Source organism: Lissotriton helveticus, chromosome 4_1 (assembly GCF_964261635.1).
Source record: "Lissotriton helveticus chromosome 4_1, aLisHel1.1, whole genome shotgun sequence".
Lineage (NCBI taxonomy): Eukaryota > Metazoa > Chordata > Amphibia > Caudata > Salamandridae > Lissotriton > Lissotriton helveticus.
The window spans coordinates 551,788,289-552,365,004 of record NC_136063.1 but is presented as its reverse complement, the minus strand read 5'-3'; positions in this window follow the sequence as shown (position 1 = coordinate 552,365,004).

The window sequence follows — 576,716 nt, the reverse complement described above, 5'->3', positions numbered from 1 at the left end:
TGGCAATAATGCAGGATCACAGTCCCGCACAGAACGATCACACACAGGTGCCAGACGCCACAGGGCTAGGGAACCCCGACCACCTTTGCAGGGCGAGGAGCATGGTGTGTTTGCAGGTCTGGAGGTAAACATGTTAAAAGTCCAGCGCCTGCAAGGGAAAGCAATCCAATCAGTTCAGCGGCAGATGAGACACGTGACAGCAAACATTCAGGATATAGAGAAGGGCATCTGCTCAATGAACACAACACTGGCTGAGGGCATGAGTGACATGGCTGAGGGCATGAGGGACATGTCCCAGTCAGTGAGGCTGCTGTGCAGCAAGTTTGATGAGGACAGGATGGCACGGTGCAGGGAGAGGCAGAAAATGGAGAAGTATACCAAGGCGGTGAACCGCCTCTCCACTGCCACTTCTCTGCTCTGCAGGCGCTCTGTGGCCATGCAGGAAGGGATGGCACACTGCAGCCGTGATGTGTCATGGGGGCTTGTGACAGTGACCACTGCACTTGAAGTGCTCCTAAATAATCAGGCTGCCACAGGGTGTGGAATTTATAAAAATATCTACTTGTCTATGGGGCAGGTTGCTTCATAAATCTACTTGTCCTGTAACAAAATCCACTTGTCCATTTTGTACCATGTAGTTCGGTGACAAATTATGGCAGTAATCTCATTATTTAAGAGCTCTTATATAGCCTCCTGGATTATGCCAGGGCTCATACCGTTGTAGTGTTTGAATACCAGCAATCCCTTTATGTTGCCACGTTTCGGCAGATCTACACACTGGGACTGAAGATAGTGGTAAGCAATAGTTCCAGGGTTGGAATGCCCTTTTAATTCTGTGCAAACCTACTAACTTGCATGTTTTAAGGGTGTTCAGCAACTCTTCTCTAATATTTCCCCATACTGAGAAATGTTGGAAATTTACTCTTGATAATGGCAAGCGTAAACCTTCTTCCAGAGTTGGGGAAACAGTGGTTGGAGGGAAAATTAACTTGCAAACAATCAAGTTTTCGCATGAGCAAATCTACACATGCATATTTGCTCATGCTAAAATTCAGTTCACAAATATTTTCTACAAGTACAATTTCTTGCCCTACTACTGTAAATTCTTGTGAATTCACGAACGCCATATAGCTGCATTTATTTCAAGGATATATAAGAAGGGCGCACTTTTGAGACTTTCTTTATTTATTCGGCCACTAATTTGGTCTGGCGTTAACCATGACCTTTTGTGTTTATTAAAATTGTCTCTCTCTGTATTGACTGGCTTCACTGTGAGTGACCGTATTCTGCACCTTTCACAAGGAGCATATCTGCACACAAAGTAGTTTTATTCAGCGCCAATACCTAATGTGGCAGTGCGTGCTTTTTTTAGACCAAAAACAATTTTTGCTTTTACCAATGTTTGTTATAATGGTGAGGGCCCGGAAGATCTCAAATAAATAAGGTTTTACAAAAACCATGCCAAAACAAGTCACGCATTGCCAAAACTAAAAAGCTGACCACCAATTTCAGACCTACTGGATTTGCCAATGCTTGTTTATTTTTATGTTTCCCATAATCTTATTGAAACTGGTTACACTGATTTTCCAAAAGGAATATTTTTGGTAAATACTAGCATGCATCAACACATTTTACTAAATGATGCTGCAAAGAAATGGTACCTGAAAATGTACAGTAGTTTAGCAAAATGTTTTTTTCCCTACTTTAATTTTTTTAGGAACATTTTATATTGAAAGCAAAGGATTATTAATCTTGCTTTCAAGCTTCTGCAAATATTGGCATCTAATCAGAGAACATTCTGGCAGCATTATGCATAGCCTCATATTGCTAAACCCTGAAACCATGTGTACACACTTTTTCTATACTGGAACCACTGTCAGTATTGCAGTCAGAATTTACATTTACTTACAGCACTGCCTAATAATAAAGGCTTTAAATTAATGAACCATAAATACAAGTTTGAACAGCATTAACAAATACACACAAAAAATAACTTAACTGCAGGCATTGCCCTTCCCTGACCCTTAATGTGGCACTGCAAACTGGCAGTCAAATGGTTTGTGCTGCAGGGGGTTGGGCCTACTTGTCCCAAGGACAAAATACACATTTAAACTTGTTGCCCTTGACCCCAAACAGTATGTCCTGGGCGTCGGGTTATAGGAATTCCACATCCCTGCTGCCAATACTGGTGCAGGTGATGTGGGGGACAGTGAGGAGACAACAAGTCGCAGTAGTGTAACGCCCCCCTGTAACTGAGTCCAGGAGGAGGAGCAGACGTCAAGGTGCTGGCACTGGATTGATTGCCAGTGACGACAGTCTGCAAAGGGAATGCAGCAGTGTTGTGTGTAGTCTCAGGAGGTAATGCAAGCCACACTTAGTCTTGCTAACTGGGTGACTTAACCCATGACATCTTTGTAGGGTGTTTACAAATAGGACTGCCATGTTGAGCCCTTCGTGTGGTGGCGTAGTGCCAATATATTAAACTACGTCATTCAAATACAACAACTGGCTGTGTCTCCTTACTTACTCAAAAATAGTTGCATGTGATCTCAGCCCGTCTTTGTCTCCCATCTGGTGCTGGCGCCACTCCTGCTGCATTGGGCTCTGGCTGTGCAAATTCATCATCATCGTCCTCAGAGTCAGTTAATTCAACTGCTGTACCTTTCTTAGCGGCAAGGTTATGCAGCATAGCACAAGTTTTGATGATCTTGCAGCAGATGATGAGTAGGTACTGACGTGCGCCTTGGCTTTTGTGGAGGCAGCGGAACCTGCTTTTCAATAGTCCAAACGTGTGCTCCACAACGGCGCGTGTTGATTTGTGCGCCATATTATTTCGTCTCTCACTTGTGGTTGATGGGTTTAGGTAAGGAGTGAGGATGAATAACTGCACAGCATATGCGCTATCACCTAGGTGGGGAAGGCAGTGCCATTAATAACAGTCACCAACACATTCATCTGCAGTATACATCAGAGTGTGTCAAAGTGATTTACCTAGAAGGTATCCTTCTCCACATTCTCCCACAGCCAGGCGTGTGTAGATCCCACTGTTCTGGAAAATGTATGAGTCCTGGGTGCTCCCTGGAAATTTGGCCACGATGTCGGTGATTAGGTTGGTTGCATCGCAGATTACCTGCACATTAATGGAGTGGGTGGAGTTTCTGTTTCGGTAGATGTGCTCAGTGGCTGCAGGTGGGCAGATTGGAATGTGTGTCCCATCAATGCACCCTATAACATGCGGGAACTGTGCAGTTTGGTAAAAGTCTGTCTTGGTTCTCTGCAGTTCGGCCTGTGTGGTTGGGAAGCTTATGTAGTGATGCATTCTCTGTATCATGGTATCCAGGAACTTGTTAAAGAAACGGGACAGGCAACTCTGTGACACACCACCTACCGCAGCTGTCACCCCCTGGTAACTGCCAGATGCAAGTAGGTGTAGGCTACAGAGCACCTGCGCATGTGGTGGTATAGCGTGCGCCCTTGGTGTTGGATGCTCCCGGAGTGGGTGCAGGTCCCTTATCAGGTCCAGGATGGTTTGGGGGTGTAGCCTGTACTTTCCATGGATCTCTGCCTCAGTCAATTGGAAGAGTGTGATGCTCTGTCTGTAAACGCGCTTCTCCCGTCTCTAGATCCTCACTCTTGCTGCCTGTAGCCATAGCTGCCTTGCAATAACATAGAAGGCCGCCATAGTGATCACACTGCTGCATTTTGGGGCTGTTTAAATACAGTGCACCTGATTACCACCTGCTTTGAGTCAGTGGTAATTACCGACTCTTAAATACCGAATATGTGGAAAATCGGTATTTCCGAATTTATCTACATCTCTTTTCTCGTTTTTACCGTTTCTTATTTACCATTTTGGTATTTGGGGGTTTGGTAACTCCGAATCGGTAAATTAGGAATCGGAAATAAGGAATTGGTATTTACCGATTCCTTACCTACATTGGGGATTGCTAAATACCGGTCGGTAACGCTGAAATCTACCGGTTTTCGGTATTACCGACCGGTATTTAGCTTCCTACATCTGGCCCTTAATGTTTAAAATGTGTGTGAATGGGAAGTGGCACATACAAGTTGAACATTTTGAAATTTAGAAATAAAACACACCCCAACTTAAAGAGAAATCCTTCATCTGTCATGTTGCAGAGGCTGATGCTGCCTCGTCAGGTATTCAATCAACTTTGACAGATGTAAAACTCATCACTGCTTTCCAACAAACTAATTAAAACAGGATATATAGATGGTACCCAAGAAGTTAGTATTGAAAATTGGGCAGCAAATAAAGAAGAATTATGAGGACAAATAGGAAACACAAAATTCAACTCCTGTAGTAGAGCATTAGGCATCAGCCATGAAACAAGTTAGCTTTGTACATGGAAAATGCAACCGCTTTTAAAAATTCATGTTACTGGATTATCATCAGAAACAGAAAAAAAACTCATTGTATGTATCCAGGTATCATAATTTCCGTAATATGGCCCCGACCAGGATCTAAAACATGGTACATTCAGTAAACATGAATAGTTTCAACATAAACAACAATGATATTTACGTTTTGGAAACCCCTTTCTGAAACAGCAACAATGTATTATCTGAAGCTAGGTTATCGGCCTGTTATTCCAACTCAGCCTTGATCAGTAGCGGACAGTAATTTTAGCAGGGAGTTACGGGGGCCTTGCATGCACACATACACTTTCACTCACATCCATGCATTCACACACAAGCATACACACACACACACCCATTCACAACGCTCACTCACAAATGTCCATCCATACATACAACTATGTACCAAACATCAAAAAGCATAAAACTTAACTTCCCTGCAGCTCTCCGGAAGGGAAGCCTCAGAGGTCCCAGAAGGATTGGCACTGCTTCCTTCCCCCATGGGCTGGCCTGACGTCAGCCAATGAGGGAAGGCAGCGATCCCTACCTCATCGGAGAGTTTGATGAGGTGTCAGTCATTGACACTGGGAAATCCTCTGCCTGGCAACGTTCAGCTCAGGCAACCAGTAGCCTGTGCATTTAGCTCATGTCTAGGTCCTGGCTGCCTGACCAGAACAAGAAGAGTGTGTGTCACAGGCACTCTTTGTTGGGCGAAAAGGTATGGGTGTTGCCTGTAGTATATAATTGCAAGTTGCCATGAACATGTAATCTCAATACGAGTGTTCCCTTGTGTTTGAGATTCCATGTTGCCTAGCATTGCTGTAGAGAACTGTGGGAGAACTCCAGAAGTTCAGTTGAGACCTGGAGTGCGGTGGAGAAAGTGTATGCATCCTTGTACCTATTGAATAAAGCTACTTTTGAATACAAACAAGTCCTCGTGTTCCTGTCTTATACATGTGGATCCTACATGATTTTGGCGATGATTGGAAGGAACCTAAACCGCTTCACCATTTCTTTTTTGTTTCTAATCGACTCTTCAATCAAGTAAAAGTAAAAGTGGTTGTCTTCATCACGGAAAGAAATCTACAGCGATTTCGATCTACAATCAGTGCTGGAAGGGCTCGATGGTGTCAAGTAAGTGCCAGCAAAGCCTCACCTAAAAGTTGCTTTGCATGAGCTCTTACAGTTTAAAGCATCATTTGAAACCTCAAGCCTGCGCTACCTTGAGCATATTCTCTTACGCATTCCGCTTTCCTCCTGCGGCCCCCAGGGGAAGTGAGGTCGACAGACCGGTCGTCCCCTGGGGTGTTCGCGCGAGGCCAGGGACAGGCAGGCTGGGATAGGCTGGGGGGTGGGCTTAGGGATGGGGAGATAGGGAGGGTACTCAAGGGGACAGGGGAAGAAGTCCTTCCTCTTTCCTGTCCCCGGTGCTTCAGGGAAAAGGTAGTTGTAGTTGGATGGTTAGTGAGTCGGGCCTTTTGGGTAGTGGTCGGACTGTGGGTTTTTGTAAGGCTGGGGATTGTGGCTGGACGCACTGGTGCCCCGGTGTGGTCCTGGTCTGAGGGAGAGGGTAGGAGCAGCGGGGCGCGGCTGCATTTAGTCCTGCGTGAGGTCCCGGAGTGCCGGCGGGCGCGTACAGGCGCCCGGAGTGCATGCATCTCGTGGGCGTGTTGTAGGCTGCTAAACCTCATGTATCTCGCGGGCGCCACTGGGCGGCCAAATCTCATGCATCTCGCGGGCGGGTTGTACTCTGGGGGTGCTTGCAGGGTGTGAGGTGCTCCAAGAATGGGGGCCATGGCGATTCCGGACTCTGAGGCAGTGCGTGAGGCGCTGATAGTGTTGGGGAAGGCTGGTAGGGCAGACCTCTTGCAGCCAGGTGTCCTGGACCAGGCGTGGGTTGGCATGACCCGGACGCCGAGGTCCGCGTCGGCGGGTGTGGCCGCGGTGGTGGCGGCTTGCATGGACGGGCCGCCACCGGCCCGTTCTGGTGCATCTGGGAGGGGCAGGGGCAAGAAGCAGCAGGAGGCACAGAAGCGCGGAGGACGGCGTCAGAGCCTCCCCGCACAGTTTGTAGAGGTGTCTGCAGGGCCAGGGGGGGGCTTTGAGAATGCACCGGGGGCGGGGACACGGGCCGGTTACCACCAGTCATGCACATGGGCAGCCCAGTGCACTCGGAGCCTGAGGGAGATGAGCCGGAACAGGGGGCCAGCGGAGAGGGCTTTAGGGAGGACAGTGAGGCCATTGGGGAGGACGGGGAGGTAGGCTCCGAGGTGTCGGCAGGGGAGGAGCTCACCCTGGTGCTGTCGGACGGGGAGTCTGGGCTCGAAGAAAGGGGTGACCCATCGGGGGGGGAGCCGGTGGATTTGTCCTGTGGCAGGAAAGGGGTAGTGAGGGCGCCTTGTTCCAAGGGGAAGGGCCCAGTTAAAGCGCAGCAGTGCCAGAAAGGGGGGACCACCCAATGGGGGGCTGCCCGGCCCCGCCTAGGGGGACGGCGATTGTAGGGGAGCCATCTGGGCAGGAAGCATGGTTTGCCAGGTGGGCGCTCATGTCTGAGGAGGAGAGGATTCGCGACCAGCGTCGCATCATTGAGGAGACGGAGCAGGCGTGGCAGCAGATGTGCGCTGCCAGGGAGGCGCAGGCGGGTGGGGTGCACGGGAGCAAAGGGGCTCGGCACCTGCGCGTGGGGCGGGATCTGGTAGGGGACGTGGCAGAGGGACCCCTGGGTCACGTGGCAAGTGGGTTTGGGTAGAGGGGTCAGGGACTGCTTTGGCGGCACAGAGACCTGTTGGCACTGGGGCCTCCCTGGGCGCAGATGGTCGGGGGGGGCGGGAGCAGGCCAGCTGTAAGTGCTGGCAGAGGCAAGGGTGGGCGCAAAACAGCCTCCATACGCCGGGACGAAGCAGCAGGGGGGTCCGCGGCGGCCTGCCCTCCACCGAGGGAGCGCGCAACTGCAATGTTGGAGTGTGAGTTTGTGCCTGGAGTGAGAGGGAAAGGTGCAAAAAGAGTAGTGAGCGAGGTGAGGAGAGTGGCACCTGTGGAAGTGGATGACGAGCGTTTGGACTATGAGGACGAGGATGAGGAGTTGGAAGAAGGTGAGGTGCGTGACGATGAGAGTTGGGGGTAGGGCGGAGCGGCAACAGGCAGATTTGGTGTTTTCCAGGCGGCACAGGACGGAGCTGGTCGGCCGACCAGAGGGAGTCATAAGCCGGCGGATGCCCGGAGGACGGAGCGGGTTGCTCCAGCGACTTTGGCAGGTGAGGGCGCAATGTGGGATGCTTGGGACGACGGTCCCATAAGGGGGCTCAAGAAGGCCTGCTGGTCGGTGGGTGTGGGGGATGGATCGGTGCGGGATGGGGGGCCCTTGGTTGGACGGGGCCCGTGCCAAAGGATGGTAAGAAGCAGGTTGTGACGGCCAGCGCGCAGACAGACGCGACAGAGGATCAAGGTGGGAAGGAGGAAGGAGCGGACAAGTTGAGGAAGAAGTTGCCTTACATGGGCTTGGCTATGCCACTTGGGTCGCATTTGTCGGACAAGACAAAGGCCAGGATATGGAAGCATGAGTATGTGGATGTTTTCAAACTTTTACATGGAGAGATTCAGGCGAAGGAGGGGTCAAAGGAGGAAGAGTGGGAATTGACCAGGCGGCTGAGGGTGCCCGTAACGATGGAAAACTGGACATCGGCGTTCTTGATCTACGCGAGTATCTATTGCATGCGGACAGGGCAATAGCATTGTTTAAGTACATGGATGTGATACGGAAGGCCCAATTGCACTTTGGGGGTTTCGCCTGGTTGAGCTATGATGAGGAGTTCATGGCTAGGATTAGTGTGAACCCGGATAAGCCTTGGGGTGACATCGATCAGGAGCTTTGGGTGCAATGGATGTCTTCTACGCAGGCGGCGGCTTCTACTCATACGGCGAGTGGGCTCCCGGTTGCGTACCGGTCTTTTCAGTCTCGTCCTGCCCAGTCTGGGGCGGGGGTCAAGGAATGTCTGGGGGGTCAGGAAGTCAGGGAACGTGGACGGGTGCAGCTGGTCAGCAGTACAAACCGGGAAGCATTGGGGCCTGCTGGAACTTTAACAAGGGTCTCTGCACGAGACACCCATGTAAGTTTAAACACGAGTGTTCCAAGTGCGGGGGACGTCACCCGGTCACACAATGCCTTACGCTCGCCACACCTTCAGAACAGTGGAAAATCACTAAAGGTAGGGGACAAGCTGGGCCAAAGGGCCCCTACTCCGGTTAAGCTGGAGGCCATGGGTCCATGGCTCTCCAAGTACCCTGATAGAGAGGCTCCTTTGAGAATTCACTGGGGGTTTGTGGAAGGATTTCGGATTGGCTATCAGGGTCCCCGGGAGAGGCGTTGGGCAGAGAACCTGCGTTCGGCGAAAGAGTTGCCGGAGGTGGTGGCGAGCAAGTTGCGGACGGAGGTGTTGGAGGGTAGGATTGCTGGCCCGTTTGACACGTAGCCAATGTCGGACCTTATGACCTCACCACTGGGGGTGGTTCCCAAAAAGGAGCAGGGGGAGTTCATACTGATCCACCATTTGTCGTGGCCGGAAGGGAGTTCGGTGAATGACTTCATCGCGGAGGCGGATTCCAGGGTGTTGTACGTGTCGGTGGATGATGCCGTTGGTTTGGTGAGGGCTTGCGGGAAGGGGGCAGAGTTGGCCAAATGTGATATCAAGTCGGCCTTTCGCCTCCTCCCCATTCACCCGGCGGATTTTTCCTTGTTGGGCATGCAGTTCGGAGGGGCCATCTATGTGGATATGGTGCTGCCGATGGGCTGTGCGATTTCTTGCGCGCTTTTTGAGACCTTCAGTTCCTTTTTGCAGTGGGCTTTCATGGACAGGAGTGGGCACCGGCTGGTGTCGCACTACCTGGATGATTTCTTGTTCATCGGGAAAGGGCTGACGGGAGAGTGTGGTGCGGCTCTGGGGCAGTTCCAGTTGTTGGCACAGGAGTTTGGGGTTCCATTGGCACCGGAGAAGACAGTGGGACCTAGTTGTTGTTTGACGTTTCTGGGCATTGAGTTGGATTCGGTGGCTAGGCAGGTGCGGCTGCCGGCGCAGAAGGTGGCAGAGATGCAGGCTGTTCTGACGCAGGTGATCGGTGTCCGCAAGATTGCTTTGAGGTCTGTGCAGCGCCTTCTCGGTTTGCTGACTTTTGCGTGCCGGGTGGTGAGGGCAGGGAGAACTTTCTGTAGGCGCCTCGGCATGGCAATGTCGGGGGTGGTGCTCCCTCACCACAGGGTCCGGGTCACTTTGGGAGTCCGGTTGGACTTGCGTGTGTGGCTGGTGTTCCTGGAAGAATTCAATGGAGTGTCCCTGGATTTTGCACATGACAAGATGGTCTGGAAGGTGCAGCTTTACTCTGACGCGGCGGGTGCAGCAGGTTTCGGAGTTTTCTGGGACGGGCGTTGGTGTGCAGAGCAGTGGCCGTCTCATTGGTTGCGACAGGGCAGGAGCGTTGCCTTTCTTGAGTTCTTCCCCTTGTTGGTGGCATTGTTGGTATGGGGGCCGGAGTTCCGGAACAGGTCGGTTTTGTTCCATGTGGACAACAGGACGGTGGTGGACCTGGTGAACAATCAGAAAGCGAAGGACCTGCGAGTGTTGCGCCTGCCGGGAAGTTTCATGCTGCTCTGCTTGCGCTTTAATGTACTTTTCCGCGCGCAACATGTGCCTGGGGCGAGTAATGAAATTGCGGATGCGTTGTCTTGTTCGCAGTGGCAGCGTTTCAGGAGACTGGCGCCGGGAGCAGAGGCGTGCAAGACCAAGGTGCCGGAGGGTATCTGGGCCTGGGGGGAGTGAGAGTGGTGGGTTTGGTTGAGAGATCTATAGCTGAATCCACGAAGCGATCGTACAGGTTGGCGTGGTCTGAGTTTGGTGCCTTTTTGGGTTGGAGCGAGGCTGCATGGGGGATGCCCCAGAGTGAATGTGAACGGGGGTGGTGCGTTTTGTTCTGGATTGCATGGACAGAGGTTTGTCGCAGACTACCATAGCTGGCAAGCTGACTGGCATCTCGTGTTACAGCATGGTTTACTTGGGTTTGATCCGGCCAGGGCGGATCTGTTGAGTCGAATGTTGAAAGGTTGGGGTCGGATGAGGTCAGAAGGGGAGGGGGGAGTTGCCGCGTGAGGCGATCACGTTTGAGTTGTTGTCAAGAGTGCTGGGGGAATTGCCCCATTGCTGTTATGATGAAGGGGAGGTGGCGCTGTTCAGATTGTGCATGGTCTGGATGTTCTTCGGAGCATTTCGGGTGTCGGAATTGTTGGGAGTGCGTGGGGTTCCGGGGCGATTGTTTGAGGATGTGAGGGTGGATGGGGCCCGGCTGGGTATATGGTTGGGTCGTTCGAAGACGGACCAGACGGGTCGAGGCAAATGGTTGTGGCTGAGGGAGAGTGGGTGTGTGGGCGTGTGTCCGGTGCGTGAGTGGATGGACTTTTTGGGACGAGTGCAGAAGTCGGATGGAGAGATTATCGTGCATACTTCTTCGAGGCGCTTGACATCCTTTCAGTTGTTGGCGGTGTTGCGTATGGCTTTGCGGAGGATTGGCAGGGATCCAGCGCGTTTTGGCACTCACTCATTTCGGATTGGGGCAGCTACAGCGGCGGCCGGTTTGGGTTGGTCATGGGGGAGATTCGAAGGATTGGGCGCTGGAGGTCCTGCTGCTGCAAACGCTATGTGCGCAAATGAAGGGGGTCAGAGTAAGGGTAGAAAAAGGGGCTGCTGCGGTTGGGTGACGATCTGTATTTTGCTGTGGTGTTATTCTCTTTCTCTTCGTAGGTTGCGTTCGGGGGCCAGGGGCCAAGACGGTCACCTGGATTGTTGGACACTCCTTTGTACACTGGGCCTCAAAATATGCGGACAGGCAGGTGTACGGTCGTAGCCCGGGCCTGCGGAGCAGTCATCACGAGGTCCATTGGTGGGGTAAGAGCGGGATGCGCTGGGGCGATCTGTTGCCTTGGCTGACGAAGAAGGTGTCTCAGCTGGGTTGCCCGGACATGCTGGTTATACACCTGGGAGAAAATGACTTGGTTAAACTATCAGGAGTGTCCTTGTTACATTTGATGCAGAGGGATCTGGAGGCACTGAGGAATAATCTGGCTGGTGCCTGTATTGTTTGGACAGAGTTTGTACCACGAAGAATTTGGAGGGGGACACTTAAGCCTGCAGCCATTGAAAGGGCGAGGCGGAAATTGAACAGGGCGATGAGAATTTTTTGTGATGCCCACGGAATCAAAGTGCTGGCGCACGTGGGGCTCCGGCTGGAGGAGGCCCTTCTCTTCCGGGACGACGGTGTGCACCTTTCGCACATGGGAAATGCTTACTATTTAATGGAGATGCGGGATACCATCAGCCTGTTGTGGAATGAGTCTATCTGGTGTAGGGGAGACTGAGTGCGAAAGGTGCCCGATTGGTGGGGCAGGTAACCGCCCTCCGGGGGTTCCCTGGGTGGCAGGACTTGGGAGGGGTGGGGAGTCCATGAAGGGCAGAATCACCCCTCCGGGGAGGGGGTTGCAGGGGCAGGATGGGGGGTGTGTTAGACGGAGGTGAGATGGCGGGAGATGCTGGAGGAGTATGAAGGTGAAAGGGGAAAGTGAATGGTATGCATGAAGAGGTCGCGGTGTGAATTGGAGTGAGTAGTGGAGTATGTGAAAGGATGATGTTTGGAGGTCAGGATGTTGGGGGGATTGTTAACGGTTATTGAGGTTATGTTGAAATTTGGTTGTCATACCTGTCCTAATAAATGGCCTTTTACGCTAAAGTCATGCGTGGAGTGGTTATTGCGCGATGCGGCCCCCTGGGGAAGTGAGGTCGACAGACCAGTCTTCCCCTGGGGTGTTCGCGTGAGGCCAGGGACAGGCAGGCTGGGATAGGCTGGGGGTGGGCTTAGGGATGGGGAGATAGGGAGGGTACTTAAGGGGACAGGGGAGGAAGTCCATCCTCTTTCCTGTCCCAGGTGCCGCAGGGAAAAGTTAGTTGTCCGCCCTCCCACCCTACAGTTTTTCGGGAGTGGGGTATGGGCTGTTTGCTGGTTTGTTAAAAACTATTCGGCGTGCCAGTTTAGGACGGGTTGACACAGGGAGGGTGCGTGCAGGACTTGGAAGGGGTGGGGAGTCCATGACGGGCAGAATCACCCTTACGGGGAGGGGGTTACAGGGGCAGGATGGGGGGTGTGGTAGACGGAGATGAGATGGCGGGAGATGCTGGAGGAGTATGAAGGTGAAAGGGGAAAGTGAATGGTATGCATGAAGAGGTGGTGGTGTGAATTGGAGTGAGTAGTGGAGTATGTGAAAGGATGATGTTTGGAGGTCAGGATGTTGGGGGGATTGTTAATGGTTATTGAGGTTATGTTGAAATTTGGTTGTCATACCTGTCCTAATAAATGACCTTTTACGCTAAAGTCATGCGTGGAGTGGTTATTGCGCGATGAAGCGCATGCATCGTGACTCTCCGACGCGCAGCTGAAGCTCATTGTGCGTCACCTCAGAATCCTCCTGAGCACCCTTAAAACACGGAGCTCATCACGCTACGTGGCTCCAACATGACCTCAGGAGTCAAGGGGTCACGTTACGTGCCGCCATTTTGGGGTTTTTTCCATGCCTGTTTCTCATAAATAAAGGGGAGACAGAGCAAACTGTTTCAGAGTATCTCAAAACAAGAATTTCATGTATACAACGCATCAAAAGGCACATGGATTTAAAGGTATTTAATGATGCATACAGCCTAAACATTTCCTTGACATTATTTTTAAGTTATTACAAGCTCTTTCACAGTTACATTTTGTCATGTCTACTGAGGAAAGAATTGTTGCGCAAAGGGAACACTCCACCTATGCAATTGTCTTCTTCAAAATAATTCTTAGCAACACCTGGTTGAACCTGCAGTTCAATGGAACTAATGGAAAGATTATTTTCTAAATTACGTTGCTAATTTATAGAATTGTCACGAGACGAGGGAGACCGGGGAGGATACTGGACATACGGAGGACTGGTGGAGCGCAACATCCCCCGATTCCCCTCTTGTTTTCCCACAGCAGAAGGACTGGGATCGGTTTAATACATGCACTGAGGCAGGAGACAAAGAAAACTGGTCTGGCCCCTTTAACTGGGAACCAGAGCCTGAAAAGGCCACCCCAGAGATGACGTCACGGAATTCCTCCCAACAAGAAGGCAGGGAAGCCAGAAGGAGTCAGGTCATATCACCGGAGCTGGAACGGAAGGTGAGTCGGAGGTGGAAGTACGCAAAGAAGTGTGGACGTCGTCGAGCTACGGAGGAGAAGCAGAGTTGCCGGGAGGAGCAGGAGAGCCAGGAGGCCAACGGCACCACGAGTCGCCCAGCGACGCTCCTGGAAGAGCGTGGCTCTTGCAGGTACACAAGCAGTTCACAGGTTGGGTGGGGAGGAGGCAGAGACCAGATGCTTAGTACTTAAGCGATCTGCTGGGATCTCCCCCTGGTTACCCTTTCCCAAGTACCTCACACTTGTACACATTTTGAGGGGTCCTGAACCCCCCTCCCTGATTACGTTGTGCTAATTCCTCACACTCATACCACCCCTTTCTGTTCTCTTCATATTTGTTTTGCCTGACCCACTGATGCCCCGGGTCCCAAACCAAGCCGGATGAGAAGGTGGAGGACCCCAGAGGGCGATGAGGACGGGGACAAACAGACATTATCAACTGCATACCTTAAAGGACTGTCTTTCAGGCAAAGACGATTGTTTCACCCAATAAAACCATCCTTATCACGACCTAGTCTCCTGCCCAGTCATTCCAACCCGCTACAACTGGTGGAGAATGTGGGCATAGCCACGTCAGTCTGCAATCTAGAGATGGATGCTTTAATTCAACACCTGTTGAAGGGCCAGGAGAAGCTGGAGTGGGCCGTGGAATGGCAGGTGACATCAGCCAGGCAGATAGGCATGTCTACAAAAACACTATAGCTTCACAGATAGAGGGTATGCAGAAAATGATCACGGAACAACCGACCCGTGCTCCTGAACCACCCCTCCTGTACCTCACGGGCCTTCCGGGATTTCATTGCAAAAGTATGTGTTGGGTAAAGACCACGGCGCATTTCTGCTCAATTTTGAAAGGGCAGCCCGGATCTGTGGTTGGCCTATAGAGAAGTGGCCATTTTTCCTAGCTCCACTCTTGACTGGCAAAGCCTAAGCCACCTACCAAGAGGCGAACGCCACCGGGGGAACAACATACGCCACCATCAAAGAAGTTATTCTGGATCACTTGAGCCTCGACGCTGAAGCATACCGGGTGTGCTTCAGAAACGAAAAAGGTGCCCCAAGGGAAAATCCCAAAACACTGTTCTTCCACCTGAAGATGGCAGCCGGCAAATAGTTGACTCCAACCTTGAGCACAGAAGAGGAGATAATGGACAAGATATACTTAGAGCAGTATCTAGACGCTCTCCCAATTAGCACTCAGAAATGGTTTCGCCAACATATCCACTTAACCACTGAGGGAGCCATGGAGATGGCCACCACTCTTGTGCCCAGCCTAAATCCTCAGGGTGGGAAATGGAGAAAACGTTGAGACCAGGCCTCATGAGATTTGAGAAAAAAACCTGAGGCATTCCAGAGGTCATGAAACCCAGACCTAGCAAACCAGAGATTCCTTCCTTCAAGGGACCCCAGTGCGTAGAGTGTGGAGAGTGGAGTCACATTGCCCGTTTGTACCCCAGACGGAAACCTCCGGAAGAACCCATGGAAGTGGGATACATACTCAAATCTATTCTTCACACCACTGAGATGGGGAGCACTTTTCACATAAGTGTTAAGGTGAATGGGAAACTAGTAAAGGCCCTGTTATATTCGGGTGTAGACAGTCCATAATACAGGGTGTCCTTCTACTCCCCTCCCAGATTATTCCTGACACCATAGTCCACATTAGGTGTGTACATGGGGACGTTAAGCCTTACCCCGTAGCCTCTGTGTCCCTTGCCCTCCCCAATGGTAGGTGTTATCACATCATGGTGGGGGTTCTGGAAAGTTTACCTGAAGAGCTGATAATAGGCACTGACAACCCAGAATTTCAGGAGCTGTTCTTGCAAACCATCCGTGCCAGAGAGCAAAAGTGGGGTCAGGGAGGCTCATAGACAACCTGGTTCCGGCCCTTATAGCACCCCAACCCTGGCTTCTGGATAGAAGCTTCAAATTTTCACAGGCAAACGATGGCACACTTCTTCATGCATGGGAGCAGGCGCGTAAAGCCCCGGACAATCGTACCCATAACTTTCCCCGGTTTCTTATTAAGGGGGGCCTATTGTATCACCAGGGTGACCCAACAACCAGCAACAACTTCTGGTTCCCCTTTCTTTTAGAGACCAAATACTCTTTTTCTCCCATTCCCATCTCACTGCGGGACACACGGGGAATGAGAAAACAACCCAAAACATACTACACCATTTTTTTGGGCCTGGGGTATACAAAGACATAAAAACATACTGTCAGTCATGCGAGGTATGCCAGAAAAAGAATACACACCGCCCTCCCTCCATACCATTACAACCTCTCCCCATAGTAGGTGTTCCTTTTGAGAAGATAGGGATGGATCTAATTGGGCCACTACCTAAAACTCAAAAAGGAAACCAGTATGCCTTGTACACTCATATACAGTCACTCACATACCCACTCACCTACCTATACAGCCACTCACACACCCACTCTGAAAGATTGCAGGTTAAAGTTAGGAAAGACAATTTTAAAAAAGTTAAAATTCACTGAAAACAACAGAGGTTACGAGGATGTTATAGTTAGGCAATATAAATTAAAATAACATAGAAATTCCTTGAAAAAAAGTTAAAAGGATGTTATAGTTAGGAAAAGAATTAAAAAAACCTTAGAAATTCACTGAAAAAGCCAAAGGTTACAGGGATGTTATAGGTAGGCTCAGACATCACTCATACAAAACCAGTGAAATTCAGCACTTATAGTTACCTGAGCTAACTGTAACTTATGCCCTTGCCATGCACTGCTTATGACCTCACATATACATCAATCATGAGATAGTCAGTGACATCACTTATGACATCATTGATGACATCTCAAATGACATCAGTGATGACATCAGCCACAGAACCACTCACTTACCTACTCATATGATCATACTCCCTTGCATATACCCACTCACATACCCACCCACCCAACCACTCACATACCCATTCACAGACCCATCCAACTACTGACACACACACTCACTCCCTCATACAGCCACTCACACAACCACTCACTCACCCATACAGCCACTCACATAACCACAAACCACTCACAGACCCATACTGCCACCCACACACTCACTTGCATAGCCATACAACCACTCACATACCCATTCACACTCTCACACATCCAATGACACAACCACTCACTCACTCATACAACCACTCACTGACCCATACAGCAACTAACAGAGATACTTACTCACCCATACAGCCACTCACTGATCCATTCACACATCCACTAAACCACTTACATACCCCTTCACACATCAATACAATCACGTTCAGTCACTCATCTATACGGCCACTCACACAAATACTTATTGTGCAAAACAGCCACCCACACACCGACTCACTTACTCATACACTAAGTCAAACAGCCACTCACTTACCCATCACACCACTGACACACCTAGTCACTCAACCATAGAGCCATTCATAAGCCTCTCAGGAACCGATACAGCCACTCACAAACGCACTCATCCATCCAGTCACTGGTATAGTCATTCACGAACACTCACCCACCCATACAGCCACTCACACAGGCACTCACTCTCCCATAGAGCTACTCAAACAACAACTTATTCACCTATACAGCCACTCACCCCATACAGCCATTCATACACCCAACTCCACACTGATACAGACAGTCACAGTGCCACTTAGATGATATACATTAGAAACAGTATCTCTCATTGGTAGTACAAAAGGACTAGTAATTTAACATATACAGCAGCTTAGTATATATCTTTCACTCTCAGAAACTTTTACAAAACACTTACACTCACTGGACGATGTCATGAGTGATGTCATTTGAAATGTCATCAATTATGTCATGAGTGATATCAATGAGCATGTTATAAGTGATGTAATGTATGAAGTCATGACAAGTGCATTGTGGGGGCGTAATTAGCTCAGGGAAATATAACTGTTGAATTTCACGTTTTTTTTACGAGTGAAATCTGAGCCTAACTATAATGTCCCTGTAACCTTTGTTTTTTTCAGGTGAATATAAGAGTCCTGTGGATCTACAAGAGTCCTGTGGATTGCAAGCAGTGTGGCAAACTTTTTTAGTCCGAGGTATCAGAACTGCTGGACCGCCTCATTATCAGGCCAGGCATGGGGCAGTTGTCATTGACAATTTGTGACTTCACGAAAGAGCGGGTTTATTATATCCTTCTCCACGGCCTGGTTTGAACTGTTATTTGAGGCAGAGCGTTGGGGACCCAAGGTGGTCCTGAACTGTTATTCATGAAGCCTTTCTGAAATACAAATACCCCCATTTGCTTGGTATTACTGCTCTCATTGAGCGAAGGGACTTTTGCCCCACTCAGCACTCACCGCAACATGGGATGCTGGGAGCTGTAGTCCTGGACATCGGACTGCAGCAGTTATCAATTGAAGTGGAGCCTGACATCCCACAACTGGGAGGGCCTAAGGAGTAAAAAGGAGGCTGGAGAAGGGACTTCATTTTGGCTGGTGGCATCTGATGAAGGCATTGCACCGAAATGCATTGTGCCTTGCAGCAAAGCTATTAAAGAACTCCCAAAAGTTATCCGCTGTGTCCCCTGGCTTTCTTTATGGAGGAATCGTTTGGTGGAGATATATCTTTTTATTTTAGTGTATTTATTTTATTTTAGTGTTTTATAGAGCGCAAACTTGACCCGTGAGGGTATCAGAGCGCTTTACATGGTATACAAGGTCAACAAACCAACATAAAATGCAGAGAAATACAGAACTTATACAAAAGGTTGGCGGAGGCAGGGGTGTTGGATGTGGGGAAAGGGGATACACATGAATGATTACAATCATAGTTAGAAACAGTAAAAACAGCGGCCCACATATTCTTTGCGGGATAATTAGTGATCAGGGGAGGAGGCGATAGTCTTAGATACGTCAGGCATAATGTGGTGGGTGAGGGCAGGGATTAGACGAGGAATTTACCCATGAGGAAGGTTTTGGCCTCCTTCTTGAAGCGTGCGAGAGAAGGGATTTTTCTGATGTCGGGTGGGAAAAAGTTCCAAATTCTTGGTGCGGCCTCAGTGAACGCCCTATTGTAGGTTCTTATTTTCTGAAAAAAGGCAGGTTGGAATAAGAGGTTTCTGGCGGACCGGGAATTTCTGCTTCCTCCAGATACCACTAGTTTCTGTGCCAGATAGGCAGGGGAGTTTGTATATAGGGCCTTGTGTATAATGCATGCAAGTTTCAACTGTATTCTGGCTTCTAGCGGGAGCCAATTCAACGCTTTCATGTGTGGAGAGATGTGGTCCAATTTTTTGGTGCCAGTGAGTAGTCTGGCGGCTGCGTAGAGGCAGGCTTTTAGAGGTGCTAAAGAGATCTTGGGTAGACCGGTAAGGGTGGACCATCCATATTCCAGTCTAGAGATGACTAGAGCTTGAACTACCATTTTTGGGTCAGGAGCGTAGATGAAAGGTTTCAGCTTCCATAGGTAACTCAGGTGGAATCTGGCTGCTTTGGCCATCGAGTTGATGTGGTCTCGCATGTTCAGGTTACAATCAAGGATTATGCCTAGGGATTTGGCAGAGTCCACAATGGTTGGCGGGCAGTTTAGGGCGGTGATGGCCTTGATCCACTACTGAATCTCCGAGTCGGTTTTTGAAGGGGAGATTAGGAGAAATTCAGTTTTCTTTGCATTGAGTTTGAGTTGGTCAGCGCTAGCCATTGGATAGTCAGTTTCAGGGTCTCATTCAGAGAGAGGATCTCCTCGAGCGAAGAGATATTGATGTATATTTGGGTATCATCCGCGTACATATGGTAAGAGATGTTGGCGGTGCGAACAACTTCGGTAAGTGACTCTACGTAAAGATTGAAGAGGGTGGGGGACAGGGTTGAGCCTTGGGGGACTCCAACCATGACCGGGGTGGGAGCTGATAGGATGCCGTTGGTGAGGAATCCCCAAGAACGGTTATGGAGAAAGGACCTGAACCATTCTAGGACCACACCATCCAGGCCCATTCTGAGTTTAAGGCGTTTGAGTAGTTTGTCATGGTTGACCGTATCGATGGTGGAGATTAGATCTAAGAGTATTCGAAGGCCGCTTTTGCCTTGGTCTAGGGCTTGGAAGGCAGCAACAACAATGTGGAGCATAGTGGTTTCAGTGCTGTGTCCCGGTCTGAATCTAGATTGGAAGTCATCGAGTAGGTGGAAGTTGTTGATGTGGTGGCTTAGTTGCTGTTGTGCACATTTCTCCAATACTTTGGCTAATAGCGGGATATTGGAGATAGGTCTGAAATTGTCGGGAGAGGCTGGGTCCAGTGAAGATTTTTTTAAGATAGGGATAACTTGGCCGGCTTTGAATCCTGGTGGAGGGAGGCGTTGAATATTGCAGTCCAGCAAGGAACGATGGATTGGGAGACAGCAACGAGGCAGTTGGAAGGTAGCGAGTCATTGAAATGGTTGTTTGGGTTATAAGGAGGAGAGGATTTTGGAGATGGAGTCTTCGTCATAGTATTCGAAGTCAGTCCAGCGGGCTTGGTTTTTAGGAGAGGCCATAGAGAGTGGTGCGGAAGTGGGGGGCAGGTCCGGGAAGGGTTGAGGGTAAGTGGCGGCATTTAGTTCAATTCCTAATGTCATGATTTTATCTGCAAAGAAAGAGGAGAATTCTTCTGATGATATTAGGGATTTGGGGGATTCTTTCGGTGTTTTGGCCAGTTTCTTTGATTTGTGTTTGACCAGGTCAAATAGTTTACGGGGTCTATTCTTGGCGTTGTCCAATTCCGATCAGAAGTATTCTTTTTTTGAGTTGAGGATGTGTTTGTTGTAGGAGTTTCTCGCCTGGCGGAGCAGTTTTAGATGTGTATCAGAGGGGTGTTGTCTCCAGTTTCTTTCGGATTGCCGTAGGGATTGCCTCTCTGTGTTGAGGGGACCAGTGAACCAGGGGTTTCTGTCTTTGATTTGAGTTCTTTTTAGTTTCAGAGGGGCAAGGTCGTCCAGAATGTTTGCTATAGATGATGAGTAATGATCATTGAGGTCTCTGACCGTGGTCAAATGCGATGGGGGGAGGAGGTCAGAATTGCAGCGAGCCTCCAGTTTTGTAAGGTTGAGGTTCTTAGTGTCTCTGGTCCAGTGTTTAGGAATCACCGGTTGTGGTGTCTTTGACTTGTGTGTCCCAGGTAAGATGAAGGATATGGAGTGGTGGTCGGACCAGTCGCAAGGGTCTATGGAGATAAGCTTGACTGAGGATTCCTTGGAGATGATCCAGTCAAGGATGGCCCCTTTTGAGTGGGTAGGTAGAGAGCAGGCTTGAGTACGGGCTTGGTCGGTTAAGAGGTCTTTAATGGCGTTGGCGTAGGAATCTTTAGTGTCATTCTAGTGCAGGTTGAAATCACCTATGAAGTTCTCTTTGGCATTGGAGGATATCTTAGTTGTGACGATTTCAAGGAGGTGATCGGTGAAAGAGTCGTTGGAGCCTGGAGGGTGGTAAAAAATGTGCAAGTTACAGAGTTGTACTGAGTTGCTGCAAATGGAGAGTGCGAGGTATTTTCAGGAGTCATTGGTATCCGCCAAGAGTTCTGTGACAAGAAGAGAGGAACAGTAGATGCAGGCAATGCCTCCTCCTTTCCTGTTGGAGTGTCTGTCGAGTCTGGCGATACTGTAATTGGGATGGACTAATAAGTCCAAGCAAGGGGAGGATTATTCATTGAGCCACGATTCTGTAAGTATTCGTGTCTAGTGGGCACGGGATGGCTTGGGCAGGGCTGTGGTCTTGGAGGATGTCTAGGATTTTGTTTCCCGTGAGGTCTAGAGGGTTAGAGGAGGTGGTAGTAGAGTTGTAGGAGAGTGCAAGAGCTCAGGATTCCTCCTCTGAGAGGTGGCAGGGTTGTTTGCGCGGGCGAAGATGTCTCAGAGGCAGCCGGAGTGGCAGTTTGGGCGGTTCAAAGAACGGAGGGGGGATGTAAGAGGTGACTTCCAGACATAATACTTCTGGCTCCAACATCTCTGCATGCCTTTCTAAAGTCCTTGAATAAATGGACGCATCATTTTTGAAGCTTAATGGTTCTAAGACCGAAATCATGATGCTTGGACACATGGCACCCACCAATTTAGATCCTTGGTGGCCGAGTTGTCTCGGGTTACCGCCCCTTCCCAAGAAACAAATTAAGAGTCTGGGTGTCTGGTTGGACCCCAACCTTAATTCTATGACACAGGCTCGCAAGGTTGTGGCAACCTGTTATGGCATAATTAGGCTACTTAGAAAGATTGTAATTCTTCTCCCTTTTGTAGCCAGGCATCTGTTGGTCCAATCGCTCATCTTGTCACGTTTGGACTACACGAATGCAGTGTATTTGGGTGCCCCATTGGGAACTATTAAAGTTTTGCAAACAGTGCAAAATTGCGCCGCTCGTCTGCTTATGGAGGTGCCTAAACGTAGCTTGGCCAAATCCGCATTACATCAACTACACTGGCTCCCAGGTCAGCAAAGGATTTGGTTCAAAGCTATGTGCACTGTCCATGAATCCATCTCTGACTCTGGGCCTGCTATACTTCTACCTATGTTTCAACTTCACCATATTCCACGGACCCTCAGACCAAATTACAAGAAGCTGCTAACAATCCCCAGGATTAAAAGGACGAGGATGGGTGGCCGTCGTTTCTCTCTTCATGCTGCAAAGTTCTGGAACCAGCTCCCCGATGTCATCCGAGGGGAACCTAATTACCTTACTTTCAGGAAACAGTTAAAATCCTTTTTGTTTCCTTGAGCTGGAGGAATGACTAGGTACTTAATGCGCTGGGATGCCTAAGGGTAGCCATGCGTGATACAATACAAATGCGTAATCATTCATTCATTCATTCACTTGAAGTTGGCAAGAAAGAGCTCGGCAAGGTGAAGGAGGTTCATAAGGTCCCGAATGGATCTATGAATGCTCTGAGTGAGTTTAGTCGCTCTGGAATGCAGAGTTTCTAGATCACTATAAGCAGGGGGTGCAAGAGGACAAGGAGGCAAAGGTTCGGGAGCAGTCCCAGGGGCAAGTAAGGGAGGGGGGGGGGAGTAGGTTGGATTGAGTAGACTCCAGGGTCTTTAGTGGCGTACCTAGCTCGCGATTTTGGTGGCTGACTGGTGGGGGAAGGTCAGAGGTCTGGAAGTGGCTCTGTTAGAGGTGCCGGTGGGCGAGTTATAGTGGTGAGGGCGATCATTGTTGGGAGCCAAAGGAGGACTAGTTTGAGTTAAGTCCGGGGTCAGTGTGGGTGTATCAGTCTCCCTGTTGGTGTGAGGCACTGGGAGGGAGGGGATCAAGGGTATAAGGGAGCGTATTTATTCGGGGTTGGTAGGCATGCTGGGGGGATAGCAGAAACTGGAGTGGGAGCCCTTGGGAAGGGGGTAACCGGGTGGCTGGGCATAATAGGTTGGTCGGACGGTGGGTCATTGGCGATAGGAGGAGCTGCAGTGGGCACCCTTGGGATGGGGGTAAGCGAGTGGCTGGGCATAGTAGGCTGGTCGGACGGTGGGTCAATGGTGCAGGTGTTAGTTATCCTATTAGTGTCTTGAACATGGTTTCTGAGGAGGATGAAAAGATCTGCAAATTTATTCAGATTATTGGTTGAATCAGAACGATTCTATTTTTGTAGATTGTAATGGTGAGATCTGCTCGTAGGGTAGAGGAGGGAGCGATTGAGAGTTTGGTGCCATAAGGAAGGTTACTGGTTGAGCGAACGTTAAGGAGGTGCGTCAAAGATTTGAGCCAGGCGGCGGTTCTTCTAGAATAGAAAATGAGGTCATTTATGCAAGTGCCACTGTCCGCGTTGAAGCCCAGGTTGGATATCAGTGTTTCAGGGTGTCTTTTTAGGGTGGCGTGTTTGAAGGATTTAGCAGCGGTTCTGGAGAGTTTGGGGGGGTAGACCAGAGTGTAGGAGTTTTCCCCAGACCACGTCAGGTCAGGATGCGGCATGATTGTTAGGGAAAGGCGCTGATGTGAGTAGTAGGGTATAGTCTAGTCTTTAGGGGAGGTCTTCCGGTTAGCGTAGATGAGTCCTGAAAAGCCTTAGTGTAGTAGGGATCTGATGAAGTAGTGATCTACACTTTTAGAGATAGGTGAGACTTCAGGGAAACAATGTAAACAGAGATAATAAAAAAAAAGGTTTGAGGTAGCGCCATCTTAAGGGCAGGCACCTTAAGGAGAAGTTAGGTTGACTGGAATCATCTCCATCTTAGAGTCAGGCAATGCTCGGCATGTAGTGTGCAGGTAAAAGTGAACAGGAAAACCTCAAAGGCCAGCACATATTCGAGGGCAGAAAAGCATTTGATTCATATTTTATATGTGGCGTTTGTGTTTCTGCACCATTGAAGGTATGAGTTTCAGGAGCGTTGGGAAGTTTGAAGTGCACTTTGAAGCACCGCCATTATAGCATCTTAGGAGTTTAGCCTGGGACCATGCAGCGGGTGGAAGTGTCTCAAGATGAGTATGATGTACCTTGCACGCAACATGCAGCACCCAAGGCGAGTCCTCTCCTGCAATCAGCGGCAACAAAGGCTCCGCACCCAGGCATGCGGGCGCCAGGTTGGGTCGTGGTAGGGCCGTGTCCTGTGGGAGAGGCAACGCTCAGCGCCCCCACCGCAGTGGTAATGCAACACTAGAGGATTCGGCCCCGGGTAGGATCGAGGAGCGAAGTAGGCGGAAGAAACATGCGGCAGCGGAAAAAACACAGGGGATCGCCAGCACTGGTGCAACAGCTGCAGGCGGGCATTGGACCTGGAGCAAGAGTCACTCTCGGTTGCTCATAGGTCGACCCCGGGCAGGCAGGCCGATGCGTCTGTTTCAGCTCACAGATACAAATAAGATCATCCAGCGGGCGTCGGACCTGGAGCGAGGGCAATCCTGAAATGCTCACATGTCAACCCCAGGGAGGCAGGCGAGTAAGCTTCAGCCTGTCGGGGCTTCAGTCAGGCAGACGGCTCGCATCTATCATCAGGCGAGCATCGGATCTGGAACGAGGGCCATTCGCAGTTGCTCCAGTCGGCTCACAGGGTCTGGACAGATTGGCCGTGGACCGGAGAAGGGGGAGATGGGGCAGTGAGGGCGCCCTGCAAATGACGTCACCACTCATGGATAACTCCCCGAGTGTAAGAACACTGCAGGTGATGATTGCGGTCGGAGGGTCGTCCCTTTTCCAGCAGCGGTGCAACCGCAAAGAAGATGCCACTCAAAGCTGGCTCCACAGTGCTGGCGGTTCCCTGTGCAGCGACGGAGGGTCCCAGGTGGCAAAGGAGCAGAGGAGGAGCACGGCGGCAGTCGTTCACAAGTAGTACTAAAAATCCAACAGTTTACGCCGAAGTTGAGGGATGTAGTTGAGTGGTGTTTCTGCTGGGGTGATGAACCTTCGGGTGGTGGGAAAGCCGGATTTCGAGCAATGGTTTAACAGGGATAAATTCCAAATTGGTAATCCCCAAACCTGGAGCTCCTCGAAGGGGCTCCTACTCGGCGGCCGTGTTATAGTTAGTTGGACATGTCACTCATACAAAACCATTGAAACTCCTCCGTTTTAGTTAGTTGTACTAACTCTAACTCTCGCGCCCGCAATCCACTGGTGATGATGTCACATATTACATCATTCATGACATGGTCAGTGACATCACTGATGACATCTCAAATGACATTACTGATGACATCACTGATGACATCATCCAGTGAATGTGGTTTGGTTCCATATTTAAATTTGTATTATATATATATATATAGCAATCTGCATTGAAGAATGAGTGGATGTATAAGTGTCTGGATGGACGATTTAGTAGCAGTGTGTTTGACAGTTTACTTGACTAATTTATATTGTCTCATTAAATATATTGGATAGTGAGTAAACTGTGTGAATATCTGTATTACTTTCTCAGTTGTTGTGTGCACTGTTGCACCATTTTGTTACTAGCTACATGAAAGTCTATATTATTTATTGATTAGTAAACTGAGTATTTGTATGGGAGAGTGAATGTGTGTGTGGTTTGGAGGGGGGTGTGTGACTGCCCAAAGATGTGTCAATAATTGATTCAGTAGGTATATGACGTTAAGAATACATGTTATAATAGTTGTTTGGGTGAGTGAATATGTATATGGATGTGCCGATGAGAAAATATATCTCTCAATGGTACATGTCCAACAAACTACAATAATAAAAGGCAGTGCATGTGACATTTGTTGTATATCAATATGTATACATAAACCTCAATGATTGCATGAGTGTCTGTATGGATAACTGTATACTTGTAATAGTGATTTTATAACACACTAAGTATGAGTTACTATCTATATGAATAAATGAAATGGTGTTTGTATAAGTGTGTAGCTGAGTAAATATAAGTATGATCCATTGTTTGCATAAGTGAGTAGGATGACTGCATAAGTAAATAGGATGTGTGCTGGCGTGTAACGTCAATATAGGTGTCTAAGTATATTTGATAGTGTTCTATTGATCATTGATAGCGTGTATGAGTGATTCTATAGGTAATTGATTAGATGCGTGTGTAGATCGAGGAATCACTGAGTGGGTTTTTAGATACTCGTATTGGTGTGTCAATGGATTCAAATATGATACTCTGTATTTTACAGTGAGTAATGAAAGATTATTGTAGTGGATGATGTCATCAGTGATGTCATTTGAGATGTCATCAGTGATGTCACTGACCATTTCATGAATGATGTAATATGCGACATCATCAGCAGTGGATTGCGGGCTCGCGAGTTATACTTAACAACTAACTGTAACGGTGAAATGTCAATGGTTTTGTACGAGTGAAATGTCCAGCTAACTATAACACCCCTGAAACCTATGGTTTTTTCAGTGAATTTCTATGGTTTTTTATATCCTAATTCCAACACAATTTCAAACACAATGCAACATTGAGCTCAATGGGGATTTCTAGTTAAATGCAATTAGTTACTTTATGGATTACTTTTCTAACCACAGGACTGGATCCTAGATTCAGTCCTGTGACACCTCCTGTGAACAGTTGAGTAAATGCGTTTTGGTTACAGTAGTGGTTTTTAAGGAATATTATTGTATTTTAAAAGTTGACAGAAACTTTTTCACATAGAATCAACAATGTTATCCTATGGGAGGAAATTCACTTAGCAGGTAAGTAGTGCTATCGTTACTTTTTCTTACTCAGTGGTGGATCCTGGATCCAGCACTGGTGCATCTCCTGTAAACAATTAAAAGAATGTGTTTAAGTCATACAGGCGATTTTTAAGGAATATTTGTAGTTTGTGAAAATCGACACTTAAAAACTTTTCTGGTGAAAACCACACAATGGATTCTTATGGAAGGAAATACAAGTTACTGGTAAGTACAGTTAGAATTACTTTTTAGGGTCAGTGCTGGGCTAAAAGATGCCACACTAGCTTCTCTCCTGATAACAGGTGAGTAAATTGGAATTCGTTGTTCGGATGATTTTAGGTGAATATTTTAAAGTTCCAAAACTCCACACTTAGAAGAATTTCCATGTGAAACCAGTCAATGTTAGCCTATAGAAGGAAATTCAAGTTACTGGTAAGTACGGTTAAAATTACTTTTCAGGATCAGAACTGGGGTCAAAGATGCAGCACTGAGGTCTCTCCTGATAACAGGTGAGTAAATCTGAATTCGTAGTTCGGCTGCTTTTAGAGGAATATTTGTAAGTTCCAAAACTCCACACTTAGAAGAATTTCCAAGTGAAACTAGTCAATGTTAGCCTATGGAAGAAAATTCAAGTTACTGGTAAGTACAGTTAGAATTACTTTTCAGGATCAGTACTAAGCTCAAAGTTGCAGCACTGAGGTCTCTCCTGATAACAGGTGAGTAAATCGGAATTCGTAGTTTGGCTGATTTTACTTTGGTCCACTATATATAGAGCCACTTTCCTACACCATCCCCTCCCTTCACCACTGTCTAAACGTGCCCTGTGTCCGTTTTAAATTGGGAGATTTAGTCCCCTCGAATACTGAGGGTCCCTGGGGTCCCTGGGGTCCAAGTAGCCCACTAGGTACCTCCAGTAAGCACCAGAGAGCTGCGTTGCAAAGAGGTGTAAAAAGGGGCACGGCCTGGGCCACCTCTCTGCAATGCAGTGCAGTTGTGCTTATTGGAAGCACCTGGTGGGCTAGTTAGCCCCCAGGGTCCCTCAGGTTTGGAGGGGAATTATTTCCCCAACTTAAAACACGCCACAGGGCGTGTTTGCACACGTCACCTCAGTCTCACATCACCTCAGGCTCGTCCCCTCCCTTCACCAATGTGTAAACGCGCCCTGTGTCCTTTTTAAGTTGGGAGATTAAGTCCCCTTGAATCTTGAGGGTCCCTAGGGTCCAACTAGCCCACTAGGTACCTCCAGTAAGCGCCACAGAGCTGCATTGCAGAGAGGTGTAAAAAGCGGCGTGGCCTCTGAACATCTCTCTGCAACGCAGCTCCCTGGCGCACACTAGCGGTACCTAGTGGGCTAGTTGGCCCCCAGGGACCCTCAAGATTGAAGAGGAATTAATTCCTCACCTTAAAACGCACCACATATCATGTTTGCACAATGGTGAAGGAAGGGGGCGGGGCCTGAGGTGACATGTGTGCAAACACGCCCTGTGGCGCCTTTTAAGTTGGGGAATTAATTCCTCTTCAATCTTGAGGTCCCCTGGGGGCCAACTAACCCACCAGGTACCTCCGGTATGCGCCAGGGAGCTGCGTTGCAGAGAGGTGTTCAGAGTCCACGCCCCTTTTTACACCTCTCTGCAACGCAGCTCCGTGGCCTGAGAGTCCCCCCTCCCAATTTAAAGAAGCCCCGGGGGTTGGCGGTCTCCGGGGCTGCGGTGGGGACGTGAGCCTCCGCCTATATTATGTTAAAGCCCCGGGAGGTGGCGGTCCCTAGGGCAGTGTGGGGGATTGGGCCCCCACACTCTTTTTTCATCATGCCCCCGGGGATTTGGCCCCCGGGGCTAATTAGCTTTGAATGGTGGGAGACCGTGCTTTGTTTTGTTTTTTGATCAGCAGGATCCGCGCATCCTGCGCGGATTTTGCTGATTTAAAAAAAAAAAAAAAATGTTGTGGCCTTGGGGGTCCTTGTGGGACCCCCTGAACAGGCCTAGGGAGACAGGGTGTTTCTACCCTGCCCCCTTTTCGCATTGTGCATGGTTGTTTTATAGGTTGGCTGCCAATACTTCCTGATTTGGAGTGTTGACAGCCAATTAGAATACAGCTTGTGCACGGCAGGGTGCGCTTAGGGTGCGCGGATCCACCATGGCTATCGATATAAATGTACTTTTAATTGTCATTTTCTCTGGAACTACTGAACGGATTTACTCCATTTAAGCACAAGGCACGAGTCTGAACCAAAGACTACCACTTTGTCAAATTTGGTGTAATTCCGTTCAGCAGTTCGGGCTTTAGCCGCGATGAACGGTTCCTAAGGAAATTTGCATGGGGAAAACAAGTTTTGGGACCCCTTTTTTCTCGGCCCCCGCTTCACGAATCAACCAGAGACTTTCAGGATAGGAATGGAACGGAGCTGGCTATTAGTTTTGAAAAATTCGCGAAGATTCGTCAACCGGCGCCAAAGTAATTCCAAATAGAATGTTGCGGATTCCCTATGGAAAATAGATACTAACTATAACTACCTACTGGCGACCGCCAGTAGGTAATATATATATATATATATATATATATATATATATATATATATATATATACAGATCCGACCCCTGAGCGCAGCACACGCTGTTGAGCGCTCTCACGATCTGCTGGATCACTTTGTGTCTGGAATATATATATATATATATACCGTGATATAAAGAAAGGCAATCGTCACCACGATGTGTGCGGCTCATTCTTTCCATTCTGGAAGGGTTTGATTAAATGTTACAGCGGCATGGTTCTGCCACGGAGCAATGCACCACTAATGAACGCGCCATCACTACCCGGAAAAGAACCACACAAGAAATTTGGGAAAGGCTAGAGGGTAGCGGCTGCCACCTGGGACTAGCCTCAGGTTAAAGCCCCCAGCTGACTTTAAAATAGGATGCAGGGGATCGCGGCAATGATCATCGGCAGAAAATTACAACACCACCCACTGTAGGGTAACATTGAAACGGCTGACTACAGGTACCATAATGCCTCGTACCGCAATCACCCGCAGAGCCCACCAGAGGGTTAAATCACCGTGATATAAAAAAAAGGCAATTACCTTGGTTCCTGTTAGTGCAGCCCTGCAGGTGTCCGAATGCTCCTCCTCCTTTGAAAAAGGCCGAAGTTCAGGCCGAAATGCATCAGGACTCTTGGAGTGCATTGAAATAAAAGAACTATCGTCACCGCGATGTGTGCGGCTCATTCTTTCCGTTCTGGAAGGGTTTGATTAAATATATATATATATCAAGCTCCAAGGTGCTTGCAGGCAAGGACGCACTCCACAAGTAGTTTGCTTAGAAGCATTTAATTAGGTAAGACTAAATTCCACATTCCAAATTCTTTAAGCTCTTATGTCGATAGTGATAGCTAGCCTGAAGCATTTCAGAGCATGTTACTCCTTCTTTAGTGGCTCGACCAAGAAGTTTGTGCTGCGTTTAACACACCTACGCAATTTATAGTCAATTAAACGCCCGCCAATGGGCTACTTCAATAAGTGAAAAGCAATGCCACCTGTGTGTGTCACGATCATACCTTCCTCAATGGGTGCATGAAAATTAATGCTGCTGCCTTTCAAAGCCCTCCAATAGGCCTTGGAGTGCATGTCAGTCATAAATCCTATTTCACTCTTACGGCTCTGCAAGATTCCAAGCACAGTGACCCCCATGATCATGGGGTGGTGCAGTCCTTCGCAGCCAGGCTGACGCATGTTACATCAAGCTCCAATGATTACAATACAGCTCAGAAGGCTACGACCGTCGGTTGGAGCCTTCTGAGCCGCTTTGTAATGGGGCCCTTGGTGTTCGGCTGACTCTGATACTCCAACTTGGTTCCCCAGGCGGCAGCTCTGAAGGCCCATATCCTCTATCCTATTGTTTACACACGCTCTCTGCCCCCACTGCAGGGTGTGTTATTATATTCAAGGCATCAGCGATGAAAACAAAGCACTCGGGTAGCAAGCAATAACAAAATGTGGTCAAACTCATATCATATTCATTGCTACTATTTCTATTTGATGTTTGTATTATTTTTCCATTCATGCCTTTTTCCTAATACTTTTTCTACATCCAGTCCATGCAATAGAAAACTCAAAGCAACAAAAATGACTACATAGCTGTTTTCTGAAGGAGATTAATTTTGATTTACCATGTACCAATTTTTAGGGCTCGTCCTATTAATCCCGCAAGGGATAATAGGACGAGAGTATAGGAGGCAAAATAAGCCGTCAAACTATCGGGCGGATTTCCAAGAGTGCATGTGCTCAGCCGCCTTGCATCAGGCAGCTCGGCCTCTGGCATTCACCCCAGCGCGCGCTAATTACATTTAATTAATCCCTGCTGTTTCACACTTCTTTCACGGCCGCAAGGCCGTGCTTCAAAGGGATCCGCTCCCCCGCCCCTAAAAGCTTCGTTCGGCGATGTTTTTGTTGATACCGGTGCAGGCATCTTAAGCCTCGATCCCTTTTCTTTGCTGCTTTTCGTAACTGTGTCCTATGTTTAACACCAATGTATGTATGTGGGTACTGCACACTTTTATCTACCTAATTCGTTTGTATGTTTTGTGTGCTGCCTTTGATTGGTGCCTGCTGAACACCTTTGAATCAATGTATAAGGCCTGGCCTCTACTAGCTGCCAGAACTCAAAAGCGCACTACTTATAATGAACAATTGCTCCTTTTTGTCATTTAAATTGTATTTAAACCATTAATATCCAGTTCATTTCACAATTAACATTTTACTTGTTTTTGTTCTTCATTATTTTCAAAACATAATTACAATAAAATCAACATCAGCAAAATAATAACATAGTCAAATCATATTCAAAACGTAAACCCAATGCATTTCAGGGCCTCGAGAGCCCCTTCGTCGGGGGTCTGTTAGGAAAAAAGGAAATCGTATTACTTTTGCTACTTATATTTAGCATCTTTTTTTGATTATTTTTAATCTTACCTCAAACTTAGAAGAAAACTTTAAATTTTTCGCGGGGTTAATTCATATTATTGTATTATGTAGTTATTTTGGGTCGAATTCATCTGAAATAAATTTAAATGCTTTTATTTTGGTGTCTTTTTTGGGGGTTGATTACATCAAACATACTGCATTTTGCTTGTTTTTACTAAACAAACATTGGTTTCTTGTTGATATTCATTTGCTACCTGCCTATTTACAATCTAAATTCTTAATGAATTTCATGAATTCATGATGTGTGTACTTATCAGACTCTTTTGCTATGTACTATCCATGTAAGTGATGATTATATGCCTATGGCTAAATGTTTTTTCATATATCGTGGGTCTGAAGTCCGAGTGCTTAGGATTGGCTATCTTTTTTCTGCTTATAAAAAGCAGATCATCTCCATCTTATCATTTAATCCGCAAGGGACTTGTGTCTGTAATCTTCGTATCCAGTAGGCTTCTCTCTGGAGTAGGGTTTTGGCGTTGTCAATTCCTAACTTCTGTGAAACTTGTTCTACTATTTGAAACCTTAATTGTGCTATAGTGTGTCGCAATTCTGTCCAATGTTGAGCCAGTGGCGATGGTGCACTTTTATTTCTTATTCGACTCTTGTGTTCTGATAGTCGTACTTTTAGTTTCCTGTCCGTTTTTCCTACGTATAGGAGCCCGCATGGGCACTTGATCGCGTATACAACATGCTCTGAATTACAAGTTGCGTTATGTTTGAGTGGAATTTTTTCACCTGTTCTTGGATGTAGTATTATATTGCCAGGGATTATGTTGTTGCAATTCTTGCAATTGTAACATTTTGTTGTCCCTTTGTAGGTTCTTGACTCTTCCATGCTGTCTGTAGGTTTATTAGGTTTATTCAATAATTCTTTCAAATTTTGAGCCCTTTTGTAAGCGAACAGGGGTCGATCAAGGAATAATTAGAGGAGAGGCGGTGGTACTTAGATGGGAATAAGTCTACAATCATAGCACACCGTCGTATCCTTCATGGTCCGGGCCTTCATCCCTATTTGGCTCCAGCTTTCTCATGCTATCACAGAATGCTTCTTACACGAATGAGGACTGATTGTTTTTATAGGTTAATATCATTTCCTGCCCCAAATGACTGGTCTGTAAAATTGATAAACTGTCCTTGCGATGATACATCTACCCAGTCAAACATCCATTGTATCTTTTTTTGTAAGTTTTATCAGTGGGGTAGAAAAAGACATTTGATACCAATTTTAAAGTCCTGGGGCCTGAGAAAATGCAAGCCAGCATTGATCAGACTGTATATGCTGCAAGACGAACCTACCATTACCGCAGCGATTAAATTCTTGAAATTTGTCGTAAAATGTAGAGGGACATTGGCCTAATGATAATGATAACTGAGTATGATCTGTATTATTTTGTGCATAATTACATTAAATAGTACTTATACTCCTTAACGGCCGTATGTGTCTCTCGACACCCTATGAACTGTATGAATTGTATGAATTTTCTTCACCTAAATGTATTTTAAAAACTGCTTTTTATATGCTCTGTTTTTATCTACACAACCCGTTATGGGCTTATTAACTCAAAGCAAATGTCTGTGATTTATATTATGTTTCTGTATTTCTCTTGTGCTTTTATGGTCTTTTTCAAAATACCGAATAAAGCTATCTTTGATTTGATTTGATTTGATGCTAAATATAAGTAGCAACTGTAAACCTGATAAGGATCAAAAGTAATACGATTTCCTTTTTTCCTAACAGACCCCCGACGAAGGGGCTCTCGAGGCCCCGAAATGCATTGGGTTTACATTTTGAATATGATTTGACTATGTTATTATTTTGCTGATGTTGATTTTATTGTAATTATGTTTTGAAAATAATGAAGAACAAAAACAAGTAAAATGTTAATTGTGAAATGAACTGGATATTAATGGTTTAAATACAATTTAAATGACAAAAAGGAGCAATTGTTCATTATAAGTAGTGCGCTTTTGAGTTCTGGCAGCTAGTAGAGGCCAGGCCTTATACATTTATGTTTAACACCACCACATAAACATGTTTTTAATATTGTTTTCTTTAGTGCAATGTGCACAGGATGCTTCTACCAAGTTTATCACTTTTTTAAGTCCTCTAATTGTGTCTCATTTGTGCTGCTTGTAAAATCATGGTACAAAAGGGGGTGGTGATGGACGGAGCATCTGAACCAATCAAACACTCACACCCAGTCAAAAGATCTGGGGTTGATCCATCACCGTTCTTTAGCCCACTCTGCCACCCCAGTTCAGACATGGCTATATGCAAATCAGTCTGACCCTGTGCCTCATGGGAACAGTCCAGCCCGAACTGCCAAGCCATGCCTTCCCTGGACCGGAAACAAGCATCCATCCGAGGACTCCATCCATCCATACCCCCACTCCATCCATCCACCCCCCACTCCATCCATCCATCCATCTCCTCCAGCCATCCATCCCCCCACTCCATCCATCCATCCCCCCACTCCATCCATCCATCAATTCCCCCCACTCCATCCATCCATCCATCCATCCCACTCCATCCATACATCCCCCTCACTCCATCCATCCATCCCCCACTCCATCCATCAATCCATCCCACTCCATCCATCCTTCCATCCATCAATCCATCCATCCAACTCCATCCATCCATCCATCCCCTCCATCCATCCATCCATCCATCCAACTCCATCCATCCATCCATCCATCCCCCCACTCCATCCATCCATCCATCCATCCATCCATCCATCCCCTCCATCCATCCATCCCCCACTCCATCCATCCATCCCTCCACTCCATCCATCCCCCCCACTCCATCCATCCATCCATCCATACCCTCCATCCATCCATCCATCCCCTCCAGCCAGCCATCCCCCACTCCATCCATCCATTCCCCCCACTCCATCCATCCACCCCCCACTCCATCCATCCATCCCACTCCATCCATCCATCCGTCCCACTCCATCCATCCATTTCCATCCATCCATCCCCATCCATCCCACTCCATCCATCCCCCTCTCCATCCATCCATCCCCCCACTCCATCCATCCATCCATCCCACTCCATCCATCCATCCCACTCCATCCATCCCCCACTCCATCCATCTCCCCACTCCATCCATCCATCCATCCATCCCCCCACTCCATCCATCCATCCCACCACTCATCCATCCATTCATCCCCCCACTCCATCCATACATCCATCCCACTCCATCCATCCATCCCCCCACTCCATCCATCCATCCCCCCCACTCCATCCATCCATCCCCCCACTCCATTCATCCATCCCCCCACTCCATCCATCCATCCCCCCACTCCATCCATCCATCTGCATCCATCCCACTCCATCCATCCCCCCACTCCATCCATCCATCCCCCCACTTCATCCATCCATCCATCCATCCCACTCTATCCATCCCACTTCATCCATCCCCCCACTCCATCCATCCATCCATCCCCCCACTCCATCCATCCATCCCCACTCCATCCATCCATCCATCCCCCCACTCCATCCATCCATGCCCCACTCCATCCATCCATCCATCCCACTCCATCCATCCATCCCCCCACTCCATCCATCCATCCCCCCCACTCCATCCATCCATCCCCCCACTCCATCCATCCATCCATCCCCCCCACTCCATCCATCCATCCATCCATCCATCCCCCCACTCCATCCATCCATCCCGCACTCCATCCATCCATCCCCGCACTCCATCCATCCATCCATCCACTCACCCGACTCCATCCATCCCTCCCCGCCCCACACTCCATCCCTCCCCTGCCCCACACTCCATCCCTCCCCCGCCCCACACTCCATCCCTCCCCCGCCCCACACTTCATCCCTCCCCCGCCCCACACTCCATCCCTCCCCCGCCCAACACTCCATCCCTCCCTCAGCCCACACTCCATCCCTCGCCCACACTCCATCCCTCGACCACACTCCATCCCTCGCCCATACTCCATCCCTCGCCCACACTCCATCCCTCGCCCTCTTGCCCTGCCTCTATCTCTCACCCTGCCTCTATCTCTCGCCCTCCCTCTATCTATCTTTCGCCCTCCCTCTATCTATCTATTGCCCTCACTATCTATCGCATCACCACAGCATCACTCAGGGGCACCACAACATCACTATGCGCTACCAGAGCATCACTGAATGCCACAGCATCACTCCATCCATCCATCCATCCATCCATCCATCCCCTCCATCCATCCATCCCCCACTCCATCCATCCATCCCTCCACTCCATCCATCCCCCCACTCCATCCATCCATCCATCCATACCCTCCATCCATCCATCCATCCCCTCCAGCCATCCATCCCCCACTCCATCCATCCATTCCCCCCACTCCATCCATCCACCCCCGACTCCATCCATCCATCCCACTCCATCCATCCATCCGTCCCACTCCATCCATCCATTTCCATCCATCCATCTCCATCCATCCCACTCCATCCATCCCCCTCTCCATCCATCCATCCCCCCACTCCATCCATCCATCCATCCATCCCACTCCATCCATCCATCCCACTCCATCCATCCCCCACTCCATCCATCCCCCCACTCCATCCATCCATCCATCCATCCCCCCACTCCATCCATCCATCCCACCACTCATCCATCCATTCATCCCCCCACTCCATCCATCCATCCATCCCACTCCATCCATCCATCCCCCCACTCCATCCATCCATCCCCCCCACTCCATCCATCCATCCCCCCACTCCATCCATCCATCCCCCCACTCCATCCATCCATCCCCCCACTCCATCCATCCATCTCCATCCATCCCACTCCATCCATCCCCCCACTCCATCCATCCATCCCCCCACTTCATCCATCCATCCATCCATCCCACTCTATCCATCCCACTTCATCCACCCCCCCCACTCCATCCATCCATCCATCCCCCCACTCCATCCATCCATCCCCACTCCATCCATCCATCCATCCCCCCACTCCATCCATCCATGCCCCACTCCATCCATCCATCCATCCCACTCCATCCATCCATCCCCCCACTCCATCCATCCATCCCCCCCACTCCATCCATCCATCCCCCCACTCCATCCATCCATCCATCCCCCCACTCCATCCATCCATCCATCCATCCATCCCCCCACTCCATCCATCCATCCCGCACTCCATCCATCCATCCCCGCACTCCATCCATCCATCCATCCACTCACCCGACTCCATCCATCCCTCCCCGCCCCACACTCCATCCCTCCCCTGCCCCACACTCCATCCCTCCCCCGCCCCACACTCCATCCCTCCCCCGCCCCACACTTCATCCCTCCCCCGCCCCACACTCCATCCCTCCCCCGCCCAACACTCCATCCCTCCCTCAGCCCACACTCCATCCCTCGCCCACACTCCATCCCTCGACCACACTCCATCCCTCGCCCATACTCCATCCCTCGCCCACACTCCATCCCTCGCCCTCTTGCCCTGCCTCTATCTCTCACCCTGCCTCTATCTCTCGCCCTCCCTCTATCTATCTTTCGCCCTCCCTCTATCTATCTATTGCCCTCACTATCTATCGCATCACCACAGCATCACTCAGGGGCACCACAACATCACTATGCGCTACCAGAGCATCACTGAATGCCACAGCATCACTCGTCACTGCCACAACATCATTCAGAGCCACCACTGCATCAATCTGTGCAACCATTCAACAACAACTAATTCAAATATGTTCTCTCAATGTTTCAAACTTTATTACAAATGTCACAAAAAAATGTTAATATTTCACTTCTGTTCTTGTATTTTCATCACAATAAAATACACTAAACATAATCTTCCAAAAAGTTATTTGCAAAAGTTTAAGCTATTGCCATTATAAATTACAATAACTTTTATTTAAGTATTAAAAATTGAAAAAAATACAACCCATTGTTATTTTTAATATGAATACATCTAAGTCATGTAAATACAACACATATTGCATTACAAATGCTATAGGTGTCACGTTTGCAAAAGTTAACACTATTGGCATTGTAAATGACAAAGTTATTAATTTCGCTATTTTCAAAACAAAAACAAATAAAAAATGTGTCATTTAAAATACTAATACCTCTAACTTTACTAATGCGAGCCCTATTGCATTTCTGAAGGAGATTAATTTTGACTTACCATGTACCAATTTTTCACTTTGACACTCAATAATAGGAATGTCATAGTATCATCACATTCTTCCCATCCACTTGATACAGCAGGTTACTTATAACTCGATGTATTTATGAATACCGTGCCTATCAAATAAGCATTCATGGGCATTTTGTGAATTATGAATGTAATGCAAATGGAGAACTATGAACAACGTCCTTAAATAAAAACGAGAATACAGTATCTTCATGTTGATGGCAATGAACTGAAGTACTGCAGATTTGCTGCTAGCACATGTGCAGCTCCTCGCAACACGTGTGGTGGAGATTTTTGCTCCAATTAAAATATCCCTCTTTAACATAGACATTTTAAGGATTTTGGAAGCCCTGAGCCAAGTGTATTTTAGGGGCCCCTGTTTGGAACAGCTTTGAATTTATAATCCAGTTTCAGCTCTTTTATGCCCTCTTTGGTTGGATCACTGGGGCACTCATTGTATTTTATTTGCAGTATTTGTGTAGCACATATCTAGTCATGTAAGACAGTAGAGTTTATTACACAGCACAGTGAATGCGCAATATCATGGCGTGTGCGTTACAAAATAATTATCAGATGTATTTATTCATTCCATCTCCATTTCATTTTCCGTCTTTCTCTATCATCCCATCTGTTTCCGTATTCTTTCCTCTTTCATTACTTTGGTAGGTAAAAGACATATTCATTTACAACGCAAATACCTCTAACTCTCACAAATGCAAGACTAATTTACATTCCAAGTGCTTGTCAAGTTGTGGGATGCTCTTGCGAGAGGCTTGTGAGATTGTAGAGTTATACATTTTGTTCTGATCTACTGTACAGAGATCTTTTTCATGTGGTCAGTTATTATTGAATGTTAATCTTTAATAATAAAGTCAGTACAGTATGTATATTTTATTATTTTGTTTACAAACGTACAGCTCTCACGAGACGATTGTGGGAGTGGAGCACACACTCACCTGCACGGACTACGAGGGGGCGCAACTTCCTGTCCGGCTCTTATGATCTGCTCGCGAGATCATACATTTGAGTTTAAGTTCATAAAAGTGTATTTTTGTTGTTTTGAAGAAAGTAAGACATGAGAAGTGTTGCTTAAAGTAGAAAAACAGTTGATGTATTATTGCATTTGAGATTTTAAGAAAGTTCTCAGTTTTTATGATCTCACAGGCCTCTTGCGAGACAACCATGAGATGCCCGGGACAGGAAAGACATCCCAAGGGAAGATTGTGATTGGTTCAGATGGATGTCTTTATTTAGTAAAAAAAACGTTCCTTCCTGCTTCTTTTACCTATTGGGTTTTGCTGTGATTGGACCTTTTTGGCTACCTCTCTGATTTTCTGTGATCAGAATGTCATCATATGCTTTAGATGAGAACCCTACTCCTGTTCCGGCAAGTCAGCCACCTCAGCCACTGAGGAAGTCCTTGGTCTGGCAATTTTTTCAGATGAGGCCTGGTGGGAAGAAAGTGTCTTCCAAATATGTAATTTGTAACATGCAAAAAAGAGTTCAGAAGGGGCAGCTGGAACAAGCAATATTCCAAGTGTACCACTGGGATGTGGCAATATTTGAGGGCTATGCACCCTCAGCGTCTTTCTCGGGCTGAGATTGGCCATGCTGCAGAGCTTGAGGGGCATCCACATCTTTACAACCTGATGACACTTTGTCTGCCCAGGTACTCGCCACTCAAGCAGATAACAACTCTGTTTATATGAAAAAGGCCTTTCTTTGCTGCTTATGCAAGGAGATTATTTTTTCTAATGAGAAAAGCAGGTGTACACGGGATAGGCTTGTCCACGAACATAAATGCCCAGCTAGGTCATAGGTTTAAGAAAAAAAAATCTACATTTTTCTCCTCTTTGTTTTGAAGGAAATATTTTTTTGTATTCCCGGTTTCTTGTTTCTGTCCTATCCCTTTAAAGAAAAAAACAAAAAAATTGAAAATGGTAAAACACATGAAAAAATACAGTTGTCCAAATTGTTACTTGAAAAAGCTCTTTTCAGAGCTACCCCATACTTTCATTATGTATATTGTTTGTCTATGTACCCCTTTTTTTCTTCTTGTTGACTCTCGTAGAGCCATGATACTCTCATACATAGTGCGGTTTACTCTCACAGCCCTTTTGTGAGAGTCAGATGCACAGTCGTTCATGTCCACTCTGTCACAAGAATGAGAAAGGCAATGAAAGTCAAAAGATAAAATGTACCTCTCACGTTTTCCAAAGTAAAGCAGCTGGAAGATTAATAAAGGGAGCACTTAATTTGTAACAAGGGAAATAAGTTCAGGGGTAGGAGTGGGCTATTTCTTATTTTATGGAAAACAGCACAAGCCCGTCGACCAACACTATGCTTCTCATTTCATTTTATTGTTAGATGTGGCTTAGAGGCAGCTTTAGATGTTTCACCAGTATCATAAATTAAAGATACATTCATAGAGAGGCTTAGGGTCAGCCAACTTTATCTATAAGTCTGTTCAACTGTCATTTATATGTTCCTTCTACCCACCAAAGCACACAGCATGAGGAAATGGTTCAGTCCACTACAGTCATTGGCTCGCTTCCACTGTGAGTAATGGCATTTCGTCAGATAATTTGTGTCTAAAAAGAAGTGCACTTCAGCAACAGGGCAAGTGGGCCAATACCATACTTTGCCAATGCATTTTTTTCTTTACATTCTTTATCCTTTTTTATCATTGTTTTAATCGTCCTCATGTGTTTGTACTGTGTCTTCAGGTTACAGTAATTCAAGGTTAATAGTACCTTTTATTTTCACCAATAAAAGTCCTATTTTCCTGTGAAGTGTAAAACTAATTAGTATTAAAAATATGCAATGGCTATTTTTTTCAGATTTACTACTTTTTTGAAAGCTTTTAGGCAATGTTATACTCTTTTCTTCTTTTTTATGCATATGCATGCAGTAAAAAATTAAACATTTATAAACATCACACAAGCTTGCAGAGGCATTCATATTTGCTTTACCAATGATTGTTTGCAATATATGCACTCTGGAGTCCAGAGGTCATTTCAGGAGGGCTTTCGTGCTCTAGACACCTGCTCAGGGATTGTGGACTTGCCCCAGTATCCAAGCAAGAACCTTTTTTGGAGAGACACAGCTGGAAAAGGGAGAATCTCACCTTTAAAATTGTGCCTCTCCTACGCATCTGCACACCTAGGACACTGCAGTTTCATTCCCTAACTTAGGCATACTGAGGAAGGACAAAACCCTGCTGCCTTCTTTGCTTGATCTTGCAGAGCAAATTAGGTACGTCATCAAAACAATGTGAAAGCGAGGTTGAGTAGAATCAAGTTTGTGCCAATGGGGCCTTGTTCCCTATTCTAAATTTCCGACTTGTGGGCTTTAAACTTCCATGGGTCATTGTAGGTTGGTTTGAAGAGAATCTCCTAACCTTCTTGTGGAGAAGTGTGGCTCAGGGGTTAGAGGCGGCATACCCGGAAGCTGAGATCGGTCCTGGACCAGGGTTCAACTCCCCGCCTCGGCGGGTCTTGGGCTAAAAATTCCACGGACTCGATAATTCTCGCCCCGGTGCCTCCTCGACTCACGGGTTCACACTCTGCGACTCTGGGCAATAGCTTGCTTAATCTCCACAACGGCCCCTCGCGGCGGGATGCCTGACTTTCACCTTGTGGACACCCTGCCGGGGTTCTCACAGGGGAATACCAGGACGGGTTCCCTAAGCAAGCGCCAGGATGCCCTTTGGGTGACAGGTTTGCGCTATATAAGTACACCTACATTTACATTTACATCTGACAGACATCCTATCAAAAGCTGTGTGATTGGAGGGATGATGTTACCTCTACTTGGGGAATAAAGGCTAGAATAGGACTTATTTTACCTCCACCCAACCAAATAGAATGTACCAGTTGCCTACTGGGCTTCCACCTAGAAAAAAAGGAATGCTCCCCGTGATTTGGGGAAAGCCAGGCTTTTTGTCAGATGGACCAGCTCCCCCTACTCATCTCATCTAGTGTCTTGTGATCTTTTCCTTTCTCCATGGTGGAAGTTCGGGGTAAAACCCTGATCTGCTGCCTCATAGAGGCGACAGGATGATCAGAAATGTAGTTAGTGAAGTCAGGCCCTTTGCTTGGAAGCCTTCAGACTTATGGCACATTTTAAAACTCCTAATAAAATATTCCAAGTGTTTCATGAGCTTCACTGCTGGCATGTGGTCAGAGATGGGGAGTTCAAATACTCTTGATCTGGATAGACTGCCTTGTTGGCACTAATCCACACTGAAGTGCTGTTTGACTCAAGATTGCATATTGGAGCCATGTGTGTTTGTGTTTTTTTTTGCAGAACTCAGTGTTTTAATCCAGTCCATGTGTTCTTTTTTGGTCTATGACAATAATACCTTGCGTTTTTTTTGGGAGTGACAGGTGTCAATGGGGGAACAAAAATCACAAATACTGCCCATGGGTCTTAAGTGATATGGCAAAGTGCTGGAGTGTCCCTTTTGCAGGATGGTTTCTCTCACCCACCAGTAGGTGGAATGCTAAATCATAGGGTAACCTCCTCGCATTGTGAACCTGGTCACAATGCGGGCTACAACCCCCTCTCTGAGAGGGAAGAGCTCAGGTATGTTTTCTTTTTTAAATTTTTAAAAATATATATTTATTGATTTTTACACAACCGCACAGCACATTACAGAAAAGAGAAAACCAAACATCAAGCAACCAAAAGTACACAGCACAGTATATCGCAGTATATCACAAAAGTACAGTACAAAACAAAAAGAAAAACACAAAGTTAGATACAACCTATCTCCCCAGCAGCTTGCTACTTTATCCTTACATAATGCGACATCCACAAAAGCCCAGCCTTTATCTAGATGTAGAAAGGGATCAGCTGATGGTCACTCATTATCAAGCCATATCCTCTTTCCAGGCCCTTATAGGCTCCCAGATCTTCTTACCTAACCGCCTCACTCTCCTGCCCCTTCTAGCATATATCCCTTTTTCCAAGTTGTAGACAGCAAGGAGCATGGCCAGCCACTGTTGCATCACTGGAGGTGTTTTATCCAGCCATGTCCTTGCTATTGCTAATCTAAACACAGCCATAGCCACAAAAATAAATTCGCCATATAAAGTATTCGAGTCTGTACTGACTCCTAACATAATCAGAGGGGGGGTAAGAGTAATAACCACCTGCAGTGAATTGGACAAGAATCCTTCGACTGATTTGATGAGTGTATGGAGCTGAAGACAGGTAGCAAAAATATGAATACTGTCAGCCTCTGGTGCGTTACATCTTGGGCAGTTTGTACCGGAGATTCCTCCCCACTGTGCTATTCTTGCCGGAGTAAAATATACAGAAAATAATGTTTTATAATGCTGCGCTTGGAGTGAAGCTGAGCAAAGCACTGAGCATCCTAGATGTACTGAGTCCTGGAAATACCCTGGGTCAATCTCCAGCTTATTAGCCCATTTGTCTCCATGTTTCCCCATGTCATCTGATTTTTTTGCTGCCAGGGCTGCATACAGATCACGGATTGAACACTCACCACCCCTTTCAATAGCCTCCATTATATTATTTCTAGTGAACCCACACAACCCCCCTCTCTTATTACACAAAAAGCTACGCACCTGGAGATACTTAAAAAAGCTTTTCCTATTTAAGTGGTATTTAGCCTCCAGTGTTGAAAATTGCTGTACATCCCCATCCGGCCCCAGCAAATCCCCTATTTTCAGAATACCCTTGCTTGCCCACTCAGCCATAGTGGCATCGGCGAAAATCAATGGGGATAAAGTTCTATTTTTATACAGCCGGATATATCTATTAAATCTTCCTAATCCAAATTTCTTTGCCAATGCAGACCAAATGTTCAATGCGGCTCGAATAGTCTTACATTTTGTCCTTTTCAAATAGGAATAATCGGTACAATTTAGAAAGCAGTTTTCCGTCTCTGAACCAAGAATAGTTGCATAAACTTCGGTGGACGTTGATGTTATTCTAGGGTCTGTTCCCCCCCTCCCACTAAGCCCTGCATAAACTGTAATGCAGCTGCCCAATAATAAAGTCTAAAATCCGGCACCCCCCAACCTCCCCTCTCCCTTGGTAGGGTCATAAACCTGTACGCCCTCCTGGTTTTTCCGTGCGCCCAAATAAACCTATTCAACAGTGCCTCCAATTTATTAAACCATATACCCTCAAAAACCAATGCAATTGCCCTAAAAAAGTATAAAAACCTCGGGAGAATCACATTTTAATTACATTTGTGCGTCCTACCAGAGAGAGATAGAGATTATTCATCCTCACCAAGTCTGTATTAACCTTAGCCATTAGGGGTACCAGGTTTCGTTCGCAATAAGGGATCCATGTACAGCGCGAAAAGCAGGGGTGAAGATGGACATCCCTGCCTAGTCCCCCTCCTAATGCATACCGCTGCAGACAGACCTTTGTTAACCCTAATCCGAGCTGACGGTTCCCTATATAATGCTTGGACTGCTTTAATATAGCCATCTCCTAATCCGTACCATCTCATAACTTCCCACAGGTAGTCCCAAGAGACCCTATCAAACGCCTTTTCTGCGTCCAAAAATGAAGCAGCGATAGGGTCTCCTGGGACTTCGGTGGCATCAAACAGGGTAATAACCTGCCTAATATGTTGTGTAGTACCCTTACCTGGTATAAACCCATGCTGAGATGTGCTAACCATGCCCTCAATCACCTTAGCCAGTCTCTTTGCTAATATCTTGGAATAGATTTTTGCATCCGAATTCATTACTGTAATAGGTCTATACGACCCTGGGACTGACGATGGCTTGCCTTTTTTTAAAATGACTATTACTTCCGCCGCCTCCCCACGAACTAGGAATTGACTTTCCCTTCTGTGCCTCCTTAACCGTATTTAATAAATCTGCAATCAACTCCTTCTGGAATACCTTGTAAAATTCCACTGGTATCTGGTCTGGGCCTGCCGCTTTAGCTGACGGGAGATCTGCTAAAGCTACGGTCACTTCCTTCAGATTGGGGCATCTAGATCTGCTTTATCATCCTCTGGTAACTCCGGCGCAGGATTATACTTCAGATAGTCTTTAATCTCCCTGTCGCCACCTCCCTCAGCTGTGCCATAGAGATTGGCATAAAACTCTCTAAACACCTCCCTGACCCCCTCTGCCCTCTCTACCAATGTACCCTGCCCTTCCAGAATACCCTTAATTTCTCCTACTGACTCTTGCTGCCTAGTTCGAATTGCAAGTATATGCCGACCCTCTCACTTAATTCAAAGGATTGTTCCTTTTTAGCTAAATATTTAGCAGTCGCCTTACTAGCGATATCCTCTAGCGCATCAGATTTTAAGACCATGATTTTTAACAATTGTTGATCTACAGGCCTCCCCTGTTGAATTAATAAGCTGAGATCCTCCTCTGCCCTTTCTACCCTCCTAACAAATTCATCCACTCTCCTCCTCTCGGATTTCTGCTTGTGCACTGAATAGCTGAGCGTCTCACCTCTAACTCCTGCCTTGAACGTGTCCCAGACATTGCCTGCTGACGTGCTCCCCCTATTAATTGCCCAAAAATCTTTAATCCAAATATTCATATAGCTGATGTATCCATTATCCTTCAACAGCGCTCTCTCAAATGTCCAAGTACATTGTTTAGCAGCTACCCTCTTTAAGTTCACTGCAAGGATCAGGGGATTGTGGTCTGAAATGAGCCGTGGAAGTTTTTTGATTTGGGATCTAATTACTAAAGCATTAGAAATCAAAAAATAATCTAATCTAACCAGGATCCTGTGTGGTGCTGAAAAAAAAGTACTACCCTCCCTTTGTGGATTCAGTTTTGCCCATAGATCTACCAGCGCGTTGTGCTGTGCCATAGCTGTTACTGCCCGAAAAACTCTCTTCTTCCTACCAATGTATCCTCCCCCTCTTTGGATCTCAGAGTCTGAGGGGCAGTTAATGTTCAAGTCACCGCAACAAATAATTGGCTCCGGCCACCTAGCTAGTTCTGTATACAAATATACAAATATATCCGGGTCATCCTCTGTGGATCCATAAACCGAAACCAAGGTAAATTTCTCCCCCCTATATACTAGTTCTACAATAACCCACCTCCCCCACACATCCTCAGCCTTTCTAGTAACTAAACAATCCATCTCCCTAGCCAAGATCGCTACCCCCCTTGTTTTTGCCCCTTGCTTAGTATGAGCTAATAGGGTGAACCCCAACTGCTCAAGCAGAAAGCCCTTCCCTCCCTCAACATGCGTCTCCTGTAAACATACAAAATCCAACGTCATTGTTTTAAGAAGTGCGGAAACCCGGATCCTTTTCTGTGCATCGTTTAGCCCGCAAACATTAATTGTAGCAATACGACAAGCCATTAAAAAACATCAAATGGTTGTTCTACTATTTCCACCGAATATTCATTTAGAAAAAAAACCTGTGTGCTGTGCTGTATGTGCTGTGGTTGCCCTACCTCACTCAGACCCCCTCCCTCTATAGCCCCCCCTCTACTGACCCTCCCCCCCTACACGCAAATAGGTCAGCCGTGACCTATATGTGGTCGCTTTGGAGTGCAGCTGTCGCCTCCTCCTCCCATCCTTATATATTAAATATGACCAAGAACAAAGTGAAAAACCTTCCTACTATCTAAACCCATTCTACTCCCTGTGTCCCTATGTCCCTGAATGCAGCCGTTACTTGACACCCCCCCCTTTTTATCAGCAAGACCCTTCCCTGAATCCTAGCACCTCCACCATATACTCCTTCGCTTTGATCACTGAAAAAAACATTTTCATCTGCCCTTTAGTGATCACCTTTAATTTAGCCGGGTACAACAGGTAGGCCTCAGAGCCCAGGGCCTATATAGGAGCAATGAGCTGCCTTAACCTCCATCTGCGCTCCACTGTAACGTGGCAAAAATCTGGCCTTGCAAAAAAAGAAACATTATTAAAAGAGTGCTTCGCTTCTGGTTTTGCCTTCTCTAAAATTAATTGCCTTAACAAAAAATTGCTAATAAATATGAGGATCGCTCGAGGTCTCGCATCTTTAGGCCCAGCTTGCCCCCTCTTGATTGTAAAGGGGAAACAATGTGCTCTCTGGATTTCCACCGCCCACTGCCACGAGGACAGCTCTGGGAAAGCCCCCTTCAATAAGCTCACAACAAAAAGTCTGATATCTTGTCCTTCAAGACCCTCCTCAACCCCCAAAAGTCTAACGTTTTCGTAGTCCTCCAGCTTCCAGTGCACATCCTCTGTAGCTTTCTGTTGATCTTGCTTAAAAGTGTGAAAGCTGTGAAAGTCATCCTCTAGTTTGCCAGTCCTTTCTTCAACCTGCGTCACCCTCTCGGCCACTTCATCATACAGTTTATTCATCTTCCCAAGGGTATTCTGAATCTTTTTTGCGCCTTGTCTTGCCCTCCTACTTTCCACCCTAGCCTCACTTTGCATAGTTTTAAGGGTACTGAATAACAAGTCAAGGGAGACTGGTTGGGGTGACCCAAGTGCTGCAAGCTGTGCCCCTGGAGGGAGTAGGTCCTCCTCTGAATCTTGGTAGGTCTGCGAAGTGGCTGAATAGTCCCACAATAATTTTTTTGATGGGTCTGAGGGGCTACCCAGAGGGTTAGATTTCCTTTTCTTCTGCGTACATTTTGGAGCTGTAGAGCTGCTCCCAGTGTCGGTGGACTCTCCTGTACTCCCCTCGTCAGACTCCAATGATTCTGAGTCCTCATTTAAAGAAAAAGAGCGGTCTGGTGAGATGCCTGTCCCAGCCCCGCTCTCAAGCTGCCCGGGCAAAGATACTTCCTGATGTAGTTCGGCCAGTGCCTGATTACTCCCCCAGGTACTCAGGGTGCCTTCTCCCTCTACATACTGCTCACTGGTGGCCCATCAGTACCTGTGGCGTAGCCCTGGATTTTAGCCGGCGGGTTAATGCCCTGTGGATTTTAAGCTAATTGCGCTGCCCCCATCCACTCGTTGGACCGAGCTTAGCGTACTCACAGTTCCTTGAGTGTGCCCTTGCGCCCTCTTTCCTCCCGAGGTGGCGTCCATTACAGCAGACCCAGATGCGACCTCTGCTGCTGCCTTCATTCCGTGTTCTGCGCCGAGCTCCACTGTCGGTGCCTGTGTTAGTGCTGGTTGCTTGGTAACCGGCGTGCCGGCGTCCTCGAGGACGTTCACTGGAACGATCACCTTACTGCTGTTCAGTTCACCGACGCCTGTCTCATCCGCTATCTCTGCAGCCGGCTCACCAGGTCTGTTGCCGAAGCTTTCTGTCACTGTGGGCTGCCTCATGGTGATCTCCCTCGGCTTCTACTTGTTCTGGGTATGGCGGGTAGGGGCGCTATCTCGTGGGGCCCCTGGCGTTGGAGCCACCACGCCTCCAGTTCGAGAATCCCCCATCTTTTTACCCAGCGCTTTCTTGGAAGAGTTGATAGCGCTATTCTTCTGTATACTGATGCCGATCCCATTTTTTAGTTCACCTTTCTATTTTCCAGCTGGATCCGTCACCGTTGAAGGGTCTTTCGAGTCATTCCCTTTCGGCGCTCGGGGTGGCATCTTCAGAAGCGATCTGCGGGCCAGCGCAATAATGGCAGATACAGTCTCGTGGACACGAGTAGTTAGCACTTCAATATACCAGCCGGTATACCGTCTCCAAAGCCTGCCAGGTGTGCCGCTTGTAATACTACTTGCACACCCACGATTCGGACCCCAGGGACTCGAGCTCATCACCATCAGCGGGATCACTTTCCAATCATACTGGTAATGACGGGAGGAGGAGTGAGTGCGACTTCTCACTACAACCCGTCAGCGGCCATCTTTCCGGAGATCCACACATAGAGAGCAATGCTATCTCCCTCAGGGATGTTTTCAGTGTTAGAAAGAAGTATGTGTAATGCACTGAGGTTACCATATCATAAAGCATGCCACCTACGGGTGGGTGAGGGAAACTTCAGCAGTGAGACTTAAACGTCAGCATTCTTCCATATTACTCAGACCCAGGAGCCCTAATTGTGATTTTTGTTTATAGTAAAGGGGAGTCGTCCCCTGCTGGTATATAAATCTTCTATGGCCCTCTTTTGTGTGTTAGTCAATGGGAGAATACAAACGGATAGACATCCTGAGTAAAAGCAGCCCCAAAGCACCTTGTATTGCTGCCACCGTCTATGTAGATGCCCAAACAAAGAGCATTTGGGGCTCTCATGGAGTTTGTGTTATTATTCACCATAATACCATGATGTAGCCTTTTCTTTACCACAACTAGTATTTGTGATAGTGCATCAATTTTAAATTTTAAATTGGAAATAAATTGCAGATGTAACTAGGAAATTATATTGTTGAATACATGAAGCAGGTAGGTCATAAGTCTCTTGCAGTTTATGGAAAGGCAAAATCACATCATTCGGCAAACAGTTGATAGACATAAAAAATACACTTTTCTTTCCAATGTTTGTAATAAAAGGATTTGTGGCGAAATCTAATGTGTCTGTTAAACCATAATGAGGAAGCCAGGAAGAATTGATAATCATCAAAAGGTGTAAAGAAAAGTGTTCGTAATATGTGATGAGAGTATTTCAAAATTGGATATTGAGAAATAAAAGTACAATTGGACATAAATATCACATCCTGAAAAGAAAAATCATTTAACAGTGAACTTTCAAGAGAAACCCATAAAGGTTTAGATATGTCTTGATAATCTTTAGACAAAGCATAAAATTTGCTAATTAAAAATGCATTGTGATACAATCTCAAATCAGGAAATCGGACACCTCCTTCAGATTTAGGACAGGACATTTGGATAGTGCAATACGGGCATGCTTATTGTTCCAAAGGAATTTAGTAAAAATAGAATTAATCTGTGAAAAATAATAATTAGGAATTTTAAAAGGTAACATTGAAAAAATAAGTAATATATGAGGTACAATCATCATTTTAATGGTATCAAGTCTACCCCACCAGGATAGAAATAAGGGAGACCAAGAGGATAGAAAATTGGTAATTTTAAGTTTCAGGGCAGTAAAATTATGGGACAGTGTATCACGGATATTAGATGAAAACCAAATTCCTAAATATTTAATTTTTTGGGGACACCATTGACAATTAGTAGAATCAAACATATGTTGATAACAGGAGTCATTTAATGGCAAAATTTCTGTTTTGGAGAAGTTCAATTTGTATCCAGAAACTTGAAAAAATGTGGCAGAGAGAATACAGGATCAGACATATAAATGAGAATATCATCTTTATATGCAGATCATTTAATATGATTTGATTTTAGGTTAAAACCAGAAATCTGTGCGTTATTCCTGATTCGTTGAAGAAAGGGTTCCAGACATAACAAAAATTATTAAAGGGGAAAGGGGGCAACCTTGTCGTGTACCCCTTTGCAGGCAAAAATATGGGGAAAAAAGACCATTAACAAATACTCATGATTTCGGTTCTGTATATAACAATCTAACATATGAAATAAACTTAGGACCTAAACCAAACCATTGCAAAGTATGTATCATAAAATCCCAATTAATCCGGTCAAAAGCTTTTTCAGCATCTAATGATAGAGCTGCTAAGGGGGAAGGGTATTTTTTGCTGAGAGTGAGAATATTAGAAAACATTCTGGTATTATCAGAGGCTAAACGACCTTTGACAAAACCAGACTGATCTGGATTAATAAGAATAGGGATAGCATTGTCCAATCTGGTGGCTAAAATTTTAGCAACAATTTTACAATCTTTATTTATTAAAGATATAGGACGAAAATTCTTACATAGGGAAGGATCTTTATTCGGTTTGGGAATAACTATAATAAGTGCTTCTAAAAAAGACCCAGAAGCTTTACAATTGGATAGAAAGGAATTAAAAAGTTCCAGTAAATTAGGAGCAAAAATGGAAGAAAAAGTGGAAAATTATTCTACTGAAAAACCATCGGGACCCGGGGCTTTGGACTGAAGAGCAACATTGATCTCCTGAAGAGAAATATCTTCCTCAAGAGAGGAAAAGATGTCAGGAGCGGTAGCAGGTTAGGGAATGTTTTGGAAAAAAGATGTGAAATTCCCCTCAGTTTGGTTAGTTGTTTCTGTATATAGGTTATTATAATATGATTGAAAGGTACTAATAACGTCAGAGTCAGAAGAGAGAAGTTGATTGTTTATTTCTGAACGAATAGGGACAATATTTTTGCGTTCAGATTTAATTTTTAAATAATTTGCCAACATTCTACCAGCTTTATTTTGACCCCGTGATTTTTTTATTTGATTTTAAGAAGGACGTTGCATGCATCTACAGTGGCAATTTTATTTAACGTAGATTTAGCTTTAATTAGTTCTTGTAATGAAGAGGGAGAATTAGATGCGAAGTAGCTATGTTCCAAAGATTTGATTGAACTAAGCGTGTCTTTATATTCTTTACTCAACAATGTTTTCTTCTTAGCTGAATAAGCAATAGTAAAAGCTCTGAATGATGCTTTAAAAGCATCCCAGCTGTTGTGTAATGAGGTATCAAGAGAGGTATTGAGTTCAAAAAATTAATTAATAAAAGAGGTCGCTTCTGAAATAAAGGTAGGGTCAGATAAAAGGTAATTATTAAAACGCCAGCGACCTTGTTTGAGAGGAGATAGGGATGTATCAATATGAGTGGATACAGCACTATGAAATGGGACGTATTCTCCGCCCCAAACCAAACGCACAGCGAAATGTGCCACCTTGGCTCTGCTTGATTCCTTTTTGACCACTTCAATTAATTTTCTTCATCTTTGTTCCCATCTTTTTGTTTTAACTCTCTTGAAATATCAACCCCACATGACTTCATATGCCTTTTTTCCAGGTTTCTAATATTCTGCCTGTGCCACTTCGGGCCTCTTGAAAGAACATGATTGATGCAATAGTTTCGTAAAAAGCAGTGTTTTATTAACTGGAACCCAATGCATTTCGGGCATTTGTTGCCCTTCTTCGGGGGTCACTGCCAGACAACGTTTAAAAACCGCCCATTCTCCTCTTTTCTCCCAAACAGCCTTGTGGAGACAGGAGCATGGTCAGAAATAAAAATAGAACCAATTTCAGATGATTGGAGACAAGACAACAATGACTTGGAAATTAAAATATAATCAATACGAGATCGTATGTGGTGAACTGGAAATAAAAAGTAAATTCAGAGGTATCAGGGTTACATGTTTTCCAAGAGTCAAACAAGGAACGGGAGGCAATGGCTGATTGGAATTATTTATGGGTCTTGTCAGGTTTAAATTTATAATGTGATACTCTGTCAGAGAAGAGACCCAACCAATTATTAAAATCGCCACCAATGATCACATTAGGGTTAGAGATAGACATCAATTTCATTTTTATAGTATGCCAAAGTTCAGGGTCTGGTTTCACAGGACCATAGATATTGAAAAAAGTAATACGTGTTTTGTTGATGGTAGCTTCAACCATCACCCAACGACCATTAGAATCACTGTCAGATGATACAATTTGAGTCGTAATGGATTTGTGAAATAATATAGCAACACCACCATGACGATCAATAGCCGGCGAGAAAACAACTTGACTAACCCAATGGCGCCTAAGTTTTAAAGACTGAACATCATTACAGTGGGTTTCCTGCAAAAAAGCAACTTGAGCATTAAGTTTAGCTAAGTGAGACAATACCTTTTGACGTTTGACAGGATGACCTAGACCACGAACATTCCACGAGACGACAGTAGCCATGGAGGTGGATTAGGGAATATGGAAGGAGACAGGAACACGAAACTGCATATTCGACATAAAGTAAACTGTGGGACCAAAAAGAAAGACAAGAAAAACACCAATCATTCAATGATGAAAAGAGAACATTGTAAAAGACAAAACATGTAATGAACAACAAAACCGCTAATAAAAGAAAAATATAAAGAAAGGGAAAAAGAAAGAGGGAAGATAGAAGGAGGAAGTAGGTAGACAGATCACGGAGGAAAATCCAGATCTGAAGAAAGCGAGAAATACAAGTTGAGAGAAGCATGGTGACAGCGAAGAACACCAACACCCATAAGAAAATAGTAACAGAGAAAAGAACCTCAAGAAGAACAAAGATGACCAGCAACTAGAAAAATACTATGCAATTCAAAGATATTGGAGAGAAGGCAACAATCCTGGAAAGGAACAGTAAATTACACAGCAGCAGACAACGAAATTATCCTAAAGAAAAGAAAAAATTAGTCATTAGTCTCCATGCCATGCGATGAAATAGTATAGAGGAAGAGCTTCAGTTTTGCAGGATCATCAAAGGAACGTGACCGACCATCATGCATGATTTTACAAAGGCAGGGGTGAAGAATTCCATACTTGAGGTTGAGTTGCCTCATTTGTGGGCGTAAGGCAAGAAATTCATTGTGACGGGCATTGGTAGCATTCGAAACGTCCTGGCAAATAAAGATGTTGTGGCCTGACCAAGTTAAATGACGTTTAAGTCTCACTGCCCTCAAGACATGCATAAGTTCTGTAAATTCCCAAAAAAGCATTCTGATGCCACGCGGCTTGTTTGACGTGGGATTGAGATGGCCGAGGCGGTGTGCTCTTTGAATGTTGAGAGGAGATGACGCAGCTTGAAGCTCCAACAATTCTGGAAGAAACTTCTGTAGGAAAGCAACCTAGTCAGTCCCTTCAATATTTTCCGGAAGACCAAAAAGGCGCAGGTTGTTTCTTCGAATTACGATTTTCAAGATCCACACTGTGAAATTTTAATTTGTGAATCTCTAGTTCAAGTAGTGGAATTTTCACAGAAACATCTTGGATATCGCTAACTCTTTGCTCCAAATCCAGTACCTTACCCTCCATGACAATCCATCTTTCCTCAATCTGTATTAGTTTTTCATTAGTAGTAGTCATAAAAGGCTGCAGACCACATAACTCATCCAATATAGTATCCAAAACAGGATTCTGTGAGGAGAGGATAGGAGAGGGTGGGTCATTCTTATGCCTTTTCGGTTTAGTACCAGTAGAGGAGGATCTCGCAGAGTGAAAGTCATTAGCCATAATGAACACTGGCGATAAACAAGGGAGCTTATAAAGCAATTGATAGAAGACAGCAGGAAATTACTATGCAAATGCTGGTATAGAGGTTGTGAAATCAAAAGTAGCGTGTATAAGGACTAGTAGCTCACAACATCACATAAAGGAGAAAAAGAGCCCACATAAATACTGACTGGAAAGCTTGATGGCCAGTATTACCGAATTTCCCCTCACAGAGACCGCAGTGAGCACTGGTATGAACACCTCACAACCGGTGGAACATATGAAGCCAGTCAAAAGTGGAAAGACCTTCTGTCAGTGGACATTACCTCCTCATAAAACATGAAGAAAGCATACGCCATCCAACCACATAGGATACAGGTACTATCTTCCACATTTCTGCTATTTCTTTCAGTCCATGAACCAGTTGGAACAAACAAATAACTGGTCTGCGTACTCACTGCCCCAATTATTACAGTACAGCTTGAAGTCACTGTACCGTCTCGTTGTGCTATTAAACTTTTCCACAAGTATGTTTTTCAAAGCTTCTTATGCCATTATTATAACGTCTGGAGGGGATGTCAGAACATTATACTCTGCAAAACGGGGGAAAAAGTGACATAATATTAAGAGCAAGAATGTGCAGGCAAGTTCCATGAAAAAATAAATGATTTCCAAGACATCCTGCAGGGTAGAATTGCAGCAGAAGGTTCAGCAGGGCATAAATGGCCGAGAAAGCGGCAAGAAAGAACAGATGCGAGCACGAGCGCCGCGATAGGAAATGGCGGCTGCTCGCATTGCGCTGAGGAAACAATGCCGCGAAGAGAAGCTCAGTGTGAAATCAAGGAGGTGCCCTTCAAAGCACTCCATTAGACTCACCCCGCCTTCGCATGCCTGCAGGCGCTGATGGGGATACAATGTGCGGGCGAAAGAGGTCCAAAAACGTCAATGAGTTCCGTGTCGATACGGAGCTCACACGGGGTCCGCCATGTCGCTTCGGCGGTCAAGCCACACCCCCTCGACCAAAAGAGTGAATCGCTATAAGTTTACAGTTCACCCCCCTCATTCAAGGCATGTCAGTCCTAGGCAGGAAAATCATTCAGCGACTCCAATAAGTAAGGCCTACTACAGAGTCATTGCTTTTGTGTTTTCATATACAAATTCCTGCTTTGGAAGTTTGTTTGTAACAAATAAAAAAACTTTGCTGAGAGGGTTAAAACAACATTTTGCTTTTTAGTCAACATTGTAACCACCAAACCAGAGGTTGCACTGAACTCAGAGTCCCTCCAGAAAGGTGGGGATTTCATTCTTGAGTGAAGTGCCCCTAGCCATGGGAGGAGAGGCTAAGGCAGGCTTCTCCAATGAGTAGCTCGTGAGCTACTGGTATCTCTCTAGCTACCTATAAGTGGCTCTCCTGTGAACAGCTCAATCTACTAGATTAGAAGTGTTTGCTTGGTTGAAAAAAATATGTATATCTGTATATACCTATGTCAAAATTGAAAAGTATATATTCAAGGCAAAATTGTGTATATTTTCAGGACTCATAGACTTATGTTTGGAGAAAAACGGTTGCATTTCTATTTGAGTTTTCAGTTGAATTTTCAATTCAACAATTCCAATCATTGATATTGATAATAATAAACGTAATTTCAGCTCCAAAATATCATTCAGGGTGATTGTGTGCTTTACAAATATATGTTAGGTTATTTTATATTTAAAGCTGATCTTTTAGTGATAAAATATCCAGTGGTGGGGAGACTTGTTACTACCTTGGTGCACTGCAGCTATGGCTGTTCTATATTACTTATGTAAAGGCATTCGAAATTGCTAAAACAATTTATTCACATTACTACTGGCAAAACTGCTTGATGCACTGAGGTGATCACATCTGATCATCTTAGGTGAGTGGCCACTAATGTAAACTTGCCATATGTGGTCACTAGTTAGTAGCTCAGGATGATTTTCATTGAACGTAAGTAGCTCTTACTAAAGGAGAGGTTGTAGACCTCTGGGCTAGAGGCTCCGGTGAATGGACTAGGTGGACTGACGGGCTGGCCGCCCTGCTAATAATGACTCTGACATGTTTTTGCATGTTTGTCTGGATATAACATAGCAATTTTAGCAACTGTTCTTTGCAGGTGCTAACAGGCAGTTCCCTAACAATCACTGGAATGGTTTTACCTCACTTGTAATCGAATATTGCTGCTTTACTCTAGGCCCTCATTGTGAGTGGACTGGTAAATGGGCCGGATTTTCCCCACCCCTATAGTTACTGTTACTGGAGGTACTAGTAACTCTCATGTGAGAAAACAGCGGTTACTGACCCTATTAGAATCAAGTGGCCATTTGTAATGAGGGATTAAATCTCAACAATGTATGAACAACTGCACATTTAACACGATTATCTATTTTTTTCATTCTTTGACTGTCTCTGAATGAAGGGCAGCCCCTCACAGATGTATAGATAGCAAGCCAGAATTCTTGGCCCGAACGAGCCACCCAAACACCCTACGTTGGCAGGGGGTGCAGGGGCCCACGTTACACACCCAAGGTATTCCATATGTAAGTGGCGGTAAGTGGGGTCCTTTAGCTAACAGTAATAGGTAAACGACTTCTCTTTTCATGAAAAGAATATATTCTCCCATCAAAGACAAAGAGAGAAGAGCACAAAAAACCAATTGATCTGTAACTTCTATTCATGGTGAACTGTAGATTTAGGCAATTACTGTTAGTATTTGCAATAATGTTAACCAAAGTGCTTGATCTCTTTGCCAAATTTTAGCATATAAATTATAATTACAATTTGGCAGGAAGATCAAGCATCAATGACTGATTGTTTTATATGAATTAACAATGTTACTGAACATTTACAGTATACAGTGAATAATAATTATACACCGCCTGACTTTTTAGACATTTCTGTTGCTGTCTTTCTTGAAAGCGGGTATATTTGTTATATATAAGTATAAAAAGGTGGTTTTTGTTTTGCATACAGTGATTTCTTCTCCTTCCATCACTTGCAATAAGCATGCCTGTGTCTCCATTTTTTACAGTCTCTGCAAAACTATCCATTTAAATAGTAGCATATTTAAAAAGTGATGCGTGATTAATTTTGGCATAAGTTTTAAATGTTTTTGTTAAAACATGTCAAATAATATTGTTGTTTCGTTTATACAGATGAATAACGAACAAAATACATAGCATTGACAGAAAATATAGCTGGTCATGCATTTTACTTTCAGGCAATCGTTGCTATCGAGGAAACTTCTGTCCAGCGAGTAAAACTAGGTGGCAGTGCAAGCCCATGTAGTCAAGTCAAGTGCCTTGAATCTTGGGGCACTTGAACGTTGCTTTAATTATTCTGGTCCAAACTTTGATACTAAACCAGATAGCTTGGACACTTTTGCCACTCTTCTGGATTAATTTTAGAGATTGACACTTTCAGCCCACATGCCTCCGTCTTTCCCTAGCTCCATTTTCTCAGCCAAACAACTCTGACTAGAAACCCTTGTTAACACATATACTCGCCTGAGGACCACAGTGAGAATTTAGGATATGATTGTTTGCATTCTTTCTTGGGAGCTGCACCTCCATGGGTAGCACCTATGACGATCCTTCATGGAGCCAATGGATAACTTGGGATATAATTGTTTGAAATCTCTTGTGTGCTGTCTTTTCTGCGGAGCATCTATGTTGCTCAAGGGTGTACACTACAGATTAATTTGAATATAATCATTCATTCTCTTGCATCTGCCCTCTGTGTGTAGTAATATAGACTTTCACTAGGCCACATGGCCCCAGCGGTTGTTGACATTTTCATTTTGCACCCTATTGTGAGCTGTATCTTCCTGGATCACAGCTATGCCGCTCCAGGGAGGACTTCTAAATTGTTTTTGAACTCTTCTGTGAACAGCACTTTTGAGGATTTCAACAGCTCTCTGATTCACACCTACACTGCATCAAGGTAAACCCATAGGGGCAGATTTATGAGGCTCCTGCGCTTCCTTGCGCCGCAATTGCGTCACGTAATGTGACGCAACGGCGGCGCAAACAATGCGCCCTATTTACAACGTGACGCATCTAGGAGATGCGTCACGTTGGAAACCCCTGCGCCATAAGGAGGCGTTCCTGCGCAGGGGGGGCGTTCCTGCGCAGGAACGCCTCCTAAAAGTGGCTGAGTGAAATCTATGAGATTTCACTCAGTCACTTTCTACGTCAATTCCTAACGCCTGCTTGAAGCAGGCATAAGGGTGACGCACAATGCATTGAATAGGTGGCCCCTGTGCATTGCAGGAGTCATGTCGCACTTGCGACATGACTCCTGCAATGCGCCGCCCGTACGCCGAGAGATGCGTCACGCATCTTCACTGCCTTGCACCATGGTGCGCCGCATTGTAAATGCGGCGCACCATGGGAGGCGTAGCAGTGGCGCACTGTGGCGCACATTAACTGGCGCATCCCTGGGGATGCGCCAGTTAACATAAATCTGCCCCATACAATCTAATTTGGAACCTGTACTGTTGTAATGTTGGACGTGGCCCTTTTTGCAGGGTCATCGCCAAACATTTTGCCTTCTCCCTCCTGTTTTCTGAACCTGTTTCTGTTGGCTTTTAGGACTACGAGCACTTTAGAACTACTAACCAATGGTCAAGTACTTGTGCTTTCTCCTTTAACCCCTTGCGTGGCCAACGGGAGCACTACCTCCCTAGTGCTGCCGTCAGCCAATGGCCGACGGAGCCCCTCCCACCCTTTAGAACGGCCGCACCGCGGCTGAAAAACTGCCGCGGTTAAGGCGTTAAACATGGTATAATTGGCTTGCACCCAATTGGCACATTTAATTAACTTATAAGTCCCTAGTAAAGTGGTACTACATGCATCCAGGGCCTGTACATTAAATGCTTCTAGTGGGTCTACAGCACCAATTGTGCCACCCACTTAAGTTGTGCTCTTAACCATGTCTCAGGCCTGCCGTTTCAGATTGTGTGTGCACTTTTAAACTGCCATTTCGATCTTGCAAGATAAACCTTTTCCAGGACCAAACCTCCCTTTTTAATACATGTATATCACTCCTAGGGTAGGCTCTTAACAGCCCAGAGGGCAAGGTGCAGTGTATTTAAAAGTTGAACATGTACTTTTAAGTTTTATATGTACTGGGAATGAATAACTTTGTAACTTGTTTATCACTTCTGTGAGGCCTACCTCTCCCATAGGATAACATTGAGTTAACTTATTACATGTATTAAATTATAACTTTCAATCTGGAGCAGGTAGGAATATCGAGTTTGTTGTCTAGGGAATTGTAATTTAAAACCTTCTTTAATGGAAAAATTGGAGTTAAAGTCACAATTCTGATAATGCCATTTTTAGAAAGTTATTTAGAGATATGTTTAAATAAAGTTAACAATGACTTCCTAGACTACTAATCATGATATCCAAAAGCAATGAAACAAACAATAGTCAGTATAACTTCAAAGCAAAAGAATAAATCAGTACAACCGGGTTTATTTCTTAATTTATTATATTGTATTCAAATGATGATAGTTTCATTAGGAGTTCGAAAATGAGGAGGTACTTCAAAGGCAATGATAACAGAACTGACAAATTCTTGACATTTAGGTTTCGCTAGTCATCAATGCACAATAGCCCATTTCCAAAAGTATACAGTATTGAGACTGTCCTATACATAGGAACAAAGTCTCCCAGGTTCAGTCTTAACAGAAACTAAAAGGAAAATGGGTTAGGGTGTCGACATTACGGTCTCCTCCGAAGACCATAATCAGGAAAATATGTTTCATGTGAAGATCCATTGCCCTAGGTACAAGAGTCAAAACAGTTTAGCAGAAGAAATAACCACATTGCATTGATGACTAGCGAAACCCAAATTTCAAGAATTTTTCAGTTCAGTTATCAATGCCTTTGGAGTGACTCCTTATTTTTGAACCTTTAATGAACACAATATAATGAATTAAGAAATACACCGGTTGTACTGATTTATTGTTTTTCTTTGAATTTATACAGACTATTGTGCCTTTCACTGTTTTTGGATACCATGATTAGATGTTTAGGAAGTAATTGCTAACTTTATTTAGACATATCTTTAAATTAATATCCCTTGCTGGCACTTTTACCAGAGACATATCTGCACAAGCCCACAAGGGTATATTGGGTTGCTCATTTCTACATACATACTTTTAGAAAGATGCAATTTTCCTGTGCTAACCATTAAGTGCCTGCAGCCTGTATTCAGGGTCACATGACTAGGTGTAACTGGCAGTTCGTCTTTGTGTATTGCTCCCAGACAGTGGGACAAAGAGAATATAGGTGTTGGCAGGACGTGCCATCTCTGACTTGCTGAGGGGGAGGAGCTGACACCTACCATACTTTCACGTCACAAAGCCTCTGCCTGAGCAGACTCATAAAGGGCTTGACACTAGCCTTTTGGGATCCCAGACAAGCTGGAGCCAGGGCAGGGAGGCAGGAAATTCCACACATCTCTAGGGGTGGAAACCTCCAGGGCCTACTCGTACTTCAAAATGGTCACCAGGCATAAATAATGGACCCTCATACACAATACTTCAGTACATGTCCGGACCTGTGGAAGACTGAGAAGGACTGCCATGCTGCTCTGCAAGAAGGACTGCTACTCTGCTGCCTGGCTGCCCTGTTACCTGAGTGAATGGACTGGACCTGAATCTTGAGCCCAGGACCACCAGAGTGACTCCAAGCGCTAGTTGGCCGGCCTCCTGATCAAAGCATCAGGGACAGATAAGGCTCCAACCACATTGAACTCAGCACCTACACTCTATCAGCTGTGATTGCTACCCCCGCCCCCAAGTGATGCCACCTGAGTCCTGGGCCCTTGGAAGTGGGCCTAAAGCTGTTCTGTCAGCCCAGCTCTGGTCCTCATGGGCAGAAGCAATGCTGTGCTATACATCTCCTCGCAGTCCAAATTCAGAACCGCTGCTGCGTGATGCATCTTCAACGAAGGACCTCGCATCACAGCCCGCAGTCTTGTCAAAATCGCTACTGCGTAACGCATCCTTGATGAAGGCCTTTGCATCGCAAGCCCTTTATTGACGGCCTCGACGATGATGCAGGACTCCACATTGCAGCCCTGCAGCTTCTTTGGAAATGCCGGTGTGAGATGCATCTTTGATGTTGCACTTCGCATCGAAAGCCCATCGTCGATGGCAACCTTGATCGTGATGCAGGACCTCACATTGCAGCCTTGCTGCATCATAGCACCTTGGAACCACCGTTGCACTACGCATCGACAAATGATCTCATAACGCTCTGCAACCAGGATTTATGGTACTGCTTAGTGGGCCTTGCTTGCTCCCTGCAAGCGACCCTTGCTCCATCGCAGTCTGCCTGATCTTGTGCCTTTGCCCTGGTCTGGCACGACCAGGTAATCACAGTTGGCGCTTTGTGCTTTAAAGTATTATTTTTATTTAAATGCTTACAATTGTATATCTCTGTTTCTACTGCTTGGATTTTTGTCGTTTTGATCTCAAATATTGAATTACATTTTACCTCATTTTTCTAAAGTGGTGTGGGATTTTTCTGGTGTTGTGTTTTCATTTTATTACTTTAAGTACTGCATAAATACTTTACACATTGCCTCTAGGTTAAGCATGACTGCTTTTGTGCCAAGCTACCCAAGGTTAAGCACAGATTAGTTTGGGGTTTGCTTGTATTTCAGGCTGACAGGGATTGTGATTGATGCTTGAGTCAGGTCTCACCTCCCTCAACCAGTAACCCAATTTCCTACATGTACCACATGTAGATGAACACTCAGAAAAACTATATAAACCCTGCCTTACCCCCCAGAACCATGTCTCCCTTGACACAGTACAGACAAGTCTTATCTCACCATCACTACAAGGAGTTGGTCACCTAACACATTCATACTCAAGTGCAACTGTCTATTAGTAACGCCATTCCAACCCAATTTCTGTGCCTTTCCACTAATTCTGCCCAAGTCACTATCCTTTTACTTATAACAAGTAGGGACTGAAGGGATACCTCAGAGAGCTATAAAGGGTGTAGCGATCCTTTCTAAGCAAAAGGCAAGGGAATACGTACTCCCACTAGAACAATTTTAACTCAAAAATAGTATCCTCCTTACCAGAAGTAGAGGGAAAGAGGAAAGAAAACCTATACTTCCACCACAATCAGAGGTGGGAAGAGGGGAAACCTCTTTTTATATACAACCCTCACCCACTCAAATAGTGGCATGCTTCATCATTGGGTTCACCCTAACTCCTAAAGGTCAGGGTGGGCTCAACCATGTTCCAGGGAGCACTTTGGAGAAGACTTGCTTTTATTGTTTGGGTGTTTTTACATTTAATAAAAATCCCTAACTCATCCCAAGGTATCCCATTATTGGAGGGGTGAGCGGGGAAGGGGCAATAAGGATATTGTGGTCCTATAACCCTAAAATTAAAAAGTGCCAACATGTTTCTGCCCTATTCTATTGGCCCATATAGGTCCGAGCATTCATCAGGGTGGTACTAGAGAAGAGATCCCCCAGTAACGTCACCTTGCAGTTATTACAAATGTGAACATGTGGTTCCAGAGAATTACTTTAGCATGCAAACAAAAAGAAAGACGTTGCTGTGTTTGAGGAATTTCCCTTAGATGTAAACAAGAAATACTTATATGGGGGCACAGGGGGTAGGCCCTGAAGCCACACTTTCTCCAAGGGTCACAACCCGCAGAAAACCTGTTAGTCCAGACCCCTCCCTTGGCTCCCTTTCTTCACAAAACTTCTGTCCACCTTGAATTGAAAGAAATGCATTCTGGAATATATGAATAAGAACAACACTGGATAAAGACATGTACATCTTTGCAATCTACAACTAAGACTCTTCAAATCCTCCATCAAGAATGTGAAAAGGAAGCACTATGCCCAGACTGTCCCTACAAGTGATTTGTCATTATCCGGTCTGCATTCCTCAACCCAATAGTAAGCACGGCCCAATTCATTGCATTTCAGCAATTCTATAATGTTTTGGATTACCGCTTTGACACAGAAACTGCTGATCTTGTATTTGGCCATGCTGAAACACTGACCAAACTGGACGACACACAAGGTCACACCTAGGCTGCCCCCTCAATTTTCCATAACACCTCAATTAGCTCTTTTCCCTTGCTAGACCAACACTTACTTGTCATCTGACAATCCCTGTACTCAGGAAGCTTGTCTCTTCGAACCATCATGAATGTGTTCTTCCTGGAGGAAGTATGCCCAGATTACCTGAATACCTCCTGCGTTAAGCCACTCAAAATAGACCGAGCTTCATCCAAACATCCCAGACAGCTATAGCCCAATCGTGAAAGGACCAATTCATGATAAAGAAATCGAAGGACCTGTATTTGCTCAAACCAATCAGTAAATTGAAGACCACAAACTTCAGGCCAAATATTCAGGGATTGATTCAGATCTTGGCGGATCTGGTCTGCGTCTATGGATGATAGTCGGTCCAAGTGCAGCCGTATCTCCCAGAATTTTCCTCCCGCGTCAACGCCGCCTTAGGCTGAAGTGGTTGTCGAATGGAGTTCAGCCAATATTTCTGCCAGGCCAATAATGATGTGACTTCTCGCCAACATTACTGCGGCTGGTAAACCTCCACACCTGAATTGGCAGTTTTGAAGGGATATAAGGTAGAAGCTTACCTTTTTTTTCCACTTCCATTTCCGTCATAAACCTCATCGTCTGAATTCTTCCTTTGCTGCTGGAACTTGACCACGAAGTAAATCAACCCTGCGTCGCAAGAACCGAATGTAAACTTATTTTTTTTGCTTGTTTCCTTTTGAATTTTCTGTTTACATTACCTCTGGACTTGTGCATTTTTAAATCTCTCTAACAAACAATTTTTTTCTAATGTGTAATGCGTATGTGTGTAATGTCATTTAAGAAATGTAAAGAAACACACCTGTATTTATTTTGTTTTTCAAATGTGTTGCAAGCTGCCTTCATGATAATGGCCCCTTGCACAAAAATTAACATTCATCAAAATTCATAATGTGTTCATAGAGGTGTGTTCAACTATTTTTCCTAAACTATCAAATTAAAAACATATGCATTATGCAATTTTTGAATAATCTATATTTAATATAATTTAGTAATTGCACTAGACAAGGTAAAACATTTTTTTAAAAATAAATGTAAAATCTATGTTAGTTCTCAACTTAAATATTTTAATATATTTAATTATGTAACATTTCCCATTGTCTAGTGCCTTTTTCTGCATTTTAATAAAATGAAATTTTCTTTTTTTAGGTGTAATGTATAGGTGTTTATTTTTTTACCTATTAAGTTAAAATAAAAGCACCTGTATTAACACTTAATAAAAAAAAATCAATTGTTTTTGAGATGTAAGTGTCCCTTTTCATGATGAATGCTTGCACCAAAATGTTAATGTTTATTAAAAAAAAATGTATCACTAATGGTTGGACTGCACAAGTTTGTCATTTAAAAACACTATTGTTTTTTCTGTCATGAATGTAAGTAAGTATATGTATTTCACATTTTCTTCATAACATGTTTAATAATCAATGAATTATAACTGAATAATAATGTTAGGACAAACTTTGTAAAATGAATATATTTTAATTTATAAATTAGATACTTCTCTCATAAAGTTTAATTCAAATAAAAAGAAAAAAGGAGAACACAAGGGTTTCACACTAGACCATGCTGTGGCTTCGTTGCCCATAACTTGCCTCCTAAATAGACTCCAAAGTGTAACCTCCTCAAGAAAGGACATAAACTGGGCACAGAGCAGTCACCTCAAGGATTTTTCTTGGGAGGGAGATATAGGTTTGGTAGGTGTTAAGGACTGGTAAGAGTTGGATTCGGAAGGAGGAGTAAGGTAAGGTGGGGTGGTAGAGGGTTGGGTTTTAGAGGTAGAGGGAGCTGGAATGGGTGATGTAGTTGTGTCTGTATGTTTGGCAGTTGCATGTGGGTCTGGTGTTTATTGTGTGTGTTTGGATGTGTGCTTTCAACTGATGTTTGATATTCTGGTGAGTGTGTTCATTTGCTTTTGGTTGGGGTTGTTTTTTGTGTAGGTATGCTTTTGTGTGAGAGTGTTGGTTTGGATGGGTGTACTGTTGTGCTTTGTGTGGTTGTGGATGTGCTGATGGTTGTGGGTGTGATGCTTATGGGTGTGGTGTTAGCTGCAGCGGTTATGGGTGTTGTGCTTGTGGTGCCTTTGGCTGTAGTTTAAATAGTGTGTGTATGTTTGTGTTTCTTTGTGTACTTGTGTTTATGTGTGTGTGTGGGGGGGAGTGGTTGTGCTGCTGCTTGAGTGGGCTTGGTATTGGGGTTGGAGTTTGGATTGGAGTTGAAAAAGGGACCTTAGCTGGGGCACAAGGTTAGACTGTTTGGGAGGCTGGGGTGAGTGAGGAGGGTGCTATTTTGGCAACCAATCTCTGCATGCCAGACATTGAAGTGTGAATGGTATCCAGAAATGCAACCATTTCTTGCATTTGGCAGGTAACGTCCTGGAAGCCCTTTACTATCCCAGTCTGGCTTACAGAAATGATGTGTTAGAAGTCAATAGGCTCTTCACTCAGCATAACTGGGATGATAGGGGCAGGGAGTGTGGTGCCTGTAGCAAAGGAGACCCCAACCTTTTTAAGGCGTTGGGTTTGGCCAACTGGGGAGGAGCAAGAGAGAGCGTGTAGATGTGTCTCTGAGTGGTAGACAAGGATGATGTTGGTACAGTCCTGGTAGGGTCCACCACCACTAGGGACTGGACACTTGTGGAGGTCTCTGAAAAAGATGACAAGGTGGTGTCCCCTCATCCTCCATGTCATTGTGTCCCTCAGTGTAAGATATTTCACCACCCGAAACACAGTGTGTCCAGCTACTTCCCTGCCTTTTTGGCCAATGCCTCCTTCTGCCTGCTCTTGAAGATGCTGTAAGGGCATATACAATAGTTTTATTGTATCTTTGTAAATATAAGTGATCATGAAGTTTTTTCTCAAAACATTTTTAAATTTCACCTGTTTTAAGGCTTTTAAACTGTGTTTTTTATTTTTATTTTTATCTCCAGATGTTCCAGTAGGGAACATCTGCAGGAACCATTTGGTCACAGTTTTGAAATTTTCTATTACTGCTACTAGCTTGTTTTTGATCATTTTTCTTAACCATTTTCGATTCTCTCCTGGAACTGTTTTACACCTCTGGCTAGTTATGATTTCTTGTTTTGAATAGTGAACTTTTGTCACAAAAAATATTTTAAAACAAATATCCCTTTGTGCTTTGAGTATACAAGGCAAAAAAAGCTGATTTATTTAAATTTTCAATATTTGTATAAATTAAATTGAAAGCCTGTTTCTTTTGTTTACAAACAGAACAATTGATGGACGGAATGCTGAACAATGTCAAACATTCACCCCACTATAGAGATATGGGCCTAAATCCATAATTTTTTTTGCTCACCATGCCATTCCAGTTTGCTCCGTGCCATATGCAAATCAGCCTTGACCCTCCTCCTCATGGGAACAGTCCAGCCCGATCTACCAGGCCAGGTCGTCCCTGGACTGGAAACTAGTATCCTAGGGCCAGTTTTGGGTATCACACTATCTCAGCCAGGCTACCTTGACTCCAGCGCTATGGTGAGCATCGGACCCACGTCTGGGCATACGCATCCCACTCGGGGTGACAAATGCAAAAAGAACAATTGATGGACAGAATGCTGAACAATGTCAGACATTCACCCCAGTACAGAGATCTAGGCCTAAATCAATAGTTTTTTGCTCACATGCCATTCCACTTTGGACCCAGTCATATGCAAGTCAGTCTTGACATTGCTCCCCATAGGTACAGGCCAGCTCGAACTGCCAGGGCAGATCATCCCTGGACCGGAAAACAATAATCCTGGGACCGGTTTTGGGTGTTCACCCTTCATCAGCCAGACTAGCTTGAATCCGGCGGCATAGCGAGCACAGGACCAACGTCTGGGCTTAGCCTTGCCACTAAGGGCGACAAATGGAAAAAGAACAGATGATGGACAGAGTGCTGAACAAATCAAACTTTCACCCCCAGTCACAGATCTGGGACCCAGACATATGCAAATCAGTCTGGCTGATGAGGGGTGAAACCTACCGAAACCATTCCCTGGATACTTGTTTCTGGGCCAGGGAGGACCTGGCTTGGCACTTTAGACTGGACTGTTCCCATGGGGTGCAGGGTCAAGACTGATTTGTATATGGCTGGGTCCAAACTGGAATGGCTTGGCTACCAAAAGAACTATAGATTTAACCCAGATCTGTGACTGAGGGTGAATGTTTGATTTGTTGAGCATTCCGTCCATCGTCTTCCCTTTTTGGAGAGATCTGTTTTAGCCATAATGAAAGCCTTTGACCCGCTTGGGCATAATTACAGGCTGAAACATGTCGGCGGGTCAATGGATATGTGTGCCATTGTACTCAAAACACATTCACATTCTTTTTAATATTGTCCACTTTACTCTTAATAAAAAACAAATTATTTGGGTTTACCTGAGATCATTTTAGAAACCTGTATCCCTGTGTTATATCCAGAAACCTATTTTGAAGAGCTCCCTTAGTCCGAGGTTGCATCTGTTCTGGCAGTACTATCTTACCAGGATGGGGTAAAGTACCAACGATGAAGCATGTCACTCATAAGCGGGTTCAGGTTTCCTTATTCAGAAACACCTGTTTCTGTTGGTAATTGGCTACATGATTATCACTGATAATTATTGCAGTTGTGGTTTTGTACATCACCCAGAACTAGATGTCCAGTGCCTACCTGAAGCTCAACCCAACCACGACTGAATTCCTGTTATTTGCCAAGAACAACAAACATGATATAGTACAAACCTGGCTCGATGACATGAACCATGATTACTTTCATTCCCAAATTGTACTGAATGCCAAGCCTCTTGGATTCACCCTGGACACCAACCACACACTCAAGTAACGATGTCGGAGCGAGGTGCAGAAGACACTAGGACCCTGCACAAAGGCGAAGCGAGGGGCCAGCCACCGGACACCACTTATGGTCAGGGAAGGGTGACGGGGCATTGAGAGGCGATAAGGGAAGGAGCAGGAGGTGCCTTTGAGCACGGCAAATAGGAAAGTAAATAAAGGACGATGATCCCTGCCAGTATCCTGGTGTACTCCTTGGGGTCCTGGGCAGATGCAGGACATGACAAACACATTGTCAAAAACACAAAGAGAGCTGATACCAGTGCTCTCTTTTAAATAAAGTCAAACTGTTTCTTCCGAAAAGTGTCTTCAGAACTGCTGTCATGTTCTCGTACTCCTGCATCTGGATGGTGGTAAGACCCTACTCAATGGCCTCCCAGACTCCGCAATAGAACCCCTTAGGGCGTTCTATTTGCTGCAGTAAGCCTCATCCAGGGTCTGAAAAAATAGAATGACATTACCTCCATCCTGATTATCCTCTCTTGATGTTCTGCACTATCTTCAAAACCAGCTGTATCATTTCTTAAAGACAGCACAACCAGCATCACCCCCTCATCATTTCTGGTGTTTCTCAGCACCCCCCTGCAGCCTGGACACCATCATACTGCAGACTAAGAAGTAAGTGTACAAAAAGCTCAAAATAAAGCAGGACTTTTCGGTATGTGCACCGAGGATTGTAACAAATTCCCCCTATCCATCAGTACCGACCCAACACGACTCCAAATGAGAAAAGAGTTTAGGCCTCACCTCTTTAAGGAATACTACATCACAATGTATTAACGGTCCACAATCCATCTATAGAAATACCATGTACATAAATAATTATATAGAAATAGCTCTTACTGGAAAATAGCATAATCAAAGCTGCCACAGAAGTCCTGTAAAGCCGCAACTGCGGTCTTTATAGTAAAGATGAAAATGAGTCTTTGCTGCTGAATTTGTGGTTGCAAGGAGCACTTTGCAGACCTCCTGTAACACCACAGTATACGAAGAGTGTTATGATTGGTGCACAAGAAAAGGGTTATAAAATGTGACTTGAATGCCTCTCTAGTTCGTATAAGTCAGAAGTGACAGTTAACACAGGCTGCCATGCTCTAAAGAGTTATATTCGCACAGGCACGTGCAAAATGAAATCAGTTTTTTTTAATTGATCAAAATACCACACACATCACAAATATGCAAGAAAGCTTTTTACGTCCACATTTGTAAATCTGCATGTCATCTCTATCACCATCAGAACTGGCCCCAGGCTGAATTTAAGGCTTGGGGTCAAGCAAGGCTCAGCCACGCCGCTTATGCCATGTGGGGGCGAAGGAGGGCAATGGAGGCAGGAGGAGGTGAACTGTCACTTCACCTGAAGCAACCAAAGTCCTGCTCCCGAGGAAGGCACAGCTATCAGTGGTGCGGCAGGCGCAGTGGCACCCGACGCCCGGGTCAGTATTATACTACACAACTAACGACTAATGGACCCACTTTCCATACTAGTCACGGCCACACACCCTATTTTTAGGGGCATAACGCAGGCCCCTGCTGCCCAGAGTCGGGGGCACCCTCCAGAGGACGACCTGACCTTTCATGTGGGCCCCATTCGGCGCAATGTATATCTATGAGATACGAGACTCAGGGACCCCTTCGTCGCATTCTGCAGTGGCCGCCATCATTTTGTGTTACGCACCTGCCTTTTGTGCCTGAATCAGCGGGGGTGGATGTAGTCATGAATAGATGGATGAACAAGAGTTCTTTCTCGTGAGTGTAAAAATAATAACACATGTTCATACAAGGCCCTGTAACACGGGCTGTGCAGAACAGATTATATGAATCCGCGCAAAGGAACCCACATTTCACGATTCCTGTTTTTTTGCTCTTTCGTGAACAGTGAAATCAGCGAGCAGCATCAGATATTGTATGATGGACGTAGCCTGAACTCGAAATCTTTAAGCTGATTAAATTACCGCACACAATGGGCACGTCCCTTTGAAGGTTATAGTGCCTCAAACAAATCCATGTCACGCATGGATTATGGGCAGCAATGCTGGAACAGTTACACGAATTCGCTAATAAGGTCCTAATTCATAAACGTTGTCCTTATAAGGCAATCTTTAAGATCATGGCTCAAGGAGGCACCAGTCGGGCATGTTGTTTTTTTTATAATTGAAAATCCCTTTTTTAACTTTATATCATGCTCTGCCTGAAATAAGACACTTCATGTCGTCTGCTTCAAACTGCGGTATGCTCGTGCAGATGCTCGCCCCACAAACAGTGCTTCTCTTCATATTTTCCAGGTGAAAAAGAACAAAGTCAATTTCATTATGGTTGCCTTCCTGCCTACACCCACACGCGCATAGCTGAGCATACACTATGCCAATAGTCAGAGATTCTTGTAACCTAGTTGGAAAACAAGTCCACGTTTTGATTTAGGCTAACCAATCCATTAAAATAGATAAAAAGCTATTGCGGCATCTTAAGTGTGCCATACGACTCGTCCTCTAGTGCGCATTAGGCGCATGAAGCTCAATATAATAACAAACAGTGCAATACAATTGTGATGTAAGATTGTGCCAGAATATTTGGCCATAGGGGCTGCAAACATGAAAAAAGTCAATACAAAGGTCTGGCTTGCATTGTGAATCCTGACTAAACCATTGTAGAAAACCTGCTGCTGTGGAAAAACACAGATACAAACATATCACGATTCAGTGTACTTTTAAGATGTAAAATAGACTCCAAGCAATACAATGTGAGCACTCCATAGGAGGCAAAACAATACAGCAAACAGCCAATACTATGAGGAGAGAGAGTGTTTGGCCTCTGGATAAAGCCAAAGCCAACTCTATGTACATTTTAAAGCATCAGTGACAACAGGTATTGCAAAAAGCTGCTCTGTCAAACCAGACCAAAACAATCATTAGCAACGCCATTAGGTCTGGGTATGAATGAAAATGCCTTATGTGTCATTGGTGGTTTTAGGAACTCAATACGTCATCATACGTGAACTCTGTGCCTCATGCATCTAATTCCCTCACTCATTCTTGTATCCACCCTCTGAAATAACCACAATAAAACACACACAAACCCAACAATATTTCCAAGATTATTAAAAGCGTACAAGTAGAAAAAAAGAAAACATGCGACCATCTAAATATGGTAGACATATGCTTGCAATAACAACACTAAATTGAACAGTGGGTGTGAGTCTTGCAAAAGTATTGTTAATAGTTTAAGGTTGTTTTAAAGCTCAAGCATGACCTCAACATTTAGAACCAACATGTAGGTCATCTTGGAATGGTAAAACAATGATACACTATGGAAAGCAACCTTCAATAACTGTCTTTGTTTAGAGGAAATGGTTGCATGAGATGCAGTGCTGTAGTGTAGTTTCTATATTCCCAAAAGGCTCTGCGCATTGGAATAGTGTATCCTGTAGTTTAGACGCAGGACTGTAGTCAACTAGGTCTCTACCGAATATACTAAACTTAATTGTGTGTGTGCCAGCTAGCTCAGAGGTCACTAGAAACTTTCTCGAATGAACAAGAAGGGATTAGTTTCTAACAACCGCTTAAAACATGACAACTTTGTTTCCCAAGAATAAGAAATATATCTTTAGAGTCGCGGAAACAATAGATAGTTATTTCACTCAGTAAATCGTGCATGCTTCGTTTCACCAGAGGTGCAGAGAAAAAGAGAGACGGGGGTTTTCAATAAAAGGGTATTTATTGAACAGTCTTCTTTCTCAAGCATAAGAAATTAACTGCTGCAATCGTAATACTTGCTGTAAAGTACAGAGCATATAATACGTTGAGTATTTTAAAATAGTACTGTAAAAGCATGATATGTTTTCTAAGCCATAAGATACCTAAAATGCATAAAATACATACAGTGATAAATAATGACTAAAAGTACTCAACTGGTGCTTCTAAAATACGACTACCCCGGTGTACCTAACCAAGGTCTAGTACAAGGGAAGAAGTAAGTGAGGTGTAGCCTAGTTTTAGTAGTAGTTGCCAAGAATCTATTCCAACAATTCTCTTAGGGTCTAATCAGCTCCGTACCTTGGTTTAAGAATGTAGGAGGTCTTGTATCTCTCTCTCAGGACTCGATGTCCCAACAACCAGCAAGGGTAGCCTGGAAACACTGGAGCTGGATTTCTCGGCAGGAGAAAGTACAGCGTCTCTCAGTGCCTCAGCTGGAGGGTCGACTCCCCTCGGCACTTGTTGCAGCAGGGCGCATCGGGCATGTAGATAGTCGAACTGCTCCAAACCACCGTGTGTTTGTTTGGACAAGTGTGGGCATATTTATACCTTGAAGGTGCCGAGTTTGATGTAAGATTGGATATAATAACGTCATCAGAGACTTAATTCTCTAAAAACTCCATGATTTCTTGGATAACTTAATATTCATGCAGGAGGAAGTCCCTGACTGCTGAAGGTGGGTTTTTCCAAGAAATCGTTGTAGATTTTCGGAACTAGTGGAAGTAGCCAAGCCGTATTAGGACTATTTGAGCTATGTCTTAATATGGTTATGATTTCTATGCCTATATAAGGATACAGTATTTTATACCTATATAAGGGCATGAATCGGGGAAATTACACTAGGGTCCTAAAACGCTAAACAACAGTGCAGTGCAGGTGAAATGAGCGGCATGCAAGTGACCCATTAGTATTGCCCGGAGAACTGTAGTATTTGCTTAACAAATGTTAAAATAAAAAGAAGAGAAGCCAAGACATTAAATGGGAACTATAAGAGATGAAAATTAAAAATGAAGGGACTGGCCAGCCAGCACTGCAACTGAAGCACACTCATTGTTAGCTGGATGTGCATGTGATCATAAAATGGAGCCTTTAACAGGGCAAGAGAGCTAATGGCTGATGTGGATTGAACCATTATCCCATCAAGTTTTCTGTATTGGATAAAACTGTGTGTAAATGACACTCAGACAGACGAAAATCAGAACAAGTCAGACTCAAAGGCCGATATATATATCTATATATATATTTATATATGTTTGGGTCTATGTATTCTTTTTTTATTACAAGATCCTGTCAGACCGCTAAGAAGGGATACTACCAAGAATTATTACAGCAGAAATCTCCCCCACTCCCCACACACACTGTTTTTGTCAGAGGTGGTAACCAAGACCAAAACCATTTGTTACAGAGGTAATCTGTAAAAACAACAATTGATGGACAGAATGCAGAACAATGTCATACATTCACCCCAGTACAGAGATCTGGGCCAGAGGTAATCTGTGACATTTCATGTAAGAAAATACCCATCTGTAGGCGTTAATACAGAGGAATACCACTCCACTCCTAAATAACAATTGACATTAACATATGCTTTCCACAATCATTATGTCAGGCCAATTGGCGTTATTGTAAATTTTCATTATAAACAATCATTTTTTTTTTTTTTTTTTTATCCTCATTTGCGTTCATTAGCTCCAATCTGTCAAGACAGAGAAACTACCGCAGAACCAAAAGTCAGGCAAAGCCTCTGTACTGGCTCAGCTACAGCTGGCGGGGATCGCGTAGGAGGAGTGGTGAACCAAACCCCATCAGTATCAGATGGCAGGCCGTGAGATTCTAGCATGCGGGTTGCTCTGAAGGACAATGATGCCCGGAATACCAAGGCCCTTTAAGCTTCGACAGTACTGTGACGGAGCCGAGAGGTGAGCCATGTCAGCAATAATCATCGGACCTGGGAAAAAAAAAAAAAAAACCCAGGTGTCAGCAGGACCTCTCCAGCAGCTTCCAAAAGGCTCTTTTCACCTGATTTCCTCCCCTTGCCAAGTCAAGTTTCGAAATCTGGAGGATTGAAGAACGCCATTCATAAAAAATGGGTGGCAAAGCGTCTTTCCAATGTCTACAAATTTCCCTGCGGGCCGCCAGAATGGAATAGAACACTAAGTTGGAGGCAGCGTTACGAGTTTTTCCACTTAGGCCAAAAATGACTAAGCCCAGATCGATGGTAACCTGATAGCCCAAAATCAAGGACAATTTTCTACTTATGGAATCCCAGAATGGAGTGATTTGTGGGCATTCGTAAAACATGTGGATGTCGGACGCCGCCACCAAGCCGCATCTTGGGCAGGAGACCTGCCCTGTTTGGGAAAATTTTGACAGTCTCTGCGGGGAGTAATAAGCTCTATGAATTGTAAAAACGTGGTTCCTTCGTAGCCACGCAGGCTTAACCAAATCCCACAGTACACTGCATGAGGTTAGCCAAAGTTCTTCCACATCTACTCCTGGCATAGACTCCGCCCACAGTTGCGTTGGAAGACAGAATTTGCCGTCTGATTCCTCTATGATCTTGTTATACCAGAGCGAGATCTCTTTTTTTATAGGTGGTTTATCAAGCAGGTATGTTTCTAGTTCGCTCACTCCCCCTATAGGGAGCCTGCTGTTACGTGAGGGCAGTATATTTTCCGCCTGGGCCCAACTTGAGATTTGTAGATATTTGAGTCTAGAGAATCTCGTTCGGACTATGTTAGACAAGTAGTTCCATGGAAGCAGATGTCCATCGGTAAATAAGTCACCCCAAGATACGATTCCTGCCTCTTTTAGTGGTAAGACTAGTGCATCTTCAGCCCAGGGAGGGGGTGCAGGTAAGTCCCATATTGGAGCTCTGCTTGAAAAATATCCTAACTTAATCGAGTGTCTGACTCTATACCATGTATTGGCCATCCCCTGTAGTATCTTCAGCTTTATTTTTTTAAAGAATTTGGGATCTCCAAACTTAAACAGAAAACTGGCCTGCCCAACTCCCTCACACCTCAACAAAGTGGAAAACATAAGGCCCAGGCCTGAATCAGCTGGTATTTTAAAAAGCATGCGTGCATGCGTAAGCTGAAATGCCCATGCGTAAGCCTGAAGGTCTGGACCCGCCAGCCCGCCCTTCTCCCTCCGGCGCCTTATCTTTTTCCAGGCAATTCTGGGATTCTTATTATTCCAGATAAAGGAAGATATCTCACTCTGCAGTTTTGCAATTAATTTAGGGTAAAAAAACAACGGTATTGAATTGAATAAAAATGTAATCTTTGGCAGTATGGACATTTTAACTAGGTTTACCTTCCCCAGGATGGTGAGAGGGAGATGTGCCCATGCTCTCATCAATTTTCGGCACTGTGCTGCAACTTTTGCAAAATTCAGAGAAGCTATCATGTTTATATTTTTATCTAGGACAACCCCCAGATATCTCAAGTTAGCCCTCGATGTCGCACTAAGAGTATTTAGGTTAACGTTCCATGACATTGACTCTGTTTTAGAGGCATTCACCTTATATCCTGACACCTTGCCAAACTCCAAGGCGAGATCTATAACAACTGGAAACGCAGTATTTATGTCTGGTGTAAAAATCATAATATCGTCTGCGTAGAGGGCAACTTTTTAAATCCAATCACAGTAGACAAATGGTTTGATTTGTTGGTTTTCTCTCAGTTTCTGCGCGAACGGCTCTATATACAAATCAAATAATAGAGGGGACAGGGGGCAACCCTGTCTCGTTCCCCTCGCTACCCTAAATGGCTCAGACAACCCTCCATTGATCAGGATGGAGGCCGAGGGGTTTCCATACAGCAGTTTTATTGCTCTACGGAATTTGTCTCCCACATTGAACCGCAACAAGGCCTCCGACAGGTATTGCCAATTGACCCTGTCGAAGGCCTTGGTGGCGTCCAAGGTGAGGACCGAGAGGGGCAGAGTCTCCTTAGTCGCCAGATCTATAGCTCCGAGCAAGTCGTACGTGAGCTCGAACAGCTGCCTCCCCTTTACGAATCCTTTTTGGTCGCAATTCAGTATATCTGGAGCTACCTGACCGAGCCTCTTGGCCAATATTGCCGCCAAGATCTTATAGTCAGCGTTTAGGATTGAAATTGGCCGATACGAACTGCAGTCAGATGGGGGCTTTCCAGGCTTCAGGATTAATGTTATCGAGGCGCTATCCCAGGATGCTGGGGGGGCCTCTCCCTCCCTCAAGATCTTGTTAAACAGTTCCACCAGAACTGGAGACACCGCCAATAGCAGGATTTTATAAATTTCTGACGGTAAACCGTCTGTTCCCGCAGCCTTACCTCCCTTGGCTCCCTGTATAGCCTGCTCTACCTCATCCTTCGTTATTTCCTTATCCAAGAATGCGCTCTGTTCATCCGTCAGGGATGGTAAGGAAAGATCTTTTAACCAATTAGCAGCATCTTTAGAGGTGGCACACAGGTTCTCCTGATATATTGTTTGGAAGAAGTCTTTAAAGACTTCCCTGATGTCAGTATCATTTTTTAAGGTGCCGCACTCCGTTGTCACTGAATCGATATGATTTCGCACTCGGTCCGATTTTGCTTTCCAGGCCAGGAGCCTACCTGCCCCCTCCCCATATTGAAAATGAGCAAGTTTGCTCGCCTCCCATCTCTGCATAATTCGTTTTTCTAATACTGATGTCAACGCATTCTTCAATTCCATCATTTTAGCGTGTTTCTGGGAAAGATCATGATTACTATCGTCACTACTGTTTTCAATATCTGTCTGGGTAGCTCTAATATTCTCTTCGATTGAAGATACCTCTTCCAGATACTGCTTTCTTCGGTATACGGTCTTATTCTTTATGATCCCTCTTAATGTACACTTAAAGGCATCCCAAATAACACCTGGAGATGCTGAACCCGCGTTGGTTTAAAAAAAAGCCCTTGCTTCTGATAGTATTTGCACTATATCTTCAGATGAAGTAAGTAGAGAACGATCGAAAGACCACGACCTTGCTGGGGGTTTGCCTCCCCAGTCAAGTACCATCTTCATGGCTGAGTGGTCAGAGAGATGAGACGGAAAATAATCTACGTTTTGGACTGAGTTAGTCAATTCACGACTGATTAAGATAAAATCTATCCTTGACCGATGACGATATTTAAGATTCCTGAAGGAAAATCCCTGCCTCTGCCCCTCTCTTACCCTCCAGATATCAACATAGCCATATTGACTCATACACCCAAGTAAACAGTTTCTAGATTTAGAGAGGGGCTGTTGTCTACTTGTTGGGGACTTATCCAGCGTGGGATTCAGTACAATATTAAAGTCACCGGTAATTATGACTGGCTCGGGGAATTGTAGCAGGTGGAAAAATAAAGATTCTAACACTGAGGGGTCGTCCCGATTCGGCCCATAGTACCCCACCAATGTTAACACTGCGCCTCCTATCTCAACCGCCACAATAACCCACCTACCTCCGGTGTCAGCCTTATGCTGGATTATTTTTATAGTCTTAGATTTTTTGAAGAAGATAGACACTCCCCTTATATTCAATGATTGGGAGGTAGAAACAGAAGTCTCCATCCATCTATTGTTCTTGACCAGCTCAAGTATCTCTCTCTCCACTAAATGCGTTTCCTGCAATATAATGATATCCGCCTCAACATCCCGCAAGTACTGGAGAATTTTGTTTGCACGTGGTTTGGTGCGGAGACCATTAACATTCCAGGAAAAAATGCTAAGCTTCGCCATAACCCGGGGAATAGATGATAATATGAAAAACCGCCAACTTATACAAACCGCTGTTTATCTGCTGCTTGGAAATAGAGTCCCTAGAAAATAATAATGATTGGAGCATTGTTGAGAATAGATGTTTTTTTGCTTTTTCTCCCCACCCCACCATCCCTCTGTGCCCCCCCAAACCCCCCTCCCTCCCATGGGAAACCCTTGTACTCACTATCCGGAGTACCGGAAGTAAGTGCCCCAGCTCCTCCCGAGCCCCCCTGTGAGTGCCTCAAATTTTGTTTTATTGTGTTCCTTATCGCTCCCTTATTACTTATTTATTTATTTTTTTTCTCCCCTTCTTCCCCTTTTTTTTTTTATTTTTAGTTCTTTTTTTTTTTACTTTCCCTCTATTTCCCCCCTTTTTTTTTGATTTTATATATTTTATATATTGTGTATTAGTTTATTTATTTATTTATTTTTTCCACTTTAGATTTTGTTATTTATTTTTTTTTTTTTCATGTAAACTCTGCTGCATCCATTGGAAAGTTGGGTACCATACAGATCGTTCTTAGAGGTGATCTATTTTTTTTTTTTTTTAAACTTTCTCCCCCTTGTTATGGTAGAAGACTACAAAAGGGGAACTAGTAGATCCTTATGTGGACCCTATTGACCCTATACATCTTGTTATTACTTTTTTCTACTTCCCAGTGATAGTAGCAGCTCGTCTGCAGCCTGGACTGATCGTAAATTATACATTCTGTTGTCATGCATTATTTTAAGGGAAGCGGGGAAACCCATCTGCACCGTAGCGCCAAGCCCGCGAAAAGCATCCATTCTCTTGCCCAACTCCCACTGTTTTTCAAGAGTGAATCTAGAGAGATCTGAGCGTATCTGGTAGTTGAACCCTTTACCTGGTAATGATTTTTGTTTTAACGCTAGGTTCAAAATTTGTTCTTTCAAGGTGTAAGTATGAAAATTGACCAGGATTTTCCTTGGCTTGGTTCTCTGCGGGTTCCGTCTAAATGGGTCCCTGTGGATACGCTGTATATCCATGGCGAGATCCTCATTTGAAAGCTGAAGGTTGAGAGACTCTTTTAACAACGAGATGATATAGCCTTTGATATCTGTTCCTTCACTTCCCTCCGGTACGTTTAATATACGGATATTGCAGCGCCTGGCATTGTTTTCCACAATCTCCATTCTCTCTGATAGCGTGGTGTCCTCTCTTCTTAGTTGCAATATATCGTCCTGGACGCTCTCGGCGCGCATAGATAACTGCCCTACCGTCTCTTCTAGGGATTGTGTTCTTACGGAGAGGCCAACAATCTTTTCATCCAGGGACTCACAAAAGGTTCTTATTTCTCTTTGATTAGAAGCGGACTCCTCAAACCCTTGCTTAATCTCAGCAGATAGTGCTGCAAACATCTGCTGTAATGAGGCTACGGAAATGGGAGTAAAGCTAGAATCTGAGGCCCCGCTTTCCTCAGAGATGGGGAAAATTCCGCGTTCAGACAAACTGGGAGCTGAAAGGGGCCTCGTAGATACAGGCCTATCTGCCACCTCATTGTTCTTCCTGCTGATATTGTCAGTATCCGTTGGTTTAATTAAGTGATCTTCACCCGAAATTTCGCCTTGAGAAGATATAGGCAGGGGGGGAAGGAGTAAAGTTGAGGTATGAGCCAATACAGTGTCTGTAGCATTTAATTCGAGGACTGGTTCTGGGACTAGTAAGACTATTCTCCCCTCTGCAGCCCCTTCATCTAAGTTCAGATGGGCGTCTAAAGCCGGATCCTGTGAGTCCCTCACAAAACTAATGGGAAGTTCCTGCAACAAGACCAGCTCCTGGCCTTGTTCTATGGACGCCATCTTGTTATTCACGAGCTGTGGTTCTGTGGGGCAAATCTCTTTGAGTGGATGCTCCTGACCTATTTCCAACACCTGAGGGACCGCCTTGAAATACGAGCGTAGAGAGGGGGTGATTTTTGAAGAAGAAGCAGGAGATGGTTTGGCCGCCTTTTTACACTTTCCCCCCCCTCTTAGGTTTTACTTCGAGTGAAAGGTACGAGGATGCTCTTTCTAGATTCAAGCTAGAGGGTAAGCAAGTTACACCTTGAGAGACCCCACCAAACACAAAACACGACTTCTCTAAAGAATTCGATGCACTGTTTACTATTTTCTCCGGTGAAGGTGAAGGCGCAGGTGCTTGTGCTCTCTTGCCTCTCTTCTTACTAGGGCACTTTGCCTTCCCCTGACCTTTAGCTAAACCCCTGCCTTGATTTTGTCTCTCCTTGGAAGTGCTGACCGCTTTCATTAAATTGGAAGGGACCTCAGAAGATTTCTCTTTACTCACCCTCCTCTTGTCACCATGCTTCCCTTTTACCTCCAATCCGAATGTTTTTTCCTCCAGCTGACCGCTTTTGGGAGAGCCTGCGTCCACCCTCGTGTCCAGGGGACCAGGTGCAGAACGAACGCCGGTATTGGGAGCAGGTTCCCTCTCGATGAAAGAGCCGGCGTGGAAGTCCCTACGGAGACTCCGTACGTGCCTAGCCCTGCGGAGCTCCAGGGCGGCCTGACCCCAGTGAAGCAGCGCTGGCTCCCGCTGCTCTCCCGCACTCGCTCTGACTGGGCGTTTCCGGGTCCTGATCCCAGTCTCGGTCTCCGCCTCAGCCTTCTCTCCGAGACCGAAGCACATCGAGCTGAAGCTGTAACCACAGCCTGTGTCACGAAAGAGCCTCACCGGGCGGCGGCGAAACAGACTATCTCTGCTGAGAACAGCTCGCAAGCAACAGACAAGAGATGCCAAGAGATTATCCGGTGTTGGTGCTGCAAACCGCGGGGCCTCTTTGTCTTCGCAAGCGGAACGGACGAGTAAAGCCCTTCGGCACTCACATGGGGTTGGAGCGGAGCACTACGGCAGTCAGCCTTCTGCCGCCATGTTTCCCCCCCATTATTAACAATCATGCCTATGAGCTTTAATATTGGCTTGTCACCATAACCTACTCAAGCCTCGTGTACTGAGAATAAGCTTTCCAGTGGGCAACTATTAGGCATACTGCGATAAAAGTAGAAATGTATTAAAAATTACAGTTGGCAAAGCAAAACTCTATCTCTCCTAGGAGAGCCTAACAAGGATTATTTTAGTGCATACCTTCTATCCTCGCAGTTTGTTCGGGTGAATCACCAACCCCAAAACCCTTTCTGTGAAATTTCCATCTAACAAAATACCTGCAGCCAGGTTTAACACAGTGTAATAATAGTCCATCCTTAAAAGCCTTCAATATCCTCCAGTTTGTCACAGGAGGTAGCTGTTAGAAATGGGGGGTGTCTAGTTGCCACAGGGTGCAAGGTTTTGCCCAGCCACCCCTTACTTCAATGGGAGCCTGTGTTCTCTGAAGTCAATGGGAGTCCGACCGATCCTATCCCGAAGCATCCAGAGACATCCAAATCGCTCGTTCAAACTCACCCGATCCGAGTCGTCCGGAAGGCATTTCGGGACCGATTTGGTAGGAATGCTTTCCAGGCAAGATCGTAATTGGCCCCTAGTTGGGGTGTTGGTTTGTATGAAACACTGAAAAACTGCAAATGTACAAAAACATATTTACTTTCCTTTTCTATAGGAAAGTTCCCAGTGTGAAATCTAGGCATATCACACTGAGTAGAAAAGGTAATGTAAAAAGTCATCTAAAAAGTAACATACAAAGTAATCTGTAAAGTAACTGAAAAGTAATTTCGAAATATTGACGTACCTATAATTCAACAATCTGCATTTGAACCTGCATTCAACTGTAAACATTGCATACAATTTGCAAAATATTATTTCACCTACCTGCACCAGGCTTGGCTTGGTTCTAGAAATAAAATAACTTAATATTTTTGATATAAACAAATTCATCTGAGTTCAGTCTTTTAGTCAGTGACATCATTTGCTGCCTGAGTGGGTACAACAAATGCTTAACACTACCCTCTATTAAAGAGTACTGCTCGCCCACGCTACCGCAAATAAAAAGTAAGGTGCGATCTACTTTTACCTCTGCCTACCTTCGACTCTGTGCACACTATACCTCATTTTGGTATATATATATACACAGAGCCAGCTTTCTACACCTGGGCAACTGATCTAGATGAGATGTCGGCAGTGTTTGAGGCACTTGGTGTCTGTAGCAGAGGAGACTTTCCAGTAGAGATGTGTATTGCCTGCATATTAGTGAATTTCGATACTGCTATCTATGAGTAGAGCCCTATAAGGCTCATTGTAGAGGTTCAAGAGGACAAGAGCCAGCATGGAACTGCATGTGAAAGGGATCTTTTTGGATCTGGACGTGCCCATGTGAACAAACTGTTGTTGTTGCAAACACAGGATGTGAACCAGTGAAGATATTGCCAGTGAATCCCATTTTAGGCACCACGGTGTGGATGAGAGTGGAATGGTTGGCTGTATTGAAGGCAGCTGCGATGCCCTGCAATATCAGGAGAAAGGGGTCATATTTATATCTGTGGTCAAGAAGGCGTTGTCTGCAAAGTGTAAGTTAGCGGTCTCCGTAGCATGAAATGAGTCCAGATTGGTAGTCACCCAGATCATATTTACAATAACATACATCGTATCCATATAAGGCATGGGTGTTCTCATACAACTAATAGAAGAAAAAAAATTAAGTGTGACGATCTGTATTTGTAACAAAAGAAACAGTTGAGGCTTATCATACAATGTAATAGTTATTTTTTCCTTTGGTGGCTGCCAGAGATCTGTGCCAACAGTTAATAATGTGTGACTATGATGGCTGGCTTCATTGTGTCTTGGCACACAAATACTTGCGAGCTCAGCATTGTAGCTTCAACAGTCCATCACAGCACAGTTCATGCGGGACGGTTTTGTTATGGATGACCAAGCACATTTTTCCTTTTCAAAGCATCTTTTAATACAATTTTTTTGTAAATTAAAAAACATAAAGCACACTATCGTCTGAAACTTCCAGTGCTGTATAATAATACAGAAGTTTTCTATAGAAAACTAGATATTTGGAAATCTTGCAACATGATGAATGAGAGTTGGAGAAAGCACAAAGGTTGTGGTGCGGGCAGAATGGTGTACTGCTGTTAAAAGCTCTACACCAAGGAGCAAAAGGAAAATGCCACTCTATGACATAAAGGACATGGCACAATGCTATTCTGGCACTCCTCTTCTGGCTGTTCGTGTTGCATACGTTTGCAGCAAACCACAGCGTAATTTTGCAATAAGGCAAAATGGCATAATTCTGGAAATTTTCACGTAACAAACGTATCCCGTGATTACGTGAATTACACCAGTGTAATTAAATTTCACCCAGTCCTAACTAGGACACTCCAATGTAAAAATAACAATGATAACTAGAGAAAAAAATTCACACTATCCTAATCTTCTTTATCTGCTTTAAAAAATATATATATGCAGCACCTGGGGCCAGAGGTATGACCATGACAATTTGGGACTCGCAAATTGCGCTCGATTGCGGATCGCAATTTGCAAGTCGCAAAATGCAATGTACCACAGTGACTGAGACACTGTTTGCGATTCCCAATGGGGTCACAAAGTGCATGCCTCATGAATATTCATGAGGCACTCGCAATTTGCAACCCCATTGGGAATGGCAGGCTTCCCCCAGGATGGTAGCCTGTTGGGCTCGGCAGACCTCCATGTCTGGGACTGCATTTAAATAAAGCTGTTTTATTTTCATTTAAAAAAGAAAAGGAAACTTTTTGTTTCATTTCTTTAAGGGCAGGTAGTGGTCCCTGGGACCACAGCCTGCCCCTAAAAAATTATTTCCCGTGCATTTGCTGAGGGGAAGGGGTCCCCCGGGGACCCCTTCCAATTCGTGAGCGCATTACCACCCTCTTGAAGAGAGCGGTAAATGGTGAATGTTTTGCAACCAGGTAGAAATTCGCTATTAGGAAAGGGTGATGCCCTTGAAATGCCCCTTCCTAATACTGAGTCGCAATTCCTATTTAGCGAGTCTCAAATAAATTGCGATTCACTAAATAGGAATTGTACATGGCTCCATAAGTTTTTACACACGCAAACCGGTCGCTAACCCATTTGCGCATGCAATTTAGGGTTGTACATCTGGCCCTCAGTCTTTTCAAGCCTCTAACCAGCTCCCCATGCACAATGGTGAGTCATTTACTGTGGAAAAAGTAAACAATTACTATTGCAGGCTTGTGGAGCCAGACTTTCATTCGGCATTGCAAATGAAATATATTCATGAACAGCAGTTAGCCCATTCGTTTTTTTTTTTACCAAACGCTACCTGTCAACACTACTCTGTGGATTTCTTAGCCAGCTTGTTTTTGCAAAACACATTCTGAAATGTGGCATTGGAGCAGGGTATACAGCATACTATATTCACAGTGCACCATGCAAAGTTACAACTACCATACTGTTACCAAGCTTCTTTACAATGCCCCTGTGTCCACCAGGTAGTTTGCATAAGAAATCTTCTGCACCACCTTGTTCTTTCTACATCACTTACCCTTCAGAGCTCAGATGAAAATGGACTTGAGCACCAACACCTGACTCTCTTGTCATCATCGCTTTTTGATCATACCGCCCCAGGTGTTGGTCTGCCTGACTGTTTTTTTCTCGCCTGATCCATGTATTGAATATCAGTTTCATGAGGCCAGTCACACAGTCAACCACATCCTTCTGGGGTGACCCAGGTGTTTCTTCCAAATCTTCTCTGATTAAGGTGAGCACTCCAAAGTTACTTAACCCAGCTACCTTCTGCAAATTGTCCCTATAGATGAATAGGAGGGTTGGCAAGAGAAAATCCCTCTTCCTCCTGAGATTCTGTGGCAGAGTTCCCATCATGAAGTTCAGGATCTTGCTAAAGCATTCCACCAACCCATTGATCTGTGGGTGGTCACTGTGGAGAAATGGAAGGGCAGACCAGCTTGCCCTACATCTCTCTCATGTAAAAGAACATGATATGTTCTCCTCTGTTGGAAATTACCATCTTGGAAAATCTGGCCAATGCAAAGATCTCTAGGTGTGCCCTTCCAAGTACCTGAGATTTCTACCAATGTTAGAATCTACTTACTATAATTTAAAATCCCTCCCCACGTCTTCCTAGCTCCAAATATCTTTAGCAAAATATTCTGGATGCAAATTGGGGATTGTCCCAGAAACAACCAGGCTGTGGGTGACCTCCTTCCTATGATATGGTCATGTCCGGTAATTGGAGACTGTTGGAGAATGGTGACAGGGGCACTGTGATCATTTAAGATAGACTGCTCTTTGAAACATTGCATACTTAGCCAAAACCTTAAATTGGCCTCGGCGGTGAACTTTACTCCGTTCGTGAAGTTTGCAGAGTTTTCCACACTCCACAGAACACATAGAGTTCCGAAAAACTCTGCTCCAGTTTTTCCCACGCTTGAGTTCGCCAACTTGACATTGGTGAGTGAGGAAAATCCACCTTCCGGCGAGATTTCTCAACGTGGGCTGGCAGATTTCTCAACGTGAGCGGTCATGGATGGTTGCGACCGCTCACGTTGAGAAACCTTCCGTTCACATTGAGAAAGCTGCCACTCGGGAAGGAAATCTACTCGAGCAGCAAGAAAAGAAGCAGCGCTCTCTTGCACGGCACATGGTGCTGTTCGCTGATTTTACAGCGTGGGACAATGCTGAAAATCAACATGAACAGCAGGACAAAACGCAGTCTGCCGCTTGCGGAACTCCGCGTAGCACAGCAGAGTTTGTTGGTTACTCCGCGAACTCTGCCCAGGCCTAACCCTAAATCAAAAAAAAGTAAAACCTGAGATAGATTCACATCCTTGGTGCTGCTGTTAGCAAAAGTTAGAATAATTATACACTGGATCCTATCAACCTAGAGGTTTCTCAATAAAGTTGTGGTACAAAGATGTCCGGCAATGGCTGTTGGCTGAAGAAATATGGTTTAAAATGGTATGAACTGATAAAAAGGCCTCTGACGATATTCAGGACTGGCGTGCAATGAAAAACGCATACTTGACAGGGAATCTGAGCCACCGCATGATGCAATCCTCAAGTGGCATATTGTCCTCAAGTCAATCACTTGACTGAGCAGTTTACGTGTGGGACACAAGTTATGTATCTTCTGCAATGTGTATTACTGTTAGTAAAATAGGAATATCTGGGATCATTAACTGCTTGTTACTCGAAATTAAGATCTCAAAAAAGTGTTGTAATCAAGTATTTGTTATCTATCATTCTTCAAGAAAAGAATAAAAGCATATTAAAAATAAGAATAAAATGAAAGACCATGTCAAAGGCCGCGGACAGGTCAGGAAGGATCAAAGCATTGACCAGACACTGGTCCAAATCTATTTCGTCAATGTTTAGGCACTTTAGTAAGGGAATATAAAAGTTCCAATATTGTTGGCAACTTATTCTAAAACAAGAAGTGTTTTAATGCTCCGTCATCCTCACAGTATGTTTTTTCCTTTGCTTACTTTTTGATATCATCCTTTCTCACCCTCTTCTTACCTTCTCTCGATTCTTCACTTTTTTGCTGTAGATCATCCTTATTTGGCTCCCCATTCTCACTCCAGTCCCTCACATTTTCTTTACCAGTTCTCCACCTCACACTCTCATTCTCCTGTCACTTTGCTCTCTCTTCGTTCTCTGTTCTTTACAACCTCCTCCCTTCCAACACCTTTTACTCACATATCAAATTCTCCATTCCTTTCCTAAGCCTTATTTTCCCCATCTTATTTTTCTCACTCTTTGTTCTGCTCTCTTATCATTTCTCTCTGCTCTTATCCTCCTTTTGGCTCAATTTTCCTGCTCCTATTTTCTTACTATACATTTCCACTATCATTCTTCCTTTATCTTTTTCCTTTCTGTTTTCTGTCCCAGTTTTCCCTCATTGCCTTTTCCAGTATAGCCTCAGGTAGGTTCTCTCCTCCTTATTTCCTACCGTGTTTAATCCTCTCTATATTTTCCTTTCCATCTCCCACTTTATCCCTGCTCCTCCTTTCTTTTGCCCCTTTGGCTTGCTTCCATTCCTAATCGATCTTCTTCCGCTCAACTCGTCTGCCCTTTACTCCTTCCCTATCTCCTCTTTCAGTCCCTTCTTCTTTCTATCTATGTCCTTTCTATCTTTACTTCCTTCTACTCCCTTCACTCTTAAAAGTACAAAAAAATGACAATAGATTTGCTATACTTGTGTGAGAAAGATTGAGTCAGGAGTCCACGTATCGTCTGAGAGTAATGAAATACCTCCGGACATAGGGTAAGAATGGAACTGGAAAAAGGCGAGCTTAAAGATGGAGATCACGATGGTTGGTAAATTAAACCAAGGATGTCAAATATCAAGACTGAATGGGGCTTGCAGTCCTTATTTTCTGTTGTTTCACTGGGTCTCAAAAATACCTCTATGAGTTAAGCCTAGATCTTCCACCCACTGAATCAAAGGCCAGGTAGTCTTTTCCTGTGGTGTATTCCAGGTCGTGTGTTGTATGATAATTTACAGTGATCTCATGATCAGGTTAAAGGCTGTGTGATGTTATTTCATTTGATGTCATCATTATGCAAAAAAGCGTGTTAGAAATCGAAAAAATGCACCTCTTTTGGTCATGGAATGTTGGCAAGTATACCACAGCCTCATACAGGGCTGCCCCATGGTCTGCTTCCATGTCAATCTATGTGCTGTTGTATGTATGATTAAGCCTCCCCTGTGAATAATACATTATTTCTTGGGCTTAAACCTGATCCTTTCTCTCGTATAGCCTTAGACTATCGACAATTAAACAGTCACACTCATACTTTTCCTGAACAAAATTCACACAGCACTGGCTTAATAAACAATATTGTTTGTAAAAAATATTTCTGTCAGAATATACCTGAAAGCTGCAATTTGACCGTGTGCTCAATGCTAAGAGCTCAACAAAGGTTCTATAGGCCCCCACAAGGGTATAAGAAGAGTCCAGGTCTGTTTGCTGCCCAAGTGACATCAATTTTACAAGAAATTGACGCAGAAACGTTGTCTTACATTAATGACATTTACCTCTCAGATGATGATTTAAACTCATATTTGTCGGAGTGAATCGTATTATTTTGGGAATTGCTGACCATGGCTCTAAATTAAATTTTCCAAAATCTAAAGTTGCCTTTCTCAGCGTTGTATTTTTGGGATAGGAATTAGCAAATGCAGGAAAAAGCCTACATTCCAAGGAGAAATTTGCTCTTTTGCAAAAACCAAGTACCTTGAAAAAGCTTCAATTGCTTATAAGATTTCTCAACTTTAGTGAACATGCATACCTGATTTGCACTATGGGTTAAGCTGTTGTACGATTTGGTTCGTCCAGATTTTTCTAATAAATATTTGACTACTTAACATGCTAGTATTCTAAGAAACTTTCAAACAGACATGCTTGAGTCTAAACACTTACATACTCAATTAACACTACTAATTTATTCAACCGCATAATTACAGGTTCCAGTGGTTACACATATATTTTATTCAATGAAAGAGAAACAGAGCCAATTGCAAATACATTGCATCTATGTTACAATGTGTTTTGCTTCCACTGATAAAATCTAACTGCTGTTCAGACAGCTGTGCTAAAGGAACGTCCATTCACAAGAAAATACAAGGGAACCCTACTCACTGAGGAACCAGGGCGCGTACTTTATCTAGAAAACAGTGGTTCCTGTGGTGCAATAAATGTACGGTCATAAATCAGTACTTAGCATAATAGCAATCACAGTTTGGAGGGATTTAGGAGGAATGTAAGAGGGAGAAACAAAGCTCATAGTACCAGAAGTTTTATCATCATTGTCTTTATATTCATTCAAAAAGAGATTAATCAATTATATCATCATTGTCATAGTATTCATTCAAAAAGAGATTAATCAATTATATACATTGTACACATAGTATTCATGAAAAGTGTAAAGAGTCCCAAGTGTATTGTGAGAACCAAAGAACAGTTAAGTGACAGCAAGTGAGTTATATACAAGGTTTCTACTGGGGGTATTTTACAAGGAAAAAGGGAAAGCGACCATGAAAACAATAATTTTACACAATAGTAGTACAGTGGCTATCTACAATCATAGGCACTGTTTGTATGGTTCATTTCCATAGGGCGTCGACGGCGTTTCGACCCAGAAGGTAAGTGACGGGTCTCGTCAGGACAAAGGTAATGTGGGACATCTATGGGAGTGAGATGTGTTTGGACTTGATTCAGATAGGTGACAAATGTGTTAAAATTCTCTTTGCTGCCGCTCCATACCAAAAAAATTTCGTCTATATACCTATACCAGCATTCGATGTTGGAATGTTGAGGGTTGAGGGTTTAGGTTACTCAGTGCAAAGGTCAGCTCAACATGGTTCATATAAATATAGCAAAAATTGCCCCCATGCTGGTGCCCCAGCATTGCTGGTAGTATTGCCCCTCTGACACAAAATAGTTGATCATGTGCATAGTGTCACGAACATAGCTCTTTTGTGTTGGAACATACTCTTTGATAAAAAAGTCGATGTATCTCCCAATGGGTTCCAGGATGGACCCACAGCCCGAGAGGATGGGTCTGCCTGGTGGGTGCGTGACATTTTTATGTTTCTTGGGGAGGGTATAGAGAACCGGGGTTCTGGGGTTTTCTGCATTCAGAAATTCAAATTCAATTTATTTTAGTTAAAAAACCTAGGTCTAGCCCCTCATTCGTGATGTGCATAATTTCCTCACGGATCTCAGCTAGCGGATTATGGTTAACTTTTTTGTAATGTTTCCCCTCAGAAATGTGTCGATTTGTGTAGTGTTGACGTGAAGGTGAGATGTGTTTGGACTTGATTCAGATAGGTGACAAATGTGTTAAAATTCTCTTTGCTGCCGCTCCATACCAACATTTTTTTGTCTATATACCTATACCAGCATTTGATGTTGGAATGTTGAGGGTTTAGGTTACTCAGTGCAAAGGTCAGCTCAACATGGTTCATATAAATATTTGCCAAGATTGGAGCGCAAATTGCCCCCATGCTGGTGCCACAGCATTGCTGGTAGTATTGCCCCTCTGACACAAAATAGTTGGTCTGAAGTGCCACCCAGAGCAGTGAGATTATAAATGAGGTGGGAATGGTGACTGGTCTAGGTCTGGTATCAAGGAGTTGTTCTATAACTTGGATACTATCAGATTGTGGAATGTTGGTGTATAGGGATGATATGTCTAAAGTAGCTAGCCAGTCAGTATCTACGGATCACTGAAATATTATCGACGGTCACATTATCAACTTGCTAAAATATTGTTGAAAAATTATCGACGACAAAAATATCGACTTTGTATACTTATTACACCAACTACAAAAATATCGAGTCAAAAATATCGACTCTTTAGAATATCGAGTACATAAATATCGCCGTAATAAATATCGACTACAAATATATCGTTTTTCATGAAATTACCCCTAACACTACAAAAATATCGACTACTAAAATATAGAGTACAAAAATATCGTTTCAAATAAAATATCGAGTTATTTTTTGTACCCTTTCATGTCTAAAATACCATATTAATCGTCAATAAAAGTCATTGCTCTATACAAAAAACATTTTACATATAATACCTGTTTCTTTTATAACATTCCTATTTATCTACATTTGCTATACATTCTATTAAATGCGTTCTATCATTTGAAAAATATTCTTTACATTTAACTAACATTTTCATTATTTTTTTTCACTTACACATCTATTTTATTTAACAACTAACCTGCTTTAATGCGGAAATCACCACATACCACCATTCTCACATCAACAAACACACCAATTAACAAAAAAAATTCAAACTAGCCTATACAATGCTTCATTTCATCCTACAACCAATCAAATCAAAGCACACAAAATACACATACTATAAAAGGGATACATGCATTCTACCATTTGTTGCTGCTAACTCTATAGAAAGAAGATGCCAACACTCTGAAGATTTTGTTCCTGAACAAACATCTTTAAAGATCCAGCTCACTAGCTAATTATTCAAGTAAGTTACAGTGCATTATTTAGAAATCTAAATTAGTAGTCTACTATTTTACTTATATCTCCTAACTCTTGCACTTATTTAATTTGTATCTCCTCCTACATTTCTGATAGAAACTACTCCAAATAAATTCCTAATACATGCTCCTATTTCTTCACCTGGAAAATCAGATAGTAAGTATATATTAATGCTCTGTTATTCACCAACTGCTGTTTTTAAACACTATTTCACAAGATTCATTCTTTATTTTAAACATTTTATTCACAGATATTCTGAGATTTTCCTATTTCAACACTACAAATGTATAATACTACACTAATTAAACATGTAAGTATATATGTTTTTGTTAGTAAACACCCAATATTAAAAATGCTATTTTCTAAACAACATATCTTGCATATTACATCTTCCCTACAGATCCAATAAAAACATCCAACATCAACTATACCAAAAGACAAGACTACCCTTGTAAAAAATTTAAGTATACTTGTAATTTGTCTAAAACTTCCGAAAAAAACGAAAACTATGTTCTTAACACCGTGTTATTTATTTTATATTTCCTCTACAGATATTCTGAATACATCATACATCTATTCTACCTACAGCAAACAAAACTACTTATTTAGAAGTTTGTATACTTTTAAATATTTCCAATTTCCAACGGTTCCAAATATTATTTATAATATTTTACATTTATTTATTCTATCTTCTCTACAGATCTGAACTTTACTACCTTGATGTACTCCACCAAATACTACGACTCAACTATTTAAACAAGTAAGTATATGTAATGTTTACATCAAATGTACTACTAAGCAAAATAGAAAACTGCTTTTTCCTAGGAAAAATGTTTGTTATGTGTAAACAACTTAGCATTTCTATATTTTCATACCAACAGTAAATAAAGAAATACATACAAGAAAATCCTTCAAAATACAGTTCTGCATTTGTGATTACTACTTTTAGTAACTGTAAGTATAAATACATCATTAATTATGTTTGCACCACAAAGTGAAATATATGTTTTTTGATTTTGTTTCTTTCTACTCTTTCCTAGAACAAGTAAAACAAAATGACAGAAGGTGCAGAATTTGTTATGTCACAGAAAAATAAATTACTGTTTTGTTATATGGGTTATGTTTATAATCAGGAAAGACAAAGTGGTAGAAAAGTTTTCTGGAAATGTACCAAATATTACTCAAACAAATGTTATGGAAGGGCTACTACTGAGGAAACTAATGTGTTATTTACCAGGGAACACAATCATCCCCCCAATGTCACAGAAATTGAAATAAGAGATGCTTTAGAAAGTATAAAAACTGCTAGCACACAAAGTGATAAACCAACAACACAAATCCTTAAAGAAGAACTGTTAAAAGTCCCAGCCCATGCTTCAGGTCAACTACCCTCTATTGACTCCCTTAAACGCACAATTGCATACACTAAAAGACTCACTACCACAACCCAACCCAACCCTACTACTTTTGAGGAAATTATTATTTCACCAGAAATGTGCATCACACACAATAAAGACAAATGTATCCTTTTTGACAATGAAAGCAGTACAAACAGAATCATAATGTTTGCAACTGCAAGTAATTTAAGAAAAATCCAACAGTGTCCCCAATGGATGATGGATGGAACATTTAAAACATGCCCAAAACCTTTTTATCAACTATATTCCATCCACGGTTTATACCATAACTATAACATCCCTTTCATTTACTGTTTGCTACCTAACAAACAGCAAAACACTTATACAGAAATATTAAATGTTCTCAAAAATGAAATCAATAATTATTTTCCACAAAAAATAATTATTGATTTCGAATTAGCTATGATTAATAGCATTTTGAAAACATTTCCCCACACAGCAATCCAGGGTTGCTACTATCATTTCAATCAGAGCATATGGAGACATCTCCAGAAATCAACTTTAAGTATTCTATACTCAACAGATAGCACCTTTGCCTATCAAATTAAAAAATTGATAGCACTGGCCTACGTTCCTGTTACCGATGTAGCAGAACACTATAATTTATTAATTGACAGCACATATTACAAGAGGAATGAAGATAAACTAACCCCATTACTGGACTATTTCGAAGATACTTGGGTGGGAAGGTTGCACAGATCTGGACATCGACGCCAACCCAAATTCCAAATCCCTTGGTGGAATGTCTATCTTAGTACTTTAAACCAAGAGGCTAAAACAAACAACAGTGTAGAAGGGTGGCATAATGCTTTCCAAGCTACCACAAGCAGAGCCAAACCCACATTCGATAACCTACTAGAAGCTTTGAAAAAAGAACAAAGCTATCAAGAACTAACAGCCTGATTCATGAAGCGAAATAGCGCCCGCAATGGCAGCGAAAACGCAATTGCGGGTGCAAAACATGGAATCGGCATTCATGTACGAAATAGCGAAATCGCTAAAAAATAATAGCGAGCGGAATAGCGATTACGCTGTAAAAGTCGCAGACTCCGGGAAGTCGAGCATTAGCGAAAATGAAATAGCGACCAACCACGGAATCTGCGATTTGAATAGCGAAACGCAATACTGTCTCAATCGGCATTCATGAAAGAAATACATTAGCGAAAAATCGCTAAATCGCACATTAGCGCGGCGCAATTTAAGGACAACTCAAAGCAGGTGGTAACCATAAAAGCCATGATTAACCAAATTTTGAAAAACTGTTAGCCAATCACCAACAGGTCCAGGCCTGACCAATCACACATAAGGACATTCAGCAGCAGCAATAGGCGTTCCACAATGCCTGGGATGTACATGGTGGTGAGGCGGCGAAGGCTACAGCGAGCAGCACGGAGGAGACGCATGAGGCAGGCACGGATTTACCGGCAGCGGGTCACCTTGCTGGGGCAAACCAGAGAACAGATTTATGCCAAATACAGGCTGAATGGGGAAATGATCACCTGGCTGATACAAGAACTCGACCCCATCATGCAGCACCCAACAAGGCGAAACAATTCTGTGCCCACACATGTGCAGGTATTGTGCAGCCTGCACCTCCTGGCATCCGGCAGTTTCCAGGGCATAGTAGCCGCTGCTGGGGGGATTTCCCAGCCCACCATGTCACGCTGCCTCCACACTTTTGTTGACGCCATGCTCACCCAGCTCCACCAGCACATCACATTTCCCACCAGCCAACAGGATTTGGACCTCACAAAACTACAATTTTATAATGTTGCCCATTTTCCCCATGTCCTTGGCTGCATAGACTGTACCCACGTCGCCATCTGCCCACCAGCTGGCACGGAGTATATGTACCGCAACAGGAAGTCCTACCACTCCCTCAACATACAGATGGTCTGCAATGCCAAGACCATCATCACTGACATTGTGGCCCAGTACCCAGGGAGTACCCATGACTCCTTTATCTTCAGGCACAGCGGACTCCACACACGACTGCTCAGGGGAGAGTTTGGGGAAGGACACCTACTTGGTAAGTACACTTTGTCGACAATGTCACATTGCTATGAAGTAACTGCGCTGCACAGGCAATCAACATCTGCTCCTCTCATTCAGGTGACAGTGGCTACGCCCTACGGGAATACTTCCTGACCCCTTACCTCAACCCTGCCACACCTCAGCAACGCCGCTACAATGTTGCGCACATCCGGACAAGGAACTGTATTGAAAGGACATTTGGCCTGCTCAAGAGCAGGTTCCGTATACTGCACAAGACAGGTGGGGCCATGTATTACAGTCCTGCAGCGTGCTGCCGCATTGTGGCTGTCTGTGCAATGCTTCATAACATTGCAACCAAGCGCCGGATACCTGTTGACATCTCAGGCAGTGAATCTGAGGGGGACGACCGGCCACCAGCACATGCGCACCATGCACGCGGGGAGAACCCAGCTGAAGGCCACAGACGTCGCAACCACATCACAGCTAACAATTTCTAGCCCACCCCCTTCCCCCACCCCACATATCACAATTGCATGCAAACTGTAATGATTACACAAGGCGTATGTGTGCACCAAAATAAATGTATTTGTTTGAATCACAAAAAATATAAATGGGTGTTCGTAATAACTATATACAAAAAGCAGTATTCATGCATACTGCATGGGACGCTCCATTGCAGGCTTAAGTTCAGCCTGCGTCTGTGTCCCTGTCACAATGTCATTGCCGTCTCCGGCGCACAAGTTGCTGGCGCCTGGGAGCCTCTTCCTCTTCCTGGGCAGCTGGAGGTGGGGCAGCCCTTGCGCTGCGCCTAGGTGGGGGGGCCTGCGCGGCAGAGTGGCTGCTGACACTAGAGGTACCCTCACTAGCATCATCACCCCCCACAATTGCCGGAATCACAGGTGCGTGCAGTGCGGTGACTGCGGTTGTCAAGTGCTCCAGCACCCGGGTGATATCTTCGCAGCACTGGACGAGTTGGTGCTGCTGGGTTAAGGAGCGGCGCGCAAGCAGGGCGGTGGCATTTGCCGAGGAATAATTGGAGCGGCTGTTGGTGGTCAGCCGGCTCAGCAACTGGTGGTGGCGCCTGCCAGCAACACTTCGGTGCTTCACCAGCGCAGCGGTGTTGTCTTCCATTGCCGTCGTCATGCGGTCAATGGCCGCCGTCATGCGGTCCACCCTGTCGCCCACTCCCGCAACATTGCGGCCGATCTTCTGCAGCTGGAGCTGGATGGCTCCCTGCTGCTGCGACTGGCGCTGGTGTAAACGCAGCATGCGCCGCTCCACACTCATGCATGCGTGGAAGTGGCCATTGCCCCTCCTGGTGGTCGGCCGCTGTGTAGCCGATGTGGCTGGCCCAGATGGTGGTGGACGAGCTGCAGGTCTTGCAGCAGCTGGTGTTGCAGGTGCGGCAGGTGTGGTGGGTGGCCTGGCCTTGGCAGCTGGTGGGCCTGAGGCGGATGCGGCAGGTGTGGTGGGTGGCCTGGCCTTGGCAGCTGGTGGGCCTGAGGCGGATGCGGCAGGTGTGGTGGGTGGCCTGGCCTTGGCAGCTGGTGGGCCTGAGGCGGATGCGGCAGGTGTGGTGGGTGGCCTGGCCTTGGCAGCCGGTGGGCCTGAGGCGGATGCTGCAGGCAAGGTGGGTGGCCTAGACTTGGCAGCCGGTGGGCCTGAGGCGGATGCTGCAGGCAAGGTGGGTGGCCTAGACTTGGCAGCCGGTGGGCCTGAGGCGGATGCGGCAGGTGTGGTGGGTGGCCTGGCTGCTGGTGATGGCGCTGGCGCAGGGGCTGGTGGCTGGGTGGCAGGTAGGGATTCCTCCTCCTGGGCCTCCTCGTCGATCAGCAGCCTCTCACTGTCGCTGCTATCTCCTGCACCTGTGAGGGTAAGTGGATACTCATTAGGTGCATGTGACTGACAGACGTGCAGATGTTACATGCATGCTGGGTGTCATTCCCTGGGTGGCTGTGTATTTGCGCACTTTGGAACCTTTCGGGCCGCATTGTGGTAGTACTACATTGTGGACATACTACGTCTCCCACAATGCTTCAGGGCATTTCCTGATGCACGGCATGACTAAGGGCCAATGAGTGAGCCTATTTGGTCATGGGCGGTCATAGGGACAGGGTCGCAGTCGCATGCCACTTACCTTGGGTGTCTTGGGTGGGGCGGGAGGAGTCCAGAGGGGTGACGCCAACACACGCCTCCCTCTCCAACGTGTCCTCTACCCGGTCCTCCAGGGGGGTGTTGGGTGGGACAGTCGGGCCACCTCCTCCGGTGCCTGATGCCTCACCAAGGCGCTCCGCAACCCTCTCCTTGGCACGCCCTCGGAGGTCGTACCACCGCTTCTTTAATTCCTCAAGGGACCTGTCCGCAACTCCCACAGAGTTCACACTTGCCGCAATCCCCACCCAGATCCTCCTCTTCTCCTGCTCCGGGACCCTCCGGGAGTTTGCACCAAACAGCTGGTCGTGGTTGGCCACCACACCCTCTATGAGGTTCTCCAGCTCCTGTTCCGAAAATTTCAATTTGCGCTTTCGGCCAGCGCTGTTGCTGGGTCCTGCCTGCTGGTCCTCTGCCATAGCGGTCGCTATTTCGGCGGGGTCGGGATGCGCAAACGGCGAGTTGGTGGCAGCTTTCCGTCGTGGACAGTCGACAGTTGGCGTCACTGTGGTGTTTGGGGGTGGGATTTGGCTGCTTCCTGGTTGTGATGTCATCACGGTGCTCGGAATGCGTCTTCCCGTTTTCCTGATCCCGCGAGAATGCGACTCGCAATCCCGTGCAATCGGGATTGCGACTCGCAATCCCGTGCAATCGGGATTGCGAGCGCAATCTCGTGCGATCGGGATTGCGAGTCGCAATTCCCGTTCGCAGGTAGCCGGAAATAGCGATTATTCTGCGTTTTTGGTGGGTCGCTAACGGCTTTAGCGCCCGCATGCGAGTCGCTATTTTTTCTCAGATAGGTACATGAATGCCGTTTTGCGTTTCCTCAATAGCGAGTCGCTATTGATCGCTATTAGGGACACGCAAAACGGCCCGTACATGAATCAGGCTGTAAGAATGGAACAATCTGTGACCCAAATTGGTCCAAAACTAACTAAACAAACTAAACAAATGTTCCGACTACTGCAAAGTCAAGTCACACTATATCCTACAACTAGAGGATTAGAATACCTGTCAATAATAGCTAAAAGCCTACTATAAAAATGTCTACAAAATATACTAATGTCTTCTTACAATAATGGTAAATATAAAAATCATAAACATTTCTAAACAATTATAAATAATACATATTTGTTTAAGAAACTTATCAAAATTTGGGACATTATTTCTGAACAAATATGCAATATTTATAATTACATCACACATACACATTACATAAAGATCGACATTTCCCACCCAATAAAAAAAGTACTTTAAATACTTACAATTTTTGTAGATGAAAAAGACGTAATGAAGCTAAATACAATCCATACAATCCATTGCAATGTAGGACAATTCCAATATGGGAAATCCTCAAAAACCCGAAAATTATGTAAAAATGAAATAAACGCTCCAGGAAATCCCGAAAACAGTAGTGTGGACACTTTAGTATTTAAAGTGATATACACACAACTTTTAAAAAACGGTCACGCATATCAATGTATCAATCCAATACGAAACCCTCCAAAAACCCGAAAAATGTTTAAAAAATTTAAAATCCGCTCCTGGCAAACACGAAAAATAGGAGATACATGTCAAAATATAACCATAATAAGTCATACATTAGTTTCTCCGGAAAAAAACACGCTTCCTTCCATGTAGTTTTCATGCGAGGAACCGGAACCTGTAAAAAAACATACATAACGAAACCCACCCACAAATAGCCCATAACATTTGTAAATACACTCACAATTAACATTAACCCTGTAAGAAGACATTTCCTAACACTTAAAATAACACTAGAACTAAAACATACACGACGCATCTATAACGACGACATTTCACCTAAATGCTACTTAAACAATTCATACATACACACAAAAACACTACACAGTTCGAATATACCCTCAAACATTACCACTCAGTTATAAATTGTATGTAAAATTAACCTTACCTCTCTCCACGCGAAGCAAGTCCCAACCGCGAGCTTCTCCAGTCCTGAATGAAGCGCAATAACCTTACGCGGTAAAAAAGTAGTCCCCTTAAACCATTTTTGAAAAGGTATCATAGAAAATACAATGTTATAGTAAAAAAATATAATACATACACATTGTTATTTTAACAAATTAATACACTAGAGTCATTATAATTTAAACTGTTTAAAAAATATAAATATATTTAATATTAATTAATATATAGTAATTATTATATATTAATAATATTACAAAATTATGTAACACTTGAAATAATATATGTAAATAATTTCTTATTGTGTACATTTATTGGAATAACTTTGTGTTTGTTTATAACTAAACATTATAATTGTTTATGGTAATAATTAATAATAATAAATAATATAACTTATTTATTGTTATTAATAAAAAAATTATAACCATTTAATATATAAACAATGCCCTGAAATAATGTATTTTTATTTCTCTGAGTGTATGTTTTTCAGAAAAGAAGAGATAAATGATTATGTTTAGTAATTAATAATAATAATAATAAATATATTTGTTATTATTTTTATTCATTATTACAAAATGTTTTATAATAATTTCTAAGTATTATAAAAGTATATAATTGCATAAATAATCTTTTGCCAATACCAGATATTATTATTAAACATATTCTTCCCCTATACAGTTATAAAGTTTACAACATAATATATTTATATGTTTCATTTAAAAACAACATTGTCTGAAATATGTACCAAAAAATTTATTAATTTGTATTTCCATATCTTGAGCAAATATAATAATTGTCATGTTACTTTATAAAAATGTAAATTTAAAAAATAAATATTTAATAATATTAATATATAATATTAACATTATTAAATATAAATGGAAGAAGCTGAAAAAAACTGGTTTTTTATTTATTTCAATATAAATACTTGTTACTCAAAGTTAATGATGATAAATATGTTTATTTACAGAAAAATGTTGTTAAATAATTTTGTGTGATAATTTACAACATGTACATAAATGATAATGTGTTATTCTGCAAATACTACATTTCAAAAAAATGTTATGTTCTTTTTGATTGTGATTGTATTGTAGTACACATAAAAAAATTAAAAAATGTTAATAAAGTTTTGTGAAAACATCCATTTTGCATTATTTTGTAATATAATAACACGGTAATGTACAATTATATGCAAATGTGCTGGACACTGACCAATTAATATTTACTATTGCTACTCCAGTCAAGCTAATATCATGGAAGGTGCTGGACACTGACCAATAATTATTTACTATTCCTACTCCAGTCAAGCTAATATCAGGGAAGGTGCTCTATAGTGACCAATGATTAATTACTATTCCAACTCCAGTCTAGCTAATATCAGGGAAGGTGCTGGACTCAGAAAAAAATTATATTACTATTCCAACTCCAGTGTAGCTAATATCAGGGAAGGTGCTGGACACAGAACAATTATTAATTACTATTCCTACTCCAGTCAAGCTAATATCAAGGAAGGTGCTGGACACTGACCAATTAATAATTGCTATTCCTACTCCAGTCAAACTATTATCAGGGAAGTTGCTGGACACTGACCAATTATTATTTACTATTCCTACTCCAGTCAAACTAATATCAGGAAAGGTGCTGGACACTGACCATGTATGAATTAGAATTGCTACTTTAGTATAATGTTATTGTATACAATTTTGTCAAATAATTATATATTTTTTATTAATTTTATTTACATTTATTTTTATTATATTTTTTGCAGAGTAGTACTAAATTTATTTTTTTGCAGAAAAATTTGCAACTTTTTGTCACTAAAATTTATTCAATTATTTTTAATATTTATATTATTTTTTTGCACACTTTATATTCCTAATACTAATATTATGTTGAATGTATGACATAATATCGACAGACCAAATATCTACATACAAAAATATCGACACAAAAATATCTAAATCAAAAATATCGGAGTCATATCTTCATAAAGGTAAGTACAAAAATATAGAAAAAATAATATCGTAGTACAAAAATTTCGAATTTAAAAATATCGTATTTTTAAAAGTATTATCAATAATGTAACAATAATTGTAAAATACATAACATTTTACAAATATTAAATAAAAACATTAAAACATATTTAAAAAATCAAAACTAATACATATACATTTACAATAAATTAAAAACTTAATAATTTAATGTAATTTTTTTTAAATTTCATTTCATTGATTTAATATAAATTTATTTTAGATTTACCCTGTACGCCTGTACCCCAAAAACCCAATACTGACCCTGAACCCTAAAATTATCCCTGTACCCCAAAAACCCAAAACTGGCCCTGAACCCTAAAAATACCCCTTTATCCAAAAACCCAAAACTGACCCTGAACCCTAAAAATACCCCTTTACCCAAAAACACAAAACTGACCCTGAACCCTAAAAATACCCCTTTACCCAAAAACTGAAAACTGACCCTGAACCCAAAAAATACCCCTTTACCCAAGAACTGAAAACTGACCCTGAACCCTAAAAATACCCCTTTACCCAAAAACTGAAAACTGACCCTGAGCCCAAAAATATACCCCTTTACCCAAGAACTGAAAACTGACCCTGAACCCTAAAAATACCCCTTTACCCAAGAACTTAAAACTGACCCTGAACCCTAAAAAAATACCCCTTTACCCAAAAACCCAAAACTGACCCTGAACCCAAAAAATACCCCTTTACCCAAAAACTGAAAACTGACCCTGAACCCTAAAAATACCCCTTTACCCAAAAACTGAAAACTGACCCTGAACCCAAAAATATACCCCTTTACCCAAGAACTGAAAACTGACCCTGAACCCTAAAAATACCCCTTTACCCAAAAACTTAAAACTGACCCTGAACCCTAAAAAATACCCCTTTACCCAAAAACCCAAAACTGACCCTGAACCCTAAAAATACCCCTTTACCTAAAGACTGAAAACTGACCCTGAACACTAAAAATGCCCCTTTACCCAAAAACCCAAAACTGACCCTGAACCCTAAAAATACCCCTTTACCCAAAAACCCAAAACTGACCCTAAACCCTAAAAATACTCCTTTACCCAAAATTAATTAATATTATTTAATTACCAATTAATTATTAATTAACAATAACAAAGAAGTTAATATATTAGCACATTAGCTGTAATTAATTTAATGTAATAATTAATATTATTTTTTCCCAATTAATTAATTAACAATAACAAAATATTATATATAAAAAAATTACTCTAATTAATGTAATTAACTAAATAATATTAATTAATTACCAATTAATTACTAATAAAAAATATGTACAAAATTATATTAATTAAGTAACTAATTAATATTAATTATTTACCAATTAATTAATAATTAAAAATATTTACAAACATATATTAATTAATTATTTATTTTAAATTACTCCCCACCCTTATCCCCTATTAACCCAACATCCCGCTCCTAAACATTAACTACAATTTATATTACTATTAATAAATCTTATATTTTTTTTAACCTTTTTTCTACATATTATCGATATTTTTTACTTTGACTATTTATCGATATTTTGTCTTGTCGATTTTTTTGAGTCGATATTTTTGTACTCGATATTTTTTTAGCATTATTTTAATCGATATTTTTCCCAACGATATTTTTGTTATCGATATTTTATTATTGTCGATATTTTTACCTCGATATTTTGTCCATTCGATATTGTGGAGTCGATATTATGTCTAGTTACCAGTATCTACATTGTACATTAATCCTTCCACCAAGTTGATCATGTACATAGTGTCACGAACATAGCTCTTTTGTGTTGGAACATACTCTTTGATGAAAAAGTCGATGTATCTCCCAATGGGTTCCAGGATGGACCCACAGCCCGATAGGATGGGTCTGCCTGGTGGGTGCGTGACATTTGTGTGTATCTTGCCGCTTGTACCCTCCCTCATTCTTCCCTTTCTCCCCCTTCTCTACCATTCTACAGTACCCGGCTGGGTTCACTGTAAGTATTTTATACGCTCCTATTCACGCATGGTTGGCACTCACCATCCGAATATCAAGCTCACCTTACCCATGTAATCCAGCATTTATAGTGGTCCTTTAATACTTTTAATCGCAGACACATAGTATTTATGCCCTTACCTATTGTTTTCACTCCCATAGATGTCCCACATTACCTTGGTCCTGGCGAGACCCGTCATTTACCTTCCGGGTCGAAACGCCGTCAACGCCCTAGGAAAATGAACCATACAAACAGTGCCTATGATTGTAGATAGCCACTGTACTACTATTGTGTAAAATTATTGTTTTCATGGTCGCTTTCCCTTTTTCCCTGTAAAATACCCCCAGTAGAAACCTTGTATATAACTCACTTGCTGTCACTTAACTGTTCTTTGGTTCTCACAATACACTTGGGACACTTTGCACTTTTAATGAATACTATGTGTACAATGTATATAATTGATTAATCTCTTTTTGAATGAATACTATGACAATGAAGATATAATTGATTAATCTCTTTTTTGAATGAATATAAAGACAATGATGATAAAAAATCTGGTACTATGAGCTTTGTTTCTCCCTCTTACATCCCTCCTAAATCCCTCCAAACTGTGATTGCTATTATGCTATGTACTGATTTATGACCGTACATTTATTGCACCACAGGAACCAGTGTTTTCTAGATAAAGGAACGTCCATTGGCGCAGCGGAAACACATCATTGTGGTGTCTCCTGTTCCAATCTAAGAGGCCATCACCAAGGCCAGCATTCCTAACATGAAAGCCTGACATCATAAATGGATCAAGTTGGCTACTTCCTTAACAGCTAATGATGTAGAATATATTTTTGACCCTACTTTGAGAACACAGGAATACCTCTAGTATGAACAAGAATACTCAGTGTCTAGTGATATTTTGCCTCTAGATGAATATGCTTTCATAATCTATATTGATGGTTCACCCCACGGTTGGTACTAAGTAGAAGTACTCAGCTACATGTGCTGCAGTAAAAGGTGTTGTGAAAGATGGTGTATTTAAGTCACAAAAAACATCTACAGAAACTTTGGATGACCGTACCGCTCAGCTGGCAGAATTGAAAGCTTTAGTTCTGGTTTTGCAGAATATGGGTTCAGAATTCCCCACACTTATAATATGTTATTCCTATTACTGCATCCAGTCCTTTAATAATAATTGACCTTATTGGACCTTGAATGTTTTGAGAGATTCTAAGGGTAAAGCTATCAAGCATAAACTTCTTTGAAGGAAGGTGGTGGTACTGAAAGATGCTTTGCCATGGGCTAATGTGATTCACACATTGAATGATCAGCATATTGGTGTACACGTTGCAGGGAATTTGTTGGCTGATGAAGCTGCCAAGGCACCTGTTCAGTAAGGGTGGGCGGCCAGATACGCTCTGTGCACGGAGTGCACGTAGTGCCGTCTCCTACGCATTTTGCGTAGCGGGCGTAGCCAGGCGGCCCTACGCGCGCTCCGCAGACGGTGCGTAGCCGGCCGCCACCCGCCTCCCTCCCGCCCTCCCTAAATACATAAATAAAAGGATAGAAAGCTTTTAAAAACACTTACCTTGTCTGCCGCGTCCCCGGGGCTCCCTCTCGCCGTCCCTGGATTCGCGCCGCCATTTCGGATACTAATGCGCATGCGCGGGCGGCCGCGCATGCGCATTTCTCATGAGAAATGCGCATGCGCGGGCACCCGCGCATGCGCATTAGTATCTGAATCGGTGGCGGCGCGAATCGCGGGACGGCGAGAGGGAGCCCCGGGGACCCGGCAGACAAGGTAAGTGTTTTTAAAAGCTTTCTATCCTTTTATTTATGTATTTAGGGAGGGCGGGAGGGAGGCGGGCGGCGCGGAGTGGGGCTACGCGGAGTGGGGCTACGCGGAGTGCGCGGGTGGGTGTAGTTTTGCGCCCACTTTGCGTAGCTCCGCGGAGCCCCACTCCGCACACTACGCCCAGGGTTACTGTTCAGACTGTATTGGTAGCTGCGATTACTTGTTCACATATGCAGATAGATGATGACATCCTGGCTGCAGTCACTGCTTTGGCTGGTGTTGAGCCCCTATGTAAAGGCTATCAGCAAAAAACTCCTATATATTGAGTCCTCAAAATGTTCTTTTTGCCCGCGTACCCAAGGTGGATGATTGATTGATATCCAACTGGGACCACAGGTCAGAGTTAATAATAGCCACTCATTAGGGATTGGCATCTGCCCATGCTGGTGTGGTGGCTACAGTTTCTTTATTACGGAAATGCTACTGGTGGAAGGGTCTTTATAAACAGACTAAAAATGTGTTCTTTGCTGTGACATTTGTTAACAGATTAAAGGTTCTACAGTTGCACGCCCACCACTGACACCACTTTTAGTTTCAAATAAACTATTACAATGTGTCTATGTAGTTCTTTGTGAACCACTCAATATAGATGGTGCCTCTACATTTATCTTAGTGGCTGTTGATTCTTGTTCTTCATTTCTATGGATGTGGCCACAGCAATCGGCTGATCCCCGAACTGTTATTAAAGATTTGCAAGTCATTATCTGTACTTATGGAGTGGCAGGATTCTACTCGGACCAGGGAAGCGCTTATGCCTTGAAGGCATTCCGGGATACTATGGGTACCCTGGGTGTTGCTTTGTATTATTCCGCCCCCTATTATCGTGAGGGAAATTCAATAGTGGAAAGGAAGGACCACAACTTAAAGCAGTCTTTAACAGCTAGAATATTAGGTTCAGGTCGTAGTTGGATTCATCACCTTTGTTGTGTCCAGCTCTAAATAATCTTTCTAGACGGTCATTAAGTGGTGGGACTCCCCACAAGACATTATTTGGGATCCAAATGCTTGTTCCAGATCTTGATAACTCTGTCACAGTGGCAGTGGATGCACCGTTTGACATCAATGACCATTTTACTGTCTTACAGGAATTACAAAATGTCTGAGATGAACACTCAAATTTACATATTAAATGTTCTGCCACAGGTGAGGTGATAACAAAATTACAAATTGTCCCCGTAGGAGTTATTTCAATATTTTTCATCAATTCTCGATTAGTCACAAAAGTGATCTATCATTCACATGAAAGCAAGGAAGATACAGTCTTTTACTGTTATTTATTCATATAAGTTATTTTCTTTATCAAAAATATGCGAAATGGCAACAGAAATACTACTCAATGTACAAATTTAGTTTCTAGTAGTATTTAACACCTTTTGTTATTTACATGGAAAATCAAACTACCATGCGGAGAGGAATTTATCTCAACATATTACATTCATTGTAACATCACAAAAAATGGTACAAATGAAAACAAAGCGGTGTCACGCGTCGACGTTTCGGTCCCTCGTCGGTTAAAGAAAATCCATAGGACCATCATCAGGACAAGTTGCACATATACATCTACAAATAGACATAAACATCAATATAGAATTCCTTGCATACTAGGTATCGTCTAATCACCCAAAAGGGAAAGCAAACACCAGACATGCAACCCACGTGTAACTAATAAAGTGTTCCATGTAAAAACAATTATTAACACCACAATCAAAGTGCACAAAACCGTGCAGTGTGATGGTCTTAGACCTATGTGTATTAAAATTAAGAAGGTCTTACCTAAAACCTCCAGCCGGAGGTCTTAAGGCCTGAACGGACAATATTGTCCAAAAATCTAAAAACCAGAGTGAACACCAACGTCAGACTAGCGCAAATGCAAGAATCGATCTGTATATGAAATGTAACAGCCAAAATCAGTACTTACAGACTGCTGCTGTCAATCCGTCCCATTATTTCGTAAAAGATATACTTATTTCTGTATCGAAAAATATATAATACCGGAAATTGACCCTTCATCAATTGCACTCTCCTATTCAAAACACTCTGTAAAGCAGACCAAGAACCCATAGTGTGTATAAACAGAGTACTCACATCCAGAGTCAATCAGGAGCGTATCAATCACCTCAAACCAAACAACCTATTAGTAACGGCTAGTACGTAGAAAGAAGCTCAAAAAGCCACAGCACTGGTCACATTACGCATGGCTTAGACTTACTTTGAAAGGGAAAGGTGCAGCGTTCTACTTCCTCTCGACACGATGGTCTGGGAATGCTGGTCCCGGCTGGTCGTATACATAACCCCTGACCTTTGCGGCGTCATGACGTACGACGCCCTACCTATCTCTCCCTCTCAAAGATGGTCTTTGTCATTACCACAATTATAAAAAAATTATGAAAAAACTATGAAAAAACTGGCCACCTAATTCTACGTGGCTACTGAATCTTACTTAACCTAGACCAAACTAATGCAAACCCATGTAAAAAGAATTGTCCATATACAACCCGGCGGCCATCTTGGAACAGGTTCTAAAGTTTGGGAAGGTATTGGCATGCCAGATACTCCAATTCAATCCGCACCTATAAAAGTGCCAAGAGTGCCATTCATCAAAAAAACCTGTTCCTCCTCCAGAACGAGTAAGGGAGTTACACAATCTTTACTGGCCTGAGATATGAATTTGTAGACAGATATTTACAATGTAGCCACAGTATGCCATTCAATTAAAGAGTTTAACCCCTTCTCAACCGTGTTGCATGTCCAAATCCATTTATTCTCCCTTAGGGTGAGAAGACGATCCACATTATGATAACGTTTTGTACACTTGATAACATCAATAACAAACCAGCGCATTTCATTAGGTAAATGTGCTTTTTGATGATAATGTTCGACAAGTGGGGCAGTGGTCACATTGCACCTGATTCGGGATTGGTGTTGTAAAACACGTTTCTTTACCTCTTGGTTAGTTTTGCCTATATACAGCAATGAACAAGGGCATTCTATAGAATAGATGACATTTTTTGTATTGCAATTCGAATGATGAAACATTTTAATTTCCTTACCATTCAATTGACAACTTTTCATTGCTTTCGTTGTTTCACACGCTGCACAATTCCCGCATGGGTAATGCCCGATGATCGGAGCTAAACCCCACTGTGACTGCAATGTTGGTAATGGTGGTTCTTTGTAAGCTTTTACCAAGTGATCTCTTAAATTTCTTCCTCTCTTAAATGCAAAACGGGGTTGTGCTAGATGCGGTTCAACCTTTCTGATCAGATGCCAGTTGTTTTTAATGATCGATCTAATCTGATTCGATTCTGAGCCAAAAGTCATTACACAGGTCAGAGGAATTATGCTGTTACCATCTGTGTCTAGATTCACTTTCTTAGTAAGTAGAGCATCACAATCATAATACCATGTGCATTTCATGGCTTTTTTTTACCAATCTGTATGGATAAGCATGCATCACCAGTTTAGACTGTAAAACTTTCGCTTCCCGGAAATAATCCTCCCTCTTGGTACAGTTACGTCGAAGACGTAAGAACTGTCCAAAAGGGAGGTTATCACGCAAGCTCTGCGGATGATGGCTGTCATATTTCAGAAGCGTGTTCCTTGCCGTGGGTTTAGTGTACAAGCGCATCGACAAGATGTTGTTGTCATTATATATGGACAAGTCCAGAAAGCTAATCTCATTTTTGTTGCTTTCAAGTGTGAAATGTAAATTCACATCCTGTTGATTTAGCCAAGCAAAGAAACTTTCCAGTTCCTCATCAGTGCCATTCCAAATCAGACAGACATCATCGATATACCTTAGATAATGTCGTAGATTGTACACAAACGGGTTGTTGTTATATATTACTCTATCCTCAAAAGCGGCCACATAAAGATTGGCTATGTTCGGCGCAAAAATTGCGCCCATGGCCACTCCTTGGAGTTGGCCATAGAATTCTGTTCCAAAGATAAAGTAATTCTCATTAAGGGCGAGCTTAGCACATTGAACTATGACATCTGTGGGAACTTGGTGAGGACGTGTCCTTGTTTCTAGGATATTATTGATTATTACAAGGGCATCATTTTGCGGAATGCTTGTGTATAGATTTACAATATCCATAGTGACTAGAATGTCAAACTGTGGATCAAATGGTTGACCATCTAGTTTGACAATAACATCCCTGCTATCCTGAGTGTAGGCTTTTGTGAGGGGCACGAAGGGTTTCAAGAAAAAATCTACATATTCAGCTAACGGTTGTAGAATAGATTGACAACCAGCCACAATTGGTCTCCCTGGGGGGCACTGACTATGCTTATGAATTTTCGGTAGCGTATAAAACGCTGGAACAGTATAATCACTTTTGTTCATATAGTCAAACTCTTTCTTGCTTAGCCACTGTCCTTCTAGGCCTATACTCGTCAATGATAGAATGTCCTTACGTATTCTAGCTGTCGGGTCGCCTCTTAATTTTTTACAATGACTAGCATTATTTAGTTGTCGTAGAACCTCACTATCATAGTCCGTTCTGTTCTGTAGGATAATCCCTCCCCCCTTATCTGCGGGTTTCACAATGAGATCATCCCGATTCGATAGAGTTTGGAGAACTAATTTGTCTTCTTTTGAAAAATTAAACTTGACGTACTTTCTTTCTTGAAAAAGTTGTTGTATTTCGTTTAGCACTACATTTTCAAAAGTAATCAGGTCTTTGGGCATCAAATTTGTTGGGGGAAGGACATTTCAGACCACTGATGTTTGTTGTGTGGGGCACAGGAGTATTTGCAAAGAAATATTTCAAACGTATAGTACGGAAAAATGTGTGCAGTTCTACACAGGTCAGAAATGCATCATTTCTATTAGTAGGGACAAAGGACAGTCCATAGCTAAGTACCTCCATCTCTTTAGTGCTGAGTGTGTGTGATGATAAGTTGAAAATTGATACAACTGTCAGGTTTTGATCAATTTCCTCATTCACTTGAGTCGTAGACTCTACCATTCGTAGTAGTTGTTCCGTGTCTGTCGTAACCCCGGGGTATATTGGTTTCTGAACCATCCTCTCCTGGTGTTCCGAGAGCATCCCCTCTGTTGTTGTTGGCACCTGGCTAAAAAAGAGGAAGGTGAATTGTGTCCTCTGCCTCCTCTGTAGGTGGAGCCACTACCACGATTCTGGCTATCCTCAGAACTGGAGGAACCAGTATCTGAGAAGGTGGAATGTTTGGGTACCAAATTAGATTGGTTCCCAGTTTGCTGGAAAAAATCTTTTTTTAAATAGGGGTATGTACGTTCTCTGCTGTAATTTTTTTAATCTTTCAGTTTTCTTTAGGATATTGTTTCTTTGGAAATCAGTAATGATCGCATCTAATTTCTTTAGAAAATCATCCGTATCCGTGACAGTAGTATCCTCTCGAATTTGTTTCTCTACCTCAGCAATCTCTAGTTTTAGTTTTTCAATGTGTTTTAGTGCCGTTTCTATACTCAGGACCATTCAGCTCCTAGAGCATTTGTTTAAGACGAAGCTAAAGCCAACCTTGTAGTCTTCGTCATCTACAAAAATAGCTGGATAATTCCGGACTTGTAGTCCAATGGGTATGATGTTATTACTCAAGCAATCTGTTACAAATTTTGCATGTAACTCAGTCCTGATAAGTTTCTTATGAAGTCTTTCTAAAGTACTGCGTGCCGCGGACTGTTGGGTATTCAGATTCAAACTAGGATTTTGTGGACCTAACAAAGAAGGGCCAGCAGCTATCTTAGTAATGTATTCGTCGGTGTAGGTCAAGGTTTCTTTTTCAGACATTAGTGAGCAGTTCAAGAAATATAATACAAATATAATACAAATAGATACACAACCATATACAAAAATCACAAACAAAACTGAATCAAGGAATATAACTAAATAAAAAAATAGGAAAATAGACAGATACCAAAACAACAACAACCACTTTCGTTGCAAAAGGGCCCTTGCAGACTAGTGTCTGCGCAAATAATGTTAAACAAAACAGAGCCACCCAATAATCCCGTGAGGACTGGGTATGATTAATAACAAAATTACAAATTGTCCCCGTAGGAGTTATTTCAATAGTTTTCATCAATTCTCGATTAGTCACAACAGTGATCTATCATTCACCTGAAAGCAAGGAAGATACAGTCTTTTACTGTTATTTATTCATATAAGTTATTTTCTTTATCAAAAATATACGAAATGGCAACAGAAATACTGCTCAATGTACAAATTTAGTTTCTAGTAGTACTCAACACCTTTTGTTATTTACATGGAAAATCAAACTACCATGCGGAGAGGAATTTATCTCAACATAATACATTCATTGTAACATCACAAAAAATGGTACAAATGAAAAGAAAGCGGTGTCACGCGTCGACGTTTTGGTCCCTCGTCGGTTAAAGAAAATCCATAGGACCATCATCAGGACAAGTTGCACATATACATCTACAAATAGACATAAACATCAATATACAGGTGAGGTGAAGCAGCAACCAGAGGTTTCTGGCTGGATTCCTAAAGTTGGGGATCTAGTCTGAGAGAAGATTGCAGATAAAAACGTTTTGTCCACCTTACCATGCACTGGTGCCTGTCTGTGCCATCCAAGGAACTCAAACTGTGAGTTTGCCACCACTTGCTTGTTGTAAACAGAAACAACACGTTTTCATTGATTTAATCAAGTTACACCATGTGGCATGTGCTCCATAGTAGGCCACGGGGCTTCTGGGTAGTTCCTTGTCACCTCCCACTACCCTGCATGAAATCTCTTTACAGGCTATAAATAGCCCTGATCTTTCTACTCCCCAGCTGAGGTCTTCAGATGTTGAACCTTCATTCATACCAGTCATTGATGAAAACACAGGATGTGTTTCTAACTTGAGTTTGCAGTTTTCTGCTGCTGCTCCTATGTCAGGGTTGTTAGTAGAACAAGAAATAAACAACGCCAGTAACCCTTTCACCAGGGCCAACGGAGACGATGGTCGTTGACAATTCCCCCACTTCCCCTGAATGCAACCCCCAACAGAGGACGAGATCACTGCTGCGGGAGATCATGCCCTAGGGATGAAGGGAAATGGATAAAACAATAAACTGTGCTGCAGCTGCCCTCGTCCCTCCCAGGTCTGGTCAAGGAATCCGAATGACACCCTTCTAGGTCTTGGCACTGCAGTGATAGAGAAAACAAACAAGTATTAGGAGCACCACACTTCTATAAACAGAGGTGTTCTAGAATGTTAAACCATACATACACTCACCAGGAGCCCTGCAGCTTCACTCTGAATGACCTGAGTCAGCGTAGCTCCCCCAAATAATTCATGTGAAAAAAGAGTCCAATTTGAGGAAGTTAGGTATACAGAGTAAACAATGTCCACTGTTCGAAAATCACAGTACGCTCACTCTCAGTAGTGCTGCTCGAATGTAACCTCTTCCGTGGTCATGACGAGCTCTGCTCATCATGAGTCACGGTGCCGCTGTGCTCATGATGAGCTGAGCTCGTCATGACACGCGCGGCGCTCACACGTGGGAATAATTCCCCCGCTGTGCTGAGTGTTCTCTGAAAACGGGTGTGGTCATGACGAGCTCAGCTCGTCATGAGCACAGCGTCACTGTGCTGTGTGACCAGCTGAGCTCGTCACGAGCACCACGGCGCTGTGCGTGCCCCCCGAGCACAGCGGGGTAATTAGCCCCGCGGGGAAGGGGTTAAAGAACAAAAGTCGTCTACTCATGTAATCCAAATAACACTGAAAAGTAAAGCAGAGAGCATGGAGCAAAAAAAAGAAATCCCGCACACAGTCAAGGTATTCCTGCCACAAGACTGTGCTGGACGTAATTCAAGGTAAGAAGCTGCGTAAATAAAATGAAAGGAAAACATAATCCCTCTCCGGTAATTCAATGGCGGTTCCTCGGCCGCAATACCGACTTGGGAGGCAGGCATGCTAAATAAGGCTCAGCTGATGAAAGTAAATTCGCAACGGCAATGAAGGTAGCACTCCGGCGCTCCTTCAAAGTGAATCCTGTAGAACTAACAAATGAAAACTAGAAGCTGGAGGAAGGAAGCGCTCTAGCTCTCCTTCCAAAGTGCCTGCTCAGTGACTATGCCTCGGATGAGCCGTGCCTTGAAACGGGAACTGGATCATGTTCCGACGGGCAAAGCCAAATGGAATCCTCAAGTTCTCTGGAAACGCGGGTGATTCTTCTTGCTGAAATCCGGCAGGGAAACATCGTCCGCCTCCAGATATTGCTCGGGAACGGATTGTCTTCAGGAGGAGGAGGTGCTTAAATAGGGAGGCGGCTTCTTTCGTATTGCATCCTGAAGAGCCTCACTGGCCGCTTTGAGTTGTAGGTCCTGAGGCTCCTATTCCACTTACACCCGGGCCTTCGCTTGCAAAGAAGGCATGTACATGCCTGTCTGGCGGTCTCCTTAAGAGTGAGCGCTACAGTACCCCCTCTCAAGGATCGCCAACTCGGCAGTTGTCCAGGCTTCCCAGGATGTGTTGCATGGAACCGTTCCACTACCTCCGGGCAATGGAGATTGTGTTCAGGTTCCCACGTCCTGTCTTCTACCACAAACCCTTTCCAATCTACCAGGTATTGGATCCTTCCCCTTACTAGCCGGGAATCAAGGATATCCTGTACTTCGTACTCCTCCTGCCCGTCTATTTCTAAAGGGAGAGGTCTATCAGGTAGCCTCATACTGGTAGGACATGACTGAAGTAGGGACACATGAAAGACAGGGTGAATATGCCATGAGCAAGGCAGTGATAACCTCATGGTTACAGGCTTGATAACCTCCTCAATACTATAGGGGCCTACATACCTGAGTTTTAGCTTGTTTATGCCCTTTAGATGTATATTCTTTGTGGATAGCCAAACCTTATCTCCCCACCTGGTAGGCGGGTTCCTTTGTTCTTTTCTTGTCAGCAAGTGTTTCTGTGCTGATTGGGCTGTCACCAGATGTTGTTTAGCATTAATCAGTACAGCCCTGAGATGAGCATTATATTCGTGAATGCTTGGTAGTTTGGATTCAACAGGCCATTCAAATGGGAGCATGTTAGGATGGATACCATAGAGGCAATAGAAAGGTGAACACCCCAGCGTGGCATGTGTAGGGTTGTTATAGGCAAACTCTGCCATCCATAATAGTGTGGACCAGTTCAGGGTGTTCTGCAAGGTAAAACAGCGAAGATATTGTTCCAATGTCTGGTCAGACATTCTGTTTTCCCATCCGTTTGTGGATGGTAGCTGGAAGAGAGCCTGGCCTTGATATTCATGGTTTTGCATAGGGCCTTCCAAAAACGAGAAGTGAATTGTGATCCCCTGTCTGTGATTAGAACGTTGGGGATTACGTGAGCTCTCACCACATGTTGTAGAAGCACCAAACCTAGTTCTGAGGACGTGGGTAGGCGTACCAAAGGAATGAAGTGCCCCATTTTAGTTAGGTGGTAAACAACCACCAACACGATGGTGTCTCCGTCACAGGGAGGTATTTCCACTATGAAATCCATTGATATCGTATGCCAGGGTTGAGGAGGTGTAGGCAGCGTCCAGGGCAGACCCCTGGGTTTAGTGTGACAGGCCTTCCCCTGTACACACACTGCACAGTTCCTAAGGTATTCCTTGGTATCCTTTCTCAAAGAGGGCCACCAAAAGGAACGTTCCACACAGGCGATAGTTTTGTATATTCCCAAGTGTCCTCCCAGTAATGAGTCATGAGCCCAAATCAGTACCTGTTGTTGCAATGTTTTGTTTGGTACATATAGCGCATGATAATGGTATGCTAAGTTCTCTATTTCTGTGCAGTGATCTGGATCTTCCGGAATCCAGGCCTGGAAATGAAGATCAGCTAAAAATACACACTCGTCCTCCAGGAAATCTTGTGAAGTGAGTAACGCAATGGATCGATTCTGGAAAGCTGCTTCGGTTATTATTGAAGGTGGTCCGGTCTTCAATCAAGGCCTCATTTTCTGGTTCTTCCATATAGGAAAGGGCATCTGCTTTCCCGTTTTCTGGTCCTGGCCGGTATTTAATGATCATTGGAAAAGAAGAGTGTCCAACGCAACTGACTTGGTGTCAGGGCTTTTGCGGTTTTGAGGAACAGAAGGTTTCTATGGTCTGTATAGATCTCCATGATATGAAGTGCTCCTAGAAGATAATGCCGCCATTCTTCACAAGCCCTCTTTATTGCCAGCAACTCCTTGTCGGATATGGTATAGTTTACTTCACGAGGGGTGAGTTTCTTTGAGTAATAGGCCACAAGGTATAATTATCCTCTCTCAGGGTGTTGTTGAGATAATACACCCCCCCAAGGCATATTGAGAGGCATCCGTTTCAAGGACAAAAGGGAGTTGTGAATCAGGATGGGCTAGGATGTGAGATTGAGTGAATTTGTTTTTTAACATTTGAAAGGACTGGGCAGCCTCCTCACCCCAAATGAAAGAACGTTTTTTCGCAGAAGACGAGATGGGAATAATTAGCTTTGAGAAGTCTTTGATGAATCACCAGTAATAGTTGGCAAAACTAAGAAAGCCTTGCACCGATTTGATGTTCTGTGGAGTCTTTCACTGAGTGATCGCGTCGACCTTGCTTGTCTCCATCTGGAAGCCTTGAGCATTGATGATGTAACCCAAAAAGGCAACTTCCTGGACATGGAAAAGGCATTTCTCAAGATTGGCATACAACAAGAGCTCTTAGAGTCTATCCAAAACTGCCTTTACGTGGGTCTCATGTTCCTGGAGAGTAGATGAGTAGATCAAAACATCATCGATATACACTACACAGAAGATCTCCAGGTAACCGCGTAGTACCTCATCCATGAAATATTGGAAGGCCGCTGGGGCGTTACAAAGCCCAAACGGCATCACTCTGTACTCAAAGAGTTCCACCTTCGTCCGAAAGCCAGTCTTCCACTCATCACCGTCTTTTACCCGTACTAAATGGTAGGCGCCTCTGAGGTCAAGTTTAGTGAAATACCAAGCCCCTTTCAGTTGATCCAGGAGCACTGGAATCAGTGGTAACGGGTAGCGTTTTTTTATGGTCACTCGCTGGATGGATCTGTAAACGATGCACGTCCTCAATTCGTCACAATCTTTCTTCGGGATAACGAAAAGAGGGGACGAAGCTGGTGAAGAAGAGTGTTTGATGAACCCGGAGGCGAGATTTTCTTCGACGTAGGTCTTCAGGTATTGCGTCTCTGGTTTGGTCAAGGCATACACTCTGCAACATGGTATGTCGGCTCCTGGTTTCAACTCGATGCGACAATCATACACTCTATGGGGTGGTAACTGGGTCGCTTTTTGTTTATCAAAGAGAAGTTTATATTCTCTTTATATGTCAGGCAATGAGGTAGAATAGCAATACTGGTCTTGTACACAGGTGGTTGCCAAGTAACTGGACTGTGTATTCTCTTGGCTTCCTGGATGGATCGCCAACCTGTTGCAATGTCTTCTGCAGTAGTCAGAGCACATGGTAACCGTACGAGCCGCCCACTGGACAACAGGATCATGTAAGATCAGCCAAGGCATGCCTAGGATGAGACGGAACTGAGGAGCATCAATAAGATTGAATTGAACATATTCGTAATGGTCAGTGCCAAACTTCATCAGACGGGGAAGAGTACGGTATTTAACAGGCCCAGAAGTTAGTGCAGTTCCATCTCCTGACTTCACATGTTCGGGGGTTTCTTTCTTTTCCCAGGAAACACCTATCTTCAGAGCAAACTCCTGGTCGATGTAGTTTCCGGTCTCCCCGGAATCCAGTAAGGCATCTACCTCTAACATGTTTATCGATGTGACCCATAGAGAGACACCGACATTCAAATGAGCAACGGGGGGGTTGTAGGTTGTTGGCAATCACAGACGAGATCGATGTACATCATTTGCCCAAACCGGGGATCTCATCGGGGATCTTATCCTGACTCAGGCTCTTCAATTTTCCGCCTGTTCTCCTTGTCCAATCGTCGCTTGTGTCCGTGAAATGGAGGTTCTGCCAGGGATTTTCGCTCGAGCACTACATGCTCTGATGGAATGACCACTTTTTCCACCGTACATTCATAACTTCATCTTCCTTCTTTTTTCTTTCTCTTCAGTAGTAAGGGGACCCCGAATCCCCCCTATCTACATAGGTTGGGGTCCTTCTGTGGACTTGGGATGTTCCTCAACTGAGATTTTCAGTCTAGTATACAGGAATTGAATGTCTCCTCTGTTCTTGTCCCCTTTTCTTACCTGTAGTCTATGATCGAGTTGAACTGTTAAATCTATCAACACCTCACATGTCTATGGTAACTGGACCACCTGAGAAAGGACGTCCTTTAATTCTCCACGTAACCCCTGGTAAATAGAGTGGATCGTTTTTCAGGGGGCCAGTCGGTTTAGACTACAAGGCGGTTAAACAACGTTATATAGGTTAGCAAGTTCCCGGTCCAATGTCATCATAGTGATTTCCTATTGAATAGTTTCCTCATTTCCAAACAAAAGTTCGGAAATTTGTGCAGGACAGGGTTGTTTCTTTGCATAAATGTTATGGTCCAACTGGCTGCATTACCACCCATGTATGGCATCATGAAAGCCGTTTTCGCTGCTTTATCCTGAAACACCGTGATGATTGGCAATCACGGTTCATTGCCCCTCCCTCCTGTGTCCTGATGAAGACCCCGTCCTAAGGTCACATTGTCACCTAGAACTTGTGGGGTCAAAGCGTCGACGACAATCCTGTTTGCCAGCAATTGACCACAATGTTGATTTGTCCACAATGGTTATCTTAATGATGGCATGTGATGAAATTATTCGTACATTCATGTGAAAAGTGTGGTTGAATTTCTGAACCAACACAGCTGAAATTATTTCATGAATCAGGTCACGTTGACCAGCACGCTCGTCCTAATTTCCCAGTAACCTGCACACCCTCCTTGCACCAAAACTCCCCCCCTCCTTCCTGAGGCACTGTTGTTTTGTCGTTTGTGAACCAACAAACTTTCTTTTTGATTTCATTAAATTGTGAACCATATGTTGTGTTTTGATTCATTGTGAGTATACAACAGTGAATCTATATCTGTATTGCTCTTATTCTCTTTCAAAGTTCCTATTGTGTTCTTCTTTTCCTAAACGGTTTCACACTGTGACCCCCTAATTTTGTACTATCATCCTGAAATACAGCTGGTTTACACAGGAAATTAAGTCTGCATTGATTCAGAAAAGTCTCAAACTTCTTTGGATCACCATTAAAACGTTCTGGCGGTGCCAAAGGTATGCCGGTATTCTGTATCACATGGACAGTGGGAACGGCATCCGTCGTGGGTGGGGGAGCAGGAGAAAAACCCACCCCCTTGAGGGACAGAGGAGGGGGAGTGTGCTGCATGTACTGGAGGAGGCAGGGTAGCTTCTCTTATTTAGGGACCAGCCCCATGACCCCTACCATTTAGGCCTGCTACCTCTCTGCATAATGTGGCCATTTCTTTCTTTAAGTCCTGATGTTCTAAGCAAGATGTTTGTACCTCCTGTTGCAGAGCCGTCAGGCTCTCCAAAAGCGAGGACAACACCACATTAGTATCCATCGACTAGGCTGGGCGTTAGACTAGGGCTTGACAATTTGTCAGGGTTGTCAGCAGCACAAGAAATAAACAAAGTCACTAACATTTTCACCAGGGCCAGCGGAGACGATGGTCGTTGACAATTCCCCCACTTACCCTGAACACAATCCCCAACAGAGGAAGAGAACACTGCTGCGGGAGGTCGTGCCCCGGTGAAAAAGGGAACAGGATAAAACAATAAACTGCGCTGCAGCTGCCGTCGTACCTCCCTGGTCTGGTCAAGGAATCCGAATGACCCCCAACTAGGTTTTGGCACTGGAGAGATAGAGAAAACAAACAAGTATGAGGAGCACCACACTTCTATAAACAGAGGTGTTCTAGAATGTTAAACCATACATACACTCGCCAGGAGCCCTGCAGCTACATAACTTGAGTCAGTGTAGCTCCCCCAAATAATTCACATGAAAAAAGAGTCCAATCTGAGGAAGAGGTAGCTAGCCTCAAATTAGGTATGCATTGTAATCAATGTCTACTGTTCGAAAATCACAGTAAGATCACTCTCAGTAGTGCTGCTCGAATTTAAAGAACAAAAGTCGTCTACTCATGTAATCCAAATAACACTGAATAGTAAAGCAGAGAGCATGGAGCAAAAAAAGAAATCCAGCACAGTCAAGGTATTCCTGTCACAAGACTGTGCTGGACGTAATGCAAGGTAAGAATGTGGAAAAGTAAATTTTGCCATGTTCTGTGTCCCTACGTGTTCCCCATCTTATGCTATATGTGCATGATTAATATGCATATGTATTCCCTTTTGATCGAGTAAAGACGCAATTCCAGTTGTGTCCAACTCTAGTATGCCAAGTTTCCAGTTCTCGTGAAAGCTACGAGTATTAGGCCTATGTAAACCCATGTTGCCACGTTTCACAGTGTGCACGTTAATTCAGTAAAAGTCCCCGTTTCTAGGCCTCAAAAGGGCCCGGACTCAGATTCAGCTCCTGTCTCCTGAACCCTCGCTGAGGAGCGATACAGCCCCCACCTGCATCCCTGACCCTTCACTTACTTCCTGCCTCACAGTGCCCGGCTCGGCCTGGCTCTGCCTGCCAGTCTGCCAAGAGTATGTTATGATTCTAGTTATCAGTCCAGCTCTCCTTCTCTGCATTCCTAAGCTACTGAATCGCATCAATAGTTTCAGTCATCGTCTAGCCTTTTCGTCTCCATGTAAGAGAAATACTGTATTAATGGTCATTTAATATTCCTCAACACGCACTACATGTAGAATAATGCATGCACCAGTCTTAGAGTCTGTTAGCCTTTGCCCTGATAACTTTTGGATTCTATCAACATGTTCTCTAAACATCAGATACCAGATAGTGTTTAGGTACATGTCGCTCTGACTCCAGACTTTCGTCTCCTCTTCTAGCGCAGAAGTCATAGCCCCCAGCTTCTCCTAGTAACACGTCATTGCCAGCTTGCGCGCACCACTAGGTCAGAGGTCCCGGCTCCTTAGGTAGCCCCCTCCATGTTTCCGCCCCATTTATGACATATTCTGTTACGTTTACATCACATGTCTATGTACATGCCTCTTGTTACACCTACTTTATGCCTTATCTTTCGCGACTGCTACGAACTCCGCCCACTGCTACGCCTACTGTATTTACTGCAATGCAATTGTTTTAGTATATATATGTTATACGCTGTTATTAAAGTTACCCCTTATGCTCCCAGATCCTGCCCCCGGCAGCTGCCATCCTATTCCCGTGCAGGTTGTCCTGTTCCTGTCCTTTATGCTGTATTAAAACCTGCAAACTCCAGCTACCTCGAATCTTGACTCTTATTTATTGAGCTATCTGTTATTGTATATCCTGAAAAATAGATCCGGTATTTAATTATTTATTTACCACATAATGGCGCCCGAATAGGGACTTGCCCTTTCCCCACGCGCCGGAGAAGCCACGCAAGCCCCCTGACCCTCTGCAGTCGTGACGGAACCATCCTGCGCAGTGGCAGATATTTCTGCTTCAAGTATCCCTCAGGCCCACGGAGGAGACGGAGGTTGCGGTCCAGCATCCAGACGAGGCGGTGGAGGAACGCGGCGAGTCCCGACCAGAGCCCAAGCCGAGAGTTCAAGGTCCGAGGTATCCGGAGACCCACCTGTAACTGAAGTCCGAAGTTCGTAGTCCGTCGTCGTAGCAGTCCAGTCCAGTCCGAGGCCTTCCGTTCTTGCTGCCCGGTGAGTACCGTTGCTGGGGTAGTATCTAGACAGGGTCAATTAATTTGTCTCTGGTCCGTGGGTTTGGGTACGCAAACCCAACACGAAGTGTCCACCTAGGTGGATGCGGGTCCTGACGTGTCTCTTTATGGGACCGGTATGTTCCGTACTGTTTCAGCAGTGCATCTAGTAAGTTTCTGTTCCAGTAAGTTCTGTTCTCGAGAAATTCATGTGTTCTGTTCTCAGTATTCTAGGTAATATTCTGTCCGAACTGTTATTCTAATGTTATTCATGTATTTTTATGTCGTGGTATGAATGACTTGTTATTCAATTTATCATCGTGTTTATTGTGTATTGTATTGTGTCTAGATTCTAGAAATCATGCCTCTGTTCTCAAAATTACGTCAGTTAAGAACTAGGAAAGGTCTGCTCGAGGAAGCAGTTCCTGTCCCGCCTAGGGACAGTCCAGGTCATTTTATGTATCATAAGCATGGCATAAGTGCCATATTATATCTAGATTTATGGGTGGAGTACACCAAGGAATTAGAAGAAAAGTATAGATGGCCCGTATCAGGTACGTGGGATGCCGAGTGCATCATGCGAGTAGAAGAAGCATTATGGAAAAAGAAAGCCAGACAGTCACAGAAAGATGCCATCGAGTTATGGCGCAAAGAATCTCATAAAAGAACCGAAAAAGAAATCAGAAAGTCAGAATTAAGTAGAGAATCCTCAGAAAGAGCCCAAGAAAGGGAATTAATCGAAATAGGCGAACGAGTTAAAACCGAACAGTCAGACAGACAGAGGAATGCCCTTATTAAGGGTATGTACCCTCTTCTTGCCGAGGGCTTGCCAAAAGCAACCCCGGAGGCATCCAGTAATTTTCCGCCACCCTTAGTTCCGACCAAGCTACGTCACAAACCGACCGCAGCTGATATTTTTCTCTCGTCCTATTTGGACGACACAGTCCCAGAATATGCAAATCCTGCTCCGCCAGCTCCTGTAAATAATGTAATTTCTGCTCCTCCAGCCACCGGGGCACCCGTTACGGTAACCCCGGTCCAGCCTACATTACAAGTACCCGCTACATCGGTCACTCTGCCAGCACGAAGAGTATCAGTCGCCGATTCCGGTTTAGGGGCCGCGGGGGGAGGTCCCCCGGGAACCCCGCCGCCACACAAACGTGTAACGTCAGTCGAGTTACATGAACGTGCGTTACAGCGCACGCCCAAACATCAGTCCGTTGCAGATATCAGGCGAGCTCTTACCGAATGCCGTTATGATCCAGTCCCAGGTGATGATAGTATGGTTATATATTCATTGCGTGTAAGACGGGTGACCGAGTATTTGGACACCCTACCAAATATGAAAGAAGATCTAGACAGAATATATTGTTTCATTCGTACAGGAACAGACCCAGAAAGTATTGGCGAAGTCATGTTTCTAAGAAAAGCTGAGATTCAGCTCATGCTATTAAAGTTTTTAATAAATTGTTTAATAAGGGAACAAGATTATCCGACTAAAGATCCGACCGAAATGAAAGTCCTGACAAGGTGGAGTGATAATATAGCCGAGGGAAGACATAGGACACTCAGTTGTATAGAAAGTATGTACAAGAAAATTCGTAAGGAAATAATAAGGTTACACGAGAAACGCAAAGCAGCACAAGTAAGCGAGAAGGAAAACGACTCTTCTACTGAAGAGGTAGACGACGAGAATACCGCCAGAATAGCGTATGTAGGTAAAGCTAGACTTCCCGACCGACATTCACGTCTAGAACACAAGAAAGTTTTCTCTCTTCCAGCACCAGAACAAGAGAATCTTGAGCAAGTATTTCAAGCTACCGATCACATTCTGAAATCACGTATCGGTTATAGTGAACTTAGTACTATGCATGAACAAGAACTAGCCCGATCAGCAGTCCGATGGGCTACTGATTCTACCACTTTTCCAGACGAAATAGTGGCACAAATGTTTTTTAAACTGCCCCCAGCCGAGCAGCGACTGGTGGGTATGTATATGATCCAGCACCTCATTACATTGTATGAGGGTCAGCATTCCGATCCAGGTCCGTTACATGATGTTCTGAACGAGTTACTCCAGTATAGATGGAAAGGTCTAGGTACCGACTTAATTAGTATCATTCTAGAACAGCGCCACAAATATAGAACGTTTCTGAACCCGCACTTTGTTCACGTCTCACCCCCAGAAAGTAAACCGTTTTACATTAACAGACAGCATCCGTTACGAGAAGTACACCCAGTTAGGACACAGGGTGGTGAAATGCAACGAGTATTTGTTTACACCCCGATTACAAAGATAGAACTCTTAGAGATGAAAAAGTTAATTCCCTGTCACGATAAAGATCCAGCAGGGTTCCACCGTGAATTAAAAGACATGCTCCGTATGGGAGAATACACGTATCCAGATATAATTAAAATGTTAAAGGTCCTGTTGCCTGCGGGCATATATGAAAAACTCAAGGAAAAAGAATGGGTGGTGGGAGAGAAAAAGATTGATTGGACAGCTCTAGAAGCTGAAGATAAAATACGAGTACCAGGTACCGGTCTTGGGGACAAATGTAAAGAATTACCCGAACTGTTAATACAAGTTTTGCCAAGATTACTAGCCACGAAAAAGGAAGACTGGGATGCAATCTCAGCCTGTAAACAGAAACCAGACGAAGATACTAGTGATTTTTATTCTAGATTCGAGAAATGTTTTAGTATTAACAGTGGTTTGAAGACGAGTAGTGAGTCATACCCTCATCTTTTTGTTACCAAACTAGTCGAGAATTCAAGTCCACAAGTTAAAAATCGAGTTTTGAAAGTCGAGAGTACCTGGCAAGCTAATACTCCGTCCCAAATGCTTCAGATGCTTCAATATCACCAGAATAGAATCAGAGAAGAGCAAGATCATGAAAGGAAACGTATGAAAGACACGAAAATGAAAGTATTAGTTGCACAATCTGTTCCTCAAGACAGTCAGAAGAGGGATACGAATCAAGCCAGTCATCCTGCAGTTCCTGTTAAAGGGACCTGCAATTATTGTAAACAGCCAGGTCATTTTATAAACGAGTGTGCAGTTCTGAAACACAACATAGCTACCGGTAAGACTAAAGAAAGACCACGTCCGCCTAGACAAGAGCAAGTTTCACAGACTTCTCAGTCACCACAGAATGCACAACAGACAGTTACAGTACCGCAGCCTATTGCTGCAACACAGCATGTTACACAGCAAATGTACCAGTATGCCCAGTCCGAGTATCCAGAGTACCAGCAGTATTCATGAAACAGCCTAGAGAGGGAGGTAGGCTTGCCTCTCATCGAGATACCTGTAGATCAAGAGGGTCCCTATGTTCACAGTCAAGTATTAGGGAAAGACAGAAAGTTTCTGATTGATACAGGGGCAAGTAGGACTACTATTAGTCATGACGAGGTTCCAGGGGCTCCGCTCTCAGGCTCTAGAAATGTTTCCCTTGGATTTTCAGGAAAGCCAATAGTTAACGAGATTTCCAAACCAGTTACTCTAGAAGTAGGTCCATTGTCCCGAACTACTGATTTACTACTTACGAAGTCATGTCCAGAAAATTTGTTAGGTATTAAGACATTGAAAGAATTAGGTGCAGTTATTTGCTGCTCCCCAGAAGGAATACGTTTGTTTTTACGTGACTTTAAGGGTCACTATGTATTACGTGATTTTGATCCAAGATTATTGAATGTCCCGCAGCATCTATGGGCGCAAGGTCCAACTGATGTTGGTTTTATGCAAATCACACCCCATCGTGTGACTCTGAAACCAGGTGTAGTGTTACCACGAATCAGACAGTACAGATTGCCACCTGAGGCTGTAGCAGCCTTATCCAAAATTATTGACGAGCTCATTGCTCAAGGGGTGGTTGTAGAAACTGACTCCAATGTATGTAATTCTCCTATCATTCCAGTCATGAAACATACTGATCCAAATGCACCTCCAGTATATCGATTAGTGATTGACCTTCGAGAACTTAATAAATGTATCATACCCCAGTACCCAATTGTTCCAGATATTTCGTCCCTATTGACAGCCATTGATTCTGAAGCTACGTTTTTCACTGTCATAGACCTCAAGAACGCATTTTTCAGTGTTCCAATACATCCAGACAGCCAGTTTCTTTTCGGATTCTGTTTAAATGGAAGGAGCTATAAATTCACACGAGCTCCTCAAGGTTTCACAGAAAGTCCTAGTATTTACAGTCAAGCACTTAAAAGACAACTAGACAACATTCACATGCCAACTGACACTGCCCTACTCCAGTATGTCGATGATCTACTGATCACAGCCCGTTCTGAACGTGATTGCGAGCGAGCGTCACTTACAGTTCTGTATTTCCTAGCCGAGATGGGGCACAAGGTGTCCCCTTCGAAGCTTCAATTCTGTGTCCAGCAAGTGATCTATTTAGGCCACTTACTGTCCAAGAGGGGTAGGCAGTTGACACCTGACCGTATCCAGTTAATAGCGAGTCTTCCTCAGCCCAAGACCCAGAAGGAGGTACAAGCTTTTATTGGCCTCACTTCTTATTGCAGACAATGGATTCCTCAGTATGCATTTCTAGCCAAGCCACTGATACAGTTAACGACACAGGAGACAGCCGTATCGACTGTTCTCCCTTGGACATCTGAACATACACTTGCTTTTAATGAATTAAAGAAAGCCTTATGCCAAGCTCCTGTTCTAGCTACACCGAACTACAGTAAGCCTTTCACACTTTTTGTCACAGAACGCGAAGGTACAGCATTATCTGTTCTCACACAAGATCAAGCAGGACAATACAAGCCTTGTGCTTATTTTTCGAGCACACTAGATCCAGTAGCCCAGGCTCTGCCTGCGTGCCTCAAGTCAGTTGCAGCCACAGCACTAGCTATCAGACAAAGTGATTCCATAGTATTAGGACATTCCCTGACAGTACAAGTTCCACACTCTCTGGAAGTTCTTTTAAACCGAACCCAGACTCAGCACTTGACAATTGCACGTTTAACAGGTTATGAACTGACACTGTTCCAGCCACACATAGAAATCAGACGCTGCAACGTTCTGAATCCCGCTACACTGTTACCGTCAGTTACTTCAAATCCTGCCACACATGACTGTGTGGAAGTTGTTAACACCATGACAAAGCCAAGACAAGACCTGACAGATATTCCGTTACCTGATCCCGACCTGACACTTTATGTGGATGGTTCATGTATGAGAACAAGTACAGGAGAATTAGTAGCCGCGTATGCAGTGACTACTGACACTGAAGTTATAGAGACACACCGTATTGACACCCTGTCCGCTCAAGCAGCAGAGCTAGTCGCTCTGACCCAAGCCTGCATACGTGCCAAGAACCTGAAAGTTAATATTTACACAGATTCCCGTTATGCATTCGGAGTCGTACACGACTTTGGAGTGCTCTGGCAAGAAAGAGGTTTTATGACTTCACATGGAACCAAGATTCAGCATGGTCTCCTTATCCAAGCTCTGTTAGATGCAATACATTTACCGACAGCTATCGCTATCATGAAGTGCAAAGCACATACGAAAGTCACTGACATTATTTCCCAAGGTAACGATCTAGCAGATTGAACAGCCAAGCTCACAGCTCAGACTCCAGACATTCCAGTTAACACGACACTGATACACACTCCAGATCCGACTACATGTATGACAGTTAAGGACCCCACTCAAGATGTCATAGATATCCAGTCACATGCTACTCCCGAGGAAATCAAGAAATGGTCCGAACAAGGAGGGGTCCAGACAGATCAGGGATGGTTGACGAAGGGAAAAGCCACATGGTTTCTCCCCGACTCAATGGTTCAAGTCATTATTAATACCGCACATAGTCCTGCACATTTAGGAGAAAAAGCTATGTTAGACAGTATCCAGAACATTTGGTTCAACAAGCATTTACGAGCTGCAGCCAAGCAGAAAGTCCGTACCTGTATGATATGTTGTCAGTTTAATCCAGGTAAAAGTGTCCCGGTGGAACAAGGGGGATTCCAGCCTCCTGACCACCCTTTTGAGGTCCTCCAAATGGATTATATTCAGATGGAGCGATGTCGAGGTTTCAAGTATGTCCTTGTAGTTGTATGCGCTTTGCCCAGGTGGACAGAGGCATATCCAGTTCCAGATTACACAGCCGCGACCACTGCCAAGCAGCTGGTTCGTGAATTTTTCCCTCGTTATGGACTCCCTAGGGTCGTGTATTCAGACAATGGCCAGCCATTCTCATCAGAGTTGATGAAGCATGTTTCCCTTCTGTTAGGGTACCAGTGGAAGTTTCATTGTGTACGCCATCCTGAAGCAGCAGGTCTCGTAGAGAGACATAATCAGACCCTGAAAATCTGCATCGCCAAAGTTTGTAAAGAGAAAGGTGTAGACTGGCTAGTAGCTCTGCCAGTCGCCCTATTTTATATGCGCATGGTCGCACATTCCAGATCAGGTCTGTCCCCTTATGAGGTCGTATTCGGCCGCCCCCCGAACATGTGGGGTACACCTAGACCCCGAAGTATTACCGATGTTTCCAGTAATATGCTGACAGATTACCTAGCTTCCTTGATGTCTGCCCTACACTCTTGTCGTTCACAGGTTGCCGCCGCATTTCCAGACAATACCGAGGTGAAACCGCATGAAATCGTTCCAGGAAGTCTAGTGCTTGTCCGGAATTTTGATCGTTCAAGTCCGCTGGAGCCCCGCTGGAAACAACCTCAACTTGTCCTTCTGACCACCCGCACGGCCGTGAAGTTGGAAGGACGCAAGGGCTGGGTCCACCTGTCTCACGTCAAGAAGTTTCATGGACTCCGAGAAAAAACTTTTTCCAAGAACATTTTTAAGGACTGCCAGAATTCTAAAAACTGCCCTATTCTCAAGGACTGTCCCGCTACAAACTTTGATTCCAAGCCTCCCCTGTTAGAGGAAACTCCGCAGCAGGAGTATAAAAAGAAGCTCCGGTCTAGTAAAATAAGTCAGCCAGTTTAATTGTCTAAGTCCCCCTCGGGTGAAACGGTTAGACAGGTTTCTGACATGTATGAGATAGACCCCCATAGTGAGAGAGTTAGTCAAAACTCTATCCGATGTATCGTTCTTCTAAGTTTCCTATTGTTTCTAAGTTTGATGGTTACCTGCACAAGTTATGCATTGCATTTATGTTTTCCAATTTCTCATGTAAATAAGTTTTCTAATGCTACAGTAGAGCACACATTTAGTGATCTGCCTCCTCACGAGTTATCCTATCGTCTTGCTATGAGAAATAATACATTCATTAGTATGTTACACTATTCACACCAGACCAGCAATGCTACTAATTGTTGGGTGTGTGGTCGACTCCCCCCTTTCCAGACACCGAAGGGAGTTCTGCCACTCTTTCCTTATCCGTTTTCTCATAATGGTTCGTGTGGAGCATGGTCCACGTTAACGTCATCTTCTAATGATATGTCCCTTCTGAATAGTACATGTTTTCCAGACAAGCAAGGTCTCACCCATAGAACAGGGTTAGATCTAGAAAATGAAGTTTATAATTTAGGTAATTATTCATCGAATTTTATGGTCCTGAATGTTCAGTCTGATACTACTCCAGATTTGCCTGCTATTTCAGTACTACCAGTCAAAGGCGAATTATGTGTCAGAAATAATGGTTCCATACATGTAGGACATAGTGATTGTACTACTATTGTCAAGTATAGTGACAGTGGGAAATCTATTTTCAAAGCCTCACGTCATTCTTATTTTGTTTGTGGTCAGACCGCATATGTTCGTCTGCCCCTCGATTGGGATGGAACCTGTTACATTGCCTTCCTACTGCCACCAATTTTCCTAGCCCCATCTGATTATCATAGAAACACACATCTAGTACACATTAGACATAGAAGGGAGATCGAGTCCCCGATTGTCGATCAAACTGAAACTGCTCTAGAACAATACCAAGATTTTAATAAAGGATTCTTCTTCTTTATAGGCCCTGTCCAGAATAGTAAGCTAATCCGTAGGTTAACCAGAACCCTTGAAGCAGTAGTGAATGAGACTACTTCTGCTCTAGGTAACTTAACCGAAGAGCAATCTGCTATGAGATTTGTTGTGCTCCAAAATCGTCTCGTTCTTGACGTCATACTGGCCGATAGAGGAGGAGCATGTAGAGTCATCGGATCTAGTTGCTGCATTTTCATTCCTAATAACGCGCCGTCTGTTTATTCAGCTATAACCAGACTTCATAAAATTGCCCATCAGTTACACCAGAATCCAGGCACCTGGACATGGTCCGGTTGGCTCTGGAGTATCATATCTGCCTGGGGATGGAAAGTATTGTCATTCCTAGGTATAGCAGTAATGATCATATTCAGTTGCTGCCTCTGTATACAATGTGGCCCTGCGATTTGCGGCATTTGTGCTACCTCTTGTATTCCTAGTCCTAAGTCCCGTTCCAAGACAATTCGAGACGAGCAAATGATACTGTATGAAATGATAAATGGTATCATGAATATTGATGTTTCCTGATGGAAACGTAGTGACAAGGAGGGAATGTGGAAAAGTAAATTTTGCCATGTTCTGTGTCCCTACGTGTTCCCCATCTTATGCTATATGTGCATGATTAATATGCATATGTATTCCCTTTTGATCGAGTAAAGACGCAATTCCAGTTGTGTCCAACTCTAGTATGCCAAGTTTCCAGTTCTCGTGAAAGCTACGAGTAATAGGCCTATGTAAACCCATGTTGCCACGTTTCACAGTGTGCACGTTAATTCAGTAAAAGTCCCCGTTTCTAGGCCTCAAAAGGGCCCGGACTCAGATTCAGCTCCTGTCTCCTGAACCCTCGCTGAGGAGCGATACAGCCCCCACCTGCATCCCTGACCCTTCACTTACTTCCTGCCTCACAGTGCCCGGCTCGGCCTGGCTCTGCCTGCCAGTCTGCCAAGAGTATGTTATGATTCTAGTTATCAGTCCAGCTCTCCTTCTCTGCATTCCTAAGCTACTGAATCGCATCAATAGTTTCAGTCATCGTCTAGCCTTTTCGTCTCCATGTAAGAGAAATACTGTATTAATGGTCATTTAATATTCCTCAACACGCACTACATGTAGAATAATGCATGCACCAGTCTTAGAGTCTGTTAGCCTTTGCCCTGATAACTTTTGGATTCTATCAACATGTTCTCTAAACATCAGATACCAGATAGTGTTTAGGTACATGTCGCTCTGACTCCAGACTTTCGTCTCCTCTTCTAGCGCAGAAGTCATAGCCCCCAGCTTCTCCTAGTAACACGTCATTGCCAGCTTGCGCGCACCACTAGGTCAGAGGTCCCGGCTCCTTAGGTAGCCCCCTCCATGTTTCCGCCCCATTTATGACATATTCTGTTACGTTTACATCACATGTCTATGTACACGCCTCTTGTTACACCTACTTTATGCCTTATCTTTCGCGACTGCTACGAACTCCGCCCACTGCTACGCCTACTGTATTTACTGCAATGCAATTGTTTTAGTATATATATGTTATACGCTGTTATTAAAGTTACCCCTTATGCTCCCAGATCCTGCCCCCGGCAGCTGCCATCCTATTCCCGTGCAGGTTGTCCTGTTCCTGTCCTTTATGCTGTATTAAAACCTGCAAACTCCAGCTACCTCGAATCTTGACTCTTATTTATTGAGCTATCTGTTATTGTATATCCTGAAAAATAGATCCGGTATTTAATTATTTATTTACCACAAGAAGATGAGTAAATAAAATGAAAGGAAAACAAAATCCCTCTCCGGTAATTCAATGGCGGTTCCTTGGCCGCAATACCGACTTGCGAGGCAGGCGTGCTAAATAAGGCTCAGCTGATGAAAGGAAATTGGTAACGGCAATGAAGGTAGCACTCCAGCGCTCCTTCAAAGTGAATCCTGTAGAACTAACAAATGAAAACTAGAAGCGGGAGGAAGGAAGCACTCCGGCGCTCCTTCCAAAGTACCTTCTCAGTGACTATGCTTCCGACTAGCCGTGCCTTGAAACGGGAACTTGATCGTCTTTAGACAGGCGAAGCCAAATGGAATCCTCTGGGTCTCTGGGAATGCGGGTGATTCTTCTTGCTGAAATCCGGCGGGGAAACACCGTCCGCCTCCAGATAATGCTCTGGAACGGATTGTCAAGCACCTTCCTCAGGAGGAGGAGGTGGTTAAATAGGGAGGTGGCTTCTTCCGTATTGCATCCTGAAGTGCCCCACTGCCTGCTGGGAGTTGTAGTGCCTTTGGGCTCCTATTCCACTTACACCCCGGCCTTTGCATGCAAAGAAGACATGTACGTGCCTGTTTGGCGGTCTACTTAAGAGTGATCGCTACATCCTAGCAATGAAATTATTAACCATCAACCTCCTTTCGAGGTGCCAACCTGCTCTCCTTTACCTGATGAGGTCCCTGTTTTAACTCAGACTGCCTCTGATTATTTTATCGACATTGACAATTTTTCTTCAGACTCTTCACATACCTCCTTGTGTGGTGCATGTGTACTACTCTTTTGGCTGAAACAGATTTATCTGATTCCTCCATAGTCCTACTGTTAGATTTGTTTTTCACTATTGTTTCTCCTACTCTGGATTGGATTTGTTAGTCTTCTTTTTACCATTTAATGAACACTAGTTCTCTGATCATAGTTCTCCACCCCATTCTTCATCAGATAAGGTCTGAAGAGACGTATCCCTTGTGAGCATTACTGCATTCCCTATACATGCTGGTAGTGTTTAGGATAAAATCCCCTATGACATTTTTGGTCTTACAGAGACATTGCAAATTCTATACATTTTTAAAATACAATTTCTGATTAATGGGATGTTATAACTCTTACTAATAGGCTATCTGAATTAGAATCGTACACAGTAGTCGGAATTAAGATTTGTATTTGAATTCTGCAAATTTTGTTGAAATGTTTTGTTACCATAACTGTACACATCACTAGTTACACAGAGCTAGTACTCCATGTGCTGTTTTTAATTATACACAATGGGCACACTGCCTGATAGCACATGTAGGTAGTTCTAAAACATATTTTAAGAAGTTCCCTTATTTTTCTGTTCATGTCCCTACTGACCCAGTTTCATGTTATTATAAATTTACACATTTGCCACTGAAGTAAAATATGATCCCACCAAAAAAATGATATATTCTGAGTCATTTATTTAACATCCAGACTGAAAAGGTTTAGGGTCTTAAAATGATAATTTTGACCTAGAATCTGTTTGGGGTACATGACACTGGCAGGCCTAGGGCACTGTTCCTTTATTTAAGGCTTGTCTGATCACTCGCCAAATGATATTTTTGAACAAAACAGCACAACAGACTAAATGTCTTGGCTTGGGCAATGTTAACAATGTAAATACTCCAAGCAGTCTCTCTGTGGCGAAGTTTGTTAACTGGCAACATTTAATTCATTTTACAGAAGAACAGCTTAATGAAATGGTGCAGAATTATTCACTTTCTGGTTCAGATGGGTGGTTAATATTGCCAGTAGATCAAATGGGTGTAATTCTCCATATTTTAACTCTTCCACAGTGTTTAAGGCAAAAAGGCCAGACCCCCAGTTTATTCTGCCATAGCACCCAGGGGTGGTTTCTACCTATAGCATAGGGAATTTATGCCAACAATGGTTAGAACATCAAACTTATCAGCAGGAAAGACCACTTATCACACCTTTCAGATAATATGGATCTACAGGATTTTTTGTTGGGTCCCATATCTCTTCGTTGTAAACATTTTATATATACCACTTATAATGAAATTTGGAACATTTCTCAACAAGACGCTGCTGACGGATAAGAAAAATTGATAAGTAAAACTTGGAAAAGGCTTTGGCTGTTGTCTATAATTGAATGACTACACAGTCAATTCATATTTATTCATTGAATAATTTTGTTTCACCTGCATTTGAAATTACACAAAATTACATGTCTATGCTTCAACATAGCCAGAGTCAGCTAAGATGGATTTTGATATTGAATTGGACATTGCAGGTTTTAAAATCAAATAGAGTGCCATGGAATTATTTGAATGCAACTGAATTGTTTGTGCCTTATAATTTGACAAACATGCAAAAAACGAGGGCTAGAAAAAAAGAAATCCAAACTATGTTTAAAGCTGAACGCTTAGAGAAGTTGCCTTTTACTGTAGCTTAGACATTTTCAAATAGGCAGATATGAAGAGTAAAGGTGCACATTTCTGAAACATGGCTTCATTTTTCCTTTTTGAATATAGATGTATGCACAAGAACAAACAGGTTTTTATTAGTCTACATGCATGTGGAACTTTTTTGAGTCACTCCTTCATCTGTAAGGAGATAACACGTCATGGAATTTGTAATGCTTCCATGACTAACCTTGCATGTTATTTGAAGGGTGTTCCAGTACCATTGATAAAGTCAAAATTGTTGTTGCTTTCTAATAGATGCTACTTAATTTTGAATGATCAGAGTTGCTGTGGGGTGAAACCTGGTGCCCCTTATGTAGTCACTGTTTTCAAGGTTGTTACTTGTTGCATGTATATCTTATACCCTCTCACACAACCTACTGGGGAATTTACTTTGTGGCCGAAGGTCCCTAGTAATTAACATTGACTAATTAAGTAGACTGAAAGCTTAGTTGTTTCAAAAAGATGTGGCTCTTACATCTGCCCGAAAACGTTTCATCTTCAAGTTGCACATTCCTCATCTGAAGTACAGTCACTTTTACATACTCAATTGCCACAGCATTTTGATGAGCTTGTACACCGTATTTGTAATGCTTCTAACACCACTGGAGTGTCACACTTTTTTAAAGTGATTGAGTCTGAATCGTGTTGTGTCTTTTGGTTGCTATTTTGAAGCTATTTTTGTTGCTCCGCAATGGATGTCTATCACCGAGGTCTAAAGGTGATAGAATTCCCACATCTCCTTCAGTGTCATGAACGTATGATACAGTATTTTGGTGAATTTGTGTTATTGGAACTGAACAAGAACTGGTCTCTGTCCTTCCAGCCTAAGTGGTTTCAGAGAGTGCCACATATGTTTTACTGTCTGTGGTGCTCTTTTGAGTGGGTACTCGAATTATGCCTTGCTATACAATTGTCGCAGTCTCTTGTTATAAATCGGCTTGTGCTCCCTTTGCGGAAGCATCAGTTGTATTGTCCTTTGATGTTGCTCCCTTTCCTGCAGGATGCCTACTATAAGCCGCCTTCGCCAATGCCAGATCCTCCTTCGACTTCAGGTTTGCTGTCATCTGATTACACTTCTGAGGCTGCACTCCTGGCACTGTTGCCGTCTGCGGCTTCTGCTTTAAGTGGTGGTAATGACTATATTCGCACTTGGATCTTGCTCTTCTGGCCTCTTTTGATGTGTTGTCTGTGGATGCAGGTTCCTTTCTGAGCCCCAATGACACTCTGGACATGGATGTGGTAGACATTTCGGAGATGCCGTCCTTCAGTTCGGGTGCCTCCTAGACTAATTGACTTGGCTATTTGCATCTGCTTATGCTGTTTAAGTGTTTATATGTGAAATGCTAGTATTTTTTATATATACTTATTGCTTGTTTCTATAAGTCGTCTCATCCGGCCAAGGAGGGGGTGTTGTAGAGCTTACATTTGGTGCACAGACATAATATCGACTCCAAAATATCGTTTGGACAGAATATCGACTCCAAAATATCGTTTGGACAAAATATCGACAGGACAGAATATAGACAACCAAAATATCGTTTTTAAGGTAAGTGAAGTAATATCGACTGTAAATAATATCGAAAGTGAAAATATGTAAGTATATAATATAGATAGTAAAAAAATTCGTTCAGGGTCAGTTTGGGGTTTTTGGGTAAAGGGGTATTTTTAGGGTTCAGGGTCAGTTTTGGGTTTTTGGGTAAAGGGGTATTTTTAGGGTTCAGGGTCAGTTTTCAGTTTTTGGGTAAAGGGGTATTTTTAGGGTTCAGGGTCAGTTTTCAGTTTTTGGGTAAAGGGGTATTTTTAGGGTTTAGGGTCAGTTTTCAGTTTTTGGGTAAAGGGGTATTTTTAGGGTTCAGGGTCAGTTTTGGGTTTTTGGGTAAAGGGGTATTTTTAGGGTTCAGGGTCAGTTTTCAGTTTATGGGTATTATTTTATTATATTTTGTTACTATATATATATGTTTTAATAAATATGAAATAAAAAAAATATTTATTTAACTTTCATTAATTATTTAATTATTATAAGTTAATTTAAGTAATTTTAAGTATATTTTAGTAATTAATTATTAATATTAATTTAATTTAACACTGTTTTTAGTAAATACGATATTTTTTACAACTATATTTTTGTAAACGATATTTTTAACTCGATATTTTTGTACTTACCTGTTTGTAGATAGAAACTCGATATTTTGACTGTCGATATTTTGTCAACGATATTTTTGATGGTCGATATTCTGTCCCTCGATATTATTTCAGTGATCCCTTACATTTAGCCTCAATTTTAGCTTTTCCTTTCAACTTGCCAATTTTTTCCAATGGTGGTTTGCACATGTTTTCCCTGGTATGAGAAAGTGCCATGCACACATTTATGCTTGGTAGATTGTGTCTGCGCAATTTGTTCCAGGGTCACATGTAATAGAACACAATGCCCTTGTTATAATGTTGTGCTCGTAGGAGACTACTCTTTCTTCCGGATTAACTAAAGTTGCTGTTCTGCACATCTGGCACAGTACGGAAGTCTGATGTTTTATTATATAAACAGCATCCGTGCTGAATTCAGTGGGAGTCATTTGAAGCCACGGTTATCATGGAATTTGCTGTGAGCTGTGACTGAGATGCAGCTCTGCCAGCTCAGACCTTCATCCTGAGAAGGAAGATAGTCATGCAAGAGAAGTAGGCAGGCCTAAACACTTAGAAGGGTGCATTCGTTAATGCACCGAGGCCGGCTTCCAGACACATTATACCAAGCTATGGTGTTATATCATCTCAACAGGTTTGGCAGAAGGGTACTGCTGATATGCTCTCGCAAATGTAGAGGTATTAGTGATGGATAGGAGTAACATAGGAACATTTAACATAGATAAATTGTGTTTTTCACCATTCTAATTATGCTTATAACATTATGTTTTGTCTGCTTAATATATCGCAGCTCATGTTTTATTTACAAGGATTAGATCTATTCAATAAACATTTGAAAATTTATTTTCATACCTTTTCTTTGTGGCACCTTGGGCATGCAAAAGTGCTAAATTAAAGGTTGAGATCTGTTTCTACTAATTCCTTGGGAATCGGAGTGGTCATGTTCAAGGTTACCAATAACATCTATAAATCTGAAAGGTTAGGGGTTTATATGTGGTACGGCGAGCTAGCCATAAACCAACATTTACTGATGATAGTAGTAGACTCAGACTCTATATTGTGAAGTTGTGTTGACATAATACACAGTCCTACTACATTTGTAGGAACGGTATAACATTACTTAAAGGAAGTTTCATCATCTCTCTTCATCCATTGGCCTGTTGTTGTGTAATTCACATTTTGCTTCTGCCCACTACAGCATATAGCATGGGGCAATGGATTAGCCTACTTCAGCTACTGGTTAACTTGACTTTGAGTGACTATACTTTTCTATTTCACAATGAGCACATCCGTACACAAGGTAGTTACCTTCAGTGCCAGTGTTTTTGTTTTCATTTTTAAATTACTCTAGTTTTGCCTTTGTGTTAAGATCCCGAGGTGAAATCAGGAACTTTCTATTAGATGTAAACAAAGACCACATTCCACGCTTGATCAGTTTCGGTCTCCTGCCAATGGTGTTGTAAATTCCTTTAGAAGTGTCCTTTGTTTATCTCAGTGCTGGTATTTCACAGCATAACAGATTGCATACATTTGAAACTGTTCAGTTTTAAGTTTTCCCTATGGATGCAGTATCCAAACTGAAAGCTTCAATAGTATATGTGTGAACTCATAAGCAGACAATTCTTCAGAACATGTTTATTCTGCACTCAGTTTCACCAATGGGTCTTTAATAAACTTTGCCCAGGAAAAAAATCTGCCTTTGTTGTGTTTAATTTATAGCACTTGAACACTTTTTTAAATGTACGTCCGTTTTCCTCCTTTTTAGGTCTCGCCTAGCATTGCAGTGCGAATGTAATACCATCGCTTTGCGAGGCATGCAGTATAAGCTCCACCCACTCTCCTGCCCATCATCTTTATTGGCTTAGGTTATAAATGCTTCCTTCCAATTGGTTTTAAGCTTGTTAGTCCCTCCCCATGACAGCCATGTCAGTTATTTGTATCCTTCCATGGCTACTGGCCCCTTTACTGCACAGACTACTTTCTTCCCGTCTTTCCCTAAACCCCCTCCCACAGTCCATGACTTCTTGGTTGCCCCAAGCCCTTATACCGCGCACTCCCCGTCTTGCTTGTGCCTTCTCGTGCCCGCCTGTTTTCAATACAATAGGTCTTGCGTAAATGTGAGTCCTATTGCATTGCCAATGCTTGTTATAATACCGACCCGTCAAGAAAACACAGATGACAGCAACCGATACAAACGATGTAAAGGGACTATCAGTGTCAGCGACAGAAGGAAGGTCATTTGGAGAGCTTGTTTCCGCTAACAACAAAAGATTAGGAGATGTCCCATTGACCCCACGTAGTCGCGTCAGAGGTCAAATGACGCATAAGTCCTGAGACAGCATTTTCAATTTTGGTGGGGCGGGGTAAGGATTTGTTCTTACTGAGAAGTTGGGTTCTGGTAGTGTTAGAATTATATCTGCATTTTTTTAACGTTCAGGCTGTGCGATCATACCCCTGGAGCAAGAAGAGAGCTTGACGGATGAGTGAGCTTGGGACCCCACCAGGGCTGATATGCTAGCTAAGGGTGCATGAGGTGAGATCTTTGGGGAAACAGCCCACCATGGCCAGGAGCCGCCAAGGGTTTAAATGTGAGCGTAGAATAGAACGCGACTTTACGGTAACAGGGCTTTCTCTCGCGTTTCTCATTCAATTCAACAGTTGCTCATCAGAGGGTTTTTTCCTGTGTGTCTTGGGAGTTGTAGTTCTGTTTCTCGCACTCTCATGTCTACCAAGTTCCGTGCAGAGACACATTTGAATTGGATGAGCTGCATACCCACAGACCCGGCAAAGTAAGCGCTGACAGACGACGCTGCAATGGCAGAGCTCGCTGCTGCCATTTGCCTGAAACAACTTACCCATTAGACACTCTGTTTAATCCTGGTGATATTCATTTATTACCATGATTACATTTCATATGCATGCTTAATGATGTTCGCTCTTCTAAACCTCTTCAAACCAACATTGCCAGTCTTCTTGACACACCTAATCTTCATCTATTATGCATTTCGGAATCTTGCTACTCCTTTGCAAAGAGCATTCCATCTTAAATGAAGGCAGCTACCTAAAAGAAAGGGCAATATTGCCATAATTTTCAAGGGGCCACTAAACTGCAAATGTTTTTCCATTGTGTTTTTTGCCGCTTTGTCTCAATGTAGTGTTCTCGAGCTCCATCTAAAACCACCTATTTTCACATTTATCATCCATTCAGGCTGGTTAGCGCTGTGACCGCGCTGCCCTTCCCCTGCAGGCGGCTCTATCCACCGGGGCTGAGCGCTCCTGGGTGCTTAACCACTCGTCCCTCTGCTGCCGGGTGCTGCTACTAAACCTCAAACAGAGAGTGTTGGCTGGGATGTGTAAATCTGAAACACTTTTCACAACAGGTGTCTACCCTTCCAAGTACTGCACCAGAGAAGGTTTTATAAAAGATTGCTTGATAAAGTATGTTCCTGGATGGGTACTCTGATCATCTGAGGCTTGTAGGCTAGTTTCAACCAGGTATAGCTTTAAATCCAAAGGGAGTAGAGCATTCTCTGTCCTCCTCCTACAGGCCAGAAATGATCTGCCGGAGTACTTGCGAAAGGAACCGGTTTTGTTCATCTTTAGGAAGCTCTTAAAGACCTTCCTTTTCAGGGAGGTACTAACAACTGCGTAATCTCTGCATCCGCTGCTGCCAGTTATTTCTGCTCTAGTGACTTGCTCACTTTCTCTAGAAGCGCTTAGAGACCGTTTGGTGATTTGCGCTATATAAAATTAATATAACATAACATAACATAATGCATCTGATTGAGCATTGAAGACAAGTGTGCGCTTTTAATAAAGAAAACAGCACCCCAGATGCCAGTGGAATACATTTGCAGTGCACGTTCGGCAGCTTTCATGACATTAGCATTCGCAAAAGTTGGCGCATGCAATGCGTCACGCTCATTTGCTTTTGAGGCAGTGCGAGACGCTGCACGATGTGATATTAATGGCCATGTCTCTTTTTCTGCTGTGCCTTCTGAATACAGTTGTGAACTGAGTTAATGTGTCGGGATGGTGTGTAGGCTTCTTCTTCGCATCACTTCATTTGATGCGACAGTTCACACCTTGGGTTCGATTCCGATCCGGTAAAATAATCCGGCGTACGAATCGTATTCGTAGCCGATTCCGTACGAATGGGAAACTACCGTCCGACCAGCGAATTCCGATCCGTTACCGTTGATTTCCGTACGATTTGCTACGACCCGTACGAATGACATCCGCTTACCCGTACGGATAAGCCTCGGGCAGACCACCGTACGATTCGGTATCAGTCCGTACAAACTCACTATTCTGATTCGGAACGAAACGCCTGAGCGAGATATGTACGGGCCAAAGTATTCACGCTTCAACATTGATTCGTACGGGACATTCGCCTCACTGCAAGCTCCACCAATACATACTACACGCACACCCGTCGGCCAAGCCTACGCGAACCCCCCCACCCGCCAACGGCCCGTACCACTCACTCGCACGCACAAGTACGACACGCACACCCCTCGGCCAAGCCTACGCGAACCCCCCCACCCGCCAACGGCCCGTACCACTCACTCGCACGCACAAGTACGACACGCACACCCCTCGGCCAAGCCTACGCGAACCCCCCCACCCGCCAACGGCCCGTACCACTCACTCGCATGCACAAGTACGACATGCACCCCCCCCCCCCAACAAGCGTACGCGAACACCCCCACCCGCCAACGGCCTGTACCACTCACTCGCACGCACAAGTACGACACGCACACCCCCCCAACAAGCGTACGCGAACACCCCCACCCGCCAACGCCCCGTACCACTCACTCGCACGCACAAGTACGACACGCACACCCCTCGGCCAAGCCTACGCAAACCCCCCCCCGCCAACGGCCCGTACCACTCACTCGCACGCACAAGTACGACACGCACACCCCTCGGCCAAGCCTACGCGAACCCCCCCACCCGCCAACGGCCCGTACCACTCACTCGCACGCACAAGTACGACACGCACCCCCCCCAACAAGCGTACGCGAACACCCCCACCCGCCAACGGCCCGTACCACTCACTCGCACGCACAAGTACGACACGCACCCCCCCAACAAGCGTACGCGAACACCCCCACCCGCCAACGGCCCGTACCACTCACTCGCACGCACAAGTACGACACGCACACCCCTCGGCCAAGCCTACGCGAACCCCCCCCCCCGCCAACGGCCCGTACCACTCACTCGCACGCACAAGTACGACACGCACACCATCGGCCAAGCCTACGCGAACCCCCCCCCGCCAACGGCCCGTACCACTCACTCGCACGCACAAGTACGACACGCACACCCCTCGGCCAAGCCTACGCGAACCCCCCACCCGCCAACGGCCCGTACCACTCACTCGCACGCACAAGTACGACACGCAACCCCCCCCAACAAGCGTACGCGAACACCCCCACCCGCCAACGGCCCGTACCACTCACTCGCACGCACAAGTACGACACGCACACCCCTCGGCCAAGCCTACGCGAACCCCCCCCCGCCAACGGCCCGTACCACTCACTCGCACGCACAAGTACGACACGCACACCCCTTGGCCAAGCCTACGCGAACCCCCCCACCCGCCAACGGCCCGTACCACTCACTCGCACGCACAAGTACGACACGCAACCCCCCCAACAAGCGTACGCGAACACCCCCACCCGCCAACGGCCCGTACCACTCACTCGCATGCACAAGTACGACACGCACACCCCTCGGCCAAGCCTACACGAACCCCCCCCCCGCCAACGGCCCGTACCACTCACTCGCACGCACAAGTACGACACGCACACCCCTCGGCCAAGCCTATGCGAACCCCCCCCGCCAACGGCCCGTACCACTCACTCGCACGCACAAGTACGACACGCACACCCCTCGGCCAAGCCTACGCGAACCCCCCCACCCGCCAACGGCCCGTACCACTCACTTGCACGCACAAGTACGACATGCACACCCCTCGGCCAAGCGTACGCAAACACCCCCACCCGCCAATGGCCCGTACTACTCAAACGCACGCACAAGTACCGCACGCACACATAACGCCAACAGCAAAACGACCACAAGGACCTTGCTAACGAGTCGCACTACCACACTGAACATGTCTCCTGTGTACACACCTTTGACAATCAATGTCCTGGTCACAGCCAAACAGCCAGAGGACAACACCAACACCCACCCCATATAACACCCACCCCAACAATTCAAATTAAGCCACACCCACCATTTGACCAATAAAAGGGACCACACATACAACCCATCATCCTTTGCAACATACCCATTCTTGCGAGGAAACTGAGAGCACACAAACTATTGCAGACACATACCTTCACACATACACCCTATCTCATCTACACCCACCCCACCCCCTTCACATTCTGACCCAAACACCCTCATTCATACACACCATCAACCCCTCAATCACATACACTACACACCATGACCACACACAAGAATCCAAAATTCACTAACCCGGAGATGGAGATACTTACTGATGAAGTCATCAGAGTCGAGCCGCAGCTGTTTGGCGCGTTGGTCAGACAGACCAGCCTGGCAGAAAGAACACGCCTGTGGGAGAGGATTGTAGACCGGGTCAATGCTGTTGCACCCATCAGGCGCACCAGGGATGAATGCCAGGCCAGGTGGTACGATCTGCGGAGGATGGTGAAGAAGAAGATGGCACAGGATTACGCCAATGCACACCACACTGGAGGCGGTGGTCCCCGCAGACCTGCTGTATACCAGCCCTGGGAGGAGAAGGTCATGGTCCTACTGCCAGCGGTGGGAGTACATGGAATAGAAGGAGCCATTGAGTCTGGTGAGTGTACAAAAAACACAAGTTACATGGGTAGACTAACAACAGTGCCCAGCAGCATGGGGTGGGTGGCCATGAGTCCGAGCAGTACACTACCAAATGGTGGTATTTGCAAGGGGGAGGCACATAGGGTGCAATGTGTAGGGTAAGAGGCTGCTCTCATGCCATATGTCCCAGGGACACACACAAGCATAATGACCAATGCACAGGGATAGGTAAATATCACACAAGACACTACACCACAGCTTCTAAATATTTACTATTTGCTGACACACCTTACAGAGATGCATCATTTTGTGACAAAGTAAGGCAGTGTAGCAAGAGAGCAAGCACAATCTACCTGTCTCCATCCCTGTCTCGCCCTCTGTCTCCCTCTCCCTCTGTCGGCCTCTGTCTCTGTCTCCCTCTGTCTCTGTCTCCCTCTGTCACCCTCTCCCTCTCCCTCTGTCTCTGTCTCCCTCTGTCTCTGTCTCCCTCTGTCACCCTCTCCCAGCCGCGGGCCGTGGAGGGAGTTACGGTGGGGCAGGGAGGCGGGGAGGGGGAGGGGCAGGGTGGAGAGGGCTAAAAAACGGCACCTGGATAATTACAGGTAAGTAAACAATTTGATTAATAAAACGAATTTCGTAGCGCGCACTGCATCGCATTTTGCGATGCAGTGCGCGCTACGAAATTCGTTTTATTATTTAAATTGTTTACTTACCTGTAATTATCCAGGTGCCGTTTTTTAGCCCTCTCCACCCTGCCCCTCCCCCTCCCCGCCTCCCTGCCCCACCGTAACTCCCTCCACGGCCCGCGGCTGCCCTCTCCCTCTCCCTCTGTCTCTGTCTCCCTCTCCCTCTGTCTCCCTCTGTCACCCTCTCCCTCTCCCTCTGTCTCCCTCTGTCTCTGTCTCCCTCTCCCTCAGTCGCCCTCTCCCTCTGTCTCTCTCTGTCTCTGTCTCCCTCTCCCTCTGTCTCCCTCTCCCTCTGTCTCCCTCTGTCTCTGTCTCCCTCTCCCTCAGTAGCCCTCTCCCTCTGTCTCCCTCTGTCACCCTCTCCCTCTCCCTCTGTCTCCCTCTGTCACCCTCTCCCTCTGTCTCCCTCCGTCTCTGTCTCCCTCTCCCTCAGTCGCCCTCTCCCTCTGTCTCCCTCTGTCTCTGTCTCCCTCTCCCTCTGTCTCCCTCTCCCTCTGTCTCTGTCTCCCTCTCCCTCAGTCGCCCTCTCCCTCTGTCTCCCTCTGTCACCCTCTCCCTCTCCCTCTGTCTCCCTCTGTCACCCTCTCCCTCTCCCTCTGTCTCCCTCCGTCTCTGTCTCCCTCTCCCTCAGTCGACCTCTCCCTCTGTCTCCCTTTGTCTCTGTCTCCCTCTGCCTCTGTCTCCCTCTCCCTCTGTCGCCCTCTCCCTCTGTCTCCCTCTCCCTCAGTCGCCCTCTCCCTCTGTCTCCCTCTGTCACCCTCTCCCTCTCCCTCTGTCTCCCTCTGTCACCCTCTCCCTCTCCCTCTGTCTCCCTCTGTCTCTGTCTCCCTCTCCCTCTCCCTCTCCCTCTGTCTCCATCAGTCAGTGTGCGTCCCTCTGTCACCTCAACGCACATCCCTGGGGCACACACACAGTTGCACACAAGCACTGCACAGGCCTCACAAACTCCATAGAGTAGAATGTTAAGGGATGTCTCACAAGTACCAGCAAACATCTGCTATGTGCCTGTAAGACACCCACCATTTGCTGTCTACACTGTACTGTGTCAGGACACACATCTCAGAAAGCTCTGTAGCACACAATGGGCACAGGTGTAGGCAGCACAAGTCCCTCCTGTGCTCATTGCAAACACAAACACCAGGACAAGGTCACACATCCTGTGCACCAACACAAATCCACCATTATGGCAGCATGCCACATGAGGGGACAGCCAAATCATGAACAATGGACGCTTGCAATTCACAAACAAAGTAATAGCATGGCCTGTTGTACACACCCCTTACAGAAACTCATCCCCGGGGGACAGGCGTCGTATTGCAACACTGTCCCAATTGCCACGTACCACAACAAAACACGTACTCATATGAATATGCATACGACTCATACATGCACATAACAGAAGCTCCAGTCCATTGTGCCTCTCTAAAAAAGCACGTGCCCCATCTCATTACCTTTGTGGATGCACATAAGTACCAACATGGACATGGGTATTGACAAGGTGATGCGTCTTAGAGAAGTGCCAAGTTCTAAAGCCATGATCTAGAAGTGGGTGTACAGGTCCAGCGGTGTTGGCATTGTTTGGCCAGCATGGAACAGCAAAAGACATCCAAAGTTGTAGCTGACATGCTAAATAATGATGCTCTGTCTCTTACATCAACATGCTGCATCTAAACTCTGTGCATGCTTGATGCACACATAAGAATGTTCACCGTATCCAGGATGTTGCGTGAAACTTACAAATGCTTTACACGTGTGGTGCCGGCAACACAAGACACAGCAATGGCTGTGTCAGTCATTGTCAAGAGATTGGAAGAATGTAAATACCCCATCGTACAATTGTTTTTTCTACCACTAAATACACAACTGTACAATGTCAACAATGTATAGCTTGTGGAACAGTGATGCTGATAATGGATAACCAAACCACATGTCACTTGATATTGCCTTAACAGTGTCTGTCTCTCCCACACACAGGGCAACGTGCGGATCTCCCCCCCAGCCAGGGGGGCCAAGGATCCCAGTCCCAGGCTCAGCAGGACCCAGACCCCACCGGCAGCGCCGTCCCTCAACGCACTGTGGATGACCCCAACCAACCTGGCTCCTCTGGATCCCAAACCCCTGCAGCAACTGTACCAGCTACATCTCTGCCAACCACCGGACCTATTCCCACCACATCCCAGCAGACAGGTCAGAGCCCTACCCATGATTCACAATCGAGCCAGTCTGAAAATGAGGGACACCCTTTGTCGGGCGCCCCTGAGGTTGGGGACAATCTCCACCCTCCGAGCACTCGGGGGCCCGTAGATCGGATGTGCCCACAAGCGCAGGCCGTGCTCATGTGGGTCAGGGAGGTGGGAGTGGCGCAAGGCGGAGGCGAGAATCTGTGTGGGTAGAAAAACCTAGGCCATCTGCAAAATAAGTGACCAGAAAGTCTAGGACCAGTGGAAAAAGGAATTATCAAGAACTAATGTGTATGTTAAAAAATATATATTTAATTCCACATCGATAAAAATCATATAGAGACTCAAACACATAAGTCGAACTATATGAGACAGTGAAATAGTGACATAAAATAATAATAAAAAAAGGAAAATTTATCTCAATAAATTAAAAACAGATACATCATAATAACATCGTAAATCCATACAATTGCAAATAATTATACATACAGAATTAAAAACGACATTTACAAATATTACAAATTTATAAGGACTCGACGCGCGTTTCGGCAGAGAATCTGGCCAGTCAGCTGCAGGGACCGGTATGGCTGAACTCAGTAACATCCTTGAGGCATACCGGCGGGACACCAGTGAGGTAATCCAGCTTGCGGAGACCCTCAACCAGCTCAGAGAACAGCAGGCAGAGCAAATAGCCAGGCAAGACCTGCATTATGGACGGGTGGAGGCACACCAGGCTCAGCTCTTGATGGTGCATAGGGACATCGTCCATGTGCTACGTCAGATAGCTGCCAACATGCAGCCCCCTCCCTGTGTCAAAAGGCCAGCAACATCACGGCTAAGTGCAACACCAGCCACAGGGAGGGAGGAGAGGGAGGAGGAGGAGGAACCCTCTGACGTAGCGTCCCATGCACCGTCCATGCCTGCACATGAGGGTCCCCCAAGGAAGGTGGGTCGTCCACGGCGAAGACGTTGAGGGCCTGTGGCCCATGGACTTCTCCCAGGACACTGGACCTGGCATATAGCCCCTGGGTGCAACAGCATCCTCTATGAGACTCTCCCACATGGACTTGCTGGTCACAGTCTGCCCAATGATGTCAGGCACTGTGGCTTGGACTCTGTTGGCTGAAACTGTAAGGCATCTCATCTCCAGGTGTGAATTTTGGATTCCCCCCCTTTCTGTACAGCACCTATTCACGTTTCATGCACAAGATCACCCAATAAATAATGTAAACATCATACGCATTTGGTGAGTAATCTTTGAAACAGCATACATGTATATGTGTCTGCAAATGTCAAAAATGCAGGGTATACAACAAACAGCAGTCATCCACACACTTGGATCAGAATCTGAGTGAGGACACACATTGGTCAGAAATTTCCACAAACTACATACATGGATGGTAAGACACACCTGTGTGGGACAGTCAATGCTGGAGGGGGGATTGAATCACAATACTGCTAGCACAGGCAGGCTCAGGAGAGTCACTTTGAGGAGTACATGTCAGTGTCACAAAAGTAGTAGTCCATGTAGGGAGTACCTACAACTGTGTCCTCAGGTATGTGAGCTACCATCAGCATGATGCATTACTGTGTATGTGATTAATGCCGCACAGGATAACGGTGGCAGGACAGACTGTGGGCAATGGGCTGGAGCACTCTAGACAAGCACACCTGATTATGTGACCTACCCCTATGGAGCTACAAGTACTATACTACTGTAATGGGAGCAACGCATACAGAACAACGACACACATCAGACAAATACCTACCCCTGAACGGGCAAATCACACCACACCCAAGAGACAGGGTCATGGTGTGTGTCCCATGTGCCAACTTGACTGACTGTGACAGCAATGTTGAAGTGGTGTGAGCATGTTGTGTTCTGGCACGTGACTGTAAGCTAACAGTTTTCTGATCTAGTGGTGTTGACAAGCTAACACTGTACAATATTGTGCCTATGTAAGGTGTGTGTGTGTGTTGGACACGGCACATGACCTGGTGGTACGTAGACCCAATGTCATGTGAATCTGCATAGTCGTGCCAGTATGTGTTGCACACACACGCATAGCAGCAGCTATGGCTGAGTACAAAGCATTTTTATAGCACGAGGGTGAATGTCTGGTGTTGTCTGTGTGTAGGGTGGCAGGAGCATGCTCTATTAATGGATGGAAGGAGGGTCATCCTGTAGGTGTCTGTGTTCCTGGATAGTGTGCGCTGCATGGTGGTGGTGTATGCAGCTGCAGCAATGAGTGAAGACATGACGGCAGGAGGGGTGTGACTAATTGCTAAACAAACACATAACACAAGGGCACCCGCAATGCACAAAGTGACATGTGGATGTGAAGGCAGGAGTGTCTGCCTCACTCAGGATCACTGACAACAAAATGGCACAGTAATCACCACACATCACAGTCACTGGATCAGGGCCCTTACGGTCAAGTGGGGCACAAGACACACAGCGTCAGCAGGTGTATACAAGAGCTAGTGTGTTCAAATCCAAACTGCACCAACAAAGACATCTACCTCACACACAACATAGTATTCTAGCCTTCACCCACCCCATGCGTGTGGTCAATATACAGTTACACACCTAACAAGCATGAGGTAACTACGTTCAAAATAGTATATGTGCACATTAGACGGACATGTGTGTTGAGCCACAAGCAGGCACTATATTCTGTAGGAGTCAGACGTCATGCACAACATGATAATTTACATTGTGAGCCCATGGAGCTTTCACAAACATACATGTGCATTGCCAATAAGTCCAATTTACACTAATCATGATGTCACCTGTAATGCCGCTTTACGAATACCTACAAGGCTGTCAACGACTGGCCGTACCTTTCTTCATCAGAGTGGTGTGATGCTCTAAGGGTTCCACCTCCAAATAGCCCATTGGTCTGAGTACAAACAACAGACACAAAAGGGTGATCAGGCGAGGGAAGGAGAGGATGGGAACTGCTGGGAGGGAGACCTGAAACAGAGGCAAATAAGCATTAGGACAACATTCTCATGTCACAGACACTTCAAAAACCTCATTGGCTACACTGTACCAGTCACACCTGTGAAGTGTACTGTCTGGTGAAAAATAATGATGATTAATCATGCCATCACATGAGATACGATGCTGTGACACAGACACATAAAAACTGGGACAGTCTGTCATCCATTAGAGTCATGTGTAACGCTCACAAGTGAGCACCCATGCAAAAAGATCTATGTAGTATAAACACATTCCCAGGCACAGATGAGGTGGACCTCAGTAACAAATGGAAACATATGGAAATCCAACTACCGCTAACTCTAAAGTCTGTATCTGATATTGGTTAGCCATAAGGGCCATGTAGGTTAACTTGAGCAAATCCACTACAGCTGTTAGTATCACATATGATGAGGAAGCTAATGATCGACATGCAATGAAGGCATTCTGTAGCCAGTCTTTTGGTGTGTCAAGTATGCATCACAATGCTAAACATGATATGCATGTACAATAAATATTAAGTGCAAGTGATGTCCATCCAAGCGACATAATCAGACCCTACCATAGCACAGTAATGGTGCCGGCGACCAGAGATTCATGTGAATGACCGCACTCCACTGGTGCAACACAAAAAATCACATATGCATCTTTCACACTTTTTACTTAGTCATGCTAAACATACATGGTATCATGTGCATCTATATCAAAAGGGGAGGGAGTCAACGTAGTTGATCAATAGATCAACGGACACGGTTATCCACACTGAAAGGTGGAAGGTCCAGTTACAGCTTGTGTCCGTGTCTTACACTAGAAAAACAAAGGGGGGTTGCTGCACTGTTCCTATGGTAAGTGAGGGAAGTGTTAGCTGGCATGACCACAGATGTTAGAGTAACATACTGGGGCATCCATTTTGTTGGATGTGATTGCCTCACACACCCCGAAGGATGTCATGCTTCATCATCGGCGGTTGCTCCTCGTCGGGGAGGCGGTGCAATCCCCGACGGGCTCACCTCAAAGAGGGGCTCTTTAGCGGAGATCTTTTTCCAACTGCCTTATGGTGAGGTGGGGGTGTGTGGGCTGGGCTAGGTGTGGTGGTGTGTGGAATATTAAAATGTAGCAAGGGGTACCGGAATTGAGTTTATTCTGGGGGTCCCCTGGCTGCCGTTAAAAAGTGGGGTTAGCTCACTAGGTGTCAGCAGGTTAGGTCAGGTGAACCTAGATGAGACTAAAGGTGATGTTGGTCGACATGTTTCACGCTGTGGGTATAATCACCCGCGATTCATCAGGACCTAAATAATGTGCAAGGGAAAACATGCTAGTGTCATGTATGTTGTTACCTCTGTGGGTTCTCCTATGCCTAATGGTTAAGAATTACATGCCACATGAGGGGTCGGCGGGACTAGACATCAGAGAGGAGCCCAGGGGTTTAGCTCCATTCTTCCGTGTCCGCGCAGTCAGACCTACCCTTCTCCGCCGAGCTCGAGTAGATGTGCATCTAAACATCACTGCTACTCACTGTGAAGGCTGGCGTAGCAGTATTCTCAACCTGCACTGAGGTAACGACATGACAGTGGCATGATATACTGCTGCAAGGGGCAAGTCATCCATGTTAACTGATTCACAGGACAGTTGTCTTAAGATGTGGAACATACACTGGGCAACACCGACACCACATGGTTTCATGGTAATCACACTGGACTGCCCCACAAGCTGGAGGTGAGGATCCAGTCACATTCTAATGCACACAGTGAGGCTGCAATCCCCCACAGAGTCCGTGGTTGTGACCTCTGACACAATGCCATGCCATGGTATGTGCAATGTTGCTGTGGCAATGCCTACACACATTGATGCATTCACCAGAGTATCAAAGTACAACAGATGACAGAAGGGGTGACTATCCTGTCATGGGAGTGGCCATACATGTCATAAGGTACATAATGGAGTAGCATGTATGCAAGGTGACACTACATGCACATGAACATGTACCACACGTTTCTACACATACCAACGCTAAACAGCCTCATATGAGTCCTTACCCAAATTGACTTCTCCACATGTCCAAGCATGCTCCGTTGATGTGGCTGACGTTGCAATCATAATGAGCAGTAGCAGGATGACCACGATGTACCCCAACGGACAACAGGCAGGGCGAGCTGTGGATGAGAGTGGCACACAAGGGGTCAAGTTCTGTATAATGTCATTTTGTCAATGTCTGGTGAATAGCCAGATGTAGTATGACACCTGTACATTCCAAGTGCACACATAGCACGTATGTGTGTAGCATTACAACTGAACATGTGACACAGCACAACACACATCCAAGTGATCTTGCTTACAGTCTGTTGCATACACAGCATGCTACCCATGCAACTCTATAGTCCATCTTTTACATAAAAGATGAAATGACTCACCATCATGAAAAGAAGTTGCGGATGAGGTGACCGCGGATATCATCTTCACCCTCCTCGTCACTGGCATCCTGGCCAAGGCCTTCATCCTCAACGGGCGGATGTTCCAGCTCATCAGGATCCAGGTAGAGTGGCACGGCCTTCTCCACTGCCATGTTGTGTAGCATGCAGCACACGGTGAAGATGTCACACACCTTGCGTGGGCTGTATTGGAGGGCTCCGCCTGTCTTGTCCAGGCACCTGAACCGGCTCTTCAGGAGTCCAAAGGTCCGTTCGATCACCTGCCTGGTCTTCACATGAGCATTGTTGTAACGCTGGTCTGCAGCTGTCCTGGGTTGCGTAGCGGAGTCATTAGCCACGGCATGTTTGGATATCCAGCGTCTCCTGCAATTTGACATCATGTACAAGAGTGAATCATATGATGCAGATCATGAAGTTGTGACATACTGACATACAGAGCTCACAGTGTATACTCACCAACTAGACATGCCCGGTGGTTGTGCAGCTGCAGCATCATCTGTGGTACCCTGCTACGCCTCATGATGAAAGCATCGTGGCACGATCCTGGATAACGTGCACAAACATGTGAGATAATCATGTTGGCAAGACACACCACAAGGGCATTTATCGAGTGGTAGTGTTTCCTGTTGCGATACGCTTGCTCCTGAGCCTGTGGTGGGACAAGAGTAACATGTGTACCATCAATTGCACCAATAACAAGTGGCATGCGGCCCTGGGCATAGAATTCCCCCTTGACATCTGTCAACTCTTCTGGAGTAGGGAATGTAATGAATTCATCAAGGTGGAGCAACATTGCTCCCAAAACATCACCCAATACCCGGCTAAACATGGTCTGAGACATCCCTCCCACATCAGCTATGGTAAATTGGAAGGTACCTGTGGCAATGAAATGGAGGGCTGCCATCACCTTTACCTTGGGTGTCAGTGCAGTTGGATACCTGTGGCGTGGTTGTAGGTGAGCCTCAAGCCTGCCCGTCAGGTCCTTGATCAACTGTCTGCCGAACCGATAGCGACGGATGCAGTTGCGCTCCCTCATGGCTTCCAAGTCAGGCAACGGCCTTTCCAGAGGGGGTGCCCTGCAAGACACAATTTTAAGGAAATGTCTACAACTGTCTGACTAAGACTATAACAATGTACATGGCACAAGCAACACTGCTTCAAATAATGTAGACAATTTAGAGTGTGGCGTGGGATACACACTGATGCCAGCTCCCACACACTCCTCCGTGGAGAAGGAAAATACCTGTAGTGTGTGGAATGGATGTGACATGCATACAAACGATCAGATGGAAAGGTCTTAGTGAGCATGACAAAGTATCATGTCAGTGAGACACGTCATGTCAATGTCAGTAGGAGGTTGTCTGCACATCCAGACGGCTGACTGCCATACACACACACACCACATGTGCCATCATTTGCACTGTTCAGCCTTAGTCATGTTGCGGTGTGTACTTTCAGTGACAATTACATGACCATCATCATACAGCATGATAATTACATTTGTCACTGATGGTCTGTGATGCCATCACACATGTGAACGGGTCATTAACACACGTGGCATGGTGTGTGTACATTAGTCACCCTGCCATCACAGCAAGGACACAACATAGATGCTCCTACAGCAGATGCACAGAACTTTCAAGGACTAGTTACTTACCTTTTGTAAACCAATGTCTGTAAGGAACAGTAGGCAGTAGCAAAGTGTCACATTTCAATACATACATAGCTTAGGACTAATTAGCCTCCCTGGGTGCCATCGATCTGACCAGTGAGTGGTGGCTATCCAGGCCACACCGGAACAAAACCAGTGTTGTAGATTGGCATCCGACAAGGGCGTGGCCACGTTTTGGCCGTACCTACAACGCATACACTGGCAGCTGTTACACAAACATATCCCACAGAGAGTGTGGGTAGCAGGCAAAGATGGATGTCAAGTAGCTAAACATCACTCCCAGAGTCAGGGAGGATGATGACATCTTTGCGCAGTGCCTGTACCTCTTGGATACCCTCTACAGCGTAGCTAACGGGAATGTGTTCTGTGGTTTTGAGGCCTGGATGCAGATGCTTCCTGGGATGGGGTGGTAGGACAGGGAACATGGTCAGTCCGGGAAGGGCAGTGGGGGTCTGACAACGTGCCTATCTACAGACAAACATGCTGCGTGGCTGTACATGCTTGCCAATATACATACAGTACTTTCATCAAGATAGGCCTGCAGAGGCTCAGCGTAGCGTTAGTGTAGTTGAAGGACCTGAGTGACAAGTTGGTCCTCACCGCAGCAACAGGGAGATGAAGGGCCATGGTTCCACCCGCCCACATAAACACTACACTGAACGTTGCCCAATCATCCAAATACATCTTTTGAGTTGAGACATCACCAGTGTCTGGCTAGGTGTCCACAACACTCGCATCCCCCAGTCCACCTGTCCTGTGGTCTTGGGACTGACACTCACGTGCCAGTGGGTCTTCATTACCCTCCCAATACTCATTAGTGCCAATTGTAATGAGGTGTGGCCAGCTCATTGATGTTTACATTCCCATGCAGCCTTAAGAGCGGTGTTCTGCCACACAGTTACCACAGCGGAGCCGTACAGTGTGTGGTATCGGGGCCAATACCACCCCAGAATGGCGCCAGGGCTGACACCTGGGGGAGATCTGGCAGTGAGGTTGTGAGTTGAACCAGCGGGGACCAGGATGAACATTCCGATCATGTCTGTCACAGCGGTTCTGGGACGTATGCACCGCCTGCGTCCGTCACTCAGTGAGTGATGGCGTCAGGGGCATTTCAACAGAGGCGCAACTGCCCCCAGACGGGTACGGTGGGCCAGAAGCTGACGCTGAGTCAGTGTGCGAGGTGAGGGACATCATGGACATGAGGAAGTGCACTTACTCCTCCTGTGTCACATGCAGGGCTGGGACCGTAGGTCGTGGTGCTGGCTACGACGGCTGCAATTATGATAGAGCCGTGTGGTCGCTGTCACCCTAATCCCATGCAGCATTGCACTTGCATCGTGGTTATTTGTTAATGCAATTACACATCTCTGACGTCTTTTGTTTACCTGACGAGTTTGGCCTGGGGAATGATGTACTAATAAGGGGCTCACATGTCTCCACACCCACACACATGCACTCGTCCTACATCCCAACCATGAGCTATTGTGGTGCTGTGCCAACTGCTGGAGTCTGAGTGGCTTGTGGGACATATCACACCTGGATTCATATGTCTGCTCCCCGCAATTGGAGCAGCTCTTGTTGTTGTGCCTGACGTGAAAACCGTGGAGACACAGACGGCGAGGGTCACTCACCAACATGAGGCATTTTCATTCCTCACAGGCTTTGTAAGTGACATCCCTATTGGCACGGTCTTGAGTATGACAATAAAAGGTAAATGCTCAGAAGTGTTAGTACAATGATTTAGGGTACAAAATGTGTAAGCTTTAACTTAGACCGGACCTGCGTTGGTGTTGAGAAACAAACAGAGGACCTGACGTGTGCACGCAGAGGTGACATATGACTACTCAGATAACGTCATCAGGGCACACACAACGCCAAGGATACTTGCAGAGCCAGAGGATTTACACACCAACACACAAGTGTACGGTATTACGGAAATTGCCATGTCCAGGATGACATGTGGGGATATTCTGAGGTAAGTAATACGTTACTGACCTGTTCATGGCATATGCTAACAGCATGCACAATGTAGCACATGGCACACACATGACGTGGTCACACAGGGTCATGCTGTGCGGCTATGACACCTCTGTGACAGTGGGCATGTTCCTGTCATCATGTGCCAGTTCCCTGTACTGAATTGTGGGCCATTCGAGTGTTCATGTGCCTCGCTACATGTTGCTGACGTTAATTGGGTTGAAATTGTTGAATGCATGTGATGCACATGTGCATCATGATTGATGACATGTTGTTTAAGCTATTAACACATCAACTGAGGCACAGGGTCACAATCCCTGTGCTTCTTCAATGTCTGCCACACCTGGCACATACTGATGTATGTGTGCCATGCTGATGTATGCATCCACATCGTTGACATGAGTGTAGACTACATCCCTGCTGTGTGATTTCCTGGTGTAACTCTCCCAATGGTGACATGAAGGTGGACAGGGACGCAGCCTACACAATCGTTCACAATCGTTCACTTGACCATGTCTGACGCAATGTACCCCAATGGTACGTGCGTGTGTACGCATCGTTTCCCTATCGCATTTCGGCTCTACGCGAGCTAAGCATACCCCAATGGTACGTGTGTGTGTCGGCCTCGTTTCCCTATCGCATTTCGGCTCTACGCGACCTAAGCGTACCCCAATGGTACGTGCGTGTGTACGCATCGTTTCCCTATCGCATTTCGGCTCTACGCGAGCTAAGCGTACCCCAATGGTACGTGCGTGTGTCGGCCTCGTTTCCCTATCGCATTTCGGCTCTACGCGAGCTAAGCATACCCCAATGGTACGTGCGTGTGTACGCATCGTTTCCCTATCGCATTTCGGCTCTACGCGAGCTAAGCGTACCCCAATGGTACGTGCGTGTGTCGGCCTCGTTTCCCTATCGCATTTCGGCTCTACGCGACCTAAGCGTACCCCAATGGTACGTGCGTGTGTACGCATCGTTACACCATTCAATGTGTAGCATTGGCAATGGCAATGTCACCGTACTTGTGTGTGAATTTTAAAAAATGCATAGGGAACAACTAGGGGAACAGTGTACTGTTCAAAATGCAACCAGGTTGTCATGGATACGGAGTGTTTTTCAACTCCTACAGGTGTCCTGGAAGAATCAGTTGGGAAAAAGTATACAATGTTGCGAAAGTTGTTGTTCAGCTCTGGCTCTATTTTCAAACCATGCATATGTGTGTCATGGGCTTAGGTGTGATGTGATTGGATGGAACATAGGATGCAAATTATGGTGGCCTATCACACACTACTCCTTGGACTCACAGACCCTCTGCAGCACAGATATAAGGCAGCATGTGGCTGTGGGAGGGCACTTGCCTGCACAACATTGGTGTGCTAACCACAGCTGCTGTCTCTGAATCCTCTGGACTCTGATTAGCTGAACATGGAGAGGGCACCTGCATTCACTGATGGTGAGAACAAGGCCCTGCTGGATGCCCTCCTGCCAAACTTCAGCAAGCTGTATGGGAGACCAGAGGATCAGGTGAGTGATTTGTGCAATACCTTGGAGTGTGGACCTGTTGTGTGTGTGACATCATAGCCACTGTGTAGTAATAGGGGATAGATGCAATGTTGTTGTGAGTGAGTGCCAGGGTGCACAGTGTTGTTAGAAGAGAGTTATTTGTTGTAGTGTGGTGTGTGACAGCATGTCACGTGCTGCATTGCACCCAGATATAGCATATATTGTTCAGTGAGTGCCATGCTCAAAGAGTGTTTTGCAGCCCTCATGTCATCTGTAGATTTTCAATGTCATGCAAAGCAGTTGTGTTTGCACACAGGCCACATACTCCTGGACAATGATGCAAATGTGTGTGGCATACGATGCCCTGTTGTCATCATGTATTTTGTGCACATATGGGTGTCTTGGGAACATGCACCAGGTATACTGATGTTCTGTAACTTTACATTTGTGACAGGTATCTGCCTATGAGAAGGGTGAAATCTGGGTGGACATCGCCAGGGCTGTCCGGAGAGAGGGGGGGCCTCGCAGGAGGCTTCGAAACATAAAGAAGAGGTGGCAGGACATCCGGTGCTGGAGCCGCCGCATCGCCCGAGTCCAGCTGAAGCTGGAAGCTCCACGCCGGCATGGCGGCAGCCGCCACCTCACCCCCAACATGCTCCGGGTCCTGGAAGTGGTGTTCCCAGACCTCCATAGGCAGTTGCAGGAGGGACAGCAGCACGAAGGGGGTATGTACATGTCTGTTTGTAGTCATGTGTGCGTGAAATGGTACCTGAAGAGCTCTAAGGCATGGTCACTCTCCCATAGTTTGAGTGGTGTGGTCAGACAGGCAGTTCATGCATTGGAATTTGATTGTCCCTCTGTCAGCAGCTGCTTCTTTACATGCCTTGCCCTACTCCACATTAGAGTTTTGCTTTGGCTAATGCTTGTTTTTGACATGTACTCCTATGGTGCAGTGTCTCAGATTGCATCTTCCTTTGCACATCATCATGTTGTAGGGGGGTATGTGACACCTGTTCGTACCTTAAATGTAGCACCACATGTGCACTATGTCTGCCCTTCTTCATATTGTGGCACTGTTCTTGAGTCTCAACAAGTGTTTTATGCACAAGTCTGCCTCAGTGGCCTTTGTCCATGGTACACTTTCAAATAATCTTGTGTTAGCTACAGGTGCACAATGTACATGTGCTATATTTTGGGCTTCTGCATACTCACACTGGGCAGTGCGTGTGTGCATATTCTCAACATCTGTTGCATGTTCTTTGTACATAGTATTGATGGTCTGCCACACAATGTGACTTTGGATCTACAAAGCGGTGATGGCAGTGTGAGGTGATGGAAGACTTGTTTCAGGTCCCAGGATGGCATCACATGGCAGTTCGCCCAGGACTTTTCTAATGTGGCACAGAGTCAAAGCGAATCAAACATGACCAGGTCTTGATTTGGGTGGCAGGGTTGGCTAATGAACTGGTATGCATCATCAGCTATCCTGTTGTCAGGCAGTGGATCATGATTGTGTCTCTCATACAAGTATTTTCCTTGCCTATACCTTGTCTCCTACCTTACATTGAGCGTTGTGTCTCTGACATTTGTCCACAAGTAGAATTGTCATTATGCAGAGTTCTGTGTCATGTGACTCATGATGCATGCCATGTTGAGGAATGAGGCCAAATGATTTGCAGCTGATATGTCTGATGTGTACAGGTGACTGATATGTTTTCATTCTTCTCCTTGCTCACAGCATCATCATATGAATCTGGAGGAGACACAGGTGCGGACCAGGCGGAGGGACACACCGACAGTGCCACCTGCTTTGAGGTGTCAGAGGGAGGCAGTGGCACAGAGTGTGAGGAGAGTCTGCAGGCCGGACGACATGTGACTGACACATCTTACCATGCCGACGAATCCGAGACAGACTCTCAGGGGGGGGGGAATATGCAGCAATGGTCACTCATTCATCTTTGGCTGCCCTCCCCTCCTCCAGTCCCATCTCCAACCTCCCAGTCCTTGGTGTGCCTAGGGTCCGTGCTAGCCCCCGTGTCTCCTTTGTTCCCGGCACCGCAGCCCCTGCCCCTGTGTCCCCTGCTGCCCTCAGTGCTGAGACAGTGGACCTACTCCGGCAGATTGCAGTAGGTCAGACATCCATGCTGTCTGTCCTCCATGGACATACACAACTGATGACACAGGTGGTGTCGTTCATGGAGGGCATGTCATCAGCCATGTCTGATCTGCGTCGGAGTGTGGCTGCCATTGAATCAACACTGACGGCACCTTTCTATACCCAGCATCATCTGTCCCCCCCCTCCTTCAGAGCCATCCACCTCTGCCTCTCACATACCTACACAGCATACACGCACACGCCACAGGTCAGACACACCCAGCGCACACACACAGCATAAGAAGCTCAAAACTCCACGCACACAGTCTCAAGGGCAAGTAGGCACACCCACAGGGAGAGGGGAGACACCTCACACACGCATCCACACACCCAGTAGGACTGACTCACAGCCCTGTACCTCCACCCCAATGTGTCCCCGGGTTCAGGTGGTAGTTTTTCCGCCCTGGCTGAGGTGTGCAGCCAGGTTTTTGAATCTACTTTCGGCGATGCCCCAACCAGTGTGGATGAATCCACTACACCTGCACCCACTCCACCTGTCCTTCCCTCTCCTGTCCATGCGGTGCCGGAGGATTCCACAGATGGTGCCCCCGTAGTCAGCACAGCTGATTAAACGCCATGTGCAGGCAGGTTTGGGTGAGATGACACCCATGGAGGCACAAACTGTTGCAGAGACTGTATTGGACTGGCCATTGGCCTTTAATGAGCGAGGACTCTCATTTGCTTTTCTTTTGTGATTCCGCTGAATAAAGCTAATTTTTTCCTTTTCAGATTTGTAGTTTGTGTGATGATGTCTGTGACTGCTGGGTGCCTGGGAGCTGGTGTGATGTTCACATTTAGGTCTACTAAAATGTGTCTATCTCCTGAGGGTAATAAGGTTGACAATGGTATGTTTTTGATGTACGAGCTGGGCAGTGGTGGGCACTCTGATGCTGGGCAGTGGTGGGCACTCTGATGCTGGGCAGTGGTGGGCACTCTGATGCTGGGCAGTGGTGGGCACTCTGATGCTGGGCAGTGGTGGGCACTCTGATGCTGGGAAGTGGTGGGAAGTGGTGGGCACTCTGATGCTGGGCAGTGGTGGGCACTCTGATGCTGGGCAGTGGTGGGCACTCTGATGCTGGGCAGTGGTGGGCACTCTGATGCTGGGCAGTGGTGGGCACTCTGATGCTGGGCAGTGGTGGGCACTCTGATGCTGGGAAGTGGTGGGAAGTGGTGGGCACTCTGATGATGGGCAGTGGTGGGCACTCTGATGCTGGGCAGTGGTGGGCACTCTGATGCTGGGCAGTGGTGGGCACTCTGATGCTGGGCAGTGGTGGGCACTCTGATGCTGGGAAGTGCTGGGAAGTGGTGGGCACTCTGATGCTGGGCAGTGGTGGGCACTCTGATGCTGGGAAGTGGTGGGAAGTGGTGGGCACTCTGATGCTGGGCAGTGGTGGGCACTCTGATGCTGGGCAGTGGTGGGCACTCTGATGCTGGGAAGTGGTGGGCACTCTGATGCTGGGCAGTGGTGGGCACTCTGATGCTGGGCAGTGGTGGGCACTCTGATGCTGGGCAGTGGTGGGCACTCTGATTCTGGGAAGTGGTGGGAAGTGGTGGGCACTCTGATGCTGGGCAGTGGTGGGCACTCTGATGCTGGGCAGTGGTGGGCACTCTGATGCTGGGAAGTGGTGGGAAGTGGTGGGCACTCTGATGCTGGGCAGTGGTGGGCACTCTGATGCTGGGCAGTGGTGGGCACTCTGATGCTGGGCAGTGGTGGGCACTCTGATGCTGGGAAGTGGTGGGCACTCTGATGCTGGGCAGTGGTGGGCACTCTGATGCTGGGCAGTGGTGGGCACTCGGATGCTGGGCAGTGGTGGGCACTCTGATGCTGGGCAGTGGTGGGCACTCTGATGCTGGGAAGTGGTGGGAAGTGGTGGGCACTCTGATGCTGGGCAGTGGTGGGCACTCTGATGGTGGGCAGTGGTGGGCACTCTGATGCTGGGAAGTGGGGGGCACTCTGATGCTGGGCAGTGGTGGGCACTCTGATGCTGGGCAGTGGTGGGCACTCTGATGCTGGGCAGTGGTGGGCTCTCTGATGCTGGGCAGTGGTGGGCACTCTGATGCTGGGCAGTGGTGGGCACTCTGATGCTGGGCAGTGGTGGGCACTCTGATGCTGGGAAGTGCTGGGAAGTGGTGGGCACTCTGATGCTGGGCAGTGGTGGGCACTCTGATGCTGGGCAGTGGTGGGCACTCTGATGCTGGGCAGTGGTGGGCACTCTGATGCTGGGCAGTGGTGGGCACTCTGATGCTGGGAAGTGGTGGGAAGTGGTGGGCACTCTGATGCTGGGCAGTGGTGGGCACTCTGATGCTGGGCAGTGGTGGGCACTCTGATGCTGGGCAGTGGTGGGCACTCTGATGCTGGGCAGTGGTGGGCACTCTGATGCTGGGAAGTGGTGGGAAGTGGTGGGCACTCTGATGCTGGGCAGTGGTGGGCACTCTGATGCTGGGCAGTGGTGGGCACTCTGATGCTGGGCAGTGGTGGGCACTCTGATGCTGGGCAGTGGTGGGAAGTGGTGGGCACTCTGATGCTGGGCAGTGGTGGGCACTCTGATGCTGGGCAGTGGTGGGCACTCTGATGCTGGGCAGTGGTGGGCACTCTGATGCTGGGCAGTGGTGGGCACTCTGATGCTGGGCAGTGGGGGGAAGTGGTGGATGTCTTTACTTTACACCAGTTAGACAAACGTTGATATGGCAGTCGTATGTCCCATACATCTATTGCACTGGTGATGTGCGGTGACTTACCATACCCCGTGGTCGATGACGTAGGTGCGGCCTGTCACCGTATTACACTAGTGATGTGCGGTGACGTACCGTACCCCGAAGTCGATGACGTAGGTGCGGTACGTCTCCGTATTACACTGGTGTTGTGCAGTGACGTACCGTACCCCGAGCTGGATGACGTACATGCGGCACGTATGACACTGGTGGAGTGTGGTGACGTACCGTACCCCGATGTCGATGACGTAGGTGCGGTACGTCTCCGTATTACACTGGTGTTGTGCGGTGACGTACCGTACCCCGAAGTCGATGACGTAGGTGCGGTACGTCTCCGTATTACACTGGTGTTGTGCGGTGACGTACCGTACCCCAAGCTGGATGACGTACATGCGGCACGTATGACACTGGTGGAGTGCGGTGATGTACCGTACCCCGATGTCGATGACGTAGGTGCGGTACGTCTCCATATTACACTAGTGATGTGCGGTGACGGTCCGTAGCCCGTGGTCGATGACGTAGGTGCGGTACGTCTCCGTATTACACTGGTGTTGTGCGGTGACGTTCCGTACCCCGTGGTCGATGACGTAGGTGCGGTACGTCTCCGTATTACACTGGTGTTGTGCGGTGACGTACCGTACCCCGAGCTGGATGACGTACATGCGGCACGTATGACACTGGTGGAGTGTGGTGACGTACCGTACCCCGATGTCGATGACGTAGGTGCGGTACGTCTCCGTATTACACTAGTGATGTGCGGTGACGTTCCGTACCCTGTGGTCGATGACGTAGGTGGGCCCGTCCCCGTATTACAATGGTGTTGTGCGGTGACGTAACGTACCCCGTGGTCAATGACGTTGGTGCGGCCTCTATCCGTATTGCACTAGTGATGTGCGGGAGTGTGTGGTGCAACGTACCCAGACATGACAGTCGTGCAATGGAGATGTGCCCGTGTGGCAACACGTACAGGTATGTTGGAGTTCGTTGTACTCACCTTCTGCGCCGTCGTCGGTTTCTAAATACGAGGTGGTGGGCGTACAGGATAGGGATGACACGGACGATGGCGTTCATGTCCTGCTTGTCGTGTACCGGGTGCCGGTTTTGCCGGAGTGTGGGTTTACGGTAGTTTAGAGCTCTCGTAGCAAAAGAGCCGTACGGAGTGTGTTCGACACGGATCGTACTTCCTGGGTCGGAAGGCGCGGTCTATTTACGTACGGACGCTGCGTGGTGCGTCAGCCGACTGCAATTCGTATGCATTTCCGATTTGTACGGTGTTTTTTACGAGTCGTACGGAGTGACGCTTTAATTTGTGATCGTACTTGCTGAATCGTACGGGGACGCCTACAGGTGCGATTTGTACGGGGAAAAACGCTCCGAACAGCAATTCGGAGCGCTTTTTACCGGATCAGAATCGACACCCTTGTTGTCTCAAAACTGGTTCACCAGGTTTCCCGCTGTTTTAGTAACCCTACCCCTGACCTTCGCTTGAGGAGCTACTCTTCTCTTCGAGCCTTTTGTTTTCATGAAGACCGATTAACATCTGATTGCACATGGAGATGGTGGTTACAGGTTCCTCAGAAACACAAAAGAAGGAAGGCAGCCAAGATAAAAGAATAAAATATGTAAACGAGAACTGCAACTTATTTTACATTTGAAAACATGAGTCTTCTCGTTTTATGAAGATTTCATCTGTCAAAGCTTGGGGTCATTACTTGATTTATACAAATTTCCCCAATTTTCCTTGTTATGCTTTGGCCTGGACGAATCTCATATGAAAAATACACAAAATGTCCAAAATGTCAAATAAAATTAAGCATTCTTACGTCAAGTGCCAGTCTGGCTTTTAGAGCGATTTATTTAGTGAAAATCGGATAGTGTGTGACAAAAACAGCTCTACGCATTCTGTATTGTTCATTCATGCGTTGTTCCCATATACAATAACAGGATTTTTACCTAAAGCAAATTTCACTTACTCAATGGCGTAATGACATTTCTGTTTCTGGGCAGCTATGCACTTTATAAGTTATAACACAACAGACCAACACAAGATTGGACATTTCACGCATAGAGTGCAACAGGGGCTGACTAAGCATACATGGAAGATAAGACATACACCCCCGACCAAAGCATGATACAAACTATTTTCGTGCCATAGTCTGCTCCCATGAAATAAAGCACCAATTGTGCTTACTCTCTAAATTTGTTTGACTTTCAACTACAAACAGCTGCAGTGGAAAAATAAAAAGCACATGTTTGTGTCTGTAAGTAGCGATTGTCAACAGCTAAGCCCTACGAACTGGGTAGTATATTTAGTAGAAAGGACAGAAGAATCAATATATTGCACCTAGCACCCTTTCCTGCTTTATTGACATCTGGAAAATGTAATTTTGGGAATAACTGTATGTAATTGGCACATTTTAGAGAGAATAGCAAAGTGAGATAGTAACACCGCAACAACACCTCATTCCCCTTTCAATACCCACAAATCCTGGAGACCTTTGTTTACCGATGTATTGTGGAAAAATGTCAGGTAGTTTGTCATTAATGTATTTTACTCAGCCCACTTCTGACTAGCGAGATGAAGAAACTGGGGGAGGTCTCTCACAGGGGCATGGCCCATCTAATAAAGGGCGTGGCTTTAAACACATAAGTTAAAAATCTGTACTTAGCATTGTGTGCCCCACGCTACTGGTATTTTGCTGGTTCTGTCAGCATCCACTTATGTGATACAACAAGTAACATCACACCTATAACAAGCCAGGACTATTGGCTTTGTCAATGGCTGTTAGTAGCATAATACTGAGGACAATTGAAAGATGTACTGCTTCTCTGTGCTTGTTGTAATAGCATCATGGTGTCTGAGGCCGCGTAATATCTAAGACTAAATTATCATAATCGCACTGAACCAGTTATGGCATCCATTGGCATTCTAAAATATAGAATTTATACTCTTTATTTTCTTTGTCTGCTTAGCCAAAAACTCATAAGGTCCCAAAAGCTAGACTGATTGCATTGCAAATGCTTGTTTGTATCTTTGTTTCTTTCCTTCTTCTTTTGTTTCTTTCCTTCTTTCTTGCTTCCTTTCTCTCTTTCCTTCTTTTCATTTTATTTCTTTCATTCTTTCCTTCCTTGTATCTTTCTTTCTTTTGTCTTTCTTTCTCATCTTCTCTCCAACTTTCTTTCGATCTTTCCTTCCTTCTCTCTCTCCATCTTTCTTGCCTTCTTACCTTACTTCTTTCTTGCGTTTTCCTACTTTCTTTCTTTCTTTCTTACTTTCTTTCTTTCTTTCTTTCTTTTTCTTCTTTTTATTTCTTTCTTTTCATCTTTCATTCTTTCCATATTTCTTTCCTTCATCTCTTTTTTCATTGGTCCTTCATTCTTTCTTTCCAGCTTTCTTTTTTCTGTCTTACCTTCTTTCCTGCTTTCTATCCTTCTTCCCTTCTTTCTTTTATTTATTTCCTTTGTTCCCTCTTTCCTTTCTTTTTTTTGCCTTCTCTTTCTTTTTTACTTCTCTGTCCTTCTTTGTTTCCTTTGTTTTGCTTTCTTCCTATCTTTCCTTCTTTCTTGTTTCCCTATTGTCTTTCTTATTTACTGCCTACCTGCTTTCTTTCGTTTTTCTTCCCATCTTTCTTTCCTTTCTTTCATTTTGTTATTCTTTCTTACTTTTTCTCTCCTGCTTTCGTCCTTCTTGCTTTCTTTCTTGCCTTCTTCCTTTCTTTGCTTCCAGCTTTCTTTCTTGCCTTCTTTCTTGCTTTCATATGATGTAAATGTACCAGCTTGCCATCGATGATGCTCATATATGCCATAGCTATGCCAGCATGTCTGTGGTGATGACTCCTTTTTAAATAGTCCAGGGCTGACCATTATTCTACTAGGCTGCTAATGAGGTCACATGGTTTGATCTGCATGCTGGGACAATGCACCTGCGTATGAAAAGCTCATATGGCCTTCCATTTTACATGCCTCATCTCCTTCTTGTACTTACCAACCCATCACCATGATGCATAGCCGTGCTGCCTGCCTCCTTGCTCATTGCAGCTGCCAGCCACAGAACACAGCCCACATATGTGTTTTTCTGGGCTTTGCTGTTGGATCGTCGTGCCTTTCGTCCATTATACAGCTCATCATGCACAAGCCCATGCTCTGTTAAGGAAGTAGCAGGGATTCACACATAGTTTGTATTGTCTAAGTGCTGCATTGCATGGAGATATATTGGGCTGGTCGTCGTGCAATATGCTAGGATGCCATCTAGCACTATAAGCAGCCCCACGGGTTACTGGGGGATACAGTTTGGCACAACACAGCCAATTCAGCTGTTATAGGTGCGATGATGAGAGACAGATTGGGGAAGACGGACAGGCAAAGGATGTCTTTATCAGGAAATAGTAGTTCTTAAGGGCAGATTTGTAGGTGTAATTGGAAATGGTAGTCCAGAGACCAAGAAGTAGGATGTTTGAGTGGAATCGTGCCAGGGTCGCGGGTGACTGAAAACAGGAAGGAACAGATGGGGTACGGTGTCATATAACATTCATAAAAAATGAGGTTATTGGCAGCAATATAGGGTGCCATATTACACAATTATTACATATATGTGTATTGCAATTGTGCCACCGCATGAAGTATATACACCCCCTCACTCGCACACAAATTCTGCAACAGATGTGAAGACTATGGGCTAAAATGGTGCAGCAATCATCGGTTATGATTTTAAGTAGGAAAGATAACTACCCAGAGAATGTTTACTGCATTGTTTGCTCTGGACGGGCAATAAGATATTCAAAGAGATTTTTTAAAATCTGACCTTCGAGACAGTTTTAGCTGTCTTGCCAGACTATTGTTTTTCCCAAATATCATATACAATCATACCTAATGTGCATATGTAGAGGGGCTTTTGTTAAAATCTAGATTGCGGCATCAACATTATCGGCGCCACCTTGTCCCTTTTCCAACTTATGTGTGCGCGTAAGCAGCAGCCATTTTGTGTGCCATGGCCTCTCTGCCCACTGCCGATAGCCAGCGCGTCTCTCCCCCTCACTCCCCGGCCTCGCAAGCATCCCCCGCGCCCTGACAGCCCCCGGTCTCTCCTGCTTGGGCCATAAACGCACCTCCAGCGCAACCCTGCCTCCGAGCCACATCCCGTGCTGAACCCCCACACTCTTTCATCTCATTCATAAAACAGGCCCTTTGATAACCTCTTCCTCCTTGCCCGATTGTCCGGCCTGATCCCAGGCCATCACCTAGCCCAACAGATGCAGTTTATTGCCCCCTACAGTAGGACCTCGCCTCACATCAAAGGAGCGGGGATTAATCAATGCCTTCACACCCCTAGATCCGACCGATCGCCCGCATTTCTGTTCCCAGCGGAATGTCCAGCTGCGCGATAGCCATCATGCTGAGGTTGGGGTGGGGACTCCTACTGTAGATATGTGTGGGAACGGGCCTGAACCGGGGATTCCAAAGATGCCTTTTCCGTACTTCAAAGCAATACCACGGATGTCACAAATGTAATAAAGCCATAAACCTGTGTATAAAAGGCCAGGCCTCAGAGATGCGGTTAGAGCACCTCGAGAAGATACCCTTTTGTCTGATTTGACGTGTTCTGCTCCGTCGGAATAAACTCCTGTTTCCTGCCTTCCAGTCTCCAGCGCCTGCCTCTTTATTTGGTAACCGTGAGTTGGGTGAGAGGCGGCTAACTCCGGGCAAACCTTGAAAAGGGGTAATCGACCTGATCTGCCTGACCCTTTTTCTACAATTGGCGTCCCAAACATGGGGCCCATCAGCGACACGTGGATCCAGTGGGAGAGGTCTCGACGACAGTGTGAACGACTGCAACGATTGGGAAGAGCTCCTGCCCGATAGACCCTCGTCTGGCAGCCGATCATCCGAACTTCACCGGTTCTGAGCAGACCTCTCTCGAGTGATCTACGGTCCTGACTGGGAACCATCAGGAGTGCCACAGCAATTACGGAGAACGGAGGACGATCAGGCGCTGGAAGCGGAAGACGAGAAACTGTCCATGCGGTCCGGGTAAGGTCGTGTAACACGACGAATTGCGAATTGATTGTTTGATTGTTTGAAAATACTAGTATTACTCATTTGATTGTTTCTGAGAGATTCTCTATCTGCAAACAAGCACAGAGTCGCAATACTCTGTTTAGTCTTTGCAGATAGTGAAGGGTAGGTAACGCAGGCCTTTGCCCCCGTTGTAACCCGTCGTGCCTATTTCCCTCTCCATTTGATTGATTGTTATCCAAGCATTTACTGTTTTGGAATTGGTTCTCTTTGGATCATTCTCTATTTACAAATAAGCACAGAGTCGCAATACTCTGTTTAGTCCTTGTGAATAGTGAAGGATAGGTAACGCAGGCTTTTGCCCCCGTTGTAATCCGTCGTGCCTATTTTTATCCCTCATTTGATTGATTGTTTGACCGAACATTGATCGTTCAGAATTGGTTCTCTTTGGGTTATTCTCTATTCACAAATAAGCACAGAGTCGCAATACTCTGTTTAGTCTTTGCGGATAGTGAAGGATAGGTAGTGCAGACTTTTGTCCCCTTTGTAACCCGTCATGCCTATTTTATTTTTTTATTTTATTTTTTTTAAACCTTTATTTGTACAGAAAGGATATACACATCTGGGCCTACAACCAGTCCGGCCGGCCACGACACGATAGAGCAATCAAGAAATCCAGAAGGAAAATTTACAGAATCAATCATAATGGAGCGCAATCAATACAGGCTAAAAAAGGGGGGTGGGGGGATCTGCACGGCCAGCAAACAGGACCAAAGAAGGTTAATTTTTATAATATTACGATAAGGAGTATAACAGGCTCGGTTACAGCATAAATGAATCCGGGTTCCCAAAGCAAACCAGTGGCTACAAGAAAGCTAAAGGGCAGCAATGCGGAGGAATGTCACTACAGTATATATCAGTATGAAAACAGATGCGGTTAACACAAAGCAATATTAAATTAGACTCATCTTATGCACACCCACCACCCAGCAGTATATTGGAAACAGAACAAAGGAACCGGAATTTTGACATCACTAGAACTAACCCGTCATACTAACCTTGGGGAAAGAAAAAGGGAGGAGGGGAGGGGAAGGAAGAGGAGAAAAGAAAAATACAGACTGAAAGAGAAGAATGCCGCGCCGATACAAGCACCCCGTAGCAAGGAACACATAAAAGAGCAGGAATATTAGCAACGAGGAGGGGATGGGAGTCGCAATTGAAATGCAGCATAGCCACAAGAAGGAGAGCAGCGACAATACAGACCCCATCCCAATCATACCATGGGAGGCAAGGACAGACGCGGCGCTCCTATAAAGAGACACAAAAGGGCCATAGAACTAAGGAAAATAAAACAGCAGATAAGACCCATCCCACCCATCCCACCCAGCACCCCTGCAGAAGGCTACGGCCTACCCCCCCAGCAGCGTGCCTGTCGCCCTAAATCAGAACCCGAAATGTAGTAGAGACAAGAGAGAGAAGAGGAATAAAGAGACAAAAAGAAGGACATGAAGACAGAAAGAGGTAGGAGGGAGGAGTAAAGGAGCAGAGACAAAACGGCCGGCCTCAGCCCTCCGCCCAACCATACAATCGTAATACGTTTAAATGAAAACTACACAATCTCGAGCGTCATAAAACATACAAGGGGGTCACCCATAGCACTATGAATACGGGCAACTTCGCCACGGATCTGTACACCAGCAATCCACCGGGAGCAATGTATCTCACCCCAGGCCTTTCTTAGCCACAATTACCACCCACCACATGACAGCGGGAAGTGAGCAACTCGGTGCGGGGCAATCACACGAATGAAAAAAATTCCGATAAAAACGTAGGCCAGGGAGGTCAATCAATAGGCAAGAGAACAAAAGTCCGGGTATGCAGTTCAAGTGTCCCAACAATGTTAACAAGGGCAGTAAAAGACAGGAGTTCAGTCTCGCCGTTCGGGAAAGCGGGGTTTTCCCTGCAGTACAGAAACACGACCTCATCAAGGCAAAGATAGGCAGCAGCCTACCATGCTTCTCGGGCATTCGGGTAGGATCGGGCCCCAGCACGATATCCAAGTCCCCAAACTCCAAACATTGAAGCGCAGGAGGTTCCAAAGCCACTTGCTTGCAGACCTGTCGACGGACAGCGGTAGTAACCCTCGTCGCGACCGAGGGGGGCGAGGCAGTGGCATCACTGAGACGAGAGGGGACCATGAAGAACCGTCCATCTAAGATGGCGGCGGACGGCACCGATCCCCCAGGGGCACCGGGGGCCAAGGCCGCTTGCAAGGACCGCAATGCGTCAAGAACGTCGCCAATTGTAGGCTCACGCACACATGTCCAGGCCCCCGTGCAGTCTAGCAACCCAAGTCCGCCGTCTTGAGGATATCCACGGCCTAGTTCGTCGGCCGCCATTTTGTAGATTCAGCCTCGTCACCACCCTCCGCGACTCTCGGAGCAGTCCCAAAGATGCGGACCCCCTCAGGTACTAAGGGGGTCCCACTAATGGCAGCCTTGGTGCAGAAAGGAGAGCCGCCAAAGTCGGGGGTCCGCCTGTACTATCGCTGGCGTGTTTGACGAACAGAGCCCGGGCGCGAGGCTCCAGGGTGGATGGACGGAGCAGCGGCGGGGGGACCCCTTCACACGATCAGTCCTCGGAGCACCGCGCCCCGCACCAGCCTCACGGCCGCCAAGGCAAGCCCGGATCAGGACCACCGGGATGCTCGCACAATGGCCTCTCGCCAGTGGCTCACTCTCTCGGCCGGGGCCGACGTTTACATCAACGCCAGGCTGGGTCCAATAGGCGAGGCCCCGGTCTCATCACGGCGGAGGCCCCGGTCCCTCCGGGGGCACAACTTCGGAACCGCAGCACGCAGGAGCCTCCAGGTCAGACGGTGGGTAAGAGCAACACGTTACGTTTCTGTTTCTTCTCGAGTGTGTCGTCTCGGGGCAGGATATGCAGCAGGATATGCGAGTCAGGCCGGAAGGCAGACGGAGCCGAGCTACAAAGCGACCATTACGATCGCGAGCTTGGCTCCTCTGTCATGCCTATTTTTGCCCCGTTTGTTGGTAGTTGGTTCAGCCCGGACCGCTTATTAGAGGTGAACCATCCGGCTCCACTGGAAGGCACCCCTAATATGGACATGTTTACTAAATATGGACTAGTCGCCGTGGCTTACAGTAAGCTGTGGCATAAATACACGAGAAAGGATCGGGAAAGTCAGTGGCCACTGATAGGATCCTTTGATAACGATAAAATAAACGCGCTGGAAACAGCCCTTTATAGCAATAAGACAACACCCACTATGCTCGATAGCTTCGGCATGTGGCGCAAAGAAACAGAACAGCGGAAAAAGAGAAATGAGGTCAGATTAGAAAAGGAATTACGCAAAGCAGCTCACCTGGCCGCTAACAAATTGAAGGAAGAAATAAAAGAAAGAGAGGAAACCAAGCTAAAACAAGATTCCGAATCATCAGGCCAATGTCCCGTCAGGACACCCTCTACACTTTACCCCGAGCTACCTTCGAAACAGCGAACGAACGATGATTTACTATTAGGTCCCCCGATCATCTACATGCCCCCTCCATACGCCCCTTCCCAACCCTTAGCGCAGCACCCGCAACCCCCAACGACAGGCGAGAGTAGTGCCGGAGCCTCGGTCCTCATGGCCTCTGCGCCGACCGAACCCCTCGTACTCAGCGCAACACGAGCAGCGACTTCAGATGATCCCGAAGCTGGGAGGAAAGACCCTGCTAGATCGAATAGATTAAGTAAGGATGAACGAGCTGGGATCGATAAGATTGTAAAGACACTGGTGGTGCGAAAGGAAAGTGAAGATTATATAACGGATATGTACAATACATATGCCAATAGCCACAGACGACACTTTGTCGCACGCCTTTGTTACCATACCCTTAATGTCTATGAAGACCGATACCAAGGAAAAGGCCCTGAAAACCTAACGACTCTGTATAGGAAAGTTGATGTTGGAGATGGAGACGAGTGTGATGTGACGAACCTCTTCACGCGTACGCTTGAAGTTTTTCGCCACCTCACGGAACAGAAACCAGAGACTAACACCACGACTCCTGCAGCGACTGAAGCCAGAGTAGAAAAAATTGACACGATGATGCCCATAAAGGAGGCTGCTCCGTATTGGGTTCCCCCACGAGGGCAGGGAACACACGACGATATTAACCACCAAGATGCGAGAGGGAGGGTAGTTTACAACTGGGTTTACCAACCATGGGATCGGCAAGACATCCTGACTTTCCGAAAGTCCTTGCCTGATCTGCGAAAGAACCCCACAGCCTTCTATACAGAACTAGCCACCGCATTGGGTTCAACGATTATGACCCTAGCGGATATCGATTTGTTTTTCGGGCTATGTCTGCCAGCTGATGTGTGGAAGCAAATCCGGAAAGTCGACCTCCTTGAGCTGTTCGGACATACCTGGATACAACTCGGTGATGTTGACAAACAGCGGGAACCGGGACAGAAACCTTTGAAAGCCATTCTAGACTTACCAGATAAGATCGTGCAGAAATTACAAAAACCCTAGTCCCAGAAAGGAAGGTGGACTGGTCGATAGTAACGGCCTGCCGCCAGAAACCCCAGGAAGACGTATCAGAATACTTCTCCTGGTTTGAAACGGTGTTCTCCGATTACAGCGGCCAGGACATGACCACTGCAACCGGACATCACTTGTTTGTCCAAAACTATGTGAAAGGCCTGACACCAGAAGTCTCGCAGAAACTACAGACTAGCGAGAGTAGTTGGGTGGCCTCCAAGCCCGCAGCTATCCTTCAGATGGCTCAATACTATGAGCGACAAAAGAACGAGAACGATCAAGCGACTGAGAAGAAGAAAAAGGACTTGAAAGAGAGGGTGATGATTGCTCAGTTGCACGGGGTGACTATAGGAAGGGAACAGTATAGAGGAAACTACCAGTCGAATGCTCCTAGAAATCCACCCCCTAGAGACCGCACACCCGCACCCGGCGCTCCACGAACAGACCTCGATGAGGACCAGTGTGCGTTTTGCAAAAGATTTGGCCACTGGAAGTCTCAATGTCCAGTTCTGCAAGAAGCACTCAGAAATAAAGACACGAGAGACGTAGCGGGTGGGCCGAGGAATAGAGGACAGGGACGAGGGCACCCAAACGACACCAACAATGACAGGCCTGGTAGACCGAACACATTTGACCGTCCCCGACAGAATCAGTGCCAACAGTCTGACTGCGACAATGCCCACGACTTTGCATAGGACTGCCAAGGGCAAGGAAGGGATCCAGTCAAGCTCTATGTTGACCAGCAAGGCCCTTATGTCACCGCTAAGGTCCTAGGTACGAAGTCTCCATTTCTGGTAGATACTGGTGCAACACGTAATGCGTTGTCTAAACTATTGATTCCCAGGGCACCCTTGTCTGGCTCACATGTGACATCAATAGGTTTTGATGGAACGCCCTCCACTAACCCCTTGTCCACACCGATCTCTTTTAACTTGGACAATAACACCACTGACACGACGTTTTTGCTCTCCTCCAACACCCCCGACGCCATTATGGGACTTGACTTATTGAAATATTTTCGAGCTACTATTAGGTGTTCACAAGACGGAGTTCGAGTCATTCTGTACGACAACCCAACACTGCTCAGATCTTGTCACACACAACGCATGTTTTCCATCACTGACGCTGACTTGTCCCTACTTGACACTCTACCTCTGTACCTATGGGCAAAGACTGACTCGGACGTAGGACGCATGATGATAGACCCTGTACACATAACTGTTCGACAGGACGCAGTACTCCCCAAACTCCCGCAGTATCGGATATCGCCCGAAGGCGAGAAGGCGTTGGTAAAAATCATCCAGTCCCTGGTAGATGCAGGAGTGGTAGAAGAAGTAGTTAGCAATGTTTGTAACAGCCCTATCCTACCCATTGTGAAGAAGCAGGGTGAGGGAGATGAAAAAGCGTACCGCTTCATCATCGACCTACGAGAAGTCAACAAAGTGGTTGTACCCCAGTACCCTGTAGTCTCAGACATCACCACCATTCTGACCCTGATTCCTTCCACTGCCACCACCTTCAGGGTAATCGATCTCAAGAACGCATTCTTCTCCATCCCCATTCACTCAGACAGCCGCTACCTTTTCGGGTTCACTTTACAATCCCGCTCATATAGATTTTGCAGAGCACCCCAGGGCTACACTGAAAGTCCAAGCATCTACAGCCAGGCCCTCAAGAGACAGCTGGATGCAGTCCAGTTGCCAAGTGGAGTGGTGTTGATACAGTACGTCGATGATATCCTTTTGGCGGCCGACACCACTCCACTTGCAGTCACAGCCACCATCCAACTCCTGCACTTCCTCGCGGAAAATGGCCACAAGGTCTCCAAGAAGAAGTTGCAATTCTGCCAACCTCAAGTCACTTACCTAGGCCACCTCTTGTCCAAAGACGGGAGAAAGCTCACACCCAACCGAATTCAGGCTATTCTGGAGACCCCTATCCCTAAAACCCCGAAGCAAGTCCGCTCTTTGGTAGGCCTCACCTCCTTCTGTCGACAATGGTTGCCAAATTTCAGCCTCATTGTGAAACCACAACTTTCCCTACTGGCTAAAGATGTCCCCTTCCCGCTCCCTTGGACCCCTGAATGTCAATCCTCCTTCAAGGAACTACGAGACGCCCTTTGTTCAGCACCCGTCCTAGGAACCCCTGATTATACAAAGCCCTTCTCTCTCTACACTCACGAAAGGGAGGGATGCGCTTTGTCTGTCCTGACTCAGACCATTGGCCCCAAACAACGACCATGTGCCTATTTTTCTGCCACTCTTGATCCTGTAGCAAGAGCTTTGTCTGCCTGTCTTCGAGCAGTAGCCGCTGCTGCTGTCTCTATCCGACAAAGTGAGGGAATCGTACTCTCGAATTCCCTCACGGTACTAGTGCCTCATGCTGTTGACACCCTCCTAAACCAGACCAAGAAACAACACCTGACCAGCGCACGACTGACTGGGTACGAACTGACACTGCTCACACCTCACATCACGTTGAAACGATGCACCACGCTGAACCCAGTTACCTTGCTGCCTCTGCCTGAAAACGATCCCGATGTGCCCCCAATACATGACTGTGTGACCCTCACGGACGAACAGACTAGGAGTAGAGTTGACCTCCGAGACACTGCCTTCCCAAACCCTGACGGAGAGCTATGGGTAGAAGGCTCTTGCATTAAACTCCCCGACGGCACCACCTCAGCTGCCTATGCAGTTACCACAGCCCGAACTGTAGTTGAAACCGCCCGCATCACGCAACGATCCGCCCAGGCGGCAGAACTGGTTGCCCTCACACGAGCATGTATCCTAGCAAAGGGGACGACAGCAAACATTTACACGGACAGCCAGTATGCCTTCGGGGTGGTTCATCATTTTGGGCTCTTATGGAAGGAGAGGGGATTTCTGACATCTCATGGCACACCCATCCTGCACGGAGATCTAGTCTCCGCTCTGACTGAAGCGGTTCTCCTCCCCAAACGACTTGCCGTAATCAAATGCCAAGCACACAAAAAGGTGACAGACATCATTGGACAGGGAAATGCACTGGCCGACATCACTGCCCGAACCACAGCTGAGAACAGGACGATGACTTGCATGTACGTGACTAGGTCACAAGCATAAAAATGGACGGACGCTATGGAAACTATTAGGGACATCCAAATGGCCAGCTCACCACAAGAATTGACTGAATGGGCACGGGTGGGATTAAAGGACGATGAAGGCTGCTGGCGGACAAAAGACACGAACAAATGGTTGCTACCCAACTCCTACCTGATCCCCATACTGACGATGGCCCATTCCCCTGCACACATAGGATCTGCCCCTATGGCCGAACTTGTCTCCCGAGTTTGGCATAACGATAGAATTGCAGACTCAGCCAAACGATTAGTCCAGCAATGTCTAGTCTGCCTGCAACACAACCCTGGGAAAGGAACTGTCGTACCCCGGGGAGGGTTTGGGGTCCCCAACCATCCATTTGAAGTCCTACAAATGGACTATATCCAGTTAGAAAGATGTCAAGGACTGAAGTATGTACTTGTTGTTGTGTGCGCTTTTAGCAAATGGGTGGAAGCCTACCCGACGCGTGACAACACTGCTATTGCCACTGCAAAAGTGCTACTGAAAGAGTTCTTCCCTCGCTACGGCCTTTGCCGTATTTTATGGAGTGACAATGGCCCCCATTTTGTAGCCGAGGTTATCCAGCTCATCCTGAAAGGACTGGGGGTACAATGAACCAGAAATAGAAAAAATCCCTTCAGTGGCCATATACTTCAATTATGTACATACATCAATTCATATCAAAGGCTAGTGACAGAAGGAGAATAATACTAAACAAAAATCATTCAAAAAATAATATTTATTACTTCTTTTTTTTGTAAATATAAATTCATATAAACATCGTTATAAATCAAACAATTCTATGGACAACACATCAATTAATTATACAAATTCATGAAAGAGATAAAGGAATCATAAAGATAAGCAACAGATAAATATATATATATATCCCCCATGGTATCAGACATACAAACAACTTACTCTCGTGCTACCAAGCATACTACAGTCAAACCTCATACATTGATGAAAAAAGGAACTGGTAAACAATTAGCTAGATAACACAGCTAAAATTGTTCCAGGGCTACAGAAAAGTAATAACGGCCCTTGTAGCAGGTCTACGCGCGTTTCGGTGGTTCAAGCCACCTTCATCAGGACCTTGTTCACCATTTAGTGCAGAACCCGGGGATCAGACTGGACAAAGAACCTAAAAAGGAGAATAAGTCTGTCACTCAAACATCCACAAATAAGGACTGGGGGTACGACAGAAATTCCACGCAGTTTTCCACCCCCAATCTGCTGGACTGGTCGAGCGGCACAATGCCACATTGAAACTAAAGCTGGCGAAAATAGTGGCTACCACAGGACTAAAATGGCCAGACGCTCTTCCCCTAGCATTGCTATCAATGCGTTCCACCCCCACCAAACACCACTTGACCCCTTACGAGGTCGTTTTTGGCTGACCCATGAGCATCTGGTCTGCGCCCAAACTGACATCTATTCACGACGTCCCGGACGTCCTAATGTCCGACTATCTGTATAACTTGACTAAAACACTGCCTGTTATTCATCATCAGGTGCTGCAGGCCATCCCCGATGCTTCCAGGGGCCCCGGACACTCCATCCAGCCTGGCGACTTCATTCTAGTGAGGAATTTCCAGCGTACGAAGAGTCTGGAACCCCGCTGGACGGGCCCCTGGCAAGTCTTGATCACCACCCGAACAGCTCTTCGAGTGGAGGGGAAGCGCAACTGGCTGCATGCACACCATTGCAAGAAGATCTCGCCGAATCTGACAACGACCGAAAACGTGACAACGCAAGAAGAGCTCCTGAACCAAGATCGACCATCTCTGAACTGCTACCCGGAAACAGACACGCTTGAACTGACAACATTTCCCGATCCCACTGTGCCATCCAGAGAAGGGTACAACCTACGACGAAAGGAGGGAGCTTCGGCTAAGTAGACCACTGACTAAGTTTATATTCTCAGAGTGGTGACCTAACACTACTAAGGTTGCCAGGAGAGAAGCCATACGAAGTCTGTGGTTCTGCCCACTGCCGATAGCCAGCGCGTCTCTCCCCCTCACTCCCCGGCCTCGCAAGCATCCCCCGCGCCCTGACAGCCCCCGGTCTCTCCTGCTTGGGCCATAAACGCACCTCCAGCGCAACCCTGCCTCCGAGCCACATACCGTGCTGAACCCCCACACTCTTTCATCTCATTCATAAAACAGGCCCTTTGATAACCTCTTCCTCCTGCCCGATTGTCCAGCCTGATCCCAGGCCATCACCTAGCCCAAAAGATGCAGTTTATTGCCCCCTACAGTAGGACCTCGCCTCACATCAAAGGAGCAGGGATTAATCAATGCCTTCACACCCCTAGATCCGACCGATCGCCCGCATTTCTGTTCCCAGCAGAATGTCCAGCTGCTCGATAGCCATCATGCTGAGGTTGGGGTGGGGACTCCTACTGTAGATATGTGTGGGAACGGGCCTCAACCGGGGATTCCAAAGATGCCTTTTCCGTACTTCAAAGCAATACCACGGATGTCACAAATGTAATAAAGCCATAAACCTATGTATAAGAGGCCAGGCCTCAGAGATGCGGTTAGAGCACCTCGAGAAGATACCCTGTTGTCTGATTTGACGTGTTCTGCTCCGTCGGAATAAACTCCTGTTTCCTGCCTTCCAGTCTCCAGCGCCTGCCTCTTTATTTGGTAACCGTGAGTTGGGTGAGAGGCGGCTAACGCCGGGCAAACCTTGAAAAGGGGTAATCGACCTGATCTGGTGATGACTCCTTTTTAAATAGTCCAGGGCTGACCATTATTCTACTAGGCTGCTAATGAGGTCACATGGTTTGATCTGCATGCTGGGACAATGCACCTGCGTATGAAAAGCTCATATGGCCTTCCATTTTACATGCCTCATCTCCTTCTTGTACTTACCAACCCATCACCATGATGCATAGCCGTGCTGCATGCCTCCTTGCTCATTGCAGCTGCCAGCCACAGAACACAGCCCACTTATGTGTTTTTCTGGGCTTTGCTGTTGGATCGTCGTGCCTTTCGTCCATTATACAGCTCATCATGCACAAGCCCATGCTCTGTTAAGGAAGTAGCAGGGATTCACACATAGTTTGTATTGTCTAAGTGCTGCATTGCATGGAGATATATTGGGCTGGTCGTCGTGCAATAGGCCAGGATGCCATCTAGCACTAGAAGCAGCCCCACGGGTTACTGGGGGGATACAGTTTGGCACAACACAGCCAATTCAGCTGTTATAGGTGCGATGATGAGAGACAGATTGAGGAAGACGGACAGGCAAAGGATGTCTTTATCAGGAAATAGTAGTTCTTAAGGGCAGATTTGTAGGTGTAATTGGAAATGGTAGTCCAGAGACCAAGAAGTAGGATGTTTGAGTGGAATCATGCCAGGGTCGCGGGTGACTGAAAACAGGAAGGAACAGATGGGGTACGGTGTCACATAACATTCATAAAAAATGAGGTTATTGGCAGCAATATAGGGTGCCATATTACACAATTATTACATATATGTGTATTGCAATTGTGCCACCGCATGAAGTATATACACCCCCTCACTCGCACACAAATTCTGCAACAGATGTGAAGACTATGGGCTAAAATGGTGCAGCAATCATCGTTATGATTTTAAGTAGGAAAGATAACTACCCAGAGAATGTTTACTGCATTGTTTGCTCTGGACGGGCAACAAGATATTCAAAGAGATTTTTTAAAATCTGACCTTCGAGACAGTTTTAGCTGTCTTGCCAGATTATTGTTTTTCCCAAATATCATATACAATCATACCTAATGTGCATATGTAGAGGGGCTTTTAATCAGCAGGTTTCATCCATTGAACTGTTAAGTTGTCAATCACGTTTTGCTTCCACGCATCAGAACATACAGCATGGGAGCATTCAACCAATCACAGCACGGGGCAATGGACCAAACCACTTTAGCAATTTGTTCCCTTTCACATTGATTGAAAGCACTAAGCCTGTGCACAATTTTCACATCCACCTAAATAAAAGTTCATGTCTCTTCAGGTCCAAAGCTGGGTCAAAGTGTTTTTGTTTAAAAAAAATATGTATGTTTTATATTACTGTTAATTACTGGCTATTTATTTTGTCTTCGCCCTATTTCAAAGTTTATCTAATAAAGTGAGGAAGACGTCACAAAAAAATAATATTAGAATGCAGAGCACAACAGAAAGGTTTGTTGTTTAAAAACATCTCTAGTAACACAGCTGCATTTTAATTTTAGAAATTGTATTGCAAGCATAAGGCAGCCACACTTAGTTGAAGGGATATTTTCTTTTTCTTTTCTTTTTGCGGCATTACATTCCCAATAAACATATAAAAGATAACCCTCACACTTACTAAGGTCAGACCTATTGACTTTGCCAGGGCATGTTCCTGTTAGTATTACACCATGTGTAAATCTGCCTGAACTTAAAATGTTTCACCTCTCTTTAAACCCTCCACAGCCCCAGGCTGCAAAGACTCATGTGATATCGAATTTTATGTGCTTAAGGTTTAATCCATAAAGGGAAGTGCGACAGGGTGTGATTATTATTCGGATTCGGAGTATTTCTCTTTCTGGCACACCACCGAGTCTCGCTGCTGCAGCAGGCAGTGGGAAAGGGTCGACACGGACTTAATTGTACTTTTTGTAAGTGCGCAGATCAGTCAGGCAGGAGGAACAGTATCAAATGGGATTGTACATTAATCTCCCTTAGGCTTTTTGCCTTGAAGCAGATGGCGTTGGTTCACATTCATCAGCATGGCTGCTGTAATGATACATCTTTATCTGCCTCTGCTCAGATCTGTGCTGCAGTTAGGAACAGGGACACAAAGCAGCTGCTAGCTGGTATACTTAGGCTTTGTCTCGCAGCTCGTTTATTACAGGATTCCTGCTTTTGCTTTAAAAGAAGTCAGAGAAGAGTTATTATGCAAGCTGTGGAAAATGAGGCCCAGGATGGCTTTGGAAGCTACTGTTTAGCTTGCTACTGCTGGAAGCTTCGTGCCCTTTTAAGGTGATGTTCCCGCTCAATGCTTGGCCTGTCGTGGAAACTACAAATCACCATTTACGTCCAGCAAGAAGAGGACTGTCTGCGAACCCATCTCGACCCTCAGCTCATCAGATCAGAGAGGGCGATTACTCCACCGGCCTGAGACTTCCATGATTGGCTGGCACAGTTGGGTCCCGAGAGATCTGGGGGTGCTAAGTACTGGGGGAGGGATTTCCAGATTGGTTCTACATTATAGAGCCATCGTACTGTTGATGTGCGCACTGAGCTGGTGTGCATCTTTCATGTTTAACATTTTCTAATTAAGCTTATAAATCTCTGGGGCTTCATTTATGAGGCCTTGCGTCAGTTTTGCGCTTCCGAAGCGTAACTTTTTGTGACACATTGGCGGCGTAAAACATGCCTCCTGTTGCGCACTATTTACAAAGTGACGCATCTAAGCAGATGCGTCACTTTGTAAACCCCTGCGCTACATTATACCTGCGTCAGGTATAATGTACGCAAAAAGCCTCGTAATAGTGACGCAGTGAAATATATGAGATTTCACTGCGTCACTTTTAGGACGCTGTTGCGTCAAAATCTTGCGCCTGCCTTACAGCAGGCGTAAGACTGACGCAAGCCCTTTCACATGGGGCTTTCCCCATGTGAAAGGACGCATTGCTGGAGTTGCGTCACTTTTGTAACACACCCCAGCGATGCGTGACTTTTGCGCTTACAGATACGTCAGAAATACTGACGTATCTGTAACTATTTGCGACATGATGCGTCATACTGTAAATATGACGCATCATTGGTGTCGCAAGGAGGACGCAGTGAAAAGTGACACATCGCTGTTTTCACGCAGCGATGCGTCACTTTTCATAAATGAGGCCCCTGTTGACTAATATAGCCTCAATACAACTGCAAACACTATACATGTAAATGAACAATGAGCGTGATCAGTGATTCAGGTTAAATTAAAGGTTTTTCAATTATCCTGGAGTAAACACTGCTGATTTCATGCTCCAAGTCCCTGTTATGTTATGCAGTTTTTGCATAGCTTAGTGTTTTCCAATTACCTGCCCTCTCACTACGCCGGGCAGGCAGACTTGCATCTGAAGTTGTTGGTTTACCCAACAGAAGATCAAGTGTGGGTGATGTGAACTGGACTGGGAGTGTTTTCTTAATTCCTCATGCTGTTTGATGTGCTTTGGTACATTGTGCTTTGCAGGGTTGAGTCATATGTGGCACAAGGCCTTGTTAGATGCTTAGCAGCAGACTATGGCTGTGATTGGTGTGTGTTGTGTTGGTGTATGTGCTATAGATGAAGAGTTATGTTATATAGAGTTGCTGTGAGGTGGTGCACATTGTGTGGAAATCTGTGGGGGTTTAAGACTGGAGGTCCTATAATGTTTCGTGGGGTTAAGGTATGACAAGCGTGATGGGGTGTTATTTAATTGATGTGGAGCAGTGTAGATTAGTGTGTGCACTTAGGAAGTGAGGCATGATGTGGTGTTGATAGAGGGAGGTGGTGTTTTATGCATAAAAGTCGTGTGTGAAACTTTGATTTGGTGTTATTGTGTAGCTGCAACAGATATTTGCTGTGAGGTGAGGTTTCCTGTGATCAAGTGAGAAGTTGTAGGAAATTAGGTTATTAGTTGTGTGGCCTGCACAAGGAATAGGTCTACAATTCTCCTTACAGGGAACCACGCACCTCATTGTAGCACTCACTTGATTTTCTTTGGGTAGCAAAGCATCACACTCCAAAGCCTACTCAGGGAAGGCGGTGTGGCCTAGTAATCACCGTCTGCTAGCATGCAATAATAATAATCCATAAATGAAAGTCCAGTTAGTGCTTTTTCTTGAGAAAAAGGAAAAGTGCACTTATTACACACACACTGCTACATACTAGGCAGACATTTATAAATATGTACATTGGTAGATGGAAAATACCATAGATGACATCGAATAATTTTACCTGTGACCCCCCTACCCCCAAGAGGTGCAATACAAACATAAGTTAAGTCGACCATTTTATCCAAAGGTTTAAGATCAAAAAAACACATGCTATAGACATAATTTTGTGTGTGAATGCAATCATCTATAATAAGAATAAATGTGTGTAAATGCACTTATTACTGTTTATAAAGCATATGCACTTTGATCAGTGTTTACTGTCAACATTGTTAAATTAATAAAACATTTGAAATGAGCAAAACATGTGCCTTTGTGTCTTATTTATAAACTTTCCAACCATGAAAATGCAATCATAAAAACAGCCCCAAGGTGACATTTCCATTTTTTTCACTTAGCCCCCAGAAAGCACTGTAGAACATGCACTATCTTTAGATACCTTCAGACCGCAACATCTGCAGCCATGAACAAGTCCTTAGAGAGCACAGCACATCCTGCTGTAGAACAGGAGTTACAGGCTTATGAGTGTTTGGAAACAATTAAGTAAAGTTCCAGAGGTCCTGGTTTCATTACGGCAAACATAGTGTTAGTACCTTTCTAGAAACTCTTTAGGGTGAGATTCTTCACTGTGTACAGTCGCATTTTGGTTCCAACTTTTACTTGGGGACACTATGCACAAAGTGTTGCGCTTTTTGAAGTCAAGAAAGTGTTTATACTATTCACTATGTTTTATAAACTATATTGAGCAAAACTGTGTAGTAAGTTCATTTTCGCCTTCTGACATTACCAAGTCCTTTACATGTTTATTGCCATTGTGCATCCTTATTGCTTAAATTACTTTTTTCTATTATCCACTAGAACTACTGTTTTTACATATAATATATATCCCAAACATTGGGGGCCCTCGAGAGAGCCCACTCCTCTCTGCCCCGCACTTCCGCGCATAGCAGCGGGAGTCAGAAACTTCTCTTTCCCTGCCCGCTCCTGTGGGGAGGAACCTCCTTTGTTGTCTCAGTGGCCACCTGCTCCTCCCAGATATGAGCACGGGGAGCAGGGCAGGCCCACTGCTACTGGGGGTAGGGGCATGATGGCACTCCCCCATTACTTCAGGCCTTCAGCGGTTGGTTTGGGGTCCCACCCTGTCTTTGATGGTTACACCTGGGGGATGGGATCCCCAGGCCATATAGAGTCTGGTGTGGGGACTCTGCGCATGCCCCCCTGGAAAAAGTTGACAAAAAACATTGTGTGCTGACCTCCTGGGCCCAGGTGTACCTCAGGGTACATTGAGAAATGGCAGCGAAGCCCCATGTGCTCCTCCGTGAAAAAGATCCCCTATCTTCAAGATGCCATATCTTGTGCCCCGTTGGGCTGATCTGGATAATCCTGGGCATATTCTACTCCTGGTGGCAGCCTCTAGCCTCCAGGAGTAGTTACAGCAGACCTCCTCACCCCCAAAGTGGTGTAATCTACAGAGAGCTGGCTCCCTGCACCAGCCTTCTTCCTGGCCTTTGTCTCTGGGTGCAGAAGTTCAGGGATCTCCCAACTGGTGTAAGTGGGGCTGTCTCGCTGACCCTTGAGGAGAACGACTGGTCCAGGGTCATCTGGGACAGAGATTTTAATCCTTCATGGGCATCAGGGGGTTCTTCCTTCCGATTGTCCATGGTGGCTGCAGAGTACAGCAACAATGTGCAGAAAAACACTGAGCAAGAGAAAGTTTCCCCCTGTGCAAGAGTTTGTAAAGGGACGTGGAAGGTTCCAGAAGTCAGGCACTCCAGACCATTCCTAGGGAACCACGTCACCTCTCCACCTCTGTCCCAACTCTCCTGCACATCATCCTGGGACAGTTCAACATGGCACCATCCAGGAGTCACCAGTCACATCTCTTATGGGGCACTCAGCTACACCTCTAGCTGACATCACTGCCAGGGTCTTTCTCACCAAATGTTCAAAGGTGAGGCCCCTTCTGTATTGGCTCCAGAGGTTTGGGCTATCCTTTGTTCAGTGGGCTTGGGAAGGTACACCACTGGTACAGTGTGGCAGCTGATTGATTGATGCAGATCCTTCAGCCCCACCCCTTTCCTCCTCTGGAGCTGAGTGAAGCACTATAAATTGCTCCCTTTCTGTGAGAATGCCTTTGTTCCTGCTGCTGGAGAGAAATGTAATTGACCTGGCATAGAAGGGTGACAAAAGGCCTGGGCTATGATCCTGAGCTGAGCCAGACAAATATGACAACTCTGGATGCCCCATAAGTTGTATAAATATATTTGTGGAACTTGCAGATTTGATTTTGTCACACAGGTTACACCCCATTTTGATATGTTATAGGTCTCTGTAGGCCAAAGGGAATCAAAACTGCACTCTAAGGAAGTGTTCCCCCTTTGTGTATAATATAGTGTCACTAAAGACAAAACAGTTAATTACACTGACTTTCCCAACTAGTGTACACTAGCAATATAAGGCCTCCCTCAGGTCAATATCTACCCTGGGTGTGACAGTGTTTCTCTTTACAAATGCTAACTGATTGATTGATCTATTCCTGCAGAGTCCCCACATGCACCAGGCTACCTGTGCACAATTACTGGGCTGCGCACAACAGTAGTCTCCCATGTGCACATGCGTGTGTACACCTGTAACCAGCCAAATGCCCCTTATCCTTGCTGCATCACAGAGCCCTTATCTTAAAGGGCGGACACTGCCGGTAAACAAACTCAGTCCATTTGCCATGTGATTACCGTGAGTGAGACATGTAGTGAGACTCACCCACAGTAAAAAGTCTGAAACCGTGTGATCCAAAAAGAAAAAAATCTATCTGAATGGCTGGAACACATCTGCAACAGATTTCATATGGCAATATTTAGAATGGTGTGGATTTATGGTCATGTGTGGTTTGATGTGATAGCCCTGGAAATACAGGAACCATGATATGCAGGAATGCAGCAACATAATGTAAGCATACTGCTTTGCAAAAAATGTTTTTTTAACCCCTTCGCTGCTAGGCCTTTTCCCCTCCTGTGCTAAGCCTTTTTTTGGCGATTTGGGGTAGTGCGCGCTTAGGCTCCTGTAACTTTTTGACCACATAAGGTATCCACGCCAAATTTGCGTCCTTTTCTTCCAACATCATGTGGATTCTAAAGGTGCCCAGGGTTTGTGGATTCCCTTGGAGGGGTCCCAGAAATTAACCAAAATATAGTCAAATTTTTGTTTTTTTCAGAAAAATGGAAATAACGGGCTGCAAATGAAAGCCTCTGAGTTTTTCCCTGAGAATGTTATCAAAAAAGGATTTGTCGGGCTGAAATCTCCATTTTCTCAGCTTTTAGGGAATGACAGTCTTTTGTCAGAGAACCAACATTTTTCACACAGTTTTGGCATTTTTCTGGGACATAGCCTATTTTTGCTATTTTTAGAGCTTTCCACCTCCTTACAGTTAATGGTAGAAATGAGTTTGAAAGCAATAATGGATCCTGGAAAGCTATACATTTCATTTTCGAAAACTAGACAAAATTCTGAATTCAGAAAGGGGTCATTTGTCTAAATCCATGAAGGTTTCTTTATAGAAACTAACAGTTAAATATTGGTATAATTGAACATTTGTTGAAAAAAACAGCCTTATGTCTCAACGTTTTCACCTATAACCTTTTGTAATTTTGACAGCTCTTGGAAAGCAATATACCGTTACATCCGTTAGACCTTCCTGGTTGTGGGGATATATAGGACTTGTAGTTTCACCAAGAACCCGACGAACCCAGATCCAAAAACTGAGCAGCAACTTGCAATGGTATTTTTTTATTTACTGGGTATAGAGCACTTTGTCTTGGAAAATGAATACATGGAAAAATCTGTATGAAAGACACCTATGTATTTCTGAATTGGGTACAAATTATAGAGTTTAGAAACAGTATATAATTGCACATTTTCAAAATTGGGAATACTCATACTAGCATGAGAATTATTGGTCATTTTTTAAAAAGATTTTTTTTTTACACAATGTCTTTCATTGGGAAGGGAGAAATGCATGAAAACTCAATTGGTAATAACATTTGATTTACAAATCTGAATTACCCTAAGTCTCCCGATAAAAACGGTACCTCACTTGTGTGGGTCGGCCTTGTGCCTGCGTCAGAAAACGGCGCAAAATGCAACGTGGTCACACCTCAATTTTGCAGTTACAAATTGACCCTTTTATGGCAAAGTGCCTAGCTGTAGTTTTTGCACCCTAGCTCTGCCGGCGCCTAGGGAAACCTAGCAAACCTATACATTTTTGAAAACTAGACACCCAGGGAAATTCAGGATGGGGTGACTCGACTGCCTACCACCAGGTTCTGTTACCCAGAATCCCTTGCAAAGCTAAGAAAGTGACCAAAAAAACGCATTTTCCTCACATTTCTGTAGTGGAAAGTTTTGGAATCTGCGTGGATCAACAAATTTCTACCCACCCTGCGTTCCCCTGGGTCTCCCGAAAAAAAATGGTACCTCACTTGCCTGGGTCTGCCTACTGCCTGCGACAGGAAACAGCGCAAAACGCAACATGGTCGCACCTCAATTTCCCAGTGAAATCGTGCCCTTTTTGGGCAAAGAGACTACCTTTTGTTTTTGAACTCTAGCTCTGCCGGCACCTAGGGAAACCTAGCAAACCTATACATTTTTGAAAAGTAGACTCCCAGGGAAATTCAGGATGGGGTGACTCGACTGCCTACCACCAGGTTCTGTTACCCAGAATCCCTTGCAAAGCTAAGAAATCGACAAAAAAAATGCATTTTCCACACATTTCAGTGGTGGAAAGTTCTGGAATCTGCGTGGATCAACAAATTCCCACCCACCCAGCGTTCCCCCGGGTCTTATGAAACAAATGGTACCTCACTTGCCTGGGTATGCCTAGTGCCTGCGACAGGAAACAGCGCAAAACGCAACATGGTCGCACCTCAATTTCGCAGTGAAATCCTGCCCTCTTTGGACAAAGAGACTACCTTTTGTTTTTGAACCCTAGCTCTGCCGGCACCTAGGGAAACCTAGCAAACCTATACATTTTTAAAAACTAGACACCCAGGGGACTTCAGGATGGGGTGACTCGACTGCCTACCACCAGGTTCTGTTACCCAGAATCCCTTGCAAAGCTAAGAAATTGACCAAAAAAACGCATTTTCCTCACATTTCTGTGGTGGAAAGTTCTGGAATCTGCGTGGATCAACACATTTCCACCCACCCAGCGTTCCCCCGGGTCTCCCAAAAAAAATGGTACCTCACTTGCCTGGGTCTGCCTAGTGCCTGCAACAGGACACAGCGCAAAACGCAACGTGGTTGTACCTCAATTTCCCAGTGAAATCGTGCCCTTTTTGGGCAAAGAGACTACCTTTTGTTTTCGAACCCTAGCTCTGCGGGCACCTAGGGAAACCTAGCAAACCTATACATTTCTGAAAAGTAGACACCCAGGGGAGTTCAGGATGGGGTGACTCGACTGCCTACCACCAGGTTCTGTTACCCAGAATCCCTTGCAAAGCTAAGAAATTGACAAAAAAACGCATTTTCCTCACATTTCTGTGGTGGAAAGTTCTGGAATCTGCGTGGATCAATAAATTTCCACCCACCCAGCGTTCCCCCGGGTCTCCCAAAAAAAATGATACCTCACTTGCCTGGGTCTGCCTAGTGCCTGCGACAGGAAACAGCGCAAAACGCAACGTGGTCGCACCTCAATTTCCCAGTGAAATCGTGCCCTTTTTGGGCAAAGAGACTACCTTTTGTTTTCGAACCCTAGCTCTGCCGGCACCTAGGGAAACCTAGCAAACCTATACATTTTTGAAAACTAGACACCCAGGGAAATTCAGGATGGGGTGACTCGACTGCCTACCACCAGGTTCTGTTACCTAGAAAAGCTAAAAAAATTGTGAAAAAAATGCATTTTCCTCACGTTTCTGTGGTGGAAAGTTCCGGAATCTGCGTGGATCAACAAATTTCCACTCACCCAGCGTTCCCCCAGGTCTCCCGATAAAAATGGTACCTCACTTGCGTGGGTAGGCATAGTGGCTGCAACAGGAAAAGGTCCAAATCATACGGTGGTGAATTTAAAATACCCTATAGCAAAACTACCTTGATTTTTTGGGGGGGGGGCACCTGAGTTTTTGGCCCGGGGCTCGGCGGCTGTCTTTGTAAACTACCAAACCCAAACAGTTCTGAAAACTAGACACCCGGGGGAGTCCAGGGAGGTATGGCATGCGTGGGTCACCCAATGTTTTCCTACCCAGAATTTCTTGCAAACCTTAAAATTAGGTAAAAATATCACTTTTCCAAACTTTTTTGCGTGGGATCTCCGTGCAGGCAAAAATGTCCTACCACCCAGCGTTCCCCTTGTTCTCCCGAGTAAAATGATACCTCACTTGTGTGGGTGCCTCAAAGCAGAACAGGCTAAAAATGAATTTTAAAAAAAGTAGTATTTAAGTTTGACAAATTAAGCCCCCCTACCTTAGTCACAGGCCTTTGGCCCACCCACACAAGTGAGGTATCATTTTACTCGAGAGAACAAGGGGAACGCTGGGTGGTAGGACATTTGTGCCGGCAGGGAGATCCCACCCAAAAATGTATGGAAAAGAGAGTTTTTTAACCTAAATTTAAGGTTTGCAGGGATTTCTGGGTAGGAAAACATTGGGGGACCCACGCATGCCATACCTCCCTGGACTCCCCCGGGTGTCTAGTTTTCAGAACTGTTTGGGTTTGGTAGTTTCCAAAGATGCCCGCCAAGCCCCGAGACAAAAACTCATGGGAACCACCTTGCAAAACCAAATTGTTTTGAATAAATTAAGTTTTCAATTTGAGAGCGTGCGACTCTTGGGACAATATTGCATGGAAATTGTGACAGACAATTTCAAGTTTGCAGGAGATTGTGGAAAAAAAGCAACAATAGAATTCACCAGAAAGACATGACCATATACTCCCATGGTTTAACAATAATATCTAAATTTAGTAAGTTAATTATAGCTATAATGTACACCTTAACATAGTTACTCAAAAGTCAAACATTCAAGCACGGCTATCTATTCCTCAAAGACACACACATACAGGTTGGATTTGGCACGAGGGCGAGTGATGGTTCAGTACATTAAATTTTATTAACAAGATATTTCAAAAAAATGAAATGCTCTGTCAATAAATAAATGCATAAAAACCGAACCAGTGACTCGCAACTCGTGAGCTGTAAAGCCACGACAAGGTACCAACCGTTTTACAGGCCATTCACGCACCTTTCATACCGGATACAAACCAGACCATTGACACCATCTGGAAGGAAAAGCAACACATTACAACAATCACAATAAGGGACAAGGTACACCCTACTTCAGAAAGAGATAAAAGACAAATATTACTGCACAGCCATCTAATCCGCAAGCACACACACATACTGGTTGGATTTGGCACGAGGGTGAGTGATGATTCAGTACATACAATTGTATTCGCAAGTAATTTCACAAAAATGAAATACACTGCGTATAATTGAAAGTATGATAAACTGAACCACTGACTCACAGCTCGTGAGCTGTAAAGCCACGTCAAGGCACCAACCTCTTTACAGGCCATTCATACACCTTTTGTACGTGTGACACATACAAAACATTCACACAGCCAGCCGCGGACCCATCACATTTCAACACTCACACCAGCAGACAGCGCCATTCAAGGGCCCATCACTTTCACACGCCCACATTTCTGACATTGCAACTACACAAAATGATGGACTGCGTGGAGTGTCACTCAACTAGCAGTGTGTGTAGTGACCAACAGAAAGTAACTACTCACACACCGCCAGCCGAGCGCCAGTCCACCCACACCACCATCCAAGCACCAGACCATGCACACTGCCAGCCAAACACCACTCAGCGCACACCGACAGCCAAGTACCACGCCACACACACCACCAGCCAAGCATCACTCCATGCACACCGCAAGCCAAGCGCAACTCCACACACACTGCCAGCCAAACACCACTCCGTGCACAGACAGCCAACTACCACTCCACGCACACCATCCAGCAAAGCGCCACTCCACACACACCGCCAGCCAAGCACCACTCCGTGCACAGACAGCCAAGTACCACTCCACGCACACCACCAGCCAAGCGCCACTCCACCCACACCACCATCCAAGCACCAGACCATGCACACCGCCAGCCAAACACCACTCAGCGCACACCAACAGCCAAGTACCACTCCACACACACCACCAGCCAAGCGTCACTCCACGCACAACGCAAGCCAAGTGCCACTCCACACACACCGCCAGCTAAACACCACTCCGTGCACAGACAGCCAAGTACCACTCCACTCACACAACCAGCCAAGCGCCACTCCACACACACCACCAGCCAAGCGCCACTCCACACACACCACCAGCCAAGCGCCACTCCACAAACACAACACCAGCCAAGCACCACTCCGTGCACAGACAGCCAAGTCCCACTCCACGCACAGCATCCAGCAAAGCGCCACTCCACACACACTGCCAGCCAAGCACCACTCTGTGCACAGACAGCCAAGTACCACTCCACGCACACCACCAGCCAAGCGCCACTCCACACACACCACCATCCAAGCACCAGACCATGCACACCGCCAGTCAAACACCACTCAGCGAACACCGACAGCCAAGTACCACTCCACACACACCACCAGCCAAGCACCACTCCACGCACACCGCAAGCCAAGCGCCACTCCACACTAACCGCCAGCCAAGCGCCACTCCACGCACACCACCATCCAAGCACCAGACCATGCACACCGCCAGCCAAACACCACTCAGCGCACACCGACAGCCAAGTACCACTCCACACACACCACCAGCCAAGCGCCACTCCACACACACCGCAAGCCAAGCGCCACTCCACACACACCGCCAGCCAAGCACCACTCCGTGCACAGACAGCCAAGTACCACTCCACGCACACCACCAGCCAAGCGCCACTCCACGCACACCACCAGCCAAGGACAAATCCAAACACAACACCAGGCAAGCGCAAGAGCACGCACACCGCCAACCAAACACCACACCACGCACACCGCCAGCCAAGCACCAGTCCACAGACACAGCCAGACAAGCATCAGTCCACAGACACCGGCAGCCAAGCGCCAAACCATGCACACCGTCAGACAATGAACACTACACGCAAACCAACATCATACTTTAGTTTTTTTGAAAATAAAAGAAAAACAAAAACAAATTGCAAATTGATACAAATCTACTAACTCAACAACTAAATCTAAAAAGACTACACAAATGCAAATTTTGAAACTGAACAATAAGACCAACCAGTTCACTTTACCACTCATTGATACTCCCAAAAATTCTTTTGCGTGTGGTACAATCTAAAACAAGCAGGTACACACAGCCCGGGGTTTGAAGGGCAGTCGGGGCAGTACATACGAACCTCCTTCCGCAAACCTCTTCGCCAACAGACTCTACATCTCCGACTGGGAAAGTCTTTGGAGGTTGTAGGAGGAATTGTATGAGGAAAGTGGCGATCTTTCAATCTGGCAACATCCTCCACCACTCCAACTCTAGGAACACTTGCCTGTTCCACTAAAACAAGGCTGCCTATTACAGACTCCTGAAACTTTACAAAAGTCATCTTTGACTGGGGACAAGATTTCTGGAACACAACAAAAGCATTAAAGGTTGCCAAGTGGAAAAGATGGATAGCCAACTTCTTGTACCAAATGTAAGCCTTACGAAGAGCAGCATACGGTTCCAACCTCTGATCTACTCTGTCAACACCACCCATGTACTTATTGTAGTGCATTATGCACACAGGTTTGCGCGCTTCTGCAACCTGACCCCAAACAGTCACCGGTTCAGTGCTTTCATCATGTATTGTAGTCAACATGTAGACATCTCTCCTGTCTGAAAACTTCACAGCTAGAAGCTCCTCACAACGCAATGCACTGCACTGTCCCCGAGCAAGCTTTCGACAAACAAGTTCTTTTGGGAAACCTTTACGGTTTGAGCGGATTGTGCCACAAGCAACAGTGTCCACTTTGGCCAATTCCCTGAACAACCGCACACCAGTGTAGAAGTTATCGACATACAAATGATGGCCTTTGTTAAAAAAATTCCACGACCAAGTTCCCACACAATTTTCTCAGTCACTCCAAAAGTCGACGGACAACCAGGGGGGTTAATCCTGGATTCCTTACCAGTGTACACCCTGAAATTAGAGACATATCCAGTCTCACTGTCACACAGCATATAAAGCTTAATTCCATAGCGTGCCCTCTTACTAGGAATGTATTGCCGAAAAACCAAGCGGCCCTTGAACAACAGCAAAGACTCATCCACTGCTATTTCTTTCCCAGGATAAAAGATCTCAGGAAATCGATCAACAAAATGATCAATGACAGGCCGAATCTTGAAAAGACGGTCACAATCAGGGTGATCTCGTGGCAAAGCAGAACTATTGTCAACAAAATGCATCATCGGAAGCAGAAGCAAATACCTATCACGACTCATGACTGCCGGAAATATAGCTGTTGCCATCAAGGGACTAGTACCCCAATATGAAGCCACTGATGGTTTCCTAAGCAAGCCCATCAAAAAAGTTAAAGCCAAAAACTTTTTCATCTCCTCCAAATTTGTGGGAGTCCACCGGGTAGCTCTAGCGTGGGGCTTAAGGCTGGCACTGTTCACCCTCAAAAAAATTTCAGCATACAAATTAGTCTGCTCTACAATCTCTGCCAAAAACACATCATCCATAAACAACTTGAAAAAATCAATAGGCAAAATGTTTTCAGTGTTCACCCTACACCCTGGAACACCAGTAAATTCAGGTAATGCCGGCTGCACCATGCCTGGTGCAACCCAGAGGTCAGAACTTTCAACGTCAAGTCTTGCAGCCGCAGGCTGCCGCCCAGCTGCCGCCCAGCTGCCTCTTTTTTTTTTTTAATCTCTTTATTAGCATCAGATTGGTCCGTATAAGCATACAATCACATAGTAAACCAATTACATTGAAAACTTGAGTAGTCATCATACAAAATAGGCAGCTGGAGGACGTGACCAATAATATTACAAGTGGTGCAACACATTCTAGAAGTCTTATTTTCCTTTTTCCAGTTCTACATGGGAATCGCACGTGTGGAAGGAGAACGTAAAGAGATATATATGCTTTCAAACATAACGAAAATGAACATGCCATCGTGAGAGAGAGAGCGACAAGCAACACATCAATCATGATCAAGGTGGTAACAGCATTGGCATAGGCAGACGAGGATCAATGGAATGACATATGAAGAGATGTAAGCAGTGCAATATCTTCAATCGGGGCCAAGTAGGCAAAAACACAGAGAAGAAAACACCCCTTTCTCAAACAGCATTAACCATGGAATCGGCAGTTCCCGCCCACCCCGTCCCAGTAGTATTTTAATAACAAGACCTTCATAACGCAACAGGCAAAGCTCAACTGTCATGCTAGCGATACCTATCCCACCCCTTCCGGGACAATAGAACTGGCAGATTGGGATTGTGTAGCCTGCGTTAATTTGCTAACGTACTGTCGGTATGGGCCCCAGATATTAGCTGGGCGTGAAGCTGTTGGGACCTGCGTGGAATATTCCACACTATTGATATTACAGTGGGCAAGACTGCGTAACCATGCCTTGGAGTTGGGGATTCGTCTGGACCCCCATAATAAAGCAATTTCCCTTTTTGCGAGCAAGAAGCCTATGGCAGCCAGCTTCCGCGTGGCACGGGGGAACTCAACCACATAACCAAGCAGCGCAACCTCTGGTATGGGCTGCAACTCGCATTCTAAAATTTCGCCCAAGATGTGGTGTACTTGCAGCCAGTAGTCATGCAGTTTAGGACAAGTCCATGTAAGGTGTGCAAAATCGGCATGTGGGGCCTTGCATTTGGGGCAGCAATGAGGCCTGGTTGGGTCAATTTTGTGGGCCAGGGCCGGTGTGAAGTACAGCCGCCTCAAAAACTTGAAATGTATCAATTTATGTCTACTATTAAGGGAGACGTCTTTAGTAGCTCGGCAACAAGCAGCCCATTGGTCATCTGTGATAGAACTACCCAAATCAGTTTCCCATGCCGCATGGACCCTCACGTCCGAAGTCGGAAGGGCCGCAACACAGAGTCTGTACAGCTTAGAAACCATATGTGCACCCGTATGGGGCTGGAGTAAGAAAGTTAGGGCAGCCATGTCATCTGGGGGTAGTGGGAACGAGGGGAACTGCGCTCTGAGCATGGATCGCACTCTGGTCAATACAAACGAATCCATAAACGTCCGGTCCGTGAATCGCTGATCCTCTGACACCGAAAAGACATGTCCGTCTGGGAACATGTCCCCTATTGTGGTGAGCTGATATTTGGACAGTGTGTTGCAAACCACTGTTTCAGCGGTAATAGGGAACCAGTGTGGGTTCGGTAGTGGAAGAGCCGGAGAATACAGCACGTCTAACTGGAGTAGTCTACGCAGTTGCATCCAAACCCATGACGTAGTGGAAACAGTCTGTATGTCTTGTGGGTCTCGGGGTAAGCCTTTGGGTAGTACCGTGTTGAGGGCAAGCGGTAACACCAAGTCCGCCTCCGGCCGCAGATATGGAATCCGAGCGTCCGGGTGGAACCAGGGATGTGCATAAGCGCATTGCGCGACTAGGTAGTAAAGATAAAAATCGGGCACTCCAAAGCCACCTCTTTCATAAGGCAGTGTCAGGATTCGCCAGGAAACTCGCGGGTTCTTGTCTCCCCACACCAACCGCAGCAACAACGAGCGTAGTTGGGTGAAGAAGATTTTAGTGAGTGGGATCGGAATGTTGTTAAAGAGATATAAAAAACGGGGGAGCACGATCATTTTAATTATGGCGATACGGCCAGCCATCGAAAGAGGAAGGCGAAGCCAACGTGCTAGATTATCTTCCAGAAAGTCCAACGCCCGGCCATAGTTCAGACGAATCATAGATACCGTGTCTAAATGAATGTGGATACCCAGATATTTCACCGAATCAGTATTCCACTCAAGCGGGAACGGGCAGTCCCAGCGTTCAGTGGAGGGGGTGAGCGGAAAGAAGTCGGATTTGTGCCAGTTAATACGAAGGCCGGAGTATTCCCCAAAGCGGGTCACCTCCAGAAGCAGGGGTGCCAGATTCGTCTCCGGAGATCTGACATATAAAATGGTATCGTCCGCGTAGAGGGAAATGAGAAGCGGACCCGTTCGAAACTGGAGCCCACGGTGCATGTGGTGTTCTTGAAAGTGCCGCACCAAAGGGTCCATGGCCAGGATATATAGCAGGGGGGACAGGGGGCATCCCTGTCGGGTTCCCCGAGAAAGAGGGAAGCTATCAGAAATTGTGCCATTAAGGCGCAGCCGTGCCCTAGGGGCGGTATAAAGCAGTTCGACCGTGGAGACGAACAGCGGTGGCATGCCCATCCGTCTCATGACAGACAGAAAAAAGGGCCATTCTAAAGAGTCAAACGCCTTTTCGGCATCCAAAAACACCGCAGCCGCCGGCGTATTAGGGTCTATTCTGTGGAGCACCGAAAACAACGTTCTGAGATTAAAGGGGGTGGATCTGTGGGGGACAAATCCGGACTGAGCCGGCGAGATAATAGACTCCATCAGTAAAGACAGTCGGGTTGCGAGGACTTTGGCTAAAATCTTGTAGTCAAGGTTGAGTAGGGAAAGGGGTCTGTAAGAGCCACACCTCGTGGGGTCCCGACCAGGCTTAGGAAGCCGAATGATGACTGCCTCTCAGAGCGTGGGCGGCAAAACCCCCAGTTCGAGTGCCTCCGCATACATCTCTATCAGGCGCGATACTAGCTCCTCCTTGTATTCTTTATAAAAGTCGGCCGAAAAGCCATCAAGACCCGGCGCCGAGGAGCCCCTCAGTGCATCTATAGCCTCAATGACGCAGACTGGATCAATAGGCATAGCCAAGAAATCCTGCATATACTTCTCCAGGAATACCATTGAGATCTGGTTGATATAGGGGCCTGGGTCGCGACGATCCCCTGCCAGAGTGGAGGTATACAATGTTTTGTAGTAGGATAAGAAGGCATCGCAGATGTCAGGGATGGTCTGATGTCGAACGCCCAATTCATCCACCATGTCAGAGATGTATGAGGCCTGTCGGGGAGGGCGGATCAATTGAGCCATGAGCCTGCCAGGCCTGTCTCCCTCTCCGTATTGTCTAGCTGAGTGTTGCGCGCACAGATATTTCAATTCCCTGTCTGCAGTATCCCTGAACTCCTGCAGCAGCCCTAACCTCTTCGCCTCTATCGTACCATCGGTGTCCGTAAGTGTGTCTCTGTCCAGTTCGGTTATTTCTGTCTCGATACGTGTCATGGTGGCCCGAATCTCGCGCAAGGCCCCCATGTGTTTAGTGATGCAAACCCCTCTAATAGTGGCTTTGAATCCCTCCCACAACGTGGCCCAAGTGTCCACTGTGCCTGTGTTGTGCTCAAAATACTCCTCTATCGCTGTACGAATGTCTTCTTTGAAGACCGGGTCAGATAACGCCTTGCCGGGGAAACGCCATTGTTTCTCGTATCCCCCCAGTCTGGGAATCAGTAGGGTCAGTACAATAGGAGAGTGATCCGACAACGTGCGTGGGAGTGTCGAATGGTCATTCACCCAACCGGCCACCCCTGGGGAAAGGAGCCAGTAGTCGATCCTGGTACTAGTGTTGTGATATCCAGAGTGATGGGTATAAGTGGGCATGTTAGAGTGTAAACGAGCCTCAATATCAATGAGCGGGTAGTGTGTGCACATATCTGTCAGTACCGCACGTGAGCAGGGTTTACATTCTGGGGAAGAAGACGTGCTATCCCTGGCAGGGTCCATCAAGAAGTTAAAGTCTCCACCTATCACCAACATATCGGTGTCCAGGCGTAGCAAAGCATCATGGAGACTTTGGAATAAGGCGTGGGAGTCTGAGTTGGGACCATATACTCCAGCAAAGGTGATCTTGAAGCCAAGAAGTACCCCTGTAACAATAACATATCTGCCTCCATCGTCAATTACACTGTCTAAGTGCACAAAGGGGACGCGCCTATGTATCATTATCGCCACACCCCTCGCATATCTGCTGTAGCTGGAGAAGAACCTGTGTGCGCCCCAGCCCCTGGCAAATGAGGAGGAGTCATTCCGCACTAAGTGTGTCTCCTGTAGAAACAATACATCAACCCCATGTCGCGCTGCGTAGTTTAGAACCTGCCGTCGTTTTCTCGTGCTATTTAAACCTCGGACGTCCCAGGACATCAGGGTAAGTCTGGAAGGACCAGACTGCTGTCCTACCTTAGCCATTCAAAACCGAAGGAATCACAATTAAACAAGTGTGTGCATAGCAGCCGCCTCTCTCCCGCAAAATAGGCATCATTCATGAAGAAAAACAGTGCATTGTCATTAACATTAGAACCGAAGAATGAAACAATCCCTCCCACCCTCCCACCACCCAGCCTCTCCTTAAGCCCCAGGAGGCATCTCCCACCCCAAAGAATAACACCAATATCATCAGACAAAAGCAATGGTCCAGTAATATTCTCGAAAATTAAAGGCAAACTAAGAGTAAAGCACAATACGGCTCGTGCCATGGGGGGGTGGCAACGCTCCGCCACGCGGGTACCCCGGCCGGGGCGACATTCAATTCTTAACAAGTATAGAAAACACTGCAAAAATAACAACATCGTTAGGTGCATAATACTGAAGGGAACGGCCAATCCAAAAAAGGTTACAATTCAGCCTTGTCCGCTCTCCGCAAAAAGGTCAGTACTAGCCTGCGAGTCTGTGTGTGGCGGAGATTTTTGTGCTTCGCCAGAGGTCCGAGGCGACCCTCTGTTTTTGTAAGTTTGACAAAATTCCTGTGCCTCAGCGGGGGAGTCAAAAATGCGAAACCTGCCATCCACGTCCACTCTGAGCCTGGCAGGGTACAGCATTCCGTAGCGCAACCCCAGCTTGCGCAAAGCGGCCTTGACACCAGTGTATTTTCGGCGCGCGTCTTGGACCATAATTGTGAAGTCTGGGTAAAAGGATAGCACTCCACCTTGCCATTTCACCCGCCAGCCTCCCTGGCAGCCTTTAGTGCCGCGTCCCGGTCTCTGAAGTTCATGATTCTGGCTATGATGGGCCGGGGTGGCAACCCTGGATTAGGCCGAGGACCCAACGATCTGTGTGCGCGCTCCACTATGAAGCCAGCCGTGAACGTGTCCCTACCGAGTAGTTCGATCAAGAGATTTTCCACAAATGTGTCAAAGCGTCTGGTCGCCGTCGTCTCCGCCACACCAATTATGCGAATGTTATTGCGCCTACTGCGCGCTTCTAAATCCTCGTTCTTAATAGCAACCTCCTTAAGGATCTTCTCCACGCGTTCCAATCTTTTCAGCGTCGACGCAGCTCCATCTTCTAAGTCGGAAACTCTGGATTCAGCCACATCCAGGCGCCTATCATGCGATTGAATCTTCGCGCCCATATCGCCATTTTCTTTTCGAGGGTGTCGAAGCGGGAGTCCAAGGCCTTGAATCCAGCACGCATTTCGCCCAACATTTCGGCGACCATACCAGCGGTGTCTCCCGCTGTCACTGGGCCTTCAGCGTCCGCAGCATGTGTAGGTGGGTCTTCAACTGTACGGAGGGAAGCCGCTTCGAAGGTAAGTTTCCTCTGGTTAAGATCTCTTTTACCCATGGTGGAAATGGCGGTGGACAAGCACCAGTGCGTCAAGACACAGCGACAAGTGCGACCAGCAAGAGCGTTGAGCACAGTTACAGGGCACCCTGCAAGCGAGGTGTCCAGACCGGGACAAATGGATCAGGGGTCTCAAACACCACCTCGTGTTAGGCGCAATCCGCACCGCAAAGGATGCGGGGACGCCAAGGCAGAGCCGCGCAGTCCCGGGGGGTTCCTATGCCGGGGTGACACGTCCGCCTGGAGCCAATCTGGAGGCCAAGCCCTTGCAGTAGGTAGGGCCAGTGGAGGGTCACGGCGGCAACACTGCACCAGCAGTCAAGACTATTCCTTCACTCAGTTAGGCAGCAAATGGCAGCGTAGCAGGAAGACCAGGCATCCAGGACAACGTGGCACAGCAAGTAAATAAGCCAGAGTCACAAAGGCTATGCAGACTTCTTGTGTCAATCCAGCATGCTCACAGGCGTGTAATGTGCGTGGCCGGTTGCAGCATTTGGGGGCTGGAGAGTGTATTGTTCGTGGGCCTGTTGGGGGACAGGCGCGAGTCGGGGAAGCGTGTTGGTGGTGGGGGCGAAGATGTAGAGCCCCCACCGAATGCAGAGATGCGGGGCCGCCTGGAAATCGCCCTAGAGCCCCCCGGTCGCACCCCCCGTCACCCCCCCATTACAATCAGGATCCGCCGCCCGCCTCCCCCGCCCGCCGCCACCCAGCCCAGGTAGTCTCCAAAATCGAGGCCCCGGCTCCCAAGGCCGGACCAGGCCACAAGGGCCGGTCCCGTACCGAGGGTCCGCCCCTCCACCACCGGAGACCACCGGGGGCAAGCAGTGGGCCCGGGAGAGCCCAACAGCAACCCCAATGCCAAGGGGGCTAACGAAGGGGCCACTCAGAAGACTCACCGAGCGCTCCGGCGCAGCAGGGTCACGTCCGGCGAGGCCCGGGAGGCCTCACCACCCCTCCGCAGCTGCACCCGTTCTCGCCGTCCCCCAAGCCCGGCCAGCTTCATCCGATGGTGTTAGGGGTCGGCATCAAGCAGTTTCCGACCCCTGCGCAGGGTCGGATCTCATGGAAATGGCCCCGTTTGCAGCCCGCTCGGCGGAGCTCTACATTCAGGCGGCCATTCCGCTCGCCTGCATAGCCACGCCCCTGCCGCCCAGCTGCCTCTTGTCTCACTACACCAACTGGAAGTCTAGCAGCCCCAGGCTGCAGCCCAGATGTCTCTTGCCGCACTATTGGCACAGCAATGTCCTCCGCAACCACAGGCACAGCAATGTCCTCCGCAACCACAGGCACATCATCCACACCAAAAGTAGCTTCATCAGCACTCAGAGTGTCTTCATCATCAGATGAAGCCATGTGTAGAGAAAACTCACTACCTGAATCTTCACCTCCCACCTCTGGCTCAGAATCAGAGTCAGTCTCTGGACCATGGTCAGAGGAAGAATCAAAAAGCATTCCAACAACTTGCTGAGCAGTAATCCGGCGGCTAGCCATTATCCTTACAAATAAAGGAGTCTGCACAAACAACTCAACAACCCTAACACTGTGCAAAGTAAGATAAAAAATGTAAGCCTTTTTCACAAAAATCTATATATAGAAAAAATATACAATTCACTTACAAGACACAACTACACTCACCAGCACCTACTCTGCAAAGACACAGCAAATAGGCAACGATATCCCACTAGAAAGAAGAAAAAAAAATTACATCTACAGAAGGACACATCAAAAACAAATGCAAAACATGTTTTACAATCACAAAAAACAGAAACCAAACATACTCGTATTACTACACACTTTGCAAAATAAACAATTACATTACAATTGAACAAAAAAGAGGTCTCTTACCAAACACATGCAACTACAGAAACAGCAGAACAACAGAACCACCAGTAACTGAACCGCACACTTCAACAATCTAAAGAGTAAAAAAAAACAAAATACACATTAGAAGAAACAAAAACAACACACATTACAACAGGCTATGTCACAGGGTATGTCACAAATGGGGTGTCTGTCCCCAAGGGGGGAAGATTATAAATCATTATAAACGTGGGCCCCCTGGAAGCAACCCTACGGAGGGCAGAGAGGCCAAATAAAGACACGGCAGAACATACTTTTGAAAACAAATGGGCCCAAGGAAGCAACCCTTGGCCAAGGGGTCACTCCCTATACAAAAAAAAAACCTGGAGTCTAGTGGGCTTTTCTATCCCCCCTGGGTCCAGAAACGGTAAAAAAAACAGCCGATCTGCCCCTAGGGGGGGCAGAACTGTCTACAATATTAATAATGCCCCCTGGAAGCGACCCTTGCCCAAGGGGTCGCTTCCTTTATAATTATAAACAAATCCCTGGTGTCTAGTGGGCTTTTCTGCCCCCCTGGGTGCAGATCGGCCAAAAAAAACGGCCGATCTGCCCCAGGGGGGGCAGAAAAGTCTGAAAAATAATTTATCCCCCTAAGGAAGCGACCCTTCCCCAAGGGGTCGCTTCCTTTACAATTGTAAACAAATCCCTGGTGTCTAGTGGGCTTTTCTGCCCCCCCTGGGTGCAGATCGGCCCAAAAAATGGCCGATCTGCCCCAGGGAGGGCAGAAAAGTCTGAAAAATAATATGGCCCCAAAAGGAAGCGACCCTTGCCCAAGGGGTCGCTTCCTGCACAAATAAATAATCACACACACAATCCCTGGTGTCTAGTGGGGCATTCCTGGTGCACGATCGCGACGCTGTGCGCGATCGTGCACCAGGAATGCCCTGCATTGGGACATCAGGGGAGAGGAAACACAGTTTCCTCCCCCCCGATGCCTCAAGGCACCGAAAAACGGCCCCCCGCCCCACCGGAGCAGCAAACACCAACCTGTATGCTGGACGCGCTGGAATGAAATGGATTCCAGCGCGTCCAGCGCTTCCTAATGACGTCGGCGTGCGCTGTGCACGCTGACGTTACCAGGAAGCTTGGGGGGGCCAGGGGGTGGCAGCGGAAAGTCTTCCGCTGCCACCCCAACTAAAACGAGTAGGATCGATGCACAAGGGGGGGAGCGCCAGCGCTCCCCCCTAGGGCTGTACTGATGACCGAGTGGTTCCGTCATCAGCACAGCCCAACCGATGCTGATGACGGAACCGCTCCGTCATCAGCATCGAAGGGGTTAAGTAATCTCTTCATTTCTGCCACCTGCTGTTCAGTTTGATAAACGCCAGGAGGTCTGTAGGACCCTGGTACATAACATTTACCATTATAGGATCTCCAAAGTCTGATAAGATTCAGATGTACATGCTCCTTTTTTCAGGGAAGTTTGAAAAGGAGCATCTTTATGGAATTGGGACATTTCTTTCCATTTCCATTAAAGACTTTGCCGCATGCATCAAAACACAGAGAATGAAGATGAATGAAACAACATTTATTATTCCCGTCGGCCACCAGACAATCCTCACAGAGAATGCCCATAACTGCCTTATTCTGAAGCCTGTCACATCCAACATTCGAGGAATGTACCAAAGTTCCATGTGAGAAGGGGTAAAGTTAGTGTAAAGAAAGGAGGGGAGAAAGGGGAGGAAATGAGAAAGTGGTATAACTTGACTCATCTTAGTAGGTTCAACCATTTAAAACATGACACATCTCTTTTTATTTCAATAAAGCATGACTTTTAAAACCCTGCATTAGTTTCCAAGAGGGCACCCTTGAGCGAGGAAGAATCCTGACCCTTTCTGTAATGGACCCAGAATTCTCATGCTGAGCATTTATGGTATCATGATCGTCTTCTCTGTGGCTCAAGGTACTACCCTCTCCATCAAAAATGGGTCCATTGTTCTTGCTGTGAGAGGTAGTGTTACCTAAATGAAACATCTGCTCATGATCATCAACATTCTCATCACAGATCTATGGTCTTGTAATAGGTTATCAGAATATACACATTTAGACACCCATTTAAGATGCCAACACTTTCCGTCTTGCATGATAACACTTCCTTTGTTGATCTTTACCACTCTTATGGGGCTAAGGAATTAGTTTTTACCTTTTTCCACTCTCCTAGAATTATGAATTCCTACAAACTCTCCAATCCTAATGTCAAGACTTTTGACCTTATGGGAAACATCATAATAGGCTTTGAGTTTATGCTGATGTCTTTTGCGAGTACTATGTGTGTGAAATGTTGCACCTCCGGTACTAGAAAATGGCAATTTGTTTTTTAACCACCCTGGGCAAATGGCAAAGGTATACTTTCTCCCCTTCAATAATAAAAATAGGGAAAGGCTAGTAACAGAATGTGGTGCAATGTGGCATGCCTACAAATGTTACCTAGTGGCCAAGGCGGGATGAATTTTACTGACAGTTGCCAAATGAATACCATACTTCAGATACTTATTAAATCTCTCTACCTGTCCATTGCAATGGGGATCATAGAGTGCTGTTCTAATGTGTTTGATTTTGTAAGTGTCAAGAAACTGAGATATCTCCATGGATGTAAACTGAGCTCCATTACTGATGACAATTTACTACTGGGAAACCCTTCGGATTAAACACTTCCATTAAGAATTCTAAAACCACTGATAGAGTAACATTCTCAGTCATCAACATTTCACGCCATTTAGATTGATAATCAATCTCGACAATTGCATAATGCATATTGCTGGGTAAGCATTTGACAGGTCCAGCAATATCTAGGCCGATCTTCTGCCAAGCATAAGAGGGCTAAGATACACTCTGTATACATGTACACATTGTTCTGCAACAGAGTTGGAACAGATTTCCCACTCTCTCACCAACTATTCCTTTTCAGCATTCATGGAGGGCCACAAGAAATATTATCCTAATACATTTTTCAGAGAAGACATTCCTGAGTGGCTTTGATGGCCTTGGTTAATCAAAACTCATTGCCCCAAGGTGGAATGCATTTGTCTACATGGAACACCAACCCACAATTGATGGACAACTCTAAGGATACTTGATGGAAAGAAGGGAGACTTCCCTTTAGGGATTTAAGCTCAGGCAAACCCCTTTGATATATTCCTTTACTTGGCACAAATCTTTACCTTTACTTGCTCTTGACGAAAAACCTCTTTACTCATGTTCCATCAGCTGACAGCACACACATCGCCATACACGTTTACACACACATCTTGTTTACTAGGCAATCTGGGCAAGAAATCAGGTGGTTGATTAAATTTCCCTAAAATATGTATCACATCAAAGTTATACTCTTGCAAATATGAGTTAATGCAGCAATATGGCTGAAGATGCTGACCCACCCTTTGAATAAAGACTGTTTACTAAAGGTTTATGATCTGTCTGAATATTAAACCTGATGCCCCACATAAAATGGCAGAAATGCTCAACAGCCCAAACATATGCAATTAACTTTTTTTTCAATAACTGAGTATCGCCTTTAACTTCTGTAAGGGTTTTGGATCCAAATGCCACAGTCTATTTCTAAGAATGGCACCAAGACCATAGGTATTGGCATCAACTGTGATGGTGCTGTTTTCCACTGAAATATGGTTGCAAGGTAGGAGTGTTCATAATCAGATGCTTTATAGAGTCAAAAGCAGCTCATTCTTTTCGCAACATAAATTCAACATCATTCATAAAAGCTTATGAAGGGGTTCCATTTGAGAAGCAAAGTTCTTGATGAATTTCCAATAATATTCGAGCAAAGGATCTCAACTTTTCATGGTCATCTGGAGTAGGAGCTTCACTCATAATTTCCACTAAAGAAACTTTGTATGTCGGGGTGTGGCTTGACGGCAACAAAGATGGCCGCATAATACCGCGGCGCTCCTGAGGCATTTTTGACGACCCCATAAAACCGTTATTTCTCCTGCTGCTTCACCGATTTAAACACCAGCATTTGCAGGCCGCCGAACTCTGGAACTGAGAGGTGTGTTTTTTTCCCCTCCCCAACGGCCGGGAGCAGAGTGACGACGACCGACGCGTGAAGGCCTACTGGGGCCTAGACAGCATGAGGCCGTATCTGCAGCACCGGCCTCGCGTGACTGGTGGACTGGCCGGGGTGCACCCTCGGCGGCGGAGGCGAGCGCCGAGCAGCGGTGAAGTCTGAGTGGGCCGCGGGGGCCCCCGAATCGGTGGTCGGAAAATAGAATTGCTTCTCCCGCCCCCCCCCTGTGAGTGCCCATTGGAAGTAACGGCCCGCATTGGATGGCGCCGCCGAGGCGAGATCCCATGGAGTGAAGACGAGTGCCGACTGGCTGGAGCGGAGGTGACTCCTGGGGCCCAACGGTTTGGACTGGCGGTAAGTGTCTAGACCCCCTACCAGAGAACACGTGGGGTAGCGAGCAGCGTGTGTGAGGACCCCGGAAAGGCCATGGCAGCAGTAGCTGGGAGGCCACAGGCTCGCACCTAGAGTCAGGCGAGTGGACCCCAGAGGGACTGGAGGCGGTGGTGGAGGTGCGGTGCCCTGGCTGGAGAGGAGCGGCGTGGGGCAACGAGGAGGATGCCTGGACATTGGTAATTTGGATGGGCAATAGGTCCCCGTGAAGGACTTGCTGGCCTAGCAGGGGGCGGCCCTAGTGAACCCTTGGCTGCGAAGTTGAGAGGCAAGAGTGCTGGTGGACCCGAGGACTGTGCGGTGGCGATTGTGGTGAGAGCGCAGTAATACTGGGGGGCCCAACCAAGGGTCCTGCATTTGGTCTCGCGGGTGTCCCCCGGAGAGAGCGTTGTTGGCGCTGAGAGGCGGGTGCCACGTGGCGGTGGTGGACTCCGGTGCAGGACTAGGTGGCAGGCGGCGTCTTCTGTGCTCCAGTGGGCAATACCAAGCACAGCCATGAAGCCCAAGAGGTCCACGATGACGCAGACCAACACTATGGACAATTAGAGCTGGGGACTTGAGACTCATCCAGAGAACCCGGCTGCGTCCCCGGAACCTTCCTTGTCCTCCATAATGCAGGCTATACAAACTTTGGGTCCCACGCTGGAGTCGAAGATTGATAAAATGTCCATAGAACTGACGCTGCAACGAGCAGACCTAAACAAGACCTTAGAAAAGGCCACTCAGAATGCCACGGATATTGCAGAACTCCAAAGCACTGCCAAACAGTTACAGCAGCAGGTCCAGAAACTCACACATCAACAGAAATTGGTGGCGGTCCGGCTGGAGGATCAGGAAGGGAGGACCCGGAGGAATAATATACGAGTGGTGGGAGTGCCGGAGAAAATGGAAGGGGCAAGTGTGGACCTATTTCTGGAGGATCTAATATTGAACCGCCTTCAGCCCAAACGCCTGTCAAAATTCTTCGTCATCGAACAGGCGCACAGGGCGCCGGTTCCGCCGCCGCTTCAAGGAGCCCCGCCATGAACAATCATTGCGCGGATCCTCAGCTATAGAGATAGGGACGCCATTTTGCAGGCTGACTGCCAACATGGAGACCTACGCATCGACAACGCCATGGTTAGACTCTTTCCTGATTTCACGCTCAAGGTCCAGCAGGAGCGTCGTTCGTTCGACGGAGTGAAGAAACAGCTTCGAGATCATGGCATAAAGTACATGATGTTCTTCCCAGCGCGCCTCAAGATCCTGGCGAATGAGAAGTCCTTCTTTTTCATATCCCCGGAGGAAGTGCATGCTTGGTTGAAGGAGCACGGACGCTTGACAGAAGGCCCCAGGCAAGGGGGCAGCTGGAGGAGTGCGGCGCCCCACTGTCCGACTCCGTCAGTGGGATCCACTGGACAGGAGTGGCGACGACGGGGCAGCCCTCGACCGCCCGGCAGGAACAGATCCCACAGCCTGTTGGCGTCACCGGACATGGGGTGAAATGGCTGAGACTATCGTGGTGGGCTGACCGCCAGCTAAGAGCATGTAATGTATATTGGCGCTTTTGTGTATGGGCGCACTGAGACATTGATGGGATGGAGGACATTGCTTTCCGGGGTAGCCCCCAGGGGGGTGGCATAACAGTACTTGGACATATCGGATCGAACTGCTCGGTTACTTTGGAGGGGGTGGGCATGATCCTTATCATTGGGTGCGGATACTCTACTTGGGACACTGCCCCCCGCACAGCGCATGGTGAGATGGCTAATGTATTATGGTGGTGGGTCGGATGGAGACCTCAGGTGGTAGATTTGGTTGTAGCACTTGTCCCCTAGGTTTTTAGTTGAAAGGGCTACAGGCGCTCTGCTTGTTGGGGGATGTCTGGCCATGTTGGCCGACGTAGCAGGGTAGCAGGGAGGGGGGAAGGTATGGGGGGTTGGGGAGGGAAGCGTTACTGTTTATGCTTTGTGAGTTTGCTTTTGTATTGGATACATGTTATGGCTCCATTGGCACTATCGGTGGGTAGGCGGGAGGTGGGAGGCGGGGGGGCTTGGTTGTCATCCCTCACAATTGGCTTGTTAGACGACTGTGATGCAAACACCCAAAACGCAGCACATTAATATAGTATCCTGGAATGTAAATGGCCTGCACAACAAGATCAAGCACACTATGGTGCTTCAATACCTTCACAGACATGCCCCAGGTTGGTTACACCCTACGCGCACACGCCGGCTTTACCACAGGCTCCAGGGGTGTGGGGATACTTATCAAGGACTCCCTGCCACTGATAATAGGGCGGCGATGGTTAGATCCCTTGGGGCGCTACGCGGCGTTGTCAACACAATGGGAGGGTCGGACACTGAACTTGTGCTCCCTCTATGTCCCCCCTAGACTACACACCACTCTCTCCCCGATATTGGGAAATTGCTCTTAGAAATGCCTACTGGGACGTTGATCCCGGGGGGAGATATGAACGAGGCCGTGGCAAGGGACATCGATAGGTCGCAGACTCTACTGGCCGGGGGGGGGGTTGATTCACCTTCGGGATTTTGTGCAAGCTATGGGCCTGGTAGATCTATGGAGGGCGCACAACCCACGAGCTCGGCAATACACACATATATCTGCGGCTCACGGTTCGGGGTCCCGGATTGATTATTTATTCACACAGACGGGCTGTATGGGCCTTTTCCGGGGTGGGCATCATAAAGCAAGAGGGATATCTGACCATTCCCCGGTGGGGGTCCAAGGCGAGACTGGAGTGTCCCCCCCGGCTTGACACCTTTATATTCAAGGATCAGGAATTCCAGGAGAAGTTCCGAGAGAGGGTAGATCAATATTTTGCAGAGAATTTGGGCTCAGTTAGCTCTCCTGGGATAGTCTGGGAGACTTATAAGACTGTGGCTAGGGACTTTGTATAGGCGGAGGTAGGGCGACGTAAGGACAAATATTCCCGAATTGACCAGTTGGAATTGCAGCTCCAGGCCATAGAGGATGAAAGGGAGCAAACTCAGGAGCAGGAACAGGATAGGCAACATAGGGCACGCCTCCTGGGTAAGGAACTGAGGGATGTACTTACTGAACAGGTGAGATTGCACGCCCTTGCCACCCAGCGATGAGTGTACGACTTCGGGGACAAGGCCAACAAGATGATAGCCTGGCTGGAAAAGAGGGATAGGGAGCAAAACTGGATGCCGGGGATAGGGCTGCCGTATGGGACCGTGCGAAACACGAGCACGGAGATAGCGGAAGAGTTTGCGCTCTATTATGAGGCAGTCTATCGGTCTCAAACAGCCAGAGGGGAGCAGGAGTGCCGGGATTTCCTGATCCCTTTGCAGTTGCCCACTTTAGATCAGGTAGACAAAGACATCCTGGAGTCTGATATTACGGTCAAGGAAGTGGAAGAGGCAATGGGGGATTTGCAGACGGGAAAGGCACTGGGACCCAATGGGTTCCCGGCAGAGGTGTTTGGGTTTGCACCCCACATACTCCGCATGTTCATCGAGGCGAAGCAGGTAGGGCAACTTCCGAGGGATCTAAGGTCGGCAACGATTGTAGTTATTCATAAGGCCGGCAAACCACAGGGGGTATGCAGCTCCTATAGACCCATATCCCTCCTTAACTACAAGACGAAGATCCTTGGGAAGATCCTAGCCACTAGATTGGGGGCGGTTGTCCAGTCTTTGATCCACCCGGATCAGTCGGGCTTCATGCCTCACAGAAGCACGCGGCTCAATCTGCGGCGTCTGTTGGAGTCATGCAGGCGATGTCTGCGTGTCCTTAAGTACCGGCGGCCCTGCTGTCCCTTGATGCCCATATGGGTTTTGACAGCATGGAGTGGCAGTACATCTATGCGGTCTTAGAGAAGCTAGGATTTGGAGACAATTTCCTGTCGTGGGTGAAGCTGCTGTATACAGAACCGCTTGCGAGGGTCCGAGTCAATGGTGCTCTATCGAGGGAATTCCAGTTGGGGCGAGGCGCGAGGCAGGGCTGCCCCCTTTCCCCGACCCTATCGCCTTGGCGTTAGAACCGCGGGCCCACTGGATACGGGCAGACCCCGGGATGTGGGGCATAAATTTAGGAGGAGGCTGGGAGGAACGCATATCGTTATATGCTGATGACATCTTACTATATGTACAACTACCGGCCGCATCCATTCAAAGGTTGATGACTATTCTACACACGTTCGGGGAGTACTCCAGATACCGCATCAACTGGGATAAATCCCTGGGGCGTGTCCTGGCGGGGCCGCAGCCAGCAGACGATTGCTGGGGTTGGTCTGGCGAGAGATATTCCGGTATCTGGGCATATGGGTCATGACATCAGATACAGAATTTTTTGGTTTGAATGTGTTGGCGCAATTAGAACGGCTTCACGGGGACGTGGAACACTGAAAGACCCTTCCGCTCTCCTTGATGGGATGCGCTGTCTTATTTAAAATGATGGCCCTTCCCCGGTTACTGTACGTCCTGCAGAGCTCGCCCTTTCCGATTTCGGAACAGATCTTCAAAACGGTAGAGTCGGAACAGCGCTCCTTATTATGGAGTGGCGGCTGCCCGAGAATAGCTCTTAAGAAATTGGAACAGGGCTATATGAGGGAGGACTAGCTGTTCCGGATGTCCGCCTGTATTATTGGGCGACGCAATTGGTTAATATTAATGGTTGGGTGTTTGCCCCACAGGAGGAGCCTGCATATAGGGTGGACCGTATGGCCCTAGGAAGCGGGCGACGAAACTACTGGGTTGGGAGGCAAAACTCACGGAGCACACGCCACTATGTGCTGGCAACTTCCTCCCGGAAGTTGTGAAACTGCGGGATCTACATCAGTGGAATCGCATCGGTATCGATGTGCTGGGAGATGTGTGGAAAAGGGGAGAGATGGTGGACTTTGTGGCCCTGCAGGCGGAATTTCAAATGGGGATCGGAGAATTTTTGCATTATCAGCAGCTTAGACACGCCATATACACACACATGAGCCTGGGAGACCAGCTGCCTGAATACGCCCTGTTCGAAGATAGGCTACTGCTAGACCCCCAGATCGATAAAGCTATCTCCCTTACTTATAAAAAGCTCATAAACAACCACCCGGACCCACTGGGGCCCCTGCGAGAAAAGTGGGAATCAGATATTGGGCTGCTGGAGGATGACGATTGGAGTGAGGCCCTACAGTGTCGCCGGGAGGTAGCGATCCGTGCCAGATTCAGGCTGGTTCAGCTACGTATCCTCCATAGGTCGTACACCCCACGTACGGTACAGTACAGGATGGAATATGTAGTGTCACGATTTTGCTTACGGGGGTGTGGGGAGGAGGGCGCTTTCTTCCACATTCTATGGGACTGCACCAAAATTCCAGCATACTGGACCAGACTGACAGGTATAATGGAGGAGGTGGTGGGGACGGAGGTCCCGCTGGAGGCCCGATGGCATGTCCCGGGGGTGACAGGCGCCACTACATGGCCAAAATGGGACAAAATATGTCTGGCCCTGGCAAGCATGGTGGCCTAGAGAAATATAGCGTGGTTAGGGAGTAGTGATCTTTTGCCAATGGTGGAAGAGTGGGAGCGGGACTTGGATTGATGCCAGAGGGCGGAGAAGGTTATCTATAAAAGACGAGGTTTCCCCAAGAAATGGGAGAAAATATAGGCCTCGTGGAGGCGATACAGGGAAAATGGATGGACACCCAAACTGGGTCTGCAATGGATTAATGGGGTGTATGCTAATATCACTATGCCTCCTGTATGAAATGTTTATAGTGAGGATGTGGGTTGCCCTGGTCCCATGGGGCTCAGCGAACCGCTAATGTGGATGGAAATGGATGCATTATGACATGGGAGAGATGGGGAGGGAGCAGGCTGGGGTGGTTGACTGTATAGGGGAGGATTTAGTTTGGGGTACTAAAGGTGCCCTTATTATTGCATTGGGGTGTCCGTAGTGGATTGATCCTTCTGTGTAGGCCGATCTGGGTGATGACGGGGGGGGCGGTTCTTGATTGAATTTGTTTGTATTTGCCAATGAACTTCCGATGCTGACTGATGTGCACTGTTATGGAGCTGAATTTTTCAATAAAAAGAAACTTTGTATGTCACACTTTCTACTGAAATGGTATGACCAAAGTAGTCCACTTTTGAACTATATAAATGAAATTTGTCAGCACTAAGGACAAGTCCTTTCTGCGTTAGTCTTTGGCAGAATTCTCTCAGTATGTGATCATGCTGGCAAGCTGAGGAGGTTGTTCCTGCTGCAAAATTTACGTTTCGCCCTTCCAGTGCCTGTTTTTCCAATGCAGCACCACTGTGTGGGAGACGTTTTCATGCACTGCTGCCGTGCGGCTGAAGGAATTGATGCAGCACCTGTTCACGGCCTGATACAGGTCATCATGTCTCCGACGTCCGAGACCACCCCACTGCCTCGGATGCAGGCCCTTCTGTGCAGCTGAAAGAATCAACGCATCACAGGTCCACAGCTGAAAGGATGGATGCAGCGCCTGTTTGCTGCCGCCCCCTCGACCCACAGCACGACTGGATTCTCATGCATTGCACATGTGCGCAAGGTTTTCCAACGTGCCACCCGCAGACCATAACTGTCTTCGGATTTCAATGCATCGCTTCTCCTTACAGCCTGGAACTGATGCAACACCCATAAGTTAGATTGCTAGGAGTGAGAAAGGAAAATAAGTTTTGGGCTCCAGTGTGGAGATGGTTAGAGCAAAAGGGAGAGGTATTTACTTGAAGGACACTCATTAGGGAATGGTCTAATGATTACGCCTCCTTTTCAGTCTCCACATCTCTGTTCGTGCTTTACCTTTCGGTCTCGATGGCCGTGTTGTAGATTCAGAAGAAGAAAACTGTATTGTTACGCATTAGGTGTGGCCGATCTTCAAAGACAAGGGCGCACACGGTGGAAGATTTCAGAAGGTTAACCTAAGGCGAATGAGGACAACACAAAAAAAACCTCTTCTGCATGCAGTAGAACTGAAGCATTGCTTCCCCAGGGACTCAAGAATTGATGCATTGCTGTGTTTAAAGACTGCTTCCCTTCTCTGCAGCTGTTTTTCCTTGTGGATTTTGGCGCATCAAAGGTGTTTTGTGTAAAATCACCGCATACATAGGGTTCAATGGAAAAAATTGCTTACTCTTTTTTAAAAGTGATATTTTGAGTTATGTTAGTTGAATTTTAGTCGTTTTGGTCTTTATTTGTTTAGATTAATATTGGTTATTTTTTCTAAACTTGTGTGTTGTCCCTTTGTAAGGTTTTCACTGTGTTACTGTGTGTGTTTTGTACAAATGCTTTACACATTGCCTCTAATATAAGCCTGACTGCTCGTGCCAAGCTACCATGGGGGGCGAACAGGGGCTTTCTTGTATGTAACTCCCTTACCCTCCCTAGAAGGACATGGTCCTACTTGGACAGGGTGCATACCACTGCCAACTAGACACCCCCATTTCTGACACTGATCAAGAGCATTGAATGGGCAAATGTAATAATCACAGCCACAAAACTGATATTTTTTACCCTTGAAGGCAGAGATTCACAGGGCTCGGGAAAATGGCTCACTTTCAAGTTTGCCTGCACATCAATGAACGTGTGACACCCATAGCCCAAACTCACAGGAAAATGCTGTTCCATCTTCAACAGTCCATGGAGGAGGAACTGCAAGATCTCCTCCGGGCAGACATCATTGAGAGAACTTCGGGACCTACTCCCTGGGTATCTCTAATGGTCATAGTACCCAAAAAAGGATCAGAAGGCAAGGTACGCCTCTGTGTTGACATGAGAGCACCAAATACTGCCATCGAAAGGGAGAGGCAACCTGGATCTCACATTAGTGACATGATCACGTCGTTGAATGGGGCACAAATATTTTCCCAGCTGGATCTTAACAAGGGCTATCACCAGCTTGAACTTCATAAAAAATCGAGATATATCACTACTTTCTTGACTCATCAAGGCCTGTTTAGATACAAACGGCTCAGCTTCCGAGTTTCTTCTGCGGCTGAGATCTTCCAAGAGGCAATCATAAGGGTCATTCATCACATTCCCACCACCCTCAACTACAGTGATGATATTGTTGCGTACGGAGCAACAGTACAAGAACATGACAAGGCTCTAGACCGGGCATGTCACGCCGTCCTGGAAGCACACCTAACACTCAATAAAGATAAATGTGAATTCCACAAACCATCATTGAAATTCTATGGACACATTTTCTAAGGCTCAGGAATGAGACCCTATCCTGAAATAAATAGCAGCATTGAACAATACACCTCGACCTTGAGATGCTGGGGATGCACGTTCATTTCTAGGAATGGCAAGCTACTGCACAAGCTATGTCAAGGATTATGCCACCACCAGCTATCCCTTGCGAAAACTAACCAAACAAGGCCACATATTCAAATGACGATTCAGAAAAGGGGGTGGTGATGAACAGAGTGTCTGAATTAAGCAGACCACTCTTACCCAGTCCAAAGATCGGGGCTTGATCCATCACCGTTATTTAGCTCACTTCCCCATCCCAGCTCAGAACCTGGCTATATGCAAATTAGTCTGTCCCTGGCCCAGTGCATCATGGGAACAGGGCAGACCAAACTACCAAGCCAATTCTTCACCAGAAAGGAGACAAGCTTCCGGGGACCGGTTTCTGCCATTTCAGGCGTCGTCGGCCCGGCTTGCTTGAATCCTGATGGAGCAGTGAGCAAGGGACTCATGTCTGAGTATACCCTGCCACACCTATAGTGGCCAAAACGATTCAGAAAAGGGGGTGGTGATGAACAGAGTGTCTGAATTAAGCAGACCACTCTTACCCAGTCCAAAGATCAGGGCTTGATCCATCACCGTTATTTAGCTCACTGCCCCATCCCAGCTCAGAACCTGGCTATATGCAAATTAGTCTGTCCCTGGCCCAGTGCATCATGGGAACAGGGCAGACCAAACTACCAAGCCAATTCTTCACCAGAAAGGAGACAAGCTTCCGGGGACCGGTTTCTGCAATTTCAGGCGTCGTCGGCCCGGCTTGCTTGAATCCTGATGGAGCAGTGAGCAAGGGACTCATGTCTGAGTATACCCTGCCACACCTATAGTGGCCAAAAACGATTCAGAAAAGGGGTTGGTGATGAACAGAGTGTCTGAATTAAGCAGACCACTCTTACCCAGTCCAAAGATCAGGGCTTGATCCATCACCGTTATTTAGCTCACTGCCCCATCCCAGCTCAGAACCTGGCTATATGCAAATTAGTCTGTCCCTGGCCCAGTGCATCATGGGAACAGGGCAGACCAAACTACCAAGCCAATTCTTCACCAGAAAGGAGACAAGCTTCCGGGGACCGGTTTCTGCCATTTCAGGCGTCGTCGGCCCGGCTTGCTTGAATCCTGATGGAGCAGTGAGCAAGGGACTCATGTCTGAGTATACCCTGCCACACCTATAGTGGCCAAAAACGATTCAGAAAAGGGGGTGGAGATGAACAGAGTGTCTGAATTAAGCAGACCACTCTTACCCAGTCCAAAGATCAGGGCTTGATCCATCACCGTTATTTAGCTCACTGCCCCATCCCAGCTCAGAACCTGGCTATATGCAAATTAGTCTGTCCCTGGCCCAGTGCATCATGGGAACAGGGCAGACCAAACTACCAAGCCAATTCTTCACCAGAAAGGAGACAAGCTTCCGGGGCCGGTTTCTGCCATTTCAGGCGTCGTCGGCCCGGCTTGCTTGAATCCTGATGGAGCAGTGAGCAAGGGACTCATGTCTGAGTATACCCTGCCACACCTATAGTGGCCAAAAACGATTCAGAAAAGGGGGTGGTGATGAACAGAGTGTCTGAATTAAGCAGACCACTCTTACCCAGTCCAAAGATCAGGGCTTGATCCATCACCGTTATTTAGCTCACTGCCCCATCCCAGCTCAGAACCTGGCTATATGCAAATTAGTCTGTCCCTGGCCCAGTGCATCATGGGAACAGGGCAGACCAAACTACCAAGCCAATTCTTCACCAGAAAGGAGACAAGCTTCCGGGGACCGGTCTCTGCCATTTCAGGCGTCGTCGGCCCGGCTTGCTTGAATCCTGATGGAGCAGTGCGCAAGGGACTCATGTCTGAGTATACCCTGCCACACCTATAGTGGCCAAAAACGATTCAGAAAAGGGGGTGGTGATGAACAGAGTGTCTGAATTAAGCAGACCACTCTTACCCAGTCCAAAGATCAGGGCTTGATCCATCACCGTTATTTAGCTCACTGCCCCATCCCAGCTCAGAACCTGGCTATATGCAAATTAGTCTGTCCCTGGCCCAGTGCATCATGGGAACAGGGCAGACCAAACTACCAAGCCAATTCTTCACCAGAAAGGAGACAAGCTTCCGGGGACCGGTTTCTGCCATTTCAGGCGTCGTCGGCCCGGCTTGCTTGAATCCTGATGGAGCAGTGAGCAAGGGACTCATGTCTGAGTATACCCTGCCACACCTATAGTGGCCAAAAACGATTCAGAAAAGGGGGTGGTGATGAACAGAGTGTCTGAATTAGGCAGACCACCCTTACCCAGTCCAAAGATCAGGGCTTGATCCATCACCGTTATTTAGCTCACTGCCCCATCCCAGCTCAGAACCTGGCTATATGCAAATTAGTCTGCCCCTGGCCCAGTGCATCATGGGAACAGGGCAGACCAAACTACCAAGCCAATTCTTCACCAGAAAGGAGACAAGCTTCCGGGGACCGGTTCCTGCCATTTCAGGCGTCGTCGGCCCGGCTTGCTTGAATCCTGATGGAGCAGTGAGCAAGGGACTCATGTCTGAGTATACCCTGCCACACCTATAGTGGCCAAAACGATTCAGAAAAGGGGGTGGTGATGAACAGAGTGTCTGAATTAAGCAGACCACTCTTACCCAGTCCAAAGATCAGGGCTTGATCCATCACCGTTATTTAGCTCACTGCCCCATCCCAGCTCAGAACCTGGCTATATGCAAATTAGTCTGTCCCTGGCCCAGTGCATCATGGGAACAGGGCAGACCAAACTACCAAGCCAATTCTTCACCAGAAAGGAGACAAGCTTCCGGGGACCGGTTTCTGCCATTTCAGGCGTCGTCGGCCCGGCTTGCTTGAATCCTGATGGAGCAGTGAGCAAGGGACTCATGTCTGAGTATACCCTGCCACACCTATAGTGGCCAAAAACGATTCAGAAAAGGGGGTGGTGATGAACAGAGTGTCTGAATTAAGCAGACCACTGTTACCCAGTCCAAAGATCAGGGCTTGATCCATCACCGTTATTTAGCTCACTGCCCCATCCCAGCTCAGAACCTGGCTATATGCAAATTAGTCTGTCCCTGGCCCAGTGCATCATGGGAACAGGGCAGACCAAACTACCAAGCCAATTCTTCACCAGAAAGGAGACAAACTTCCGGGGACCGGTTTCTGCCATTTCAGGCGTCGTCGGCCCGGCTTGCTTGAATCCTGATGGAGCAGTGAGCAAGGGACTCATGTCTGAGTATACCCTGCCACACCTATAGCGGCCAAAAACGATTCAGAAAAGGGGGTGGTGATGAACAGAGTGTCTGAATTAAGCAGACCACTCTTACCCAGTCCAAAGATCAGGGCTTGATCCATCACCGTTATTTAGCTCACTGCCCCATCCCAGCTCAGAACCTGGCTATATGCAAATTAGTCTGTCCCTGGCCCAGTGCATCATGGGAACAGGGCAGACCAAACTACCAAGCCAATTCTTCACCAGAAAGGAGACAAGCTTCCGGGGACCGGTTTCTGCCATTTCAGGCGTCGTCGGCCCGGCTTGCTTGAATCCTGATGGAGCAGTGAGCAAGGGACTCATGTCTGAGTATACCCTGCCACACCTATAGTGGCCAAAAACGATTCAGAAAAGGGGGTGGTGATTAACAGAGTGTCTGAATTAAGCAGACCACTCTTACCCAGTCCAAAGATCAGGGATTGATCCATCACCGTTATTTAGCTCACTGCCCCATCCCAGCTCAGAACCTGGCTATTCAGGCACTCTGTTCATCACCACCCCCTTTTCTGAATCATTTTTGTCCACCATAAGCGTGGAAGGGTATACTCAGATGTGAGTCCCTTGCTCATTGCACCATCAGGATTCAAGCAAGCCGGGCCGACGACGCCTGAAATGGCAGAAACCGGTCCCCGGAAGCTTGTTTCCTTCCCAGTACAAGAATTGGCTTGGTAGTTTGGTTTGCCCTGTTCCCATCATGCACTGGGACAGGAACAGACTAATTTGCATATAGCCAAGTTCTGAGCTGGGATGGTGCAGTGAGCTAAAAAACGGTGATGGATCAAGCCCTGATCTTTGGACTGGGTAAGAGTGGTCTGCTTAATTCAGGCACTCTGTTCATCACCACCCCCTTTTCTGAATCATTTTTGTCCACCATAAGCGTGGAAGGGTATACTCAGATGTGAGTCCCTTGCTCATTGCACCATCAGGATTCAAGCAAGCCGGGCCGACGATGCCTGAAATGGCAGAAACCGGTCCCCGGAAGCTTGTTTCCTTCCCTGTACAAGAATTGGCTTGGTAGTTTGGTTTGCCCTGTTCCCATCATGCACTGGGACAGGAACAGACTAATTTGCATATAGCCAAGTTCTGAGCTGGGATGGTGCAGTGAGCTAAAAAACGGTGATGGATCAAGCCCTGATCTTTGGACTGGGTAAGAGTGGTCTGCTTAATTGAGGCACTCTGTTCATCACCACCCCCTTTTCTGAATAATTTTTGTCCACCATAAGCGTGGAAGGGTATACTCAGATGTGAGTCCCTTGCTCATTGCACCGTCAGGATTCAAGCAAGCCGGGCTGACGACGCCTGAAATGGCAGAAACCGGTCCCCGGAAGCTTGTTTCCTTCCCAGTACAAGAATTGGCTTGGTAGTTTGGTTTGCCCTGTTCCCATCATGCACTGGGACAGGAACAGACTAATTTGCATATAGCCAAGTTCTGAGCTGGGATGGTGCAGTGAGCTAAAAAATGGTGATGGATCAAGCCCTGATCCTTGGACTGGGTAAGAGTGGTCTGCTTAATTCAGGCACTCTGTTCATCACCACCCCCTTTTCTGAATCATTTTTGTCCACCATAAGCGTGGAAGGGTATACTCAGATGTGAGTCCCTTGCTCATTGCACGATCAGGATTCAAGCAAGCCGGGCCGACGACGCCTGAAATGGCAGAAACCGGTCCCCGGAAGCTTGTTTCCTTCCCAGTACAAGAATTGGCTTGGTAGTTTGGTTTACCCTGTTCCCATCATGCACTGGGACAGGAACAGACTAATTTGCATATAGCCAAGTTCTGAGCTGGGATGGTGCAGTGAGCTAAAAAACGGTGATGGATCAAGCCCTGATCTTTGGACTGGGTAAGAGTGGTCTGCTTAATTCAGGCACTCTGTTCATCACCACCCCCTTTTCTGAATCACATATTCCAATGAACAACTAGATGCGATCAAGCGTTTCACTCGATCAAATCATCGGTTGAGTCGGCCAACAATCTGGCTTACTTCAGCCCTCGTTGAAAGACTGAAATCACTGTGGCCAGCCCTGTGGGACTTGGAGCTATATTGGCCCAATATGACAAGGAAGGTGATCAACGTCATATCATAGCATAGTCGTAGCCAGTCGTAGCCTAACTGACACAGAGAGAGCTTACTTCCAGCCTGAGAAGGAAATTCTGGCCGTGGTCTGGACCTGTGAGCACTTTCACATATTTATCTAGGGGAAAAACTTTACGCTCATCACGGACCATCAGGCTCTGATAACCATATTCGGAAACCCCCGGGCCAAAATGTCACCCAGAATAGAGCGCTGAGATATCCGTCTTCAAGAATACACTTACACATTGTTCACAAACCTGGAAAAGCAGCGAATCCAGCGGACTACATGTCAAAACACCCTAAGACATCCTCATGATCCAACCCGTCGTTAGTGGAGGAGTACATACACTTTGTTGTGGCTCAAGCAAAACCACCCGCAGACCCTCCTGAGGTCATTCTTAAAGCCACCCCCATGGATGCCACCCTGCAAATTGTAAAAACACTGCATCCAGACGAACAGCTGGAGACATCTAGAAGAGTCTGAACATAATAAACATGTCAACAGCCATGTACTGAACTCTTTTCGACATGTAAAGGGTGAATTGTCCATTACCTCAGATGGTCTCCTGCTAAGAGACAAAAGGATTATCATTCCAAAGTCGCTGTGTCAAGTAGCTGTCAATTTGGCACATGAAAGGCACTGAGGTGTCGTAGCCACAAAGGGAGCATTGCGTGAATGGGTCTGGTTCCCTTCTCTTGATCAGCTGGTCGAGTCCACACTGAAAAGACTATCCTCAGTGTCAATTAGTTAGTCGAGAAGAACCACCTTCACCTCTACACATGTCAGGACTGCCGGAGGGCGTCTGGCAACATGTCGCAGTAGACTTCTTCGGCCTGTTGCAGTCAAGTAAATACATTCTCGTCATTATGGATGAATACTCCTGCTTCCCAATTGCTCACCTCATATCATCAACCAAAGCAGCCATCACTATACCCGTGTTGGATGATGTCTTCGCAGCCTGGGGTATACCGAAAGTAGTCAAAACAGACAATGGCCCGCCATTCAATGGACAAGAGTTTGCTGCATTCGCTAACCATCTCAACTTCAGACATCGGAAGATCATTCACATGTGGCCACAGGCCAATGGGATGGTAGGAAGATTCATGGTCACTCTGAAGAAGACCATAGAGCAAGCTGAAATGTCAAGACGAGACGTTCAAACGGTACTAAATGAGGTGTTACGAGCGTATCGAACCACTCAACACAATAGCACGGACAGGTGTCCAGCAACCTTGATGTTGGGCCGCACAGTGCGCACAAGAATACCGGCCTGGGAAGACTCAACTGGCCGTACTCATCAGGACTCAGATCATGAAGAGTTAGCAGTGATAGACAGATTCAAGAAAGCCAAGATGAAGGAATATGCAGACAGTCGTCAGAAAGCGAAACCATTGTCCATCCAGAAAGGAGACTGGGTACTTGTCCGGCAAGAACAACAAAGAAAATCTGACAGTCCATATCAGGCTCACCCACTGCTGGTAACTAAACAAAAGGGGACTATGATCACAGCCGCCTCAGATGACAGAAGAATAACAAGGAATGTGGTGCACTTTCATAGATGCACACCAACCACAAGTGAGACATTGGCTGCGCCAGAAAGTGCAATGAAGGAGGATACTCACTTGATGACTTGATGGGAAGTGAGCACCAGTTTCCCATCCCTTGTGTTGAGAGGGAGAGATTTACTCAAGAGGTAGCCCACCGGGCACAGCACATCCATCGAAGACCTACCCCCCTCATTGAAGAACTGTAACTATGTTTGTTTGTTTCTCGTTTTGCCCTGTTGTAGATGTACCAGTTGGTTTAAATTGTGTAAGAAGGGGAGAGATGTAATGTTGTGGAAAATACATGCAGGGGTGCTAGGACCTGCGGAAAAGGGAAAAGTAAAGGTGGGAGGCAGAAGGGGAGGAAAGGGAGGAGCTAGGGACAACAGTTAGGAGAATAGAGTTAGGAGGAAGAAGAGGTACAACAATAAAGCTCCAGTGCGTTTACCTACACTGAGTCAGTGGAGCAGTATTTGCTTAAATCTGCCGGATCCAAATTAGGTTTATTTAGTACGGCTTTCACCATGGCTCCTTTGCAGTTTGTAGGAACAAAGGATGTCAATCAGAGTCTCTATGCAGACGCCTTCTAAAGAAAAGTTACTCCCTGTATTAAATTGAAGCAATGACTAGAGTTAATGATCAAGCAGAAGAACATGCAAAAAGAAATGGAAGCTGGAAAAGTTGAAAAAGAGGAACAAGCCTTTTTACTCCAAAATCGCCACACGGACAGACACTCATCTGCAGGTCAAAGACCATCCAGGTCCAAGGATCATCCCCAATGACCAAGTCCTTGTGGCAGTCCCAACCGGACTGATAAGAGACAGGAGAGCCAACTTAAATGTTATCGCTGTGGACAAGACTTCCCCCACACTTAGATGTGTCCCGCATTAGGTCAGAGGTTAGGGGAATAGAGTTAGGAGGAAGAAGAGGTACAACAATAAAGCTCCAGTGCATTTACTTACACTGAGCTCCGCCAACCTCGCCCTCGCCACAATACCCGCATCCGAAGAGCGACCTCGGGCGGCAGGTTGTTCTCCCACCTCGCCGCCAAGACCTGGAACGTCTTCCCCATCCTCCTACGGCAGACCCAGCACCTGCTAACTTTCAGAAGACTCCTCAAAATCTACCTATGCGAGCAGTAGCAGCACCTCCGCCCCACCCCCCCCCCCCCAGTGCCTTGAGACCCTCGTGGGTAAGTAGTACGCTTTACAAATGTTCTGATTGATTGATTGATTGATTGATTGAGTCGGTGTCATCTGTACTGCTGGCACCACACAACAGGTGGTTCTGGCGCAAAATGCTTTGCCACACAGTTCCTTCTCCAGAAAACATATCGGTGAACATGTGCCCTTTCCCTATGCAGGCTTAATGAACATGCATGAACACGCACGCTCAGCAAGATGGAATCCATGATAGACTTTCAGCAAAAGGAAGTGTGTTACCAGATTTTGTAACACCATCTCAGCACCCGCCAACATATATGCAGGAGGTAAAGGAGACTGAAAGAAGAAAAACGACGAGAGAATTTCAGCTTTCTGACTTTCTGCGCCATACAGTAGATGTATATGCCTTCAAAAGCTTCAGATTTCATAGACTTTGCTTTTCTGTTTTTTTATGTGCCTACAAGACCTATTGTTCCCAGTAAACAGATAGTAGGCTTGGGTTACCCTCCTTCAGCCGTAGGCTTAGCTGGCTCAGTCCCTTTCAGCAATTGCTTCAAGATGGCTAATCCCACCTTGAATCCGCCCAGACGAGTATACTTTTGTCTGCTCATGTGGTTGGCTGTTTGGTGTGTCATTCTACCTCTACAGAAGTGTTTCCATTGCAATGCACTCAATTATCGCTGTGTCGTGTCACGTTGTGCAGGCTGCACAAGGAAGGTTTGCAGGTGTCTTTGTCTATATGTGTTATTTTTTTTAAACAGCTTTTGGTAACTCGTACTGCCTGCTATCGGGACTCGGCTTTCCTTATAATCTAGGTTTTGCAATATAAAGCAGAGGTCTGTCTGATCAGGTCATCAAATAAGTAATACATGCGTGTTAATAATTGAGACACAAAGAACATATCCTCGGTCTGAGTTTTTCAGGGCTTTTCCTCGTACAAAACACGTTACTTTGTTTCCATCATTAGTACACTAAAGCCAGACCTATTAGCTTTACCAATGCTTTATATCCATGTGGTGAAGTCAAGAGAAGCATTTTGTTAAGAACTCCTAAACGTTTACTGAAAACATTGCCACGAATAGGTCTCCCGAATCTGGAAGGATGCAAGAGAAAATGTTTATTCACATTTCAAATCTTTATTTCGATCATAAAAGATCATAAAAGATATACACAATATACAATAATCATTAAAACGCCAATAAAAAACCCGATAAGAACAGTAATGAATATGCTAGTACAATACAAGTCTAAAATGGATGAGCCCAAATGCAAGGGAGGAAAAAAAAAGTGTTCACAATGTTGTGGTGCCCTTGATTATTCGAGTGCGTGCCAGCCACATTGCAGTCAGGAATTTTTGCCATAGCAAACACTGTTGGCGGAGATAAATCCGATTTTAATACTCTATAGGCCGGAGCATATGTTCTAAAGCCCAAGTTTTTTAGATGAGGGACCAACCAATGTCTCCTAATTCTGGTATAGGCTCCACAGAACAGGACCACATGTAAGTCATTCTCCAATTTATAAGCACATGCCGGACACCCCCCTGTTTCCGATCCACCCACCCAGGCCTTTGTGAAGGACCTTAGAGGGAGAGACCCATACCTCCATTGCAGGAAGAGCTTCCTTGTAAGCACCGGAGTTATGCCATCCAGGACACATTCATGGCTATACGAGTCTTTGATTTTAATGAAGAGATCTGTTAAGGACCCCTCCCGAGTGGTATCCAGTGTTTTTTGAAGCATGTAATTATAAAACAGACTGGACAGTGCTTTTCTAGGCATCCTCGTGCACGCGCTTTCGGGATCCGACCATAGGTGAGGCACTCCAAGAGTCTCACACATTCTCCTTATGTACTTTAGCCAGGGGATTTTGGTGGCATTAGGTAGCTTGAGAAATTCCTGCAACTCCGATCTGTAGATAGTGAGATCCTGGCTGCTCCAGAGACGGCGCCAGTAGATCAGAGGTTTGAGGCCCAGTTCTTCCGTAATAGGTCTCAAACCCAGGTCTAGTCTCAATGGGAGAAGTGGAGTACTTGGGGGGAGAGCCACCAACTGTCTGATGAATTTATTTTCTATGCTTTGAATGGTGTGTGTTGAAGTGTGGCCCCACAACTCAGCTCCGTAGGTAATTCCCCCCCCGAGCCTGGGCTTTATACATCTGGATGGCAGGTGCCAACGGGCGGAGTGGGGATTTGCTAGCAATTCTCGTGATACCTCCCGCCCTCTGCGATAGTTTCATACTAGCTTTTGTTGTGTGGGTCGACCATGTTAAATTTTGATTTAGAGTTATCCCAAGATATTCTATTGTATGTACCCTTTCCAAGCATGCTGAGCCCAGGCGGGGGTTTGGGCGATTACTGGCCTTTGGGTTGAGAATCATAAATTTAGTCTTTGCAGAATTGATTTCAAGCCCCCTTTCTGTGCAAAAACCTAGAAATCCATCCAGCACTCGCTGTAGCCCCATTGGTGATTTGGACAGCAGCAGGGTGTCATCCGCAAACATGATTGCGGGCACCCTGCTGCCGTTCAATTTTGGTGCACCGTTGTTGCTAATCCTCCTCAGGTGTTCTATCACCCCGTTCACAAAGAGGCAAAACAGGGTCGGGGCTAGCACACAACCCTGCCTCACCCCTCTGCGAACGGGGAACCTGTCAGTCAGATTACCACCTTTCCCGCACCTGACTCGTGCATAGTTATCTCTGTGGAGTCTGGTTAGGATTACAAGGATGTCTCCCAGGACGCCCAACTTGGCCATTACCTCCCACAGTTTTGCCCTCGGAACTAGATCGAAAGCGGCACGTAGGTCCACAAAGACCGCATACAAAGTGCCGCCCTCAATCAATGCTGTCTTCCAATAGATGATATTTAGTCGAAATAATTGATCGACTGTGGAAACTCCTCTTCTAAATCCTGCTTGGAGTGGGCTCAGGGTATCTGTCTCGTCCAACCAGGGCTGTAGCCTATTGAGTATTAACCTACCAAATAACTTCTGTGATACATCAATGAGGCTTAAAGGGCGATAGTTGGCCGGAAGCAGGGGAGATCCCTTTTTGAATATCGGGACCACCTCCGCCCCCAGCCAAGTATCAGGTAATTCCATCCCCTCAAGGACTGCATTGAATATCAACAGAAGGTAGGGGGCCCAGATACCTGGTTCCTGTTTAAATAAATCTCCTGGGACCCCGTCCAGCCCTGGGGCCTTACCGGAGGATAACCCTGCAATTGCCGCCCTTACCTCTTTTTCAGTAAAGGGCTCCGGAGCCTGGTTACTTTGTGGGATTGGGAGTGGGGATTCCAAGGATTCAGCCTCCGGGGCGTAAAGGGACTGATAGTGGTTTTGCCATACACTCGGGGCAATATTTGGTTCAATTGCCGACGGAAGGTTTTCAGAAGCGTGGTTGACCACACGCCAAAATTTGCGGGTATCCCTGGTTGCTAGTGACTCAGAGAGCTTCTCCCAGTGTTGGAGATCCCATTCCGCCTTGGCATTTGCCACGAGTGTCTTGTACGCCTGCCTTCTGGCACGAATCTCCTCCCGAGATCCCCCTGCTTCAATTGTAAGCACATGGTCACGTTTGGAATTACGGCATGTAGTATTGAACCAGGTATCTTTGTGTATTCCCCCGGTCCTAGAAGGTCCACTGCTAAACAGATCAACCTCTAGGGTTTTAATTAAGTGTTCGTGTATACTCCAGAGCTGGCCTCTGTTTCCCGGGGTACTCAATGGCCCCCGCGAGGCAAATGCCTCTTCCAAAATCGGTGTAATCCTAGCATAGAGGATCGCTATTTTGTCATCCCTGGCGGACAACTTCTCCCATCTTATTCTCCTTCTATTATTTTCTAGGAGATGTCCTGGCATGGCCCTCTGATCGTCCTGTACCCTGTCCTTGGTACATAGGATGACATATTCTAATTCCAGGGCATTATGGTCGCTGTCTTCTCTGTCTATCACTCTAAAGTCTATAACCCGTTTCCAGGCAGATAGCTGTACAAGGAGATAGTCTAGTCTTGATTCTCTCCCTGTTTTATTATATGTGCATTTGCTCGGGATGTCAGATATGACGCGGCCATTGCAAGCCCTGAGGCCATGGGTAAGGGTAAGTGTATTTATCTGTACGGCTAGTGGTGTCCATGCTCTCGGCGGGGGGGCCTCTGATGGAGGAACCTGCCAACTTGAGTTCTCCTCTAGGGAGGGTCCATCAAGTAGGCCCGGTAATGGCTCAAAGTGTGAATTAAAATCCCCCCCCACCACATAGGGCGTACCCCCAGGAACAGCATCCAGGAAAGACGACAGTTCTTCTATGGTCTTTGAAAGATTAGATATAGGGACTGGTCTAGAATAAATATTTATTATAAGTAGTTTGAGTGATCTGGGCCATTCCAAAAGGACGGCCAGTATGTCTTCTGAGTCCACAGCTTGACGTGTGGCTAGACAACACAAGTGGGATGCTACCCAGATAGCGAGTCCTCCCGATGGGCGACCCCTGCCTCCCCATTTTGCCGGTATCGCAAATACCTCAAAGCCCCGAAAGGTGTGCTCCTCCCTTGCCCAGGTCTCTTGAAACAGGCATACACTTTTGGAATCAATTAAGGCAGCCCACGATTGGGAGTCTATTTTGTTAGCCAATCCGGCTACATTCCATGACAACAAATTTAGAGTGTGATGCTCTCTTAATTGGGTGTCATGCTGGGTGATCTCAAGTGTACCTGGATTTATCAGTGAGTTATTATGGTGTTTTGGGAATACCCCCTGTGTGGGCCCTTGGCCACTGTGGTCGTTAGGTGATTCGGGTGCCATTACTACTCTATATTGGGATCTCCTAGCTTTGTACGGGCGACGTGCACTTTCCCTTGGTTATTGTTACGTGATATAGCGGGCAACTTGTCCCCACCGCCCTCTGTAATATTTGGAGTAGCTTGCCCATGGGAATGTGCCCTGCCTTTGGACTCGGACTGTCAATCCACCATTTCAAGGCAATCATATCGATTGAAAGTTGGGAAATAAGGGGGCTGGTAATATCTAGGGGGCCAGGGTGCTTCTCGCTCTCGTCCACCCCTTCCCACCCCCCTCATGATGGCCGATTCCCAGCCCTCAGCCTCGCCATTTATCATAGCGTGCCCCGATGCCATTCGTCTCTGGTGGTATGGGTCCCTCCTCCCTCCTTGATTGTACTCCCAATTCCCCAATGATTCCTGGGGGCGGCCCCATCTTTGGTCGTTGGCTATATGCGTGTTTGATGGATAAAAAAATGAGAGAGGGAGCGGCTGGATGTTATTCCCCTCGTCACCCGGAATCCAACCACAGATATAAGAAACTGTTCCTGGTTCTTTAAAACTGACCAGTATGCAGTCGCCACTGATTGTTTTGGGCCTCTTCCCCACCCAGGAGACTCTTCTCGCCATAAGAATGTCGCTAGTCATGCCTCTAGGGAGCGGCCTGTATGTAGATAGCCAGTTTATAACCTTGTTTTTTAACGATGCCCCTGTTTCAATGGCTGCTGGTTTTAGTTCCGGTACCCCAGCCAGAATTACAGTGTATGTACCTGCCTCTGGTGGTAAATTGACTGTTACAGTTTTTTGTGGTTTCTGTAATGTGTCGTTTGGGTGTTGGGAGTTGGTTTGTAAAGGGTTAGGAAGTGGAGTGGCTGTTGGCTGTGAATGTACTACATCAGTGGGTATTGCTAATGGCTGTGGGCGTGAAGGGGATTACTTGTTTTTACACCAGCCGCCTGCTGGGTAATGGGTTTTTGCTTGGGATTGGGGTTCAAGAGTTTGGCGGTTTCTATCCCCTTTTTCTTGATCAGGGTCTGAGGCTCCAGACCCTTTTTAGTCTTTGGATCCGCGCTTGCTATGGAACCGTTCTTCTCAGCTTCCCAACTATCCACAAACTGGGTAGTGGATTTCTCAATGTTGGTCAGCCTTGCTTCTATCCTAATCAGGCGAGCTTCTATGGGGCTAAGCAGGGACCTCAACAGTGTACCTATATCTGCGAGTGTGATATCCTCTCCAACTGACTCCAGGGTGTCATCCATTATGTGGGGTGGAGGTTATGTTATGTTATGTTAAAAGGTTTTGTACCGCGCACGGACACCAATTGGTTTCATGGCGCTCAGAGACAAGCATAACAGAGGGACTGAGGGTTCAATTGTGGGCTAGCTGGAAGAGATGAGTTTTTAGAATTTTACGAAAGCAAATATAATCAGGACAAAGTCGGATAGTGACGGGAAGGGAATTCCAGGTAGAGGGGGCAAGAAACGAAAAACAGGAGCCACCAAGTTTTTGACCTTTGAACCTGGGGATGATTAGGAGGTTGTGGTCAGAAGAACGCAGGTTCCTAGACGGGATGTAACGCTTGAGACTACGTGAAGTAAAAGCAGGAACAAGACCAGTTAGTGACTTAAAAACAGTGCATCCCAGTTTGAAAGTACATCGAAAGGCTGCCGGGAGCCAATGTAGTCTCCTTAACAGGGGCGAGACATGCTGGTGTTTTGGCTGTTGAAAAACCAGTCTGGCCGCCTGATTTTGCACCATCTGGAGCCGATGGAGATGGTAAGCAGGAATCCCGGCATAAAGAGAATTGGGGTAGTCGATACGAGAGATGACAAGGGCAATGATCACAAGTACAAGAGCCTCTGTGGTGAGGAACCTGCGGATTTTGCCAATTCTGCGCAGTTGGTAAAAGCAAGCAGAAGTGACAGCGTTGATTTGAGGTCTCATAGACAAATCGCTGGAGATAATCACGCCAAGGCTCCTCACAGTATCGACAGGACAGGGTGGGGGGCCAAGAGATTGGGGCCAGAAACTGGAATCCCAGGGGTTGGAAGGCCCTCCTGTCAGAACGAGCTCTGTCTTACTAGGATTAAGCTTCAGCTGGCTGAAGTGCATCCACTCGGAGATGGTAGACATAGTGGACTGAAAGTTGGTACGAGAAGCAGAGGAGGTGTCAATAGGGAAGATTAACTGTAGGTCATCTGCGTAGTTAAAAATGGTTACTGAGGTGTGACGAAAATAGGCTAAGAGAGGGTGCATGTAAAGATTAAATAGAAGGGGCGAAAGAGCAGAACCTTGAGGGACACCACAAAAAAGTGAAGAGGAAGGAGCAGAAAAGGTGGATAAATGAACCGATTGAGAACGTTGGTGAAGAAAGGAGCGAATCCAAGTTAAAGCCAGGCCCTGGATGCCCGCATTTCTGACACGGTCGATCAATATATCATGATCGACCGTGTCAAAAGCCGCAGACAGATCTAATAAGACCAGGGCCTGGGTAAGGTTCCGGTCAGCACCTAGTCTCAGCGCATCCATCACCGCCGCGATGACCGCTTCGGTTGAGTGGGCTGGTCTGAAACCAGCCTGCTGGTCATCGAGGAAGGAGGAACTCTCAATGAATGCGCTGAGGCATCGAGTGACATAAGTTTCCAGGACCTTCCCCAGATACGGCAAAAGGGAAATAGGCCGGTAATTGCTTAGAACGGATGGATCAGTACCAGGTTTTTTAAGAATAGGTACAATAACAGCTTGTTTGAAAGCATTAGGGACAGAGCCTGTAGCGAGTGAATCATTGAGAAGGGCCAAGGGGGGGCCAGGACAGGTCAAGAAGGCAGCTTTTAGAATTTGGGGGGGGGGCAACAATCATTGGGAGAACCTGAGCTGACTGCGTGTAACAAAGAAATGAATTCAGTCTGGGAGATGGGGGGGAATTCAGACAAGCAACAGGGGTTTCTAGGGGGTAAAAGGTGAACACTGGAAGGAGAAGGGGAAGGGTTATTGTTTTTGATGGAGGAAATCTTTTCAATAAAAAATGAGTTAAGTGAATCACAGAAAACTTGTGAAGGTTGGGGTTGCGCGGTGATACGGTCGGGCAAAGAAAGTTCTCTAACGATCGAGAAAATGTGTTTGGATTTGGAAGCTGAACTGAGAATTTTTTGTGAAAAATATGAAGTTTTGGCCCGGAGAATGGAGTTTTTATACAGTTTTAAGAGATTCATATAGGTAGTTTTTGAAACGGGATCATAGTTGCGTCGCCAACTTTGCTCAGCTCGTCTAAGAGTTAATTTTTCCTGTTTAAGTTGGTCCGTATACCAGCGCTGGGCGTCATGAGGACGTTTAATTTTGACAACTCTTATCGGAGCAACCTTGTCACTAGCCTGTCTCAACCAAATATCAAGAGTGGCAGTTTGGGGAGAGTTTAGAGGGTAATCACTGGGAATTGTATTTAGCAGGATAGAATGGAACTGAGGAATATCAGCTCGCTTCCAGTTGCGTGCCCTGAGGTAGACAATGGGAGGGGGACGGATGGGTAGAGTGAGATTTAACGAAAAAGAGATAAAAAAGTGGTCCGACCAAATACAAGGGTAGACTAAGGGCGGGGAGATGGCAAGATTCACCGACCAGGCTTGGTCAAGAGTGTGTCCCTTGATATGGGTCGCAACTGAGATGTGCTGTCTACAATTCAAACCATAGAGCAGATCTGTGAAATCAGCAGACAGACTGCTTTCCCGGGGATCCCGCGGCTAGTAATTAAAATCACCAATGATGAGAATTTTGGCCGAATTGATAGCTAATTGGGAAATGAAATTACCAAATTGTGAGGGGAATTGGGGCATACTTTCAGGAGGACGATAAACAAGGACACATATAAAAGACAATTGAGGGGAAGTGAATTTTAACGTAAGAATATCAGTGTTAGGGATTGACATTGTAACTAATTTGGTAAAAGAAAATTGGGAGCGAATAATGGCAGCGACCCCACCACCTGTTCTACCCGTTCCCCTATTGGTCTGTAGGATGTAATAGCCTGAGGGAATGGCCGCTAGGAGATCGGGGTGGAGTCGTCTGTAAGCCAAGTCTCGAAAGAAGGAGAATATCAATATCGCTGCTGTCCAATAATTGGAAGACCTCAAGCTGATGCTTTACGAGCGATCGGGTGTTGAGATAAACAACAGAAATAAGTTGAGGTGCAGAGGACATATCCAAGGGAAGTGGAGGAATAGGGTCACCACAGGGAATAGGAGCAGACGCATCAGAAGGGGAAAAAGAAGGAGTGAGGGGGGCAAAAATGCCGTTGGATAAGGCAGTACTAAAAGCACGAGGGTTGAGAGGGCCAAAATGCCGAAGGGAGTGGAGTTCCTGAGAGGAATAGGTAAAACAGAGGGCAGAGTGCGTGGCCCCTGGTCCCGGTCGGCCGCGGACGGGCGCAGACGGGCTTAACTTAGGCGCAAGTTCGGCGCGAAGGTTCAGTGGGAACATTTACAGATGGAGTGGGCTCTGTTCTATCTTGTGCAGGGGTCCCCTCTCTAGTATTGTCAGGGCTACCCCTATCTTGTATGGTACCTAGTCTCGGTGTTTTGGCCTTCTTCTCTTTATTACATGGTCCCTCCATCTTCCTTTTTCGTATAGCCCCTTCCCTTGCTCCCCTGGCTCTACTTGGTGAGTCTACTGTGTCAAGGGTATGCAGTACCAACGGGACTTCCTCCCTAAGTAAGTTTGGGGGTTGTGCTATTTGAGTCAGTGGGAGGTTCAGTAGGCTCATATCTTCCAGGTCACTTAAGGTTTCCTCTGAGAGGTCCAGATTGACAGGTAACTGATCACCCCCACACGCCCCAGCCGGTGAACCGTTTGCATCCAACCTTCCCTCAGGAGTCTTAGCTAGCGCTAATATACCCATAGATGATCTCCTGACCCACTCGATTTCCTGGGAGATACGTCTCTCTAGGACTGTGATATCTTCGATCAAGAGAGATCCCGCCTTGGCAAAGTAACTGTCAATTTTACCTTGGGCGGGTCCAGCCGCGACGGGTCCTGCCGCCGCCAGAGTAGTTTTGCTCCTGGTCTCCATGTTGCTCATTATAGAGCGGCTGTTATACGGCTTGGTTCAGTCCTGGGGCCAATACGTGAGCGAAGAGAACGGGCTTAAGGAGGGTGGCCCGGTCCGGTCTCTTCCGACCTCGAACGGCCTCAAACGGCCCGCTCTTTGCCCGGTCTTCGCCCCGGGCACTCCCGCGCAGCGGGGTTCTCTGTTACTTATGGACGTGAGGACGTAGAAGTAAGGGTGGGGCGAGGCGGTCAGGGAGAGCGGGCCAGGTGTGTCGGCCTCGGGGTTGCCGGGACTCCTGGGAGAGCGAGTCCCGGTCCCGGCGCTCGCAGCCCTGCAGCCCTGTCAATCACCCAGCGCAGAATCCAAACTCCGGTGTAAGCAGCTTTGACGATGCGGGACCCGCGAAGCGGGTTCCGCGAGGAGTAGTGGTTGTCCTGGTTAAAACAACAGAGGTCTCTATTGGCGTCCCACGCACCAAACGGCAGGCAAAATCTTTTAAAGAAGTAAGGGTGGGGCGGGGCGGTCCGGGAGAGTGGGCCAGGTGTGTCGGCCTCGGGGTTGCCGGGACTCCTGGGAGAGCGAGTCCCGGTCCCGGCGCTCGCAGCCCTGCAGCCCTGTCAATCACCCAGCGCAGAATCCAAACTCCGGTGTAAGCAGCTTTGACGATGCGGGACCCGCGAAGCGGGTTCCGCGAGGAGTAGTGGTTGTCCTGGTTAAAACAGCAGAGGTCTCTATTGGCGAAAATGTTTAACAATACGAGGAGAGCAGTACATGAGATGCTACATGAAGAAAAGTGTCTCCTGTGGAAACAAAAAGAGCTATCTGATTTGGCCAACGTTTTTTAATCACTTCATAAGTTTGTGTGTCAGGAATGTGCTCTGCCCTCTGCGAGCACGGTTTGTTGTGTGTGCTTTAGTCTATTTTAGATGTTAGTTGCTGTAGGTAAATAAACAAAGATTTCCTAATAAAATAGACTGCAGTCACAATGCTCATTCCGATTTGAAGCAACATTTGAACATTATGTGGATGCTATGACTAATAACGTCAAAGATGCTGTGAATATCTACAAATAAGAAACTATTAATTTGCTGTGTTCCATTTATTTGGTCGCAAAAGTAATTTGACAGTTCTCAGCACAATGACTCGTGCCCCTAGGTACAATTTCATTATCTAATTTGGGAAATTTTAATTTCCAAGAAAAGTACCATTCCAAAACTAAACACTTAATGTGGCTGTGAGCCACAAGAAATGGAAACAGCACACGTATATTTAATTTCACACAGCATTGCTCCTCTCTAGCCAAGTCGAAGCTCATAAATAGATGCTTTGTCTGTATGGAGGCCCTCTAGCCAATCCATTAATGTGATAGCCAGCACAGGCCTGCCCGCCCTGATGTACTTTCCTTGTCTGGCCTAATTAGAAAGGCTAATTTCACAAGAAAGGCATACATCAAGCGTATAATAGTTCTTCATGCTTGCGTAGGCTTGCTGTCTGTACTTGCTGAAAGGTATTTTTGAGGCTTATTGGGTGGCTGGGTAGCACTGAGATAATTGTTTACATTGAGAACTTTGAAATATTTTCAGGACAGAGAAAAACAAAATGACTTATCACCGGTAACTTAACGATTAAGCAAAAGTATATTTACATTAATTAATTAAAGAAATCGGTAACTTAACGATTAAGCAAAAGTATATTTACATTAATTAATTAAAGAAATCGTGCCATATAGAATTCGTTAAATATATTCGCCTTAGCTTCAACCTTTGTTTCAATAATGACGTACTACTATACTGCTTAATTTCTTCAAAATGGTTTATAGGGTGAGCATGTCACCGTCTTTAATAGCTAACATTCACCTTCTGAGATGTGATAAATGAGTTACTACATGTAGAAGTCCCGAGTAAGGAATACATCTGGTCTATAGACAATAAACATTTGCACAAGCAAACCACTGCGGGGCTAAGCAGGCAATCCAAATATGAAAAATGTATTCGAAATGTATCAGACTAATTGTCTGGGCCAAAGGGAACTCAGGGACTGCTGGGCAATCCTTTCCACGAGTATTGACAGCTGCATTAAGTACTTCAGATACTCGGTTATAGTGCAACGTCACCAGGGCGTCAATTGGTGCAGAATGGCACTTTACTACTCAAGGTATGTTGGTGAATAAACTCCACTGGAAAGAAGTTCGACAGTGGTATTCAAAGAATGTTGCGAACATTTAACGACATATATGCAATAATTGGAAAAGATATTTTAAAAATGGCAATATTAACAATTTATCTTTGTTACTATCTTACGAATGCCTGTCAAGCCTGTATTTCTTTGTCAGCTGGTCCTTTCTGACCCCAAGGCCTGCAACTGCCTTGAATACAGATATCAATTTGGGTTCATCTGACCCTGTTAGTAATGGGCTCTCATGGACAGGTTGGTAGAGTGCTCACTGCCTGCCCTCTCCATCCACTCCTGCACTGCTCATAATGGTAGGAAGCCAGGGCTGCGACTTCCGGCCCGACCGCAGAGCAACCACCACAAAGGCTTTTCTCTCCGGCACATAACAAAAGAATGAACTGCCAAATCACTTCAATCTTAATGCACAACTCCGTCAGTGCACCTAAATTGTGATCTACATCTGTAAGAAATTGGGTTACTGGTTGAGGGGCAGCGAAACCCTATTCGAGCAGCCACCACAATTATTGTCAAGGGGAGGTGCCCAAATTAACGCACGCTCAACCCTCTGGTAGCGTGGCACAGAGCAGTCAGGCTTAACTTAAAAGCAATGTGTAAAGTATTTATGCAGCACTTCAAACAGTAATAGAGGGAAAGCATAGCAGAAGAAAAATCCCACACCAATTTCGAAAATAGATGACATTTTAATAAATAAAACAAAAGAGCAAAAAATCCAATCAGTAGAACTGGAGGGATGCAATTTTAAAGATTTCAGTGAATATTGCACCAAAAAGCACAAAGTGCCAACTGTGGATATCCAGTCACGCCAGAATGGGACAAAGTCACAAATTCAGGCCGACTGCGATGGAGTGTAGGTCGGCTACAGGTACCCAGTAAGGCCTGCTGCACAAAAGTACCTTAAATCCTGGTTCAATCAATCAAGGAATTATGAGGCACTGGAATTGTTAGCTGCTTCTTGGTGATCTTGAGTCCTTTCCTGAAACCCCAGAACGATAAGGTAATCCTGAGGTGCAGGGGAAGGTTGTTCTATGCTTTGGCCGCCAGGTGTGAGAAAGAGCTTCCTCCGCTGTTGCCTCAGCAGATCCAGGGGGTGTCTGCGAGGAACAGGGAAGCGTATCATAGAGGTCTGGTTAGTTGGTGGAACGTCATTCGTTTTTTGATGTATGCTGGTCCTTCGTTGTGCAGGGATTTGTATGCATGGGTCAACATCTTGAACTGCCATCTCTTCTTGATGTAGTAAGTTCCTTTATTGGACCCACTTTGGTACTCCTTTAGTTTAGCATATTACACGTTTTGGGCTACCTTTGCATTGCACAGCCACATATAATACATTTGTTTTTCTGATATATTATTTTAGAAACACACTGTATACGTTATTTGTTATTCAGTTATTCTTCTCAGGATTCAGTCTGAATATTTCATACAATTCAAACAACAGGTTGTACTGTTTTCTTGTGCCCGGTCAGCAACAGAGGTAGCTGTGCGCTTTACAAATGCTGTTATTTAATTTTATTATTTCATTTCATTTGTAGCATTTTGGTATATTTTTGCGTCTCCACAATGGATGTTCTGTTTTAAATCCCACTTGTAATTGAACTACAACTACTCCATCTGTGCCATGAGCGCATGCTGTGACTCTTTAAATCCCCTTGCTCCAGGAACTAAACACTGACTGGTCATTGCCATTCCCACAATGTTGTTTACCTGCATACAACCCCTGTTTCATTACCTGTGGTGCCCCTTCTAATGGGCACTGGATGTCTGCATAGCTCTGCAAATGTTGGTTCTTGTGGATATGAACTTGTTGATGAGTTCTATAATGGCCCATTTTCAGAGTTGTCCCATGAACTTGCAGCTTCTTCAAGGAGCATGCTATAAGCCACTCCCACCAGGGCAGATGGGTGCTTCAACAACATGATTACCAAACTCTGGCTCTAATGCCACAAATGCGAGCAGCAGGCTACTTCCTTAGCACTGGCTCATAATGAAGATCATGTCAGTTCTTTAGAGCTTTTAAATGCGGCAATTGCGGACTCATCGTCTGCGGAGACAGAATCCGTTCTGGATTAACTAACCATTGACCTTGTGAATGAAATCTCGGGAGCCTCCGGATCTACTTAATTGGACCATGTTTTCGAAATTGTCATATTGCACTTTTGATACTGTGCTTATTAGTATTGCATTACATTGAATTTGCTTAGCTTGTGTGTTTTATTATTTTGTTAGTTGCTATGTTACTTTCCTGACTAAGGAGGGGGTGAAGTAAGCTCCTTTTTGGACCCACTTTGTTTCTCCCTTAGTTTACAAATTTTAGGATACCTTTGCTTTGCACACACACACATATAATATATTTGTTTTGTGACATGATATTATTTTAGAAACCCAGTGCACATGTTATTTGTTATTCAGTTATTCTTCTCGGGAATTTGTCAGCACATTTTGTACAAGATCGAACACCCTGGTGTACTGTTTTCTTGTACTCGGTCAGTAACATCTACTAAAGTTTTAGACACATGATGATAGCACAGATGCTTTCCAACACAGTAGTTTTTATCATATAAACTGTGTCTTACCCCCTTGAAAAACAGAGAGGAGAATACCATGCAGAGTGGCCAGGTCTTGGAACAGGCGCACCAGCCTTGTGTAAACTGAGTTTACACTCATGATGCAGACCACCTAACTACAAATACCAGGTAGGGGTTATGGTACTAATCCCAGAGATCACTGATATATCCCTATGCTTACATAGTGGGGGTAAGCCTAAACAGATACATTATTTGTAATTGTAGGGCTATTCATTGTATACATTTGGCTAGTAATGTTGAATACTCTGCTTAGTTGTATATGTTTTCTAATCGCAGCACAAGTACTTCACAATAGACTATGATAGTTTCAATAAATAATGTAAACTTTGTTGTGTCTTTGTTTATTATGGACATGCATGAGTGAGAAACGCAAGGTGATGATCTGTTTCCATGGTTCCCCTGGGGACTAGAGGGTCATGTTCTAGGTTGCCAAATCACCTGTTACTCTGGGAAGGTTAGCAGTTCAGGTGCGGCACTGTGAGCTAGTCAGATTTAGGACTACCGTTAATGATGTGGTAGAGAGACTCAGTCACTCCATTCTGACATCCTAAGGCACAGTTCTGTTTTCCTGCAGAAGCCCTGTGACACAAACAGTAGTAGAGTGAAAACACAGCACAAGAAAAATTCCACACAAATTTTAATAACATTTAATAAATTAAACAATACAGGAAAAATCCATTCAATAGAACCAGAGATATGCACATTTAAAGATTTCAGGCTGCAAAGACCCGAGTGCCAACTTTGGATATCCAGTCGTTCTGGACAGGGACTAAGTCACAAGTTCAGGCTGACTGCAATGGAGCATGGGCCAGCTACAGAGACTGAGTTAGGCCCACTGAACAAGAGTACCTTACACTCTGATTCACTTAAACAAGGATTTGTAAGGCAAGGCAAATCACCTATGAGGGGGCCAAGGTGCCGGCGTTGCTAGCTGCTTTGTGGTGATCCTGGTCCTTCAAACAGCCAGGTCTTGAGCCCTTTCCTGAATTCCCAGAGCAATATGACGGTCCTGAGGTGCAGGGATAGGTCGTTCCAAGCTTTGGCTGCATGGTGTGAGAATGAGCGTCCACCGCTGTTGCCTCAGAGGGTCTGTGGGGGTGTCTGTGAGGAAGAGGGAGGTGGATCATAGGTGTCAGGTCAGTTGGTGGAAGGTCATCCATTTGTTGATGTATGCTGGTCCTTCATTGTGCAGGGCTATGTATGCATGGGTCAACATCTTGAACTGTCATCTCTACTGGATCAGGAGCCAGTGCTGCTTCTTGAGGTGCAGTGTGATGTGGGTACATATGAGGAGGTAAAGGATTAGTCTTGCCGCTGAAATTTACATTGTCTGTAGTCTTTTCTGGAGGCATGTGGTGATTTCTATGTAGGATGTTTTCCCATAGTCCAGCCTGCTGGTGACGAGGGCCTATGTGACGGTCCTTCTGGTGTGGACTGGGAGTCATCTGAAGATCTTGCGGGGGATGTGTAGGGTGTTGAAGAAGGCCGTACAGACTGCGCTTATCTATTTCTTCATAGATAGCTAGCTTTCCAAAATGATGACAAAGTTGTGGGCGTGGTTTGTCAGGGAGGGGGGTGAGCCGAGATCAGCCACGTTCTAGGGTGAGATTTTGTTTCCAAAGATGAGGACTTCATTCTTCTCCTTGTTGAGCATAAGACAGTTGTCCTTCATCCAGTCAGCAATGTTCATCATACATCTGTGGAAGTTGGCTCTGGTGGTGGAGGGGTCTTCTGTCAGCGGGCGGATGAACTGAGTGTTGTTGGCATAGGAAATGACGTTGCGCGTTGCGAGATCCAGTGCTGAGGATGTGTCATGCAGCCGAGGTGATGCATCCATTCTCAGGAGCATGGGAAGCTGTGATGCAGGGGCCTGTGTCATAATCAAAGATCCTGTCAACAAGGGCTTGTGATGTGAGGTCCATCATCAAGGATGCGTTACACAGATGACGTGATGCCTTCATTCCAAGGAGCTGGGGCCTGCGATGCGAGAACCTGCTCTGTCATCAAGGCTGCCGTCAACAGGAGATTTGGGATGCAAGGACCTGCAGCAGTGGAGCTTTGAACAGCAGCGGTTGTAATGCAGACTGTAGGTCAAGGGGGAGTCCTTGTGCTGAGAGAATCATCGCAGCAGAGGCGATGAGCCTGTATTGCTTAGGTATGTGCTGCACAGCAGAGGTGATTCATCGGTTCTGCTGGATCCACAGATGGGGTGGAAGAGCACCTTCAGGCCCACATCCAATAGTCCAGGTGGCACCACTTGGTAGGGTAGGACTCTCGGATGAGAAGGTCCAGTTGCTTTGTTCAAGGTTGTTGGAGCCTTCTGTCCCTGAGGCTCTAGTGGGGAGGCCAGCCAACTAGCCCTTAGAGCCACTCTGGCGTCTTGGGTTCAACAGATGCATGTCCAATCCTTCCCACACAGGCAAGAGAACAACAGGTCAGCACACCAAGCAAGGCAGTAGTCCTTCAGATCAGCTGTCCAGCAGAGTGGCAGTGCTTTCAGCAGCACAGCAGTCTTTACTCCTGGCAGAGTCTCCACATCTCTAGGTGTGTACTGAAGAGGTGGTGTCTAGTGTCCCATATTTATACTTGGGCCTTCCTTTGAAGTGGGATAAGCTTCTAGAGTTGTCCCTTTGAAGTGCACAGGTTTCTTGTCCTGGCTCTGAATTAACTACAAGGGGTCTGCAATTCTTTGTGTGGCGGCAGGTCACAATCTATTCAAGTGTAAGTAGGCCTGTGCCATCCTGGCACACCATAGCTGTCTATTGTGTGTGGCTGGTTAGGAGGAAAACACAAAGCCCAACTGTCAGGTACTCCCAGTGATTTGACCCAGAGAAAGGCTGCATGCATTAAATGGTTAGGGTAGGGAAATGGCAAATTTCTAAATGTTAATACTCCCACAATTTTGACTTTTTGGACCTCTCCAGCACTGCGAAAGAATATATATCAAAATAATTACAAAATATGAATCTCCTTTATGAATAATTTTTTCAAAATCTCTAATCATGAGACAAGTAATATTTTCTGCTCTAGTACACAGACCACTCCTGTAGTCTACAGCTTTACTTCTAATTCCTAGATATGTTAAATTGCTTTATACAATATATCATACATTGTTGCAATTACAATCGTTACAACATTTACCTTCCGAATGCATTTCGGGATGCACTCCCTTCTTCAGGGGCCGATGATTGTAACAAGAATAAAACAAACATAAACAAACATAAAATAGCAACTAGGTCCACTGCCTACATAACAAGCAGCTGCTGGGCGTTTTAGTTGTTTGATTACACAAATGTTATATATCATAGAAAAAATTATAGAGAAAATGAGTTGCTGTCAAGACAATCAAAAAGAGAGAGATTTCCCGAGACATACAATAAATTCTTGGAATCCATGTTAAAGATGAGCCAAATCCCACTGTGCTCATGCATCTTCGAGGAAACCAGAAAAAATCCACCTTCTTACATGTCGCTCACCTGTCCTCTATATGACAGCCATGAAACAAAGAAAAAGAATGGAAATGTGCCTAACAAACAATACCCTAACTGATAACCCTGCATGCATGTACTGTTCACACCCAGTGATTCGTGATAACCACACAAAATTGTAGATTTACGCTTACCGATTACTTAAATCCTGCGGGCACTCTATACTGTTGGTGCCTGCACGAAACAAAGACCCAGCGATAACCTTTAAAATGTCTCACCATCATAACATTGTTGTTAAGACTGTTTAGCATTGCTACTGTAATATAGCCTACCCGATATAGATATTTATAGCTAACTTCATGAGTATCGGTAGCAAAGATTTTCACTGTAATCAAATAATAGAGCGAATTCAATACCCACCCTAAGGTTCAAATAATTTTTTCCTGTAATAAAAATCTCTTCCAGAATTAATGATAATGACAGTCAGAATCTCTCCAGATCTGCAATATGGCATTGAGAAATCAGCCAACTGAGTGTGTTTTATGTTTTATGTTGTATTGTCTCGTTAGTCTTATCCTTTTGGATATAATAATGGGTACCACAGACGCAGCCCTTTTCAAAGTGGCATAGTAGAAAAATATATCACATGTTTTAACCACTATTGGTGATGTGTTTTCTATAAATTGTAAATATTTTTAGTAAACAGTATAATCTTTCTTTCGTATCGTTCCAGATCTAAAGAAAATAACATTACCAATTGGGTATCGTATAACATACTCATTTTGCCTCAATATCTATCGAAAGACGAAGGGGCAGATTTCCAATCCCCTTGCGCCTCCTTGCGCCGCAACTGCATCACATTTTTTGACTCCCCAGCAGTGCAAACAATGCGCTCAATTTACAACGTGATGCATCTAGGGAGATGTTGCACAGCCTTGCGTCACATTATACCTGTGTCAGGTATAATGTATGCAGGGTGGGCTTTTCCACGCAAAAAGCCAGGTAGAACTGATGCTGACGAAAAGCCTTGGGGTATAGGCTTGAAACATGTAAACCTTGAGATACACAAACATTAACGTATGTCTCTCAAATTTCCCCTTTTAACCATACCAGCAAGAGGTCAGAATAAAAGAAAACGTGTTCCTACTTAGCCAGGTGTTTTTAACTCTAGACAAGACCCTCCCACTCTTAGACCACCAAACATTTTATATTATTTGACCAAAAGGGCTGCCACGTCTATAATGGTCACAGCACGCCGTGTTCCACAGCGGGACAGGAACGATCTGATGATGAAGCTTGCCACCCACTGTGGAGGACTTGAAACATAAAGTGAAGTTGTACGAAGATGACATAAACGCTTGAAAACAGTGCAAATTACATAGAGACTGTACCGATTATGAGACGGGCAGAATATTAACCTACAGCCACAAGTACGACCACTTGTACGAGAAATTGGCACAAAGAGAAACAATCAAAGAGATGACAGCAGCCACAAGTAGTACAGACTCCATAACAAGTAGTGATACTGAAGATCCATCCAGTTCCATGACAAGAAAAAAATCACTAATCAAAGACAGTTGTAAAGGACAAACAACTTTTTCAGACTAATATCGCCTCCTGCGAACGGGGAGGCAAACATCAAGAGCAACACCCAATCCAAAGACACGGGGAAGAGGACTGGGAAAGAGAGGAAGGGACTGAGGAAAAGTCCAGGAAGAAACAAGCGGCGAAGACAGCGGGACAAACAGAGGAAGCAGAAGAGGACGGGGATATGGAAAAAGACCCATGGGACACAAAAAAGCAGGTAAAAAAACCCAAGCATGATGGATGAAGCTATGGAAAATAGAACAGTAGTTAATTTATCAAATCGCCCTCTAAGCTTCCTAGAAAAACAGACCCTATGCCTAGGCCTATCATTCTACCCAACTGAAAATTGTTGTTATCCTGAAACGAGAATTGATACATTCAAATTAGCAAGAGAAATGAAGTTACAAAAATTGCATCAATTACACAATGATTTATACAAGAGGAACCAGGAGCTATATTTAAACAGGTCCTGCACACATGCTCCAGTGCAATAGCATGGAATACCAGGAGTGTACAGTTCCTAGGGGAAGGTAGGTCTTTTCTAAAAAGTGCCCTCACACACCCCGAAGGATGTCATGCTTCATCATTGGGCCTTGCTCCTCGTTAGGCCGGTGCTGCAATGCCCAATGGGCACCTGCGAAGGGGCTAATTGGCGGAGATCTTATCTTTTTCATGAAGCCGTAGGGTGAGTGCGGGTGTGTGAATCATGGTAGTGCGGTGAGTAAGTGGGTGAGTCTAAAATAGGTCTAGGGCCATACTAACTAAATATATTTATTATTCTCAAGGGGCACTAGCCTAGTTAAAAAATGCTCTGCCCTAGTTGGATGTAATGCTCCTAAAGGGCTAGTGTTGTGTGATGGGTCAACATGACCCTAACGGGTCTGGTGGCACTTCATCAGGACCAAGGAAAATTAAAATATAGGTGATACTGGCACTACTGCTTGTCTCATTCAGTGGTATTGGCCACTAGTAACCAGAAGCAGTGACAGCCCCGGGTTGGTCGATCCCGAGGTGAAAGACCTAGAGGAAATGAGAAAAATGGAAAAGAGAAAGAGAACCAAGGGTATGTTAAAATAGCTTTAGAGTGAATGGTTAATCATACTATGGAAGCTTGGAATAACAAATGAGCTAAAAACCACACTTAGATCCTGTGGTACCCCTTGAGAATAAAATATATTGAGTAAGGACAGCCCTAGACCTATTTTAGACTCACCCACTTATTCACTGCACTACCATAATTCACATTACCGCACTCACCCTATGGCTTCATCCAAATGATCTCCGCCAAAGAGCCCCTTTGTGGGTGCCCGTCGGGCATTGCAATGCCTGCCCAACAAGGAGCCCAATGATGAAGCATGACATTCTTCGGGTGTTTGAGGGACTGTTTAGAAAAGACCTACCTTTCCCTAGGAACTGTATACTCCTGGTATTCCATCAATTACACAATCCCAATAATGAAACCGAAATGAGGAGAAATGACAATCAAAGAGAGAGTACCTGTACTTCCGTTCTGGTCCTAACTATAAACAATGCAGAGGCACTTCTCACCCTACAAGATCTACTGGTTGAGACACACCCAGCGATAATGATTAGTTGGGAAGGGATAGAAATAACCATGGATAAATCAGTGAACACTAATTTTAAAACCTAAATCCGTATTCTACCCGAGTACACCGCATGACAATATTGATACGTTTGAAGGCACTGCCACTCAGAAGGTGATACAATTTGGCAAAAGGAACAAAAGGAAAGACCAAACACAGAACCTCACGTATACACAAAGAGAGCTAATAAAATCTCTAACAAATTATGAAAATATAGTCATCCGGCCCGCAGATAAGGGAGTAAATGTTGTTATTTGGGACAAGAATCTCAACATCAAAGAGCCCCTAAAACAGCTAGGAGAATTTCTACACTGAAAGTAATGACAGAGAATACAATGAAAGTATTATTCAAATATGGAACCAACTAAGTGGATGGTATGAAAAGGGCATTTTACAAAAGCAGGAATTTAACTACTTGAAAAATTATTACCCAAGACTACCTTTTTTTAATCTATTGTCCAAAATCCACAAAAATTCAGTGGACCCCCCAGGAAGACCCACATTTTCTTCTATCGAGAGCGGGGCGGAAAATATATCCAAATATGTGGATTATTTTCTGAGACCATACGTCACAGCTCTTCCTTCACATATAAGGGATACCAAATATTTTCTGAGCAAGTTGAAAGACAACACATAGGAAGAAGACTTCTATTAGTAACTATGTACGTTATCTCATTGTATACCATAAAAGATCATAATTTTGGGATACAATTCTGTCATTACTTCTTGGAAGGTAGACCAATACAATACCTTGAGCATACATATATGATTGTAGAGATGATAAGATACTGTCTCCACAATAATAGTTTTATATTCAATAATGTGATGTATAGGCAAATACGAGGGACAGCAATGGGCATGTGTTTTGCCCCCAGTTTCACTAACCTGTTTCTGGGGACATGGGTGGAGGAAATCTACAAAGACCCTAACATCTCCCAATTACTCAAACAGGCAAAAGTCTTGCTCAGGTACATAGACGACTTGTTTGTTATTTGGAAGGGGAGTGAGGAAACCTCAAATAATGTCATAGAATTGCTAAACAAAAACACATTCAACCTCAAATAAACTCACAACATGAGCAGACATTCCATAGAATTTTTAGATGTCTTAGTAGAGGTGAAAAACAAAGCCCTTACCATGAAACTCTTTAGAAAGGAAACAGCTGGCAACAGTTTACTTCACGCTCTCAGCTGCCACCCAGATACTCTAAAATGGAGTATCCCTTATGGGGAGCTGCTGAGAGCAAAACGAAACTGTAGCACTGAAGAGTCCTATCAGACTGTAAGTATAGCCATGATGGAACGTTTTAAGGAGAGAGGTTTTCCTAACTGTGCCCTCAAATGGCCATCAACAAAGCTAAACAAGTCATGAGAGAAGAAATAATAACTAACATTCAAACTCAGGATCAGACCTGTGAGAATGACACACCTAGGGTGATCCTAACATACAACCTTGAGTCCACCAGTATCAATCATATCTTAACAAAAAACTGGAACATCTTGAAATGTGACCCAGTAACAGGTCAGAAGATAGCAGATTGCCCGATGGTAACATATTGGAAGGGGAGAAGTTTAAGAGATCTCCTAGGGAAAAATGATGTTAGCAACAAACTAACAGGACCACAACAACATCTGCAGGGATTTTTTTCCCTGCGGTCACTGTAAAGCGTGTAAATTCAGCTTTATAAAAAAACATGATACACCACATAAAACTAAAACGATCTCACAATTTTTGACATGCAGCACAACACACGTTGTATATGTTGTAGAATGCCCATGCCACTTGAATTATGTAGGTAGTACCTATTTTGCGGAAAAAAAGAAGGTCCTAGAACATCAAAGGGCGATTACCAATAAAGATAGCCACTATCTAGTGGTTAGACATTTTGAAAAATATCACTTACCTAATTGCTCGCTACTCAAATACTATGTGATAAAACAGGTATAGAAAACCCCAAGGGGAGGCAACAGAGTTGTACACCTCAGGCAGGGGGAATCCTGGTATATTATAGATCTCCAATCGATAACCCCTGGAGGCTTGAATTTAGATGAGGAATTGGCAATACATTTACAAGAGAACTAGGTTTTTCCTATATATTTTTTCCTTTATGTATTGGAAACTGAATGCTAATTTGTTTAAAAGAATGTCTAAGAAGTTTATAAGAAATGAACTTGTATAGTTACTTGTACGCCGATTGTGTAGACTATGGATTTTAATCCAAATTTCTTATTATTTTTTCACTTAGGAGGAAAGGAAGGGACCTACTCCTGTAAGGAGATGCTGATATAGGTCGCCTACCCTTTTCTTCAGGATTACGTCATCGTGATTCAAGAACACTAATTAGATAAGTTTATTTCAAATTATTATTTGTTACACATATATAGTTATTTGTAGGTAGAGGAAGTAAATAAACACAGGGTGTATGATATTCAATGCAGCCAATGTCTAGCAACCACAATAGGTGTACACAAGGTTGTATAGCACCAATACCCGAAAACAGCTTTTTCGTTTGGGTTTAGATCCCACTTAACATAAGATTGTTCATCTGCACTTGCAGAAGAGATAGAGATTCACATCCACTAGGTATGTGCCACTAAGGCGAGGGAAGGAACTGATCTCAGTCGGTCACAATACTGTTTTGATATCAGAAGATACAAAGGTAACCCCTTTTTACCATATCTGTGAATATGTGTATACAGAGATATAATTGCAAAACAGAATAGCCAACCCAAGATCAAATTTGAGGTACTATACCTTGCATGTAATTATATACCGCATGGAATATATGATTCATTTTGAGATGTCTTTAGATCATTGAGTGCAGCCTCCGTTACTATACCAATTATTACAGAACTCACGACAAAGATGTAATTGGGATTCAAATAACCAAACGTATAAAGCCACTTGGCATTTCCAAACAAATCAAACGAGCCATGAGAATACCTCATTTAGTTGTTTTCTCGTTTGTCTTCTGTATTATAATGTAACATTACAAAATGGCTGCTACATTATCTCAGTAGTTCATGAGAGTATTATGTGTAGTCCTTTTTTCATGTCAATGCTCGAAGGTGTCCACCTTTGAGTAGCACGCAAACAGCAGCTTGGTTTATGTATAGGTGAGGACGGGGATCCACTCGTAGACGCCGCTCCGTACGGGATCTGCCCAACGCGTTTCAAAACTTCAAATGCTTCTCTTCAGGGGCTTTAACGGAAGCGGTGTGCACAACCGCCGACCCACTTCTCCATTTTATATATAACACACCCACCGATGGGAGGCTCAAATGAGACTGTGCATTCTGGGAAGTGTGGTCCGGGAAGCACACAATCAAGTACTGAATGGACTTCACAAGTGGTCCCGTCCTCGATTCCAAGTACGACTGCTGCTTCACTTTAGTGACCCTCAGGGTACCGGGGTGATGCATACTCCGCGGCTGGACGGCCGCGTATAAATCAATGCTCGAAGGTGTCCACCATTGAGTAGCACGCGAACAGCAGCTTGGTTTATGTAGAGGTGAGGATGGTGGATCCACTCGTAGACGCCGCTCCGTACTGGATCTGCCCGACGCGTTTCGAAGCTCCATACGCTTCTCTTCAGGGGCTTTAACGGAAGCGGTGTGCACAACCGCCGACCCACTTCTCCATTTTATATATAACACACCCACCGATGGGAGGCTCAAATGAGACTGTGCATTCTGGGAAGTGTGGTCCGGGAAGCACACAATCAAGTACTGAATGGACTTCACAAGTGGTCCCGTCCTCGATTCCAAGTACGACTGCTGCTTCACTTTAGTGACCCTCAGGGTACCGGGGTGGTGCATACTCCGCGGCTGGACGGCCGCGTATAAATCAATGCTCGAAGGTGTCCACCTTTGAGTAGCACGCGAACAGCAGCTTGGTTTATGTATAGGTTAGGACGGGGATCCACTCGTAGACGCCGCTCTGTACGGGATCTGCCCGACGCGTATCGAAGCTCCATATGCTTCTCTTTTCTCTTCAGGGGCTTTGACCGAAGCGGTGTGAGCAAACGCCGACCCACTTCTCCATTTTATATATATCACACCCACCGATGGGAGGCTCAAATGAGACTGTGCATTCTGGGAAGTGTGGTCCGTGAAGCACACAATCAAGTCCTGAATAGACTCCACAAGTGGGCCCGTCCTCGATTCCAAGTACGACTGCTGCTTCACTTTAGTGACCCCCAGGGTACCGGAGTGGTGCATACTCCGCGGCTGGATGGCCGCGTATAAATCAGTGCTCGAAGGTGTCCACCTTTGAGTAGCACGCGAACAGCAGCTTGGTTTATGTATAGGTGAGGACGGGGATCCACTCGTAGACGCCGCTCCGTACGGGATCTGCCCGACGCGTTTCGAAGCTCCATATGCTTCTCTTCAGGGGCTTTAACGGAAGCGGTGTGCGCAACCACCGACCCACTTCTCCATTTTATATATAACTCACCCACCGATGGGAGGCTCAAATGAGACTGTGCATTCTGGGAAGTGTGGTCCGGGAAGCACACAATCAAGTCCTGAATGGACTCCACAAGTGGGCCCGTCCTCGATTCCAAGTACGACTGCTGCTTCACTTTAGTGACCCACAGGGTACCGGGGTGGTGCATACTCCACGGCTGGACGACCGCGTATAAAACAATGCTCGAAAGTGTCCACCTTTGAGTAGCACGCGAACAGCAGCTTGGTTTATGTATAGGTGAGGACGGGGATCCACTCCTAGACGCCGCTCCGTACGGGATCTGCCCGACGCGTTTTGAAGCTCCATATGCTTCTCTTCAGGGGCTTTAACGGAAGCGGTGTGCGCAACCGCCGACCCACTTCTCCATTTTATATATAACACACCCACCGATGGGAGGCTCAAATGAGACTGTGCAATCTGGGAAGTGTGGTCCAGGAAGCACACAATCAAGTCCTGAATGGACTCCACAAGTGGGCCCGTCCTCGATTCCAAGAACGACTGTAGCTTCACTTTAGTGACCCCCAGGGTACCTGGGTGGTGCATACTCCGCGGCTGGATGGCCGCGTATACATCAATACTCGAAGGTGTCCACCTTTGAGTAGCACGCGAACAGCAGCTTGGTTTATGTATAGGTGAGGACGGGATCCACTCGTAGACGCCGCTCCGTACGGGATCTGCCCGACGAGTTTCGAAGCTCCATATGCTTATCTTCAGGGGCTTTAACGGAAGCGGTGTGCGCAACCGCCGACCCACTTCTCCATTTTATATATAACACACCCACCGATGGGAGGCTCAAATGAGACTGTGCATTCTGGGAAGTGTGGTCCGGGAAGCACACAATCAAGTCCTGAATGGACTCCACAAGTGGGCCCGTCCTCGATTCCAAGAACGACTGCTGCTTCACTTTAGTGACCCCCAGGGTACCGGGGTGGTGCATACTCCGCGGCTGGACTGCCGCGTATAAATCAATGCTCGAAGGTGTCCACCTTTGAGTAGCACACAAACAGCAGCTTGGTTTATGTTTAGGTGAGGACGGGGATCCACTCGTAGATGCCGCTCCGTACGGGATCTGCCCGACGCGTTTCGAAGCTCCATATGCTTCTCTACAGGGGCTTTAACGGAAGCGATGTGCGCAACCGCTGACCCACTTCTCCATTTATATATAACACACCCACCGATGGGAGGCTCAAATGAGACTGTGCATTCTGGGAAGTGTGGTCTGGGAAGCACACAATCAAGTCCTGAATGGACTCCACAAGTGGGCCCGTCCTTGATTCCAAGTACGACTGCTGCTTCACTTTAGTGACCCCCAGGGTACCGGGGTGGTGCATACTCCGCGGCTGGATGGCCGCGTATAAATCAATGCTCGAAGGTATCCACCTTTGAGTGGCACGCGAACAGCAGCTTGGTTTATGTATAGGTTAGGACGGGGATCCACTCGTAGACGCCGCTCTGTACGGGATCTGCCCGACGCGTATCGAAGCTCCATATGCTTCTCTTTTCTCTTCAGGGGCTTTGACCGAAGCGGTGTGAGCAAACGCCGACCCACTTCTCCATTTTATATATATCACACCCACCGATGGGAGGCTCAAATGAGACTGTGCATTCTGGGAAGTGTGGTCCGTGAAGCACACAATGAAGTCCTGAATAGACTCCACAAGTGGGCCCGTCCTCGATTCCAAGTACGACTGCTGCTTCACTTTAGTGACCCCCAGGGTACCGGAGTGGTGCATACTCCGCGGCTGGACGGCCGCGTATAAATCAGTGCTCGAAGGTGTCCACCTTTGAGTAGCACGCGAACAGCAGCTTGGTTTATGTATAGGTGAGGACGGGGATCCACTTGTAGACGCCGCTCCGTACGGGATCTGCCCGACGCGTTTCGAAGCTCCATATGCTTCTCTTCAGGGGCTTTAACGGAAGCGGTGTGCGCAACCGCCGACCCACTTCTCCATTTTATATATAACTCACCCACCGATGGGAGGCTCAAATGAGACTGTGCATTCTGGGAAGTGTGGTCCGGGAAGCACACAATCAAGTCCTGAATGGACTCCACAAGTGGGCCCGTCCTCGATTCCAAGTACGACTGCTGCTTCACTTTAGTGACCCACAGGGTACCGGGGTGGTGCATACTCCACGGCTGGAGGACCGCGTACAAAACAATGCTCAAAAGTGTCCACCTTTGAGTAGCACGCGAACAGCAGCTTGGTTTATGTATAGGTGAGGACGGGGATCCACTCCTAGACGCCGCTCCGTACAGGATCTGCCCGACGCGTTTTGAAGCTCCATATGCTTCTCTTCAGGGGCTTTAACGGAAGCGGTGTGCGCAACCGCCGACCCACTTCTCCATTTTATATATAACACACCCACCGATGGGAGGCTCAAATGAGACTGTGCAATCTGGGAAGTGTGGTCCAGGAAGCACACAATCAAGTCCTGAATGGACTCCACAAGTGGGCCCGTCCTCGATTCCAAGAACGACTGTAGCTTCACTTTAGTGACCCCCAGGGTACCTGGGTGGTGCATACTCCGCGGCTGGACGGCCGCGTATACATCAATACTCGAAGGTGTCCACCTTTGAGTAGCACGCGAACAGCAGCTTGGTTTATGTATAGGTGAGGACGGGATCCACTCGTAGACGCCGCTCCGTACGGGATCTGCCCGACGAGTTTCGAAGCTCCATATGCTTCTCTTCAGGGGCTTTAACGGAAGCGGTGTGCGCAACCGCCGACCCACTTCTCCATTTTATATATAACACACCCACCGATGGGAGGCTCAAATGAGACTGTGCATTCTGGGAAGTGTGGTCCGGGAAGCACACAATCAAGTCCTGAATGGACTCCACAAGTGGGCCCGTCCTCGATTCCAAGAACGACTGCTGCTTCACTTTAGTGACCCCCAGGGTACCGGGGTGGTGCATACTCCGCGGCTGGACTGCCGCGTATAAATCAATGCTCGAAGGTGTCCACCTTTGAGTAGCACACAAACAGCAGCTTGGTTTATGTTTAGGTGAGGACGGGGATCCACTCGTAGATGCCGCTCCGTACGGGATCTGCCCGACGCGTTTCGAAGCTCCATATGCTTCTCTACAGGGGCTTTAACGGAAGCGATGTGCGCAACCGCTGACCCACTTCTCCATTTATATATAACACACCCACCGATGGGAGGCTCAAATGAGACTGTGCATTCTGGGAAGTGTGGTCTGGGAAGCACACAATCAAGTCCTGAATGGACTCCACAAGTGGGCCCGTCCTCGATTCCAAGTACGACTGCTGCTTCACTTTAGTGACCCCCCGGGTACCGGGGTGGTGCATACTCCGTGGCTGGCCAGCCGCGTATAAATGATTGCTCGAAGGTGTCCACCTTTGAGTAGCACGCGAACAGCAGCTTGGTTTATGTATAGGTGAGGCCGGGGATCCACTCATAGACGCCGCTCCGAACGGGATCTGCCCGACACGTTTCGAAGCTCCATATGCTTCTCTTTAGAGGCTTTAACGGAAGAGGTGTGCGCAACCACCGACCTACTTCTCCATTTTATATATAACACACCCACCGATGGGAGGCTCAAATGGGACTGTGCATTCTGGGAAGTGTGGTCCGGGAAGCACACAATCAAGTCCTAAATGGACTCCACAAGTGGGTCCGTCCTCGATTCCAAGTACGACTGCTGCTTCACTTTAGTGACCCCCAGGGTACCGGGGTGGTGCATACTCCGCGGCTGGACGGCCGCGTATAAATCAATGCTCGAAGGTGTCCACCTTTGAGTAGCAAGCGAACAGCAGCTTGGTTTATGTATAGGTTAGGATGGGGATCCACTCGTAGACGCCGTTCTGTACGGGATCTGCCCGACGCGTATCGAAGCTCCATATGCTTCTCTTCAGGGGCTTTGACCAAAGCGGTGTGCGCAACCGCCGACCCACTTCTCCATTTTATATATAACACATCCACCGATGGGAGGCTCAAATGAGACTGTGCATTCTGGGAAGTGTGGTCCGGGAAGCACACAATCAAGTCTTGAATGGACTCCCCGCAAGTGGGCCCGTCCTCGATTCCAAGTACGACTGCTGCTTCACTTTAGTGATCCCCAGGGTACCGGGGTGGTGCATACTCCGTGGCTGGACTGCCGCGTATAAATCAATGCTCGAAGGTGTCCACCTTTGAGTAGCACGCAAACAGCAGCTTGGTTTATGTATAGGTGAGGACGGGGATCCACTCGTAGACGCCGCTCCGTACGGGATCTGCCCGACGCGTTTCGAAGCTCCATATGCTTCTCTTCAGGGGCTTTAACGGAAGTGGTGTGCACAACCGCCGACCCACTTCTCCATTTTATATATAACACACCCACCGATGGGAGGCTCAAATGAGACTGTGCATTCTGGGAAGTGTGGTCCGGGAAGCACACAATCAAGTCCTGAATGGACTCCACAAGTTGGCCCGTCCTCGATTCCAAGTACGACTGCTGCTTCACTTTAGTGACCCCCAGGGTACTAGGGTGGTACATACTCCGCGGCTGTCCATACCAAAACATGTAAATAGGTGGTTGCTATGCTAGACCAGTGTGTGATCAAGGGGACGGGGTTCCTGCTAGGTGTCGTTATTTAGCGATACCGAATAACACATCGATCCATGGTACCAACAATGTCCCCCACACCAGCCTCCCCTGGACAGGTGACTACACTTCCCAAAGAGGGTAAGCCTGGAGATATTAAAGAAGAAGAAAAAGGAGATGCGACTGACACCTCCCATGCATCATGCAATCACCCAGACCAATCACATCAGTCTAATTTGTTCTCAGATAGCTTCCTTAATGTGGTCGCCTGCTTAACAGAGAGGCAAACAAGGCTTCTCTCATTCCACCACCACTTGTCCCAAAGGAGAGCTGACCCTTTGCTCACTCTTGTGATCTGTACAGGTGATGAAAATCCTGACAAACCTTGCATAACCATTCTTAGGTTCTTTATTAATACCCAATCTTCTATGTGAAGATTCATGTAGTTAAAGCTCCTACCTGCATCCACACATTCCTTCATGGCAGTTTATTGTACATGGGCATTCACTGAAGCAAATACTGATCCACCATCACCTAAAGTGTTCTTGCGTCACAACCACTCAGGGTACAAACCAGTATGCACCTCTCTTCCTCTCAACAATGTGAAGGAAGCAACACCAGTGTTTCTATGCAGTGTGATGTTGTAACCCCAAATTTTATTTTTCACAAACTCTTTAACATCCAGTCCAAATGAAAATGCTGTCTGAATTCCTTTCTTTTCTATTGTGTCTGCCCTCTCCACTAAATCTTTCGAGTTTGGAAAGTACAAAGCGAATTTGAGATGATGAACATCCTTAAGTTCCAAAAATTATGCATCTTGTGAGACAAGAAGTGTGTTCAGTTGTCTGTGCCTATAGTTTGGGCAGGCTCTCGACTACAAATACCTGCTCCAGAAACCTTTCAACATTCCCAGTGCTCGGAGCATCACAAAACATGTGAAACAATCATTTGGAATGGTAATCTATCAGCAAATTTAAATCACCAATGCTATTAGGTAGAACTTCGTATGGATCTGAGAATTCCAATTCCAAGTGTATTCAAACCTTTAACTTTCTCAAAAACCAGTGACAGCTCCTCAGACCATGCAAACCTTGCCCCCTTCCTCAACAAAGAACGCAAAGGTTCCATCACCTGTGCATAACCATGAACAAATTGGGCATAGTATTCTGCTAGACTAGATCACAGCCTATCCCTGTTTTTGGGAGAAGCTGCTTCTTGAATATCCTTAATCAGGGAACATTTGGGTTTGATGCCCTCAGGTGAAATCATGTGCCCTAAATATTCTAACTGTTGTGTACCAAAATTGCACTTGTCTTTATGATAGTCATACTCACTTTGACCAACACAGACAAGAGCTTGAGTAGAGACAAATGATGTGCCTCTCAATCATCAGCAAAACCAAAATATCATCTTGGTAAGCCTTTACCCCATGGATGTCTTCCAACAGTTTCTGAAAGACGCTAGCTGTAGAAGCTAGCCCACAGGGCAATTTAAGGTACTTGAACACCCCGAACTGGATAACAAATGTGGTCAGTTCTTGGAAGTCAGCTGTAAGCGGTATCTGGTGATAGGCTGAGTAAAAATCTAAGACCGAAAAACAGTTTGCTCCAGCAAGCCTGGCTAGCAACTCCTGCATTTTGGGGAGGGGATGGCAGTCCACCAAAATTTTCTTATTCAAGGACCGCCTGACCTCTCCATTTTCTTTCTTGCCGCCACGATGGGAGAAATACACTTCAAAGAGTAACAAGGCACTATTACCCCCTCAGCACACAAATCCTTTCAAATAGTTGTAAGCTCGTCTCTCACACTTAATGGAAGTGGACTTGCTTTATGGACATTTTGTTGAGCATCGGATTTTAGACAAATACGATGTTCAAAGCATTTAACTGACCCTAGTTTGTCCGTGAATAACTCTGGAAACTGTTTCAAAAGGGTCTCAACCTCCAAAGAGCATGAGGTAGCTTCCAAACATACTGCATGAAGGTCCTCCGCTTGGTAACCAGCAGGTATGTCACCTACAGCGATTTGGTTCTCAGCAACTGGTACCAGGGACAGGCCCTTCACTAGATCCTGAAAACCAATGATGCTGCACCCCCTAATTGCTTCACATACTTGTTTACCCAAGCATTCAAGGCTGGAGACAAAATACCCCAACATATCTATCTTCGACTCAGACTGCTCAAGTTTGACTTTGCGACCCCATTTATCAATGAACAACATTTCAGATAAAATAATAATGGGTGAACCTGAATCAGCCATGACTGGGATTTGAACCTCCTAATTATTGCAGTCCCCAATGGTCCTTTGACTCAGTTCACTTCCAATACAGCATTACACTAAATAAGTATGACATTGTCTAGTTTTTCAGTACAGACATTTACTGATTCAGAGATGGCGACGGAGCTGACATGAGTGAATCATTTGCCAGACCTACAAACTGCTTGAAAATGACACATTTTCTCGTATGAAGCAAATCTCCCCCCAACAGCAGGACAGTTGGCGTTGTTGCCAAAATTAGATTTTGAGCCACACTTATAACAACTCAAATTTCCTTTCTTAAGAGATTGTTTACCACCCTTGTATGGGTTCACAGCAGAAACTGAATCAGTGACATCCTCCTTGACTTTTAACGCATTTACATTGTGCTCGCATTGAATCGCCTTGCTTAAAACCATTGAACGTTCAATGCTTTTTGCAATGTCAGTTGGTTCCACCAACATAGGTTTCCTGCGACTGAATAGCATTCCTGATTTTTTTTGTTTTAAAACATGTGAACACAAATTGATGTCTAATGTAGATGTCGGTCTGAGCTTCAAACTCACAAGTAGCTGCTAAAATTCCCAAAGCCGAAATGTACTCTTCCACACAAATGATCTCTTTCAAGCATAATACTCGGTTCCTCCTCATACTGCTTACATATGCGCGCTAACATTTTTCTTGTAACAGTCCCAAGACTCACTGTTACCAGCACTACCTTGTGGTGGTGGAAGGGACAGAAGATTATCGAATACTTGCTGTGCTGCTAAACCCATCCAACTATACAAAACTGCAACCTTGCATTCTGGTGAGTACTTAACTGCATCTATCGCTACAAGGAAGTTCTCAAAAAATGTTACCCAGTGATGCCACTTAACACTAGGCTTCCCTTGCAGCTGAAGAATTGGAGGTGGTTGTGGGAACTGGTGTGCATTGGTGATCGGTGCACAGACATAATATTGAGTTTTTAATTTCGAACAACAGAAATAATGAGTTTTAAATATCGAAGGGAGAGAATATTGATATCAAGAATATCGGTGACCAGAATGTCGACCTGAAGGTAAGAAATATCGTTTTTGTTATTATCGAAGTCAGTAATATCGTTTACAAAAATATCGTTGTTAATAATATCGATGTTGATATTAGTGTTATTTATTTTAGTATGTATTTTATATGTAGGTGTTCTATATTTTTTGGTATGTATTGTATTTTTTTTTTAAATATAGATATTAAATTTTTAGAAGTTAGTTCTTTTTTTTAAAGTAAATTTTGCGTTTTAGTACCGTAGCAGGTTGTGGGTTTATAGGGGAATAGGGTGGGAAGTAATTAAATTATGTAAATTAGATAATAATTTTTTGAAATTATAATTTTTTTTAATTCAATTTAGCATTTTAGTTCCATAGCGGGTTGTGGGTTTATAGGGGAATAGGGTGGGAAGTAATTTAATATAATTAAGTAGTTATTAATTTTTATTTATTGGTATTGATAACTAATGTATTGTTAATTCATTATTAATTGGTAATTCATTTTTATTAATTGATAAATATATTAATTGTGTTAATTTAGTTTAGGAGCGGGTTGTGGGTTTATAGGGGAAAATGGTGGGAAGTAATTGATTATAATTAAGTAATTATTAATTTGTATTTATTGGTATTAAAAATAAATGTATTGTTAATTAATTCTTAATTGGTCATTAATTTTTAATAATTGATTCATTAAGAATTATGTTAATTGTGGTAAAAAAGATTTGGGCCGGGTTGTGGGTTTATAGGGGAATAGGGTGAGAAGTAAATTAATTATAATAAAGTAATTATTCATTTTTATTTATTGGTATTTATTATTAATTTATTGTCAATTAATTAATAATTGGTCATTTATTTTTATTAATTGATTAATTGTTTATTATATTAATTGTGTTAATTTATTTTAGGACCGGGTTGTAGGTTTATAGGGGAATAGGATGGGAAGTAATTTAATTTTATTAAAGAAATTATTAATTTTAATTTATTGGTATTCATAATTAATTTAAAGTTAATTAATTATTAATTTAATTTAAATAATTATTTAATTGATAAGCAGGTTAATTGTAACTTGAGTGGGAATAGTAATTTTCACCCCTACGCTATCCAACACTTTCCCTACTGTTGCACTCCCTGGAGTGGGAATAGTAATTTTAACCCCTATGCTATCCAACACTTTTCCTACTGTTGCACTCACTGGAGTGAGAATAGTAATTTTTACCCCTACTCTATCCAACACTTTCCCTTTTTATTATTTATAAGTTATTAAAATAATTATTTATGAATATTATTAAGTATATTTATTATATTTTATATGTAGATGTTTAATAAATTTTTACATTGTATGTATTAGTTATCATTTTTAAACATTTTAAAATATTTTAACTATATTTCTTTTAATTATATATATAATTTCTTTTAAATTTACATCATTTGTTAACATTAAAAAAAAACGATATTTTTAACAACAATACTTTTTAGAACGATATATTTTTTTCTATATATTTTTTTACCTATCATAATGTAGGTAGGACTTCGATATTCTGGGCATCGATATTCTTGCGTCGATATTTCTGTAGCTCGATGTTCTGACTGTCGATATTCTGTCAGTGATCCTCGGTGATCACAGGAGAACAAAAGTTGTACGGTGTGAAACTGCATTGTGAATGTCACTGTGACCATGTGCAGACAAAACAAACCAATAGCATTTGAAGCTGTTGAAGCTTCTGGATGTGTGCTTTGAATCAGAGGTGTGGTTGACACTCTGGTGTGCAGGCAAAACCAAAAACATCTTACTAAAAATTATGCATTTAAAGTGTGCCTGTCACCGTGAAACAGGATAGCCCACCAAATGACGTGAGCTGTGCAGATCAATGCAACAGTGCTGACACTCCAGGAGCACAGCGAGAGTTCCGCTGAGTTGTTAAGAATAAGATTACTGAGAATATCTTGGAGAATGTATTAAATACTAACAAGATATTGGAATATTGTGTAAACAAACGCAATTGGCAGTGCAATTGATTTGTCTTGCTTTACAACATTTCTTGCGTTCCACATTGCATTAATTAACAGTGATTGTGAATACTCTGTGTAATGATTTTTTGAATTTATTCGTTGTATTGATTATGTGAATTTTTTTGTCTCACTGACCACCGTTATTTGTAGGAAATAGTTTGTTACTGTAAATGTTTGTTGGTAAAAATTTGTGTGTGCAAATCTGTGAAGAACAGTTGCCCCTTTTATTATATAAGAATAAAATTGAAAGAATTTGGGTAAAATAAATAACCCAACCACCAGCAGAAAATAGTTCTTTCTCCCTTAAATTAATGGAGATGAAGTGACTTTGGAATCTAGGTTATTGTTGTTTCTGTATTTAAACGGGTCCTGCCTAGTGCCTAGTTCCGGTCCAGGGACCCATCCCCCCTTTTTTGTTGGACACTCCAGGAGCGGCATGAAGGAAAACTCAAAGGGCCTGATTCTGATGCGGTTAGGAAATCTTCCAAATCAAATAGGTTTGGAAATGGTTTCCCGACCGACCAAGTATGATGCATCCGGATGCTTCCAGATACAATTTGGTTGGACTCCCTGTGGAAAAGTAAATTTTGCCATGTTCTGTGTCCCTACGTGTCCTCCATCTTATGTTATGTGTGCATGATTAAATATGCATATGTATTCCCCATGTTCGATTAAAGACGTAATTATAGTTGTGTCCATCATTAGTATGCCAGTTTCCAGTTCTCGTGAAAGCTACGAGTATTAGGCCTATGTAAAGTTACGTTGCCACGTTTCTCAGTGTGCACGTTATTTCATTGAAAAGTCCCCGTTTCTAGGCCTCAAAAGGGCCCGGACACCAGATTCAGCTCCTGTCTTCTGAGTCCTCGCTGAGGAGCGATACAGCCCCCACCTGTATCCTCGACCCTTCACTTACTTCCTGCCTCACAGTGCCCGGCTCAGCCTGGCTCTGCCTCTGAGTCTGCCAAGAGTATGTTATGATTCTAGTTATCAGTCCAGCCCTCCTTCTCTGCATTCCTAAGCTACTGAATCGCATCAATAGTTTCCGTCATTGTCTAGCCTTTACGTCTCCATGTAAGAGAAATACTGCATTTAATGGTCATTTAATATTCTTCATCACGCACTACATGTAGAATAATGCATGCACCATTCTTAGAGTCTGTTAGCTTTTACCCCGATAACTTTTGGATTCTATCAACATGTTCTCTAAACATCAGATACTAGATACTGTTTAGGTACATGTCGCCCTGACTCTCCAGACTTCAGTCTCTGCTCCTAGCACAGAGTTCATAGCCCCCAGCTTCTCCTAGTAACACGTCATTGTCAGTTTGCGCGCACCATTAGGTTAGAGGTCCCGGCTCCTTAGGTAGCCCCCTCCATGTTTCCGCCCCATTTATGACATATTCTGTTACGTTTGCATCACATGTCTATGTATACGCCCCTGTTACACCCATTTTCACCCTTATCTTTCGCGACTGCTATTGACCACACCCACTGCTCCGCCTACTGTAATTCATTGTAATGTAACTGTTTTAGTATATATATTTGTGCACTGTTATTAAATGTTACGACCGATTCTGATCCTGCCCCCGGCAGCGCTGCCATCCTGTTCCCGTGCAGGTTGTCCTGTTCCTGTCCTTTATGCTGTATTAAAACCTGCAAACTCCTACTACCTCGAATCTTGACTCTTATTTATTGAGCTATCTGTTATTGCTATGTCCAGTCAAACCTAGATCCGGTATTATTTATTTATATACCACATAATGGCGCCCGAATAGGGACTTGCCCTTTCCCCACGCGCCGGTGAAGCCACGCCGGCCCCCTGACCCTCTGCAGCCGTGACGGAACCATACCGTACACGTGCAGATATTTCTGCTTCAAGTATCCCTCAGGCCCACGGAGGAGACGGAGGTGGCGGTCCAGCATCCAGACGAGGCGGTGGAGGAACGCGGCGAGTCCCGACCAGAGCCCAAGCCGAGAGTCCAAGGTCCGAGGTATCCGGAGGCCCACCCGTAACTGAAGTCCGAAGTTCGTCCGTCCGGCGTCGAAGCAGTCCAGTCCAGTCCGAGGCCTTCCGTTCTTGCTGCCCAGTGAGTACCATTGCTGGGGTAGTATCTAGACAGGGTCAATCTAATTGACTCTGGTCCGTGGGTTGGTGGTACACAGACCCAAAACGAAGTGTCCACTTCGGTGGATGCGGGTCCTGACGTGTCTCTTTATGAGACCGGTAAGTTTCGTACTGTTTCAGCAGTGCATCTAGTTTCTGTTCTAGTCAGTTCTGTTCTCGAGAAAATTCATGTATTCTGAGTATTCCAGGTAGTATTCTGTTCGAACTGTTAATTTAAATGTTCTTCATGTATTTTTAATGTCGTGGTATGAAAGTGGTGTAGTTATCGTGTTCATTGTGTATTGTATTGTGTCTAGATTACAGTTCAGTTATGCCTTTATTCTCGAAATTACGTCAGTTAAAAACCAGAAAAGGTCTGCTAGAAGCAGCAGTTCCTGTCCCGCCTAGGGACAGTCCAGGTCATTTTATGTATCAAAAGCATGGCATAAGTGCCATATTATATCTAGATTTATGGGTAGAGTATACCAAACAGTTAGAAGACAAGTATAGATGGCCTGTATCAGGCACATGGGATGCCGAGTGCATCATGCGAGTAGAAGAAGCATTATGGAAGAAGAAAGCCAGACAGTCACAGAAAGATGCCATCGAGTTATGGCGCAAAGAATCTCATAAAAGAACCGAAAAAGAAATCAGAAAGTCAGAACTAAGTAGAGAATCCTTAGAACGAGCCCAAGAAAGGGAACTAATCGAGATAGGTGAACGAGTTAAAACAGAACAGTCAGACAGACAGAGGCATGCCCTTATTAAGGGTATGTACCCTCTTCTTGCCGAGGGCTTGACAAAAGCCACCCCGGAGGCATCCAGTAATTTTCCGCTACCACTAGTTCCGACTAAGCTACGTCACAAGCCGACCGCAGCTGATATTTTCATCTCGTCCTATTTGGACGACACAGTCCCAGAATATGCGAATCCTGTTCCGCCAGCTCCTGTAAATAATGTAAATCCTGCTCCTCCAGTCACCGGAGTGCCTGCTACGGTACCCCCGGTCCAGCCTACATTACAATTTCCCGCCACGCTAGTACGAAGAGTATCAGTCGACGATTCCAGTTTAGGGGCCGCAGGAGGAGGTCCTCCTGGTACCCCGCCACCACACCAACGTAGAACGTTGGCCGAGTTACATGAATGTGCGTTACAGCGTACGCCCAAATTTAAGTCCGTTGCAGAAATCCGACGAGCTCTTACTGAATGCCGCTATGATCCAGTTGCAGGTGATGATAGTACAGTAATATATTCCATCCGTGTAAGACGGGTGACCGGGTATTTAGACACCCTACCAGATATGAAAGGAGATCTAGACAGAATATATCGTTTCATCCGTACAGGGGATGATCCAGAAAGTATTGGTGAAGCCATGTCCCAAAGGAAAGCTGAGATCCAGCTCATGATATTAAAGTTTCTGATTAATTGTTTAATAAGGGAACAAGATTCCCCGACTAAAGATCCGGCCGAAATGAAAATCCTGACAAGGTGGAGTGATAATATAGCCGAGGGTAAACACAAGACTATCAGTAGTATAGAGAGTATGTACAAGAAAATCCGTAAAGAAATAATAAAGTTACACGAACAACGTAAAGCAGCACAAGTAAGCGAGAAAGAAAATGACTCTACCGAAGAGGTAGACGACGAGAATCCCACTAGAATAGCGTATGTAGGAAAATCTAGATTTCCAGATCGCCATTTGCGCCTAGAACACAAGTCAGTTTTACATCATCCAGCACCAGAACAAGGTTCTCTAGAACAAGTATTTCAAGCTACCGATCACATTCTGAAATCACGAATCGGTTACAGTGAGTTAAGTACTATGCATGAACAAGAACTAGTCCGATCAGCAGTCCGATGGATTACTGATTCTACCACTTTTCCAGACGAAATAGTGGCGCAAATGTTTCTGAAACTGCCCCCAGCCGAGCAACGACTGGTGGGTATGTATATGATCCAGCACCTCATCACATTGTATGAGGGTCAACATTCTGATCCAGGTCCGTTACACGATGTCCTGAACGAGTTACTCCAGTATAGATGGAAAGGTTTAGGTACCGATTTAATTAGTGTCATTCTAGAACAGCGCCACAAATATAGAACGTTTTTGAACCCGCATTTTGTTCATGTCTCACCTCCAGAAAGTAAACCGTTTTACATAGACAGACAGAATCCGTTACGAGAAGTACACCCAGTTAGGACAACAGATGGTGAAATGCAACGAGTGTTTGTTTACACTCCGATTACAAAGATGGAACTCTTAGAGATGAAAAAGTTAATTCCCTGTCATGATAAAGATCCAGCAGGGTTCCACCGAGAATTAAAAGACATGCTCCGTATGGGAGAATACACGTATCCAGATATTATTAAAATGTTAAAGGTCCTGTTGCCCGCAGGGGTATATGAGAAACTCAAGGAAAAAGAATGGGAGGTGGGAGAGAAAAAGATCGATTGGGCAGTTCTCGAAGCTGAAGATAAGATACGAGTACCAGGTACCGGTCTAGGAGAGAAATGTAAAGAATTACCAGAACTGTTAATACAAGTTTTGCCCAGATTATTAGCAACTAAAAAGGAAGACTGGGATGCAATCTCAGCCTGTAAACAGAAACAAGACGAAGACACTAGTGATTTTTATTCTAGATTCGAGAAATGTTTTAGTATAAACAGTGGCCTCAAGACGAGTAGCGAGTCATACCCTCATCTTTTTGTTACTAAATTAGTCGAGAATTCAAGTTCACAAGTGAAGAATCGAGTTTTGAAAGTCGAAAGTACCTGGCAAGCTAATACCCCGTCCCAAATGTTACAGATGCTTCAATACCACCAGAATAGAATCAGAGAAGAGCAAGATCATGAAAGAAAACGTATGAAAGACACGAAAATGAAAGTACTAGTTGCACAATCTATTCCACAAGACAGTCAGAAGAGGGGTACGAATCAAGCCAGTCATCCTGCAGTTCCCGTTAAAGGGACATGCAATTATTGTAAACAGCCAGGTCATTTTATAAACGAGTGTGCAGTTCTGAAACACAATATAGCTACTGGTAAGACTAAAGAAAGACCACGTCCGCCTAGACAAGAACAAGTTTCACAGGCTTCTCAGCCACAGAATGCACAACAGACAGTTCCAGCACCGCAGCCTATCGCTGCAACACAGCATGTTACACAGCAGATGTACCAGTATGCACAGTCCGAGTATCCAGAGTATCAGCCATATTCATGAAACAGCCTAGAGAGGGAGGTAGGCTTGCCTCTCATCGAGATTCCTGTAGATCAAGAGGGTCCCTATGTTCATAGTCAAGTATTAGGGAAAGACAGAAAGTTTTTGATTGATACAGGGGCAAGTAGGACCACCATCAGTCACGCCGAAGTTCCAGGGGCTCCGCTCTCAGGCTCAAGAAATGTTTCCCTTGGATTTTCAGGAAAGCCTATTGTAAACGAGATATCTAAGCCAGTTACTCTAGAAGTAGGTCCATTGTCCCGCACTACTGATCTGTTACTTACGAAGTCATGTCCAGAAAATTTATTAGGCATTAAAACACTGAAAGAGTTAGGTGCAGTTATTTGCTGTTCCCCAGAGGGAATACGACTGTTCCTACGCGACTTCAAGGGTCACTATGTATTACGAGATTTTGATCCGAGATTGTCCAATGTTCCGCAGCATCTATGGGCACAAGGTCCAACTGATGTTGGCTATATGCAAATCACACCCCATCGTGTGACTCTCAAGCCAGGTGTAGTGTTACCACGAATCAGACAGTACAGATTGCCACCTGAGGCTGTAGCAGCCTTATCCAAAATTATTGACGAGCTCATCGCTCAAGGAGTAGTTGTAGAAACTGACTCCAATGTATGTAATTCTCCGATCATTCCAGTCATGAAACGTACTGATCCAAATGCACCCCCAGTATATCGATTAGTGATTGACCTTCGAGAACTCAACAAATGTATTATTCCCCAGTACCCAGTTGTCCCAGATATCTCTTCCCTATTGACAGCCATTGATTCTGAAGCCTCATTTTTTTCAGTCATAGACCTCAAGAACGCGTTTTTCAGTGTCCCCATTCATCCAGACAGCCAGTTCCTTTTCGGATTTCGTTTAAATGGGAGGAGCTATATGTTCACACGCGCTCCTCAAGGTTTCACAGAAAGTCCTAGTATTTACAGTCAAGCACTTAAAAGACAACTAGACAACATTCACATGCCAACTGACACTGCCCTGCTCCAGTATGTCGATGATCTACTGATCACAGCCCGTTCTGAACGTGCTTGCGAGCGAGCATCCCTTACAGTCTTGTATTTCCTTGCCGAGATGGGGCACAAGGTGTCCCCTTCTAAGCTTCAATTCTGTGTCCAGCAAGTGATCTACTTAGGCCACTTACTGTCCAAGAGGGGTAGGCAGTTGACACCCGACCGTATCCAGTTAATAGCGAGTCTTCCTCAGCCCAGGACACAGAAGGAGGTACGTGCTTTTATCGGCCTTACTTCTTACTGCAGACAATGGATTCCTCAGTATGCATTTCTAGCTAAACCACTGATACAGTTAACGACACAGGAGGCAGCCGTATCGACTGTCCTCCCTTGGACATCTGAACATACACTTAGTTTTAATGAGTTAAAGAAAGCTCTATGCCAAGCTCCAGTTCTAGCTACACCGAACTACAGTAAGCCTTTTACACTTTTTGTCACAGAACGCGAAGGTACAGCATTATCTGTTCTCACACAAGATCAAGCAGGACAATACAAGCCCTGTGCTTATTTTTCGAGCACATTAGATCCAGTAGCCCAGGCTCTGCCTGCGTGCCTCAAGTCAGTTGCAGCCACAGCACTAGCTATCAGACAAAGTGATTCCATAGTACTAGGACATTCCTTGACAGTACAAGTTCCACACTCCGTGGAAGTTCTTTTAAACCGAACACAGACTCAGCACTTGACAATTGCACGTTTAACAGGTTATGAATTGACACTGTTCCAGCCACACATAGAAATCAGACGCTGCAACGTTTTAAATCCTGCTACACTGTTACCGTCAGTTAATTCGAATCCTGCCACACACGACTGTGTGGAAGTAGTTAACATTATGACTAAGCCAAGACAAGACTTGACAGATATTCCATTACCAGATCCCGACCTGACACTTTATGTGGATGGTTCATGTATGAGAACAAGTACAGGAGAACTAGTAGCCGCGTATGCAGTGACTACTGACACTGAAGTTATTGAAACACACCGTATTGACACCCTGTCTGCTCAAGCAGCAGAGCTAGTTGCTCTGACACAAGCCTGCATACACGCCAAGAACCTGAAAGTTAATGTTTACACAGATTCACGTTACGCATTTGGAGTCGTACACGACTTCGGAGTGCTCTGGCAGGAGAGAGGTTTCATGACTTCTCATGGAACCAAGATTCAGCATGGTCTCCTTATTCAGGCTCTGTTAGATGCCATACATTTACCGACATCTATTGCTATTATGAAATGCAAAGCACATACGAAAGTTACTGACACTATTTCCCAAGGTAATGATCTAGCAGATCGCACAGCCAAGCTTACAGCACAGACACCAGACATTCCAGTTAATCCAACACAGACACCTACTCCAGATCCGACTACCTGTATGACAGTTAAGGACCCTACTCAAGATGTCATAGATATCCAGTTACATGCTACTCCCGAGGAAATCAAGAAATGGTCCGAACAAGGAGGGGTCCAGACAGATCAGGGATGGGTAATGAAGGGTAAAGCCACATGGTTTCTCCCCGATTCTATGGTTCAAGTCATTATCAATACCGCACATAGTCCAGCACATTTAGGAGAAAAAGCTATGTTAAATAGTATCCAGAACATTTGGTTCAACAAGCATTTACGAGCTGCAGCCAAGCAGAAAGTCCGTACCTGTATGATATGTTGCCAGTTTAATCCAGGTAAAAGTGTCCCGGTGGAACAAGGTGGATTCCAGCCCCCTGACCACCCTTTTGAAGTCCTCCAAATGGATTATATTCAGATGGAGCGATGTCGAGGTTTCAAGTATGTTCTCGTAGTTGTATGCGCTTTGTACAGGTGGACAGAAGCATATCCAGTCCCAGATTACACAGCCGCGACCACTGCCAAGCAGTTGGTTCGTGAGTTCTTCCCCCGCTACGGACTCCCAAGAGTCGTATATTCTGATAACGGCCAGCCATTCTCATCCGAGCTTATGAAACACATTTCCCTGTTGTTAGGGTACCAGTGGAAGTTCCATTGTGTACGCCATCCTGAAGCAGCTGGTCTAGTAGAGAGACATAATCAGACCCTGAAAATCCGAATTGCAAAAGTATGTAAAGAGAAGGGTGTAGACTGGCTAGTAGCTCTGCCAGTTGCCTTGTTTTATATGCGCATGGTCGCACATTCCAGATCAGGTCTGTCCCCTTATGAGGTCGTATTCGGCCGCCCCCCTAACATGTGGGGTACACCTAGACCTCGAAGTATTACCGATGTTTCAAGTAATATGCTGACAGATTACCTAGCTTCCTTGATGTCTGCCCTCAACTCTTGTCGTTCACAGGTTGCTGCCGCATTTCCAGACAATACCGAGGTGGCACCGCATGAAATCGTTCCCGGATCCATGGTTCTCGTCTGGAATTTTGATCGTTCAAGTCCGCTGGAGCCTCGCTGGAAGGAACCCCGACAGGTCCTCCTGGCCACCCGTACTGCCGTCAAGCTGGAAGGCAGGAAGGGCTGGGTCCATTTGTCACATGTGAAAAGATTTTTTGGATTGAAACCTGTTTCAAAGAACATTTCCGAGGATCCTAAAGACTGCCAAAGTACTATTCTTAAGGACTGTCCCGCAAAAGACATTGCTAAGAACCCTTCCCTGTTAGAGAAAACTCCGCAACAGGAGTATAAGCTTAAACTAAGGTCTAGTAAAATAATTCAGCCAGTTTGATTGTCTAAGTCCTCCCCTAGGTGAAACGGTTAGACCGGTTTCTGACATGTATATAATAGACCCCCACAGAGAGAGAGTTAGTGAGAACTCTAGAAGTTGCACTATTATTTTATGTTTTCTGCTATATTTCAGCATTATAATTTCCTGCACCAGTTATGCATTTTATCTGTATTTTTCAGTTTCTCATGTAAATAAGTCTGCTAATGTTATAGTAGAGCACACGTTTAGTGATCTGCCTCCTCATGAACTCTCATATCGTCTTGCTATGCGTAATAATTCTTTTGTCCGCATGTTACATTATTCACACCAGACCAGCAATGCCACAAATTGTTGGGTGTGTGGTCGACTCCCCCCTTTCCAGACACCGAAGGGAGTTCTGCCACTCTTTCCTTATCCATTCTCACATAACGGTTCGTGTGGAGCATGGTCCACGTTAACGTCATCCTCAACAGATATGTCTTTTCTGAACAGTACATGTTTCCCAGACAAGCAAGGTCTTCCCCACAGAACAGGGTTAGATCTAGAAAATGAAGTTTATAATTTGGGTAATTATTCTTCGAATTTTATGGTCCTGAATGTTCAGTCTGATTCTACTCCAGACTTACCTGCCATGTCAGTACTACCAGTCAAAGGTGAATTATGTGTCCGAAATAATGGTTCCGTACATGTAGGCCATAGTGATTGTACTACTATTGTCAAGTATAGTGACAGTAGGAAATCTATTTTCAAAGCTTCACGTCATTCTTATTTTGTTTGTGGTCAGACCGCATATGTTCGTCTGCCCCTTGATTGGGAGGGTACATGTTACATTGCCTTCCTACTGCCACCAGTTTTCCTAGCCCCACCTGACTATCATAGGAATTCCCACCTAGTACATACTAGACACAAGAGAAATCTCCCGATTGTCGATTATACTGAAACTGCTCTAGAACAATACATAGACATCAATAAAGGTGTCTTCCCCTACTTAGGTACTGTCGTAAATAGTAAACTGATACGTAGATTAACCAGAACACTTGAAGCAGTAGTGATTGAGACTACTTCTGCTCTAGGTAACTTAACCGAAGAACAATCCTTTATGAGAATTGTCGTGCTCCAGAATCGTCTCGTCCTTGACGTCATACTGGCCGAGAGGGGCGGGGCATGTAGAGTCATCGGATCTAGTTGCTGCATTTTCATTCCTAATAACGCACCGTCTGTTTATTCAGCTATTACCAGACTCCATAAAATTGCCCATATGTTACACCAAGATCCAGGCACCTGGACATGGTCCGGTTGGTTCTGGAATATAATTTCCGCCTGGGGATGGAAAGTATTGTCATTTCTGGGTATTGCAGTAGCGATCATATTCAGTTGCTGCCTCTGTTTACAATGTGGCCCTGCGATTTGCGGCATTTGTGCTACATCTTGTATTCCTAGTCCCAAGTCCCGTTCTAAATCCCGTTCCAAGAAAACTCGAGACGAGCAAATGATACTGTATGAAATGATAGATGGTATCATGAATATTGATGTTTCCTGATGGAAACGTAGTGACAAGGAGGGAATGTGGAAAAGTAAATTTTGCCATGTTCTGTGTCCCTACGTGTCCTCCATCTTATGTTATGTGTGCATGATTAAATATGCATATGTATTCCCCATGTTCGATTAAAGACGTAATTATAGTTGTGTCCATCATTAGTATGCCAGTTTCCAGTTCTCGTGAAAGCTACGAGTATTAGGCCTATGTAAAGTTACGTTGCCACGTTTCTCAGTGTGCACGTTATTTCATTGAAAAGTCCCCGTTTCTAGGCCTCAAAAGGGCCCGGACACCAGATTCAGCTCCTGTCTTCTGAGTCCTCGCTGAGGAGCGATACAGCCCCCACCTGTATCCTCGACCCTTCACTTACTTCCTGCCTCACAGTGCCCGGCTCAGCCTGGCTCTGCCTCTGAGTCTGCCAAGAGTATGTTATGATTCTAGTTATCAGTCCAGCCCTCCTTCTCTGCATTCCTAAGCTACTGAATCGCATCAATAGTTTCCGTCATTGTCTAGCCTTTACGTCTCCATGTAAGAGAAATACTGCATTTAATGGTCATTTAATATTCTTCATCACGCACTACATGTAGAATAATGCATGCACCATTCTTAGAGTCTGTTAGCTTTTACCCCGATAACTTTTGGATTCTATCAACATGTTCTCTAAACATCAGATACTAGATACTGTTTAGGTACATGTCGCCCTGACTCTCCAGACTTCAGTCTCTGCTCCTAGCACAGAGTTCATAGCCCCCAGCTTCTCCTAGTAACACGTCATTGTCAGTTTGCGCGCACCATTAGGTTAGAGGTCCCGGCTCCTTAGGTAGCCCCCTCCATGTTTCCGCCCCATTTATGACATATTCTGTTACGTTTGCATCACATGTCTATGTATACGCCCCTGTTACACCCATTTTCACCCTTATCTTTCGCGACTGCTATTGACCACACCCACTGCTCCGCCTACTGTAATTCATTGTAATGTAACTGTTTTAGTATATATATTTGTGCACTGTTATTAAATGTTACGACCGATTCTGATCCTGCCCCCGGCAGCGCTGCCATCCTGTTCCCGTGCAGGTTGTCCTGTTCCTGTCCTTTATGCTGTATTAAAACCTGCAAACTCCTACTACCTCGAATCTTGACTCTTATTTATTGAGCTATCTGTTATTGCTATGTCCAGTCAAACCTAGATCCGGTATTATTTATTTATATACCATATCTATGGGAGCCTATGTTCCTAACCACATCGTAATCTGGCCCTCGGTCGGGAAGACACGTTCCCGATTCAATTTGGAAGGAGCACATGCTATTAGGAGGCCCTCCTAACCGCATCGCAATCTGGCCCTAGGAGAGAATACTTTCCTAACCACATTGGAATCGGGCCCTTAGTGTCACAAATTGCCCGATTGAGAATGCTGTCAAAAGGAAACAAGCCTTTGCGGGTGGATTGGGTCCAGTAAAGCACCCAATCCAAGATGGCAGTCAGGGCTTCAGATGCACAATGACGTCATTGTTAGTTGCCCCCCTAGATGGCCACCGGAGCATCACATGTGTGATGACATTGTGCCAAACTGTCTTAAGCTTGCATTGGCTTGGGGATAAGCATGTCACTTTCAGAAACAAACGCTCAACCCCTTCAGGAGTACACACAACATGCAGTCACCTCACATGAACTGACCAAGAAGTTGAAATTGAAGCCGTCTCACAAGAGTTTGCCAGATCGTAGCGGGTAAGGCACTCAGGTTCAGAAGGTAATAACTAATTTACGGCTGGTGGGTGTATATCGTGGAAATCTCGTAGCCAAGTTGTACTGATGAGGACCGGACGTAAGTAAGTGTTCACGTAACTTTATTCAAGAACAATACACCCACAACCAGCAGCATCTGGCATCTGCGAGGTCTATCCGCAACTAACTAAATGTTGGAATCGACCTCACAGATCTCGTTCCACCCCTCTTGTAATACACTTTGAGCATAAACAAGATGTCCTCATGCACACCGTGCACTAGGGCATGCCACACGGTGCCTCGTCACGATGCTCAAAGCTACAGTATGTATCCCTTGTCTGTATGGCCACCTTACTCTGATGTATACTCTTCCTAGTGCTATACTGCACAAGCAATCAAACAAACAAATATCTAGAAGTAGTAAAATTCACCACACGTCTCACACAGTTCTCTGTATCATGACCACGCCCAGATTGGGATAGAGAAAGTACAGTAGGGATGGGAAAGTAGAGGAAAGCAAGATAACAAACAAGTACTTAAAATGTCGGGCAGCTTACATTACTTGCGTCTGAGAGCCCACTTTATTAGGGTACTGTTGCCTTCCAGGACAAACAATGTTGTATTATGCACTCTGGGACAGCACCTGATTTACCACTTCATAGAATAGTAGTTGTTTGAATAAAATACATTTTGCTGCATCAGCACATCATTAAACATTTTACTCAGATCATTGGGTCTCACAGGAACGTCGTTTTGAGGTCTGATGCTTCATAACAACTGTGCATTTTAGCTGTTTGGAGCAACTGCTCCTGACAGGTGAAGAGCTTTGCACGCTCAGTAAATATGCAGGATTCTCCTAACTGAACCTGTACATTTCAGATGGTGATTTGACTGAATAATAATTCATAGGAGTGAGATTAGTTGCCCCAGTTTTCCTTCTAGATTTTATTATTGCAAACAATGTTATTAAATACCTGTACCCTTCCCATCCCCATACATACACGTGTGGACACACCATTGACTTCCATTGAGGCTTAATTTACTATTCTAACTCTGAGTTTACTTGGATCACCACAAACGCAATAATACTATATCCAACTAAAAAGTCCCGCACATAGGCCCACATGCATCAAGCTAATTTGCGACGGGAAACTTTGTGAATCGGTCAAAAATGCCGTATCCGATTGCAAAATTGCTTGTGCTGATGCATCAACCAAATTCGCAAAAATTAGTGTTTTTCGCAATATTAGCACTTCATAAAAAACAGAATCGGTAATACCGATTCTGTATTTTATGAAGCGTAATTAAGAATTCGCTAAATGGGATGCATCACGTCTTCGCAAATACAGAACTAGCCAAAATTCGCTATTTGCATTCCCTAAACTAGAAGAAATCAAATCAGTTGGTAAAAACTACACATAAGCAAAACAGGTGGAGATCATCAGCAAACTACTTAAACAGTCCCAGAATGCATCACAATGACCCACAATGGCCGCGCTCCACGTCATGGCGACGAGGATGAGGCTGAGAGCAGCAGCACACAGGAGAAGGAGGATCCAGGAGAGAATATTTAGAGTGCGTGTCACATTGCTAGGGCAGACGGAGGACGAGATCTATGACAAATACAGGCTGAATGCTGCAGCTATCCTAGATCTAATTGCTGAGTTAGAGCCTATACTGCAACGGTACACCCACAGGGCACATGCCATACCCACCCATCTCCTAGCTACAGGGACCTTCCAGGGAGAAATTGCAGCAGCTGGAGGGGTCTCCCAAAGTGCCCTAGTGTGCTTTTTTAACAGCTTCCTAAATGCCATGTTGCAGAGGATACAGCACCACATCAGGTTCCCCACAACACCACAGGAATTGATGCAAACCAAATTAGATTTTTATCAGGTTGCACAGTTCCCACATGTGATTGGTTGCATCGATGGGACACATGTACCCATATGTCCCCCTGCAGTGAATGAGTTTATCTACCGCAACCGTAAATTATACCATTCACTCAACATACAGGTAACATGCAACTCCAAAGCAATCATCACTGACATAGTGGCAAGTTACCCTGGCAGTGCACATGAGGCCTACATCTTCCGGCAGAGTGGTATACCCAGACGTCTACTTGCAGGGGAGTTTGGAGAAGGATATCTTCTAGGTAAATATATGTAATGCTGTATTTCAAAACCGTTCGCCATAGTGACACATAGCAGTGACTAATGTATGTTCATCTTACACATCCTGTAGGTGATAGCGCATACCCTGTCAGGTCTTACGTACTCACCCCATACCTGAATCCGGCCACACAAAGGGAGCGACGTTACAATCGTGCTCACATAGCGTAGCGCAACGTGATAGAAAGGACATTTAGTGTGATAAAATCACGATTCCGCATCCTACACAAGACCGGGGGTGCACTACAGAATAGTCCGGAGAAATGCTGTAAGATTGTGACAACGTGTGCTATGTTGCACAACTTAGCCACTGATAGAGGCATACCCTTGGTGGACTCTGATAGTGAGCCAGAACAGGATATACAGCCGACACAACCACCCCATGCAGCAGGCGGCCCAAATGCAGCAGAGGGCAGACAAAGAAGAGCAGAAATCACGCAACATTACTTCTGAGGTGAGTAAGCACATGACAACACAGTATTTTCTTGAAGGTTTACTGTGACAGTTGTGTGGTTGTGTTAATGCACACGTCATGTACAGAAAATTACTTTCCATTGCCTTGGGACTGCAACTGCAGTGTGAATACGCTGCGCAATTCTGGTTGCCTCACCAGATTGTTTGAATGTCCAAATGTCTAACTCCTCCTGTGACGCCCTCCTGTGGCCCTTATAGTAGGCCCAGCTACTTCTGACATTGTGCCTTCTGTGCCTGCCTGACTTCTGCTACTGCGCCTCCTGCTATCTGCCACAGGCTCAAGTTGTCTGCTAAGGCTGGAGGCCTCCTCACTGTCCCCCCCTCCATGCATGAGGTTCCCACTGGCTGCTGATGTCTGTAACCCTTCCACAGGAGTGGTGACCTGGATTAGATCCCTGGCCACATCCCCACAGCAGTGGGTCATCTCAACCTGCATGCCGACTGCACCCCTGTGAAGCTGAGCTGTTGTAGTACTCAGCCTCTTGATGGCCCTGGTGTATCCGCGCATGCTCCCCATAGAATCTTGTTGCCTCCTGGCATTTGAGACATGCTCAGCCTGGATGACCGTGCACATCTGTTCAATGGCTGTTGCTACACGTTCAAGTTTCTCACTGTGTGCCCTGAGCCCCTCAACAACTGCAGTTGTCTGCTCCTTCATGCAGTCACGTATACCACCCATGTGTGTGACCATTGTTCCCAGTTGCTCCTGCATGATACGCATGTTCTTTTGTTGCAGGCGCTGGACCTTCAGCATCTTGGACTCGGCACACTGCAGGCAGCTTCACCATCGTCCACAGCAGACCTCAGAAATGCACCTGGCCTTCGCCTGTGGAACGGACTGTGACGTTGCAGGGTTGTTCCCTCAGGTGTTGGGGGTGGTGATGTATGGGCAGTGCCCTGTGGGTGCGCTCCTGTCTGGGTGTCCTCATCAGTATCCAAATCCGGCAGTGGTTGGACTCTTCTCCTGCGATGAGTGGGAACAGGTAGGGGTGAGGAAGCTTGCATCTCTAGTTCCTCATCTGGCTGTTCTGTGTGTCCCTCAGAATCGTGGATGTCTGGCACGTCACTCTCCTGTACTGCATCTGTGAGGGGAACAGTGCAAGATCATTTATTTTAGAAAAATGACCAATCTTTTTTGCACATGTTTGTGACATTGCGCATACAGGGGTCTAATAAATTGACTTCTGTGATGTAGAAAGTCTACTGTTCTCAATGCCTTGCTATACTCTGATGCAGTTGAGCTGTGCTACTCCCTCCATGCTTTTCCATTACATTTGTATGCATACAACTCCCACAATGCATTAGGGGGTTGCAGGAAAGAGATGGACTGGACTCATGTCTGCTACACTACGCAGGGTCTGAATTTGTGGCAGTTTGGGTTACATTTCTATGAAAATATACTTGGTTGTGCCCTTACCTTGGGAGGTCCCCACATGTCCAGAGGTGTCAATCTGCGTGATCCCAACAACTGCCTCTGGCTGCAGAGTGGATTCCACCATGTCGTTCAGTGGGGTGTTTGCAGACTGAGTGGATGTTCCCCCTCCAGTTTTACCTGCAGAGGCCAGCCTTTGAGAAACTCTCTCTTTTGCCCGGCTGCGAAGGTCATACCATCTCTTCTGTAGGTTGGTGATGTCATGGTGTGTTACCCCCACAGAATTGACCCTGGCTTGTTTCCCAAGCCAGATCTTCCTCTTCACTGACTCTGCAACATGCAGGGATTGTTTACCAAACAGCTGGTCATGTTTTTGCACAACTCCCTTAGTCAGTATTTCCAATTCCCTCTCGCTGAATTTAATCTTCCTCTTCCTGCCTTTTCCTTTTTGCTGTTTTTTTTGCTGTGTCCATGGTGTTTGTTTGTCTCAACTTCTGCAGGGAAAAGTGTTTTCCAGGCAGAGCACCAACAGTCTTCCTCCGCTTCAGTCTCTCCCGTGCACAGGTGTGTGGAATCTCCTGCTTGTGATGTCATCTACATGAGACGATTGGCGCTTTCGCATTTACTAAATCTGTTATTGCGAATTTGCAAATACAGATTCGGTAAATAAGTAATCTGTAAATATTTTAGCGATTTTTAAGAAATCGCTAATATTTACCGATTTTATTGGTGCATTCGGTTTAACGATTCTTTAATAGCGATTCCTTATTTCTCGCTATTTCAGAATCGCTAAATCTTATTTTGATGCATGTGGGCCTGAAGCTTAACACAAGCCCACACATTCACACTTCCTTAGTGTAATATAAGACGTTCTACCTTTTCAAAACTAATTTCAGATGTAAAAAATATCAAGGACAAATTACTATGAGTATTTCTTATTGTTTCATAAAACAATCTACATCTGAAGATCACTAGTTCAGTCTGGGATCTGCCTTGAGTTTCCAACTTGTCCTCAATCGATGCCTTCCCATTCATCCTTTCTTCATCCGAGTAAAAAAAAAAAAACCTGAAAGAGGTGAAACTGGTCTTTGTTTTCATGTACACTTCAAGGAACCTAATGTAGTTGCCACATTTAGGGCGAGGCTGACTTTTGCCCGAATGGCAATCTCCATAGTGCCCTTCAACATGGTGACAGTCCTGAGGAGAGGTTCAGAAAGTACCCTGACATTTCCCACTGGACGGTGGTCTAACTAGAGCAAGGTCTCACTCACATGTGGTAGGAAATCAGGGATCCATCAGTAACTTTTGAGAATACCGTTTTTCCTTAGAGTGTGATTTTTTACCAGCTGGTAGTTCAGTGGGGTTAGAGACCATGAAGGATGACTGTGGACAGTGCCATAGAATAGGTGCATCATGAAGGCCATAGCCACGGTTCCCTTGGTTGAGGAGCAAGGGATGGAATGAAAGTGGAGTGCCAATTTAGGGCCTGTTGTTTGCTCAGTGACAACCTTGATGACATAAATTGAGAATATACAGGTATCTCCAATGTTGCCCTACTGGCCTGAAATCGACTGGGGGTGATCCAACAGTGAATGGTGATGTGCTCAAGAAATTACACAACATCAGAACTCTTGAGTGTGGGTCATTGGTCTATGTTGTTTTTCTTGGTAGTCTGTATATTCTCTAACCTGGTGATGACCGCCTGTCCTGAGGAAGGGTCCAACAGTGAAAACTTCTGGCTTCGGACGCTTAATTAAGTAAACGCAGAACCACATAAATGCACACCTGCCCAGCTTGCTTGGCCTTTTACATCACAGTGTTTGGGAACACAGAGAAAGTGGGACCGTGGATCTTCATCGTTATCCTCTTATCCTGTTTATAGAAGCGCACCCTCCAACTCCCCTAGATTTCTCAAGAGGAAAAAGGCAAGCTGATGTCAGAGAGCCCCTGACTGAGCTTCAGACTGTCTATCTCATGAAAAAGTGAGAGGAACACGTCGAGGGTGCAGCCAAATGTGCATGACTGAATTGAAAGTGCTACATGCACGTGTAGGAGTTTTTCCAGTGGGGTTTCCTTGCCATGGTCTTGTGACAGTCTTGATGGCAAGCCCCTTCAAAGACTCCTCTCAGAGCCACAGACATTTTAAGGCATGGGCAAGTGGGCTATTGCCTGGGGTACCCACCTTCCACAGGGACCCCTAGGAAAGTAGTCTTTCTCTCTCTCCATGCCATCTCTGTCTATTTTTCTACATGTTCCTCTCACGGTCTCTCTCTGCCTAGTGACAGCTGAAGAGTCACTTTAGAAGTCTTTATAAGAGCAGTGGAGCACTACAATACAGTCAAGTCCAGAAATCTTCTGCAAAATCCTGGCAACATGTGCCATACTTCACAACATTGCAACATCTAGAGGTATACCCCTGACCCTGTCAGATTCAGAGTTGTATGACGATGAACAGCCGGTTCCACCACAGTGACCTGCAGATGGATCAAAGGCAGCAGACAGCAGAGTATGACATGCAGAGACTACCACAATTATGTTTTTGCCAATGTGGATGTTTATTACTTTAACTTCAGGTAGAAATCAAATTACATCTCAACTTAAGATGAAATGCAAAACTTGTGCAAAACCTCATTTGTCACATCAGTCATTACAAATGTGAACAAATGTTCCCAAGTAACAAACTTAAACAGACAAACATGGCCTAACTACTTTTTCCTCCCACACACTCCACTTAGCCGTACTGTGTGCTCTGTACTTGGCCTTGGTGAGCCCTCTGTAGCTGCACTTTGTCTGGAACTATGATGCCTATTTTCCATTATAGATGCAGTAATGCTACTGAGGCTGGAGAGCTCCTCACTTTCCCCTCCACCTAAGTCACTGTTTTCTGTGACTTGGGCTGTCTGCATGTGTTCAATTGCATTAGTGATTTGAGATAAAACTATGTCTCCACTTGCATGGTGAAAGCGCAGCGAGACAATAATACAGTAGCATTTGCAAGGCGATGGACCAATCTGGTAAACCCATCCAGTCTGCCCATTAGATGGTGAGGGTGCCTACGGTGTGCAACATGATCATGCTGCACGACTGTCTAAAATCCCTTTATGGCATTTGTCTGCACCGTGTAATTGGTCACAGCTTCTTTTTGACCCTCCTCCACTGTTGTATTCAGCTGTTTGATGCCATCTGTGATGTGACACGTTTTCATTCAGAGACACCAACTGTGTTTTTAATGACTTCATATCCTTGATTTTCAGGTGCTGCACCTTTAACATTGATGCCTCCTGACCAACAAATGCAGCTGCAATGTCACCTTCCTCTGAAGCACGTCTTACAACACATCTATGCCTTCTGAGGGCATTATTGGTGCATAATATGGGACCAACATCTTTGGAAGGATCTCACAAGAAGTGACTTTTTAAAGCAATTAAAATGACACATGATAAAATTCAGTAAAATTCCATTATAAAGAAAAGAAAAGACATGTCAATCAAATAATAGAAGGAAAGGAAAGGAATAACCATAAGTACGCAGGTTTAGGTAAAAGAAGAAAATGTTCACAATCTTATAAGATTATAAGCAGGTTAGATTAGAAAAGACTAAAACACCATAGCTCATTGAAATCAATTACATAGTTACATAGTTACAAAGTGTCCTGCATACTATTACTTCTTATGGCACACATTCAGCTCCAAATTTTGGCCATAGCAATAACTATGACTTCGCTGGTATCAGATTTTAGAATGCGCAAAGCCGTTTGGCAAGATCTTGTTCCTATTTTATCACAAACTGGCTTGAGCCATTTATGGCGAGGGGCCTTATATGCAGAGCAAACAAAAAGAATATGCGGCAATGTCTCTTCCTCACATGGACAAGAGTGACAATTTATGTCTTGAGCATTCCCCCACTTTTTTGTGAACGATTTTATGGGGAGGGTACCCATTCTAAATTGATAGAGCTTCCTATCACCAGGACTGGTAACGGTATCCCAATAGGCCTCCAATCTATGTTCAATTTTGTGACCCAGAAAAAGACCTGTTAAGGAGTCACCATTCACCTGAGAAAGAGACTTCTGACAAACAATATCCCTATATACGGCTTTACATTCTATTTTTGAGGGGAAAGAATTCCCTTCTGGGTCCAACCAAAAGTGGATGAGGCCCATATCCAGTAAGGTAGCCTTAATCCTTTGTAGCCATGAGATTTTGTTGGATTTGTCAGTTTCTCTAATATGCTTAACAGCTTGTGCATAGGCAGCTAACTCCGGGGTAGGCCAAAGCCGGCGCCAATAGGAAAGAAGTCTATAACCCGCTGCCTCCTCAAAGGAAATACACCCCAAGTCTAACAATAAGGGTCTAATTGGTGTCGACTGGGGAAGGCTGGTCAGTGCCCTCAAAAACTTGTTCTGAGCTTGGACGAGAGTAACTAACTTTTCGAAGCCCCAGAGTTTGGCTCCATAGATTATTGAGGCTTTAACCTTTCCTTGGTATATTGCCAAAACCGGAGCTACTGGTTTGGTTTGGGATAAACAATGTTCTTTTAGGAGGGCCCCTGCTAATTTATTATGCTTTAAGACCAGCAAATCCATCTGTGGCTCCCAATTCATTCTTTTGCCCATTGTAACCCCTAAATAGGTAAATGAGTCAGTTTGTTCAAGGGACGCATTATTCGTTCTACTCTGGCTTTCACTGTTTTGTTTTTATGCAAGACCATGAACTTGGTCTTGTCAACCTTCACAAGATCATGGTCATTACAAAAAAGATTAAATCTGCCAAGGGCTCTTTGCAGACCAGCTTGTGTCTTAGACAAAATTAAAGTGTTGTCTGCAAACATTATTAAAGGAACCCTCGAACCAGCGAGAGTAGGGGCGTCTGTGGGATATTCAGAGTAGTATGAGATAACATTATTAATGAACAAAGAGAAAAGGGTAGGGGCTAACACACACCCCTGCCGCACTCCCTGGTTCACCGGAAAACGTTCTGTTGTCTCCCCCTGTTGCCCCCACCTGACTTGGGCATAGGTGGAATTATGTAGTTTTATGACGAATGAAAGGATCTCAGTGGGCATCCCAGCTTCTTTGAGAGTGTCCCAAAGTATGTTGCAGGGCACAAAATCAAATGTCAGATGGACGTGTAGGCTTATATGCTGTGATATTATCCACTTCTTCTACAAAAAACAGGGAATGGAGACACTATTGTTCTGTGTCTAGTTGGCGCAGGTGTTGTGGGTGTTGGAGGCACAATATTTTCAGGCTGTATCTGTGGCCAAGTGTCCTGAGTTTCCTCCTGGTCATTTTCTCATGCAATTGATGCAGGCACTTCTGTGATATGACTGATAAATATTTCAATTTAATATATGTTGTTCTGTGTATCAGTTCTCAAAAACTGTTACAAATATAGTTCTCAAACTTACACGGTGTTTATAGAAGGACCTTCAAAATGCAAAAGTTTGGGACTTTTTTCACAATTGGAATTCAAACTCCAAATCCCATAATGCATTGGTGAGCTAATGTAAAAATGTGGCCTGGAGTGGTTTTTGGTAGTAGGTAACTGTGATTTCCTAATTGGTTACCTTTTTACACAACACATTTTTATATTTAGAAGAATATATTTCTTATCTTTGCTGCTACAGGGTGTGGCAGAGGTGTCAATGTCAGTGACCCCAACAATGGCTTCGGGCTGCATCATCCCCTCAATCATATCCTCCAGAGGGTAGGTGGTGGCAGAGTGGATGGTCCTCTGCCTATCAGCTGTGCCTTGTCAAGCCAGCTTGCAAACTTTTCCTTGGTTCGTGTCCACAGATCATATCAGCGCTAGCGTATTTACTCAAATGAGCACTGCGTAACACCAACCACACTGTTCTTCGACTGGATGTCCTTCCAAAGTTTGTGCTTCTCACTCTCTGGAACCTGAAGTGAGCTTTTGCCTAACAGCTTATCATGATGGTTCACACACTGCTCTGTGAGCACCTCCAGTTCTTGCTCAATGCATTTAAGCTTTCTTTTGCGCCCTCTTGCCTCACTGCTATTGTCATCAGTGGCCAGGGAGGTCGAATTGCACAAAAAGCACCTCCACAGAAGCTCACAGCTGCCCTTCTGCCACAGTCTGCCTGCCTTCTCCTCTGGACCTGGGTTCTGGAAACAGCATGGAATGACTCACTTCCTCATCGGGATATCCTCTTGCTGCTCCTAAAAGCGACATTCGCAATTTTGCGATTACCTAATTGCTATTTCCTATTTAGGGAATAGCTATTTAGTAATCACTAAATTACGATTGCGAATCCTAAGGAATCACAAAATCAATGCTGCTTACTATGGTACATTGTAAATTTTAATTTCTAAATAACGATCAGGTAAGTTTTGCTATTTGGTAATCGCAGTTCACAATCTTGATACCTATGCCCCTTTGTGCTCATGGGGATGGTCCATCCAACGAATGTGGCGTGTATGAGTTTTCCTCAGGCAGAGTATACGCCCCACTTTGCTGGGCAGTTTCTGCCACAAAAGGCCATGCAAGCTTTAAATGGTGCAGACAGTCACCCACTCACACCTTTTTAGGTCGAGCATTCAAGACCTCTTGTATATACTTTAGCATATACTTATATATGTATGTACTTTGTGGGCTCTGGAGATCAGTCCTAGGACTTGTCTGCTTCCACTTAGGGACTCTATTTAACTGCCTTGATAGAAAACGACCAGTAGAGGTGAGTAAAATATCAGAATTGCTTTCTGCTTGTTCAACTGCCTTTATTTAACTGTCTTGATAGAAAACGACCCGTACAGTCAGTAAAATACCAGAATTGCTTTCTGCTAAGGGACTTTCTTTTTTTTAATTTTTAAGGTAACTGCCTCTATTTAACTTTCTTGATAGAAAACGACCAGCAGAGGTCAGTAAAATACCAGAATCACTTTAGCATTCTTTAGATTCCAGTCCATAGAAATTGTCCTCGACAAGCACCGTAGACAATAATATTTTTTTTAAATCTTGTATTTTCAGTGATATGACTACCGATGGCCCTGATTTTATATTAAAAACAGAGCTCTGGACTATACCATTTTCCGCTGTAAGGCAATATTTCTCTCCATATGTTCCCATACCTGGCGCTTCACGCAGTTTGGTGCTTACTTTCCCTCCATGTTAAAGAACAGTAGATGCTTCAGCACCCAGGCTAATGTGCTGCATAGCTAAATATATATAAGGTCCCAAAAGCGATACCGATTGCATTGCAAATCCTTGTTCACCTAGCCTACGGTTCTTCCTTGCTTCCCTGCAGAGGCCTCTTCCATATACATCTGTAGGGCTCTTGTTAGATCTTACAAGCTCTAGAATGTTCTTGAGTGTCACCCTTTGGCACCACAGGAACGCACAATTTGAGTTCTCGCTTCAGCCTCTTCTGCTTTGCACATGCTCACAGCGTCACACAGTTGGACATGCACTGCAACCAGGAGTTTTATCAGGTTACTGACCAGCTCGTTGCACAAGAACCTATCTCAATGCTTATTCATCAGAGGTTTGAAATGCGTATTAACGTACCTACAATCAGTTTGAGATTGTCTGCCAGACAATGTTCAGAAGCATTCGTAATATCCGATTTTCCATGCAAAATCTGTTTCCACGCCCTTTTTTCTACTCAAAGAAATGGGTTTGTAGATATAAACCAAACTTGTTCTACCGAATATCTTTTACTGAAAAGCCTTCGAAGCTACCACATTTATGGTAACAATAGGGTGTTAAGCAATCGTTATTCTCCCTAGTCTATAGCCTGGAAGACAATGTTTAGTGCATGCTGCTCTCTAGCGGCCATTGCGGGAAATTTGGAATTCGTTTTGTTGGTGTAATTATTAGGACTTCAGTAAAAAGTCAAGAAGGAGAATTTAAAAGCATAATTAATTGATGAGAAAATATTTGGGGATTTGGGTTCCTTTCAAAACTGCAACTGCATCGTGTGGCACAAAAAAGACAGACTATAAATATGTAGATAACGTCAAAAATATTATACACACTGATTATCTTACCCAGTGCTGGAAATGAAAAAACATTACGGAGAGAACCATACATTGGGGGTCAACGTGTGGCAACAAAAAGGAGGGTGGAGTCACGAGGAGGGGAGTCATGAAAAGCAATCTGACTGTTAACTTCTACATTTATTTATTTTTAATCCTGCCACAAAGAAATTGATACAAGGAGAAACGTGACAGTAAATCTCTTATGGCATAATTGGTTGCAAAGGCTGCATTTTTAAATATATTATGGGGCTAAGGCACCTGCTGCAGAGAGCTTTGTGTCCCTAGTAAATCTCAGCAATTAATAATAAATGTAAGATAAGTCGGGTGGTTAATTCACTTGCCGCAGAGATATATGTGTTGTCTAGTCACAGTAGCATAGAGTGTTAACGTCTCTCTTGCAAAACACTTTGTGTAACATGCAAACAACAGATTTTTATTTTATGTAGATGGGTAAGTAGGTTACTGCTTTTGACACTTAGAACCTTTCATCACTTGTAATTCATAAATTTAAATCTTTCTAATCAAGTACATACAATGAGTTATGAACCAGCGTCAAGAACCTGCTTGCAAACTGCAAGGCAGGCTTGAGAACCTTTTTTTTCTCTGTCTGCTGTATTGTAAGGCTGCTAAAAAGGGTTTCTTTGTTCAGTAATAAAGTCTTATTAGTAAAGACAACTGTGTTATGTTTTAAATCCTGACTTTGTGTTTCTCCCGGCCATGAACTCTTTAACATATAGGGCCTAATCACGACGTAGGTCAGACGAGTGTCTGACCGACAGCGTAGTGGAAACGGACTGCCAAACAAGGAACCGACGACTCTGCTTCCAGGGGGGCAGGGGCTCTGCTAGGGTCCTCCAATGTCACTTTCTGACAGTCTTTCCATGTTGGAAAGGCCTACATGGAAAAGCTGTGGGAAACGGACATCATAATCCTGAGCACACGCCTCTATTTGAGGATTATCAGTCCTCCCGGCGCTCCAATGGGCTCAGAGCAGCGGAATCCCCCCGTGGGTTTCCCTCCGACCACCAGTATTGTAATACGGCAGTCAGAGGGAAACCCTTGATGTCTGGCCAAAAGCTTCCGATTAGCTGTTGGATGGTTTTCCACCTGACATCGTATTTTATTTATTTAGAAGGTTTTCTATAGCGCAAACATGGCCACCGAGGGTATCAGAGCGTTTTACAGTTAAATACATTAGGAAGGATACAAGAGGTAGAAAACAGAACGCATAAAGAACAAAGTTAACAGTCTTGTAGAGTTGGGTGCCATTGGGAGCTTTGGCAGCTGGGACTCAAACTTGCGAGGGCACATAATCCCTTCCAGTAAAGATGATGTGTTACATTTATGCCCTGAAACCCTCATTGTCTTAAGTCACATCCTATACACAGATTTACACCCTTCTATGACTCATTGTCAAAGTATAGTGTGTGTGTGTATGTGTGTGTGTGGGTGCGTGTGTGTGTGTGTGTGTGAGAGGTAAAGTGCTCTGATAGGCTACACTGGAATGAGTAGCTCTATAAAAGAATGAAAATTATTTGGCAGGGCTTTGAAATTGTTATTTATGTAAGCACTTATACATGCATCTGACATTCTTACAGTGCACGCATATCTCTTGTATGGGGGGTTGAAGAAAGTTAAACACCTGGCTCCAAATTTTACTTTCTCTTAGATACTTGTGAAGGGATTGCAAGCTGTGTGGTTTTATTTCCCCTCCATTGCATTGGTGTCTAGTTAAGGAGGGCTGATGGCCCCTTAAATTCGGCTTTTGTTTAGGCCCAGCCGTAATCTAAGATAACAAAGCCCAACTCACTGGATACGCATGGCTGTTCTGAACAGAAAGCAGACAACCTGCGGGCACTGCCAGATTGTGTCCTGATGTTGGCAAATTACACTGGGACAAATTCAGCATATTTCAATTGGGCCAGATAGATCATCTAACCAGTTCAATTAATATAGCTTACGGATCCCTAATCTGGCTAGATCCCCCTACATTCCAGCACTGACCTCACCAAAAATGTAGGGTGTGGAGCAGGTTAGTCTTATTCCATTTTGTTTTCACCAGAGAGGTTGTTGTTTGCAGACTGATGGCGCAAGTCATGCTGCTGGAGTTATGCTATGAGAGTAAGATAAAGAAACACAAGTTGCTGGTCCATTCTGCTCCTCGATTTTACTAACAAGTCATTTGCACAACTCAAGGGCATGATTTAGAGTTTGGTGAACAAACGAGTAGAGTTGTGCTCGCTGCTCTCAATGAGACAGTTAGTGTAGTGCCAAGCTGTTCTGACAGCTGCTCTCTCAGAGGCACTCAAAGCAATACAAAAGGGGATGATGGACGGAGCGTTTGAGCAAATCAAACACTCACCCCCAGTCAACTGATCTGGGTTTAATCCATCACCATTCTTTAGCCCACTCAGCCACCCCATTTCAGACATGGCTATATGCAAATCAGTCTGACCCTGTGCCTTATGGGAACAGTCCAACCCGAACTGCCAAGCCATGTCTTCCATGGACCGGAAACAAGCATCCTGGGACCGGTTTCGGATTCATAATCCTCATCAGCCAGGCTATCTTGAATCCAGTGGCCAAGTGAGCAAGGGACTCACGTCTGAGCATACCCTGCCACACTTAGGGCGAACAAAGCGATACAAAAGGGGATGATGGACGGAGCGTTTGAGCAAATCAAACACTCACCCCCAGTCAATTGATCTGGGTTTAATCCATCACCATTCTATAGCCCACTCAGCCACCCCATTTCAGATGTGGCTATATGCAAATCAGTCTGACCCTGTGCCTTATGGGAACAGTCCAGCCCGAACTGCCAAGCCATGTCTTCCATGGACCGGAAACAAGCATCCTGGGACCGGTTTCGGATTCATAATCCTCATCAGCAAGGCTATCTTGAATCCAGTGGCCAAGTGAGCAAGGGACTCACGTCTGAGCATACCCTGCCACACTTAGGGCGAACAAAGCGATACAAAAGGGGATGATGGACGGAGCGTTTGAGCAAATCAAACACTCACACCCAGTCAACTGATCTGGGTTTAATCCATCACCATTCTTTAGCCCACTCAGCCACCCCATTTCAGACATGGCTATATGCAAATCAGTCTGACCCTGTGCCTTATGGGAACAGTCCAGCCCGAACTGCCAAGCCATGTCTTCCATGGACCGGAAATAAGCATCCTGGGACCGGTTTCGGATTCATAATCCTCATCAGCCAGGCTATCTTGAATCCAGTGGCCAAGTGAGCAAGGGACTCACGTCTGAGCATACCCTGCCACACTTAGGGCGAACAAAGCGATACAAAAGGGGATGATGGACGGAGCGTTTGAGCAAATCAAACACTCACCCCCAGTCAACTGATCTGGGTTTAATCCATCACCATTCTTTAGCCCACTCAGCCACCCCATTTCAGACATGGCTATATGCAAATCAGTCTGACTCTGTGCCTTATGGGAACAGTCCAGCCCGAACTGCCAAGCCATGTCTTCCATGGACCAGAAACAAGCATCCTGGGACCGGTTTCGGATTCATAATCCTTATCAGCCAGGCTATCTTGAATCCAGTGGCCAAGTGAGCAAGGGACTCACGTCTGATCATACCCTGCCACACTTAGGGCGAACAAAGCGATACAAAAGGGGATGATGGACGGAGCGTTTGAGCAAATCAAACACTCACCCCCAGTCAACTGATCTGGGTTTAATCCATCACCATTCTTTAGCCCACTCAGCCACCCCATTTCAGACATGGCTATGTGCAAATCAGTCTGACACTGTGCCTTATGGGAACAGTCCAGCCCCAACTGCCAAGCCATGTCTTCCATGGACCGGAAACAAGCATCCTGGGACCGGTTTCGGATTCATAATCCTCATCAGCCAGGCTATCTTGAATCCAGTGGCCAAGTGAGCAAGGGACTCACGTCTGAGCATACCCTGCCACACTTAGGGCGAACAAAGCGATACAAAAGGGGATGATGGACGGAGCGTTTGAGCAAATCAAACACTCACCCCCAGTCAACTGATCTGGGTTTAATCCATCACCATTCTTTAGCCCACTCAGCCACCCCATTTCAGACATGGCTATATGCAAATCAGTCTGACCCTGTGCCTTATGGGAACAGTCCAGCCCGAACTGCCAAGCCATGTCTTCCATGGACCGGAAACAAGCATCCTGGGACCGGTTTCGGATTCATAATCCTCATCTGCCAGGCTATCTTGAATCCAGTGGCCAAGTGAGCAAGGGACTCACGTCTGAGCATACCCTGCCACACTTAGGGCGAACAAAGCGATACAAAAGGGGATGATGGACGGAGCGTTTGAGCAAATCAAACACTCACCCCAAGTCGACTGATCTGGGTTTAATCCATCACCATTCTTTAGCCCTCTCCCCTTTTGTATCGCTCTCAGAGGCACTATCACACCACAGAGATATAGCAGGTCAGGTAAGTATGTGCCTTAATTAGACCTACAGCTGATGGGAGAAATCATGAATGGCAACACTGGATCATCCCCAACACACTGCCTCCTTCTGGTGTTCAGATACTCATGGAAAGGTGGAAGGACGTGAGGGCGGGGTTGAAAGAACACCATCAGTAATTCTACCACCACTGCAGAAGGCAACAAACTACCCTTCCTTTAGTTCCCCTGGGCCTCAGAAGTCACAGGTAAGGTGGTGAAAGACCATTCCCTACGTGACATCACAGCAGGGAATTACTAGATTTTGAATGAGTTATTCACACTAATGGGTTCTTATGGAAGGCATACTCCTCAAGATTAACACAATTATATCCGCCACTTGCCAAGCACCACAAGTAGTGAATGATGCATTATTTACATAAATGTGCAAGTCTCATTGCCTGGAATTATGTAAAGCACAAAGAATTATAGATGGATAATAACCCTATTTTTCTTTTTTTACCCACCTATAATTTCATGTTATTTATGCCCCTCCCCAAAATCCATGTGACCTGCTTTCAACATTGACTTAGAGGCAGAGGAGTAGCAGGGAAGCCATACATAAAATGGCCTCCCCTAATAAAGGTAATAAAAACCTTGTTTTCTATTTCCCACCCCTACTTACCTCTATGCCTTCCCTGCCTCTACCTTCCCCATCGCATCTTAAGCTGTGCTCTCTGATCTCCAAAGTGTGCTCATCTGTCCATCGGTGTCAATCTGAGTATTAATGTTGCATGTCTGTGTGTTCTTGCACAATACAAATGTTAAACTGATTGGATTTGTCAGTGCTTGTTTTATTGTAGTGTGTCTTGAAGCAGATAACATGAAAACAGACAGCTGATGTACATTTTATAAAAATATTGCATTTATGCAGCTATAACGCCTTGTACTTTGAAAGTTTATGTTTCAATCTATTGTTAGTAGATAGGGTTTTGCATCAAAAACCATAGGTGGTAGCACAGGAACACCCATGTACCACCCATGGAAAGCACCCTTGACACAGAGTAATGCAAAGCAACACAGGTTTCTGTAACTTTTTCTTGCAATACCAATTGGCCTTGTATTTTAAGCTTCAAAAATGATATTGCCTCTTTTCTGTGTTAAAAAACGAACGCAAACCTGACACAAAACCTTTGTAAATCTGGGCCAGAGTCTTTGTTTTGGAACTTTAAATCATCTAGTAAGACAAGCTTGAAGTTATGAATCTGACAAAGTCCTCTTCAAATAGGACATCTTTGCTGAAAAGTGTTGCTGATGCTCTGAAGTTCTTGGAAATCCAAGCATTTTCAAAGTCACGAAATTTCAACTTTTCAGTAGCAGTTCCTCTTGGTCTCTTGAAAGGTTTCCAGGGCCTCAGAAACAACACTTAGGGGTCAAGACTAATTTGAGAAGAGGCTCCCAACAGGGTTCGATTGAGTTCTAATTGCTGATGGTCATCTGGTTACTTCAAGAAAAAGGCCTCTTGCATCTTGTTTTATCCCTGTAGCCATGCAGGCAATCTGACCCGTGGAGCCCATTTCTCAGTCCTAGGTAGAAGTGGGGTGGATGTATGACGTTATAACGCATACTATTACTCCGCATACCATTACAACGCGACTTTTACTCCGCATACCGTTACAACGCATAGCGCCTTGGGGCGCTGGATAGTGGTAAGTATAATTTTCTATTCCAACACCAGTCCCCGTGGACACTAGGGAAGGTGTTGGATAGAAAATTAAACTTATTCCCTATCCTACAGCGCCCCCCAGCGCAATGCGTTGTAATGGTATGCGGAGTAAAAGTCGCGTTGTAATGGTAGTGCGGAGTAAAAAATGCGTTGTAACAGGTGTATACCAAGTGGGGTCGGTCCAGCCTCTCAGGTGTCCAAATAGATCACAGACACTAAGTCCAGTCCTCTTCACAGGTCCAGATATGTACTGATGAGTTGCAGGTGATGTGCTACTTTTGCAGGATTCACAAGCCGGTGGGTGGGGTGACTGAGGAACACCCTCTGAACTTTGAGGAAAACATTCCCAGGGGAAATCCTTCCAATTTTGCAGCACATCCTCAAAGCCTTAAAACAAATTATCTAAGAATACACTATTCTGAGTAAAATCCAACATGTCAGAACCCTTCAGCCCTTGGAGTTGGTTTGTGTGCCAGTCAAGTGTGTGTCTAGGGAAAGGAGCAGTTTCCTCCTGCTCAACCACCTCATACTGGTACTGGAACCAGTCCCCCCTCCCACTGAGCTGTTGCCTATCTGGCTATAGTTGACCCAGGGAACATACGCTTCTCTTTCCCAGGTCTGCCTTTACACTTAACTACCAACGAGGAAACTTCACCCCGGCCCATTCAAGTTAATGAAGTTCCTGAGCATTCCGAGCTGCCATAAGTGAGCTAGATGAGTGTCATACTTTTCACTCAGGTCTTCCTGACAAAAGGCTCTTGTGCAGTTTTCACACCTGAGTGGGAAGCACTGACAGGGGGTAGCAGCTGGCAGGTAATGCTAATTATGCTACAGGAGGTTCAGCAGACATAGTTTAACTTTTTAAAAGTTACTTTTCCTACATTTTTATTTTAAAAAATGTAGCTTCACCAGTGCTCTAATGTTTTCATTTTTAATAAGTATTGAAAGCAATGGCTGTTCATCGCTGTAACTTATCTCAAACACTCATAGATAGAAGTAGTATTTTATCTTCAGTTTTCTCATAGAAACCGCTACAGCCCTATGCAGTGAAAATACCCGTTGGGGGCTAGTCACTGCAGGCACAGGCCTACACCAAGTTCCTAATTTAAAGATTGACAGCCTGGTTACTCCATCACAACATGACGGATATCCTGCCTGCCTTATTACAAGTAGATTGTAGCCTAATGCACTTATCATAAGGTGGAAGAGATATCTGTCATGTTTGTGGTTGACCACCCATTTGTCAAACTCTAAATCAGACCTGAATTATTGCACGTACAACTTCTAAATGCTAGGTACTTTTACTTGTGGGGTATGTATGGCTGACTTATTTAATTTTTTTAAGTACTAATATTTAAAAGGGTTATTTTGATGGGTTCACTTGCAGTCTTAAACGATGTAACAGTCAGGCTATACAATTAGGCCTGAAGTCATGTCTTCTTTGTTAGCCTAGTGTATTGCACAACAACTGCTCATGGGTATTCCCGGGGAGGGCAAGGGGGGGACTTGCCCCCCCCCTGGATCGCCAGTGCGTCTGGTGTGGCCCAGTCAGGGCCGGCCCTAGTCCATCATGCTTTTGTAATGGTGCCATTGTTCCAGGTGGCAGGCCCCTCCATTGGGTGGGAAGGGTACAAGGGGGTGGCCGAGAAGGGTGCAAGGCAGTGGGGATAAGGGTGCAAGGTAGAGAGGAGAAGGGTGCAAGGCAGAAAGGAGAAGGGTGCAAGGTGAAGGGGAGAAGGGTACAAGGCAGAGGGGAATAGGGTGCAAGGCAGAGGGGAATAGGGTGCAAGGTAGAGAGGAGAAGCGTGCAAGGTAGAGAGGAGAAGGGTGCAAGGCGGAGGGGAGAAGGGTGCAAGGTGGAAGGGAGAAAGGCAGAGGGGAGAAGGGTGCAAGGCAGAGAGGAGAAGGGCGCAAGGCAGAGAGGAGAAGGGTGCAAGGTAGAGAAGGGTTCAAGGCGGAGGGGAGAAGGGTGCAAAGCAGAGGGGAGAAGGGTGCAAGGTAGAGAAGGGTGCAAGGTGGAGGGGAGAAGGGTGCAAGGCAGAGGGGAGAAGGGTGCAAGGCAGAGGGGAGAAGGGTGCAAGGCAGGGGGGAGAAGGGTGCAAGGCAGAGGGGAGAATGCTGCAAGGCAGAGGGGAGAATGGTGCAAGGTAGAAAAGGGTGCAAGGCGGAGGTGGAATAGGGTACAAGGGGAGGGGGAGAAGGGTGCAAGGGGGGGCGAGAAGGGTGCAAGGCAGAGGGGAGAAAGGTGCAAGGGGGATGGTGATGAAGTTAAAAAGTTGCCCCCCCTGGAAACATTTCTGTGGACGCCCCATGCAAGTGCTGCAGTCCACACGTGGTGTTTAACATATTTAGCTGCATCACATGCTATGGCCTTACTGGAAGGTTAAACATGCATTGTGCGCCACATGGGTCCCACTTCACTCCTTTTCCGAGGAGTGCTATTGGAGGGTGCACTGACTGTGCACCTCCTTTATGTGGTTCACAGATAATTACTATTGACATCCTCTGTGCATCATTTCTGTAACAAGCGCAGATGCAGAGGCAAAGTGTTTCCTTTGCCTCTCATGATTGCACCAGCGAAAATGTGTGCCAGGAGATCATCATTACAGAAAGGGTTGTGTAAGCAACTGGGACTCCTTTTGTAAAATTAACATGGCACAGGTTGCAAGAAGTAGGCACAAACACCTGTTCTGTTTCTGCGACATTTACTGGGAAGTTCTATCTTTAACCTATGCCATCAAGCCCCCTACCGAAACACTTACTATGAATGATTTCCTCAGCTCGCAAGATGTAAGTTACAAAAATATGGAAAACATCCTTTACAACGCAACTTTTACCACGCAGTGCCTTTACGACGCAACTTTTACAACGCAAACCATTACAACGCATTGCGCTGGGGGGCGCTCTAGGATAGGGAATACGTTTAATTTAGTATCCAACACCTTTCCTAGTGTCCACGGGGACTGGAGTTGGAATAGTAAATTAAACTATTCACTATCCAGCACCCCAAAGCGCTATGCGTTGTAAAGGTTTTCGTTGTAAAAACCGCGTTGTAAAGGCATGCGATGTAAAAGCATGCGTTGTAATGTCATACATCCCAAAAATACTGTGATAAAAATATATAATTGCTTTAATATCATTGCCTAAATAGTGACTATAAAAATATCTACTTTTTAAACACCGTATGCAAATTATCAAAATATTGAAAATAAAAATATATTATAAATATATTATAAATAAATTAATAAATATAAATTATGAATATAAGAATATTGGCAACTAAAATATAGAAATGATAAATATCAAGTTTCAAACAACTCAAAAATAATAGAACAGAAATATCATACACAATTATTGATTAAATATACTGAGAAAAGTAAAAAAAAGTTATGCATATTCCTCACTACATCATATGTATGATTGTGTGTGTATTTATATACTACACAGTACCAGTCACCACTGGGTAGTTATAGTTGCACCCACATTTCTACAGGAAAAGCATTTTCTGGTTTGCTTATAACTTTTGTGCTATTTGCTGAATCTTCCTGAAACTTTTCAAAGTCTCATCCACAGGTTCAAAAAATGTGTATTTTATATGCCGCAGAGGATCTGTGGAGCCAGCAGATCTGATTGGCAGCAATCACATCAACAAAAATGTGGCAGCAGCCAGAAAAAAAAATAATTTAAAGGTTGCGGGTTGCTGGGGAGGTCTGCTAATGGACAGCTAAATACCTATATATTAGATATAGATCACCTACGACATGTTCTGTGACAGCATTGATAGCATCACTGTAACATCTAAAATGACCCACTTGCTTGGTGTGGGCCTGAGTTTGGGCCTGAGTTGTAGTTACTTTAGGGCACAAGTTATCGTTACTTGAGATAACTGTATCTGGTGAAATGTATGTATATATATATATATATATATATATATATATATATATATATATATATATATATATATACATATATATATATATATATATATATATCACTGCTCCGTTCCGCGCTAAGGACAAATCCACTGCCCACACGGTAAAAAAGCACTCTCGGGGGACAGTTTGGAATAATTTATTCAAACTCCAAACAACACTGCATGACGAACAGACGCGTTTCGGTAATAAACCTTAATCCTTGTTTACCGAAGCGCCATCTTGGTCCAGCTTAAAAACACATAGTATGTAGAAAGCAACAAGGGACATATGAAAATCAAATGAAAATTGTGTCCCAACACGAGCGCCATTTACAAGTATCAAATACATGACTCACTCGCAGTTATGCCCCTGGATGGGCATATACATATACACAACAAATAGAAGTATATAATAAACAAACCGACATAGAATGTAACATAATTGAGCCCAGGATGGGCATAAGCATACTGCTGCTAAATAACCTGTGTAAAGCCGAGACCAAAAGAGTAACAATGGAAGAGAGAGACTAGAAAAATGAAGGACAAATCAAAACGGAAAAAGAATCAAGAGGTTAGAGAGGAATATTTACATATAACACAGTATAATACACGTGGCAATTACAGTATATGTGGGAACTCCTTGCAAAGGAAAGACCAAACGTTTGAAACATAACCAGTTATAAGTCTATCCAAAACAGAGTTCTTCAATGCATCGAAACTACTCTCCCAGATGTACAGCCAGTTCTTCACTGCTATTTAGACCCAGGGGGTGCTTTGTCTGCATATCAACGATATATCGTGACTCCAACCTTCGGAGTCTAAGCAGTCTGTCACCTCCCCTGGGATTACTGGGAACATGGTCCAGCCCAAAATATCTTAATAGATCCCTGTTGCGTTGATGAACCTTGTCAAAATGACGCGCAACAGGGTAAGTCTCATCGCCCTTCGCAATGGCCCTCATGTGTTCCAGTATTCTAATTTTCATGGGATTGATAGTGCTCCCTACATAGCGCAGCCCACAAGGGCAGGTTAGACAATAGACGCTGTAGGGGGTGGTGCATGTGAGAAAGCTTCTGATTTTTCTGCGCGCTGCTACATGAGGAATTTTATAACTCAAGACTCTTTTACTCATTTTGCACGCTTTGCATTTACCGCATGGAAAAAAGCCTTGCATGGGACCAAACGCAGATTTGGATTTCTTAACAAAGTGACTCTGTACTAGGTCGTTTTTCAAGGATTTCGCCTTCCTAAAGGTTATCAAAGGATTCGATGGTAAGTCTTGTTTGAGAACCTCATCTGTCTGCAGTATATGCCAGCTCCTTTTCAGAATCTTTTTAAATTGCATGGCATTCTTCGAATATGTTGTAATTAGGCGGAATTTACCTCCTAGTTTAGTGTCCTGCTCTTTGTTTTGTTTCGTCTTGAGAAGATCTAACCTTTTTAGTTTATTAGCTCTTTGGTATGCACTGTCAAGTATACCTTCACTATAGCCGCGATTTCTGAAGCGTTGTATACTTTTTCTAGCGGCACTTTGGTATTCTTTCTCATCTGAACAGTTACGCTTGATTCTAAGTAATTCCCCATATGGGATACTTCTGATCAGGTTTGGGGGGTGGCAGCTGGTAGCTTCAAGCAAAGAGTTACCCGCTGTAGGTTTACGATACAAGCGGGTATTTATTGCTCCTGCCTCTATGTAGATGTTAATATCTAGGTAATTCACAGATGTGGTACTCACTTCACCTGAGAATTCCAAATTGATGTCATTTTTGTTCAAGATATCAATGTACTCATGTGCCTTCTCTGGGGGCCCATTCCATATGATCAAGAGATCATCTATGAAGCGGTACCACCCCACAATGCGATCTGTCCATTCCTTATTAGGTTCACCCCAGGCCACCTGCTCCTCCCACCAGCCGACGAATAAATTCGCGTAGCTGGGGGCGAAGCAGGTTCCCATAGCTGTGCCAGCCAGCTGTCTATACAGTTGTTTTTCAAAAAGGAAAATATTGTTAGACAGGCAAAAATCCACGAATTCCACTAACATAGCACTGTGTTGGAAATATTTCAGTGGCCTCTTATCAAGGAAATGCTTGGTGGACATCAGACCATCCTTGTGTGCTATAGATGTGTATAGGCTGGTTATGTCCAAGACCAGCATACAGTAACCCTCCTCCCATTTCAACACAGACAGTTTGTCCAATAGGTCCATAGTGTCACGTATATAAGAGTTTAAAGTTTTCACATGTTGGATTAGGAAAAAATCGATATAGATCGATAAGTTCTCTGTTAAACTCCCTTGTGACGCTACAATAGGTCACCCCGGAGGTGAGGTCTTATTTTTATGGACCTTGGGCAGGTGGTAAAATGTAGGGATGGTGGGATTGAGACGTCTTAGGAATAGATATTCATCCATGTCTATGAGTTCCTTCTGATGCCATTTTGATATAAGTGTCTGATAGTCTGTCATACTTTGCTGATACTCCTTAGCTGTAATAGGAGAATAGGTAGCCATGTCATTGAGTTGTCGGAGTGCTTCTTTCCTGTAATTGGACTTGGTCTGGATCACGATATTCCCGCCTTTATCGGACGGTTTGTAGACAACATTTTCATCATCGCATAATTTCATCAGCGCTTGCTTTTGTTTCTGAGTGAAATTGTTCTGTGTGGAATTGTAATATTGTCCTTTACTTCTGAATTTCGTAAGATCCTTGATTACCGCATCAGCAAACACATATATGGCATCAACGGCCATTTGGGGATGGAACTTAGATGCAGGTTTAAACGTCGTTGACCCTCCGACCTGTTCCACTCCAGTTACATTCAATTGTTGTGTGCTGCTGAGTGTTGTCAGTGGATTCTCCGTTCTTAATTCCTCAAGTGTGATGACCGCAGCAAAGTCTCTTACGGCCAATGTATCCATTTCAGTCGCCATGTTGCCACGTTTAGTTGATCTGCCAGTTTGAACTTTGGTTTTGAAAAACTTGTGAAGTTTAAGTTTCCGTGTAAACTTGAACAGGTCGATACGGGTTTGAGTAAATTCCATAGGCCTTTGGGGGCAGAATGTCAGTCCTAATTTGAGTACCGATTCTTCCGTACTCGTTAAAGTCTTCTCTGTCAGATTGATGATGGTGAGGTTTTCTTCCATTATTGCCGCTTCTGATTGAATATTTTCTTGCTTCTTGTTGCAGGCGGCGAGAAGTTGCCTCTTCCTGCTCCCCTGCCCCCTCCTCGTTTTCCTTTTCCCTGATTTTCTGGAGGTTTGCCTGCCCCTCCTTGTCGTCTGGTTTGCCGGATTAGTTTGAACTCCTCACGAAAAGGACGGTAAAAAAGCACTCTCTGGGGACAGTTTGGAATAATTTATTCACACTTCAAACAACACTGCATGACGAACAGACACGTTTCGGTAATAAACCTTAATCCTTGTTTACCGAAGCGCCATCTTGGTCCAGCTTAAAAAAACGCTTGAAAGCTTATGAAGAATAAATTAAATTACGTAAACAGAGTAAGTTTGATAGGGATGCAGCAGATTATGCCCAAGGAAGGGTATTAACATTTGCAAGAAAATTTGACGCCCCGCGCAAGGAATTACGGGATAAACAACTAAGTAACCCGACACAGAAACCTACTGGAATAACGGAGGTGTTGTTGACCTCAGAATCAGAGGTCACAGAGAATGAATCGTCAGAAGAGGAAGGTGCAGGGGCACTGAGATCGGGACGTCCTTTTCGCGAGGAGTTCAAACTAATCCTGATTTTCTGGAGGTTTGCCTGCCCCTCCTTGTCGTCTGGTTTGCCGGATTAGTTTGAACTCCTCGCGAAAAGGACGTCCCGATCTCAGTGCCCCTGCACCTTCCTCTTCTGACGATTCGTTCTCTGTGACCTCTGATTCTGAGGTCAACAACACCTCCGTTATTCCAGTAGGTTTCTGTGTCGGGTTACTTAGTTGTTTATCCCGTAATTCCTTGCGCGGGGCGTCAAATTTTCTTGCAAATGTTAATACCCTTCCTTGGGCATAATCTGCTGCATCCCTATCAAACTTACTCTGTTTACGTAATTTAATTTATTCTTCATAAGCTTTCAAGCGTTTTTTTAAGCTGGACCAAGATGGCGCTTCGGTAAACAAGGATTAAGGTTTATTACCGAAACGCGTCTGTTCGTCATGCAGTGTTGTTTGGAGTTTGAATAAATTATTCCAAACTGTCCCCCGAGAGTGCTTTTTTACCGTCCTTTTCGTGAGGAGTTCAAACTAATCCGGCAAACCAGACGACAAGGAGGGGCAGGCAAACCTCCAGATAATAAGGGAAAAGGAAAACGAGGAGGGGGCAGGGGAGCAGGAAGAGGCAACTTCTCGCCGCCTGCAACAAGAAGCAAGAAAATATTCAATCAGAAGCGGCAATAATGGAAGAAAACCTCACCATCATCAATCTGACAGAGAAGACTTTAACGAGTACGGAAGAATCGGTACTCAAATTAGGACTGACATTCTGCCCCCAAAGGCCTATGGAATTTACTCAAACCCGTATCGACCTGTTCAAGTTTACACGGAAACTTAAACTTCACAAGTTTTTCAAAACCAAAGTTCAAACTGGCAGATCAACTAAACGTGGCAACATGGCGACTGAAATGGATACATTGGCCGTAAGAGACTTTGCTGTGGTCATCACACTTGAGGAATTAAGAACGGAGAATCCACTGACAACACTCAGCAGCACACAACAATTGAATGTAACTGGAGTGGAACAGGTCGGAGGGTCAACGACGTTTAAACCTGCATCTAAGTTCCATCCCCAAATGGCCGTTGATGCCATAGATGTGTTTGCCGATGCGGTAATCAAGGATCTTACGAAATTCAGAAGTAAAGGACAATATTATAATTCCACACAGAACAATTTCACTCAGAAACAAAAGCAAGCGCTGATGAAATTATGCGATGATGAAAATGTTGTCTGCAAACCGTCCGATAAAGGCGGGAATATCGTGATCCAGACCAAGTCCAATTACAGGAAAGAAGCACTCCGACAACTCAATGACATGGCTACCTATTCTCCTATTACAGCTAAGGAGTATCAGCAAAGTATGACAGACTATCAGACACTTATATCGAAATGGCATCAGAAGGAACTCATAGACATGGATGAATATCTATTCCTAAGAGGTCTCAATCCCACCATCCCTACATTTTACCACCTGCCCAAGGTCCATAAAAATAAGACCTCACCTCCGGGGCGACCTATTGTAGCGTCACAAGGGAGTTTAACAGAGAACTTATCGATCTATATCGATTTTTTCCTAATCCAACATGTGAAAACTTTAAACTCTTATATACGTGACACTATGGACCTATTGGACAAACTGTCTGTGTTGAAATGGGAGGAGGGTTACTGTATGCTGGTCTTGGACATAACCAGCCTATACACATCTATAGCACACAAGGGTGGTCTGATGTCCACCAAGTATTTCCTTGATAAGAGGCCACTGAAATATTTCCAACACAGTGCTATGTTAGTGGAATTCGTGGATTTTTGCCTGTCTAACAATATTTTCCTTTTTGAAAAACAACTGTATAGACAGCTGGCTGGCACAGCTATGGGAACCTGCTTCGCCCAGAGCTACGCGAATTTATTCGTCGGCTGGTGGGAGGAGCAGGTGGCCTGGGGTGAACCTAATAAGGAATGGACAGATCGCATTGTGGGGTGGTACCGCTTCATAGATGATCTCTTGATCATATGGAATGGGCCCCCAGAGAAGGCACATGAGTACATTGATATCTTGAACAAAAATGACATCAATTTGGAATTCTCAGGTGAAGTGAGTACCACATCTGTGAACTACCTAGATATTAACATCTACATAGAGGCAGGAGCAATAAATACCCGCTTGTATCGTAAACCTACAGCGGGTGACTCTTTGCTTGAAGCTACCAGCTGCCACCCCCCAAACCTGATCAGAAGTATCCCATATGGGGAATTACTTAGAATCAAGCGTAACTGTTCAGATGAGAAAGAATACCAAAGTGCCGCTAGAAAAAGTATACAACGCTTCAGAAATCGTGGCTATAGTGAAGGTATACTTGACAGTGCATACCAAAGAGCTAATAAACTAAAAAGGTTAGATCTTCTCAAGACGAAACAAAACAAAGAGCAGGACACTAAACTAGGAGGTAAATTCCGCCTAATTACAACATATTCGAAGAATGCCATGCAATTTAAAAAGATTCTGAAAAGGAGCTGGCATATACTGCAGACAGATGAGGTTCTCAAACAAGACTTACCATCGAATCCTTTGATAACCTTTAGGAAGGCGAAATCCTTGAAAAACGACCTAGTACAGAGTCACTTTGTTAAGAAATCCAAATCTGCGTTTGGTCCCATGCAAGGCTTTTTTCCATGCGGTAAATGCAAAGCGTGCAAAATGAGTAAAAGAGTCTTGAGTTATAAAATTCCTCATGTAGCAGCGCGCAGAAAAATCAGAAGCTTTCTCACATGCACCACCCCCTACAGCGTCTATTGTCTAACCTGCCCTTGTGGGCTGCGCTATGTAGGGAGCACTATCAATCCCATGAAAATGAGAATACTGGAACACATGAGGGCCATTGCGAAGGGCGATGAGACTTACCCTGTTGCGCGACATTTTGACAAGGTTCATCAACGCAACAGGGATCTATTAAGTTATTTTGGGCTGGACCATGTTCCCAGTAATCCCAGGGGAGGTGACAGACTGCTTAGACTCCGAAGGTTGGAGTCACGATATATCGTTGATATGCAGACAAAGCACCCCCTGGGTCTAAATAGCAGTGAAGAACTGGCTGTACATCTGGGAGAGTAGTTTCGATGCATTGAAGAACTCTGTTTTGGATAGACTTATAACTGGTTATGTTTCAAACGTTTGGTCTTTCCTTTGCAAGGAGTTCCCACATATACTGTAATTGCCACGTGTATTATACTGTATTATATGTAAATATTCCTCTCTAACCTCTTGATTCTTTTTCCGTTTTGATTTGTCCTTCATTTTTCTAGTCTCTCTCTTCCATTGTTACTCTTTTGGTCTCGGCTTTACACAGGTTATTTAGCAGCAGTATGCTTATGCCCATCCTGGGCTCAATTATGTTACATTCCATGTTGGTTTGTTTATTATATACTTCTATTTGTTGTGTATATGTATATGCCCATCCAGGGGCATAACTGCGAATGAGTCATGTATTTGATACTTGTAAATGGCGCTCGTGTTGGGACACAATTTTCATCTGATTTTCATATGTCCCTTGTTGCTTTCTACATACTATGTGTTTTTAAGCTGGACCAAGATGGCGCTTCGGTAAACAAGGATTAAGGTTTATTACCGAAACGCGTCTGTTCGTCATGCAGTGTTGTTTGGAGTTTGAATACATTATTCCAAACTGTCCCCCGAGAGTGCTTTTTTACCGTGTGGGCAGTGGATTTGTCCTTAGCGCGGAACGGAGCAGTGATTTATTTAGTGGGTGCACCCCCACTACGAGGAGCACCCGCCTGAGAGTGCGAGCCATTGGTGTATGCAGGAGCTTCAATATATATATATATATATATATATATATATCTTCACACGCTGGTTCCAGGTTACCCGGCCATTGAGCGCTCGTTGTGGGTGCGTGACCCTACGGCAGAACCTCGCCGTTATATATTTAAAGCTTCTTCGTTTTTACGCGAAAGAAATCGAGCGCACTCCCTCTGTATACCACAGTTAGAGTTATTACAATCTTTTCAGCATGAAAACCAAACGATCTACGCGTTTCGGTGCTGCAAGCACCTTGCTCACGATCACCTTCCCATATTTTTTTCAAAACATTTAAAGCAATCAAGGATTAGATGTTACATCACTTCCTGTTTCTCAATGCTGGGCATTGTGGATATTGTAGTTTTTGTGATTTTTTATGAAATAAAAAGAGTCTCTGGGTGTGATTTTTACCGTTAATTTTACACAGAAAATAATAACCCCTTATTTTCAGTATAGAACTCTTTTCATATCTTAAAGACAAGTGACATTGTTGTTTAAGTGAGGCACAGTCTGACCCTGTGCCTCATGGGAACAGTCCAGCCCGAACTGCAAAGCCATGCCTTCCCTGGACCGGAAACAAGCTTCCGAGGACTGGTTTCTGGCATTACAGCTCAGCAAAGTGCTGAGGTGTCATATATGGGAAGGGGAGCCACTCACCGATGCAGTGCCGTATGAGGACCGTTTGTTATTAGATCCCATGCCAGAAAAGGCAGTTTCCTTAACCTATGTGAAACTCACGAATAATTCTCCAGATCCGTTGGTAAAGCTGAAGGCACAGTGGGGGGGGGGGGGGGTGGATTGGTTGTGGGGGGGGGTCGAGGGGGACGGGGTGGAGAGACCTGGGGCTGATAGAAGATGAAGATTGAGCCGAAGCGATACAAAGCCCCAGAAAGTTGGTAATAGGATCCCGGGTCTACCTTATCTAGTTACGCATACCTCATAGGTCGTACTGTTCTAGGATATTACTTCATCACTTGGGAAGGGGCGAAAGCGCTCTCTGCATTAGGGGATGCGGTCAAGCGGGCTTAAGTTAGCATCTGGGGTCGCTAAAAGAGACATAGCACAAGAATGGGGGGACAGAGGGAACGCCACAGGTCGTAGACTGGGAGGCAGATGTAGATTGGTGCCAAAGACCGGAGCAGGTGGACTACCAGACATGGGGCTGCCCAAAGAAATGGGAGAACGTATGGAACAATTAGCGCAGATATAGAGAGGCGTTTGAGGGATAGGGCGGGGGGGGGGTCGGAGGGATTTCATTCCTTGAGATTTTGAGACTCAAGAATTCCTTTTCTATGTGCAGGTATGATCCTATTTGCAATGTTTCTTCATGTTCCACGGTGACAAAGTGGTCTCTATTATGTTTTGTTTTACAATGCAGACATTTCAATGGATGAAATATGTATTCATGCTTCCTGTTTACTGAGCAGCATTTAATGAAAAGAATAAAAAAATACAAAAAAGTTAACTCTTAAAGGTTAATAGATACTTTAGAAATATACCTAATGGATTTAAAAACACACTCAATGCAGATTCTTTACCGGCTGGACAAGCTGCAAACCATGGGATAAGCAGTGCTGCGCAAACTTAGCGCAGCGAGAACCACGCACTATTGATACCCTGCAATGATTTCAGAGGATATTTGCTTTAGATTTTGCGCAGAGTGAAATTTTACTTGTGTCAATACTTTAAATGATTGCCTTTGAGTGTGTCTGATGAACTTCACTGTTGGCTGAATATGTTGTGGCATACGGGTGGAGAGGGAGGCCTTATCTCTGATGGAGCGACAGGCCTGCGCTTTCCCAAGGGAGGAAGGATTCTTAAGCGCCCCCTGGATGCAGTGACGAGCATAGACGGCTCCAGCACACACATAGGCAATGATAAGTGAGGGGCTCCCTCCCTATGCAATGGCGGGGTACTTCCTTATTTGTTTGGATAGGCGGGGGCAGTGGCAGATGGTCTTCGGCAAACAGAAAATTGAATGCAGGGTGCCTTTGCTGACTGCTGTTGTAGGAGGGCTGCTGTTGGAGACACGGACTCTGCTCTTTCGAACGGACTTCCGCCCACTTCGCCACTTCTCGCGGCCCCCGCTCCGCGGGCGCCGCTCGCTGCTAGAGGATCTTTGCTGTCCACGTCTTGCTGGGGACTCAGAGCTCTTGCCTGGTACTGCCTGCACCACCTACCCACGCACGGAAAGAGGCGGGACTGCGAGGACCAGCCTGCACAGCGGCGCTGATCGGCCGCAGCTGGTCCTCTTCCCGCCCCCTCCAGCTTAAAAAGCTAGCTGAGAGCGTATCCGGTGGGTGCCTTTGCTGAATGCTGTTGTAGGAAGGCTGCTGTTGGAGACACGGACTCTGCTCTTTTGAACGGACTTCCGGCCACTTCGCCACTTCTCGCGGCCCCCGCTCCGCGGGAGCCGCTCGCTGCTAGAGGATCTTTGCTGTCCACATCTTGTTGGGGACTCAGAGCTCTTGCCTGTTACTGCCTGCACCACCTACCCACGCACGGAAAGAGGCGAGACTGCGAGGACCAGCCTGCACAGCGGCGCTGATCGGCCGCAGCTGGTCCTCTTCCCGCCCCCTCCAGCTCAAAAAACCTAGCTGAGAGCGTAACCGGTGGGTGCCTTTGCTGACTGCTGTTGTAGGAGGGCTGCTGTTGGAGACACGGACTCTGCTCTTTTGAACGGACTTCCGGCCACTTCGCCACATCTCGCGGCCCCCGCTCCGCGGGAGCCGCTCGCTGCTAGAGGATCTTTGCTGTCCACCTCTTGCTGGGGACTCAGAGCTCTTGCCTGTTACTGCCTGCACCACCTACCCACGCACGGAAAGAGGCGGGACTGCGAGGACCAGCCTGCACAGCGGTGCTGATCGGCTGCAGCTGGTCCTCTTCCCGCCCTCTCCAGCCTAAAAAACCTAGCTGAGAGCGTATCCGGTGGGTGCCTTTGCTGACTGCTGTTGTAGGAGGGCTGCTGTTGGAGACACGGACTCTGCTCTTTCGAACGGACTTCCGGCCACTTCGCCACTTCTCGCGGCCCCCGCTCCGCGGGCGCCGCTCGCTGCTAGAGGATCTTTGCTGTCCACGTCTTGCTGGGGACTCAGAGCTCTTGCCTGTTACTGCCTGCACTACCTACCCACGCACGGAAAGAGGCGGGACTGCGAGGACCAGCCTGCACACCGGTGCTGATCGGCCGCAGCTGGTCCTCTTCCCGCCCCCTCCAGCTCTTCCTTCTTAATAGGAACAACATCAACGCGCTAGGGGGACGCGCGCGGGACAGAGCACGGGACGAAGCCCGGACAAAGGGCGGACAGTCTTAGACAGTCCGAGACAGGCCGTGACTGGACTGGGCACGATATACTGTTCGTGCTGTTATCAAGATACCACGTCAAAGTAAAATACACCGCGCATGGTTATTGTCATACTGAGGAATATCACTTAGTTCCACTTTCTCACATTGCACATCACAATTGTATGATTTAGAATTTGTGCCATAACCAGGCCTGGCCATAACCAATATTATAAAGTATGCCGAAAAAGATTCCTGCCGCAGTGTCCAACACTATGGACAACTATTTGGTCCCAGTAGTAACTAAAATTAATAGTGAAAGAAGGCAGTCATTAGGACTAAGTCAATCCCCCATTCTTCACTCCCTGAGCCCACCACCAAACTCCCCATGGGTAGATATACCATCCCAGGCCATAGGAAATGAAGTCCCAGACACCGAGCTACGAGATAGCGAGACCCTTAATCATAGTGTACTTGTAGAGGTTGACCCAGAAACCGATCAAGAGAATGACCCTGAGTCACAGGTAGATGCTACAGTAGAGGATTCCCCTATACAGGTGGACTCTCAGGCGGATACAATAGTAGAGGAACCTCCCACCCCTGTACCTGCTATTCGGGCGGTTAGAACATGTAGAAAAGCTCAGTCTAATCGTGGAGGGTCACGACCAGGGAGAAAAAGGGTTGTATCGCCAGTGAAAACAAGGGAAAAAAACAGGGGGCATGGGGAAGATAGCGATAAACAAATCACGGACGATTACTTATTTAACAGGATAGCGGACATGATTGATTGTAAGATCAAGGCCATCATTAAACCGCTGGTGGCTAAAATAGATAAACTCACCGCTGAAGTAAAGAAACTAGGTGGGGCCCAGAAAAAGACAGCGGAGGAGGTGGCAAACACATTAACCCTAGTCACAAATCTAGTCAACACAAACAAAGAGCACACAGTGAGGAGGTTAGAGGGTGGTGAAAATGTGGCATTGACTAACCCCCCCGGAAATACACCAGTAACAGAACATAACCAGCCAGAGACAAGATAAGTTTCACTACCAAGACCAATTGTAACGACCACATTAAGTCTAGAAAAAGATTCACTACAATGTATAGCAGAAGCCTCACCCTTAGTGTTGGTACTGGCAAATGTACCCCCTCTGACACCTGGCCAATCAGAATCCCCAACATCTCTGACAAGCAAGGCTCTGCACTGGCTGTCTGGTAATATGCAGATGGCTCCCTGGGGGAAACAACAGTTAGCAGGAGAGGTCAAGTCAGCCAGAAGGGTACCCTGGATAGGGAAGAGCCCAAAAAAGTTCAAAGGAGACTGTATAGTACTAAACTTATCCAACTCGGCTGTACTCCCTAATGTCCTGTCAAACATACTCCCCCCCAACGTAGGAGTGGTACTATCGTTTCACTTACCTTAGAATTTTTTTGTGGAAAACAGCGAAGCATGACATACCCAAAGACATTCCCTAATTTTACAAGGCCAGAGTGGAACGTAATGACAAACGGATGGGGTATACGTGTCCCGGTTAATGACTGGGGTTGTGGTCTAGAGAGGAGGGAAGGCCCACACCATTTATATCAACACAAGTACCATTACTCAACCCATTTAAATAACCAGTACAGTGTCCCTATTTCAAATAGGTTTGACGCCCTGCATGGACAGGGAGGACTGGAAGGGGTTGAATGACTACCTGGAAGACCACCTTCGTCTGACTACACCGACTATATACAATATGATATAGGTCTGGGAAATGAGGATAACATTAATGCGTCATATGTACTTATTTCCATAGAAAATTCTGAAACAAACAATTTTAGAGATCAGGAAATGGGATCCTTACCCGAGGTGGCATCATCATTAAACCGTCTAAACCGTTCCATCAACTCATTAAATGTGTATAACCCTGTTCCCAGTCAAGTAGACCAAACTTATAACATCACGGAAGAGCAGGCAGACAGATGTACAGAGTTACCATATGTTACAACAGCTGAAAAGGCAAACACAGACACAGACACCAAAACTTTGTGCTCTTCAACACCCTGCAGTGCAAGTTTAGTATCCTGGAATATTGCAGGGCTGGCTGATAAAGCCTGTGACATTACCTGGTTGTCCTTTGTTAAACAATATGCAGTGATATGCCTTCAAGAAACATGGCTGGTGGAAACAAATGTTCACATTGAGGGATACCAAAGTTTTTTTACCCCAGCAGAACCATCAAATAGCGGTAGAGCAAAGGGGGGCCTGGCAATCTACGTTAATCTGGATCTTACATGCCATAAAGTTAAGCGTCATTCTGGAAACAGAAATATCCAGGTTTTGGAGCTAAAGAGGGGAAAAACCACCTTTACTCTGATTAACTTTTATAACGCAGTGAATCAGAGTGGAGATTGCAATATATTGCCCTTGTGTGACTTTTTGAGAGACAATGCGGGGAAATTGCCACGTCAAATGCTGATCGCAGGTGATTTTAACACTCATCCCTGCGGTAACCCAGGAGAGACTGTTATAGATCAACTGGGATGTAACAACCTGAAAGGCTTTCATTTTGATCATTCGCGGCGTGGAACACAACTAAACACGTTGATGGATGAAAACAACTTAATCACAGCCATGACTACGGTGGCGGAACAAACTCTCTTCCCTGTTCCAACGTACAAAGGCCATACAAATGGTTCATACATAGATCACATTTTATTATCCGCTGACCTGGTCAACACTGTCTTGGACTTCTCCATCCAAATGAACATTTACAATGATCACAACCCTGTTTGCATTAAATTGGGTGGGGGAATCTTTGAACAGCGAAAGCCACATGTAGATCGTGGGACCTTAAAGTGTATAAACGGAAAGCGTCGATTAAAATGGACAAGGGTGAACTGTGAAAATTTGTATACCTCTATTAATAATTTGTGCAGTTCTGAACTCTCTCTATGTATGTCATCAGTATCATCATCACAACAAATCCTGGCTGCTTTTGAGGGTGTTGCATTGACAGTAGGGTCGCTGTTAATGGTGCCAGTTAAAGGGAACGCCAGCAGTAATCCAAAATGGTTTGACAACTCTTGTTCTAAGGCTAGCCGAGATCTTAAGATGGCTCTGAAAACTAAACCCAGAGACTCGGATCGCATTAAGACCATGCGCGCCAGGTACAAAAAGTCCCTTGCTACCCGAAAGAAAGAGGTAAAGAAAAGTGTATGGGAGACCCTCTTAGACCCCAAAACTTTGGGAAATAGTGCCAAGTTTTGGGAAATTATAAATAAACCCTTGTTTGACCATCCAAGTAATTCTGCCCTTGGCACAAAAATTCCTGAGGAAGAGTGGGTTAATCATTTTAGCTCGATTTTTAAAAGCAATGAGTTCCAAGCAGAATATAGTTTTGTTGCATCTATGGAGAATTTTTTACTCTTCTCAAAAAATGAGGTTGTAAAAGGAATTGAAGGTCTAACAAGCAATAAGGCCCCAGGGCCGGATGGCCTCCCACCGGACCTTTTTAAATCCTGCGTATCGCTATGGGCACCTGTCCTCACTGCGGTACTTAATGCGGCCGTGGTTTCTGGCTGCCCAAAGTCGTGGGGGGTGTCTACCATCGTACCTGTGTTTAAGAAAGGAGATCGCAATAGCCCCCTCTGCTATAGACCAATATCTTTAATTAACTCTGTGGTCAAAGTAGTGGGGGAGTAATTTTAAATAGGCTAGTTGCATGGGCAGATGAAAATAAAGTAATATCCCCTATTCAATATGGTTTCAGGCCCGGTCACTCTACGATCACTCAATGTTTGAACCTGTACCTAATTATAGGGAAATACACCATGGCCCGTCAAGGTACAATTCACATGGCGTTCATGGACCTATCGTCGGCTTTCGACTGTGTAAGCCATAGAAGGCTCTGGGACGCCATGGCCAAAATGGGCGTAGAGCAGAACCTAATTAATTTGTTAGCAGATATGCACTCTGACACGAGAGCAAATGTCCGGTACACACAAGATCTAAAGGTGACAAGAGATTTTGGAGTGAACCGGGGTGTCCGGCAAGGGTGCATTTTAGCCCTGTTCCTCTTCAATCTATACATAAATGATCTGGAAGAGCATCTTTTAAGTACAGGAGCAGATTATCCTTATGTTGGACGGAAGGGACTGCCGGTTCTGCTTTATGCGGATGACGCAGTCCTTCTATCCAGAACTGCAATTGTCCTTCAAAAACTGTTAAAATCTTTCTTTGCCTTTATGAAGTCTCGAGATCTGAGCATAAACATTTCCAAATCTTTCGAAATGAAGGTTGGCCAAGGTAATAATAAGCCAAATTGCCCAAATGTTAATGGGGAAATAACCCCTGTAACAAAAACATTCTCATATCTCGGTGTCCTGTTCGACCACCAACTGAGCTGGGGACCCGCGGTACAGAAGAAAAAGGGAGAGGTAACTCGGGCTAATGCAGCAATACTTGACTTTGCTAGAAAAATGGGCAACAGCCCAGTGACTGCATTGCTTCAACTTTACCAGGCCAAGAGCACTGCTATTGCATGCTATGGTAGTGAGCTATGGGGATATGCCTCACTAGGAGCCCTGGAGGTAGTAGAAAACAACTTCTTAAAACAGTTATTGAGGGTTCCTAGGGGAAAGCGCCAGGAAACCGCCCCGATAACAGTGCGCTCAATAAATTCATTAAAATTCAAAAATTCAAATACAGCCAACTGTTCAGTACATGAAGAGCTGGGTATGTCATATTTATGCGATAAGGTAGCAGTAAATCCATTATTGTGTTGGTTAAACTGCTGGTTAAACAGTGATGTACCTCTTACCCAGCTCATATTGAGAGAAGCACTAACATGGGAAAATAGGCTTACGGTCCCATGGATAAAGTATTTAAGTAATTGCTTTAATGAATTAGGGCGCCCCAAACTCTTTTTAACCCCAGAATCCATTACGAAATTGGATGTTACCATTGTGAAGAAGGCTTTTATCTCCTCTAGGTGTCTGGCTAGGGAGGATAGTGAATTAAAGAAAGGAAGTGTACGGAAACATGTGCTATTAAAAACATCTTTGCTCATGGAACCGTACCTGTCTTGGCCCATGTCAAGTTACGATTGTTTCCTGCTGACGAGGTTTCGTCTGGATTTATTTCACTTATTACTGGCAGTGCCTAAGGGGATCCACCGCAGTCAAGTGTTGCCGGCTTGCGGCTGCGACGAAAAGTCTCCGCAAGACCTGGCACACTTTTTATTTATCCGCCCCTTCTACAATATACCACGGAGGCTATATTTAAAACCCTGCCTCAAAAAATTGAATTTTAAACAAATCAGACCAGCACTTTACTACCTTCAGCTGTTAAGTTGTGATTGCACTTTATTTGTATGCAGCTTTCTAAAATTAGCACTTAAATTTAGGAAAAGCATGGAGGGGTAATAGTGCCGCTGACAGAAATATTCTCAGCTAACAATAACTTTTTATATTTTTTATAATATTTCTAATACTCTGTGAGTATATACTGCTTGTAACTTTCGATTTTTCTTGTACCATGATGTTTTTAAAAATTATTTTGTAAGTATGTGTTACCATGTGTCTAATGTAATATCCTTTTATGGTTGTTATTACTAATAACCGAATAAAGTTATTTGACCTTGACCTTGAATGCAAGATGTTGAAAATTAACTTGAATTATCCCAATGGCCACAATCAGAAACCCAAAGCAGCGCTGTTTTTGAGAGATTGATGAATGCAAATAAGTCCCCCCATCAGTGTCAAGCTATTGTAATACTAATGAGCGCAATGGAGCATAAAGAGATGTGACAAATCAAAAGTGGCCACCAGAGGGCAGTACAATACATGGTACAAATAGGTGAACGTCAGAGTGAACCAAAACGAGTGATTTCGTCAGCAAATTTACAAACCACCGAATGACAAATACGCGTTGGCACAACCAATACACCTGGCTTTAACAAACAGGTGTAATGATCTTTTTAGATGCAATGACATTTTCATTGCAAGAATATGCCACAAACTTAGAATAGAAAATACTCTGCAACCTAATGTGACCATACACCATACGCTTGCAATATTACACTGTGACAACAAAAGTCACTGTTGTGGCTGTTTTACTAGTGATTTTTAAAAAAAAAATCTCCTTTCGGTTGTAACCTTAATTTTGCTTTTATTTTTAGATCTATTCTATGGGGCAACTGTAGCTCTCTTGCCAGACTATTTTTTTTCAAAAAAACTAAAATGTAATATAGCACCAGGGGGCTTTTGGTAAACCGCTTCATCCATTGGTCTGTTGAATTGTCATTTACTTTTTGCTTCCACCCACTACAGCATAGAGTATGATACAGACTGGCTCCTTTCACTTTGAGTAAAATTGTTCACATAAACTTAAAAATAGACCCTTTCTTTTCTGTTGCAAAGCTGGTTCAAACTGTTCTTTTTTTACATATTTTGTAATAATAACTTTAAATATTGACTACTTATTGTGACTGCAATTCGGGTAATCAGTGATACGGTGATTTATTTTCCATTTAGTTTTAAAGATGCCAAGTGACATTGTAACATAGCAACTGCGTTAATTTTACGTGCTTAGTACTTAGTGATATATTCTTGTCTCTAATAATAATAATAATAATAATAATAATAATAATAATAATATTAACAATAATAATAATATATGCATTGGGAAATTAAAAGACTACATTTAAAACAAAAATCATCAGTAAATGAAGCCGTTTCAGTGACTGTTTTTTAAATGTAATACAATATTGAAAATTTATGGTGCCATTTTTAGGAGGTGAAGTATACAGCAGGAGAAACCCGTATACCCAGCTCAGACCTGGGTTATATATGGTAACATACAGCAACGTCTCCCGAGGTAAAAGTTGCACAATTAATTAATAAAGTATATTAAATTATAAGGATAAATAGTAGCACCAATATTTGAATTATGGAGTTATTTTTTTCAGAAATGAATAACAAGAACTCCAAAGCAACATCAGCCTTACTTAAACACTGTGCATTAAGTATATAGTGAACACATACTGTTCGTGAAAAAACAGTGAGTGGTGCACGTGAAAAGGCAGTGAACGGGCATTCATTTAACTGATATTAAAACACGAAACAGCAATTGTTTGCTTTTTTAAAATCATGCCATGTCAGAAACCTAGAATTCTTTGACATGTGTCGATGGCCTTTCGACCTTCATTATTTGGAGGTCATCATCAGAACAAATATTGCACATGTATAAATGATTACTGCCTGAAGGGTTAAGAAAGACAGGGGATTAAAAGAAGGGCCAGATTAAAAACAGTAAAAGACACATATATGATGGAAGGAATGCAGGACAAATCAAAATGTTCCCCCAGTCAACAGATCTGGGTTAAATCCATCGTTCTTTTGCTCACAATGCCACCCCAGTTTAGACCAAGCCAAATGCAAATCAGTCTTGACCCTGTTCCTCATGGGAACAGTCCAGCTCGAAATGCCAAGCCAGGTCCACCCTAGACCAGCTAGGTGACACCCTGAAACCGGTCCCAGGATGCTTGTTTCCAGTCCAGGGAGGACCTGGCCTGGCAGTTCAGTCTGGACTGTTCCAATGGAGAGCAGGCTGAAGACTGATTTGCATATGACTAGGTCTAAACTGGAATAGCATGGTGTGGAAGAAAACAATGGATTTAGCCCAGATCACTGTACTGGGGGTGAATGTTAGACATTGTTTCAGCATTCCGTCTATCAATTGTTTTTTTTGCAGTTGTTGTCCTAAGTAGGAAGGGTATGCCCAGACGTGGGTCCCTTGCTCACCATGCCACTGGAATCAATCTAGTCTGGCTGATGACAGGTAATACCCTGAACCCAGTCCCAGGTTGCTTGTTTCCAGTCCATGGAGGACCTGGCCTGATAGTTCGAACTGGACTGTTCCCATGGGGAACAGGTTCAAGACTCATTTGCATATGGCTGGTTCTAAACAGGAATGGCATGGTGAGCAAAAAAACGATGGATTTAGGCCCAGATCTCTGTACTGGGGTGAATGTTTGTCATTGTTTCAGCAATCTGTCAATCAATAGTTTTTTTTACCTTCAAAAATTAAACAGTGCCTTAGAGAACAAAAGGCCAATTGTTGGCATCTGACAGTTATCCAGGAACCTAAGATAAAGAGAAACAAGCATTGACATAGCCAATAGGTCTCGTATTTAGCTAATCACCACAATATCATTGGTACAACAACATCAACTGTTGCGTGGCTAAACACTTATAAGGTCCCAAAGGCGAGACCTATTGGCTATGCCAATGCTTGTTTAATGTATTGAAGTGCAATAACGTACTTCTGTTCACATACGGTGGCAGCTTGAAAGCTTGAAAGCTTAAATCAAAATATACAAATGAAAAAACACGCTTCACCTTTTCAGATCCAGTCGCAGGTCAATTTGTTTTCATAGACTCCTATGAAGGACACTCATTGGAGCAGATAATGGTAAAATAAGTACATTTTCATGCTGTTTTCATTCATTTTGTGCAATGCAGCAACTGGAGGATGTGATTAAACCAAAACTGAAGCTAGACACCAACACGATGGCGCGCCGAAGGTGCGCATAAGGTAAGCTCGTCTGCGCTCGTCCGCGAGCGTCCGGAGCCAGGGGCCAGTCACCATGCCCAAAAATACTTCTACTCAGGCCTACAACTTATGGCCCTAAGACCTCTTGACCATCAATGCCCCACTATAGCTGCACATGTGCTTAAACGTACTATTTCTTATGGCATTGCTAAGTGTACTCCTGTGGACCGTGAGCCACTCCCGGATACTGCCCCACAAGTTCATAAAATTGTGACTACCACTATCGAAAAAACCTTTCACTGCTTGTTTTTAAACACACGTTCAATGGTACAACACCAAATAGATCTATTTTTATTATTGACAGAACAAAAACCCGATCTATTATTACTGGCAGAAACCTGGCTAACCCAGGACTCTCTTCCCGACATCCTGGCCACACTCCCCGGCGACTATCACATTTACTCAGTCAACCGTCCGCCAGGAAAAAAAGGCGGCGGAGTCGCAGTTATTTTTAAAAAATCTTTTACACCTCTGTTGCTGCCTTCACTTATCCTACCTGGCGTTGAAAACATTGTCTTCAAAATTGATACGGACTGCGGAGCCATCCTTACTGTTCTGATTTACCGCCCCCCTCTTCCATGCCCATGTTTCCCTCTGCCTTAGCGGAACAACTTGCCCCATTAGTAACTACCAATTCCAAAACCCTTCTAGTAGGGGATTTTAATCTTTGGTTTGACGCTATGGACTTGGATGCTCAGGCAGGGGAATTAAAAGATCTTCTTGTTGACCTTAATCTACAGCAGCATATCCACTCCCCCACTCGCCGTAAAGGCCATAGCCTCGACCAGATCTGGTCCTACAACCTTACTCTATCTAATCTGGTTCTGGAGCCTTGTATCTGGTCGGATCACCACCTAATACAGTTTGCCTTGACGGTCAGTAGTAATAAGGCCCAGAAGCCTCAGAAAATGGGGAAAATAAGAAAATGGAAAAGCATTAGCTCCCCGGAGTTTCTAGACTCGCTACTTGCAACTTTACCTCCGGTTTCAGAACATCCGGATGCCATGGAGGAATCTATCTCACATTGGATCACAGGGGCTCCAGACATCCATGCCCCCTGGGTCAAGCCCCCTCGGTCTCGCGCTAGTAATACTCACAGATGGTTTACCCCACAACTTCAGGCGCAAAAATTAGAAGTCCGTAAGAAAGAAAGGACCTGGAGGACCAACTATTCCCAACAGGATAGGGTGACCTACTGTGCTGCTCGCAAGGTCTACCAGAAATCCATCCTGGCACAGAAAACAACTTACTTTTCTGAGCTCATCACACACTCACAAAATAAATACAAAGACATTTTTAAGATGGTGAATGAGCTCTGCGACAGTGACAGAACGGTCCCCCCGGTGGTCCCTACCCAAGCATGGTGCGACTCTTTAAATTCTTTCTTTATCAATAACATTTTGGACATAAAACAATGTATAATCAACTCTCCAGTCCCACTTCCTTTGGATGATTCCTTTTTTAACCCTTCTACGCTTGAGACTTTTCCACCGATTGACGCTAAAATGCTGTCCGAACTCTTTAACCGAGTTAAATCAGGTTTTCCTGATGATGTTTGCCCCCCACACATATATAAGGACATAGGCCTAGCCATACCTCAGAGTATTCTTCCCGCACTAAATGCTTCTCTTATCAGCGGCAGGGTACCATCTCGATTTAAACAGGCTCTACTCATCCCTCTGCTGAAGAAGCAGGGTGCAGACCCACAAGTCCTGGTCAACTATAGGCCTATTTCCTTGCTCCCATACTTGTCAAAATTACTGGAGGCATATACCTCTACCTATCTCTCTAAATTTATAGAGGACAGTGGCTATCTTGAACCCAACCAAGCAGGTTTCCGTCCCTGTCATTCGACGGAAACGGTCATCCTAGCCGTCCAAAATGCATTAAGATCTAATGCAGACAAGGGCATCCACCAGGCCCTGGTCTTACTTGACTTGTCGGCCGCGTTCGACACGGTTGATTTTTCCATCTTAATCAACCGTGTCGAGCAGGCCGGCCTTAGGGGCACAGCTCTTGAGTGGATAACCTCTTTCATTTCGGACCGCACTCAGTCGGTTAGACTGGGCTCTTTTACCGCCTCTAGAACTGTTTCCACATGCGGGGTCCCACAGGGGTCCTCACTTTCCCCTTTGCTTTTTAATCTTTACATGTGCCCCCTTCTGCATCTCCTAAAGCAATTTAAAGTTACAGTTTACAACTACGCTGATGATTTGCAGCTTATCTTTCCCCTGAATGCACCCGATTCTGTCATCGAATTCCAAGCAACAATGCAACTGATACAACACTGGATGAGCCATAACCATCTTAAGCTCAACCAGGGGAAAACCAAGCTAATTGTCCCCGGGACCAGTAGTATCAGTTGGGGCCCACATTTTTGGCCTATTAGTCTTGGTCCTCCGCCGCCCATCGCCTCTTCGGTGAAAAGTCTCGGAGTCATTTTGACCTCGGACCTATCACTGAGGGGCCAAGTTGGCGCGGTCGTCTCTTTCAGCTTTTATCAGATAAGAAAAATAAAAAAAATAGCGCAGTTCTTAACTTTCTCAGCTCTTATTCAAGTCACCATCGCCTTGGTTCTCTCTAGGCTGGACTTTTCCAACAGCATCTACCTGGGCCTTCCTCTCGGTCTCCTTAAACGACTGCAGTTAGTGCAGAATCAGGCAGCTAGGCTGCTTCTTAAACAGCCTAAGTGGCAATCCATCAGGCCAGGCCTTGAACAACTACACTGGCTGCCTGTTCCCCAAAGAATAATGTTTAAGACCAGCTGCATTATATTCAGGAGCTTACAGGAGACAGGGCCACAGTTCATCACTCAGCTGGTCACCAGATACAAGCCCATTTTGAATCTTTGCTCCTCCAATACAGACCTCTTGATTGTTCCTTCTTACAACAGGAAAAACCAGGGTGGTAGCTGTTTTCACCACCTAGCTGCTGTTTTGTGGAACTCTCTTCCGCTGACTCTCAGGCAAAGTCCAGATCTTTTGACTTTCAGGCTCTCTCTTAAGACCTGGCTATATAATATTTGATATTTGATATTTATGTGTATTTGTAAAGCGCAGACGTTCGCTCCCGAGGGAGCATCATGGCGCTGGGCAAGCTGCAGGGGATAAAATGGAGAGGTGGAGTATGACGAACAGAAAGAGATTAAATGAAAGAAAAATTAAATGGAAGCTAAAACAGAGGGGTCAGATTGTTGATAGACCCATGTCTTGAGAAGTCTCCTGAAGCTGTTCTCGTTTTTGACAAGTCTAAGATTGACAGGCAGGTTGTTCCAGGCCCTGGCTGCCAGAACAGTAAAATATTTCCCACCTTTAGTCTTGTATTTGTACTTGGGGATAATGACAAGATTTGTCCCAGAGGATCTCAAGCAGCGCGGGGGGTTGTAGCGCGCGAAGCGATTTACAAAGTAGTGGGGACCTGTATTTTGAATGGTTTTAAAAACAGTGAGAAGCAATTTAAAGAGGATTCTTTTATGCAGCGGCAGCCAATGCAGCAAATGTAGTGCTGCAGACGCAGATGACCTCCTAGGGAGGTGAAGAACCAGCCTCGCTGCTGCGTGTTGTATGCTCTGCAGCTTTCTGAGGGTGGATTTTTTCACTCCGGCCATAAGACCATTGCAGTAGTCGAGTCGGGAAAGAATGAGGGCTACCACGACTGACTTTCTGGCTGCAATTGGATGAAAATCAAAGAATTTCTTTAGAGATTTTATTTGTCCAAAGCAACGACCGGCCGTGATCCTGACGTGGTCATCGAAGGAGAGAGATGAATCGAATTGTATGCCTAAGTTCCGGGCTGATGAAACTGAGCTGGGAGGGGCTTCCGATCCTAAGGGCCACCAGTCTTTCGGGCAAAAAGACGGGTTTTTGCCCAGTGGGATAATTTCCGTTTTGGCGCTGTTGCATTTTAGGTGGTTGGTATTTAGCCATTTGAAAACATCAGAGAGACAATTTTTGAACTGAAGGTTTGCGTCAGTGCACTGTTTGTCGATGGTGACGACTAATTGAGTGTCGTCAGCATAGGATGTGACAAGGATTCCATGTGACTCTATCACAGCTAAGAGGGGTGCCATGTAAATGTTAAAAAATAGAGGACTTAAAATAGACCCCTGGGGTACTCCGGATGAAATGGGTTTTTTGTCGGATAGAAAGGGGCCAAGGGACACTGTCTGGGACCTATTAACTAGGAAAGATGAAATCCAGGCTAAGGCTGTGTCTGACACGCCAATCTCTCGCATTCTGTTTATTAAGATGGCATGCGAGATGGTGTCGAACGCCGCTGTGAGGTCTAGTAGGATGAGGACAGCCTGCTTACCCTCATCCTGCAGGAATCTGATGGAATCAGTGAGTTCGATCAAAGCTGTTTCAGTGGAATGACCAGTGCGAAAACCCGATTGTTGAGGGTGCAAGATGTTGTGGGCCTCTACAAATGTTTTAAGCTCCTCATGAACTAAACGCTCCGTGATTTTGCCAAGGACAGGAAGTAAAGAGATGGGGCGCATGTTAGTCAAGTCTGTTGGCGATTTGTTCTGCTTTTTCAGCAAGGGTTTTACAGTGGCCTTCTTCCAGTCATCAGGGACAAGTCCGGAATCAAAGGATTCATTAATGATGGCATTAATGAGTGGATTAACTGCCTCTATCAGGTGATGTAAAATGATAGGGGGACAGGAGTCGGTGGGCGCTCCTGATTTACAGGCCCGAATTGCCTTGCTAGTTTGTTGCATGGAAACAGGTTTAAACCGGGAAAGAGGAGGATAGTTAACTGTTACCTCTGGGGGATTTGTCGGGGGGGGGGAAGTCTTTTTGAATGTTGACAATTTTGTCGACAAAGAAGTCTGCAATTTGGTTGCATACGTTCTCTGAGGGAGGTATTTCAGTGGTGAGAGCTTTAGGATGGGTGAAGGACTTGACAATGGTGAAGATCGTTTTTTGGTTTTGATGGGCTTCAGCTATAAGCTTGGAGAAATATTCCTTTTTTGCTGTTTTTATATCAGCACGGTATAATTTCCTCTGTTGTATGTAACCTGCTCTGGAGACTGTATCATATGTTTGTCTCCAGTGTCTTTCTAATTTCCGACATCGCAGGTGACTATCGGCCAAGGTCTGGGTGAACCAGGGGGCGTTGGGTTTTTTCTTCTTTGGACCTTTTCCCTGGTGATTTGTGAGCTCGGTATTGGCCGAGACAATTTGGTTCATCCAGATGTGGAAGTTGCAGGAGTCAATTTCAACATTTCCAGAAATTATAGGGGGTAAGGGTAGTGGATTGGATTCCAGCTTTATGCGTTCAGTCACCTTCTTCCAGTTAACTGTGAATGGGGCCGGGGTAAAGCTAGTGCAAGGTAGGGTAGGACGGGGTATCGTGATATTAAACGGGATAAAATGGTGGTCCGTCCAGATTTGAGGTAGTGGGGAGGACGTGGAGAGGGTTGTGAGGTTGGAACAAATGCCATCAAGGGTGTGTCCTGCCCTGTGAGTGGCAGTAGTGATATGCTGGGAGAGTCCGAAGACGTTTAAGGAGTGTAGGAAGGAAGTGGTATGGGGGTCAGTGAGCGATTCCATATGTAGGTTTATATCACCTAAGAGGGTGAAATTAGGGTACTGTAGCAGGAGCGCTCCCAGGGCCTCGTCTAAAGAATTAAGGAAAGAAGTGGGATTTCCGGGAGGACGATATAAGAGTCCCCCCGAGAAGGAGGAAGAGGCATTGATTCTAATTGAAAAACCCAAGCCTTCGGTGTCCTTAAGGTGGTACAGATCAAATGTGTGACAGGAAAAAGTTTTCTTAATAATTAGAGCAACCCCGCCGCCGCGACCAGAAGGTCTATCCCGCCTGAAGATTGTAAAGTCAGGTGGGAGGGCGGTGGCCAGATCGGGATTAGAAGAGTCATTGAGCCAGCTTTCGGTAATGAACAGGGCATCCAGGTCGTGGCTTAGTATTAAGTCATGCACGTCTTGGCAATGACGGGCTAGGGACCTGGCATTCACAAGACCTCCCTTGAAGTAGGTGAGACAGTTATTCAAGGGGGGGTGCGCGTCGATGACATCATTTGTTGGCACAGGAGGAGTCCACTTACAGCGGGAGCAAACAAGGGGGCTGGTCAGGAGATCAATAGGGGGACAATCGGAACATTGGGAAACGAGTGGAGGACGTAGTGACAGTAATTGGTTATTATCATACCTAATGGGGTAGTGAAGTCGGGCAGCATGCCCAGCGCCCGGCGTGGTCCTGGCGCGGACAGGCGCAGACGGGCTTGGCTTAGGCGCGGCTACGGCGCGCATCCGGCGCGCCCGCTGCGCCAGCCCGCTGCGCCGTCTGGTCGGCTTGCACATTTTATAGGAAGGTAAGAGGGCGGGAAGGACGGCCCGACTTGAGCACTGTCCCCACCTGCCACACTCAAGATGGCGCCCACCGCTGGGCTGAAGGAGAAGAATGAGTAAGTAGACTGTGATAGAGGTGTCAGAGTGCCTGGTAAATTCAATTCCCCTTATGCTAAATCCCCCAAAGATAAAATGAGACAGTTTTTAAAAATATTAAAAACGCTGCTAATGCGCTGATTTTTAAAAGCATAGATCGGCTATTACGTTACTATAATTCCTCTGCCGCTCGCAGCCCCAGTTCCCCTCACCAGGGAGAGCGACTGTAGGGCACCGAGCGCTGCAAAGGGCTCCGTTAAGTACACCAAAAGGGCGGGAAGGACGGCCCGACTTGAGCACTGTCCCCACCTGCCACACTCAAGATGGCGCCCACCGCTGGGCTGAAGGAGAAGAATGAGTAAGTAGACTGTGATAGAGGTGTCAGAGTGCCTGGTAAATTCAATTCCCCTTATGCTAAATCCCCCAAAGATAAAATGAGACAGTTTTTAAAAATATTAAAAACGCTGCTAATGCGCTGATTTTTAAAAGCATAGATCGGCTATTACGTTACTACAATTCCTCTGCCGCTCGCAGCCCCAGTTCCCCTCACCAGGGAGAGCGACTGTATAAGCAAGCATATCCGCAGTAGATTTGCTATGTTATGTTCCTTCCTTCAACAGCGCCATGAAGCCCATGGGCGTACGTGCGCTTTTACAAAAAAACCCTAACATAACATAACATAACAAGTAGGCGCCGAGCTCTTCTCGAGGAAGAATGTGGGAAGACCTTGAGAGGAGATATTGTGGCTATGGTAGAAAGCTGACTTCACCAAGTCAGCATTTCGCACTTGGCTATGCCAACTTCAAAGCTAGGCTATGCTTACTTCATCAGCCAAGATAAATGTGCAGTGTACAACGCAGAAATTCAAAATGGCTGTATGCTTAAAATGTATCGTAATGTGCAATTATGCTGAGGCTTTAGAATTACTTTAAGCAGGTATTAAAACAATGTCACACTTATTACCACTATATATAAAATACATACCTGCTATTTTCTTTGGGGCTGAGCCGCGGGCTGGACACTGCTTTACTACTGCTTCTGGCCGGGGCTGGCTCCGCCGAGTCCCCTGTGCATTGTATTCTCCTTGGGGATTGTGCTCTGGGCTGGGTCTTGCTCCGCTGCATCCCTGGCGGGCTTGGCTCCGCCGAGTGACTGCATCCTGGTTGGGGGCTGTATTCCGGGCCGGGCTTTGCTCCGCTCTCCAACTGGCCGGGCTTGGCTCCGCCAAACACTCTGACTACACCTCCCAGCAATCCCGCAAAACGCCAGTACCAATCGCCAGGAGGCGTATAAAGGAGAATTTGGATCCTCGCAACGCGAGACGCGCGCGGGACGTGCCGGGAGAAACCCGGGACAAGGGCCGGGCCGTCTGCAGCCGTCAGAGGCCAAATGAGGCTGGGCTGGGCCACTCCCTTAACATCTCTACTATTTCCCCTGGAACTGATTCATACCCAAGGGTACTTTTAAAAATCACTCCATCTTGGACATTTTATTTAATTACTCTAAAACTTTTCGCCGCAGGACCGTTAATGCAAATATTTTTTCTCGTTATCAGTCCTTTTTTGAATATTGTGGGGCGGAAGTATTAAGTATTGTGCATTGTGGGATTTGTCCACCCGGTTGTAAGAATGAGCGACAAGGATAAAAATACTAAGCCTACCACCTCTCGCCCCATGACTAGGCACCAGGTTGCCACGGCACTACCTCTCCCAAGCCTCACTGCCATTGATAAGATGCTACAGAAGATGATTGGGGTAGTGGCATCTGCCATAGAGAATACTGAGAGGCGATTATCAATTACTCCGGCCATCCCCCCTCTCCAGTCTGTAGGGGACTTTTTCAGCTGTTACTGTTAATCCCCCTGACTTTAGTTCTTCCCTTATGTGTTCTTTTGCAGAGCTCCCCTGTGCACAGATTGTTCTTGATGTAAATGATACCAGAGGTTGCCAATTCCCCTTCACACCCTGTAGCCAGAAAGGCCCCCAAACCCCACCCGAAAAGTAAGAAAATTAAACTTGTAAAAAGTTTTTTTTAAATAAATTAGCTAGAAGATCCACGACCCTACTTGACTGTGCACAGGTTGCTGCTGGTCCTTCTCTGTCCTCTGTGGGAACTCCTGTTTGGGTCACTCATCTATTATCTGATTTTGAAGCCCATATGGAACAGATTATTGGTTCACATTTTAAATCACTGACATCTAGGCTTGATAGATTAGTTTCCATCATCAACAATATAGGTCTAGGGAGAACCCAGCCGATTAGTCCATCGGGGAATCCTAGAACTATTAAGCCCACTTCCACTTCCAACACTAAAATTCTACCAGCCAGTAAAAATATACCAGCTGTACCGGCTCGGGTAACTGGCAATTTTACCCCTGACACTATTCTACCTCTGTATTACAAAACCAGGAGAATAGGGTCTTAGGGGAGTTTAACGACCAAGCCTAGGTTTAAACCCCCAATGCAATGATTTAAACACCAAAAAACCTAGGGGTCTAGAGTATGGTACCTTTCGTACACTAAAACCGCAGCGCCAGCTTGCTGAAAAACACTAGTAGGGGTGGAAAACAGATGCAACGGAAATAAAGGTGTAAGTGGTTGTAACAAAGAAACCCGCTCGGTTTTGAGGATTCCCATCAAACACTTGTATGATCAAATTCTATCATTTGGTCATCCTCGGGGGTCTGGTGTCTCTAGATCATTGAGACCCAGATATCCCCTGAAGTGGAGCGTGGTCAATGCCCACAAGCACTCAGTAACCAGTGATAGACCAAAGATGGGTATAAGTGCAGTGCAAAACTAAAGAAAGTGATGAGTTTAAAATAGAATAGAGGACAGAAAAGTAGATTTATTAGAACGCTGTCCTCTTCCTAAATAAAACAGCATGAACAGTGCAAGGATGCAGTATGGAAGCAAATCACTGCATATCAGGCCAACATGTTTCAACCTCAAAGGGAAGGACCCAAGGTTTTCATCAGGGCCCTGTTCACAACGTTGCTACTGCGTAGTGAAAAACAAATAATTTATTTTCAAATATTACAGATCCGATATAGTAACCAAACAAAAGGATACAGCTTTTGGGTTCACAACTCCGCCGTGCAGAAGGTTCCAAAAAGTGATCCTATTCTGCCGGGGAGTAGACCTCACCTCACCTGGACTCTAACTCAGGAATAAAGGGGAGGCCACGCTCTCTCCGTCGTTGCCCCAGTCAAATGCTGAGTCAGGGGGAGGCCGACGATTCTACCTCTGCCCAGGGTTGGAAAAGTAGACACTGGAAATACCACAGTGCCGAGGGGGGCCACTGAAGTCAGAGCAAACTCATTGGACCAACAAGCCCAAGCTAGCAGAAATACTTCAGAGGAGGGGTCTCTAGGTGTCCTGCCCTCCCTTGATCTCCCTTCTGAGTCTCTACCGTATGTTGTGGTCCCTGCTGGGGTTCCTCCTTTAAGCCAGGGAAAAAGTGAGGATCATTTTGAATTAAAAAACAAATATATACAATGGCTTAACTCCAACAGGCCTCTCCCCCCTAACGTCTCTGGCGAAATATTGTGTGTTAGAAGAGTAGACTGGACCTAAAACTCTTGCGGGAAATTGTGTTGTGATTAACTTTAGGAACACACGCTCTGTAGAATACATCTGCAGCAGGTCGCCATCCTGGTCTAACACCCAAATTTTCCCCCTACATTTGTCATATTTCTATCCCACTCCCCAGCGGAGAACTGGACAGAATAGAGGTATGTGACAAGAGGGGGACCAGAACATCTTACCACCCAGAATCCAACAGGGAACAACATCCTGGGAGGGCTGTCAGCCTTATATCCCCTTACTTTCACTATTCCCTCAAAGAAATAGGTTTAGCATGTTGGAACAGGCGGAGTCCCTTACCCAAAATATGTAGCAGTTTGGGCATCCAAACAGCGATACTGGTGGGTAATGGTGACAGTAGTATCCCTGAGAACCTAACAACATATTTCAACATCACAGAGGGTGGGATGGATTCGGGGGCAGGTACCACGCATGTGGGGGTCTGTTCTTCCTCTGAGGAAAATGCTAAAAGGTGAGGTAATGGGAAAAGACACCAGAGCCCAAGATCTTATTGTGTAGTACTGGGCCTGACCAAAGTAAGGGTGAACCATCAATTAACATCAGGCCAGTTGATAGAGGTATAAAAATATTGTCCTGAAAGGTGGCCGGGATGAAAAACAAACTGGCTTTACCTGAATGGGGCTCTTTTATGGCAATGCACGATATTTGCCTGATGCAGGAAACATGGGCACTGGAGGAGAGTGTAAGGGCTGGCTTTGCCACTTTTGATATCCTGGCGACAACTAGGGGTGGGGGAGACCCTCGGGTGGCCTGTCAATATTGGTGGGCATGCCTTTTGGTGTCCAGGCAGTACAGATACCATCTAACTCTCCTGATGTCCAATGCGTACTATTAATGCGTACTATTAACACCTCAAGATAGGCCCCAGGTGGCCATATTAAACATCTATTCAAGACCTCTTAAGAGTGGTCAAGAATCCGATACTATTGAAACATTAAAGTAGGTTATACAGTCACTCGACCCTTTAGTCACACTAATAGTTGGAGGCGACTTCAACTGCCAGTTTGAGCCCCTTGTGATTTTAGATATGGGAGAGCTGAACGATGAGGACCGGTTCTGGCATGTTCCCAATCCGCAGATCCCTACTGTCAGAGCATGTACCCCATTGGTCCTTCAAATTAAGTCTTTCTCCCTCTCAACGTCTCTGCGGGCGTGTAATGGGAGATTGGAGCCCGACAGACCGGGATCAGTCACGTTTAACAGACTGGGGCAAACTTCGATCATCGATTATATAATGATGGAAGCCAGACATTGGGATAAATTGTTGGAATGTAGGGTCTACCCACGACAAGATAGTGACCACAATGCCCTTGTCTTAACACTCAAACCTGGGAGTTTTGGGCTAACAAACCCTGCTCCTGCTTCTAACGGTCCGCTGTTGCCACTTTTGATTTCTAACAACAGGCGGAGGGTTAAAAGGCCCTACCTCCAGGACTCCCCCATTAAACTCGCTGAAATATACCAGATAGCAATACCGCTGCTAACAGATATGGGGGTATAGGCATTGACAATTTGGATCTAGACTCCCAGGGTAGAGCTGTGGAAATTCACAAACAGCTGGCTGTCAGGCTTGTGGATGTGTTTAGTCCTGTGGGAAGGGAAAAATCCCACCAGGCCAGGACACATCCCTGGTATGACGCCGCCTGTAGGGAAGCAAAAAAAATGTGCTTTCTGCAATAAAAAATAAAGATAGAATTAACATTAAGAAATTCCGCCTGGACTATAAAAAGGCCATTATCAGGGGAAAGAAGCAATGGGAGGAGAACAGATAGGAGGAGCTTAGATCTGCACTCTCACGAAAGGACTCCAAGTCGTTTTGGACTATTGTGAGTTCTGGTGTGAGCGGGGGAGGAATGGCTACAACCCTGAATATAGCACCAGCAGCAGTGGGAAGCGCACTTCGGTGCGCTATATGCCAATTCGGGCGAAGAGATCATACTCCCTCCCAATCCCGATCCTCTCCAGGAGCATACACCGGTGGGGACTGTAGATTTGGTCTTAAGGGAAACTGTGGCATGTCCCCTGTTGGCCGTCCTGGGGCCCAGCCACGAGTATCGACTGGTGGGGTCCTTAGATGGTGATCGGAGGCAGGATTCCCGGCTTGTTGGGGACGTGTATCATCTAGATATATCGTGTATCATTTTACTCTGAAGGAGGTCGAGTCTGCAATAGCAAGACTATTACCTAACAAGGCCCCCGGCCTAGATAAAATCCCCGGGGATTTATTCCGATCCCAACCCAAAATATGGGCACCGTATCTGGTGGTTTTGTTTGATGCAATTCTTAGGGGGATCGTCCCTATCTTTAAGAAAGGCTGCCCAATAACCCCATCAAACCATAGGCCTATTTGTCTCATAGACACCGCACAGAAACTAATGGGCAGGATCATCCTAGATAGGATCCAGGGGTGGATAGAAGAAAATGAGATACTGACCACACTCCAGACCGGGTTTATGACGGGTATTTCAACTTTGGATCAAATATTTCGGCTGCAGGTCTTATTTTGGAAAACGGTGAGAGTGGAGGGTGGCAGCCTCTATCTCATCTTTGTTGACCTGCGGGCCGCTTTCGACCTAGTTCCAAGGGAAAAATTGTGGAAACTCTTAACAGAACGGGGTCTCTGTAAAGAAGTTGACTTCAATGCAGGTTTGGTCCCTTAACCTCCCTGTGGCCTCGGCTGCTGTTTCGCCGTGCCCATGGTCCGACCACACCCTCATTTCCTTTTCCATTCTCCGAAACCTGATGCCCAAAATCCCGCACACCAAAAACACCTGGGCGCGGAACTGGAACAGACTGGATTATCCCTCCTTGACCTCCTCACTTCGCAACTCCACTCCCATTCTTGCTGGCTTATCATCTGCCTTTCAAGCCAAGGCCATTGACACCTGGCTGGCTGGAGGCTGCGACTCAGTGGCGCCTTTACGCCGCATTTCCATCCGCCGTCCCAAGGATTCCAATAGGTGGTTTAACGACCACCTAAAGGACCTCAAACTGAGCGCCCGACGGGCCGAGAGGCAATGGAGGATAAACTACAGCCCTTTATTAAAAACCCACTTCCTATCAGCACTGGCTAAATATAAATCTGCAATCCTGGATGCAAAAACTTCCTACTTCTCTTTAAAAATAACCTCTGCAGGAAATAAAACCAGGGAAATCTTCAGCATAGTGAATGACCTGGCATTCTCAGACCGAACCTCGTCCCAAATTCCTCCTTCCCAGCTCCTCTGTGATCAACTGAATACTTATTTCGTAGAGAAAATTCTTACCATCAAGACCAACATTCCACCACCCTCGTCTGCCTTCGTCGAGCCCTCCCCCCCGTCCGTCCTACTCCCACTTACCTCCATTCCCCCCCTCACCCAGGACTCCTTTCTGGAGATACTCCCCAAAGTGAAGTCAGGGTCTCCTGCGGACGTTTGCCCGGCGCGAGTCCTGCAGCAAATTTACTCCAGCTGCCCTGATCTCCCCATCGCTTTCCTCAACAGCTCTTTGGCACAGGGTGTTGTGCCCTCTGCGCTAAAGGCAGCAACAATAGTGCCCATTTTGAAAAAACCTGGCGCGGATCCCTCCATCTCGGCCAACTATCGCCCCATCTCCCTGCTACCTTTTTTGGGCAAGGTGATGGAACGCCACGTCACCGCGGCACTTAGCGCCCATGTTGAGGCAAACGGAGGACTGGCATCTCGCCAAGCCGGGTTCCGTCCTAGGCACTCGACCGAATCAGTCGTGGTCGCAGTCTTAGACAATCTCAGAAAGGGCATGGATGAGAACAAGCACCAGGCACTGGTCCTCCTCGATCTCTCCGCCGCCTTTGACACGGTGGACCACACCATCTTACTTACCCGTGTCAAGGCGGCTGGTATCGGGGGATCAGCCCTTGTTTGGCTCTCCTCCTTTCTGAGGGACCGCACTCAGGCGGTTCGGTTAGGCAACTTCACGGCCACTCCTCTCCCCGTCACGTGCGGTGTTCCCCAGGGTTCCTCTCTTTCCCCCCTGCTTTTCAATCTCTATATCTCTCCTCTCATTTTCGCACTCCAGCAGCTGGAGGTCACCGTTTATAACTACGCGGATGACCTCCAGCTCATCTTTGATCTATCCCCCTCTCCTCTCTCTGTCTCTAACTTCCAGTCAACTATGACTTTCATCAGGGACTGGATGAACCACAACCATCTCAAGCTGAACCCGGATAAAACCGAGCTGGTTCTTACGGGTGGTTCATCCAGCCCCTGGAATTCTTTCTTCTGGCCCCCCTCTCTTGGCCCCTCACCCACCCCTTCCACCACAGTCAAAACACTCGGTGTAAAAATAAATAATCAGCTCACTCTCCATTCACATATTAGTTCTGTGGTATCCTCTTGCTTCCTCACTCTTCGCACTATCCGCTCTATTTCCCGCTTCTTTTCCCCCCAGGCACTCAAGATCATCATGGCCGCACTCGTGGTATCGCGACTGGACTACGCAAATGCTCTCTATCATGGTATCCCCGCATACAGCTTGCGTAGACTCCAGATTATCCAAAACCAGGCAGCGCGACTGGTGTACGGCCTTCCTCGTTATCACCATTCCACCCCCCTTCTCAGGGAGCTTCACTGGCTCCCTGTTAAAGAACGTTCCCTTTTTAAGATCGGCTGCATGGCCTTTCAGGCCCGCCAGGGCACTGCCCCCGCTTTTATCACTTCACTAATCCATCCGTATGTACCTGCAAGAGAACTTCGGTCTTCCTCCATGTCTCTTCTTCAGACCCCTCGCTTCACACGGAAAAAGTGGGGCGGGGCCAGCTTTTCTACCCTGGCTCCAACCTTTTGGAACTCACTCCCCGATCACCTCCGTTCTGCTACTCAGTACCTTCCCTTTCGTAGAGATCTGAAAACATTCCTCTTCAGCCAGGCTTTCTCCTCTTAAATTCTCCTCTTAAATTCTTAAATTCTCTTAATACCTTCTTTTATCCTTCCCCTTGGTCTCTCTCCCGCAGTAGCCAATCCCCCCAGCGCCAAGAAACCGCAAGGTGTACGCTGCGCTCTAGAAATATTTTAAATTAGAAATTAGAAATTAGAATTAGCAGGAAGTATAGTTGAAGTAAATCTTTATTGGTCAGAAGTGAAGAGACCTCCAGCTCCTTCCACAGCTTTCTCTGTACTGTCTGTAATTTACATTACAACATTCTAATCACCTAGCAACGTCCCACCATTCTAGGTAGAAGAAATCCCAACACATCTCCCCCATTATAATATCAGAAGAAAATGCACAAACCAAACAATATAAAGAGAAAACATAGCATACAATACAAATAAGAAAAGTTTATGGAGCATTACATTTTGCAACGTTGCCACAGCTCCAAGTAGAACCATCATCTAAAATGAGAACATTTTTCTTAACCAACTTGACTTGTTTTGGTTGAGAATATTTACTTTCTCCCTTAGTTACAATACCGCATTTCTTTGACACCACCCAATCACCAACACATATATTTGGATCTTTCACCCTCATCCTGAGATTGTATAAGTGAGCAGAATCGCGCTGCCTAGTAACAACACCATCTCTCACACTTGATCGGTCGACCCACACACATTCCTTGTTCTTCAGCCAACCTGGAACTTCTTTCAAACCAGGCTCACATCCTTTTAGAGAAACAAAAGGAGAGAGATGCCAGTGACTGAATGTGGAGTTATCCTGTAGGACCAAACCATCTTCTTAAGTTCCTCAGCCCGCACTAAACCATTCGCTAATGACAACTGAATGTTCTCCATCAACAACCTATTGATCCTTTCCACAAGCCCATTGGCTTGTGGTCTAAATAATGCAACCTTCTCATGGCAAATCCCCATACCATCCAAAAATTCCTTCATTTGCCTCGACACCAGCTGCACACCGTTGTCCGACACAAGTTTATTACTCTCTTTGTGTCAATACTTTCAGTGGACTCCATCACGAACCACTTAGAATGATAATCCACAAGAACCATTATGAATCTATTCCGAATGCCCAATTTGGAAATTGGTCCCAAGAAATCAATGGCTAATTTCTCCCAAGGCCGTATTGGAAACTCAACGCAGGAAAGTGAAGGCTGTCTAATGATTTTCGTTTTATCGCTAGCAGCAAACGCATGACAATTTCTAACTAACTCATCAATCTCACCGTCCATTCTTGGCCACCAATATGATTCACGAATTCTCCTTTTGGTCATGTTTCTCCCCAAGTGACCTTCATGAGCTATGTTCATGATCTTTGATCTGAGATTGTACGGTGGCACCAAACGATTCCTCCTCCACAATTTCCCCTCAGACACACTCAATTCAGCTTCTACATTAGAAAAACCCTTCAAGCGAGTGTCATTAAAAGATTCTCTAGACCACCCCTCGGAAACATGTTTCATAACCAATGGAATTACTTGATCATCAGCCATGGCAGACTCCCAATGACTTTTATCAAAAGCAAGAATTTCATCACAACTAATTACAGGGTCTTCAACTTCAACCAGGTCCAGTAGGTCTACAGGCATCCTGGATAGACAATCCGCAATAACATTTTTCTCTCCTTTCACATATTCCATCTGAAAATTGTAATCAAGCACTGATAAAATCCATTTCGATATTCTAGGGGTGACATTACCCTCCAATCCTCTACCTCCTTTAAATAAATGCACTAAAGGCTTATGATCTGTGCGCACTCTGAAAGGCAATCCCCAAAGAAAATATCTAAAGTGTTTAATTCCCCAAGTGCAAGCAAGAGCTTCCCTCTCTATCACCGAGTAAGATACTTCAGCACCTTGTAGTCTTCTAGAAGCAAAGCCTATAATTCTTTCTACACCATCAGATAACTGAGAAAGCACAGCTCCAAGTCCCACAGCACTGGCATCAGTGGTAAGCAAAGTCTTTGCTTTAACGTCAAAATGACCTAAAGTAGGAGCATGAGTAATACCTTCTTTCACACGCTTGAAAGCATCCTCACATACTTGGTTCCATTCAAAAACCACACCATTCTTCATCAAATGCCTTAAAGGCTCAACCACATCCGAAAAATTTCTAATAAACCTAGAATGGTGGGACGATGAGTTTAGAAATCTTGACTCCTTTGCCAGTCAAAATAATTTAAATAAAACTCAATCTATCTATCTAGTTTCAAGATTTAGATAGAGAGCAATATGCTGAATGAAAAATGTACATACCACAGCGTTGCTGTCTTGAGAAGAAAGGTATGAAGCAAAGTTGGAAGAGCAATTTGTATACTACAGTCCAATCCAGTTGTAGTACCATCCAGGGATGGAGGTCAATTCCAATCCCATCCTCGTCGCCAATGTAAAGAAGTTGACTTCAATGCAGGAAGTATAGTTGAAGTAAATCTTTATTGGTCAGAAGTGAAGAGACCTCCAGCTCCTTCCACAGCTTTCTCTGTACTGTCTGTAATTCACATTACAACATTCTAATCACCTAGCAACGTCCCACCATTCTAGGTAGAAGAAATCCCAACAGTCTCCCATCCTATCTATTGAACATCCTAATTAGGCTACACACTAGCAGCTATGCACAAGTTAGGTGTGGGAGGCACGGGGTTCTCTCTGCACGTTTCCCCCTTTCGAAGGGTGTACGCCAGGGGTGCGTCTTGGCGCCAACGTTATTTTGTCTTTACATCAATGGCCTTGTGGACCATTTAATTGGTGTAATTGACAATGACGCCCCTAAGCTGGCCACCGAGCGGGTGCCCGCTCTGATGTTTGCGGATGACACTTTGTTGTTATCTAAAACATCATCGGGCATCCAGCGCACCCTGGACGGCTTTGCAGCATTCTCTGCTTCACGAGGATTGGAGATAAACTTGGACAAGACCAAGTTTATGATTTTCAATGCCCCAAAGCAGACCCGCCCAAACCCCATTCTCAATGGTTCTGCCTTAGAAAGAGTTAAGACTTTTGTCTATCTGGGCATTACTGACTGGGGTTCCCAAATTTCCAAATCAGCTCTTAGGTTATCCCAAGTAATGGGGGGCATTAGCAAAGTCCACAGAATTTCGGATTTCAAGCCGGCAGCCACGGTCATTGAAATATATCGACTCCAGGCTAGAATGGCCTCGACGTATGGTGCAGAACTTTGGGGCCATAAAAATACATCTAATCTCCTGAGGGTCGAGCAGGGCTTTATGAGGAGCCTTTTGGGCTTGCCACCAAGCACACCACTCATTCCTCCACGACTTGACCTGGGGCTGAAATCAATAGAAGAACTAGTAGCAGCACGGCCCATGCTCTACTGGAAGAGACTTTGGTCAGTGCCTGAACTGGCTCCATATAGAGAGGAATTTTTAGAGGTCTGGGCTCTTCTAAAAGGCAAGAACATTCCATGGCTGCACCACATCAAGACTCTTAGCATCCGGATTGGTTTGTCTGAGCTCTGGGAGACCCCGGAGGTGTGTTGCCCGGCGATATCCAAACTGGAACTCAAAAGCCAGCTGAGGCAGCAGAACTCATTAGCCTTACAGAGATCAGGTTCTCCAGGAAGACTGTCAGCAGAGTTCCTCCTGGTGAAAACTGAATTGTGAGCGGAGGAATTCTTAGATGCAATCTATCCATCCCTTGCGAGGAAGCTTTACATCCAGTTAAGGCATGGCAGTCTACCACTCAGAGCATTCACCTGTAAATGGGTAAAATAAGAAAATATAGCCTGCCCGGCATGTAACTATAAGTGCGAAGATGTTTGCCATGTTATGTTTTTTTGTCCTGCGTATGAAACTATAAGGAAATGCTGGCTGATTCCGTTATGCAGGAATCTAGGGTTCAGATATTGTATTCAGGCATGTAGGGTCTTAACGTAAGATACTCACCCCCCCCCCCATCGTTTTTGCTGTATCTCGTTTTCTATTTGGCATGTGGCGTAGAATGAAACGTTTTGGATACATTCTTGTGTTTAATTGTGTCCAATTATGAATTTTAAACTTTCAGGTCTTGATAACTATCTAGTTTAATCTATTTTTAATATTGACCTGTTTTCTATTTATTGCTTTACTGACTTGTGCTCTCTTGTATGTATTTTACTTGCACTTTTATGGTCTTCGACCGAAATAAAGTTATCTATGATGATGAAAATACATTCTTACTTCCAAGACCTGCACTCGTGATTGTTTTCAGACAAAGTGAAGGTTTTCAAGACAGTCCGATGAAAGCAAGAGATTCTAAAGCCAGCACATTGAAGCTGGGCACAGGCCACATGGCACTCGCTGAAGTTTTTTTTTTTTTTTACTAACCCTGCCTGGCACTAAATAAGCCATATTGAATGAAACCTCACCTTTCATCCAGTTGAAGTCGAGTATGTATTCGAAGTGGTATGTAAAAGCCAGGGCCAGGCAAAAATGCTTGCAGCTGTTATTTTGCGTGTTTGCTTTCTAATGTTTTATTTGTACACTTTATTCAGTGTTTACCACAGAATAGCACTAGTTTAGTTAGTAAAGTACGCAACTCCTGTTATGTGCTTTTCGGTTCTGTTTAAGGCTCATCTTTAGCATAATTCACTAATTTCCGTTTGTTCCAAAAATGGAGTCGTAGATGAGGAAGGTTTTTGGCTATTTAAGTCAAATTCCTGAGTCTGATGGCATAGTGGACTAGTGCCGCCACCCCAAGTATTTGCTTTGGACCTGTTTGCGTACCTGCTTAGCCTTTCAGTCTTCTGAGGTTGATAAAAGAAGTACCATTTAGTTGGGTAACAGTAAACTTAAATTACCGTCAATAGCGCCAAGAAACTTCTGTGGGATGAACATTCTTTCTACAGACATGCCTGTTAATCAAGCATTGTCAAATATAGATGGAGTGGGTATTGGGTATATTCAGTGTCATTGTGTCCATGCGAAAAAGGCGACCAGGCCTTGCTACCTTGTAACCCAGGAAGTTAGATGATTGAGAAATTTGGAGTAGCGCTATGTAGAAAACAATATAACCAGGAATAAAGTGATAGCAGATGGTTTCCCTGGTACATTCTATCTGCCCCTTTCACTGTTATCAGAGCAAGATTGGGAGCTTTACCCCCGGATGCATTTTGTAGCCGATGTGCGTGATGCCACTATTGAGTCTGATTACTGGCTTTTCACTTGTAAAAAGGTGATCTTACCTAAGGACGGAAGTAATTGGACACTCTGAACGCTTTTCAGGCACAAGAATTATTTACGACCGCAAGTTTTCTGATGAAGTGCTGCAATTCGCCAGTTACCAAAACTCCCCCCTTGACCTTCTGAACATTCCAGGAGTGACCAGCCCAAGCAGGAGGCGAACCACACCAACCACCACGAGGAAAAGACGGCCAATGGTGAGTAGAGCCGATTGTAGGGCGCAGGTTTGAGGTTCGCTGCTACCTTTAACTTCGGTGAACTGGCGATCAGTGTCACTTCTGAAATGAGCTCCAGAGATTAATGGGCGGAGTCGCAAATCCAACGGGTGACAATTGAGTGATTGAGTCGAAGCGATTATACATTTATAGATGACTCTAGGTAAGTAGTGCTTAAATTGTAAAAAAAAAAGCGAGATTGGGTAAGCAGGGGCTCAAATTATTTTGTAGGAACCTGGCACTTTTCATGCCTCTTTTTCCATCAACCTACCCATCTGTGGCTGTATCAAACTTTTGCAGATTATTTTTCATTCCAGATTTCCTCCTTTGCCACTGTTTTCCTGTCTTTATCTGCGTGTGACGTGTGCTCTCGGTGTAGTGACTTGCTAGCATTTGGGTTATTAGTGCCCCTGTTCTTTGTCTTTTTGTACAGCCATATATGTTTGCTTATTGTGCCGTCTGAATGCGGTGTCTCTCTAGAATAGACTAGAAGTTTATCTTGGGCACGTCATTCAGTTATTGTTAGTAGATGGCACTGTTGTACCGAGAAAGTAATTTATTTGCATGCCGGCACTGATCTAAGTCGTGTTCGATTATGTTAGAAAACGAGATGCCCTTTCAACGATAGACAGTCGCAAGGACATTTGTACCGGAAGTGCCGGAGACACTGAATTCTTCTATGCTCTCTAGGGGGAGGCACCCATAATCACGGGGCTCTGCTAAAGAGACTGTGCTGGGAGGCAAGCCTTCCCGAAACCATGAATTAGTGCCCAGAGACATGTGAACTGTGAGCTACATGGCCAGGCGCGTGAGCCATGGGTCCTTGAGCGAGATGCCACTGAGGCATACAAGAGGGAGTCACCAAAGGGAGTCTCCGGGTTGGAGAGAAAAATGCCTACTGTGGAGAAGGGTTACTTAACAATAACAAGCCGCACGGCTCGCAGCAGGGGGAGGGGAGAGAGGAGGGGGCCTGCGCGATTCACTCGCGGGAGGGAGCAGCTGGCACCGCGATAATTGCTACCATATGCCAGCCGCTCACTCCTGCGAGGAGATCGCCAAACAGGCATGCGTTGCAATAGAAAGCAAGGCAACGCGTGCACGTTTTTGGGGAGAAAAGCTCATCGATGACATGAGGTCCTCTCCTATGCAACGCATGTGCGCTGCATCGGCGAGACCTACAAAAGGAGAGACATGGCTGAGATTAGCCTGAGCGTGGAAGGAACGTTAGCCTGAGTGAGGAGAGGCTTAGACTCACATTCTGCGAATGTCAGAGAGGTGTGCCAGAGCTGAACTGGAAGTCAGAAGTTCTACGAGGGGACGACAAGCGTAGAATGTGGCAAGAAGGTCTTAATCCCGTTAACAGCCGCACTGTGCCTATTCCAGGAACAGTACCATACTTGTGTATCTGCATCACTAAACACAGCCAACAGTTTTTTTATTTTGTGGTGGTTGTTGGCCGCAGTTTTATTACTCATTACATACGTTATATTTGTACAACTCCCCTGGACACCTTCTTGGGGCCGGGGGTCATAAATCATTATCATACATTATCACAAATTGAGTATCACTCAGTGTTATTTGGACATCATAAATCAGGGGTCATAAATCATCGGGTATCATAAATCATTCTGCCACAACTGGCCATTATTTTGTTGTCATAAATCACTCTGCCTGATCATCATAAATCAGCCGCCATAAATCATTATCATAAATCATCAGGATGTCATAAATCATTCTGTCACAAATCTGTCATCATTCTGTTGTCATAAATGATTCTGCATGAGCATCATAAATCATCAGCTTTAAATCATTGGCTGACCATAAATCAGTAGTTTGTCTTTTGCTTATTTGCATCTCCTAGCGTCGTAAATTACCCTGACAGCTCGTAGATTGTTCTTTGTTGTTTTCCACGCCCCTTTGCATGTGGGGGATAGCCTTTCCCCAGAGTTAGGCCCCAACTCGCTACCTTGCTAGTCTCTTTTGTTCCCTGCTGTCTGGCAGGGGCTGGACTACGAGTGCCGTCTCCATTCTACCCTGATTTTTGTCAGGCGTACTCACCCAGCCGTGAGGCATCTCAGAGTGGGTGGCTCTCCTTTTACACCCCGTCCTGTTGGTTTGTTTCCATAACCAAACCAATACACCTTCTGTTTCTGCCACGCCGCCAGGGAGACTTCCGTCTTCCTGCGGCTCCCCCAACCTTATGTCGTCCCTTCGCAATTCCTGCTGCTCTTACTGTGGAGCCTGCCCATGCCGTTGCTCCACTCAAGCGCTAGGATACCAACCTCTACCTGTGTCTTCGGGAGGCTTATGTCTGGTAAGCTGATGTTAATCTTCCCCACAAATGCCATGGTGTGCTCTGCTCTGTCTTTGCCCTCATGCAGTGGCAAGCTTGTGGGCTGTTCGGAGTCTTATGGCACTGTATCCTCTCACCATGGGTCACACATGAAATCAAACAAAATTGGGAGATAGTCAGATACCGCTTGTGGAGGTGTGACAACATAACTTCCTTAAATACCAATGTCTCCTTCACTCATGCTCCTGGCAGGCTCCCCCCGGTAAGCACCCCTGCGAAACTAGTACGCAGCTTGTCCCCATGGACCGTGGTATTACCAGAAAGTTCCCTTTGTCATGCTCAACTGTTTTACCTCTTCCAAAATTTTGGATTGGACCTTTTTATCTTAAACTTCGTACGCGTGCCCAATGGAATGCAATGTTTTCACACATTATCCCTGTCACATTCATTATCCCTGTCACATTCTTGAAGTGCCTTTGCTTCTTTAATATACCGTATTCCCCTTTACAACATAACTGTGCATTTTGTTGTGGTACTTTCACATTGGACATTTTCTTTACATCCTGTCCACTGAACTGTCATTATTTCTTACTGTGGGAGGATGAAATACCGAGTTGGCCCTACCGGGGGGTGCGCGGGGAACATAACCTTCATATATTCTTGATAGGGTCACCGTAAATCCTTCCCCTCTTATCAAAATCTGCCTCTGAAAATTGTTAGCTTAAGCTTCGTAATCGGGCCCCAATCAAATGCACTATTTTACGAATATTTTCCTAGTAATACTCTTGGAAGTGCATGTTTGCAACTTTTAATTTCGAGTATACAATCTAATTGCGCATTTCATTGTAGTGCTTTCTGTCACATTGGACCTTTTTCTTTGCATACTACCCCCTCAATTCCACTTGTTTCTTATTTTGGAAGGATGAAATCCTGAGTTGGCACTGCCGGGGTGCAGAGAACATAACATACGTGTTTGTAAAGTGCACTTACGCCCAAGGGGATCCTAGCACTGAATAGCAGCTGTTTATTGTTACCCAACTCCATGGTACTGATTTTTATATTGCTGTATTCCCATACTACATTTACCATAAATCATAAGCAATACCGTGGAATGGTCCCCCTGGGACCTGATCCAGACATGAGTGAGTGAGTGAGTGAGGATTTATAAAAAGCGCAACTTAGCACTAGGGCATTAAGGCGCATAAAGATGGTACAGCTGTTTACGGGTTTAGGGAAGTGCGCCGACTACAGGTAGGCTTCTAAAAAGAGCCAGGTCTTTAATGCTTTGCGGAAGGGGGCAAGGGTAGTTTGGCCCTTGTGTTCGGCAGGAAGCATATTCCACAGTCTTGGAGCGAGGGAAAAGAAGGCCTTCCCTCCCCATCTAGCCTTAGCGACTCGGGGGACAGACAGAAGGTTCTTATTGGCAGAACGAAGAGCCCTACCCGGAGCATAGAAGGACACAAGGGACCTGATATCTTCGGCTCCAGACCCATGCAGAGCACAATGAGTAAGGCATAGAACCTTGAAATGTATCCTGGCCTTATATATAGGGAGCCAGTGCAAATCTTTCCTAATTGAGGAGCCAGATGAACGTCTAGGGGCATCAACAACAAACCTGGCTGCCGCATTTTGCACTATTTGTAGGCGTTGGATCAACCTTTTGTTTATACCTAAATATAGTGCGTTGCAGTAATCCAACCTTGAGGAGATAAGAGCCACCGTGACCTGTTTACGTGCTTCGGGGGAAAGGTAGTGTGTGGTTTTTCTCAAGATTCTTATAACACCACAACAGGTTGAGACCGTCCTACTGACTTGCTTGTCAAAGGAGAGCGTGGTGTCCAGGATTACACCCAGGTTTCGGGCAGATTGGGAGGGCAGGCTCCGAGAGCAGAAGACCACCAGTCCATCGACCAGATCTCCTGTTTGCCTCTGAAGATAAGGACTTCGGTTTTCTCCCCGTTTAATTTCAGGAAGTTCTTAATCATCCAGCACGCAACTGCTTCCAAGCAGTTTCTGAAATTAAGGGCCGTGATGTTCACAGATTGAGAGAAGGAGACCATAATCTGGGTGTCGTCAGCTTATGACAGAACTTCCAGTCCGAAAGATCTTACTAGCTTGGCAAGTGGGGCCACATAGATGTTAAAAAGTGTGGGGCTCAAGGACGAGCCCTGAGGAACCCCACACTGCACAGGCTTCACGGGGGAGAGGAAGTCACCCAGCTTGACCCTTTGTTTTCGCTGATTAAGGAAAGATGTCAAGAGGGTCAGTGCTGGTCCATTCACTCCCATCTCACTAAGGCAGGTAGCCAGAATGGAGGGGGACAGGGTATCAAATGCAGCTGTAAGGTCGACCAGGACCAGAAGGGTAGTCTGACCACTGTTGACCTTAGCGCGGATGTTGTTGATAACCACTGTAAGGGCGGACTCAGTGCTATGTGCCCTCCGGAAGCCGTGCTGAGAGGAGTCCAGCAGGCTGGAGTTGTCCAGGAAGGCACTCAGATGGTGATTGAGATGGGCCTCGAACATCTTAGCGGGGGCAGGAAGCAGGGATATGGGGTGAAAATTCTTCAAGACCCCGGGATCTAGGGAGGCCTTCTTCAGAAGGGGCTTGACAATTGCCATTTTCCATGAGGTAGGGAAAACATGTTCGGAGATTGCCAAGTTCATCACCTCCAGGAGGGGAGGCAGCACTACCTCCCTGCACCCTTTGAGAGTCTTCAGAGGGCAGGGGTCCAGAGGGGACCCTGATTTAAGCTTATCCAAGAGCCGACTCAGTTGTTCAAGTGTGAGAGAGGGAAAGTTAAAGAAATTACTACAAGGGCCATTAACCTGACCTTCCAGAGGGGGTACCACTGGAGGGGGAGAAGCCTCTAAATCTAGGTTGAGGGCTTCTAGAGCGTTGTGAATATCCATTATCTTAGTGTAAAAGAAAGAGGAGATCTGATCACACAGTTCCTGGGTTGCCATTATGGGATCGGGTGACTGGGGGAGGGACAGGGAGTCTAAGATTTTAAACAGTTCCCTAGGGGAGATAAGAGAGGCAGTCAACTTAGCAAAGTGTGCTTTCTTTCCCTCTATAACCGCAATTTTGTACCCCTTAAGCAGACTTTTGTGTTTTTCTTTTTCCTTCAGATCAAGATGAGACCTCCAAAGTCTCTCTTGCCTCCTGCAACCCTGCCTTAGCAGTCTGAGAGGTTCTGAGTACCAGGGAACGGCGCTCGAAATAGTTTTAAAAAGGTCAAGGGCAGCCGTGTCCGTGTCCCTCATCGGAGGGGGCCTAAGACTGGACATCAATGGTGCAAGTGTCTCATTGTTCACACCCCTGAAATTCCTTTTCAGTTGCCACTTGGTGGGGTCCAGTATGGGCACAGAAAGGTGTCGGGGTGTAAATTCAAGTGGGACGGCCATGTGGTCTGACCAGGACTGGGGAAGGGCGGAACCTATTTCTAGCCTAGGATCGTTGGAAAATACCCCATCTAAGGTATGTCCAGCTGAATGGGTGGGACTTCCTACTCCTTGTAACAATCCACAGGAAGCCAGGGAGTCTAACAAGAGAGCGGTATCACCAGAATTAGAATTTTCCAAATGGAAATTGAAATCTCCAAGAATGGTCATATTAGGTCTATCAATGTACGGTTCCAAAATTTTCAGTAAATCATGACTGAAAGCAGACCTAGGGCCCGGGGGCCTATAGATCAAGATGCCGGAGAAGGACACAGTGGGGGAGGAGTTAAGAGCAAAGTACATGGCCTGGAAAGAATCCAGATGGGAGGGGTGGAGCTCGGTCCGACATCTGATTGAGCTTTTATACAATATGCCCAGACCCCCACCCCCCTGCGACCCACTCTATCCATTCTTGACAGGGCATATCCCTCGGGGATGATATTTACAAGCTCAGGCCCTGTAAAATCAGAAGCCCAGGTTTCAGTAATGAAAGCCCATGATGGTTTTCTATCCGAGATAAAATCCCTGAACGCAATGTTGTTCTTAACTAGGGACCGTGCGTTGATAAGAAACCCAGTTTCCTTACTCTATGGGGAGAATTTTTGCTTCTTAGGCATTGGCGACTTATGTGAGGGGTCAGGCATGGTAGAGCGACTTCCTTTCTCGATACAACGGCACTCGAAAGCATCGAGTAGCTTCTCGGGTGAGAGCATATGATGACAAGGCTGCCACAAGGGTTTAAGTGCTTGTAGTACATGTAGGGAGTAGAGGGGACTTACTGGGACATGGGTATATGTGATGCCAGCCTCCCTGGCCCCTGGCACTTCCTCGGCGCTGACGGGCGCAGACAGGCTGGACTCAGGCGCGACTCCGGCACTACTGCGGCGCTTCCGCTGATCGCGTCCGCTGCGCGGAGCATGTCCGTCTCCTTATAGGCTGGCGACTAGACTGCAAAAGGTGATGCCTCCCACCAAAGATGGCCGCTGCAAAATTCCACTGCCCGGGTCCGTGGGTCTCAGCACCTGACTCGGCTGAACACCGCCCAAATGCGGGGCAAAGACTTTAAAACTGCCGAATTTTAAGCAAAGTGCAAGGTGAGTTTTAAAAGCACAGAATTAAAACCAGTGGCACAACATACGAGGTCACACACGCAAAGTTAGCAGGGTACACAGCACACCTCCCGGCTTCCGCCTCAGGAGGAAAAACAAACATCTGCCTTCTTGTTAGCCACAGGTCTTGGAAGCTGGTCTAGATCGTTTTAGTGCATTTTAGTACTATCATGTTAGACATTTTCGTTTACATACCACCCATCTAAACTGTACATGTTTCTTACTTTAAAAAGATGAGATCACAAGTTGGCACAACTGGGGTCGCAGGGAACATAACCCACCTATTTGTAAAGCACATGTGCACTACATCTAGGCACTGGATAACAGGTGTTCAATGATACTGATTTGTTTTTCTTTCTTTTTTTTTAATGCTCTGCACATATATTTTACCTGCAAAGTTACTGGAACCAATTGTACCATTCATTTTTCAAACCTCAGAAGGATGAAAATCATATTGGGATCTGAACCTGTGAGCATGAGGTAAAAAGCAAGATTCCTGCAGTGTGTGCCTTAGTCCACTGCGATACCTACCAAGCAACACCCGGCTTGGGGAAACATGAAAGTCTCTGCCGTGAGCAATCCATCACCTGTCCCTCGACCCCATTTGGAAACAATTGTACCTGGTCTATGAAAAGTGTTCCTTCAAGCGACCTCCTCTCCCCTTCCTTCATTGCATAATTATAGGTGTGATGTGGCACCCTTTATCTGGTGGTGCCAAAGTAGGGAACCTACTTGCCTTGCCCCAAGCACTGACCAAAACAGCATACCATGTCTTTGCCAAAACTCAGGAGGGATCAAATGTTTTGACCCGAACTGGACTATATCTGACCAGAGGTTAAAAACGGCATACTCAGTCTCCTAGCATTCAATTTGCCTTTGGAGGAGCGCAAGACCTTTTTACTTGTCAACCAATGTCATTCTTTTGGGATGTCCGAGTGCATGTTTTGCATTACATCTCTGTTTTAGGGCTACACTATCGTGCTACACAAAGATCAGTGTATCTCCGTAGAAAGCCATCACCTTTCAATATTTGCCTTGGTGTAATGACAGCATGTTAATATTTTCCAAGCCCTAGACATACAGTACAACATGGAAAGGCCCTCTGTTACGGATGTCGCAGGATGGAAAGCCCAGCAGCGCTTGGCGACCTGCGCATGCTTAATTACTCTACTCCGTCCCACCAGGTGGAGCACCAATTAGTCGAGCCTGCCCTTTCTGTTATTCAATTGTTACATCTTAGCTAAATTTAAGGTTTGCAGGTTTGCCATTTTACAAGTACCCTGGGGGTTATACCATACTTAGTGGGTTGCATCTGACCATGCCCCCCCCCAATTCCACCTCTTTCCCCCGATACTGCTCTCTCCAGACATGGCCCAAACTCATGGAACATCTTATACCCGTCTAATCTTTCCAAAAACGCCAAGAAAAAATTAAAACATAAATTATTGATACGTCACCATGAAACGCTAATAGTTGATTACCTACCACAGCCTGTCCTCTCCAATGAAAACAACCTTTTTTTCTACTCCAAACGCCCCACTAAATGGAAAAACACTTTCCTTCTCCACCTTCCCTCACTAAATCAAGCAAAATTCCGTATGGATTCAAACTGTCAACTGCATTAAACAGCACACGGAGAAGTTACTAAACATTATTTAAAGATTGTTTATGTGCAGGAAGGGGAACCTTCCTGCACAAACAATCTTCCCCTCAACACAGGCACCCATGCATATGGTGCAAGGGTGCCTACATTGGCGCTAGGCAGTTAAAGTTAGCCCCAGCGCAGGGGGAAACGTAGGGCTGCACCATATCCTTGTAAATATAGTGCAACGCTACGTTTCTACAGTGTCGAAGAGTGTTGTTAGTCTTCTTGGCCTAATGACATGTTTTGCCACTTTATTGTAAATATGCTCCTCAGTCCATGGGTTTTATAGCTAAGCAGCCACGAGGAATCATCTCCAGTGGCAGTGGACAGCTCTCACCCTCCCTCCATTCCGGAGCCATGCATGTGCACATCCTGCAGGATATCCTGAACCAGGAGCGTTTTTTTTTTTTTTTTTTTTTAGTGTTATTTATTTGAAAGGTTTTATATAGCGCTGGCTATGCCCTGGGGTATCAGAGTGCTTTACAAGAGCAGAAGCAATCAAGAAAAGCAGTTGTTCAGGGAAAACAAAACAAGCAAGTACATCTCACATTAAGTTAAAAGGGGGCCAAATTCTGGTTGGTTAGCAAGTAATAAACATCTAAATAATATAAATGGGTGTAAACAACTTAGGGCAGAGAAAAGAGAACCGACGGGGAAGAACGAAAGGTAGAGGTAGGAGAAAGGGGGTGGCAATCAAAAGAGGGTAAGGTCAGAGTAAACAGGATGATATGCAAAAAAGGGAGCGCGCAGTGAGAGCCAGGAAACACAGAAAGATAAACAATGCAGGGGAAACAGAAAGCAAGGTCATAGGGGTGATTATTGACCCCAATATTTGTTAAGATGGTGATGTTTAAGGTCTTTTTAAAGCTGAGGTAGGAGAGGTTACAGCGCCGGTCCCTCGGGAGGGCATTCCAGATGTTCGGGGCATTTCCGGAGAAGGAAAGAGATTATGTGGTTTTCTTTTATAAAAGCGGGGGGACGAGGAGGAGCGCAGTGATGCTTCTCATCAGTCTGGAGCGGGAAACATCCTTTACAACGCAACTTTTACCACGCAGTGCTTTTACATTGCGACTTTTACAACGCAAACCATTACAACGCATTGCGCTGGGGGGCGCTCTAGGATAGGGAATAGATTTAATTTACTATCCAACACCTTCCCTACTATCCACGGGGACTGGAGTTGGAATAGTAAATTAAACTATTCACTATCCAGCACCCCAAAGCGCTATGCGTTGTAATGGTATGCGTTGTAAAAACCGCGATGTAAAAGCATGCGTGGTAAAAGCATGCGTTGTAATGTCATACATCCGTCTGGAATAGCCCGCTTTATTGAGTTGGTTTGTTAGGTACAACGGGGATTGTTGGTGAGGAGCTTTGTGCGTGATGCATACAGTCTTATAGAAGCATCTTCCTTCAATGGGCAGCCAATTTAGGCCTTTAAGGGCTGGAGAGAAGTAGTCAAATCAATTACAGTCAGTGATGAGCCTGGCCGCCAAGTTGAGCACAGCTCTAAGGGGGCAAGGTGTACTTTAGTAGTTCTGGTGAGGATAGTGTTGCCGTAGTCGAGTCAAGAGTGGACTAGTGAATGGACAACCCATTTGAAGTCGTCTAGAGGAATGAAGGGTTTGATTTTCTTGAGGTGTCGGAGTGTGAAAAGTGCTCCTTTAGCCACATTTTTTATATGGTCCTTAAGAGCCAGGTTTTTGTCAAGAGTGAAACCTCGGGATTTGGCTGAGTCAGATAAGATGAGCGAACAATTGAGGGCATTGAGATCCGAGATCCAGCCTTGGATTGGAAGCCGGTTATTTTTAGGTGAGAAGTGAATAATTTCTGTTTTTTTAGGGATCAGTTTAAGATGGTTGGAATAGAACCAAGATTGGATCTTACTCAGGGTATTGTTTAAATGAAGTACATCCAAGTGGGATTTAATCTTATAGTAGAGTTGGGTGTCATCAGCATAGAGGTGATAGTTGATTCCAGCTTGTCTCAAAATGAGGGTGAGGGGTTCCATAAATAGGTTGAAGAGAGAGGGGGAGAGAATAGAGTCCATGGGGACAGGTGTAGGATTGGAGAGGCAGACGTTGATTTTTATTTGTTGTGCTCCGTGCTGGAGGAAAGAGGAGAACCATTTGAGGACCAAACCATTAAGGCCAAAGCGAGCTTTAAGTGAATTAAGTAGGGAAGAATGGTTAACTGTATCGAAAGCTGCAGAGAGGTCAAGTAGTATAAGAAGGCAAGCCTCTCCATTGTCCAGGGAACTGTGGATGTCATCCACAATGTTCAGCATGGCAGTTTCTGTACTGCAGATTTTCCTGAAACCAGATTGAAAGGAGTCAAGTAAGTTGCAATTGACTATGTGTTTGTCCAATTGAACCAATGCACATTTTTCAAGGGTTTTAGCAAGAAGTGGGAGGTTAGAGATAGGGCGGAGGTTGTTAGGATCATTGGGGTCAGCATTGAGGTTATTAAGAATGGGGGTGATTTGTCTGAGTTGGAGGGAGCCATGGACGCATTCAAGGGCCAAGGGAGGTGTTGATGATTTTAGTCCAACAAGGGGCAAAGATGTGATTAAGATTGTGAACTAGGTTGGAAGGGAGTGGATGTTTGGTGTGCGAGGTCAGCTTTAGTTTAGCAATGATATTAAAGACTTCCAGCTCAGTCTTAGGATGGAAATTATGCCAGGAGGTGTTATTTTTATGTTGTAAGTCGGAAAGTATGTCCTTGTGTGAAGTTGGAGTGGGTAAGTGAGTGGGAGGATTAGGTTATGTTATGTTAATTATTATTTGTACAGCGCACGTACGCCCATGGGCTTCATGGCGCTATTGGAAAGATCAGATAAACAACATAACAAGGGAAAAGTGTTAACAACAATCTATACAGCGAAAGCCTGTGTGAAGAGCAAGGTTTTAAATGCCCGTCTGAAGGTAAGGAGATCCTTACTCTGTCTAAGAGTCAGAGGCAAGGAGTTCCATAAGGAGGCTGCCAAAAAGTGGAAACAGCTGCCTCCTTGTCGCTTCTTCTTAAACCGGGGCACCACCAATAGATCTCTATGGGCTGAGCGCAGACTACGCGAGGGGGTGTATCTCCCTATCAGCTGTCTTATAAACAGGGGGCCCTTGCCTTGTAAGGCCTTAAAAATAATGCAACCGGCTTTAAATGCGGCTCTCTGGGCCACAGGTAGCCAGTGTAGTCTCTCTAGTCCTAATTTGACGGATTCCCACTTGGGTAACTTGCAAATCAGCCTGGCTGCTTGATTTTGAAGATATTGCAGTCTTTTAAGTTGACCTGCAGGCAGGCCCAAGTATAGACTGTTGGAGAAATCAATGCGGGACAGAACTAAGGCGATAACTGCTTGGATCAGGGAAGAATGGGTAAGAAAGTGAGCAATTTTCTTAATTTTTCTCAGTTGGAAGAACCCTGAGGAGACTACTGTTCCAATCTGTGTTTTCAGAGAGAGATCCTCGCTGATGGTCACTCCCAAGCTTTTTACTGAGTGTGATTTTTTAGGAGGAAGGCCCATATCCAGGGGCCAGAAATGGGGGCCCCAGCTGATCTCGCTCTTCCCGGGCAAGATCAACTCGGTCTTGCCCGGGTTCAGCTTGAGATGGTTTAAGGTCATCCACCTCTGGATATGGGTCATAGTAGCCTGGAAGTCACCAGCACCATCGGAGGAGTTCAGGGTGAAAACGAGCTGTAAGTCATCAGCATAATTATATGCGGTGACTTTATAATCTCTCAAGGAAAACAATAGGGGCCGCATATACAAATTAAATAATAATGGGGACAAAGAGGAGCCTTGAGGGACTCCGCAGAAAGAATTAATTTTGGGGGCTGTAAAAGACCCTAGCCGGACAGACTGGGTGCGCTCCGATATGAAAGATTGCAGCCAGCTCAAAGCAGAATCTCTAAGGCCGGCCTGTTCGACACGGTTGACCAGAATGGAATAGTCAACCGTGTCGAACGCTGCAGACAAATCGAGAAGCACCAAAGCCTGATGGAGATTTTTGTCGGCATTGGACTTTAGGGTGTTCTGGACGGCAAGTATCACTGCCTCGGTGGAGGGACAAGGCCGAAAGCCTGCCTGATTAGGTTGCAGGTACTCAGTGTTTTCAATAAATTAAGAGAGGCAGTTGGTAACATGAGCCTCCAAAATGTTTGAGAGGTAGGGCAGGAGAGAAATAGGCCGATAATTTGTGAGGTCGAGAGGGTCTATACCGGGCTTTTTTGTGAGTGGAATTAGTAAAGCCTGTTTAAAACTGCGAGGGACCGTGCCAGAAATAAGGGATTCGTTAAGCAGTGGTATCATGCCATGAGGGATGGCACGTCCAATTTCCCTCATAATGTGAGGTGGGCATATATCCTCAGGGGATTACTCGTATCAACAAGGCTGAGAAAGTTTTTAGGTCAATAAGGGGGAAGGAGTGTAATGTAGAGGGGTTGTAAAAACAGTCGTCCAGGATGGCACAGACAGGGGATTGAGATGTATTTTGTTTTATGGCGGCTATTTTTTCACTGAAGAAGTTATTCAAGGTGTCACAGAGTGTTTGTGTGGGGACTACCGGGGGAGAAGTTCTGTCATCGTTGCACAGCTCGTTCACAATGCTGAATATCTCCTTCGACCTGTTTGTAGAGTTTAAAATTTTTGTCGAGAAATATTCGGCCTTGTGGTGAAGAAGAATTTTTTGATAAACTTTCTTAGCCGAGCAATAAGCTACCCTGTCTTGTGGGTGATAATTGGATCTCCATGCTCTCTCTTTCTGTCGTACTTCCAATTTTTTTTTTTTTAGATCGGGTGTAAACCACTTATGGGCATCAATGCTTCTCGAATTGCCAAAGCTGATAGAGGGAGCATAATCATCAGCGGCTTTGTTCAGCCATTGTTTAAGCCTAGAATCTGCAACCTCCACATCAGTGCTCTGCGAAGGGAGAGATGTGCTCAGTGAGTTTAGGAATGCAGGCATGTCTGCTGTTTTCCATTTCCGAATGGTCCTGCTTGTTTGTAGCCTGAATTGAGTGACTTTCTCCATATGAAAAGAGAAGACTATACTAAAATGGTCTGACCAGCTACAAGGGTTTATACTAATAGAGTGGACAGGTAAGTTCAAGGTCCAAATTTGGTCGAGACTGTGACCCTTCTGATGGGTCGATGTGTTAATGTGTTGGGTCAGGTTAATATCATTTCATAGGTCTCTCAGCTCGGCTGCTTGAGGATCCAGTGTTACATTGTCAAACCAATAATTTAGATCTCCAATCAGGAGTAATTTAGAATGGTTTGTAGCAAGAAGGGCAAGCTGCTCTGCTAAAATGGAAGGGAATGTGGCCATCGTTTGTGGTGGGCGATAAAGTAAGACCACTACTAATGCTCCATTAACGGTATCTAACTTAACAACAATGTTTTCTGAGTTCGGCAAAAGTAAGGATGGTAGTTGCCTAAGTTGGTGTGTTTTGTGGATGATAATGGCCACTCCTCCCCCAATTTTCCCTGATGGACGGATTACTGACAAGATGTAATAGTCAGCTGGTAGTGCGGACAAAATGTCCGGTAGGGAATCTGGAGTAAGCCATGTTTCTGTCAACAGCAACATGTCCGGTTTTTTATCAGTTAACAGTAAAAATATATCGATCTGGTTTTTAGTCATAGATCGGGTGTTTAGATAGATGCAACTGAAGTTGCATGTTGTGCCGGAAATGGTGGTGTGTACTAAGTGCTTGGGTAAGGGATCAGCAGTAAGAGTGCTGGTGTTAATGATCCCAAGCCGAGATGTTCATTTTATCGTGTTGGGGGCAAGGGGGGGCACGTTGTGGAAGTAGGTCTTAAATCTAATAGCTCAGCGGATGAGTAAGAGTAGGAATGGGCAGAGTCCATGGCCCCTGGTCCCGAACGCTCGCGGACGAGCGCAGACGAGCTTAACTCAAGCGCAACTCCGGCGCGCCTACATCGCGCCCGCTGCGCTCCCTCTGACACATCGCGTTTTATGGGAGTGAGCCTCGAGCAACTGGACCGCTGACTCTAGTTCCAGTGCTCTACGGCTCCTCCCAATATGGCGCCTGTTCTCGCCACCAGACCGGCACAGGGAGCCGCGGTAGGGAGCCGCCCTCCACTCAAACGGCAGAGGAGCCGCGGTGGACCAGGGCCGGGGGGCCGATTGCTACAGGTAGGAAATTAAAATAATTGTCAAATTGCAATACATGTGTTGAAAAGCGTGTTACCGCTATGTGTCTGCCTGAATTCGCAGAGTGCAGAGTGCAGCAGAGATGCAAGGAAAAGCTCTGAAAGTGCAGCGCAGGAAAATAATACAATTAAAAGAGTCACCGCTAGCAGCCTAGTAAATCAGGATGCCACAGTTAAAATCACACAACAAAATTGCGCTGAGATTGTTCTAAATAGCTGCCCTTGTGCATGTAGATCCTCCAAATGGCGCCGGGAAGCTGCCACCTACCCGGAATCCTCGGAGACAGGAGCGCCCTCCTGTCGTCTTATGGGAGGGAGCCTCGAGCAACTGGGCCGCTGACTCTGGTCCCAGTGCTCTACGGCTCCTCCCAATATGGCGCCTGTTCTCGCCACCAGACCGGCACAGGGAGCCACGGTAGGAGAGCCGCCCTCCACTCAAACGGCAGAGGAGCCGCGGTGGACCAGGGCCGGGGGGCCGATTGCTACAGGTAGGAAATTAAAATAATTGTCAAATTGCAATACATGTGTTGAAAAGCGTGTTACCGCTATGCGTCTGCCTGAATTCGCAGAGTGCAGCAGAGATGCAAGGAAAAGCTCTGAAAGTGCAGCGCAGGAAAATAATACAATTAAAAGAGTCACCGCTAGCAGCCTAGTAAATCAGCATGCCACAGTTAAAATCACACAACAAAATTGCGCTGAGATTGTTCTAAATAGCTGCCCTTGTTCATGTAGACCCTCCAAATGGCGCCGGGAAGCTGCCACCTACCCGGAATCCACCTGGAAGGGATGGTGCCGAATAAGGAGGTATGTCTATGACAACGTCTAAGGCATATTGGGGGCTGGGCAGGTCTAGGTTTTGAGGGAAGGATTGGTCAATTTTGGCAATTTTATCAGAGAGGAAGTTGGCAATTTCCTCACAACTCTCAATTGAAGCCGTCAGTTCTGGAGGGGCAGATGATGTTTGTTTTCTAACAATGTTAAACAGTTCTCTGGGCCTGTTTTTGGCACGATCAAGTTGAGCTCGAAAGAAGGATGCCCTTTCATTGAAAATGTGCTTCTTATAAGTTGATCTAGCAGATCTGAGGAGGGCAAGATGGGAGGAGGAGGGGTGGTGTCTCCATGTTCTTTCTGAAAGTCTAAGTTGTCATTGTACGTTGTTGAGTTCAGGATTGAACCAAGATATGGATTGAATTTTTCTTTGTTGCTTTAGTTTAAGAGGGGCGACTGGGTCAAGGACATTACTAATGGTCTTATTGAAATGTTCAGTGAGCTCGTTAGCATTTTGGGAGAGAGGGTTGAGATGAAGTTGAGCTTGGAGTTTAGACTCAAGTTCACCCGGGGAGGGGGGGGGACTTGTTTAAGGTTTCTGGTCCACTTCATGGGTTTATTTGTTGCAGTAGAGAGTAGGGCACTGGTTGTGATCTTAAACAGAGTGAGGTGATGGTCAGACCAGTCGATGGTGACGATGTTGGAAAGGGAGGCCAAGTCAGTGTTGGAGTAGATAGCGTGGAGTGTGGCCCCTTTGATATAGGTTGATTTGTGGCATAGTTGCTTAAGGTCATTCATCTCAAGAAGGTTAATGAGGCGCATTACAGTGGTATCCACTGAATTATTCCAGTAGATGTTGAAGTCTCCTAAAAGATTTTTCGAGTCAGAAAGGAAGGAGTGTGTGAGAAGGTCGGATAATTCATCGGCGAAGAGGAAAGGTTCACCTGGAGGGTGGTATATGTTATGTAGTCTAATCGGAGAAAAGTCTGTGACAGTGAGTTCAATGCCAAGGTATTCAAATGTCAAGTGATCCATGTTCTTTAAAAGGAAGAGTTGAAATGAAATTAATTTTTATAGATTGCATCTTGTCCACCCCCTTTTCTGTCGCGTCTGTCCTGCCTAATGATGGCCTAGCCGGAGGGGGGTGTGAGTAAGTCAAGAATAGCCGTCTAGTGTTCATTGAGCCAGGTTTCGGTGAGGAAGGCGATGCCAATGGCCTCGCTGAGGATGGTTTCTGATATTTCAGTCGCATGTTGGACTGCCGATCTGCAGTTAACAAGCTTGCAAGAAAGGGGCTTTGGGTTATCCTTAACAGGCTTAAAAGAGTGGATGGTGGTGAGTTGTGCTGGAGGTCTAGGTGATATGGGTGAAGAAGGGACTCTGTTACTGCCCACAATAACTGGGATGCTGGAGTAAATGATCCGTTATCAGAGGCTTGGGTAGGTAGGAGTTATATAGGTTAATTAGGTCAGAAGTGGAGAGGTAGCTAACAGCACGGAGAGGCCGATGTATTCGACTGCACAGGGATGCAGTCCGCAATCGGGTGTGTTGGGAAAAGTTATGGGTGCAAACGTTATCAGTGTGATTGGGGCAGGTCCTGGTGTTGAGGGTGTTGATATCCCCTATTAGTCGTGTTAGTTCAATAGTCATAGCAGAGAGTTTGCGTTCTATGTTGTTTAGTGTCTGCTATAAGATTAAGGGGGAAACCAGCTGAGAAGGAGGAAGTGGATGAGGTAGGGTCGGTGTTGACAGGGGAAGGCAGTCCAATGAGCGGAGGGGGAGTAAGGCCAGGGGAGGGGGTCTGAGCAGTGTTCAGACTGTTGTACAAAGTATTCTGTGTAGAGTGGGATGGGTCAGTAATAGAATAAGGACATGTGGTGTGAGAGAGCAAGAGAGAGTGAGGGTTGCAGGGATCAACCACTTTGACTTTGGATTGATGGGAAGGATGCTATTAGGAGAAGGAGAGTTAGATGTAGAGGAGAGTACAGGAGGAGATCCTAGGGGTGGGGGCCAGTAAGTAGGAGTGAGGCTAGAGGGAGAGAAAGGGAGGATAATAGGGGCTGGAGGGGATCGGTCAATAGAAACAGTAGGAGTAGGAGCATAAAACCTAGAAGTCTGTACAGAAGTAGGTCCAGGGGGAGGTTTGTGAGCTGGGGAAGAGTTTGTGGGAGACTCTGGAAAGATAGAAGGGCCAGGGAGGAGTCAGTCGATGGTAAGAGGAGAGTATAAGACATAGCATAGAGTGCAGAGGACATCCTCAGAGGGGGCAAGAGAGTAGGTAGAGAGTTAAGGGGAGAGTCAGGGAAGGTGGTAGGGGCAGGAGGGGAAAGATCAAAGGTAGGAGTAGGAGGAAGAGATGAAGGATCAGACAAAGAGGAGAGTGTAGCAGGACTCCAGAGAAGGGACAAGTGAGTAGGAGAAGAGTTGGGGGGAGAGTCAGTGAAGATCGTTGGGGCAGAAAGGGAGCATTTGATATTATGAGTTTGGGAGAGATCCAACGGCCTTGTGGGGGGGAGGGGTAGGAGAGGCAAGGCCTGAACCCGGGTGGCGGATCTAACATATGGGTGTCAGACAATTGGGTTAATAATGGGTTAAGAACTAGTTGGGAGAGATGATAGGAAAAGGTACTGAAATGGTTGTCGAAAATGTTCAGGCGGTATTCAGATGCTTGAATAAGAATGTTACCGGTTTTGAATATGGAAATGTAAATTTCACAGAGAAAGGCTAGGGATGGGGTTGTTGACAGTTTGAATCCATACGGAATTTTGCTTGATTTAGTGACGGGAAGGTGGAGAAGGAAAGTGTTTTTCCATTTAGTGGGGCGTTTGGAGTAGACACAAAGTTTTTTTCATTGGAGAGGACAGGCTGTAGTAGGTATCAACTCCCCCTTTAAATTGAGGAGTTTGACTTTTCTTTTAATGCTGGCACAGCAGCACACAGGACCCACTTCTGGTTTTAATAGCTTAATCAAATCCTACTCTTGGTTCGCGTTCTAGCTTTCAATTCGGTCTGTACCTATTAAGGGATGGGAAGCACTAAGCCAGTACTTCTGGGTTACCAAGAGATTCAAAGAGCAGGAACTACAGTAGCAGCGCACTAGCTGAGGTAAGAGATCTGTCCTTCACATGGAGGGCGGCATAGGGGTATGCTGGTCCCGATACCAGAACAGGACTGACCTAGACTGTTTGACCAGACAGATGCCCGTAACAGGGTGCTAGTCAGGGTTATTGGATAATATTGAAACCAAAGATCGGAAGAGAATTTGACGTAATCTGTTGGGATTATTTATTGGATACAAGGTGAGGAGCGGGCACATCTATTAGAGGGAGACTGGCTGAGCATGATGTCCCCTTGATACATAGGTTGTCAGGTCATGTCACTTAGTTGATTATATTCTATTTAACTAGATTCTACCCTATAATTTGAAGAGAGAACTGTGTACAGCAGTGGAGATTATCATTCTGGCCAGCCGGGACGGAAGTAGAAACGGTCAAGAGGTGAGAGTTCGCTACTCACCCTCTCTCGGGCTCAAAACACCATTGATTTTAAACCACACATAAGAGCACTAGACTCACATTAGTGTTCCTTTTTACTCCCTTCTCTAGAACATTAAGAACACAATTTCTAGACAAGCAGATAGGATAATGTTTTCCATTATTGCCTAGTAATTTGCAGAGCATGAATCATACACAGTGAAGATAAACATGAGCGTTCCCCCGAATTACTGGAATTTGAGGACTTTGATAAATTTGTCTGAGTCCTTCCGTCACCCATGGTTTTATTGCCGGGTATCCGTTGAACTTCAAACTTTTCACTTTTAATAGGCGACTAATCGGGTTATGCCCCTGATTCCTGTAGCATTGGTGGCCGTAGTCTCTGAATTGAATAACGAATGTCACTTTGCCTGCAATACTGTTATCGGTGTATTTCATGCGGATTCAGACATTTGTAATTTGTTTTGAAACCACCATTACCGGATAGCATGTATGTGTAATTTAACTTTTGAACACGCACATTACGAGGGTTGTAGGAACATTGCAACGTAATCAAAGTTTTGTTTGTCACAGGGTTTCCAATACATGGTGAATATGGTGTTCATCATTGTTTGTTACATGTAAATACTTTCGGATCACATGATCCTTGACGACAAAACACTTGTTGGCTGGGCAATTTTTTGAATAAAGTAACAAGAGAACACCAAACGACTGGGATTGCTTTAAAAAATATATATGTACTCTGTCTCTTGAATATATGTTGGCACTTACTGTATACTTATTTTAAGTAGAAATAGGAATATCGTGTGCATAGGTCTATATATATCACTGAAAGTGACGTTGTGGTGGTGATAGGTGCTTGTAAATATGCCACTTAGACTCAAATCCTCACACTTATGTTTCACCAAACTGTGTGAATCTGAGAAAATCGCATAAAGCATCCAAATGGTGTCACAAGTGTCTATACACAGGGTATTTGCTAAGTCGTGTGAGTTAAAGCGCCTTGCTCCACTCTTCACAGCAGATAGGGTATAGCAAAAAAAAGAACAAGGGTAGAACAAATTACGTGTTTTAAATCTGTACCATGTTTATTCATGTAAAAAATATGAAATGTAGCACAGTCTCTTCAAAACTGGTTTGGTGGAAGTAAAAGTTTACATGCAAAAAAAACACTCCACACAATTCAACCCACACAATTACACAACTAACAATTCCACTTAAACCATATACATCCAATCCATAACACAAGGGCAAAAGACATTGCCATTCACAACACCAATTGGTCCTACATAGGCTTGTGGGTATGTCCAGAAAAGGGATGACGAAAGATGTTTTTTAACAATGGTAATAATTTGAGCTAAAGTGACGCCACCGTGTTGATCAGTGATAACTATGTTGCACTGGTAATTGAGATGCATTTTATACCCATTTTTGAAACTGAGAATTATCTGTTTTTTAATATTTATTGAACAAACCTAATAATACATCAATGACTAGATGGATAATAAATTAGTTCTCCTTATACAAACTTCTCCTAAAAGGTGTTGTTGATGGACTAGTACTGGGATTTCAGTAGGAGGATGAACTCTAAGATCGTGTCACTATAGGCATGCTTCCATTTTGTCGATACCTGAGATGGATGGGCTGGATTGTTGGAGTTTCTGCACTTATATGGGAGGACTTCTGCTCTAGTTGCCTCCTTGTCCTGGTGCAAGGGGGAAAGAGTTCCACTACTTGTTTATACTCAAGAGTATTAAGAGCCAGTTATACTGGTTTAAATCTGTGACCAGTATTTGTCTGACTAGTGTGGAATTTGCAAACAAACCACTAATAGATTTGTTCATAAAATTCTGAATTGGAGTGGGTGGCAATCGAATCTATCCCGTTACTATTCATGAGTTATGTCGCAAATTACAACTTACTCTGATGAGCCATCATGTCTCTTAATATGTTTCAGTTACTTGTTTTGTTTTTAAGACCGCACCTTCCCTTTATTTATGGTATTACTGTTGAGTCAAATTCCGAATAACTAATATTTCAAATTGTTTGAAGAGCTGCAGAAAGTCACCCGTAGAATTTGTCAATTATGGAATGCCCACAGCTGCAGGGTGATTCAGTGGACAGGCTTAGAGACAAGATATACTAGAGCACTTTGTGATAACATATCAAAACGCTTGATTTGCTAAAAGATGTTTGGGCTCAGTTCTGATGGCAAAAATGGATAGTGGAGCTTAACATGAGAAGATATCACAAACTTTGATTTGCGTTGAGGTAGATTTTGCAGGGAGTTCTCCTACTGACCTATATAACCAAGCAATATCTCGTCCCAATGCAGTGCACTGACCACTGATGTGATAGGTGTGTAGAAATGTGGGTGTTGTTTTTGAGATATGGCATGCTTGCTTTTGCTTATGTTGCTTATATCACATGTTTGTATCATATCCAGATTGGTGATCTATTGAAGCCATCTCGCAGGACTAATTAATGAAGGTATCTAAACCTTTATGGATGTAAGCCTGAAAACTGATCGTATTTAGCATGCACGCCTACCTGTAAATCTGTATGTGTTTTTTTGTAGAACTCACCAGCTGATGAACAGCAGAGCACTCTACATGGTCAAAGAGACAGATACAGTGAATGAGCGATCAGAGGGGTAGCTGGGGTATCTCCAGCCATTTCCTAAGCAGGGTAGAGGCAGTCCTGTAGAATTCTAGAGCCTACTGGAAGATGGAGCTGTACCAGAGAAAAAAAGAAGTAAAGTCACTTGATCAACTGGAGAATGATTATCAAGTCAGTCATTACCAAGGAATGGATAAATCAAGTCACTCCCAGGGGTCGTGACAGCTGAAACAATCACACAGAACTAGAGGAGGAATTTAAGATTGAGTACTGGGTTTTCTTTCTCTTTTTATAACATTCCCATTTGAACCTACAAGCTGCTCTGAGAATGCCTTTCCTTTTTTACTCCTTTTTCTCTTAAAAGGGGACAGTTGAACATGCATTTTTCGACGATCCTGCACAAAAGCTGTTACTTCGTTTCCTCTTGGCGGCTTTTGCATTCACCAGAGTGTAACAAGGCTAAGCCTATTTTTGTTTATCTGGCCCACTGTTTTATGATTAATCATATACTATTAAATGTGTCATTGAATGGCAAATTCCCTAAGCGCTTAAAACCTTTCTGCTTCTAGACACTTTACCCGCAATCTTTCCTTTGCATCTCAGATATTTGTACATGCTGTTGTTATTTCAGTGTTGCTCGTTCCTGTGCACCCACCACCCAAAGCAAAACCAGCCAGGAAACATGGCAGTATCACTGAATACAAAGAACAGCGGTGACGATGGATGAAGAATATAATGGATTGTTCTGTTGCCTGTCCTACAGTGAGAAAAATATACAATATAAAACTGTCTAAACCCACTTTTAAAAGCAGAATTTAAGAAACTACAAAGACAATGCAACAATGGCTAGTTGCTGGCTAACGGTGGGTCCTTTTTACACCAGCTATACCAGCAGGTTGATATGAAAGTAAACAAGACAAGACCTGAGACTGGCCAGCTTTCCTTTAACTCATATTTTAGATAATCATTTTTCTTTGCAAAGCACTCTAGGTGTTGGAATGTTTAGACCATACCAGCGAGAAGGCAGGCACCATGGGGTCGTGAAGGCGCATCTTAATGGTTTGATACACAAAACTCACACTGGCGTGCCAGCGGAATGTTTAGAAGAGCTGCCAAGGTCTCTGGGCCTGCCAGGAAGACTGGGAGCACGTGCACTGACAAGGAACAGAATCAGCCCAGGAATGTCTACACACTCATGAATTCGTGTACTCCTCAACATCAGCAATTAAACGCATTTCTTAAAACGTTAATGCTTGCAGATCACTGGAATAGGCCCAAAAAGAGACGTGTCAGAGATGTTTTTATTGTATTCCTTCAGTTCCAGAGGCCTTTCTCCTACTTCAGCTTGCTCAACTCGATGGCTTATACACCATTTCTTTAAGCATTGTCAATTTCTATCACTAGTGCAGTTCACCTTCCGTTTTCAAATATGTTGTTATCAATCAGGATGGTGGAAATTTCTTGAAAATGTTGTTTTGAAGAATTGGAAAAAAAGAGTGTACCGAGACGGCTTGCGCTAAAAGTGGGCCACTGCCCTTTGCAGTATACAGAAGGGCCCTCATTTATGGCTGTTTAAGTTTATCATGGTTTTCGCGAAACTTTATTGTAGGGGAAGTTACCGGCTCTTCATCAATCTTGACAAAAAAACATTTGCAAAACATAAAACTGCTTTTTGGTCTAAATCACACTTTGGCATAGTAGTCCTTGCAACGAAAGGGAACTACTTTGTGTGCGAGTGTGCTCCTTGTGAAAGGGAGAATGCCGTCACTCACTGTGAAGTAAGCCAATGGCTGAAATGAAATGAACCTTTGCCCAATACTGTATGCTGTAGTGGGTGTAAGAAAAATGTGAATGGCTCAATTGCACAGAAAAGGATGTAGAGGGTTGGCTGAAAGTCCCTATAAGTATATTATACATGCAAATTTAGTAAACCCAAAATGTTTTGACAATAGCCAGAATTAGAGTTGTCCAGGACATGCTGAGTGGCCAGGGCTGTGCCAGAACAGTACATTTTCACAAGATGTGCATGGATATCTATGTTATATACACCTTCAAAGGGTGCAGCTGAATTTGTCCTGACTGCAAACTTCACTGTATATTGCTGCAAACCTTTTTGTTGCTCTTTCGTGCAACTAAGATGGTTTGTAAAATTTGAAACTATACCAGGAGGTAAAGACTAAGGGGCAGATTTATGAAGGACTTGCGCCGCCGGTGCGTCACTTTTAACATGGGAAAAAGTGACGCACCGGCGGCGCAAGTCCTTCATAAATCTGCCCCTAAATGTTTATGTTAGGTTTCTGAATAATTGTATGGCACATCTTTAGCAACTTTTTGGCATCTTCCCACCTTATAGAAAATTAAGTCTGTGGCTGAGATTCATCCAGTGGGTTTTCTCCACATCGAGATTCTTGTGTGATTCACTGATTGATGTTGGTAGTTGGTTTGAAGGGTTTGGGTTATATTTATGGAGCTGTTCTATAATGAGAGGGTGGGGCCGTTCTTGCTATCTTACAATCCAACTCGTGAATGTCTAGTGTGTAATGGGTTGCCTGTGGGTGGTGATTGGCAGTAGGTATTCATTTTTTGTGCACGCTGCATAATCCTATGTTACCTATGGTTCGTCCGATGCAGTTTGATTTCTGACAGACCTCTTGTGGGTGTCAAGGGGTGACTAAATGGAGAGGATTCATTGCAGTGCTTCTACATTATGTGCTAATCTAGTGGCAAGCATCATAATCCTGGGTTATGATCTGATGTTTAGAGGTTCTTAAATGTACTTCATACCTATTTTCCGTCTATATTTGAGATCATGAATTTCCAGTGTTTCTGGCAGGGTTTATTGGTTTGGGCCCAGTTAGCACATCTTCCTGTCCCCAGCCAATATTTCCTAGCTAATGAATTTTGCACTTAGGTGCTATATGGGTATTCTTGCGCCAAGGATTTGCAGACTGCATGAATCAGTAGGGTAGTACATGGTTAGTTGCCTGGTCCAATATAGGGGTCAAGATTAATTCCCATAGCCTGTGAGGTGTTGGAGTTAACTGGCATACAGTGTAAATATGCTCTTCCTGTATTCATTGCCATTTAATGCAGTGTCATGGTCATCTTTTAAGACCAGAAGTACGTGTGCGCCTCAGCTTTTTGTTGTGCCCTTTGTTTTTTGCTCTCTATGCATTGCATTAAAATGGGCCCTCCTACAACAAGAGAGACAATTCAGACTATTCTAGGCTCCCAAACCTATAAGAAGGGCTTGAACAGTAGGTATTAGTCATATTTGATGTATATTGAGTTAATAAGCGACTGCTGCTGTGGTCATCTCTAGATTAGACAAACAGTGACACCATGTGGTGGACTGCCATACATGCCAGTGTTGACAATGAAGTGCTGTGCCCAGCACCAAAACCACCAGCTCAAATTAAACACCTGAGCACTGATCCTAACTCACTTAAAGATGATGTTCAACTCTAGAACACACATTTCAATGCAATGTGCAGTGGTAATTATGGAGCTGGGACCAGTTCCCTCCATGTTCGTGATGACCCGTGCAGGGCTGGACTGGGTATCAAAAGCAGCCCTGGTAAAAAATGTCAAACCGATCCCCCTATCATCCACCCCTCTCTCGATTTCTCCCTTGTTCCATTCATTCCTTCTGAGTCTCTGTCTCTTCTTTCACACTGTACTCACTCCAATCTCTTTCTCCCCATTCTTACTCCTCAGCGAGCTGTAATTAATCTAGTGGGCTGGAGAAAGTGACAGTGGCACCAGCCATGGGATTTCTAAATCCCATCACCAACGGCTCCACCAGGGAAATGCTCAATGGGATAATTGGTCAGTCCAGTCTTGGTTCCCTGAGCATTTGTCCTACCCGTCCTTAAGAGACAATCGATGGTCTAAAGTCTAAGGGCTTGATTTAGATCTCGGCGGATGGGTTACTCTGTCACAGCAGTGACTGATATCCATCCGCCAAAATATAAATCAAATAAGATATAATGGGATTTTTATTTCGGTGGACAGGATATCCGTCAACGTTGTGATGGAGTAACCCGTCTGCTGAGATCTAAATCAGGCCCTATATCTCTTAGCTAAAGCCTTTTCCATAAAAATAGATGGTGCTAATGGCTTTGCAATATTCACTCTTTTATTTCTCTAGAAAACAAAAGCAATTGACATTGGGAACTACTAATTGACAAATGCTTGTTGCATATTTCATGTTATACACTTTTTTGTTTTAATAAATCTTTTTATTAACAAACCAAACAAAAATTAAACATCCGGTGACATATACCACTCTAAGGTTCAACATAGATACATTTCCATACTACAAAATAGTACACACAGATTTGAATTTAGAGATCACAGGACTCACGTGCTGTCACTTCTTCCTGAGCAACAGGAGGAGTACAAACATCCCCACGGTAACTATTTCAGTCACCCCAGACCTTACCCCACTTCGCAGGGCAACCTCTGGCAACATATACCGATTTCTCCCTGAACATGCACCAATCCAAGTCCTCCATCCACCTCTCGACCCGGGGCGGTTGGCTAGCGCCCCACTGCTGAGCAATATTATGTTTGGCGATCATACACGCTAGAGTCACCCACTGCCTCCCATACGTATTCAAATCCGTCGGCTCCCAGTCTTTTAGAATACACCTTCGAGCTTCCAGTTTTATCCCCACCCCTAGCACCTCTTGCATCTTGTCATGAATTTTGACTCAATATTGCTGTATTTCTACACAGTGCCACAAAATATGCAAAAGAGTTCCAAGCTCCCCACACCCCCTAGGACACTCCCCTGTCTCCGCCCGACCCATGTGCACCAGCCGGGGACCAGTAACATATGACCTATGGAGAATTTTTAATTGCACGAGTCTGAATCTCATTTAAATTGCCACCACCTTTGGGGAGGAAACTGCCTCCCTCCAGACTTCATCGTCTAGTTCTAAACCATCTGCGCGCCATTGTGCCCTAATGGTTGCCAGCGCATCACCCATATTGTTAATGAGTTTTTTATAGATGAATGAAATGGTCTTTTCCGGGAGGTGACCGTCTAACACTCGGTCTTCTAAGGGTGAGGCGAACGGAAGCGCGGCATCCCTGGGAAGGTGCGTGAGTAGTGCATGTCTGATCTGGAGATATCGATATTGCTCATTCTCATGTAGATGATACTTGTCTTTGAGGGCCCCGGATGAGAGAACTGTGTCCTCTCCCCAAATATCCCCGATCTGCGAGATCCCGATGAGATCCCATTTGTCAAACCCCTTTGTTTTCCATAGACTGCCCAACTTCTCTGAGTTCCATAGTGGGGTTGCAAGGGTCAGTCTACCATCCCACCCTAGGTGCCGATTAGCCGCGTGCCACATCTGCACCGCGTGGGCAGTCGGACCCACAAGGAGAAATCTGCCAGCTCTAGCATACAAGGCCCTTGAAAAGTCTCCCCCTGGCACCAATCCGCGGTCCATCGCATATCCAGGGTCTCCAGGAGACCCATAATTAGCGTGGTTCACCGCCGCCAACTGGGAAGCCCAGTAATACTTCCGCAGATTGGGCAGTCCAATCCCCCCGTCGTACCAGGGAAGGGAAAGTTTAGAAAAAGCGATGCGAGGCTTGCCTTCCCAAAGAAGCTGCCGTTGAATGGCTTTAATTTCTTTAAAAAAGGACGAAGGCACCGGATCCATAGAATTCTGGAGTGGGTATAGGAATCACGGAAGGGCCATCATTTTGAAAAGCACCACCCTACCCAATAGGGGCAGCGCCTTCCACCTCACCACATCTTTCATAAGCCGGGCCAGCGGCGGGGCACAAGTTATTGGCATATATCAGCTTCGGATCTAACTTCACATATATGCCGAGATAGCGGAATCCCTTCATTTCAATTTAGCGGGCAGGAACTGGGGACTGCCGGAGGTTCCCCGCTGATGACAAAGAGCACTGATTTCGACCAGTTAATCGCGAAACCAGAGTACCTCCCAAATATGGTGAGTACATCAAGAAAACAGATCAGGGATTCTCTGGGAGTAGTGAGGTAGAGCAGGATATCATCCGCATAGAGCGAAATCTTATCCTCCCATTCTGACGTCCAACGCGATCCTCTGATTGACTGGTCCCATCGGACCAACGCCGCCAACGGCTCGAGCGCCAAAGCAAAAAGAAGTGGGGACAGGGGACATCCCTGTCTCGTACCCCTTCCCAAAGGGAAATCAGCGGATCTTCGATTATTCACCACCACTCTAGCAAAGGGAGCCGCATACAGGAGACAGACCCAACCAAAGAACTCTGGGCCAACTTCCCCAGCACTGCAAACAAATAGGGCCACTCAACCCAATCAAAGGCCATAACAGCATCCAAAGACACCTGCGCCGCTGGTTCGTGTATCTTCGAAGCACCTCCAGGATCCCATGTAGCCTTCTCAGATTGAGGGCCGTATTATGATGCGGCATAAAGCCAGATTGATCCGGGTGGACCAGGGTGGTGATGACCTTTGCCAGTCTTGTTGCTAGGAGCTTTGCCAGTACCTTAGGCTCGGCATTGAGCAGCGAGATGGGCCTGTAGGAAGAACAGTGCGTCTTGGGCTTCCCCAGTGGTTAATTTGTAAAATTAGAAGTGCAGGTGCTGAAATGTTTTCGTAGGAGGCCACCACCCATGTTCCTAGCTCCACCCACATCCTCTATTGGCTCCACCCACTTCCACTATTCAGGGGCGTAACACAGGCCCCCGCAGCCCACACGGTGCAGGGGGGGCCGAAGCTCCATGGGGCCCCCTCGGCACTGCACTCTGTCTGGAGAGCTCCTGATTGAGCCCGGAGAGGGCCCCTCTACATACCTTGCAGGGAGGCCCCCTCAATTTTTGTTACGCCAGTGCCACCATTAGCTCCAATGATATGTACCCAATGATGTGGCCTAGATAATGACTGATGGAGGAATTTAGGCTACAAAGGCTAATAGTCCAGGCTAGTCAGATTGTTGTGCAATGCACATCCTGAATTTATGTTTTTTGAAGGTGCTCTATTACCTCTAATGACATTATTGGAATTGAGTTACTTATATTCTTGGTCTTAATGAGCCGCATAATACTAAATTAGTGACTACTTCTGTAGCCAACAAGAATGTTAACACATTTTAGGTCTCTACAGGGACAGGAATATTGGCGAAAGCTATTATCAAAAGCGTTGTCATTTTGCAATACAGTCTGTGGATTATGAGAAAGGCTGGCCCTTTTGCTGCTCATGATGTAGTACAGAGGGCAGGTGAAGTTTAACTTTTATCAATAAGGAAATCTGTGAGCAGTATGTACATGGGGCCTCTCAGATACTTAGGGTGCGAATGTACTTAATTGAAAGGGCGGCCAGCAGCTTCAGAAACATTCATTAAGTCGTCTCGGGCGGATGGAGCACAGGAGCATGAGCGCCATCTTCGCTGAGCAGAGGCTGCGAGGCACTCCAGCTCCGACTTTTGTGAGCGCACACAAGAAGCCCCAAGTGCAGGTCAGGACGGAAAGCAGCTACCACTGATTAATTGGACAGGCGAACCCTTGCACCCCGGCCCGGATAATCAACAAGACGCTAGTACGAACTATAAAATATTTTCTATGCAAGGCGACGCAGGATTCACCTGGCTGCCTAGGGAGGGCTAATTTCAGGAATTTTCCCCCACTCTCGTGCTGAGTGCGCTACACAAAACTTAAATACAATAATATTAATAAGAGCAGGTGTGCGTGCGTTGTCTGTGCTGGGCTTATTTGCGTGCGTGTGTGTCCCGTTGTTTTTGTGTGTGTTATGTGTCAACTTTGGAATGATAGATACATCAGTGGCTAGGGTTAGCACTTCTGGCATCATCTGAGCACCTCAGTCTGTCACCAGATTGGCATTACTGTCTCCTTGACATCATAGAAGATACATCAACATGTCATCAACGTTGGCGCAGGGTTCAGCGCAGGAAAACAGGCCCCGCAATTGGGCCCACGCCATCTCCAGGCTTCACCACAGCAGTAAGCCCCACTCTCACATGGTCCTCCAGCCTCCCTCCATGGATCTATACCGTCAGGTGAATACAAAGCAGAGGTGCAGAATCTGGAAAATACAGCCATTCAAGCAGGACCCTGTGGGAAACATCTACACAGCTAACTTGACAGGCCACGCCCTCTCAGACCTACCTTTTAAAATCAAGCGGTAGGTTCATGCTTAGAATTCCCATATGAACAATTAAGCCAATTCAATAATTTCCAAATATAATCTGAGTACAATGATGGGTTGCTTGTTTTCTAAACAGGCCTGAATATTGAGGAATAATTTACCATTACATATGAGGAGACAGTGGTATATAAATGCTGACGCACTGACAGCTAGCACAACCTACAAGTTATAGAATGTTTTTACACATTTTAAAGATAATTAATCTACTTTGCCAAGACCATATGCCAAATATGCCATACAGGAGGAAATTGTAGGGTGCTGTGATAGCACTACATTTGTGCCAGGACCTTTGAAATAAGGCCACTCTGACGTACATTACCCTTACTAATGCATCTTGCAGCTCCACAAACGGCTTGACACTTGAGGGACAGTGTTGTATTCCAGAGTGGTTTGCTAGGCCAACATGGAGCAGAGGAACAAATCCTGTCAAGCTCTGACCAGAATTCAGCCTGAGTGCCCCATTGAGGTCCTTCCGTAACCAGCAATTCATTCTGCTGAAATGCGGGGCAACACAGAAACAGCTGAGCGCCTATTCTAAAATAAGCCTAAGAACAGCAGATGAGCAAAGCCCATTAAAGTAGTTAATTGATGATTCCGATTCAGCTAGTACATTCCCGCACCACGTATACGGCGGCATTCAGATTTTCCTTGACACAAGCAGTAGATGAAGAAGGAAATTGAAGAAAGCTGACAGGCATTAGATAAGGAAATCCCTTATGAAATTAAGACAGATTAGTAGGTCTAGGACACATCATTCGTATCGGAAATGGCATTTACAACGTGAGCTAAGCCCCGCATGCTGTCTTAGAGGGTAGGTGAGAGCCAACGTGGTGTTGTAGCTGGCCTTTGCAACCCGACTCGGACCCTGCCTGCGGCAATGCCAGCCTCTCCTGCGCACGAGACCTAACAAGACCTGCAGGCAACCAAAACAAACCAAAGCAGCACACACTGACCTGCACAGCTACCGGCCCCTCGGAACTCCGGCAACGCCAGCCGGGTAATAGCAGCAGACTCTTGCAAGTTATTAACTTCAGTCGAGTCCCCGGCTGCCGCTTCAGATCGACCTCACTTCCTTCCAGTAAAGGACGTGAGGTCATGATACCCCCACACGGCGCCGCGCTGGCGGCACAGCTAACGCTCGGGAAGACACTGGCAGATTGTAACATTGTAGCACTAGGTTCTCACCCAGAGCGAACTTTAATGAAGTGTCTCCTGCTGGCAAGTCTACGAGGAGCTGAGCAGCAGCCAGCGCACAAAGGTGTCAGAGGCGCGTCAGCGTGGGCGCTAACTGTGGGACAGGTACATTTATTTTTAAATAATTATAAGGTTCACTGTGGAGGTAGAAAAATGTTGTAGCTCCGGCCCTGTCAAATAAGTGCCGGTGCTGAGCCCCGGAAAGCACCGGCACAAATTAAGCACTCCCTTCTTTGTGAACAGTAACAATGTTAGCCACTCTCTGATCATAGGGAAGCCGACCCCTCTCTTTACTCTCCATAAACATGGAGTGAAGAAACGGGGCAAGTCTATTAGCGTTTAGTTTATACAGCTCTATAGGGATCCCGTTCGGGGCCGAAGCCTTCCCGGAGTGTACCCCCTTAACGGCCTGCGCCACTTCATCATGCATGAGAGGGGAATCTAAGTAGTCTCAATCTTCTTCCGACAGAATGGGCATACGGATATCACGCACCATGTCTGCACTGTCTGCCTCTGTGTAGACACCCGCTGACGTATATACTGAACGGTTATATTCCGAGAACTCATCAGCGATTGTTTGCGGGTCTGTTATCCTATCCGAATCGCCTGTCTGCAATTCTGGAACTAGCCTCGAAACCCGCTCTCCCCTCTCGACCCACGCACTCAGCTTACCTGCTTTGTCACCGTGCTCATATATACTGCTCTGAGTGTCTGCATGCTGTGCCTTGGCCCTATCTCTAGCCAGACCCCTGTATTCATCTTGTAGGAGTTTCAACCAGTGCGTACCCTCGGGAGTCTCATTCTCGGAGACCTCAATCTCCGCCTTGGTCACCTTGGCCTCCACCCGGTCTTCTTCCGCCCGACCTTTCCTCTTTTTCCCTGCGATTAGTGATAGCACCTCCCCATGTATAACCATCTTGTAAGCCTCCCACAGGGTCGATGCCGAGCTTACAGTGCCTTCGTTATCAAGAAAATACCTTTCCATGCTCGAAACGATTTCCTTCTTAGTGGCGGGGTCTCTTAGGTGCAATGCATTTATGGGGGCTACCCTACCCACGTCTAGTTGGCCAATCTCCAGCCAGAGCCAGATAGGCGAATGATCAGAGATACCCCTACCCAAATGTCGCACTTCTCGGACCATCGTCACCTGAGCCACTGGTATTAATACATAGTCTGCTCTGGAGAGGGTGTGATGAGCAGTAGATGTGTGTGTATTGTGTACCCCAGTAGGGTTCTTCAGTCTCCATCCATCTGCAAGCTCTGATCTTTCAAGGAAATCGGACAGCCACCTCTGTGACTGCCTCAAGGTTCGGGCTGGGTGCCTGTCTACCTCACCATCTTTCACCGCGTTAAAACCCCCCCTATCACCAAGAGACCCATGGGCAACATAAGGAAGATTGCACCCGGATCTCAGAAGGTATCAGTTTGGAGGCCTGGTGGGACATAAACAGATAGGAAAGTAACAGTTCTTCCCTCCCACAGCCTGATATGCCGATGTACCTGCCTCGATGATCTGCCCATGTGGCCTGGATGGCCTGGGGAAAGGAGTTTTTCACCAAAATACCCGTCCCCCTAGATCCGGTGGTAAATCCGGCATGGGCTACCAACCTATACCCCCCCCTATGCAGAGCCATGCAACGATTACCCACCAGGTGCGTCTTCTGCAGCAGCACCACATCCGGGGAGTGTCTCCTAACCAACTGATTCACCATTACCTCTTAATTTTATCCCCCAGACTGTTAACATTCCAGCTGAGCACTTTTATCCCCGACCCCTGCCTAACAGTAGACATTGTAGCAGTAAGGAATCAGTTTAACCGTAACTATGTCACCAGATGCTGAAAAAACATAAAAAACTCTCAAAACAAACAACCCCCTGAACAGCGCAATCTTAAACCAACTAGTATACGCTAACCATGGATCCCTCCCACCCTCCCTGCACCCCTGCTCACGGCTTACGCCCATCCCCAACTGGCAGTGTGCCCGTCGACCCACAATCAAACTCTACACACTAACTAAAAGTAGTAACAAGGAGGAGAATCGATGACCTATGCTTCCCCCTCAGCTCTACCGTAAACATTAGCCCACTATTTGGATTCACCCGCCCACTCTCTACAGCGTTCGACCTATAAACAAGGCCCGCAACTGGTCCAGATCCCCCAGCTGTACACAGTCACAGTTCCACGATCATGCCCTCCACCTTCACTCCTGTTCCTGTTGTTCGACTTCTCCCTCATGGCCGCTCCTCTCCGTCTCATCCGGATGGAAGCTGTCTATCCAGTCCGCTGCGACCTCTGGGTTGTCAAAGAACCAAGTTCTTCCATCTGCCTCTACTCTCAATCTCGCCGGGAACATCATTCCGTAGCGCATGCCTTTGTCTCTCTATTTCTTTTTCACCGGCAAGAAGCTTTGACGCTGTTTCTTTACCAGGTGTGTGAAGTCCGTAAAGAAGGAGAGGGAGGCATTTTCATAATGGAGGGGCCCCCCCGATCGGGCCGCCTGCAATATTGCGTCTCGGTCCCTGAAATTCAGGACTCTCACAATCATTGGGCGGGGCGGAGCTCCGGGTCTAGGCCGGCCCCCAAACACCCTGTGCGCCCGCTCAGCGGTGAAAAAATTCCCAGTCCCTTGGGTTTAAGGTGATTGAGTATAATGTCCTCAACAAAGAGATCCGGGCCGGGTTCTCCGCTTTCTCCGGGACCCCAAGGATGCGAATGTTATTCCGTCCTGCCCTCCCCTCAAAATCATCGAGCTTCTTATCGGTCAGGGCATGGGAGGCCTTAAGATCACGTACCTCCTGTTGGAGCAGAGCCATGTCATCTATCAGGCTGGCAGTCTTTATATCCAGTGACTTAACCTTCTCGCTCCCTTTCATGAGGTCTGCCCGGATGAGGTTGACTTCTATCGTTACCGTTATTGCCCTAATGATGCCCGGACACCTTCAATGGTCGCCATCACATCTGATAGTGTCAGTTCCATCGGCGTTCCAAAAGAGTTCACACTCGTCGATTGGGCCCTTTTTGCCTCCACAGGTGAGCCTCGTGGCATGGTGTATCTGTCCAGCTTATTGGACTGGACCTGCTTAGTCGCTCTGGAAGATCTGGGCAAGTTCATGTCTGCATCCGCCTTTGCCGCCATGCTGGTCACCCCCTAGCAGTCTCCCCGGCTCCCGGGCCCCGCACGGACACGTCGGCCCCCGACCAATTCGACCCCCCCAAGCAGACTCAGCCTCCTCCACCGTGCGAGACCACCATCCGGGACCGGTCAGTTTAGGGTAATGTCCCTCTGGGAAGCGACCGCCCATGGCCCAGGACCAGGGCGCTTGGGCACAATTTAATTCCAGGCCGGTCAGGTCAGTCCCTCTACAGATCAGGTCGCACACAACGACCCCCGATTGCACCAAGTGGCTCGGGCACCCCCAGTCACCCTCCAGATATTGGGGCAATTGCGGTGACACAAAGTTGCAGAGCGGCAGTAGTGACTGGGTGCCCCACCAGCCCGGGGGCTGTCACTCCAAGGAGCCCCCCCTTAAGATCTCACAGGCGGGGCAAGGATCCACAGGGGAGCTCCACGCAGGCCGACACCACATCCGAGTCCACCGGACCCCCGGGAGCCCCTCAGCCAGCAGCACCAGTGCAATTGACCCCTCGGCTGATGTATAGGCCTCTCTTCACCCCCCTATGCCAGGTCTGTCCAGCCAATGTACCACATAAGGGGGGATGGAGGGGACCCGCAACCTCCACGGGGTCTCTCAATACACCCCTCAGTGCACCACCGAGCCACTCACGGCCCCGCCGTTAATGCTGGGCGCCACCGCGCCCTCCGTATGATGCTGCACGTAGTGTTTAATGTGTAGGGGAGGGCGGGGGCCGCCGAAGGGAGAGATTCTGTCTGCCTCTCTCTGCAATCAAGCGGGCCCCACCTGCCGTCACGCTGAATCCACAGCCCAATGCACACACAGGCAGCTTCTCAGACAGGGGGGGGGGGGAGAGGCGAGCGGTCCAGGCCCCACCAGTCTCACCGACGGTTCCGATCCACATGCGCGATGCCGCACCCCGCGGTCTCCGCCTCGTCACTCCCCCATTTTCTTCTCCAGCGTGCCGGAGCAGCTGCTTCTGGCGTCCGGACCTGCTGTTGTTAAACTTCTTTTCGGGCCTACGCGAGCCCCTGGCTTCAACTGCCCCCTAGGCTGCAGTTTCTCCCCGGTGTATCTCCGGTCCCTTTCAACTCAGTGGGACCCGGAGAATAACCGGAGCCACAGCGTCACATCATGTGTCGGGTGCCGGGCTCCGAAAGCAGGATCAGAGGCAGGATGTTAAAGCTGGTGGGCTAGCTACGCGGAGCAGAGGTCCTAGGCGGCCATCTTGCTCGACGCGTAGCTCCTCCCTTCCCATGTTATACACTTTATGACCATTATGTACAACGTAAAATGAAAATGGCAATAAAGTTAACAAACCAAATCAGTTTATTATTTTGTCACACAAAATGAACAGATAGTACTTACAATTTATATTTTTTAAAGCACAACCATATGAACAGAAAATGTATTTATAACGCACAACGATAACATATAATGAAACCACTCCAACCTTAAACAGAAATGAAACACTTACTAATGTATTAAATTTACTAGTTCAGCTAATGATCAGCTGTTTTGGCTCGTTCCGGAAGGAAGCAGGGTTAAGGGCCAAGTATGAAGCCCTTACGTAATAAACATTTGGAAAGTTGTACAGAGAAAGGGATTAAAACAAAATCTGTGTTGCAGTTTGGCCAGCCTTTTATCAAACATTTCAGTTCAGTTCATAATAGGCTGACCTCTGAAAATGGTTTCAGGGCTAGGGCAGTGCTTAATTTGTGCCGGTGCTTTCTGGGGCTCAGCACGGGCACTTATTTGACAGGGCCGGAGCTACAAAATTTTTCTACCTCCACAGTGAACCTTATAATTATTTAAAAATAAATGTACCTGTCCCACAGTTAGCGCCCACGCTGACGCGCCTCTGGCTGCTGCTCAGCTCCTCGTAGACTTGCCAGCAGGAGACACTTCATTAAAGTTCGCTCTGGGTGAGAACCTAGTGCTACAATGTTACAATCTGCCAGTGTCTTCCCGAGCGTTAGCTGTGCCGCCAGTGCGGCGCCGTGTGGGGGTATCATGACCTCACGTCCTTTACAGGAAGGAAGTGAGGTCGATCTGAAGCGGCAGCCGGGGACTCGACTGGAGTTAAAAACTTGCAAGAGTCTGCTGCTATTACCCGGCCGGCGTTGCCGGAGTTCCGAGGGGCCGGTAGCTGTGCAGGTCAGTGTGTGCTGCTTTGGTTTGTTTTGGTTGCCTGCAGGTCTTGTTAGGTCTCGTGCGCAGGAGAGGCTGGCATTGCCGCAGGCAGGGTCCGAGTTGGGTTGCAAAGGCCAGCTACAACACCACGTTGGCTCTCACCTACCCTCTAAGACAGCATGCGGGGCTTAGCCCACGTTGTAAATGCCATTTCCGATACCAATGATGTGTCCTAGACCTACTAATCTGTCTTAATTTCATAAGGGATTTCCTTATCTAATGCCTGTCAGCTTTCTTCAATTTCCTTCTTCATCTACTGCTTGTGTCAAGGAAAATCTGAATGCCGCCGTATACGTGGTGCGGGAATGTACTAGCTGAATCAGAATCATCAATTAACTACTTTAATGGGCTTTGCTCATCTGCTGTTCTTAGGCTTATTTTAGAATAGGCGCTCAGCTGTTTCTGTGTTGCCCCGCATTTCAGCAGAATGAATTGCTGGTTACGGAAGGACCTCAATGGGGCACTCAGGCTGAATTCTGGACAGAGCTGGACAGGATTTGTCCCTCTGCTCCATGTTGGCCTAGCAAACCACTCTGGAATACAACACTGTCCCTCAAGTGTCAAGCCGTTTGTGGAGCTGCGAGATGCATTAGTAAGGGTAATGTACGTCAGAGTGGCCTTATTTCAAAGGTCCTGGCACAAATGTAGTGGCACAAATGTAGTGCTATCACAGCAACCCACAACTTCCTCCTGTATGGCATATTTGGCATATGCTCTTGGCCAAGTAGATTAATTATCTTTAAAATGTGTAAAACGATTCTATAACTTGTAGGTTGTGCTAGCTGTCAGTGCGTCAGCATTTATATACCACTGACTCCTCATATGTAATGGTAAATTATTCCTCAATATTCAGGCCTGTTTAGAAAACAAGCAACCCACCTGTGTACTCAGATTATATTTGGAAATTATTGAATTGGCTTAATTGTTCATATGGGAATTCTAAGCATGAACCTACCGCTTGATTTTAAAAGGTAGGTCTGAGAGGGCGTGGCCTGTCAAGTTAGCTGTGTAGATGTTTCCCACAGGGTCCTGCTTGAATGGCTGTATTTTCCAGATTCTGCACCTCTGCTTTGTATTCACCTGACGGTATAGATCCATGGAGGGAGGCTGGAGGACCATGTGAGAGTGGGGCTTACTGCTGTGGTGAAGCCTGGAGATGGCGTGGGCCCAATTGCGGGGCCTGTTTTCCTGCGCTGAACCCTGCGCCAAACGTTGATGACATATTGATGTATCTTCTATGATGTCAAGGAGACAGTAATGCCAATCTGGTGACAGACTGAGGTGCTCAGATGATGCCAGAAGTGCTAACCCTAGCCCCTGATGTATCTATCATTCCAAAGTTGACACATAACACACACAAAAACAATGGGACACACACGCACGCAAATAAGCCCAGCACAGAAAACGCACGCACACCTGCTCTTATTGATATTATTGTATTTAAGTTTTGTGTAGCGCACTCAGCACGAGAGTGGGGAAAGATTCCTGAAATTAGCCCTCCCTAGGCAGCCAGGTGAATCCTGCGTCGGCCTTGCATGGAAAATATTTTATAGTTCGTACTAGCGTCTTGTTGATTATCCGGGCCGGGGTGCAAGGGCTCGCCTGTCCAATTAATCAGTGGTAGCTGCTTTCCGTCCTGACCTGCACTTGGGGCTTCTTGTGTGCGCTCACAAAAGTCGGAGCTGGAGTGCCTCGCAGCCTCTGCTCAGCGAAGATGGCGCTCATGCTCCTGTGCTCCATCCGCCCGAGACGACTTAATGAATGTTTCTGAAGCTGCTGGCCGCTCTTTCAATTAAGTAAATTCGCACCCTAAGTATCCGAGAGGCCCCATGTACATACTGCTCACAGATTTCCTTATTGATAAAAGTTAAACTTCACCTGCCCTCTGTACTACATCATGAGCAGCAAAAGGGCCAGCCTTTCTCATAATCCACAGACTGTATTGCAAAATGACAACGCTTTTGATAATAGCTTTCGCCAATATTCCTGTCCCTGTAGAGACCTAAAATGTGTTAACATTCTTGTTGGCTACAGAAGTAGTCACTAATTTAGTATAATGCGGCTCATTAAGACCAAGAATATAAGTAACTCAATTCCAATAATGTCATTAAAGGTAATAGAGCACCTTCAAAAAACATAAATTCAGGATGTGCATTGCACAACAATCTGACTAGCCTGGACTATTAGCCTTTGTAGCCTAAATTCCTCCATCAGTCATTATCTAGGCCACATCATTGGGTACATATCATTGGAGCTAATGGTGGCACTGGCGTAACAAAAATTGAGGGGGCCTCCCTGCAAGGTATGTAGCCCCTCCGGGCTCAATTAGGAGCTCTCCGGACAGAGTGCAGTGCTGAGGGGGCCCCATGGAGCTTCGGCCCCCCCTGCACCGTGTGGGCTGCGGGGGCCTGTGTTACGCCCCTGAATAGTGGAAGTGGGTGGAGCCAATAGAGGATGTGGGTGGAGCTAGGAACGTGGGTGGTGGCCTACTACGAAAACATTTCAGCACCTGCACTTCTAATTTTACAAATTAAGCACTGGGCTAGGGCTAAACGCCCTACACACATTTCTGTTGAACAATTGTACAATCAGAAAACAATATTTCAATACAAAACAAAGAAGTTTCCAGTAATCTCACTTGTCATTACACCTGTCCACAATAACCCTCTTCCTCTTGAAAGTCATTGAATTAATGTCCAAATTCCTTATGAATGATTTCTTACAACAAAATAACGAAAGCAAGAAAAAATAAAACAAAAAATTGTTTTAGGTTCACTTAACATTACATAAGCCCATCTGAATAGATAGTAATAATAATAATAATAATTGAATTTATAGAGCGCCTGGTTACACTGTGCTAGTGTGTCCCTGCACTATAAAAGAAGTGATTGGCAACCTTTACCCTGTGAGGGCAGTGGCCTGCTGTGGTCTAGGCCATTTTTATTGTGTCAAAGTTGCAAACTTGAAGGTGATAATTGAAGTGGGCGAGTTTGAAGAATGCTACTTAGGCTAGCTTCATAATGATGGAGATGTGTCACAAGTTTAGCAAAGAAGGTTTTCAGTAAATGATGTATGACAACGCTATTATACGATCTGCAGATTCTCTCACAGTTGCCGGATCTTCGATATCCATTGCCTTATGTTGCCAGGGTTGTTGTATGGTTTAAAAACTACTCCCTTGTGATGCGCATTAGAATGAGTAGGTTGCATGAAGAGATGGAAGGCCGGATTGTGCACAACTGGATGAGACAGGGTAGTCTGTGAGGCATCAAGAAGTGCTCCTCTACAAACATGTTTAATAAAGCTATTGGAGATGACCTAGCAGCGATTATTGCACAATTTCAAGGCAGGAGCGGCCCATGCATGTAAGAGCAGTGGGTCCGGGTTGGGGGTGATGCGACAGACGAGGAGGAGGGTAAATTAAATAAATAATTAAGTTTCCGAAATACCCGGGCCCGCGCTCTTACCTGCAGGGGCCGCTCCTGTTTCTTTTTTTTTTTAAGTTCAAGTTTATTGAAACCAATCATAACAAAAGATATGAGAAACAATGCAGCAAAACAGAATGAGATGGTAATAAAACAAGGCAAGAATAATATAAAAGGTGCATAAAAAATGGAATCAATAAACACTTATAACTAAATCTGAAAAGGGAAAGGAGGGGGAAAATAAAACAGAGATAAATTTAAATAAGGCATATTAAAAGTAAAACATTGTACGCAATAAAAGATCAGCAAAAAGAGAGAAATAAAATAGAAAATACATAGCAATGATTACATATGGAAAAAGTTGAAGAAAAAAGACAACTAATAGCTAATCATGGAGGTTTTCGAACATCATCTGAGGGGTTGGTATGAGCAACAATCGTGGTGGAATTAGGGGAAGATAGTGTGGAAAGGTAAGTAGTAAGTGGGATCCATAATAGGTCTCTTTTTATTGCAAGGGAGACAGGAGTAACATAGTTGGTATCAAGTCTATGATGGAATCAGATACCGTTCCACCAGGCAGAGTAAGTGACTTTTGTAAGGTCTTTCCAGTTGGAGGTGATCAAATGAAAGGTGACAGCGAGAAATAGATCAAGAAGTGTAAAGTGAGAAGGGGACTGAAGTAAGTCTGGGGATAAGGAACCTAGGAGGACATTAGAGGGGGAGAAGGAAAGGGACATGTTGAAGATAATGTTAATACGGGACCAGACTGAACCCCAAAAAGCAGCAATAGTGGGGCAATGAAATAACAGGTGGAGGAGGTCTGCATTTTGATAAGGACAGGACCAACATTTGGAAGAAAGGTCAGGGGAAAACGAGGACAATTTTGACGGGGTAAACAATAAACGTTGGTAAAGGAAATAAAGAGTTTGGGTAGTATTGGCAGCTCTTGACGTTTTATGAATTTTTAACCATAATTTGTCCCACAAGGAGACCGGCCAGGATATTGACAGATCCCGTTCCCAAGCCAATTCAGTTTTCGATTTGAGACATTCAGAGGGGGATATAAGACATCTGTAAATGCGAGAAGCCGGAGGAGAAGTATGCAAGAGTGGAGAGTGTGGAGCAGGACGGAGGTAGGTCAGAAGAGGCGGGAAGAGATTGAAGATATTGAAGAAGAGAAGAAAGCAGAAGATCATATTGTTTCCGAAAAGAAGAGGGAAGAAGAAATTGAGATTGAAGATCCTGAAAGGATAAAGGAGTGTTATCGGACAGAAGTTGAGAGATCCACAATAAACCCTTGGATCTCCATGACTTCCAGAAGAAAGAACGATTTTTGATACGGAGTGCTTTATTGTGCCAAATAGGTTGTTGAGATAAAGATAGGAGAGAAGGATACGAGGAGGGTAAAAGTGGAGATAAAAGATGGTAAGAACGGGCAATGACAGGCGAGTGTAGGAAAGAGGTATTAGCAGAAAAAGTAAGAGCTTCAGGAAAATCGAATGGCAAAATAAGAGATTTTTCCAAGGAAAACCAGACTGGAGGATAAGTGGGGGTATCCGAAGAGAGCCAACGAGAAGCCTGTTTAAGGATAAAAGAGGAGTGATAAGACCTAAAGTCTGGGAACTTATGACCACCAATCGTCTTATCCTTTTTTAGAGAGGACAAACCGCTGCGTGGGGGTTTGTTCTTCCAGAGAAATTTCTGTAGGAGAGAATCTAATTGTTTAAAATAATAAATAGGTATGCGGACAGGTATCATGGAGAGGGAATAAAGGATGACAGGGGCAAGCATCATTTTGATCGAGTCTAATCTTCCCCACCCTGAAAGAAAAAGAGGATGCCATCTAGTGACAGAGTCAGTAAGTTTTTTAGTGATATATTCGAAATTAGCATTCAAAGTATTGGAAATAGTAGGGGAAAACCATAACCCTAAATATTTGATTTTGAGAGGCTGCCAGGAAAAACCAGTTTGATGAAAAAAGTGTGGAAGACATAGGAGATTGAGAGGTAAAACTTCGCATTTGTCGCGATTAAGGCGGTAGCCAGAGACCATGGAAAAGGCTGTGATGTATTTCCTATGGGAACTGTATCAATATTCCTGCTTCTGACCCTTGCCCGGTTAATAAATCAATAGTGGCCATACAACGGCACAGAAACCCGCTTTCTGATTAGGTCATAGCGCATGCTACCACATTAAGCAAGCCTATTCCTCCAGCCCCCATAGAAAGCATACCGAGTTCTCAAAACAAATCAAACCTCCAGCAACCTGGGAAATCCCCCGCAGCTATTGTTTTGATTTAGCCAAGAACTCCAGTAAAGAATGTAAGAACGACCAGTTCTTATGACATCCTTATTGACGTATTCATGTCCATCCTTACGTCAATCTCGGCACCTTTCAGGTATAAATATTACCGACATTGCCCTAAGCAAACACGCGGTGGTGGTGACGAGATTGGAGCAGCGCGACTTGCCGAGGAGCCCAGCTGATGCAGAAAAAGCCCACGGACGCTGCCCCTCCCTTTTGACGCGCTGAGAGAGAGAGACGCTGCCTTTTCTCGTGCCGAGAAATCCAGCTCCGGCGTTTCCAGCCGCCCTCGCAGGCAGCTGGGATATCAAGTCCTGAGATAGAGATACCAGCCCTCCAGCCTTCTAAATCCCAGGTACAGAACTGAATAACCCCTTACAGAGAATTCTTGAGTCAGACCCTTAGCAAAGCAAACTTAACTTAAACTGCTACTTATCTACTCCCGCCCACGTATTAGGCTTAGGTCAGGTACACTGGGGTAGGCGTAGTTAGAAGCACCAGTTGAGTACGATTAGTCAATGTATATATGTATGTATCTATTTTATCCATTTTAAAGTATCATATGGCTAAGAAACCATATCAATGCTTTTACAGTATTATTTTATAATTCTGCTTTTACTGTATGCACTCTACTTAACTATAAGTATTGCAATAATAGCGATTCATTTCTCTTGTATGAGAAAAGAGACTGATCAATAAATAACACCTTTTTATTGAACACGCCCGTCTCTTCCTTTTCTCTACAATCTGGTGAAACTAAGAATGCACGTACTGACTGAGTAAAATAAGTTGTCTTTTGTTTTCACACAACTCTAGAGATATACTCTTGATTAGGGGAGAGCAAAGTTGTCATGTTCTATGGTTGTCAGAAACTAAATCCCTTCTTGTCTATCGAGGGAGGTTAAACTCCTCCTTGCCTATTCGAGAAAGTTTCTAGTGAACTCTGAGCTAGCTGGCACACATAAATTTTAAGTCTAATATCGTCAGTAGAAGACCTAGTTAACCACAGTCCTACGTCTATACTATTGAAGATATTATTCCAATGCGCAGAGCCTATTGGGAAAATAGGAACTACACTACATGGCGCCCAACGGTTTGGATAGGCGATAAATCTAACGCAAGGCATTAGAGTAACTCAGTCGTGCTTTTTCACACAGACCCTTTTCCCATAATACTCCAAAGACGTCTGGAGTGGGTGAAAGGTTAAATCCGCCAAACTTAGTAGGAGGAGACTCCTATGTATGGTTCTTGGTTTATTCAACGTTGAAGGATACACTGTTCCAAAATATTGTGCATCTAATCTTTGTTTCCATAGAAACCTGATCTGCAAATAAACAAAATAACCTTCCTGTCAGTAAAATGTCAGACAGTGAAGTAGAAAGGGAGACAGCTAGAGTAGCAGCTCAACTCCTAGCAGATGATAATAGTCTCCTGCAGCAAGACCCGGGGGCAATACTCATCCCGGTCAACATAAGAAAAACTATAACTTTGAAACTTATAGAAAATGGACTGACACCGAGAGGTGGTACAGTAATATTCGTAATTGAGGCACACGAATATCGGCAGACAGAGGAATTCTATTCATGGATAAACTTTCCAGCAGCAAACGCTGTAACAAAGCACTTCCACTATTACAAAATAGAGGAACCTCCGAATGAGTATACTCCTTTCGAGGAGGTGGAAATACCACTCAAATACCAAGAGCACCTGCTCTTGTTTAATGGCGCCCTAAAACATAATAATCACATCACCAGGCTCGGTCCACTAGGTAGACCAGGAGCAACGTGGCCGGTCCTAGCCGGATACACACCACATCCAGACATTGAAGAAATGCCTGCACCAGATCTTTTAGCACAGCTAAAACAACTAATTAAAATACATAGACAATTAGTCCAATATGTAATGCGGACTTCAACAGTCCAACCAGCTATTAAAATTCCACAGTTGACCCCTACTCAGGGGAACACAAATAAAATTACACCACAGAACATACAGTCCTGTCTAGGTAAAGTACCCGCAAAACGGGAACAAATTCCATTCTGGTTAGCACAAAAAATCACTCAAATAGAGGCGGTATTTCCGGATACCACCCCTGTTGAGAAACACAGGATTCTGACTATCTGTCTCCCAATGGGAATCGCACCACATGTGGAGGACTGTGACACTTGGGGTACAGTCTTTGCTTCCATTTACACAAAAACACATGGTGTTCCATCCATGTCAGTAATACCAGATGTGCTAAAACAAATTCAAGATGAATACGGTCCAGAACCGGCCCTAACTCTGGGTATGAAATTACTAAAAGACTTCAAACAAGTCTCGGCAATATTACTAGCCAATATAAAGGGAGAAGCAGCAAATGTGGCGATCCGCCAGAGGTTGAAAGAGACAAATATAGCAGACCAACCATTTGAAATTGCCAGAATCGTAGAAAAATCCTATGAAGAACTAGGACACCCCCGCGCCGCACGGCCACCAACTGCTGCGTGTGCCTCCCTGTCTTACTGCCTCGCCGCCCGGCTGCCGCCGCGTGACCACGCCCCCTCCATCGAGCGGCGTGGTCCGTGCTCGCCGATTCTCTCCCTGGTGTCATCGTTGTTAGAATTGTTGTAAATTGTTTAATTTTTACCTCTGTATTGCCTGTTTTGCTGTTTGCTGTTTGCTGTCAGTAGCTGCCCTCCGTCTTCCCTCCCCGCTCCCCGCTTCCCGCCACCGCCGCTAACCCCGCCCCTTTTTTCCTTCTGTACCCTCCCCGCTCCCGCCTCCCAGCTGCTCCGCCCCCCCGCGCACTTGGCCATATATGGCGACCGTGCGACCCAGGTGAGTGTGACCTAGTTCTAGGACACCCCCGCGCCGCACGGCCACCAACTGCTGCGTGTGCCTCCCTGCCTTACTGCCTCGCCGCCCGGCTGCCGCCGCATGACCACGCCCCCTCCATCGAGCGGCGTGGTCCGTGCTCGCCGCTTCTCTCCCTGGTGTCATCATTGTTAGAATTGTTGTAAATTGTTTAATTTTTACCTCTGTATTGCCTGTTTTGCCTGTTTTGCTGTTTGCTGTTTGCTGTCAGTAGCTGCCCTCCGTCTTCCCTCCCCGCTCCCCGCTTCCCGCCACCGCCGCTAACCCCGCCCCTTTTTTCCTTCTGTACCCTCCCCGCTCCCGCCTCCCAGCTGCTCCGCCCCCCCGCGCACTTGGCCATATATGGCGACCGTGCGACACAGGTGAGTGTGACCTAGTTCTAGGACACCCCCGCGCCGCACGGCCACCAACTGCTGCGTGTGCCTCCCTGCCTTACTGCCTCGCCGCCCGGCTGCCGCCGCGTGACCACGCCCCCTCCATCGAGCGGCGTGGTCCGTGCTCGCCGCTTCTCTCCCTGGTGTCATCGTTGTTAGAATTGTTGTAAATTGTTTAATTTTTACCTCTGTATTGCCTGTTTTGCCTGTTTTGCTGTTTGCTGTTTGCTGTCAGTAGCTGCCCTCCGTCTTCCCTCCCCGCTCCCCGCTTCCCGCCACCGCCGCTAACCCCGCCCCTTTTTTCCTTCTGTACCCTCCCCGCTCCCGCCTCCCAGCTGCTCCGCCCCCCCGCGCACTTGGCCATATATGGCGACCGTGCGACACAGGTGAGTGTGACCTAGTTCTAGGACACCCCCGCGCCGCACGGCCACCAACTGCTGCGTGTGCCTCCCTGCCTTACTGCCTCGCCGCCCGGCTGCCGCCGCGTGACCACGCCCCCTCCATCGAGTGGCGTGGTCCGTGCTCGCCGCTTCTCTCCCTGGTGTCATCGTTGTTAGAATTGTTGTAAATTGTTTAATTTTTATCTCTGTATTGCCTGTTTTGCCTGTTTTGCTGTTTGCTGTTTGCTGTCAGTAGCTGCCCTCCGTCTTCCCTCCCCGCTCCCCGCTTCCCGCCACCGCCGCTAACCCCGCCCCTTTTTTCCTTCTGTACCCTCCCCGCTCCCGCCTCCCAGCTGCTCCGCCCCCCGCGCACTTCGCCATATATGGCGACTCTGCGAACGCGCAGCGTTGACGCGCAGCGGGCGCGCCGATTGTGCGCCGAAGGCGCACCAAAGGTAAGCCCGTCTGCGCCCGTCCGCGCCTGGACCGCGCCCAGTGCCAGGACCCCTGGCCCCCACCGACGGAGGCCGACCCGACGAACCTACAACGCCGCCGAACTCATCGCACTCAACACCGGCGGCATCCCGGGATGTCACCAAGCCACCCCGAAGCACACCCACGGACCCTTCAGCTGCCATGCCTGCAAGTTCACCTGCATCCGGACCTACCCTGCACCAGCACCCGCCAAGCCGAACACCAGCAGCAACCACCTCAAGTGCATCCTGCTCAACACCCGCTCCGTCCACAGACACGCCATCGAACTCTGGAACCTCCTCGACACCACAGCCCCTGACATCGCCTTCCTCACGGAGACCTGGATGAACGCCTCCTCAACGCCCGACATCGCCATCGCCATCCCAGAGGGCTACAAGATCACCCGGAGGGACCGCACCGCCAACCAGATGGGAGGAGGCATCGCCATCATCCACAGGGACACCATCCGCATCACGACCAACACCGACGACACCCTAACCACCGCCGAACACCTGCACTTCCAGATCCACACCGACCCGAAGACCACCCTCAGAGGCACCCTGATCTACCGACCCCCGGGACCACGCACACGATTCAGCGAGGACATCGCCGACTTCATCAGCCCGCATGCCCTCCCCTCCGCCGACTACATCCTCCTGGGGGACCTCAACTTCCACCTGGAGAACAACAGCGACCGAAACACCATCACCCTGCTCGACAACCTCGCCAACCTCGGACTCAAGCAGCTGGTGTCCACCCCCACCCACCTCGCCGGACACACACTCGACGCCGTCTTCTCATCCAGCAAAGACATCGCCTTCAGCCACGCAACAGGACTCCACTGGACGGACCACAGCTGTGTCCACTTCACCTTCAAAAGAACGACGATCCACCACCACCAGCAACAGGTTGCCCGAAGAAGCTGGAACAAGATCACAGCCAACCAGCTCACCGCTTCCCTGAGCCAGCACCCTCCTGCCGGCTCAGCGAACCCCAGCCAGGCCGCCGACAACCTCACGAAGTGGATCAGCAACTGCGCGGACGAACTCGCCCCTCTGAGGACCCCGCCCAGCAGACCCGGCAGCAGAAAAGCCCCATGGTTCACCGACGAACTCAAGAGCTCCAAGAAGAACTGCCGAGCCCTCGAGAAAGTATGGAGAAGGGAACCAACAATGGACAACATGACCACCCTCAAGCCCGCCACCCGGAAACACCACCAACTGATCCGCGCCACCAAGAAAAATGCATACAAGGACCGGCTGGACAACAACGCACACAACTGCAAGGAACTCTTCAACATCGTGAAAGAGCTCTCCAACCCCAACGCCGGAAACAACGACATCACCCCATCGCAAGACCTCTGCAACTCCCTCGCCTCCTACTTCCACAACAAGATCGCGGACATACACAACAGCTTCAGCATCCAACCGACGCACGCCACAACCGCAGCAACACCACCCACCACCACCCTCCGCGCCTGAACTCCGATCAGCACCGAAGACACCGTCCGCACAATGAACTCCGTCCACTCCGGATCTCCGACCGACCCCTGCCCTCACCACGTCTTCAACAAGGCCGACGTTGTCATCGCACCCCACCTACGGGACATTATCAACACCTCCTTCGACACCGCCACCTTCCCTGAGAGCTGGAAGCACGCCGAACTCAGCGCTCTACTCAAGAAACCTACAGCGGACCCCACCGAACCCAAGAATTACCGTCCCATCTCGCTCCTCCCGTTCCCGGCCAAAGTCATCGAAAAGACCGTCAACAAACAGCTGGCCGCCTTCCTCGAGACGAATGGATCCCTCGACCCCTCACAGTCTGGCTTCCGAGCCAATCACAGCACCGAGACCGCCCTCATCGCTGCCACCGATGACGTCCGAGCCCTGATGGACAACGGAGAAACAGCGGCCCTCATCCTCCTGGACCTCTCCGCGGCATTCGACACTGTCTGCCACCGCACCCTAGTGCAGCGCCTCGGCAACATCGGAATCCAGGAGAAGGCACTGGAATGGATCACCTCCTTCCTCGACGGAAGAACACAGAGAGTCCGCCTACCACCGTACAAGTCAGAGGCCACCGAAGTCATCTGCGGCGTCCCTCAAGGATCCTCACTGAGTCCCACCCTCTTCAACGTCTACATGAGCCCCCTCGCGGCCATCGCACGCCAACACAACCTCAACATAATCTCCTACGCCGACGACACCCAGCTGATCCTCTCCCTGACCAACGACCCCGCCGCCGCCAGAGCCAACCTGCACGAAGGGATGAAAGATGTAGCCGAGTGGATGACGACCAGCCGCCTGAAACTGAACTCAGACAAGACGGAGGTCCTCATCCTGGGCTCCTCGCCCTCCGCCTGGGACGACTCCTGGTGGCCCCCCGCCCTGGGCACCGCACCCAAACCGACGGACCACGCACGCAACCTGGGCTTCATCCTGGACTCCTCCCTCTCCATGACCAGACAAGTCAACGCCGTCTCCTCGTCATGCTTCAACATCCTGCGCATGCTACGGAAGATCTTTTGGTGGATCCCCACCGAGACCAGGAAGACTGTCACCCAGGCCCTCGTCACCAGTCGACTGGACTACGGCAACGCCCTCTACGCCGGAACCACCGCCAAGCTCCAGAAGAGACTCCAGCGGATCCAGAACGCCTCAGCCAGACTCATCCTCGACATCCCACGAAACAGCCACATCTCCGGACATCTGAGAGACCTGCACTGGCTCCCCGTCAACAAAAGAATCACCTTCCGTCTCCTCACCCACGCACACAAAGCCCTACACGATCAAGGCCCGAGCTACCTCAACAACCGAATCAACTTCTACGCTCCCAAGCGCCACCTCAGATCAACCAGCCCGCCCTCGCCGCCGTCCCCCGCATCCGAAGAGCGACAACAGGAGGAAGGTCCTTCTCCTACCTGGCCGCCAAGACCTGGAACTCCCTCCCGACCGACCTGCGCCTGACCCAAGACCACCTCTCCTTCAGGAAGAAGCTCAAGACCTGGCTGTTCGAGCAGTAACGACACCCCCCCCCCTAGCGCCTTGAGACCCTACGGGTGAGTAGTGCGCTCTATAAATGTCTTGATTGATTGATTGAAGAGATAGTTTGGGTGGGAAACCAGTGAAACCCCAACTAATTGAAAATCCTGAAAAGGTATTTATTAAAAATAATCTAAACACTCAAAAAAAGAGCTGGGATGGAAATAAACAATCCACTCCTAAAGAAAAAAGATTCCAAACCAGAGGAAGGTCTCCTCGGCGGAGAGAAAGATCTCCGGACCAAGGACACAAGTCTCCCCAAAGGGAGCCCTCTGTGAAAAAATACAACCTTAGAAATAGGGATAATATAAAAAAACCTGACAGATATCAAGATATTGATACACGTCCCTCTCAATCTTTTCAGACTTCCTCGCAGAAATTGGAAAGAAGAGGACGATCAGAACACAGGGAAGAGCACGTCAAGTCCAAAGACAAGGAACCTGCTCATCAAAATAAAAAATTACAATTTCCAAAGAAGAAGGTAGCCAGTATTAAAGTAATCAACCATGCCAAGGATACTGAGGACACAGCTGAAAAACGGAGAGTGGGCTCAGACAATGCTAGACAGCGCAGCAGAAGTGAGCATAGCTCGCAAGATCCTGATGAATCATCTGGAGACAGTGGACACGAATGAATACATTCAGGTGGAAACTGCAGATACCAGAGTTAGCAAACCTCATAAAATATATGAAATAACATTGCGTATAGAGGGGGATAAGACTAGGAAAATAAGGGGTCTATTTTGGGATAATCTCTCCAAGGGCTATGACATCCTTCTAGCTGAAAAAGACTGGCCACCAGAGTTTGTCAGGGAGTGCCCTCATGGCGAAGAAATAATTATAAAAAAATAAAAAAACAACTTTCAGAGGAGGGTCAAAAGGGAATACATTTAAAGACCATTCAAGTTTAAACCCCCATTTAGACTATAAGAAACACTAAACAACTTGAAGGTCTGGAGTGAAGCTGAGTCTGCTAGGTCCTCAAAAGAAACAAAATAGACTGAACATGCATTGAGCCAGCCCACAGATGATCAGAGGACACTGTGGAATAGACTTAGATTAAAGTCCTATCAGCCCACCCTCATGGCGGAGCATCGTCATTTAGGACATCAGGAACCAAACCGGTGTCTCCATGCCCAGATGTATTGGCTAGATACCACACGATTTAGGGTTCAAAGTTGATGAAAGTGTCCTCGCCATTAGCGGTGCTGGTATGATGCAGTGCTGTGTGAATATAGTGAGTGAAGTTAAAATGACGGTCAAGGCAAAAAAAAATTTTATTCGTATTCACCTGGACGTCACATTAAAAAGGGTGAAAGAACAGTGTGAAAAAATCACTGAAGGGGAGGCTTAGGACCACGCCGAGAGGTACCGACGGAGAGAGCGGGGCCTCATCCTCCGAGCCGTTGCCGGGTGAGGTGAGGCTGGATTCCCACAAATAGTTGGGGACGGTATCCTTCACTAATTACAGAACTCGTAAGGATACGGTAGGGTGGTCTAGTGACCACATTCGCCTAAATTTGTTGTAGTGTCATATTTCACTCTTTATGTCACTCAAATCTAGAGTGTATCTTTGCAGTAGCATACATCATTGGCCCTGAAGAATGCCGGTGTACTTTCACCTTATGGCAGAAACATGTTGGCCCCTTTTCACCTTCAAGCAAAGATTACAGTGATTTTTTCACACTGTTCTTTCACCCTTTTTAATGTGACTGTTACGAAAAATCGAGTCCTTATGGATAGACTCGTTCTTCCCTTTAACCCAAGTATCGACAATATCACATCTCCTTTCGGGGTCGGCTAATTCTTGCAAGCAGGGGCGTTATCATAGGGTTGATCAGGGGCGCGTGGGTGCTTTTGGACAGGGAGCTAGGGTCGATCGGGGGAAGTGGGGTACTCTGGACATCCGCACTTAGGTGCAAGGGGGTGGGGCAATCGGGGCATTGGGGATCGCATTTTCTAACGAACTGAGAAACAGAAGACCATTGACGTTATAGTTCCCTTATAAAAGGCCAGATTAGGGGACATCCGTCGTCTTACCCGTCCTTTCCTTCATTACCAACTCGGGTTCTATTGTTTGCAGAAGGGAGAGGTAGTAATATGGCAAGTCTCAATCGTTTTGGTTTTGGTCAATTTTGCTGAACACCTTTGCGTTCGAGGAAACCCAATTATGTTTGTGTCGGAGGGACACAACGCCACCATACAAGGAAAAAGAGGAAACGGGGGGCTTCTGGAGAGAGGGAGAGAGAGAGAGAGAGAGAGAGAGAGAGAGAGAGAGAGAGAGAGAGAGAGAGAGAGAGAGAGAGAGAGAGAGAGAGAGAGAGAGAGTCGTACTCTAAAGGAACCATTCGGTACACGTATGCCGTGGGGAGAGAGAGAGACGTGTACAATAATGGTCCATTCAGTGCGCACACAACTTAGAACGGCAGGGGTTAAGTAATGCGTAAACACAAGCGGAGGGACGACGTAGATCCATACATCACGTACACACAAACTCAGACGGGGGAGACAGTACAGGTATTACATAAAAAGATCCAAGACAAAACATAAAACAGTTATTGGCCACAATTATCCTTTTCTGTGTGCTGAGCATCTTTATCATCCTAAGCTCTTTTTACCTTTTTCTTATCTTTTATTCGTTGGCTGCCTCTTACTGGTGGCTTTGATTGTACACACTTACGCCTCTGGCAACTGGTCATGAACTAACCTGGTCGGGCTACTGCTCACGGATGTTTATTCGAGTCATTTTTAGCAAGTGCGTTTCCAGGCTGAGACAACAGTTGGTGTCAATTGGAGAGCAATGGGGCAGCTTTTAGTTATATGCCTATGAGGATGCGGAAAAGGAGGTAGTAAGTTTTCAAATATTGGCAATATCCCTAGTCCTCTCGTCAGAGGATACTTGTGTAACCCCTACCTCGAAATACCCTAAACTTTTCCCTACTTAGTTAAACGTAAGAATGCTTGATCATGTGTGTACATTATTCTTTTTTGCTTTATTCCGGGTTTGTCGTTGTTAGGTACTATAATCAGACCCCTTTTCCCGTCTCTTCGTCTGTTGGATCACTGTTTTCGTTGGTATTCCGAGGTGACCTGCAGAGAGAGAGAAAAGGAGGGAAGGGAGAGCAGGCTACATTGATATGCACTCGCGCGCATAAACCCAGAAAGGTTTTTACTTACTGCGTACTCGGCCTATTTCCACAGGATGCAGTCACTGCCAACTGGGGCGTTTAAGCCCAGGTGGACCGTTAGTGTGATTTTTCTTATACAGGTAGCATATAAAGTATGGGCTAAATACCTGGATCTTCAGCGGTTGCCTTTGGCTGTATAAAAAGGAAAAATACACAACTAAAATTCGACCCTTCATATTTGCAATATTTCTACGTGCTATACCGTTTCAACCCTTTATCTAATCGAGCTTAGTCATTCCACCTACATTTCAGTTATATCGAAAAATAGGCATTATTCATTCAAGACTTTATCAATTTACACGGACAACTATAGTTGCTTTCTCAAAAAATCTTTAATAAGAATGTCGGTGCATAAATACGAGCCTACAACCCCGTGGACCGGCCACGGAGCAGGCTGGAGCGGAGTCGGTGGTCGTTTATTTCACAATAAAGGTGCGAAAAACGCAATAAAATCATGTCGAGACTCCAGTGTGAGCGAGTGTCATAAGTGTTGGGCTTCCAACCTTCAATAATCATGATGTGCAAAACTTTAAACAACAATTCATTGTCCGAATGTTCAATCAATACCTATCTGATGTCAATTTACTGTCTGAACACATAATCAGTACCCATCCAATATCAATTCATTGTCCGAACATTATAACCAGTACCCATCCCATATCAATTCATTTCCCGAACTGACAGTACATATCCTGAATCCATTAATTGTCCGAACATATAATCAGTACACATCCTATATCAATTCATGTGGTTAAAAAAAACCTTCATACATATCTCATGACACCAAGGCTGAGCAATCGGGGTACAATAAAGAATTGAGGGTTTCATTTGCATCGGCGCCATTTTGAGTGCAGTCAGGCAGGTTCGGGCATAGTCTAAATCTCTACTAACTCATGGTTGGCCCAGAGCTTCCTTTGGCAGTCCAAAGTTCCGTTAAAGGGCAAAAGAAAGGATCGGTGGTTCGAACTGAGGAAAATCGAATTTTGCCCTGGCATGTGTCCCTACGTGTTCCCCATTATATGTTATATGTGCATGATCGATATGCATATTTACCCCCTTGACCGAATAAAGATGCAATTATAGTTGTGTCCAACGTTAGTATGCCAGTTATCCAGTCCTTGTGAAAGCAACGAGTATTAGGTCTATATTGCCAACGTCTTTCCATTGTGCACGTTAATTCATCGAGTTGTCCCTGTTTCTAGGCCTTACAGGGCCCGGACACCAGATTCAAGCTCAAGTCTCCTGAAATCACTCCGAGGAGCGATGCAGCCCCTCCCGCATCCCTGACCCTTCACTTACTTCCTGCCAAGCAGCGCGGTGCCCGGCCTGGCCTGCCTGCCTGCCTGCCTGTCTGCCAAGAATATTTTATGCCTCTAGTTATCAGTTCAGCTCCCCGGCTTCACATTCCTAAGCTAACGAACCGCATAAACATCTTCATCTATAGTCTAGTCTTTCTGTCTCTATGCAAGAGAATTACTGAATTAGTATCCATAGAAGATTCATAGCACACGCAATACATGTAGAATATATGCATGCACCAGCCTTAGTGTCAAGTAGCCTTTGCCCTGATGACTTTTAGATTCGAGCAACATGTACTCCAAACACAAGATATCAGATATGCTATAGGTACATGTCGTCCTGACATCCCAGACTTTAGTCTCCTCTTCTAGTGCCAGAAGTCAGAGCCCCCAGCTCTCCCCAGTTACACGTCATGGCCCGTTTGCGCGCACCAGTAGGTTAAAGGTTCCAGCTGCCCAGGTAGCCCCCTCCATGTATCCACCCATTTATGACACTTCTGTGACGTTTACATCACATGTTTCCGTGCACGCCCTGTACACGCCTTCTTTTCACGCCCATATGTTCTTATCTTTCGTTTGTCACTTGTTACGCCTACTGTATTCGATGCAATTGTACTGTTTTACTATATATACTGTATGATGTTAATATGACAGCGCGAGGTTTTTCTTCCCCCTTGTGTCTGTCCCTTCCTGAACCTTTGCAGGTGATGGAACCCGATGGTCCATTGGCTCGAGCCATCCGATTAAAGCCCGTAATACTCAGATACCACGGATTCTGCCTCTTATTTATTGAGCTATCCTTTTCAGTTAATGCATAGAAAAATAGTACCGGTAATTATTTATTTATTTACCACATAATGGCGCCCGAATAGGGACGAGGCCCTTCCCCACGCGCCGGCGATGTAACGCAGGCCCCCTGACCCTTCTACAGCCGTGATGGAACTCTACTGTGCACGTGCAGATATTTCTGCTTCAAGTCTCCCTCAGGCCCACGGAGGAGACGGAAACTGCGGTCCGGCATCCAGACGAGGCGGTGAGGAAGGCGGGTCGTCCCGACCAGAACCCAAGCCGAGAGAGCAAGGTCCGAGGTATCCGGAGGCCCACCTGTTTCCGAAGCCCGAAGCCCGAGGCGCATGCGTAGTGCGTAGCAGTAACCAGACGTCGTAGCAGTCCAGTCCGGTCCGAGACCTTCAGTTTGCTTCCCGGTGAGTACCGTTGCTGGGACGTATCTAGACGGGTTCATTAATTTGTGCCCGGTCCGACGGGTTTGGGTACACAGATCCGGTCCGACGTGTTCACCTAGGTGGATACGGTATGACGTGTCTCTTTAGGAGACCGGTATGTTCTGTACTGTTTTAGCAGTGCATCCAGTAATTCTAGTAAGTCTGTTCACGAGAAGTTCAAGTATTATGTTTTCAATGTATTAGGTAGTATCTGTTCGAACTGTTATTAATGTGTTCTTGATGTCGTGGTATGAATGATTGTTTTGCTATTCATTACTGTGTTCATTGTGTATTGTGTTCAAGTTCAAGTACGGTTCAAATATGCCGCTGTTTTCGAAACTACGTCAGATAAAAACCAGAAAAGGGTTACTCGAAGAATCAGTTCCTGTCCCTCCCAGGGACAGTCCTGGACATTTCATGTATCATAAGCATGGCTTAGATGCCATACTGTATCTAGATTTATGGGTTGATTACACGAAGGATCTCGAAGAGAAATATAGATGGCCTGTTTCAGGAACATGGGATGCCGAGTGCATCATGAGAGTAGAAGAAGCATTATGGAAAAAGAAAGCCAGACAATCCCAGAAAGATGCCATAGAATTATGGCGTAAAGAATCCCATAAAAGAACCGAGAAAGAATTCAGAAAAGCAGAATTAAGTAGAGAATCTTCAGAAAAAGCCCAAGAAAGGGAATTACTAGAAGAAGGTGAACGAGTTAGAGCAGAACAGTCAGACAGACAGAGAAATGCCCTTATTAAAGGTATGTATCCCCTTCTAGCCGAGGGTTTGCCGAAGGCGACCCCGGAAGCACTCTGTAATTTACCGCCACCATTGGTCCCGACTAAGCTACGTCATAAACCGACTGCATCTGAAATTTTTCTTTCTTCCTATTTGGACGACACTGTCCCAGAATATGCTAATACGAATCCAATTCCGCCAGTTCAAGTCCAGCACCCTGTTCATAATGTAATTACTGTGCCTCCAGTCGTTGGTCCTGCTAATGTGCCAGCACCCCAGGACCAACCCACATTACGTACCCCTACTTTGCCAGTCACGTTACCAGCAGCCGCACATTCAGTATTAACTGATGATTCCAGTTCAGGAGGAGCAAGGGGAGGTATTCCTATCACCCCGCCTCAAACAAGGCGACAGACGCTGAGAGATGTAGCGTTACAGCGTACGCCCAAAGTGACTACGTACGAAGCTCTTATAAGGTATTTTAATGAGTGTGGAACTGATTGTAGATATGACCCAGTACCCGGCGAAGATAGCATGATAATATATTCCATACGTTTACGACGAGTTGCAAGCTTCTTGGTTACCATATCAAATATGGAACAACATCTAGACAGAATATATCACTTCATTCGTACAGGGGAGAAACCAAAAGTATTCACGAAGCTATGGTACACAGAAAAGTCGAGATTCAAGGCATGATTTTGCAATTTTTAATAAATTGTTTAATAAGAGAACAGGATTATCCTGATAAAAATAAAGAGGATATGAAAGTCCTGACCAGATGGAGTGACAATATAGCAGAAGGAAAACACAGAACACAAAATTGTATAGAAACCATGTACAGAAAGATTCGTAAAGAAATTATAAGTATACACCAAAAGGAGGAAGCAATGAGAGTAGCCGAGAAAGAGAATGACTCTTCAGACTAAGAGGTAGACAACGAGAATCCCTCCAGAATAGCGTATGTAGGTAGAGTAAGACCTTCCGATAGACACACACGCCTAGATTACAAGAAAGCTTTTCCTCCTCCCGTACCAGAACAGTGTTCTCTTGAACAAGTATTCCAGGCTACCGATAAAGTTCTGAAATTACGAATAGGTTACAGTGAGCTTAGTACCAACAAGAACTAGCCCGATCAGCAGTCCGATGGACTAGTGATTCTACCACGTTTTCAGACGAAGTAGTGGCTCAAATGTTTCTGAAGCTGCCCCCAGCCGAGCAGCGACTGGTGGGTATGTACATGATCCAGCACCTCATTACACTGTACGAGAGTCAGCATTCTGATCCAGGTCCCTTATATAATGTATTGAACGAGTTACTCCTAAACAGATGGAAGGGTCTAGGTACCGATTTGATTAGTGTCATTTTAGAACAGCGCCACAAATACAGAACGTTCCTGACTCCGCATTTTGTTCCTGTTTCACCTCCGTTCTACATAGACAGACAGAATCCGTTGCGAGAAGTGCATCCTGTTAAGGGAACGGGGGGTAATCTCGAACGAGTATTTGTTTACACCCCTATAACGAAAATAGAACTACTAGAAATGAAAAAGTTAGTGCCCTGTCACGATAAAGATCCAGCAGGGTTCCACCGAGAATTAAAAGACATGCTCCGTATGGGAGAATACACGTATCCAGATATCATCAAAATGTTAAAGGTCCTGTTGCCTGCGGGCATATATGAAAAACTCAAAGAAAAAGAATGGGAGGTGGGAGAGAAAAAGATTGACTGGACCGCGTTAGAGAACGAAGATAATGCACGGGTCCCAGGTACTGGTCTTGGAGATAGAGCCAAAGAGTTGCCCGAACTGTTAATACAAGTCTTGCCAAGATTGCTAGCCACGAAAAAGGAAGATTGGGATGCCATCTCAGCCTGTAAACAGAAACAAGACAAAGACACTAGTGATTTTTATTCTAGATTCGAGAAATGTTTCATTATTAATAGAGGTCTGAAAACAAGTAGTGAGTCGTATCCACATCTTTTTGTTACCAAACTAGTTGAGAATTCTTTACCGCAAGTTAAAAATCGAGTATTGAAGGTCGAGAGTACATGGCAAGCTAATACCCCGTCACAAATGCTCCAGATGTTACAGTATCACCAGAATAGAATCAGGGAAGAGCAAGAACACGAAAGGAGACGTATGAAAGACACAAAAATGAAAGTACTAGTTGCACAGTCTGTTCCACCAGATAGTCAGAAGAGGGGTCCGAATCAAACTAGTCATTCTGCAGCTCCCGTTAAAGGGACATGCAATTACTGTAAACAGCCAGGTCATTATATAAACGAATGTGCAGTTCTGAAACACAATATAGCTACAGGTAAGACGAAAGAGAGACCGCGTCCTCCTAGACAGGAACATGTTCCGCAGAATTCGCAGCAACCGCCGCAGAACGCACAACAGACAACTACAGTACCGCAGCCTATAGCTGCCACACAACACGTTACACAACAGATGTACCAGTACGCACAGTCAGATTATCCAGAATATCAGCAGTATTCATGAAACAGCCTAGAGAGGGAGGTTGGCTTGCCTCTCATCGAGATTCCTGTAGATCAAGAGGGTCCCTATGTACACAGTCAAGTATTAGGGAAAGACAGAAAGTTTCTGATTGATACAGGGGCAAGTAGGACTACCATCAGTCATGACGAGGTTCCAGGGGCTCCACTCTCAGGCTCAAGAAATGTTTCCTTGGGATTTTCAGGAAAGCCTATTGTTAATGAAATATCGAAACCAGTTTCCCTAGAAGTTGGTCCATTGTCCCGAACTACTGACTTGTTACTTACGAAATCCTGTCCTGAAAATTTACTTGGTATTAAAACATTGAAAGAATTAGGAGCGGTTATATGCTGCTCTCCGGAAGGAGTGAGATTGTTTTTACGTGATTTTAAAGGTCATTATGTGTTACGTGATTTTGATCCAAGATTACTGAATGTACCATAGCATTTATGGGCGCAAGGTCCAACTGATGTAGGTTGTATGCACATTACACCATATCGTGTCACTCTGAAACAAGGTGTTGTATTACCAAGAATCCGACAGTACAAATTGCCACCTGAGGCTGTAGCAGCCTTATCGAAAATCATTGACGAGCTCATTGCTCAAGGAGTGGTTGTAGAAACTGACTCCAATGTATGTAATTCTCCTATCATTCCGATTCTTAAACGTACTGACCCAAATGCACCCCCAGTTTATCGATTAGTGATTGACCTCCGAGAACTTAATAAATGTATCATACCCCAGTACCCTGTGGTTCCAGATATCTCTTCCCTATTGACTGCCATTGATTCTGAAGCTACGTTCTTTACAGTTATTGATCTCAAGAACGCATTCTTTAGTGTTCCCATTCATCCAGACAGCCAGTTTCTTTTCGGATTCTGTTTAAATGGAAGAAGCTATAAATTCACACGAGCTCCACAAGGTTTCACAGAAAGTCCTAGTATTTATAGTCAAGCACTTAAGAGACAACTAGACAGTATTCACATGCCAACTGACACTGCCCTGCTCCAGTATGTCGATGATCTATTGATCACAGCCCGTACAGAACGTGATTGCGAACGTGCGTCACTGACAGTCTTGTATTTTCTGGCAGAGATGGGGCACAAGGTGTCCCCTTCGAAACTGCAATTCTGTGTACAGCAAGTGGTATACCTTGGACACTTACTGTCCAAGAGGGGTAGACAGTTGACACCTGACCGTATCCAGTTAATAGCGCATCTTCCACAGCCCAAGACACAGAAGGAGGTACGAGCTTTTATCGGCCTCACTTCTTACTGCAGACAATGGATTCCTCAGTATGCATATCTAGCTAAACCACTGATACAGTTAACGACACAGGAGGCAGCCACATCGACTGTCCTCCCTTGGACCCAGGAACATACACTTGTTTTTAATGAGTTAAAGAAAGCTTTATGTAATGCACCTGTATTAGCGACACCGAACTACAGCAAGCCTTTTACACTTTTTGTCACTGAACGTGATGGTACAGCATTATCTGTCCTCACGCAAGATCAAGCAGGACAACACAAGCCTTGTGCTTATTTTTCTAGCACATTAGATCCAGTAGCCCTGGCTCTGCCTGCGTGCCTCAAATCAGTTGCATTATAGGAAAAACAGGAGGGAACCCATAGACCACGTTGGGATGGGTGTATCATGTAGACAAAAACAATTCCCAACAGGTATTATTTAGAGACGGTTTCAATTGTGTATGCCTTAAGCATTACAAAGAACAGAAACAAGGAGTCTCCCCAGCCTTTCCACACCCCGCCCCCCGTTCTCACCCCCGCCAATCGCTTCGCGACACCGCCCTAAACACTCCCAGACCCCGCCTCCGGCACGCGTCCGAACTCCGCCTCCACCTCGCGGCTGCCTGGACATATCCCAGGATACGGGGAAGACGCGGTCAGCTACCGCATTCAATGCCGCGAACAGCCACGCCAGATGAGCCTTCGCCTTCTGCGCCCTTGATTTTTTCAGGTAAGAGCCTCTCCCTCTGACAGAGGCTGCACGCCTAGATCGCGCTCACGAATGTACGCCTGCTCGATCACGGCGGTATACCTGATTGACCGCTCTCTCTCCCCCTTCGCCCTTCCAGACGCTGCCTAACTACGTGAGCAGTCCTACGACAAGCCGCGATCAGGTACTGATACACCAAGCGTTTTCCCTCGCTATCACCAGATGCACTCGCGCTTCTCAACTAATTGTAGTTTCTTTTCCTCCAGCAATTGGCCCAAAGTACCCCTGAGTGCCGCCAGCCACGCATCCATGCTTGGCCTCTTGTGAGTGCATATTCTCTATGTGTTTCCCACCACCCCACCGTCCGGACAATTAAGTTCATTAATTTTACGTACCAACTCTCCACACTAGTCACCCCCAATTTTCACCCTCCTTCCCTCTCCTGCCACCACTACAGTCACCCGCCTTTTACACGTTATACCTGCTGCGATTTAGTCCTAATTAGTGTTTTGTTTTTTTCACCCCTTCACCCCTCACCCCCCGCCCTTACAGTCACCGCTCCCCCGCTTACAATTACCCTTCCTTTTGTCAACAGCACTGTACATATCGACAACCCCGTCCTGATGACGATCCCGACCAAAGGGGATCGAAACGCCGTCGACTATACAGCCTGAATTATATGACGCATATCGCACTTAAAGCTCTTACAAGAAAATAACTGTTTCCAAGTGATTGTAACTTGTGTTGTATTTGAAGCTTTAACTGATGTATATACTTTATTTTATGCGCCGCCAATGCTGTTTTTAAAAGCACTTGCACTCTCACCTCACTTAAACTGTATATAGCACCTTGCACCAAGTGCCACTGGGTTGTCACAAGATCTGATCTTTACAGTGCTGTCTAAACTGTAAATGCTTATGAAAGACCTTTGTCCTTGGTGAATAATACCACCCCTTTCTAAAATCATTTGACTCCTTGTTTCTGTTCTTTGTAATGCTTAAGGCATACACAATTGAAACCGTCTCTAAATAATACCTGTTGGGAATTGTTTTTGTCTACTCAAATCAGTTGCAGCCACAGCTCTAGCTATCAGACAAAGTGATTCCATAGTGTTAGGACACTCCCTGACAGTACAAGTTCCACATTCCGTGGAAGTTCTTTTAAACCGAACACAGACTCAGCACTTGACAATTGCACGTTTAACAGGATATGAACTGACACTGTTTCAGCCACACATAGAAATCAGACGCTGCAACATTTTAAATCCTGCTACACTGTTACCCTCGATTACATCAAACCCTGCCACACATGATTGTGTGGAAGTTATTACCACCATGACAAAGCCAAGACAAGACTTGACGGACATTGCATTACCTGATCCCGACCTGACACTTTATGTGGATGGTTCATGTATGAGAACAAGTACAGGAGAACTAGTAGCCGCGTATGCAGTGACTACTGAAACCGAAGTTATAGAAACACATCGTATTGACACCTTGTCTGCTCAAGCAGCAGAGCTCATTGCTCTGACCCAAGCCTGCATACGAGCCAAGAACCTGAAAGTAAACATATATACAGATTCACGTTATGCATTCGGAGTCGTTCACGACTTCGGAGTACTCTGGCAAGAAAGAGGTTTCCTGACCTCTCATGGAACCAAGATTCAGCATGGCCCCCTCATTCAAGCTCTTTTAGAAGCAATACATTTACCGACAGCCATTGCCATTATGAAGTGCAAAGCACATACGAAAGCCACTGACACCATTTCCCAAGGTAACGATCTAGCAGACCGAACAGCCAAGCTTACAGCTCAGACTCCAGACATTCCAGTTAACACGACAAAGATAGACGTTCCAGATCAGACGACTTGTATGACAGTTAAGGACCCTACACAAGATGTACTAGACATACACACACATGCTACCCCAGACGAAATCAAGAAATGGTCTGAACAAGGAGGGGTCCAGACAGATCAAGGATGGTTGACGAAGGGAAAAGTCACATGGTTTCTCCCCGACTCTATGGTTCAAGTCATTATTAACACCGCACATAGTCCAGCACATTTAGGAGAAAAAGCCATGTTAGACAGCATCCAGAACCTTTGGTTCAACAAGCATTTACGAGCAGCAGCCAAGCAGAAAGTGCGTACCTGCATGATCTGTTGTCAGTTCAATCCAGGTAAAGGTGTTCCGGTGGAACAAGGTGGATTCCATCCTCCTGACCACCCTTTTGAAGTCCTCCAGATGGATTATATTCAGATGGATCGATGTCGAGGTTTCAAGTATGTCCTCGTAGTTGTATGCGCTTTGTCCAGATGGACAGAAGCATATCCAGTCCCAGATTACACTGCTGCGACCACTGCCAGGCAGTTGGTTCGTGAGTTTTTCCCCTGCTATGGTTTGCCCAGGGTCGTGTATTCAGACAACGGCCAGCCATTCTCATCCGAACTCATGAAACAAGTATCTCTTCTGTTAGGGTACCAGTGGAAGTTCCACTGTGTGCGACATCCCGAGGCAGCTGGCCTCGTCGAGAGACATAATCAGACTCTGAAAATCCGCATTGCAAAGGTTTGCGCAGAGAAAGGCGTAGATTGGATGGTAGCTCTGCCAGTCGCCCTTTTTTACATGAGAATGGTCGCTCACTCCCGTTCAGGTCTGTCACCTTTTGAGGTTGTATTCGGTCGTCCCCCGAACATGTGGGGTACCCCTATGCCACGTAAAATTACCGATGTTGACAGTAATATGCTGACAGATTACCTAGCTTCCTTGATGTCTGCACTACTCTCTTGTCGTTCACAGGTCGCGGCTGCCTTTCCAGACAACACCCAAGTGAAACCGCACAAGGTCATACCAGGCGACCTCGTACTAGTGAGGAACTTTGATCGTTCAAGTCCGCTGGAGCCCTGCTGGAAAGAGCCAAAACTTGTTCTGATGACCACAAGGACCGCCGTAAAGCTAGAAGGAAGAAAAGGCTGGCTACACTCCAGCCACATCAAGCGTTTTCATGGACTCCGTCCAAAGACTTTTCTCAAGGACTGCCCCGATACTGACTCTAAACTCCCCCTGTTAGAGAAAACCCCGCAGCAGGAGTATAAGCTTAAGCTACGGTCTAGCAAGTCAGACAGTTTAATTGTTTAAGTCCCTCTCGGGTGAAGCGGTTAGACAGGTTCCTGACATGTATGAGATAGACCCCCATAGTGAGAGAGTTAGACGAAACTCCAAGAAAATACGTTATTGTAAAAATCTGCGCAGCAGATGTATCGTCACTTTATTGTTTATGTTATTTCTGAGTCTTACGATTACATGCATAAGTTACGTTTTACATGTATTTTTTTCCTCCTATTGATTCACATGCACATCTTTCCTCTAATGATACAGTAGAGCACACTTTTAGTGAACTACCCCCTCACGAGTTATCCTATCGACTTGCCATGCGCAACAATACTTTTATCCGAATGTTACACTATTCACACCAGACTAGCAATGCCACTAATTGTTGGGTGTGTGGTCGACTCCCCCCTTTCCAGACACCGAAGGGAGTTCTGCCACTCTTTCCCTATCCGTTTTCACACAATGGTTCGTGTGGAGCATGGTTTACGATAACATCATCCTCAGACGATAAGTCCCTTCTGAATAGAACATGTTTTCCAGACCAGGAAGGTCTTTCCCATAGAACAGGGTTAGATCTAGAAAATGAAGTATATGATCTAGGTAATTATTCCTCGAATTTCATGGTTTTGAATGTTCAGTCCGAGACTACTCCAGACTTGCCTGCTATTACAGTCCTACCAGTGAAAGGCGAATTATGTGTTAGAAGGAATGGTTCAGTACATCTAGGACACAGTGATTGTAATACTGTGGTCGAGTATAGTGACAGTGGGAAGTCTACTTTCAAAGCCTCACGTCATTCGTATTTTGTATGTGGTCAGACCGCATATGTACGTCTGCCCCTAGATTGGGATGGAACATGTTACATTGCCTTCCTACTGCCACCAGTTTTCCTAGCCCCATCCGATTATCACAGAAACACACATCTAGTACACGTCAGACATAGAAGGGAGATCGAGTCCCCAATTGTCGATCAAACTGAAACTGCCTTAGAACAGTATACAGACTTCAATAAAGGTTTCTTTTTCTTCATAGGACCTGTCCAGAATAGTAAGCTAATACGTAGCTTAACCAGAACCCTTGAGGCAGTAGTGAATGAGACTACTTCCGCTCTAGGTAACTTAACAGAAGAACAATCTGCTATGAGATTTGTCGTTCTTCAGAACCGCCTTGTTCTTGACGTCATACTGGCCGATAGGGGCGGAGCTTGTAGAGTCATCGGATCTAGTTGTTGCATTTTCATTCCTAATAACGCACCGTCTGTTTATTCAGCTATAACCAGACTTCACAAAATAGCCCATCAGTTACACCAGAATCCAGGCACCTGGACATGGTCCGGTTGGCTCTGGAGTGTAATATCTGCCTGGGGATGGAAAGTATTGTCATTCCTAGGAATAGTAGTAATGATCATATTCAGTTGTTGCCTATGTTTACAATGTGGCCCTGCGATTTGCGGCTTGTGCGCTACCTCTTGTATTCCAAGTCCTAAGTCCCATACCAAGAAGATTCGAGACGAGCAAATGATGCTATATGAACAGATAGATGGTCTCATGAATATTGATGTTTCCTGAAGGAAACGTAGGGAACAAGGAGGGAATGAGGAAAATCGAATTTTGCCCTGTCATGTGTCCCTACGTGTTCCCCATTATATGTTATATGTGCATGATCGATATGCATATTTACCCCCTTGACCGAATAAAGACGCAATTATAGTTGTGTCCAACGTTAGTATGCCAGTTATCCAGTCCTCGTGAAAGCAACGAGTATTAGGTCTATGTTGCCAACGTCTTTCCATTGTGCACGTTAATTCATCGAGTTGTCCCTGTTTCTAGGCCTTACAGGGCCCGGACACCAGATTCAAGCTCAAGTCTCCTGAAATCACTCCGAGGAGCGATGCAGCCCCTCCCGCATCCCTGACCCTTCACTTACTTCCTGCCAAGCAGCGCGGTGCCCGGCCTGGCCTGCCTGCCTGCCTGTCTGCCAAGAATATGTTATGCCTCTAGTTATCAGTTCAGCTCCCCGGCTTCACATTCCTAAGCTAACGAACCGCATAAACATCTTCATCTATAGTCTAGTCTTTCTGTCTCTATGCAAGAGAATTACTGAATTAGTATCCATAGAAGATTCATAGCACACGCAATACATGTAGAATATATGCATGCACCAGCCTTAGTGTCAAGTAGCCTTTGCCCTGATGACTTTTAGATTCGAGCAACATGTACTCCAAACACAAGATATCAGATATGCTATAGGTACATGTCGTCCTGACATCCCAGACTTTAGTCTCCTCTTCTAGTGCCAGAAGTCAGAGCCCCCAGCTCTCCCCAGTTACACGTCATGGCCCGTTTGCGCGCACCAGTAGGTTAAAGGTTCCAGCTGCCCAGGTAGCCCCCTCCATGTATCCACCCATTTATGACACTTCTGTGACGTTTACATCACATGTTTCCGTGCACGCCCTGTACACGCCTTCTTTTCACGCCCATATGTTCTTATCTTTCGTTTGTCACTTGTTACGCCTACTGTATTCGATGCAATTGTACTGTTTTACTATATATACTGTATGATGTTAATATGACAGCGCGAGGTTTTTCTTCCCCCTTGTGTCTGTCCCTTCCTGAACCTTTGCAGGTGATGGAACCCGATGGTCCATTGGCTCGAGCCATCCGATTAAAGCCCGTAATACTCAGATACCACGGATTCTGCCTCTTATTTATTGAGCTATCCTTTTCAGTTAATGCATAGAAAAATAGTACCGGTAATTATTTATTTATTTACCACAGAACCATCAGTCAAAAAGAGGGGGAGGGAGGCAACAATGTTCCTACCGGGTCATACTGTGCTTCCACCGGAACTGATCCGAACTGTGGTCTATAGGACTCTAGTCATTCAAACTGAGGCTGGCGCCAGTATGGGAGCGCCGACGTCCTGCGGCTACATTTCCATCGTTCCATGGGAAATCATGGCAGTCACTCCCCATCGGGGGTATTTGCGGGAGTCGGGGACTCCCGCGGCTCCTCTAGAATCTTCAAGGTCGTGGAGAACTATGACGGTGGAGTCAACAAGTGACCGGGCCATTCCTTCATGCTGGGCCCGCTCTTGCCAGGTCGGTCGCCATTTTTAGAGTTCGGCAGCTACCGGCGATCGTGGGGTCAGATGAGCGGACGGGCTCCCACCTGCCGGGCGAGGCGTTGCAGCATCGCCACAGTGGAAGAACACTTTTCCGGGCGCCTGGAGCGCTGAGGGTGCAGTTGGGAAGCCTCCACCTGGGGAGGCGGGAGAGGCCTGTTCGCACCGTCTCTCCCTCCCAGTGCACCCCACGGTGCCTCGCTTGACATTTGTTATGGCCGGACCAGGCGATGAGGACGGGGGGGGGTCGGAGGCATGTGCAAGACATCCCCCCCAGAGTTGTCGCAGCAATTATGGAGGAAAGAAGTGGTGTCGGGCGTGTTGTCGCCGCCATTACGAAGGAGAAAAGAAAAATGGTCCCGTCCGTCTTTGGGACGGGCTTCAGGTGGATGTCGGCCGGACGCCCCTTGCTGTGGCCCCATGAACGGGTTCCTTGGCTCATCGGCTGCAGCCGGATCCCGTCGGCCCCAGCCCCCGGCCGTTGGTGGCCGGGCCGGGAGAGAGTGTGGCGGGACTATCTGCAACTCTCAAGGGCCACCGCGGCCGGACTGGGAGAGAGAGGGGAGGGTCGAGGACATAGACATTCCCCCCCCTGCAACTCTCCGGTGTTGTCAAGGTAATCCCCTGGCCGGGTCCCGCGGGCCTCGGCCTCTCCTCCGGCTACACCCTACGTGAGGATCTCCTGGCCGACTGTTGGCAGCAGGACCCGCCTTATATGGGTTGCTTCCGGCTGGGCGTGGCCGCAACCCTGCTCCACTTTGGAAGTTTCTAGAGTGGAGGCGGATGTTCTGCTGTCTTGCATTTTTCCCCAGTTTACCGTTCTTATTTCTAACGTTTCTTGTTTCTTGTTTCTAGGGCATTAATAGGTTTTATCATTACGTATTGTTATCGTTTCTTTGTTCGTTATTTAATAAAAAGTTCATCAGTGGCCTACTGGTTTCGTTTTCCTATTCCTCTCTTTCCAGGTCGTTTCATGCTAAAGTTTCTGTTAACAGGATACAGTGATCACTTTATTATCTCATATGTCCTTTTCACTAGGGGTGCTTTCTGGTCGGGTCAGATGATCTTCCTCTAGTAAATGGTCCGGGTGAGACTGGCGTATCAGTCAGTGGGGAGTAGATAGGCATGGCAGATTACAACGGGGGACAAAAGGTCTGCATTACCTACCCTTCACTACTTGCAAAGTTTTTCCTACGTTTCTTTGCAAACAGGGAATACCTCCAAAAAAAGAACCAATTCCCAAACAGTCAATGTTCGGGCAAACAATCAATCAATGAGGAACGAAATAGGTACGACGTGTTAAAGGTTTGCGTTACCTACCCTTCACTCTCTGCAAAGGGAGAGAGAATATTCCTATTCTTCCCCGTTTGTAGGCAGAGAAGATTCCTAAGAGAACCAACTTCGAACAATTCAATGCTCGATTCAATCAAACAATCAATGGGGAGAAAAATAGGCACGACGTGTTAAAGTTTTGCGTTGCCTACCCTTCACTATCTGCAAAGACTAAACAGAGTATGGCGATTCTGTGTTTGTTTGCAAATAGAGAATCTCCCAGAAGCAATCAATAGGCAATACTAGTATTTTCAAACAATCAATCAATCAATCAATTTCGCAATTTGTCGTGTGTCACGACCTTACCCAGACCGGACCATGTGGGCAGTTCTTCACCTTCCTTTTTCCAGTGCCCGATCGTTCTCTTTCTCCATGTTTTTACCGCAGCATTCCTGTGGGATTCCAGTCAGGACAATAGGTCACTTGAGAGAGGTCCGTTCGGAATCGGTGAAGCTCATTCAATCGGCAGCCGGACGAGGGCCCTCTCAAGGCAGGTATACTCCAATCATTTAGATGTTCACCCCATCATCTGGACCTCTCTTACCGGACCTTATGTCGCTGATGGGCCCCGCGTTGGGCGCCAATTGTAAAAAGGGTCAGCCCCGATCGCACCCGATGCCCAGGCTGCTGGTGCATGGCGACTCTTTGTTTCCTTCTTGAGTAGTTACCAAAATAAAGAGACGGGCACTGGAAGTAGGAAGACAAGGAAAAAGGTTTATTACTCATGAGGAGAGCCTGTCCTTTGGGACACTCGCATAGTGTCTTCGGGAGGTGCTCTAACAAGTTTCTCTGAGGCTTCGTCTTTTATACACTGGTTTTAGACATGTGAACGTCCTTTATTACAACAGGGACATTGTAGAGCATGAGAACGACATCACCGGCACCCCCCCAGTTCCGGCCCCTTCCAACACATGACAACAGTAGGGGCCCTTTCCCCTCATATGATTGGGAGGGGGCTATCACGCAGCTGAGTGTTCTGCCGATTCCATTGGAATGTGTGTGCCTGATCGAGTCTCATGGGGGTGGGGTGGCCATGATCAATAGTGGCCTCTTTCAGGAGAGGCGAGTGCATACAGTAATGGGCAATAAACTGTATCCTCGGGCTAAAGGATGACCAGCAGTCAGTGCTGACGTTCAGGCTCAGAGGAAGAGGTCATCAAAGGAGGGGTATTCATGGAGGGACAGGAGGTGTTGGTCAGGCGCGGGGTGCGATTCTTAGGGACAGAGTCATGCGGGAGGGGGTGGGCTCATGACTCGCGCATGTGGGAGAGGGGCAGCCAGGGTGCATGGGGGAAGCTTGCAGGGTCAGGGAAGGGGCGCTGGCGATCGACCGCAAACTGAGAGACCATGGTGCCTAAAGTGGCTGTCGTGTTCGTGTGTGCATGGGTCTATGCTAGTGGGACAACACAGTCAGAGTTTTAACGATATCCATTCTGTTTACACCAAGGGGTACTGTGAACATAAATGAACGCCGCTTATGTACATACACATTGCTATTTTTAACACAATCAATTCTAGGTTTCCTAAATTTCGGAAGAACTTACATTATAAATTATGCAGAGAGGGTCAAACCCCTCTATGATCTAATAAAACCAGATTTTAAAAGAATCAACTGGACTCAAAAACACACAGAAATTTTGAGATCTTTACAAACAGACATGTTAGTTAAAACAAAACTGCAAACACGTGACAACACACGCAATCTTGTGATTCGAGTCATCCCAGGAAGATGCGGATTCACATACCTGACCTCTAATGAGGGAGAAAAGGTACCAATTGCATACAAATCACACTTGTACACAGAAGCTGAAAAAACGTTCAGCATTAAGGAAAACATTGTTCATGCGGTTCAAACGGCTGTAGCAAGAGAAAAATACCAAGCTGACGGTAGACGTATTACAGTCAGAACAGCAGAATCAGCTTTTGAGGCATTAACAACCCCATGTAATTTACCGACAACGGCATTGAATCCAGAATGGATACAATGGGTAAATTCTATTGCTACAGACAAAGTGAAATACTATTTTGATCCAGAAATGAAAAAATTAAAACATCTAGAATATGAGAGAGAATACCCTCTGCCAATCGATATTCTGCCATTACGACAATACGCCTGTGTAATCTATACAGACGGACATGCTCAACCCTCAGTTTGGGGAGAGCAAGCATACAACGCCACATGCGGGATTGTAAAAGACGTGTGGCGCGGAGGTAAACTGAGACCTCTATTTACGAAAACACACTCAGTGGAAAATAATTCAGAACAACAAACTGAAATAATAGCGTTAAAAATGGCGCTAGATAATGCCGATCGCGAATTCCCGACACTTATAGTGTGCGATTCGTATTACTGCGTCAAATCATACAATAAAGATTTACAGAAATGGATTCAAAACGGTTACAAAGATGACACAGGTGCCACAATAAAGCAGAAAGCGCTTTGGGAACAAGTAGTTCTTTTACAGAAAGAACTACCAAAAACTCACGTGATACACTCACTGAGTCATCAGCGTGATGGCGTTCACGTTGCAGGGAATTCATTGGCTGAGACAGCCACAGCGGCAGCAACTAAATCGGCTTCCGTAGCTAGAAAAAAGCGTTCAGTAAAATACATTGACGGTGAAACTGTGCTGGCGGTGAAAACGTCATCAAAAGGCGACTGCTCAGCGCTACCGATCAACTATCCACTCAATTATACATACATAATCGATGCAAACTCCGTTCCTTTTGCTCGAATCCCTGGAGTGGGGGATAGAGTAATTCCAAACATGAACAGGAGAGGCTTGTTAATAGCAGATTCACATATGGGTGAGGGTCTTAGACACCTTAAGCTTAAAGATTCTCTGGAAGAATTACAATCAATATACTGGTGGCCAGGCATGAGCCTGCATCATCACACCTTTGTAAAAAACTGCCCAGACTGCAACAGAGATCTCAGTGGCGACCGAGACGGTGTATTACCATGGCGTTTTGCTCCAGATTGGATCAACAATAAAAAATAAAACCCAGTATGAATAATGCGTCAAAATAACATGTAAAGGCTATTTTCACTTATAATGTAGACCACCAACTCTCGGCTGACGTCTGAACTGTTATACAAAGATTTGCGAGTCTATAATGGCATATACGCTAGAAGCATGCTACGTTCTGACCAATATCTTTCCTTTAGCTCTCGAGCTTGTGGGGGGGGGGTGCCTGGCCAGAATGAGCATTGCATTGCGGGACTCTTCTCACTTCCTTCCTGAGGGAAACGGGATGGTGTAAAGAAAAAACCAAGGCATAAAGTAATCTATAACAGCAAAGGTATTAGGTTCGGGAGCTGGGTGGGTCAAACATTTAATAAGTGTCCAACGTAGTCTTAATAATCTGCCAAGAAATTCTCTGAGAGGTCTCAGTCCGTACGAACTATTGTTTGGGACTAGAATGTTAGTCCAGGACTTAGATAGTCAGACTTCAGTGGTTAAAGAAAAATGCTTTGATATCAAAGATCGCTTGGCTATTTTACAGGACTTAAATGAAACAAGAAAGGACCTGAGCAACATAAAGTTGAAACAACAGCCAACAACCACTGAAGAGAAACCACCTGTCCCAGCAAGGCCTGTCTGGATTCCAAAAATCGGGGATCTGGTCAGAGAGAAGATCGCGGTAAAGAAGGAATTTGGGCCTTCTTACAGAAAAGCAGTTCCTGTCTTGTCTGTCAACGGGACAAGATCAGTAGTACTACCGCCCCTTGCTGGTAAAAAGGAGAACCGAGTTGTATCCATCGACCTGGTTAAACCACAATCATGTGGCCGATAACAAGTAGTAGGCCAAGTGGACTCCCGAGAAGTAGCAGAATGCCAAAGTTTGCTACATCCACAGAGGTTCAAACTGAAAGACTAATCACATTTGAAAAATCTACAGTGAATCAACAAGGACTATGCAACAAAGCAATAGAACTTGAACCTCTTAAAACCCAAATCAAAACTTTTCATCAAGAAACACCAACCTACAATGAAGTAACAAATGACTATGCTGATGAAACAAAACAAATTCCAAAAGCAAAAAGTAATCCAGATGCAATTAGAACAATTGACAGAACAGCATCCGGCTACTTCATCAACTTCGATGATTTTTCTGAGGATCCAAGTGAACCAGAAGTACAGCCGACAACCCAAACTTTTAAAGACAAAGCAAAGGAACTTTTTCATCAACTCAAAGAAACCTATCTGATTTCTCCATGGATTGAAATTTGGGTGGCATTTGGTACATTTATCCTCATACTTTGGCTCATCATGGTACTATGCTTGGGACATTTCATTGAGGGAAAATATGCTACAATGGACACAGCAAGCCAGAAAATCAACTTGGTCCTTAAACCACACACATCTTCACACGTCGAGAAAAGAGAACTTTCTTCAGTAAACTTCACAGCCAATCCTATACCCGGCGGGGTAGCATGGGACAAAACTGAATACGAAATATATGGCCCGGTTGAACTCCTGAAGTATCCACACCAATTTAAGATTTCATTGAGTGACTTTGTAAAACCCAATACATTTGCTGATGATTGGGACTTTGAAAGTATTAATGATATGATGTCTGATCTAGTGATGTCAGCTAAATTTACAGAACATGATTATTTACAAGGTTCATCTAATTACGATCAAATGTTTTGCTATAACCATTATGGTAACCATTATCTGCATAAATCTACCCAGCCTAGAAATGTTTTAAATTTTAACCAATGGGAACATTGTGCAACTCCATCAAAAGGCAGTTCAAAAACGTTTTATGATAAATATTCATACTTTTCAGGGTTTAACACAAGTAATGCAGAAACATTCTATTTCAAATTGTTAAATAAGACAGGAGTGAAAACCATGCTTACAAACACAAAATTGATATATTCAGACTCATTTTTTGAAAAAATGAATACATTTGGTTTTGATTTCTGGAACAATAACATTGAAACGAAAACGATCTGGGGCACAAAAGATTGGCAAGTGCAGGGTATAGAATCATTGTTTAGAGCCTGCATGATCCCAGAACAAATTATGTTTTTGAATGACACAATTCAACAGACCACCTGTCTTGGTCTAGCCAAAATCAAAGACATAAACAAACGGTCTATTCCAAAGCCAACAACGGACAGTAATAGCACTACGGATGTTGAGATAGACGTAACCCATATTTTAAACCAAAACAGAACACATCCTGATTGGAAACAATGGTTGATCTGGCCCACAGACACGAATAACTGTCAAGACAGATTCCTGAACAAAATACAGGGGTTCAAATTGACCAGGCCAGACCCTAGATACTCCCAAAGACAACATCCAGGGATTGTAACTACTTACAGTGTGGGAAAACTCTGCCTTCAATGGCTACATACATCCACACTGGCAGAAATTAAGCAACACCTAACTTTACTTAAAGAAGGTGCTGACTTGCGCGATTTCATTATGGGACAACGCAAACAGCGTCAAAAACGTTTCATAGCGGCCTCTATATATGCAGCTTATAACGAAGCTTGGAAAGAAACTCAAATTGAGACAGCAGAAAAAATACGGGAAATTGACCGTATTAATTTGGAAAAATCACTTTCTGTTGTGGACAATGGGTTAATGACTCTGTCTTCCAGAATATATTCACTGGACAGTATTGTATCTTCAGCAATCGATATAATAGAGCAAGACTTACTGATGTTACAACACGGTCAGTCTCAATTACGTTCTATTGTACAGCTTGGCTGGACGTTACAAAATCTGCGTTCAGGCTATGTGCCTTGGCGTTTAATCAACACAACGTCATTATTTAATATCTTTAACCTTACTGATAAACAAATCAGTTTGGCACAGAAGGGTGCTGACTATACAATTCTGAGCATTGAAAAACTTGAGAGATTACCATTGACAATGTCAGAACGACCTGTCATTGAATGGATAATACATGGGATAATAAATATTCCGATAACAACTTTCCAGTTTCAATACTGCCAAAAATATATACAGGCAGGCCAGTATGTAAGGATGGGTAAAGGATACATTAAGTCAACATGGAACTTGCCCTATACACACACATGTGTCAGTAATAAAGGACAGAGTGTATTTCTTAGTGGCAATAATTGTGCAAAATCACTAAGCGGTATACTTCTGTGTCAGGGTATTAATTTGCATGGGGCCTGTGAAGGGACTTCAAATAACCTTTCATGTCACCAGCTAGGCGCATCTGCAACACAAATAGAACCATTCTTTATGAGACTCTCAAACGGGAGTTACATTCTAATTGTAGATCACAAGTGTTGTGGCTTAATGCCCGGAAAACCTTATCTCGTAAGCGTGACTACCAGGGTCATGTGCTGTGAAAGAGTATTGTTCCCGAACGATACTCCAGACAGGGAGGCAAGGTTATGGCCCAGTTTTAATTTCTCTTCTATTCGAATTGATACTTTAAGCAGAATGAAGACTGTGCTCCTACAGACGCCAACCAGGTTGACGTCATCAAAAGAAACGTATGATCTCCAAGTTGCAAGGACAACGGCAGAGATTCATTCACTGTTATCAACAAATAGGCCCCAACACTTCGCAGAAATACTAAACGAAATCTTAAATATTTCTGATACAAATGGTATCGCAAATGTATTTAAGACAGTTTTTTCGGGAGCTTTGACCCCATTCAAAGCCATCCTGGGTATTTTTCCTAACTTCGTCCATTCCATCTTTGGCGGACTTCCTCTCCTGTTGGGACTAGTAGCAGGCGTGCTATTTTTGCTACTTTTGCTTCGCTATGGCAAACCATGTCACAGACATGACTCCAGCAACAATGGAAGAAACGATCCTAGCTATCCGCTACCGGGACCGCATAACTAAAGTCCTTGGACTAGCACGGCTACGAGATTGAAATATGACTTGGTTTCTTTCATTCAGACCCTTGTGGCAGTCTTGTGTTATGCCTGTTTTAAGGTGCTTGCTATGCGGCGAGGAATGCGTGTTGGCCACCTGTCTCACACTACAATCAGAAGTGCCATTGGATGCAGAGACTTTGTTGAGTCCAGTTAAGGCTCATGCATTGTGCTGTCCCCAGCGGCTACCAATCCTGATGACGGCATTCGTGGAGACTTCACCACTGCGATTGAAGGGTAGTGAAGTACAAGATGAAAGCAGCATCGATCAGGTACGACCATCTGTCAGCAATGCTGATCAAACCATCACTGAAAGCAATCATGCTCATGACTGCATGGTAGCGTCATTTTCCAACCTAGTCGAACTATCACCAGAAGCTGTTGACTGTTTTTTCGAACATCTAAATGATATGATGTTTTCACCAGAACAGAAAGAATGACTTTGAGCAAACATGCACACAGCGTTCCCTGAACTCTGAATTTGGCCTTCAATTTTAAAAAACAAAGCCACTGAGAATTTTTTCAAGTCTGCTCCTGCAAACAGGAATTTTTCTCCAAACATCCAAAATATTTACCTTTCAGGCACTTATGTTCTGCTTAAAGTAAACTATTCTTGCAGAACAGAAACTTCTATTTTAGGTACCTCTAGAAGACATTACCTCGACCTCTAGGTTATTTACACATACGATTGTATTTCTATGTGATGAAATGGTCTCACACTTTTTCTTCTGTATTAAGAGCCATTTCATGTGTTATTTTCGCAAATCATTCGTGCTGATATAAAAAGTGCATCCTCTTTGAATGATTACACTGCTTGAATGCATACAGTAACTATATTCATATTTTCATGTGTTACGCTAAATCCAATTAATGTATTTTGGGGCGGTTTGAATACACATTCATTATTAGTTATGTTATGTTATGTTTACTATGCTTAGGTTAGTAAATATGGACATAAATTCCGTGGAGTGGGTGTGATGTATTTCCTATGGGAACTGTATCAATATTCCTGCTTCTGACCCTTGCCCGGTTAATAAATCAATAGTGGCCATACAACGGCACAGAAACCCGCTTTCTGATTAGGTCATAGCGCATGCTACCACATTAAGCAAGCACTATTCCTCCAGCCCCCATAGAAAGCATACCGAGTTCTCAAAACAAATCAAACCTCCAGCAACCTGGGAAATCCCCTGCAGCTATTGTTTTGATTTAGCCAAGAACTCCAGTAAAGAATGTAAGAACGACCAGTTCTTATGACATCCTTATTGACGTATTCATGTCCATCCTTACGTCAATCTCGGCACCTTTCAGGTATAAATATTACCGACATTGCCCTAAGCAAACACACGGTGGTGGTGACGAGATTGGAGCAGCGCGACTTGCCGAGGAGCCCAGCTGATGCAGAAAAAGCCCACGGACGCTGCCCCTCCCTTTTGACGCGCTGAGAGAGAGACGCTGCCTTTTCTCGTGCCGGGAAATCCAGCTCCGGCGTTTCCAGCCGCCCTCGCAGGCAGCTGGGATATCAAGTCCTGAGATAGAGATACCAGCCCTCCAGCCTTCTAAATCCCAGGTACAGAACTGAATAACCCCTTACAGAGAATTCTTGAGTCAGACCCTTGGCAAAGCAAACTTAACTTAAACTGCTACTTATCTACTCCCGCCCACGTATTAGGCTTAGGTCAGGTACACTGGGGTAGGCGTAGTTAGAAGCACCAGTTGAGTACGATTAGTCAATGTATATATGTATGTATCTATTTTATCCATTTTAAAGTATCATATGGCTAAGAAACCATACCAATGCTTTTACAGTATTATTTTATAATTCTGCTTTTATTGTATGCACTGTACTTAACTATAAGTATTGCAATAATAGCGATTCATTTCTCTTGTATGAGAAAAGAGACTGATCAATAAATAACACCTTTTTTTTTAACACGCCCGTCTCTTCCTTTTCTCTACAATCTGGTGAAACTAAGAATGCAATTACTGACTGAGTAAAATAAGTTGTCTTTTGTTTTCACACGACTCTAGAGATATACTCTTGATTAGGGGAGAGCAAAGTTGTCATGTTCTATGGTTGTCAGAAACTAAATCCCTTCTTGTCTATCCAGGGAGGTTAAACTCCTCCTTGCCTATTCGAGAAAGTTTCTAGTGAACTCTGAGCTAGCTGGCACACATAAACTTTAAGTCTAATATCGTCAGTAGAAGACCTAGTTAACCACAGTCCTACGTCTATACTATTGAAGATATTATTCCAATGCGCAGAACCTAGTGAGAAAATAGGAACTACACTACAAGGCGTCAACCTGACGAAGAAAGGCAGGTAAAGAGGACTCCGGGTTAGAACAATATAAAAGAATATCGTCTGCATAAACGGACAGTTTGATTTGATTGGCACCTGGATTATAGCCGGTGATTTGGGAATCTTGCCGTAATTTTGTTAGAAAGGGCTCCAGAGCTACAATAAACAATAAGGGAGAAAGGGGGCAGCCCTGTCGAACACCTCTAGAGAGGGAAAAGTAATCAGAGATTTTTCCGTTAGCGAAAATGGAAGCTCTAGGGCCAGAATATAAAAGGGAGATTAGAGAAATCAATTTAGGGGGGAAGCCAATCCAAGTGAGGGCATGGAACATAAAATCCCAGCTGATCCTGTCAAAGGCCTTTTCAGCGTCTAAAGTAATGGCTGCAAGCGGATATTGTAACGAAGAGGCCTTACTAAGTACATTAAAGAAAAACTCTAGAGTTGTCAGAAGCTAAACGACCTTTGACGAAACCGGATTGTTCAGGGCCAATGAGTTCAGGAAGGATGGGATCAATACGTAAGGCAAGCAATTTGGCAAAAATCTTATAATCTGTATTTACAAGGGAAATGGGGCGATAATTCTTACAAAAAGAGGGGTCTTTGTTGTCTTTACGGATAAGACAAATCATGGCTTCTTGAAAAGTACCAAGGGAAGAGCCATTCGCGATAAAGAAATTAAATAGAAGGAGCATGTGAGGAAGAAGAAGTTTGGAAAAATGGGCATAGAATTCGATAGAAAAACCATCGGGCCAGGTGCTTTGCCGCGTCTTAAGACAGAGACTGCATGGGAAAGTTCCGTCAGGGTTATATCGGTTTCAAGGGGAGTAAAATCAATGTGAGAAGGAGGAGGGGCAAGTGAATGAAAGTAGGAGGATAGGTCAGAGGGAAGGGGCTGAGACTCAGGCGTATAAAGTTGTTTATAAAAGGTGACGAACTCCTGCAAAATAGCTTCATCTTTAAAATGGGAGGTGCCATTAGAGTCTATGATGGAAGCAATGTGGATGCGTTCTTGACGAGTTTTCAAATAAGAGGCTAAGATTTTCCTATTTTATTTTGACCGCCGTAATAGCGAGCGCTACTTTTCAAAAGATAGGAAGCCGCAGCATCGGTGGACATTTTATTGAAAGCGATTTTAGCAGTGATAAGTTCCTTTAAAGAAGGATCTGTAGGGGAGCGGTAATAGGAGTATTCTAACTGTTTAATTTTAGAAAGGAGTTGGGAAGATTGTAACTCAAAGCTCTTTTTTTTGTGAGAGACGTAATTCATTATAAATCCTCTGGCAGTCGCTTTGAAGGAATGCCAAATGATAGATGGAGAGGAGTCAGAAGTAGTGTTGGTATTGAAAAAGTCCTCAATAAAGGAACTGAATTGGCCTGAAAACTTAGGGTCCGCAAGGAGAGAGTTATTGAAACGCCATCTGCCCGAGGAAGGGGAGAAGGGGATGAGGTCAAGGTCAACACTGACTGGGGCATGATCGGATATAAGGATAGAACCTATGTCTGAGGAAAGGGTACATTGGGTGAGGGACTTACTGAGAAAGAGATAATCAATGTGAGATTGAGATTTGTGAGGAGGAGAGAAAAAACTAAATTCCTGGACGTCAGGGTGGCAGAGCCTCCAGATATTAGTAAGAGATTTGCGTCGAACTGCAGTGGTAAATTGAGTATGCATTCTGGACTGGACAAATTTAACGGGGGAATGTCCATCCAAGATAGGGTCGTCAACTTGATTGCAATCCCCGCCGAAAATAATATACTCATCATCAAGAGAAATCAATTTGTCAGAAATAAGTGGCCAAAAGGTATTATTAACTGAAACTGGGGCGTAAATGTTAAAAACAACCAGGGGTATATTGTCAAGCAACAATCTGGTAATGACCCAACGACCATCAGAATCAATATCCTGATGAGTAACAGAAACATTAAACTTTTTGTGAACTAAAATAACAACCCCATTCTTCTTACCCAGGGCTGGGGAAGAAAAAACATTCCTGACCCAAAGTCTTTTTAATTTAGAGGCTTCAGTGTCCGAAAGGTGGGTCTCTTGTAGCATGGCAATGTCTGTTTTCAATCGAGCCAAATGGGATAGGACACGTTGTCTTTTAATAGGATTATTTAATCCTTTAACATTCCATGAGGTAACTTTGAATGTAACAGATTAAGAGCAATCATATGAATATAAACAGCATACAATGTAATACAAAACTGCAAAATTATAATCTGATAGAAAGAAGAAAAGGTAGAACTTGAAACGTAGGAAAAAGAAGAAGAAAACTGGAAAAGGAGAAAAACAGGTGGGGAGAAGGTGAAAGTAAAAGAGGAAGAAACGAAGAAGTACCATGCAATGGAAGAAAGAGAAGAGGTAAGGAAAGGGAAGGTAAGCAGATGAAAGAAGAAATAGGAAAAGATAGAAGGAGAAGAAACTGGAGAGAGTAAAACGAGAATATTACATATGAACAACCAAAGGGAAACAGGAATCAAAAACATACCTACAGAGGGAAGATTCAAGGAGAAATGGGGAGGGAGGGAGCCAGACGGGGTGAACAGCGGAAACCGGGAACGAGCAAAACGGAGGACCAGGAGGCATCACGTCATAAGAAGGAAAGAACTGTGGGAGGAAAAATAACAACATGAAAGGAGGCAATGAATACACGGAAGGATAAAATTCAGTCAGCAAACCGACAAGGTAAACAACAATGAAACAGGGGGAACAAATAAATAGCCAGCATTTGAGGACGAAGAATCCATAGCATCTGAGTGGTGAGCGTTGATGAAACTCTGAAGACGGGCGAGGGTCTTCGTAGGTCGTCGTCCTGTTGTTATAGGTGACTCTGAAAAGGCAAGGATGGAAGAGTCCGTAGCGAGCGCCCATAACGCGAAGAGCAGGTCTCATGTTGAGGAAGGCCTTCCTTCTGTTAGCAGTGGCCTTGGCGTAATCCTGGGCAAAAAATAAGGTGGATCCAGACCAAGTAACACGCTGAGATGACTTAGCTGCAGAGAGAATTTTTAATAAGTCTGTATATTCCAGAAAATAAAGGATCCCCCCTCTTGGTTTCTGTGAAGAGGAAATAATAGAGGAAGGACGTCCCAGTCTGTGCGCTCTTTGAATGTTGAGAATGGTACCCTCTGGCATATGAAGGACCTTGGGGATGAAAGATTTGAAGAAAGTAAGGGGGTCAAACCCCTCCTGTCCTTCAGCAAGACCATAAATACGGAGGTTATTGCGCCTGTTGCGATTTTCAAGCTCCTCGACTTGTCGCTGTAGAGTAGATACCTGAGATTGGAGAGGAGAGAGCTTCGTACAGGTATTCGTAAGGGAAGAAATAGAGTGTTCCACCGCAGTTACTCTGTTGTCGATTTGTGACTAGTTGTCGGTGAGAACTTGGAGTTTTGCGTTCGTTTCTTCCATAAAAGGACGTAGTGCCCTGATTTCGTCCAATAAAATCTCCATAGAGACAGAGGAGGCAGGTTTAGGGGGAGAAGGAGGATTGTGCTTAAGGCGCTTAGTGAGAGATTTCCCTGAAGCTGCCGCAGCAGAATCCGACGTCGCCATATTGTCTGTCTGAGGAGGAGATATCGAGTCTTGTAAATGAGAGAATTCGGTAAATAACTTCGAATTCTTGATGAAGATATGTTTTACAGAAGCTTTCGGAGAGAGAGTGCTCTTCAGCCTGCCCATAAGACAAAGTGGCAAAGGCGCGGCCAAAAATGACGTAAAAATTGTGAGAAGTAGAATATCACAAAATGGCTGCCGTATCAAAGTCAGTCAGAAAAAAGAGGCATCAAAGATAAAATTGGAGACATGGAGAGAGGCGAAAGCATAGCTAAGAGGAGGAAGTTAGTCCGGTGGGACGATATCAACGTTGGGGAAAAAGCCACAGTCTTTGCAAGAGAACATAAAAAATCGGCATCTCAGCGCGAATAGAAAAACAAATGGCGGTCGCAAGGCAGCGACGAAGCAAGAACTCACATCGTCAGCAAAGGTGTTAATTCGCTGCCAAGAAGAGCCGCAAAGGTCCAAGAAGGAGGAGTAGATATTCCGACGTCCTCACATCCAAAAAGTAGCGCTGAGGAAGCACGAGAAGTTAACAGCCTGCAAAGGTCTCCGAGGAGCTTCACCCGGGCGCAGCCATCTCCGTCGGGCGCCAAGCCACGCCCCCGCCGCTCCTGTTTCAAGGCTAAAATATGTAGTGCTGTGTTAGCAGAGGTATGTCTCATGTAGCAATTGTGCGCTTTCTATGCTTTGCCTGGCAGAATAGGATGGCGAGTCATCAGTATCAAAGAAGGAACATCCTAACACAGGACAATTACGATGGTGGCAAATTAGATACAGGAACTTCTTGGTGGTAGTGGATGGGTGACAAATATGCAATTCAGCTGACTTGATGCAGAATGAGAGATGACAGGATGATGTGCAAAGAACAATTTTGGTCATTTTTTAAAGCATGGTATTTACTACAAAGGTCGTCTCTGGACTTTGAGGGAGATGAGGACGAGGGGTCAGGTCTGAAGAATTAGCATATAAAATCCAGGTCTTGATTGCTTTCTTCAAAGTGAGATGGTCATCAATGCTAAGAATAATAACTGGGATTATGTTCATGGAAGAATAGAAAAGGCATTGATACTACATGGCACTTGGAGGTCTTTCAGTGAGAACCAGAGGTTAGTAGAGGAATTTCAAGATGAGTGAGACTTTTTTTTTAGGCTTTGCGAATGATCCAAAGAGACAAGAATGTGCATGAAATACAGTAGCCATTGAAGAAGGATCAAGTTTGCGCTATTTAAAACTTTATAAATAAATAGTGTATAGGAGTTGGAACTGCACCAAAGCAGATTTAGGAGCACACTGGTACCAGTACTTTGAACCCCTTGTAGTCTGTGCACAAGGTTTTGTAGAAGCCCCACGCAGAGGGAGGTTTCTGCATAGTGGGCCTGAAGATATTAGTACATTTGCTACAGTGACTTTGTAGAGACAGAAAAGGTTATGATTTGAAAATACTCTTTTAGGGTGCACTGGTGGAAGATTCACAAGCTAGCAACAATGAAGACATAGAGACACAGAGAGAGAGATGAGAGCTGAGAATTCAAGACAATCACGACATAAGCTTCACTGTTATTCAGTAAAACTGGCTCAGGTTTTTCATCACTCAGTTTGAGATCACCTAAGTGAGGATACCCATCATGGAGAGGTTAAGGCGAGCCACCATTTCTTGGATGTCAATATCATGCAAGACAAGAAGGCAGGTGTCAGTGGCACTGGACTGCAAATGAATCCCAGAGAGAGACGATGAGGTCAGCAAGAGTTTAGAGGAGGGTTTGACACGGATATTAGGAAAAAGATTGATGGTCACGTGGCCAAGTGATTGGAATGGATCAGAAGATGAATAGATGGGTCGGAAGAAAGTTATATAACAGGTGTGTCTTTTGGATGAGTTGGTGGCAGACACTAGATATTTGCAACTTAAAATGTGTTCTATTGAAATGGGCTGGTCTACCCAGTCTTTGAACTCCTTGACTAAGATTATGTTTGTCTCACTGAGTTGAATGACCTGGTTACCAAAGGTGTCACACAAAAAAAGCAGGAGAGAAGCTGGGAGAAAAATATAAGATTATCACTGGAAAATTGACAGTGAGGGGTGGCTAGGTGTTCAGTGCAGAAGCTGGTTGGTGGTGTCTGATCAAAAAAGATGAAGAATGCATGACTACAGAATCATTCTCACTGAAATGTAAGGTATCAAGGTTGAAAATATGACAGCTTAATTTAATGACCAGGGAATGTCTTGTTGCAGAATAAGTACTTAGAAACAGATCCAATAGGTCTTGAGGGGTGCAGGAGATGTGATCAACATCCATTCCAGATTTTAAGATATGAGGATATTAGGAAAAAGATTGATGGTCACGTGGCCAAGTGATTGGAATGGATCAGAAGATGAATAGATGGGTCGGAAGAAAGTTATATAACAGGTGTGTCTTTTGGATGAGTTGGTGGCAGACACTAGATATTTGCATCTCAAAGTGTGTTCTATTAAAATGGGCTGGTCTACCCAGTCTTTGAACTCCTTGACTAAGATTATGTTTGTCTCACTGAGTTGAATGACCGGGTTACCAAAGGTGTCACACAAAAAAGCAGTAGAGAAGCAGGGAGAAAAATATAAGATTATCACAGGAAAATTTACAGTCAGGGGTGGCTAGGTGTTCAATGCAGAAGCTGGTTGGTGGTGTCTGAACAAAAAAGATGAAGAATGCATGACTACAGAATTAGTCTCACTGAAATGTAAGGTATCAAGGTTGAAAATATGACAGCTTAATTTAATGACCAGGGAATGTCTTGTTGCGGAATAAGGGGCAGATTTATGAAGGCCTTGCGCCGCCGGTGCGTCACTTTTTCCCATGTTAAAAATAACGCACCGGCGGCGCAACGCCTTCATAAATCTGCCCCAAAGTACTTAGAAACAGATCCAATAGGTCTTGAGGGGTACAGGAGATGTGATCAACATCCATGCCAGATTTTAAGATATGAGGAAATTTGACAGATCATTAATCTATGTATAAAACTATTATATAGTCTTTGATTATTCTGAAATTTTGATTGGGCCTTTTCCTCTTGGTTCACTGTTAGAACCCCATAGTGTTGGCTCATGACTAGCTATGTTTCATGGATCATGTACACAAAATGGAGATAACCAGGAGAGAAGACGTAGCACATAGATTGTTTGCTGAATCTCTCTATTGATGTGTGAGAGGTGAGTGGCTTCTTTGCGGAGTCAATGAGAGATGTGGGAAATGGATGAAAGTATTGTCTAAGGAAGGTGTCTTTCAGCCTGCCCCAGCCTTGGCCATTGAGGCAACAGTATTGCCTCCTAGGAGTGCGTCCACTGAGCAAAAATATCTGCAGGCTTATATGATGGAGGTTTGGGTGTGTGAACTGACTCTAGGGGGCATATTCTCAAGGAACTATCGCCGATTTATAGGCAATTTATCGAAGCCAAAGTCACGATAAATTTATCTCCTCCTTCCCAAGCTGGTGCTAACAGCCCATATAACCAGTTTACCCGCGAAAGCAGCCGCAAAACACATGGCACAGATGACCCTGGCAACTATCGCTAATGAGATGCAGAGTAGGCATTCCTGTGCCAAAAGCCAAGACAACACTACTCCGCAAAATTCTCAACGACCAGCCAGATCGGCGATAAGATCACAAAACATGTGATAAGGTGCGTTAGCAGCAGGAAATTAACACCTGCTCTGACCTGGTGTAAAGTCGGACGACCACAAAACTGAGCCCAGGCCAGAGCCACACCTGAAGGGCAACAGATGCAATGGAGCCACTGATCATGCTGGCCGGACACCCAAGAGGGCCCCAACACCCACCACCACCACCCCCAGGACCACTCCCCACTCACTCCCCCGGGTTCTTTCCCGGGCACCACCCACCTCCCCCAGACCAAGATATTGCACATCAACGGCACGAAATCTTGAACAAAAGCATTCGCCTGATGTCGCACCTATACAACAATCAACATACAAGTGAGTACAGAAAACCTGATTCATTCATTCACCATTGAAAGTCCAAACAAAAATATCACATTCAAATTTGTCTCCAAACAACTATTTTGAAGAGTTATGGCGGAGCATCCCTGGACAATCTGTGAGTCACAGCCTGCAAGACAATATCCAAGATAAGAAGGTGTGTCAGGCACGCAACAAAGGACATAGAGATAGAGAGAGAAAGAGAAAGAAAGAGAGAGAAAGAGAGAGACTGAGCAAGGAGCGCAAAGCCAATCAGGCCCTTGGCTCATTCAAACATGCCAATTGCTGCGTGTGTCTCGCAATTGGCGCACCCCAAATCACAGGCATGGCATCAAAGTCAACACAAATGCCACATCACATTTAAGAAATGCAAGCAGTAGTCAGACTAAAATTAGGTATGAAAGCTCATTTGTCTCAATACACAAGGCAGAAGGACAACCGAACCTCTGACTTTGGTCTTGAATGCGGCTGGCACACCCTGCTTGAGATACCATACCAGTCTCTGACAACTCCCACACCACGAACTGCGCTAATGAAAGACCAACGTGTCCACACCTCACACACACTTGTCCCTGCACGACCTACACCTGCAAGGAATGCCCTTGACACATTGGTTAAAAACAACCCATACGTCCAAACGTTGCACACACATACGACTCATTGCCCAGAGCTGTGGCATATCGTCCACCAAACTGCCGCCGGTCAGAGTATTGCTGGTGCTACGAGACCAACAAACGCAATGGCAGACATTCCCGGGCACATGCACAACCCCTGTCACTTGGAACTGTACCGTGCACGAATGCTGCATCTGTTGGGATCTGTGCCAATGGCGGTGTTGCGAATCTGTTTCAGTTTCAAGACTTGGAACTCCCTCCCGACCCACCTCCGCCTGACCCAGGACCACCTTGCCTTCAGGAAGCAGCTCAAGACCTGGCTGTTCGAGCAGTAGAGGACCCCCCCTCCCCTAGCGCCTTGAGACCCTCTGGGTGAGTAGTGTGCTATATAAATGCTTTGATTGATTGATTGATTGAGTCTGAGTTTCCGTCTTGCCTACGCCACCTGCATCCAGCCTTGGTTCCACTGTCGATCATGCACATTCGAGTGCCCCATGGAGGTCTGCCTATCCAACACAACAGTAGCTGAATTGGATTATGACCTGAGAGTGCGCCCCCTGTTGGCCCACAAACAGGAGTGTCACCAGGATACCCATGCATGGGATGCACTGATCTTTGGCGTATGTGCTGGAAGTTGTGCATGGGAGATGGCACAAATCCTCGTGTGCAGTGACCACATCGAGGCGCTCCCCTATTGGTCTATGTTACGGATTGGTAAAACGGCATGGACTGAGCACATCTGTCCATACCAGTTAATGGATTGGCTCTCGCTGGTGTTCCTTGAACTCGACAACGACGTACTCTTGGACCAGATTGCCCATGAAGCTGCGCTCACATTCATGGACGAGTCACTACATTCCTGCAGCCACATCGGATTGTCACCCACAGCACAGGTCCCAGCACCTTGTTGCATCTTGGGGAATGCTCACATATCCCACCACAACAGTTGACATGTCTGCCTTCGTCTGGACTCAGAATGCATGTGCGTGGAACTACGCGTGTGTACCCACACCTGTGCAAGGTGATGCATGGGCGGAGCAGCACAGTGTCTTTTGGCAACGTTCCCGATTCGGACATACTGCTGGGGGGAGAGTACACACATGGCAATGTAGCACAACATGTGACCTTGTCGGACCCTTTCACCTGATCACTGTCAGCTGAGCAGACAGTAGGTGCAGTCCGGTGGTACAGCACTATGCAGATCCCATGGGCTGTGAGTCGTGTCCCCTCACACGGGGCAATGAGCAGACGCCAAACATCACATGTCCAGCAAGGCATTGTGGGCTGAGACCGTTGCCATCCGTAATGATTTGAGTACATTTTAGCCTCCCCATTTCTTGCACCTCGACATGTTCCCATGTTGCGTGTAAGTGTCTTAAGCATTTCCCTGCATGTTGTGGCCGTTGCCTTGTCCGTACTGACACGCACATGCCAATAAGTCTACGCAACTTCACTGGTGTCCAACTGTGAAGAGTGTTGATTAGATTAACAAATCGTGTGCCTCAATGAGCATTGTCCCTACACAGGGAGGGACTGACTGACACCGTACAATGGGGTGGGTCCCTTTTGACAGCTCCACCTCTGTGAGCCAGACATTGTGTTTGGGATAGTTGCTGGCAGTCCTTACGTGTCTTGAGCAATGTGAGTATGGTGTCCAACCTCTGGCCATGTGGAGCAATGTTATACATCAAAACAGACCGTGTCCACACAGATGTGTGTGTGTAGGTATGCGTAGTGACATCCTGTTGTCACATGTGATGTTGCACACCACTTCTGGCCTGCTAACAATTTTGTAATTTCTACACGCAGCCCTAATTAATACATGGATGCAACGAATTTCGTTGTGTGCACTGCATCACCAAATGCGATGCAGTGCGCAACAAAATTCGTTTTATTTATGTATATGCTTACTTACCTGTTAAAGTCCGTAATCCATACATTACTACCCCCCACCCTGCCCCTCCCCACGTCACCGCCTGGCAGGTACTCCCACTACCGGCCGTGGCTGATCTCTGCAAGCACAGGTGGTAAACTTTTTTTTTGTTACATATTTTATTGAAATTTGGTCAATGCAATCACTTTCCATATACACAATGTATGGTTGCAAATCTTAAGCATTTCACTAGGCCCCGTGTAATTATGTTTATCATATCAAGATAACTGAGGTACAGGGGTTTTCGGTACAACATAAACGGTACTTACAATGTCCGTCGTGTCAAGAAAATAACATATGCATTTGTCATTTTGCAAAAATGCAGCAACATCGTTGTAGTATATCCGATAGTCTATTTTTCGGCTTTACATATTAGACCCGCTTTAAAATATAACATACCCCACCCCCCTCCCCATGAACTCAATAAGGCTTGTAGTCTTTACATTTATATTTATTATCCTGCTGCGGACAGGAAATTACTTTTCCCAGAAATGTAATCGTTACGTCCCGGTTACCTTCCACACATTATACAACCTTATAAGAGCTATAGTGCGCAGCCACAGCCGGTAGTGGGAGTACCTGCCGGGCGGTGACGTGGGGAGGGGGAGGGGCAGGGTGGGGGGTAGTAATTATTATTATTATTATTATTATTATGCATTCTTATATAGCGCTCGATTACCCGTAGGCATCTCGGCGCTTGCCTTGGGAACCCGTCCTGGCTTTTTTTTTTTCCTGTGAGATACCCATACTGGCCATCCCCAAGGTGAAAGCCAGGCATCCCGCCGCGGGGGGGCCGTAGTGGAGATTAAGCAGCTAATGCCCAGAGCTGCAGAGTGTGAACCCGTGATTCGAGTAGGCACCGAAACGAGAATTATCGAGTCCGTGGATATTTGGGCTCAAGACCCTGCCGCGTCGGGAATTGAACCCTGGTCCCGGGTCTGACCTCTGCTTCAGGGTCTGCCTCTTCTAACCAGTGAGCCACACTTCTCCACTGTATGGATTACGGACTTTAACAGGTAAGTAAGCATATAAATAATTAAAACGAATTTCGTTGCGCGCACTGCATCGCATTTGGTGATGCAGTGCACACAACGAAATTCGATTTATTTATTTATATGTTTTCTTACCTGTTAAAGTCTGTAATCCATACATTACTACCCCCCACCCTGCCCCTCCCCCTCCCCACGTCACCGCCCTGCAGTTACACCTACTACCGGCTGTGGCTGCTCTGCCCCATCTAACCATCTCATTGCACCACTCTATAGTTGCTGGTGGTTTCCTCGCCTTCCACCGCAATTGTTAATGTTCGTTTAGCCAATATCAGTGCCAGGTTTTTAAAGCGAGATGCAGGGTCACCGCTTTTCATTTTGATACCCACGCCTAGCAAACAGTATCCCATCGTGCATCCTCGCCTTCCTGGTGCTATTGTGTTTAATATTGTGTGGACCGTAGTCCAATAGTGTGCTATTTTTGGGCAAGTCCACAGCATATGAAGCAAATTAGCATTAGTGTCTTGACTGCGGGGCACAGCTAGTACACTTCACGCTGCCATAGCTTGGATTGGCAGAAGCGTCTTACTGCACACAGGTGCTGACTTACAAGCACCTTGCGCCTCCAGTACGTCAATAGTTCCCTTGTTAAAAGTGACGCACCGGCTGCGCTAGGGACTTATAAATAAGCCCCAGAGTGTCATTACCGACAGTCACAATTGAGTCGGTGTACCAGAGTCTTGTGTGTGCAGGATCTTATTGCAAATAACCATTATTCAAAGCTTAGTGGGTAAACTGTGGCTTATATTTATGGGAAAGTAACGCAACGCAGTGCAGTATGTCACCTTTCTACGAAGTGCTGTGCTGCGCTACAGGGAAAGGGCAAGATTGCACCGTATTTGAAAGAATTTGGTGCATTCCTGCCTTTGTCTCTGCGCTGGCGCTGTTTTGGCAGCCTAGCACCAAAGCAGGCACCCTTGCGCCATGGCGCAAGGGGGCCTGTGTTACATGCAGGGTTGTTTTTGTGCAAGAAGTGGCACCTTCCTGCAAAGAAACAATCCCCTGAGTGATATTCCTCTTTCTATGAGCACACATGGTAATGGGGAGAAATAAAGATATTTCTCCTCACTATGCCTCCCCTATGAAGGCGTAGCATTTTGGCGCATTCACGGGTTTCCGAGTTCTGGTATATCTGGGAATGCTTCAAAAACCATGGGAGTTGCGTGGGAACATCCATGTAACACCTTCTCAGGGCAGAGTAACTCAATGCAGCGATTTGTGCTGCGTTGCGTTACTCCAGATTTATGAAGTAATTCAGGGCCACTTGAAGTGGCCTTCCGCGGCTTCATAAATCTCGTCTTGAGATGTGCCATACATGAACCACGTTTCATGGTGCAATTGTGACACGACACAACTGGCCTCATAAATATGGTCCTGTGTTCTTAGAGAATCCCCAGCGATAGGGGCATATTTACGAGAGGGTTGCATCACGTTTGCAACACGCAACGTGGTGCATGCATGACACAAACCTCTAAGTCTGATTTTTGAAGCCACAAAAAGCCACTTTGTGCGGCTCCAAAAATTTGGAGTAACGCTACGCAGAGCAAATAGCTTCATTTCGTAACACTGCCCTCGGACAGCGTTCCATGGGCATTGCATTGTGTTCCCGCGCACCGCCCATGGGTTTTGTTGCATTCCCAGATTTATAAGACCTTGTAAACCTGGGAATGCACCAAAAGGATACACTTCCCAGGGAGAGGCATAACGTGGAGAAATATCTTTCTGCCACTTTGTTACTTCCTCTTTCTATGTGTTCTGCATTCTGCAGCATAAATTAAAAGAGGAAAAAGACTCTCAGGATTGTTTTTTTGCAGGAAGGTGCCCTTTCTGGCAAAAAATACAATCCTGCATGCAACACAGGCACCCTTACACCCTGGTGGGAAAAGTCAGGAATGCACTGTATGCCTTAAATACAGCACATTCCTGCCCTTTCCCAGTGGTGCAGGCAACAATGTGATTTGCTGCGCTGCACCACTGTTTCATAAATTTGCTCCACAGTGTCTAACTCTACTCTTGTTTTATAGATAGTCAATCTCAAATGGGTTATGAATCATGCTCATGTCTCTCTAGGCTTGATCCTGCAGCGAGGTTCACCAGTGTTGTTACCAGTAGCACCATTAGTTGTGTTGTCAGTAACTATTGTGTCCTTGTCCTGTTCTAGGTGCTGACAGAATCACCCTGGTGAACTATCACACATGATGAATGCATGACAAGAGACAAAAACCATCCCAAAGTCGCTGTTGAAAACCCCAATCCCTTGTGAATATTGAACAATCTCAGAGTGTTCTCATGTCCAGGCAGGTTGCTAGTTCATTGGTGCATGGGCAATTCAGATTTCCTTTACAAGTTTCAGGCATAAGCGTACATGGTCTTCACACACTCTTGTCAATTCTTGAAGAATGTTACTTTTGCATTACGGTGTGGGAAACTTTCCTTTGTTTGCACACACTGAGACTTATCGTAGCTGAATGCTATAAAATGGGTTGCATGGATAACTGTGCCTTCCCTTGTTTGCACCTGCTTGAACATGAATGGGCTCTGTCTCTCATTAAGACTGTTGTTCCTTTAACAAGCTGTACTATCCATGAAATTCACCCATGTTGTGGCTGGCTGTATCTCACAGCTCTCCATGGAATACTGTTGTAAGTGGGTTTTGGAAAAGAGCATCCTCCTTGGTTGTAGCCATGTCACCCATGGGTTGGCTTTGTAGTCTCAGGGTATTATTGTGATTTTCCCAGGTAAGCTCTTTCTTCATTTTGTGCATCTACACCACTCCTTCACTAAACTCACAGACTCTAGGTAATATTATTTTTGGAGAAGCAAGGAAGTGGCCAGAAAAGTAAATTACCCCCCCATACAGACTTATTAACCATATCGAAAATAGCATTAAGTGAGTGATGCAAGCAAGCTCAGCACTGCTTTTGATGGTTGCCATATTTATTTTCTTATTTTCTTACTTTCTTCCATATTTCAATTTGTCTTTATATTTTTAGGTCAAGCCTGGGCAGCACATGCGCTGCTCTGCGAGGCATGCTGTGTTAGAGTATGGACTTGAAACTCCGTCCACTCCCCCGCCCATATTTTTCATTGGCTTGTGTCTTTGTCCTTTGTAAATGCTTGCTTCTGATTCGGTTATCAGCCTTTAGTCCCTCCTTAGTACCGACTTGTCTTCATTTGTAACCTCCCATGAGGACTGGCCCTTTTACTGTTGATACACGGTCTGTGTTATTTAGTCTGTAAGGACTATTTTCTTTAGTGACTTTTGTCCTACTGCAGGCATGAAGTACTTTCCAAGCAGCCGGGACAATGGTGGCCACTTATTTTTCACTTTAATGGTAGCCGCGCCCCTTTCTTTAGACACGGTCCATTTAAAGAAAGGGGAGGTGTCTTTTAAGTGAAAGCGCGCCATAGGGCGCTTGGAAACAAAAAATATTTGCAAATCAATAGGTCTCGCATTTGCAGGACTTTAAGCTATTGACATTTACAATGCCAACAGCTCAAAGTCTCGTAAATGTGAGACATATTGCATTGTAAATGGGGGGTTTTTGTGCAGGGGTTTTGCGGGAGCTACTGTGCGTATAAACCTGCCGCACCCATTCACTTCTAACCCTCACCCCGAAGAATAATTTCACTGTCAAAACATTTACAATTTTATTTTTTCTGTTTTTTGAAGTGCATTTGTTATTTGGCTTTCTCTATCTGACAAGCTGGTGCAGTAGGCCTGTTGGCTACTATTGGGTAACAATCCATTTTCTTTAAGAAGTCTTTCGCCTTACAACATGTCAAGGCGGTACATCACCAACATGCATACCTCCAACATGGCTAAAAGAAATTATGGGAAATTGCAGAAAAAATCCCAAGGGTTGGCTGTTTGAAGCACAAGCTATTTTTGGAAACGTAAAATGTGTTCCATTCAATGTGGAAATGCAAAAACAGTGTTGGCCACAGGCTGCCTGTTTTCTGTTCCCAAAATGCATTGGTGGGGTGGGGGAGGTGAGATTTCAGAAGTGCATCCACCCACCATTGACTTTTAAAGTTCATGAGGGTTGTGTTAAAATCAGGAGTCAAAAATCGGGGGGGTGGGGGGTGGGGGGGTAGAATTAAATAATGAGAAATGTGCTGTTAGTGCTGCTCCTCTGGGAGCCGTACGACATGGGGAGGGTCGGTGATGTGTGCCTGGAAGAGGCGGGTGTCCCGGCATGTGGTGTGTGTTTGTGTATCTGACGTGATTTTTACGTATGTGGTGTGTGTCACAGTGGTATGTCTCGAGTGGTGTGCCTTCTCTCCTCCAAGGATTTCATTGTTTGTTTGCAGTGTTGTGTGTCGCCTGTGTGCATGTGATGGTTTGAGTGGTTCCTCTTTGTGGCTTGGATATTTCTCAGCCAGAGGCACTTTTTGTAAAACATTTAATTTCAGGGAAATATGCCTCCTATTATCCGAAGCATTCAGTTTTTATATTCAAATCTGGTTACCCATTGCAGAGCTGATGCACAGTGCTATCTGGGGTCAGTGTCATGGAGGCTGGGAGGGTTGAGCAGAGTCAGTCGCACGCTGTGAAATTTCTGGCTGTCCTTCTTAACTTCCAGGATTTTTTTTTTTCAGATTTCATATAGCGCGAACTCGACCTGAAGTTATTGGAGCGCTTTACATGAGCACCGGTTACTTACACATTCAGGCACGGGGAGATTAGGTGATTTGCTCAGAATCACAGGCTCGAACTCTGGTTTCCAGCACCATAGACGGCAGTCTAGCCGATGGACCACATCCTCTCCCCAATTTCCCTTGATTTCAATTTACTGCTCTGGTCGTGGGAATACTCATCTTCAGTTTATCCCATTAGCCTGCCCTCTGCAGACCAAATAGTGTTTATGTATTACTGCTGCGACTGGGTTCATAAATCTATGTATCTTCCTGGTCACGTTTAGGCTTTGCCAAAGAAGCCGTAGACCTAGAATGGACTATCGCTGGCCAACTACTGATACTGTAATAGTCTTCTAGATAAATTAAGATGTCTTTGGGTCGAAGTCCCAGGCAACGACGAACAATCACGATTCTGCACATTATTCCCAGTTAAATTCCTTGTGATAAACACTACTCCTACTTCTAGGTTCTCCTTTACCAAAATCTCAACACCCCTCCTTCCTACATTTTCTGGCCCTCACACTGTCGTATGTCCCTCTGAAACTAGCCTGTACACCTCAAATCTCCTGTTTTGAGCCTCTCTAGCTGCCATCTCCAATGAATCTCTTCCACACACACCCACAAACACATCCAACGTCTCACCCAGCATCAGCACTAGATTCTGTGTAATTTCCACCCTCTTCCCCTTTGCTTACCAGCCATGTCCTCATCCTTGTCTCGTGCCTCCCTTTTTTACTATCCTAATTCTCATCCCCGTCTTACTTCCAGCCCAGCCTAAAATCCCTACATTAGAGGCTCCTAGCCTACCAGTTTTGCATCCCCGTTACTCCCACCTCTTTGCAATCCTCCCTCTCTTGGAATGCCATCTCTAAGCAGAACTTGGGCAGTCTTCCTTCAACTTGCCCTTGCTGTGTACCTAAGGCACTTTTTACATTATTAATCTCTATTATTTTGTATTCCACTCTTTCATGCCTGTTTCACTGTCATCTGTCCTTCTTCCCTTCACTTTCCATCTCTTAGAACTTTCTAAATCCATGTGAAAAGCATTGGACATGCCCCAGCTCACACAAGGACCCTCTCATTCCACCTGTCAAGCCTTCCAATTTGCCCATTTAAAGCCTACTTTAGACTATTTGAGCCAGACCCCCCCATCCTAGTGCCATTCTCCTTCCTCTCGCCCTCCAAGCTTCACCTCCCTCATTGCAATATTCCCTAGCACATTGCCTCCATCTGCCAGCCATGCCCTTATTCTACTTTATTGCCAATGAAAGTATGGACCTTCTCATCATCACTGAAGTATGGCAAAACCCTCCATGAGGCGCTCGCTCCAGGATATAAGATCAAAAGACAGACCTGAACATTCAAGAAGATGGAAGGAGCCATTGTCTACAATAACAACATTGCCACTGCACACTTCCTGCAGTTCTCAGCGGAGTCATTATTAGTCAGAAGAACCCTAAAGGCTGCATTTTTGTTAACAATTTTGCTGATCAACAGACATCCACTGTACAGCAGAGTCTGTGTGGAAGTATTTTTTAGATACAATAGTGACTGTTGCCATGGAACACAATAACAGCTGCATACTTTGAAAAGCCTCACTAGCTTAGGAAAATAATTCTCCTCGAACCTAGAAGCACTGGACATGCACCAGATAGTATATTGATCCATGCAAACTGTCAGATGCACCATTAACATCATCTTTGCCACAGGCAAAATAACAATATTCAGCAGAAATCTAAATATCAACTGGAGTAACTACCTTGCTATCTTCCTGAACACCCACCCACCTACACCCACTCCGCTCTCAAATCCAAACACCAAGTTGAATGTGAAAAACTATACTTCATGGAATGAAATGCCTTAATGGGACCAAGACTAAAGAACCTATATTATTGGCAGAATTATTGGAGAAACAGTTTGCCTCAATTCACGAATGTCTGATATTTACCAAAAAATGTCCTCTAGTATAAATAACCAACCGGACCCCACAACAACCCTTAGGGACAGGTGGCAGACCGACATTGGGGAGTTGGATGAACAGATTGGCAGGAGGCACTTGCTTCCCCGAGAAAAGTGGCCATACCCTCTAAACTAAAGTTAGTGCAACTAAAAATCCTTCACCAAATCTACTATTCTCGCACAACTCTGCACCACATAGGTCGCACTGACACACCACTATGTTTGAGGCAGTGCGGGGGGCTAGGTACCTTTTACCATATCATTTGGGACTGCCCGGAGATCAAACGATACTGGGAGATTGTCATGCATACCGTCTCGAGGGTGGCTGGAGCATCCGTTGAGCCGGAGCCCAAGAGATGTCTTTTAAATATCTGGAACCGACAGACCTAAACCAAATGACCCAGGGCTGGGCAACAGTGGGTATAATGAAAGCAAAGTGAAACATAGCTCAATACTGGGGAGCAAGACGTATTCCCTCTTACCGTCAGTGGCGCTGTGACATAGATGGCGCAATGTTAGAAGAAAAAACAATATATATACATAGGGGATGCCCTAAGAAGTGGGCGAGGGTGTGGGGACAATTAAATGCTTTTAGAGGAAACATTTGCGATCCGCCTCTAGATGATTGAACGTCTGATATCAGTGACTAACTGTGCAGAACGAGACACTGTGGAAATCTCAACATCTACATAAATGCACTGAATTAAATTGGAGGGAGGATTGCAAAGAATAAGCATATACATATAATCAATCGCTACATTTGTAGTCAATGTATCATCATTGCCACAACAGCAAAGGTGCACCACAACATTTAACATTTAATCTAAGGTGTTCAATGAGTCACGAAGGATGATATTCCTCAATTAAATATCTTTTATTTCAAAAACACGGGTGAAGCACCATACAGCCGACGTGTTTCGTCCCAACAGGGACTTCTTCAGGGCTCCTGTAAATGATGTTAACTTCTGAGGAGATAGGAACACAAAGTTGATAAAAAACTGGCACCGTAAATGGCGAGAAATTCGTCTCATCGAGTAATAAATCCAAATAGTCCCGTAAGCGTATCCGATGTACTTCAAAATATACTTCTAATGTGTCCAATCAAGATTCCATCCAATGCTATTAAATAAAGGAGTCGGTCTGCGATAGGACCGCTCGGCAAATTCCAATAAGGTTCCCCTTGACGACCGCGATGGGGGAAAGGGTCAGAGAAAGAGCCAGATTCATCATAGACACAGAGCAATGCTTACTAGGTCAGGTAACTCTGGTAATCACATCCTCTTTATATATGCCTAGAGGAGTATGAGATGAATTTTTCTTCCTAGGCTTCTCGCAAAAGGTTCAAGCCACCATTCCACTCAAAGCCTCCCAGCTTGACTACAGTAATAGTACAGGTCTGGTGTTGCAGCCTTCTTTCTATGAAGGCAGTAATAGATCCAGGACATTACTGACAAACTTCAATTGTGCCTTTGAACATTTGGACATATCACACCGGACTTCCAGCCCTACACTGAATCCTTGTGGCTAAAGACATCTTTTTCTAGGTCCTCTGCATTGCCCATTGGACAATCCACAGTGTAAGCCCAATCTCCCTACAACTCAGGTTTTATCCTATCTACTAAAATTGGAACTAGCCTCAAAGAAACTAGAATAATTAACATTCACAGAGAGCAAAAGACTAGCATGATCAATGCAATATTTTGTTACAGACCTCTAAACTCTCGAGCACACTCCTGACTAGAATTTGAAAGTTCACAAACCTAATCTAATTTCAAAGAGCAATGAAGACACAAACACCCCACCCATATAAAACTCTAATTGCCACCACCTACAACCACGCACTTGCCAGGTACTAGAAAAGGTTCTAAGAAGCATAATACCCTTCTCAAACATCAACATGATGAGTATGAAAGATGTGCACAAGAAGGTTCTAGTCCCCTGGACCTGCTGGACCAAGTCTGCAGTGTCAAGACCGGAGAATCCTTCCACCCCCCACACAGAATCCCTAACTCTTTCAAGCACTACAACCGAAACCTCCACGATCATCCCCTTAAAATTGGACAAGGATAATAAAATGCTTTTTAATAATTGCATTTGCTGGATTTATGTGTTTCTATGAGTGGTACAATATATGAAAGATACAGTACTGTCAAGTGTGTGTATTCTGTTTATATCCACTGGGTGTATGCGTGCATGTGAATGGTACAATCCATGGAGGGCCCTGAGTTCCATTTTGGGAAACCTGTGTCTGCATGATGAAACATGGAGAGGACGCGGAGAGAATTCCCCTCAGAAAGATTTCGGGATTGTTGCATTCTTGTAAGCTGGGTGGAACACACACTTGGGAGGGGAGGACCAGGCCTCCCCTGTACACTTCAATGGGTGCTCTTCGATTCAGTGAGAGGTCACAAGGAAGAGTCCTAGACACATATCAGGAAGGAGATGGGGCTACTAAGAGAATCATAAAGAGTAGGGCTTGAGGCCTGGCTAACCTTTTGGGTGTTATCACTGTGGTTGACATCCAGGTGTGAACTCTAGTCTCTCTCACGGCATGTGTTCTGGGACTATTATCTTTTGAGATATAACTGTTGTGGCAGATTGCTTTTCAAGAGGGAGCACAGGAGTATGTGTTTCAAAAGTAGAAGAACCCCAAATTAATATTTCAAAGAATCAGAACCTAAATCGCATTTGGTGTCTGAAAATGGACTATAAGAAGAGGAGGTTGAGACCCCAAAATTTCTGAGCTGCGTGAGGAAGGGAAGTTCTGCAAGACTTCTGCCTGTGACCAGGACTGGGGGTGAAGGCCTGCTAGTCTTCCTGCTGGGTGAGTGGACATCACTCAGGCAATCCAAGAGCACCTGTCCTGGAGCCTGGAGAACCAGTGCCTGCTTGCCAAGACCAGAGTGCCCTGTGAGGAGGTGGAAAGCGTTTGAGAGAAAGACGTCCAGTGGGGTGCCCTGTTGAGTGGATCCCGGTGCGAGGTGTTAGGAAACAGCTGTTGCACCGATCTTGTTGCCCATGTGCATGACTTAGTCAGAGACCTCCCTATGCCTGGTGGGTGCCACCATGAAGATAGCTGTGTGAAAAAGACTGTTGTGCAGTAAAGATAGAAGCCTATTGTGCTATTGGTGCAGTTTCCCCGTATGCCAGGAGGGGCCACGGACAAAAAGACTGCTGTGTGGTAAGGGCTGAAGCCTATGCACAGTGAGTTGCAGTGACCCCATATGTTAAAGGGGGTCACCTGAAGCACCAAGGACTACGACTTGTTTGTTTCCCCCTGCTGGAAAACTGAGGACGCTGTGAGAGAACCCGTGCATCTTTGCTTGGGTCAGGATCGTCATAGTTACCCCCTCCAACGGAAGCCGAAGGAACACTTACCCCACAGGAGGAGAGGCAGGACGCCACCAGTCACCTCAGAAGCGCAACCACCAGGGAGAGAATCTGCACCCTCTAAGTTCAGCTGCCTGGGCCGTATGCAGCTGACTTACCTGAACTTGGCTGCAGCTTCTGGAATGCCCCCGGACGAGGCGCACTCTAGATCTTGGGACACCACACCTGCTGATGTGGGTATGACTTGTTGGGGCCTGACGGTGCAGGGGGAACCTGCTGCTTTTTTGAGGGTGCTTGTGCTAGAATACTATTGACTTTTAATCAGAGTGGACTCTTGAGGCTCAGACTACTTGTGAGGTTTACCATGGATGTTACCAATAGTGAATAGGGAATAACCATGATCGCTAACGCGAGTAAATGGCACGGGGGCCATTAATCCAGTGGCGTTTTTGACATAACATTCAAGGGTCCCTCAAGTAATCATTCCAGGCAGGCATGGCACACCACACTGTAGTTGCAGGGCATGGAGTTGAATTTATATGGAAAAAGCATAAATTAATGGCTTCATTATCGTACAGTATTGAGTTTGTAAAATGAATGGTATTAGGGTGCTTTGGGACTGGAAAGCCTTGCACGATTTCTTTTGACAAGAACAGAAATACAACATAACGATTTTATGTTTCAGATTAAATAACTTTGGCACAATTAAAGGATCTCAATTCACTTAGCAACAGCTGCACCTGGAAGCAATTTATTTGTAGGGAACTGTGGGAAAGAAGTATTTAAACCAACACTAATCATTTTCATATAGCAATATCTGGCACCGGATTGTAAACAATGCAATGCCGCACCGTAAACGGAGCGTACCAGCTCTAAGATGATGTAATCGGCCTATAAACACATTCATTGAATACCTGATGTTCGCTGTGGGAACAAAACAAAAATACACGATTGTTAAATTGATTAAAAAAATTGACGTTTACCAGTTTACCATACCTGCTCCAAAAAGGTGCCGCAAGCACAGCATTTACTATACAATTTAAAAAGCTCTAATTATGGCAAGCATCAACAGCGCACAATTCTGTGAGGCATTAAAAAGCTAACAAAGAACTGATGCAGTAAAAACAGATGTCCGAGGCATGCCAGAGCGACTCACAAGACATTTTAAATGCGTTATGAGTTACTTCCGCATGTTTGTAGGCATTGCTAAGTAATGTTTTAAAACAGGTGACGGACACACTTAAGAGAGGTCGGCTACGACTGCAGAACCTCGATAATGTACACAGAATTGGAAAAAGTTGAAGCTCAATTTAGAATCGTAGAGGTGGGCATTCGTCATTCGTTATCGGACAAATGCCTATGGTGGTGTGCGAAAATGGGATGAAATGATGTGAACACGAAAAACATCAATACAGTAGCTATTTAGTGGGGGTTTAACAAACCCCCTCCGCCCCCCCCACACACACACACTTACTTCACAGGGCGAGGCCTGTAGCGAGGATATGAGCAGAGCAGTTCAACGATATAGGACATTGGGTGGCAGGGGATGAGGTAAGTTTGGTAAAGAGGAATATCTAGATAGATAGGTATGTATAGATATAGCTATATATGTATTTATAAATATGTATATATACATATATGTATATATACATATATATATATATATATATATATTCACTGAAAAAACCATAGGTTATAGACCATATATAGTTAGGAATTAGCATTTACAAAACCTTGAAAATTGACTGAAAAAACCATAGGTTATAGACCATATATCGTTAGGAATTAGCATTTAAAAAACCTTATTTTACCCACACAAAACCATTGAAATTCCATATATAGTTAGTTGCACTAACTATATATCGCGCACCCGCAATCCACTGCTGATGATGTCACATATTACATCATTCATGACATGGTCAGTGACATCACTGATGACATCACTGATGACATCTCAAATGACATCACTGATGACATGACTGATAACAACATCCAGTGATTTTTTGTTTCTGTAAAGTTTAAATATGTCTTACATATTGAAGAATGAGTGGATGTGTAAGTGTCTGGACGAAGGATTTAGTAGGTGCATGACTGACTGTATGAGTGAGTGATTAAATGTGTCTCACTGAGTGCATGGGTTAGTGACTAAACTGTCTTAATTTGTGCATCATTATGTCTGTTGTTCTGTAAACTGCTGCATGTGTTGATCAGTAGCTATATGAGTAACTATATGGGTTATTGATTGATTGCCCAAGTATTTGTATGGGAGACTGAGTGTGTGTGTGGCTGGCTGGGAGGTGTGTGACTGTGCAGATCAATGTGAACTTGTATCAATGATTGTATAAGAAGGTAAGTATGTGTTAGTATATGTTTGAAAATGTGAGGTGCTCTATGTTTAACTGTATAGACAAGGAAATGGAAGTGTCATTGATTCTTTACATGACTGACTAGGTGAGTGAGTAACTCCATGGATGAGTGGCAGACTGTGAGTGTCTGTATAGGTGTATGAGTGCATATGATAGTGTTGTAAAGATGAGTGATTGTATGTATGAATGATTGTATGGGTGAATGAGTGAAGGTGTGTGTAGACGTAGGAATCAGTGAGTGCGTATGTAGTAACTAGTATTGGTGTGTCAATGGTTTCAAAAATTATACTCTGTATTTAACACTGGGTGAAACAGAGGTTATATTAAAATGTGAGGAGATGCATTGTATTGTCACATGAATGATATCATCAGTGATGTGGTCATTGATGTCAAATGAGATGTCATCAGCGATGTCATCAGTGATGTCATTTGAGATGTCATCAGTGATGTCATCAGTGATGTCACTGACCATGTCATGAATGATGTAATATGTGACATCATCAGCAGTGGATTGCGGGTGCGCGATATATAGTTAGTGCAACTAACTATATATGGAATTTCAATGGTTTTGTGTGGGTAAAATAAGGTTTTTTAAATGCTAATTCCTAACGATATATGGTCTATAACCTATGGTTTTTTCAGTGAATTTTCAAGGTTTTGTAAATGCTAATTCCTAACTATATATGGTCTATAACCTATGGTTTTTTCAGTGAATTTTCAAGGTTTTGTAAATGCTAATTCCTAACTATATATGGTCTATAACCTATGGTTTTTTCAGTGAATTTCAATGGTTTTTTAATAGCAAATATCATAAGCTGTCGAATGTCAAGTACGTGGTAAGTAAAAACATTTTCGTGTTTATGCACACTGATCTGCTTTGAATGCTGCCCCCCCCCCTCATTTCTATTAGGAGTACTCTCTCTTTGCAGATAGTGAAAGGTAGTTAACGCAGGCCTTTGCCCCCGTTGTAATACGTCGTGCCTGCTTCTCTCTCCATTTGATTGATTGTTATCCAAGCATTTACTGTTTTAGAATTGGTTCTCTTTGGTTCATTCTCTATTTACAAACAAACACAGAGTCGCAATACTCTGTTTGGTCTTTGCAGATAACGAAAAATCGTGTAAAAAAACAAAAGGAATCGAGCAAAATCAGTAGGCCACTAATGGGATCTCTTTTTGACCTCGCTAAAATAGAAACATTAGGAACAACCCCTCATGACAAATACGAAACTAGTGGGATGAACTGAACTCCACACCATGATGGCTGCAATACAGCTCGGCTCCGCCACCCACCCCGCCCAAAATAATGATAAAGAGCGGCTGCCATGATTGCTCGCGGAATGGCCACGACGGAGCTACGAAATGGTGGTGCTCTCATGCTAACCCCAGCTTCAGTCTGAAACATCCAGAAACACTGTAGACTACCAATTCGATCAGTTCCGGTAGCGCCCCAATGTAACCCGGTAGAGAAGAACTAGCCCTCCCCTCTTTGACTGATGGTTCTTGTTGCCTGTCCCTTCTGTTGTCATTTAACAGAACTATTTAGCCTGCTGAAAGGGGTTGTGTTCCGACCGCTGGTTGGTGGAGACATTTTGACTATATTCTGGACCTGCGTTGTCGCGTAATGCGTCATATGACGCGCCGCGTTAGCGCATCCGGAAGTCATCCGGGGCGCGACGCGCAGCGCGTAACGTAAGCATAACAGGTCATGTGACTTGTTAATAAAACTTTTCATTGGTTCATTTTACTTTTCTTATTCTAATGATGAAAGGCTTGGTCATATGACCTAAAAATTACGCTTTTTATTACTTCCGAACATAATTTTTTCTTAAATATATGTTATAATGTTCCAACTTTACAACTGTCCTGCAAGTAAAATATATTCTTTTTTCGAGAAAAAGGGCGTTTCTTCGTCCCATGACGGAGCCGTTGAGCAAAAGAGGGTCGACCTGCTGTCTTAGTCGCCGATACGCCTGAATATGAGATTCTTATCGATCACTTTATGTTGCAGGAGTAGAAAACACAACAGCCCTTGACCATTTATCTTTACTGCGTTCCTGCGTATTATACCTTTTACCCTTCATGTAATTGGTCTGCTTTATTTCACTTGCCTTTTAATGATTCTAAAACAGTGACTATTATTAAAAACTTTACCAATGTATATACTACTACCATGTTTTCTTTTAAAAACCTTTATTGTGAAAATTTCATTATACAAATACGAGCCTATAACCACGTGGGCCGGCCATGGAGCAAACTGTAATCGTATATGATGAGTAGACATTTACACTGTAGAGGAACGTAACGGGCGGGCCATTAGGTTGCAAGAACTAAGGTGTCTAACAGTTGCGGAATCGGTGGACGTACATTTTATAATTAAAATACGACAGGGCCAGTTACAATAAAATTATCTAGATATACATTTGCGGGCAAGTACCATGGGTGACGTTAATTCGAACTTTCAATAGTACAGTAATCAATAACACATCAGAACTTAATATCAATAGGGATGTCGAAATATTCAATCAATTCTCGTCCCCGCCCGCCATGTGCTTCAAAACTGCATACGTATCTCGTGATTTCAAGGTTCTGCAACCAGTACACAACAAGGAGTTACGAGTCCCATTTATTCCGGCGCCATTTTGGGCGAGGACGGGCAGGTCCAGGATATAGTCAAAATATCTCTACCAACCATCGACTATGATGATGTTCATATGCTGTATTGATTAGAGTAACACTCATCTGTCCACATGAAATTAATTTGCCACAATCTAAACATGTCATTTTAATCTTTCCAAAGTTCTTCTAAATATTTGGGACCGTTTCCCTTGCCTCTGATGCTGTCAGTGCCACTTCTTTGATGAATGTACTGGCAGGTCGGGGGTTCTCCTCCAAATCTCTCTTTTATGCAGCACTATAATTAATTGGTGCCACCTCTCCATATGACGATGCATGGTATAGTTACCATAACTATATTTTTTTTCGGTTCCTCTGGAGAGTACATCGTGGCAGATGAAGCGTGTAACGTACCGGGCATTTACCTTTTTTTGCATGTAGAGGAAAGGAAAAAAAAATCGAGCGTCCGAGTTCTAAGGTGTCCCAGGGCCATTTTAGTGGACCAGGCCCAAATCCAAAGAACAGGCCGCCATTTTGAGAGTCCTGTTGCAGCCGCCTGTCGCTGTAGCATCAAGAGCGGCCGAAACTCAGCTGAATGGCAACTGAAACAGTAAAGGGGCGCCCCACTACAGCAGACGAGCCTCCACCTAGGAAGGCCCGTTCACGCCGCCTCCCCCCCCCCCCTTCGGGCACCCCACGCCGTTATTCGGAGCAGTATTGTAGGATGGCCACACCAGTGCGGCAACTTGCTAGACATCACCACGGTGGTAACCGAATCTCAGCGCCTTGTGGTGTCTTCTATTCAGAAAATATTGTTGCGCTGCCTTTGGCCCCATTCGCACATCGGTCCGCTACTGACGCCATCTCACAGGCTAATGGGGCGCCCCACGCTGAGTTTCAGCATTGTAGGATGGCCACACCAGTACAGCAACTTGCTAGACATCACCTCGGTGCCATCCGGATCTTGGCATCTCAGCGCCTTGTGGTGTCTTCTAGTCAGAAAATATTGTTGCGCTGCCTTTGGCCCCATTCGCACATCGGTCCGCTACTGACACCATCTCACAGGCCAACAGGGCGCCCCACGCCGACTTTTACCATTGTAGGATGGCCACACCAGTGCCACAACTTGCTAGACACCACCTCGGTGCCATCCGGATCTTGGCATCTCAGCGCCTTGTGGTGTCTTCTATTCAGAAAATATTGTTGCGCTGCCTTTGGCCCCATTCGCACATCGGTCCGCTACTGACGCCATCTCACAGGCCAACGGGGCGCCCCACGCCGACTTTCAACATTGTAGGATGGCCACACCAGTGCGGCAACTTACTAGACACCACCTCGGTGCCATCCGGATCTTGGCGCGTTGTGCTGCCTTCGGCCTATTCGCACATCGGTCCGCTACTGACGCGAACTCACAGGCCAACGGGGCGCCCCACGCCGACTTTCAGCATTGTAGGATGGCCACACCAGTGCTGCAACTTGCTGGACACCACCTCGGTGCCATCCGGATCTTGGCGCGTTGTGTTGCCTTCGGCCTATTCGCACATCGGTCCGCTACTGACGCCGCATCACGTGCCAACGTATTTTCTCCGCATTTTATACCCTATGCCGCATAACAGGTCATGTGACTTGTTTATAAAACTTTTCATTGGTTCATTTTACTTTTGGTTTCCTAATGATGGAAGGCTTGATCGTATGACCTAAAAATAACACTTTTTATTGGATGAAAACTTTTTTTTTTCCCAAACGATGAAAGCCCCACCTTGTTTCTGGATGTTTCAGACTGAAGCTGGCGTCACCATGAAAGCACCACCATCTCGTGGCTCCGTCGTGGTCATTCCGCGAGCAATCATGGCAGCCGCTCCCCACCAGAAGCCTGCAGGAGTCGGGGGCCCCCAAAACTTTTGTTGAATCCTCAAGGCGGAGGGGACGCTTTCGAGAATGGGGTCCAAGACCTAGCAGACAAGCGTCCGATTTCCAAGGTGTCCCAGGGCCATTTCAGTGGACCAGGCCCAAAAAGGAAAGAGCCTGCCGCCATTTTGAGAGTCCTGTGACAGCCGCCTATCGCTGCACCGCAAGAGTGGGCGCAACTCAGCTGAATTGCGGCTTTTGACACAGTGGACCAAAAGCGGACGGAATGGCAACTGAAATGGTAAAGGGGCGCCCCACTACAACAGACGAGACTCCACCTGGAGAGGCCCGTTCACGCCGCCTCCCCCCCACCCCCCGGGGCGCCCCACACCGTTATTCGGTGCAGCATTGTAGGATACCAAAACCAGTGCGGCAACTTACTGGACATCACCTTGGTGCCATCGTTCTGCTGCCTTGGAACTATTCGCACAACAGTTTGCTACTGATGACCCACCCCCCGCGACACCCCACGCCGGATGCCGAAATCAGTGCGGCACCCAGGCAACATCACCTGGGTGCCGTCCAGAAATCTGGACGTTGTGCTGCGTTGGGACTATTCGCACAGCCGACCGCTACTTCGTTGTTTTTCCCTAAAAATGTTTAAATGTTTTTACTGTTTTTGTTTTGTTGTATATATTTATAAGTTATTAAAGTTTTATAATCTTACTACTTTGTTGGAGTGCTATATATTTTTAATGTGACACATAATTGTAAAAACTTTGATGTACAAAGAGTCATCCCTGGAATCTTCCGCTTCAGGCTCGGTCCCCTCCCCAATCACAATACAGGATGGTTTTCAGATAGTAGGAACGCGTGTGCTGTGACGGATCTCATCGAGTGTGGGCCTTGATCTACTATAACTCCTTTGAAGAGGGGTGATTCTTTACAGCTGGGGCCATAAACTACATCTGCAGGGCTAGCTGATAGCCTAGGACCGGCCTGGACAATCGGACACAGAGGAAAAGGAGTGTCAGAGGGTGCGGTAGTGAATAGGGCGAAAGGGAGGTGTCGGGCGGGCACAGGGTGTGATTCTCAGGGAAGAGCAGCGCAGATGGGGGGAGGTTTATTACCCATGCATAAGACAGAGAGCGGGGGTGACCAGTGCCTGGGGGAGATGCTTGCGAGGGTGGGGAGCCATGCTAAGGATCGACAGCGTGCAGAGAGTGGGTCTGGTCAAGGCATCTAAAATGACTGCCGTGCACGACAAAAGTGTGGCATTTGAAAAAAGGCAAGATGGCGCAGACAATGTTTTTCAACACTTCCTGATTTCCTTCGAATCGAACGTTAACAGAGGTTGGGGCATATTACCAAAGTTAAGCGATATTTATCCCTAACGATGCTTAGCAACGAATTTTTTACCGCTAAGCATCGTCAGAAATTATCGCAGATAAACCTTGCTATTATCAAGGTTTATCGCAAATGCGATAAAAAACGACCGCAATGCATTAATATCGCTGAAAACTCAGCGATATTCATGCATTACCAAGCTAATGCTCTTAGCCATGTTATCCACCTCCCATTGGATAACATGGCTAAGAACTGCTCAGGGCAGGTGGTAGCTTTTGGAGATATTCGCGCTTAGCGCGAATATCTCCAAAAGTTGGTAATAGGAGATAGCGATGTTAGCGACTGTTTCCAGTCGCTAACATCTTGGCATGCCCACTTTGCATGTCATTAGTGATAAATATCACTGACATGCAAAGTGGGGCCCAAGATGGTCGCTATCTCCTACTAGCGGTCGCTAACTGGTGTTAGCAACAGCTAGGTAATACAGAGATAATTTTATCTCCGCGAAGCGGAGCGCTGTTACAGATATATATCTTTTTTTGAACGTTAATTTCTCAAAATCCACTGAAGCACATATATTGAGACCTAGCAAAGGCACATCGAGCTACCAGTCCCTACAATTTTGCCAAGTTTCGTGCAAATCCATTCAGCCGTTCGATTATTATTATTATTTTTTTTTTGCCCCGCGGGGCCCTTTTAAAACCTCCACATCAAACCTAAGAGGTCAAGGAGGATCTACTATGCCCCCTTATGGTCCTTTGCCCCTTTGCTTTGGCCTCCTCTTGTCTCTCGATCCTACCGAGAAACAAGATGGCGGCCGCTACGGACTGTTTGCAATGTTTACAGACGCCGGAGAACCAATCAGCTTCGCAAAGCTCCGTTACGCGAAAAGTACGCGAAGCGGAGCGCTGTTACAGATATATATCTTTTTTTGAACGTTAATTTCTCCAAATCCACTGGAGCACATATATTGAGACCTAGCAAAGGCACATCGGGCTACCAGTCCCTACAATTTTGCCAAGTTTCGTGCAAATCCATTCAGCCGGTTGATTATTATTATTTTTATTTTTTTTGCCCCGCGGGGCCCTTTTAAAACCTCCACATCAAACCTAGAGGGTCAGGGAGGATCTACTATGCCCCCTTATGGTCATTTGCCCCTTCGCTTTGGCCTCCTCTTGTCTCTCGATCCTACCGAGAGACAAGATGGCGGCCGCTACGGACTGTTTGGAATGTTTACAGACGCCGGAGAACCAATCAGCTTCGCTTCACAAAGCTCCGTAACGCGTAAAGTCCGCGAACCGGAGCGCTGCCTGGTCCGCTGTTACAGATATATATCTTTTTTTGAACGTTAATTTCTCAAAATCCACTGAAGCACATATATTGAGACCTAGCAAAGGCACATCGGGCTACCAGTCCCTACAATTTTGCCAAGTTTCGTGGAAATCCATTCAGCCGTTCGGCCTAAAAGTGAGGCCAACCGCCCTATGGAAAACTCAATGTTAAAAACACGTTTTGGGACCCCCCTTTTTTCTCGGCCCCCCCTTGACGAACCCCCCCCCAAATTTCCAGGGGCTGCTCAGAAACAAAATGTTCCATTTTCCAGAAAATTTCAGCCAATTCCGTCCACAAACACCAAAGTTATTAGACATAGAATTTTCAAAAATCCCATAGGGAAAAAATCCTAACTATATATACCTACTGGCGACCGCCAGTAGGTAATACATACATATATATACACACACATATAGGAGCGACACATGTTGTATTGTGGGCTCAGGTTAACATGGGAGGATTGGATAGGCCCATACAGTGACTCATGGGATGAGTATGCAGAAACGTAAAAAATATATATGAAAAACAGACTCAGCCTAGGAGGTATAACGTGCAAAATGACATCTTTTAAGGGGCAATATTAATTGTGTTTATTGGGTTAAAATTGTTTATTTTCAAAAATTGTGGTAATGGGAAGGCATATTTTAATTTATTGTAATGTATAATTTCTAAGGATGTTTTTACAAATGTTATATACAACTAGTGAAGAAAGACTAACATGCAACAATGAAATGTGCAAGTCATTAACTAGTTATGGTAATTCACAGGGTGGGTCCATGTTTGACAGAGTAACAGCCAGTCAAATGGCAGATAAAAATGTATCACATGACTTAATTAACATGTATAAAGAGGCAAAGATTTAGCAATACAGATGTTAGTGAGCAAGGCGGGAGCAAGCCGCCGAAACGCGTCTGAGCAGCAACTGAACATGGAATAAACGTTTTGAACTAAGATTCACGGAGTCAGCGCCTTCTTTGAATGGAAAAGTTTGGTGTGGTAATGAATATATATATATATATATATATATATATATATATATTACCTACTGGCGGTCGCCAGTAGGTATATATAGTTAGGATTTTTTCCCTATGGGATTTTTGAAAATTCTATGTCTAATAACTTTGGCGTTTGTGGACGGAATTGGCTGAAATTTTCAGGAAAATGGCACATTTTGTTTCTGAGCAGCCCTTGAAAATTTGGGGGGGTTCTTCAAGGGGGGGCCGAGAAAAAAGGGGGGTCCCAAAACGTGTTTTTAACATTGAGTTTTCCATAGGGCGGTTGGCCTCACTTTTAGCCCGAACGGCTGAATGGATTTGCACGAAACTTGGCAAAATTGTAGGGACTGGTAGCCCGATGTGCCTTTTGTAGGTCTCAATATATGTGCTTCAGTGGATTTTGAGAAATTAACGTTCAAAAAAAGATATATATCTGTAACAGCGGACCGGGCAGCGCTCCAGTTCGCGTACTTTTCGCGCAACGGAGCTTTGTGAAGCGAAGCTGATTGGTTCTCCGGCGTCTGTAAACATTCCAAACAGTCCGTAGCGGCCGCCATCTTGTCTCTCGGTAGGATCGAGAGACAAGAGGAGGCCAAAGCGAAGGGGCAAATGACCATAAGGGGGCATAGTAGATCCTCGCTGACCCCCTAGGTTTGATGTGGAGGTTTTAAAAGGGCCCCGCGGGGCAAAAAAAAAAAATAATAATAATAATCGAACGGCTGAATGGATTTGCACGAAACTCGGTAAAATCTTAGGGACTGGTAGCCCGATGTGCCTTTGCTAGGTCTCAATATATGTGCTCCAGTGGATTTTGAGAAATTAACGTTCAAAAAAAGATATATATCTGTAACAGCGCTCCGCTTCGCGTAACGGAGGTTTGCGAAGCTGATTGGTTCTCCGGCGTCTGTAAACATTGCAAACAGTCCGTAGCGGCCGCCATCTTGTCTCTCGGTAGGATCGAGAGACAAGAGGAGGCCAAAGCGAAGGGGCAAATGACCATAAGGGGGCATAGTAGATCCTCCTTGACCTCTTAGGTTTGATGTGGAGGTTTTAAAAGGGCCCCGCGAGGCAAAAAAAAAAAAATAATAATAATCGAACGGCTGAATGGATTTGCACGAAACTTGGCAAAATTGTAGGGACTGGTAGTCCGATGTGCCTTTGCTAGGTCTTAATATATGTGCTCCAGTGGATTTTGAGAAATTAACGTTCAAAAAAAGATATATATCTGTAACAGCGCTCCGCTTCGCGGAGATAAAATTATATCTGTATTACCTAGCTGTTGCTAACACCAGTTAGCGATGGCTAGTAGGAGATAGCGACCATCTTGGGCCCCACTTTGCATGTGAGTGATATTTATCACTAATGACATGCAAAGTGGGCATGCCAAGATGTTAGCGACTGGAAACAGTCGCTAACATCGCTATCTCCTATTATCAACTTTTGGAAATATTCGCGATAAGCGCGAATATCTCCAAAAGCTAGCACCTGCCCTGAGCAGTTCTAAGGCATGTTATCCAATGGGAGGTGGATAACATGGCTAAGAGCATTAGCTCGGTAATGCATGAATATCGCTGAGTTTTCAGCGATATTAATGCTTTGCGGTCGTTTTTTATCGTATTTGCGATAAACCTTGATAATAGCAAGGTTTATCTGCGATAATTTCTGACGATGCTTAGCGGTAAAAAAAATCGTTGCTAAGCATCGTTAGGGATAAATATCGCTTAACTTTGGTAATATGCCCCAACGTCTGTTAACGTTCGATTCGAAGGAAATCAGGAAGTGTTGAAAAACATTGTCTGCGCCATCTTGCCTTTTTTCAAATGCCACACTTTTGTCGTGCACGGCAGTCATTTTAGATGCCTTGACCAGACCCACTCTGTGCACGCTGTCGATCCTTAGCATGACTCCCCACCCTCGCAAGCATCTCCCCCAGGCAGTGGTCACCCCCGCTCTCTGTCTTATGCATGGGTAATAAACCTCCCCCCATCTGCGCTGCTCTTCCCTGAGAATCACACCCTGTGCCCGCCCGACACCTCCCTTTCGCCCTATTCACTACCGCACCCTCTGACACTCCTTTTCCTCTGTGTCCGATTGTCCAGGCCGGTCCTAGGGTATCAGCTAGCCCTGCAGATGTAGTTTATGGCCCCAGCTGTAAAGAATCACCCCTCTTCAAAGGAGTTATAGTAGATCAAGGCCCACACTCGATGAGATCACAGCAGACGCGTTCCCATTATCTGAAAACCATCCTGTATTGTGATTGGGAGGGGACCGAGCCTGAAGCGGAAGATTCCAGGGATGACTCTTTGTACATCAAAGTTTTTACAATTATGTGTCACATTAAAAATATATAGCACTCCAACAAAGTAGTAAGATTATAAAACTTTAATAACTTATAAATATATACAAGAAAACAAAAACAGTAATAACATATAAACATTTTTAGGGAAAAACAACGAAGTAGCGGTCGGCTGTGCGAATAGTCCCAACGCAGCACAACGTCCAGATTTCTGGCGTGGGGCGTCGCGGGGGGTGGGTCATCAGTAGCAAACTGTTGTGCGAATAGTTCCAAGGCAGCAGAACGATGGCACCAAGGTGATGTCCAGTAAGTTGCCGCACTGGTTTTGGTATCCTACAATGCTGCTCCGAATAACGGCGTGGGGCGCCCCGGGGGAGGCGGCGTGAACGGGCCTCTCCAGGTGGAGTGTCATCTGTTGTAGTGGGGCGCCCCTTTACCGTTTCAGTTGCCATTCCGTCCATTTTTGGTCCACTGTGTCAAAAGCCGCAATTCAGCTGAGTTGCGCCCACTCTTGCGGTGCAGCGATAGGCGGCTGTCACAGGACTCTCAAAATGGCGGCAGGCTCTTTCCTTTTTGGGCCTGGTCCACTGAAATGGCCCTGGGACACCTTGGCAATCGGACGCTTGTCTGCTAGGTCTTGGACCCCATTCTCGAAAGCGTCCCCTCCGCCTTGAGGATTTATCAAAAGTTTTGGGGGCCCCCGACTCCTGTAGGCTTCTGGTGGGAAGCGGTTGCCATGATTGCTCGCGGAATGACCACGACGGAGCTACGAGATGGTGGTGCTCTCATGCTGAAGCCAGCTTCAGTCTGAAACATCCAGAAACAAGGTGGGGGCTTTCATCGTTTGGGAAAAAAAAAAAGTTTTCATCCAATGAAAAGTGTTGTTTTTAGGTCATATGATCAAGCCTTCCATCATTAGGAAACCAAAAGTAAAATGAACCAATGAAAAGTTTTATAAACAAGTCACATGACCTGTTATGCGGCATAGGGTATAAAATGCGGAGAAAATACGTTGGCACGTGAGGCGGCGTCAGTAGCGGACCGATGTGCGAATAGGCCGAAGGCAATACAACGCGCCAAGATCCGGATGGCACCGAGGTGGTGTCCAGCAAGTTGCAGCACTGGTGTGGCCATCCTACAATGCTGAAAGTCGGCGTGGGGCGCCCCGTTGGCCTGTGAGTTTGCGTCAGTAGCGGACCGATGTGCGAATAGGTCGAAGGCAGCACAACGCGCCAAGATCCGGATGGCACCGAGGTGGTGTCTAGTAAGTTGCCGCACTGGTGTGGCCATCCTACAATGTTGAAAGTCGGCGTGGGGCGCCCCGTTGGCCTGTGAGATGGCGGCAGTAGCGGACCGATGTGCGAATGGGGCCAAAGGCAGCGCAACAATATTTTCGGAATAGAAGACACCACAAGGCGCTGAGATGCCAAGATCCGGATGGCACCGAGGTGGTGTCTAGCAAGTTGTGGCACTGGTGTGGCCATCCTACAATGGTAAAAGTCGGCGTGGGGCGCCCTGTTGGCCTGTGAGATGGTGTCAGTAGCGGACTGATGTGCGAATGGGGCCAAAGGCAGCGCAACAATATTTTCTGACTGACACCACAAGGCGCTGAGATGCCAAGATCCGGATGGCACCGAGGTGATGTCTAAGTTGCGGACCGATGTGTGCGAATGGGGTCAAAGGCAGCGCAACAATATTTTCTGTATGGAAGATACCACTAGGCGTTGAGATGCCAAGATCCGGATGGCACCGAGGTGATGTCTAGCAAGTTGCTGTACTGGTGTGGTCATCCTACAATGCTGAAAGTCGGCGTGGGGCGCCCCATTAGCCTGTGAGATGGCGTCAGTAGCGGACCGATGTGCGAATAGGCCGAAGGCAGCACAACGCGCCAAGATCCGGATGTCACCGTGGTGGTTTCATAGTTGAGAGGCACTTCATCTGCAGTGGGGCGCCGAGATCCGGATGGCACCGAGGTGATGTCTAGCAAGTTGCTGTACTGGTGTGGTCATCCTACAATGCTGAAAGTCGGCGTGGGGCGCCCCATTAGCCTGTGAGATGGCGTCAGTAGCGGACCGATGTGCGAATGGGGCCAAAGGCAGCGCAACAATATTTTCTGAAGAGAAGACACCAAAAGGCGCTGAGATTCCAAGATCCGGATGGCACCGAGGTGGTGTCTAGCAAGCTATGCAGTTGAGTTGTGTGCGCACTTGCGGCGAATAGGTCGAAGGCAGCATAACAATGTTTTCTGAATAGAAGACACCACAAGGCGTTGAGATTCAGTTACCACCGAGGTGATGTCTAGCAAGTTGCCGCACTGGTGTGGCCATCCTACAATACTGCTCCGAATAACGGCGTGGGGTGCCCGAAGGGGGGGGGGGGAGGCGGCGTGAACGTGCCTTCCTAGGTGGAGGCTCGTCTGCTGTAGTGGGGCGCCCCTTTACCGTTTCAGTTGCCATTCAGCTGAGTTTCGGCTGCTCTTGATGCTACAGCGACAGGCGGCTGCAACAGGACTCTCAAAATGGCGGCCTGTTCTTTGGATTTGGGCCTGGTCCACTAAAATGGCCCTGGGACACCTTAGAACTCGGACGCTCGATTTTTTTTTCCTTTCCTGTACATGCAAAAAAAGGTAAATGCCCGGTACGTTACACGCTTCATCTGCCACGATGAACTCTCCAGAGGAACCGAAAAAAAATATAGTTATGGTAACTATACCATGCATCGTCATATGGAGAGGTGGCACCAATTAATTATAGTGCTGCATAAAAGAGAGATTTGGAGGAGAACCCCTGACCTGCTAGTACATTCATCAAAGAAGTGGCACTGACAGCATCAGAGGCAAGGGAAACGGTCCCAAATATTTAGAAGAACTTTGGAAAGATTAAAATGACATGTTTAGATTGTGGCAAATTAATTTCATGTGGACAGATGAGTGTTACTCTAATAAATACAGCATATGAACATCATCATAGTCGATGGTTGGTAGAGACATTTTGACTATATCCTGGACCTGCCCGTCCTCTCCCAAAATGGCGCCGGAATAAATGGGACTCGTAACTCCTTGTTGTGTACTGGTTGCAGAACCTTGAAATCACGAGATACGTATGCAGTTTTGAAGCACATGGCGGGCGGGGACGAGAATTGATTGAATATTTCGACATCCCTATTGATATTAAGTTCTGATGTGTTATTGATTACTGTACTATTGAAAGTTCGAATTAACGTCACCCATGGTACTTGCCCGCAAATGTATATCTAGATAATTTTATTGTAACTGGCCCTGTCGTATTTTAATTATAAAATGCACGTCCACCGATTCCGTAACTGTTAGACACCTTAGTTCTTGCAACCTAATGGCCCGCCCGTTACGTTCCTCTACAGTGTAAATGTCTACTCATCATATACGATTACAGTTTGCTCCGTGGCCGGCCCACGTGGTTATAGGCTCGTATTTGTATAATGAAATTTTCACAATAACGGTTTTTAAAAGAAAACATGGTAGTAGTATATACATTGGTAAAGTTTTTAATAATAGTCACTGTTTTAGAATCAGTAAAAGGCAAGTGAAATAAAGCAGACCAATTACATGAAGGGTAAAAGGTATAATTCGAAGGAACGCAGTAAAGATAAATGGTCAAGGGCTGTTGTGTTTTCTACTCCTGCAACATAAAGTGATCGATAAGAATCTCATATTCAGGCGTATCGGCGACTAAGACAGCAGGTCGACCCTCTTTTGCTCAACGGCTCCGTCATGGGACGAAGAAACGCTCTTTTTCTCGAAAAAAGAATATATTTTACTTGCAGGACAGTTGTAAATTTTCCGGGAAAGTACATTAGCCTGGAACATTATAACATATATTTAAGAAAAAATAATGTTCGGAAGTAATAAAAAGCGTAATTTTTAGGTCATATGACCAAGCCTTTCATCATTAGAATAAGAAAAGTAAAATGAACCAATGAAAAGTTTTATTAACAAGTCACATGACTTGTTATGCTTACGTTACGCGCTGCGCGCCCCGGATGACTTCCGGATGCGCTAACGCGGCGCGTCATATGACGCATTACGCGACAACGCAGGTCCAGAATATAGTCAAAATGTCTCCACCAACCAGCGGTTGGAACACAACCCCTTTCAGCAGGCTAAATAGTTCTGTTAAATGACAACAGAAGGGACAGGCAACAAGAACCATCAGTCAAAGAGGGGAGGGCTAGTTCTTCTCTACCGGGTTACATTGGGGCGCTACCGGAACTGATCGAATTGGTAGTCTACAGTGTTTCTGGATATTCAGACTGAAGCTGGGGTTAGCATGAGAGCAGCACCATTTCGTAGCTCCGTCGTGGCCATTCCGCAACCAATCATGGCAGCCGCTCTTTATCGTTATTTTGGGCGGGGTGGGTGGCGGAGCCAAGCTGTTTTGCAGCCATCATTGTGTGGAGTTCAGTTCATCTCACTAGTTTTGTATTTGTCATGAGGGGTTGTTCCTAATGTTTCTATTTTAGCGAGGTCAAAAAGAGATCCCATTAGTGGCCTACTGATTTTGCTCGATTCCTTTTCTTTTTTTTTTACACAATTTTTTGTTATCTGCGAAGACTAAACAGAGTATTGCGACTCTGTGTTTGTTTGTAAATAGAGAATGAACCAAAGAGAACCAATTCTAAAACAGTAAATACTTGGATAACAATCAATCAAATGGAGAGAGAAGCAGGCACGACGTATTACAACGGGGGCAAAGGCCTGCGTTAACTACCCTTCACTATGTGCAAAGAGAGAGTACTCCTAATAGAAATGAGGGGGGGGGCACCATTCAAAGCAGATCAGTGTGCATAAACACGAAAATGTTTTCACTTACCACGTACTTGACATTCGACAGCTTATGATATTTGCTATTAAAAAACCATTGAAATTCACTGAAAAAACCATAGGTTATAGACCATATATAGTTAGGAATTAGCATTTACAAAACCTTGAAAATTCACTGAAAAAACCATAGGTTATAGACCATATATAGTTAGGAATTAGCATTTAAAAAACCTTATTTTACTCACACAAAACCATTGAAATTCCATATATAGTTAGTTGCACTAACTATATATCGCGCACCCGCAATCCACTGCTGATCATGTCACATATTACATCATTCATGACATGGTCAGTGACATCACTGATGACATCACTGATGACATCTCAAATGACATCACTGATGAGATCACTGATGACATCATCCAGTGACTGTGTGTTTCTGTAAAGTTTAAATATGTTTTACATATTGAAGAATGAGTAGATGTATAAGTGTCTGGACGAAGGATTTAGTAGGTGCATGACTGAATGTATGAGTGAGTGATTAAATGTGTCTCACTGAGTGCATGGGTTAGTGACTAAACTGTCTTAATTTGTGCATCATTATGTCTGTTGTTCTGTAAACTGCTGCATGTGTTGATCAGTAGCTATATGATTAACTATATGGGTTACTGATTGATTGTCCAAGTATTTGTATGGGAGACTGAGTGTGTGTGTGGCTGGCTGGGAGGTGTGTGACTCTGTGCAGATCAATGTGTACTTGTATCAATGATTGTATAAGAAAGTAAGTATTATTGGGACATTTATTGAGCGCTGCGCTTACGCACACCGGCGTGTCCACGCGCTGAGAGTGGGAGTAGACAGATGACAGGGAGCAAAGACATCACGGGCCCTTATTTGCTATAAAGATAGGTTTTTAATTTTGCCCGGAATCTGGCCTCATCTAGTTCCAGACGCAGGTCCGTTGGCAGTTTGTTCCAGTAAGTTGCCGCCAAATATCTGAAAGACCTGCCTCCCATGCGGGCCTTCTTGATTCTTGGGGTCCTCAGTAAGCCACCCCCTGTTGATCTAAGTGCCCGTGTTGGTATGTAGGCTTCGATCAAATTCGTCAGGGGGACGGGTGCCCTGCCATTCAAAATACGGTGACAGGTACATAGGGCTTTATACTCCACTCTTCTCCTTACAGGGAGCCAGTGTAGCTGCTGGAGGGCCGCCTTAGAGTGCGCCCTTTTTGGCAGTCTGAGTATCAGCCGTGCAGCCGCATTCTGCAGCACTTGCAGCCGGGCCATGCTTTTTTCTGGCGCTCCCAGGTACAGCAGGTTCCCATAGTCCGCCCGAGCTGTTACCAGGGCATGAACCAGGGTTTGACGTGCTTCCAGCGGGAGTAAGTCCAGGACCTTTCTCAGCTTCTTCAGAATCCCGAAGCAGACTCCCACCACCCGATTAATCTGGGGGCCAAAGGTGAGCCCTACGTCAAACCATACCCCCAAATTGCGCGCCTCTAGGCACGGGGTAGGGGTGGGGCCAAGGCAGGAGGGCCACCATGCCGGCGACCAGGCAGACTGGGCTCTCCCTACCACCAGCACCTCTGTCTTGCTGCCGTTCAGCTTCAAGCAATTGTTGGCCATCCATTCGGCAAGATCTTTCATACACGAACGGAAGCCATCGGCAGCAAGACAGGGCGCCTGCGACAGGGAGATTACCAGCTGCGTGTCGTCGGCATAAGAGACTAGTTGGAGGCCATGACTCTCCACGATCGATGCAACAGGCGCGACGTACAAATTAAAAAGGGTAGGGCTCAAGGACGAGCCCTGCGGCACGCCTTGGCCCAAAGGCACCCCCCTAGAATAGCAGTCTCCCTGCCTGACTTGAAAACTTCTCTCATTGAGGAAGTCTTGGATCCATCTCAGCGCGGTGCCAGAGATGCCACCTCTGTTCAGACACTGTAGCAAGATGTTGTGTGCTACAGTGTCGAACGCCGCGCTGAGGTCCAACAAGATCAGAGCCATAGTTTGGCCTGCATCCACGCCCTCTCTCAGATGTTCCGTTGCCATGAGGAGGGCGGACTCAGTGGAATGACGTGGCCTGAAACCAAACTGCGTCGCATGGAGCAGTCCCCTTTCCTCTACGTGCTTCATAATTTGGATATTAACCACCTTTTCCGCCACTTTTGACAGAAAAGGCAGGAGGGAGATGGGCCTCAGATTTTCTAATACCTCGAAGCCTAAATGTGGTTTCTTCCTGAGCGGGAGCACCACCGCCTGTTTCCATCCGACCGGCAGCTTCCCTGACCCGAAAGATACACCGAGGATATGCCTTATATAAGGCTCCAGGACTACCAGACTGTCTGCCAAGCGTTTAGGCGACACCGGGTCCCACGGGGAACCTGTTTTTACAGAGCGGCACACCACTAATAATTCCTCAGGAGGAGGGGTGCAAAAGCGTGTAATATGCCCTGCCGTCTCTGTGTGCCCTATTGCTTCCTCTAGGTCCAGCCCTATAGGCCGAATAGGGAAAGTTGAATAAATCTTCTCTACTTTAGCGGAGAAGTAGTTTGCAATTCGGTCACAAGACTCCGTAGAGCAGCTCTCCGGCTCTGTAGATGCCTGCACCGACGTCAAGGATTTATAGATGCCAAAAAGTTCCTTGGCAGAGTTTTCCGCCCCCTGAATTTGTTCCGCAAAATAGGCTGCCTTAGACTTTTTTATCAGCCTGTGGTGAATGCGCCTTTTTTCCAGAAATAGATCCCTGGCCTGGTTGTCATAAGACACCCTCCAGACTTTTTCTGCCCGCCTACAGTCTGCCTTTGTCAGTCTCAACTCAGCACTGAACCAAGGAGCTGAGCGATCTTTCCGGGCGCCTGTAGTAGTAGGGCGGCAGAGTGGGGCTGTCTGGTCAAGCGCTGCCGTAATGCGCTGATTCAGATTGAGGACAGCTGTTTCTATGTCCTCACCCCCTGGCAAACCGTCCCTAGTTAGGGCTTGGTTAAAAGCTGCCACCGAGAATTTGGCCCACTTCCTCCTAAGATAGTTAGCGGGTACCTGGCTGGTTTTGTTGGAGTTTCTACTCTGTATGGAGAATGCCACCAGGAAGTGGTCGGTCCAGGGAAAGGGTTCAACACCTGACACTTCCACACCTTCCCAATTAGCATAGACCGGGTCCAGGAGGTGTCCCAGTCGATGCGTAGGCGACTTAAGTTTCAGGTCCAGTTGCAGGGCAAGCATGTCCCGACCAAAATCCTCAACCCCGATAGCCTCAGGGCAGTTGAGGTGCAGGTTGAGATCTCCTAAAAGGAGAAATTTATCCCTGCGCAGGGTCGCCTCCATGAGGCTTTCTAACAGGCTCTCCCTAAACTTAGTGCAGGCCCCTGGGGGCCGATATACCAGACATCCATTAAGCGTCATGGCCCCATTAATTTTAATCGAGAAGAGACCCGCCTCACTCTCCATGATCGGCGTGCGTTCTAAGCAGCAACCCAAAGTGTCCTTAAAGATAATCGCAATCCCCCCTCCCACCCCCTCAGGCCTATTTTGCCTGACCCAGGAGTAATTCTCCGGTGTAGCTTCAATAATGTCAGAGTCGGAAAACTGATCTAACCACGTTTCAGTTAGAAACAGTAAATCAAGTTTTTTTTTCCGTAATCAGCTCGAACACATCGAGCCTGTGTTTACGTAACGACCTGACATTCAGGAGGCCGCAGGACAGTGCCTGCTCCGTAGTGTCCCGCGGCATAGTAGTCATGCGAAAGCTGCAATGAGGGCATACCCTGTCGCTGCTCATCATCCCGTGCATACAGGAGGAGGCAGTGTGGGGGCGGAAACCAAGTAGTTGTTCCCTAGTCCAGTAGATCTTTCGACCAGGGGTAGTAGCCCTAGGCCGCAGTCGGCCGCGGACGGGCGCAGATGGGCTTAACTCTGGCGCGACTCCGGCGCGCCACCGACGCGCCCGCTGCGCTCGTCCGCTGCGCTGACGCATGGGGAGATGTTTAAATAGGCTGATGACCAGGGTGGGCGGAGTCAGCAGGGCAGGTTGGGAGGGGTTTTTAAAAAGAGAGTAGCGTCCAGCGCTCGTAATCAGCAGGACGGCGAGGCTGGGCTGGGCTGCTTGTAGTCAGCGATGGAAAGACAAAGGTATTTTTAAAATCAAAAGTCAAATGCCACCCGCGAGCAAGTCCTCTGCCACAGGACTGCTCGAGTACAGTAGCGAAAAAGGGGCGGAGCCTAAATAGGCTGATGACCAGGGTGGGCGGAGTCAGCAGGGCAGGTTGGGAGGGGTTTTTAAAAAGAGAGTAGCGTCCAGCGCTCGTAATCAGCAGGACGGCGAGGCTGGGCTGGGCTGCTTGTAGTCAGCGATGGAAAGACAAAGGTATTTTTAAAATCAAAAGTCAAATGCCACCCGCGAGCAAGTCCTCTGCCACAGGACTGCTCGAGTACAGTGGCGAAAAAGGGGCGGAGCCTAAATAGGCTGATGACCAGGGTGGGCGGAGTCAGCAGGGCAGGTTGGGAGGGGTTTTTAAAAAGAGAGTAGCGTCCAGCGCTCGTAATCAGCAGGACGGCGAGGCTGGGCTGGGCTGCTTGTAGTCAGCGATGGAAAGACAAAGGTATTTTTAAAATCAAAAGTCAAATGCCACCCGCGAGCAAGTCCTCTGCCACAGGACTGCTCGAGTACAGTGGCGAAAAAGGGGCGGAGCCTAAATAGGCTGATGACCAGGGTGGGCGGAGTCAGCAGGGCAGGTTGGGAGGGGTTTTTAAAAAGAGAGTAGCGTCCAGCGCTCGTAATCAGCAGGACGGCGAGGCTGGGCTGGGCTGCTTGTAGTCAGCGATGGAAAGACAAAGGTATTTTTAAAATCAAAAGTCAAATGCCACCCGCGAGCAAGTCCTCTGCCACAGGACTGCTCGAGTACAGTGGCGAAAAAGGGGCGGAGCCTAAATAGGCTGATGACCAGGGTGGGCGGAGTCAGCAGGGCAGGTTGGGAGGGGTTTTTAAAAAGAGAGTAGCGTCCAGCGCTCGTAATCAGCAGGACGGCGAGGCTGGGCTGGGCTGCTTGTAGTCAGCGATGGAAAGACAAAGGTATTTTTAAAATCAAAAGTCAAATGCCACCCGCGAGCAAGTCCTCTGCCACAGGACTGCTCGAGTTAGTATATGTATATGTATGTGTTAGTATATGTTTGAAAATGTAAGGTGCTCTATGTTTAACTGTATAGACAAGAAAATGGAAGTGTGATTGATTCTTTACAGGACTGACTAGGTGTGTGAGTAACTCCATGGATGAGTGGCAGAGTGTGAGTGTCTGTATAGGTGTATGAGTGCATATGATAGTGTTGTAAAGATGAGTGATTGTATGTATGAATGATTGTATGGGTGAATGAGTGAATGTGTGTGTAGACGTAGGAATCAGTGAGTACGTATGTAGTAACTAGTATTGGTGTGTCAATGGTTTCAAAAATTATACTCTGTATTTAACACTGGGTGAAACAGAGGTTATATTAAAATGTGAGGAGATACATTGTATTGTCACATGAATGATATCATCAGTGATGTGGTCATTGATGTCAAATGAGATGTCATCAGTGATCTCATCAGTGATGTCATTTGAGATGTCATCAGTGATGTCATCAGTGATGTCACTGACCATGTCATGAATGATGTAATATGTGACATGATCAGCAGTGGATTGCGGGTGCGCGATATATAGTTAGTGCAACTAACTATATATGGAATTTCAATGGTTTTGTGTGAGTAAAATAAGGTTTTTTAAATGCTAATTCCTAACTATATATGGTCTATAACCTATGGTTTTTTCAGTGAATATATATATATATCAAAAGGACAGTCCACTCCAATCTGGCTGAACAGAAAACCAGCACACCATACCTTCTATCAAAGATAGTTTAATTCAAGCCCCTACCCCCACAACAGACGCGTTTCGCCAACAGGCTTCGTCAGTGTTCACCAGTGTTAAAAATACCAAACGCCATTTAAAGCCGACTCATCATGGAAATCAATGACGGTATATCCTTTTTCGAATGTACATCGTGTCGGCCATCTTATAATGTGCAAAATTCGCAAAGGTAGTTACATTTCATGGCGTTTTATAAATACATAATGTGCTCAGTGCAAATTACAAAACAAAAGGTAAGCAATATATTAATATTTCTAACGTGCATGTATCTTAGAGTTTTGTCAAACATTCCCTGTGCTCTTCTTATCACAGTATAGGTGTAGTACATCTCTCATAGTGCTTAAATAGTCGTGTTAATACATCTATCATTCACTTTAGTTTAGATTGTGCCTTGCATAGGCAGATACTATCCTACTGCATTAATACATTTCATTCAGCCCTGAATGGGATAAACTTAAAGAAGAGTATATACAGAGGGGAATATGTGTGCGAGTTAATCTCAACAAGGACAGTTACAGAAATGTGGAGATAGTATGATGTTATACAGTATCTAGATATTATTCCAGGTGTACCCACATTTCCTCATTGTTATTGAGGCCCCAGGGAATTGTTGTTTTTAACCCGATGATGTACTTAGACTCCAAAGTCCGGAGTCTTTTTTCTCTGTCACCACCCCTCTCGCTGCGTTCAGCCTGATCTATGCAATAAAAGCTTAACAGTTCCCTGTCACTTTTGTGGAACTCGGCGAAGTGTCTTGCTACAGGGTATGCCTTGTCCCTGTTTGCTATTGCCCGTTGATGTTCAAGATTCCGCATCTTTGTAGGCTTGATAGTACTACCTATATAGCGTTTCCCACAGGGGCATGTAAGGCAATATATGGTGTACTCTGAATTGCAATTCAGTAGTTTTTTGATACATCTATCGGGTTCATTTTCGTCAGTTTTGCCTGGGTAGGTTTTCATTATCTTGCTGTTTTTACAGGCCTTGCAAGCTCGGCATGGAAAGAAACCTTTGGATTTAGATATTTGGGCCGGCTTGCTTTTAATTGGCATAAAGTGGCTGTGGACAAGATGGTCCCCCAGGGATTGACTCCGTTTGTATGTTAGAGTGGGTCTTTCTGGAAGGACTTTGGTCATTACTTGGTCTGTTTTGAGGATATGCCAGTTCTTTTGAAAGATGTGCATTATCTTCCCTGACTTTGAGTTAAAGGTAGTGATCATTCTTGGATTATTTTCAACTTTCAACCCCTGTTTGGTCATCAGGAGTTGATCCCTTTGGATCTTTTTGGATTTCTCCTCTGCACTAGTCAGGATGTTCCGGGAGTATCCTCTGATCTGGAACCTAGTTTTGGCTTCTTCCTTTGCCCGAACGTACTCCTCCTCATCCGAGCAGTTTCTTTTCAGGCGAAGGAATTCACCATAAGGTATGCTGCCTATGAGACATTTGGGATGCTGGCTCGCTGCGTGTAAAACTGCGTTTCCTGCAGTCGGTTTCCTGTATAGCCTGGTCTGTATCTTCCCATTGTCTACATAAACCTCAAGGTCCATGTAACATACACTGGTGTTGCTGATTACATAGGTAAATTTTAGGTTCCAAATATTGTTGTTAAGTGCGGCAATATATTCCTCAGCCGAGGATCTACTGCCGCGCCACACCACAAACAGATCATCTATGTATCTTGTCCATAGAAGAATGTTATCAGTCCACTGGTCGTTGGCCTCACCCCAAGCCTCGTGCCTCTCCCACCAGCCAACAAAGAGATTAGCGTAGCTGGGAGAGAAGCACGAGCCCATGGATGTCCCTCTGACCTGTCTATATAGCTGGCCTGCAAACAAGAACATGTTATTGTTAAGACAGAAAGTTGTTAATTGTACTAGCATTTCATTATGGTCCCGATATTGTCCATGTTTCCGATCAAGGAACCATTTTACTGCAGCAATGCCGTTCTCATGGGCAATGCAAGTGTATAGGTTGACGATGTCCAGAGTTATTAGTAAAAAAACAGGTTCCCAAGCAATATTGTCTATTAGTCGTAGGAAATCCTGTGTATCCCTCACATGGTAGGAACAATGTCTTTCTTTTTAACAATGACTTGTACAAGCAAGAGTGTGGCACAGCCATGGGAATTTCGTTCTCTCCCAATTAAGCGACTATCACTATGGGCTACTGGGAAAAGATGATTGTGTGGAACAACAGTGAACAGGAAGACCTTGACCGAATAATCCTTTGGGTCAGATATATTGACGATCTTTTTCTGATCTGGAATGGGACTGATGACCAATTCCAGAAATTCTTCACCACACTGAATCAGAATGATATTGGACTCCAACTCACAAGTTCATCCAATAAGAAAGAAATAGACTACTTGGATACTAAGGTGTATATTTCAGAAGGGAAATTAGAAACCACGCTGTTCCGAAAAAAGACTGCCACTAACAGTGTTCTCCATGGCACCAGCTTTCATCCAAAGTCACTACTCAAAAGCATTCCGTATGGAGAATATATACGACTAAAGCGCAATTGTTCAAAACCGGAAGACGCAGAGCAAAAGATACTTGAAAGCAAAACAAGATTCCAATCCAGAGGGTACAAGGACTATGTATTGAAAGATTGCAAAAAGAAAGTTGATAAAATTAACAGAGCAGAAATATTGATTGAAAAAAAGAAACCCCAACAAGACAAGGATCCTCCAAGATTCATAACAACCTACAACAAAGAGAGTGGACTGATCGCGAAAAAAATGAAAAAATATTGGCATTTGATAACTAGTGATCCGGACATTGGGCAACTGGTAGGCAAACAACCTTCCATCACATACAAAAAAAACACCTCTCTTCAAGACCTTTTAGTCAAAAGTCACTTTCAAACCAACCAACAACCGAAATGGTGGACAGAACAAAATGTGGGCTTTAAACCATGTACTACATGTAAAGCATGTAAAATAGGCATTAAAATGAAGAGTGTCATGGAACCCAATGGAAAATACATGCCGATCAAACAATATATCACATGCACATCCAAAAACGTAGTGTATGTGATAGAATGCAAATGCGGAATGAAATACATAGGGTCCACTATATGCATGTTAAAAAAGAGAATACTGGAGCACATTCGAGCTGTAAAAAATTCAAACATGCTCTATGCAACAGCCAAACATCTGAAAACTTGTCAAAATGGGGATTGGCGAGCCATGAATTTCTATGGACTGAAAATGTTGACCAAACAAGAGAGAGGAGGGGATACTGTCCGGCTCCTACGACAAATGGAATCACGGTTCATAATTCAATTCCGAACCAAACATCCTAAAGGCATGAACTTTGGAGAGGATCTCCACATACACCTCGAGTGATTTTGAACTCAGCATGAACTTTAACTAATTGTAATGGGTACTATACCCAAATCTTTAGTACAGATAATTTGAACTCCGTCATAAGCCCAATGTGAAATTAACCTTGGATGCTAAGTACTACACTTGTATAATTTGAGCACACCAGTCCTTTTGTTGATTTTAAATGTATTGTTTAATGAAAATGCTTGTAGAACTACGCATCCCATAATACCACCTTATGGTTAACATGGGGCAGTATATAAACAAAAGCAAAAAGGGGCTTGCTGACCGTGAGAAAAGCCGTGAGGCTGAAACGCGTCGGTGGAGTGTTGGTGAAATAAAGCTTCTAAACTAGTATCCAGTTGTGCCGTCCTCCTATGTTCTATAATTTATAATTGGGCTTTGATCCAGCCTTTGGACCGAGCACACGCTGCGGAGCGCTCTCAAGCTTGAAGGATCAATTTGTGTGTATATATATATATATATATATATATATATATATATATATACACACACACACACAGCCCGAACTGCCAAGCCAGGTCCTCCCTGGGCTGGAAACAAGCATCCTAGTACCGGTTTCGGGCTTTCAGCCCTCATCAGCCAGGATAGCTTGATTCCAGTGCCATGGAGTGCACTGGGACTCACTTCTGAGCATACCTGCTTGATTCCAGTGACATGGAGAGCACTGGGACTCACTTCTGAGCATACCTGCCCCACTCAGGGTGAACAAATGCAAAAACAACAGTTGATGGACAGAATGCAGAACAATGTCATACATTCACCCAAGTACAGAGATCTGGGCCTAATTCCATTGTTTTTTGCTCACCATGCCATTCTAGTTTTAACCTAGCCATATGCAAATCAGTCTTGACCCCTGCCCCATGGGAACAGTCCAGCCTGAACTGCCAAGCCAAGTCCTCCTTGGACTAGAAACAAGCATCCTAGGACCGGTTTCGGGCTTTCAGCCCTCATCAACCAGGATAGCTTGATTCCAGTGGCATGGAGAGCATGGGACTCTTGTCTGATCATACCCGTCTCACTCGGGGTGACAAATGCAAAAACAACAGTTGATGGACAGAATGCAGAACAATGTCATACATTCGCCCCAGTACAGAGATCTGGGCCTAAATCCATCGTTTTTTTGCTCACCATGCCATTCCAGTTTGAACCTTGCCATATGCAAATCAGTCTTGACCCTGTGCCCCTTGGGAACAGTCCAGCCCGAACTGCCAAGCCATGTCCTCCCTGGACTGGAAACAAGCATCCTAGGATCCTAGGACCGGCTTCGGGCTTTCAGCCCTCATCAGCCAGGATAGCTTGATTCCAGTGGCATGGAGAACTGATTGAGGAAGGCTGCTGGGACAGCCGAAACGCATCTCTCTGTGTTGCCAGGTCGGAGGAGGCCCCATGGAATAAAAAATGCCTTGGATTTCAGCATTCATTGTGTGGCTGATCTCTTCCTTGTGGAGTAAGGTTTTCTTTTGATGTATATATATTTATATTCACTGAAAAAAACATAGGTTTACACCAGTTATAGTTAGCTGGACATTTTACTCATACAAAACCATTTAAATTCTCCCGTTATAGTTAGTTTTACTCACTATAACTCGCGCGCCCGCAATCCACTGCTGATGATGTCACATATTACATCATTCATGACATGGTCAGTGATATCACTGATGACATCACTGATGACATCTCAAATGACTTCAGTTAATTTCAAAGGTTTTTTAAATGCTAATTCCTAACTATAACGTGTGTGAAACCTATGTTGTTTTCAGTGAATTTGCAAGGTTTTTTAAATGCTAATTCCTAACCATAACGTGTGTGAAACCTATGGTTTTTTAAGTGAATTTCAAAGGTTTTGGAAATGATAATTATTAAATATATTAATTGTTATATTTTTTTATACCGATTTACTACATTATTTTAAACTATTTATTTTTATATTTTTTTTATATTACCTAACATATTTTTAATATAAATTGAAAAAAAATGTTTTAAAAAATATTTAAATTGTAATATATATTTTTTTAATTTAATATTTTTTTAATTTATATATATTTTATATAGCAGTTAAATTTACTTTTCAGGAATAGTAGTGAGCTTGATTGGAGAATTAATTCCTCTTCAATCCTGAGGTCCCCTGTGATCCAACTAGCCCACCAGGTACCTCCAGTATGCGCCAGGCAGCTGTGTTGTAGAGAGGTTTTCAAAGGGCACGCCCCTTTTTACAACACTCTGCAACACAGCTCCGTGGCGCTTACTGTAGATACCTGTTGGACTAGTTGCCCCCTAGGGGCCCTCTGGATTGAACAGGAATTAATTCCCCAACTTAAAATGCGCCTCAGGGCATGTTTGCACTCACATCACCTCAAGCCCCACCCCCTACCTTCACCACTGTGCTAACGCGCCCTGTAGAGTGTTCTAAGTTGGGGGAATTAAGTCCCCTTACATACTGGGGGTCCCTGGGGGCCAACTAGCCCACCGGGAACCTCCAGTATACGCCAGGAGGCTACGTTGCAGAGAGGTGTAATGAGGCCACGACCCTTTTTACCCCTCTCTGCAACGCAGCCCCCGGGTGCATTTGCAGAGGGGGAACTAATTCCCCTTGCATACTGGGGGTCCCTGGGGGCCAACTAGCCCACCAGGAATCTCCAGTATGCACCAGGGGGCTGCATTGCAGAGAGGTGTAATGAGGCCACGCCCCTTTTTTACACCTCTCTGCAACACAGCCCCCGGGCACGTTTGCAGAGGGGGAACCAATTCCCCTTGGAACCTCCAATATGCGCCAGGGGTCTGCGTTGCTTTGCCCCGGGGGATGGCGGTCCACGGGGCAGTGTGGGGGGGTTGGCGACCACCCCACACTTCTTTTTCACTATGCCCCTGGGATTTGGTCCCCCCGGGGGGTAATTTGAAAAAAAGAAGACCGGGTATTTTGAAAAAAATGTTGGGGTCGTGTGGGACCCCCTGAGCAGGCCTAGGCAGTCAGGGTGTTTCTACTCTGCTCCCTTTTTGCGTTCTACACGTTTGTTTTTCTGCTTTCTTGTGCCTTGGTCTACCGAGCACAAGATGGCTGCCAACACTTCCTGGTTTGGAGTGTTGAAAGCCAATGAGCATGCAGCTCGTGCTCGGAAAGGGGGCAGGGTAGAAGCACCCTGACCGCCTAGGCCTGCTCAGGGGCTCCCACAAGGACCCCCAAGTGCCCCCCACTTTTTAAAAAAATCGCGGGGTAGGCGCACCGTACGCGTAGGGTAAGCGTACCCCACGATTTAAAAAAATATATATATATTTTTTGGGCCTTTTGGGTCCTTGTGGGACCCCCTGAGCAGGCCTAATGGGTCAGGGTGCTTCTACCCCACCCCCTTTTTGAGTTCTTAACGTTTGTTTTTCTGCTTTCTTGTGCCTCAGTCTACCGAGGCACAAGATTGCTGCCTACAATTTCTGTTTGGAGTGTTGACAGACAGTTAACAGCCAATTAGCATTCAGCTCGTGCTCGGGTGGGTATGCGTACGGTATGCGTATGGTACGCGTACGGTACGCGTACTCGTACGGTTCGCGCGCCTAGATATATATATTGATTTTCTTTTGATTTTCTCAGGAACTACTGGAGGGATTTACACCATTTGAGCAAAAGCGTGATATGTGAATCAGACTCTACCATTTTGCCAAATTTCTTGTAATTCCGTTCAGCCGTTTGGGCTGTAGCTGTGTCTAATCGTCCTACGGAAAATAACATGGGGAAAACACGTTTTGGGACCCCCCTTTTTTCTCAGCCCCCACTTGACGAATCCCCCCAAAACTTTCAGGGAAGGAGCGGAGCGGTCCATCTTCTTTGAGAAATTCGCGAAGATTCATCAACCGGCACCAAAGTTATTCCCAATAGAATGTTGCGGATTTCCTATGGAAACTAGGTCCTAACTATAAGGTAATATATTGGGCCTCATTTACTACAAAATGGAGCCAGGGGGTGCCGCAAGCCATTTTTCTGCACCGAGGTGCGTCATTTTAAAGCTTAGGGATGCGTCACGTTAACAACAATATGATGGATCCCTATGCTTTCCTCTGCACTGGCTCACAATTGGCTGCCATGTAACAGCAGAGGTACCCTTGTGTCATGCTGCAAGGATGCCAGGGTTGCAGGGATGATTGTTTTTGTGCAGGACGGGACACCTTCCTGCACAAAGCAATTGTTGATGGTATTTTCCACTTTCTAGGCATGCTGTGTGCTGCACGCATAGAAAAGGGAAAAAGAAGGAGAAATAAAAGTATTTCTCCTCGTTGCCCCACTCCTACGCCTCCCCTGATGAGGCAAGGGATTCTGACGCATTCCCACCTTTCCAAAATGTTGTAAATATGGGAATATGCCAGTTTCCATGGATGTTGCATGGGCACACCCACAGCAACACCCATGGAATGCGCCTTCCACACAGAGTAATGCATGAAATGAGCCCAAACTTACAAGGTCATGAAAAGTCATGCAGGGTGACTTCACGTGGCCTTGTAAATATGGGCAAGTGCAATGGGCTTGTAAATGAGGCCATAAACAAGAGAAAATATATATATATATAGATACATTGTTCACCAATTTTCTCTTCCCAAGAAAACACCACACGCCTGAGAATGCAAGGAATATAATTTTATTGCAAACATGAAATTATCATCACCGAACCACCACCTGGTGGTGGTTTGCAATAAAATTATTTTACTCACATACTCAGGCGTGCAGTATCTTCCTTGTGAAGAGAAAATTGGAGAACAATTTAGCACGAGGACTGGTCCATGCTCGACACCAGCACCTGTAGAAAAGTCAGCCCATAACGCCCCGGATGCCCAGGCTGCTGGCGCAGGGCGACTCTTCGTTTCCATCTTGAATAATTACCAAATAAAGAGACGGGCACTGGAAGCAGGAAGACAAGGAAACAAGGTTTATTTCTAATGAGGAGAGCCTGTCATTTGGGACACTCGCATAGTGTCTTCGGGAGGTGCTCTAACAAGTTTCTCTGAGGCTTCGTCTTTTATACACAGGTTTGTGGTACACAGGCATCCTTTATTACAATCAACACTTTGTATAGTATGAAGGTATTCCAACACGTGGCTACAGTGGGGGCCCTTATCCTCCATGCAATAGGAGGGGCTGTCATGCAGCTGAGTGTTCCGCTGATTCCATTGGAATGTGTGTGCCTGATCGAATCTCAGGGGGTGGGGTGGTCATGATCAATAGTGGCTTCTTCCAAGAGAGACGAGTGCATACAGTAGTGGGCAATAAACTGTATCCTCAGGCTAAGGGGTGACCAGTGGTTCGTGCAAACATTCAGGCTCAGAGGTCGGGGTCATCAAAGGAGGGGTATTCATGGAAGGAAAGGAGGTGTTGGTCAGGCGCGGGGTGCGATTCTAAGAGACAGAGTCATGCGGGAAGGGAGGGCTCATGACTTGTACATGTGAGAGCGGGGGCGGTCAGGGTGCATGGGGAAGCTTGCAGGGTCAGGGAAGGGGCGCTGGTGATCGACCGCAAACTAAGAGACCATGGTACCTAAAATGGCTGTCGTGTACGTGTGTGCATGGGTCTTATGCTAGCGGGATAACACAGTCAGTGTTTTAGCGATATCCGTTCTGCTTACAACAAGGGGTACAGTGAACACAAATGAACGCCGCGTATGTGTATATACATTGCCAATTTCAACAGTCGCCGCTTTTAAACATAGCTAGTACATTTGTGTTTACCCCAACTGATGGAGTGTACATATTGTCATGTGTGGCCAATGAAATAACGTTCGTCAAATGCTAACGAATTGCGTGTAGTTATATGCAGTCGATACAATTGGCGGAATACGGTACATATGAATTTACATTCGCTGCGTTTTTCATATAAATCTAGGGATCGGCATAACACGTAGTCGAGGGCAATCAGGAAAAACGTTCCGACATATTATAGACTCAGGTTCTGACTTTCTTTTCAATGACATCAACATATAGTAAAAAAGTGCTATATGAGACCTTTGGACTTAAGTGTGCGAGAACATTTTTGAAAGCAACAAGAATTGAGGGAGAAAGTTCAGGAAGGGGGGTCTTAGGGAAAATGTCTTTTTCAACGACGAGCCACCACTGGTAGACTCTGCTATAAGTCCAGCTGGGAATCATCCTTACGCGTTGCAGGGTGCGATCAGTCCTCTGCTGTTAGATCACAGTCCTGTTTCCTAACTCATTTGTCTTAGAGGTGCCTCATGCTGGGCACCTGCGTGTCTTTCTTGTTCTGTGGCAAAATCCCAGTCCATAGTCAAAGTTTATATGAAAAGAGTTTGTTGAATAACCGAGGGAAGAGAGGGCGGAGTGGGGCCAGATCTTTGAACACACCAAGAGACCAAGGGAGCAAAGGAAAATGAGCAGGCGAGCCCATTAGTCGGACTCAAAAGGGGGGGCGGGGGACTTCAGGCACGAGTGGGTCAGCGAGTCGAGGGCTTCAAGGCAGCCCTTCATTCCTCCATCTGCTGAGTTTTGAAAGTTGTGCCTCGTCCCGCGTCTCATTGCTCTGCGGCTCCACCTTTGGTTGCGGTCACACGTGTTCCATGATCTGTGGCCAGGCTGTGCGTCACGTCCAGCTCCTCTCCTCCGGTAATTGGATCTTTGAATGGGTAGAAAACAAGTTTTAGGAAAACTGGCAGGAGAAGACATTTATACATCTCAATTCCGTCCCCAATCCTATGTAGGTGGGGAATAAGTTCATCGGTCACAGTCAGAAGTCGTCATTTATGGAGTCTGTAGGAGTGCATTGCTATGGAATTCATAACTCTGTTCGGTGCTCATTCGTGACGTACGTGGAGAGAAATTGTACCTTTATACACAGTGTATTATATCAAACTCAAAATCGAGTCCTTATGTAGAGACTCGCCCTTCCCTTTAACCCAAGTATCGACAATCTTACATTTCCCTTCGGGGTCGGCTAACTCTTGTAAGTGGGGCGTTATCGTCATGAAGAAGGGGAAGGGGGCGGACGTAAAACACGCTCTTCTTGGGGAGTGAACGTTAATCAAAGTCATCAATTTCGCTTTCGAGGGTGGATGACATGAAGCTGGGGTTAATCGGGGGAAAAGGGGGCGCTTTGGACAGGGAGCTGGGGTCGATCGGGAGAAGTGGGGTACACTGGACATCCGCACTTAGGTGCAGGGGGGTGGGACAATCGGGGCATTGGGGATCGTATTTCTAACGAGCTGAGAAACAGAAGGCCATTGACGTTATAGTCCCCCCATAGAAGGCCAGATTAGGGGACATCCGTCGTCTTACCTGTCCTTTCTTCATTACCAACTCGGGTTCTATCGTTTTGCAGAAAGGAGAGGTAGTGATATGGCAAGTCACAATCGTTTTGGGTTTGGTCAATTTTGCTGAACACCTTTGCGTTCGAGGAGTCCCAATTGTGTTCGTGCCGGTGGGGCGCAACGTTCTTGCATAAGGGAGGAGGGAACAGGGGGACCTTGAGAGAGAGAGAGAGAGAGAGAGAGAGAGAGAGAGTGAGAGAGAGAGAGAGAGAGAGAGAGAGAGAGAGAGACTCGCACTCTAAACGAACCATTCGGTACACATACGTCGTGGAGAGAGAGAGAGAGAAAGAGAGAGACGTGTACAATAATGGTCCATTCAGTGCGCACACAACATAGAACAGCAGGGATTAAGTACTACAGAAATACAGACAGAGGGATAACGTAGATCCATGCATCACGTATACACAAACTCAGGCGGAGAAGACAGTACATGTATTATGTACAAAAATTCAAGACAAAACATAAAACAGTTATTGGCCAAAATTATCCCTTTTCTGTATGCTGTGCATTTTTGGCATCCTAAGCTCTTTTTACCTTTTTCTCCTCTTTTAACCATTGGCTGCCCTTACTGGTGGCTTTGATTGTACACACTTACGCCTTTGGCAATTGGTCATGAACTAACCTGGTCGGGCTAATGCTCACGGTTGGCGTCAGTTGGAGAACAATGGGGCAGCTTGACGTTATGTCTAGGAGGGTGCGAAGAAGGATGCAGTAGATTTTAAATGTACGCTTTACCTCAAACTATTCCTTAAACTTTCCCTATTTAGTTAATTGTAGGATGCTTGTTCATTCGCGCACGTCATTTTAGTTGTACTATTCGGGGTGCCAAGCGAAGCTATATTTTGCGGTTTTCCCTTCAGGCTGCCCTCCCAGGCGCTAAGTTCAGAGAGTTCAAGTTCAAGTTCAGGTATTTATAAAGCGCACTACTCACCCAGAGGGTCTCAAGGCGCTAGAGGGAGGGGTTCATTGTTTATCGAATAGCCAAGTTTTCAGTTCTTTTCTGAAGGAGATGTGATTCTGAGTAAGGCGGAGGTGGGTGGGGAGTGAGTTCCAGGTTTTGGCAGCCAGGAAGGAGAAGGATCTGCCACCCATGGTGGTTTTTCTGATGCGCGGGACTGCGGCGAGGGCTTGAATGGATGATCTTAGATGGCGGGTGGGATAGTAGAAGGACAGTCGGGAGTTGAGGCATTCTGGTCCTAGATTATAAAGGGCCTTGTGTGCGTGGGTAAGAAGGCGGAAAGTAATTCTTTTGTGGACGGGAAGCCAGTGGAGGTTTTTTAAGTGACCGGTGATGTGCTCTCGGCGTGGGATGTCTAATATGAGTCTCGCTGATGCGTTTTGGATGCGTTGGAGCTTTTTCTGCAATTTTGTTGTGATTCCGGCGTAGAGAGTGTTGCCATAGTCCAGTCGACTCGTGACCAGTGCATGGGTGACAGTCTTTCTTGTTTCGAGGGGGATCCAGCGGAAGATCTTTTTGAGAATGCGAAGGACGTTGAAGCAGGACGACGATACGGCGTTGACTTGTCTGGACATTGAGAGTGAGGAGTCTAGAATGAAGCCAAGGTTACGTGCATGGTCAGTGGGTGTGGGCGCTGATCCCAGAGCGGAAGGCCACCAAGAGTCGTCCCAAGCTGAGGGGGAGGATCCAAGGATGAGCACCTCAGTTTTGTCTGAGTTGAGTTTTAAGCGGCTCTGTTTCATCCATTCGGCTACTTCTTTCATACCTTCGTGAAGGTTGTCCTTGGCGGTGTTGGGGTCTTTGGTGAGGGAAAGTATCAGCTGGGTGTCGTCGGCGTAGGAGATGATGTTGAGGTTGTGTCGACGTGCGATGGGGGCGAGGGGACTCATGTAGACGTTGAAGAGGGTGGGACTGAGTGAGGAGCCTTGAGGTACGCCGCAGATGACTTCGGTGGGCTCTGAGTAGAAAGGGGGGAGTCGGACTCTCTGTGTTCTCCCGGCTAGGAACGAGATGATCCAGTCCAAGGCTTTTCCTTGTATGCCGATGTTGTTGAGGCGTTGTATGAGGGTGTTGTGACAGACAGTGTCGAAGGCGGCGGAGAGGTCGAGAAGAATGAGGGCCACTGTTTCACCGTTGTCCAGGAGTGCTCGGATGTCGTCGGTCGCCGCAATTAGGGCGGTCTCGGTGCTGTGTTTGGCTCGAAATCCGTTCTGTGAGGGATCCAGGGAGTTGTTGGATTCAAGGAAGGCTGCGAGTTGGCTGTTGACGGCTTTCTCGATGACTTTGGCCGGGAAGGGGAGGAGGGAGATGGGTCGGTAGTTTTTCAGTTCTGATGGGTCTGCTGTTAGTTTTTTCAGAAGGGCGCTGAGTTCGGCGTGTTTCCATATTTCTGGAAACGTGGCTGAGCTGAAGGAGCAGTTGATGACATCGCGGAGTTGGGGAGCGATGATGGAGTCAGCTTTGTTGAAGATGTAGTGGGGGCAGGGGTCAGAAGGTGAGCCAGAGTGGATAGAGTTCATGAGGCGAATGGTATCTTCAATGTTGATAGGGTTCCAGGAATTGAGGTAGTTAGTTGGAGGGGTGGGATCAGAGGGGGGTGGGGTGAGTTGGTCATTGGGAGTGTTCTTGAAGCTGTTGTGGATGTCGGCAATTTTGTTGTAGAAGAAGGAGGATAGCGCATTGCAGAGGTCTTGGGAGTTAGTGATGTCGTTGGATGCTGCGGGGGGGTTGGTGAATTCTTTGACGATATTGAAGAGTTCCTTGCTGTTATGAGAGTTGTTGTCGAGACGGTCCTTAAATGCTGATTTCTTGGCGGATCGAATCAGTTGATGGTGTTTGCGGGTGGCTGTCTTGAGGGAGGTCATGTTGTCTGAGGTTGGTTCTTTTCTCCAGTTCTTCTCCAGGGTGCGGCATGTCTTCTTGGATTTTTTAAGGTCATCATTGAACCAGGGAGCCTTTTTGCTGAATGATTTCAACTGGTGTTTTTTCAGGGGTGCTAGTGCGTCTGCACTGTGTGTAATCCATTGCCTGAGGTTTGTGGCCGCTTGGTCTGGGTCCGTTGTTAGGGTGGGAATGTTTTGGCTGAGGGATGCGAGGAGTTGGTCGGTGGTGATTTTGTTCCAATTTCTTCGGGGAATGGGCTGTGGACGGATGTGGGTCAGGGTTGTTTTGTAGCTGAAGTGAACACAGCTGTGATCCGTCCAGTGGAGAGCTGTAGTGTGATCGAAGGAGATGTGCTTGCTGGAGGTGAAGATAGGGTCGAGCGTGTGTCCGGCTGTGTGAGTGGGGGTGTCAACAAGTTGTTTGAGTCCGAGATTGGACAGGTTGTCCAGGAGGGTGGTGGTGTTGTTGTCGAGAATGTTGTCAAGGTGGTAGTTGAGGTCTCCTAGAAGAATGTAGTTCTCGGAGGCGAGGGCGTGCGGGCTGACGAAGTCAGTGATGTCTTCGCTGAATTGGGATCGGGTGCCTGGGGGCCTGTAAATGAGCGTTCCTCTAAGTGTGGTCCTGGGGTCGGTGTGGATCTGAAAGTGGAGGTGTTCGGCGGTTGCAAGATTGTCGTCAGAGCTGGTTGTAATTTTGATGGTGTTTCTATGGACGATGGCGATGCCTCCTCCAGTTTTTTTAATGGTGCGATCTTTTCGAATGATCTTGTAAGTGTCCGGTATGGCTATGGCGATGTCGGGGGCAGAAGATGCGTTCATCCAAGTTTCAGTGAGGAAGGCGATGTCAGGTGACACAGTGTCGATGAGGTCCCAGAGTTCGGTTGCGTGTCTGTGGACCGAGCGGGTGTTCAGTAGGATGCATTTCAAGTCGTTGGGTTCGGAGCTGAGTGTGGAGGAAGTGTGTTTGGTGAGGGTCCTGAGGCAGTTGAACTTACAGGAGAGGCAGGAGAATGGGCCGTGGGTACGTCCTGGGGTAGCTATGCAGCATAGTGGGGTGCGTCCTGCGTTGAAGGCGAGGAGAGTAGCGGCATCATAAGTTACTCTGGGGGGTTGGGAGCGGCATTGGGCAGGGGGTCTGCCGTTAGTCGCGGTCCAGGCGCGGACGGGCGCAGACGGGCTTACCTTTGGCGCACCTTCGGCGCGAATGGGGCGCGACCGCTGCGCGTGACCGCTGCGCGCAAAAGCAGCTGTCATATGAGGATGGTGGAAGGGGAGGGGCGAGGGAGGGTCAGCTGGGAGGCGGGAGCGTGGTGGGGGGCCGGGCAGGGAGTCCCAACAACAAACAAGCAAACAAAATGGCTGCAAGCCAAACGCAAAAGAGGATCGGGGCACACAGAGTCACAAAAGCGAGGGGAATGCTAGTGGCACCGGCACAGTTAGGCGCGAGTTGATGATACCGTTAAAATCACGGTTAAGGGCAATACAGATCGCTACAAAGCGCACTTGATGTAAATAGCGCGAATATGCAAATATGCGGGGCGATCAGGCGCTGGGGTAATGCAATGAGATTACAAGCAGGCACACAGCAAGAATGGCACAATTTGAAGCAAAGCGCTAAAATACCACACCACGAGCGCTGGAAGCAGAGAGGAGCGACCGTCGCTGAGGGGATCAGGATGGTCACAGCGCTGCAGGCGGAGAGCGGAGCCACAACACTCTGTGGGAGGGAGGGTCAGCTGGGAGGCGGGAGCGTGGTGGGGGGCCGGGCAGGGAGTCCCAACAACAAACAAGCAAACAAAATGGCTGCAAGCCAAACGCAAAAGAGGATCGGGGCACACAGAGTCACAAAAGCGAGGGGAATGCTAGTGGCACCGGCACAGTTAGGCGCGAGTTGATGATACCGTTAAAATCACGGTTAAGGGCAATACAGATCGCTACAAAGCGCACTTGATGTAAATAGCGCGAATATGCAAATATGCGGGGCGATCAGGCGCTGGGGTAATGCAATGAGATTACAAGCAGGCACACAGCAAGAATGGCACAATTTGAAGCAAAGCGCTACGATACCACACCACGAGCGCTGGAAGCAGAGAGGAGCGACCGTCGCTGAGGGCATCAGGATGGTCACAGCGCTGCAGGCGGAGAGCGGAGCCACAACACTCTGTGGGAGGGAGGGTCAGCTGGGAGGCGGGAGCGTGGTGGGGGGCCGGGCAGGGAGTCCCAACAACAAACAAGCAAACAAAATGGCTGCAAGCCAAACGCAAAAGAGGATCGGGGCACACAGAGTCACAAAAGCGAGGGGAATGCTAGTGGCACCGGCACAGTTAGGCGCGAGTTGATGATACCGTTAAAATCACGGTTAAGGGCAATACAGATCGCTACAAAGCGCACTTGATGTAAATAGCGCGAATATGCAAATATGCGGGGCGATCAGGCGCTGGGGTAATGCAATGAGATTACAAGCAGGCACACAGCAAGAATGGCACAATTTGAAGCAAAGCGCTACGATACCACACCACGAGCGCTGGAGAGAGAGAAAATAGTCATAGTTTGCTAGTTGCGGTTAGGTACCATAATCAAACCCTTTTTCCCGTCTCTTGTCCGCCAGATCACCGTTTTTCATACATTGATCGATATTCCGATGTGACCTGCAGAGAGAGGGGAAAAGGAGGGGCAGGGGCTACATTGATAGACACATTAGCGTGCATAAACCCAGAAAAGCTTTTACTTACTGCATACTCGGTCTATCTCCACAGGATGCAGTCCCTGCCACCTGGGCGTTTAAGCCCCGGGTGGACTGTTAGTGTGACTCTTTTTATACAGGTAGCACATAAAGTGTAGGCTAAACACCAGGATCTTTAGCGGTTGCTTTTTGGCTGTACAAAAAGGAAAAACGCACACAACGAAAACTTGGACCCTTCATTTTTGCAATATTTCTACGTACTATACTTTTTAATCCTTTAAACAGTGGTCATTTATTCGAAAATCACCAATTCACACGTGACAACTACGTTTGCTTTCTCCAAAAATCTTTAATAAGAATGTCGGTGCATAAATATGGGCCTACAACCCCGTGGGCCGGCCACGGAGCAGGCTGAAACTGTAAAAACTTTAGTGGAGTCAGTGGTCGTTTATTTCATAACAAGTGCGAAAAGCGCAATAAAATCATGTCGAGACTTCAGTGTGAGCGAGTGTCATAAGTGTTGGGCTTCCAATTTTCAATAATCATGATGTGCAAAACTTAAACAACAATTCATTGTCCGAATGTTCAATTAATACCCATCTGGTGTCAATTTACCGTCTGAACACATAATCAGTACCCATCCAATATCAATTCATTGTCCGAACCTATACCCAGTACCCATCCCATATCAATTCATTTCCCGAACTGACAGTACACATCCTGAATCCATTAATTGTCCGAACATGTAATCAGTACACATCCTATATCAATTCATGTGGTTAAAAAAAACCTTCATACATATCTCATGACACCAGGGCTGAACAATCGGGGTACAACAAGGAGTTGAAAGTTTCATTTGTATCGGCGCCATTTTGGGTGCAGTCAGGCAGGTCAGGCATAGTCTAAATCTCTACTAACTCGTGGTTGGCCCAGAGCTTCCTTTGGCAGTCCAAAGTTCCGATAAAGGGCAAAAGAAGGGATCGGTGGTCCGAACCATCAATCAAAAAGGGGAGGGGGTGCAACAATGATCCTACCGGGTCATACTGTGCTTTCACCGGAACTGATCCGAACTGTGGTCTGCAGGATTCTAGTCATTCAAACTGAGGCTGGCGCCAGCATGGGAGCGCCGACGTCCTGCGGCTACATTTCCATCGTTCCGAGGGCAATCATGGCAGTCATTCCCCATCGGGGGTATTTGCGGGAGTCGGGGACTCCCGCGGCTCCTCTAGAATCTTCAAGGTTGTGGAGAACTATGATGGTGGAGTCAACTGGTGACCGGGCCATCATGCTGGGCCCGCTCTTGTCAGGTCGATCGCCATTTTGAAAGTTCGGCAGCTACCGGCGATCGCGGGGTCGATTGAGCGGACGGGCTCCAACCTGCCGGGCGAGGCGTTGCAGCATCGCCACAGTGGAAGAACCCTTTTCCGGGCGCCTGGAGCGCTGAGGGTGCAGCTGGGAAGCCTCCACCTGGGGAGGCGGGAGAGGCTTGTTCGCACCGCCTCTCCCTCCCAGTGCACCCCACGGCGTCTCGCTTGACGTTTGTTATGGCCGGACCAGGCGATGAGGACGGGGGGGGGGTCGGAGGCATGTGCAAGACATCCCCCCCCAGTGTTGTCGCAGCCATTATAAAAGAAAGAAGAAATGTCCCGTCTGTCTTTGGGCCGGGCCTCCGGTGTATGGCGGCCGGACGCCCTTTGCTCTGGCCCCATGAACGGGTTCCTTGGCTCATCCGGTGGGGCAGGCCTTGGCGTGTGGTGCCTCTCCTGGGCCTTTCGTGCAGTGGCCTCTTCACTCCCAGGCCCTCCATGGATGCTGGCCCAGACTGGGAGAGAGAGAGAGCGGGTCGAACCTGCAATTCTCCAGGGTTACCGCCACCGCGGCCGGATCCCGTCGGCCTCTGGTTGATGGTGGCCGGACTGGGAGAGAGAGGGGAGGGTCGAGGACACAGACATTCTCCCCCTTGCAACTCTCCAGGGTTGTCATAGCAGTCCCCTTGGCCGGGTCCCTTCGGCCTCGGCCTCTCCTCCGGCTACACCCTTCGTGATGATTTCCTGGCCGACGGTTTGGCAGCAGGACCCGCCCTATATGTGTTGCTTCCGGCTGGGCGTAGCCGTAAACCTGTTGCACTTTGGAAGTTTCCAGAAAGGGGCGGATGTCTGCTGACTTGTATCTTTCCTAGTGTGAGAAGTTGGCCTGATGTGCAGTGCTCACTATTCTAGTGATCACTATATATCAGTCCAAACAACCCTTATTGATGATTGGTTGTAAGTCAACCTTATAGACCAGCTATCCTAGTAGCATGGATACGAGCAGTCTAAGGCTAAGACTCTAGAGGGCGTGTTAAGCCAGCTGTTTTACCATCACATTACCCCTTGAACACCCAGTGAAAGGACACCACACAAGTTGTTATGAAAATAAACAGTGTATTTATTTATAACAAGACTACCCTGGCTCTTTATGAGACAGGGAGCTAAGCACACAACAAAACTCTTACGAAAATACTTAAGTTAGCACGTTACACAAATGCTCGAGGGGCACGAAAAACCATATACGCTAAAAGTGGAATGCGAATTACTAGCAGGTAAGTAACAGTTCTAATAGGCTTTGGAATCGCTAGGACTGGACTAGGGAATCGTTAGATTACTACTAGGAGGCCTAGGGGACTCGGGTGCAGAGTGTGCACTCTCACGCGGGATGCGGGACAAAGTCTATGGAAGCTAGAATTCACAAAGTTAGTGTTCACGGGCGAACCCGACCTGGTAGGGAGAAAACGACAGTGGATCCTGACCCTTGGATAGTGAGGCTATGCTGGGACACCGGAGTGCCGAAGTTACCTAGCCCAGGGGCTGCAGCTGCATAGGTCTGAAAAGACGTCGGGGATCTCGTTGCCGGACCAGGAGCCTGGAAGGAAGAAGTTGCTGGCAGGCGACCAGTGAAGGAAAGTTCGATGGATCCAAGCCTGGATCAAGGAAGAAGAAAACCTGAAAGCAGAGGGGACCAAGTTCTTGAATCACTAGCCAGTGATTAAGTGGGCACCAGGATGGCACCGGGCGAAGTCACCGCAGTCAGGTGAGTGGGCACTGCTGGGCTCTGCAGTCTCTCGGACCAGGAGGCGTTGTCGGCGACCAGGATGGAGGTGCGAGCTGTCCCACGAAGGATGAAGTCGTTGGCGTCGAAGTTACCCAGGATTGGGCAACAAGCCTTGGCTAATTCAAGCCCACGCGGTGGACTCAAAATGGCGTCTTGAGTGGACCAGGAGGGTCCAGGGTGCTCCTCTTCTGGAAGGGAGCAAGGGCCAGTCTGGAGCAACCAGACCAGCAGCAGAAATGTCGTCGGGCGTCGTCAGGGAGGCCACAAGCCAACGGGCTAGTAGCCAAACAACGCGGTGAGCAGCGGAAAGCAGAAGGGCCCCACGCAGATAGTGGAGATGCTGGGGGGCTGCACTTCGGAGCTGGAGCTGCTCAGAGTCGGGGCTTCTCGGACCCCAAAGCACTCACCAGTAGATTACTCGGCGGGCTTGCTGGAAAGAAGTCGTGCAGTCTTGCAGATGGCCGGTCCCTTGAGGTCTCGTCGCACCCACGGTTCTCAGCTGGGCTGTAGAGGTGGGTAGAGGTCAGAGGTGCCAGGGAAGCCGGTTCTCGTCGAGCTGGGCAGTCGGATTCCGGAGGAAGGACTTACAGCAGACCGCAGTGTTCTTGGATGGTGCCTGCGGATGCAGGGTGACTACTCCTTAGTTACAAGGGAGAAATCTTAGGAAGAAGTCTTGAGTTCCTTTCGCAGAAAGTAGTTTCAGGATTCAAAGATGATCTGATTTGGAAGGGGGCCAGTCTCTACCTTTATCCTGTAAAAAGGGGCTGGCACGCGACTAAGTCCTGCCCTATGGGTGGGACTAGGAGGGGGGTGGTTACACCCACTTCCTTGGCGGGCTTTTCCCCAGCACAGGGTCTGGAGTGACCCTGGAACTGGTTCCAGCCAGCCTATGCACAGTGAGCACCGGGGTGCCACGTGCAGTCACCTTCCTCTAAAGCCCTGCCTACCTACAATACACAAAACCCTGTCTGGGACGGTGCTGGCACCGCCCCTGGCAGGAAACCCTTTGTCCTTATCTCCTGCTCTGGGAGGACTCCCAGCAGCAGGAGGGCAGACTTGTGTCTCGGTGGCAGCATCCATTTTGTGGATGCTAAGGCTCTGTCTGACTTTTAACCGGGTTATAGGTTACAGGCATGTCGTGTCCCTCTAGAAGGGTGGAATGCTAACCCCGTCGCCAGAATTGGCGAGGGGTTAGTATTCCAATTCGTATGACACCTTACTCGACATGTTTTGATAAAGCGATACCAGAGTTGGCACATAACCGCGAGGATTATAATGCACTTAAGAGTATATGGTATGCGATATCATGGAAACGGCTAAGGGATGGATCCCGAAAGCCGCAGACAGGCTCAGCTCATGCCAGAGCACTATCTCACACGATTCCAAGCACTCTGCCTTCAGGATTGTTAAGGCCTGCCATAGGAGTGACTGATAGGAGACCTGTGTGTCCATTTTAGGGTTAGATATAGGTATACTATATCTAAAGCAAAGGGTGAGTACACCACCTTGCCCCAGCTGTCGTGCAGCCAGTTGTGTCAGTTTTAGTTAGTCAATCCAGGGGTGGCACAATACATGCTTCAGCCCCTGGGAGACTTCTGGGTGCACCTCAGCCCTGGGTACAGGGACTTGGAGAGGGCCCAGTGCCAATTCAGTACCTGAGTACAATTTGGATAGAGAGAACAGCTAGGCTGTGGGTCTGATTAGCAGGCCCACAGCCAGGGAAAGTCGTAAACCAGTGCAGCAAAAAGCAAAAATCTGGGTGATCATAGGATTGCAGACCCTACTCTCCTACATGACCCCCCCCCAAACTTTGGGACAATAAGCTAACCTTGACCAGGTGAGTCTTCTTGCTCTAAGTGGAAATACCTGGAGAGCCCATCAGCATTGCTGTGATCAGTCCCAGGTCTATGCTCCACTGTAAAATCCATCCCCTGTAGGGAAATGGACCACCTAAGCAGTTTGGGGTTTTCACCCTTCATCTGATTTAGCCACAAGAGGGGCTTATGGTCTGTCTGAATGGTGAAGTGAGTGCCAAACAAGTAGGCCCTCAGCTTCTTCAGGGCCCAGACCACAGCAAAGGCCTCCCTCTCAATAGCTGACCAATTTTTCTCTCTGGGTGTCAACCTCCTACTAATGAAAGCAATAGGCTGATCATTACCATCAAAATTCAGTTGAGACAGAACAGCTCCCACACCCAACTCAGAAGCATCTGTTTGGACAATGAATGGCTTGGAGTAATCTGGACTCTTGAGGATAGGTGCTGTGCACATGGCCTGCTTTAGGTCATTGAATGCTTTCTGACAGCTTGCTGTCCACTGAACTTTCTTTGGCATCTTTTTGCTTGTCAGGTCATTAAGGGGGGTCACTATGGACCCATAATTTCTGACAAACTTCCTATAGTACCCAGTCAGGCCCAAGAAAGCTCGAACCTGAGTCTGGGTGATGGGAGGAGTCCAGTCCTTGATGGCCTGTATCTTACTCTCCAGTGGCTGAACCTGGCCTCCACCTACAAGGTGGCCCAGGTATACAACCTGTGACTGCCCTATCTGGCACTTTGTGGCCTTGATAGTGAGGCCTGCCTTTTGCAGGGCCTCTAACACTTTCCTCAGGTGGACCAGGTGATCCTCCCAGGTGGAGCTAAAGACAGCAATATCGTCAAGATAAGCTGCACAGAAGTCATCCAGCCCAGTGAGGACTTGATTCACCAACCTTTGGAAGGTGGCAGGTGCATTTTTCAGTCCAAAGGGCATTACCACAAATTGATAATGCCCTCCAGGGGTAGAAAATGCTGTCTTAGGTTTGGCTTCCTCAGCTAACCTGATTTGCCAATACCCAGCTGTCAAATCAAATGTGCTTAAGAAGTTGGCAGAAGCCAATCTATCTATAAGCTCATCTGCTCTTGGTATTGGGTGGGCATCAGTCTTAGTGACTGCATTGAGGCCTCTGTAGTCTACGCAAAACCTCATCTCTCTCTTACCACCCTGGGTGTGAGGCTTTGGCACTAGAACTACTGGGCTAGCCCAAGGGCTATCTGAGGGCTCAATGACTCCCAGTTCCAACATTTTCTGCACTTCAGTTTTGATGCAGTCTCTAACATGATCAGGCTGCCTGTAGATTTTACTCTTGACAGGCAGACTGTCTCCAGTGTCAACATCATGGGTACACCAATCAGTTTGGCTGGGTGTCAGAGAGAACATATGTCGAAAGGATTGCAGAACTTGCCTGCAATCCTGTTGCTGATGTTCAGTGAGGCTGCCACAAAAGACAACACCATCAACTGACCCATCATCAGGATTCTGAGTGAGCAGGTCTGGGAGAGGGTCACTCTCTTCCTCCTGTCCCTCATCTGTGGCCATGAGCAAGCTCATGTCCTTCCTGTCAACATATGCCTTGAGCCTGTTAACATGGAGCACTCTGAGAGGGCTCCTGGGAGTTCCAAGGTCCACCAAGTAGGTAACCTCTCCCTTTTGCTCAATGATGGTGTGGGGCCCAGACCATTTGTCTTTCAGAGCTGCTGGGGCCACTGGCTCCAGCACCCACACCTTCTGTCCTGGCTGGTACACAGTCAGTACAGCCTTTTGGTCATGCCAAGCTTTTTGAAGTTCCTGGCTGGCCTCAAGGTTTTTAGATGCCTTCTCCATATACTCAGCCATCCTGGAGCGGAGACCAAGTACATAGTCCACTATGTTGGTTGCAGGCTTTTTGAGAGGTCTCTCCCATCCTTCCTTCACCAAACACAGGGGTCCTCTTACAGGATGCCCATACAGAAGCTCAAAAGGGCTGTAGCCAACCCCCTTCTGTGGGACCTCTCTGTAAGCAAACAAGAGGCAGGGGATCAGGACATCCCATCTTCTCCTAAGAGGTTCAGGTAGTCCATGAATCATCCCTTTCAGGGTCCTGTTGAATCTCTCAACAAGCCCATTGCATTGTGGATGATAGGGTGTGGTGAACTTGTAGTTCACACCACACTCTTTCCACATGGCAGTCAGATATCCTGACATGAAGTTTGTACCTCTGTCAGAAACGACCTCCTTAGGGAAACCCACTCTGGAGAACACTCCAACTAGGGCTCTTGCCACTACAGGGGCTGTAGTGGTCCTAAGGGGAATAGCCTCAGGATACCTGGTGGCATGGTCCACCACCACCAGTATAAACTTGTGTCCTGATGCTGTCTGGGGTTCCATTGGACCAACAATGTCAATCCCCACTCTTTCAAAGGGAACCCCCACCACAGGTAGTGGTATGAGGGGGGCCTTTGTTGTGCCACCTGACTTACCACTGGCTTGGCAAGTGACACATGAGCGACAAAACTCCTTGGTATTCTCATTCATATGGGGCCAGTGAAAGTGTGAGACAAGCCTGTCCCAAGTCTTTGTCTGACCTAAATGACCTGCAAGGGGAATCTCATGGGCCAAGGTGAGAAGGAAACCTCTCAGAGACAAGGGGATGACCAGCCTCCTGGTTGCACCAGGCTTGGGGTCTCTTGACTCAGAGTACAGGAGTCCATCTTCCCAGTATACCCTGTGGGCACCTGTGGCATTCCCTGCAGCCTCAGCAGCAGCCTGCTGTCTGAGGGGTTCAAGGGAAGGGCAGCTCAACTGTTCCTTCCCCAGGTCTGCTCTGGAGGGTCCCCCTGAGCCCAGAAACTCAACTTGATCAAGTTCAAGCTCTTTAGGCTCAGTTTCCCTCAGCTCTTCTAGATCAGCCTCCTCAGAGACTTGATCCTCAACCTGGGGCAAGGGGGAAGGCAAAGCCTTACCCTTACTGCTCTTCTTCTTGGAAGGTGTCTGGTCCATAATTTCAGGATCCAGCACCTGTTCAGTGGGGCATCTTCTGGCCTGTGACCTAGTCACAGCAAGCACATGTGCTGGCAAGCCTAACATCTCCATGTGAGTCCTCTGCTCCACTTCTGACCATTGTGATGACTCCAAATCATTGCCCAACAAACAATCAACTGGGAGGTCTGAACTGACTACAACTTTCTTTTGTCCCTTCACTCCACCCCAGGAGAAAGCTACAATTGCCACACTATGACTAGTAGTGACATTGCTGGCATTGGTCACCAGGAAATCAGTACCTGGCATGATCTGTCCAGGGTCCACAAAGTTAGGTGTCACCATGGTGACACTAGCACAAGTGTCCCTATAGGCCTGAGCCATCTTGCCATTAATCAAAGGTGTCTGCCTGTATTTGCCCAAAGTATTGGGACTTATTTCAGGGGACATATCCATATCCCCTGTACAGACAAGGACAGCCTGAGTGAGTGTGCCAACTAAGTTGTCAGACCCCTCAGTACCCAAGGTTAACCCAACTAATGCCTTGGGAGTGACACTACCACTACTGACTGTACTAGGGGGTGCAGTTGCTTTAGGAGCTGTAGTGGCAGGAGTTTGTCCTCCTCCTCTTTTGGTGCACTCACTAAACCAGTGAGATTTACTTTTGCAGTACTGGCACCACCTTTTTGACTGGCCTTCTTGAGTCTTCTTCTTCTGGGAAGCCTGACCCCCACCCTCTTTGGTTTGTTGGGGACCTGGTGAAGACTTCTGGTCATTTTGCTCATTCTTAACATTACCCTTCTGGTCTGCTTTCTTCTGACCACCCTGGTTCTGGTTCTGGTTCTGCTTGATCCTTGTCCTGACCCATTTGTCTGCCTTCTTTCCCAATTCTTGGGGAGAGGTCAGATCTGAATCAACAAGGTGCTGGTGCAGCAACTGGTTCTGACAATTGTTCAAAATTTGTTCTCTCATCATTAGATTATACAATCCTGTGTAATCTGTAACCTTGCTACCCAGCAACCAGCCCTCCAAAGCCTTAGTGGCACAATCCACAAAATCAGACCAGTCCTGAGACTGAGTTTTCTGGGTGTCTCTGAACAGCAACCTGTACTGCTCAGTGGTTAAACCAAACCCATCAACCAGTGTATTCTTCAGGACCTGGTAATTGTTAGCATCCTCCACTCTTGTAGTGAGGAGCTTATCTCTACCTTTACCATCAAAGGAGAGCCACAGTATAGCTGCCCACTGACTCTGGGGAATGTTCTGCACAGTGCAGGCCCTCTCCAGAGCAGCCATCCATTTCTGGATGTCATCCCCTTGCTTAAAGGGGGGCACTATTTTAGTCAGGTGTTTAGTATCTAAACCCGTCTCTCTATCTCTTGGGAGATTGCTGCCACCAGTGGGAGCTAGCCCACTCATCTGCTGCTCTCTTGCCAGGGCAAGCTTCTCTTTGGCCAGGGCAATTTCTTCCCTTTCAATCCTCAGTTCAGCTTGTCTCATCCTAGCCTCATGCTCCTTTCTCTGAGGGGAAGTAAATCTCCTCTGTGGAGGATTCCTTCTCCCCTGAGAAGAGGCATTAGAGTGCAGAGATCTATTGGAGTCCCTAGAAAGAGATCTATCTCTCCTAACTCCAAGGTTAGGCCCACTTCGGGTTAGTACTGGGGGGCCCCCAGATCCTAGCCCAAGTAAGTCTAAGTTGGTCCTAGTTAGCCTTCTGACTACCTCAAGACCCTTGTCTACCTCATCCCCAGAGAGTACCTCCTGATCCTCCTCCTCAACTGCTGAATCAGTGTTGTGGAGATCTGGATCCCCAGAGGTTCCCTCTAAGGCGGGCATGTTCTCATGTAACTGAGAAAGCTTTCTGGCATCATATGTCTCTAAGAGACCTATCAGAAAGGAAGTGGTGGGGTTAGACCCCTGCTTCAGTTTCCTGGAGACACAGATCTGTCTCATCTCATGGAAACTGAGAGCTGCATATCTTGAAGTGACCTGTGGAGGGTCAACACTGACCAGGGGAGTCTCAGTAGAGTCCTCCTGAGTCGACATGCTTTTCTAGTGAGGTGTAAGTGGTGCACTTACCTACACTATATGTTTGCCTACTGATCCCTTGCTAGAGTTGTAGTTTAGGGTGTGCTAGGCCCTAGGAGCTACAACAGCTGGTTCAGTAGAACTCAGAGTATTCTAAGCTAAGTTATATGTACCTTTAGTACTTATGTGATCTTTCACAAGATATTCTTAGGATATGTGTGGTAAAACAACAGCAAGCTCAAATCCCAACCGCTGCTCACCAATGTGAGAAGTTGGCCTGATGTGCAGTGCTCACTATTCTAGTGATCACTATATATCAGTCCAAACAACCCTTATTGATGATTGGTTGTAAGTCAACCTTATAGACCAGCTATCCTAGTAGCATGTATACGAGCAGTCTAAGGCTAAGACTCTAGAGGGCGTGTTAAGCCAGCTGTTTTACCATCACATTACCCCTTGAACACCCAGTGAAAGGACACCACACAAGTTGTTATGAAAATAAACAGTGTATTTATTTATAACAAGACTACCCTGGCTCTTTATGAGACAGGGAGCTAAGCACACAACAAAACTCTTACGAAAATACTTAAGTTAGCACGTTACACAAATGCTCGAGGGGCACGAAAAACCATATACGCTAAAAGTGGAATGCGAATTACTAGCAGGTAAGTAACAGTTCTAATAGGCTTTGGAATCGCTAGGACTGGACTAGGGAATTGTTAGATTACTACTAGGAGGCCTAGGGGACTCGGGTGCAGAGTGTGCACTCTCACGCGGGATGCGGGACAAAGTCTATGGAAGCTAGAATTCACAAAGTTAGTGTTCACGGGCGAACCCGACCTGGTAGGGAGAAAACGACAGTGGATCCTGACCCTTGGATAGTGAGGCTATGCTGGGACACCGGAGTGCCGAAGTTACCTAGCCCAGGGGCTGCAGCTGCATAGGTCTGAAAAGACGTCGGGGATCTCGTTGCCGGACCAGGAGCCTGGAAGGAAGAAGTTGCTGGCAGGCGACCAGTGAAGGAAAGTTCGATGGATCCAAGCCTGGATCAAGGAAGAAGAAAACCTGAAAGCAGAGGGGACCAAGTTCTTGAATCACTAGCCAGTGATTAAGTGGGCACCAGGATGGCACCGGGCGAAGTCACCGCAGTCAGGTGAGTGGGCACTGCTGGGCTCTGCAGTCTCTCGGACCAGGAGGCGTTGTCGGCGACCAGGATGGAGGTGCGAGCTGTCCCACGAAGGATGAAGTCGTTGGCGTCGAAGTTACCCAGGATTGGGCAACAAGCCTTGGCTAATTCAAGCCCACGCGGTGGACTCAAAATGGCGTCTTGAGTGGACCAGGAGGGTCCAGGGTGCTCCTCTTCTGGAAGGGAGCAAGGGCCAGTCTGGAGCAACCAGACCAGCAGCAGAAATGTCGTCGGGCGTCGTCAGGGAGGCCACAAGCCAACGGGCTAGTAGCCAAACAACGCGGTGAGCAGCGGAAAGCAGAAGGGCCCCACGCAGATCGTGGAGATGCTGGGGGGCTGCACTTCGGAGCTGGAGCTGCTCAGAGTCGGGGCTTCTCGGACCCCAAAGCACTCACCAGTAGATTACTCGGCGGGCTTGCTGGAAAGAAGTCGTGCAGTCTTGCAGACGGCCGGTCCCTTGAGGTCTCGTCGCACCCACGGTTCTCAGCTGGGCTGTAGAGGTGGGTAGAGGTCAGAGGTGCCAGGGAAGCTGGTTCTCGTCGAGCTGGGCAGTCGGATTCCGGAGGAAGGACTTACAGCAGACCGCAGTGTTCTTGGATGGTGCCTGCGGATGCAGGGTGACTACTCCTTAGTTACAAGGGAGAAATCTTAGGAAGAAGTCTTGAGTTCCTTTCGCAGAAAGTAGTTTCAGGATTCAAAGATGATCTGATTTGGAAGGGGGCCAGTCTCTACCTTTATCCTGTAAAAAGGGGCTGGCACGCGACTAAGTCCTGCCCTATGGGTGGGACTAGGAGGGGGGTGGTTACACCCACTTCCTTGGCGGGCTTTTCCCCAGCACAGGGTCTGGAGTGACCCTGGAACTGGTTCCAGCCAGCCTATGCACAGTGAGCACCGGGGTGCCACGTGCAGTCACCTTCCTCTAAAGCCCTGCCTACCTACAATACACAAAACCCTGTCTGGGACGGTGCTGGCACCGCCCCTGGCAGGAAACCCTTTGTCCTTATCTCCTGCTCTGGGAGGACTCCCAGCAGCAGGAGGGCAGACTTGTGTCTCGGTGGTAGCATCCATTTTGTGGATGCTAAGGCTCTGTCTGACTTTTAACCGGGTTATAGGTTACAGGCATGTCGTGTCCCTCTAGAAGGGTGGAATGCTAACCCCGTCGCCAGAATTGGCGAGGGGTTAGTATTCCAATTCGTATGACACCTTACTCGACATGTTTTGATAAAGCGATACCAGAGTTGGCACATAACCGCGAGGATTATAATGCACTTAAGAGCATATGGTATGCGATATCATGGAAACGGCTAAGGGATGGATCCCGAAAGCCGCAGACAGGCTCAGCTCATGCCAGAGCACTATCTCACACGATTCCAAGCACTCTGCCTTCAGGATTGTTAAGGCCTGCCATAGGAGTGACTGATAGGAGACCTGTGTGTCCATTTTAGGGTTAGATATAGGTATACTATATCTAAAGCAAAGGGTGAGTACACCACCTTGCCCCAGCTGTCGTGCAGCCAGTTGTGTCAGTTTTAGTTAGTCAATCCAGGGGTGGCACAATACATGCTTCAGCCCCTGGGAGACTTCTGGGTGCACCTCAGCCCTGGGTACAGGGACTTGGAGAGGGCCCAGTGCCAATTCAGTACCTGAGTACAATTTGGATAGAGAGAACAGCTAGGCTGTGGGTCTGATTAGCAGGCCCACAGCCAGGGAAAGTCGTAAACCAGTGCAGCAAAAAGCAAAAATCTGGGTGATCATAGGATTGCAGACCCTACTCTCCTACACCTAGTTTGCCGTTATTTGGGCGTGGCAGGCGGTGGGACAGACACGTTTGGGGCAGTGAGGGGTGATGAAGCCTCGTTGCCTTGTGGTCGTTGCAATGTCACGCTTGAATTTGAATTTAATTGAATTTAATTTTTGAATTTAAAAAGCTTATATAGCGCATCATACACCATTACGGTTTCTTGGCGCTTTGGCGGCTTACAATAAAACAGGACTGGGCCATTTAGAGGGGAAAAGCCTGAGCAAACAAAAAAGTTTTCAGACCCTTGCGAAAAAGGGGGTATTGTTTTAAAGCTCGAAGGTGGTCAGGCAAAATACCGGAGCTAGGAAGGAAAAGTTGGAACCTCCCCATTTTTTCCTGATGAAACGAGGGACTAGCAATAGGGACCGATCAGACGAACGGAGTTGTCTGATGGGAACGTAGTTGGTTAGAAGGGAGGAAATGAAGGCCGGGGCCGTTCCCTGTCGTGCCTGAAAGACCATGCACCCCATCTTAAAAAGCGAACGTTGCCGGACAGGCAACCAGTGCAATTCCTTCAACAGAGGTGTAGAATGATGGAACCGGGGAAGGCCATAAACCAGCCGGGCTGCTTGGTTCTGCACAAGCTGGAGTTTGCGTAGGCTATATGCCGGAATGCCGTTGTAAAGGGCATTGGCATAGTCTAGCCGGGAGATGACCAAGGCAGACATTATGAGTTTAAGTGCCAGAGGGGAAAAGAAACGGGAAACAGTACGAATAGTTCTAAGCATAAGAAAACAAGAAGAAACAACAGCACCAACCTGTGAATGAAGAGTGAGCTGGTTGTTAATTTTTATGCCCAATGTTTTTACCGTAGAAGAAGGAAGGGGGGAGGAACCAAGAGTGAGGGGCCAAAATGCAGAGTTCCAGGGACTGGGGGAGCCACCAGTAAGCACCAACTCGGTTTTATCCGGATTGAGCTTCAGATGATTGTGGCTCATCCAGTCCCTGATAAAAATCATAATAGACTGAAAATTGGAGATAGCGTGAGGGGAAGAAGAGAGGTCAAAGACCAGCTGGAGGTCATCTGCATAATTAAACACAGCGACCTCCAGCTGCTGAAGTGCAAAAATAAGAGGATAGATATAAAGATTAAACAATAAAGGAGAAAGAGAGGAACCTTGGGGAACACCACAAGTGATCTTCAAAGGGTCTGCCTTGAACTCTCCCAGCCGGACCGCCTGAGTGCGATCCCGCAGGAAGGACGAGAGCCACACTAGTGCTGACCCCCCGATTCCTGCCGCTCCGATACGTGAAAGCAGGATGGAATGGTCCACCGTATCGAAAGCGGCGGAAAGGTCGAGGAGCACCAGGGCTTGATGTTTATTTTGGTCCCGACCCTCCCTGAGGGTGTTTAGGACCAACACCACCACAGACTCGGTAGAGTGTCTGGGGCGGAAGCCAGCCTGGCAGGATGCCAAGTCTCCCGTAGCCTCAACATGGGTGCTAAGCACCGCGGCCACATGCCGCTCAAGCACCTTGGCCAAGTACGGCAGCAACGAGATGGGCCGATAGTTAGAAGAAATAGCTGAGTCGCCCCTGGTTTTTTCAGGATGGGCACAATGGTAGCTACTTTAAGGGCCGGGGTCACAATTCCCTGTAAGAGGGAACTATTTAGGAAGATGATCGGGGGCTGTGTGCAGGCCGAGAAAATTTGCTGCAGGATACGAGCCGGGCAGGTGTCAGCAGGTGAACCTGACTTAACCTTTAGTAAAATTTCCCGGAACCCGGTTTCCGTGATAGGAGGAATTGATATTAGGCTAAGCGGCAGGGCTGGTGGGCAGGGGTCAACATAAGAGGCGGAGGGAGGGGGAATGTTATTTTTAATGTTAAGAACTTTATCTATAAAGTAAGAATTTAATGAGTCACAGAGGGCTTGAGTGGGGAGGGGTTTAGATGTACTCCTATCAGAGAAGGCTAGCTCCTTAACTATCGAGAAGATTTCTCGTGGTTGATTCTCAACTGCTAAAATTTTTGATGAGAAGTAGGTGATTTTGGTTTCTACGATAGCTTTCTTATAATCCTGCCGAAGTGTTAAATAGCGAATTTTCAGATAGGGACAGTATTCCCTTCTCCAGAGTCTTTCAGCGCGGCGAAGGGACAATTTCTTATCTTTTAGGTTACTGTCAAACCATCTGTTCGCCTCCTTAGGTCTTTTAATTGAGATCCGGCGTAGGGGGGCCGCTGAATCGCAGCCTTCCATAAGCCAGGTATCAATCCCAGTGACTTGTGCTGACGAAGATAGACCGCCTAAGTCAGGCGCAGTGGTTAGGAGGGAAGATGATAACATGGTCAGGTCGACCCGGTTCCAATTCCTGGCCCAGAAGTTCTTTTCCCGCGGAATCCTGGCTGGTACGCTAAGATGGAGGGTAAAACAAATGATGGCGTGATCAGACCACGGACAAGGAGACACTGCTACAGAGGAGATAGAGTAGTTAAGAGACCAAACTTGGTCAAGCACGTGTCCACCGATATGCGTGGGAACCTGAACACGGGAAATAAAATTCAGAGACTGGAGCAGGTCAGAGAATTGTTTCGAAGCCTGACATTCAGACGGGTCATTAGGCCAGTAGTTAAAATCCCCCAATATAAGGAGGGAGGCATGATTAACCGTCAGCGTGGCTACTAGGTCCTGGAAGGCTGTAATGAAGTGAGGGGTATTCTGAGGGGGGCGATAGGTAAGTAGACAAATCAAAGGAGGGGAGAAGGTATCAGAGCGAGCTACCAGATACTCAACAGAGTCAATAAAGGCAGATGGAAGTAACTGGAAGTTGTACTCGGTTTTGGCGATAAGCGCCACACCGCCTCCTTTTTTCCCTGCAGGGCGATCTATTCGAAGAGCCACATAGGTATGGGGAAGAACCGCTAAGAGAGCGGGGAGTGACGAGTCACCGAACCACGTCTCCGTTAAACACAATATATCTGGCTTCTGGGTGTCAAGCAAAATAAATAGGTCCTGGTGATGTTTCACCGCTGACCTAGTGTTTAACAAAATAAAAGACAAAGAGGAGGGAGGGGAGGGCAGGGAAGGGCAGAGCGTCGGAGTAGGAGGGGTGAGACCAAAGGTTGAAATATTACTACTAATGACAGATGGAAGTGGCCACTCACCTTGTAAGAGTTTCAGACTAGCCGGGGAATAGGTAATAAGGGGAGCAGAGTGACAAGCCCCTAGCCCCGACCGGCCGCGGACGGGCGCAGACGGGCTTAACTCAGGCGCAACTCCGGCGCGCCTCCATCGCGCCCGCTGCGCTCGTCCGCTGCGCTGACACATTAGGTCCGTATAGATAGACCCGTGACCAGAAAGGGCGGGGTCAACAGGGCGGGTAGGGCGGGAGGATTTAAAATAAACAAAAAGAATATCGCCGCTATTACTCAGCGGGGAAAAGTATCCAGAGGCTAGTGGTCAGCCTAGAAGAGAGTGAATCATTAAATTTTAAAATTATCGCGTGCCGCCAGCGAGCCCGTCCTCTGCCACAGGACAGCTCGAGTTTTGGCAGGCGGAGTAAGGCGGAGAGTAAATAGACCCGTGACCAGAATGGGCGGGGTCAACAGGGCGGGTAGGGCGGGAGGATTTAAAATAAACAAAAAGAATATCGCCGCTATTACTCAGCGGGGAGAAGTATCCAGAGGCTAGTGGTCAGCCTAGAAGAGAGCTTGGTTTCTCTTACTATTTTCAGGTTTCTCATTACGGGTTTATTTCTAACGTTTCTTGTTTCTAGGACAACAATAGGTTTTATCATTACGTATTTGTTATCGTTTCTTTGTTCGTTATTTAATAAAAAGTTCATCAGTGGCCTACTGATTTTGTTTTCCTATTCCTTTCTTTCCAGGTCGTTTCATGCTAAAGTTTCTGTTAACAGGATACAGTGATCACTTCGTTATTATTGTATATGTCCTTTTCACTAGGGGTGCTCTCTGGTCGGGCCAGATGACCTACCTCTAGTGAATGGTCCGGGTGAGGCTAGCGTATCAGTCAGTGGGGAGTAGATAGGCATGACAGATTACAACGGGGGACAAAGGTCCGTATTACCTACCCTTCACTATTTGCAAAGACTAGACAGAGCATGGCGACTCTGTGCTTGTTTGCAAATAGAGAATACCTCCAAAAAGAACCAATTCCAAACAGTCAATGTTCGGACAATCAATCAATCAATGAGGAATGAAATAGGTACGACGTGTTAAAGGTTTGCGTTACCTACCCTTCACTATCTGCAAAGGGAGAGAGAATATTCCTATTCTTCCCCGTTTGCAGGCAGAGAAGATCCTTAAGAGAACCAACTTCGAACAATTCAATGCTCGATTCAATCAATCAATCAATGGGGAGAAAAATAGGTATGACGGATTACCATGGGGACAAAAGTCTGCATTACCTATCCTTCACTATCTGCAAAGACTAAACAGAGTATGGCGACTCTGTGCTTGTTTGCAAATAGAGAATCTCTCAGAAACAATCAATAAGTAATACTAGTATTTTCAAACAATCAATCAATCAATTTCGCAATTTGTCGTGTGTCACGACCTTACCCGGACCGGACCATGTGGACAGTTCTTCGCCTTCCTTTTTCCAGCGCCCAATCGGTCTCTTTCTCCATGTTTTTACCGCAGCATTCCTGTGGGATTCCAGTCAGGACAACAGGTCACTTGAGAGAGGTCCGTTCGGAATCGGTGAAGTTCATTCAATCGGCAGCCGGACGAGGGCCCTCTCAAGGCAGGTATACTCCAATCATTTAGATGTTCACCCCATCGTCTGGACCTCTCTTACCGGACCTTATGTCGCTGATGGGCCCCACGTTGGGCGCCAATTGTAGAAAAGTCAGCCCATAACGCCCCGGATGCCCAGGCTGCTGGCGCAGGGCGACTCTTCGTTTCCATCTTGAATAATTACCAAATAAAGAGACGGGCACTGGAAGCAGGAAGACAAGGAAACAAGGTTTATTTCTAATGAGGAGAGCCTGTCATTTGGGACACTCGCATAGTGTCTTCGGGAGGTGCTCTAACAAGTTTCTCTGAGGCTTCGTCTTTTATATACAGCTTTGTGGCACACAGGCATCCTTTATTACAATCAACACTTTGTATAGTATGAAGGTATTCCAACACGTGGCTACAGTAGGGGCCCTTATCCTCCATGCAATAGGAGGGGCTGTCATGCGGCTGAGTGTTCCGCTGATTCCATTGGAATGTGTGTGCCTGATCGAATCTCAGGGGGTGGGGTGGTCATGATCAATAGTGGCTTCTTCCAAGAGAGACGAGTGCATACAGTAGTGGGCAATAAACTGTATCCTCAGGCTAAGGGGTGACCAGTGGTTCATGCAAACATTCAGGCTCAGAGGTCGGGGTCATCAAAGGAGGGGTATTCATGGAAGGAAAGGAGGTGTTGGTCAGGCGCGGGGTGCGATTCTAAGAGACAGAGTCATGCGGGAAGGGAGGGCTCATGACTTGTACATGTGAGAGCGGGGGCGGTCAGGGTGCATGGGGAAGCTTGCAGGGTCAGGAAAGGGGCGCTGGTGATCGACCGCAAACTAAGAGACCATGGTACCTAAAATGGCTGTCGTGTACGTGTGTGCATGGGTCTTATGCTAGCGGGATAACACAGTCAGTGTTTTAGCGATATCCGTTCTGCTTACAACAAGGGGTACAGTGAACACAAATGAACGCCGCGTATGTGTATATACATTGCCAATTTCAACACACCCGCTGTGCAACAGTGCGCTTTCCTTGGGACCCATTGGTGGTGCATATATATATAACCCAGTGCAGGCTCATCACTGGGTATTTATAGTAAGTAGATCAGCTGTTCCATAGGAATATTGCTTCCACGGGATAACAAAAAAACTATAATGGTGGCCTCAGACACTTTTTTTTATTAATGGGAAGGGGAGTGTGGTCCCCTCCCTTAGCCTTTACAGATGGTGAGGAGCCCACCTGAGGTGGACAACCCTCTGCCGCCCTGAGCCATCACAGGCCCCGGGCAGCCCACACCCTGGGCCTAAATAATTGTATCTTGGGAGGGGGGCCATCACAGGCCTCGAGGAGCCCACACCCTGGACCTAAATAATTGTACTTGGGATGAGGGCCATCAGAGGCCCAGGTGAGCCCACACCCTGGGCTAAAATAATTGATTATGGGGAGAAGAGATGCGCAGCCCCCCTCTCTGAGCCATCAGTGGCCCCCAGGGAGCCTACCCAAGGGGTCGAAATATGTAAAAAATATGTTTTATTGCTAAAAGGTTTGGCACCATTTGACAAATCCCCACAAATATTTCCTAAAAGGTGCTACTTTGTGAGCGACTAGTTTGTGCACTGAACATTTAGGGATGATCTATCAAGCAGGGGCCGAGAAAAAAATGGGGTTCCCAATAAACAAAATCCCCATGCTTTTTCCATAGAGCTCTTTAGACATGGCTACAGCAAAACCTGCTAAAAGGAATTATACCAAATTTGGCAAGAAACTAGATCTTGGTACACAGATTGTGCTTTTCGTGATTTGATGTGAATCTGTCTGGTAGTTTTTGAGATATTAACGTTAAAAAATCTATAGATATATGGACAGTTGGTTTTGAGGGACTTTCGTGAGAGTCCGTAGAACTCAATTAAAAAAAATAGAGCATACTGATTGGCCCAGGGAGATTTTCTTTTTCCTTGGGCCAATTCACTCCTGCAGGAGCGACCACTCTGATTGCCTGCCAGTAACATAAGAAAAACCTTGCAGGCACCCATTACAGAACTTAGAGACCAAGTCCACATGTACATAGATTTAATTTTGCGATTACCTGATAGCAAGTTTTTGCGATTCGCTATTCGGTAACCGCAAACACCAATGTACTAATGTGTCTTTGACACATTTAGCGATTCTTACTGGGGTCGCAATTGACCTACCTCATTAATATTCATGAGCTAGGTCACAACTTGTGACCCATTGAGAATCGCTAAAAACACAGGGACGGTGGCCTGCTGGGTACAGCAGACCACCATGTCTGTGTTTCCTTTTAAATAAAGCAACCCATAAAAAAATGCAGTTGTGTCAGTGTATGGATAAGAGTGTTCCTGGATGTGTTACTGTATGCATCAGTGTATGCCTGGGCGTGTTATTGTAGGCATGAGTGTGTGCTTGAGTGTGTTAGTATATCCATCAGTGTGTGCCTGAGTGTACTACTGTAAGCTTTATAGTGTGTCTGTGTGTGTCAGTGTATGCATCAGTGTAGAATTATCTGTGGCCTATCCTAGGGTTCACTTATATCTAGCAAAAAGGGAGTTTAAGGCTTGGCATGGAGTTTTAAACACCAAATCGGCCTGGCAGTAAAACTGCACACACATGCTCTGCAGTAGCAGGCCCAACAAGTGTTTAAAAGACTACTTGTCTGGATGGGTGACTTGGTAGTGTCAGTTTTTTCAGTACATATCTGGATGAGTGTATTAGTCCCTGTGTAGGTGTGTCATTGGATATATATGCAACTATATTAGCATATAAAGGTAAATATGCACATTTAGGAACAGAATAGATGAGGTGGACCTAAAAAATGTGAACTAACAAATATGATAGACACAAAACATCAATTACAACTTGAGATGGTAGATATATGAAAAATCTTTTTAATTCACTTCTTAATAAATATATTTCAAAGACCATAAATATACAATAATTCAAAAATGCATCAAGAGAATATTGTTGCTAAAACAAGATCAATGGATATCAGATCAGAAGAAAGACTGGTCATAACAGAATACATGATTATTAGACCACAGTTATAAAGGGCATGGCTAGGGAATGTATTCCTGCGCGCGTTTCGGCTAAAAAGCCTTTATCAGGAAGCCATGTATTCAAGAGCAAAGAGGTATGACCTAAGATGAGAAAGCTACAGTCACAGCAGGTGGAGCAGTCATAGCCGCAGAGGTTGATTATGAGGTATTGACTAAAAAAGGATCTTTTTAGTGCCACAGTTAATCCGTACACGGGAAGCCAGGCAGATGAGCTGGATCCCGTGGCTCTCGCCAGGAGGAGCTGCGATGTCTCAGAAGAGGATTTTAGAAAAAATACCAACTCCAAAAGATGTAGAGGGGCGAGCTATTCTATGGTGCCTAGATATACAACATAGAAAGACTGGAAGCTCCCCCGTCGTGGAGCAGAGGGCCACCGAACAGTCAGCGCATCTTACGCCGCTTCTCAATGCTGTCATCTCTCTTATCATACACGGAGCACGCCATCAGCCCGTACCTCTGATCGCATCACAATTTGCCAGTCACTTGTTTGGATGACATCCACACCCTGCCCTGACATGTTAGGACTCTTGATACGGCATATGTTGACACTTTAATCACGCTATCAGCCCGTGCCTATGACCGTATTACAATCTGCCTGTCACCCCTTTTGACGACATCCACGCCCTTGCCCTGATACTACCAGTCTTTCTATGTTGTATATCTAGGCACCATAGAATAGCCCGCCCCTCTACATCTTTTGGAGTTGGTCAGAGCCGGTCGCTCCACCCGCCTCGTGGCCCATCCCTGGTGTGCCCGATCTCCTCTTGCTGCCGCCGCCGCTGCCTGCTGTGCCTCTGTTGTGCCCCTGAGCTCCTGTGCCCCTGAGCTCGCCTGACCGTACAGTATCATCGTTTTGTTGCCGTTTACTTGTTGAGCATATTATTTTGTCGTGACCGTCTTTGTTTCTGCCCCTGTTGTGCCACTGTATTTTTGGTTGTTGTGTTCTCGACCCATGTGCCCCTCCACCCCGCTCCCTGCCGCTGCTCCCCCCACCCCCGTTCCCTCCTGCATCACCGCTTCTCCCCTCCCCACTTGCCACCCCGCTCCCGCCTCCCAGCTGCTCCTCCCTCCCACTGGAATCTTAGGGCTGCATCCGCGAGGCGGGGAGCTGTGACCTGACCTGACCTGGTCAGAGCCGGTCGCTCCACCCGCCTCGTGGCCCATCCCTGTTGTGCCACTGTATTTTTGGTTGTTGTGTTCTCGACCCCTGTGCCCCTCCACCCCGCTCCCTGCCGCTGCTCCCCCCCACCCCCGTTCCCTCCTGCATCACCGCTTCTCCCCTCCCCACTTGCCACCCCGCTCCCGCCTCCCAGCTGCTCCTCCCTCGCTCCGCCTCACCACTCTCCATATATGGCAGAGTCCGCGCGTGCGCGCAGCGTGCACACGCAGCGGGCACACCAATGGTGCGCCGAAGGCGTGCCAAAGGCAAGCCCGTCTGCGCCCGTCTGCGCCTGGACCGCGCCCAGCGCCATACCCCCTGGCCCCCGCAGATGCCATTCCACCCGCCGAACATACGACGCCGCCACCCTCAGCGCACTCAACGCCGGCCGACCCCCTGGCTGCCACCAAGCCGCCAATCACTGTCATGCCCATGAATCACAAAATTTAGAGAGAATTCCTAGACTCAAAAAGGTACTCATACATGGAACTGGAAATCTTGAGAACTCAAATGTGTAATTTATGCATGGGTTGTGTATATTATCTAGTTAGATCACATAATTAAACACATAAATTGAAGTCTTCTTTACTTTTGTGAATTTTTCAGATTGCATTTGTGTAAATTACATCTTTTCTTGCCTAACTTCTACTTGATAGCATATGAGCATTTGTGAATTTGCCCTAAAAATTCCAAAAATTACATACAGTTTAGAAGGAGCCCATATGAGGATTTCCTGAACCATGCGTGGTGTGCATCAGAATTATTTTTTAGTAGGGACAAAAAGACTTAAGTCATAAAACAGAATTGGGTGGTGACTTGAAACACATTTTCCTTCACCATGGTAATGCTATGGCATGGGAAATTAAATCAGTAAATTCTTCACAGGATTAATAAATTCTTTTACTGCCCAACTTTTAGTCAGGCATTTAGATGTGTGGAGTATGTTGGACAGAAACCTTTGATAAGCATAACTGTACAGAAATGGTGCCTTGACATCCAGGTCACTTGCAGAAACTCAGCACTGCCTATAGATGGTTCAGCCACATCTAACCTTATGGACATGCTACACCTGTGGAAGTACCCTGGCGACTTGTGGTCCTCGCACCTCATTTTATAGATGTAGGGAGCCACCTGAACACTTCAAGGGCAGCCAGCTGCCCTGGATATGTAAGCAGTACATCCTCTGGCCAGGAGCAGCCAGAGGGTATAAATCAGAGGTTCTCAGACTGCTTGTGGTCTTAGCCTGTACCATACTCAGGTGTCGGGTGTATCACTGTATTGGTGTTCGTAATGTTTGGGCCTTGTAGGCCGGAGACTGGGCACGCCTACACATTTGGTGAGAAGCAGTCACCCAAGCAACAGAGGAGTATTTTTCATTCCGGAGGGAGAGACCTCTGTGCCCTGCGGCTCCGCTCTAAGGTGCTTTGGTCTACCACATGGAGAGCGGCCACCAGCTCTGGTGGTCTCGCCATGCAGCGCAGGAAGAGTCGCGCTTGGCCTGCTGCAGGAAGAGTGGTTACTGGCCCTAATGGTCCCGCCCTGTAGCACAAATGTGTCACCCTGAGATAAGTGCTTGCCGCAGCCCTGTTGGGGGCTTGTGTAGCGGCTGAGAGAATACGCCGAAGGGACAGCATCATGCTCAGGAGTGAGCTCGCCACAGTCCCATCGGGGATTTCCTGGAAGCCCGTCAGCACCCGGAGGTATGTCCCTGTCAGAAGTATGTGTCTGAAGGCAAGGGTGTCCTGGAGGGGGAGAAATGCAGAAAGTACGCAATTATTCCAGCCATGCCCCAAACATTTTGCCGGCGAACACAACACCAGTCCAAGAGGAGCAGGACCACCTGCTGGCTCGTGTTGTGGCCATAAGGAATGGAAAGGAAGGCCTGTAGGACCGGGCACATGAGACGAGAGGCTCTTGCTGGGGGTACCTTAAGTACTCATACCTTGAGTACAAAGCCTGACAGGAGACCTTTTGACACCACACAGCACCTGATTAGTGGACTGTGAATCCAGAAGTGAACTGAAAACACAGATACCAAGAAACTACATATGGGGCAGCAAGGTGTGGAGCGCAACAGGGCAGTGATAGGCCATGCAGAGAAGGACAATGCAGGGCAGGGCCAGGGGCCCAACCAGCCACGGATGCCCCAACAACACACACTGGTAGGAGTACTATGGCCTTTTAGTGAACCCATCGACCCTTTAACAGCTGCGCCCATGTGGAAGATATGGGTGGGAGATTGAACAATGATTTCATAGCCACCCGGGAAAATGATGGCACAGTTAAGCATTCATATCTGCTCCACTATGCAGGCAAAGAAATCTACAAACTATTTGAACTCCTCCTCGACACAGGAGCAGTTGATGACTATAATGCAGCAGTGAGGACCATCAATGTGCATTTCGACCCGAAGTTGAATCTGGATTTCGAGAGATTGAGCTTCGCCAGGTCCGCCAGCATGAGGGCGAATCCATCAACGCATTCTATGCCCACCTCCTAGAGCTAACAAGCACGTGCATGGCAGATGATCAGCCCAAGGAGGTACAAGTGCAAATTATATAAGGGTGTCGAAATAAGACTCTTCTGGGCATTATACTGCGAAAACCAAACATCAGCTCAGATGGCTTCCGCATCAGGCATGGCCACACGATCTGTCAGCGGAAAAGGCCACAGAGATGGGCATGACGAATACACATGTGCCAAGTAAGCTACACAATGTAAAAGTGGAGGATGTAGACACTATATCCACAAGAGCGAAAGCAACCAGGTCCAAGACAATGGCCTGACACAACCTGGTGCACAGTGCCGTAACTGTGGTAGTGAGGAACGGAGACCTGCCCTGCACAGAGGCGGGCATGCTCGAGCTGTGGCAAGCTTAACCACTTTGCCATGGTATGCAGAGGTGGTCCGAGAGTAAGAGGAGCCCGCAGGAGACGGACCCAGAGGAAAGCCATTCGGCAACTGTTGGTAGACGACCCAGAGCCCCAGGGGACTACCAAAGACAAGCCGTGGGTTGGACACCACAGGGAGGAAGCACCCTCAGGAGAGGAAGAGGAAGTCTTCCTCATCTCCTTCACAGGGCGCCTAAACTAACATAGGAGACCCCGGCCAATGTGCATGGTGGAAATTGCTGGGTCAAATGTCAAGACTTTTATTGACATGGGGGCCTCTCTGAAAGTGATGGGCATACAGCTCTATTGACGCCCCATCCAGGCCTGCTATCTTTTAGGAGTGCAGGCTCTCCCTGCCCCAGTTTTCACGAGGCTGCTCTCTGGCAGATACTTGCCCATGTATTATTTTTCCATTGTCTATTCTGAGCACCTTCCGGATCATACTCGGGTTGAATCCATTCCGGATGTACGGGAATCATGTCCATTCTGACCCTTTCAGCATCAAAGCCCATGGGGGGTATTGAGTAGTGCAATATGGTGTCCCTCTGTATTCCCTCTGGAACCAATGCAGGCTGACTTCTGGGCTGGTTCATTTATGCTTGTAGTGTCTTGGTCAGTGTCTGCATGAATCGTTCGATCTCCCCTCTGTGCGTGGGGCCAATGTGGGGTGACGCGGTGATGTCTAATGCCAAGACGTCCCAGCAGATCTAGGAGCTCAGACCCTTGAAATGGCAGAACGTTGTCCATTTTGATTTAATTGGAGAAAATGTAATTCCAGAGTTGGAAGAGAACACAGTGTCTAGTGTGGAATAAGCTCTTCCACGGAGAAAAGTTTTTCTGTTTCCTGTCAAGGAAGAAAAATTTAGTTGCACAGGACTTTTTTTATCCTGTGCACAACTGTACCTTGCACACAGTTCCATACTGGAGAGACTACAGTGCCAAAATATGTCACATGACATGGCCAATAGCATGTCTGATAGCTGACATTCGCACGACTCTCCCGGGGAATAACTGTAAATCTGCATCCATGCAGATCTAAGATTCCCTTTGTGAACTGGGCCATATTTGTCACACACTTATCCATATTATATCGAAATGAGTACACCAGATATTTAATTGTATAAAAAAGCAGCGCAAGTATTGAATAATGGCATTAATTTGCAAGTATTACCCTTCTGTAAAGTATGACAAGTATGTGCACTTTGATTTATTTAGTGGCTGATAATACCGTTTTTAGTAATTATCTTGAGCACATTCGTTTTAAAAGCCTCTTCTGGTTTCTATTTTATGAGGAAAACTCTGACCGTGGATGGACGATTTCATTTTTCTAAATAATACGCTGAATTGCATTTCTGAGTAATGGGCGCTATTAAAACTATATATTCTTGATTTAAAAATTGGTAAAAAAAAGGGCTTAAAATATTCAATTTTTCACAATCAGTCAGGTCTGTCTGCCACGTCTTTAATGATCTCACTTCACAGCTATGCGAGTTCCAGATTTATACTTCACATATGCATGATTTTATGTCTCCTTTAAGGACAATAAAATGCTTCTAATTGGTTTCCAAGTTCAATATTGTAAATAAAATGATCACTGTGATAAATCTGCCTAGAATGAACAGGATGTGCTTGTGCCTCAAGTGCTGTTGTACCAATTATGTAATAACGTCACTGAACATTTCAAGGCAGAAAAAGAGAAAACCCAGGGAAACTCTGGGCTACGTCGGCACTCAACTCTTTATTGCGTCAATTTCCTAGAAGGGTTTTCATAAAATGCTTATGATTGTTTGGGAGACAACTGGGACTCAGGGCAGTGTTTCCTAAATACTTCTTCCCCTCCCAGAACCCCACTGAAGAGCAGTGTAAAATGGATGTAAAATAAATGAGTTACAAAAACACTACATCAACTCTAGTTAGCCCATGTCCTTTCAAATGCCAAAGACCATTCGTAAATACAACATACTTATGGATCTGCTCAGTTTTTCGAAAGAAAATCAAGGATTATTAGAAATAAAACTTTATGCACAAGTAACTGAAAATGCATGCACCTTTGGTCATACATAAAGGAAGCTGCATGAGGTTGTGCATGAGAGCCCCCTCTCTGTGAGGGGGTTCCATGGTGCAGATCCAGGCTGTGTGGCAATTACATTTCACCATACTCTGCAGAGAGATCCAAGTCTCCTCAGGGGAGTACCGTCTGGAAGCTCTTTCCCTCGACCCTCACATTGACTCTCATACCCTACTTGTTAACTTCCAACTTATTCTCTCTCTATTGGGTAAGGAGCCATCATCAAAATCACCTTTGCCATAAACCTGGAGGAGAGTGATCACTATAAGTAATGTCACTATATATTTTAACTTTTTCTTAAGCAACAGCAAAACGCTATGATGCCTGTTCATGCTAGGTGGCCACACAAGACTTCACTTTCTGTGAGAAATCACAGGGTACTTACTTTCCTGACATATTAAGTCGCTTGATAGTGAGTTCCTGTGTGTGTGGTGATGCAGCTATTGTGTATATGCCTTGTTCACAAGTGACTTTACTGAAAAGAAAAAGCTACAGACAGAAAAAAATGTAAAGAAGCAATTGCAAAAAGAATAGCTGCATTTATTTAATTGGGTACAACTAACTAGTGAGTGATTTAAATTCCTATATCCAAGGCTTGTATGCTTTGTTATCCCGCAATAGGTCATGGAACACAACTCTGCACTATTACAAACCATGTGCGGTTGTTTCATATTTTCCCCTTCTTTTTCCCATAATACCTTAGAATACTGGTCAGCATTAGGAAGGAGAGGGTTAGGAGGAGGATGTGACGAGTCGTAAATAATGCTCCAGACCTGGGTCGGGCTAGAAGCTGAAGGCCGAAACATGTTGACTAAACTGAGGGCTTGCATTGCACAAGCTCCTTAGGAGAGTGATTTTAACTAAGTGGTAGTGAGGGAAGATAATAACTTTATTAATTCCAGGCCATCCCTCACATTTTTGTAACACAAATAGCTCCCTTATTTATCTTACCAATAGGGATATAAATTACTCTTTGCCAGGACATCTCAATCTCTTTAAGAGCTCCACGGTGACCCCATAGCAGATTTTAATGCGAAACATAATGAGGAGGGCCAGAATAATAAAGCATGACGGTTTTGTGGGTTTGGGTCGCTGTCCTTTATTTGGGTAGTAATTATGTCATGTACCTTCTTTTAATATACTTAGATGCACATTTAGAATCGCACAAACGCCCCTAGACGGTCAATATGGCCAAACACCGAAGGGAATAACCAGCCAAGGTTAGAAATAACAACCCCCGCCCCCCCCACCTCCCTTTCTTCTCTCTAGTCTTCTTTTCTTCACTCTAGGGGCCTACAGATACGTCGTCTACCAACAGCAACAACAATACCAAACGCCGTTCGTTCACACAATATACCTGCACCTCGTCTGTATGTGCCCCCGCATTACGACTGTACTGTATCTGTATTATATCTGTAAAACTTTTAATAATAATAAAAACATCTTGAACTTGAAAAAAATATATATACTGGATACATTGTATTCATGTTTGGAGTCTGGTATGCATTTAAAGCACATGTTAGGATATACCATTTACAATTTGCACCTGATCCCACAACATTTCACTCCTTGTCCTTTAGATGACATATATCTTGTATCACAGTTTTGTGTAACGTGTCATGTTTTGTTGAGAATTGGAAGAGCATAAATGCACACCAAATAATGAATGACATGAGGAACGCAACTTAGGACATATCCACTGTTATTTAAACATTTCTTCAGAAACTTACCATCCCTAATTCCCTTCCACTGATTGTGCACACTTGCTCAGCACAGATACGGTGTCTGGTATGACAACATTTGCCAGGGCTGCGTTTGGTTCCCAGTTTGTCCTGGTCTGCAAGTCAAGAATTGAATCAGTTTTCTATCCGCCTGTGGTAAATTGAGTACTATTAATTATTGGGTTATAGCCACATCTCTTATCTAAGGTTCTCACAGACAGTAAACACTGCAAAACAAAGCAATGTACAAAAATTAACTTTGTAATATGAATTTCCGTGGGACTGTGTCATGTGGGACGGGATAGTGTAGTATAGTCAAAGATTCAATGGCAGTCCGATCAGATTATGGGGTTCGCTCTGTTTGCTTTCCTGAATAAACCTGTGTTATATTCCCAGTGGCAATGCCGCATGTGCTCAGGACCTTTTGTGTCATCAGTCCTGGGTTCCATGCATGCACCTTGCTTATTTTCAGATGTGGCCATGTTCCATTTAGTGTTTGTAGAGGATTCTGTTTGTGATAGTCAGTTGTATCTGGACCTGTACGCAGGAGGGTGCACTGCTGTGCTGCAAAGAATAAACCAGGAAATGTGGATTTATTTGCAACAACCTGCTACTGGAGTTGAAGCCACTGGGCACCTCTTTACTCACTCCTACGGCCGAGGCTTGCAGTGACGTATCATTGCCTCCCAGCATATCTGCAATCCCGTGCAATTGTTTGATGAGGGGTGCACTGGGCCCTGAGACAGGGGAGATGCCTGTTTTGACAATATATTTAACAGTGTTTTATCCTTCGGATCTTAAAGGGCATCTAGTTTGATGAGTTGAGAGGTGTAGCCTTTGTTGTTCCACTTCTTTTTGCAAACTACAAAGGTCCTCTGTCCAAGGAATCAGCATGCCCCTTCTACTTTCTTGCACATTAAGACAATGCTCATTCTAGATGTCTTGGTGTCTGACCATACTCACACTAGACTTTATATATTAAATCACCTAATTAATGCGAATACACAGCCAGATGGACAGACCCACATACATCTATCCACACACAAACATAACTACATACACATACCACCAGACAAACGGGAATGCCTGCAGTCGCCCATACACTGACCAATAGATAGGTTTCATTTAGGCATTGTATGCTGCTCTAAGGTCGCCTCACAGCAGTAGATTTGACAGAAAAGCAGAAAGGGGAGAACAAGAGAGGGGATAAGAAAAGAGTCTTGTGTCAGTGGGATGCCCACTTTAAGCATTTGGCTGGCAAGAAGGAATCAAGAGAGTGAAAAGGCCCTCTGTTGAGAGTGGAAAAATAGGCAATTAAAGAGGGAAGAAGAGCATATAAAAAAAGAATGCTGACGAGCGAAGTAAAAATTAAGACAGGGTAGGATGTATACATTAAAGGGAGGAGAAATGTGTGAGAAAACAATGCTTGATGGAAAGTTAGGAAACATGATAGACTGTTAAAGAGATGTTAGAAAATTCCATGTACTGTGGCTACAAAACAACAAGGGTGACAGCAAACCTAAAGAGACACCTACAGCCCCACACACAGTGGATACATTGTTCACACAGGGCCACAAAGTATTTGGGTGGGCGACCAGACCAAGGAATGGATGGATGCAGGTTTCATGTCAACTTAACCATTAGAACCTTTGCTGATGAATTCAATATGGATGTAGCGGAAATGTTGGTGCCAGTGCCTCATCAATCTTTACCCTTCCCATTAGGAAATCACTTCCACCGTGTGACTGAATACTTCAGTCTTGATGTGCATCCAATCCATACCTTCCTGAAACGATTACCTGCAAGTAACTATGTCCCACGCTCTTCTTTCCTGTTCCAAAACTAGCCTCTTTGCTATATTTAGTCACATGTAGTAATACAAGCATATGATATACTTAGGTATGCTAGATCCAACCCCTATACCAAACGTTGGATGTCCAGTCTGGATATTCCCTTTACAAATCACTGTTATCATGTACATTGGCCATTTAAATCACTTGAAGACTACAACAACCCAAGTGACTGATTTGATAATGTAAGTGTGGCAATGAGGCTGTGGAATGTACAGAGTGATGGGAGGAACTCTGAAGAATGTAATGGGAATGTCGAGGTTCCATGGTTGGTTGCATATTCTACTATTTAAATTCTAAAATGTCTTCTGGTGCGCCAACACCTATCTTTCTGACACATCCTGGGGAATAACCCTTGTCCTTGGAAGATTGGTTTGAAGTATTTCTAACCTATGCTGAAGTCCTTGAAGGAGAAGAGTGCCCTCCTCTGCACACATTGACATGACTTAAACATTTTCAAAGTGGGGTGCGGCAAAAGGAGTACAAGAGCCTTCCTCTTTCCAACCTAACACAGAAGTATGGCTAAATACATTTGAACACGCAGTCAAGAAGTTGGCATTAAGGTTTGGTAAAAGTATAACTGCTGTTATGGAACGCTACAGAAGGCCAGCAGGAGAGGGAGTCCATTGAGGAATATTTAACAGAATTGAGGGCTCTAGCATCGTTGTGTGATTTTTTGGCGTATACACGATGGACAAAATTAAAGGACCAACTTCTTCCTATAGGATTCCTATGATGAATCATGACAAAATATTGTGTGTGAGGCATCTTCCTCCATTAAGGATGGCCTCTTAGACCATCTCAGACCACATATGATTTACAGTGAGTAGATCTCTCTGGTCAACCACATCTTCCTCACCTTTTATATTTAGTATTGGCAATCTACTTCTGTTGTGGTTATTGTTTAGTGATTGGGGACAGTCGTGTTGCTTTATCTCATCCCCAAACTCTCTCTTTAGTGGTTTAAGTACATTTATATACCAATACACAGTAAAATACAGCATTTGTTTCAATAGGCGGGTTCCTGAGTCCCACTCCCCTCTAGCTAGATGTAGTGGTTATTCACCATCAACAATAGGAGACATTCAGGTTAAGCCCCATTAGTAGTCAAAGGGCCAGATGTAGGTAATTCTATTTTACCGACTCATAAATACCGAATTTTACCGATTCGGTATTTATGAATCGGTAAAATAGAAGGAGGGAGATGTAGGTAAATTTGTTATTTGAATTACCGATTCTGTAAAAATCGGTATTTACCGAATCGGTAAATACCGATTCGGTATTGTCCATTGATTCCTATGGGCCTTGAAGCCCATAGGAATCAATGGGCAATACCGAATCGGTATTTACCGATTCGGTAAATACCGAATCCTGCAAGGGTGCAGGGGGTGTCACTTTGACACCCTCTAGCACCCCAAATACAGGCACGTGTAACATGTGGCACACATACATACCCTAAGGGCATGTCTGTGTGTCACATTGCACAGTGTGCATGCACAGATGTGCATGCACACCTGGATTGGGTGGTAAAATACCGACTCTTAAGGGCCTGTGACACTCTCAGGAGTGTCACCTACATGTGGAATGACCGAATCGGTAAAATTACCGATTCGGTCTTTTACAGAGTCGGTAAATTTACCGAATCGGTAAATTTACCGAATCGGTAAATTTACCGATTCTGTAAAATGCAGGCCCCTACATGCCGAATCCTAAATACCGGTCGGTAACGGACGAATTCGGCCGTTACCGACCGGTATTTCCTCTCCTACATCTGGCCCTAAGTCTCAGGAGTCCCACACTGGCTCCAATTAAAGTCAAAAGTGTTCCAATGCCAATGCACTATATGACAGACATGTTTCCCTGGGGACTTCCAGCTCAGAAATCTGTCTCACCACCCCTGTAGTGCTGATGCTGCAGCAGCTGTCTCCAGTGAATATTGCACATATTCAATGAGTTCTTTATTCGGTTTAAGCATGTTATACCATGAAAGAACATGCTAAAAATGCAAGATAAAAACAACACAATATATATATTATAAACTTTAAAATCATGGCCACCGCTGCCATAAAAAAGTTAGTATAATAAAAATTCATATCGAGCATAGGGCAGCACATTTAAAATGCAGATATAGACTCAAAAACAAGCTAAAATTCTAATGCAGACATTGGCTTACGTACTAGCACTGTGACTTTGAGAAACAAGGTGACACAATTAATAATGTCCTCATCATCCAGTCAGAGTAGTACATTATTAACTTCTCTGAAATTACTAATGTGTAGCTTCTTGATCACAAGAAGCAGAATGGTTTTGGAGTATATAGAATAAAAACTACAGAAAAATAAAAAAGTGCAGCATAGATTGCCCTGTTTTCCCATCACAGGGACAAGGACGGGTATCTAGGTTAACTTGAAAGCCTAATGAGAAGTTCAATTAAAATGTTATAGTATCTTCCCTGAAATGGAAAGGTGAGCTATGCTCCTAGTGATTCGTATGGCCAATCAAGTAACTTTGGGGGGAGCCAATCCGTCCCTGATTCCTACTTAGATAGCCTGATGCTCTCGGTTTTGCTGACTCCCTCTTTATTCTCCCCTCCTGCACATGTTGGTATCAACATCGCTACAACTGTTTCTTGGTAATAGAACAAGGGCCCTCTGGTTTTTTAAATAGCTGGTTGAGATCAATCATGCACAGACAGGATTTGATGTACTTTAGCCAGGGGATTTTCCTGTCCTTGTCGCATGCAAGGCAACCTTTCATGATATCGTTTGTGAGTGCTCCCTCTGTTTTTTTGCCAAATATCATGCCAAAAAAGCAGCTGGCGGCCGCGAATGTAGTCTTCAACAAAGAGCAGACCCAGCTCATTGTGGCAGATACAACTACAGCTAGAGATCGGGGCTCTCAGCATCTTTCTGCAGAATCTTTGCACTTGGTGGCAACTCTCAGTTCCCCAAACCTGAGCCCCATAGGTCGCGGACGGTAGACATTGTGATCTATTGATCTGCAGTGAAGGAATTAAAACATTCCTTTTCTTAGGCTGTGGCAGGCTGAGTAACGATAATACTGCTGTAGATAATTTATCCACACTATTTACTATATGTGTTTTCCAGGAGCCACTATCATTAAAAGTCATGCCTATGTAGATGAAAGTGCTTGTGCTGAATAAGCTATGTTCGCCTGACTTCAGAGATGGTGTGCTGTATTACTTAGGGCCACAGGACATAATAAAAGATTTATTACATTAGTTTGTAAGGCTAATGATGCCATACATTTGACAAAGTCGTTCCCTAAAAGAGAGAGGGCATTCGGTGTTCGGGCAATCATCACAGCATCGTCCGCATACATAAAAGCGGGTAGCGGCGAACTTCGAATCACAGAAACATCAGTAGTAACTGTAGTTAAAAAAGAATGAAAATTGTTTATATATAAAATAAATAAAAGTGGGGCTAAAACACAAACTTGTCTCACGTCTCTCATAATATTAAACATCGTTTGAGACCTCATCATTGATATTAATCCTTACTCTAGCTTTCATACCTCTGTGCAGATAAGCTAAAAAAAATTACTAACGCTTCTTCTAGACCAAGGGAGATTAAAATAGACCATTACTTGGACTAGTTAACACTATCAAACACTGTTGAAAGGTCCATAAAAGCTAGGTACACGGGGGAACTTCTTGGTAATGTATACCCTCCTATGATTAATTTAAGGTTCAGACACTGCTCTATAGTACCAACTTTGGGTATGAAGCCATACTGGCTGGGATGCAATATTGTTTTTTCTAGTGCCCAGTCATTTATGCGTTTGTATAAAACTCTACCCAATATTTTCAGAGTAGTATCTATTATAGAGATGGGTCCTTTTTAAAAAATAGGCACTATGGTCGAAGTCGACCATGATACAGGAAGAGGAGCAGAAGCGAAACTGTTGAAGACATTCAGTAATAAAGGTGCCCAGGATGTCGGGCACTCCGTCAGGACTGGGTGTCTTACACCTGGCACTTTGTTGAAATGCCTCCTCTACCTCATCCAGGGTCAGTTGAATGAAACTAAAATCAGGATCCAGCAGGGTGTCTATAGTTAGGTTAGCCTGGGCATACATTTTGGAATAATGGTTCTCCAGGGCCATACTGGGAACCAAAACCGGCCCTGGCAAAGTGCTCGACTGCCCCACCCGGGGTTGGGGGTGCGATCGAGCTCTTTGCCAGGGCCGGTTTTCGGCCGTTTTTGTTACATGGCCGATTTTGCCGCAAAAACGGGCCTGTAGCAAAAACGGCCCCCAGGGGCCTAAAACCGGCCCCCACCATTGCGGCTCTCCGGGGGATTGCCCGGTGCCCGCAACGGCCAGTCCGGCCCTGTGGTTCTCTCAGTCCTGACTAGAAATATAACAACCAATGTTTAGATATGGACAATTAGGTTGTTTCATCTTTTTGACTGAGGCCCAGAAGAGGTTGCTATTTTCCCACTTTGAAGCTAAAATAAGTGATTCCCATTGTTGTGTCCCCAGTTCAGCTTTTCTTATTCGTGGTGCCCACTTGTATTGTTTGCGGGCTTCAGCTACATCAATAGGATCCTTTAGTGTGGTCTTAAGGGTACATCACAAATGGTTATTGGCAGGCGAGCAATCCTGATTGAACCACCGTTGTCTACTAGTGTGTTTTCGAGGTTTGGGACCCTGAGCTCTTTTTTATTGCGTCACAGAGATGCACAAAGGAAACTAATCCAAAGTTGGTAGTGTCAGTCTTGGTGAGGCATGCCTGTACTAGGGGGTAATTTCCAGCTATTACCTTCTGGAGTAGGCATTCAGGTGCTACAGATTTCCATTTCAATCTTAGGCCATCTGTAGAGGGATCAAGATGGTGCGCCCCAATCTCTTTATTGTACTTTGGCCTAAGGGCCAGCATTAAGTGTGCTTCAATTGGGTTATGGTCACTGAAATTAGAGGTAATCACATTCCCATATGATAGGTAATCTGTAAGAAAAGGAGATATAAAAATGTAATCAATAGTGGCACTGTGACCTCGTTCTGTAAAAGTAGGGGGGATATCAGTGTCAGTGTGTGCGAAATCCATGACATTGACTAAATCGTGGGCGGCCAGCAAGGAAATCAGCTTGCATCCCCTGCCATCATGATTGGTATCAGTGGCAGTATCCTTTATAAAATTGAAGTGTGGGTTTCTTATGTGTAAGTTATATGTGGAAGCTGAGTGAAGTCTTATGTTAAAATCACCTCCTGTACATTATTCCCACTGGTTGCCCGCTATCTAAAATATTATATTGAAAAAAAGAAATGTGATGGAATATTGAGGTTAAATTGATGTTTGGAACATTAGTAAAATCATTATTATAACAATTAATTAGGTATAATATACCTCCTCTTTTGTATCTTATAGTAAAGAGGTTGACATTGTCTGTTTTAACAACCTTAGTGCTTACTCCCGCTTTAATATTAACCCATGTCGCCAATCTCCCAATCGCACAACCAGAATTTGATGGAGATGCTAAATTATGAAAGCCATTGATATGTAATTCTTTTATAGACCAGGTTTCTTGGAACATTAGGATGTCATACTGTGAAATGAATAAAATCCACTTGGGGCATAACAGTTTGGAGTGCAATCCTGCTACGTTCCAGCTCAAAAATAGCAAGGTGTTGTTTTCAAGGTTTTCAGTTATACAAGGCCCTGGCATATTCAGGAAGTGGGTCTAAGGCAAACGCAGGGGTAGTTAAATCAGCTCTATCTGTAGGAGGAGATTCCAGTCAGTCTAACCCATCCAAACCCTCTAGTACGGCAAATCTGTTTTCCAATGCAATGACGGGGGTAGGGGGAAGAGTCGGTCTTACCATTGTGGGCTTGTAGAAAAAGCCAAGTGGGAGGCAGCAAATGTTGGTAGTGGGGGCCCAGGTGTCTTCCTGATGGGATAACAAATTGTGAGTAAGAGTTGGTCTTCATAAATTAATCACAATACAGTCTCCCACAATACTTTTTTTAGATCGCCCTACCCAACCCACCCTCCGAACCATTAATAAATTGTTGATATCAAGGGACCTAAGGCCTCTGTTTTTGATTAGGCAATCAGCGCTTTTGTTTCTCAGGTCCTCCCAAGTTTCTTTTTGGTTAGCCCTTAGTGGAGGGACGTCTGTCAGAACCACCACATAAGGACATGCTGCTGGCGGGAGATCCAGGATGTCTGTAGAGTACTTGGGTGGTTGCGGTGTTAATGTATTTATGGGGTTAGCACTTACAGGAAGTACAGTTGGAAATCTTGATAATGTCCTTCTCCCGATGACTGGTAATAAGTGGCCTGCTTTCGCCTTCTGGAGTTTCACTACGAGGTCCATGCAGTCGGGTGATCCCTGATGGCTATAAGGGGTAGTGTCACACTGGGCTATGTTGGATGATGTGTGTACTTCTGTTTTGCAATAGAATAGTGTAAACAGCAACAAGTACACAATTCCTTTGCTGATATTACTACCTGTATTTGTTTATTGTTCTTGCTGACAGTTGTAACACAGGGAACCCCGTTCTGAACATGCGGATATCAGCATCATTAACTAGCCACTAATATGGATTGCATAGGTATCATAACAAGTACCTGTTTCAAAGAGCTCTGTGTACAAACTGCACCTGGTTTCTGCCAGTGGGCTACTAATGAAAACAGCAACAATTGTGTTACCATGTAAAAACTGTGACCTTTATTTCACTAATTTTCCTCTATGTTACGTGAAATAATTTCCCATGAGTGGTACAAGTTTCGTTAAGTGAAACTTTTAAAAACATAACTACTTAATCTCTTATCTGATAGAGGAAAAGTAGTGCTAGGTAACATATTTCAACATACACTTTTTCAAGGTATGGTAGACACAGCAAGGAGCATGTAAAACAAATCTTGGGGCCTTATAATGAAGTCAGTTGGACCACCACAGACAGGTCGTCAGTGGCAGTCCCAGCGACATCCAGGATAGCGGTCTGACCGATGCATTACGATGCGGTCAGTCAAACCACAACGGTTGGAGGGACAGGCCACCGCTTCCGTCATTCTCAAGTAGTCCGTCAGGGTGGTGGTCAGACCGTAATCCCTACAATGAAGGCAGTGCCTTCTGGAGTAGGATGCCGATTTCCGACAGCCTTTTCATGGTGGTCGGAAAGGGTCTTTGGGGCCCCAATCAGTCCCCCGTGGGCCACTGGAATCTGGCCCTGGTGGGCAAATGTAGTGCTCCCATGCACATTCATGCACTGTGTGCCAGGCACCACTGGGTGCCTGGCACACTGTGAATGAATGTGTACAAAGTGCTCAATAACACTAGGGGTTGTGATGTGGCCCTTTTCCAGGGCTGCAGCACAAGCTGCAGTGTTATTGAACACGTTTCCGACTGCTGTGCTAGTGGTCCCATTGTAATTCAGGGATAGGGACTCCAACTCCTTGTTGGGCGGTCCCGTTCCCGCTGCGATGAGTCGGTCGTCTGACTGATCGCCATCCTGATAGGCCCCTTAGTCATTGTAAATAATACAAAGCCCTCACAGAATGCACCCTGAAAAATATTAAATAGAATGCAGCCTGTAAGCTTCTGTGGAGAAGGTGTGTTTGTGCAGAACTCATAGACCATTCCTTAATATCGAGTTTTTGTGGTGAAGGCCAACAAAATACGTTTCAGCATGAAGTACTCAGTGAAGTAGAAGGCAATGAGATTATTCTGTCATTAGATGTAGAACAATGCCGGACAGTCCTCTGTGTTGAAGTAAAGGCCAATAGTGAGCAAAGGAACAGTTTTGAACAGTGGAATCAACTCCCTAAGCAATGGTGAGGTAAAGGTCAGAGCAGCAAGCAGTAGTAATGTAAACAGTTTCTAGGCTGATAGAATGATTTAAGTCCTAAAAGTGTGTCCAAAGGATCGTCTTAGCCATAAACGTGTGCCCCACACAAAAGCTGCAGCTAACCTCAACAGTTCAAATGAAATAAAACAGTGTTTATTCATTTTCAGAGATTGGGGAATTAATTGAGGGGAGTGAGAAGAACCCACCTCAAATAATAATCACAATCCATGTCAGGTTGAACCACAACAGTCACTAAATAAACCTGTGCATAACTCTTTGGAAGCTTGGCACAAAGCAGGCAGGCTTAATTCACTGCAAAGTGTAAAGTATTTATGCAGCACTCAACCAGTAATAACGAGAAAACCCAACATAAGAACAATCCCAAAGCAATTTAGAAACAGGATAAGTATTAATAAATAAAATCACCCCAAAATGGCAAACATCCGATCAGTAGAACTGCAGTTATGAATGCTTAAAGTTGTTAAAGGGTGGATAGGATACAGGGACCAGGGACCAGGTTCATCCCAGTTAAAAGTTTTCCATTCGGTCTCTGGAATGGAAGTCAAAAATCCACAGCAGGGCAAAGTAGCAGGCTATGGCAGACGAGGGGCTTTACGTCGTATGACAGTTGCTGAACGAGATCTCACTGAAGTCGTTGACTTTGAGCAGGAGAAATGTGAACTTCATACCCAGAGAATGTCCCTTGCCGGAGGAGTACCTTTTGTGCCTTCACCTGGTGAAGATTTCTACCTATAGACTTAGAGCCATTTTTTCAGAGCTTGTATATTTCTAGCAGGGTATGGCTGCAGCCAAAGAAGAAGTGGTACTTGAAAAAAATTCAGAGTGGGGATGCTGCTATCAATATTACATCACTGAACTCGTAGGGACTGTGTTAAGTGCAGAGAATAGGTGTAGCAAATGAGCCACACCCAAGCAGTAAGAGAGAGGTAAGGATGCCGTATGTACAGGTGGTGAATTTTTGATTACACTGTCTCAAATATATTACTAAAGCATAGTATGTTAGTTTTTTGCCATTTACTGAAAGCACATTTTCCATTGGAATGGCCCCTAATTTTGCACAGACACAGCGTTACTGATAAAACTATATAGCCACAAACAATGTGTGGAATAGGATTTCATTGAATATTTGCCATTTGGGAATCATCAAGTAAAGTGTCTTGAATTGCTTTGATCTTATTACAAATCTTTGTGTTCATCGCACTTTAGAACTACCAAAAAAGTGCTCACATATTTTTAAATATGTGTACATTTCATTTATAGGTTTTTATATTTTGTGGTGTGTATGAAATAAAACGACATCCTTCACCCTTTCCTATCACACAAGCAAGACTGCCACATCATTCACTTTTAAAAATTACGGGGCATATTATCAAGAACTGCGATACAATTATCGCCACTTTAGCGGCAGGAAACTGCCGCTAAAACTGCGATAATGGGCTTGATAATATGCCCTTGTGAATTCCCATAGCAGCCCAGGTTCTGGTGGTAACCTGGGCTGCTATGGGAAATCACAAGGGCATATTATCAAGCCCATTATCGCCGTTTTAGCTGCAGTTTCCTGCCGCTAAAGCGGCGATAATTTTATCGCAGTTCTTGATAATAATGCCCCTATCTCCCTTTGCAATCAGAGAAAGAAAAGAAAACACCAGTTCCCATATTAAAAGAATAAGCAGCACTTTGCAAGACAACATAGCCTGAAGTTTGACCTTTGTCTTTTAATGCACAGCAAATATGACAAGGTGAAAACAAAATGTAAAGGAATCTTTATTGCTCATTCACTTTCTGGACTCCAGCATGGTTATTTTGGGGGTGGTGCAGCACCCACACCAACCATACTTCCAGTGCCTTAGCGATGAGGGCTCTACAAGGCAAGACAACTTCTCCCAGAGGACCGCTGAATTGTATTTGCTGCTGCGGAGATAAACATAGCTGGAGCAACCTAGATTTTTGGCCCAGTGGCGATGAACCTTCCTCAGATTAGTTTCAAAGTCGGTCCAAATCCCCCATTTGTTCTCAAAGCAAAAAGTTGGCAAAAAGTATCTAAGTCCCAGGTTTCAGTAAATTTCAGGAGTACACTTTGACACCAGCCAGGAGTCTAGTACCTTTATGGACAGCAGTTAGGGGTCAAGTTTCTTTCCAGCAGATGCCGCAACACTGTTCAAGGCAGGTTGAGATGGGACTGGTTCTCTGGGAATGAAGGAAAAAGCCTTTTGGTGCTTGTTGTGTACTTGGAGCCCGAACAGGTGGTCAGCCTCATAACCCGTGGAGTCCACTTCTTTGTTCTGGGTACAAGAGGGAGAGCAGGTCCAGTACTCAAAGCTGTTCTGAGGTCACAGCCAGAAGGACCAGTTCACTTTGGTCCTTCCTCAGGTCCGTAAGTGATCTGCGGTTGGTGTTTGCTATGCCTCATTTAATCCCTGTGCCAGCCTATGCGTGGGAGAAACTCATGACCAATCCTTAACCAAAAGGATACAATTCCCTAGGTGGAACCCTACCCACTTTTACAGCACTTCCTGTAAATTTTACTGTACATTTTCTGTTGGACCTGGAAATTCTGCAGGGGCACCTCAGATTTTTACCTTTTTTTTGTTTTTCTTTTTAGTACTTTATTCACTTTTTCCGTGCAAATCAATGGTAAAGTGCTTGTGCTCTCCCATGAAAACGTGATAATATTGGACTACATCTGACTGGTACATTTAATTTACTTGTAAGTCACTAATACATGGTACTACATGTGCCCAGGCCGTGTAAATTAAATGCTACTTGTGGGCTGCAGCACTCATTGTGCCATCTAATAAATTAGCCTTTTAAACCATGACTTAGACACTGGCAGTAAGGGACATTTGGTGTAGGCAGAGAAATGCCAACTTTCTAAAAGTGGCATTTTCCGAATAGTAACTTAAAACCGACTTTACCATTAAAGATTATTTTTTATTAGAATTCATTTCATTGTGAACAACTTTCTCTATTTGGTTCCAAACTGAAGTGTTTGTTGTAACCCAGTGTTAGTCTATGAGTGAGATATCCATGCAAAAGTGAAAAACCACTAATAGGTTTTTCACAGTCAGGACATGTAAAATATTAAATATACATGTCCTACTTTTTAAATACCAAGCACCCTGTCCTATGGGAATTTATATCCTGCCTGAGGTGTGACTTATGGGTATTAAAAAGGAACATTTAGACTTGGGAAAGGTTTATTTTGTCAGGTTGAAATGGCAGTTTAAACTGCACATGCAGGCTGCAGAGGCAGGCCTGGAGACATGGTGTACAGTGCTACTGTAGTGGGTGGCACAATGAGAGCTTCAGCCCACTTGTAGCACTTAATTTACAGTTCCTAGGTACATGAAGTTCCACATACTAGGGGCTTATAAGTAAATTAAATGTGCAAATTAGGTGAATAACAGTTTACCAAGAAGGAACTGCACAAGTGCTTTACCTCTGGTTGTCAGGAGTAAAGTGCTTCAAGTCCTAGGACTGGCAAAAGGGGGTTCAGCAAAGGAAGGCAAACATCTTGGGGAATTCCATGGAAAAGGCGGTCCTCTCCAACATCCATTGCATAAAAATCATCAGAGTTGTCAATTGAAACATTCAAAACAGCTCAAATGTATCCTGAAACCTTATCTGCAGGGTACAATGTCAATACCACTGGAAAATATATTTTTCAAGTGTTTCGCTCACACACATGGTCACTAAGATGTGGAAAAGGGTGAATCCACTTTGTTTGTCTAAGCTGTTGGCTAGCTGGATGATCCTTGGGCCAGCAGCTGCACACAATCAGGCTGGATGGGGCGGGGGGGGGGGGGGTACATCAGCTTCTCTGCTAGATGAGTGCACAGTGACAGATGTGTATTTGCAGGCGGTGACCTAATTGCCCTCCAGTAATGTAGCAGCAACTCGAGGGACTAAAGAGGAAAATCCAACTAGTGGGGCCTTTCCTTTCATAGCCATCCCCGCCTATTGACCTATGCAACCATGAAGGGATCACACAATGTAATACTTGTATGAAATTGAATATAAACGACAATAAGGATATTGCATTTTACACTGCACGGACAATGAAGAAGCTATTGCAAAGAATACCAGAATGAAGAAAATCCTTTAAATCCTTAACCCCAATCATAGCTTTGTCTCTTACTATAACAAAGTCCTAACCTTAAGTTAAAAAAATAGCCCTCACCACAAATCTTAAAACATAACTCTAACCTTAAATAGAACTGTGAGCACCACTCAAACACTAAACTTCAACATAAATTCCCCCCTCCCAGCCCCAATTCTCCCTCTAAACCTCACCTTTTCCCTAATCGAAACCTCATACACAATCCTAGCCACAATCTTGAACAGGCCCCTATTGCTGACAGTAACCCCATTTCTAGCCTCTGTTGCTAAACTAGATTCCCAATGTTTAACTGATTCCCTTCATTACTCAATAAACAAGCTATTTAATTTCACTTGCTGTTTTACTGTTCTCTATGATAGGTTTCTTCATATATTTCTTATTTTAATGTAATCATGGCTCATCAGACTATAAAATATTGTCCACAAAAACTGTGTCCCACAAAAATGTTTTAACCTATAAGGCCTATACTTCCCATAAATGTACTTAACTTCAGTATAAATATTGGTAGTCGATATTCTGACTACGATTTTTGTAGGATGATATTTAAAACAATATATTCTGGTCGAATACCTGGCCGGTCCAGACAGCCACCGATGGTGGAGGAAAGCTTTGTCCAACAGATATTGAGGTTATTGAAGAATCTTCACCACCTCCATGGACTATCAGTGTGGTGCTAGCTACCTGACTGACATCGGAAACATTGGCCGCTCACTCCATGTCCTCTCTCTCCAACCATTTCAGGTGTGCTGCTGTGAAACCAGGCCTACCCTTGCACAGCAGGTAAGGGCCCGGTATGTAGAACCTTTTACAGAGAACCCTTCATCTGCAGACTGGACCACAAACAACTAAATGAAGCAATGTAATACTCAACATTGTATTTCCAAAATAAAATAAAGATCAGTCTTTCCCTTTGGAAAATGTTTTTGCAAAGTTCGCAGTGGTGTTTTGCACTGATGTAACTGCACGCAAAATGCAAAGATTTGTGTATCAAGTGGACAAACTGAATGTGCTCTATGTTTGCTATTTTGACCAAAAAAGAAATGGAACAGATACATTTTGGCCATTTTTTAAATGTGAAGATGAAAAGAGGTTCGGGAGAATATTTTCTTGCTGTGTCTTGGCATGAAACTGAATGAAGTTCCAAATCAGTTAATTATTAATAACTTCGTGATTTTTTTGTTGAAAACTGTATTAGCTGTTAGAACTGAAGAATTATTTTTAAGCAATATATATATATATATATATATATATATTTGCAATAATTTCAGATTTTTGTCTCGGTACCAAAACATTTATTTAATGAAGACTACTCGTTTCCTTCGCGGGTGCAATAAAACACCACAAAATAACTTTTTGCTCAATTTTTTGCGCCTCTATAGAATGAGTCTCCAAGTTTGACCAGAGTGGCTTCCCAGCACTCAAGACACGTTTCCCAACATCATTCAGAAAATTATCGAAATCATATTTTATTTCTACTGATACTTTTGACTGTTTTACGACTTAAAATATAAAGTACTTAACAAAGATGCTCATTTGGGCAGCATATCTTAATTTTTTAATACCTCGTGATAGATGGGCACTTCAACGGAGATGCTTTAAAAAGTGATGTAAATTGTACAGAATTTAATTGTTCCACGCTGGTGACCTTTAAAATTTACTATAAGACTCCCGGGCTTTGTGTAATTGAGTTTGTAAATGGGGACTGTTCTTTTTGCCTAAGGGTTTAATGGTTCAGGTACGGGAGTCTAAAATTCCAGATGTTAAACAAAGTACCATAAACATTAGCTATATAAAATACAAGATGCCCATAAAAATTATCACATATTTATTGTCCATCTTAACAAGCAGTTCTTTCTCAGGAAACCAGTGAGAAAGGATTGAAAAAAAGGCGATTTTTTGGACGAAAACAAAAATATGAGTCAGAATCAAATCTTTTTTGTGGGCTTGAGTTCAAAATAGATGCTTAAAATACATGCAGCTGCCGTCACAAATAGCAGGCCACGAGCCATAGGATTAGGATCTGCAGTCAATTACTACTGCAGAGGAAACCTACTGCCATGACAAGAGAACCAATATGACAGGTATGCTACAGGTGTTTCCCTCGCCATTCGCCATCTTAGCACTTCCTCTTAGTGTTGTGGTTTTGGCTGTAGTGACTTTAGAAGTGTAGCTTGTGATTAGCACCGGGCTTTCTCTTTTGTGGTTGGGTGTTTGCATTTGCATGCCTCGCCTTAAACATCTTTAGTTTTGTGGTAAGTATTCTGCTTTTTCCAGTCCAATCCAATCAAGCTTTATTCGAAAAATAGTCATAAAAGCACATAAAAATATATACAATAAAAATGTCATACACAGATTTATAAAATAAGCCTGTTCAGCCAATGGGCAATTATACATGTCTTATAGGCCAGCAATCATTCATGGATTCCTGAAGCAATCTCTACTTTAACATTTAATCAATCCTAACTCGGTCATCTCATTTCCTAAAACTCTGTATCTAAGAATTCATAAAAAACACTATAAATAGAAATTCATACTATTGTGGAACACTGTGTTATACAGATGAATATAGATCTCTAGAATCATTAAACCAAAGAAATGTTTTAACTCAATTTTACATGCACATTTTAAATAGAGATGAATTTTGACCTGATTATCCACATCCACCCAAGATATATGGCAACTGCTAAAAAAAAATTGGAGATGAGGTGTTAGTAAGCAAGATTCTTTCATCAGCCAGACTACTTCTTGTCCCCAAGAGTTTACATATGGGCCTCAACCACACCCTTCGAGGGGTTGCATAAGCTGGGCAGGCGAAGAACATGTGCGCAACTGATTCAGTGCAGGCCAAGCAGCTAGGACAGTTACTATCACATTCTTTGTTCAACCTTAATGTGAAAGACCTTAAGGGCAGCGAGCGCGCTCTCAGCTGAAAGTAAAGCTTCCTGTCTTGTGGTTTGGTGAGTGTCCCAGTATGGTTCAAAACTCGGAGTGAGTTTGAATTCCAAGAATGTTCCTACTAATGAGGATGAATCACTGACTCTTAGGGCATTGTATGTAACCATCTCCCAATACTTTTCTTTTAAAATCTTCTTTGTTGGAAAACGAGCAGTAGTAGGGGCATCCCAAAGCATTGACATACCAATTTTGGCTAGGATATCTTTGACGCAACGTAGCCAACTGATTTTATGGAAAGTGTTGGCTTTTATAATTTCCATAAAACCCTCGGCATATGGTGCCAGTTCTGGTGTTGTCCACAATCTGCGCCAATACAACACAATGCGCAGCTTAGCGGTATCAAGAAGGGGTTTTCTCCCAAGGTCATAAAACAACAGACACAGTGGCGTACTTTGTGGGAGGTTAGTAAAAACCCTGTAGGAACTTATTTTCTGAAATACTAAGTTTAGACAAGTTCTCTAACCCCCATAGTTCTACACCGTATAGTGCAGAGCTTACCATTTTGTGTCATATGCTTGGAGCACCGGTCTAATAGGTTTCGTAAAGGACCTGTTGTGCTCAAGATATAAGGCCCCCAACAGTTGCCGATGTTTCAGTGTGGCCATATCAATCTGATGGTTCCACTTTAGGTCGCTCTGTATGTTCACCCCTAAATATGTGAACTGCCTAACTTGCTCCAGTTGACGATTATTCATTAAAATGCCACCTTTTAAAAACTCTGTGTTGGTTAAAAGCCATGCGTTTCGTTTTCGACTCATCGACTTCGAGACCACGAGCAGAACAGAATTCCTCAAATACTGTCAGAGCTCGTTGAAGCCCACTAGGAGTCTTCGAAATTATCAATGTGTCGTCCGTGAACATTAATATCGGGATTTTAATCCCTGCTAAGTTCGGGGCATCTGTGTTCACACATGTCATACAATCGACTATCCCATTAATTAACAGAGTGAACAAGGTCGGGCCATAACGCATCCCTGGCGCACCCCTCACTCAATGGGAAAATAATTAGTCACCTGACCTTGGGAGCCCCAGCGTATTTTTGCGTAATTACCCGTGTGCAATTTCTTTAAAAGCGTCAGAAGTTCTATGGGCAGCCCTAGTTCGTGAAGGGTCGCCCATAGCCTAGAATGGGGAACAAGATCGAAACCCGATTTAAGGTCCACAAAGGCAGCGTACCTGCTGCCTTTTCCCAAGACCACAACCTTCCAGTGTAATAAAACAAAACAAAACACCTGATCGATGGTGCTTGTGTATGCTCGGAAGCCGGCTTGCAATGGTGACAGTATACTGTACTCCTGAACCCAATCCTGAATTTATTTAATGATTAATCTCCCCAGTATTTTTTGTAATGAGTCGATCAGGCTAATGGGACGATAGTTCCCCGGTAATGATTTATCACCTTTTTTTATACACAGGGATTATTTCGGCTCCAATTGCATTAACCAGTAGCATAATATACTTTCCCCATCTGGTTTTATCGTAAATGAACACATCAGCAGGGATGCCGTCTGGGCTGGGTGCTCTCCCTCCCACAACAGCACCAAGTGCTGCCTCGACGTCTTTGGTATTAAAAGCCTCATCTACATAAAATACATAGCTTGCCCATCCCACAGTTGACTCTAGTGGGCTACATGCATATTGTGGTCCAAAATGAGTAACCCACTGTTCCTGTGAGACATGATTATGTGGAGATTTAGGGGTATCCTCTCTGTCGCAGTTTATAATGTTCCAGAATTGTTTACTGTCTTTCTTGTTACTAGCCTCTTTAAGATCCTGCCACCTTTTTATGTCCCAGGAGCTTTTTGCTATGGCCATAGAGTTTTTATATGCCTGCCTGGCTGCACGTACTGTGGCGGCTTTGCCACCTTTAATGGCCTTCCCGAGAAGAGCTCTTGTCTGCTGTCAATCTTTATGGTACCGGCTGCAGGATTTCTGGTGTGTTACTTTCTTTGGCTTGTTACGTTTGGTAAAATAAATACTCATGTGTGAAAAAAGACTATTGTGGGACTGAGTGACAATCTCCAAACCTATGCTGTTTGTACATACGCTATTCAGCGTTATTAGGGCATGGTCAACTTCCTTTGCAATTTTTTCCAGGGTCCCTGCGTTTTCAACTATACTTGACCACTTGAGTCGTCTCATATCATTCGTGGGGACTACATAGTGGGAGTGTAATTCAGCCTCTCTACAGGACGATTGTTTGGGCAACCACCAACTTAAAGCTACACACAAGGGATTGTGGTCGCTTTCAAGACGATCCTTTACTTCCATGTCATCAATGGTATGCCTGAGTTTCATACTCACAAGTATATAGTCGATCCTGCTTTTACTGAATCCGTAATTAAATGTGTTGGACCCTAACCTATCTTGGGGAGTCCATACATTTAGTGCCCTGAGCCTCTTCTCTAGGCAGACAGAATGTATCTGTATTACCAACTCTGTATATTTCTTTATGGGAACAAGCTCCATCTTTGGAATTCCCCACTGGGCATCTTCCTCTTCGGTGAGGAACCATTACTCACTGGCGAGTGGCTCAAACGTTGAGTTAAAATCACCCGCTATAATTATATTACTTTCTTGAGAGTGGGAATCGAGGAGATCATCTAAAGCCGCTAAAACTTGAGATCTACCCCCTCTTTTTCCCCTCACATAGATGTTATAAATATCCACTTTACCTAGCGATCCCAAATGTAATCTTAGTGCTTGGATGTTGTTGCTGTTGGAAGGAAGTTCCTTAATACTGATACCTAATGATTGCCGGACCCATATGTTCAAACCACCCGAGGGACGTCCTTTTGCCCCTTTTACTGCTGGCACATAATAATTTTAAAAAAACTACCCGATGTTGTGAAGTTAAAAGCCACGTTTCTTGGAAACAACAAATATCAAAAAGGTCAATAAAAGCAAGCCAGTCTGGAGATAATAGTTTGGAGCTGATTCCTGCAATGTTCCAAGATAACAAAGTATCCTTTTTAGAGTCTTGGCTGCTAAGTGTTAAATCTATATGATTCCCTATGGGAGAATCGCTAGACACTTTTGGACCCACAGGTTCAAGTGGCTGCAAGGTTACATTTTGGACGGGCTTTGTTGGCCTATTATGAACTTTGCAGGACAGAATCATCCTTGGATCGCTTTCCCTAATTATTGGCAAGTCTTCACCACTACCAGTACAGGATTTGGGCACACTAGTCAGTCAGTCATTACATATTCTAGTTGCCAATTGCTCATGGTAGTTATAGTCTTGCTAGCAGGCGGGGACTGCCTAAACTGGATAGACGAGTGCTCAGGGGAACAGGTTCTGTATTCAAGTGCCAGTAAGTTTTCAACTAGTGCTTCACTCTGGAAAGTTAATTCGATACAATCCAAGGGGTTAGTGGGAGAGGTAAGCCTACACGCTTTCGCGATGTCATCCCTTACTACAGAGCGACAGCCATTACATGCCGTATCCAATGTATGACCTTGTTGGTCAATTAATCAGCACTTTCTATTTTGTTTTGCCCCTACTTCGGCACATTCACCATAAAGATTCTGTGAATTTTATGTGACTTGATGATTGCACAATCCCCCCTCCCTTCTTGACTAACACGCTGCCTAGTTAAGCGTGTGCCAGTGTTTATACTCCTACCCTGCTGTAGCTGCTTACTAGATGCATCATTAAGCAGAGAGCCAGTAGTGGTTATGATGTTGAGCGGTGCATTACTTCCAGTAGGTATCGCTGTAGACGGAATGTTCTGCTTGACCACCTCGCTACATAAGGGGGTCACTTTACTCAATGTCTCCTTGGCTAGAGGTGGATAATTTTGCCTGGGCTACTGGCTGGTAGCCTGAAGTGTTGGTGCAGAAAGTTGGACAATAAATGCTGGAAAACTTTCCTTGTGTCAAAAGCTTAATCATAGTTGTTAAGTTCTCCATCGTGGCCTTCAAAGACCCTACTTCGGTCTGAAGCAAGTGAACTACACGGATAACCTCTTGTGGATCTAGAATATTATTCTGAGCCTGAATTTCTAACTGCTCTGAACTTTTAGCCAATAGCGATTCCAAACACTGTGGGGCAGATTTATGAAGGCCTTGCGCCGCCGGTGCGTCACTTTTTCCCATGTTAAAAGTGACGCACCGGCGGCGCAAGGCCTTCATAAATCTGCCCCTGTATGCTTCCCTCCCCCTGGGGGTTAGACAGTATGGCGTATCTATTAGTACAGGTTACTAAAGGATCGATTAGTAGTTTCAAGGGAATTTGGGACAGTAACAGTGGGAGCTGACTTCCTGCCGGAATTTGTTTGACTCTCCTCCTTGCTCTCCTTAAGACCCTTTTTGAGCTTAAGGAACATGTTGCGGATCACGGAGAAATTGTTTGGGCTATCCCTGCTGGGGGCCGCTATACTAATCAGGCACTTATCCGTCACATGCAAGTTTGGCTCACTTACTAATAGCTCCTCACATTCCTCTACAAGTGTGTCAATGCAGTCTAAAACACAATTACTTGCTGAATGTTTTGGTGCCTTCCTAGCCTTTTTCACTTTACGAGTTTTACCACTCGTACCGCCATCCCCCAATCCTCCCCCTTCCATGGTCTTTCTTTTCCCCATCACTGCAGGATAATATTGGTTCTTGGAGAGATCTGCACAGTTCAACTCCGATAGGCTACGAACAGTTATCAGGTGTTTCCACAATGTAAGGAGGGGAATGGGGAATGTCACCAAAACAGTACCTTGTTAAGATTGCAACCTCCCGGAAAGGCCTGCGCTGGACAATGAACAAAAGGGGGGTGACCCCGCCCTGCCACTTCCTGGCAATGACGGGCCCGACCTTGGCCCGCACGCGTCCAGCAAAGCGGGAGCCACAAGGAAATTGATGCGCCTCTTGGCGTGCAAGGTGAGGTCAGTAGCGGCAGCAGGTAGCAGTCTGAGGGTTGCAGTCCCCTCCCCTGTAATGCAGGCAAGTTGCTGGTGGTGCTGTGCGGGTCCCGCAAAGCGGGAGCCGCGCAGACATTTATGCACATCCTGGCACGCAAGGTGAGGTCAGGGGCGACAGCAGGGAGTAGTCTGGGGGCTGTAGTCCCCCCCTGATGCAGGCAAGTTGCTGGTGGTGCCGGTGATGTTTAGCGGGTCCCGCAAAGCGGGAGCCACGAGGAAATTTATCTGCATCCTGGCGTGTAAGGTGATGTCAACGGCGGCAGCAGGGAGCAGTCTGGGGGCTATAGTCCCCCCCAACCCCCCGTGATGCAGGCAAGTTGCTGGTGGTGCCGGTGGTGGTGTGCGGGTCCCCTTTTTCCAGTCACTCCCCTGTTCCAACCACATTTACTCCTAAGACCTAGATCTAGGTGTGCAGAGAGAGCTCTTTGCACAGGTGGCAGAGACCATTGCATAGAAAGGTCAGAGTGGCACATTGGTTAGTGAATAGTATTTTGTGTATGTGAGTAGTGCTATTGCAGTACTGCTTCAGGTTCTACAAAATACAGTTTATGAATAGGCTGCTGGGGCTGCTCACTCCTCTGAAAATGCGTGTTGATCCCAGAGGAGGTCAAAATGAGACACTAATTCTCCCGTTTGTAACGACTTTTTCGTCCAATGCAGCAACATTTGTTTGGAAATATTTAAAAGTCACACTCCTTTTCTCTTATATTGTATGCCTATCTGGGTAATTTGAGCTACATTTAAAAAGTGTGGAATTTAGAACACAGAAACTACATAAACTGTTGCATCACAATGACCACTTTTGTATTTTCTTCCACTCATTGCAGGTGTTCATTGCCTTCTTCCCTATTAACAGAGAATTAAAGCTACTATTCGCCTTATCACTCATACAATAATACTTTAAAGCTTCACCCCAAGACATCAAGTCGAGGCGCCCATGTAAAAGTGAGGGGTCTGTTAGGTCATACGACTAGGGCAAGAATTTCTGCTCTATTCCACTCTATACCTTCTTGGTCCCACCCACCCTCTTCTACCCACTTGTTAGTTAAAATATATGTATTTCTTTCACAAACTCTAATAACATCCTCCCCTTTTGGTTTACTTAACGCCATCCACTCAAAAGGATTAGGCTAGCTGAACTCTTGTACAGACTTGAGGCAGCTGAATATTGCCCTCTCCTATGGTTGCTCTGTGCTGCTCTTCAGTAGACTCCATTTAGCATCCCATTGGGAGTCTGTCCCCAGGGGTTAGTTATCCTTAAGTAGCTTGTGGGTGTACTCCATATAATACTCCTTGGTTACTTGATAAGGTCTCCAAGTGTTGTGTATATGTCACTTCTGTTTTGATTCCATATAAAAGTCCACATTTGTAAAGTGCACAATCACCCGTAAGGGTCTCTAGGCGCTGGGGGCCGTCGGGAAGATTAAGCGAGCTATTGCCCAGAGTCACATGGTGCTGGGCTAACCTGCCGCCGGAGCCGGGGATCGAACCGTGGTCCCCAGATTCCAGCGTCAGTCGCCCTGGCCGCGGCGCCACACCTCTCCCTCCCAATATAGTATTGTCCTGTGGCTTAACTGTGCATCCAGGAATATAGGCATCTGTTGCTTTTGGGTGTGATCAGTTCAGAGTTTGATTGGTGGCTTACCAATGATTTATGGGTCAAACTTTGTCATTCCTGGGTTCCAAGTAATCACTCGTACCACTAGTCCCAGATGGTATCTATACGCTTGCATTGCCTCCTCTCGACCGCATACACAATGACCCACTCTTTGACAGTCTCCATAATTTGTCCAAGACATATGTCATAATCATTGTGGCAGCTTTATAAAACAGATTGCACAGCATTGTTATGTAGTGCCTTGAAAGTGTGGGTGAGGAGTTTGGATTGTGCCTGTTTGTGAATGGGAAGCCAGTGGAGATCCTTCAGGTGTGGACTGATAAAAGTGCGGCGGAGAAGCACTAGCGTAGCTAGGGTGGTGCGAGGGGGGGGGGCGGTCCGCCCCAGGCGGCACAATTTTGGAGGTGCTTCCGCAGGCAGCAGTTAAACTTGTGGCAGGTGAGGCCGGCAAATGTTGGCAGCGCTGGCGCTGCTCGGCGGTATATTGAAATAAATTACCTCGCGACCCAAACCACGGACCCGACGTCCGCTGAAGAAAAGCACTGTGCAGCTAAGCTGTTGAATGTTCCTGCTGCTGAGCCGAAGTGAAAGTGAGTGAGTCTTGGGCGGGCGGGCGGCTGGCGCACGTTTCCTTGCAGTATCAATAGTGACTTCCATGCGTTCTCCTTGAGAGGCTACAGACATCACATGCGTAGACTATTACACGTGTTTAAATGTAAGTGGTGTACCTGTATACGTGCATAAATATGGTACAAACATTAATTTTTAGGCAAGAATATGTTGTCTCTCCACATGAAAAATATGTTTCGTTGTGAAGTAGTGAAGTAACACTTCCTGTACAATCAGGGTGGTAAGGCACCCTGAATTTACCAAAAGGGCCCTGGATTTCTGTTGCATGCCCTGAACCTCAGATTTAAATCAGCCGCCTCTTCTCGCGCGCTCGCCATTGGCTCCTCCGTAACGATGCTCCTCCTTAAAAGGTGGTGGTGGTGTTGTTGTGCGAGCGTGACCGATCCCGAGTGCGGAAGTGGGTAGTGCAGGGTCATGGAGCGCCGCTGTCTGCTCTCACTGCTCGCCCTGTGTCTCTGCCTGGGAGGTAAGTGTGCGGTGGCATTGTCCAGCGCACACTGCTTATACAATTTATTTATTTATTTTATTTTATGCGTTTTTATATAGCGCAAACTTTACCCGAAGGTGTCAGAGCGCTTCACAATTGGAACAGAACTGATACATGAGGAGAACATTACAAGTGAACAATTTACAAACGCAAACGTTAAGTTACATGAGGCAAAAATGACAATTGTGAACAAACAAAATACAAGAGGTAGCAAACGGTGCATTACAGGAGGAAAAAGTGACATGTGTGCAGGTTTCAAAAGCGTAAAAAGTACAAGTAGAGACCTCTAGGTGCTCAGCGCGGGAATGGTGTGTGTGTGCATGGGTCTGGTATTCATGGCTCTGGACTGTAGCACCGGAGTCTGAGCCTTTCTGTAACATTGCGAAGCGGAAGGCAGGTGGGGTGGAAATATTACAACCATTCTATCTGTAGCCTCTCTGCTGTGACCGCAAAATCGTGCTGTTTTTAGGGTGTATAGAGGGCGGTCCCTAACAGCCAGAGGAGGTTTAATAATTATATGGCTCGAAGAGAAGGAGAGTTCACACGTCAACAGCTAAGCTATTGCTGATTTAGTTAAGCTGGGGGAGGTCCATGGATGCTTGCGTTCAGGACCAGTCCCTGCTCATCCAGGTACTGACCAGTGAATACATTAGGGACCCCCTGCTACCACTTTTATTTCGCTAGTCAGCAAGGGCACCAAATGTTTCTCCGCCCACGCCCAGGGCGCTATCTTAGCAATCCACCCTATTATTGTGTCAGATGCTCCATATGTGACAAACTCTAACTACACCCCTAATTAATCAGGCAATGCTAAATGTGTCCTAAATGTCCCAGCTAGGTCTCCCTCCCATCCCCTACTAAATAAACTTCATTGGCTCCCCATTCGCCTGAGAGTGAAATTCAAGATGTGTTGCACCATCCACAAATGCTTGTTCGGCACTGGTCCCAGATATCTCACAGAAGTTTTTAAGCCTTACCAACCAGGTCGTTCCTTACGATCAAAACATCAAGCTTTACTTTCGATCCCCAGAATTAGAAAAGAGAGACAAGGAGGTAGAGCCTTATCCTATAAAGGCCCTACCCTCTGGAATTCCCTGCCGCTCACCCTCAGACTTAATTCCAATCTGCCTGCATTTAGGAAATGCCTAAAGACATATTTATTTACCACACTATAGCTCATATGTGCCGACCAACTATCATTCAGATTCTACTGTCTAGCTTTGTTATCGGATAGAACAAAGCGCGGAGATATCTCTTCGGAGATCGAATTCCAGCGCTATAAAAGAACCTAAAATAAAAATAAAATAAATAAATGCTACACTGAGGACACACATGGAACAGCTCTCATTTTTGTACATGTATTGGCTAACAAATCTCCATTTCTTTTCAGTAATAACTATCAAGACATTTTTAGCTGAAAGTTATGCCACGTAGTCACCTTACCTGAAGCCTCTAGCTACACCTCATTGTTTATGCTGAATATGATGCAGTCATATCTGGGGTACCCTCACTCAGAAGAGACGCTCCCTGGAAATATGGGTCTATGCTCTATTAAGGTAGGGTTCTAGCTGGTCTCCAAATTGTTGGCTGCCTTCTAGAAGGGCACAGATGGGCTGAGGATGATGCAATGCTGCTCTGAGGGCCCAAGAGCAGAGTGGATTAGGCTGGAATGCCTCCACCACATTTTAGTAGTAGTAGTACCTTGTAATTCTGGGTGAGGATTGAGTCACAGTTGTAATCCGCATGGGAACACACCTAGTATTTGGTGTCAGGTCGTGACTTGTCATTTACCATCTTGTGTATGATACTAACCCAGGCTTCTGAACATATTTACGCTATATGAGGGATGCATGGTGCATTCTGGGATATGAAGTCCTGCCTATTCCATATTAAATACAATGCATTATATTCTGTTCTATTTTACATGGGCATGGGCTTGTAGTCTTCTGAGGTATGTGTCCAAGGAAATCGCTGTTTAATTTACCAGATTGTCTAGGGTGGGTATGTCGGGAGTGAACATCGAATTCAGAGGGTTGTGGGACATATTGTAGGTCGTAACTTCCCCCTTCCAGTATCTCGCATTTTATTTTAACATTGTCCAGTTACTTTTTAATAAAATTCATTTTTCAAAGATAAACCAGGACAATTTTTAACATCACCCATTTTTTGCACTTACACTTCACAAACCTGCTCCACTGTACTACAGGTGTCGAAGCACACCCTGGTGACGCTAGGCCACCAGGGTGGACCCCGATGATGAAGCATGTCACCACTAGGTGGTGAGTGAGGGGTTTATTAAAAAAGGATTAATCTTCCATTTTTTTGATTGACCTCCATTCTACACGTCGGAATATACTCCTTCTTTTGTTTTTGATATCCTTGCCCAGGGGAACAGGAGTATTTCTTGTCCACTTGGAGTGGGCACAATCCCTTACTCTCTCCTTTGTTTTCCCGATATCGTGGCAGCGCACAGCTGCGAGAGCATAGACACTGCTAACACTGGTGTCACAGCTAAGAAGACACGATACAAACATGGCAGAAAACCCAGGCTTATCCTTCTCAACAGAAGAAATAGACTCAATTATGAGCAATCTCAATGAATTTGCAGATGCAAACATCAGTAATACTATCTCACAGACTTCGGAATGGGAAAAACTAACGGAGATGAAACGCAATCGCATACGAACCATACTGCACGGGACCATACTAAAAGAATATGTAACCAATAACATTGCTCCAAACGGCCTGCTGGTTACCAATGCCCCGAGAATTTTCTTAGATGATCCTGAATTTAGGAAAGATTGGGCCCTTATAGCATGGCACTGCACCCATGATTGGATTATTTTGATCCTCAAAACTGCAGTACGCCTCTCAGAGAAAATCCAAATAGAAATCCAAGTGACTGAGAGCCAAATCAAAGCCACCATCACGGGGTACAAGAAAAAGTTAGACGATCTCAATAAAGAAATAAATGAATACAGAGATAACCTTACCCAACAGAAGGTGCTTAAATTCCAAAAGGACCTAAAGAAATTCAAGTTTGTCAAGGCCTACCCGTACTCAGATCCGGACTACAAAGCCATCTCGACACCCGACCAAGATTCGGATGCCTCAAGCAACACCTCCCAAAGCTCAAACAACAGCGGAGGATCCAACAGTAGTACTTCGAAACAAAGACAAGGAGGAGCGTACAGAGGGCATCACCAATGGCCACAATATAGCCACCCTCCCTTCATGAACCCCTATCAACCACCGCAACAGTTCCCGATGTATGGATGGCAACCCCCATTTCAGTAGTTCCCCTTTCCACCCAACCAATTCCGGCCTCCTTTTCCCAACAGAGGCAGGCGCGGAAGAGGGCGCAACAGGCGAGGGAACAACGTCCACTGGGAGGAGGAGGACACAGTAGGAAACAACACCAGGAGCAAAACGGGGACCAACAAGGCAGGCCCCAGCAATGTGAGGAGTTAGTTACCAACTTATCATCACGAACACTGTCAGTGACGGAGACACAAGTCCTGAATAAAGGACTTGGATTTGTACCCACAGCCGCTCTGGACAAATTCAAGTTACACTGTGAACTAGCGGCATTCTTCAGAAAATTGAAGCTTAAAGCATTTTTTGAAAAAAACCACACTGACAGTACAGAGGTAACCACCAATGAAACAGGTTTGAGAATAAAATCAACATTTGTACCGCCCCCACACACCATCCCTGTCGAAATCAACACCTTCGAACAGGCTGTGTTCAACGACATTGAGAGGATGTCAGTCACCACACTTTACCATAATAACAACAGGTCAGAGAAACAAGCCGTGATCGACCTCAAACATGATGACAAAATCGTGATAAAACCAGCAGACAAAGGCGGTGGATTGGTAATGATGAATACAACGGACTACCAGACAGAATGCAGACGCCTACTAAGTGACACAAAAAACTACCTACCACTCCAAACCGATCCCACAGAAGACCTACGGGTTGAAATAATAGAACTCGTGGAGACAGCTGAAGCAGCGGGCCACATCTCGAAACAAGAGGCAGACTACCTCAGCAAGACAGAAGCCAAAGTACCATACTTCTACGTGGTTCCCAAAATGCACAAGAACAAAATGCCCCCCCTGGGAAGACCAATCGTATCCGGTATAGGTTCACTGTTGGAACCCCTCTCGAGGTTTTGTGACTTCTTTCTCAAAACCATCGTACAAAAGACACCTACATACCTTAGGGATACTAAGAACTTACTAACACTACTAAAGAACATCAAAATGGAGGAAGACACTATTATAGTAAGCTTTGACATCGAAAGCCTCTATACAAACATTCCCCAGGATGCAACCATAGAGGTACTGAAGAAAACACTGGAAGAAACCACCTGGGACCACCGCACGCCCAAGGAATTTATCATCAAATGTGCTACACTAGCCCTAAAAAGGAATTTTTTCGAATACGAAGGAACACTATACCTCCAGACAGGGGGGACTTCCATGGGCAGTGTCTTTGCGCCGAGCGTGGCGGGGATCTACGTGTTTGATTTCGAACAGAAATATATCTTAACACCCAATAACCCCTACTATGATAACATCAAATTCTGGCGGAGATATATTGACGATGTTCTAGCCATTTGGCAAGGCCCACAAGAGTCTCTACTGGCGTTCATAACCTGGCTCTATAACTGTGACCCCCATTTACATTTCACTCACAGCATGGATAAAGAGAAAATGGTTTTCTTGGACATAGAAATCCAAAGGGAGAATGATACCCTCACAACCAAGACTTACTTCAAACCGACAGCAAAAAACAACTTGCTAAGATACGAGAGCTTCCACCCACGACCATTAAGAGAGAATCTGCCTTATGGCCAATATTTGCGCTTACGCAGAAACTGCAGCAAATTGACTGATTACAAGAGCCAGGCAGAAGAATTAACAACCAAACTGAAAAATCGTGGCTACCCTACCCAGATTATCTACAAATGCCAAAAGAGAGCGAGGAACTAACAGAGAGAAACCCTCCTGGAAGAGACCGTGAGGAACCAACCAGCAACTCCGCTGACATGTGTGACTACTTACAATGCAATCTCAAACCAAGTCAGTCGAAGTATAAACAAACATTGGTCCATGGTAAATTCTGGTAACCTCAAATGGGATAAACCACTGTTCTCATACAGACGGGTGCAAAGCCTAAAGGACAGTCTGGTGAACACCCGACCAAAAAAAACCATCGAGAACAGCAACCCCACGCTCACACAAATATGGGGGCTACCGCCTGTAACAGGACACTCACGATGTGGTGACTGCAGTGTCTGCCACCTTACGGACAACACAAAAACGCTGAATCTTGAAAAAGATAGGGTCTGGGAACAAAGAAGCCATACCAACTGCAACAGCAGCAATGTTGTTTATCTAATCACTTGTACGTGCGGAAAGCCTTACGTGGGAATGACGACCCGTAAAGTAAAACAACGTATCTGTGAACACAGAAGTACAATACGCTGCAAGAAAAACATTACCAAATTGACCGATCATTTCCTCACGGCCCATCACACTCCCAATGACATGAAGTGGACTGTAATAGAACAACTGCAACCAGGCCCTAACATACAATCCCGCCTCTTTGAGAAGGAGCAACGCTGGATTTACAGACTTTCGACCCACAAACGGGGATTAAATGATAACATTCCGTGGGCCTCTGTGTTGAAATGACCAGCCATTCCACAAACCTCATGGACCATTTTGGGCCATCAAGCTGTACCACCGTGCCCACTGGCACCGTGACAAATATATCCCTTAATGCCCTTAGTCTTCCCATCTATTAATACATCCAATAGTTCCACGCAGGGCATTGAATTTTCACAGTCTCCCGCTGGGCATTGCGTTTTCATAGCACCATCATCCCTGGCAAGAACCAGAGTACCCTCGGTGTGCCTTAATAATTGAGCACACCCCCTTGCCCTCGTTTATTTCCCCTGTGCTGTGCTTTCCCCACCGTTATCTCCCACTTCCCTATCTGTAATCATTCCTTGATAGTGAAACCCCGACCACCTCTACTGAGACACTGAAGACTGCGGACTTAATACTTAAAGTTTACCAGCAGCGCCACGTCTCCTTGACAATTGATGGCCCCGGCGGCTTGCCATACTGCAACCCCGCCCCACCGGTGACGCGGACCCACGTGACCGCACCCGGAAGTAACAGCCTATTATCTACCACAGCAGACCGCCCGGCATTTGCAGCCGAGCAGCGGACGGTAGATGTAGGTAACGGGCCATATACCACGCAAGAAAACTGTAAGTAACCGACCGTATATATCGGCGTGTATACTGACACGCGCGGATTATTTACCGCATATTTATTATGACAGTTACCATTTTCCAAACTTCTAATCACGGATACAACACTTCTTAATTCAGAATACGTTGTATCGCGTGATGTACCTACCCCCTGCCCGACGAAGCACCTAACAAAACCTCAAATAGTAAGCCTGACCAATGCCATCTAGTATATGTGCCTCTTTCTGTGTAATTCGTGTTTTGTCAGTCCTGTCTGTCTTTTCACTTATAGTTACCCATGATCACCAGTGAATGGCTAGTGATACATCACACTGCGCGTCACAATAGTCCTGCGCTGTAACTATAGTACTTTTTCCTAAAATTGGGAGATAACACTGTACAAACTGCATGCGATTTAGCACGCACCTAATATATATTGGTATATCTTCTCCTGGCCTTAATTATAAGCGTTCACCCACGATATATCACCATGCTCATCAACTACGAGAGGTCTTCGAACACCACTGTGGCATGCAGAATGACTGCACTAAGAATCTGCACGACGTTACAGGCTAGTAAGAATGTTTTGCGCCTGACGCCAATCCGTTTTCTCTCCCCACAGGTTTTTGATTTTTTGCTCCACTACTCTGCGAGCATTTTTCCTGGGTACAGCTGTGCCACAGGTTTCACAAGGATTTAGGATAGGGTGAGTCCTTTAGGAGGCTCATACCGTCCATCTCCTTTGGTCCTGACGAATACCGGGAATTTTCCCTGATGGTAGAAACATGTTGACCTAAAGCTCCACTAACACATACAGAGATACGTAGGTCGTAACTTCCCCCTTCCAGTATCTCGCATTTTATTTTAACATTGTCCAGTTACTTTTTAATAAAATTCATTTTTCAAAGATAAACCAGGACAATTTTTAACATCACCCATTTTTTGCACTTACACTTCACAAACCTGCTCCACTGTACTACAGGTGTCGAAGCACACCCTGGTGACGCTAGGCCACCAGGGTGGACCCCGATGATGAAGCATGTCACCACTAGGTGGTGAGTGAGGGGTTTATTAAAAAAGGATTAATCTTCCAGTTTTTTGATTGACCTCCATCCTACACGTCGGAATATACTCCTTCTTTTGTTTTTGATATCCTTGCCCAGGGGAACAGGAGTATTTCTTGTCCACTTGGAGTGGGCACAATCCCTTACTCTCTCCTTTGTTTTCCCGACATATTGTTTAACTTCATCCAGTGCTGCCTGTCTGAGTTCTTACAGCCAGGTTCTACTTCTACATGAAGTACTGTGAACCACATCAGACCTCGCGGGCTAGCACGTGATGCACCTTTTCAAGCCGGGTCACTTGAAAGCCCTTCAACTTGCTGCACTATTTTGGGGACGGGGCTGTCTAGCCCTGGGCCGTGTCATGTATGTGCAAGTAACTTGCATGATCAAAGTAACTATTAGCGGCGATACTACGTGTCTCTCGGACCTCTTTCAGGTGCTCATTGTCCTTTTTCCACAGCACCCACCCAGGGAGGCGGCAATCTGAAGGATAGCCCCGGGCGCCACAAGCTCTAGCTACGCCTCTGCGTAGAAGGTTGAAAGTAATTCTGGACAGCAAGTTATGAATGGTCTGCACCCTTCTGGGGAGTTTTTTGTTGATCCCGGCATAGAGGGTAATCCCATAGCCCAACCTGCTTGTGACCAGGGCATGTGTGATGGCTTTCCTGGTAGTGATTGGGAGCCATTTGAAAATCTTCCTCAGCATCGTCAGGGTATGGAAGCATGAGGCAGTGACAGCATTGAGTTGGGCAGTCAGGACAATAAACAGTGTGATAAATATAACACAATATGCATGAAAAATACATCAAATGATGTAAATATCCAGCATAGTAGCATGGTACCCATTGAGAAAACGCTTCAGAACTTTTTCACTGAAACTAAGCACTGTATAAAGATGATACCAGGTAAAAAAATAGGTTTATGGTCTGAGGTGGGACCATAAATGCTCCTTGGGGCAAGATTATGAGGAGGGAATTGGACATGTACTCAGTTTTGTGGCTGGTCTCATACATTGTCAATGGATTCTTCAACCTCTGATTGCACACCTAATACAATAGGCAATTGGAGTAAGTGTGTTAATGACGGGGAGATGTTTCTCCAAGCTCCTCAATATCTCATGGCTGCATAGGCAGCTTGGTACAACAAATGTTTGATCACTAGGCAAAGTAGCAGCTTGCTATTTGGACGCTCACTCTTTCCTAATAAAAGATAATTATGTTTAATATTTGCCACATTCTTTTTTTTCTTATCATGATGCCAGAAGACTACAGTTGCTGTAATGTAGCACCAGTCCAACCTGTAGAGGGAGGGAATTATTTTCTCCAATAGGAGAAATACTTTTCTCCTGAAGAAGAAAGGAAAACAAGTTTGACATGTGGATGCACATTTTCACACAGAAAAATAAACAAATAACAGGCAAGGTACTTTGAGCTGCAAATTGTATTTATTTATTTATAAAGTTTTATATAATGTGAACAAGATCCCAAAGGATATCAGAGCGCTTTACAGTAGGCAGAAGGGAAGAACAAGGGGGTAGTATAAACACCAACATCAATTGGGAAACTGCAGCAACAACAAAAAAGGAAGATATTACAGTAAAAGGTGTCCACATGTGAAAAGAAAAAAAAACATACAGAGGAGATGATCCATTGTAGCTGGAGGCATCAAGGTGAGAAGAACAAAGTCAGACGAGTTGGATATACCTCCTCCCCTTACAGAAAGAATTTGCTCATCAGGAATCTTTTGGCTTCCAATTTGAAGACCGTCGTCGAGGAGAGGCTGCGTACTTCAGGTGGCAGAGAGTTCCATATCTTTGGGGCAGCCCTGGAGAAGGCTTGGTGACAAGTTCTCTTCTTGTTAATGATGAAAGGTTTCAAGAGGACTGTAGAGGGTCTTCTTGATGCCCTTTCACCACAAGATAGTTCAGGTTTTTGTGCCAGGTACGTAGGAGTATTGAGGTGAAGGGCTTTGTGCGCCAGGACTGCAATCTTCAACTGAATTCAGGTCTCAAAGGGTAGCCAGTTGAGAGATTTAAGGACTGGGGGGATATATGCTAATTTCTTTTGGTGCCTGTAACCAATCTAACAGCGGTGTTCAGTGATGCCCTGGGTGGGGCCAATGCATATTTGGATAGGCCACAGAGAGTAGCACTGCGATAGTCTTACCATGGCAAAACAAGCGCTTGGACCACCTGCTTGAAATCAAGGGGAATCAACATAAAACCTATACACAAAGCAAAAACCCCAGCACTCTAATCATTCATATGTGCAATTTTGTATATAAGTCTTTAAAGCTAAGAAAACACCACACTGAGGAGTGAAACTTTCTATCACAGGAATCATATGAAAGAACAGATTTTGTTCATTTGTTACAAATATTTATTTGCTAATAGATTTAAAAAAAGATTCTTGCCTCAGTAACACCACAACCAATGTTTTAACATTCACAAAGAATGAGTTCTGTGATGTGCTTAAAGTTCCAATTCTTGGTCATGTAGAATGAAAACAGCCAAGGCGCGTTTCGTCACCACCGTGACGTCCTCAAGGCTGTAAAGATAAGCATAAATACAATAGTTGGCACATGTATTAGAGATTGTATGACCATAGTATACCTCCTTATGTTGGAACAGAAAAGTGGTGTGAATAAAGTCACTATCACGCAAATAAAGGAAGAGGAAAGGGAAGGACACCCAGAGCCAAGAGAGCAGCTGAATCTCAAAACACCAAACAGTGAACGAGGCATGACACCACACAGCCACACCACTGTGCATTGGTGCTTGCTAAAACTAGTTTAATTGTAAAGTGAATTTCTACATTATGGAAAAATGTGAGAAGAAAAGACAAAGAGAAGAAACACGTTAAAGTCTGGGAAGATGGTTGCCACAATTAAGTGCGTACCCAGAGAGAATTCTAAAGTAAAAATGACAGATAGTAACCTTAAATCGTGTTGTCACAGAGCCCTGAGACACTTTCCCCTGGCTCTGAAATCCCGAGATATGTGGAATTTTTGGTCCCGGCTCGAAACTTGGCAAAAGCGGACTGTAATTATAAGACGGTATATAGTGCAAATTAATACCAAATGTAATTTACATCTGAAAAAGAACCTTACATTTACGGTTTAGGTTGTGTTCATATCTAAAAGGAGCTCACTTGTAATAACTGCTTCTGGTCCCCTTCTTTCCTATTGCGTCCTGGGCACCGAAGCTCAAATACACATATATTTCAATCGCCGCAAATACCTATTGATTATAAAGGGTTCGCGGTCAGTGAGTTTTACAATTTCGCCATCCATGGTCAAAGACTAGTTTACTCTTTAGACAAACACTTATATGGGCTACAGTCAATATTAGTCTGCTTGACTGATGTTGAATCGAATATGGATGTAGATAAAATCCAAAATAAAATAGTTTAAAAAAAAATATTTTGGAATAATCCTAAAATAACAAGTCATACAGAGAGATAGTTACTATTCAAGCATAGGATTTCCCAGAGTGGTTAGTTAAAAAGTAATTTACTCTGCTATATCAGTCTAATGTCACGCTGATAACACAAGACACTTACAGACAATATAGAAAGAGTCTACGTTGTCAACATCATCCAATATTTAGATGTCCAAAACGTTGAGGTACCAAAAATAAGACCCTATATTTTGGAAGAATAGAGGAAATCCGTTAATGCTTTAAAACCAGAGACCAATTAACCAGAACTTGACCATGTGCAAGACGTTTCAGTAAAAAAAAAACTTACATTTAGTAGATAGAGTTTCCGTCCAATTCTGAAGACAAGTGAGTTGCAGTATTCAGGGTATGGTGATAAGACCCTAGATGTCGAAAAGATACACACATTAGATTTGTACAGAAGAATCTGGTCAGATATTACGAAACCAACACCCGACAATAGAAAAGTCATAAAATAGGTAGAGATTCAAATTATATAATGGCCGGATAAGTGTGTAAAAAATATTCCCTCTTTACGAAAAATCATAATGAATGTTGTGGTTCTTATAATATTACAGGGCTGAGACTACCACATGAGGCGTGTATTAAGGGCAATATGCAGGTAAAATAGTTTAAAAAACGTGTATCACAAAGGATTTACAGCTCTAATAGAACATTTTTCCTCATTCTGTCCACTTTTTTTATTATTAGATTGTACACAATGAGGGTAATACATATATTTATTTATTTATTTTATTTATTTTGATTTAATATAGCGCGTTACAACCCGGGGGTCTCTAAGCGCATTACGCAATATAAAAGAGGATAAACACAGAGAAATTATTGTAAAAGACTTTTTTCCAATAATTCTCAATAGTAAAAGAGGCAGTATGACTAGGCTTTTGTAACGTCACCCATGAAGTCCCTGGGTCCATATCAAAATCCGATATTATTTAAAATACATCTCCAGCACCTACAACACGGTGCAAGTGTCAGGAGGCACGATTACTGTATGATTGTACAACACGAAATATTAAAAAGCAATTAGGCTCCTGTGTCCTGCTTGGACATCACACATTCAAAAAGAGGACTAAACGGAGTTCTCGCAATCAGCAGGCCTATTACTGATGGCAACACGCCCTCCTGCACTAACCTGTAGACATAACAGCAATGGCTCCGGCAGTCTTCACCCGTCTGGTTTCGCCAATCTAGCAGCGGTGTTCAGTGATGCCCTGAGTGGGGCCAAGGCATATTTGGGTAGGCCACAGAGAGTAGCACTGCCATAGTCTAACCTCGGCAAAACAGACTCTTGGACCACCTGCTTGAAATCAAGGGGAATCAAAATAAAACCTATCACTGTGGAAGAATAATCACATTGGTGGCTAAAGGAAATCGTTGGGCCCCGGGAACTTTGAATATTCCTCCCTCCAATGGAAGATTACTGCAATGGTTGAATCAAACTCATGTAATGGAATCAAGCAACGTATGACAGCTGCTCTACAGACGTAATGCTGCTGGGTCTGCTTCATTCACCTTTTTGCATCACTATGACAAGCCTCTTTCAGGGCTTCGGGAGTCGAGGGTATGGTGTATGGTGTATGAGACATGGCCACCATAAGGCCCGGAGCAGAGGCCTTGCCTCATATCTAGCCTAGATGAATTAAGTTCTTTCTGTGGGGTCCTGGTGGTTGCACAGATCTAGAGAACCATACAAGAGGGATAATTTACAAGAGGCCTGTGCCACCAGACCATCACTTTTTTTAATGCACAAGTTATAAAAATTATATCTATGAGGCGACACAAAGGCACGTTGCGTGGCTTTGAATGGCCTCATAGATATTCTTTATCTTACTCTGCATCAAGAAGACGTTCCATGGGCATTGTGGTGGGGGTTCCCATTCAACACCCATGGATGTTGACCTCGGGCAGCGTCAAAACCTTACACCTCCCCAGAGCAGGCGTAACAATGAGAAATATTTAAGTTTCTCCTAGATTTCTCCTCTTTCCATGTGGGCTGCATTCTGCAGAACACACAGAATAAGGAAAATGCCTCTCTCTATTGCTTTTTGTGCAGGAAGGTGCCCCTTCTTGCACTAAAACAATCCTGCCAACAATGTAGACACCCTTGGACCATTCAAGGGTACCTGCGTTGGCACTAGGCATCAAATTGTGCACCAGCGCTAGCATTCCTGCCCTTTCAAATTGGCGTTGGGCAGTGCAGCAAAAAGACTTACAGCACTGCCTTATGCCAATTTTTTGTAAATGAGACCCAAGGTTTGTACATTTTTTGTGGACATCACAGGGAACAAATGCGTTGTTTTGACAGCTTTCCTCCAGTAGTGGAATTATTCTGCTCCAGAACTTGCTGAGCCTCTTTGACTGTTTGCTCTACTTAACGATCAAGCACAGCTTTGATCTGTTCTCTCACACAACTGATGGAAGAGCAGCCTACTTCTGCAGGGCAGTGTAGCAAGTCACCTTGCTGTGCTGCCCTGAGTCACTGGGAAAGTGCAGGAATGCACCGTAATCATCTAATATGGCGCACTCCTGTCCTTTCCCGTTGCACTGGTGCAGGCTCCCTTGCACAATGGTGAAAGGGTGCCTCAGTTTCATTCAGGATTGTTTTTGTGTAGTAACGAGCACCTTCCTGCACAACAACAATCCTGAGAGGCGTTTACCTTTTTCTATGTGTGCTGCAGAATGTAGCTCACAGAAAGAGTAAAACATGAGGCAAAATAAAGCTATTTCTCCTTGTTACAGCCCACTTTGGGAGGCATGAGATTTTGCCATATTCTCCGTTTTTCAAATCCTTGTAAATAAATCGTAAATCGTGAATCCAGTATTGGTAAAGCATGAACTACTCACCCTTGCGGGTCTCAAGGCGCTGGGGGCCATCGTGGAAATTAAGTGAAAATGTTTATTAATATCAGGAACAGTATATAAATAAGTGTGCACGGAGAACCATTTAATAATCAATTGCCCAGAATCACATGGTGCTGAGCTGATCTGCCGCCGGCACCAGGGATCAAACCATGAGCCCCCGGGTTCCGGAGTCAGCTGGCCTGGCGGCTGCATCAAAAACCATAGGAGTTGCGTGGGAACACCCACTGCAATGCCCATGGAACACCTTCCATGTGCAAAATAAGACAACGTTGCGATTTGCAGTGTGTCCCCTTGCTCCAGATTTTTTAAGCCTATCAAAGCCACACATAGCGGCTTTGTGTGGCTTCATAGATCGGACTAAGAGGCTTGCGTCACACATGTACCACTTTTTTTATTTTTTTTATTTGCACAGTTAATTAAAACCAATGCAATGCAATACAAAACATGAAAATTAAAACACAATATAAAAACACCTATGTTTAAAACCATCATTGTATGAGCATTTATGTTCTGTTCTTAGTAATTATAAAATCATATCAGCCATTAAGTTGTCTCTCAGTATTTGAAATTAAGTATAATTTGTTTTACAAGACAAGTTGGAACCAAGTCAATTCAAGATTCTGGCCCTGGCATTTTGTCCCCCACAGCCTTTAGAAATTTTACCAGGCCGCAGCTCAATTGAGGGTCCTGAGATGCAAAACAGGTTAGTACTGCGCTCCTTCGTGTAAGTATCCCGGGCCGAATAAAGTGTTGTTTTAAAAGGAGTTTCCTCTCATCCAGCAATTTCTCGCAAGAGCATAGTCAATCAATCAATCAATGACATTTATAGAGCGCACTACATACCCGTAGGGTCTCAAGGCGCTGGGGGAGGGGGGGTGCTGCTACTGCTCGAACAGCCAGGTCTTCAGCTTCTTCCTGAAGGAGAGGTGGTCTTGGGTCAGGCGCAGGTCGGTTGGGAGGGAGTTCCAGGTCTTGGCGGCCAGGTAGGAGAAGGACCTTCCTCCTGTAGTCGCTCTTCGGATGCGGGGGACGGCGGCGAGGGCGTGGTTGGCTGATCGGAGGTGGCGTTTGGGAGCGTAGAAGTTGATTCGGCTGTTGAGGTAGCTCGGGCCTTGGTCGTGTAGGGCTTTGTGTGCGTGGGTGAGGAGGCGGAAGGTGATTATTTTGTTGACGGGGAGCCAGTGAAGGTCTCTCAGGTGTCCGGAGATGTGGCTGGTTCGTGGGATGTCGAGGATGAGTCTGGCAGAGGCGTTCTGGATCCGCTGGAGTCTTTTCTGGAGTTTGGCGGTGGTACCGGCGTAGAGGGCGTTGCCGTAGTCCAGTCGGCTAGTGACGAGGGCCTGGGTGACGGTCTTCCTGGTCTCGGTGGGGATCCACCAGAAGATCTTCCGTAGCATGCGTAGGATGTTGAAGCACGCCGAGGAGACGTTATTGACTTGCCTGGTCATGGAGAGGGAGGAGTCCAGGATGAAGCCCAGGTTGCGTGCATGGTCTGTCGGTTTGGGTGCGGTGCCCAGGGCGGGAGGCCACCAGGAGTCGTCCCAGGCGGAGGGTGAAGAGCCCAGGATGAGGACCTCCGTCTTGTCGGAGTTCAGTTTCAGGCGGCTGGTCGTCATCCACTCGGCTACCTCTTTCATCCCTTCGTGCAGGTCGGCTCTGGCGGCGGCTGGGTCGTTGGTCAGGGAGAGGATCAGCTGGGTGTCGTCGGCGTAGGAGATTATGCTGAGGTTGTGTTGGCGTGCGATGGCCGCGAGTGGGCTCATGTAGACGTTGAAGAGGGTGGGGCTCAGAGAGGATCCTTGAGGGACGCCGCAGATGACTTCGGATGCCTCTGACTTGTACGGTGGGAGGCGGACTCTGTGTTCTTCCGTCGAGGAAGGAGATGATCCATTCAAGCGCCTTGTCCTGGATTCCGACGTTGCTGAGGCGCTGTACTAGGGTGCGGTGGCAGACAGTGTCGAATGCCGCGGAGAGGTCTAGGAGGATGAGGGCCGCTGTTTCTCCGTTGTCCATCAGGGTTCGGATGTCATCGGTGGCGGCGATGAGGGCGGTCTCGGTGCTGTGATTGGCTCGGAAGCCGGTCTGTGAGGGGTCGAGGGATCCATTCGTCTCGAGGAAGGCGGCCATCTGCTTGTTGACGGTCTTCTCGATGACTTTGGCTGGAAATGGGAGGAGCGAGATGGGGCGGTAATTCTTGAGTTCGGTGGGGTCCGCTGTGGGTTTCTTGAGTAGAGCGCTGAGTTCGGCATGCTTCCAGCACTCAGGGAAGGTGGCGGTGTCGAAGGATGTGTTGATGATGTCTCGCAGGTGGGGTGCGATGACAGCGTCGGCCTTATTGAAGACGTAGTGAGGGCAGGGGTCTGTCGGAGATCCGGAGTGGATGGAGTTCATCGTTTGGATGGTGTCTTCGGTGCTGATCGGGGTCCAGGCGTGGAGGGTGGTGGTGGGGGGTGGTTGTTCGGTCCTGGTGTGCGTTGGTTGGTTGTTGAAACTGTTGTGTATGTCTGCGATCTTGTTGTGGAAGTATGTAGCGAGGGAGTTGCAGAGGTCTTGCGATGGGGTGATGTCGTTGTTTCCTGCGCTGGGGTTGGATAGCTCTTTCACGATGTTGAAGAGTTCCTTGCAGTTGTGTGCGTTGTTGTCCAACCAGTCCTTAAATGTGGTTTTCTTGGCGGCGCGGATCAGCTGGTGGTGCTTCCGGGTGACCAGCTTGAGGGTGGTCCTGTTGTCCGGTGTAGGTTCCCTTCTCCAGACTTTCTCGAGGGCTCGGCAGTTCTTTTTGGAGCTCTTGAGTTCGTCGGTGAACCACGGGGCTTTCTTGCTGCCGGGTCTGCTGGGCGGGGTCCTTAGCGGGGCGAGCTCGTCCGCGCAGATGCTGATCCACTTCGTGAGGTTGTCGGAAGCCTGGCTGGGGTTCGCTGAGCTGGCAGGAGGGTGCTGGCTCAGGGAGGTGGCGAGCTGGTCTGCTGTGATCTTGTTCCAGCTTCTGCGGGCGGTCTGTTGCTGGTGGTGGTGGGTCGTCGTTCTCTTGAAGGTGAAGTGGACGCAGCTGTGGTCCGTCCATTGAAGCTCTGTGGCGTGGCTGAAGTCGATGTCTGGGCTGGAGGAGAAGACTGCGTCGAGTGTGTGTCCGGCGAGGTGGGTGGGGGTGGACACCAGCTGCTTGAGTCCAAGATTGGCGAGGTTGTCGAGCAGGGAGCTGGTGTTGCGGTCGTTGTTGTTCTCCAGGTGGATGTAGTCGGCGGAGGGGAGGGCGTGCGGGCTGACGAAGTCGGCGATGTCCTCGCTGAATTGTGTGCGTGGTCCCGGGGGTCGGTAGATCAGGGTGCCTCTGAGGGTGGTCTTCGGGTCGGTGTGGATCTGGAAATGCAGGTGTTCGGCGGTGGTCAGGGTGTTGTCGGTGCTGGTTGTGAGCCGGATGGTGTTCCTGTGGATGATGGCGATGCCTCCTCCCATCTGGTTGGCGCTGCGGTCCCTCCGGACGATCTTGTAGCCTTCTGGGATAGCGATGTCGGGAGCTGAGGAGGCGTTCATCCAGGTAAGTGAATCATGTCTTCTTCTATGTGACCGCATAGCCGGCATGTCAAACCTGCTTTCTTTTTGTGGTGCAAACGTTACGCAGGCCTATCATAAACATGACCCTCAGTCCCTGTAAGAATTCTCATGGGAGCAAAGAGCCACAAAGTACCCACTTTTCGCTTAGACAGCTCACCCTGAGACACTCTGACTCTGCAAAGCATAAGAGGACCAGCCCTTTGTTCCAAGTCTATGAGGGAGCTAAACTCTCCAATATTATTACATCTAAATGTGAAGGCATAACACAGAGCATGCTGTGGCAGTTTTGTCATATTGTGCTGTTCTGTCATTTTAACACACAATGATGCCTGAAACATTAAATGTCAATAGTACCAGGTTAACACTTGGATAAAGCAGTGAGTGACACTAAGGTTAACCTTTCCAGAGAGCCTGCTACTCCATATTTAGCTCTTTTTTGGTTTTAATTTTTAAATTATTTGAGCTAGAACCCTGTTTTCACTGAAACCTGCAAATTATTCACCAGATGTAGATTATGTGGCAAGTATAATCTATCCATAAGTTTTCAGAAAACGCCCCAGTATTGCATATAAATCTTGAAGAGGCATTCACACATTCAGTGGCATGGCTTTTCAAAACTGAAAACGTTGTTTCAAGCTTCAGTTAGAAGAAAAACTGGTACGACAAGCAGGGCCGCTGGAATTGTGTGGCAGTAGGGGGGTAAATTATCCAGTGTAATGCAGCACATTTTGAAATACTATAACTATATTATTTGGCCATTTTAACACGTGTTAACATCGTCTGGCCATATGTTTTACTTCATTAGTACTGGTTTAACCCCTAAATTTACAATAAGCAACAAACAGGTGATCAGTTCAGCCTTTGTGAAGGGCTTTCCACTGCCAGGCAACACATGCTACTGCATTTATAGTAGCATTTGAGCCATTTGAGCTAGAAACAAAATTATTTTTTGTTAAAATCTGCAGAGTAAGCAGCAGATGATGGATTATGTGGCAAATGCAGCAAATTCACAATTATGCGGAAAACGCTGCAAGCACAAAGTTGCATAATAAAAGTGGCCTTGACGACAAGGAACACATAAGTACAACATACCTTACATACACATCAGGTGCAGCTTAGCCAGTAGTAAGAATGCAGCTATGCATTTCAAGCCTCACAGAAAAAACACAGGTAAAGTAAAAGCACCTGTAGCAGGCAAAGCTCAAGCTAACACAGCGAGTATTAATTTTCTCCTAGTTACTAACTCAAGGAGCCAATCTTATCGACTGGTAGACAAATCGTCTTTAGGCAGATCTAACTACGTTAACCAGACAACCGTAAGTTTACACTGTCTAGTTTATCAAATAGAGTTGACAATTTAGGCACAGAGAAATGACGGTAGTCGCACTAAAGCCACACAACTCGCAGTGAACTAATTGGTAATCAGACAGTGTCTGGTCCAGTGCCATACATTTACACATAGTTATGAAAAACTCAAAAGTACTTCTTTCTACATCAATCTGTAAACAGTTAATCAGTTTAATAAGTGCAGGCGTTGAAGAAACTAAGATGACTTTGACAAGCGCTAGTCAAGTCTACAATTGCAGACAGCTCCACTCACTTCTTATCACTAAATTATCTACTTGTGTCACAAACATGCACTCACTTTTCAGGTCATCACATGGTGGCTACATCAATTTGCATAACAAAAGTATTAGTGGATCTTGTGTGATGGAAAGCAATGAAATCACTTTTTTACACATCAAACAAATGTGATGTGAAGTAAAATGCTGCCTCTTGATCCAGAACCTCACTTTTAATACTACTGATCCCACTAAAATCTCACGAGTGGTACTGTCATGTAGCTGGGTTAGTCCTGGAAAGAAACACTGCCCTTTTACATGCTCACGTTTCTCAAGTTGTTTTCTTTTCTACGCGAAGACTTTTGACATATTTGCTTTAGTGACAGTGCAGGATTAGTTTCTCTGAAACCGCATTGCTTACATTTCCACTTCGTAGGCACACTATCATGGCACCTTGAGCACTTAGTACAATGCCTGAACGTCCATTGTGCAAATGTTGATGTTTGTTGTTCGTCCGTAAGGCGACACAGCTATCACAAGAGTATAAACAATGACATCCTGGCTGCGGCCTTGGCACGGAATCATGGATGCGGTTATTCTATACACACATACATTTCTGAGTCCAAATCAAATGAGCACTCTGTTGTCACTGCAAGGTCGCTGCTTGTCGAGTCTTAGCCCATGTGATTCCTGTTTTCCCTCTGGGAGGAGGGATGTCCAACTTGTGACCAAGACGGGAACCTGATCACATTCACCCACAGGTAATGGGGAGTTATATCATGCAGTAAGGGATTTTGGAAGATCACCCGCCCTAGATAACTAGGTTAGGGAGTGCATAGTAGGAGTATACTATACACCGTACTGGTATGCCAGCATATATATACTGCTTGAGCACAGTGGTGGAATTGTTTATCCTTTTCACTGCTCTCATTTTGCTAATTATATTAATCTTCTTTCATCTTTCACTTAATACAGTGCTTATATTTTACACAATAATCATCATGGTTCAATAAATATTGAAACACCTTTTTGTGTATTTCCTGTGTATCACTCTGGGTATGCACGAGTGACTGAGCGAAAACGTTCTAGATCTGTTACAATGAATTCTTGGGGAGTCAGGGTTGTCATTTTCTGAGGATGCCACATCCATTTGTTACCATCTTAGGGTTAGGGGTACGTATGGATGCACAGTTAGCTAGCTGGACTATAGGCCAACATATTCTGAGGTGGTATTTGTATTTGTATTTGTGTATTTGTAAAGCGCATGCTGTCGCTCCGAAAGGAGCATCCTGGCGCTGGAATAATGTATTGTGCAGTGCTGGGAACTAGATAGAGGCCATTACAAAGACATCAGATAGATTGAAAATCCATGTTTTCAGTTGTTTCCTAAAAGAATTCTCATGAGTTATGAGTTCTTTCGGCAAGACATTCCAAGCCTTTGATGCCAACACGGAAAGAGTATTTCCCCCTTTTGTTTTATAATGAAATCTGGGGATGGTAATTGGATTTCCACCTGAGGATCTCAGACTTCTTGGGGGGTCGTAATGGGTGTAGCGTCTTGAGAGGTACTTAGGTCCTGTCTTATTAAGGGCTCTGAATGTTGTTAAAAGGATTTTAAATAAAATCCTCTTGTGCAAAGGCAGCCAATGTAGAGTCTCAAGTGCAGCTGAGGCAGAGGACCTTCTTGGTAATTTAAGTACCAATCTGGCCGCTGCATGTTGCACACTCTGTAATTTTTTCAACGTTGATTTTTTGATCCCGGCCATCAGGCCATTACAGTAATCTAAACGTGAAAGAATGAGGGCCACTGCCACCGTCTTTCTTGAATCAGTGGGCAGGAAATAAAAAAAAATTCTTCAGGGATCGAATGATACTAAAGCAACTTCCTGCCACATTCCTTACATGTTGGTCAAAAGAAAGAGCGGAGTCAAACAAGACTCCCAGGTTTCTAGCTGTTTCAACTGAGTGAGGAGGTGCGGGTGAGTCCTCCGGCCACCAATCCTTAGGGCAAAAATGGACATCTTTACCTACAGGTAGAATCTCTGTCTTCTTAGCATTGCACTTTAGGTGGTTATTGTCCATCTATTTAAAGACTTCTGTCAAACAACTCTTTAAGTTTTGTTCTGCGTTGGTAGAATTCTTATCCATGGAGACAATCAATTGAGTGTGCCGTATGACTATCAATGCAATGAGGGGGACCATATAAACGTTGAACAATAAAGGACTCAGAATAGAGCCTTGTGGGACTCTAGATGACACCCTTTTTTCCCTAGAACGAAAGGGACCCAGTGAAATCGTTTGGGATCTGTCTGACAAGAATGATATTATCCAGGCCAAGGCAGTTCCTGTTATGCCTATGTGTCTCAGCCTTTCAATCAAGATTTTGTGCGAGATGGTATCGAACGCTGCTGTAAGGTCCAATAAAATCAAGACAGCGTTCCTACCCTCATCCTGCAAGAATTTAATGGAGTCAGTAAGTTCCATAAGAGCCGTTTCGGTTGAATGAGTGTCTGGGCCGGAAGCCTGACTGCTGAGGGGGAAGGATGTTATAAGTTTCAACAAAGTTTTTTAATTCTAAATATACCATCTGTTCCGTTATCTTCCCCAAAACCGGAAGGAGAGAAATTGGCCGGAGATTGGAAAGATCAGTGGGGGATTTATTAGTTTTTTTCATTAAGGGTTTAACGGTTGCTTTTTTCCACTCAAAAGGCACTATCCCCTGACTGAGTGAAGCATTGACAATCGCATTAATGAGAGGGTTAACTACATCGATTATCAGATGTAGTATTTGGGGAGGGCAAGAATCCGTAGGTGCTCTTGATTTACAGTTGATCTCCCGAGTTTGAAAGAGGGAGACCGATTGGAAGGAACTTAAGGTGTGATCCTTAGTCTCAAGCAAATCCTGATGACTAAGTAGGGAAGAGGAAGAGGGAGTTGGAAACTCCTTCTGTAAAAGCTCGATTTTCTCTTTAAAAAAATCGGCAATCTGATTGCAAAAACCTAAGGATGGTGGAATTTCTTGCTGGAGCATTTTAGGGTGGGTAAAGGACCTCACTATGGAGAATACCGTTCTCTGCTTTTGCTGTGCCTCATTAATAGCATTCACATACTAATCCTTCTTAGCCATTTTAATACTGGCGAGGTAGGATTTCCTATGCTGTATATACAGAGTTTTCGCTGTTCGATCATAAGATATCCTCCATTTACGTTCACTCTTTTTGCATAATAAATGCTGATCAGCCAGCATCTGGGAGTACCAGGGGGCATTCATTTTTTCCCCTTTACCTTTATGCGGGGGGCGTTTAGGAGGGGCGCGGTCTGTAATGACTTGTTGCATCCAAGAATGGAAATCTATAGAGTCCTGGGACACATCACCGGACAAACTAGGCGCCTGTGAGTGCCGCGGTGGATTAAGCTTGATATTATCAGCAACACCTCTCCAATTTAAATTGGTTACGGGTTGCTGGCTGACCCTAGTTCTTTTCCCTGGGCAAGAGACACGGATATTGAAAGGGAGCAAACAGTGATCTGTCCAAATTTGCGGTACAGGGAAGTAAGTTTTCAATGGAGCAAAGTTGGAACATATCCCATCCAGGGTATGCCCGGCAGAATGAGTAGGTTGCATCACATATTGATGCAGACCGAAAATATCCAGAGTCTGGTGGAAATTGATCGCAAATGTATCGGTTTTAGATTCCAACTGAAGGTTGAAGTCACCCAGAAGTGTGAACTGTGGATATCGCAACAGAAGCTGTCCTAAGCTTTCACTGAGGGAGTCTAGGAATGTGGAAGCACTACCCGAAGGGCGGTAGACCAGACCCCCCGAAAAAGAGGAGGATGAGTTTAACATAATAGAGAAACCCATTCCTTCCACTCCCTTCAGGGGCCCTAGATCAAATGTGTGGCACTTCAAAGAGTTTTTAAGGATTAAAACCACGCCTCCACCTCTTCCATTCTGTCTATCCTGCCTCAAAATGGGAAATCCCGAAGGAAGGGCAGAAACTAAGTCTGGATTGCAAGTGTCGTTTAGCCACGTTTCCGTTATGAAAAGAACATCCAGGTCACGATCCAGGATTAGGTCCCTAATATCCTGACTGTGACAACCCAACGAACGCGCATTGATCAGCCCTCCCTTCAATTGAGTGGAACCTATCCCAATATTGTCTTTCCCAGAAACTAATTCTAGGGTGGGCCACGATGTGGTCCATCTGCAGGTTCTACAGGTGAAAGGACCCCAGATCTGCACATGGGAGCACCGCAAGGACACTTACCAAGAGTATTGAGCTCATGCAGGTCATTTCCCGTATAAGTTAAAATGGTGGGCCCGGAGTGAGCAGCGTGTCTTGCGCCTATCGCGGACTTAGCGCGGACGGGCGCAGACGGGCTTGCCTTTGGCGCGCCGCCGGCGCGCCCGCTGCGCTGCCTAGGTCGAGTGTTCATTTTATAGTGAATGAGAAGGGTGGGAGGCAGCGACCAACTAGAGTGCTACCCGGTAATCTGCCCAAGATGGCGGTTTTCCTCTGTGAAGGCGCATCAGCGCCTGTTTTGTCAAAGTGGGGAGCAGGGTTCGCGCTGCAGTGCCGGCGAAATTGATTAAAAATAAAACTAAGACATACATTTTCACAATGCACCCAAATGTAAAAAGTACAAGTAACAACTTTTAAAAAATGCAACCTAGAACCCCCAGCTTTCCGCCTCAGGGGAGCGTCAATACACTAAGAAGAATCAGTTTGGTACTATCCCAAAGTTTATATTGTCCAACAAACGCAGAGGTTTTTTTTTTTTTTTTATTGCACAGAAAAGGAAATTTCAATTGACACAGCCTACAACCCCTCCGGGCCGGCCGCGTCACCGATATTAACATCAAATCTACATCATACGGTACACAGCCTGGTGGCCGACAACCCGGGGGTCCGGCGGCGTGAATAGAATCCCGTGTTGTCCTCATCTACTATAGTACCTGCTGGTAGGCAGCGTCCAATATTCCTGTGCGTTTTTCACTTTTCTCCCTCTAGAAAAACCCTGTAACTCCCCTGTTGCACTACCCACCCCTTGCACGTACCCTTAGCCTCATAAAAGTTCCCTGCCTTAGACCACTTAACCCGCTTCTGCATTAGTCCGACCCACACCCGACCCCCCTCTCTGATGGTATCTTTAATGCCGATGGCAAGGGGGTCCCGAAGGAATTCTGGTTCGTCTCCTAGGTGTTAATGCAGCATCCAGGGGTGCCTACGTGTGGTGTATGGACCTCCCAGTGAATCCCCTCCGGCGCACCTCCCACTCAGTTCTCCCCCCTCTACCCTCTATGTCGTGTATGGGTTCTGCCACCACCCCGCGGGAAACGCTGTCTGGGGAGCTTGCGTCCTCGGGTTGCTGTCCCTGCAAATAGGTCTTGTATAATGTCCAGAAGTTTTTCGGGCGACTTTTTGGGGGTAGTAGTTCACTGTACATCTCCGTCTGTGTGCTACAGTACAGCATGTCTCGTGCCCATCTGGCCTTAGTAGGCAGAGGGCCTCGCATCCAGCACTGTGCCACCACTCTCCTGGCCATCAGCATCCCCATATCTGTGAGTCTGCGTATCGCCCCCTTGAATTGCCTATGAGTGCTATTCCCGGATCGATGTCCAAGTCGACCTCCAGTATCCTGCTCATCTCGGCAAATATTTTGCGCCAGAACGTCTGTATACCCGGGCACCCCCAAGACAGGTGCAAGAAGTCGGCGTTCGCCGCCAGGCAGCGCTCGCAGTGGGCCTCCGGTCGCAGCCCATATCTGTGGAGCCGCGCTGGGGTGTAATACACCCTTTGGAGGAATTTAAAATGTATGAGCGGATGTTTTCCATTTAGGGAAATAAGTTTCGTGTTTTCACAGCAGTAGAGCCATGTCGCGTCGTCTAGCGTGGCTCCTAAATCTCTCTGCCACTCCCGCCGAGCTTTCATAAGCTGGTGCCCCCCATGTGATCTAGCTATGCTGTAGAGGTTTGTCAAGAGCTTTTTGGGTTCTTTGTGTGAAATCACGTATGACAATTCTGGGACATCCGTGGGTTCCGCCATATCCGGACCCAGGAGTTCAGAGAGGGCACTTCGAGTTCTATGGAAGTGAAATCTTTGGAGTAATGGCGGTTCAACTCCATCTCCCCGAATTTGATCCCAGGTTTTGGAAGTGCCGTCCTGGAACAGGTCACCCGCCTTGTTCAGCCCCAGTTTTGTTAGTGCCTGTGTGACCGCCTTGTCCGCCATGGGTGGGAGCCAGCGCATCCACTCTATCGCCATCTCCGGCGAATACATCATCGCCCCTCCCTGGCGAAACACGAGTGAGTGCCAAGCGTGATTGGTAGAGGAGATGGAATACAGTATTCCCGTCCGACGATCCTGCGGTTGGCAGATCGTTGCCGGGAGCGGTATCGGATGGGCGAATTGCCGTTCCATCCTGACATGAGGGATTTGCTTGTTGCCATGCACCCAAGTATGGAGATGAGACGCCTGGGCTGCCCTGTAGTATAATTCAAGATCTGGCGCCGCTGAGCCCTACCTTATTTAACATCTACATGGAGCCCCTGGCACACATTGTAGAGGAATTTGGGGTGGACATTGTCAGCTATGCTGACGATACCCAGTTGGTGTTCAAAATAACGCCAGACAGTAGAGAGCTAGCCTCCAATTTCTCAAACTGTATGCTAAGGATAGCGACATGGATGAACGCCAACTGCCTCCGTCTAAACGGAGATAAAACAGAGGTATTGATTGTAGGGAAGAACCCCTCCGTCTGGTCACATGCCTGGTGGCCTAGCGAATTGGGAGAACTACCTGTGCCTGCAGAGAAGGTGAAGAACCTTGGAGTCATGCTTGACCCAGATCTCTCAGGAAGAGCCCAGGTAAACAAAGTGACAGGTAAATGCTACAGCACCCTTAAAGTGCTGCGCAAAGTACTTGACCTGCTACCGATTGAAGCGAGAAAAACCATAGTCCATGCCCTAATATCCCCCCATCTAGACTATGGTAATGTTCTCTTACTGGGTCTGAATCAGAAGAGCCTGCACCAGTTACAATGCATACAAAATTCTGCAGCGCGACTGGTGCTCGGTCTCCCTCGCAGAGCATCGACAAAAAATGCGCTTGCCAAGCTTCACTGGCTCCCTGTCAAAGAAAGAATAATTTTCAAAACTCTCTGCTACACACATCGCATTGCCCAAAACAAAGGCCCTAGCTATCTAAGAGGCCTCATGACCATCCACAGGCCGATCAAAAATCTTAGATCAGCGGGCACGATGCTGTTTAAACTCCCTCGCATCATCAAAGCTAAGATGGGTGGAAAATCCTTCCGCTATTTAGCCACCAAGCTCTGGAATGCCTTGCCAATTCAGCTACGTATGGAGCCATCCGAAACAAGGTTCAGAGCCAGACTCAAAACTCACCTATTTCCTAAAAACTAATGATCTCCTGATCTCTTCCTCTAGATGGTTTGCATTTGCAGTCAGCGCGGGGACACACGGTTTTGTGCAGCCAGGCGCTTAATAAATGCTTATTATTATTATTATTATTAAGCCCACTAAGTTGTACGGGAGGGTGAGAGTTGTCCACTTGATTTCTCGGTTGTTTCCCTGCCCATGCCAGTTTAATCATCAGGCTGGTCAGGCGGTGAAAGAAGGCCTTAGAGAGCATGATCGGCAATGCGTTAAAAAGGAACAAAAATCTTGGTAGCACTATCATCTTCATTATGGCTATGCGGCCTAACAGCGTGAGGGGCAGTTTGCACCAGGTCTCAATATCGTCCTCCAGTTTACTGACCGCTCTCCCGTAGTTCTGACCGATGAGCAGGTCTGGATCTGTGTGTATCTGGATCCCCAAGTATCTTATCGGGTCTTTCGCCCACTGTACAGGGTACTCCGTCTCCACCCGTTTAGTCACTGGAGTGAGGGGCAGCACCACCGACTTTGCCCAGTTAACTCTGAGCCCCGATAGTGCACCAAACCGAACCACCTCTCTCAGGAGTGGGGGAAGCGAGGTGGCGGGGTCATGGGCATACAGCAACGTATCGTCCGCATACATGGATACAACTATTTTGTACGTGGGGAACCGAACCCCCTCGTGGCCATGATACTCTCTTAGCGCACAGGCGAGAGGCTCTGCAGCGAGCGCATACAGCAGAGCGGATAAAGGGCATCCCTGGCGGGTGCCTCTTCCTATGAATATAGGGCTGGAGATCGCATTGCCCACACAAACCCTAGCCGAGGGGCCGTCATATAGTGCGCCTATCATTTGGATGAAGGGTTCGCCAAGTCCCATCCGGCGTAACACCTGAAGAAGGAATGGCCATTCAATGGAGTCGAAAGCCTTCTCCATGTCCAAAAAGAGCGCCACCGCTGGTGTGTCCTGCTTTACATGTTGGACGGTACCCAGTACTGTTCTTATATTGTAGGTCAGGTTTCTGGATGGGATGAATCCCGCCTGTTCTGGGGCCACTAAATCAGGGGCAAGAAGTGCAAGTCTAGTCGCTAGTACCTTGGCGTATAGTTTGGTGTCGACGTTTAACAGCGAAATAGGGCGGTATGAGCCACAGTCGTCGTGTGGTTTTCCCGGCATCAGAAAGGTAACTATCATAGCCTCCCTCATGGAGCTGGGCATGGTGCCTTGCACACTTATGTCCTCCAGAAGAGTGTGGATGTGCGGCAGTAGCTGTTCCTGAAATGCCTTATAAAAGTCGACTGAGAGTCCGACCATGCCGGGTGCACTACTCGAACTCATGGAGGCGAGCGCGTCTCTGATTTCGTCCAGTTGTATAGGGCACCTCAGGAACTCCCTGTCAGAATTTGGGAGGAACGGGAGTTGAATGGGTTCACGATAGTCGGTAATTTCAGCCGATATGTCACCGCTTTTCGAAGAATAGAGCTCCGCATAATAGTCTCTAAAGACTGCTGCAATTTCCGCCTCATCAGACACTCTATCTCCGCCCGAGTTCCTTAGTTCCAAGATTAGCGCCTTTCTCCTCCGGCCTTCAATGATGTTAGCTGAGACAGAGCCTGGCCTCTCTCCCTCTCCGTATGTGCGTGCAGTGGCGTACTTGCCTAAGTGTTGTACCTCTCTGTCCGCGGCCTCGTGGTATTCCACCAGTAGGCGCTTAATGTCAGCTTCTGTAGTGTCGTCCGGGTTAGATCGACTTCTAGCCTCGAGCGCCTTCAATCGTAGCTCAAGATCCGCTAAGGTGGCCCTGGTGGCCTTCAGGACACTGGAGTGCTTGGACATCGCTATGCCTCTAATATAAACTTTAAACGCTTCCCATACCGTTTGGAAGCCCCCACCGACCCCACATTTTTCTCGAAAAACACATCAATCGCCTCCGCCAACTCACCGCGGAAGATCGGGTCCAACAGGGAGTATGGCGGGAAGCGCCACGTAAACGGCGCGTATCCCTTTACTGGGGTATCTAAGGATAACAGAATGGGGGAGTGGTCCGAGAGAGTGCGAGGGAGCACCTTGCATTGCCTGACCGAACGGTTGGTGTCCGCTGTGACAAACCAGTAGTCTATCCTCATGTGTATGTCGTGAAATGCGGAGTAGTGTGTGAAACCACTCCTCCCCTCATCTCTGTTCCGCCACACGTCAATCATATCCAGCATTACCAGCTTAGTCGAAAGCGACTGCGCAGCTGCAGAGGGCCGATGGGGGGGTTCCCGACGATCTGTCCATGTCAGAGTTTAACGTCAAATTGAAGTCCCCACCCCACAGTATGTGTGGATTGTGATGTCTGGCTATCTCGTTGGCTAGGGAATCAAAGAAAGGAGGAGAATCATAATTGGGGCCATAGGTGTTAACTACTACCAGTTCCATCCCCCGTCCCTTACAGGACGCTATGACATACCGTCCCTCCGAGTCGATACCCCAAGGTCTGAATCAGAATCCCCGATTTTGGGTTTATCCAGGTGAGGACCTCCCGCGCGTGTGTGGTGAACCCAGCCACCGCTATATGCCCCGCTAAACTCCAAGTGTGAAGTATAGTGCTCGTGAGTGGGAGGTGCGTTTCTTGCAAAAGTGCAATATCTATATTGTGATGTCTAAGATAGCATAACACCTTCCTAAGTTTTCTGTGATCGTTAAGCCCCCTTACGTTCCATGTGAGGGCGTGTATCGTTCCGGGCCTCTCATCAGCCCGCCCTCCTCCCATTTCAGCCATAAGGACGTCGCCCAGGTGCTAGAGTCATAGTCAGATGTGCAGGGCAGGCCAAATTACGGGAAGTCAATCGGTTGCAGCAAGCACTTTGTGGTCTTCGAGGCAAGGTACATCGAAACAAAACAGAACAATCGCAACATTCCCTCTGTCCCAAAATGGCAACTGTGCCTTCACCCCCCTCCACCCACAGCAGAGCAACCCCAACATGGCCTAGCATGACAAGAAAATCCCCCCCCAAATCTGTTCCATAGGGCCCAGCCGGAACCCATTGTGCCATCAGCGCTAGGGCAGAGGTTACCAAAATTAGTGCAGGTAGCATTTGACATTAAACAACGTCAGCCATCCAGCTCCCCGCCCCATCACCCCTCAGTTGTCCTTCAACGGCAATCCATGTCCAAATACCTAGCAATGAAAAATATCAGTCTCTGCCAAGGCCCAGAACCCCACCCGCCCACCGCCCTGCATACCCCCTGCGCAAAATATCGAAGAGAAGCAGGAGGAAATAACCAAAGCACACTATCCCATGTAGCCCACAAATCTGAAAGAAGAAAAGAAAAAAAAAACTAGCCAAAGAGGCTACGGGATCAAGTGAGCAACAGTAAGTCGGAACATTCTTACCATAAGTCAGAGTCTGTGTTCGCCTCAGAGGTACCAACAGCTCTCACCAGCGGCCCAGTCCGCCGTATCGAAGAAGCCCCCGGTCAGCGCGATTCGCCAACCACCTCACAGCCGCGCGACACTGATCGGAGTCTAACAGGACGAATCCAGGGACGCCGAGTGGTCATTCTTGGTCTTCCCCGGGCTGCTTCGCCGTTCTTTTGCCCAGGTCTTCAGCGCTTTCTGAAGATCCTTCGGCTCTGTAAAAATGTGGGAGTGTCCACCTTGATTTATCCGCAGCTTCGCCGGGTACAGCATCACGTAGTCCAATCCGAGATCCCGCATCTGTTGTTTATACGGGGCAAAGCGTCTCCGTTCTTCCTGTACCTTTGCAGTGAAGTCCGGATACAGGGATATGTTAGAACCCTCGAACTGCAGCTGGCCTTTCTCCCTAGCTACTCTCAGTGCTGTATCCCTGTCTCGAAAGTTCAGGAGTTTAGCTATTATAGGTCTGGGGGCGGCTCCTGGGTGCGGTCTAGGGCCCAAAGAGCGGTGTGCCCGTTCCACTATGAACATGTTGGAGAATGCGCCTTCCCCCAGCAAAGTGGTCAGCAGCTTCTCAACAAACAGCTCCATCTTGCCCGTTGGGGTCGTCTCCGGCACCCCCGTAATCCAGATGTTGGATCTCCTGGAGCGAGCTTCCAAATCCTCCGACTTGTCCTGGATCACCTGTAGTAGTTTTGCCATGTGTTTGCAGTCCTCATCAAGTTCCATCTGCCCCTCCTCCACTTCAGCAATCTGTCTTTCCGACATGTCGACGCGCTCCGCGTGTTTATCGACCCTTTCCGACATCCTGTCCATCCGATAGGTGAGGGCGTCAATCTTCGTCCCAATCGACGCCATGCTGTCTTGCAAGCCCTTTTCCATGGAGACCAGCAATTCCTTTATACCAGAGTAGATCGAGCTGTCTTGCGCAGCAGAAGGCTGCCCGTTGTCCGGTTCTCCTGGATCCAGGGTCTTAGTGCGCCGCTGTTCGAATGGCAGTTTAGACTGCTTCGCATCCCCTTTCCCCATCTTGCGGCACCGCTGTTCTGTCGGGCCTTTCCGGGCAGCGCAGAGTCTGGGGAGAGCTAGTCTCGGAGTTGGCCGCAACACAGCCTTCGTGAGGTCACCCAGGCTGCCCAGCGCGTTCCACTGCGCGTCTGCCACTGCTGTGCAGCTGGGGAGGTAGTCGGGAACCGACCAGCGCAGAGAGGGCACCCCAGGGCAGTCCCGAACAGCACCTCCAGCAAGTCCTCAACAGGATGGCCCGCAGTAGTCAGTCGAACTGTTCCTCTATCCCGCCCTGTGGGACATTCAGCTTGTATCGGCTTAGCGGCCCGTCAGGAAGGAGATTGGACCAGGCCTAATAGGCGCCCTCTCAGAGTCCTCCCCACGGCTCAGAGTTGCCAGGCGGGAGCAGTCCACCGGGAGGAGAAATGATCAGGGCCCAGTAGGTCGCAGGCCCCCGCCCCGTGTCAATAGCGCTCCGCGCTGGCTAGATCCGGCCCCCAGATCCATATGCTGCACTCAGTCCACCGGGGTTGCTAGGGCCCCACAGCTATCTCGCGGCCCACCCGGGACCAGCCTCCGCCTCGGTTGCCGCAGTCCAGCAAGCGCAAGTGCCGGGCGGATCGCCCTCCTCACCTCAATAGCACGGGGGCCTAATCTGCAATGTAGGCGATTTCCTGCAGCAGACACCGCACCCCGCCGTACCCGGGTATCTTCACTGGTGTCTCCCGAAGTCCCGAGTCCCACAGCGGGAGCCAGGCAGCAGATCTCCGACGCCACCCGGGCCTGAGGCGCAGCTCGTGCCGCACGTCGCACCACGCACTCCGGGGGCAGGTCACGCAAGGTCGCGGCTCAGAGGCCCTCCTTCCCGGCACTCCAGCACGCAGATTCCTTCCCACACCAGTGTCGCACGGCTCCCGCTGATGGCCCCGGGGGAGTCGATGGTATTCAGGGGTGAGGCGCCGTCCTCGCCAGATAGAGAGCGCCGAAGAAGAAAAGGATTTTTGCAGGATTATGCAGGTGATGTGGCGGAGCTACGCTTTCAAGCGTCCGCCATTGATGCCGGCAAGCTCCGCCCCCCCTACAAACGCAGAGTTCCCACTGAGAAAGTGGAAGCCGTATAACGGTACTGGAGTGCTGCTATCCAAAAGTGACAAGCAATGACAATAGGTATAGCTTTAATGGTTTAACTTATGCAAAATAAGACATGTAAGGAAACACATGCAGAATTGCTGTGATGCAGTGTTTTGGGCCAACCCTCCTACCATTCATCCTCCTTTGGACCTTTTATTTTCCGACTAAGAGGTGATGGGAGTTAACATTACATTAATCAATTTCAATTAACAGTGTAACCCATTTGGCTATACAATAAGGACCAGGAATCAGTAACTATAGTTAATAAGGTTTATTACAAGTTAGCAATCAAGTTAAGGTACACGAACCTCAGCACCATGCTATGAAGTTCTAGAATAACAACTGGGAAACCCAACCTCCTAACGACATTTAGGCGTACCAGTATTAAACAAACAAGAAATTCAGTCACAGTACTACAAAAGACGAGCAGTAATATCTCATGCTCAGAGAAGAGCATATGTAGTCTTTTCTATACATAAGTAGAGTCTAGAATCATCTAAGTTAAAGGCCCAGTTATGACTATGGTTGTTGAATCTAAAGAATCTCAAAAATCAGGAAACATCAGAAAAATAGAGAAATACTTGAACATTTCATTAGTAAGGGAAGGTGTCAGTATTTCAGAAGTTCGGTCAAGAGTCATCTCGGATCAGGGAATTTGAGTTTTTAGCCTAAGCCACACTCCGCGAGAGTCAAAAACAATAAGCATAGAAGTCTAAAACCTCTCAAAGTCCATTAAAAAGTGCACTAAGGGCCTGGAAATGTTCTGAGTGCATTCTGGGACGTTCTGCGTGAACACTAGGTTATTACACAAGGGACTCTTTAGCAACACCACTCTTTACACATCATCAGGGGTACCGTTGTCTATTTCCATTCTCACATCATAAGCTGAAACATTTGCTACTTGCTAATGTGGGACAACATTGACTTGCTCACTCAAGCCATGTTGCAAAATATGCTGAATAGACCTTTCAGTCAACGCTCTGGCTCTCCATGTTCTTTTGCCAATGTCTTGTTCTCAGGCTCTGTCTCTAATGCTAATACAGTTTTGTATCTGTTCTCAACTAAGGATCCCATGAGGATTGCACCTGCAAAAAAAGTCATGTAAGCATAAAATGGAAACACAGTATTTTATGCAGCATGGAAAACAGGCCTAGTAAAGCATTAAATCAATAGTGCAAATGTAATATGTGTTTGCACTTTGAAACACAAATAAAAGTAAAATGTAAGTACATTAGATTAATATTACATGTGACACAGTAAAATCTTAAAATGTATACATGTACGTATATCTAGGAATTCGATTTTAATGCAATATATCAAACATTAGTGCACATATTACTTAATTTGTTTTTATTTATAAGGAAAATATATGTTTAACTGGTAAGGATGGTTTTCTCATCAAGTCTCCAAAGAATGTATCATTTAATACGGTTAAGGCACACAGTATTAGTACATTTTCTAATCCTACAGCGAATGCACTCCAATAATGTCAAGTGCAATACTCATATTAGTATTGTTAGATAACACGAGAAACGTGCTAAGTGCACGTTCATGTAATATATTTGTGACGTGTAAAGGTGTAGGCAAACTTATGCTGCACCAGCTGTTTACATGTGTTCGCACACTAAAACCAATCTATTGTCTATGCGATACATGTTTTATAATATGTTTTACAGTAAGAGGAGTAATCACTCTTAGTATATCACCAAAATTAGAGCATGCAGCACCATCCACTGGAAGTTTAATAATTTGTCATGATAGATCTTCCTATTGCAAGGTCCAATGTGAATATTTCTGTACAAATGTTAGATTGTTTTTCGGGAATTATATTCTGCATATATTGAAGTAGGTTAATATGCCATTTTAAAATCCATTCTGCAAATATAAGCTGAATTAACGTGATTACAGTTTAAACAAATTGTATATGCAGTATAGAAGTTTGCTTATTAATATGTTTTTGTTATGCTACATTTTCCTGTTAGAAGGCATATTAAGCAAGATGGATGCTCTCACTTGGTCACTCCCTCCTGCTTCCCCCTGCGTATATCTTCTTCCCATAGGACAGCACGGTCAAGTTGATGTGTAGTGGTTTATTTCCACTGTCAAGATTACATTGCTTTTGATTAAATTTCTCCCGGTCTCTATGACTTGAAACTTTATCAATGTCCTTTTCAATGCTTTCCATTGGGACTACTAGTCCATTCATTCGATGAAAGTTTCATTGTTCAAATGTTTCATATTTGCTAGAAGATCGCCAGATGGCATTAGCATAGAGGGTGGCGAATAATTATTTTTAGAAATGGTATGCTGTTTATATTTTAAGGTAATGATATGCAATGTTCCTGGTGTTCTGATTTGTTAAAGAAAAATACTTACTCATACCACAATGATTTTGCAGTTTTCCTAATTTGTTATTCAAGAATTGTATAAGATCTCCTTGATTTTGGGGGTGAGAGATGTTCCTTTTCTACTAGGGATGCTGTCCGATTAGTTTTTGATTGTGCTGCTCCTTTGGGACTTCGAATAATCTCCGATTTTGCATATTCTGTACAAATTTGTACCCAAGAGCTTTTATAGCATTTCCTCTGTACCACTTATTTGGGGATTTTTTTTACTAAAACCTTTTTTTTTTTGCTTTAGAACTCAATTATTGAGTGGGCCCCAATTACCTTTAACTGTTTTATTCTGCTTATTGATGCAAAATGTAATCTGTGGGAGAGGGTTTTGGGTGCCTAACTTTTGGGGTGTCAGATATTTTGGGTATTGTTTTGCTCCCACACAAATGCATACACAACTGCAGTGAAAAACTAGATAGCATAGAAAAAAGACATTATTTCTAAACATGCATCCTACAAATATTTGAAACCGAGTTGAAAAACAAATACCACATCAGGATCCGGTTTGCAAAGTCCCTGTATGTGAATGTTGCTGCTGCATATGCCAACATACCAAGTGGCTTAAACTTGGTTAGATACAAACACCTTACAGAGAAAAGAGTAGTGTTGACAAAAACCAAAAAAAAAAATCGGTCTCTATATTTACCAACAAATGCTGCTCCGGTAGCGTGGCATGGAAGCAACCCAATGCCTGAAAGTGAGCAGCATGGAGATGAAAGGAGAGAAGGTGGTGGGGCCAGCAGCAGAACGTGCCACCAATGAGTGCACAACACATAAAGGTGAAGGTCTGTAGAGTGGTTTACGGTTTGAGAACAGGGTGATCAAGAATACTGCACCAAAGTCTTGAAGGTTATACCTTTAGTTTTTGAGTTCATGAGGCTTAAAGGCCTTTGATTTATGCAGGCCATATGCAGGGCCGGACTGCGGACTCAAAGCAGCCCTGGCAAATTTTCCCAGAGCAGCCCCCATTCGGCGCGTATTGAGCGAGCGAGCCCAACCACTACTAGGAGGGTTTGGGAGGTTCTCCCTCAAAAAAAATTTTGGAAAAAGGCAAACCAAAATGGTGCATTTTACAGCACTTTCTTTATTACAAATTTAATTGTATTAACTTTTAAAGCACAGTGAATAGTAGATGATGACCTTGAAGAGCACCAGGTTAGCCAGTCATTATGCCTACAATTAAGGCAGGTCAGGTGCCTCAGTGCCTGCCTGGTCATGAGGGATGATAGTGGTAGACAGTGGGTGTGGCGCTGAAAGTAAGTGTACATGGGCCGCGGCCTCCACGCACCGGCCGCACGGCACCAAGTCCCTGCGCACGCACAGTGCAGCAGCTGGGTGGACTGGTATGGTAACTTGGGTTGCATTTATTAGTGTTTGTGCGAGGCACATGCACTACTAAATTCAATCCAACTACTGCACCACAGCATCTCTGTCTGTCTGTGTGGTTAAAAATCACCACTCATTGATCGCCCACACCAAAAATGTGCTGAAATCCTTAAGGTATTGGAAGGAAACGGCACAACTGATTGGCAGACATTTGTCAAAATAATATAACAGTCTAGCTGGGAGCCCAGTAGGTGGAAACTCTGCAGGTGCAGCAGCAGTAGCCTGAATGCTCATTCTATGTCTGCCTTAGCCAGTAGTGCCCCTCTACCTGTCCATCTCAACAGGGCCATCTACGGATGCTTACTGATCCTACGCCAGACTGTCATTGATCGTCATTCCTCAGGGAGCTATAGGTGGGGAATCAACCTGCAACTCCCCAGCTCCTTTTATGGGACTACTGCCCTATGGGGACATCCTGAAAGGCTCCAGGGGTGGGTTCTGGACAGGACTCTCCACTTGGCCTAATCACACTTCCTAGCCACTTTCTGTCTCACTACATGGCTGTGCTTGGACACTGACTTCAATTTCTTGCTCGCGTGTTCAATCACCGGTCCGTTGCATTGTATGATAAGGCCCTCTTCAAACCTGCATGCTAATACCTGCGCATCTTCTTGTCTGTGATAACCATTGAGTAACTGATGGAGTCCAGCCACTTTAACGAGGGTGGGTACCCTGAATTTCTCTCTTTGTTTCCCACAACCAAAATGGCACGGTCTTCTCCCCACAACTACATTGGGGAATACTTTCTCTGCACGTGGAGCTCACCGCTCCTACATTCACTTGGGAAGTGTGATGCTCTGCAGTTATCGCAAGCGTGCTCGACTTTACAAGCGGTACGCCACTTACACTCATCCACGTAGAATTTCCAGCATATGGCTGCTCCCAATCTGGCCACCTTGCTCCCAGGGATATGCTTTGCCTTCCAAACCTGATAGTACCCTTCCTGCTTTGCATTCCCCCTGAGGAGTGAAAAGTGTGATGGCCTTTAGCAACATCCTCTCTCAGTGCTGCCATTATCTTTGTGCATCTCGCTACATCTTTGTGGTCCCATTCTATTGTCAGCCAGGTTTCTTTGAAGATCTTGTCAAACCTAAGCCCAGCATAACCCTGGTATTTTCAGTATGCGTCAGGAATCTTCTGCTTATATAGCAGCAGGGCCGCAGTGCTTTATGGGAACCTCTCAATCACTACACAGGCTAAAGTTTGAAAGGCATAAAACCAATTTTCTATATAGAGATCTATTCTAGGCTTGCGTCTCTCCCTCTTCTCTTCATCCTTCTTTTCTTGTGCAACCATATCCAACTCCACCAGCCTCTCTAAGAGTGAAAATATATGTGTGAATTCTTTCTTCTATTGCCTCTCCTTGACCACCAGGAAAATGAGGCTCGCAAGCCCAGTTTTCTTGGCTATCTTGGGTGGGTCACCTGGGGATGGCCCCACATACATGCTTGCATGTTTACTGTCTGGAGGTAGCTGCACTGATCCTGCCACCCACGCTGCCATAGGGTCCAGTGTAGCTGAATTATCTTCTAGGCTGCCCTCATGTCTACAGCGGGTGGGCTCCCTGCCTGATGCCACCACTAACTCATTGTGCTGACTAACGTTCTGTTTGGTTGTACTCTCCCCCTGTGTGCTTGTGTATACCCCTGTACCTGGGCTCTCCTCTAGTCTGACCCAGTTGCTGTGGCCTCTGCTCCATGCCAAGTTGGTTTCCTTCCCCACTCCCATACCTGCATTGGAGGCCTGCCCCTGCTCCTGTGTAGATAATCCTGCCTATTGATTCTGCCACCAGCTCTGCATGTGTGGCCAATAAAGGCCTAGGAGTGCGGAAATACCGTATGGGTATGTTGCTTGCAATAGCTCCAGCATTTGCATAAGGAATGAAGGCACTACACCACTGTCTGGGGGGCCCTGTGAGAAAGCTGGCCCACCAAAACTCCCTGTGGCCCTTTCCATGTGCACCCCCACCCTCTGGGCACTGTGGTCGCTCCTGGATGATGCCTTCTTGTGCTAGTGCCATCAGCGATGGTCACTGCGTTATTTATCGCCCCCACCAGTATGCCATAATTCAATATGCCCTGGGAAATGCCACCAACCCTTCCCTGATGCGCTGGCCCCAGTTCTGCTCGTCTCCCACACTGGACGCACTCAATTGCTCACCATAGTCCTCATGCTGTTGCGTGCAATGTTCGCCCATGGACACCCTGGGCTGGAATGTATCTCTCGATAATTCTTTATTTTCCCTCAATATGTTGTACGTATCTCCGCGCTGCCCGCTGGCTCAGGCGCAGAATAAAGCGCCGGTCCTGGCTCGTTACTGCGGATTAAAATCAGACACACATGAGCTGCGGCAGCGCCCCTACCTCCCCGTGTGACACAGGTGCTGCACCTACCTCCTTCCAGACTGAGTGAGACGGATGCAGCCATGAGGCGCAGAACAGCAAACCAAGCCTCATCCCGCCGCCCCTGCAGGGCCGAGGAGAGAGAGAGATAAAGAGGGAGGGAGGGAGTCACGGGGCAACTTTAAACTATGCCGCGTACGCCCGCTTGCGCTGGTGGTCCCTCCGCCTACCCTGATTGGCCAATGGCACTGAGGCCTCGCGACCTGACGTCAGCAATTGACGCCGCGGTACATTGTGAAAGTTGCATAGCACTGCCGGCCGCAAACTGAGCCCAAGTGCTAACGTGGAGTGCGCACAGACGTCGGAAGCCGGACAGCCTTCTGATTTTGTTGCTGGGAGCAGATTTAAAAAAAGTTGGCGGACCCAGTAACAAAACCGGCCCCTGTAAAGAAACTGGCCCCCACCCCTTCCGGCATCCGGGTGATTGCCCGGTATTACCAGTCCTGCCCTGACCATATGCCAAAGCCAGAAAAATCCTTCATTTGATGTGCTGCAGTGGAGATAAAGGAAAGCTTCTTGTTTAACATGCATGAGTGAACTAAGGATTGACTATAACACACAGTTTGATGATTCATTGAAGCCATCACATATAAATACATTGCAATGGAAGAAATCCACAGGTGCAGAATGATACAGCATGACTGTGAGAAAGAAAAAGTACTGAGTCTGCTCTATGTGTATACTGCATACAAGAGATGAAGTAGACAGCTAATACATGCAAGCAAGACCTAAGAAAATAAAGACTACAGATCTCAATAGGTGGGAGTGGTAGTGCAGAAAGAATGTTGCTATTTAGATGGACCTTTCCCAGCAAGATGATATTGCAATCACAGTGTATAATGGAGCTACTAATTTCACATGTATTGACATAGAGAGTTTGATAACCCTTTTGTAATGCAGACCATACTTTGTGCAATGCCCTGTGTTAATCAAAGAGGGTACCACGATATGATTTCAAAATGCATTTGCGTATATACCAAATCTTTTTCTAGACTTCTTCCAGTTGCATTTAAGCTGCTTAAGACATTCTCAAAAGTTAAGAGCTTGGATTGGGAAAGGCCAAGGGAATTATAACAGTATGATGAACCAAGGTTAAGGTCTAGCTCAGGATACCCGCAGTCCAGATTTAAATTGAAACAATAAGGCACCACTGTCACAGTCTAACATTATCTATGTGCTCTCTGTTGTTAGATTTCGGGTTTAAGTCACATTAGGTCCACACAAATTCAGTTCAATGGTTTGGCATCAAATAGATACTCAAGACCTGGAACCTCCTTACCTGATCTAGTTTGTCGCCATCTCCAGGCGACAGCGAGGTATCAGGACAAGAATTAACTTTGCCTCAACCCATCAAGATTCAAAAGCCTCCACTTCCCTTAAATCATTCACAAACAAAATTAACTCACTTTAATTCCTTGCCTACCTGTGTAAGAACTCAGTCTGATATTTCTTTCAGAAAACCTAAAACCACATCTCTTACTGTGAGTAATATTTACATGGGTAGTGTGCATGGATGGTGACTGGTGTTGGTAGTAATCATATCCTAGTGTTCAGGTTTAGCTGTTGTTTGAGAGGCTCAGAGTATGCTTAACATCTGGCACAGCAGTTTGTATTCGTGACTTAAGCTTAGGGCTGTAAGAAAATGGAGTGTAAGATAGAATCACAAGCAACGTATACAACTGAGTCAACTGATGTGATGTGTGGTAAATGTCAGAACAGGAGAAGGGTGTGGCTGGTAGCATGGGGTTTTGGGGTCATGTATGAAGCCCAGCGTGTGTGGTCCCGGCAAGGCACTGTGGAATGTACACACATCTTATGCACACACATCTGTGATCTAGAACACCATCCCCATATCCATCAGGCCTGCACCAACACTGCTCCAATTTAGGAAAGAATTGAAGATGACCTCATTAAAGGATACTACTTTGCAATACATTATCAAACATAGGATAGTATACATGCTCTAGTTGAAGCCTTGCACCAAATACTAATACCTTTTTCTTACTGTCCAATTAGAGGAAAGGAGTGGATATAGGAGGAAAAGGAAAATTGATTTTTTTCACAATACTATGGACAACGTTTAGTCCACCAACCATGTCAACATGGATGGCTGGTCACAACCACCAGCTATCTTAACTCACCAGTCCCAAAGAACCCTCAGAGTGCTCTTCAGCTTCTTGTTTGAAGACAATTAATAATTTCGACCGCAACAAAGTCCGCACTGCTCGTATGTCAATAAAATGGTAATTCTTTTTTAGGAACTGTACATTTTATTTTGCATGGGAACTACAATAAGGCCAATGGTCACTACCAATTTTTTATTGATCTGGTGGTCTCTCCTTTAGTTACACTTCAATCTACTAAGATGCGAGAATAGGAACACTTTGTTATGTCTAAAGGACAGACCTCAGTGTCTAGAAGCTAAACATGTCGGTAACCTTTTTTGTCGTGGAGTCCAAAATTCAATGGGGACACTTCCTGTTCCCCACATATTTCTTCCTGGGCCTCTAGTAGGCGGATGTAGCACTTTATGCAACTCCAAAGGAATGGCATCTTCACTTCCCAGGACCTCCGTCTGCAGAAGCTGAGTGACCACAACTACCGTATCGTCTTCCATCAATTACAGGATACCCTGGAGCCTCAAACCAGAAGCCTTGGATATGCTGTCTAGAGACTACACCATTCCATGTAGACAAACCAGGTCGGTTGTAGAGCACTCCTTAAAGCTTTCCGGTTGTCTCTTTACTTGATCTGGCTACATATCAGACTCTCAACTTTCAACATTTGCTAGTCAAGGCCTTCCAATTTAGACTAATTCTTGCCAGCTCTAACTTGGAGGTCAGCAAGGCAATCTTAAATTGAGACTTTCCTCGTAAGGCTCGTAAGGTGTCCTATATGTCTTTTAGAAGGTAGTGAGGCAGTGCCTCTCCACTAATCAGGTTGGCAGCACAAGGCTCTTCTACCTCGGGGACGTCCCTTCTTTGCAAGAATGGCAGCATCTTCAACTGGTAAAAAAAGTGACTTTTGTCCTTCAAATTTAGTTTCGGATTCTTTAGGCAGAATCTTAGGCTGGGAAGTAGTTATTTCCCATTGTCAAACTCACAGTTAGGGGCCCTTAGGTTACCATGAAGTAGGGCAGCTCTGTAAGGACTAAATGACCCCTATCTGCCTCTGCTAGTCCCTTTCCCTTCACACTTAGGTTCACTTTCCTGCCACACCAGCAGTGCAACCCTGACCTCATGTCTGTTCCTCAGGGGCTCACTGTGGCGGGCTGCCTGCTGCTAAACTGTGTCAGCTTTAGCAGACACCTAAATGGGATGCAGTCTTACTGTGTCGCTGACACTGCTTCAGCTGCAGTGCCATCTTGGCTGCTCTAGTGATGGAGCTCGATGAATCACTGCAACTCAGGCTTTACTGCATTCAGAAGTGTGGTGATTCAATCAACTCACACCTCACAGTTTTCAACATCTCTAACCCCCAGATAGGTTAAGCAATCTCGCTTGCAGTTGAGGTCATCAGCCCGAAAAATTGGAGCCACAATGGAGGTTGGCAACATATTTGACCGAGAGAGTGGCTGGTTTCACCCCAGGGCCAGACTGGTAATACCGGGCACCGGGCAATCCCCCGGGAGGCCGGAAGGGGTGGGGGCCCGTTTCTTTACAGGGGGGCGGTTTTGTAACTGGGTCCGCCGATTATTTTAAAATAGGCCACCAGCAACAAAATCAGAAGGCCGTCCTGCTTCCGACGTCTGTGCGCATCGTGGAACACTCCACATTAGCACCTCTTCTGACTGCCAATCTCTTAGCTGGCAGATTGCAATAGACTTACTTGGGCTCAGTTTGCAGCTGGCAGTGCTGTGCAACTTTGACAATATACCGCAGCGTCAATTGCTGACATCAGGTCGCGAGGCCTCAGTGCCATTGGCCAATCAAGGTAGGCGGAGCAACCACCAGCGCAAGCAGGCATACGCGGCATAGTTTAAAGTTGCCCCGTGACTCCCTCCTCCCTCTTTATCTCTCTCTCCTCAGCCTCGCAGGGGCGGCGGGAGGAGGCTTGGTTTGCTGCTCTGCGCTTAGTGGCTGCATCAGTCTCACTCAGTCCAGAAGGAGGTAGGTGCAGCACCAGTGTCACACAGGGAGGTAAGGGCGGCGCCACAGCTCATGTGTGTCTGATTTTAATCCGCACTATCGAGCTAGGGCTTTCATCTGCGCCAGAGCCGGTGCGCCGCGGGGAGATACATACAACATATCGAGGGGAAATAAAGAATTATCGGGAGAAGCATTCCAGCCCCGGGTGTCCATGGGCGAACATTGCACGCAACAGCAGGAGTATTATGGTGAGCCTTTGAGTGCGCTCAGTGTGGGGAGACAAGCAGAACTGGGGCCAGTGCATCAGGGAAGGGTCGTGGCATTTCCTAAGGCATATTGTATTATGGCATGCAGGTGGGGGCGATAAATAACGCAATGAACATTGCTGGTGGCTCTAGCACAAGAAGGCATCATCCAGGAGCGACCATAGTGCCCGGAGGGTGGGGGTGCACATGGAAAGGGCCACAGGGAAATTGGGTGGGGCAGCTTTCTCACAGGGTCCCCCAGACAGTGGTGTAGTGCCTTCATACCTTATGCAAATGCTGGAGCTATTGCAAGCAACATACCCATACGGCATTTCCACACTCCCTGGCTTTTATTGGCCACACATGCAGAGCTGGTGGCAGAACCCGTGGGCAGGATTATCTACACAGGAGCAGGGGCAGGCCCCCAATGCAGGTATGGGGTTGTGCAAGGAAACCAACTTGGCATGGAGCGGAGGCCGCAGCAACTGGGTCAGATTAGAGAGCCCAGGTACAGGGGTACACACAAGCGCACAGGGGAGAGTACAACCAAATAGAACGTTAGTCTGCACAATCAGTTAGTGGTGGCATCAGGCAGGCAGCCCATGGGCTGCAGACATGAGGACAGCCTAGAAGATAATTCAGCTACACTGGACCCTATGGCAGCGTGGGTGGCAGGATCAGTGCAGCTACCTCCAGCCAGTAAACCTGCAAGCATGTATGTGGGGACATCCCCGGATGACCCCCCCAAGAAAGCCAAGAAAACTGGGCTTGTGAGCCTCATTTCCTTTGTGGTCAAGGAGAGGCTATAGAAGAAAGAATTCACACATCTATTCTCACTCTTGGAGAGGCTAGGGAGGTTGGATTTGGTTGCACAAAAAAAGGATGAAGAGAAGAGGGAGAGACCCAAGCCTAGAATAGATCTCTACATAGAAAACTGGTTTTCCGCCTATCAAACTTTAGCCTGTGTAGTGGTTGAGAGGTTCCCACAAAGCACTGCGGCCCTGCTGCTTTGTAAGCAGAAGATTCATGACGCATACTGCAAATACCAGGGTTATGTTTGGCTTAGGAATGACAAGATCTTCAGAGAAACCAGGCTGACATTAGAATGGGACCACAAAGATGTAGCGAGATGCACAAAGATAATGGCAGCAGTGAGAGAGGATGTTGCTAAAGGTCATCACACTTTTCACTCCTCAGGGGGAAAGCAAAGCAGGAAGGGTACTATCAGGTTTGGAAGGCAAAGCATCTCCCTGGGAGCAAGGCGGCCAGATTGGAAGCAGCCATATGCTGGAAATTCGACAAGGATGATTGTAAGTGGCGTACCTCTTGTAAAGTCAGGCACGCTTGCGATAACTGCGGGGCAGCACACTTCCCAAGTGAATGTAGGAGCGGTAAGCCCCACATGGAGAGAAAGTATGCCCCAATGTAGTAGTGGGTAGGAGACAGTGCCATCTTGGTTGTGGGAAACAAAGAGAGAAATTCAGGGCACCCACCCTCGTTAAAGTGGCTGGACTCCATCAGTTATTAGCATGCAGGTTTGAAGAGGGCCTTATCATACCATGCAACGGACCGTTGATTGAACATGTGAGCAAGAATTTGAAGTCAGTGGCCAAGCACAGCCATGTAGTGAGACAGAAACTGGCTATGAAGTGCGATTAGGTCAAGTGGAGAGTCCTTTCAAGAACCCACCCCTGGAGCATTTCAGGGTGTCCTCGTAGGACAGTAGTCCCATAAAAGGAGCTGGGGAGTTGCAGGTTGATTCCCCACCTATAGCACACTGAGGAACGTCGATCAATGACAGTCTGGCTTAGGATCAGTAAGCATCCGTAGATGGCGCGGTTGAGATTGACAGGCAGAGGGGCACTACTGGCTAAGGCAGACATAGAATGAGCATTCAGGCTACCGCTGCTGCACCTGCAGAGTTTCCACCTACTGGACTCCCAGCTAGACGGTTATATTATCTTGACAAATGTCTGGCGATCGGTTGTGTTGTTTCCTTCCCATCCCTTAAGGATTTCAGCACATTTTTGTTGTGGGCGATCAATGAGTGGTGCTTTTTACCCGCACAGACAGACAGAGGTGCTGTGGTGCAGTAGTTGGGTTGAATTTAGTAGTGCGTGTGCCTCTAATAAACACTAATAAATGCAACCCAAGTTACCATACCAGTCCACCCAGCTACTGCACTGTGTGTGCGCAGGGACAGGGTGCTGTGCGGCCGGTGCGTGCAGGCCGCGGCCCACGTACACTTACTTTCAGCTCCACACCCACTGTCTACTACTATCACCCCTCGTGACCAGGCAGGCACTGAGGCACCTGACCTGCCTTAACTGTAGGTATAATAACTGGATAACCTGGTGCTTTTTAAGGTCATCGTCTACTATTTACTGTGCTTTAAAAGTTAATACAATTAAAATTGTAATGAAAAATGTGCTGTAAAATGCACCATTTTGGTCTGTCTTTTTCCATAATTTTCTTGGGGAAGGAACCACCCCAAACCCCCCTAGTAATGGTTGGGCTCGCTCGCTACACACCAAATGGGGGCTGCTCTGGAAAAATTGGCCAGGGATGCTTTCAGTCCCTGGTCCGGCCCTGTTTCACCCCCAGGTGCTTCAGTTTTAAAATGATTTGGGTATCATCTGTATAGTTGTAGCATGGAAGACAAAGATTCCAGAAGGTCATAAAGAGGGGCTGGATATATATTAAAAAAAAAGTAAGGGTGCAATAGTTGATCCTCGTCGGGGTGCGTATTTGCTTGCTGTAGGGTAGGGATTTGAATGGTGGTATTGACAGTTTGATATCAGTCTTTAAGGTAAACAAAAATCCATTTCTGCACAGTGCCATGATATATGTCTCATGAAGTGTGTGGTGATGGATGTGTCAAGTGCTGAGGGTAGGTCAAGTAAGAGTAAAGTGTAAGACAGCCACTCCATTAGTGTCAAAATACTTTTTGATGTCATCCCAGATGGAGATTAGTGTAGATTCCGAGCTTCTGCTGGTCTGAAATCATTGCCTATACAATAGAAAGCATTGCTGTTCGACTGAGAAAAAGAATTCGGAGGCGGCCACCCTTTTGATAAGTCTACTTACGATACATCCTTTGCTATAGTTTTTAGTTGAGTTGGCCTGGTCGAATCACTGCTTCTTTAGTTTAGCAGTGATAACAAATGTTTTCAATTTGCATGGAGTTCACTTATTGATAGTGAAGAATGGATGATTCCTCTTGATGGTGTAGCAGCCTGGGATTCTACATAAATTACTCTGAAGAACCCGAGGGCAGGGATCTTCTGGGGTGTCTGCCAAGTTTATACCTTTGTTAAGGTGCATAGATTCCTTTTCTGTCAGTAGGTCAAAGGAGCACAGTTTAGGTTGTTTATGAGAGATAGCTGGATTAGTTGAGAACTTGCTGACTAGAATCAGCCACTTACCATATGTGGAACCAAATGTTAAGGCTGGCTGCTTTTTCAGTGAAATATGTTGCTAACACAAAACAGAGCTCCTCAAAATGTTTCGTGCTGGTGCTGGTAGCTTATTTGGGAGAAGGAGTAGTTTCTGTCCTGTAACTCCAGTTCTGTAGTAGGGGTATCTCTGTTATAGTCATAATCTAGTGAATAGTCCCGCCCATGTGCGTGGACCCCGGAGCAATCAAAAATAATCTCTTACAGTGTCAAAAAATGCAGAAAATGCATAGACACTTAAGAGAGAATTTAAAGACAGATAATGCAGCCAAAAGGCTACACTGTCCAGTACTTCAACTAGAAATTCCACCATAAAATCCACAAAACAGCAAAGCCTGTACAGATTTCCCTTGCTTAACAGCAAAATCCCTCAGGAATGATAGAGAGAAGAACCTGGACAGACAAGCCCCATAGGCTGCCATTATGTGGCTTAATTAGGATACTGCGCCTTTAAGGAACCTTCCAGAACCTTCTCTCAGTATCCCAGAATGCATAGCAGGTCCAACTTAGCCTCAGTTCTTTTCGAAGGCGTAGAAAACGCCAGACCTGTAGCATTATGATCATGAACAACACTCCACCGGGGAGGCGGGAGGGCGCTTATGACTATAACAGAGATACCCCTACTACAGAACTGGAGTTACAGGACAGAAACTACTCCTTCTGTAGTAGGGGATCTCTGTGTATAGTCATAATCTAGTGAATAGAATGGCAAGCCCATCCCCACACCAAGCGGCGGTGGAGAGTAAAATAACGCCACTACTGTGCGAACAGATTCCGCAGCGAAGCCTGCCCAACCTGAGCGTCTGCCCTGGCATCAGAGTCCAGGCAGTAATGCTTAGCAAAGGTATGGACCGACTTCCAAGTGGCCGCCTTGCAGATCTCTGCAATGGGAACATTACGGAGCATAGCTGTCGTAGCAGCCTTGCCCCTGGTGGAATGAGCCTTAGGTTTGCCCCCTAAGGTCTTATTAGCTTTGCAGTAACACAACTGAATGCAGGACACAATCCACCTAGAGATGGACTGTTTAGAGGTAGCAAGACCCGTCCTGACTGAGCCATAATTGATGAACAATTGGTCTGACCTACGAATATCTTTAGTCTTATCAAGATAAAACTTCAGCACCCTCCGCACATCCAGGGAATGTAAAGACCTTTCCGCCGGAGAGGAAGGGTTCTGAAAGAACGTAGGCAAAGTGATAGTCTGATTGATATGAAAATCAGAAACAACCTTGGGAAGAAACTTAGGGTGAGTACGCATAACAACTTTAGCATTATGAAATACAGTATAAGGTTCTTGGCAACACAATGCCTGAATCTCACTCACCCTGCGGGCCGATGTAATGGCCACGAGGAACGCCGCCTTCCAGGACAGGTGCTGCAACGAAGCCTTATGAATGGGTTCAAAAGGCTCCTTCATCAACCTGGACAGCACCACATTCAAGTCCCATGAAGGCGAAGGAAGCCTGACAGGAGGGAACACTTTCTTCAAGCCTTCCAAAAAATCTTTGATCACAGGGATCTGGAAAAAGGAAGTCTGTGAAGGTCCTTTCCTGTAGGCAGTCAAAGCAGCCAGATGAACCTTAATGGAATGGACATTAAGGCCCGACTGCGCCAGATGAAGCAGATATGGAAGGATGACATCCTCCTTGCATGACGTAGGGTCATAGTTCTTAGACTTGCACCAGATGCAAAACCTCTTCCACTTGTAAGCATAGGAAGTCCTAGTGGAAGGTCGCTTAGCCTCCTTCAGTATGCCCATACAATCCTCTGGGAGATTCAGATGGCCATATTGTACTATTTCAGGAGCCATGCCGCCAAACTCAAAGACGAGAGGTTGGGGTGCACCATCCGCCCCCCGAACTTCGTGAGAAGGTCCGGCCTGCACGGCAGCTTCATGTGAGGAAGGAGAGATCGGTGAAGTAGGTCCGTGAACCACCACTGTCTGGGCCATTCCGGGGCAATCAGAATCATCCTCGCCCTGGAGTGAGACAACTTGATGAGAACCGCCGGAATCAGGGGAATTGGTGGAAAAGCGTACAGAAAGCTGTTCGACCAGTTGATCCATAACGCGTTCCCCAGCGTCCCTGGCTGGTAGTACCTGGAGGCGAAGCCTCGGCATGTGCTGTTTTCGGCGGTGGCGAACAGATCTACGTCTGGAGTTCCCCACCTTGCGAAGACTTCTCCCAGTACTTCGTCGTTTATGACCCATTCGTGGTTTTCCTGCACGATTCTGCTCAGTTCGTCTGCCTGAACATTCTGCACACCTGGCAGATGGGTGGCCGTAATCGACAGTCCTCGAGCCAGAAGCCAGTGCCAGATCGCCTGCGCCTCCTGCGACAGAGTGCGCGATCTCGAACCCCCTGCTTGTTGAGGTAATACATCGTCGTCGTGTTGTCCGTCTGAACAAGCAGAGAGTTGGTCTGAAAGGACGGATGAAAGGCCTTCAGTGCCAAGTGAACAGCTCTCAGTTCCAGGAAATTGATGTGGTACGTGGACTCCGTCGGGGACCACGTCCCTTGAATTTGCAGGTCTCCGGAATGCGCCCCCCAACCTTGGAGAGACGCATCCGTCACGATGGTCTGCGTGGGAATGTCCTTGTGGAAGGGAACGCCTCTGAGGAGATTCTCCTTCGAGCACCACCACTTCAGAGACTGAAGAGCATGTAGAGACAGTCGTATCCTGTCGTCCCAAGAACCTCTCCTCTGGTCCCACTGATCCTCCAAGCACTCCTGCAGAGGTCTCATCTGTAGCCGTGCGTGAGGAGTGAGAAAGATGCAAGAGGCCATCGATCCCAGTAGAGAAGACACCGTCCTCACAGTCGTAGACGGAGTTTTCATGAGAGCCTGAGCCTTCCGAACGAGTGATAAACGTCGCTCTTCCGAAGGAGACACGCTTGCTGACAGCGTATTGATGGAGGCCCCCAAGTACTGGATGCACTGCACCGGAATCGGGACCGACTTGGACATGTTGATGTGCAACCCCAGCTTGTTCAAGAGAACGCACCTCTTCTGGAAGTGTGCTTGAGCTTCCGAGAAGGAGGAGGCTTTGATCAACCAATCGTCCAGGTACGGGTAGACAAACACCTTGTTCTTCCTCAGGTGCGCCGCTACCACTGCCATACATTTTGAGAATGTCCTGGGTGCAGACTTCAGTCCGAAGGGTAGCACCGTGTACTGATAGTGATTGGTGCCGACTTGAAAGCGCAGAAATTTTCTGTGTTTGCATGCAATGGGCACGTGGAAGTATGCGTCCTGTAGATCTATGGCACACATCCAGTCTCCTCGTTGCAGCTGAGGGTAGATCTGATGCAACGACAGCATGCGAAACTTTTCTCTGCGAATCCACTTGTTTGCCTGCCGCAAATCCAGAATGGGCCTGAACTCGTTTTTGTCCTTCTTGCGGACAAGAAAGAACCGAGAGTACAGACCTCTTCCTCTTTGAGACAGAGGTACGTCTTCGATCGCCCTTTTCCTTAGCAGAACGTCCGCCTCCGCCTGAAGCTCGTGCAGTTGATACTGCGAGCTGACGGGAGGAATCGATGGAGGAGGGCTGGTGAAACGTAGACTGTATCCATTGCAAACAATATTCAGCACCCACTTGTCCTGAGTAATTTTTCTCCACTCTGCCAGAAAAAATTGAACGCTTCCCCCCACCGGAGCGGGTAACGGACGAGGGGGAAGTAACAGCTCAGGGACGGGACCCGGCCGGGCCCTTGGTCGCGGTAGAGGACTGTTGACAACCTCTACCACCCTGTCGCTTCTGGAAGGGCCGCCTGTACTGCTGCTGCTGCTGCTGCTGTTGTTGTCCAGCAGACTGCCCCCTTCCACGACCCTGCGACCCAAACCGACGTTGGTACTGTCGGAAGGGTTTCTTTTCCTTGGGCTTCTCCAAGCCCACTGCCGTCAGGGTCTCCGCTTCGGCCTTCATCCTGGCCATCTCATCATCCGCGTGTTTCCCGAAGAGGGTATCTCCGGAAAACGGGAGATTCGCCACGCGTTGCTGTGCTTCCGGTTTCAATGACGTCAACCTGAGCCAAGCATGGCGTCTCTGGTGAATCCCGTGGCAATATCCGTGCGCGGACAGCAATGATATGTCCGCTGCGGCGCCGATGGCCTGATTAGAGACCAGCATCCCCTCCTTGACGATCTCCACAAAGTCCTCCTTGCGGTCTCGAGGGACGAGGTCTGCGAACTGCTCCATCGAGTCCCACAGGGACCGGTCGTAACGTCCCAGCAAAGCCGAGTCACTGGCGGCCTTCATGGACGAGGCGGATGTCCCACACGCCTTGCGACCAGCAGAATCGATCCACCGGCTCTCCTTGTCCGGAGGCACCGTGGACGCAGGGGAGGTGGCATGAAGCTTCCGAGCAGCAGTCACGATGACTGAATCCGGTACCGGGTCCTTCCTCAAGAAGGCTGGGTCTGAGTCCGGAGCCCTGTACTTTTTTAGGATCCTGGAAGGCACAGATTTCACCGTTGCCGGCGTCAGGAATAGCTGTTCGGCGGGCTCAAGGAGCCCCGGCACCAGAGGTAACAGGGGGCGAGACAAGTGCCTTTTGTGTAAAGTCTCAAATATCACCGAGGTAGAAGCCGTAGGTGCTTCAACCTCAATGCCCAACTTCGCCGCACCACGCAGGAGAACCTCCTGAAATGTGCTTATATCGTCTATCGGAGACACCCTAGTCTCCGGCGAATCGGACAGCGTGGGCGAGTAGGAACGGGTCCCAGATGGAGAACGTGACCTGGACCGACGTCTCTTGTGATGACGCCTGGATCCTGAGGAAGATCCACGGCCACTCCTTGATCTGTCCCGTCTCCCCGAGCGAGACCTCGACCTCTTGGGCCTCGGACGCTCCTTCGGCCTCCCAGGGTCAGGAGCTCTAGGCTTCTTAGGAGTCTTCTTCGGAGGCGTCGGAAACTTAGGCATCGACACCGCCCTCGGTGGGATCGGGGGTGGAGGAGCAACCGGACGCGGGTCCCGCGGAGCCGGCTTCGGAGGCGGGGTAGGGGCCTTCGGAGGAGGACCCTTCGGCACAGCAGGCCGCGGAGGAGGTGTAGACGGCTTCATCGGAGTATCCACCCCGGAATGCGCCGGTCCCGGCGAGCCACCATCTCTTCCAGAGCGTGGGGAGCCCCCCACAGTCCTGGGCCTGTCCTTAGGACCTCCAGACGTTGAAGACCGGTGTCCAGACGACGACCGATGTCCCCTCGACGTCGAACGGTCCTTCGGCGTCGACCGAATCACACTTCTCGACGTCGAACCGTGTCTCCGTCTCGACGTCGACCCCGACCAGATCGACGAGCCACGAAACCTCGACGACGGGCGATGGTGCCTCGACGGCGACCTCGACCTCTTCGCCGGCCTCGACGTCGACTTCTTGGATCGCTTCGACGTCGACCCTTTGGACCTTCTCGACGTCGACCTCTCTGACCTTCTCGACGTCGATCTCCTTGACCGTCTCGACGTCGGTCTTTTGGAATGCTTCGACGTCGACCTCTTCGGCGCCGGAGACGCCTTCCGTCTCGACGGCGACCTCGACGACGAGGATCCCCTCGACGACGATGTCCTCGACGGCGACCGGCGGTGTCGCCTCGACGGCGAGCGCCGACGCCGGGCCCTCCGATGTCGACCACTCGACGCCGACAGCGACGACGAGGATATCGACACCGGCTTCGACGGCGGCCGGAACACGTTCCTCGACGTCGACGGGCGACGTTTTCTCGACCCAGAGCCCTGGGGAGACCTGGAACTGGCCGTTGACCGTCCCCTCGACGTCGTGGTCAGCGCAACTGACCCAGACGGAGACCTTGGGCGAGGGCTGGTCTTCCTGCCCCTGGGGAGCCCCCCAGAGGCCTCAGCATGGGTAGAAGGAGCCCCTCCTGACCCACCTCGTGCCTTCAACTTTCTCTCCTCAAGTCCCTGAAGCCTGATTTTCTTCCTCTCCTTCAGGGTTCTTCCAGAGAAGCTTCTGCAGATCACACACTCCTCAGGAATGTGGGAAGAGGGAAGGCAGAGAATACAGACCTCATGGGAGTCTGACCTGGCCTTCTTTCTTGAGCACTCAGGGCATTTATCGAATAATGCAGGCATTATGGACAAACAAAGAGTGCAGAAACACAGAAAGAAAGTCACCAAAGTACTTTAAAAGTACCAAAATTCGAAATCAGTGTAAAACACCAACAAAAACCCTTGAAAAGGGAGAGCTCAATGCTCCAGGGTCCTGCTTGCAGGAGCCGGAAAAAAGAACTGAGGCTAAGTTGGACCTGCTATGCATTCTGGGATACTGAGAGAAGGTTCTGGAAGGTTCCTTAAAGGCGCAGTATCCTAATTAAGCCACATAATGGCAGCCTATGGGGCTTGTCTGTCCAGGTTCTTCTCTCTATCATTCCTGAGGGATTTTGCTGTTAAGCAAGGGAAATCTGTACAGGCTTTGCTGTTTTGTGGATTTTATGGTGGAATTTCTAGTTGAAGTACTGGACAGTGTAGCCTTTTGGCTGCATTATCTGTCTTTAAATTCTCTCTTAAGTGTCTATGCATTTTCTGCATTTTTTGACACTGTAAGAGATTATTTTTGATTGCTCCGGGGTCCACGCACATGGGCGGGACTATTCACTAGATTATGACTATACACAGAGATCCCCTACTACAGAACATTTAGCATCAGTGACAGGTAAAGTGTAATGGAAGGTTCTGTTGATTATGTACTGCATTTGGTGTCATTTTTTATTTGTACGATTCTATATTTTCCTCCATATGCTTTCGATGTATCTGGTTTTGTAGTTTTACTTAAGTGTTGAACCACAGAGCTTACCTTTTGTGAAGTCATAGTATAATTGATTTCAGAAGAATCAGCATGTTTAAAACCTCATCAGCCAGTTGTAGAACTGTTTTATATTGTTTTGGGGGAGGTGGGAGGGGAGGTGCAGACAGTTTTTGTAATGAGTCTAGTTTCAAATTCCTACAGTCTAGAGGTCAAGCTTACATTAAATTTTGAGGAAGCTTTGTATTGTATTCAGATACAACTGGATAATGTATGATCATGAGAAGGAGCAGGAGGTGACCGAGCTTGAAGCTCCGATTCTCTTGCTTGAAAGTACAGAGGTCCTGGGGAACATGGATGATTTGCATGCACTTCTGGAGAGCTTTGATGATACTCCTTGGTCTAAGTTGTTAGATTTGGCTATACTGGCCTGGACTATGTTCAGATATAAGATTTACAAATAAGGCTCCTCCACTGGTTGGCACAGAAAAAGGAAGGGTCCCAGATTAGAACTGCAATACGAGCGGAGAGGGGAAACATGGTCTACAGATCCCAGGAGACTGCATATACCTTTGCTGAATATTACCAGGACTTTTACAGGGAGAAATTACCCATGACTGGAGCAACTGCATCCTATAGTGGACAACCTATTGCAATCCCCAAGTACGGCAGACTGGGAGATGTTAGATGCACCAGACACTGGTAGAGTTCCAGACGGCATTGACAGCTGCACCCTCTGGGAAATCCCCAGACCAAACAGGCTTTCCTGCAGACTTCTTCAAACGCTTCTCTTTACTGTTGGTGCACCTTCTAAACCTTTTCATTGACAAAGGCACTTCTGGTTCACTACCCGAGGACCTCCATTGCACCACTATTTCAGTCATTCATAAACTGAATAAAGCCCCAGGAGGAATGTGCCTCATACCGGCCATTTCCCTTCTCAACCATGAAGTGAATTTACTTGATAAAAATACTGTCCACAACTCTGGTCACAGTCCGGGCCGGCTTTAGTTCTGGTGGCGCACAGTAAGACAATGTTACTTGGCGCCCCAAATGACCACCTCTACCACAGATTCTCTAGCTAGCACCCTTTTAACAGTGACCAATCCCTCTCTCAGATGCATTGAATTAGTTATATAGCGCCACTCATACCAGTAAAGGATGTTAGAGCACTTTGCATCACACACACATTACACAGAGACAATCAATGATACGTGTGTAAATCAGTGTACAGGAAATGTTCCATAAGTCAAAGGACTAAAAGTTCTAAATTGCAAGTAGCAAAAGGATGTCTCTTTTAAAAGCAGTAACCTGCTGATCTTTTTACATTATATGCAGTCTGTAATTTACTTAGTACACGTTCTTTGCAGCAGGCATATTACCCCTACGCACTACATTCACATAAGTCAAAACCTCAACTATACAAAACTCTGATCTCTCTCCAGGAAGAGCATTAATCACATGAGTTATCTTGACATTTTTGTGAGGCCTGGTAATTGCCAGAAGAAAGAAACGCTGCAGCAGGTGCTTTAAAAACATAATAGGGGGCGTGGCTTCGCAAGCGGCGATGGCGGTTGCAGCTTCCTAGAGCTCCCGTCGGCCCGCTCATTATCCGGCCAATTATCCTGCTCCCCGAGCTTACACACCGAGACCCTAGGGTGGCACACGTTGCCGAGGGCTCCCTCAATCCTCCGGTGCGGTCCACGGAGCCCCCGCCCGGTCGGGCGCGGCCGGGAGACGGTGAGGAGTGTGCGGCCTAGCACGCACCAGAAAAGCCGGGGCCTCGATTTTGGAGACTCCCGTCCGGGGGTGTTCGCGCTGCGTGGCCAACCCGCCGCTTGTCGCGCATCTTGGCGGCCCTGAGAGACGGGGACAACTGGCGCTGCCCTCCGGAGGCCCCGCCTGGGGAGTAGAGACTACAGCTGCTGCTGGCCGTCCGGCCGGGCGCCCGGGGATGCTTGTGCGACGCAGCCGGCCCGCCGATTGGCCCGCATCTGGACTTCCCTGAGGGACCGGAGGGGACCGACACTACCCTCCGAGGGGCCCCCCGCCTGAAGAGAGGCGATTCAGGCTGCTGTGGACTGTCCGGCCTGGCACGGCGGCCTTGTGGACCTAGTGCAGCCGGGGCCTTGAGTTTCGTGGTCCCCACCCAGAGGACACCACGGGCGGCTGCCTCGCCTGGGCTGTGATCGACAGAGGTGGTCCTGACATTGCGGATTAGGGGCCTCGCTGCAGACCCTCTGTGGATGGCGGACTGGACTTCCAGCGAATAGTGAGTGTTTTCCCCCCCCCCGCCTGGGTCCTTGAATTGTGCTGGAGTGGTGGCCGGTGCTGGAGGCCGATCGGAGGAGTGATAGGCGCGACGACTGCGGACATCTGGGGTATAGTTCCCGGGACCTGCCCTGACCTGCCCGTGGACCAGTGCTGGATAGGAGGTACAGATATCTGCACCCCGCAGTGTGGGGAGAACTATTGTAGGGGCCCCTTCCTGGGACTACAATCGCTATAGAAGGCCCCGTACTGCACCGAACCTGCGCCTGCTGTCGGTGACCCTCGGAGAGATTGAGGCCATGACCAGAGGAGGGGGTGGGGGCCTCACCAAGCAGCCGACCATTGACAAGTTTACGGGACCCGGCGGGGGCCCCGGACCCTCGGGAGGGGGACAGGGAGGGGGACCAGACAATGCTGCGCTTATGGCTGCCATCACCCAGTCCAGAGATATGCTGGATGCCAAGATAGGCGCTGTTGGCGCAGATGTCACCCTGCTGCGCCAAGACTTGCGGAACGCAGTGGCGCGGATTGCGGAGGCAGAATCCAGAATCTCGGTGGTGGAAGATGATGTGTGTTCCCTGAAAAAGAGGATGGCAGCGATGGAAACTGTGCAGAAGGGCCTAGCACTCAGGGCGGAGGATGCGGAGGGGCGCGCGTCGAAACAATCTCCGCTTCGTCGGCTTTCCGGAACGATGTGAGAAAGGGAACATGGAATTGTTTCTCTCTCAATGGCTAGTGAGCTGGATGCCCCCGGAAGCTCTCTCCAGCTGCTTTGTTGTTGAGCGCGCCCACCGTGCCCTGACGCAAAGGCCACCGGAGGGGGAACGGCCCAGGGCGGTAATAGCCAGACTCTTGAATTATCACGACCGTGATGCTATTTTGAAAGAAGCGAGAACCAAAGATGCTATACTATACGAGAACCGAAAGATCATGGTTTTCCCGGATTATACCAAGCTCGTACAGCAACAACGTCAATCCTTCATGAACGCAAAGGCGAAGCTGCGGGGCCTGCAACTCCAGTACTCTCTGCTGTACCCGGCTCGCCTGAGGGTGATCTTCCAGTCTAAAACACTGTTCTTCGACTCTCCAGAGGCGCTCTTCAAATGGACTGATGAAACGGTAGCACTCAGACCGCATGCCCAGCCGGGACTGAACCCGGGCTCTTCGCGGGGGTCATCGCAGGAACGAGGAGACCGAGCGGCCAAGAGCAGGAGACATCGGAGGCTCCCGATGGCTGGAGAAGCTGCTGTGGCAGCCCAGTGGACTGAATGTGCCATCGATGCCTCAACGTTGCTTCGAGACTGACCTACTGAACATGAGTGGGGTTGTGGAGTGTGGCTCGGGGATGACCCATTAGGGGCTGCCATTCTCCTACTACGGTGGGAGAGATTTGGGGAGGGGGGTTAGGAACTTTTGGGCTCAGGGAGTTGGGATCCATTGGCATGGTTGGTCTCGGGCCCTCCGTTTTGGGCTCAAGGCTGCCCATGCCACGACGGGTACTTCAGTGTTCCGTGAGGTATAGGGGGGGGGGGTGCGAGTTGTTGGGAAGGGAAGGGTTGGAGAGGGGGGAGGATGGGGGGTTTGGGAGGAAGCAGATGTTGCCTTTCTTGTTGTGTTTGGGCTAAAGGGAGGAGGGGGGGGGGGGAATGCACGTGCTTTTTACAAGAATATTGCTGTTGGTGCGCAATGAGTGGTGCTGGCGCGGAGGGCCTCCTTGGTGGATCCCCTTTGATTATGGCTAAGTCAATACATCGACTCCCTGAGGAGTCCTTGCGCGTAATTACATGGAATGTCAGGGGTATGCTAGACAAAGTCAAACGTGGGGCGGTCTTGCGCTGGGGGAAGAGAGAGGGGGCCGACGTGCTCTTACTTCAAGAAACTCATATGTTGGGTACAAAGGTGCTTAGTCTTCAGAGATTTGGCTATCATCAGGTTTTCCATGCCGGATTCACCAGGGGGTCCAGAGGGGTAGCTATCTAAATTCATCGCAAGGTGGCCTACGTTCATGAACAGCAGTGGGTGGACCCGCAGGGCCGCTATCTCTGTCAAGGGGATGGTGGGCACGGAACCTATGGTCTTTGGAAGTGTCTATGCCCCCCCCCCCCCCCCCTCTGCAGTGGGCCCTAGCTAAACGGCTGTTTACAGTGTGGAGAGACATCCCGGAATCCTTGGCGGTGGTTGGGGGAGATTGGAATGAGGTGATGGATGTCTGTATGGACCGCCGGAGGAGCCGGGAAGTGCCTGAACCCCCCCTCTAGGTTGCATGCTGTGTGTGAGGGTTTGGGCTGGGTGGACACCTGGAGACACATTCATCCAACAGAACGCGAGTACACGTTCGTGTCTGCTGTGCATGGTTCCTTCTCATGACTGGATTATGTGTTTGTGCCCAAAGTATACTTGTGCAGGGTGAGGGAGGCGGGGATTTTACCAAGGGGCCTCTCCGACCACTCCCCAGTGTCGGTCAGAGTGGAGCTTCTTAGGAAACGTCAACCATTCCGCTGGAGGATGTCCTCGTGGCATCTCCAACAACCTGACTATGTCCGACATCTCCGGGAGGCAATAGATCATTATTGGCGTGAAAACCTGACGGACGCGGCTGATGTAGAGGTGGTGTGGGAGGCCCTGAAGCCCACAATACGGGGGGTGGACATTGCCTGGTGTACTGCAGCTCGTCGCGGGCGTCGAGAGACTATCACAGCGGCGGCTGCACTGGTAGAAACGCTGGAGCAGCAAAGTCGGGGAGGAGGTGATGAGGTAGCGATACGCTTGCTTCTTCAGGCGCAGCAAACTTATGCATCGGTCTTAATAGATGAGGCCAAACAGGCGTGGCTGGCCACGCGGAGCAGGATCTATCAATGGGGAGATAAATCATGTACACTGCTTCATAGACTCTGTCAGCGTAGTCTTCAACCCATTACGCTACCGGGTCTTACTGCTGCCGACGGGACGGTCATTACGGACCCGAACGAATTAGCGGCGAGCTTCGCTAGCTACTTCACGACGCAATATGCCCCGTGTGACCACTTGTCTGCTGATGACGTGGCCAAATTCATAGATGATCTGCTGCCTAAGGCGGTCTCGGATGAGACCAGAAGGGCCCTCGATGCTCCCCTAACGATGGAAGAGGTGGGAGACGCCCTGGGACAGCTCAATGTAGGCAAGGCCCCCGGGCCGAGCGGCTACCCTTGTGAGTTTTATAAGAAATTCCACATACAACTTGGTGCCCACTATCGTCGTGCACTTGAGACTGCACGTACACGGGGCAGGCTGCCCTCAGACTGGCGTCATGCCGAGGTGGTGGTTTTTCAGAAACCAGGCAGACCCCCGGATAGACACGACTCCTATCGCCCCATCTCCCTGCTTAACGTGGAGGCCAAAATACTGGCAAAAGCCCTGGCGAATCGATTGCTCCCTTACATAACTGACCTGGTCCACCCGGACCAAGCAGGCTTCATGCCTCACAGGGCAACGCGCCATAATATTCGGCGTGCACAGGCCGCGGTGGATGCCATGGGGGCCTCAGGAGAACAGGCGGCCTTGCTGCTTGCCGATATAAACAAAGCCTTTGATTCAGTGAGCTGGACGTACCTCTTTGCGCTCCTATCCCGCCTCAATCTAGGCCCGATATTCCTGTCATATATCAAACTACTCTATACCGACATCACGGCTGCGGTGCGGGTCGCGGGAGCGGTGTCCGA